Consider the following 576,716-nt stretch of genomic DNA (forward strand, 5'->3'; position numbering starts at 1 on the left):
CAAGAAACCAAAAACAGTACAGGTAGGGGTGAAGCCTTTTTGAACCCTCTCCCCGTTCCTTTTGTTTCCCTCCCTCCCTCCTTATATGGAACAATTCCAGAATAAAGCACTATTCTGAAACTGATGTTGTCCGTCCCACCCTATGTTTAATACCTGTGTTACATATAAAGGAGAACCATTCATATTCTCTCGTCATACTCCAGGGGGCACTATTCCTTCCCTCCATTTGTATTCTTTTCTTTATCCCTTCTGGTGGCTTAGAAAATACGTTTTCTTCCTATTCTTTTAGTACTGTATTTTCAGGCCAGTATACATGCTACATTTAAGGACTGTAGAATCTTAAATCTGATCCTCCCAGATCCCATACTTCACGTCATCTATCATATTCTTCTTTTTTTTTTACCATCATTGCCCATCACCCATTAATATTTAATCACGTATTTCTGAGTTTGGGTAGTGGGAGGAACATCTATCTGCATTACTTCAGATTATCACGCTGCTGGAAGTCCCCAAAATTCTTCTAATTAGTCTTCCTTCCAATTCATTTAACCACTGTTATCAGATTAAATTTTATTAATTGAGGTATAATTGATTTGTAATATATTAGTGTCAGGTGTACAACATAGTGATTCTATGTTTTTATAGATTAGACTCCCCTTAAAGTTATTACAAAATATTGGCTATATTCCCTGTGCTGTGCAATATGTCCTTGTAGCCTACTTACTTTATACATAGTAGTTCGTATCTCTTAATCTCTAACCCACTATCTTGCTCCTCCCCCCCACCCATCCCCCCACTGCTAACCACTAGTTTGTTCTCTGTATCTGTGAGTCTGTTTGTGTTTTGTGTCTGTTAATGTTTGCTTTATGTGCGTAGGTGCCCTATGCTGGGTGCATATATATTTATAACTGTTATATCTTCTTTTTGGATTGATCCCTTGATCATTATGTAATGTTCTTGTCTCTTGTGACAGTCTTTGTTTTAAAGTCTGTATGTCTGATATAAGTATTGCTACCCTGGCTTTCTTTTGATTTCCATTTGCATGGAATACCTTTAAGTCTTTTAAGTCAGTAACCCTAAAGAGCCATTCTGCTCAGAGCCTTTGGCCTGCTGGTGTGTTGGCTGGGTCCTGACAAGGCAGACTGTGAGGCTGTGGTGGTCCTGGAGGCAGTGTCCACCCTCTGGTGGGTGAGGTTGTGGTATAGAAGATCCTGGGGCTGGTGCCCACCCACCAGTGGGTGAAGCCAGGTCCTGGGGCTGGTGCCAGGTCCTGGAGTCTCTGGCTGCAGGGTCCAGGGGCCTCAAAGCTGATGTTGGACTAGTAGGAGGTGGTGCCAGTTCCCGACACAGCCTGCTGTGGGGTCCAGAGCGTCCGGAAGCTTGTGTCAGTCTGCTGGTGAGTGGGGCAGGATACCCGGGTGGCTGGCCGAGGAGCCCAAGGTGTCTCAGAGCTGGTGTTGGCCTGCTACTGGGTGGGGCCAGGGCCGAGCAGGTCCCAGGGCTGGTGCTGGCCAGCTGGTGGGGGGGTCTGAGGCCAAGTGGGTCCTGCGGCTGATGCCTGCCCATGGGTGGGTGGAGCTGGATCCTGGGATCTCTGACTGCAGGGCCCTGGGGATCCTGGGCCTATTGCCTACACACTGGTGTCTGGGCTGGGTCCTGGGCCTCCTGGTGGACACAGCGAGTCCAGGGACAGCTGCGGGCTAAGGGGGTCTTAAGGCAGCCTGCCTGCTGGTGGGTGTGGCTGTGTCCCTGATTGGCTAGTTGCTTGGCCTGAGGTGTCTAGGTACTAGTGACTACAGGCTGGTGCGTGAGGGCAAGGCTGGGCCCTGAGGCTGACAAGCTAGAGGGAGGGTTGCAAATGGCACCTGCTGACACCAGTGTCCATGCGGTAGAATGAGCTCCCCAAGGTGTCTGTGTCCCCAGGATGAGCTCTAGTTGTCCCCAGCCACTCCAGGAGACTCTCCAAGATCAGCAGGTGGGTCTGACCCAGGCTCCTTTCAAATCACTGCGTCTGCCCTGGGTCCCGGAGTGTGTGAGGCTTTGTGTACACCCTTTAAGCCTGGAGTCTCTATCTCCCACAGCCCTCTGGGACTCCCCAAAGTAAGCCCTGCTGGCCTTCAAAGCCAAATGTTCTGGGGACTCACATTTCTCCTGCAGGACCCCCAGGCTGGGGAACCCGCTGTAGAGCTCAGACCCCTAGGTCATTGGGGAGATTCTCTGCAGTTGTAATTATTCTCCTGTTTGTGAGTCTCTTACTAGGGGCATGGGTTTTGACGATGCTGTGAATTTGCCCCTCCTGGCCATCTCATTGTTGTTCCTTTTTTATAGCTTTAGTTGTAGAAGATGTTTCCTGGTAGCTTCTGGTTTTTATCATCGATAGTTGCTCTGTAAATAGTTGTCGTTTTGGTGTGCCCGTGAGGGGAGGTGAGCTCAGGGTCTTCCTACTCTGCCATCTTGGCCAAGCTCCTCTGCCATATAGGTCACTATCAGAATAATTTTTGCAAAGCATTCCTTTCTTTCATTATACCCATGAGCTCTGTATTACTTTCTAGCTCAAGTGCCCACTGATAATGTTTGAAACCATATAGTGTGCCCTATCATGTTTTTTCTAACTTCCTCACTGTTTCCAGACTTCACATGTTTCCCTAATCTAGATGGTGACACTTCTTCACTGGCCTGCGATACCTTCTGTGTTCACTTCTGCATCTGTGCTTTGCATTATGCCTATAAGCAGATTTTCTCTTCTTTTGCTCTATCCAAATCAGGTCATTCCTCCTAAATCCACTTAGGGACCCAATTGTGAGAAAGTCTTATGCCAACTACACCATTTCTACCTTTATCTTTTGCCTTATCTCTTAGACTCTAAAAGTCTATCACACAATTTAACATTGATCATACACTCTCTCAAGCCCTCTGTATTCTTTAAAGGGTCATTTCCTCTTGATTGGAAAGTACCGTTGCTTGTTTATTGGCTCTTTCGTTTAACTGACAGATGCAATAGCATTTATTAATTTGAATTTACCTTCAAAACACCTTAGCGATTTAATGCAAAGCATCTGTACCCTGTGTGTAGCGACTCTGCAGGGCTAGTTTTATGAAAGATCTTTACTAAACCAGTGCTCTCTCTCTCGTTATTCTACATCACTGTTACAGTCATTCACGTGTTTAATGTGCCCGTCTTTGTGCTACACATCATGGGAAGATGCAGAGACGTATGATACAAAAGCTTACCTAAGCCCTCGAAGTCATGCACTAGAGATGGTAGACTGGACTGCCTGAGTTCAAATCTCAGTTTTACCAACTACTGGCAGTGTGACTAATTCCTCTCCATGCTTTAGTTTATCATGCAAAAAAAAAAAAGGGGGGGGGGCAAATGGCCAACCTTCTGAAGCAGTGTTCACTGGGAAACGCTAGAAGATAGGGAAACGACTAGGTGTGTGGCTCTCTGGTTACTCATTCCAGGACAGCACACAGCAATCTGGCAGATTTGGATTTCAGATTTCAAGAGAGGGGCCCTCTGCTTACTCCTGGGCTGTGGAGCCTTTGAGCTGCATGCTTAGGAAAGCACAGGCTCCTCTCTGGGGCCATCGGGGGCTGGAATACAGTAGCAGTGTGGCAGGGTGGGATCTTGCCTCCAGCTCTGTTCTCCCAGCTCAGCACTGGTGATTGAGGGTAGCGCCAGCTGTTCTGTCTGCAAGATCAGGGAAGTGGGTGCAGGCCAGAGGCAGGATCCGTCACCTCAACATCCATGGCTGGGGAAGCACCAGCTCTTCCTGGCAAGAAGAGGCGGTAAAGGGCAAGGCTCGTGTCTGTCTGTGGTCCATGGTTTAAGGCAATCAGTTTCCGTGGAAATTTGCAGTAAGCCAGCACCTTTCTTCTGGAAGATCAGCCTGTAGAGGATTGGTTTTACATAAGTCATTCTTACCTCTTGTTTTCCTCATCTGTAACACAGGCATAATAACAGTACCTACCTTCACGGAATTCGTGTGGGTTTAAATGAGTTACATATAGTATATATGTATAAAAGAGTAACTAGCACATACTAAGGGCTCAATAAGCATCCCTTATAAAATGCACATATAATTATAACACAAGTGCCTTTCACGTGATACCATGCTATGGGAGTTCAGAGTGAGTCACTGACGAGAATTTCCAGAAATGGTAACTTACTTCAACCCATAGTTTGCGTTGTCTCAGATCTGCTTGTACAGAATCTCAGATCTTGCTGTCAGCCTCCCTGTCTGGATTCTGCACTCTGCCTTTTCTCCCTGCTTGTTTTGATCCCCGGACACTGAGGCCTATTCGCATCTGGACCTCACTTCTGCCTGTGAGCTAGCTGGTCCGGATGGCCGAGCGCTGCCTGGCTCTTCCTTATTGGTGGACATCCCTGACCTCCTGGAGACTTTCGCCCCACCCAAGGCCCCACTGCTCTTTGCCTTCCCACACCCCACGACCCCCCATTCACTCTGAACTGAACTTCACTGAGAGCCACTTAATCAAGCTTTGTCCTTCATCCTCTCTCCCTCTGAAGCTCCGTCCTTTACCTTCCTCTCTCCTTTATGAAAGTCATTTTTTAAACTTTTTTAAAAGTTGAGGTACTGTTGCTGTACAATATTATATTTATGTTAGAGGTGTACAATATACTGATTCACAGTTTTTAGAGGTTATTTCCCATTTATAGTTATTATAAAATATTGGCTATATTCCCTGTGTCATACAATACGTCTTTGTAGCTTATTTTATTCCTAATAGTTTGTATCTCTTCCTCCTTTACCCCATATTGCCCCTCCCCCTTTCCATTTCCCCGCTGGTAACCACTAGTTTTTTCTCTATATCTGTGAGTCTGCTTCTTCTTCATTATAGTCACTAGTTTGTTGTATTTTTTAGATTCTATATAAGAGTGACATTATACAGTATTTATCTTTCTCTGTCTGACTTATTTCACTTAGTGTAATACCCTCCAAGTCCATCCACGTTGTTGCAAATGGCAAAATTCTTTTTTATGGCTGAGTAGTATTCCATTGGATATATATGCACCACATCTTCTTTATCCATTCATCTGTTGATGGACACTTAGGTTGCTTCCATATCTTAGCAATTGCAAATAATGCTGCTATAAACTTTGGGGTGCATGTATCTTTTTGAATTAGTGGTTTTGGGGGGATATTTACCCAGGAGCGGGATTGCTGGGTCATGTGGTAGTTCTATTTTTGGTTTTTTGAGGAACCTCCATACTGTTTTCCACAGTGCCTGCACCGATTTACATTTTCACCAACAGTGTACGGGGATTCCCTTTTCTCCACATCCTCACCAACATTTGTTATTTGTGTTCAAATTTTTGTGATGAGAGTGATTCTGACAGGTGTGAGGTGATGTCTCACTGTGGTCTTGATTTGCATTTCCCTGATGATTAGCAGTGTTGAGAATCTTTTCATATACCTGTCGGCCATCTGTATGTCTTCTTTGGGAAAATGTCTATTCAGGTCTTCTGTCTGTTTTTAATTGGGTTTGTTTTTTTGGTGTTGAGTTGTCTGAGCTGTTTATATGTGTTGAATAGTAATCCCTTATTGGTCTTATCATTTGGAAATATTTTCTCCCATTCATTAGGTTGTCTATTTGTTTTGTTGATGGTTTCCTTTGCTGTGCCAAATTTAAGTTTAATTAGGTCCCATTTGTTTATTTTCACTTTTATTCATTTACTTTAGGAGATGGATTCAAAAAAATACTACTGCAATTACATCAGAGTGTTCTGCCTACGTTTTCCTCTGGAATTTTATAGTGTCTGGTCTTACATTTAGGCCTTTAATCTCTTTTGAGTTTATGGTGTTAGAGAATGTTCTAATTTCATTGTTACATGTAGCTGTCCAGTTTTCCCAACACCACTTACTGAGAGACTGTTTTTTCTCCATTGTATATTCTTGCCTCCTTTGTCATAGATTAATTGACAATATACGAAGGTCATTTTTGACAGTTAAATCAGGTGTGTCAATCAGTTCAGGCCTCTATAACAAAATACCATAAACTGGGTGCCTCAGACAACAAACATGTATTCCTCATTGGTCTAGAGGCTGGGAGATCCAAGATCAAGATGCTGGTAGATTCTATGTCTGGTGAGAGTCCTCTTCCTGGTTTGCACATGATTGCCTCTGAGAGATCATTTCTCTCATGTCTCCTCTCATAACAACACTGGCCCCGTTATGAGGGCTCTGCCTCATGACCTCGTTGCCTCCAAAGGCCCCACCCCCAATAGCATCACATGGGGGATTAGGGCATCAAAGTGTGAATTTTGAGGGGGGACACAGATTCAGTCCACGGCAAGGCTCTACCACCTGATATAACTTCTGTTCTGATTTTTTCTAGTCTCTCAGTCTTGTCCCCTCTTATAGCATTTCATCTGTGAGTGATAGAATCAAATCATATCATATTTTGGAAGAGACCATAGGTACTCAATGATGCATAAAACAAAACTCTTGCTATCAAGGAACTTGGCTTGCAGGAGAGAGAAAATATAATGATGTGATATAATGTTTGTAATAAAAGTGCATATAGGGTAGCCAGTAAATATGAATATCCTTGAGAAAGAGATGTATGGGTCAAAATTCAATTTTTGGCATCTACTGTATGCCAGATACTGGGTCTGGGAAATGAGAGAAAGGGCTGTTACTTCAGGCATGACACAACTGGAGCTTGAGTGCACAAAGCTAGTACGCAATAAAGAAGAAAATCCTATAAGCCTGTTTCCATATTTGTTTCAAGTGTCTATTCTATTTATCTACCTATCTTGTTGAACCAGTTCAAAGTAAATGAATCATCATGACATTTCATCCCTCAATACTTCAACATGTATTTCCAAAGAAAGAAAAAAAAAACACCTAAGGGCATTCTCTCATACAACCACAACACTATTAGCATCTAACAACTAACAAGAATTTTCTGCTCTACTCTACTCCCCAGCTGTGTGTTTTTGTTCCTTTGCTCCCCACCTTCAGAGGCATTCTCCACCTTCTGTGCTCTGAGCCCCAAGAGGCTGACTTGTACAGACTGCCACAGCCAGGCTTCCAGGTGGGTTCAGCCAATGGGAGGTGCCCACAGGCCCCAGAGGCCAGCAGAAGCACCCATAGGAGATGAGGGTGCAAGATAAGCTGGGATACTTTTTCTCTGCTCTGAGCTGCCAGGTTGCTGGCATGGCGTTGGCTGCATCTACCATGGTGTCTCCTGTGAAGCAGCATTGGCTTCCACAGCTCCAGCCAGGACTGGGCTCTCATATCTGCCCCCACACTAGCTCATGAAGGTCTACGAATGTCTGGCAACGGCTTTCCTATTAACCCAGGTACCTCAGCATCCTTTGTGGGTTCCTGTATCCCTGACCACACTTCTCATAGTCTTGTCATTAGTAACTTCTTTTGAGTTTGTGATCTGTTTCTTGCAAGGACCCTGCTTGCATTTGAATAATCCATATTCAAATGTCACCATTGGTTCAAAGTATTTTTAAAGTTTTTTTTTAAAACCAAGATCCAATCAAGGATCCTCACTGAAGTTGGTTCTGCCTCTTTAGTTTCTTAATCTGGCAACTCCTTCCGTTTCATTTGCATTTGACTTTTTTAAAAGTCACCAGACCAATTGTGTTCTGCAAGCCCCACATTCGGAATATATTCAGTTGTTTCCTCATAGCGTCACTTAATTTGTTCTTCTCCTCTTTGTATTTCTTTAACTGCAATCTAACCAAGCCTTCAGATCCAACTTCCATTTAAACACTGTTCATTAGAATACAGGTGATGACCGATCATTTAAAGGCAGTATCTCAGGAGTCATGTGGCATCATTAACAGTGGGACAATTGGATAGTAAGTTTAATTACCAAGTGATAATAGCCATATTTGTCTACTGTAAAAGGCAGTCCGCCCCAATCGCTACTAGCAGGTCATCTGTGGGGTGAGACTTTGGTACCATGTGAATACATAGTTCTCTGTCAACTCAACTTTTCTGCTAATAGTTTTAGCATTCGTTATTGATTCTTGCCTACATCAATTATTTTATTAAGTCTTGCAAACATTATTTTCTATTCCAATCATCCCGTCTACATTTATTAGCTAGTATTCTTCTATAAATAGAGCTTTATTTAATGACAGGGATTTTTTTTCTTTTTCCTGACTATGGTTGCTCTAATGAAAGCAGAATAAACCCTTAGTGTTTTCCTCTCAATTACTTACTCTAAAATCAGATAATCAATGTGATACTAGTATAAACACTATACTGTATTTCATTAATGAGGTCTCAGAATTCTGTAAGCTTGAACTGGTTATCAGGGAAACTGAATGCTAAACCTTCTGATACACAATATATTCAATTCCATCTGCCTTCTTACTTTCAGTGATTGCTTCAGAGGTTCCTGCCCCAGCCCTGGTCATCCATATAGTTCTAGCACTAATAGACACAGACTTCACATAGCACAAATCATAGAAACAAAAACCATTATCAGTAGCTGGCAATTACACCACAATTAGATTGCGCATCTCATAGGAGCACTCAAGATGCATTCAAAAGGGCTATTATCTCGCCTCTGTGTTAGCTATTAGTTTCACAATCTTTGATCACAAAATCTTGACGCTTTACTCCATTGTGACATTGCTTTCTGTATACTGAAATAAGCCATTTTGCTCCTCTAAGTGCTTCTGTGTGGAAGAAATAATGGATTTTTAAAAGCTAAGCAGTGAGACTTCTAAGTTCTGTTTGGATTTTTATAAGTGATCATTTGGGGGCTGGCCTTTTGTTATCTGAGCGCACATTTGGATATCTCCATCAATCTCTGTGCTGCACAGGTACTTGCTGCAGGTAGCAGCAGCTGGTTTCCAAGCTTCCTGCTGGGAATATTCACTGCTATTCATCTGCATGGCCCTGGGCTTTTTTCTACAGCCCCCACCTCTTAGTAGCTGTTCCTCAATCACAAACATCAAAGCAGAGGGAGAGAACCAGTCTGACATGGCCATCATCAATTAATAAAGTCCTTCTCCAGTAAGACTGACAAAAATTAGCTGAAATTTCTAACATCCTATGGTCATCACAAATGAAGCCTCCCTTGCTAGTTGATGAAATCCATCATCACTGAGAAAACATAGTGATCCACGTATGCCAAAAGTCTTTAAGGTTGTACTAACAGAACTGTGATATGGTCTGTCTGGTCATCAGCTTCTTTTCTTAGATGCATTCTTTGTCCCCCACTTCCCCCCCCCCGCCCCCCCCCCCAGTCCGCTCTAGGTTAGAGGGACTGTCCCCTGCCAACACCAGTTCCCAGTGTATTCATTTCCTATTGCTGTATGACAAATGACCACAAACTTAGTGGTTTAAAATAACACCCAGTAATTATCTCCTGGTTCTGTAGTTCAGAGCTTGGGTGAGCTCAGCGGGCTGTCTGCTCAGGATCTCACGAGACCACATCAAGATGCCCCTGGGCTCTTACCTGCAAGCTCTGTGGAGGCAGCCGCTTCCCAGCTCCTTCAGGTTGCTGGTCCAATTCAGTTCCTTGCAGCTAGAGGACTCAAGTCCCTTTTCCTTACTGGCTTTCAGTGGCAGGCTAGACCTTAGTCACTGCCTGGAGCCGCCCAAGAATAGCATTACCAGGGCTCAAGTTGAGGTAAAGCAGGAGGAAGCTAACCCCTCGAGGCTGTTAGATCATAATCCTCAGAGCTGGGCGTTACTCCTTTCTTACGGGAGGATCTAAGCTAGGGGTTGACAGGCTGCAGCCTGAGGGCCAAGTCTGGCCGGCCACCTGTTTTTGCACAGGCCTGTGAGCTAAAAATGGTCTGTCCTGCTTTAATGGTTATATTTTAAACGGTTATGTAAATAGCTATGTAATGTCTCAATTATTTTGCAGCTTAACCCACAAAGGCTGAAATATTTACTATCTGGCCCTGTACAAAAAGAAGTAGTGGGTCCATGAACTCTATCCAGATTATAGTTCAAACCTGACAGGTCGGAAGAGAGGGCTTGGGGGAGGGGAACTCTGATACACAGGGAAGGAAGGAGGTAGAAGATACCCCACACAGAAAAGAACCAAATCCTGGGATCACGAGAGCGGGGCAGGTGTAAAAAGTGAGGCTGTATAATCTTTTAAGTCTTTGCTAATTTGTTGTAAAAAAAAAAAATGCTCTTGTTTTAATTTGCATATCATTTGGTTACTAATAAAGTTGGAGTTGGATTTTTTCGTATGTTACTTTGAAGAATTACAAACGACTGCCACAAATAAAATGAGCAGATTTCTGAACCAAGAACAAAACCAAAATAGTTAATATCTATAAAGCCAAAATAATCTATGAAATGGAAAATATATTAATGTTCCAACCAAAAAAGGAGCAAACGTGTACTCTTTTAAATGTGTTAATATTCAAAAATAAAAATAACCTTTGAAGCATAATTTCTGAGTCCAAAATTTCATAGTCAGGCATTTGGAAATACTTAGGGTAGTTTCCTAGTACTTGATACCAGTCCACTTCCCTATCAATTTGGCTAAAATTAACAATTTTATTCCTAAGACTCATGCTATCAAAGAAGCAGAAAAAAATTTTTTTTCATAGGGTAAATGGAGTCAAGACGACTGTGTTTAGATTTGCAATAAGGATATTTTCACTTGAAGGAATTGCAAAAGTTTTATCAATATTAGTGCATAGTTAGAAAACCTGTCTGATTGCATCCAGCTCTTGTTCAAGAGGAATATCTCCTTTAATGACCAGAATATGATCTGTAGATACCATTCTCCACTAAAAGAAGCTCCTTTAGAAAATAGTTGATTTCAAGCCCACATCAGGACATTTACAGGATGAGTCAGATATGTTTTTGTGCCAGAAAGCAAGGAAACAATCCAACTCTGAAGAGGTCGTGTCAAAAGTACACAATCGCTGAACTGAAAAGGCTCCTGCTGCAAAGTTGGGACAATTTGAGCAAACAAGAATGACATCAGTGATATAAAAATTCAGTAGTTTACCATGACATTCATGGAAAGACTCATTGGTCGTCATCTGAGTTGGCTGGGTTACCAACTCTTTGCCCTCAAAATTGATGAAAGAAAAGAGTCAAGACTTCACTTTTCCTGAACGAGCTATGTTTCAGCTCATCCAAGAGCTGATGAGGTCAAGTACTTCACAAAAAGAATTCTAGCTAATAAATACAGAAGGAATGATAGACTTAGAAATTTTCTATTTTTCAATCTCAGTGAAACAATTGACCTAGGAAGTGATCAGTGGTTGATCATTAAGTGCGAAGTTGCTGAGGACTTTATAACAGAGGGATCCGGTTGCCACCTCCTAACACACTAAACAATCTTGGCATCACTGAAATTAGGCCTCAACATTGTGCTTTAAGATATGAGGCAACAGGGACCATAAAGCTCTATTTATGACATATTCTTACCAATTAAATTGAACCTGAACCTAAACCAAGTGTCAAGGTCTAACAACCAGTTTACCAGTAACAAATGTGGAGAATAGAGGAACTGCTTAAACATCATGAGAAAGCGATCAGCCAAAATCAAAATGTGGAATATTCTGTAATATAGCGGCCTGGTTTCTCCAACAAAAGAATTGTATTAAAAATGGGCAGAAGGTACAGAATAAAAGATGTAGTCAATAAACAACCAGATGCAATGTTTGGACCTTGTTTGGATCCTAATTTGAACAAACCAGCTATAAACGGCATTTGAGGCTATCAAGAAATTTTAACATGGGCTGAGTATTGGGTGAAATGAAGAAACCACTGTTAATTTTGTTAGGTCTGATCTGATCAAGGCATGGTAATTATATGAGAAAAAAAAACAGTACTTAGTTAGAAAGCTCCAGCCACTGTAAATGTTCCTCAAAGCCAATGAGGCCACTCTAGAGCAGGGAAGAAATCTCACGGGCTTCCAAGCAGGAATTTTCAGTCTGAAACAGTACTTGTTTCCTTGATGCAACATACCTCGTAACTGACCAGCAACGTGGGGAGTAAAGAATGTGATGCAGAAGTTACGTTGGTGAGTACGTGACTTTTGCCAACACGTTAATGGAGGCAATCAGGGTGAGCTTTCTTACATTTACAGAGAAAGTCTTAGAAATCTAGGAAGACGTTGGGAAAAAACCTGTATGTCTGTGCAGTGAGGACCTTTAATGAAGCAGTGGTTCTTGAAACCCCTAAGCCACTAAGTTTTCTATTATATTAAACTGTCTGATGAAGCAGTGAGTATAGATGAGGAGGCTTCAAAGATGCATCCCTCTGTGCTGAAATCACCCTGTATCAGATCACTAATGTTGATGCGAGTGTTCTCTACTGGCAGTGAGTGCCCCAAGGTCCTGCATCCCTGGGAAGAAGCCTGACACCCAAAATGTAAGGCTGATGTCAGGTGTAAACGCTGATAGAGATTCAGATGTGCTTCCGTTTCTCTTTGTATTGCTATTGGGTTTTTTAGTTTCTAATTATAATATTTTCTAGCACCAACTCCATTTCCCCCAGAAGCCCTATGTTTGGTTCACTGTTTTGACAACTGCGAGGTTTATTTAGGAATGCATATGCATTATAGCCAAAATAACTCTTCAGGCACACCTTACTTTATTGTGCTTCACAGATACTGCACTTTTTTTTTTTTTTTTTTAACAAGTTGAAGGTTTGTGGTTATGCTGCATCAAACAAGTCTATTGGTGCCATTTTTTCCAGCAGCATTTCCTCACTTTGTGTCACTTTTTGAGAATTCTCACAATATTTCAAACTTTTTCATTATTATTACACTTGCTATGTGTTCTTTCATCAGTGATCTCTGATGTTACTATTGTAATTATTTGGGGGTACCATGAATCCCACCCATACTAGAAGAAACTTAACCAGAAAATGTCATGTGTGTTCTGACTGCTCCACCAACCAGTCATTCCCCCATCTCCCTCCCTCTCCTTGGGCCTTCCTATACCCTGAGACACAATGATATTGAAATTAGGCCTATTAATAATGCTACAGTGGCCTCTAAGTGTTCAAGTGAAAGAAGAGTCACTTTAAATCAAAAGCTAGAAATGATGAGGCTTATTGAGGAAGGCATGTTGAAAGCCAAGATAGGCTGAAAGCTAGGCCTCTTGTGCCAAAAAGTTAGCAAAGTTGTGAATGCAAAGGAAAAGTTCTTGAAGGAAATTAAAAGTGCTGCCCAGTGAACACACGAATGATAAGAAAGCAAAATAGCCCTATGACTGATATGCAGAAAGTTGTAGTGGTCTGGAGACATCAAACCAGCCACAACATTCCCTTGAGCCAAAGCCTAACCCTAACTCTCTTCAACTCGAGGAAGGCTGAGAGAGGCGAGGAAGGTGCAGCAGAAAAGTCTGAAGCTAAGGTCAGTTCATGCAGTTGAAGGAAAGGACCATCTGCATAACATAAAAGCACAAGGTGAGGCGGCAAGTGCTGACATAGACGCTTCAGCAAGATACCCAGAAGGTCTAGTCAAGAGCACTCCTGCAGGAGGCTACACTAAACAGCAGGTTTTCAATATCGATGAAACAGGCTCATCTTGGAAGAAGATGCCGTAGTCAGAGAGGAGACGTCAATGTCTGGCTTCACATCTTCAAACGACAGGCTGACTCTTTTGTTAGGGGCTAATGCAGCTGGGGACTTTAAGTTGAAGCCAGTGCTCATTTACCACTCTGAAAATCCTAGGGCCCTTAAAAACCACGCTAAATCGATTCTTCCTGTGTTCCATCAATGGAATGACAGATTCAAGATGACACACATTTATTTACATCATGGTTTACTGAATGTTTTAAGCCCACTGTTGAGACCTACTGCTCAGAAAAAAAGATTCCTTTTGAAATATGACTGCTCACTGACAAGGTACCTTGTCACCCAAGAGCTCTGATAGAGATGTACAATGAGATTAGTGTTGTTTTCATGACTGATAACACAGCATCCATTCTGTAGCCCATGGGTCAAGGAGTCATTTGGACTTTCAAGTCTTATTATTTAAGAAATGCATTTTGTAAGGCTGTAGCTTCCAAAGGTAGTGATGCCTCTGATGGATCTGAGCAAAGTCAAGGGAAAACCTTCTGAAAAGGATTCACCATTCTAGCTGCCATTAAGACTGTGTGTGATTCCTGGGAAGATATCAAAATATTAACATTAACAGGAGTTTGGAGAAGTTGATTCCAGTGCTCATGGAGTACTTTGAAGGGTTCAAGACTTGATGGAGGAAGTCCCTGCAGATGTGGTGGAAATGGCAAGAGAACTAGAATTAGAAGTGGAGGCTGAAGACGTGACTGAACTGCTGGCAGTCTCGTGATAAAACTCTAACAGATGAGGAGCTGCTTTTTATGAATGAGCAAAGAAAGGGATTTCTTGAGATGGCATCTACTCCTGGTGAAGATGCTGTGAAGATTGTTGAAATGACTGCAATGATTTAGAATATTACAGGAACTTAGTGAATAAACCAGCAACATGGTTTGAGATATTGACTCCAGTTTTGAAAGAAGTTCTGCTGAGGGGCAAATGCCATCAAATAGCGTTGCATGTTACAGAGAAATTGTTTATGAAAGAAAGAGTCAACCAATGCAGCAAACCTCACTGCTGTATTATTTTAAGAAATTGCCACATCCCCGCCAACCTTCAGCAACCACCACCCTGATCGGTCGGCAGCCGTCAACAGCGAGGCCAGACCCTCCACCAGCAAAAAAGATGACAGCTCTCTGAAGGCTCAGCAGATGGTTAGTATTTTTCAGCAATAAAGTACTTTTAAGTTAAGGTATATACATCATTTTTTTAGAAACAATGCTATTATACACTTCATAGACTACAGTATAGTATAAATATAGTTTTTATATACACTGGGACACCAAAACTTTCATGGTGACTCACTTTTTATGATATCCACTTAATTGCAGTGGTCTGGAACCAAACCTGCAACATTTCCAAGGCATGCCTGTATACCAGAGTTAAAATGTTGACCACTTACTAGAAACCTGATGTTGAACAAACCACTAAATTTCTCTGGACTGCCTGGCTTTTCAGTTTCACAAATGGGAATACTATTAGCTCTGAGGATGTGAGGGTTGTGTGTGCAAAGCCCCTAACGTGTCATCGGGCACATGGGAGGCACTGAATAAAGAGTGGCTGTTGTTACCCAGGTATAAGCTTTGATTGTCTACCTACCACCTCTCAGCCAGGCAGCTCAGAAGTAACCAGGCCAACCAGACTGCAGAGATCCAGATACAAACACCCAGAGATTTACCCTACAGGAACACAAGCAGCCTTTCATTGTTCTTCCACTGGTCTGCAGGTTCCACCCCAAATGGAGCCACACCCTGAACCATTGTCCTGATTGTTACAGACAAGCTGAGCTAAGTTCAGAAAACCCCAAGTTCCTGCTCCTTGCAGTGGTAACTTTGGTTGGTATCTAGTATGTTGAAAAGCATTCCTGGGAGATGACCAGTGGCTTTGCCAAGCATTCCTTTGCTGGTCTGCGATAAACCAGGACCTGACAGTTCCTCAAAGGAAATGCAACTTCAGAGTCCAGGGACCAGGGCCTCAGTGTCCATCTCCCCACCCCTATGCCCTCCTCATTGTTTCCGGCTGCAAAAACTTGGTCAAAGGGAATCCTTTCCACAAAAAAATCTTCTGCCAGAGGAAACAGCTCTAAAAGGAACCTGGTCAGAAACTCTAAGAGCCCTCTGTCCCTATCCAATATGGATGTCCATAAACGCTTGGTCAGACTTGAGGGAAGTTTAAAAACACAGTGCTGAACTGAAAATAGAGCTCTGATCTCTCCTCGTGGCAGCTCTCCTAAGACTCAAGAACAAACTGTTGGGACTGAGGCCCTGGGGCTTCCCCTGTGAGGCTTCTCAGGATCCTACCCTGTCTCTCCCCTCTACGGGCCTAGGGAAGGACCAGCCTGCTTAATGATGTCTCCCTCCCCCTCAGCCCCTCCTGACCCCGGGGCATCCCCCCCCCCCCACTACATCCAGTACGAGATCCCACTGGGGGTCCTTTTCAGGATGATGGTGCAGTCCAGGAAGAGAAAAGAAGAAAAAGAGAAGTGAGTGAAGGAAGTAGGAGAAAAAAAAAAGTAGGAAGAATGCTCAAGTGCTAAGAAACAACAAAGAATTTATTCATGTCTGGGGCTGTCACATGTTGATATTGCCATCATATATTTCCTAATATAAAAATATCTGAAAATATTCAGAAAAAAATTATAGGAAATGGAGGATGGGAGGGTGGGAGAAATGAATGAAGGTGGTCAAAAGGTACAAACTTCCAGTTATAAATAAATCCGGGCATGTAACATACAGCATGGTGACTAGTTAACAATACCATATTGTATAGTATTTGAAAGTTACTAAGAGGAAAGATATCGTAGGACTCTATCCTGAAAGGGTTCACAGTTTTGTTGTGAAAGTTTGGCCTTTGGGGTCTTTTATTTGCCATGAATATGCATGAATGAGAAAAGGTGAAAAGTTTTTGACCAACTAAGAGATTTTTAGGATTATTTCGGTTTTTATCAGCCTGCCTCACTCTCCTTATTTTCCCAAGTGCAGTTGATCATCTAGACATTTAATGTTAACAAATGAAGTGACATTCAGTGCTGTTGGTGTTGTCCGTGTAAAAATGACTGCTACCTACACAGAGCTTTCTTTCCAGACAGTGTAATATTCCCATAGAATGCACTGACAGAACAGACAGATCTCCAATTGTTTTTCATAAAGTGCTTCCAGACTTGTATCCTCAGAGAGAGTGTCTTGCTTTCAGGAAGTCTGAGAACAAGCTCTTATATGTTCTAGAAGGGAGGGCTTGAAAACATAGGAGCAGCTTGTTTTCCAAAAGGAAGAAAAACAGATGTCCAGTTGATTGGACAAATTACTTCTAGGTAGAAAAAAGAATGTGAAAAGCAGATGATGAATTATGATCACTGTGTATAAGCTTTATGGAAGGAAAGTGTAACTATTAGAGTCAGATCAGTTAAAAATTCACTGGTTTTCACCACCATTCTTTACAAGGGTAAGTGGCAAAATACAATATCAAAATTCATGCAAGAGCTTAGGAAAATAGATAAAACATGGACAAATAGAAGTTATGAGTGACACTTTCTACCCTCAAGGTCTAGAGCCCACTTGGGTGTTTTAAGGATACCTTCACAAAACTAAACCTTAAAGGAATAGAATTTCCACCAACCTACTAAGCTCTTCTTTCAAAAAACTGAAGGGAATTGAGTTTATTGCTTAGAGTTTTGGATATATTCTAAAATATTCAGATTGCTAAAATTAAAGCCAGACCAACATAAATGTTTCATAAAAAACTCAATTGGTATTGTTTCTAAATTAAATCAAAGAAAGTGCTCAAGTTGATTTTGCCTACTTAGAATTGTCTAAAACCAGGGAAAAGTATGAGCAGTATCTGTTAGGAATACTGCCAGGTTCAAGTTTTCACTTGTATCAAAAGGATTCCACGGAAAGAAAAGGAACAGCCTTTCTTGCTCTTTCACGCATGAAGGACTTGTTCTGAAAGTATAGATCTCAACTGTCTATCCGAGCAAATGTAAAAATTGCTCTTTTGTGAGATCTCATGGTGTTTATGTACACTGGATGTATTGAAGGTGTGTATCAGTTATGGATTGCTACATTTTAAATGACCCCCAAATTGAAGAACTGAAAACAACATGTAAATATTATCTCATACAGTTTCTAGTTTCTCATGCAACATGTAAATACTATCTCATACAGTATCTCATATAGTTTAAGAATTAAAAACAACATGTAAATATTATCTCATACAGTTTCTAGTTTCTCATACAACATGTAAATACTATCTCATACAGTATCTCATATAGTTTAAGAATTGAAAACAACATGTAAATATTATCTCATACAGTTTCTAGTTTCTCATACAACATGTAAATACTATCTCATACAGTATCTCATATAGTTTAAGAATTGAAAACAACATGTAAATATTATCTCATACAGTTTCTAGTTCCTAGAATCTCACACACATTCTAGGAAGCCAGCAGTGGCTTTGTGGGATAGTTCTGACTCATGAGGTTACCGTCAAGCTGTCAGCTGGGGGCTGAAGACTTCTGAGGGCTTGACTGGAGCTGGAGAATCACTCAGGCTCATTCATGTGGTTGTTGACAGGCCTCAGTTCTCATCCCTTGGGATTCTCTGTAGGGCTGTTCATTGCATGGTTTCTGGCTTCCCTCAGAGACCAATCCTGTACAGTCTGGGGGCGGGGCTCTACAAGGATGTGAATACCAGGACACCACCTTGGAGGCCGGCTGTCAACATCTGGGCCCCGATGATTCTTGTCTCCCTTCACATATAAAATATCCTCACCCCATCCCAAGACCCCTAAAATTCTCATCCCATTACAGCATCAGCTCAAAGTCCAGAATCCTGTCATCTAAATCAGGTCCAGGTTCACGTGGCGTTCCTCAGGTACAGTTCCTTAGGTACAGTTCCTTGTGTACGGTTCCTTGAACACTGTTTCCCTTAATCTAAAAACCTGTGAATTAAAGAGTAAGTCATCTGCCCTCCTCACAGCCAACATACAGTGGTAGCCCAGGCATAGGATAAACACCACATACATCACTGTTCAAAAAGGGAGGAAATGGGAGGCACACAGGAGTCCCCATACCATCTCTGAAATCCAGCCAGGCAAATGTTGGAAGCTCTTCAGACTCAGTCCTATTCCTACCCAGGGATGATTCTCCATGGTTCTTGGTTATACTTTCTGAGCCATCCTTTCTTTTTCATGAAAGTTGGTAGCAGAGTAATTTTCCAAACCTGCAATAGAATAGGGCTGAGGGGAAAGCGCCTCTTTTCATTCTGTGCTCTTTCCGTTCTGGTTGGCAATGTTTCTGCTGATATAATTCTTTAAAAATTCTTGTGAATCCCCTGGAAATTTTATCAGATCCATTCCATCAGGCAAAAGTCATACTCACAGCTCTCTTTGAGATAAACCCTTTCTCCCTCTTGTGATTCTGCTGGGAAGCAATGCTCTTACGCTACTCAGATGCTCTATTTTTTTTTTCTTTAAGAACTTTTATTGAGATTCAATTGACATACAATAAACTGCATATATTTAAAGTGTATAAATTGATATTTTTTTCTCATTAGTAATGTATGTATGGCAATCCCAATCTCCCAATTCATCCCACCCCAACCTTCCCCGCTTTCCCCCCTTGGTGTCCATATGTTTGTTCTCTACATCTGTGTCTCTATTTCTGCCTTGCAAACCAGTTGATTTGTGCCATTTTTCTATATTCCGCATATATGTGTTAATATATTTGTTTTTCTCTTTCTGACTCACTTCACTCTGTATGACAGTCTCTAGGTCCATCCATGACTCTACAAATGTCCCAATTTTGTTCCTTTTTACAGCTGAGTAGTATTCCATTGTATATATGTACCACACCTTCTTTCTCCATTCATCTGCTGATGGACATTTAGGCTGCTTCCATGTCCTGGCTATTATTACAGATGCTCTATTGTTTGAGAGGATCTGTGAGCCTCACCCCCAGAAACTTTAGAAGTCCTTTTATATGACTAATCTGGTACTCTTATGTGCCACTTTTGATCTTTCTGAGGTTGCAACAAAGGATTTTATAGTCACACCCTCAACTTCTTTAGACTATGATGGTGCACTGGATTTGACCTTTGCTCTGAAGACCTTTCTTAACTTTAGCATTGTTTGCTGCTGGTAGAGGCTGGCATCTTTACAACTAGTGAGCCCTGGTTCCTTTTGCTTAATAGTTCTTCCTTTAGCTTATCTCTCTCCTATTGCATTTTACTATAAAAAGCTAGGAGAAACCAGGCAGACCTTCAACATTCTGGCTGGAAATCTCCCGGGATAGACTGCCCAGTTCATGAGATACGTTGCCTGCCTTCCATATTGCTACAGATGATGAGGTTGCCAAATTTCCTGCCCCTACGTGATGAGGATCCACTGTCATCCTGTGTTCAGGAAGATCTTCCTTACTTTCTTTTAAACCCCAATCAGCAGCCTGCGCAAAATTCTACCAGCAGTCTCTTCAAGGCTATTCAGACTTTCACCGATGCACTCTTTAAAATCTTTCCAGCTATGGACCACTGCCCAGTTCCAGAGCCACGCCTCAATTTTAGGTATTGGTTACAGTAGCATCTCACTTCCAGGTACTAAAATCTATATAGTTATCTATTGCAGAATAACAAATTACTCTCAAAACTTAGCAGCTTGAAGCAACAAATATTTATTACCCCATATAATTTCTGAGGACCAGGAACCCAGAAGCAGCTTAGCTGAGCTGTTGTGGCTCAGGGTCTCTTGTAAGGTTGCGGTCAAGTTGTCAGCCAGGGCTACTGTCCGCTGAAGGCTTAAGTGGGGCTAAAGGTCCCACTTCCAGGCTCACTCACGTGGCTCTTTGTCACGTGCACCTCTCCACAGGACTGCTCATCACACGACAGCTGGCCGTCCCAGAGTCAGTGACCTAGGAGAGAGAGAGGCCACGGTGTCTTCTATAACCTAATATCGGATATGACATACCATCACGTCTGCTGTGTTGGGACTATGTGGGAGGGTATGAATACCTGAAGTTGGGATTTTGGAGGCCATCACAGGGTATAATTAGAAAAATCACTCTTTTTTTTTCCCTCCCCAGAACCAATTGAAAGATAGTTGCTATGCAAGAATTAAGCAGAGATCGAAATATTAATATTGTCATCCTTAGAAGCTGAATTCAAGGAGGTGGCTTAGATGTGTGGCCACAGTGAGCTTCACTAGTGGACTTCAGAATTAGACCAAACCACCCAGTCACAGGAAGAAAAGGACATCTTGCCTTCTCCAGGTCAGCTTATCGCATAATCAGGAAAACAAAAACCACATTTTCTGTGGTTTGGGGAAATCTAAGAGAGCGAAAAAGCACCCAATCAGAGTGAGGGAAAGGAAGCAGACAGAGCGGGGAAAGGACAGCTGGGTCCTCCAATGATTGTTCTTCCCCACGGACACGAGGACAAGAAATGGAGGCATTCACCACGGGTTTCTCTGGGGGCTCAGCCCAAAGGGGCTCAGAGAGCAGTTTCAGGAGTCACTTGTGCAACACACCTACCAAAACCTGCCCTGCCTCATTTTTTTGTTGTTGGAATGTAGTTGATTTACAATGTTGTGTTTGTTTCTGCTTTACAGCAATGCGACTCCATTATACATACATATATATATATATATCGACTCTTTTTTGGATTCTTTTCCCATATAGGTCACTACAGAGTATTGAGTAGAGTTCCCTGTGCTGTAAGTAGGTCCTCACTACCTATTTTATATATAGTAGTGTGTATATGTCAATCCCAATCTCCCAATTTATCCCTCCCCACACCGTCCCCTTCGGTAACCATACGTTTGTTTTCGACATCTGTGACTCTATTTCTGTTGTGTAAATAAGTTTATTTGTATCATTTTTTAAGAGTCCACATGTAAGTGATATGATATGATATTTGTCTTTCTCTGTTTGACTTACTTCACTGAGTATGATAACATCTAGGGTTAGAGTTGTTACTCAGCCATAAAAAGGAATGAAATAATGGCATCAGCAGCAACAGGGATGGACCTAGAGATTATCACACTGTGTGCCCTGCCTTTTCTTCATCAGTTCAGAGCAGGTTTAACACAAAAGTTCTCATACTTGCCTTCAGATTGCCGGGCCCTACCCCCGGACAATTTGCATTTCTTTATAAGTCCCCAGGTGATGCTAACCTGAGAACAGACTTTGAGAACCGCTGGTCTAATGTCGGGCCAGGTGCCCACGACGTACAGGTGCTTTATATGCATTTCATTTCTCACTCACGTGCTTATTAATCTTCATAACAATGTAAGATAGATTTCATTAACCCTTTCTCTGCCTTAGACTGACAAAGAGACGAAGGCTCAAAAGTGAGGCATTTGGCCAAATTTACCTCCTGCGGGCACGCAGAGCCAAGTTTCAAACCCAGCTCTGACTCCAAAGCCTGTGATCTTTCTTCTACACCAGGTTGCCAAACATTGGTGAGAACCAGGATGTTGCCTGAGCCTAACTGTAATTTGCTTCCCACTAACTCTGCTTCTTATCTTCCTAACCTGTGGTCTCAAGCACAATTTTCTCCATTTTCCTTGTCAAAATTACTTGTACACTAGGCAATTTGGTCTATGTCCATGTACATGAATCTTAGGGGTGGAGTCACCTTTAAGGAGAAAGATTATCAATTTACAATGTACTAGCATTCTAACAGGTCCATCAAAGAAGGTAGCAGAAGGCCAGCAGGATAAATCTCTGGCTGTTTGACCTCCAGGCCCACCCTCCACCCTCTCACCGCCCAGGAGGTGGACCACCATGAACTACAACAGGCTCCCTCACCCTCAGGCTTTCAAATGGGTCCGCCCTCCCCAGCAGTGAGCAGAGGGAGGGAGGAGATTTCCCCAGCTCCCTCCCTATAGGGTCACCTGGACAGGCTGCATTCTTCCACAAAGGACTCTAGCCTTCAAAGCAGCTGTTCTGAGTGACCTTTGCCTTCCAGGTTTCAGGAACTCCTCCCTCTCCTGTCCCTTCAGGCCTAGGGGCAGAAATAGCCCTCAGAGTCCCATCCCTCATTATTACCTCCCTAAACTATCCTAACTTGTGCTTGCCCCTGCTAGGACCATCGGTGAACACTGATTTAGGTACAGTGCACAGTTTTGCTTTCTGGGAGCTAGCCCAGGCTCATGTCATCCTCCTAGAAGCTAGCAACTCCTCTGGATTCCTACTGCTGCCCAGATGGTCAGGTCCACACCGCTACTCCTGGTTTAAAGGTGCAAAACCCTACCTCCTGGCCCTCGTGAGTCCTGCCCTGTAAGCAGACCGAATGGCAAGAGGCCACTTGGCAGGTTCTGCTGGCAAAATTCCAGTCACCAAAATTGCTGCTCCATTTCAGAACACGATTTTCTCCTTCGGACTAGGCATTTATTCCAACAGGAGGTAAGTGATCCCTGGAAGAAAGCTAGAGATAAAGTTGGCAGTCAAAGACATCTGTGTTAAATGAGTTTCAGATGTTTTCTACTTTGGTGGCTAGCTGCAAGCCTGGGTTAAGAAAGGGGAAGATAAAATTCATCTGGATTCTAGATTTTAGAACAATGATTCTCAAGGTGTGTGGGGAGGGTGGTTTATATTGTCTCCTGGAAGGCATTTTGGAAATTGTGCAGAGTCTTTGATTGTGGGCCATGGTCCAGGGATGCTTGCCTGCCTGTGGTTAAGAAATGGTCCCATACAATAGATACTAACTCCGCAGGAACTTGAATGTCCTGAGAATGTTTATGTTGCTGAAAAACCTGTTTATAATTATCTAGGTGAAAGACTTATGTTTTCTTTTACACTCAAAAAAAAAAAAAAGGAAAGCATTTGTATATAGCTTTAGTATTTACATTTCCCACAGTGCAACTACCACATAAATTGAGAAACTATCATACATTGTTTCATTTGGATTTTACCAAATTGGTCATGATTTGGAAAAACAATACAACTATCTGCATTTGTATCTGTAGCTTTCAAAGCGGTTCTATAAAAATATTCAAGTGCCTGACAGGTGACTTCATTATGCCTTCCAGTGCAGTTGAGCCCTACTGCACACACGGAAATGTACAGAGAAAAATCTCCCTACGTACAATTTTGAAATATGTATGTAATATAATACAGTCAGGGAAATATAAAAGATAGATACAAAGAAAGTAGTTATATTATAAATATTTCATTTGGAAATCATCAACATTGTACAGCAAAGTACTTTAGAAATGGGTGTCGCATCTGATAAGTGTGAGACCCACAGATCCAGAGCACCGTGTTCTGATGACTCAGGATGTCCACTGAAGAGGAATCCCTCTTTGGGAGAAATTACCGTGAAACAAGCCCTATGACAAGAACTAGGAGGAAGCTTAGGTGTCTAATTTACACACTGGGCCTTATCCTTACTGATAATTCTATTTTTCTTTTAACTACCACCTACTTTCATCTCCCTTTATCAGGTGGCATGTAGTAGATACTCCGTGACTGTCAAAAAGAGTCACACAACAAAAATGCCCTTTAATAAATTAAAGATACTATCATTTGTTTCTTGAAACACTGATCAAACAAGCAACAGTGATTTGTAACTTCCATGTAAAGAGATTCTGTAATATTTTATCATATTTTGTAACTTTGGTGAGTGTTATTTCCTATATGACTGCAAATCTAAATTTGTAGTGTCATTTGCCTGGTGAAAGGTTATCTGGCCAAACTGATGGCCTCGAGGGACTGAATGAATCAGAAGCTCATATATTTTGTTATGGACATTATATTTCTCTTCTGGACAAGTTAGGAAACATCTTGGGCATTTTTTAATGCCTTAAGTGGAATGATAGAGATCAGCAAGTCATCTGGAAACAGAGCTCCTATGTGAAAAAGAAAACTCAGTGACTGCTTTACTCCCTTCCCCTAACATACTCCTGTTCATGCTTTAGGTCTCAAGAACTTTCCTGACACCCCAAGTCAGGGGTATGAGTCCTTCCTCAACTCCCATAGCATTTAATACACTATCACAGAAGTTACAACAAGGGTAGCTGTTTAATTACTTATTTGCGGGACTTCCCTGATGGCACAGTGGTTAAGAATCCGCCTGCCAATGCAGGGGACACGGGTTCGATCCCTGGTCCAGGAAGATCCCACGTGCCACGGAGCAACTAAGCACGTGTGCCGCAACTACTGAGCCTGTGTGCACAACTACTGAAGCCCACGTGCCTAGAGCCCATGCTCCACAAAAGAGAAGCCACCTCACTGAGAAGCCTGAGCACCACAGCAAAGAGTAGCCCCCACTCGTCACAACTAGAGGAAGCCCATGCACAGCAACAAAGACCCAGTGCAGTCCAAAAATATGTATATATATACACACACACAGTATATACATACATACATATATATATATGTGTATATATATATATATAATTACTTATTCACTTTTCCAACTAGACTCCAAGCTCTGAGTGGACAGGAATCAAACTTATTCACTGTTTTCTCTCATACAACACACACAGTAGGTCATCAGTGCTTAGTCATTCAGCAAGTTTATTAAGTACTTAGCGTACTGCCAAATGGCAGTGTTGGCTTCTACCTTGTTCCACTGGGCAGTCAAGGAGAACAGGATGCACCTTTAAGCCTCTTGTGGTTCCCACTGAATACCATCAGCCTCAAGTTCTGTGCTTTCTACACCTCCTCCTCCAGGCTCCAAGGCTCTTGTGTTTCGTCTATCAACTTCACCACCAATTAAGTTGGAGTCACGAGGTATGGGAAGCTCTGTTCTTAGTCATTCCTTTGATTGTTCAGTTCAGTTGTGCTAAAATTTTAGCAGGCTGGGCCTCGCCTCCAGAGTTTCTAATTCGAGAATTCTAGGAGGAGGGGGTGATGAGAATCTGCTTTCCTGACAAGTCCCTAAGCAGCTGGTACTGCGAATCAGGAGACCACACTTTGAGAATCACTGGCTGAAGTGATTAGAAGTTCCAGCCACTGTTATCCCCACACCAGATCTTCCAAGACATCTCCAATTTTGAATTTTAAAAATGTGTCCCTCTTGTAAAAGAGTTGTAGATATCAAGAAGTAGGTAGAGAGAATATGGGGGACCCAAAGCCTCCTGAATATATTCCAAACTCCTTAGGATGAATCTGGTTCTGGCTTTTTGGTTAGGCTAGGGAAGAGAGAGAGAATCAGAGTAGAGAATCAGAGAGAAGCAGAAGGCCACTTCCCATGGAGAAGCCAAGCTGAGACCTGGCAAGATAGAGGAGGATGGGCCAGTAAAGCTTTCTAAGATCTGGGGCCTCAGTCATCTTTGTATGGGTCTGCCCACAGCAACCACATCCACCTCTTAGCTCTGCTTGAATGAGGACCTCACAATTCTAACAGCCTTTGCTGAATCTTAAGATATTCCAGTGCACCTGTATTTTAGTCTGTTCCAGCTGCTATAACAAAACGCTATACACTGGATGGCTTATAAACAACAGATATTTTTCCCTCACAGTTTTGGAGTCTGGGAAGTCCAGGATCAAGGCACTGGCAGATTTGGTATCTGGGGAGCCCATTTCCTGGTTTATAGATGGCCATCTTCTTGCTGAACCTCACATGGTGGATGCGGGCAAGGGAGCTCACTGGGACCTCTTTTATAAGGGCACTAATCCTGTTCGTGAAGCTTCCACCCTTACGACCTAATCACCTCCCAAAGATCCCACCTCCAAGTATCATATTAACTGTTAGAATTTAATGTATGAAACTAGCAGGGGTTGGGAGAGACGTGAGCATTCAGTCTACAGCAAATCTATTCTTCAAACCCTTTGTTATTTAGCTCAGATTTAACAGTTAGCATTTGTTACCTATTACTTAATCGGAGCAAAGTTTCTGATAAGAATGTGGAGTTGAAATATTATATATTTTTTAGCTGCCTTACAATATGTGTGCTTTTTCTTAAATAAATGAGCTCTTTAAAATTCCTGATCAGATAACTGTTTATCTCTTGTCATAGTTGCCTAAGGAGCTACTTTTTTTTTTTTTTTCCTCCGTATGTCCTTTTTCTTTTGGAGAGGAGGGAAAAAAAACTTTTTCCTCTACTCTTATGTTCAGTACCTGGAGCCCTGCAAATGAAATTGACAAAAGACAGATTAACAGAAAAAAAAGCATACAAATTTTATTTGATGTTAATGTATTTATGCAGCATGGGGAGACTTCATAAAAAAGAAATGAAAAAACCCGAAGTAGTGGTTATAACTGAGAGCTTACATACCATTATATCAAAGAGCAATAAATTATAGAGATATGACAAGACAAGGGAAAGTAGTTTGAACTTCTATGGGCAGCAGATTTGGGGAAGCTAAATATATGGGGGAAATTAATAGAAGATGAGGGTTATTTCAGTAAGGTTTGTTTATGCAGATTCAAGTTGGTACCATCTCCAGTGATGAGCTATCTCCTCTTCCTGGCACAGGAGAGAAAAAAGAGGACATCTTCATGAAGGAAAATTTATGCCCTAATTTGAGACAGAAAGGGAGAAGGTAGAGAGCTTTTCCTGTGTCTCCTGTTTCTCGATTGCCTATAGCTCAAAATAATCCCTATGGCATATTCTGGGCTTGCATATTCTAATTCCTTTCACTTTCTGCAATGTAAGCTCCCTTAGAAAAGGTAAGGATCTCCAGGATAGAGTTGATCCAAAACTATATGTCTTCCTCTTTCCCATACATGGCAAGGCCCAAATAGTGGCCTGAAATAGAAAAGACGTTGATCTTTATTAAAATTAAGAATTATTTCCTGCTCACCTGCGTTTGGGGCCAATATCCACACCTATTGCACACACAAGCTTAATAACCATTAGTTTTAGTGTTGATATCATAGAGTTCAAGTTGTGACTTTTTTTTTCTTTAATCACCAAAGTCTTATCACTTAAGTATTCTTTGGAAGGTAACCAACCGACTGTTCTTTATTTCTTGATGAAACATTTTGAGCATCCAGACTATGTATAATGAACACCTGTGAACCCACCATTTTGCTTGATAAATAAAACATTTTAGATATCTTTTAAACCCTTTGTGACTTTTTCTGCTGAATCTCATTTCATTCCCTTGAAGTATATTGAAACAATAAATTTTTTATTTTATAATGTTTTTATAACATCTACATATGTAAGCCCCTAAAAACAATAAATAGTATTATTTTGCTTATTTTAAGCCTTATGTAAATGACATATTGGATCTCCTTCTGCAACTAGTTTTTTACCCAACATTATTTGAGACATATTCCTATTTATATCTACAGTTTTAATTCATTACTATATAGAACTATACCACAACTTGCTTAGTATTTTTCCAGTTTATAGCAATTTTGTTTAAATCCTTGCTTTTATAAGGAATACTCAATGGTTATTTCTATAAATATCTCCTTGCACGCATGTGCAAAACTTTCTCTAGAATACATGCTCCAAATCATATTGTTGGACTAAAGGATATGCACACCTTTGACTTTTCCAGATATTGTCAAATTACTTTCCAAAGAGGTTGTGCCAATTTCATTTCCATTAGCAGTTTGACAGCTCCCATTGTTCTCTTGATATCATCAATATTTATACTTTTTGCTAACTTGATGAGTGTGAAATAGTATATTACTTTAAAAATAAATTTTCTTGATTATTGGAGAGGCTGAGCATCTTTTCACATGTTTATTGGCAACTAAGATGGCCTTTTCTATAAAGAATAGCTTGTTTGCATTGTTTGCCCATTTTTCTTTAGGTCTCCTGGCTTTGAAAAGCCTTCAATTTTATCATTGTGTGTTGAAAATATATTTCCCAGTCTGAGATTTTTTGTTTAATTTTGTCTTTGCTCTCAATATATAGAAGTTTTAAGTTTTGTGCAGGCAACTTTCAGTGATTTCTACTGGTGTTTTTGTTTTATCTTTTGACCTAACAGTTGGAGGATAATTTACATCCTACAATTTTTCTTATAGTTTTACTTTTCACATTTAGTTCTTTAATCTTCTTGGAATTCACTTATTTGGTGTGAGGTAGGGATCTCATTTTATTTTATTTTTTATGTATAGGTAAGCATCTTTCTGGTAAGATTTACCAAGCAGTTCTTTCTCCCACTGATCTGTAATATTATGTCTGTCGTGTTAGATGTATAGAGATGTATGGAATCTGGTGCTGGGCTCTGTTCTGTTCCATTGGTCCATTGTCTATTATCTTATTTTAAAATGATAGTCAATAAAGCAAACCAGTAAAGTGATCCTCCTCCCCTCCACATTCTTGTTGATCTTCAACATTTTGACTACAGGTAGTCTTTTGTTCTCCCATATTTTGACTACATGCAGTCCTTTGCTTTCCCATATAAATAAAATATCAATTAGCCAAGTTCAGCCTTAAAACTGAATAGTTTTTAAAAACTGAGTACTTGTACCTGTTTTACTTACTCTTTGAGGCGTATGCTAGCTAGAAGAAATGCACATTTATTTGAAGTTTTGAAAGTCCTGAGAACAACTGTCCTGACACTTCCTGGAACCATTTCTGTGGTAGCTTTAGAGAGAATGGCTTGGCCAAAAACTTTGTTTTCCTAATCCCAGGGAAGTTACAAACTCAGCAGTTGTTGTGTGGTGCTCCAAGTGATTTGCCCAAAGACCTCCCACTGTGATCTCCATGAACTTGCAGCTTGGATTACTCAGTGAGGTCACCCCATGCAGGTTTATGGGCAGATGGCCAAACCTTGACACAAGACTGCAGTCAGATCCCCAAACAAGTACATACACATAAGCCTCCTCCTTGTCTATAGCTTGAACCCACAGTCTATATTAATTAGGAACAACTCCAAGGAGGAGTATATCAAATCAACCTGGCTTGATGTTTTCAAACAATTAAGCTTCATATAAGTTTTAGGACAGGCAGCCTTTGTAAAAAGCCTATATCCATATGTAATTTTCTAATGCATCAAGCTTAAGTAACAAGAGCCCCATTTGCCTTATAAAATTCTAACCCTAGTATAATTTGCAGCTAAATCTAAAACTGGAAGAGAACTTAAAGATAATGTAGGTCAGTGGCGGTCCCCAGCCTTGACTGTGCTTTAGTATTACTGGGGTAGTTTTTAAAATGGTTTAATACCCCATCTGCACAATAAATTAGATTATAATGAGAGACACAAGTATCAGTATTTTGAAAGCTGATTGAGTGATATTGTTGTGCAGCCAATGTTGAAAACCGTTGACAGTTCAAACCTTTAGCACTTTAAGAAAATGAGACTTCGAGAGGCTAAGTGACTTTTAATCATGTCCTAAATTTACACTGTCTAATATGGTAGGCTTAGCCACATGTGGCTTTTTAAATTTAAATTTATTGGAATTAAATAAAATTAAAAATTGAGTTCCTCAGACACACTAGCCACTTTTCAGGTGCTCAATACCCACGTGTGTCTAGTAGCTACCATATGGGACAACATAGATAATAGAAACTTCCATCGTCACAGAAAGTTCTCTTGGTCATTGTTCTAACAGAAATAATTCCGTGTGTATTTTTAATGTCTTTCTTTGAAGCATGGCAGAAGATCATCTTGTACCTAGCTATGAGTTGGATTTGATTTCTGCCTAGTCATTTGGTAACTTCAGAAGCATTTTAAACTATTATTACAGAATGATTCGTATAATAAAATAGTTTTTAGACAAGTATAACAACATTAGCACCTGTGAGGCACCTGATGCCACAATAAAAGCAACAGCTTTGGGGCAAATGTAGAAAGTGATTCAAATCTGAGACACTCCACTCCATCTCCACCCCCAAATCAATAGATAATGATCCAGGAGGCCAATTTTTTTCCCTTGATTGACAAGGAAAGCATATGGGGAAAGGGAGAATGGAGAGCTACAATTTCCCAATGACTAATCCATTGAACTCAGGGCCAACTCACAAGCTTGTCTAGGCACTGTCTTGGCCCAAGAAGAGTATAAAGGAAGTTGGTAGAGAACACTCTTCTTCTCCTCCTTATAGAATGAAAACAAAACACAGTATGAGAACTAAGCTAAAGTTCTATAATAGGATTTATTACTATCACTGTCTTTTTAAAAAATATTATAGGACCGATTTTTATCACCTAAAGCTTCTTGAGCTTTTACAGTAAACATGCCATGGAACAGATCTCATAAAGCAGTCCTTGGTGTTAAACAGATTCAGATCTATTGTGTTGGTTGTATTTTTGTTGCTGCAAGCATCTAGAAAAATACCAACATTTTATTAACTTTGTTTTTTCAGTTGTGTTATGAAATTGAAACTTAATACCACTGTACCAGAATACATTATTCCTTGTCTTGTGGCTTAAATTTTGTATTCCCCAGTGCATTATATCAAGCAGTGAGACAGTCAGGCCCAGGTCTAAACAAGGGGGTGCCAGAGAGCCAATAGTACAACAAAAAGCCAACTTCAGTGATGGCAGCGTGCTAAGTACTATTCTGAGTGTTGTTTTTTTTTTTAAGCTCTTTATTGGAATATATTTGCTTTACACTCTTGTACCAGTTTCACACCAAAGTGAATCAGCTGTATCTATGCATATATCCCCATATCCCCTCCCTCCCGCGACTCCCTCCCACCCTCCCTGCCCTGGCCCTCTAAGGCATCTCCCATCGTCAAGTTGATCTCCCTTTGTTATACAGCAACTTCCCACTAGCTATCTATTTTACAGTTGGTAGTGTAAATATGTCTATGCTACTCTCTCACTTCGTCCCAGCTTCCCCTTTGCCCCCCACCCCAGCCCCGTGTCCTCAAGTCCATTCTCTACTTCTGTATCTCCACTTGTGCCTGTCACTGGGTTCATCAGTACCATTTCTTCAGATTCCATATATATGTGTTAGCATACTGAGTGTTTTACATAGATTACATCATTTAATTCTCACGACAACTCACAATGAGATAAGTGCTATCATCCTCATTTTACAGATGAAGAATCTGAAGGACCAAGAAGTTAAGTAGTTTGCTCAAGGCCACACAGCCAATCGGTGGTAGAATTGAACTTCCAATCTTAGCAGTCTCACTCTAGAGCCCAGCATCTTCATTGCTGTGCTCTATTATCAACACGTACCAACTTCATGGTCATGGTTTTGGCTTATCAAGGTCAAGATCAGAGACATTGGATTGGACTGGTCCACTTGAGTGGGAAAAAGGACCTCAGGGTGGCAAGGTGAGAATGTGAGCATGTGTGGCCTTAACCCCAGTTTCCCAAGATTGCTTTTTTGGGGGGACCCCTCATCTTCACTTTGACAATTATCCCCTCTACTCCCTGGCACTACACACCCACATTGCTTTGCAAGGGCAACAGTACTAGCTGCCTAACGAAAACTATTACCAGAGTCAAGGAAAGAGAAGGGGAGGGGCATAAAATAAACAGCAGTAGCTACAGACCCTCCTCCAGTGGTTACACAATAGTGCCTGGTGTCTGGGCCCTGGATAGACTTGGGGGAGTAAGGTTTCCCGGCTCCAGGCCGGGGGCCGAGATGGACAGATATCAGCATTAATTAGACCATTATATAAACCATCACCTTTCTTAAGGCCATATTCTCTCCTTCATAACCTTGACAAATCTCAGCATGTTTCCACGTTTCATCCAGGAATATAAACAAGAAACACAGTCTGTCCCAGTGTTGCTAGTTTTCCAGCCTGAGGGAACCGAATTATTTTCTCCCCCAGAGAGCAGCGTGATGTTCTCGGCAGCAGCGCGTGATGTTCTCGGCAGCAGCGTGTTCTTTGGGTCTTTCATACCCATTGTGTTTCTTCGCTTATCGTGCTACAAACAAATGCAGCTCTCCCGCACAGCCTTGCTTTAAGCCCTTTGGACTTGCCCCACCCTCCACCTCCATGTGTATGTATGCATGATAAACGTGATCATTTAGAGACGTTTTAGGTCCACAGCAAAACTGAGCAGCAAGTACAGAGGTTTCACATATACCCCCTGCCCCCACACCCACACGGCCTCCCCCATTATCAACTTCCCCATCAAAGGGGTGCCTTTGCTGCAGCTGATAAACCTACACTGACACATCATAATTACTCAAAGTCCATAGTTTACCCTAACTGTTCACTTTTTATGGGTGTTGTACATTTTATGGGTTTTGACAAATGCCTAATGACCTGTATCCATCATTATAGTATCATTCAATTACTTTTAAAAGGTATCCCGTGTATACTGTGTTCCTGAGAGGCCCCACCTGCTTTTTTCCATAACTCAGGGATGGTCTCATTGTTCCTGGAAAGCTCATAGGCTGATTCTCACCATGAATTCACTCCCAAGGCCTCTGCACTTGGTCCGCCAGTGAGTGACAGCACAGGAGGCTGGGGCTGCAAGGCACTCCTCAGGCAGCCAGCCTGGGAGCCAGAATCCTGCAGTTGCCTTGGCAACAGCTGAAGTTTCTTGTCCTGGGCTGAAAGCATTATGTCTCTTCATTTGTGAAAAGTCTATTTTACACTCTCAATCTGCCTGGGGCATAGATATGCCAGGAATGGACCCCTCAGGATTGCATTTCATTTTTCTGATTTTGAAACGTGGGGGAAATATCTACAATAGGAAGTGAACAGGAGGCCTGCACACATCTCACACTGGGTATCAGGTTCAAATATTCCAACATAGCCACAATCTAAGCTGGTCAGAGTGTTAAGCTTGCACAGGATTTTGTTTCAAATGCAGCAATATTTTTTAGGCCATTACAGAGAGAAAGCAATTCCCTTTGCTGGGACTCCCTGTGCCATCACTTGTATTTTTATTTTATTTTATTTTATTTTTTTAAGCTCTTTGTTGGAATATAATTGCTTTACACTGTTGTGCTAGTTTCTGCTGTACAACAAAGTGAATCAGCTGTATTTATACATATACCCGCATATCCCTTCCCATCCTCCCTATCCCAGCCCTCTAAGTCATCACCCATCACATCACTTGTATTTTTAAACCCCAACACAGAGAGTTTTGAAAGAGGAAAAAGTTTAACATCCTAAAGTGACTGCATATTTAATTACGCCTAATATATCTGCAGTGTTATTTAAAGAACTCAGAGCACTCTCCAAATGTGAGTCGTTCTAGTCTAAATCACTTAGGAAGCCCATCAGCCTTGAATTAGACAATAGACATTCTCTCCGTTTCAGCTTTCTTCTCTAATTGATGCTTCTGTTTGAGCCCAAGGAGTTGCAATTTCCTTGATTGTCTCTCCTTTAAAATTCTCCAGACCATTGCTTATCGCAAAGCTCAAATGTCTGCCTATCCCAGTTACAGGTACGTAAATACCATTTAATCTTCCTTCCTTCCTGTGAAGAGTGAAGTATGTGGTCTCTAACAAACATCCGCAGGATTTTATTTTAGAACTCGGAGAATACCTGGATTTCCTGCAGCAACAAGATTCACATATTTCTACTCTCCTGTAATCTAAAATCACTCGGCGTGGCCACCCACCCAAGTGGTTATAGGCACCTGGGCAAGAGCGGCTGGGCCAGAAGTCAGACAAAGGAGAGCACTTGGTACTAAGCCAGTCTAGGAGCCTCCCCCAATCCTAACATCCAGGTCAGGTCAGATGCGCTCCTGCCCATCCTTTGGTATCAAGGGGGACAAAGAATAAAGGCTAAAAAGCAGATTTTATGCTTTTCCTCCCTTCCCCTAGCAGAGGATGTCAGGAGCCGCAGCACAGTGGGCAAAGATGTCAGAAGTGCCCCAACGGGCAGCAATAACGGGCTGTGCTGAAGCAGGTTAAACACCCAGGGAAACATGTAACCACATCTAGAGCAGACTCTGCCCACTGGCCTCACACCTCTGTCCTGGTCAGCGAGGAGGAAACTCGTTTTCTGTTATCTTTGGGGACTCTACACATAATAGATGCTCAAGGAAGGATGCAGTGCCATGAAGGGTCCTACACCGAGGAGAGGACAGAGGAAACCTGGGTCTTGACTTTAGGAGCTTCCGAGGGGGCTCTGCCGTATTTGTCCTCCAGCACGCAGCCCGTGATGGGCGTCGTGCAGGCAGCAGGCTCTCCGGAGGGAGGATGGCTGATTCCAGGGAGGGCGGAGGGTAGACTCAGCCGGGAAAGCCTCACAGAGCTGATGTTCAAATTGGGATCTGAAGGAGGAGTGGAGATTGGCCAGGCTGGAAATAAGGGCGGAAGAGGCTTTCTACCCAAAAAGTAGTCAGGAGTCAGATGCAAAAGACCAAGGGACCACATATCGTATGATTCCATTTACGTGAAATGTCCAGAAAAGGCAAATTTATTGAAATAGGAAGTAGATTAGTAGTTACCTGGGGCTGGAAGTGGGAATGGGGTCTAACTGCCAACGGGCAGAAGGAATCTCACTGGGGGAGTAAAATGTTCTATGCCTGGACTGTGGTGATGATTGCACCTCTCAGTAAAGTTAGTAGAAAGCACTGACCTGTACACTTGAAATGGATGAATTCTATGACATGTAAAATATACCTCAATAGAGCTGTTTTCTTTTTTTCAAAAGGGGCGGGTGGGAACGCGTCATCTCACTTGTAGCAATCTGTGCTGAAAAATAAAAGCAGTCGTGGTAAGGGTTAAAAAAAAGATAAAATATCACCCCATGGTTAATGTTTAAATGCCGGTACCTGTAAAACACTCAGCGCAGAATCTGGCATGTGTGGACATTCAGGCAGTTGCCTGTTATTAAATATAACAACTAAACATCAGCCACTGTAAACACTAAAAGAAATGTAATAAAATGCAATTTTGATGCATGTATATTTTATATAGTTCAGATCATCTTATATAAGATATCTATAAGACACCTATGTAAGATATATCAATATAAGATAGTGTACCTATATAAGATATCCAAAAACACCTTTATTTATCATACTTTCTGCATTATATATTATATATATATACTATATTATATATATAAAACATATATTGTATAAGTTTTTCTTAGGCATTCCATGATGACATAGAGTACACCATATGGCTAAACATAATTTAAACCTTTACTGATGGATATTTAGCTTTTCAAATTTTGCCTTATAACTTTAATGAACATCTTTTCCCTTAAGTCTTAAGGTATTCGTAGAGATGATTGGAAGTATGTATAAAATAGAATTACAGGATCCAAGCGTGCACGCATGGTTAGAGCTGCTGCTGCATGTTGCCAAACTGCTTCCCTGAAAGTTTTTGCCATTTGTGCTGCCACCGACAGCACATGAAATCCTGATTTTACCACACGGTGGCATTGAAAGCTATTTTTAAATCTTGGCTAAACTGATAGGTGAAAAGCGATTTTGTTTCTTTCACTTGACGTCTCTGTGGTTGGTTACTAGTGAAGTCTGAACATTTTCCGTGTGTTTGTTAGACATATATTTGTGAATTGCTGGCTTGCGGCTTTTATGACTACACATCTTTTGGGATTTCAGTGTTTCTTGTGGTCGTGTATATGTGAATTCTCCTTTAAAGACTTTAACTCTCCTTTGTCGTATTTTTCTCCCAGGTATCTGTGTTTTCTTTCATTTCATTAACAATGGATTGAAGTTCTAAATGCTTATAGAATTAAGGTCACTTCGTAAGGCAGAGCTGTAGAAGATTCAGAGATGGGCGTGGGGGAAGGAGAGAACACCACATTCTTTGCCTGCTTTATAATTTAGCCTGCGTGTACAAGTCTGTGAAAGCATCTGATCCCCACTGTTCCCTTCATGGTCACAATTTACCCGTCACGTTCAACAACCACTTCCTAATCCAGCGAACAACTGTCAAAGCACCAACAGCCCTCTGGACCTCAGGACTGACTCAGGATTAAACTGAAATCCAAGAGTTGTGGTAACAGTGTCCTTATATTAATTTTTTTCTCAGAGCTCCTAGCACCAAAAGATCAAACCAGAGTTCGGTAATATCTCTTTGATCAATAAGCAACTTAATAGGACCGTTATCGTTCACCCCCTAGATGAGCCTAAGAGTAGAAGTGTCAGATCATCACTAGGGAATCGGTCAAGCAGATCTATTCAGTAGGTGTAAATCCAGAGGGGTATCATCCTTCATTATGATACATTCATACCGGCTGTATTGGCTGCTATCGTTGGTAAGGATGCCCTATTCTAGACCTATGTTCTCTAAAAACTGAATCTTGAGAACCTCTTCCTAAAAATGGTTTGTTAACACAGAAGGAAAATGTTCACTCTTTAGAATCAGTGTTAGAAAATAGTCAAGATATTTGAGGATATCCTTAAATATGCAATTTGTTAGGTTAAAAATAATGGAAAAGCTGATCTTCAAAGCTGTGTGACTTTGGAAAAATAGCTTTCTTTCTGAATCTGTTTCCTCTTCTACAAAATAGAAAAAAATTAAATCTTTACTCCAGTTCTATGCGATAGCTCTAAATTGTAAATCGTGAAGCTTGGTTATACTCAGATATTCTTTGATTCTTAGCCCAAGGAAATTAGCTGGTAGGTCAAGTGGCTTAATTCCTTGATGACTCCATTTAGGCAGAAGAATGAAGGACTGTTACTTGCTGTTTGTTGGTCAAATTACGGTGCTCGTGCTTTTACCTGCTCCTTAAACCTGCAGAATACCTGCTGCTGCTCCCATTTCAATGACGAGGAAACTGAGGCTTGAAAAAATTATCCTGCTTTTCTCACAGGGACAGACGCTTGCCTGTGACTCAATTCTGGTGTTTCTTCCACTTAATTAATGCCTAATTTGTTGGACTTGTTAATCAGTGGCCTGTATGACATGTCCATTTTGATAGCTAATAAGCATCTCAAACAAGATGAAAGACAAGCTAATGACACAGTCCTCAAAACATGCCCTTCCCACAATCTTTCCCACTCAGTAAATGACATTATTCCAGGGCTCAAACCAAAATGTCAGAGTTGTTCTCAACTCCTTCAAGCCCCATTCCGATCTTTTTTTTTTAAGAACTTTTATTGAGATACAGTTAACTACATATATTTAGAGTGTACAATTTGGTACCCCAATCTCCCAGTTCATTCCCCCCCAACCGTCCCCACTTTCCCCACTTGGTGTCCATATGTTTGTTCTCTACATCGGTGTCTCTATTTCTTTTCCTTTTTTTTTTTAAATAAATTTATTTATTTATTTATTTATTTATTTATTTAATTTATTGGCTGTGTTGGGTCTTCATTGCTGCACACGGGCTTTCTCTAGTCGATGCGAGTGGGGCTGCTCTTCATTGTGGTGTGCACGCTCCTCATTGTAGTGGCTTCTCTTGTTGCTGAGCACGGGCTCTAGGCGCGTGGGCTTCAATGGTTGCAGCACACGGGCTCAGTAGTTGTGGCTCACGGGCTTAGCTGCTCTGTGGCATGTGGAGCATGAGCTTTGAGCCCAGAGCAGGGCTCGAACCCATGTCCCCTACATTGACAGGCGGGTTCTTAACCACTGGGCAACCTAGGAAGTCCTGTGTCTCTATTTCTGCCTTGCAAACCAGTTGATTTGTACCATTTTTCTATATTCCACATATATGTGTTAATATACGATATTTGTTTTTCTCTTTCTGACTCACTTCACTCTGTATGACAGTCTCTAGGTCCATCCATGTCTCTATAAATGTCCCAGTTTCATTGCTTTTTACAGCTGAGTAATAATATTCCATTGTATATACGTACCACATCTTTTTTATCCATTCATCTGTTGATGGACAGTTAGGTTGCTTCCATGACCTGGCTATTATAAATAGTGCTGCAGTGAACATTGGAGTGCATGTGTCTTTTTGAATTATGGTGTTCTCTGGGTATATGCGCAGGAGTGGGATTGCTGGGTCATATGGTAGTTCTATTTTTAGTTTTGCAAGGAACCTCCATACTGTTCTCCATAGTGGCTATATCAATTTACATTCCCACCAACAGTGCAAGAGCGTTCCCTTTTCTCCACACTCTCTCCAGCATTTACTGTTGTAGATTTTCTGATGATGCCCATTCTAACTGGTGTGAGGTGATACCTCATTGTAGTTTTGATGTGCATTTCTCTAATAATTAGTGATGTTGAGCAGCTTTTCATGTGCCTCTTGGCCATCCGTATGTCTTCTTTGGAGAAATGTCTGTTTAGGTCTTCTGCCCATTTTTTGGTTGGGTTGTTTGTTTTTTTTGATTTTGAGCTGCATGAACTGTTTATATATTTTGGAGATTAATCCTTTGTTTGTGGATTCGTTTGCAAATATTTTCTCCCATTCTGAGGGTTGTCTTTTCATCTTGCTTATAGTTTCCTTTGCTGTACAGAAGATTTGAAGTTTCATTAGGTCCCACTTATTTATTTTTGTTTTTATTTCCATTACTCTAGAGGGTGGATCAAAAAAGATCTTGCTGTGATTTACGTCGAAGAGTATTCTTCCTATGTTTTCCTCTAGGAGTTTTATAGTGTCTGGCCTTACATGTAGGTCTTTAATCCATTTTGAGTTTATTTTTGTGTGTGGTGTTAAGAAGTGTTCTAATTTCATTCTTTTACATGTAGCTGACCAATTTTCCCAGCACCACTTATTGAAGAGGCTGCCTTTTCTCCATTGTATATCCTTGCCTCCTTTGTCATAGATTAGTTGACCATAGGTGTGTGGGTTTGTCTCTGGGCTTTCCATCCTGTTCTATTGATCTATATTTCTGTTTTTGTGCCAGTAGCATACTGTCTTGATTACTGTAGCCTTGTAGTATAGTTTGAAGTCTGAAAGCCTGATGCCACCAACTCTGTCTTTCCTTCTCAAGATTGCTTTGGCTATTCGGGGTCTTTTGTGTTTCCATACAAATCATAAAATTTCTTGTTCTAGTTCTGTGAAAAATGCCATTGGTAATTTGATCAGGGTTGCATTGAATCTGTAAATTGCTTTGGGTAGTATAGTCATTTTCACAATGTTGATTCTTCCAATCCAAGAACATGGTATATTTCTCTATCTGTTTGTGTCTTCTTTGATTTCTTTCATTAGTGTCTTATAGTTTTCTGAGTATAGGTCTTTTTACCTCCCTGGTTAGGTTTATTCCTAGGTATTTTATTCTTTTTGTTGCAATGGTGCCATTCCAATCTTTAACAAAAGCTGCCAACTCCATGTTCAAAGTATATCCAGAATCTGGACCACTTCTTACGTTTTCACACCAGCGTTGTGGCTGAAGCCACCCATGACTCTCACCTATGTTATTAAAATACCCTCATAAGTGGCTCATTTCTGCCCTTTTCCCTCTTCAGCCTATTTGCATAGAGCTGCCAGAACGATCCTGCTAAAAGGAAGGTCTGATCATAAGGTTTCCCTGTTCAAAATCTGCCAGTGAATTTCTGTATGACTCAGCGTAAGAGCCAAAGACCCACAGTAGCTTCAAGGCTTCACACGACCTGGCTGTCCACACAGCTGACCACACTTTCTAACCCTCCCTCTGTTGCCATGCTGTGCCCGAGAACAGGGCTACTCTAACTCCAGATTCCACCATGGCTCACTCCCTCACTTCTTTCTGGCTTTTATTCAAAAGCTACCTTCTCCATGAGGGCATCCTTCACCATCCTATTTAAACTTTCAACCATTCAATCACTCACGTCTCCATTCCTGCTTCATTTGTTTCTTTCACACGTATCACCAATAAACTACATATTGTACTACTCCTTTTTGTCTCCTGTCTCTAGAATATAATCTTCATGGGGCCAGGGATTTTGGTCTGTTGATGCTGTATTTTGTATTCCCAGTGCCTAATGCATGGTGGCTACACCATATATATTTGTTAAATAAAGTGAATGGGTTTGTAACTGGTACCTGCTTTGCTCTACTTATGATGTCCTCTGTCTCACATGAGAACATCCTTTGCTGACCCTTTTAACTTTTCATCACTCACTTGTGCCTTTATCAGGTGGCATAGGACCTCAAAGTTTTCCGCACATCTCTCCAGGCTTTCCTCTAGATCTTCTTGCCTAGCTCTGGGTCACATGACAATCCCTTGTTCAATCACTGGCAGAAAGGAACGGGACCACAGCTGTCATTGCTTAATCATGATTTATTCCCTGCATCTGGGCACATGGCTGCTGGAATGAAATTAGGTTAACAGGAAGAAGGGGATGATTTTACATAGGAAAATAAGTGCCTGCCAAATCTGTGAATCACATTTTCATGTCAGTGATCACATCTGAGCTTCAACATCCTTGTGAGGAAGGGTAGGCAGGTATCCTGACCATTTTTACAGAAGAAAAACAAAGACATGGAGAGGTTCCCAACGTGCCAAGGGCACATAGCAGCTCTGAGGCAGGCCCAGTGAGGTCCACCCAGGTTCTGGGTTCTGGAGAAGCAGGGTGCTTGAGAGAAGAAGAGTCGAGCAGGAATCAGAGACCCGGAAATTCGTTTTCGCTTCTCACAAAAAACTAGATGAGCTCAAACAGCTGTTTTGATCCCTTGGGGCCTCAGTTTTTTCATCCGTAAAATGACAACAGCATCCGTTTCTTGTTCCGGAACAGTGCATGGGCCGATTCATCATTAAGGTTCTCTTCTTATCTGTTCAACTCCAGCTCAGGCAGAGAAACAAGAGTGAGTTATTGGACTTCAAACCCTGCAGAGCCAGAAGAGAAGCATGAGATTTCTTTGTAATGATATATTTTTTAAACCTATTTTGTTCTGAAAATAAATACATAAGATGAACTTTTAAAACCTTAGGCTGTTCCGACGCTTGCCCCTGCATTGCGTCTCTAAGTCCTTCTAGTTCTGGCTTTGACATTTCAGGAACTCGGGCATTCCTCAGCCGCTTGTCTGTTCCTCATTTAGAGGTCAAGTCCCCGTGAATCCACAGTTGGAAGATTCCTTTGCAGATGCCCTTCACGGAGCCCACTGCAAAGGCCTTTGTAGCTTGAGAGCTATGAAATCCTGAAAGCTTGCTGGCCGGGGTCCCAGTGCACAGCGTTGCAGGGCTGCCATCATTCTAAATTCTGCTTCGGGCCTCTCACTCCCATGCATAATTCACAATATGTCACCTGCCTGAGAGATTCAAGTGTTTCTGCTAAAGGAGTGGCTTTAGGAGGGCAATGGGAGGGAAACGATTTTCTAATAATGTACTGAACATTATGTGTCAAGCTCTATACCCATCTGATGCATTTTCCAACTTTCTAACTCCATAGATCTAGAGCTCTTCCCTTTCTGCAGTGTCAAAAGTAACATTTAATAACTCCTTCCTTTTCGATAGAAACGTAAGTTGTTCCACGTATTATCTTATGTGGTTTTACAATTAAGAAAAAATGGGTAACTTGCACAAGGTTGTTTAGCTGGTTAAGAACAGAGTTGAGACTAGATCCTAGGGCTGCCAGGCTGCCTCAGAAATGTCATACCAAGTGTTACAACTTTCATACTTTCAAAATAGACATGTCTTTGTACACTTATTTGTACCTTAAATCACCCACTGTTAGAATTTTAGGGTACATCATTTCTGAAACACCTGGATAGAGAATCTGCCTTGAAGAAAGCTGCTTTCAAATTTATTACTTAACCCAGGCTTAAGTAATTGGCAAACTTTTTTCTGTAAAGGGCCAGATAGTAAATATTTTAGGCTTTGTGGGCCAGATGAATTCCACTGCAACAACTTCACTGTGCCGTGATGGTGAGAAGGCAGCCACAGACAATATGTAAACAAATCAGCATGGCTGAGTTTCAATAAAACTTTAGAGGATGGTGGTAGACTGCCTTTGGCCCCTGGGCTATTGTTTGCTGACCTCTGACTGAGGCTGTGGCACTATTAGGGCTGTGCACTCTTTTACACTTTAAAAGGCATTAATAAAAGCATTTGTCTCTGATTTTCTGAGTCAGAGGGGAAGGTGAAATTGGTTTCACAAAATATTCATCCCAGTGCTCCAGAAAAGTCTCCACACATTTACCTCACCGATATATTCCACAAACTTGACTGCAACGTCATAGATTCAAAGAATGTTAGTGCGCAGGGGTATCTGAGATAATTTCATCTAAGTCCTTCGTTGTATAGATGGGGAAACAAAGGAAGGTTTTCCACTTCTCATGCAAAAGAAGTACGAGTAGAATTTGAGAAACCAATAATTGATGAGTGTAGAGTTTGTGTGGTTGAAATATTGCTATTTCTTTGCCAAAGGATAAACTATATTATATGTATAATAAGCTATATAATATATATAAGAAACTATATAAATATATAAAATGCATCCTGATAACTTCCTTTCTTACCTTAGTCATATTACAAAAAGTTTGTTGTTCCTACAGACATTATAAAGTCTTTTAAAAATATCAGACAGAAAACTGTAAAAAGCTGCCTTATGTTCCTAGACTTGAGCAAATGTCTTTTCAAAATGTTGCTCCCCTGCATCCTTTCATTATTGGCTGAGACACTCAAAGGCCTTTTGTGTTGCTGTAGCCTCCACGAGATAGCCCTGGACCAGATGTCAAGGTCACAATGGAATGCAGATGCACACTCAAATCAAGGTCATTTAAAGGAGTGAAGAGGGTTAGGGAATCGCAAAGGGCAGGGCAGTCAGCCAAGGGTGGGAGCAGGGAAGCTGCTACCACTCCGAGACCCAAAAGGATGAGTAGAGCAGACACCAAACTGCAGTCAGGAAAGAAGGCTCTTAAAGACAACAGCGGTACTCAGTCTCGGACAAGGCCAGCCTGTGCCAGACGGTTGCCAGCTTGGTACCTCGACTCCTGTGGAAGGCTGGGACCCCATTCCCCAGAATCCCCTTCCCAGGATGGTCCCAGGTTACCAAGGAGATGAACTTGCACACGATTTGGAAGGTGAACATGAAGGAAAGCCCATCTCTCTTGGAAGGTCACATTGGTGGGACTTGGTGACAGAGAGATGTATCTGTCCCCGGCAGACCCCAGTGGTCCTCTCTGCCTTCCTTCTCTAATGCCCAGTGGCTGACGCACTCACCAACTCAGCCTCCAGCTCCCCGTCAAGCACTTGGCGGCAGCTTCCACAGACGTCACACCCTTCCTTTACTGGCTTCCAGTTTGACAACCGCACATGCACAAGCTGCTTCTCAGGCTTTTCTGTGAGCTCTGTGGTGCTGGGAACCCCTGAGCCTGTGCATCTGGCTGAAGTGACCGTGATTATTTGTCTGACCCTCTGATTCTCCTTCCAGACCTTCACGTCCCAGCTCCTCCCATGGTCTGCGGAAGCCCTAACTTCTGTATGAAAGCCTTTCTTCCCACCTTATTGGCGGTGATGCTCTTTTTCTGACTCTATTCTGGTATACAGCCCTAGGCTTCCCCGTAGGAAGGGAGCCAGGTGAAAAAATACCCTGACTCCACTCCCCTGCCTCCTTCCAGTCTTCTGCCAGAACCCTCTATTCCTGACCTCCTGGTGCAGACCAAGCCTGTCAGTCTCCAGGGCAGAGAGCTGCGTGCAGGGGGAGAGCAGGGACTGGAGGGGTGAAAGGCTTGTCTCTGACACAGGCCATAAAATATTTATTGTTAGACCAAATTTCCAGGAAAGCTTGAGAACTTCTTACAATATCAGCTCTAAATATGCAGGGAAAGATAAGGTGAATGACCTTCTCTGTACCCTCCTTCCAAACAACAACAACAAAAAATAGTCTGTCTTCCAAATGAGCATCTATGAAAAAGTAAGAAACTGAAAAACAATGCATGTGCTGAATGGCTCCTTGGTCTTAATGGAACTGAATTACATTTAAATACATCTTATATAAAAGAGTCTACATAGAATAATGATCTCTGTGAACCACCTGTGCTCTGCCTTTATGGAGGAGAGGAAAAAACTGATCCTGAATTTTTATAAAGAAGCTTAAATTAGATACTAAAATAAAAGAAAAAAACCTGAGCCACTTGTTCCAAGGGCAGTTAAAGTAGTGATTCATTCTATGGAGAATTCTAGCAAAGCTCAGTGAGTCTTCATTTCTTTCTATTAGGAACGCTATCGGGAACCAAGAGAATTCTCTAGAGCAGTGCTTTGTGACAGCAATATAGCAGAAGCCACGTATGTAATTTAAAATTCTCTAGAAACCACAGTTTAAAAATAAAAATAGGTAAAATTAATTATAATAATGTGTTTTTATTTAACCCAATATATCAAACCTATTATTTCAACATGTGATCAATAATAATCATTCGTGAACTATCTCACGTTCTTGTTTGTGTGTTAAGTCTTTGAAATCCTAGGTACATTTTTCATATACAGCACAACTCAGTTCATGTTTCCAGTACTCGACAGCCAAATGTGGCTGGTGGCTGCTGTATTGGGTAGTGCAGCTGTAGAGTATGTTGTAAGGTTGGTGAAGACTTTGTCTCTCATGCAGAGAAATGCAGCATGATACAAAAAGAAGAGGGGCTGCTACCTACCTGTGTTATTCACCGATATTTCTAGTTCTCCTTTCCTTTTGGGTGCACATGAGGATTGCCTTCCACACCCCCTTATAACTGAGCAAGGCCAGGTGATGTGGTTTGGCCAATGGAATGAGAGGAGTGATGTGTCACTTCCGGTCAGCAGTATTGAAGACCCGGCGTCTGCCACTCGGAGCCTTCCCTCCGCTTGTGGTGACGACTGTGGTCACTGGTATCGACATGGAGGTGCCCTGACATTGAAGCTAACTGAAGTGCTGAGGCAACCGTTGGAGGACAGCAGCCCTGCATGATTGGGGTGGTGGCATTCGTTCCGCTAAGCCCCTGCTCCTCTCAAGTGTCCCTCTCCAAATTCTAATAACAGCTCCTCCCTGTTGCTCTTTCAACCTGGGGGTGGTAACCACTCCCTGATGTTGCTAGCCCTGAAGTTCTGCTCTTCCTGAGCCCCACCCACATCCTTGTAAACTATCCTTTGTTCACCTCTCCTCAGTTACCCTGTTGATCATGCCATCTGTTTCCTGTGGTGGTTCTGATGGATACAGTATGCTATATTGGCCAAATGTGAACTGTGCCTAAAGACAGAATAAAATGAGTACCTTCAAGAAATAGTTCCTTGAATGAGTGTAAATCAGTTTTCAAAACACCAGTCAAAACTGTTTCCCTTACCAACCACCCTTATTATAGAAAAGATCCTCTTTTTCTTCCTTAAGTAAAAATGTGTGCTCATTGCCTATAGTGATTTGTGTTTATGTGTTTAAGAAATCTGTTTGCTTGAACTTGGTTGGTCTTCATTCTTTCTTTAGATGTGTTCCAAGCACATACTTACAAACTTATGTTTGTCAGAAATAGCAAACAAATCAAAAATAACTAGAATTGTGTTTCAATGCCATCCTCAAACAAGGATTATTTGAGTTCCTATCAAGGCTTCAGCTCCTACCAAAAGCCCAGAGTTATTGTTGTGTTACCTTGATCACTATAGAAAGATCAGAAAGATACAGATAAGCACAAAGAAGGTAAAAAGAACTCATCACTCAAAGCTAATCACCACTAGTGTATGTAATTCCAAATTTTAAAAAACTGAATTTTATTGTCTGAACAGAATCTTTTAATTTGTGTTTTTGATTAAAGTTTGGACTTATTTCATTATCAATAAATATATTTTTATACCATTATTCTCTATAGTAACTGCATTGTTTTTACTATATGCCTTCCCATTTTATTGGCTCTTTAGGTCAATGCCAGCTTTTCAATATTCAAATAATACTATGAACTTTGTATTTTTAGGTATTTGGCCAAGTTTTCTGCAAATAAATTCTTGGAAGTGGGAATGCACATTTTAGAAAGGTACGCGTGATTTTAAAGCTTCAGATAGATTTCCAACATGCCCTCCAGCAAACAGTCCATCATTTTATACTCCTAACAGGAATGTAAGAGATTACTCTCGATTCCCACATGGACACCTTGCCAACACTGAGTATTAACTCTGATTTTGTCTCTTTGATAGAAAATAAATGGTAATTCATTTTAAATTTGCATGTCTATAGTTACAGTGAGAAAAAAATTATTCCCATATTTCAGACAATTGGACTTCTCTACTCATGCATTGCCAGTCTTTGCAATTTCCCCACTTTGCTTATTAGTGAGTACTTAGACTTGTAAAACTCTCTAAATGCTAACTTTTGAGTGCTTTTGTTAGGCTGGTACCTGGCCTAAACTGTTTCTTATCATATCCCCTACAATCCTATGGCATTGATAAAATTTTTGTCATTATAAATGAAGAAACTAAAACTTCCAAGAGTTCAGTAAGTTAATCACGATTACTTAATTATTATGTAAGATGCTCCTAAGTGCTGTCCCCCAATCCCCTTGTCTGTCTAGTGCACCCAGCCTCTAGCAACTATGGTTGTTGGTAGCTGCACCCTTCTCTGGAAAATTATCCTCAGCCAGAGGGAGCCTGTCCCAAATGTCAAGATGGCCTGCAATCAGTGACTGACTACTGGGGAGGGGATACAAAGGCTCTGCCCCCTTGCCTTGAAGCCAGTACCATGTTTGCTTCAGGGCTTCCTGTGGGGTTGGGCTGAGTTAGGCTTTACCCAGACCCTCATCTTTGCTTGGATTCTTCCCCTGGCTTATCCTGCTTCCCTCATTCCTCCAGGTTTCACGGTAGAGGACATCCTCAATAAGTCACCAGTATAAGAATCTAGGGAACACAACCTAGGACAGCTGGTAGGTGGGACATTTCATATTCAAACCCAAGTAATCTGACTCTAGAATCCGCACATGCAATCAACAGAGCACACCAGGTTCCTATCAAAGAAAACAGCTCAAACATCATAAAATAGCAAACACTTTTTCCTAATTTGTCATTTGCCTTTTAACTTTATGGTATTTACCACAGAGAAGTATTAAATGTATGTAGGCAAATATATTGATATTGTGATGGAATCACAGTATTCCATTGTGATTTCTATTTTTAATGCCACATTTATCCAATGTGTATTATTCTTGATCTTTTCTGATTTCATTTACTTGTATTTATTTTTTAAAATCCATATGGTGAGGTTATATCACAATCATTCTAGCACCATTAAAAACACCATCAACTCACTAATTTGAAATGCTGCATTTATCACATTTACCTGTATATGCTCCCTTGAGCTTGTTTTTTGGTTTTCTATTCTTTTCTGCCAATTTCTATATTAAAGTGCCAGCACAAAAAAAAATTGAAGTTTTTTTAATTGAAATTTTGGGGGCTCTTTTGCTCCCTTTTTATTTCAGATAAACTTTGAACTTAGACCATGTTAAAAATAATTGAAAATTTATTGAGCTGTACAGTATACTTGCATTTGGTATGTATGTTACTAGTCAGTAAAAATTTCACCAAAAAAAAAAAAACACTGGCATTTTATTTGGAATTTCACTGTTTATTGAACAATTTGGGGAGAATTGGCATCTTATAACATTGAAGAATTTTTTAAAAGCACATGCTATTTCTCCATTTATTTAAGTACTTTTAGGATACTCAATAAAGTTGCAGAGTTTTTATATGCTTCAAATGCTTTAAATTTATTCTTAGATTTTGTTGTGGTTTATGTAATTGGAAATATTGTTTTTTAAAAAATTATTGCTAATATATAGAAGTTATTGATTACAAGTAGGATCTTATCAGTATAAATAGGGTCAATTAACTGCTTAGATTGTAATTTTAAAATATCACTGGTAAATAATTTTCCGTCTTGGGATATTCAATTCAATTATAATGCTTCATGGATGTAGTCACCATATGTTCAGGTTATTAATAAGTGAATTTATGCTATGGTTTGAGTGCAAGACCAATAGTTTCTCTTAGGTAGAAGGCCAGGTTCTTCTGTTCTAATTTATTGGGCATCTGCTCTGATGGTTGACCAAATCATTAATTTTCCACATGACCCCTAGTTCCGCCCCCTGAAGTGCAATTTGAAACATCCCATACTATTCTCAGCTTCTAGGGTTATTCTAATGAATCATAAAAGAAAACTAACAAGAAAAAAATTTACTAGTTGGTTGTGTGCCAGATACTTAGTATATATTACCTTAGTATTCACAATAACTTTTCATTCATTCATTCAAGACTCTTTATTAAACACCTACTATGTGTCCTGCTCTCAGCTTAGAGTTTAGTGGTATAGAAAGACAGAGAATGGTTATAAAACTATGTGAGAGTAGAAACACGTTGTTATAAGAGCTCATAGAAGGGACGCCTCATCCAGATCTGAAATTCAGGAAACTTTCAGGATGTGAGCTCAAAATTGAGGGGTGAAGGAGAATTGTAGTTATGATAAAGTTCGTAGAAGAAAGGAACTTTTATTCTTCATAGAAGGGGATGTACCAGACAGTGGGACCAAATTTACAAGTTAGGGATGTAGTGAAGCAAGGGAAGGAGAGCAGTAAGATTTCAGCCTCCCCAAAGTTTCCAAGTTAGGGCCCTGATCTTAGAGTGCTGTTAAGAATTTGGCTGATGCTATTTAGCAAGACAATTATCTAAGCAGTCGTGGTCTCAGATCCCTGATTGTGAGCAAAAGGCATTGTCTTAAACCAGATTTATTGCTCTCTGTATCTTGGGAGGCAAGCCTGCTTTAACTGGGAGTTAGCTCTAAAGAGAGAACAAAATGATTGCTGGATACTGAGGTCTACTGAAATCTTTACAGGCTAGTGGTCCTCAAGAGACCGTAGGCAATGAATCAGCCACTTTGCGACTGCATACAGGGGCCACTGGCATTCCAGCTCAGGGTCCCTGAATTATTACGGTTCCCTACCTCAGCTTTACCCAGCTGATTCTATGTTTTAAGGTTTATTATTTTAACACCCCACTCTTGACGTTGTTGACATCTTCCCTTCCCCCCCTTAAGGGATGCCTAAAGTTAGCCATAGTATACAAATGGAATAACCAAACTGAAAACTGAAGGGAAAGATGGGGCCAGGCTTTAGGAAGCTACCAGAACTAAGGACTTGAATTCCATTAGCGTTGTTTCTCCCTTATTCCTTCTCTTATGAGAGACACAGGTTTTTTCCCCACATGATCAAAGTATGACTACGTCTTTCGAGCTTTAAACCATACAGCTGTAGCCACTTGCAAGGCACCAACTTGGTCCCCTGCTCAATTCCTGAGGTCCCCAGGAAAAAGGCCTTTAGCTCAGGTTAGATTAGGTACCCATCCCTGGTCCCGTCAACTTTAGTCAGGGAAACAGGGTTCTTTTATACAGTATAGCTGCTTGTATGCTAACCATACAAGGTTGTATGGGAGGGGAGTATAGTTCTCTAAAAAGCAGGAGCTTGGGGGTTGGAGATTGGTGAGTATGAAAGAGATGGACAGATATCAACCACCACTAAGCAGCCACTTACATCATGAGATTTTTATCTTTCAATATCCTTAAAATGTCCCTCTCCAACCAATTTCCTAGAGCCAAAATTATACCATTGTGTCAAGGCAATGTGTCTCTTGAAACTTCAGTTAAAAAGCAAAAAGGCCTCTGTTACTTCTCTGACTTCACCTTGACCCCTGCCCCCTTATTTATTGCACTCCAATCAATGGACTTCTGTCTGTTCTTCATACTCACCCTAAAAATTGCCCCCTTAGGACTTTTAGAATTATTGTTTGCTCTGTCTGAAGTGCCCTGCCTCCCAGATCTTTGTATGGCTAACTCCATCAGGCTCGATGTCAGTTGAGTCCTTCTATAATTATATACTTTGAAGTAGCCCTTCAATATATTTATTTTCCCAACAGCATTTATCAATATCTGAACATTTCTGGTGCATTTGTTTTCTTGTTATCTATAGCAAGTGGCAAGTTGTAGAATACCCAGCTGAAAGTTACATAAATTAGAGTTTATTCTCTCACTTAATGAAAGTGTCCAGAGGTAGGTAGTTTCATGGTGGATTATATAGTTCCACAAAATCATCGAGAACCCAGAATTGGATCTTTTTTGCTCTGCCATCTTGAAAGTGTCCTTGTGGCCTCTCATGGCTTCCAGACAGCTGTAGAATTGCATCATATCACAAAGCAGGATAGAAGGAGTGGGAACTTCATGCACATCTAAGAGGGAGAAAACCTGTCCAAGAAGCCCCCAGCATACTTTCAAACTAAAGTTGTAATGGCCAGAACCGAGTTATATAGCCAAACCGTAGCTTCCAGGGAGGCTGAGAAATCAAGTATCTGGCATTTCAGCTTCTGTCCATCATAGAGGTGAGTTCTGACAGCAAGGTTAACGAGGAGGGCAATGGCCACCAGGCAAGTAAAAAGCAGGGCCCGTGATGTGGTCTTTCTCTGTGTCTTTATCTGAAGAATGGAAGTTTCACAAGAGCAGGCACCTAGCCCCAAGCCACCTCCATCTTCGAACTTCATTACCTTAACTGTCTAAGCCCTTGACTTTTATCCCATTATTTACAAACAAAAGCATTCTAAGTGATAACCTAGCACAATCTGATAAGCCAGTATAACCCAGCCAATCTTCAGGCAGTACTAACAGGCCAGCATGTGTAGGGCCTATGATCCTTGCAGGGACCCATGCATAGGTTTTCACTTTCATTTTTCTTAAAGTTAGAGGAAAAAAATAATAATACAATCTGAGTTATGTCTATCTTTCTCCAAATGAAGTTATGCAGTATGATTTTTAATATTTTTTATGGAGGAAGGGGCCCACAAAGGTAAAAAAACAGTGCCTAGGGTTTTCTAAAGTTATAATGTGGTTCTGCTTTCACGAACCTTGATTAGTTTTTAAAATTATTATCCTGGGAAGTCAATATAGGACCCTCTGGAAGTGAGACTGATAGTACAGGGTTTTTGTTTTGTTTTGTTTTGTTTTTTAATTTCATTTTAGTGGCTGTGTTGGGTCTTCGTTGCTGCACATGGACTTTTTTCTCTAGTTGCGGCGAGTGGGGGCTACTCTTCATCATGGTGCGTGGGCTTCTCAGTGCGATGGCTTCTCTTGTTGTGGAGCATGGGTTCTAGGCATGCAGACTTCAGCAGTTGTAACACACGGGCTCAATAGTTGTGCCTCACAGGCTCTAGAGCTCAGGCTCAGTAGTTGTGGCGCACGGGCTCAGTTGCTCCATGGCATGTGGGATTTCCCGAACCAGGGATCAAACCCGTGTCCCCTGCATTCGCAGGTGGATTCTTAACCACTGTGCCACCAGGGAAGTCTTGATAGTACAGGGCTTTGATAATGGAGAGAAATTCAGGAAAACAGTCACATGAGTCATAAGATTTTTCAGAAATATGGTCGTAGCCAGGGTACTCTAATGGGGAGTCCTGAAAATTCAGGGGTGAGCTCAATGCTCCTGGGAACCCGGAGAGTGAGAAATTATGGGAACGTGGGAACATGGGTCACGGAAGGGTAGGAAGAGAAGGGAAGGGGCTGAGAATGGATGAACGGGCATAGGTATGAGCAACGTCCATGTATCAGCAGTGGTCTTGGCTGCAGGTTCTGCAGAGACATTTTAGCCGGGGGCTGTGGATGCTATTCTAGGATCCCATATATTTCCCACTTTGAAACAAGCCGCCAGACTACACTTTTGGAAATTGGTCTGTTGTCAACATCTGGGTCAGGCTGCTTTACATTGTGAGTTACTGTGTCCTATCCTTTTCCTTATTGTAATTTCAGGGTCTACATGTGTTAGAGTTAAAGGACCAAAAAAGAATCCCACCAGATTAGAGATTCCTAGCTCTGATTTTGTTACTCCTAGGAGTGTCTGGTTATTCAAAATAAGGCAAAAGAAAAATGTTTTAGGTCTTTAGTCACTTTAAAATGCGGGCAGTGGGAATTCCCTGGCGGTCCCGTGGTTAGGACTCTGTGCTTTCACTGCCGAGGGCCTGGGTTTGACCCCTGCTTGGGGAGCTAAGATCCCACAAGCTGCATGTCGTGGCTAAAAATAAATAAATAAATAAATAAATGCATGCGGAGGCAGCATGCGGGAAACACAAGACCAGGACAGATGACCCAGCTCCCTCTGCTGAGTCACCTTGCACAGGCTTTTTGGCCACCCTTGATTCTGCAATTGGACAGTGAGAAGGTTTGAATGGCTGGCTCCCATATGATACTAATTTTGCAGATGATACAGCAAGAGAGTAGTTTTGCATAATCAAACCCCAAACAAAAGATTCATAGCTCTGGGAAGGCTGCAAGGCACTGGGAAGCACAGTAGTTCCTTCCCTGTCACCCTGCTGTGGGCAGCCCGCCTTTGGGACCAGCCCGTGAAATCCAGCAGCACTGTGCCCAGCGGTGGCACTGGGGAAAGGCTGCCCGTGGTGATCATCCGGTGTCCCCACCTGGCCACTCAGTATGAAAATCAGTGTGTGCGGCAGGCGAGGAGTTAGACTACAGCAGCTGTAACCTTGGGTCTCAGGAAAAACGCCCCCCGCCCCCGCATCACTGTGGTCTCCCTCCTGATACAGCAGAGGACCAGAAGTTCCCTGCTGCTTTAATCTGTCCAAAAAGGATATCAGACTTAAGATCTTGCGCCCACATTTTACAGTTTAAAAATTGATGATTTTTCTGGCACTGGATAGTGGTAATGACTGCGCAACACTGTGAAGGTACTTAATGCCACTGAATTGTGGACATGAACATGATACAATAGCCAAAAAAGAAAATCAGTGATTCAAAATATCAATGATTCATTCTTGTTTTTTAACTTTTTCTCAGCCCATTTGCTGTCAAAGTCCTTACTGTGTGTTTTCCTGAGACGTCTGGTTGGCCATATCTCCCAGGAGTGTTAGGAACACAATACTAGGTGTCCCCTTTGCCTTCATGTTAAACAAGAACCACTTGTTGCTCTTGACGACAACCACTCCGTGTGGAAGGGAGAGGCTGGCAAGGACTACTCTCCACAGGGATGCTTATAGCTAATCTGCATGTTCTAATTTTGGTGCCATTGTAGTGACTTTGTTCCCGGGTTCCTTTGTTCTGTATACAAGCAACTGCTCATTGAACTTGATGTTCTATCCACATTACTTTCCCAGCCTTCAGAATAGAAACCAAACCTCATTCTCCTTTAGCTTAAATTTGTATTCTTAAATGTAGCATATGGAAAAGTGTAGAAACAGATGTATAGTATAACGAATAGTTACCACTATTGAAGAAAGAGAATATTGCCACGCCCTAGAAGCCCACTGTGTGTCTCTCACCCTTCCCAATTTCCTCTCCTCCCAAGAGTAAAGCCTTGATGACCAGAAAAGTAAAAAGACTTTTGTCCGTCTTTTTAATTTTAACACTTGTGAATACTTCACCTAACATAATTCCTGAGCGCTACAGATCGTATCATGGTGTTGGATTCAGCTTATTCATTTACCCTGCTCATAACATAGAGGACTTTCTGGTACATTGATTCTCCATTTGTGATATCATTAGAGAGAGCTGTGCTATCTCAAGTGCTGTATCAGTGCTAAGAGATTAATTGCCTCCTAGTACTTCATTATTAAAAACTGTCTCCTTCTTCTGCTACACTGATTTAGCTGCACAGGAAACGAGCTGTGCTCATGCCCAGGGGTGACATTCAGAATCGTTAACGAGTCCGCAGGAGCCCCCACCAACAGGAACAGACGACAGCAAGAAGCCAGGGCGCTGGTTTGGCTGAACATCAACCCCGCCTGGGCCCTTACTCTTCCCTCTGCCTGGATATACCTGTCCTTCAAGGTCTAGATCAGGGTCCAGATCCCAGCTCAGTCCCAAACTTAACAGCATAAATTGGGCAAGCGACAAGCTCTTAGTTTTCTTATTTGTAAAGGAGGAGATTGGGTTAGGATATTTCTGAGGATTTTTCTAAATCTGAAGTTTTGTGCTAGGAACAGTTTTATCTGTATCTGTTGTCATGACTCTCATCACCCTCTATTCTACATTCCCTGTGTGTTCAACAAAACTAAGGAGCAAGAGACCAGGATCTGGGATTGATTCACCTTTGAGTCCTTGGAAGGTATGATGCATAGAATATATCTGTTAAATAAGGGTTTGATGAATTCAATCCCAATTCTGTGATGCCATTCCCAACTACTCTGATCTGTTCTGCTTTTTTCCTGAAATTCTCTATTAGTCACTTAGCTTTTGATCTTGGGCATCCTCTTTTTCATTCTGTGAGGTTGAAAATTTAAATGCTTAATCTCATTTATGTAAACAAGACAATAGATTCTCCAGGAAGCCTTCACCCTGTCTACAGTAATATCAGAACCTGGACTTCAGGGGTGTTCTGTGTTTATTGAATAAATAGTTGGCACTCCACCACAAAACCATGATTCCTTCACCTAGAAAGCACTGTCTTAATCCACTTGCACTGCTATAACAAAGTACCATGGACCAGATGGCTTAAACAACACTTTTATTTCTCACAGTTCTATAGGCTTGGAAGATCCAGGTGCAGGGAAATTCAGTGTCTGGTGAGGGCTCTCTTTCTAAGTTCATAGATGGCCATCTTTTCACAATGTCCTCACATGGCAGAAAGGGGGAGGGCGCTCTCCAGGACCTCTTTTATAAGAAGGGCACTGATCCCATTCATGAGGGCTCCATCCTCATGACCTAATCACTTCCCAAAGGCCTCACCTCCTAACACCACCACATTGGGGGTTAAGATTTCAACATTTGAATTTGGATGGAACAGAAACATCCAAGCACAAACACAGCAAGCACTGCTACCACTGTAAGTGACTTAAGATAGGAGGCCTACTTGGTTTTTCCATTTCAGGGCTCCACTGTGTGGACCTTCAACTTGTCAGCCTGGGCAGTGTGCAGTGGAAGTATCGTTACTATAAGTCCCCTACATACAAATGAGTTCCAATCCAAGAGTGCATCCATATGTCCAATTTGTTTGTAAGCCCAACAAAGTTAGCCTAGGTACCCAACTAACACAACTGGCTATATAGTACTGCACTGTAATAGGTTTATAATACTTTTCACACAAATAATACATAAAAACAAACAAAAAATTTTCAAAAACATTTTAAATCTTACAGTACAGTACCTTTGCAAAGTACAGTAGCACAGTACAACAGCTGGCATATAGCGGCTGGCATTGAGTGAACAGGCAAGAAGAGTTACTGACTGGAGGAGGGAGAGGAGGTGGGAGGCGGTAGAGCTGCAGGATGGCCAGCAACAGGAGACGGAGGGCCAGCTGCAATCCCACTCAGCCTGACGTGGATGGAATGCACGTTTGCATCTCTGAAAGTTTGCGACTTGAAGGTTCATATGTCGGGGACTTGCTCTACACGAACGATGTTCTTGTGGCGGGGGTGCGAGTGTTTTTTAGCTTAGCAGAACTCAGAAGAATTTCAGCTTCATGCTGAGAAAACATTGTCAGAAGTTCTGAGCTTTCTGTGGTGTGGGAGTGTGAAAGGCTTCTCGCTTTTCAGTTTTGTCGTGATGCCTAACACTGCCAGCACTCAAGCACCAGCACCTTTTGATATCTTTAATTTTTTATTAATCAGTCTGATGAGACAGCTGGATGCCTGCTCTGGCCAAGCACTAGACTATTTATGCAAATTAAAAACAGAAGTCTATAAACTGACCCCAGCTGTACTACCTCCAATGGCGCCAAGCCGGGCTCTCAAGTATTTTGCTATTTTTAAAGCCAGTCATTTTTCCATGCCTGCATTTTGTTTTACCATAACACATATGCAGCAGGAATTTTTCTGTGAGCTTTAAAAATAGACATAATTATATCCTTAGGCTAGTTAGTTCTCTCCTTCAAAATTATTGCTGTGATAACTTCAATCTATGGGATTTTTCTATAGCCCCTCTCAAGTATTTTGTTCTTTGTGCTAAAAGTGATAGGGGAGATAGTAATCAAGATATGTAATCAGAGGGAATGGAATGAAGGAGTAAACCATCACTCTTTCCTGGATTGTTTGCTTAGGCTTAGCGTGGTTTGCTTTTAAAGTCACCTTGGTGCTGAGGCACATAGAATAACAAGAACTAGGCCTTATTACGGAAGCATCTATTCTACAGTGGAATAAACTAAAAATACTGCACCAACCAAGGGTTCTGGGGAGGAATCTGAGCTTAGAGGGTGTAGGGCCAACAAATGAGGGGCACCTTTTCCTATGCTTCCTTGAGGTAAATAAACCGGTGGTGTTTGATGCCAAGAAGCTGATTGTGGCCTAAACTCTAGCCCTGGCTGAACTTAGATCTTCCGGGAGAAGTTACAAAGGTAATACACGTTTGTTGCAGACAGTTTGGAAGATACCAAAAGACAAAAAACAAAACAAAAACAAAAAAAAACTTTTAAAATTAAAAATTAAATAGACAGCCATCACGGGACTTCCCTGGTGGCGCAGCGGTTAAGACTCCACGCTCCCAATGCAAGGCGCCTGGGTTCGATCCCTGGTCAGGGAACTAGATCACACAAGCATGCAGCAACTAAGAGTTCACATGCCACAACTAAGGAGCCCACCAGCCGCAACTAACACCTGGCACGGATTTCCCTGGTGGCGCAGTTGTTGAGAATCTGCCTGTCAGTGCAGGGGACACAGATTCAATCCCTGATCCCATATACTGTGGAGCAACTAAGCCTGTGCGCCACAACTACTGAGCCTGCGCTCTAGAGCCTGTGAGCCACAACTACTGAAGCCTGTGTGCCTAGAGCCTGTGCTCTGCAACAAGAGAAGCCACCGCAAGCCTGCGTACCGCAAGGAAGAGTAGCCGCTGCTCGCTGCAAGTAGAGAGAAAAGGCCCACGTACAACAACGAAGACCCAATGCAGCCAAAAATTAAAATTAACTAATTAATTGATAACAAAAATTTTAAAAAAGACCTGGTGCAACCAAATTTAATTAATTAATTTTTTAAAAAGACAACCCTCATGTCTATGCCATCTGTTCAGATTACTGTTCAGTCCCTTTTAAGGACTTTTTAAAGAAAAATGAGCCATGCAGATGGAGACTACCTTAGCAGGTCCAAGGAGAGTGGAGATTGGGTGGAAGACTCCAGGATGCAGAAAATGTGTGACAGTGGCTCTCCTACAGTCCTTCCCGTCTTCCCTGGGAGCAGGCCCTGACAGTGACCTCGCAGCAGAGCAGCCCCACACTCAACCTTCCTCACTGGCCAATCCCACTCCTTGCAGATCTGGGGCCCTGCATTTTGGCATCTCAAGGCAGACAGAAGATTCTACTAGGAAAATCATAGCAATTCCAGTCTCCCTTGTCTCCATCTCCCACAGACCAGGCATTCCTTCAACAGTGAGTCCTACCAAACTCAGTATAAGCTTCTAAGATGTTGAAGGAACACAGGGCCCACTCTCCATTCAGGGGGCATTCCCTGTCCATTCATCCAACACCTCCAGCCACTGGCCAGAACCAAGGGCCTCCTACAGGCCAGACTCAGGTAAAGATGAGACAGGATTTGCTGCAACCAATACTGTAAAACAAAAACAGAAACAAAACCAAAATGTGATTAAACGTAAGTTGCACTGAGAAGGGCCAGGTGACAGCATCACTATGTCTGAATGAACAAATCAAGACTGAGAGATTTCACTGTGCTGTGGCTCGAAGCCTCCTTGGGGTTGAGAGAGGGAGCAGAGAAGTTGCAGCGTGAGACCACTGGGACACCTCGCCCCCAGCACTTTTACTGTGACAAAGAGTTTGGAAGTTTCTTCCAACAGCTCAGTAGACTTCTGCTTTCTATTGCCAACAACTAAGGGAAGGGGCTGTAAAGCAGCAGGGATTGGGGCTGGGGTGGTAGTGTGGGGAGGGTTGATGGCTAAGGAAGCATTCCCATGCCTCACCCCTCCAGGCTGGAAATTACAATTGGAGGGACTCAGGCCTGAAGACTTCTGACAGTCTCCAGGTGTCCCCATCTCCCAGCTCAAGAGAAGACTCTTCAGTCACCAGTGGTCCTAAAGACCCAGGTAAATTGCATGAGTAAGTGGCACAGGTGCCCATGGCTACCATACAGACTTCTCCCACGTTCCATGTACCTAAAACCTCATGGGGTAGGCGGTGGGGGGGACTTGATGGCTAGTTGACCAAAGGGAAAAAAAATTAGACGGTTCTGCATGATTTTCCAACACTACCTCAAAGTAGATGACTGCGGCACTACAGCCCTACCCAGGGTGGCTCTGAAGGATAGTATTTAAAGCAAATCTGGCTCCCAGTGGGCAGAACTCTGAGCAGTGCACCTGGTTGCTCATTTTGTCTGGAGGGAGGCCTGGCGAGCGGTCCAGGTGCACACTGGTCATAGGCAGTCGCTAATGGTTTAGGTGGATAGTCAGAGAGAGGGGAAAGGAATACGACTGTGAAATTGCTGACGAAGAAGTCTGGGAAACTAGGCTGTGACCGGACAGCATTCACACAGCGTGAAGATATTTCTGTCTCATGCCAGCACTCCTGAAAGGGCAAGTTCGTAAGCAGAGGGTTTTAATAATCAGGTGAGCAAGGTGGCCCGTTGGGGGATGTCAGTCACTCTTTCCTGATCTGGCGATCCTTTCCCTCACTCACTGAGCTCTGAACCACCTAGGGATGAAGTTTATGTGTGGGCTCACAACGTGCATTTCTTCTCACCAGGCCGATCTGCCTGTAGCTGCAGCTGTGTCCAATCTGCCACCAGCAGAGACCAACACTGAGTCCCGATATGGCTGCACTCCCTGGGGGCAGGACTGGGGAAGGGGAGACTAGCTAGCCAGCTGGGGGCAGGTTGATTACCTTGGATCACTTCCATCACAGAAGTAGCAGCACTTTGTTCTCAATGGAATGGACACCTTCACTGGACAGGGATTTGCCTTTCCTGCCTTCGATACACTTGGATTCACTCACTTCTTCCAGCTGCTACCAGGTCCTTCAGCTTCTTCAAATCCTTCCAGCTCTGCGGTGAAAGGTGCCAACTCCTCCTGCAAGTCACTCACAGATTCGGAGTTGGAGATGGTGAGAGACACGGGTGGATTCCAAACCCAGGTTTTGGAAAAGTGTTTAATGAAGGGGTCACTTACATTGGTGTGGGCAGGGGTAGTAAAATCAACAAGAGATGGTGAAGTACCAGGAACTAGCCACAGAGGAAGCCACTACCATCTCCACGTGTGAAGGGACAGGGCAGGACCAGTGTTACTGTCGTCCAGTGCTAGTCTGAGCCAGGCAAGGAGGCCACCACCCAGAGCTGTAAATGTGAAGGAATGCAGCCGTTGCCACAGCATGCCGCAGCAGGAGAGGAGCAGTGGGGGGGAATAACACAGCCCCCTTCAACACCCATCCCCTTCCGCCGACGCTGCTGTTGGCAGGGGAGGCTGGGTGACACAGTTAGTAGGAGTGCGTAGACCAGGGCGGAGAATGGAAGTGAGGGAGGGGGAGATGCGCACACTGAGACGGCAGCTACGCTCAGGGGCGACGGCATTTAGCGCTCATCCCGGACAAACGATCCACAGCGATTCCCGCTGTGCTGTGGGAGTCAGAGAAGGGGCACAGGAGGGTCAATTATTTTTCAGCCAGCATCTAGCTGGAGCAGTTCATTTGCAGGATCCATAACAAATGCCTTCAGGGTGTCCCCCAACCAAGAACACAAATTATCGGCAATCTCAGAATGGTAAACTTGTTCAATTTTCACCTCTTTAAGGAAACTGGAACGCAGAACAATTAAACTTGTTAGTGGGAAGAGAATTTATGTTGATTAGTTCAGGCTCTTGCTACCCTCTCGTGGCCTTTCTGAAACCAAGGTGAGTAGGCAGTCTGTATATACTTATGTACCTACGGCGTGACTGCTGCTGAGGCCTGACGTTTTCCCATTTGCACACTTACTCCACTTTTATTTTATAATAAATTTATTTATTTATTTATTGGCTGTGTTGGGTCTTTTTTGCTGTGCGCAGGCTTTTTTTTTAGTTGCTATGAGGGAGGGCTACTCTTCATTGTGGTGCGCGGGCTCCTCATTGCCGTGGCTTCTCGTTGCGGAGCACGGGCTCTAAGCGCGTGGGCTTCAGTAGTTGCAGCACATGGGCTCATGAGTTGTGGCTCATGGGCTCTAAAGCGCAGGCTCAATAGTTGTGGTGCACGGGCTTAGTTGCTCCGCGGCATGTGGGATCTTCCTGGAGCAGGGATCGAGCCCGTGTCCCCTGCCTTGGCAGGCGGATTCTCAACCACTGCGTCACCTAGGAAGCCCTCTACTTTTTTTTTAATTGCAATGTAATTAGTATGTAACATTGTATTGGTTTCGGGTGTACAGCATGATTCCATATTTGTGTAAGTTGCACAATAGGCTTAGTTAACATCCATCACCACCCATAGTTATAAATTTTTTATCTTGTGAGAACTTTTAAGAGCTACTCCCTTAGCAACTTTCAGATATACAATAGAGTATTATCAGCTATAGTTGCTATGCTGTACATTCCATCTCCATGACTTATTTATTTTATAACTGGAAGTTTGTACCTTTGGATCACCTTCACCCATTTCACCCACCCCTGTCCCTTGCCTCTGACAACCACCAAACTGTTCTCTGTCTATGAGTTCAGTGGGTTTTGAGAGGTAGCTTAGTTAGGTAGTTAGTTTAGATTTCACATATAAGTGAGATCATACATATATATTTTTTTTTTGTCTGACATTTCATTTAGCCTAATGCCATCAAGGGCCATCCATGTTGTTGCAAATGGCAAGATTTCCTTCTTTTTTTATGGCTCAATAATATTCCATTGTGTGTATGTGTATATATATATGTATATATATCTCACACTTTCTTTATATGTTTACTCATCAACAGACACTTAAGTTCCTCCCATGTCTTAGCTATTGTAAATAATGCCGCAGTGAACAGCATTTAAGTACAATAATTTCTTGGTACTTAAAAATTGAATTAACTTATAGGACCTGAAACCATAAAACTCCTAGAAGAACATAAGGGGAAAGTTTCTTGACATTGGTCTTGGCAGTGATTTTTTTTTTTGATATGACACACACAATGGAATAGTATTTAGCCTTGAGAAAGAAGGAAATCCTGCTATTTGTAACAACATGAATGGACCTTGAAGGCATTAGGCTGAGTGAAATTAGGCAGACAGAGAAAGACAAATCCTGCATGATCTCACTTATATGTAGAATCTAAAAACATCAAATTCACAGAATCAGAGAGTAGAATGGTAGTTGCCGGGGCTGAGGGCAGAGGCAAATGAGATGTTAGTCAAAGGGTACAAATTTTCAGTTATAGGTTTTGGGGATCTAACTTACAGTATAATGACTGTAGTTAACAATATTGTATTGTGTACTTGAGAGAGTATACAATATAACAGCAAAATGGTAATTATGTGAAGTAAAGGACGTGTTAACTAACATGATTGTGGCAGCAAAGTCCACACCAAGGAAAGGATTCTTACAGCTTTTTATCCTCATCCCCAAGGCTCATCCCTAGCTCTCGTCCTGCCTTGTATCAGCCCTCGTGAGCAGGTAATCCTTCAGGTGGTTCTAATTACAAACAGCTGTATTGAGTGGAGCTCCAAGGCTCCGGAGATTCCCTTGCAATACTCAGAAGTCTTGACTCTTTTTTTTTTTTTTCTGGCTGCATTGGGTCTTCTTTGCTGCTTGCGGGCTTTCTCTAGTTGTGGTGGGGTGGTGGGGCGGCTACCCTTCCTTGTGGAGCATGGGCTCTAGGTGCAAGGGCTTCAGTAGTTGTAGCACGTGGGCTCAGTCATTGTGGCTCTCGGTGTCTAGAGCGCAGGTTCAGTAGTTGTGGTGCACGGGCTTCGTTGCTCCGCGGCATGTGGGATCTTCCTGGACCAGGGATCGAACCCGTGTCCCCTGCATTGACAGGCCGACTCAACCACTACACCACCAGGGAAGTCCCTTGACTCTTCTTCTCTCACTCTCAGTTTCACCAATGATGATTTAGAATCCTTCAGATACAAAGGGCAAGGCCATCTCCTAACCTTCCCTGCACTCTGTGAGAATGTGTTCTACCGTCTACCAGTGACTACCTTATCTCATCTGGATACAATATTAGACAGTGGAGGCATGCTCAAGATTCTAGAGCCATCTTTGCCTCCTCTCTTCTTTGTTCCCTACAATATAATCCCTTAAAGACCTGTTTTTTCCTTAGCAGTTTCTGCCTTCTTCTACTCATACTTATTACCCTGCTCTAGAGCCTTACCTACTCATCCTTAGATGGGCCTCAGTGCCTTTTAACTGAGCTATCTTCTTCTAGACGCTTCCCTTACATTCTACCCTATTTTCTAGGAACCAATCCTACTTGTAGAACAGCCTCTGAGGAAACTGTTATAGAGTCCTGTCAGAACCTGATCTCCTCAGTCATGGAATCCAAGCCCTGTTCAACTAGCCACATCTTCTCTGGACAGCGCAGCTCAACCTGATTTTGCTACTCCAGTCAGGCTGGTTCCTTCAAGGCCATGTTCCATCCTGCCTTTTCTGGTCGCTTAGACGGTCCCACCCCTCCTCTATACCAAGTTCTCTATCCCAAGGTCTTCTGTGTTCCACCTCTTCACCAGCGTTTGAATTTTAGACCTCGCAAGTGTTTTATGTTTATTGCATAGTCTAGACCTTAATTGCCCTTCTGCCAGGACCCAACTAATGCTTAACCAACATGGGGGACAAAATTGCCTTGAGGGCTGTCTATGTGCCGGATACCATTTGAAGTGCTTTATAGCTTTTACATGTATTAACAAATTTAATCCAAGCAACTCTATGGAGGTAGTTTTTATTATCAGCATCGAACAGATGAGAAAATTAAGGCATGGAAAAGGTAAATAATTTGCCCTGTCACCCAGCCAATAAAAGGTGAATTGTGAGTTTGAACTTACATGGAATTTGTCTCCTGAATCCAAGTTATTGGGCATTCTTCTTCTTTTTTTTAATACATTTATTTGTTTATTTATTTTTGGCTGTGTTGGGTCTTCGCTGCTGCGAGGGCTTTCTCTAGTTGTGGCGAGCGGGGGCTGCTCTTCACTGCAGTGCTCAGGCTTCTCATTGTGGTGGCTTCTTTTGTTGGGAGCACAGGCTCCAGGTGCGCAGGCTCAGTAGTTGTGGCGCACGGGCTTCGTTGCTCCACGGCACGTGGGATCTTCCGGGAGCAGGGCTGGAATCCGTGTCCCCTGCATTGGCAGACGGGTTCCTAACCACTGTGCCACCAGGGAAGCCCCTGGGCATTCCCTCAAAGGCAGGAGACAGGCCTTTTGTCAGGAATGAGCCCACAGCACATCTTTGTGTTTTACTCTTGTTTCCTCCCAGGTAGTTGATGCTATGGATCTGATGAAAATGTGTGCGTCAAGAACTAAACCACCCTATCTTACGAGGCATGGGATTGAAAACTGCTACAACTTCATATAAACTCTCACACCTGTGGTTCTTTCAATAGACACCCTTTCAGAGCAAAAGCACATTCGGGTAGTGTGAGCATTTTGTCTCCTGGGGGATTGCTTTAGCCTTTGGTCATTTGATTGGGCTGCCTACACAGCATTCTTTTCCTTGGGACTGATTTAACTTCCTTAATTTTGTACTCGTCAAACCCAGTGAACGTGATGAATCCTTCTGAGCTACAGGTTTATCGAAAACATCTGCTAATCTACTAAAAATGCAGCATGGCCTGAATTGTCCCTTACAAAAGCAGAATCTTGTTCGACGGTGAACAGATTTCTGTTCCTTTCTCAAGGGTTTTATCTGCGATGTTGTGAAGGCTGAGACATTACTCATTATCAACTTGCACGTTTAAACAAGTCGTGATTGCCCTTCTTGCTTTTCTCATTACAAGGGCTGTTTTAGTCTTTTGTAAAATGTAGCCTATCACTTTTGATATGATGCAAAACAGCGTGACTCAGCAGCCACCATTTCTGTTTTAAATTTCAAACAATGATACAAACTTTTGTTTACTTTGTATGTTGTTTACTGTCTGAGATGCATTCTGTACAAAATAACAGGAAATTTTAGTGACTCAAATGGAACCACCAAAGGAAAGGTAAGATCTGAGGAGACTACTGCCACTACCCCAACCCTGCAAAATATACAAAAACATACTAAAGTGACCAACGCTATCACCCTAGACTAAAGACAAGGGTCTTCGTCTTTAATAAGGCTTAATAGAGGCTTTCCTGTATGAAAACGGGCTTGTGTTGTCCCATGCATTTCTTGGATTCACACATTCTTAAACATTTTGAGAGTAATTTATCAACTTTTAGGATTGTGGTGTGTCAAATCATTTTCATAAAAAGGATGTTTGATATCCTGAGAACTGAATATTTTGTGCTGTAAAATGCTCTGTGAACAATACCACTCATATCTGTGACTGATGTTCCTCTATACGCCCAGGAGTTGTAGCCTTTTCCTGAGAGATCTGGGCAAAGAAAGAGAGCCCCACTCATCACAATGACTGTCAATGATTTCTCACAAGAATGCTGAGGCCGAGAGAAAGAAGTACAGTACTCAATAAGAGCTGCACATGCTTTCAATATGCTTATAATGTCCTTTTCTTACTATAAATAAATAGTTGACTTATTGAAGTGTCCCTCTGTGGAAAAACAAAATTGTCTATCCTGCTGTGACATGAGCGAGTTATCTGAGCCTCCAGCCTTCCTACTGAAGAGGATCATATCTGGGCTCTGAAACTTTTTTAAAGAGTATAAACTGAGTTCTCACTTAACATTAGTGAATTAAGATTCAAGACTATCATGGACCAGGTACCATTTGCTACTTTTCTTCTTTTTCCTTCTAAATATGTCCTAAAAATTGGGGACCAGTGAGGATTACTGGCATAAGACAAAAGTAGGTATTTTTCCTTGGTAAATGGAATCAAAGCACTGCTCATATCTTAGTACTTTGTGCTCTGGAACATTTAATCTAGTAGTCTAGATGTTATCAAAGTAATACATTGTATGCAGAACATTTAAAAAAATAAGTTACTATGAGTTTGAGACTGAAAGTAGTCCTTCCAACACACCTCTTTCCTATAAAAATTTATCGGTATTTCACTTTGACATAATGAAAGTTCTACCTAGTTGTAATGTCACAATAGATATGTTGGTTACAAAAAGAAGTGCAGTAATCCTGTACTTCTGTGCATGGGTATCTGCCACAGAGAGACATAGTCTTATGTCCACTCTGCAGCACACAAGCTTTTGTTAACCCTCTGGAGTGCAGACGTGCTTTTCACCGATGGAGGTGGGCCAACGGGCCAAGCAGGCACATAAAATGTGTTTGAGTGGCAGCTGAGGGTCCTCTGATGCACTTGACTGCTTTCACATAAATGACACAAAATACCAAGCTTCATGGCACATAAAGCCAGCCTGCTTTTACTGGACTGCCCAGCTTCACAATTTCTTTTGATTCCACTTTCAGCCACACCAGAGAAAGCCAAAGAAGAATCAGCAAAAGCCATCTCATCTTCTCATTGCTCTGTAGTTTACACTTTTGCTCAGTTTCTTTCATTTCATCAACATTTTGAAGATGACATTGCAACTCCAAAGTTGAGTGATTTTCCTGAGCACCTAAGCGGTCAGTGGTGGAAGCCGGATTCTTCTGCTTCTCCAGACTAAGTCAAAGGCACTGTCTGTGAGATACATAATGCTTCCCACAAAACTTGCAGATCAGAGAAGGATAACAGCCAGCACCTGAATGTTCAATGCATTGTTATTTAATCCTCACAACAACCTTGAGGCAGTTACCTATATTTTATCTCCATTTTAAAGATGGAGAAACTGTCTCAGAGATTAAGCATCCTTCTTGAGGGCACACAGCTACTAAAGTGCTTGGGATTGAAGCTTCTTTCTACACATACGCTACTATGCTTGATCTACATATATGCTAATTCTTGATCTTAACCATTTAGCTAACTGAATCAGAATTATATGAAATAACTGCCCCACAGCATGGAATCGTGGTGGCATGTCAGCCATTGCTCTCTGGACCCCTGGAAATCCCATGAAGTCATGCCACGCCTTGGTCCACAGTTTCTTTAAGCTCTTATTAATAAAAGTGGCCAAACCACTCAGGCTAAAACGTTATGATGCCCTTTAGAAAGCCAGAATGACTTCTACCAACCCCAAATATCCTTCTGTTTTCCCAACTATTTCCCTGGAGGCAGCATGAGCAGCAGAAAGACACGCTATAACATCCAGCAGGGTGTTCTTCCTCTGTCTCTGCCAGCAGGGGCAGGGCTAACTAGGCACACCGCTGGTGAGCCATGATGTGTGCTAGAGCACGCACAAGCACGGCGTGAGTAAAAAGAGGCCCAGATCAAACAAACGTGTCCCAGAACTCACTCGACTTAGGATGGCGCTGAAGGGTGTCCAGCCACCAAGAGTTTACGAAGAGTGATTCAATGAGGTGTCTCCTCCTCCTGCTCTCATTAGCTTGGGTATCCGGTGCCACTCAGGTGCACACAAAAAAGACCACAGCCGCATTATAGATTCCGATCTGAAGGAAAACCAAAGACAAAGCATTATACTGTGTTAGTCTGTGTGCAGTATTAAACGCAATGTGCAGGCAGGAGTCATGACAAGGAGGGAAGGCACTGGAAAAGCTTGGCTCTCATGAATCCCCTAGCTCCTTAGATACTTGTTAATTAATTAATAGCTAAATAATTAATAATTAGTTAATGTTCATCTAAGTTTTCTTTGGAACGCCTTCTTTTCCTTCTAAGAAAAGACGACCTGGGATTTACGTAATTGATTTAAAAGTAACTGCTTCTGGACTATTTAACTTAAAAATAATTTATTTTGAAAGAAAAATTAAGTCACAACCGTTTTTTCTTTTCCTTTGTTTTATTATGGGCTATGGAGGCTGTTACAGAGTGGCAAGACACACTGGGGGGTAAAAAGCAGAAAAGGAGACCAGGATTGTGCCCCAGTCAATTCATTTGGAAACAGCATATGTGGGCGTTCACCGTCTGCATCAGCCTGCCAAAGAGAATCTTGAATTCACAAGTCCAATATCCTATTCCATCCTCTCCAAAAATTCTTTCTTGCTGTTTAGGGGACAAAGCCAACACACATTAAAGGAATGGTGGTGAGGGAAGAAAGAAGCCAGGGAGACTTGTTCTGTATTGGCACAAGAATCAACAGATCAATGAAACAGGAGAACTCAGAGACAGACCCATCAATAAGAGGCATTTAATGGAGGTTAAAGGTGATACCACCACCCATCAGTGGGGAAAAGAATGAGTTGTTTAGCGGATAGTATTAGAAACCTGGTTAAGTAGATAAATACAGATAAATCTCAACCTAACACCACACACAAAAGATCGATTCCAAATGGATAAAAGACGCCAAAGTGAAAGAAAGGTAAGGCCGTGAAGTCATTGAAAATGTAGACTCTTGCCTTTGTGGTAGGAAAGAACTTTTTAGTTTCGAAAGCGCCAGCCCTAAGGCCCACTGGTGGACCTAATTGCATCAAATGTTTGTTCGGTCAGGGACATCATGGACCAAGTAGGAGATACATGTTAGGAGTGTGAGAATGATTGCCTATCGCGGGAAGTGGCTATGGAGATAAAGGGAGTAAATAAATCAAGAGAGGGACCCTGAATGGACCATTAATGATAGTACAATGTGCCATGAGCTGAGGAATCTGAGCCACTCAGCCCTCTGCACATGGAGTACCACGATAATGGTGTGTTAGAAGAATCTCGGGCATTTTGTGAACAGAGGTTTCTAAATAGCTCAGAGGGATGAGGTAATCAGAAGGGTATTTTCACAAGTGTTGCCTGGATCGTGCTTTGGGCATTTAATGTTCAAGACAAGCTGAGAATGGTCTCCCCTTTCAAATACCTTCGACTATTGAAACAGGCTTCTTTAAACATGACACACTTTAGGCACATGGGCCACCCCCCACCCCCACTACAATTTCTTTTGGGTTATACAGCTGTGTCGCTAACACACACGCCAGGCGCTGAAGCATGCGCTGAGGCTGCGCAAACCAACAAGACACTGTGTGCTTTCCTCAAGGAGCTCAGCCTAGTGGGGGAGAGAACGGAAACGGTAGCAGCATCCAACAGTGACGTAACACTGACTATGTGCCAGGCACTGTTCTAAGTGCAGAACATTAACTATTAATCCTAATAACCCAGCGATGTAGGCATTTGTTTCCTTTCCTATAAAATGGGGTAAATAAGTTACAGAGAAGTTACGTAATATGCCTGAAGTCACAGAACTAGGAAGAGATAAAGCCAGATTCAAACCCAGGCAGGCTGGCTATAACAGCTACACACAAGACGGTATGATAAATGCCAGCATGCTTCATTCACAAAGAGGAGGGCACTCTCTTCAGATTAAGGGTAGTTAAGGAGTATTACTCTGTGATGTCCTCTGTGACTTTGAATGTTATTATTTTGAATCCATAAATCACTTTGAGAAGTCACATCTCTACAACAGTCTTTCCATCCATGAACATCATATATATTCAAGTTTTAAATTTCTCTCAAAATCTTATAGTTGTGATTCAGGCTGGGAGGAGCCAGGAACGAAAGCAGGGTACCATGCATGCACCCTGCACATAACACCACCAAGGGGGTGAGTGAACTACCTGGGCTACCACCCCCACAAACATCCGACCCCTGGACCCAATGCTACCCTCAGTCCATATAAGGAACTAGCTTTCCCTCCACCCCCCACCCCAGAGAGGGAGCAAAGGAACCTATCACTTATTTTTGGTTCCTCGTGCTATGAGTGCCAGTAAAGCCATAAAGCTATGCCTGAATTTGTTATCTGGCCTCTTATCAATTTCTATTGATTAGGGAGTCCAAGAGCCCTGGTTGGTATCAGTTGTAAGAATTATTCTTAGGTGCTTTTAAAAGGTCTATTTTGTATTTTTTTAGAATTTAAAGGTGATATTTTCTTTCTCTTTGAATAAAACATTATTCTTCATTATTTATTTTATGACTCTGTAAATGCAAGAGCATGAAGTTTGAGACATGCATTTGCACCTGCATTTACAATTCTTAGTGGTTTAAAAAAAGGTCTATTTTAAAGGTTATTTTTAAATCCATCTCCTAACTTTGTTGCTAAGTAACCAGAAACACAATTTTATATTGATTTTTAAGGAGTAACAAGATTTTATTTTCATTTTAATAATTGATATGGAGCTTTGGGTTTTACCCACACGACCACAATCTGCAGATGAGCTATTTCTTTCTTTCCATCTTTATTGTTTATATTTTTTGTTGGGATTCTGTCCGGGACCTTTTCGTGTAATGTAGCACAGAAGCAGTGATAAGTGGCACCCTTGTCTTTTTCTTGACTTTAAAGAAAAGGCTTTTAAATATTTTACCATTGAATATGTTTGTGTAAGTTTTTGGAAATATCCTTCCTAATCTGAATAAATTCCCTTTTATTCTTGGACTGCCAACAGAGAATATTGTTATGGGCTGAACTGCCTTCTCCCACTCCCAAATTCATATGTCCAAGCTCTACCTCCCAGTATCTCAGAAAGCGATTGGATATGCAGATAGGGCCTTTAAGGATGTAATTAAGTTAAAATGAGGCAATTAGTGTGGACCCTAATCCAATCTGGCTGAAGCCTTTATAAAGAGAGCTTAGGCCCCACATCAGGGGTGCGCGGGCGCAGAGGAAAGACCACGTGAGGACAGGGGGAAGGCAGTTGGCAGGCGGACAGAGGCCTCACAATAAACCAGCCCTGGAATAGTTCTAAGGTTGGAGTTCGTTGCTCCTGGAATGTTTGATAGAACTTGATGGTAAGCCATCTGGCATGGTGCTTCTGTGGGAAGGTTTTTAAATTGCTGTTTCTTTCATGGTGATGTCTTTTGTTCACTCATTGGTCTGGGTATTTGTGGTCTTTTCGGTCTGGAAATGCATAGTCTGGGTTGTGGAATGTTTGCTAGAACTATTTGATACTTCCTTCCCAACACTGCCATCGTTTTCCTTTCTCTAGAAACATCTAATTGGGTATGAGGCCTCCAGGCTGATATGCTAGTTTTCTTCGTTCAGCTGCTTCTCATCTATTCGGTGATTTCCTCAGCCTTTTTCCAGCTCTGCTGAATTTGCTCTTGGCCTTCAGGTTTTACCTGGTGAATATGAGGTCAAGCCCTCTACAGTTTAACCTCGGGAGTAAGCTTTCACTCTGGTTTTTGTTTAGGGCGCCAATGCGGTGGCCACCTGGCTTGTGGAGTGAGGCAGATTGGTGGGCTCAAGTGAGCTTTTTAAGACTCACAGCTGCTTTGTGTTTTCAGTCTTTCAGTTCAGAGGCAGGTGCTGCTCATTCCTGAGCTGGTGGGAGTTCGCAGCAGGAATCTGCTTGCTTCTTGCTGGCTTTCCCCAGGCTTTCCCCACTCTAGAGCTTAGGCCACAGCTTCTCCTCTGCTCCGCCATGATACCTGTCACTTCTCTATCCTCTATTTTACAAAATGGCTGATCTCTCCTAAGCTGGCCTCTCTAATTCTGTCTTTGTGGCTTTCTTATTCCTTTACTGGCAAATGGAGGTGGTGGAGTTGGTCTTATTACTTCTATAGCAGTCTAAGGGGAAGAGATGTTCTGGAATTAGGGAAGGAAATTCCTCACCTCAACTACTTAATATGTGGTATGGGGAACATCATTTCATCTGTGATTTTGCTGTGAGATTTCATGGTGTCAGGTGGATTTGTGAATTTTTCTTTCTACTCTCAGAGCTGACCACCTCCAGAGGTAGTACAAGGTATGCTCAGGCAGTGACACTATGACACAGCAGGGTTGGTTGTAGTAAATAGTGAAGTCCATACATTTAGCAACCCACCAGTCTTTACTGGTGCAAGGGCTGTACGCAAGGTACAAAGCCAGGCTGTTGAGGGAGGTTCAGCCAAACCCTTGTGGCTGACACGGAGATGCAGCATTCAATATAGGACTCGCCCAGTTGCCTGGCATGTGGCCAGCTGACAGTCTCCAGCTGTTAGCTCTTTCAGGCTCTGCTTCAGCCTTGGAGCCCAAGTTGTGCTTTTCTTGGGCTTCTCTCTTCTTGGGGTTGCCCCCAACCAATGGCTAAACAAGGTGGCGGTGCAAGTGTCTAGCCATTTCTGCCCAGCACAGACTCCTCTACTGGGCAGCTTTTGCTTGGGAGTTCCCAGTAAGACCGGTAGAGACTGTCAAGTGTGTATAATGTTCTATGGTCCACCCCACCCCCCAATCCTGCAGCTATTTTCTTTCACAGGTGTCATATCTTTAATAAACATTTTGCATTTCTATCAATAACTTTTTCAGCATTTGCTTCCCTGAGGGTCCAACCCGTACCAACACAGTTCCTACAAAGTGAGCTGGGAAGAGAAGAAATTCATAAAAATTAAACAATGAAAACAAGTGTATATCACTGACAAGAATGATATGCCTGGTCAACCATGAGTCTGTAAAAGCTATGACTGAGCGCCTCAGGTCACAGGTGTCATGAGGAAAGGCATATCAGGTCAGTTTGCTTTACAGAGTTTGTAAAATAAAATAAGTTTTTGTTTTTTTTTAAGAAATGGCTAGATCTTTGTAACATTATTAGGGTCCCTAGGGAATTAATATTAGATTTCATTACCTTGGACTCTGTGTTCTAGTATGTTCTTTGTTGATTTGAGTACACTAAGGACATGTTATAATTAACTTAGGGAAAATGGATATTGGGTGACATTAAGTATTCCCACCAAAAACCATAAGTAAAGCATTTACTGTAATAACTGCCATATAAGTGCTGTGTTAGTGCTAGTTGTTTTTATTGTGGTTATTTCTATATCTCTGGATCTCGTTTTATGTTTCTTGGTTAAGATTTTGTAAATTTGAAGATGTAAAGTTATATGCCTTTCTTCTTAAATTTATTCCAAAGCATTAAAAAAAAGACATAATGTTTTGTTAAAACAGATTTCTAATCCAATGCAAGTTGGTTTCTAAGTTTTGGTTATTAAAGCCAAAATTGATCTTCCAATATGAGTAAGCAAGTGGCTCATCTCAGGCTCCAAAGCACCTTTATTTTTCAAAAGGTATTTTTTAAGTCTCTGAAATAGGTCACTATCAAGGAACAATGAGTATTTTACAGTTGACGATACATAGTGGGCTCTTCTGGTTTCCCATCCTCATTTGTTTTTAATCTGGCTACAAAGGAGGGCTTAGGATTTTGCTTGTTCAGACACTTTCAAAGAACTTAGCATACTGTTCTTTCATGCAGGATAAAACAATTCAGACATTTCTTTCCACAGAAGGTTAAAAACCACTGTAAACATTCTACAATTAAATTACGTTCAGATTTTATCCTTCGACATTCTACCTAGAATAGAAAAATGGACTAATGGAGTTCAAAAGTTGTGAAGAGTGAAGCACTAATCAATGAGAAGCAGATGAAATTCTTTATAAGAACTCATAGTTAAATGTTAAAGGGAGGAAATAGCATTCATATTTGATCAATTCTAGAACTGGTCTAAAACAATATTGTATGAAGGAGAAAGTTTAGCTATTGGTGGGGAAGGAAAAGAAAGGAGAGGAACAGATCTGAAGAAAAAGTTAATATTGATATCATCAAAAGTATAATAGAGGAGACCAAAAGTATCATAAAGGAACGGCATTATTCGTAATAGCTGAAATGTTTTTTGAAACAACTCAAGTACCCATCAGTGGGTGAATGGATAAATGAAGGGTGGTATATCCATACAGTGGAATATTTGGCTTTGTAAAGGAATGTACATACTACAACATGGATGAACCTTTAAAAAATTATGTAAACTGAAAAAAGCTAGTCACAAAAGACCATATACTACATCATGATTCCATTCATATGAAATTCCAGAATAGAGAAATCTGTAGAGACAAAGTGGATTATGGTTTCCTGGGGGTAGGAGGGGGAGGGTGATAGCTAAAAGGTTCAGGGTTTCTTTTAGAGGTGATGAAAATGTTATAAAATTGTAGTGATGGCTGTACAAGTCTGAAATATACTAAAAACCACTTAATTGTACACTTTACATAGGTGGATTGTATGGTATGTGAACTGTAGCTCAATAAGGCTATCTTTTAAAAAGAACAATAATAGAAGATGACATGCTTTGGGAAGATAAACTTAAAATGCCAGATGAGAAGTAACTGGACTACAGCAACAGAGTTGGAAAGGACCATAGGGCTGCATCAAAAAGTTTTAGGTATTTAAATTCTTTATGAAGTTGAGAGTTTATTCCAGATTTTCTGATTTCTTAGGTATTAGTAAGTTGCACTTGTCACTTTAGATTTTCATGGAAGTATTTGTGTTTTCTACATAAGATCAGTGCATAGGTTGAATAATGGCTCCAAAGATATAAAGTTCTAATCCCTGGAACCTGTGAATGTTACTTTATATGGCAAAAGTGACTTTGCAGGTGTGATCGATTAAGGATTTTGCATAGGAAGCTTCTCCTGGATAATCTGGGTAGGTCCTAAATGCAATCACGATTGTCTTTCTAAGTGAGGCAGAAGGAGATTAGATTACAGAAGAGAAGGGAAAGTAACCACAGAGGCAGAGATTGAAGTGATATGGCCACAAGCCAGGGAATGCCACCAGAAGCTGTAAGAAGCAAGGAAGGAATTTTCCTCTGGCACCTCCAGAAGGAACCAGGCCTGGCAACATAAGATTTTAGCCCCATAAGATTCAGGACTCCTGGCTTGTAGAACTGGAAGAGAATACATTTGTGTTCAGTCATTAAGTGTGTGCTAACTTGTTAAAGTGTCAGTAAGGAAACTAAAATAATCAGCAATGCAGTACCGAGCCTAAGAGATTTAATGATCCTGGGGAGATACTGGGAGGGGTTTACGTAGATTCTTGACACTTGGTGCTTGAATAGTGGATGCTTGTGAGGTCTAGCTACCTTTTCCTGTATAATTATTTACCACTTTAAGTGGTAATTCTTCATTTTAAATGCCTCATCTTGCTTAAATACTCCAAGATCCAACAAATCCTTCTTGGAAGAGGTGAGTTATCTTTTTAGAATAAGCCCTTGCCTCCCCAACCTCATTCTGCCCTTTTCTGTTCATGAATCAAGTTCTGTTCACAGCTTCATGTTGGGGCACCCCACTCTGAGGTTCATATTTTAGGACACGGTGTACTTTATTTAGGCTTAGGAAGCAGAGGAAGGGGACTAGGCTAAATGCGGCAGGGGGTCAAGGCCACCACTTGAGGGGAGAAAAAGGTAGGGCTTAGATAATTTTAAAGTCACAGGAGTTACTGGAGGCAGTAAATGTGCAAACAATGTGTCCAATGACCCCTGGAGAATGCAGCCTCTAGACATCTTCACTTTTTCTAAAAAAGGAGTGCCCATGGTTTGAGTTATTCTTATGAAAGATACCTCTCAGCTATTAAGGAATAGTATACTCAATCAATCAAAGCAAGAATGCATAAGGTGAGCACTCCCTACTTTGGATTTGGGATAGGGGAAAGAAGACTAGAAGCTAGTGCAAAAATGAGTATTAAAAATGCTGATATATTCTTTGTACCAGTAATTCCATTGCTAGAATTTATCTCTAGGATAAAGAGATGTGATTTTATAAACAAACATTCACTGCAATATTTTAGCAGTAATATCTACGAGGATTTGTTAACATAGTACATCCATATAATAGTATATAGCCATTAAACATTTATAAAGAGTTTCGTGATATAGTGAACTTAATATATGAAAGAGTGTGCATGATAAAAAAAACTAGTAAAGATAGTATTCTTCTATAAGTTATTATATATCAAACAAATGAACAACAAAAAGAGTAGATAGGAATAGCCACTAATGTGTTGGTTATTCTGGATGGTAGAATTTGGGACAGCAAGGTGCAAAAATGCATTTTTTTGTTTCCTACAAGTAACACTTTAACAAAAACTTCCTCCAAATCTGGCTAGCCAGCCATATTTATGGAATTGTGAAGTAAGACTGTCAAGAGAACTGCTCCGTGCTTTTGACAAGCAACAAAACCTGTGTAGTGACGCAGTTGCCTCGTGAGTTTATACGTTTTCTTAGGCGTCTGGAAGAGGGTCCTTTTACTGAGAGCAAAGGCAGTACTACTTTAATCAGATCATGTCTTATTCAAGACCGTAGCCTGTTACTTGGTATGCAGTGGGGTAGGTTGAATGAACGCATTCTGATGTCTCCACACTTTTTAGAAAAGTATACACGGGTGATTACCGCTCCTACCACGACCAGCTATCACCTAAGTCCGTAGCTTCGTGTAGCAGGTAGTGTATTATCTATTCACACCATCATAAGCCTCTTTCCTCTGCAAAAGGGTGCACACATTAACTCCTCAGAAGATTAACAATAATTGGGAAAATGTGATCCATATGGAGTTCTGAAGTTTCAGGTTTTAACAAGGATCCTTTTCCAAAAGACAATATGATTCTTCTAATACATCACACTGAACAGTTTTCCTTGATGCCAGTTAGAGTGAATGTGCAAACAGTGTGGAGCAGGGTGAGTACTGTGCAGCAGCCGTTGGAACTTTTCCTTGCAAAGTTCATTTCCCTGCCTCTCATTTTTAGAAGCAGCATGAACTCTGTCCATCCTGATGACTTTCTATTCAGGATTCTTTTTTTTTTTACTAAGGTTAGCTTTTAAAGAAAGGCAGAAGCCAGCTGCTCCTGAGTGGCCATCTTCCCTTGCACAGAAACTAACAGGCCTCTCAAGAACCTCAGTTGACAGTAGTCAAGACCTCACTTATCAGTAAGACAAAGGACCAAAAGGTGTCTCTAACTCAAGCCCTTTATCTTATTTGCAATATGCTAATTCAGAGAGGAAGAAAAAAAAAATCAAATGGTTCCTTGTCTGTTTGAATTACTTTTGCTAGCAAGTTTGAGAGGCCTGCCGTTAGTTTCAACCCATTGTGCTGTAGGTTTATGGTAAGATCATCACCTCCAGAATCCAGATCAAAAATCTTCTAAACCTACATATTTTTGACTTAATAGCATGATGGATCTAATGGATCAAATTGGATCTAATGGCTTAAATTGGATCTAATGGCTTGATGCTATTGAATCTAGCTAGCTCCTGCATAGGCAAGAACTCACTGTAATTTCTTCAGACACACCCTTGTCTGTAAATTGATTACCAAAATCAAGAGTGTGTGCATAGTGACAGGCTTTTAGTTCCTTCAAAAAACCCGCTGGCCATAGGAGTTCTCATTTTGCAGTGGATGAAACAGGTTCAGAGAGATGAGATGTGTTCCCCGAAATCACATGGCTCATCAATCTGGACTCCCCTCTAAAGGGCTACCCTCCTTTTGGGGTTATCTGCACATCTAGGGTGAATTCCATTGTTATCTCACTGTTTTGGCTGCCCCAGGTAAGCTTATTTCATGGAAATTTGTTCCTGAAGATACCAAAACGGAAGGAGCTAAATCGGGGGAAAATAAAAATTCAATCCCTAAAACAACATTTATACAGTTAGGCAGCCTCTTCAGAAAGATTTCAGTTGATGCCGTTTAACTCTTGAAAGGTTATTGTATGGCAGCCCTAATTATTAACATTAGACGAGAGCAATCCCTCATCCTCCTTAAACGCGGAGGGGTGGGGGAGGGCACTGCCTTCACCTGAGCCTGGTAAGATAGGTATGCCTGGCACTGCTAGTTGTTCCGGGCCTGAATCTTCAAAACCAGAGCCTTGAGTGTTCTTGTCCTGGTTCTTCTCTGATTCTAGCTCTCTCCCCCCCCGGGTGAATGCAATATTGAAATCCCAATGCCAATTTTCACATTTACCAGGAAATGTACATACACATCAAGGGCACCTGCTTAGATACTCACTTCTGATGACATCGGGTCACAAACGCTATTACTCGGGTGATTTCAGAGCGCTTTTTGCCGCTCATTTTCTTCCGGGGTAAGAGATCTGTGCCCAGTGCAACTGGACACGAAGCACACAAAGAACTGACCAGAGGCTGCTTCCCGCTGACACACCGAGTTCAACTGTTTTCGTTTTCCTCTCACGTTGGCTGGAGGGTGGATGCTCCAGGGGCAGCCTAGCGTCTGACAAAAGCGAGCCCCCCGGGCTACCCCCGGCCGCGCGGGGCTCTGTACACCCTCGAGGGGCATCAGGCTGGAGCCGTCCGCCTCCTCAGCTTCCCACCCTGAAGGGTGGGCCCGCGGGTCACAGCCGTGCCCCTGCACGGCGCCCTCTCACACGCCCCAGCCGGCCCCGCCGGGCCTTCCGCGGGCCCCGGGGCCCGCAGGGAACCGCTCCCGAGAGGGGCTCATCTTAAGCATCTGCGGCCCCCACGCCTCCCACGTCCCAGCGCGAGCCTCCTGCTGGGTGACGGGAGGAGCCGCTAAGGCTCTCCCGCACTGGAGCGCGGTTCGGTTCCGATTCCCCCGACTCGGAGGCCACGGAAGCACACAGAGTCCGCACCGCAACGGCCCCGGCTCACTCTTCCGCCCGCGCCGCCCAGCCCCCGCCCCAGACCCGCCCCCCTCACAGGAAACTGCGCCCCAGCCGCTCCCGCGCTTCTCCTCGGCCGCCAGCCGCGGCCTGCCTTTTATAGGCACCGCAGCCAATGAGCGCTCTTCTTTCCTTCTGCCCCGCCCCCCGCCCGACCAATCGCCGCGCCCCTTGTGTCCTCCTCGGCTCCTCGTCTGCTCTCGGCTATTTTCGTTGTTGCTGGCTTTTCCAGGGGCTGCTTGCTCGCAGCCTGAGACGCGGCTTTTTTTTTTTTTTTTTTTTTTTTTCCGGGTTCGGAGCCGTTCCGGATGCCTCAGGCTGCCGGATGTCTGATCTCCGGATGACTGAGGCGCTTCTGTACATGGATTATCTGGTAGGTGCGGGGCCGGGGTGGTGTGTCGCCTCTGGCGCCCCGACGTGCGCGATGCCCCTCCGCCCGGAGGAGCTGCCCCTCGGCGTCCCTGCCTTGGCGTGCGGGGCGCCTCCTCCCGCGGCCAGCGCCCGGGCTGCGTCGGGGCTCGGCGGGGCCGCGGCGTCCGGGGGCTGGCGGGGCCGACAGGTGGAGGCGCGGCCGGGGGCGAGGGCGAGGGGGCCGCGGGGCGGGGCGCCCTCCCGCGTCGGGGTCCCCGGCCGCCCCCGTGCGCCCTCCGCCCCGCTCCCGGGAGCGGAACCGCGGGTGCTATTAAAGCGCCGTAACCAGAATGGCTTGCTAAGTGCCCGGCAGCCGCGGTCATTTGGTTGCTATTAGGTCTCTAAAGCTCTGACCTCGGTCCCCGCGAGGTTTTAAAAGCACATGACCGTGAAGTCGACGGGGCTAAACGGCATCGCAGCTTGGGCGGCAAGGACTGGGTAGGGGCAGGCATCGCCTCCCGGCGCCCGCGGAGGATGCACGCCGCGTTCACCCCGTGCGCGGATCGCATCCTCACCTGTGCCTCTGAGGCCAGCCTTGTGCTGAGAAGTTTGGGTGGGAAACGTGTCAGCACAATGCTGGCGCCGCACGGTACTTTAAACATGCGCTTGTGTTTGTGTGTGTGTGGGGGGGGGGGGGTGGGGGGGGGATGATGCCAGCCCCGTGTACTGGTCCAGAGATTATTTCCCCAGAGCTGCATGGTTTGTGTTCACTGGGATCCTCGTGGACGTTAGGCGTGTTCCAGCCTAAACAATGACCAGCTTTACCTTGGTGGGCGGAACCGCTGTTGCCGTGCAGAGTTGAAGTAGGTGGGTGAAAACATCGAGCGTCCTGGCATCGTGCGGAACACATGCGGTTGGTTTCTGACTGCAGATTGGCCCGGCAGGCATTTGCCAGGGCCTTCTAGGAATTACGCTTAATGCTGTACTGAGAAAGACTGTGAATGCTTTCGTAGTCAAGAAACGCTGGACGAGGACTGCTTTTGTAGTGCTGTCTTGTGTGTGGGCTTATTTCCCCCAGAGCATCCCGGTTTGATGGTCTTGTGGGGAGGGGAGGTGACTGCAGTGGACGCGTGTCCTTATGAATCGAGGGGAGTCAAAAAAAGATGAGTTCAAATTCTGTTTTGTTCATTTGTTGATGTCAGTAAATTCCTCTGTCTTTGTGATAAAGGGACGTTATTGGCCCACAAAGGGAGCCCGTTAGGGAGGTTATCTGATTAGGAGGTTCTTTAAAATGCAGAGTGCCGTGTAGGTTAAGAGTTGTCAGATGTTTCTTAAAGGTTATTTTCTGAATTAAATGCTTATTTTGTAGCTTGTCTTATGAAGTACAGTAACTATGGTTTTGTCTTGTAGTCTGCCCTAATTAAAGCCAAAGTTTGTTGAGGATAATTACTAAATGGGAAAGGGCTGCCTTACCCAAACTATTGAAAGCTAATTTTGGATACTTAAGTAGTTCCCGAAAAGGAACTCAAGTAGTTCTGATCATTTCATTGTTTTATTTACTGGGTGAGTTTTAAATTTGCAAGTTGCATCCTAAAGCTGTCTTTGAGGTGCCAAACCGGCTAAAGCAGTTAGTGGGAAAAAAACTGGAAGACTCTGGTTAATTACTCAGGTTAATTTCCCTATGATGGAGAGTATAAAGGTGGGTGGAGAAATGTTTGTGGGGCTCTGAATTACCTTAAAAACAAATTATTTCTTTGTCAGTTTCCTAACAGTTTTGTGTGGAAATCAACGGGCCCCAAATTTGACATGGCCTTTTTGTTTTACCTGCCACGCCCCCATACACCCTACGCATTCCTATTTTTAAAAAATCATCATTTTGTGACCTTAACTGTGGTTTTTAAAAAACCCACAAGTGCAGTGAAACAGTCCCATAAAAATCATTGGCAGTGAGGAAAAAACTCTTAAAGGAAATAAGTCAGTTCTTATGAGTGTGCCAAGTATCCGCTGTGAAAAGACTTAAGGAAATCCTGAAACATTAAAGGAAAAAAACCCTCCACAGGTGGTCTTCTGTGTTTACATTTTGCTTATCAGCTCTCAGGGAAAATGATGTTCCACACATCATTCCTTTCTTTTTTTGCCTTTCAGACGGACTCATTTGCTCATACATAATCTTTATATGGTGTTTATTAAAAACCAATTTCTGAAAAAATGAAAAGCAATTTCATTGACTGTGTGTAGGATCTTATTTTAAAAAAAGAGTTCCCAAGTCCTTTTCCTTACCTTCCAGAGGAAACATGCTCCTTTCATTCTGAGTTTGACTCTTGAGATTTTGCTGAGCTTGTGGACTGGAGTTAAGTGCCCTGTGCGTGCACTTGACAGGAATAATGTGGGTGCCATCTTTTCTTCTCTTTTCTTTTTACCGGTGTTTGACTTTCTTGTTGTTGCTGTTGGAAGCTGGAAGAGGGAGCTGTGTGTGTGTGTATATGCATTGTCCATTGTTCTTTGGGCTGGATGTCATCACTTAACCTTTTTCATTTGGAAGCGATGGGAAAGGAAGAGAAATGAGAGAAAGGTAGACGTGCTGTTTTTAACAGCTTTCAGACATTAAACAGATGATGAAGCTCTCTGGTCTTAGAGCCTGCTGTTGATTTTTTAACTCAAGAGAAGTGCTGTCAGTTTAGAAGTGACAGATAAGGTGGATGGGGTTTTGATCGATTTCACTTTAGGGAAATAGTGGTAATTTGCTTATCCTAAATAACTATGTGTATCCCCCTGTGCCCAATCTTTATTTGTTGACTTGAAGGAACATGAGACAGAGGGGACAATTTTTCTCTTCTCTCCAGCTTCTAAAGTAAGACAAGATAAAATCTGTTTGGATTAGGTGTTTTGCACTGGGGAATGCAAAATGTATCTTTTAACTTTAAGGTTATCTAGATATAATTTGTTTAGCCTGGGTGGCCATTTAAATAGTAAAAATCTCGGTTTTCCAGTTGACCAGGGAATCTGCTTGGCAGGCCACATACCTTTTCCCCATTTTCGAGATAGCCTTTAAAGGCCATGTTCACACCTGTCAGGTCTGTAGGTAAAGAATCTGCTACTGTTCCAATGCAGTACCAGCATCTTTCTCTCTCTCTTCTGACAGGTAGAACTAGTAAGACAATGTGTGGAGCTTTTTGGATAAGGTAGGAGAAAATAGGCAAGGTGTAATGAAAAACGTGTCTACCAGGTTTTCCTGAAAGGTTAAACAAGATCAGCTTCTAGATTCCTTTCAGTTTAATATTCTGTGTGTCCTGAATCATGGTTTTTTTGTTTGTTTTTTGTTTTTAATTTATTGAAGTATAGTTGAATTACAATGTGTTAGTTACTGCTGTACCGCAGAGTGACTCAGTTATACATATATACACATTCTTTTTCATATTCTTTTCCCTTACGGTTTATCACAGGATATTGAATATAGTTCCCTGTGCTATAGAATAGGACCTTGTTGTTTATCCATTATATATGTAATAGTTTGCATCTGCTAACCCCAAACTCCCAATCCAACCCTTTCCCACCCCCCTTCTCCTTGGCAACCACCAGCCCATTCTCTGTGTCCCTGATTCTGTTTCGGTTTCATAGGTAGGTTCATTTGTGTCATATTTTAGATCACAAATGTAAGTTATATGGTATTTGTCTTTCTCTTTCTGGCTTCACTTAGTATGAAAATAGCTCAGTCCATTCATGTTGCTGTAAATGGCATTTCATTATTTCTGCATAGTATTCCATTGTATATATGTACCACATCTTCTTTTTCCATTCATCTCTCGATGGACATTTAGGTTGTTTCCATGTCTTGGCTATTGTGAGTAGTGCTGCAGTGAACATCAGGGCGCATGTATCTTTTTTTTAATTGGGGTATAGTTGTTTTACAATGTTGTGTTAGTTTTGAGTGTACAGTGAAGTGAATCAGGCATATGTATTCATATATCCCCTCTTTTTTGGATTTCCTTCCCATTTAGGTCACCACAGAGCATGGAGTAGAGTTCCCTGTACTGTATAGCAGGTTCTTATTAGTTCTCTATTTTATACATATTGATGTATATATGTCAGTCCCAATCTCCCAATTCATCCCACCCCCTGACTCTTGTTGATTAACCTGGATTTTACCTTTTTCCCCCTTCTGCCATCAAACTAACAGCAATAACATTTGTTATGCTTTGTGGAATGCTAATGATGGCTACATAAGATAATGGAGGAAAAGTGATTTATAAACAGCACGTTGCTTTTCAGATGTAGAATGTTGCTCTACTGTGGTTACCTTGCTGATGTTCTTCTCATACCTTCTGTGGAATGACTGTTAGTGCTCAGTGGTAAGTACTGGGCTACCTTTAATCTCAGTGTATGGGAAGATTTAGAGTGTCGTCAGCAACAGGAAGTCACAAGATTGTCTTGAGGATTGTTTAATACCTATGAGAATAAAACCACATATGGATATTTTCCTTAATCCATTGAACAGATATTTCTGGGACCCCTGCTTTGTGCATGATCCTGAAAGTCAGGGTGGCTGAGCCCCCAGCTGGGATCCCCTTGGCTGCAGGACTGGCAGGCAGGTCGCTCTGCAGGAACGTGTGGCAGGACAGTTGGGTAGGCACATGGGGCGGGAGGCAGCCTCGGATGCGCTCCTTGGCTGTGATAGGTTTCTCTCTTATGTGTGTTTCTTTGATTCATTGTGAACTAAAATGCAAATCACTTAACATTTATTGAGAACTTACTGTGGTGCCAGATAATGTAACTGCTTTGCATGGGTGATGCATTAAACCAGGGCTCAGAGAGGTTGTCTAATTTCCCCGAGTTCACACAGCTCATAAGTAATAGAGCTGGGATTGTAGCCCCAGAGCCCCTTCCTCTTCACTGCCTTCCTTCCAGCTTGGTGTACAAGCTGTTGGAATGCAGTTGACATTTTTACAGTGTATTTCATGGAAATACCATGCTGCTGCTTGAGTCAAGAAATCAGGTGCTGGGAGCAGGCTGACTGATCTTCCTGTTTGCGCAAGGGTTTGGCTCCGCGAAATGACTGTTAAGGAAAAGGCTGGCAAGAAAGAGAACTGGGTTGTGTCCTGAGCCTCCTGCCCCGTATGTCCTGACTCTGGACAACTGAGGTGACCTTCACCATCTCATGTCTCATCAGGCGCCCACAGATGGGTTTCCAGGCAACCCTGCTGCTCTGCCCTCTAGTGTCCCGTCAAGGGCACCTTCAGAGCCACAGCCCCCCGTCGTCTTTCGGGGAGGTCCCAGAGACTCAGGATCTGTTTGGCAGTCGTGGTGAAGTCCGCTCTGCCCCTTAGCCGAGTGCTGCCCGGGAAGTGGAGCTCTGCCCCGCAGACACGAGCCCCCAAGTAGCCTTTTGCTTGTGGATTTCCACTGGGCAGCATCTCCTGATGACATTAATTCTAAAGGGTTTGTTTTTGAGGTAGACTAGAGGGAAGAAAAGGTTTTTAGGGAAGGCCTGGTCACTGTGTTTTGGGTAACAAGAAAGCAAGTTTCTCCTGATATTCTCACAAATTGAGTTAACCATGGGCTCTTATTTTGGAGCCTGCAGCCCCCTTCGTGACCACACGGTGCCTCTGCCCCTGGCCTCTCCCCAGATGCTCCTGGTGTTGGGTTGAATCTACGAAGCCCAGTTCCTGTCGACCCCCATTTCTGAGTATCAACAAAGTGAGCACAGCTCCTTCTGGCAGGGCTGGCTGTGCGGGCATGTGGCTTAGAAGAGCCCTCACGCTTGGCTTCATGCGCTGTGGTTACCATCTTGAGGCTTCATTTTGGGCGCTTTGCAGACGCTGTCATCCTCTGACCCTGTAACCTGTATCCGCGCAGGGCCCCTGACGAGCTTCCTCACCCCTTTGTCACCAGAATTGAGTCTGGTGCTGGTACATAGGGAACTCTGTGCCAGGTACGGTGCAAAGTGTTTACCTTGCTTCTTCTCCCCCAGCAGTCCTGTTAACCAGATGCTACTGACTTCACGCAAGATATACTGACTTAGAAAAGAGGGCGCTTAAGGCTCTGTGAGGTGGAGGAGTGGCGGGGATCGCAGAACCCGCGGAGCGCCAGGGCAAGGGTACGAGCCTAGCTGGGTGGATTCCAAGCCCGCACATGTAAGCATACTCAGTACTGCTGACCTGGCAATAATTCATAGTTGTTGAGAGGACGAGTGAGCGGGGCCGTGGTTCAGACACAGGGCTGGAAATGGAGAGGTCACTTGGTTGCTGCTGTCACCGGGAGAAGCCCTCCCAGGAACTCAGGGACAGCCCCGCTTCCGTGGGGAAGCACATGTGTTTGTGCCTTAAGGTGAGAGAGTTTGCTCACTGATTTTTCTTCCGTTTGTTTACCTGCTCTCTCCTTCACCCCTGTGCGTAAGCACTGGCGCTCTGCTCTTTGGCTCACAGCCAAACGCACGTGATTTTAATAGGAGCTAAATAGGAACTAAAATTTGGATTTGCAGGACAATCTCATTTATCAGATTCCTTTGTACCTAGAGTTGCTGGGAATGGTTCTGACTTCCGGATTGCTTCTCAGGGTTGAGGACTTAGATCCTAGCAGTTGTGGCCATGTCTCCCACAGGGGGATCCCCGGGGGTTCTTTTTTTCAACAAGATCGCTCGCTGCTTCTCCAGCCTCTCCGTGGGAAGCAGGTGATGGTCTGGAGCCATCCCGGGACCATTGACTGAGGCGCAGAAGGCCTGCACCTGTTCCTAATCAAGCTGCACATGGAGTTAGGAGCTAAAGCAAAATACAGTTCTTTCAAAGTTTCACTTTTAATAAATACAAGTATTCAGAAAAGTACAGAAGATAATAGAAAACACACTCCTGTGTACCTACCTCCCTGACTGAAGTCGTTAGCATTTTGCCGTTTTAACCTCAAAACTCCGGTGCTCTCTAAAAAAAAGAATGAAACTTTAAGGCGAAAGCCTTCTGCTCTCCCATGCTTTCTTCTTCCATCCTTCTCAGTGGTGACAGCTATCCCAAAGCTAGTGGGTATCATTCTTGTGTGTGTGTTTGCATTTTTATTATATTCGTATATATGCATGAACAACATATAGTATTGTGTGTGTTAGTAATTGTAAAGAAATTGTAACATACCACCCTCTTGAAACTTGGTTTATTTTTCTGATGTTTTCAAGATTAATAAATGTTACTGTTTGTATCTGTAGATATTTGTTTTATATTTCTAGTTTGGATATTACCATTTCTGGTTTTATAGGTAGAGATCTTATTTGGATTTTGGGAGAAGCTCAAAGAAAAGAATAGGTGTTGGTTTCGAGGCATGATTTTGCGTGTGTGTTTACTTGTTTTTAGTCCCACACAATGAATCACATAAATTGTTTAGTGAAATTTTATGTGCATTTCAGTCTTTCATGATTCAGTTTGTTTTACAGTTTACAGCAGTCGTTTTGTAATCATATTAACACATGTACATATATATTCTTGCCTGTGTAAGGAATGAGATTATTTTGGTAATATATATCTTTTTTTTTCCGGATGGGTTTTTTAAAATTAATTAATTAATTAATTTTTTGGCTGTGTTGGGTCTTTGCTGGGCACGGGCTTTCTCTAGTTGTGGCAAGTGGGCACTACTCTTTGTTGCGGTGCGTGAATTTATTGCTGTGGCTTCTCTTTTGGGGAAGCACGGGCTCTAAGTGCGCAGGCTTCAGTAGTTGCAGCACACAGGCTCAGTAGTTGTGGCTTCGGTAGTTGTGGCTCTCGAGCTCTAGAGCACAGGCTCAGTAATTGTGGGACACGGGCTTAGTTGCTCCAAGGCATGTGGGATCTTCCGGGACCAGGGATCGAACCAGTGTCCTGTGTTGGCAGGAGGATTCTTAACCACTGCACCACCAGAGAAGTCCTGGTAACATATTTCTTTCTTTCTTTTTTTTTTAATTGTTTCTAATTTTTTTAAATTTATTTTTTATTGGCTGTGTTGGGTCTTCATTGCTGCACGTGGGCTTCCTCTAGTTGTGGCGAGTAGGGCCTACTCTTCATTGTGGTGTGAAGGCTTCTCATTACAGTGGTTTCCCTTGTTGTGGAGCATGGGCTCTAGGTGCCTGGGCTTCAGTAGTTGTGGCACTCAGGCTTAGTAGTTGTGGCTCTCGGGCTTAGCTGCTCCGCGACATGTGGGATCTTCTGGGACCAGGGCTTGAACCTGTGTCCCCTGCAGTGGCAGGTGGATTCTTAATCACTGCGGCATCAGGGAAGTCCCAACATATTTATTTCTAAAGTAAAAGCTTAGGACTTCCTAGGTGGCGCAGTGGTTAAGAATCTGCCTGCCAACGCAGGGGACACGGGTTTGATCCCTGCTCCAGGAAGGTCCCAATTGTTGGAGAGCAACTAAGCCCGTGCGCCACAACTTTTCAGCCTGTGCTCGAGAACCTGTGAGCCACAACTGTTGAGCCTGTGTGCCACAACTACTGAAGCTCACGTGCCTAGAGCCATGCTCTGCAACAGGAGAAGCCATCAAAATGAGGAGCCCTCGCACCACAATGAAGAGGAGCCCCAGCTCACCGCAACTAGAGAAAGCCCCTGTGCAGCAATGAAGACCCAATGCATCCAATAATAAATTTATAAAAAAAGAAAAAGCTTAGGAAATTTGGAAAGCACAGCCAGGCACAATGGAGAAGATATATATCTGTAAACCAAGCAGCCCACAGAGATTCAATTAATATTTTTCAATCCTGAATTATAATGAAGATATAGTTTTATAACTTGCCTTTTACACTTAAAAATGTTTCTCTTACACAACGTTAATTTTCTGTATTATACCTGTAAACCATAATTTTCTTAACTAACCACCTTTTCATTGAATATTTTATGTTTGTTTCAATTTTTGTTTTGTTTTGTTAATGTTTGTTATAAATAATGCAGCAATGGACATTGCATATAAACTCTTGGATTTTTTAATGATAGTGTATTGTAAGGAGCAGTAGCTCTGTGGTTTTAAAAAGAGGTTTCAATGACAAGTAAGTTTGGAAACTGGGGCAAAGTTAAAACAAGTTTCTTTATTGTACAGCCTTTAATATGCATATGTACATGGTGCATCTCAAAAAGGGAGATTATTACATCCAGTGTTGCTAATCCTTTCGAGTATTTTTATAATCACATTCTAGTAGGTTTTATGTAGGGTCAAAAGGCACCTGCATTTTAAAACTTTGACTTACTGATTAAATAAGCTAATAAACCATGCCTGGATGTAATTAGCTGCTGTTTGTTAAGTCAAAGTTAGGTAATAGTAAAGGTGATGGTAATGATTAATATTGATTGGGAATTGGCTCTTTCCTAGATTCTGCAGGAAGTGCTTAATATGCATTCACCATTTGTTTGGTCCTTTCAGTCACCTCTGAGAGGTGTGGGAACTTGTGTTCTTGCTTTACGGTTGAGGGTCAGGAGAAATCAAGTCATTCCAGCTGTCTCAGTTGTTATGAGGGTGGGTGACACATCTGTAATCTTAATCAGAACGTATTTTTATTACTGTGATAGAGAAGAGAAAGTTTGAAGTCCTGGATTTGATTCTCAGATGTTCCACCTACTACCTGCGTGATATGTTTTCCAAATGCCAGTCCATCAGAAAAAGGAAAAAGCAGAGTGTTAAAAAAGTCCTCGTACATTTAATTTACAGACTTAAAAATATGAGATTGTATCTTTCCCACTTTTTGTCGATATTAGAATACGCTGTCTCTTCTGATGATAGTGAACTATAGTATTTCTCTCTCTCTCTCTCTCAAAATGTTGTTACCTGTCAGAACAAAAAGTTGACAATCTTTATCCATCCTCAAGTTTGTATATGTGTATATTTAGAACATAGTTATTTCTAAAACCCCAAATACTGGGAACCCGGTCTAAGGCAAATTAATCCGAACCACAGTTTCCTCATTTGAAAAATTCAGGTAGCATCAGAGCCTCTGTGATGACTATTGATTATGTTTTTCTTAGTGCTAAAGTGCTTTTTTAAAAAAAAATCGCGTTATACTTTCTATACTGATTGGTGGAAGAGTCCATATGGCTCAATGTAATGGCATCAGCAGGAGGAGCAAGTGTAGATAAAGTGAGTCTCTCTCTTTCTCCTTGTGTGTGTCCTTGATTCTGCCTCCGCCCCCCTCCCCCGCCCTTCAGTGACAACGTGGGGATTTTTTTTACTCTACAGAAATGGCAGTGTACAATTTTTGTGAAATAATGTAACTAAACATTATGTAGGAGCACATTCTTCCTTGTACATTTTAAGAGCTGAGCACAAAAGATTTGTCCTTGACCTTGGATAAAACATGTTTTTTTTCTGTTGTGCAGATTGCTCGTAAGAATGTGAATTTTTTATCATCACTTAATTTTTATTTCCTTTTCCCGTTTTGCTCTGATTCAGTTATTTTTTTTTTAAATTTTATTTATTATTATTTTTTGGGGGTACACCAAGTTCAATCATCTGTTTTTATACACATATCCCCATATTCCCTCCCTCCCTCGTGTCCCCCCCACGCTCCCCATCCCAGTCCTCTAAGGCATCTTCCATCCTCGAGTTGAACTCCCTTTGTTATACAACAACTTCCCACTGGCTATCTATTTTACAGTTGGTAGTATATATATGTCTGTGCTACTCTCTTGCTTTGTCTCAGCTTCCCCTTCACCCCCCACCCCCTCCCAAACCTCGAGTCCTCCAGTCCATTCTCTGCACCTGCGTCCTTGTTCTTGTCATGATTCAGTTATTTTTAAAGATAGTAATTCTAAAAAAAAAAAAAAAAAAATAGTAATTCTGACTAGTAAATGAGAATCTTATTTACAGAACAACTTTAATATAGGGTTTTAAGGGTTAAATGAGAATGTATATACTGTAGTTCATGAACTTAAGGTGTTACATAAAGCTAATGTGCACTTATTTTTTTCTAATCAAATTTTTTATTCACCAAATTAATTGTTGCCTTCTTAATTGAAGTGTAATTTACGTACAGTAGTGTGTACAGCTAGATGAATTTATATGTACCTCTGTCTTTTAACTACCCCCAGGTGGAAGTGTAAAACATTTCTAATACCCTAGAAGGCTCTCTGTTCCTTCCCAGGAAGTATTGACATAGGTTAGCTTTGCCTGATTTTGAATTTAATATAAATGAAATCACAACCATGTATTCTTTTGTGTGTGATTTCTTTCACTCAGCATGCCTGCAGTAATCCATGCATGTTGCGTGAATCAGTAGTTTGTTCTTTTTTGTTGCAGTGTAATATTGTATGAATATACTATTACTGTTCATGGGCATTTAGGTTGTTTACAGTTTGGGGATATTTGGAATAAAGCTGCTCCAAACATTCCTGTGCGTGGTTTTGGTGGAAATAAACACTCATTTCTGTTGGGTAAAGTAGAATTTCAAGTTCACAGGGCATACGTATGTTTAGATTTGCTAAATACCGCTAAACTTTTTCCAAAGTGGTTGTACCAGTTAGGACTTGTACCAGTAGTATAAGAGTTCCAATTATTCCATATCCTCACCAGTAGTCTTTACATTGTGAGTTCTTTACTTATTCTGCACGCAAAAGAAATGTAAAGTTGTCCAGAGCTACTTGCATATGTTCAGGCATGAGAACAGTATAATACAAGAGGATTATAAGGCAGATTTTTTTTTAATTTGGAGAAATTACTTGGCCATATTCAGAAATTCCTACGTTATTTAGTTGTATGATTCGTTTGAAAATCCTGACATGCTGGAGAGGTCCTGTGGAGGTCCGCTGACCTGATTGTATTCCTGGCTTTGTAACCAACCAAGCGTGAGGTTTGGGCAAACCAGTCAATGTCATTGTCTTCAATTTCTTCATCTATAGAAAGCTTAGATAATCCTAAATGTTTTTTTTTTTATTTCAAAATTTTTCTCAGTCGTCTTGTCTCCTTCTTGGAACAGCTATCTTTTTTTCCATTCTTTCCAGTTCTTTAAATGATCATAAATTTGCCTTTACACAATTACTCATTCAGTCAAACAGTTCTAATTTTTTTAGAAGCCTTCTGTGTTCTGGTGATATATTCAGTACAAGTGAATAAGACATTGGCCTGCCCTCAAGGAACTTACACTCTGGTGGAGATGAAAAATGAGCAATTACGTTTTGGAGTGGCATATTTTAGTCAGAGGGAAATAAAGGTTACTAGTGGAGTTTATGAAAGGGAAACTTAACCTAGACTTGAGGGCCGAGGAGAGCTTTTCAGAGGAGCCATTTTTAATCGGCAGCATTGAAGTTGAGTAGAGTTGGCTCCGTGACAAGCAGGGCCAGGGCCAGGCAGAAGGAACAGCTTGTGCAGAGACTTGGGGGTGAATAACCCCATCGCTTCAAGGAACTCCAAGGGCTCAGTGTGGCTGGAGCAGAGTCAGGAACAGTGTTTACTCTCGAAGCTGCAGAGTCCATCTGTGGTCACATCGTGGGAACCTTTAAAGTTTGCCTAGAGTGACACGGTCAGATATGGCTGCAGTGTGGAGAAGGATTGGAAAGGGCAGTCGGACTGGAGGAAGAAGACCAGTTAAGAAGATGCTGTCCTGATTCAGGAATGAGATGATGGTATTCACAGCCAGGGAGAAGCAGGAAGGATGCAGAAAATTCTGTAGGTGGGTTTAAGCAACATTTGTGAATTGCCACTATTTTGTAATTGGATGTAGAAGAAGAGAACAAAGGAGATTTTAGGGATAATTTTCAGGTTTTTGGTTTGAGCATCGTTCTGGTTATCTATTACTGAATAACAAACTACCTTAAACAGTGGCTTAATAACAGTCATTTATTTTACTCAGGAATCTGGAGGTAAATTGGGTTGAGCTAGACTGTTCTTTTTCCTTTTAAAAATATTTTATTGAAATATAGTTGATTTACAGTATCGTGTTAGTTTCAGGTATACAGCAAAGGGATTCAGTTATATATATAAATCTATTCTTTTTTAAGGTTATTTTCCGTTATAGGTTGTTTACAAGTTAAAAAGTTACCCTTTTGAAGTGTACAGTTCAGTGGTTTTTAAGAGATTCATGGAGTGGTGCAGTCGCCCCCATCTAATTCCAGAACCTTTTTATCACTGCAGAAAGAAACCCTTTACCCATTAGCAGTCACTCCCCGTTTTACCCTCTCCCTAGGCCCTGGCAGTTGCTAATCTACTTTATGTCTCTCTATGCATTTGCCTGTCCTGACATTATTTACATTTCATATAAATGGAATCACACAATCCATAGGTTTTTTCATCTGACTTCTTTCATTTAGCACAACATTTTTAAGATTCACGTATGTTTTAATATATATCTGTACACTTCATTTCTTCCTACTGCCTAATAATATTCTGTTGTATGAGTATACCACATTTACGTGTCCATTTATCAGCTTATGGACATTGGGCTGTTTCCATTATTAGGCTGTTATGTTGCTGTGAATGTCTATGTGCACGTTCATGTGCATATCTTTTCAGTTCTCTTGGGTTATAGCTACAGTGGAATCGCTGGGTCGTATGGTAACTCTAGGCTTAACTTTTTAAGGAACTGCCAACATGTTTTCCAAAGCATCTGCATCATTTTATATTCTCACCAGCTGTGTATGAGGGTCCAGTTTCTCCACATCTCTGCCAAACCTTGTTATTGTCTGTCTTTTTGAGTATCAGCTAAGCTGTTCTTGCTCAGGATTCCTTATTAAGTTACCACCAGATGGCAGCTGGGGGCATCTCGAGGCTGCTTGGTACACTGGCCTGGCATCTGGGCTGGGAACATGTGAACTCCTCAGGCATCTCTCTTCATGTAGTCTTTCTACATGAGGCCTCAGGGGCGCTGCACTGCTTACATCCAGCTGGAAGGCTCACAGAGTGCGTGTACCAAGAGACACTGGTGAAAGCTGCTGGTCTTTCTGACCCGGCGTTGGCAGTCATGCCGCATCCCCTGGACTGCGCGTGTTCGTCCAGGCAGCCACAGAGGCTTGCTTAGGGCCCAGGGCGGGAGGCAGACACCACCTCTCGGTGGGAGGAAGTCAGGATTTATGGGCATGTTTTAGAACCACCACAGGCATCAGGGAGACTAACTGGGTCATGTACTGTGGTAGATGACACTTGAAGGAATCGCACGTGGAGAGGGAGAAGGAAGACTTTGAGTCTGGAGTGTGCACTGCTTGTGGGACGTTCAAGTTGAGATATGTAAGTAGATGGGAGCTCAGAGGTGAGCCTTGGACAAGTAGTTAAAAACAGTATGTAATATTTTTGTTACTTGCCATATGTATACTATTTTATTAAATCATCATGTAGGAGACATAGTGCTAAGTATTTTTGATGCATGATTTATTACTGTTGGGCTGGCCAAAAGTTCATTCAGGTTTTTCCATATGAAGTAAGATGTTACAGAAAAACCCAAGTGAGCTTTTTGGCCAATCCAGTATCTTTTTAGAGATTAGAAGACTGAGGCTTAGAGAAATTGTGTCATGCCTGTGATGTGACGGAGCCAGAATTTGAACCCAGGTCTGGCTAATGTCTGACTTAGCATCCTTAGCCATGTAGATGGTAACTGAAGCTGCAGCACGTCCACGTCCAGCTCACCCAGGCAGGGTTGTGCTAGCTGGGGAGGGGAGGACCCGAGGCAGCCCAGAGCCTCGTTCAGGGCTGGCACATAGTAGGCATGTGGTTTTTGTGGGATCAGCAAAAGGAAAGGAATCTCGAGAGAGAAAGAGAGCTGCAAGGTTGGGAGAAAACCTGGAGAGTGTCTGGAGGGTGTTGTGTTGAGCAGGCTGAGACTGGAGACTTTCCAGGAGGAGGAAGTGGCCAGTTGTGTTCACTGTGGCCCGGGGATCGTGGAAGATAATGGCTGCACCGTGCCCGTTTCGTGCCCGCCAGTGGTGACCTTGGCCAGAGGCTCTCAGAGGCCTGGTGGGAAGTGAGGAAATGGCGCTGCTGCAGTTGTGACTGTCCAGACATTTCACCATGAACGAGAGGAAGGCTAGGGCTAGAGCTGGAAGGGGGGTATTGAGGGGCGGCTTTGCCCTCTAAAGAGGACTGGACTTGAGACGGTTAATTGCTGATGAAGTGGAACGTGAGGAAATTTCAGTCTTGCTGAGTGTGACTGAAATGTGGTGGTGGAGGGGTTTGAGCTGAAGTAGCTACAGTGAAGAACGAGGCCGATGAAGACCAGGGACTCAGACGCATTGGTTGCTGTGCACTGTTGAGGTCACTGGAGACCGTGACCGAACGATGACACAAAACTGATAGTTGTGGAACTTATTTTTTTCTCTTCCAGACTTTGTAGCTGTTTGGGTATTGGTTTCAAGAAGGTGGGCAGTTAGATTGATAAAGGTTGGGATTTTTCCAAGGTGCGTCAATGGGTGCTTGATGGGGTAGAGGAATTTAGGACACTGGCAAGAGGATGGTTGAAGGGATAGACCGTCGTGAGCTCTGAATGAGTGGAAAGGAAGGAAGGGCGACTGGAAAGTAGAGGATGTGAGGATGGGTGGTCCCAATGGGGCTGAACAATAGGAATATTGGAGTTATTTGGAGTAACTGTTCAGAAAACTGGAGGGAGAGAAAGCTCATTGCAGGAGACAACAGGGTGTATGGATTTAAGATTGCAGACACAGAGTGGCTCTCAGAGCGGAGGCTCCAGTGTGTGGCTGTGGTTGGCAGCAGGAAGGATGGGGAGCTTAGGATATGGAAGAGGAAATACAGCGAAGGTGCTGGATATAGCTTCCTCGTGGTTGGTGAAGTCACCAGGACCAGGGCAGGACTTGGTCCTGCAGAAGGCTGAGGCAGATTCAGAAGTTCTCAGTGGAAGAGGGGAAGGTTGGCTAACGTCTTTGGCAAGCAGAGGTGGCGCTAGATGTTAGAGCTCATTGCCCTGGGTCTTGAAAGGAGTAGGGGAGGAGGAGTGCTCTGGAGATCCTCGAAGGTGACCTTGAGGGACTGAGTTAGGCCACCAGGTAGGGGGGCATTTAATGAAGTTTCATGGGCGTAGAGGAGTTTGTTTCACGGTTGAGTGCTGCAAGCTTTGGGCTGAACTGCCTGGCTCTGCCACTCTAGATTTGGCAAGTTACTTAACTTCTCAGTGCCTTACTGTCCTCCTATGTAAAGTGGGGATAGTAAGAGTAACTACCCCTGGGTTTGTTGTGAGGATTAACTAAAATGATACCTGGATTCCAGAACAGCACCTGCCGTCTTTTTCTCTGCCACCCCCTCTTGCTGTCCTCAGAGCAGCAACAACGAAAAGCCCTTCACAGCATTTACATGGGCAGGCACTTTCTAAGGACCCTATGAGGTAGGTTTCATCTCTATTTTTCAGATGTTAAAACTGAGACATGGAAAGATGAAGCAACTTGTTGAAGGACGTACAACTAGGAAGTGGCAGAGTTAGGCTTTGAACCCAGGAAGTCATGCTTCAAAGCCCTCCCTCTGAACCAGTACTGCATAGTTTATGCATATTAACTACACCACATCCCGACCTGTACCACCACCACCAGCAGCACGGCAGAGGGCTCTGTGGAGAAGCTGGGGAGGGAAGGGACTCGTGCGAGGCTGGCTCGCTGGAGAGGAGGCACAGAGCAGTGTGGAGTAAGGATAACTGTAATACGGAAGATGGTGCAAACAGGTGGATGTTTTCCCAGAATAATTTGAGGTAGCAGCTCCGTGGTCAGGGAGATGGGAGAAGGTAGGCCCACGCTGGTTGTGTTGCAAGGAGGGAGTCCTAGTTCAGGTACATGAACCCACAGCTCCATTACTTGATTCTTAAGACCCTCAGCCTACTTTGCCGCTACGAGTGGTTGTGCTTCCAAAGGAATCCTGTCCCCGGGGAGTGAGGGGATGGGGCTCTCTGAAGGGATGCTGTCCACATCTGTCTCTCAAACGAGCTGCATGTCCTTGGAGGGCGCCTGGGGTTTGGGTCCCTTAAACCCTCTGGCACCAGATTCCCAGGGCAGAGGATGGGTGGCTCGAGTGGCCGAGTCCAGAAGCTGCCGGGGATGGCCCAGGCCTTTCCGCTGGCCCGAAAGCCAGTCGCAGGCAGCTTGTTGGGGCCAGGAGTTGGTTTTGTGAAGGCAGTCTGCTTAGGGCTCTTTTGTCAGGGCACCTGTGAGCTCACCTTCACGTGACGTGTCCGGCACCATCGCAGAGTAATCCGGGGGCATTGTTAATAAAGCCGCACGGGCCTGTGTGAGCCTGGCCTCTGTCTCGTTAATGTGATCACAGAGCTTAGTGTTGCGGAAAGTTCGCCTTCTCCCTCTTACTCTAAGTCTTCTCTCTTGCAGCCTTGCGCTGCCAGAACTGAATTGAGGCTCCTTCCAGGGCTGCTCCTGGGGCTGCCTTGGACAGTTAAGCTCACTGGATACCACAGAGGTGCCCGGCTGAGGGGGCAAGCGTGCCCGCAGTTCAGCCCCCGCCCAGCTTGCCAAGGTCCCCATTGTGCATTGGCACAGAGGTGCTAGGGGGCCAGCGACAGCCCTGCCTCGGGCCTTGGTTCCTGTCTCTGTTACCGGACGAAGCCCAGTGTGTCACTGTGCAGGGCTGGGCTGTGGGCCTCTGTGTCCCCAGAGCCCGACACAGGTGCACAAGGTAGCTGCTGAGTCAGGGGCTGGGCTGAGCGGCTGCACAGAGGCACTGACCTTGGAGTCAGGCTCCCTGCGTTTGCATTCTAGCTCTGGCACTTACCTGCTGTGCAGCCGCTGTGCCTGTTTCCGCACATGTGAAATGGGCATGATAGTACCTAGCACTCAGAGCTGAGTTAGCGTATATAAAGCATTCAGTAGAGAGCCTGGTAGAATGGGCATGATAAAAGCGTTTGCTATTATTGAATTGGAACTTTCTGTATAAACTAAGGATTTAAGGTACTGTTGTCACCAAAAAGATCCCACTCTGATTCTCTTCATTTTTCCAGTACCAGCTTTTCAGAAATCTTTCCGCCTCTACCTTATGCACATAGTACGGAGTAATAACTAGGTTAAAGCACGCAGTACAGAGTAATAACTAGGTTAAAGGTATCGCAGCTGTTGTTGATGGCTTAAGTGGCTGCTGTTTCTGATTTATGGGGTGAAAGGTCCGGGCATGGCAGAGGGTGGCCCTCATCTCTGCACAGGCCACTTCTGCTTATAGCTGTGGCATACGTTTGGCCACATGAGTCAACTCACTTTAAACTAAGTGGGCAAGTTTTCTGAGGTCCTGCTGTAGAATTACACTCTAGTTTGGCACTCTCAGCTTCTCTTTTGTTGGAATCAAACAGTTTGAGAGTCAAGTTTCTGCTTGTTCTTCCTAGCATGAGAGTGGCCAGCTCTCTTATCCTTTCTTCCCTCATGAATGTTTCCTGAGAGGTGGCATGTTGTAGACGACAGGGCCCTGGGCTGATTTATTGGATAATGTCGTCATTTTGAATGTTTCCTGAATGTGCCTGGTTCTTTTTCTCAAGTCGTGCTATATGCAGAAAACCTCTGTGATGATTGAAGTTCTCTTCCTCTCTGTTTTATTTTACATAGAAATATTATACATCTGTGTTGTTCACCAGTAATATTTCTCCTAGTGTAACGTGATTTTCCCCATGATTTGTTGGGTTTTCAACATGGGTGTTTTAAAGACTGGGTCATTGAGACAGGATTATTGGATCATTCCTGGGCTTCCTTTGGGTGTCCTGACTTTTCAGGGCCCCTGTGAGCTGCCCTTGGGCTGTGGGCAGGATTACTGTACTTCATGAGCCTGAAGAAGAGCTGTTCTCTATCATTTCTGTGGACTCAGGCTGCAGTTTTTCTGCAGCCTGAGTGTGTGGGAAATAGATGCCTGTGCTAGTGATGTTATACTTTTCTCCCAAATATGACTTTATTTGAGGGGAATGCCTACCTTTATTGGTCATCTTTGAAAATACCCATAGGTGGATATTTTCCATTTCTTGACTTCCAAGTACTCACTTCTTATTGCGCTTTATCGTAAATAATTTTATGAGCTTAATATCCACTTTAAGTGGTTTCATAAAATAGATTCAGGAAAATTTTTCTCTTTATTTTATTTTATTATTATTTTTTTGGGGGTACACCAAGTTCAATCATCTGTTTTTATACATATATCCCCGTATTCCCTCCCTTCCTTGACTCCCCCCCCCCCCCGAGAAATTTTCTCTCTTGATTCCCATGTCAGGAGGACAGATCTTCAGCTTCTGATTTTAAAACTCTTCAAATCAGCTTCTTTGTTACATAGGAGAGCCACAAGCATAATGAAACAAGTTGCTAAAAAAGTTGAAATTATAAAGAGCTGTGTAAGGAGTTATGCATATTTTAATTCTTCGTACAAAAGTTGTCTTGAATAAACCAACAGAAAAATGCATGATTGTGAAGAAATGGTGGAGATAGCAGTCAAGAAGATTAAACAAGCTCATTGACAGTTTGCATCCCTCATCTGTTTTAAAGCAATTCTCTTTCCCAAATCCAGAGCCCTTAAGAGTTTCTTAAGATTCAGAGATATCTGAGGCAAAGGTCGTTTATCCCAATTGCTTTATATTATTGCGGTGAGTGATTTTAAAACAACAGCAGTAACAGCAAATGAACATTCTTTTAAGAGTGGGTGTGGGTACAGATATAAAGAACAAACTAGTGGTTACCAGTGGGGAGAGGGAAGGAAGAGGAGGGCAAGATAGTAGGGGATTAAGAGGTATTATGTGTAAAATAAGCCTCAAGCATCTATTACACAACATGGAAAATATAGCTGATATTTTATAAGGCCTCTACCGCCTAGCAGCCTTAGCAATCATAAGCGAACATGGACTCTCTCCACTTCCTCTTTCAGTTCCCACCTCTATACATGTGGCAGCAACAGATGTAGTGCTGTCCCAGGAGAGGAGCGGATCTTTACCATGTGTTTGTTAGATTTTCACAGAGGGGCCAAGAGATTCAAAAGCCTTCTAGGGGGGAGATTTCTTTTACATATCTGGCAGTAAGTAATACATGTTATCGCTGCCATGTATCTCCATGGAGTTTTTGAGTGCCTCTAAAATAAAAAATTCTGCTTCAAGTCATAGTTCTGCAGGACTGAGAGGTATTTAAAAAGTGCCTTCCAAAAATGTCTAATTCTACCTAGAAGGAGGAAGAAAACCCATCCCAGGCCAGAGCCTCCTGGTGGCTGACAGGGAGTGACCCGAGATGGGAGGGCTGCCCGCAGGCAGCATCTTTGTGCTCCCCGCGGAGGGCCTCCAGGAAGTCCCTGCTCTTTAAGAATGCCCTCCGCGCCCTGTCCTGCCCACGAGGTCACCTGCTGGGCCAGGCTGCAGCAGGTGCCAGGGGCCTTTTGCACCAGCCTCTACGGGGCCCCTACGTTCTCTACGCACAACGTCTCCACCTGCCGAGCACCCAACAGTGAGAGGCTGTGGGTACAATGTGGGTACCCAGGCCTTTACGACCTCGTGGGATGAGAGGGACACAAAGACAGAACATGCCTCCATGTGAAGGAGGGGGCGACATCGCCATTGACCTTAAACCCATTGCTGTCGGGGGTTGTGTAAGGGGTAGAGAAATGTTTTGGTCCACAGAAGCAAACCCCAAATCAGAGGAGGGTCCGCTGCAGTGATGGAGCTCCAGATTCCTGACCTGGTATGCGGCGTCCTAGTTTAGCCTGCAATTTCCGTTTGATTAGACGGTTATTAGGTCGCTTACACATTTGCTAGGGGGAAAAAAACCCTTGAGCAAATCTTGAAAAAGATGAAGGAGCAGAAAAATTACAGAGACATAAATTTATTTATATAATCCCAAGAGAAACATCAAAAAGCTTGACGTCAAAGATAATTCCATTGACCATGAACTCAGAAATAGAATCATAATTTTTCTGAATTTTGGATAACCTTCCGATTTCTCGTGGTACCCCTGGTGACGCTGCTGAGCCCTGTTGAACGGGACACAGAAGATGAACGGAGTGAAAGGCCAGCCTTGAGGGGACCAACTGGCAAGAGCGTAGGCGCACCACCCACCATTTCGAAGTACTCGGCTGCAGGGATGTGTTCAAACAAGACCCCCCTTGGTATTCTACATCCAGCTCCCCGAGTTTCCTGAGGTTCCTCAGGGCGTGAGCAGAGTGGATGTTTATCAGCGTGCCTACCGACCGCAAGGGAAAACCTGTTGGAAAGCGGGGCCCGTGACCCGGTCGTCACGTGCGCTGCGCACCGGCTCAGGGGTCTGCTCTGCAAGTAGGCGTCTCAGGTGTAGAACACGGATGCCGGTGTAGAGGCGTCCAGTGGCGTGGGCTCTCCTCCGCGGGTCAGGAACGGGAAGGTCAAGGCCCGTTGTGCGCAGTGGACGAGGGGCATGGCCAGCAGGGTGCAGCTGGGCCAGTGGTTGAGGCGCGCTCGGCCGGCGCGATCCCGGAGGCGAGGGGCGGCGGGCGGGCGAGGGCAGCCCCTGCACGGCGCGGGCGCGCGCCCAGCAGCCTCCGCGGCGCCTGGCGCGGGGAGCCCAGCGCGGCTCCAGGACCCCGGCCCGCTCAGCCCGCTGCCTGGGGCGCGACGGCGGGCGTGCTCCGCGGGCCGCTTACGGGGCGGGGGCGGCAGGCGTGGTCCCCTGAGGTCCCAGCCGCCGTCACAGCCCCGGAAGCCAAGCCGTGCACAGATACTTAATGAGAAATGCTTAATTTGGTCGGTACTTGGCATCGTAGAACACAGGGATAAAACTTTTAGCTCCTGCAACTATGGCCAGTAACATTGAATGTAACACAGTGCTTTGGCTGGTGGAAAGACACTGGATGATGGATCAGAACCGGGTGGACACTTTTTCTGTAAAGGGTCAGCTGGTACATATTTTAGGCTCTGCAGGCCATGCGGTCTCTGTCTCAGCTACTCACCTCTGCCGCTGTTGCACAGAAGCAGCCATAGACAGCACGTAGATGGACGTGGCTGTGTTCCAATAAAGCTTTATTTGCAAAAACAGGCAGGGGGCCAGATTTGTCCAGTGGACTGTAGTTTGCCAGCCTCTGGACTGGTAAAGTAGGATTGACCTCCTTGAAGAAGAGAGGCAGTATCTCACTATTTTTCGTTAGCATCAGAGTTCTGGGTTTTGTACTTGGAGGATACCTTTAAAGAAGGAGACGGTGTGATCAGTGGCTTCGGGTATTAGAAGGATGTAACATCCTGTGTTCAATCTGCAGAAGGCAGCCTACAATGAGAGGGTCAAAATTATAGGAAGGTAGGTATTGGTTCAGGGTAAGGAGGAACTTTCTTATAAGATCTATTCATCTGCCTTGAATAGGAAGTGAAGGGTGGAAGCTGTTCCCCACCTGTCAGGGATGTTATAGAAGGGGTTCATGCACTGAGCGAGAAGGTGAAGCAGAGGCAAGATTCCTTCAAACTTTCTGCCTACTTACCAGTTGGTCCCAAAATATCAAGCAGTTTCCCCTCTCTTTACCATGAGTTATTTAAAATCATTATGATGTAGGGGGGGATTTCATTTAATCTTGGAATTCTTTTTTCTCCAACCAATTTTATTCGGAACTCAGATATACAAAACAAACGTGATATTTCATTACACATGATTTTTACAAATCTATGCTTGTGATATTTACTTACGTGTTTTATATGTACACATTATATATTATCAGTGAGGACAGTGAAGCTGTTTTGGTAAACACAGAACTGAATTTAGATTTAGATGAATTTCGTTTCAATCCATTTAGATGAATGAGAACTGCAGGTTCATCTTGTAGTTTCTTCAGTTATGCATTTTGGTTTTTGATGTTAAGGAGAAACAAGATTCTAATAGAATCATAATTGCAGATGTTACAGATTTTAAAGTAGCTCAATTCTAAATTACTCTTCAATCAGAAGGCAGAAAATAGGTTTTATTCTGAGGCACCCCTCCCCCCCCCCAGCCAAAAGTGCCAAAAGATGCCTCTGGCAGCACAAGGTAATGTGTAGGCGTCCTCCAGTGTGTAAAAATTTCACGTGCAGTACATTTAAGTGTGTATTTTTTTTTTCATTTCAGTCTCTAAGATAATAATGCAGTTTCATTTAAGAAAACATTTCTCAAATGTCCAGCTTTGAGAACCCTGTCTGGGGAGCAGAGTTTGAAAACCACAGGTTTAGAATCAGACATGGGTGGAAATAAGTTCTACAGCTTATCTGCCACATGCTGGTAACGCTCAGTTTTCCACCTGACAAATAGGCCTAGAAATACCCACCTTGCTCTAGTTGTGAGGACTGAGATGAGAGCGTAAAACATCCAGCACATAGTAATCGCCTAATAAATCTTTTTTTTTTCTTTCCTGTGACTTAAAACATAATCACAGCCTTTCTTTTAAATTATATTGTGTGTGGCCGCCTTCTGTTTCAATAGGTATGGTTTCATTTGCCTTTACTAGAAATTATTCAGCATCTTAAAGGAACACTTAACTGCCTAGGATCTCTGCCTGCAGAAATGCCAGTTCCTCCCAGAAAAGGAGTGGGTTTGGGTGGGCCCCTCACCCTATTGGTGGTTGTGACTCCATCTTCCGGCCTGAGAGTGAAGAGGAGTTTGGAGCTATCCACCTTCCCAGGTGGAGGGTAGGAGTTTGAGGCTTGCGTATTCACACATCAGAAACAAGGGCAGTGAGTGCGCAGACTTTCCTGATTAGATTTTTAGACCAGCTGCCCCATCTCTGTCCTCTTTAGAAATCAGCAGTAAAAGCCAGGCATCAGAAGGCCCGTGTGCACACCTCTGGAGAAGCAGGGATGTGAGCAGCAAGGGAAGGAGGGAAGCCTTGTGCCACTTGGCAGGCAGACTCCAGGGGTAAGGAGAAAATCCACAAGACTCAGGAAGAGGAGTGTCCCTTGAAAAAGAAAAGAGAAATAGGCTGAGTCCTCAGGGACCAAAAGTAGTGAGATCCCAGCAAGCCGAGCTGGGCACAGGTAGCCTTGGGATTTCACAGAAAACCCCGAGTAATTCCGTGACCATTTCAGTTGGGGTCATTTGTCTTCATCAAGTGAAAGTGGTGTGGCTACTCATGTAAGTGTCAGGTTTGTGGGTATCAGGTGCTGAGTGGGCCAAAGAAATTGGTTCTGAAGCCAGGGCCCAGAGGGGAGCCGGACAAAATGCTGTGGGGCTGGGAGGTGGTGGTAGCGTAGTTGAGTTTCATTTAAAATTACTCTTAAACTAACTGGTGGTTTTAAACGGGAGGTGATAGGACCTGATTTGCGTTTTGAAATCTTTCTGTGGCTGCTGCAGGGGAGCCTGGATTATACAGGGCCGGAGGGCAGCCGGGAGGAGGACCTGCTGGTGAGACTCCTCCGTGTCCCAGCAGTAGATGTGGGTGGCTTGGTCTGGGTGTCGGCGCGTTTGAGAGGATGCCTTCTTGTTGCTAAGCCCCTGAAGCTTGCTTACTTAATCCAGTAAGGTTAGTTGTATGAGTAGCAGTCCTTTCTTTTCATGCCTGAGAACCAGCTGTTGCAGTTCAGAGTGGCTGAGTTTTATAAGGTCACACCCTGAACAGTTTGAAGCCAGGTCAGTCTAAACTCAAAGCTCACGCTTCCCTTTCCACAGTCATAAAAACCAGAGGGCAAGTCCAGATTGTCCAATTCATAAACTAATAGGAGGTTTTTTTGATCCTTTAAACAGTGCAACCACATTCTCCTGTAACCAGGGTTTCTCTCTGGGCAGTAATTTTTATAGGTTAAGATGGAGCTATTGATCTAGTGAAAAGGGCTAGACCATTTAGATACTTAGAGGATGTGAAGTATAGACTTGACAATATAAGCATCTTGTTCAAGGTAGAGGCTTAAAATGTTCAAAGACAATATAACTCCCTAAATGACAGTTTCTAAGGTTTTCTAACCAGAGGGCAGTGCTGAAAAGTTGTATTTATTTGATTATATCCAAAAGGCAATGAGAGAGGGAAAGGGAGGATAAATCCATGTTCTGGAGAATTTAAAAAATGTAATTTTCCTTATGATTCTAAATAGTGGTGCTCCAAGTGTCTAGTGGGCAATGCATTGCAAACTGAATGCCTGTCATTATAATACAATGTCATGAAATAGTAATATTGAATATTGAAATATGATAATTGAATAATAAACTCTTACATAAGGCAGACTAAAACCTTTTTGGTTTAAATATAGAAGTAAATTGGCTGGCTGGACAGTAATATGAGGTCTGGTTAAAAAGAATGGGTTTCCCTTTTGCCTCTGGTGCCCAGTCCGTGTGGGCAGAGTGCTGGGAGCTAAGCCCTGTGCCTTGGGATGTTTCTTCCTTTGAGGAATCTCGGAATTAGCGTCCTGGTTTTCACTGTGTGCAGTGAGAAGTCACAGTTCTGGAATGTGGAGGCAGCAGGAAGAGACACCAGAAGTGTGAAATAAGGCCGGCATCAAGGGTGTCCAAAGACGCTGATGGCAGAGAGCATCTCCTGGGGCCTCCAGTGCCCTCAGCCCCTTAGTGCAGGTGCTCAGGGGAATCTGTGTGCCTGGCGCACAGACACTCAAAAAAATAAACACCCATTGGGAGCCTACTGTGTTTTCTCTTGTACCTCACTTAATCTTCATAGAACCCTCTAAAATAGGTACTACTGTTATCCTCACTTTACAAATGACAAAGTAAGATGTAAAGAGTACCTTGCCCAGGGCCCCAGAAATAGTAAGTTGTATGGCTGGGGTTTGATTCAGGCAAGCCTCACACCCAGCGCTGTGCTCTTAATGGCTGCCTGATCGCTTCTTAATATCTGTGAACTGCTGAATTGAGTGTCTGGTGCTTCGACTTTTCAGGATAGAATACTGCATTTGTTTACGCCGGGGATTTTCAAAGTTAAGCTGCTGAAACCTTTTCTGGATCCCTTATTTTATTGTCCATAATATCGTTAGAATTACCACGTCTGCTTTCACAGCTACTAATACCCCCAATCTACTGCCCCCTGCAAATTCTATTCCTTTATTTTATTTTTCTTCATAGCACTTATCACCATCTACCTTGATTTAGTTTTGCCTTTGCCTGCCACCCAAGAACTAGAGTGCGGGCTTCTGAACCTTGTGTTCTGCTTAGCCTCCAGAAAGGAGAACCCTGCCTGGTGCTCAGTACAGATATGAAGATTAAAGTCAAGTCCGCGGGTGCCTTCATCTTGGCCACCTAAAACCCTTGAGCCTTTCAAAAGGCTTGCCGCTCCCTCCCGCCCTTACCACATGGGGCAGCGAAACATCCCAGGGGCATCAGGAGCCTGGAGGTTGCAATACGAAGGCTGAGCTCTTCCAGTGGTCATGTGTGTGGACAATTCTTTTGCTTAAAGTTAATGACGAAGACCTCTTACCACCTTAGAAAAAGACCTTTTTCCACCTTAAAAAATACACTTCAGGTCTTCCAGAACCCTCGGTACTCTTAAAAACGTGTTCCACTCCTTACAAATCAGAATTTGGCAGACTTCTGCCATGCATGAGGGGCTGGTGCCTGTGTTCCGTTTTTGGTGCCCAGATACCCTTTCCTAGGTACTTAGAGTAGAATACTTGTGCTGGGAAAAGCCTTTTCTGTCTAGATAGGCTAGAAGGTCACGGGGACTTGTCAAAAGTGTTATTTGTGGTTGGTCAGAGATACTGCATTCAGCATAGGTTTTTATTGGCCTTCGGTAATCAGAATATTTGTTGAACTATAAAATACTTGTGAACCTGCTTTACAGTTTGAGTTCATTTGCATTCATTTGTTCTTAATGATTAAAAGTATGGGCTCTCAAGTCCAAAAGGTTTGGGTTCAGATCCAGGTTCTGTCACATTACTAGCTGGTACCTGTTTCCCCATCTCTAAATTGAGGATAATAATACCACTGTAAGTCAGACTACATCACACTTCCATTTAACTCTTTTAAGGCACTATCCCTCTTGTTGAGATAATGTTGTCTCAATTACTGTATCAGTTAGGATTGGAATTGTTTGGAAGATAGTGGCTTTGACCAGATGGATGTTTATTTTTTTTCCTCGGGTAGGTCCAGAAGTCATTAGGTCCCTGAAGAGGCTTTTGCTTTTGTGTGTGGACGCTAAACTAATGGTTCAAAATTGCTGCCAGAGCCACTGCCATCACTTCTGCATTCTAGGCGGCAGGACGGAGAAAGGACAGAAGAATGTACCTCCCTCATGGAAGACTTTTGGGACTTTCTGATTATATTTAATTGACCAGAACTTGGTCACATTGCTATACCTAGCTGCAAAGGAACTTGGAGAATATATCTTTTTTTTTTTTCACTCAGAAACAGACTTCTCTGCAATCACATTCAGCCATTCTTCACATATCTGTATCTCTCTTGGTCCTCTTCTCTTGAGATTACTAGCAGGGGTATTCTTCTTTGTATATCTTTTCTGTATAGTTTCCTTTATTCATACTTTTGGCTTCCTCATACATTTAGTTTCCTATGATTCTGCGCGGTCATGACGTTGCTTAATACCTTTTTTGTGTGTGTTCTCTCAGCTTCACTTCCTACTACTGACCGCTTCATCTTCTCAGTACTTTTCCACTCATATTTTGGAGCGTGAGAATGATTGGGCTAGCCTAGCCTAGCTCTTCCTGCTGGGCCCTCTGTGGTTGTTGGCCCGCCTGAGGATGGATGGCCTGCTAATTTCGTCAGCCATGGCTGTCTTGCTTATGGGCCTTTTTATCTGCAAGGGTGTGGAGAAAGAGCAGGCTTCATAACGTGACCAGCATCTTTGCTCCTTGACAAATGGAACTACCTTTGGCAGGGAATTGGAGATAAATCTTAAAATGATAAACCTTTAACATTAAAAATCTTAACATGAATGAATTTTAGATAGTGTGTAGACAGTCAACAAGTATCAATAACTGACATCTGATTGAGAAGTGATTACATTAAAAGTGTAGGCGAGTATTTAAGGCATATACCAGTATCCCTCAGATGCTTGCGTATCCTGTGATATTTCTCGCTTTTACCTATGTTGTCACTTTCATCTGGAATGATCTTTTCCTCTTCTGTTACTCCCTTTCTCCTAGCTAACTCCTAATCTTTTAAGACTATTCGGGGGTCGCCCCTCTACAAAGTCTTTCTGACACTCCTATAAATGGGTTCAGTGTTCCTACTCCGTTTGTCTAAAACCCTTTGTGCATACCTCTTATGCTGGATTTGTTTGTCATTTCATTCTCAGTTACAGGTCTGTTAAATAACTGCTCTCTCCTGAGCTGGAAGACTGTTGATGGCAGGGTTTGGTCTTATTTATTGTTGTATATCTAATATCTGCCTGCCTAGCAATGCCTGACAGATTAGTGATGCTCAGCAAAATTTTCTTTTTCTTGGATTGAAATTTTTTTTTAATCCTCCATTCATGATGAAAAGTAAAAGGAATAAATCTGCCAAGGTAAACTGAACTAATTATTTTAATCTGGTAAATTAGAAGGGCGTTTCTTTCCTGCTCCCAGTACTCTTTAATCAGAATTTTCAGAAAGAGAACTGTTCTTATCTTCAGTATTAAGCCAAAATTTTGCTCTTGGTTAGATATTTTTTAAAATTAATTTTATTTATAGGCTGTGTTGGGTATTCATTGCTGCATGCAGGCTTTCTCTAATTGTGGCGAGCGGGGGGCTACTCTTTGTTGTGGTGCACAGGGTTCTCATTGCAGTGGCTTCTCTTGCTGCAGAGCAGACTCTAGGTGCACAGGCTTCAGTAGTTGTGGCTTGTGGGCTCTAGAGCACAGGCTCAGTAGTTGTGGTGCACGGGCTTAGTTGCTCCATGGCATGTAGGATCTTCCAGGACCAGGGATCAAACCCGTGTCCCCTGCATTGGCAGGCAGATTCTTAACCACTGCGCCGCCAGGGAAATCCTCTTGTTTAGATATTACACATGACTTTTAATGCCATTTTGCAGAAGATTGGCTAAAATTTTGCTGGCATGAAATCTGTAGATTCCTATATGATGGTTTATGCTTGTGTTTGATTATTTTTGCTAGATGACTTTTTAGATCTCTGAGATTATTACTGCTACATGTCTTTTCAAATCTTTGCAATTGAATTTCACAGAGATCATGTGCTGAAGATTATTATTTTTTAACAGGTGAGGGCAGGGATTCCTTTTTGAATTACTGGTTGAACCCTTACATACTTCATACCTGGACAGCTGTAGATTGCTTGGGAAATATAGATGCTCTTGGGATGATGGAGGTACTGTTACAATTGAAAACATTTTGGAAAATGCTGAGAGACCGTTTTGCTAGCTTTGCGTTAGATGTAAATGTCTCCTTCCAGGTTGATTATCACTGTTCTGCTTCCTAGTCTGAGGAAGCTATAACGTAGATGTTGAGGAGCAAACGCCTCCACGTTTTGTAAACAAAAATTCATTTTATTTTGTAAATACAAGTTTGAGTTTTTTAAAAAAGTTAACTTATTTCCCAGTGCGTAAAGTAACCTTTCGAGTATGCCAAGGGAGTTGTTAAATAATTCACTGGTGATTAAAGACCTAAATGTAAAACCAGACACTATAAAACTCCTAGAGGAAAACATAGGCAGAACACTCTGTGACATACATCAAAGCAAGATCCTTTTGGACGCACCTCCGAGAATCATGGAAATAAACTCAAGAATAAACAAATGGGACCTCATGAAACTTAAAAGCTTTTGTACAGTGAAAGAAACCATAAACAAGACTAGAAGGCAACCCTCAGAATGGGAAAAAATAGTTGCCAACGAAACAACGGACAAAGGATTAATCTCCAAAATATACAAGCAGCTCATGCAGCTTAATACCAAAAAAGCAAATAACCCAATCCACAAATGGGCGGAGGACCTAAATAGACATTTCTCCAAAGAAGACATACAGATGGCCAACAAACACATGAAAAGATGCTCAACATCACTCATCATCAGAGAAATGCAAGTCAAAGCCACAATGAGGTATCACCTCACACCGATCAGAATGGCCATCATCACAAAATCTGGAAACAACAAATGTTGGAGAGGGTGTGGAGAAAAGGGAACTCTCCTGCCCTGTTGGTGGGACTGTAAGTTGGTACAGCCACTATGGAAAACAGTTTGGAGGTTCCTTAAAAAACTGAAAATAGAACTACCATATGATCCAGTAATCCCACTCCTGGGCATAAACCATAATCCCAAAAGAAACATGTACCATAATGTTTATTGCAGCACTATTTACAATAGCCAGGACATGGAAGCAACCGAAATGCCCATCAACAAATGAATGGATAAAGAAGATGTGGCATATATATACAATGGAATATTACTCAGCTATAAAAAGGGATGAGATGGAGCTATATATAAAGAGGTGGATAGACCTAGAGTCTGTCATACAGAGTGAAGTAAGTCAGAAAGAGAAAGACAAATATTGTATGCTAACTCACATATACGGAATCTAAAAATGGTACTGATGAACTCAGTGACAAGACAAGAACAAGGACGCAGATGCAGAGAATGGACTGGAGAACTCGAGATTTGGGGGGAGCGGGGGGTGAAGGGGAAGCTGAGACAAAGTGAGAGAGTAGCACAGACATATATATACTACCGACTGTAAAATAGATAGCCAGTGGGAAGTTGTATAACAAAGGGAGTTCAACTCGAGGATGGATGATGCCTTAGAGGACTGGGACGGGGAAGGTGGGGGGGAGTCGAGGGAGGGAGGGAATACGGGGATATGTGTGTAAAAACAGATGATTGAACTTGGTGTACCTCAAAAAAATAAAATAAAATAATAATTTACGGGTAATGTTTTCGGTGACGACACTAACAGAAGGAGATGCCGGTTCTGAAGTCGGTGGCGTTCCCAAGGGTTTGTTTCTGTGTCTGGAGGAGTGACTACAGCATAACGACAGATGTCACCTTTCCTTGGAGACGATTCCACCTGCACAGGACTGTGGAGCGCCCTGAACTGGTCTTCTCTCCACGGTTTCCCCAGTTGCTCACCTTTGCCTCCAGTCCACTCGTTTTGGGATGCTGTCAGGAGAAAATGCTGGATCTTAGCTTTACTTGGAAGTAGATGGTCCAGGCAGGGGCCTCACCTCAAGGTGGTTTACTGCTCACCGCCCGCACTGCCCCCACCCCGTTTCCCCAGTTCTGATGGTCCTCGGAAGCGTTGTCTTGCCTATATTAACCTTTTATTTTCATCACACGCAAAATTGCAGAGGAGAAAATAAGGAAACGTGCCTGTCACCTTGCCCTGTATCAGAAGGAGGGGTGGCATGGCACGTCAAAATATTTTAAAAACAGCTCTTTTAGAAAAAGAAAATTAATGTGCTTTTTCATCCCCTGCTGGAATGGAAATTTGTTGTACTTTGGAATCAAATTTTTTCCAGACTGTATTTTCTGCCATCTTGTTGAAGATGTGTTTTTTTTTTTTTTCTCCTTTAATTTCATGCTTACCTTTTGAAATTTCTTAGGGAAAACAACAGTAAACTGTAAGTAATCATATTAATTTCAAATTGAGTATTCATTTTCTCTTTCTCTGAATTAGACTTTTTTTTTCTGTAGCCGTCTTAACAGATTGTAACCAATCTGTGGCTTGCTCTTGACAGCACTTCTTTTTTGCACTTTCATCAGATGAGGCAGCAAAGAAGGTAAGATTATTCTGAAGGTTATTGCTTTTGAAATAATATTCTTTAGTTCTTCCTCAGGCAAGTCTAGATGGAGATTTGTGAATGCTGATATAGAGGCTGCTGGGTCAGAGTTTATCGAGGGTAGAGATCCATCCTTTCCTTGGAGATGATTACCCATCTTTCATTCCAAGCTATGCGTTCTGTCCCATGGGTTTACAGTTAAAATAAAATGAGTTCTTGCCGATAGAGCATCTACATAGGGAAAGAAGATGAGCTGATCATTTAAAATTTATAACCATTTTCTATAGCATGACCCAAGGAGTCTGGTTATGCTTTTAAATATCTCTTTTTATTCGACTCCCTCTAATTAGAGTGAAGAAGGCCGTTCCCAAGAACATTACTGTTAGAATGAATTTGGAGTTTGAGCAATAGACGTGCTGCTTGTTCTGAGGTCAGATGTTCAGGGATGAGGCAGTATCTGTAAGGATTAGAGGTTAGAGAAAAGGAGGAAATAAGGCTAGTCAGAAAAAAAAAAACTGCAGAAAATAAGTTGAGGGTTTTCAAGGGTAACAATTTTAGCAATCCCAGTAACAATACTTACACGCTTTGTGAGTGTGCAAGGAAGAAGGATTGGAAAGCAGGTTTTTAGTAACTGGAGAATAAATATGTCTCCCCCTTTAAAAGATCAAGCTCTTAAAAAGAGCTCTAATGATAAAGGCTGGGGTCTTTCTTTTAAGGCACCAGGGATTCCTGCTTGTTGAAACTATTTCTCTGTACCAGTGAGGATTAGCTGGTTGAGAGAGACACAGAACAGTCTTCGGACAAGTTCGAGGTTTATTCCTGTTTCACGTGCACAGTCTGGAGGAGGCAGGTATGGCAGCTCCACTGTCCTTTGAGCCTCCCGGCTTGCACATCCTTGGCTCTGCTTCCCATGTCCGCCGTTCTCTGGGCTTCTCCCAGTCCAAGGTCCCTGCTGGCGCTAGGAGTCTCAGCTGCAGAAAAAGAAGTAGGAGAGACAGAAGAGAAAAAGGGGCCCTCTTAGAGGCAGTCCACGCTACGCATCCTGCACTTCTACATCCCATTACAGAGAGCTTGGTCACACGACAGTCCACAGAAGTAGGAGAGACAGAAGAGAAAAAGGGGCCCTCTTAGAGGCAGTCCACGCTACGCATCCTGCACTTACACATCCCATTCCAGAGAGCTTGGTCACACGACAGTCCACAGCTCCAAGGATGGTGGGCTTCCAGGTGACATAAAATAAGATAGTTACGTGTATCTTTCACTTGGGGAAAATAACCTTTCCAACTTCCTGGGAGAGTTGTTAAACAGTTCATTTTTGTACAAAAGTAAAAATCAGGGTAATTTCCAGAGGTGGAAGGGGGAGTACACGTCGGGCAGGGTGATGAGTATGCTGTCGTTCCGCTCTGAGGAGGCCGCTGCCCTTGTCCGGGGTGTCTCCGGTAGTGTGTTTTATTCAGAATAAACCGAATAGTGCCGGGATGGTCATGATGCCTTAATAATAGAAATAATCCCCAATGTTAAATCATCAGCCATTCATTTTAACAATAGCACCTGTGAATGTTTGGAACTTTTTGAAAGTTTAGAGTTTAAGAACTTCACACAGCAGATGCTCTCATGAGTTTGGCTTTTCCACTGCTGTCATGTTACTTTTGAATATCCATGCAATATAGCCTTGGCTTTCAGTATTTTCCGTACCAATTCCTTTAATTGTACGGACTTAGTTTCTTTTGGATACCTGAAGAGGCGGAATCATCTTGCAGAGTCGGTCTGATAGGACTTTTTGGCCTTGAGAAGGAACACCTCTTTGGAAGCCTTTTGGCAACCGTGGGAATCCGAGGTCTTGCGTCTCTGCTGCATGGGCGCAGCGGGTGCAGCCACGGTTGCCAGATTTGGGGCGTTGTGAATGTCACGGAGAAGCTTCTGCCAGCCAACAATAAACCACGGTAACAATGTTGGACTGTATAAAGTTGGAGTTGTTTTGACTACATACCAATTTAATGCGCTAAAAATATCCCACCAGTTAAAGAAAAGGCAGTAACTCAGTACTCGTGTTTGGCATGCATGTGTCGTGAGTGGACATGAGTCTCAGGAGTCTGAGCTTGACTTGGGATTGAGAAGTGGTGAACTCTAAATTGAGTAATATCTGTCCTTGATATTCTGAGACAAAGGACCTCAGTCTTCTCTCTCAATTCAGCCCATTCAAAACTTTTAGTATATAACCACGAGCTTTTCATTTTCTTTTTTTTTTTTTAAACAGAGGTTATTTTTCTATAAGCATTGTAGACATTTATGATCTGATAAGAATTGAACTAAAAAAAAATAAGTGCTTATAAAACTACTTCTAGAAGTCAAAGAATTAATCACTGAAAATTAGATCTTAGACCAGGATTTAAAGAAATGAAATCAAACCAATACAATAAATCACATTCCTTAAATTATGCTATTGAGTTAGGGATTGAAGTATCTGCTTTGTAGTCCCATGATAAAGCACTATGCCACACACTTTATTATCTCTGTTTTATTTGAGCTGGCCTCGAAAAAGCAGAGAGAAGGAAAAAAATTCAGCCACTTGCTCCTAAAGCTGGTGTCAAAGACAGCAGATTCTCTTTAGAGAGAGAAGCAAGACAAGATGAGAGAAGTCAGTTCGATGGGACAAACATTTAGTTATAATCTTTTATTTTAATCTTGTAGAGAATGTCTGAATGTATCCAGATCTCATTTGCTGTCTCTAGAATTGGCATTTACACGGTAAGCAATGCATATTTTTGCACCAAATGTCATGAAAATATGAATGGAGAACTGACTACTGGAGAGAGTGTGGAGCTATGGAAATTGTTCTCCACTGCTGGGGGGAGTGTAGATTTATACAACCACTCTGGAAAGTAATAAAGTTGACTGCCAGAATATGCTCTGACCTGAGCAAATCTACTCCTTAGGTGTGTGTACTTCAGAGAAATTGTTGTGTAATCATAAGACGACCTATGCAGGGAAAGTTCCAGCAAAACTATTCATAAAAGGAAAATATTAGAAATAATGCAAATGTGCATCAGTAATAGATTGGATTAATAAATTGTGGCATTTTAATTAATTTCCTAGGATATCATACAGCCCCAAACATTGTAAACTAAAAATAATATATATGAACTACAGCTATATAATATAGTGGTTACATTTTACAAATATAATGTTGACTTAAAAAAACACGCCACAGGAAAATACATGCAGTATGATTTGATTCCTACAAAGGTTGAAAACAGCAAAACGAAGCAATACATTATTTTAAGGTTACATATGTAGATAGGTCAGCTATAAAGAAAAGCAAAAATTCAGGTGTTCCTTCTAGGGCAGCAGTTCTTCATAGGGGGTGATTTTGCCCTCTGGGGGCTATGTGGCAATATCTGGAGATGCTTTCGGTTGCTTCTGCTGAGGGTGGTGGTGGCATCTGCTGGGCAGAGGCCAGGGGTGTTGCTAAACGTCCAACAGTACACTGGGTAAGCACTTTGTAGTCATCTGGCCCCACATGTCAGCAATGCTGAAGTTGAGACATTCTGCTGTAGGAGAGTGGAAGGAAGGAAAAGGCTTTAAAAGTTTTAGTAATATTCTGCTTCTTAACTTGAATGGTGGGCACATGGTGTTGGCTTTATAGTTATTGTTTAGACAACATATCTACTTCATATACTTTTTTGTGTGTATGATATATTTTACAACACAAAATTGTAGAAAATGTTAATGTGCTTTGGATTTTTTTTTTTTAACCGGAGTCCGTCAGTTGACTTCAGTGCCGTGAGCCAGCCCATTTTGTAAATCAGAAATACAGCGGTATGTCTATGTAGATGACCGTTAAAGGACTCTTCTAATGCAAAGACTCAGTAGCAAAATATCTTAACTTTTTTCCCTTTGAAGCTTAGGGAGGGGATTCTGAGAGTGAACAGGAAATGGAGTGATGTTTACTTTTGGAGACCAAATTATTTTCTGTGGAAGGGCGTAAAGAGACTTACGGTGACTGTGTTTCGCATCCTCCTTGCACAGAGGAGCATGAATACGTGTGCACAAGAAGTTTAAGGAGATTGTTTAGAATGAATGAAGCAAGAGCTCTGAGTAAAGGATATGACCACAGATTGCCGAGCTGTGCTTGTCCTGTATCTTCCACATACTGCGCACGGCATCTGGCACGTGGTAAATGCTCAGTAACGATCTGCTCAGTTACGTTAGCATGAGCACTGTTTTCAGTGTTGCCTCAGTTCGATGGTGTTTGGAGGTGGGGCCTTTGGGAGGTGATTAGGTTTAGGTACCATCATGAGGGGGTGGGGTCCTTGTGATGGGATTAGCCCTTAGAAGAGGCATCAGAGACTTTGCTCTCTCTGTGCTGCGAGTCAGGAAGGCAGCCTTCCATAGCCAGGGGAAGAGCTCTTACCAGAACCTGACTGTGCTGACACCCTGATCTCGGACTTCTAACTCTAGAACTGTGAGAAATGTCTGTTTTTTAAGCCACCTCTTCTATGATAATTTGTTATGGCAGCCCAAGCAGACTAAAACAGGGAGGGGGAAAAATCTTGTGAATTGTAAATAAAGAACATAAATACGAAAAACTTATTAGCACCTGTTGAAAAGAATTGCTAAGTTTGAAGTCCAACAAAGTAGAGGAGGAAACTAAAGAGTATGGTTGAGTGTCTGAGATAAGACATGGTGATAGGTAGTTGTCCTGACTTTTGTTTCTATATGCCTCTAACATTGCCCAAAAGCAGCTGATTAAGCACTTAAAAACTAAGGAGAGAAAAGCTATACTTCTTAAATATTTGGGATCCGTAACCTGAAACGAGCCAAGATCAAAATGCAGTGTATACAGCACACAGGACAGACATGCTGAAAACTTGCAACGTATAAGAGTAAACGTGTTGTATACAGGTGAGTGCGTACTGAACCTTAAGTATTAAACAGTTTAATAAGAACCATTACTCAGAGACAACAGAGGATATTCTTAGTATACCATCTGCTTTTCTCTCCAGCGTTTGGAGTGGACAGAGCTTTCTCTAGATGTTGAAAGGAAATGATGCTTGTTTAGGGTACCTTAAGTCAGGAAGCTGAAGAAAACAAATCCTACCTCAGTTTTCTAGGCAGGGATCGTGAGGCGTGGGTAGAAAAATTTGCTCACTATCAGTGATGGAATTATAACGGCCCCCAAACCCTAGGAAAAATTGAAACAGAGCAAAACACAAAAAAGTCTTTAGACCCAGCATCTTCTCTGAGGAGATAACTCTCTTTCCTTTGCCGTGTAGCACAGGACAGAGTGTGTGTTCTCTCGAATATGATATCGTGATGCCTCACAAAGAGGTAATTTAGTTTTTGAAACAAAAGAAGCCCTGTTATGTGGATCTAGACTATTTTGGGTATTAAACAACATTCACTGGGTTCTGGTCAGGAGGAAGAAAGGGAAGTAAGTCCAGGCCAAGAGTTTACGTTACAATTGTGGGTCTGTGATTTTATGACATTTGAGCAATGGCAACAGGTCATACTTGAGAATGCGATCTTGAAATGACCCTTTGGCAGTCAGGTGTGGATGAACTCTGGCTAGAGGGCATGCTAGGGCATAGCTTCGGACTTCCCTTTGGAAGGTCAGGGTCAGTGCCCGCAAAGGGACCTGCAGTTGCGCCCAGATGTATGCGTTACTGTTACCAGAGCCGGAAGCACCGTGGTGGACGGCCAGCTGGTGGTGGCTAGAAGCAGAGGGAGGGCCGGAGTGGTCGTTTCCGCGTCTAGCCACCTTCCTTGTTGGAGGGTGTCCCCCTCCGGTCAGAACTGAACGCTCGGAGGCCGAGATGAAAGAAGCCAGGTCCGCTAATCTTGCCCCCCTCCGGGATGGCACTGTCTGACACACACGGACCCCACGGGCTGATGGTTGCCTCTCCATACCCAATCGTGCGTGAACTAAAATTCAATCTAGTGATGAATAAGACTTGAACTAAATAATAGCAGTAACATAGTGTGCATGGCTGGCGATTCTAGTAATAAGAGCTTTAAAAACTCTTTACGTTCTTCTCTTGACTTTGCAGAAAGTATCATATGCTGTTTTACTAGCAGAGAAAACATTCATCCTTTAGGGCAGTAATAGAGTTTGTGAGCATGGCATCTAGATGCATCCTGAGTAGAGATGCATTCGGGAGTGGGTAGTCATGACCCTGTTATCTAGCTATAACATTTGCTCGTACCTGTCACAATGCTCGTATTCAACTTGTGTGACTTTTCCTTTCTTGAGGAGGGGGCAGGGAGAGCTACCTTTGTTATTAGAATAAATGGCACAGCAGTTGTATATGATTACTGATAATACTATTAGTAATATTGTTTGTTACTAAAACTCATTTTAGTCTAGCTCGTTAAGTCTGAACAAATCCTGTCCTCAACTTTGAGATTTTACAACATATAGTGCTACATGTAAGGACACTGTATTCGTTTCCTTTTGCTGCTGAGACAGATTACCACAAATTGAGTGGCTTAAAACCACATAAATTGAGACTTCCCTGGTGGTCCAGTGGTTAAGACTGTGTGCTTTCTCTGAAGGGGGCACAGGTTTGATCCCTGGTCGGGAAACAGACCCTGCATGGTGCGCAGTGCAGCCAAAAAAAAAAAAAATCTCGTATTGTTCTGGAGGGCAGAAGTCTGAAGTGGGTCTCGCTGGGCTAAAATCAAGATGTTGGCAGGCCTGTGCTCTTTCTGGAGGTAGAGGGCGATCCGGTCCTTTCCTCCGGGGGCTGCCTGCATTCCTTGGCTCACGTGCCCTTCCAGCAATGGCATCCCGTCAGCTTCTTCTGCACTGGTCACTTCTCTGTTTCTGTCATCACATCTCCTTCTCTGACACATCTACTTCTCCTGTCTCTCTCTTTATAAGGACCCTAGTGATTAAATTGGGCACACCCGGATCATCCAGCCTACCCTCCCATCACAAGATCCTTAATCACATTTGTGTTGCCATGTAGGTAACATAGTCATAGGTGTCTGGGGTTAGGACATGGACATCTCGTGGAGGAGGGGAAGGGAAGCAGCATTCTGCTTACCACAGGACCAAAGAAGAAGGTATAGAGGATTCAGTAAAATCTGTCATCATTCCTGGAGGGAAAGGAAATCAAGGTAGGCAAGTCCTCATGCTGGTTTGGGATGTTATTGTCATGCAAAACACCAAGGTTAAATATGTGTCAGACCAGCAGCGCCCCATATGGGCTCTGCACATCTGGGCTCTGGGAACAAACTAAAAAGCAGGTGTAATGCATGACCATGTGGAGAGGAGTGGTGTTGACCGTCCCTGTTTTTTGTGCTCCTTGAAGATTCCAGCTTAAATATTTATTGTAAATTGTGTGGGATGCTGAGATGTCTTCAGTCCTGATAAAGAAGTGAAAAGCTCCAAGACAAAGGGAGGCACACCTTAACTGCAGAAGTTCAGAATAATTGTAGACCTTATTGGAACGGAAATGAATGAAGTTATTGGTTTGGCTGTTTTAATAAAGATCAAAATGACAGTGGCGTAAGCAGAGTAAGTTTCTATTTCATATGAGATTCTAAGCTGGTACTCCGTTTGGAGTCTAGCCCTTTGCTTCTTGAGTCCTTTAGGGACTCAGGCTCCTTCTAGCGTTTTCTTCTATTGCCTGGATTTTTCTGCTCCTGTGCAGGCTGAAGACAGCTCACCACTCCTGTATCTGTTAGTTTTTTGGGAAAGAGGAAATGGAGGCCAAGCAGTTAGTTCCCTTTATGGGCGTGACCTGGAAGTTCTACACAACACTTCCCCTCCCCTCCCAAGTCCCGGAAATTGAGTCACATGACTGCTTCACCTTGGAGGAGGCTTAGAAATGGGAGCTGTGGTAAGGAGCTGAGACCCCGGGGGTTCTCGTCCTGACAGGGAGCGAAGAATGGATTTTGGGGGACAGTTTGCTGTCTCTTGAGGAAGCAGGCTAAGGCAGGTGATCTACGCTGCGGCCTCCGCCGGGGCAGTGCCTTGAGGAAGGTGTAGGGGAGAATTAGCATTGCCGGTGCATGGGCTAAATGAACACATTCAACAAGAGTGATTTGTGTTTGTGACAAGTCCAGCTTCTGGTTGGATGGATAACTGAGGTTTCATGGGCCAGGATGAAACCTCGTGTTTTATTTATGAGTATCAATATTATTATATGTACTTTTATCCACAGACGTGTGTGGTTCGTGTACATTTGTATTTTGATAGTTTTATTTTGGAGGGTGTACGTGGAGGGTTATATGCTTTATAATCTAGGATGTGAGCGTCTATGGTTGCTTGCTTTTTTAATAAAGTCATGTACACAGGTAGAGCAAGAATATCTGGCTCACGTTGCTGACTTTCCTGGCAGGGGGATTTAAAGTTTGAGGTTGGATGAACTTGTTGAGAGCCACAAATATCCATCCTACTCTCTGTTTATACAGTAAGAGAGTCACTCCATGAAATGTGTGAGAGTGACAGGACTGCCATGCCTTTTTTTTTTCTTAAATCGTCTTTTGAAATTGGAGCCCATGTAAGAGCACGATAACATCTGTTTGGCTTCGGTGTTTTATTCTGGGGAATGTAGGATATATCCTTTCCTCTTACCATCAAGATGTGTCTGCTGCACACCCTGTGACTCCAGCATGGCTCCACTCGGGTGGCCCTTCACCTGAGTCTCACCCAGACCCACCCCAGCCTCTTTCCACCCCAAACCTGCCCATGGCCCGTGCTTCCTTTCTCGGTGACTGGCACAACAGCCCATCCAGCAGCCATGCCAGGCACTGGACTCAGTCCTCAGCTCTTCCCTGCCTCATCATCTATCGGCCCCCAGGTTTGGACCTCTTCCATCCTAGGCACCTCTCCTCTTTGCTGCTCTTACCCAGGTTCTAGCACCACCATTTTTTTGCCTGGGAAAACCTAACAACCTCCTCCTAGGTGGTTGTCCCTTTCCAGTCCTGCCCCTTCTCAAACCACTTCTCTCTTCTGAAATCAGCATATCTGTGAAATGCAGATCTGCTCATGCTGTAAACTTCTCAGTAGCCTCCCATTGCTCTTAAGGCCCAGAATCCTTAACAGAGTTTATAATGTACCCTGTGTGAGTTGACCCTGCCTTCTCTCTCTGCCTCCTCTTCCACCTCCAGCATTGTATATTCCAGGAATACTCATCTATTTTCAGCTCTTGGTCTGTTCTCTTTTTTACTTCCAGCGCTTTGTACGTGCTGTCCTCTCATCCTGGAATAATGAGCTGTCACCTCTTCTGGGAAGCCCTCCATGACCTCCAGTATCTGGATTAAATGCTCTTTCTAGGTGTTCCCTTTCTTTGCACTCTAGAGTCTTTCACCAGCCAAAGTACCTGTATTGCACAGTCTTGGACTTTCCTGTTAATATTGCTCTAACTGGGAGCTCAGCGAGGGTGGTGACCATGTCGTTCTGTTTCTCCTTTCATCCTCAGCATCTGATGGCTCTTTACCACCAACGTCATCATTAACACCACTGACACTTACTGAGCACTAAGTGCGCTTATCAATAAGGCCTTTATAGGTGAATTCATTTAACTCTGCAATCTTGGAAGAAGGCACTATTATTATCCACCTTTTGTAGAGAGACAACCGGGCGTAGTGTGCTTAACTGTCTTTTCCACATGGTGGAGACGGGATTTGGAGCCAGAATTTGAGTGGATTTATGTTGAATTCTAAGCCCTTAGCCATCACATGTACTGCCCTCCAGGCAGTAGATGTTCAATATGAATTTGTTTAATCTAGAATAGTTTCTCAATATTTTCTCTCTTCCTCACTCCCTCTCTCCTTCCTTCCTTCCTTCCTTCTCTTTTATTCAATGACATTTTTGAAAGGGCCAGGCCAGTTATTTTGCAGAATGTCTTTCAGTTTAGATCTGTGTAACTGTTCCATCCTGCTTAGACTCATATTAAACCTTTTTGGTGGGAATATTGGGGGCGGTGATTTCATATCCTCAGTGCATCTTATCAGGGGTACATGATGCCAGTTTATCTTGTCATTGGTGATATGTTTTTTAAAGTTCATAGTTAACTTAAATCTGGGGCTAATATTTTCTGGCTTTACCCAGAATTCACAGACTCTCCCCTATTTAGAGGCTATAGTATCCTTTATGCACTTTTGACATAATCTATATCTTTTCATTCTAACTTTGTAGCGTATTTTGAAGTGAGGCAAAGGACGATCTAAATTCAGTATGGCTTGCTAAAGTTTCAGGAAAAAAAAGGGTTTTTTTGACTTGGGATATTTTGATCTAGATAGACCCTTAGAGAGCGTTTTCCTTCATTTGGGTTACAGTGTTAATAAACAGTATATTCCATCCCAGGTTGTTCTCTTGTTGTGCGGTTGAGGCCGAGTTAAGAGTTCAGCTTTCAGGTTGTACTCTGTCTGCTGTAGATGCCCCTCCTCGCTCGCCCTGCGAGCGGCCTTCACTTGCAAGGCTTAATGGTATGAAGTAGTGGCTGTAACTGCACGTCTGTTATCACGAGCGGACAAGAAATTCTAATGATGTATTCTCTATTAACTCAGTTTTATATATGAAATATAACATATCTCATTTCTTGACTGTCGATATCCTGATTTTAAAAGGCAAAACAAAAAAGAGGCAGTAGAAAATTGACAAGTTACATGAGGCTCATTCTTTACAAAGCCCTTTTGAAAAGCATCTTTTGGTTATTATCAGTTGTAGCTGTGTGGTTAAGTGGGGGTTCTGTTCTTGATAAACATTTAGAATCATTTAACTTAGGGACTTAAAATGTTTACTGTTTCCCAATATAAATGACATGGTGGTCCCTAACAAGAGTGTGTCTGGTTGATGGAAATTTCCACCCTAGGAGATGTGTATTTTTATGTTGTCTCTTTTCACATATGGTTGACTTTGTTTTCTTTCTTTTTTAAAAGTTTTTTACATTTTTATCCTTCATCTTTTTTTTTTTTTTTTTTTTACTATTTATTTATTTGGCTGCACCAGATCTTTAGTTGCAGCACACGGGATCTTTAGTTGCAGCATGCAGCATCTTAATTGCGACATGCTGGATCTAGTTCCCTGACCAGGGATCGAACCTGGGCCCCCTGCGTTGCGAGCACGGAGTCTTAACCGCTGGACCACCAGGGAAGTCCTAACTTTTTCTTGATAAATGTTTAGTGTTTAGTCCTTAGGACCAGTACTTTTCTCTTGATCAGGAAAATAACTTGTTTTTGTCAACGATTAAAAATTATTTTAGAATGCATGACTATCAAGAATATGGTTTGCTCACATCCATAACTGGGGAACACAACTGTGTTTTAGATTTTAAGCAGAGCCAATAGATTACCATGCGTATTATGTATATAGAGGAGAATGTAATTGACCCTGGTGATCATTTGGTCTTTGCTCTGTGAAACTCAAATTTTTTTAAACATTGACTTAAAATGTTATACAAAATGAATCTGAATGAGAGGCTTTATGCGTATTGCATATTGGAGAATCAGTCTGTGTGCTCTGTATTCGTTTGAGTTTAGCTAGGGCTCTGGCATGTAGTAGGTGCTCAGTAACTGTGCATTGACTGAGTGGGTATATGGCTCATTGGGCTGGGGAGAACAGAGAGCTTTGCCCAGACTCCAGGAGGCTCAGGCAGCTCTGGCTATAGCACGAGTCACACATCTCACAGATTGTGTACTCTGACTTGGAAGGTCCATGAAGGCAGGGAGTCTCACTTGTTTCATTCGTGGTTGTACCTCCAGTACCTAGATAAGTGCCTGACATGTTGCAGGTGCTCAGAGAATATTTGTAGGGTAAACGAATGAATGAACAGAGCTCCAGTCGGTGGGTTGGAATTGGTGATACCTGTCCCTGGGACACACAAAGACATTCTAAGAGGTATATTGGCATTGAGGTGATTGTTAAGGAAATCATTGTCCATCTGTATAATTTCTTCTGTTACCTCCCCTTTCACAACTACCTTACTTCCAGCTAAGAGAGAAGTCACTGCTCTCACTTCTGAGTCTTTTCATGGCGCATTGGCCTCAGGTGTAAAAACCTCCAGGGCACAAAACAAAGGAAAAATTCAAAATATGGTGGTGGTGTTGAGAAAGTGAATAACTCTAATATGATCAGTTAAGTCATTTTCAGTTCTTTGCTTTCAACAAAATTGAAGGCAAGTACACTCGAATTGTCAGGTGGTCACTAAAAATAACACTGATAAGTCACAATGTGATTTTTGTCGTACAATTAGGAGGACGTTGAAAGAATCAAGTCATATCACTATAGCACATCTTCTATTCCCATCTACTTACGTATAAGAACAAGCTTCTCAGGGCTTATGTATATGTACAAAAATATGAAAAATAGAAATAGAATTGGTATTGAACCACATTTCTCATTCTAGTGATAGGTAGTAATCCTCTATATTCTGTAAAACATGTATATAGCCTATCCATCTCATTAAAAGATAATTTCCAAAAATTTTTACTTTTCATATTGCAATGGATTTATCAACACTTATTACATATTTGTTTTGATCAATTGTGGACCAATAATAATTTTATGAACTCAATCCGTAAGAAAACATTTTTAAACATTTAAAATCTATGGTCAGGGGCTTTCTAGGTGGCGCAGTGGTTAAGAATCTGCCTGCCAATGCAGGGGACATGGGTTCGACCCCTGGGCCAGGAAGATCCCGCATGCCGCAGAACAACTAAGCCCGTGCACCGCAACTACTGAGTCTGTGCCCTAGAGTCTGCGAGCTACAACTACTGAAGCCCACGCACCTAGAGCCCATGCTCCACAACAAGAGAAGCCACCTCAATGAGAAACCCGTGCACTGCAACGAAGGGTAGCCCCCACTCACCACAACTAGAGAAAGACCATGTGCAGCAACGAAGACCCAATGCAGCCAAAAATAAGTAAATAATAAAATCTTCAAAAAAATACTAAAACCTATGGTCATTTTAAAATTTAAGATGTCAATTACATAGGTCGTCTCTAGCGACGCATGACAAGAGTGATTAGTAAAAGATTTTCAAGCATAAAAATACCTTAAGAGCAGGGACATGAAAAAGATATGTTGTTAGAGAAGAAAAGGATGAAAACAAAATGATGTAAGAGTTAAGAGGACTTTGTTTTGTTTAGAAAAAATGCATAATGTTTTGCAAATCTCTGATATTTAGAGAGCTTTTTATCCATATAAGAGGTTGACAGTTTTATTTATAAATGTGGATAATTACAATAAGTTGGAGTTTAAACATGACTTGATAATTAGTGGCCAGGAGATACTGAGTGGCTGGTGATACCTTTACTGATACAGGAAACACACAGAAGGAACATTTGGGGAGCAAAGAAGATGACCTTGGCTTTAGATGTGTGAGTTGGAGGTGCCATGTTGGAAGTACATTCTTAGAGCCTAAAGGCAGTGTTAGAATTGGAGATCTGTAAGGGTTAGAGCCTCTGTCTCTTTGGTTCACTGTTCTATCCCTGTTGCTCAGAACAATTCTCAGAACTCTGGGTCTGACCCAGAGTAAGCATTTAATAATTATTTGTCAGATGATTGGTTGGATGCATGTAATTTTGGAAGTCTTCCAAATATAGAGGGTTGCCGTTTTACCCTTTGCCCCACTGGTCCATTACGTGCCTTGGTCCACCTTCCTGTTTTCTTTCTCTGTGGGGCCCGTAGGGTTCTGGACAACGGGCTAGGAAGCATACATTCATCTTACTATTTTATACTCCATGATTAAAATACTAGCTTTTCCCTTCAGTCTTTATCTTTTACAAATTGCGGTTCCTTTTTTTCTGTCATTGCTGTGAGGGTAGGAAAATTTTTAAACAAAATTTGCTTTGTTATATTTGAATGCTCTCTAATCTTGTTTTACTTGTTAACAGTGACAATGATAGGTTAACTGGGACATTTCACCTACCATTCTTCAGCTTTATCTGGTACAGGCGCAAAATGCAAGTTATTAATTATAGTTGGGTTATCACAACACCGTTAATATTAGAATTGTCTTGTACTTTTATTTTTTATAAATGCATAATTAACTTAGCCTATGATTGATGTTAAAAAAACAACCAAAAAACCCCCACGGCAGTGCTATGCCATTGGCCCTGTAATCTCTGTCTCAACATTTCCTCAACAATTGTAGGCAGCAGTGTGGAAAATTTCCTATATTGTTATCCTGTTTTCCCACCCCATCGCATGAATTCAACCCAGATGAAAAGATAAGCCAGAAGTTCTGCTGCCCAGTGGCTCCCTTTATGTCTGTTATGTTCCAGTGGAACATACGCTACTTTCTGTTGCTGGTGCTGGGCAAGAGGAATTAAAGTGCCTGTTCATGTCACTGAATTTCATCATCTAATTTCCTTTTTATTTGAAAGGATTGCAAACTGAATTTTGTGTGTGTGTGGGAAAAAGTGAGCTAATGTAGAACTTTGATAAAACTTTTAACAGATTTGGAACTTAAAAATGTTCCTTTTAATGCGCTCACAGGAAGAGCGCAAGAAAGGGCTCTCAGCTTTGCTGGCAGGAGGGAAGGATCAGTATACTTTACCATTATTTTGCTTTTTAGAGATCAGAGAAAATAACTGTTTGCCATCTTAGGAAAAAAGAACAAAATCCAGCAGTCTAGACATGGGATATGAAATAGGAATATGGTTATTAATGAAGGAATGAAAATAGATTACTAGGGTTTGATCAGGTTTTAGGGAAGAGACAGTTTTTCAGTGCTAGTCCTTTGAGAGTCTAAAAATCAGTGCCATAAAGGCAGGCAAGTTTGTGGATTACAAAGGCAGGTTCTGATTTAGTCCCTGCTGATTTCTTGAATAATGTTGGGCAAAATACTTGATAATCTTGTCCCTGTTTTCTCTTATGAAAATGATGGGTTTGAATGAGTCTCACTAAAAATCACCTTTAATTCTGCTTCTTGGGAGTCTAGCCTCATTTGTAAAGCAGCACTGAAACCAGAAGCTTAGATGGTGGCTTAAATCTTAGGAAAAAAAGATATTGTTGGAGAGAGTCAGGAATGTCCATTTAAATTTAGGCTTGTGTGTGGGAGATGGATGTTTTATGTACAGAAAAGTTTGTTGGGAAAATAGATTTCTTAAATAAGAGAGATTGAGATAGCAGATCCTGGAAAGCAACAGCCCTTAACATGCACATAAGCGTTCATCTCAGAGTACATATTCTTCGAGTGACTTAATGACTTTCAGGGAAGACCTTGTATTGAAAACACGCATTATCGTAGATAAACATAGCATGTTAACTATTAATTTATCACATTGTTAGTTTAAACATAGCACATTATCCTCTGGGACACGTTAATGTGAAACCTCAATTTTATGGGAACCCAATTAACTAGAATCTTATTGGAATTTTTGCTTGTTCATTCCTAGATGATAAGAGCAAGTGACTCTTCCCATCACCCCCCAAAAGAGGTGGTGGTAATGGGGGAGGGGCAGGGGCGAGAAAGGTCTGGCTTTGTAACCTGTGTAACAGGGAGATTCACGTACCTGTCCTGAGCCTCAGTTTTCTGCTGCATAAGAGAGAACTGGACTAGATATTCTCTAAGGATGTTTTCAGTGCATATGCTGTATGATTACAAATGTAATAAATTAAAACAGACTACTGAAGTTCTCTGGATTTTTTTTGCGTATTTAGTCTCAATATTTTCATACACAACATAGGACCAGTTCAGTTTGACAAATATCTAATTGAGTATTGGCTGTATGTCAGTTAAAGTGCTAGACCCTAGAGGTAAGACAGCATCCTGACCCTTTGAGGGATCTGCTGATGTTGGAGGATGGAGGGAACGAAACGTGTCCACTGCACTGAGAAGGTAGGTTGAGGCCGAAAAACTCGGCAGGCAGCTCCATATAATCAATGGATCAGTTTCTTAGAGGGTGACTTACTCACAGGATGGGATCTGGATTGGGGACAGCGATCGGAGGCATTCGCAGCTGCACTGTGCACCGCCGAGGGGCCACTGGGACAATTTTATAGTTAACCCAGGGTGTGGGAGTACATGATTGGAAACCGGAAGTACATGCCTAAGTCAGGGTGTATGAATGGGTAGCTAATTGTGGGTGCTGAGAGTAGGTCAGTGAAGGTCTTCATCATTGGGGACTATCATAGCATAGAGACCACCTTGTCCTAACAGTTATTAAATAGTATCCATTACCTACAAAGCCCTTGACAACAGAGAAGTGATTTACCACATGATACAGTCCTAGGTAGGGTCCGTGGAAGGGCAGGAGGAACTGTATGGGCCCTCGATGGTGTCAGTTATGCTAACAGCCATACAACTGATTATTCTGGAAGGACCTTCTGGGTTAGTGAACATGGTGGGACATCTTATCAGATCCACCTTGTGAATTCAGGTGGTCCAGCTGGACTGTAAACCATGAACACCAGGCATTTTAAAGTAACAGTGAGGTCTGTTAGTGGGTGTGGTTGAGGAGGAAGAAAGTGTTACCTCCACAGGATGTCACGGTCCAGGCATTCTCCCACAGGATGGATGTGGCTGGCGTTGCTGTGGTGTTAATGACCCAGTGACACCCCGACACACTCCTGTTGGATCCGTAGGGAAGTTGTGCTGAGTTGCGTTCTGACCTGGGAAACACCGCGTTCCCTCTGCAGCTCCTCTTTCCCAGCACATGAGAGCAGGTGTTGCTTCCTATGGCCTGTCGCCCACCAGGAGGTGTGTCAGAAGCAGGGGAGGCTTCTTTCTTCGGCTCATACTGCTAAGGCCTATGCAGAGAAGCCCATGGTTTACTCACCAACTAGGCTGCACTCTAAGTACCGAGCTTGGGTGATTGGGGAGAATTGGAGGGTATCATTAATTGATGACTCAGATTTGGGACTACAGGGAAAAGTGTTGATTATTTGATTGGGGGCACATGTCTTCACCGCTCCTGAGCTTGGCATCCCCATTTGTAAAACAAGGGGTTTGACCATGGCATCCGAACGTGCCGTCCGGCTCTGTGATTCTGTGTCCGGAAGGGTGACCCTCGAGTCATTGTCAGAGTCTCAGGTTTGCTGTCGACCTGAGTGTCATCCTGTTTAGAGCACCCTGCCCCTCTCACACAGGGAGCATATTCTGTGCATTTTATGAAGAGTTTTCTCAACAATGGGTTGGAATCAGAGGAGGATTTTTATTTCTTTGTTAAGTAGTAAGTCCGCTTAACCAGAGCCCTGTGTTCTTTTTGTGTTTGTGTCTGCTTTGAGACTTGTTGGAGTCTTTAATTCGTTCCTGGGCTACCGAAGGTGAGACACTAGATTCAGAAGCAGCAGATAGTACCTTCAGGCGTCTCGAAAGAAAACAGTCTGGAGTTCTGGAATTCATCGTGATGAATCTGCTGTCAAAGAGGGCGTGGCGGCTTGGTCTCTGTGAAGTTATGACCATGGAGGTAAAGCCGCGCGCGTCGTGAGAGCACCAGCGATCCTGAGATACGGATGGGACCATGGGGATTGGGGTTGGAGGACCCACACTTGCTGTTCTTCCCTTTCTGTGTGGAGAAACATGGTTTGTCATGGAACTCAGGGCAGCTCTGGTGGGGGTGGGAAGAGTGTAGGAAGGAGAGTGCCGAGCACAGGGTGCACGTTCAGATGGGGCGACACTGAGGATGGCCCACCAGGGGTCTCGCGGTGGGATAGCTGAGAGAGCATGTTAGGCCTTTCCTCCCCTCCAGGCCCTGAGCAAAGGTTTGTGTCCAACCTGAAAGCTAACACATGTTGGTTCATTTGGGGAAATGATTTCAGATTGCAGAATGAATCCTAGTACTTGCCACATTTGTGTGTGTCTCTAGTAACCGCGTCACTTGTACCTGTCGAGGTGGAAATTCTAAGGGTGTTCTTGGTAGACAGACTTTTCTGTGATATTTTTTTTTTTTTGGAGGGGTTAATGCTTGGTATCTGCCTTATAGTCTGGTTGCTGGCCTGGAGTGAGAAAGCCTTTTGCTAACTAAAAGCAATGTTGTAATTATGTTATGATGTTGTAAGACGTATTATAATGTTATACACTACTGATTGTTCTATTTGTCAGGGAGCAGATTGCTCGGTCATTCTGTATGTTTGTTTTTTTCTCTGAGATACAGAAGATTTATTGTAGTCATTTACCTCCCTTGAAGTATATAAGATACAGTTGATTTTTGAATGTCCGGCTATGTATAATCTCTTAACTGTGAAAGCCTGTTCAGATCCTGGGCTGTTTTTGTCCTCTCACTCACCTCTAACCTATGTTTAGATTTCCCTTGCAGTCCATTTCAGAGAATTTCAACTAATATCAGTATTGGGAAGGAGGAGATGTGTAGGGTAAGTGAATCAACAGAAATATTGAGTTGCTGCAAAATCACATTTTTAATCCTGGAAAGAAATGATTTAGGATAATCAGTAGTTTTTTCGTTTACTTACACGTCTATGCTTCTGGCATGAATCATCAGGGACTGATAACAGAGCTGTTTGACAGCAGCCAACCCCAAGGTTAAGTGTGTGTGTGCGTGTGTGTGCTGGGGGTAGGGTGGGGGAGTGTGGTCCTGTCTGTTCAGATGTGTGAGTACCCCCTGGGTCACAGCAGGCTTTCTGCTCCTTGTTTAGATTCCTGATGGGTACCGGGTTGGCTCTGAACGAGCCCAGGTGCACTCTGGTAGGCTCCCTCTACGTGATTGTCCCATCACTTGTAGGCCACTCTGTCCTGAACTCACAGCTGAGAGAAGAGCTTGGCAGGAGTGAGGGACTGTGTCTCCACTGGAAATTGAGCATTGAAGTAGCTGCCTGGACTGAATACAGTATTGCCATTATCCTTTGGACTGGTCTGTACGGTTCTTTATGTCTCAAAAGATGTGTGCCCTGCAGAGTCCATGACAGCTACCTGTGGCATCATGGCTTTCCCATTCTACCACCATGCCACCCTCTACCCACCTCATTGTGGCCCACAGGGGCCCTGGGTGGGTACTTTGGGCCTGCAGTCTTGGTGCTTCTCAGCAGTTCTGGCTTAATCACTGACTCTTAGGGAGAACCTGGGCTTTCCATCTCAAGTCCCATCCCTCCATCTCACTTGTGATCTGAGTGGCTTTCCTTTGTTCCAGAGGATCTTGAGCTGCCTTGGGAACTTTGACCCAAGCCAGAGTTCAAGTGCCGTGGGAGTTTGTGTATTCTGGAACTATTCTGCGGATATTGTGGGGATTATGTTTGGATTTAGGGTCAGTTTGTGATCCAGGACTTCCAAGAGAAGGTAGATGCTCTTAGAGCATACCTCTTTAAAAATTCCTAATCATTCTTTTCCCAACACCCCAGTTTTCTCTTTTATTGTAAGCGGCTTCAGACCCTTTTTTGTTTTAAATGGGGCTAGCTAGAAATAATACATGAATAAAATAAAAGCTTGATGCCCCCTGTGAGTATCCATCTGCGGTAGGAGGATGCGTTGATCTCTGAAGTGCGTTAAGCGCCGTCAGTCTGTGGTTCTGACCGTCTGGCTGACTTAGCTGGTATCTACAAACAGCTCCCCTACCTCCACTTAAGTGTGTTTTGCAAATACAAGGTGTTATTGTTATGGCAGCAAATAATGTAAGCCAATACTCCTGTGTTTATATAAAGCTCTGAAAAGAAACCAACGGGAGAGAAGAACCCAACAATTGTGGTCTGAAAACAAGTACCTATCCCTGTTTAGCTGGAGGCCCTTACTTTGTGTGGGCTTAGAAAGGGGGCAGTTTTTTACCAACAGGAAACCAGTAGCCTCTTCACTGCCAAGCAACCAGATACTTGGGTTATTTCTTACCGCCAATTTTGGCATTTCTTTTTAATTTTGATATTAAATACATGATTATGACAAAAATGAATCAAACAGCTTAGCGGCTTATTTATGTCAAAGTTGGCTCCGCGTGGTCACTGATCCTGACCCTGGCTCAGAGCCCCTTAGATCCAGACCCTACAAGGATGATTTAGTGTCCAAATAGGAATTCCTAATAGAGAGGCGTTTGGCCCTGTTCTCTTCTAGCTCGGGTCACCAGTCAAGTGTTGGCTGAGCCCCTCCTGAGTGAAGGACTCGTGTCTGGATCAGTCTGCTGGGCCTTGGTTTGAGGTGGGAGTGCCTGAATGGGGTTATGGACAAGGTAGGCAGTAACTCCTTTCCAGTATAACATCTATGATTAGTTCTGTCATGTAAGTTCCTAGGTGTGAAATTATCGAGTCAAAGGTATAGACCATGTGAAGGTTTTCTTCCCTCAATATGTTTTACTAGTGTCTTTCCAGAAGCACACTTTACACTTGCACAGCTAGGCGTGCAAGAGACTGCCCTCTTGTAGACCTCCTTATCTCAACTATGCTTTAGTAGTTATTTTATTAGATACTATAATTTAATGGGAAAGAAAACAATATCTTTACCACCTAAGATAAAATTGAGTTAAATTTTTAATATCTTTTATCAAACTAATAATGATTTTTCATTTGCACTTTTACTAGTAAGTTGAATTTTTCCATGCATTTATAGGGTGATTAGCACATTTTAAACTCTTCACATTACCTTTTGTTTATGTCACATTTCTTTTTAACATCTGTTAGAAGATAAACTGAGGCACATTAAAACCTTTAAGAGTTTCTTTGAGCACTTATTGATTTGAATTGGGCATCGCTAAATTGGAAGTGGGTAAGAGCACTCCACAACGGGAGTAGGGGAAAGGCCTTTATAGAGAAGAGGCAGGAGCAAAACAAGGAAATTATCTGATTGGCTGTAGTTGAAGCGGTTGCATTTTTTGGGAAAGCCTAGTTGGCTGATTATGATCAGCTGACCTTAGGTTTTGGTTTTTTTTTTTTTTAAGCATTTCAGGCTTTGGTTTGGGTTTGCTTATGGAGGCTACTAAGGCATTTAAACCACCTCAGTCTAATGGCTTCCTTGTTTAATTAATTTAACACTTCCCTTTCCAGCCATTAAAACAAAGAATAAGTGCAAGAATAAGAAAAATTATTTGGATTAGAGTTTGGAAAATTATCTAAAGTAATTATATGCGTGTCCACATCAGTAGCTAGTCTTTTCCTGGGAACGTAAATTCCTAGAATTGAAGATTCAAGTAGCGAAAACAGGGTTACGAGGTCCTGCCCATAATTGGCTCAGGATCACGGTTCACTTTTCTTTCCAGATCCTGTGTCTAAACGGACGTGGTAGAAACACAGGCAGATCGTGACAGGGCTGGGGTGAGGATATGGAAAGGCAGGCAGAGAGCTGTGGAAGACTGGAAGGCAACTTAGATGTTGCTCGAGTCCAAAATAGAAAGAAGAGCACAATGTTCTGTAATGCAGAAGGCATCCTGCACTAAGATGATTTGCAAACAAGTTTCTATTACATTTTGTAGAAACAATGAATTTTGTGACAACACTTATTTAACTCCTCCCCCCCATCGCACCCCCACCCTCTGCCATTCTTGAACTTCTCCAGGTGAGGAAAGCAAGGCCATGCAGGCCAAGTAACTTAGGGACATACCTATCTGTTCACATGTCTCCATCCTGAGGACAGACTGCTAAGTACCTACTGTGTGTCAAGCACCAAGCTAGGCACTGTGGATCGGAAATATTTCGCAGAGATCTTTCATGCAGAACCATCGTGAGGGTCTTTGTGACTTAGAACCGTTATACTAAAAGATGCAGTTCATTTGCTCCTGTCAAGTCCTTTATAACCTATGTGTTAAGATCAGTCAGAAACAAAAATACATACTCCATGCTATTGCTCTAATTGGACCTCAAACTCCTTTGGTAGTAACAGAGCCCCTAGAAGTTATGACATTCTTTTTGTGACATTCCAGAATGTTGGGGGAAGCTTCAAATAATTATATAATCTTATATGAAATCAGATTCCTTATATAATAGAGGCTGGTGTAGACATGCTGTGGAGCAAGTACCTAAGGTTAAAAAAATGTAAGCACGTCTTGAAACTGAGAACAGTCCTATTAAGTTTTCCCTTCTAGTTGGCAGGGGATCTTCATGATCTGATTTTGGGTAGCAGAACACCTCTCTCCAAGACACAGCATCACTGTTCCCTGGGAACAGTTTGACAATCCCTAGTTTAATCCACAGGAGACTTTAAAAAAAAAAAATTGGTAGGAAATTTGTACATGACAGTCTAGTTTTTCTGCCTACATCCCCTTTCCTCCCCGCCACCCCTTCCCGTAGTGTCCATCTCCCAATACCAGACTGACCTGTTCCTTAAGAAATGTGTTGGTGATCTTAAAAGACTGCCAAAATTTGGGAAGTTCTTTTAGCTTAAAGATGGCCAGAGCTTGGGGGAAGTTCTCTTAGCTTAGTAAAATACTGATAATCTCACTGTATGCTTCACCTTATACAATTACTTATAATGTGCCCCACTTTTAAACAAACTGATTCCTCATCTCAATTATATAACTGTATAATTAACTATAACTTTAACATCTGCCTACTTCAGTTTTCTCTTGTGGGTTGGCAGAGAATGTGCTTGTGTTGAGTTGAATGAGCTTAGATTTTCATCTGGTGATACTTGGTTTTTAACTAGTTCTTAACCACCTTAACCTTCTTAACCACCCACCCCACTCCCCCCCCCCCCCCAGCCCCCCGCTGGTGTTGCTTGTGTTGATTACATGTTGGTTACTTGGGCGCTGGTCTTGGTGCCCTGTGGGAGGGGGTGTGGCCCAACTTCCTGAGCCACCATTAGTCATTCTGACCAATCCTGATTGACTCTCATCTTGTGACACGGAGCTTGTCAGTGGCCAAACTGGTGGAGAAGGCTTGAACTTGGTTACATGGACGGTGTCTTTGTTGAAGACTTGTTTGCTAGAACCTCAGCAAGTTCAGGGAGCAAAAGCATAGCTTCCAAGCAGCAAAATGTGTTCCTTCTAACGAGCAACATAAAGCATCTAAAAATCTGGACTTCAGAACTTTCCTGGTGCTCTTTTGCAACTGAAAGGGTTTGAAGAAATGAACTGTTTCTTTACACAAAGTGACTTAACTGAGGAGAGTCTCTTCTGTGAAGAAAATTTTTCCTATGAGACTAGTATTACATCTTTTGCCTGGAGTGGTGCTGAAACCCTTTTATTGAATGTTCAGAGCATTCAGGAGTTTCTTTGCACATTTGTCACCTGCTTTGTGTGGTTTTTGAGATCTGCTCAGTGGCTCAGACAGTTGCACAGATTCCTCCAAGGGCTGCAGCTTCTCCGCACTAGCCTGTGTTTTGATGGTGATGTGGAGTACCATTTGTTTTGTTTCAGTATGGAGAAATTAAGGGAATTATAAGTTACTATTTTTCACTTATTCACCAGATAGTTGCATGGGCCAGCTCTTTGCATAAAATTACAAGTCATTAGTGCGCACTTAAGTAAAAGAGAGTAGAAGTTACCCTCTGCTGTTTTCAGTGGTTGTCGGTGTTGACTGGCTGTTGGAATTGTATAAGTAGTTTTAAAAAAAAAAAAAGGCCGGTGGCCAGATTCACCCCCAGACTTTCTGATGTAATCGGTCATTGGGGTTTTAAATATTCCCCCAGGTGATTCTAATGTGCAGACAGGCGTTGATTGTATTCTTAATCGGGGACACTGGGGTTACAGGTGTTCTTAACCAGGAGAGTGTGGTCCATGCCAAGGAACTTGCGATAAAAATTTACTTGTTGGGATTCTTATCCCTGCAGATGCTGAATCAGCAGGTCTGAGATAGGTAGGAAGAGCTTCTCAGGTGATCCTGATAACATCACTGTTAAGAGCCACGGTTGTAAGTTATAAAATTTTAAAACTTTAGAAACATATTAGGGTGCAGATGAGATGCCCTGGAAGTTTTGACCGTAGAGTGAATCAGAGGTCTGTCTTAGTTTTGTTTTGCCATCTCTGGGTGTTGCAGTGAAAACATCACAGGTTTTTGTATTGACCAGTGGCTTTCCTTAGTGTGATTATGTGTGTGAAAAAGCATCCTCAGCAAAGCATGGGATAATTAAGTGAAAATACTTAAACGTCTTTCAGAAGCCTATAGATGTTTATCTCTTTTACCTCAGTTCGGAGCATGCTTAAGAGGCTTTTTGGCCACCTGAGAACTTCTGAAGTGTGTGTTTTGTCATAAAAAGTGCGAGGCACTAATTAAAGCCTTACATCATTGTTTGCTTTTCTTCTCTTGCCTAAATTGGGAGGGGGTTTTAAGTGAATCATTTCCTAGACCTCTGTGCAAATTGGCAGTGTTAGGTTTCTTCAGCTTTTTCAAGCTGTGGTCAATAATTTGGAAAAAAGAATGATTTAATTTAATATAGCCTTTGGTTGAAAACATCTTTGAAGTTAGATTACTAAGTATAGTAAAACTAAACTACCTCCAACAATGACAAAGTTAGACCTTGTGTTTTATAATTTGTTTCATTTCAGAGAGTGAACTGTGTTTCAGGTGGACTAGAATTGTGGCCCCAGTGACCTTTTGTGGGCCCACTTGTGATCCTGGAGCTCTCCAGAGCCACTCTGGCCTGGGAGCAGCTGCCTAGTAGAGCGACGTGGCTCTCTCCCCAGTACCTCTGGACCCTGCTCCTTCTCCAGCTGTCCCTCTGTCACGCTTGCCAGCTGTCCATCTGAGACCCCCCATGGCCCTTCCCTGCTACCCATGTCCCTGCATTGCTTCCTCTTCCACCATCATTCCTCTCCCCAAGATGCCCAGGGTCGCAGGCCCTCTCCTGCTTCATATCTCCTCCTCAGAAGTTACGGGACCTTGTTCTTTCCACTTCAGAGACTGCAAATCAGGCATTGTCTTACTTGACTCAAATGTGTTTCTCATCCTGATGATTTCGAAAAGCTGGTCTTTTCCCTGTTGTCCAGTGTGTTCAGCCGCACCCACACCTGCTTTTATTGTCCTGCTCAGCTAGGATCCCCACCCCACCCCCGCCCTTCCCGTGGCCAGTTGTCAGATGTAGTCTCCGCAGGTCCAGTCCCCAAGCCTGGCCACTCCAGCTCTGTTTTGCTCCTGGCAGACTGCCCAGTGCTGCTTGCCAGAAACCATGGTCTGGCTCCCATACAGACTGATGATTTGCAGGCACCGCTGGGCCTTGCAGCGGCTTCGCGGTCCTCTGCACCCCTTAGACGATGAGGGCGTGCCTTCTCTCCCCTGCAGCTGTTGAAGGTCTTTTCTTATTATCTATGAACTCCAGCGACATTCCTTCCTCCTTCATGCTCAGGAAGCGCGCGGCCTCACAGACTCCTTCACTGGGAAACTGAAGCTAGGCATCCTTCCGTTTTCCTCTCCTCCAAGTGTTCCTGCGTATTGTTGCCTGTCTCTCGCCTTCGCCCCTCCCTTCCCTGGATGATTGGCTAACGGTGCTCTTCCAGGTCCCGCTTGAACTTCTTCCCCTTTTGTCTTCATAGCCTCCTCTCTTTTGAGTCTTTGCTTATCTGTTGACTGCAGTCTCTTCTATTCTAAAACACTCTTCCCTGCTGTTTCCCTGCATTGCCCACCTAACCCTTTCTGCCTTTTCCTGAAAGACTTCTGAAAGGTTAGTCCACTGCGGGTTCTACTTCTGCTTCTTTAGCCAGTGGCACCTGGACCTCCCCGTCCAGCTAACCTTACCTGCGTCCACTGCTTTTCAGCCCCCATTCTGTTTGCCAACATCGGGCACTGTCGATCACCTCTCCTTCGGCTTCCACGGTATAACTGTCTTCATTTTCCTCCTAATTCTTAGATTGCCTTTTCTCTGTCTCCTCCACTGGGTTGCTTTTCTGTCACTCATTCTTTAAGTATAACCAGTCCTCCAATGTTCCATGCTTGGCCTTTTTCCTCTTGTTATCCTGACTTGGGGTTTGAATTCATCTAATCCCATGACTTCCTTCCTTTGAACAGTCATTAAGTTCAACACGTACCCAGCCAGTACCAGGTACTCAGGATTCAGAAATGAACAAGGCAAACTCACGGCCTTTGAGAAGTTCAGCAAATATTTATAGAGCATGTAATATGTGCCAAACACTGTTGTAATGAGTCACCCACAATCCCTGGCTTCATGGAGTTTACATTCTAGTGGGGAAACCCACAAGCTGCAAGTAAACAAGTAAATGCAGGGATATCAGATAGCGATAAAAGTGCTGGTGATTATAAAGCAGTGAAAAAGAATGCGTGGGGCAGGAGTCATCAGAGAAATTCTACTAGTTAGAACCCAGAAGAAGATGCAGGAGTAAACCAAGCAACAGCAGAGGAGGCAAATTAGTTAATCTTTGTCTTAGTTCCCTTGTCTATAAAATGGAGAAAATAACATACCTACCTCCTTGGCGGTGTTTTGAGTATCAGAAGAGGTAATACTGTACATGTGAAGTACTTCATACAGTCTCTCCCCTGTCTGTCTTTCTCTCACTTACCTATACACATTTCATCTGTATGTCTTCCACTTCTCAAACTTGGCAGGGCCAATGAACATTTTGTAACAATTAAGCCTAGAAAAGATCGACCAGGAATTTGATTTTTAGAATGGAAAAGAAATGAGAGTGATCATGGAAGTTGATTTGAAGGAAGAATTGATAGTTTTTTGGGTGTGTTCTAAAAGGATTGTTTTCACATTTTTGAAATGAAACATTTAAGTATTTTTCTTGAAGCAGGGTTAATCATCTTCATGTCTTACATATTCAAAAAATGAATGTGAGATTGATGTTTAGGGTAAATAACATACATGTTGATCTTTCTTCTTTGGGGGCTTTAAGCTGTTGTGGCAATTAGACCCAATGTATAAGCTTTCTTGGGTAGCTTCCTCTTCAAGGATTCCACCATCCCTCTCATGGAATTAAGGCTTGTATTTTGTGTCTCCTAGGGTGGAAACACTTCAAAATTAATCTTTTTTTTTTGTGAAGTCTGCATTGCCTTCCAGGTTTCCCACCAGACCTAAGAAAAGCTTGCTCTAGTTTGACCATCTTTTTCTTGACCTGGAAAGCACCTTACTTAGAACATTTCATTTTCAGTAATTCACAATGTCTTGAGAAACAATTACACAGCTAGAATTTGGCCATGAGTCAAGGAGGGAAGATTTTTACCTGGACTTTGCGACTAGCAAGTTCCGCGGGTGAGTCAAAAATTCTCCACGCTCCGGTTATATTAAAACTTCTATAAATTCTACAGCCAGAGTGTGGATAATTTTTGACTCACCTTTGTATCTGGGGCTTGGGACCACTTTTTTTAGCTTGCAGTTTCTTGTCTGTGCAGTGAACACAAGAATGAAAATGTGGACGATCGCATGGGCTCATGCTAACGGCCCAAAGTTTATAATTAGAAAGCATTTACGTTTTCATGAGCATTCTTGGCTAGCAGGTCAGTGAGGTGGATTGTCCCATAGTGGCCGGGCATGCCTTCTTACAATTCTTCATTAATTCGTTACCAGTGGACATTGTTTGCATATTGGTGATGGGGAAACTGTTGATTACCAGGCAGGCTATCATCTGTAGGGTTTTCAAATGAGCAAGTGAAACTTCTGAGAATGTGGTATGTATGTTTATTAGGAAATGTTGGATGAGTAGGTTGGCAAAAGGTGAAGTGCTGAACAGCAGAGGCACCAAGGTTTGTTGTTGTTGTTGTTTTTTCTTTCCTTCAAGACAATTCTTAATCCTGTAAACTCTAGTTGCATTCTACTGTGGTTGTCATTCAGAGTCACTTCTAACATGTTTTTCCGTTCATCCTACATATCAGGAATACATTAAGGGATGAATGAGAGATGGTTTCCAGGAGCAACGGATGCATAAGTAATTTCAAGATAGTGTAATAAATGCTAAGATAGAGGTATGGGCAGGGTGGGGGTGGGAGAGAGGGAGCCGGGTGTTGAGGCCTGAGGTTCAGAAAAGGCTGCTTGGAGATGCTGCTGATGGAGCTGAGGTGTGACATGTGTTCAGCGGTTGCCTGGGAAGAACCGTTGGAAAGCTCATTCCCCTGCGAGGACTAGCCTAAGCAAAGGCACGCACAGCCTGCTGTGTGGAGGGAGCTACGGGCAGTTTGCTGTTCCTCGATGTGAAGTGCACTGCAGGAGGTGTCCCAGGAGGGCCGTAGGGAGAGACCAGCCTGGAGAAGAGGATCCTAGCTAAGGGAACGGACTCCGGAATTAGGATCAGTTCTAGGCTCAGTTCTTACCTACTTTCCCAAGTTACCTGCTAACTGTGCCGTTACTTAACTTCTCTGTTCCATGGTTCCTTCATTCATACAGTGGGGATGATGATAACATCTACCTCGTAGAATCATTGTCAGCCTTCATGTACATCAGGAGTTCTGAGCAGTCTCCGGCAACAAGCACTGCGTGTGTGTCGCTAATGTTGTTATTACTTGGGAGGTGTCGGGGTCTGTTGAATGATTTCCCTCTCTCCTCAAGACCTGTCAATCACTTTGCATTTTAGCCAGATGGGGAGGTGGGGGGTGGGTTGGCTTTAGGGCAGGGCTAAGTTTGGAGGCAGGGAGAGCTCTAGGAGGTTCTCTGGCGGTCTGGCTGTGAGGTGGAGAGGGCTTTGTACTAGGGCATACGTGGCAGGGATTAAGCAGACTGAATCAAGAAAATTTTTGAGCGGTAAAAATGATAAAAAATGTGTTGAGATGAGAGTATTAAGCAGGATTCCATGACTCTGGCTCAATAACTTGGATATGTGTGGTGCTGTGAACTGAATTATAGAATTACAAGACGAACGGGTTTGGGGGAGGTTAGCTCTGCACATGTTGATTTCGAGGCATCTAGGGAACGTCCACATAGATGTGTACAGTGGACAATTTGCAGTGAGACTCTGAAGCTTGGCGGAGAGGACAGGGCCAGATCAAGAGATTTAGAAGTGGGAGCTTAAAGGTCATGGTTAGATGTAGGAGGTGGACCAGCTTGGTGGAGGGAGTGTGTGGATGAGAAGAACCTCAGAGGAGACCTTGGGACCAGTAGTGGTTGGGGAGGAGGAGACCAGGAAGGAGATGGGGAAGGACTGGCCAATGAAATAGGAGATGGAAGAGAGTAACAGCTTGGAAAGAAACGGAGATTGTTTTTAGAAGCAGTGAGTAGTCTTCAGTGTGGAAATGCAGAAGAGCATCCAGGAAGAAAAGGCGTGTAAATTTTCAGGCCATTGGGGTTGGCAATGCAGAGATGGATCACAAACGACCTCTTCCTGTAGGCTTCTTAGAGAACCTCCATTTCGATGGTGTAGCCATAGGGGTAAAAGTTACTTCCTTACCATCAGCTCTGTGTTCCCTTTGTTGTCCCCATCTTTTTCGCCACGTGTGCCCGAGTGCTTCAGCAGCGCACTTCCAAAGCCAGGGGTCCCGTTTTCTATCCTGTAAAGCCCCAGCATCTTTATGTTTTCGCTTTCATATTCACCAACTCTTATGCTCCAGTTATGGCAGTTCTGCTATTGTTAGGTTTTCCCTTTATTTCATGTTACTTTGTTTTGTCTCTGGCTTGGGATCTTCATTTTCTTGACTGCCCAACTTGACAAACATTTGAATTGTATATTGATACTGGGTAAAAATGTTACGTTCACACCCCAGATATGTTACAACTGTGATATTTATTTCTCTCATGGTCTCAAGTAGTCCATTTTTCAGATTGTGCAGAGGAATTTATGGCTTAGTTGAAACAAATTAGGAAGGACTGTTAATGTTTTTCACAAGCTGCCTTTGTTTCTAAACATGTTTAGTTTTTTTTTTTTTTTTTTTTCCTTTCCTCCCCTTCTTTGTGTTTTGGACTTTCAAAGCAGGGTTTGGCAGAGGAAATGGGACAGCCACGTTTTGTTTTCTGTTTTGAAGTTTTTGAGTTTAGCAGACTGTGTGTTGGTAGTGTGTGAATTGCAGGATGTAGTTCTGGGGTCCTCCCTACCAGCAGACCCCATACCAGGGTTATTCTGGGAAACCTTATCCAGGGCTGGCTATAAAATACAGGGCTGAACTTTTGTCAGAAGGCTAAACAGGAAACAGATATAAATAACTATTCAATCTTAATTCAATCCTAGCTACTTTCTCACACATATTTGATAAAGTATTTTTAAAAACATTTTTCTTAAAAAAAAAAAAAAAACCCAACAGAAAACCAAAAACCCTTTAAATCCTTAATTTCCAAGTCACTTTTAATAGGAACCCCTTTTCACCTTTATGTCTGCCCAGTGATACCCTCCCTTTAACAGGGGAAAAAATTAACATTTAGCAACGTCCAAGATAAAAGACATTTTTGAGACCATGAAAACCCAAAAATACTTTTCATCTAAATTATTTGTCTTCTAGATTTTGTTCACGGCCTTCCTTTGTACAGTCTTTGAATGCTGAGCAAGAACAGTAAAGCTTTAGCAAAGTTAGCAGAGCAGACAATCTATTTGGTTTAAAACAGCATTTCTCAGCCTTTTCTTCATTATTTCCCCCCTCCCTTTTCATACTTTTTTTTTCTTAATAACAGATATTGTATATGAGTGAATGTGCTGTAAGTGTATCTTTGCTCTGTAGGTAAAAAGAGTGAGATTTCCCCCCCAACCTCTTACACCCCTTTGGGGGGCAATGTTACCCCATTGAAAATGTGTGGTTTGAAAGGACAGAGAAACATTTTTAAATGCTTAGGTAACTTGGTTATAATCTAAACCAGGTGTAACTTGCTTGAATCCATTCTTAAGACTCATATTACTGAAGCGCTTTCCTTCATGAATTCTCCTCTTCTTTTTCAGACACACAGATTTTCCCCAGCTTCTAGAAGGACCAGAGTTTGACTATACTAATAGATGATAGGAAGACCTCTATTTTAACTCTGATAATTTATTTTAGGATGATATGTGTAATCTAAGAATATAGTAGGCTGTTTTAAGGTTCATCTATTGATTTTTTTTCAGCTGTTGACTGGCTCGTATCAGACATATTCTATATATAAACCACTCTTCTAGTCTTGATAGCAGAGATGCCAAAGGAGTGTTTGAGACATGTTCCCTGACTCCAAAGACCTTGTGACCTTGTTGGACAAAACGGATACAGACAGGGAAAAATTATTATAGTTTAATTATCACAGAATTTAAATAGTAGTGCAGGACCCAGTAGAATAGATGGTACATAATACATAGCCAGGTGAGAATTCGTATAAAAGGTGAAATGTTGTGGCTGTGTAGACAAAGGTGAGATGTCTAGACTGCAGTGGTCCGTGAAGCTATTACACAGGAAGAGAGTTGGGGCTGGAAGGCTATTGAATGGAATCCTGGGATTAGGAGAAGGCACCAGGGTGAGCCAAAACAGGGGCAGGCAAGCCAACGATAGGTGTTAGGGAGGAAGCCAGCTGGATTGTTCTGGTGGGTGTGTGTCCGATAGGAGTGTGGCAGTATGAATGCAGAAATCTGATAGGGACAGATTGCCCACAAAGGTGACTGTGTGACTACCTCCATGATCTGCAAAGTTTAGTTTTTCCCACGTCCTCTAAATATCTTCTTCCATGAAGGTGGCTGGAAGTTAGTCACATGGTCCCTGGTACCTCTTTTTAGGTCCTCAGCTGGTTTTAGTACACAAAGGACTTTGTGGTCACTCTGAATCCAAGGATTCAGGCAAAATAATTGGAGTATTAGGCTGTATTCAAGGGGACCTCTGATAGTCTAGGAAGATTCTTCAGGCCATAGTGTGCAGGTGTGTATACGTGACAGGAGTGGCAAGAAGACTGAAGCCAGGACTTCACGGAGAAAACACTTGCCAAGTGGGACGTGATGAGTGCCTGAACTGGGTGATGGCATTGTGGATGAGAGAGAAGTTACCTGAATTTGGCCATGGTAGCAGGGATAGAGGAAGGGGGACGGATTCAAAAAACATTTGAGAGGTGAAAGTAGCCAGCCTTGTTTTTTGATAGGAGGAAGTTGAGGAGGTTAGTTTGGACATATTGAGTTGGAGGCATCCGTGGGATGTCTGTGTGTGGGGGTGTGTAGTGGACAGTTTGCTCTGAGAGTCTGAAGCTTGGAGGAGAGGTGGGGACTATAGCAAGAGATCTGGGAGTGGCAGCTTAAACACCGTGGTTGAATGCCAGAAGTGGATGAGCTCACTGAAGGGAATGTGGAGATGAGAAGAACACTGGCGGAAGGGGAGATTCTGGGACTAGTAATGATTGAGAGGGAGGGGAGGCAGGAGTGAAAGAACAGGCTGAATCCTAGTTCTAATTGGATATGGAAGGCAAAGGCTGAAGTTTTAGAATTAGGTAATTGGATGAATGATGTCATTATTAACTATTAACTTGTAACTCTTAAAATGGGCTGGATTGCTTTGTTTAACGTCCATTCAGCATCTGGAAACTGGTATCTATTGGCCAGCCCAGTGATTTCCAGAATTTCAGGGAGGGGGCGGGGGTCTATTGATCTCTCTAGAAATTTTTGGATAACTGTCTGTTTATACCTGTCTCTGGGTTGTAAGATCTGGAGGGCTGGCTTCGCATCTTATTCAGCATGTATAGCAGTGCCCCCCTAGCATGGCATCTGCCTTTTTTGCTCTCAAGAAAAATTCCTTTGGTGTGTGAATGAGTGATCAGAACCAGATGTATCAGAAAAATCCAAGAAAATGAAGATTGAGCAAAAGACTTTTGAATTTGAGGATTTGCAAATCATAATGATCTTTAAGAAGCCAGTTTCAGATGAGAAAGAAAAAAAAATGAAACAATGAAGAATAAGGGGAAGCAGAAGGGTTTGTGAAGTTTATCTGGAGAGAACTATTTTAATTTGACAGAGGAAAAAGAACAGGAGAGTAAGTGAAGGCCATTTTATTTCAAAACAGTGAGCAAAGATTTTTGTAGATCTTGTATACCTGTTAACTTTGAGTATAAAATAAGAGGACTTGGCTCAGGAAATGGCCCCTTTAAGAACCCCTGAACTTTCTAGGACATGCCTACTGTTTCTGGGATATTGTTAGGATTTAAGGGATTAAGGCTTAAAAGTATCAATTACCCTTTGGGGGGGGGGACATAAAAATGAAGTGCTGAGAAGGGAGTGCTGTATGGTATCCACAGTCGGTTTGACCTAGTCTAGGGTTCTACATGAATTGATACAATATTACCAGAAAGGGCCTCATCATAGAATGAATAGAACAGTCATGGAAGGACTTCAGCTATCCAGACCCTCTTTTCACAGGGGTGTCTGCCCAGGACTCAGGAGGCTTTTTAGAACTTGCAGCTGGTAGCCAATCAGCACCTTCAGCACCTCAGCCCAGATCACGTGGCTTCTGTTCCCTTTTGTCACTACATCACCTTGTCTTTTTGAAAAGATTTTAAAATTTAGAATTTCTTTATTAAAATGTCTTTGCTCCTTTAATCTGAAGAAAGAATTTAAATTTTTTTTGTCATTTAATTTCTGCCCAATTCAAAAAGGCAAGAGAGGTATGACTATTTCTTTGACCACGTACTATTCGAGAGAGTTCTTTTACGTAATTTCTCCTCAGATTCAGTGACTGCTTGTTACGCATCCTGAATTACTCATTTCTTTGGAATATCATACAACATGCTTAAAGATTTCTTGTAGAGTTTGACCGACACTGAGTAAAGGGACAGGGCACTATCTGAGAGGTGTATTTATAGAAAGGTAGCAGGAGGGAAGATTGAAGTTAATGAAAGGCAGCTTCAAACATAATTACACGTAGGGAGAAGGAAATTCCACTACTCCCGAGTTACATCTGGGTCCATGAAGAAAATTTATCTGGGCTCATTAGAGCATTTTCCTCATTCATTTTAGAAGTAGAATACATCAAAAGTTAATATGGAGGTTGATAATAGCATTTATTAAAATTACATTTTTCATTTCAAAATTGTAAGTTGTAAAAACGCTGAAAACACCAGCAGCGCTATAATGTTTAATTCTGCTGGTTCACCTCCCGATGGCATTTTTATGGCTGCCTTTTTCTTTGTTGAACTGATGTGTGGAATTAGGGACATCGTGAGCAGGGGAGAATGATGGAGAGGGACAGGGCTGGGCGGAGGCAGGTAACGTCCACCCTGAACTCTGTTTCCAGAGCTTGATAAGGAGGGGTTTTCTGTCAGATTGCATCTCTGATTCAAAAGCCCATTACTCTTTTTATAACAGGAAGTGATGGTATTGCTGCTGGTGTAGATTATTTCTTAGGTTGACCTTTATTGTGCTTGATCCTGTGATTCCACCTTTCAAAAACAACTCTTGGGTGTAGATAGGAGAGAGTTCTCGCCCACGTTTTAGGGAGTGGTATTAAAATACACGCATTTTGTTCGGTAGTTCTGTTCCACACTTCCTTACAGATAAAGACCCTTTCTTTCTCCGTGGTTGTGACGTCGAGTTTGGGTGTGCCTTGCTCTAATGATATTTGACATGAGAAAGCTGATAAAAATTCATGAAACTATGCATGCCACAGGACCACGAAGTACATTAACTTGCCAGTTATTTTTATGCAGCCTGGTCTTGTTTCCCCAACATTCACAGTACAGATAGGTGGTGTTTTTATTTTGTAAAATCTTCTGACAGTTATTAGGTATGGGTGACATCTAGAATGTTTACCTTATAAGGATAATATTTTAAGAAATCCTTAGAAGAATAAATATGTATTGCTGAAGGGAACTTCGTCATTTAATTCTGTTGCCGTTTTGTACAAACTAAGGCCTAGAAAAGGAAGATAACTTGTCTGAGATCTAAGAGTGAGAGATTTGGGCCTAACGTCTCAGATATCTGCTTTATGACCGTTGGTCAAATTCTAGCCCACGTTTGTCCGGTCGTTACTTTGCACGCTGTAGGTCTTGGCCTTTGTGTCAACCATGTGGCCCACAGGCCTCTAATGTATTTTGCTTGGCCTACATAGTGTTTACAGTTTCTTAAAATTTGTCGTCAACATTTAAGATAAAAGATTTCCACACACAATTTTAGCTTCTGGCTTCTTTTGGAAAACTGGAGAATGGGAGGGCTGAGTCAAGTTGGCTCCCTATTCGTGAGTGACGGCTGCCCCCTTTGGATGGAACTCAGACCTTCAGGTTCATCCCGTGGTCATCAGTCACCATTTCTTTGTGTCCCTCATTGTCTGTCTCTGCAAGCGTTTGAGTTTGGAACCTTCCTCTAGTCCTAATGAGATTTAGTTCCTAGTTATTTCCCACCTGTGGTGGTCTCTGCTGTGTATCGTATCCTCTTTTAAATTCTTGCCTGCTGGTAGAGGCTGTCTCTTATTTTCGTATGTATCTTTCTGTTGCCATAGTGGCCCACCCACTCTATTCCCATAGTTTACAGCATAGTAAATGAACAATAACGACTTAGACCGCAGAGCAGAGGACCTCAAGTTTTTCTGTAACGGGACAGGTAGTAATTATTTTAGTTTTTGTGGGCTCTCTGGTCTCTTGCAGTCATTCAACTCTGCTGTTGTACCATGAAAGCATCCGAGGCAAAAGCAAACAAATGGGCATAGCTGTATGTAGTCCCGTGAAACTTCGTCAGCGAAGACAAAAGACCAGATCTGGCCCAGGGGCTGTAGTTCAGTGGTCCCTGGAATTTTAGTATTATAAGAAAACCCAAACACTTTACTGTCAGTTACCATATCTGTGTTTTTCTACTTATACTACACACTTATTCTCAAACCTTTTCAATATTCCCTGCTTTTTATGAATCTCAGCTGCTGCCAAAACTACCAAGGATTTATTTACAAAACAGTCTCTGTTTATGAGGAGAATTAAAGGGTGGATAATTTCAGGTTGTCAGTGTGAATATGCTGTATTTGTATTTATTACAGATAACAATTGAGTTGTCCTAAATTACATGTATTCACGACAGTCTAAATCTAGGTTTAGGGACACAGTTTCAGAAGTTCTGTGATGCGTATTTTCTCAAAAGATACTACCGGGACAGTTTTATGATACTAATAATAGTTTTACAGAAATGAGTTGTCCCACGATTTATAATGGCCTGCCACCGATTTAATCTTTCTGAACCTATCCCTGAGCAGGTAATAATATTCTACTATTGTTAGTACTTGGAAACATGTTCTTAAAGTAGCTAAATGATGAGACATTTCTTTGCAGCCAGGGTATGCAAGAGGATATTTTTTTCATGCTGTGAAGGGCATTCACTTTTAAGTTTGTAAGGTTGTGTGCCTCTAGAGAGTTGGATCCAGAGCTTCATTTATATGCTAAATATATTGAAAAGGTTTAGGCAAATAGATTTTTCCACCCTTGGCTTGGTTGTAGTCTTACTTCCTTTGGAAACCTCTGAGGGGAGTGTGTTAGAATTCTTGGTTGCAGCCAGAAACTTGCGAGCTGACCAAGGATAAAAGGAGTACCTGGACTCAGGCTATCTCGATTCAGAGGCACAAGCAAGGTTGTCAGAGGTGGCTTGCACACCCCCCTTTTCAGCTCTGTTTTACTCCGTGTTGGCTCTGTCTTCAGGCAGAGCCCCCTCTCCTGGTGGCAAGATGGCTGCTGGAAGCTCTACAGTCAGCAGCCTTTTCCAAGAAAACACTTGTTTCTGATAATTCCAACAAAAATCCTATTCTGGGGCTTCCTAGGTGGCGCAGTGGTTAAGAATCCGCCTGCCAATGCAGGGGAAACAGGTTCGATCCCTGCTCCAGGAAGATCCCACATGCCAGGGAGCAACTAAGCCCCTGCACCACAGCTATCGAGCCTGCGCTTTAGAGCCCATGAGCCACAGCTATTGAGCCAGTGTGCTGCAACTACTGAAGCCCATGTGCCTAGAGCCCGTTCTCCGCAACAAGAGAAGCCACGGCAATGAGGAAACCGTGCACCACAACGAAGAGTAGCCCCCATTCACCGCAACTAAAGAAAGCCTGCGCACAGCAAAAAAAAAAAAAAAAAAAAAAAAAAGACCCAACACAGCCAATAAAATCAATCAATCAATCAATCAATCAATCAATCCTATTCTCGAGTCTCATTTCCTCTGATTGTCCTGCTGAGGTTGAAACCAGACCCATGAACCAGACCCATGGCCATGAGGATGTGAGCCTGTGATTGGCCAAGCCTGCATCTTTGCCCATCTGTGGAGCTGGAGATGGGCTCAGCTTCACCCAAACTATATAGACTGAGTGGGGGAAGTGGTTCTCCATGAGAAATCAAGGCACTGTTGCCAGAAGGGTATAGAAGGCCTTTCCCAATGCAGGATTGTAAAAATACTTCCCTTATACGTTCCTCAAAAAGTCACTATTACTATTATTATTTTACCATCTGGCCCTTTAATCCTTCTGTATATAACGTGTAATTTAGAAGTCAGTGATACAGTATTTTCTCAGATTGTGTGTTCATTGAGATCAACTCTTTTTGTATCCTCCCCTGTTCTGCCATCCTAATACAGAGTCACAGTTCAGTTCAGTAGACTCATAGAATTTTAGAATTGGAAGGAACCTCTCAGTCATTTCCCTGGCAAATATTATTTCTACCTTAACAGCTTCAGTTTATAGATGAGGACACCAGCTCATTGAAAGGCTGTGTGACTTGTTCAAGGGATAGAACTCATTAATGCAGATGTTGGGACTCAAAGCCCATTCTCTTAGTTTTTGTGACAACAGAACTAAAGCCTGGTTCACGGATTGATTGAAGGAACCAAATAATGAATTCCTTTCTAAGGTCAAAGAAGCCTTTGGTAGCAAATCAGTAACAGTAAAAACTTCTCAAATTGTTTTCAAAGTTTGGAAATCTAGAAGCATATTTTATCATAGTATGAAACTCAGCACATCAGTTGGTCAAAAGTTCGGAAAGGGAGAATGAGACCCATGTGGCAGTGGTGAGTTGAGTGCTGTCGTCTGTGCAAACTAGAGAAGCAAGGGAGAATCTGAGAAATGCTCAGAGGCGATGGGGATGGGAACTGGTGGCTGACCAGGCTCTCAGGAAGGTTTAGAGGATATTTGCTCTGTCCTCTGTGTGCCTGATTATTACAAGTGACTCTGTCCTGACGTAATAGTGTAGTCATGAGGAGAAAGGCACCCATCTGTCTCTGACTTTGAGCTCTGCCTCTGTGCTGTGAAACCTCAAGGGGCTTCAGGTAGGGGCCCAGCAGCCTGGCACATCCCTCCACACACCTGTAGGGACTGCAGCCCAATTAGATGAGTGTGTCAGTGAGAAAGGAGCGCCCGTCACAGTTAGCAAAGCAGGGAGAGGAAGCAGGCTCAGCCGCCGTGAAAGGACAGTCCTCTTCATGTGGGCCCTGAGCCTGAGCCTGGGAGAATTTTTTTCCCTTGGGGATTGCTGGTAGGACTAACAGAATGAGAAATACAATAAGTGGGGACTAGAAAATGATCTTTGAGGAACATGTATTTGACTCTGGGCCTGTTGGGTTTTAAGAAATGGTGGACCACCCAACTAACACCCTTTCCATTATTGATTTGTGTCTTCAGTTTCTTTCATCAATATCTTCTCATTTTCAGAAAAGAGATCTTCTACTAACTTTGTTAAATTTATTTGTAAGTATTTTATTGTTTTTGATGCTATTGTAAATGGGATCAATTTATTCTTCTTCAGAAAACTTGTAGGTGGATAGAAATGCTACTGGTTTTTTAGGTTGATTTTTGTACCCTGCAAATTAACTGATTCATTGATTGCATCTGACAGTTTTTTTGGTTGAGTCTTTAGGATTTTCTGCATATTGAAATCATGTCATCTACAAATAGATTATACTTTTTCCTTTCCAATTCTGGTATCTTCTCTCCTCTCCTCTCCTCCCCTCCCCTCTCCCCTCCCCTCCCCTCCCCTCCCCTCCCCTCCCCTCCTCTCCTCTCCTTTTCTGCCTGCTTGCTCTGGCTAGGACCTTAGTACTGTGTTGAATAGGATTGCTGAGAGTGGGAATCTTTTTCTTGTTCTTGATCTTAGAGGAAAAGCTTTCTTCAACCTTTTACCACTGAGTATGTTGTTAGCTATGGACTTGTCATATATGACCTTTGTTATGCTGAGATGTGTTCCTTCTATGCCTAATTTAAGAGTTTTTATTATGAATGGATGTTGAATTCTGTCAAATGCTTTTTCTGCATCTATTGAGATGATTGTATGATTTTCGTTCTGTTCATGTGATGTGTCACATTGATTTTGTGTTGAACCGTCTTTGCATCCCAGGGATGAATCCCACCTAATCATGGTGAGTGATTGTTTTCATGTGCTGCTAAATTTGGTTTGCTAGTATTTGATTGAGAATTTTTTGCACTATCCCTATATTCATTAGGTATATTGACCTATCGTTTTATTTTCTAGTAATGTTGTTTTCTGTGTTTCGGTATCTGGCTAATACTGGTCTCATAAAATGAGTTTTGGAGTATTTCCTTCTCTAATTTTCTTGGAATGAGTTTCAGAAGGATTGGTGTTAGTTCCTCTTTAAATATTTAGTAAAATTCACCAGTGAAGCCATCTGGCCCTGAGATGTGGGAGATTTTGATGACTAATTCAGTCTCTTAAGGAGAAAATTTAATAAGGTTTTTTTCAGTTTCAAGGTGTGTTCACATTTTCTTAACCTTGGTGCTTGCAGTATAACTTGTCTGCACATGCCAGTATTACATGTGGAATCTGATTTAACATGAAGTTACATAAGTAGTTATATTAAGATGACCCAAACTAATAAATTTGAGTCATTACAAAAAGAAGGCAGCAAATTATATAATATTACTATTATTATCCTGCCATTTATTGAGATTAGTATTTGAGAAGCATATTAAAAGTCATGTGATCTTAAGGAAAAACCCAACCTGTGAGGTAAGTATAATTATCTCCATTCTATAGATGAAGAAACAAGACAAAAAAGCCGAGTGTAGCACATTTAGAAGGAATATCTAAATATCTAGAGTGGTTCATTTCCTTATGATTCTGAATAATAATGTAGGATCATATTTTTACTAATACAACCATTGGGCGAATCATATTTAGATAGCCAGACATAGTTACTGTCAGTTTTGCAGGCTTATTTTAATAGATTAATCAAGGGTTGGGACTTTGAACATCATTATGTAATATTAAGTATCACCAGTGATTCAGAAGTTTGAAGACTTTGTTAATGTGACTGAATATTTATTAATGGATTACTGGTGGGACTGGATGGTATTTAACTAGTATTGCTGACCTGAAAGGAAGAAGGCTTGTTCTAAAAGGCCAATATCTGGCTGTTTGGATTGATAGTTCTTAATTGTGTTATTATAGTAAGTGTTGGGTTTTCTATCAGAGATGTGTACTCTAAATAAGAGAAACACTAACTTCCTAGAAGATCTTTAAATGCTACCTCAGATAGCTTGCGGTGGGGAAAAAAAGCCCATAAAATCTTTCTAAGTTATACGAAATCAATAAAATACTAGATGACTATAGACAACACTGAAGAAACAGAGTTTAGTTAGGTATGTAAAATAAAATAAGGAATGTGCTTATTTAAAAAGTACCTAAGTGCTGGCATTTGTTATTTGTAAGTTTGGGGGTTTTGAGAGTGGTAACTAATAATTGATGACATTTTGAATTTTAAGGAAAAATAGTGAATTAGAGAAAATAAATTTTAGCAATGTTGTCTTCATGGTTTGAACTATTTCAAAGGAATTCACAGAAAGGCAATAGCATTTAGAGGGGCAGGAAAACCAACCCTAGAGGAAGTAGAAAGGAAAATGATAAAACCCAATAGGCAGTTTTTCACTCTAACTCCAGAGAGAGGCACTTCCCTCTATTTCATATGTTAACATCGAAACAGGATTTTCAAGTTACTCTACTATTCTCCTTCCCTTCCTCCCTTGAAGATGAGTTGTTGTGTAAGCATCAGAGATCGTTTGTATACACAGCAAGTGCCTAGAATCCAACCCAGGTGGTTCTGATTCAGTGATCCTGGGGCAGGTGGCACCAGAGATTTGCCATTTTTAAACATTGCCCGGGTTGGAAACCACTGGATAAATTCACAACTCAGTACCACGTCTAACTAGTACCTTGAGAGGATTTCTAATTATAGCAAGGAACCCCATTGTTAAGACCCATTTTTGACTTGTTCAGTCAGTCCACAAGCATTTTCTGAGTGTCTGCGCTGTTCCGGGCACCATCCTAGGCATTTCTCTTGAACTAGAGAGTTCCTAGTCTAGTTGGCAGGGAGAGGAGGGGTGGTGTTAGTGAAACAGGAGGGAGTGGGGCAGGGCACAGCCTTTAAAAGAATGACATAGTACATGACGAAAATTAGTGAGAATCAACTAGGTCCAAGATGGCCAAAGATTCGACTTCCAGTGGACCTTGAGCCTCCTTGTGCGCTTATTGTAACACATTGGCATCTAAACGACACACCCTCCAGCGCCATGACAGTTCTAAGGCTAACCATAAAAGGCCAAAAAGTGGGTGGTGGCCCAATTCATGGAAATCCCCACCCCTTCCCCAAAATAGTTGGAATAATTCTCCCACTCATTAGCCTATGAAATTATCCAGCTAATAAAAACTAACCATGCCATATTTCGAGGCCTCTTGCCTTTCAAGATGGCCCACACTTTGTCTGTGGAGTGTGTTTCTCTGTCAATAAATCTGAATCTTACCTATCACTTTGTCTCCAAATTCTTTCCTGACGAAGAAAGAACCTCAAATTCACTGGCAACATTGGTAAACACAGTGCAGTGTGTTAGGAATTGCAGGAAGGATATAAATAGGTGGCCATTTGAGTGTGGTTGAGCGATACTTAATGTACCCCAGTGTAGGGTTTTGGATGCTATTTAACTTTGCATCAGAGTCCCCCACTCTACACATAGGTATGGTCACATATGTGCTCTTGGAAAATATTTATTTTTGGATTTAAAGATGAGAATTTAATGACATCTTTGGAGATAATTGAGGTGCTTGAAAATGTTGCAAAGCAGTAAAAATCATGGGTGCACTATCAGTTAGAATTAGGTTCTACTCTCCAGTGTACAGCAGCATAAATAAGCTATAAAGTTATTTCTGTAAACAAATGTGGAGGTAAATTGTCTAGGCCTAATATGGTGTCCCCTGTTCTTTCAGGATCCAGCCTCTTTGTATTTTGTTGCTTTATCTGCCAAAGCATGGCTTATACCTCATTGTCCCAAATGGCTGCTTGAGCTCAAGCCATCATGCCCACATTTTAGGCAGTGGGAAGAAGAGCAGAGAATAGTATGCCCCCTTTCTTTAAGGAGACATCCTAGGACTTCATCCCAATTTTACTTACTTCCTATATTTCAGAACTTATGTTCATACTTAACCACAAGTAAGGCTGGAAGGTACAGCATTTTCCCTACAGGGCCGTGTACACAGTTCTCTTACTAAGGAAGGAGAGGAAAATAAATATTGTGGAACCCCTGACAGTCTCTGCCACAGGGACACAGACTCCCTTTGCCCCCAGAGAAACCAAGGACTTTGAGAGTATTTTTTTCCTAGGTGATTCTTTACCCACGTAAGTCTCGAGTATCTCACCTTATCTGCACTGGTATTGGGGGTAGAAAAGAAATATTCAACTGACACGTGCCAGTATTTACTGTAGAAGGGGTATTTGAACTGTACTTTGCACATGCCATTTTTTAATTATAAAGATTAATGTCTTGGATAATAGTTGCTTCTAGATTATAGTATATGAAAAAAATTCTCAGAAAAAATGGTGTGAATCAAAGCCTTTTCCTTTGCCGCTGCCCCAAGTTGATTCCATTTCTTACCTAATGCTAGTGCTAGTGATTCCTTCAAATGGTACACATTCACCTAAATGTCGTTTCCATGGTACACATTGACCTAAATGTCGTTTCCACCTGGGAGGGTGCTAAAGGCTGGAGCAAAACACCTCTGATCTTGGAATTAGAAAACCTGGATTTGAGTCCCGAGTCTGCCACTAACTATCTTCATCATATTAGAAGAATAATTGATGGCCAAGTTCACCATCGATGAAGGTAGCACCGCAGTATTTTACCTCGAAATTATTGCTATGGATTAGATTGGATAGCTGTAACACATTTTTAAATTAGTTAATTTTATCTCCGTTGTTTGCTGGTCGTAAATACCTGGCCCCAAATCTTAGACAGTTACAGTCAGTCTCTTCTGGGTTAAGCTTTCCTATCTCTAAGAATACCTTTTTGGTTCTTGAAATGTGATTACTTTATTCTTTACTACAGCAACCTGATCTGTTTCTTTTGAGGGTGATTTGGAAAGCTTTCTTTATTTAACCTTTACTCAAGGTTTCTCTTGTTCTTTGAAGTCACGACGGGCCTGTGAAGCTGGCTTTGTGTCAAGGTGGAATTCTTGAGTCGGCCTTGCTGAAGAATATGAACTTAAGATTATTTTAGGGATGGCCGCTTCTTCCAGGCCCCACGTTTCTGAGGAGACTCTGGTGGGGTGACGTGGGGAGAGTGGAGCACCCTCAAGTTCAGCCTTCTGTCTCGTGTTGCAGGCTGCTTCTAGAAGTCGGGGGGGGGGGGGGGGGACAGTTTACTGTCAGCTTCCGCAGTGTTCTCACAGCTCCTGGGTTCTCAGCTCTTGTTATTATTTTGTTTTTGTTTGCTTGTTTTGTTGTTGTTTGCTTTAGAGCCGGAGTTGGGGTTCAAAGTACTTCAGGCTCGGAATTTGGAGCTGGCAGTGCCGGGCACTGGAAACGGGGTCACGTGCGGTGCTTCCAGGGCAAAAAGGGCCGCTCCCCCCTGAATCTTGGGCTTACCCTTGGCCACGAAAGATTCAGGGAGCAGCTTGCTCCCTCTTCTTGCGTTGCCATTTTGGTTTTCAATTTTGTTAACCTTACACGTGGGGTAACCGTAATGACAGGAAGGATGCTGGGAGCTTGGTGACATGGAAGGAATGGCCGGATGCTCTCCTTTCATCCTTGAATGCTTTTCCGCAGCCGTAAGAATATAGAGATATCATCGTCATCTTCTTCCTCCTCTAGGTGCTTCTGTGGTTTTATTTTTTACACTTAAAATTTGAATCCAGTTGGAATTTAGCTCGGCGAAGCTGTGAGGCACCTTTGCTTTTTTCCCCCCATTTGCTGAATCATCTGCCTGTTTCCTATAGGTGGAATTTTTTTTTTAATCAAAAATGTATTTTCGAAGACTTGGCACATTCAAGACAAGTCCTGCGAAGACTTGGCACATTCAAGACAAGTCCTGCAGAGGAGCACCTTCATTTCTCTTAGTCAGCTACCGTGGTACGCTCAGGTGGCGACAGGCTTAAAAACAGTTGACATTTGGTGTGCCAGGTTTCCGATTGTAGTATTCGTGATAAATTTTTGTTTTTGAGAGTTGTATTATTTAAAGTTTTGTGTATACAAAGAAACTTTATTAATATTCCTGTCATGCTATTCTAAATTGACATGATTCTAATGTACACCCAAAGCGTGTGTTTTTGCCCCTTGTTTTTCTGTTTATATTGGCCCACCTGTCTAATCGTGTGCCACTGGCACGCTGGTCGAGTTCCGATAATTGTACACTGTTCTCACAGTGTAGGGTACTTCTCTACTGCTAGGGAGAGGAGGGAGAGTGGGAAAAGAGGCAAACAAAGAATTTCCTTTTAACTATGCAAGTGCCCTGAAAGTCGTACACATCACTTCCATTCCACTGGTGCCACATTGGCTGCAGGGGAGGCCAGAAGCTGCATTCTCCAGTTAAGTGGCCATGTATCCAGTTACATTTTTTTAGTAAGGAAGATCTAGGGTTCAGCATGCTCTGGTGGGGCACCTTTCAGCTTGGGGAATTTCTGAAAGTCAGGTGAAGTGTAACTTGCCTGCCTCTGCTCTCAAAAAAACTCTAGATGCTACTTGTCATAATAAAGGATGTCACTTAACCAGGATGGAGGTGTTTCCTGTGCACATCCAAGTCATCTTGCCTTAAACGCCTTCAGAGAAAACTGGTTAGTGATGGCCCTGCTTTTTTGACTCCAGTCTTAGTATTTCCACAGAAAGCTGTTGCTCTCTGGTTATTAGGAAGGGGCTTCAAGTGGAGGAGACTGCCACAGTTGTACTGCATTTGTATGGGGCGTGGGGGTGGGCAGTAATGAAATTCCCTGTACTTCTCACAAATGCCACTCTTGAAAGGTAATTTGTGTCAACCCCCAGAGTCTTTTGGTTGATCCTCTACCCTTAGTGTTAGTTCTGAGGAAGTGTGTGTTTTCTAACACACATTCCCTTGCCCTTTTTGCTACTTTTTGGGTCCTTTTGGTCATTTTCTCATAGAGCACATTTTTAAGCCTATTTTTACATTGCCATCTTACCTATAGGCCTTTATTCTTATTTTAGTTAAATTTCATATAATTTATTTCTGTGTTCTTATACATATTTTTCCAGCCTTATTGAGATATAATTGGCATATAACATTGTGTAAGTTTAATTTTTTTTAAGAACTTTCATTGAGATACAATTAACAGACGATAAACAGCATATATTTAGAGTGTACAATTTGGTATCCCAATCTCCCAATTCATTCCCCCCCAACCCTCCCCGCTTTCCCCACTTGGTGTCCACGTGTTTGTTCTCTACATCTGTGTCTCTATTTCTGCCTTGCATTTCCTCTTTCAAAGTTGTTAGCACTTGCCTTAGGTATTGAGGTGCTCCTATGTTGGGTGCATATATATTTATAATTGTTGTCTCCTCTTCTTGGATGGATCCCTCGATCTTTATGTAATGTCCTTTCTTGTCTCTTGTAACATTTTTTTATTTTAAAGTCTGTTTTATCTGATATGAGTATCACTACTCCAGTTTTCTTTTGGTTTCTATTTGCATGGAATATCTTTTTCCATCCCCTCACTTTCAGTCTGTATGTGTCCCTAGGTCTGAAGTGGGTCTCTTGTAGACAGCATATATTGGGTCCTGTTTTTGTATCCATTCAGCCAGTCTGTGTCTTTTGATTGGTGCATTTAGTCCATTTACATTCAAGATAATTGTTGATATGTATGTTCCTATTACCATGTTCTTAATTGTTTTGTTTTTGTTTCTGTAGGTCCTTTTCTTCTCATGTGTTTCCCACTTAGAGAAGTTCCTTTAGCATTTGTTGTAGGGCTGGTTTGGTGGTGCTGAATTCTCTTAGCTGTTGCTTGTCTGTAAAGCTTTTGATTTCTCCGTCGAATCTGAATGAGATCCTTGCTGGGTAGAGTATTCTTGGTTGTAGGTTCTTCCCTGTCATCACTTTAAATATATCGTGCCACTCCCTTCTGGCTTGCAGAGTTTCTGCTGAGAAATCAGCTGTTCACCTTATGGGAGTTCCCTTGTATGTTATTTGTCCTTTTTCCCTTGTTGCTTTTAATAACTTTTCTCTGTCTTTAATTTTTGTCAGTTTGACTGCTATAAGTCTTGGCGTATTTCTCCTTGGGTTTATCCTGCCTGGGATTCTCTGTACTTCCTGGACTTGGGTAGCTATTTCCTTTCCCATGTTAGGGAAGTTTTCAACTATAATCTCTTCCAGTATTTTCTCAGGTCCTTTCTCTCTTCTCCTTCTGGGACCCCTATAATGTGAGTGTTGGTGCATTTAACATTGTCCCAGAGGTCTCTTAGGCTTTCTTCAGTTCTTTTCACTCTTTTTTCCTTATTCTTTTCCACATCAGTGATTTTCACCATTCTGTCTTCCAGGTCACTTATTCACCCTTCTGCCTCAGTTAATCTGCTATTGGTTCCTTCTAGTGTATTTTTCATTTCAGTTCTTGTGTTGCATATCTCTGTTTGTTTTCTCTTTAATTCTTCCAGGTCTTTGGTAAACTTTTCAATCTTTGCATCCAGTCTTTTTTTCAAAGTCCTGGATCATCTTCACCATCATTATTCTGAATTCTTTTTCTGGAAGGGTGCCTATCTCCTCTTCATTTAGTTGTTTTTCTGGGGTTTTAGCATGTCCCTTCATCTGGTACAAAGTCCTCTGCTTTTTCATTTTCTCTATTTTTCTGTGGTTGTGGTTTTCAGTTCCACAAGACGAAATACTGCTGATACTGCTGGATACTGGTGTCTGCCCACTTGTGGAGGAAGCTATCTAGGAGGCTCATGGGTGCTTCCTGATGGGAGGGACTGATGGTGGGTAGGGCTGGGTGGCTGGAGCTCAGTAAGACTTTAATCCGATTTGGTGGGCGGACCTCAGTAAAACTTTAATCTGCTTGTCTGCCAGAGGGTGGGGCTGTGTTCCCACCCTGTTGGTTGTTTGGCCTGAGGCTACCCAGCACTGGCGCTTACAGGCTCTTTGGTGGGGCTAATGATGGACTCTGGGAGGGCTCACACCAATGAGCACTTCCCAGAACCCCTGCTGCCAGTGCCCCTGTCTCCTCATTGAGCCACAGCTGCCCCCCACCTCTGCAGGCAGCCCTCCAACACCAGCAGGTAGGTCTGGTTCAGTCTCCTATGGGGTCACTGCTCCTTCCCCCTGGGTCCTGGTGAGCACACTTTTTTGTGTGCCCTCTATGAGTGAGTCTCTGTTTCCCCCAGTCCTGTGGAGGTCCTGCAGTCAAATCCTGCTGGCTTGCAGAGTCTGATTCTCTGGGGATTCCTCCTCCCGTTGCTGGACTCCCAGGTTGGGAAGCCTGACGTGGGGCTCAGAACCTTCACTTTAGTGGGTGGACTTCTGTGGTATAACTGTTCTCCAGTTTGTGAGTCCCCCACCCAGCATTTATGGGATGTGATTTTAACACGATTGCTCCCCTCCTACCATCTCATTGCGGCTTCTCCTTTGTCTCTGGATGTGGGGTGTCTTTTTTGGTGAGTTCCAGTGTCTTTCTATCGATGATTGTTCAGCAGTTAGTTGTAATTCCTGTGCTCTTGCAAGAGGGAGTGAGGGCACGTCCTCCTACTCCACCATCTTGATCCTATCTCAACATTGTTTAAGTTTAAAGTGTACAATGTGATGATGTGATACATGTTTAGTCTGGGAGATGATTACCACAATAAGATGAGTTAACACACCCATCACCTCACATAATTATAATGAGGGGGGTGAAAACATTTGAGATCTGCTCTCTTAGCAACTCTGAAATTTATAATACAGTATTGTTACCATGTTTTTAAAAAGGCCTACCCGCATGGTAGAACTCCTAGAGAGACATTCTTTCATCTCAGATTGAGGTTGAGAGGTAATATTAAAAGTAACAAGAATGTGTCTTATGGTGACTGTTGAAAATGTATACCAAACAGTTATTTTCCTTTACCTCAGGGCCCGACACACGGGGCACCAATGCTTGCATCATTGTGACCCCGGCCAACGGTAAGGGAGCCTATAAAGGAGCAGTTCCCCATGTAACTTGAATACACAATTTGGATACGATTGACCATTGAATCCTGGTTCACGTATTGACCATTCTTATCCTCGGTGTTTTTTAAACTTGCTCTGCCTGTGCTCAGAAAACCACAACATTTAAATGTGTTTGAGGCAATTTAATTGACTAACAGAAAGTTGTATTTCTTTGAGCCAAGGCAGAGGATTTTAGTAAAATTAGACAAATGTCTCAACATAAATAATAATTGGAGTTTGTTTACAAAATAAGAGATTAGAAAGTTTTAATTAGTTTGAAGAAAAGAGGGGTTTTGTTTAAATGAGGGGTTTTGTTTAAATGGATATATCTAGTGGGCAATATATAATTACAGTGAAACACTGGCATATTATAAAGGCTCAGTAGAATTTCATATAAGTGATGACAATAGAAATTTATTCTTGGCCAGTCTCCTTCCTCTGAGTTGCTGGCTTGGAGATATTGTGTGTTCAGATAAAAAGGGCTGTTGGAGCAGATACATCATTTGTCTTTTTGTACCTGATGCTCAAATTATAATGGGAAGAGTGTACTCCTTAGTGGCTGAGGTTTGGTAATACTACTGATTTTTTTAGTTTTCAATCAACCCTTCTGATGTCAGTTGAGATTAATGATACCAGTTAATTATTCACTTAAAGGACTGTACTCACCTGGCTGCTTTGGCTGAGGCTAGGTCTTTAAAAACTCAAAGCTAGAAAATGATTTCATGACTGTGATGGTATCTCAGCACTTCATGGGTCATAGAATTTGAGATTTAAAAAGGAACATCACAAGCATCTGGTCAGATAATATCAGTTGCAAAGCAGTAACTGTCCTTGCTGAAGTTTTGAAAGGTGGCAGAGAGGATTGTTTATACCACCACAGCTTGTCATCATCCAAGGAATCAGACATCATGTGTTTTATTGAATAATAAAGGCATTAAAAAAGCCAAAAACTGTTTTCCAAATAATGGTCTCATAATTTAAAAAACAGTGAGATCAACTTTATCATTACTACTTATATCTTCTAATACCCTAGTTGATGAAATAACTAGTTATTTCCATTACGTGAGATGCTTTCGATCAAATTGTTCATCTCTGTACCTTGCTAACAGTTCCCTGTTTGATTATTTTGAATTAGAAAATGCTCATAACATTTATTTTAAAAAATTTTTAAATTATTTTATACATATTAGCATATATATGTCAACCCCAATCTCCCAATTCATCCCCCCCGCCCCCCACTTCCCCCTTGGTGTTCATACGTTTTTTTCTCTACAACTGTGTCTCTATTTCAACCTTGCAAACTGGTTGATCTGTGCCATTTTTCTGGATTCCGCATATGTGTGTTAATATACCATATTTGTTTTTCTCTTTCTGACTTACTTCACTCTATATGACAGTCTCTAGGTCTATCCACATTCCCTACAAATGACCCAATTTCATTCCTTTTTATGGCTGAGTAATATTCCATTGTATATATGTACCACATCTTCTTTATCCACTCATCTGTTGATGGGCATTTAGGTTGCTTCCATGACATGGCTATTATAAATAGTGCTGCAGTGAACATTGAGGTGCTTGTGTCTTTTTAAATTATGGCTTTTAAACAGTATGGAAGTATAGTAAAAAGCTTCTCCATTACTTTTTCCATTAAATGAATATTTCTGCTCAGAAATAGTTTAGTAAACTATTAACATGCATCTGTGCTCAAACATGGGTGCCTGTGTGTACATTTTAAGACCGTAAGTTGGATCATACCACCCATTCTGTAACTTCGTTTTTTTAACTTAATTATGTATTTCAGACATCGTTCCATTGCATTACATTATTTTTAACTGTATAAAGTATAAGGTTGTGCATATTTTCACTCTTGTTTTCAGAAAAAGATGCAAAGAATTAAATACTTTTAACATTAACATACAAAGTTACATAAAGAAATACCTTATGTATTTGTTCTCATCCTTCAAAGGGCCCTTTTCAGATTTTTGACCTGTCAGGTTGTGAGTTGAGAACAATTTTCATATCTGGAGATTGAACTAATAATGATAATCCCAGCTTTATCCATCAGTGTTAAATGTTTCTAAATATTTAAAGTTATTATTAATAAATAACACATAATTTAAACAGATTATTTTGGATGACTAATGTATAATCAACTCATAAGAATTTAAGAAAGAGGTTTTTTTTTTTTCACTAAGCATGTAGCACTGTGACCTCAGATTCATATTTGCATGTAGTTAAGCCCGAGCCAGATTTGGTTTCACATTTTCTTAGTTCTTTTTAAAACATGTCCTCAAAAAATTAGTTAATACTTTTCCATAGCTCATATATTACTGTTTTATTTTCTGAATTTTCTGGAATGAGTCCAGAACTCTTCCAAATAAACGTCTCTCGTGGCCTATGAGCTTACGTGTCCACTAGAGGGTGCATTTTACTCTTTTTTTGAATATAGAAGTTTGTCTGCTCTAATTTTGTTTTCAGTTTCACGGAGCTAGCTGTGTTAACAACTACCAGAAAACAAATTCCCGAAAATTCTTAAACACGGACACCAGAAGACTATCCTGTAAAAATCTAACTCATGAGTATGAAACAACTATATGACTATTAATAGAGTGGCCTTGACGGTGAACGCTGTAGCAGGGCACCAGGAGGAGGCGCTGTGAGGTGGGGAAGCTTCATGGACCTCCATATAGGACCCGCTGTGGCATTGAAAAGTCAGCCAAATAGTGTCATACAGTTGTTCTCAAACTTTCTGGTCTCAGGACCTCTTTACACTACTAAAAATTATTCAGGCCCCTAAAGAGCTTGTAGGTTATAGCTATCAGTATTTAATAGATAAACAAATGAAACAGATACTCTGAAAATATTTATTTACTAATTCATTTTAAAATAACAGTAAAAAACTGTTAGCTATTAATATGAATAACTTTTTTTCAATAAAAATTACTATTTTTCCAAAACAAAAAAAAATTAGCAAGAAGAGTGGTATTGTTTTAAATTTTTGCACATCTCTAATGACTGGCTTAATAGAAGACAGCTAGGTTCTTATATCTGCTTCTGGATTTAGTCTGTTGCAATAGGTTGCTTTGGTTGAAGTACGTAAAAAAAAAATTTAGCCTCATGCAGACATGAAGGTGGAATAGGGAGGAGTATTTCAATATCATTTCTAATAATTGTGAATGTTCTGTGATTCTGTACCCGAACGCTCACATGGTAGTTTCTTAAAGGTTAGTTGCAATGTGGAACCTGAAACCAATCAGTAAACGTATTCTAGTCTGTTTGGTTGAACATCCACTGGTCTGTCTTGGACTTTGAATCTCTTACCCATGCATGATTTTGGTTCATTGAGTTAGGTGAATCTTCCAAATGTTGACACGATTTAAAAAAAATTATATTTGTTAATATCACTACTGATCTCATCAGAAAAGGGTTTCAGTATTGGGAATTTATCAAGTTCATGGTGGCAGATACAGGTTTTCCAAAAATTTAATTTTCATTTGAAAGCTTAGATTTTATCACTGGCAACAAATACGAACAGTTGTTTTGCTTGAATTGACAGGCTTATTTCATTTGTTTTTGAGAAAATGTGACATATACAAGTTTGAATAATTACAGTTTGGTAGTGATTTTTTTTTTTTCAGTAAAACTGGGGTTGCATGAAAGAAAAAGGCCAGTTGAGTTCATAAGTAACTTTTCTTGCTACAACCCTCACACTTTGATATACAGCAAAAATGCTCTGTGTGTAGTTCCCATTTCATCACAGCATAATAAAAAGAAAGGTAATAATAAAGATAATACATAATAATTAAATGTAATAATAAAAAAAATTACATGTGGGTGAAAAATCCTTCCAAGGTCTAAGACCAATAAATTTAATAAAATCGATGTTTACTGCTTCACCAAGGCTATTCTTAAGTGAAACTGACATTACTTTTACCAGTGCATAGCAGTGAAAAAGTACAGTGCCTGCTGTAGAGTTTGGTGCCACTGCCGTGATTTGTGCTAAGAGGCCAGCAGTTTTACTCACTCTTGATTTTGCACCATCAGTACAAATGTTAACAGCGCAAGAGGTAAATAATGCTTTAGTATTATGAAAATAGTGTTTCATAATAGTATTTTTAGGAAAATAGCTCTGACCTTGCAGATCCTCTGAAAGGGTCTTGGGGACCCTAGGAGTCCAGGGACATTGAAAACAGCTGCACTAGTAAAAGAGGAGGGCTGGGCGTTGTGGAGGCCGTTGCAGACAAGGACAGGGTGCTGCACAGGGATCTGAGAGTAAACTGCAGTTGTTGGTTCTTGTGGGGATAGAAGGAAATCAGCGTACAAAAGAATGTGTCTCGGAGGTGGAGTGGACCTTCGAGGTACTTGGACACAAATTCTGAGCCCTTCTTTTGTGGTTTTCATTAAACACTCCCCCTCTTCCCACTCCAGTCCTGTTTCTCTCTCACTTTTGCCCATCGGTTCTTCTAGTTTTACCCCCAAAGGTAACCTAGGGCTCTGCTTTTTCTATGCAGGACTTAAAATATAAACATTAGGGTCTTTTTTTTTTTTTAATTTTTATTTTATATTGCCATATAGTTGATTTACAATGTTGTGTTAGTTTCAGGTGCACAGCAAAGTGATTGAGTTGTATGTATACATATATATCTATTCTTTTTCAGATTCTTTTCCATATAGGTTATTATAGAGTATGGAGTAGAGTTCCCTGTGTTACACAGTAGGTCCTTGTTGATTACTTGTTTTATGTATAGTAGTGTATATATGTTATTCCCAGTCTCCTAATTTATTCCCCTCCCCCCTTTCCCTTTTGGTAACCATAAGTTTGTTCACATGAGGGTCTTGAGGCCCAGCAGAGGGTGGCTTAAATGCCAAGCTGAGGATTAGACTTTTTTCTGTAAACAATGAGGAGCCTCCCTTACTCCGGTCCCTTCTTTTTTCCCTCCCTCCATCCCTCCCTCTCTCCCTCTCTTCCTTCCTCGCTCCCTTCCTGAGAATGGCACTGGACAGTGACATCTATTGAAAGTGCACTGTCTGGTGTGTGTTACAGATGCAACAGTGAATGAGGCATAGTATCTGATGTCATGGATAAGTAGGGGACACAGGCATATGTCATCGGCATTCAGGGAACACATGGTGGGGAGGGGGGGTCCCTAATCCCAGAGGGCGAATGGGGATGCAGGTCAGGGCAGACTTTGTGGAGGAACCAAGGCTATGTAGGCTGAGCGTTAAAGGATGAGGTGGGAGTAAGAAACAGGAGGAGGAAGACAGGAGGGTCCCAGAGAGGGAGTAAATCGGACAGAGGCATGGAGGTAAGATCACAGTGGGTAGTCAGTGTGGTTGGAGTGTAGACTGCCAAGGGGCCAAGTTTTCACTTGAGATTAGAGGAGGATGTTTTGGACTGGATTGTGTGCCCCTCTCCCCTGTAATTCATATGTTGGAGTTCTCACCCCCAATGCCTTAGGGTGTGACTGTATTTGGAGACAGGACCTATAAGGAGGTAATTGAGATTAAGTGAGATCGTAAGGATGGGGCCCTGGTTTAATACAATTAGTGCCCTTATAAGAAGAGACACAAGAGGGCAGCGAGAGCTAGCCAGCTCTCTAGTGCTTTCCCCCTCCCCCTCTCTGAGCACATGGCCACATGGGGACAAAGTGACTCTCTGCAAGCCAGGAAGAGAGTCTCACCGGTAACCAAACCCTACCTGAATGTTCATTCTGGACTTTCCAGCCTCCAGAACTATGAGAAGTAAATGTCTGTTATTTGAGCTGCCCAGTCTATGGTATTTTATAATGGGAGCCTGAGCTGGTTAAGTCAGGGAGGCACTGGCCATAGAACTGGAAGGACTCTGTCAGCCTTGCTCAGGAGCTTGGTTTTTATTCTGAGGGTTTTGGGGAGACATGGAAATGTGATCAGAAGCAGAATGACGTGGGCTGGGGGTGTGCAGGTAAGGGCCATCAGAAAGGTGGAGATGAATGGGCTGGTCAGCGTGGCAGTGGTGGGCAGTGGGATTGAGAGAAACCGTTGGTTTCAAGAAATGGTTTCATGGTCATGGAGTTGGAAATTGGTGGCTGGCTGAGTGAGTGAAGGAGGATGAGGAGTCGGGGACCTCAGGCAACGGGTGGATCGTGGGTGAGACTTGTTCACTGAACTGGGGAACCCAGGAGAGTAGCGAAGTTCAGAAGAGGAAAGGATGCGTGTAGTTTTGGACATGGTGAGTTTAAAGTGTCTGTGGGGTATCCAGGTGAAAGTGTTTCCCAAGCAGTTGGCTTACACAGTCCAGGAGACCAGGGGACAGGAGGGAGGCAGGGAAGGAGGGAGGGAGGAGGAAAGCCCTGCTGAGAAGTAACCTCAGGGAGGTAACTTTCCAAGGTAAGATGATTCTAGTGGCAGTGGCCAAGTCACTTCAACCCTTCGAGTGTTTCTTTCATCTCCTGTAAAGTGTAAATAGTATTTTCCTTGCCTACCTCACCAAGCTGTTGCGTCGCTCAGAATAAATCCAAAATGAGAAAAAATAGAAAAGCACATTTGTAACTACAGAGCTCTGTACACATTTGAGTATTTCACTGGGATTAAAATGGAAAGTGCTGGACATATAAGAACAAGGAAGAGGCACGAGGGAGTGAGGGCCCAGACCAGGGACAGAGGGAGGTACAGGGTCACGGGGAGGACGTGGCGGTACCACAGAGGGATGGGAAGGGTTCAGATGATGCCTTTCCCAAGTCCAGCTGGCTGGGGACGTGATCATTTTCTTGAGAGAAACAGGAACATCAAGAGAAGGAACTGGTTAGTTGGAAAGGTAACTTTTTAAGAGAACGTCACATTGAGACATCTGGGAGTGCGTATCCAATAGATGGTTGGGAAATGCCATTCGAGGTATCTCCTCCTTACTGCTCTCTGCCCTTGCAGTTCACCTTGCCTTTTGTTTTCTGTAAGGTTGACACACAGCACCTCCTTGGGAGTGTTTCTCAGCCAGCGCAGCGTGCAGTGTGGGCGATGGCGTCTGAATGCCTTCGGGAGGGCCACAGGCGTGCCTGCTTCTCCCAGTTCTCTTGGCTCCCTCTTCTCCTTTACTCTCTGTTACTGCCGCTGCACAGACTGAGCTTTTGTGACCCACCCTGAAGGTACTGGCGTTCATGAACCCAGATTTGCCGTTGCCCTGGACAGGCTGGCCTAAGAGGGAGGACGGTGAGGTGGGAGTGAGGATTGGGGTCAGAGCCGCTGCACACCACGTCACAGAGGGAGCCCCTTGGGGTGGAGGAGTGATCCTTGGGGCCAGGGGAGAATGGACTTCAGTTTTCTGCCTCTGCCACGGAGAGCAGCAGGATTTGGGGCAAGTTGCCTAACCCACGTGAAACCCAGTTCCTTACCCGTGAGATGCACCTCCTTCAAGGCTGCCGTCGAAGCAGAGCAGCATTTAAACATGCATAGCAGTGTGTGGTAGGTGTGCTCTCAGCAATTGTGGGCACATCTCTGTGGTTGATTTTGATGGGAATCTGGGGTTGAGAATTTAAAATAATCCAATAATTCATGCAGGACTGACAGGAGTTAGGCAGGCTCTTTTGTTTTTATGTTTTGTTTTTGTTTTTAAGGCAAACTGTTTGTATTTATTCAGCTCAAATGAGATTCCATTTAGAAGGTAGGTGGCATATGCTTAATAATACTTACCCAGGCTTTCATCAATATTGACCTAATACCACTAAGATATTTTAAAGGGAAAAAACTAGGATGAGATCCTAGAACTCTTCTTGACAATGTAAATGACTTATGAGCGTCATACAGCCCCCTTGAGTCTTTTTTTTTTTTTTTTTTTAATTGGCTGTGTTGAGTCGTCATTGCCACTAGTGGGCTTTCTCTAGTTGGGGTGAGCAGGGGCTACTCTTCGTTGCGGTGAATGGGCTCTGGGTGCTCGGGCTTCAGTAGTTGTAGCTCACGGGCTCAGTAGTTGTGGCTCGTGGGCTCTAGAGTGCAGGCTTAGTAGTTGTGGCACCCAGGCGTAGTTGCTCCATGGCATGTGGGATCTTCCCAGACCAGGGATTGAACCCCTGTCCCCTGCATTGGCAGGTGGATTCTTAACCACTGCGCCACTGGGGAAGTCCTCCCCTTGGGTCTTTTATTAAGCAGTTAAACCCACTTGTCTGGACTTAGAAATTCTATACTTCCAGCCCAACCCCCACTCTACCTCAGGAGTCTTTTTCAAAGGCTACTCTACCAAGGAGGAGGGCCTAGATGCCTGTTTTGCTTTGCATGTGTTTATGTGTGTTGGGAGAAGGGGAGGGGGTCAGACAGATTTTGGTTAACACAAGATGCCGCAAGAGGTGTCTGTTTTACAAATAATCATTTCCCAAAGGTAAGTCAATGGAAAAGAGACTCCTAGGTGCCTCTTTCCAGCTGCTGGTTCTATTGGGGTGAAGGGAGAGGGGGTAGGGGTATAGAAGGCTGAAGGCGAGTAGGTTAAAGAGGCTTCCCACTAAAAAAAATCTCTTCCAAAAGCCATGTAGGCATGGCGGGGGGTGGGGGGGGAGGTGCCTTTCCTGCCAGCTGTGTTGTAAGTTGAGTTTCTCTGTTTTTTTCTGGAGCCTCCTCTTTCCATTACACCTTTGTTGATGGGATGGTCCTGGACCCCACTCAGAGGAAGCCAAGTTTCCAAGGTCACTTTGTCTTGAGGCAACTTTCACCTCTAGCACTAGGAGTTACCTACCCCTAGAGCTTTCTGTATAAAGTAGTTTCTGCAGAGTAGTATGCCTAAGAATTCCCTGGGAAGCTTTGGAAAAGGCAGGAGATAGGGCTTACCTCTAAAAATTTTGATTTAATAAGTCTAGGATAGAGTCTGATTCTGATGGACATGCTCTAGGTCAGTGGTTCTGCACCCCGGCTGCACCCAGGAATCACCTGGGAGCTTTAAAAAAAGTATCAGTGCCTGGCTCTATCCTTATGATTGTACTTGAATTATTTAGGATAACAATAGGTGCACAGAGACACCTAGCCACAATAGTTCATAACTCAGCATGAGAGTCCCAGATCAGTGTATCTCAAACTAAGATCTTGGTACCTGGACTCTGAAACTGTCCCTGCAATTTCTTTCTTATATTTCATTCCATTTTCTACCAGATCTTCATATGTGTCCGATAGAGGGAATTCTGATGTGTGAGCTTTGTTCCTTCATCTCTCGTACTGCATTGCCTCAGGTTCTGTTGTAGAGGCCCTCCTATAGGGTGTCCTTCACCCTGCCACCCACCAGGGGGCAGACACACGGAATCAGATACTTGGGATATTACCTTCTCTTGGTGTATGTTATAGCTGGTAGAGGGAAAACAAAAAAAAAGAAATATATATATATATAAATAAAATAAGGAAAGGAAAGACATACCTATTAATCAAAAAAGAGATCCTATTATGACTTGAGATCCTAAGCTGCCATGACAGGTGTTTGCTGCTGCCCAAGAATTTTTTTCCTAGAAAATTCATCGTTGGGTGGCGCAGTCTGAGGGAGGCGGCACTATGCGTAAAGCCTTGCCCGAGCTCGAGGAGGATGCAGTGAATGGGGACGACGTGGTATAACAGTGAAGAGTAAGAAAGTCTGTGCGTGATGACTGACAGCCAGGGTGACGAGAGGGGCCGTGGGGTTCCAGGAGTGTCCCATATGCACGCTGCCCCCAAATATGGGTGGCAATAAACCCCTCCCAAACATCTCGGACTGCTCCTTCCAACAGTAAACAGGTTATTTTCAGAGATGGTACATTTGCTGCTTTTAAAGTAACGCTTCGACATGCCCTTTCTAAAATGCACCACTCATCGAAAGGAGATGATTGGGAAATAGAGAAAACAAACCTCTTAACTGAAGAGTTCTTAGAATCCTTAAAATGGGATCCATGATACTCGTGAAGATTTCATCCTAATTCCAGAAAATCACTAAGGGGACATATTTTTCTTTATACTGAAGAGAAGGTGTGTTGATATTTACAGGGCCTGAAGGAAGAGGACGAACAAATGAGGGACTTATTTGGGGAAGAGATTATCACTCTTCAGTTGGTTATAAGTTTTTATTGTAAGACCTGAGAAAAACTTCAAGAAACTGTAATGGGGGAGGTGAGAGTGACACGTTATATCCTTTATTCTTTGACTTTTTTTGTTGCTGTCTTGGGCTAGCATCCCTGTGGTGTTCAGGGATATGGAATGTGAGGGGCATCCCTGGGTATCAGCCGTGCATCTCCTGGGTCAGTTGCTAAACTCTTAAACCCCTCAGCCCCTTCCTTCCCTTCCAGGGCGTGCTCCCTGGTAGCTTCTGCCCCTCAGCTCTGTTTCTGGAGCTAGAGGAGATGACATGCCTGAAGGATGGAAGAGGGACCAGTCTTCCCTCCTGTTTTCTTGCTGTTTCACTTAGAGTCACCCCTCAGCAATGGCCCTTTGCCTTAGCAGTGGTGGTTGGCTCACGTCCAGCTCTTTACGTGCTCACAGAGCTAGTCTCATTGTACCCCCTGCGAGCTGGGCAAGGCCCCTTCCTCAGAGGTCTGACTCCCAGCTTCGTGGGGCCCCTCCTCCAGGCTGTGAGGCACCAGCACCAGAGAACATACCCTTCCTCAGAGTGGTACCCTGCTTCCTGGATTATGTCATCTGTAGCCTGACTGTGCTCCTCTGGGCTTTCTCACTTCTCCCGTCCCTGTTTAACTTGCTGTTCACATAACGTGCTCTGTCAAAATGAGTGTGGTTTCTGTTTTTCTGATAGAACTTTTTCCAACAGGTTAAGGTTTTAATTGGATCTAGTTCTGTATTTATGTGGATTTCAAGGTCTTCTAAAAGTAGCTTTGTGTGTAATAACTTTCTAATTATACATTTTCACTCTGGTCCCTTTTCACTGATTGAACGAAGGTTGGAATTCTCACCAGAGAGCAGAAAGGATCTATCTGTAAAGAAGGCCAATTACAGTTTAATAACCTGCTGGACATGAGCTAGGATGCTGAATTAACTTCTGTAACTCACAATCTGAATATTGGAAAAAGAATTTAAATGGATTCCTTTCCTCAAACTGTGTGTTTCTAAATATGTAAACACTTAGAACAGTGGGTACATGAAGGTTTTCCCAGATATTTGTATGCCGGAGTAAGCAGAGTGGAGAGAAACACCAGGATATTGAAATCCAAATGTCACACACACACACACACACACACACACACACACACATACACACACACAGAGCAAAAAAAGAAAGATGGATTCTGAAGGTGGACAGAGGAAGGGTTGGAAAAGTGGCATTTGTTTTGCTGGAAAATTGAAACGAAACCAAAAAATCCTGCTAGGAAAAGATCGTACATGATGAGCTACAGTCTCTAGGAAGACTCTTTCTTATCGTCGTCATACAGTTCACTCATGTAAAGTGCGCAGTTCACTGGTGTCTGGTGTACTCACAGAGCTGCGTAAGCACCACAGAGTAGACTTTTTTTTGCATATGCAGTGCCTTCATCTGGCTGTCCACCCTATCTTTCTTCACAGAAGATGAGATTTTCCCAGTATCTGAGTCAATTAACCTATCGGAGCTAACTTTGAACACTGGACCTATTCTGCCTTGTGCTTCACGCAGAACTTAGTGCTTCAGTTCCAGTTTGGGATCTGCACTGCGTAGATGAGCAAGGTCCCAGGAAGCAGGGTCAGGCGGCTGCGCGACCCTGGCTGGCTTTCTCTGGATGTCCCCCCTTCCTCCGTCGGATTCAGAGACTGTTCCAGCAGAGACTGGAAGCAGAATATGTTTGGAACCAGGTGCCCTTAGAAATGAGTTCTCTGATAATTTTCTCTTTCTTCTAATTCCCATGTGAGGCACCGAGGGTCCTCTGGTGCTGCAGACATGTGGGTCCCAAGCGTCTCTCTCCTCCTCTATCTTGTCTCTTGGTTGGCTTGAGGAGATGTTGTGATTTGCTTTTCCTGACCTATTACCTCCTGCTTCTCCTGGTCCATGTTCTTTCTCAGAAAATGAGTTATTCTGAAGAAGAAAATTTTACCTTCTACATACCCAGGGGCCACCTACTGTTCTGCATGTACAGCTCTGAAGTGGCGATTCTATCTTTCTAGATTTCTATGCCGACCCTCACTTATCGTGAGCACTCGTTGTGAGCACATGGTCTTCTCACTAATTGTGACACATTGACAATTGCTTATATGCTCCAAGGTGCAGTTGTCTGAAGTGATGTATCCCTGAGGGCTGCTTGTCAGTGCTGCTTGCTTTGCCTGGTAGTAGCTGCCCCGATGACCTTGAGGGCGACTCCGGAGACTTCAGGCCTCTCTGTCGCTTTGCTTCCCGGGCGGACCTCTGCCCAGCCGCCGTTTACGTAGGCGTGAAAGGCAGAGCCCTCCGTGCAGAGGGGCCTGCTCCTCTGTGTGTTCCCCTGAGCCCCCTGCCCCCCATCCGGGCCCTCAAAATGACTTCAGGCAGCGTGGTTTCGTGGAACGTGCTGACCTCTCCAAGACTCAGGGACTTTGAGCAAGTTGTCTCCATTTTTTTTCATTTCCAAAATGATGCTCAGAGTCTTCCTGGCCTCCCAGAGTGCCTGTGAGGATTAAGAGAGGCAATGGCTTTGAAAGGTCTGAGCAAAGGCAGTGAAGCTTGGTTCAGACTTGGTCACACCACCCGGCTTGGTGTGGGAGGGTGCAGAAGCGCACTTGGCTCCAGCAGGCTGCGGGGGACCCCGTTGTCAGCCTCTTCTTTCTTCCCCACTGCTGGAAGGGATAAGATAAGCTCGGCAGTGTGGCCTCGGGGCTGCAGAATCAATATGCTTTTCTTCAGTTATTGTAGGTAAACTTGCCGTGTGGTCCAAGATAGGTGGACGTGAAGAAGAAAAAGATCCTTGATGTCTTGCTTCAGTTGAAGGCATGTGAATGGGAAACGACTTTCCCTGATGTGGCTCTGATTTAAATTAGAAAGATTTTATTCACGTTAATTTTTAAAAACCTCCTAAACAGACAAAAATCAGGTATTATCTAGTGAAACATTTTTTAGTAGTCTTTTGAAATAATCTCTTCAGAAAATTTTATTTCTTCTATTTCTCCTATTTTCTCCTCCTTTGGATTTGTTTCAGGGTGCCTCGTTTCACCGCATTTGATCTTGTGACATTATCACAGGTAACCTCAGCTTCCGGTTTCATACCTGGCCTTTGAATTCTCAGAGTTTCTCCCTTCCTCTTAAGCAGCCAGCTTCAACCTTTTGTATGGCCTGGAATTGCCTCAGTTCTGAGGATTCAGACCCTGAGCTTTCCTCTAGTGTCAGCTGTCCATCCTTTCACCTACTAATTCCTTCCCTCTATCTAAACTTCCCGTTCTTCTTAAATCCAATGAATGGCCATTTTCCACCTGTCTCTTTTCTTCTCGTCTCTCCCTTCCTTCCTTCTCTTGCTGGTCCCTCTGGCCAGAACTCCAGAGTAAACTATCTCAGCCCTTTGTTCACTGGCATCCTTAGAATCCCTTGCCCTTTAACCTTCTCTCCACCTACTGTTCTGTCATCTCCCTGCCTTCCCCCCACCCCTATTTCTACCTACCAGACCCCTTGAGGAAGTCACATTTCTGTGCCAAATGCTTCTAGTATAGATGTGTGCCCTCTGCCTCTGCTGGAACCTCAGTGGTCCTGAGGAAGTCCTATTAGTTTTAGATCCTTCTCTCTGGGGTCCCATTCCCATCGGGTTTTCTTACTTTGATAATAATCTTGCCTTCTTTTTCAGTGAGAACATTGATGTTCATCAAATGGAATTTCCTCAGCTCACCTTTACACTTCACCATTCATCCATACTTTTTACACATTTCTCACTTTGTTCCTTACTTTTTACCAAGGCCAGCTTCTCTACTTGGGCATCATTCATCTCCTGCAGGGCCTCACACAGTTAAGTCTGCCCCCTCTTCCCTGTCTTACTCTCTCCCTTTCCGAGACTCTCTTCTTTTCATCCTTTGAACTACTTAACTTTTCTGAAGCCTTATCTTCACAAGGGCTTCTCATTCCCTTAGTTACACATGTCTCAGGAGAACTGTGCCTTCTCCCTACTTCATTCTTCACCACCTTAGGCCTCTGGCCAAGCGGCATCTTCTCCTGCTCTTCCACTGGAACTGTTCTTAGGTCAGTAAGGACCACTTTCCGGGTTGCCAAAGAATCTACTTCACCACCTTTGACACAGTTGCACTCCAGCACATCTTGGGTGGTTAGTTAATTTATGTTGAATGGATAAATAAAGGGAATTTAGCTCTTCTCCCTTGGTCTCCATGATGTGGTACCATCTTTTTCACTTGCAGTCTCTATGACCACTCCTTTTCAGTCTCTTTTTTTCCACCTGGCTCTTAAATATTGTTTCCCCAACCTGACAGAATGATGAAAACAAAGGGAATCTTAATTGAGCGAATCTTAATTGTGCCAAATCCTGTCCTTCATGTGCTTAAGCTGTTGACTTTTCTAATCTTTATGACAACCATATAAAGATTTTCTTAAATCCCATTTTTAGAGGAGAAAAGTTAAACTTTAGAGAATTTAAGAAACTTGCCCACGTAAATATTAGTCAGTGGAAGAGCAGGGATTTGAATCCTGTTTGGTTCTGATGCCTGTGCTTTTCCCACAGGACTCGGGTGGGAAACACCTCTGTGTTTTCACAGTGCTCAGCCTGGTCCTTGTAGTATATACTAAGTGCCTGTTTAATATTTCAGGAGTGAATCTGTGGTACTGTCTGTTCCTGTGGCTTCGATCTTTTTGTTTAATTTTTCTCTTTAAAAAATATTGACTTAAAAATCATAAAAAAAAAGTAGTGTGTGCTTGTCGACAAAAATTCAAACAATGAAATCGTGTTCTAAAAGAAAAAAAAAAAAAAAGAAAATCCCCTCCCTCCCCTTTTCACCACTCCCACTCTCCAGGGGCGGGGACAGCTGTCATTTTTATACTGATGATGTCCAAGTTTTCAATTTCAGTCCCTAGATCCCTCTTGAGTTTCACAATCCAATCTCTAACTGTTGAGCCCAGATGCTGATTTATAGCTCTTTACAGCTTTCCATATAATTGTTTGTATTCATGTGTTTGAGCCATTTGAGACTCTTTTGGAGAGTGAAATCGATCAACTAATTAATCTCTCATTCCGCCCCCTGGCTCTCTTTACACATCTGTCCTGCTGGCCCCTCAAACTCATATTCTTTAAAATTAAACTCCTTTTCTTTCTTTCCTCCTTCAGCTCCATTTCCTGTGTCTTATCTCAGTTTGTTTCCATACCATCTCCCTGTCATCCCTGTTTCAACCCTCTTCCCATCCCCGTCCAATTAGATGGCAGTTCCCTTCAGTTGTGGAGGGTCACAGCTGCCGTGCTTGGAGTTCAACCTGCATCTCTTCCAGCTTGGACAGTTACTTTGGCCTCCTCCTGATCTTCTTTCTCTCCTTCTAACTCCATTCTGCTGAGACTGAACCTCCGCACACCTAAAGGTCATCGTGACCCTCCATTGTGTTGCGCAAACATTTTTCATCCTACTGCAGTTTAAGTTCTGGCTGCATCCGTTTCTGGACCCTGCCCTGAAACTGTACTCTTCCGCACGTATTTATGCTTTACTATTTACTCCAAATGTACCCAGCATTCCACAAACCAAACACTACAGCATTCCTGGAACCCTTTCCTGAGATGCCCCCAGTTCTCAAGTCCAGAGGAGCTCTTCCCTTCTCCGGTGCTTTCATAGTTGCTGTTTGTTCTCAGTAGTAGCGTGTGGTCTATTTTGCTTGGTGTTAAGTTTGTGATTTAGATCTGTTGCCTCATTAGATGATAACTTTTTTTAAAGGCCTGTGTTGCAGATATTTTTATGCTCTCTAATTTGTACGTAATTAAGATCTCAAGTAAATGCTATTTGGATGTTTTCTTGAAACTTTGAGATCTCAATTGATTGAGTCTGTTATTTTCATATTTAGATAATGCTGTTGGAAAGCTTATATCTGAAAGCCCTAATAATCTATACAATGAAAGTTTATGCTTAGTGCTCTAAATAAATTTGTATCAATTATCAATCAGTCTATACACCTTTTCATATCTCTAAAGTGACCTATTTAAGAGGCTTTTGAATTACATTAAGATTCAGCCTACCATAGTCCCCTACTGTGTGTGAACTCTAAAATGCCTCAAGGTTACCATCAAAGTATTGAAAATATCCGTTAACTAAGAATTTAAATTCTTTAATCTGTGTTTTAATAAATCTTAGCATAAACATCTCCTACAGGGTCTTTTTAACCAAGCTGTTTGTTGAGTATAAAATTTTTGATGACATATTATTTTTAAGACTAGGTAGTTTTTTAAAACGGTGGGAGGATGATTTACTGTCCTCGTGCAAAGAGGATAGAGGACATTTACCCTACCATAGTCACTGTCTTTTGGTAATATAACACATGATAATTTCAAGGCCCCACTTGACTTCCAAATGACCCATCTCCTCCCATGAAGTATATGTAGGCTAAGGCTTGATAAAAGAGTGGGGAAGGGTTTTCCCATTTTTCACTAGTGCCCTCCAGTTTTATCCCACTGTGAGTGGGTGGGTGAAAAGTGTCCTATAGCTCCTTCTCTTTGGGAAGGTAAGAAAGAGAAACAGTGAATGGAATGAGAAAGAAGAAGTACATATCCTACCCCTCTTGCCCTCTCCATTCTCTGCCTTCGAACTGTACAAATACTTTAATAGCACTGAAGGTGATGATTTTACATGCTTGTACGACAGACATAGCTTTGATGTATTACTGTCCGGCAGTGTCGGTGTTAACTTGGATGAGACGCTCCTAGAACAACGTGATGACTGTTGTAGGACAAGTACCATAGTGTCCAAATAGGGGGCTGAAGGATTTCTGGTGTTTGGGTTGTGTTTGGTTTTTGGTGGGGTGAGCCCTAGCCAAACCGTTTACTAAGCTGAACATCAGAGGGTTGGGGGGAGCTTTTTTTGAAATGTGGTGCCACTTTGTCGCTACCCTCTATTTCTCAATCTTTTAGGTGGAAATAATCAGTATCACTTTTTTGAATAAAATGCCGAGGAGCTGATTTAATTATGCTGTCTCTCTTAAGTTACATTTTTGCTCAGAGGACAGCTGTAGTAACTGTATTGCGCCTTCTTAGCGATGTGAGAGTCACTGGGGTTAAGGAGGAATTGCTTACGTGTCTGTTCAGGGCTGATCTTGCAGTTCAGCGTGGCTCATCTTTACTTCCCGTCCTCGGGTATTTAAAGTTTGCTTGTAGAATTTATTTTGTTTATGCTTATTTGACACAGCAGGAGTATTTTCCAAGTCACTTGAATTTCTCCTGCCTTTTCATTGTTCAGAATTGTTCCAAACTTCTAAACGAAAACCCTTACTGAGGAGGCGTAAGTGTGTGTTTGTGCGTGTGTGTGTGTGTTTCTGGGCAAATAACATAAAAATTACCTCTCTGGACCCCAGTGACTTTTTTAGGGGGGTGGTTCTGTTTTAAGCTTGACCGTTTTTGTTTTGTTTTTTTTAAGCTTGACCGTTTATTCTTATTAAATGTGACTCATTTATATCTTGTTCTTTGTGTGAAATTCAGCTTAAGAAGGCTGAGATTGTTTTGGATGTATTTTTTCTTAAACCAGCTGGACTCTCATTAACTCTTGTTTCAAGGTGGAGGGTGTGTGTGTGCGTGTGTTTGTGGGGGTTGTGTGTATACGTACGCCAGCTTCTTTCTTGAGTGGTTTTTCAGTTGTAAGATTCGAAAAAAAGAAAAGAAAAGAGAAAGAAAAGGAAAGAAAGATGCCGTCACTAAGAGGACAAAGAAATACTCTCTTAACTGGGCTGAAATTGAAGTTTGTGTTTCATTTAAAATGACAAATCAGCAAATCCCTCTTCAGCACTGTTGCATCAAGGTGAATTTTCCCTTCATTCTGGGCTTTGGACACAGTTTATCTGGACATCTTCCCAGGAAAGCCCCTGTGTAAAGCCCCCATTAAAGCAAAGGCATCACAAAACCATTTCATTTCCATAACGCTTGTCTTCTGAGCTGTGTGAGATGTACCACAGCTCTTGAGGTGCGTGTTTTGGGTCTTAACGTTACTGAACAAGAAAACAAACCCTGAGTACAGAATTCTTGTATATGCCCAAACTGTGGTACAAAATGAAGGTAAAAGGTAGCGATTCTTTCCTTCCATATGGTGAAGCAATTTGGGGAAAGAAATTAGACTTTCGGCAGGAAGAAAATGTCAGATTTTTGGGGGGCAGCTGGAGAGTGCATTTCATTGCCCTGGATTCCAGAATTTTATTGAGGAAAAAAAGAAGACACGTGCCTCCTGATTTCACTCCTAGGACTTATCAGTCTTGGCGCTGGGGCTGGAGTGGGCACTGTGGATCTTACCAAAGCAGGGCGGGTATTTCAGGCAGACTGCTCGGTTTATTGGCCACCATTAGTTAGTTCCCCAAACTAAACAAAGAATAATCAATTACGTGATGTTTGTTGTTTCTTATCTCTTGCTGGAGGCCATTGCTAATTTCAGAGCAAAATGAAATGGGGCTCACTCTTTGGCATAATTACAGAGTAAACCCTATTTAATTACACTAGTAAACAAACGTAGCAAAGTGGAACTGGTCTGCGGTTCCCGAACCGCTGCTCTTTAAGGCTCTGGGGACCTAGATTACCTTGACATGCAGGATTGGGTGAAGGTGCTGAGTGTTGTATTGAAAAATCAAGCAAGAAGGACGTTTCTAACTTAAGGCCACTAATATCTGAATTCCATGCCAGAAAATTTCAAGGTAATGAAACATGTCAAACAGAAAGTTTGGTGCAGATGCGCTCGGGGCGGGGGGGAATCCAGCTGAATTAAGTTCAGTAGCAGATTCCACTTAGATAAACCCTTGACTCTGCAAAGCTCTACAGCTCCTGGAGAAGTTTGTCTCTATTTTTCCTCCTTTCATCCACAGCAAAAGCAAATCCAGTGAAGGAGAGGGGACGATCAAGAAATCATGTTCATATACTGGGTTAGTTTCTAAGCCAATTTTGACGTGTATAGTAAGCTATTTTCCATAGCTGCCGACCACAAACGTCTACATATGGTAACAGGTAACTTGCTTTAGTACCACATAATCTGCAAGACATAAATAACTAGGCATTGTGATTCTGTGGCAGTTACCATACGGTTGAAGTAATTACATGGTTATTAGTACCCCATGAAATAAGGTGATAGTGTTTTTGTTTTCATAATCTAGTATAGGAATTTCTTCTTTCCATACTTGGAAAGATCATAAATAATTTTGGTATGTCCTGACATTCAGCAAAGACGCTGCAAAGAAAGGTGGTTATTCCTCCAGGTTGCCTGGGAAGTTATCCTCTTCATGAAGAAATGTTAAATATGAAAGGATTAATTTTGTGTTAAGGTCTTAATTTTGCTAGATGGTCACCCATAGTTCTGGGGAGGGGGGGAAACATAGTCCGTATGGAGGAATGAATTTTTGGCCATAATATTTCTAATGCAATTTCTGGAAATTCTTAAAAATCACATTATGAAATATTAGTGGTTACCATTAACATTCTTTCCCTTTTCCTTTTTTCCTTCCCTCTTTCCTTCTGCTTTTCTCCCTCTCCCTCCTCCCTCTTTCCCTTTCCCCTCTTCTCTTTCTTTTTTTTTCTTTTTCTGTCTTTCTTTTCTTCCTTCCTTCCTTCCTTCCTTCCTTCCTTCCTTCCTTCCTCTCTTTCTCTTTCTTTCTTTCTTTCTTTCTTTCTCTCTCTCTCTCTCTCTCCCTTCCTTCCTTCCTTCCTTTCTTTCTCTTCCTTTCTCTCTCTCTCTCTTTCTTTTTCTTTCTTCCTTTTCTTCCTTCCTGTGACTACTGCCTTTTTTTCCACAGATAATTAATATGCTATAGACTGTATGGGTTTAAAAACAAAACCAAGACTTAAAGTCCCCAGATAACGTGTATTTAATAAATAGGTAATTTAAAACTTAGAGTTTCCCATCTCTTTTGTGGTGATTGTCTTGGTTCCTGGTTCCAGTTTTTAAAACAGGGAAAGTTTTAGGTCTTCCTGGTTCAACTCGCATTGTCCTCAGCACACCTCACTGTCCCTACCAAAGAGGAGCTTTGAATTTGAGATTTGATGCACGTTAGTCTTCCTTTTTCCCCGCTCCACTCTGATCCTCTATATATGGCTTCTTTGCAAAACAGTTTTGTGCAAGCAGACATGACTTAACTCCATTCCCTACATAGAGAACTATTCAACTTTACTTTTATGTGTTTTGAATACTGCCTCATCTGAGACTGTGACAGCAATAAAGTATGCATGGCCAACCTTATTTTAATAGCGCAAGAGAGCTGCTTTTAATTAATAAGTGGATCTCTTTATGTCTGGGGTTTTCAGTTTATTTTGTGGTTCTTTGGAGTTCTGCAATTATGTGGCCTAAAAGGGCTATGTTAGTGGAGACTAAATCCTTTTAAAAATCAGTCATTTACATGTTTTGTGTCTGTAATCTGTGTTTTCAGATTACAGTCTTTAAGGAAAGGGGGGGGGGGGACCAGCAGTAGCAGTTTTTCCCTAGAATGTTAAAATCTGTAGCCCATAAATGTATATATTTTAGCAGTCATTAATGGAATGCAGTCTCCTTGTAATACTGATAGAAGAATACAGCTATCCTCTTGAGTTGTTGCATCATATGGGTCCAAGTTGCTTTAAAGAATCCTCATATTATATATTTCCCCCCTTGACATCTACTTTTAAGCTACTAAAAATTGGTAGAGCTTTGTATAGAGCATCTACTAAGTATCTTTTTGAGCACTATAAAAGGTGTGCAAAAGCTCTTCCATGCTGGTGATGCCATTGTAGTCTTGTCTGATATGCATGGGTTTTGATGTAGGTTGTCAGATCTAGGATTTCACTATGCACAGGGCTTGTGCACCATGCCCCCTCCCAGAGGAATCCAGAGTCAGACCTGGACCCATAGTGACCCCAAATAAAGTGACTAATTCCTTGGTAGTAATATGGAATGCTTTTATGATTGACATATGAATGCTGACATCCAGGCTCGCTTATGCTGGTTTGTGGTCTGCTTTCTTTAGAAGGCATAGTCTATCTACCTTTGCATAAGGGAGGAGGGAGATGGTATTTTGTGGCATTGAAGAGGATTAGCTGTAGGAGCTCGAGCGTTCCGTAAGTACAGGCACAATCGTCTTCTTGGCCGGGTATTAGTTACTGGGTCTGTCTGTGGGTCACTATATTTTAAAATTTCAAGAATTAACCAAAAAATTATGCTCTTTCCACATCGAAAGGAAAATGAGATATCTTTTTAAAGCCAGAGGTAAAACTGTGAGCCATCTGACTTTTCCAATTTCTTTTCGGTTCCCTGTGCAGTGCCTCTAGAAGGCTTCCTCGGGTCAGCTGTAAGGGAGGCTGCTCTGGGGAACACGGACGGCTGCTCTGCGGGGACCTGGGTGCGCCGCGGGCACTGTTACACAGTTGGCAGTAGATGGCAGTACTGTTCCACTGCAGTATTTAAAAATCACAGCAAATACTGCCCAACATTTCATCCCCAGTCTAACTTTGAAAATGCTTGATTAGCTACATTAGGCAATGTTTGGGTGGTTTTTTTCTTTCTCTTTTTTTTCCCCCCCTTTTAAACTTACAGAATTATAGCCACAGTCTGAAAGAAAGCCATTACTGGTAGACCACGCGATGATCAGTTGTAATTTACTCAGTGCAACATGGAGAATGGCATAGAGGTTTTTAACTGTTTTTGTAAAAACAGTCTATATAGCTGTATAAAATGGTTAACCAGAAGGACTATAATTCTCACTTATTTTGTCTCTATTTTTTTCCTCACTTTTATCTAAGGTAACATCTGATCATTATGGTGGATCATCTGAGATGTGCATTTGTGTGTACGTGTTATTTCTTTTTATTCCTGCGGGTCTACACATATGCCTTGCAAATGAAATACTTTTTAATCCTGTTAAGGTATCTTGGTGTATATTAACTAACTTGTAGACCAAAGTAGCTAGTATCTTCACAGTTTTTATTTATTTGGAAGCTCAGGGAATGAGATTGTCTTTGGGGAAGGGTTGGTTACCTTCTTATACTAGGTTTTTTGTAGGTCCCTTATGGAAACATGCACTGCAGAAAAATAGGTTGTTCTTCTATTTTTCTTTGTCATCCAGATTATGTTGTAATAATTCACTCTCTTTCTTTTAGGTTGAATAGAAAATAACAATATATGATCATCACATAAATGAAAACTTGCACAGTTGATTGGCAGTTAATGTATTTCCTGAATTTTTAAAATTTTAAGAGATTTTTAGGGAAGATTTCAAATACTATGAGGATGAAATTAGTAGTGTTTTTTTTTTTAGAAACAAAAGCATTATGTCATTTGAGAAGAAAATAAATATATTTTGTTTTGTGAAATACTTTGGGAGAAGTCTTCAATTTCAAATTAAACTTAATTTTAAGAAAACTATGGCTTTGCTATTTATCTTACATTTTCTCATTTTTTAAAAACTGAATTTGTATCTAGAATTGTAAACTGAGTGATTATAGACTGAATCTAGTTTTTTTTTAACTTCGAAACATTTTAAAAAGTGGAATGTAATGCTTTATTCTCTATTACCTTTAAAGGCTTTAGCAGGTAGAGTAGAAAAAGAAAACATCTCTGTGCTGCTGAGTATGTGTTCTGTTTCAGTTATGGTTTTATGCTTAGCTTGTGTGGCTACATCAGTGGTCTTAACTACTATATACACTTGAAATTCGCCACATGAGCTACAACCTGTGATTCCTGACAGGCTTTGTTGTTATCTTCTTAACCCCATGACACAATCAGTACATTTTAAAAATTCATTGATGGGGTGTGCTTGTGTGTACATACACACACATGCATACACACGATGTGGAAACAACTATTATAAGTGCTGTAAAATAAAACATGTTGGTGGGAATTCGCGTGTAACGTATGCTAAAGTATGTGAAAATTGGAGACATAACATATTTAGTGTCTGCCAGCAAACAGGTGAATGTGGTAGGAACAAATTCGTGAAATAGTTTCAGGCTCCTTCTTCCATCAGATACAAGCCAGCCAAGCTGCAAACAAATCGGTTTCTCCTAGAAGTGAGAGTGGAGCGAAACTCTGGGCGTAGGCAGAACTTCCTCTCTCCCTGGGAAGTTTGGCTCACAGGATGGCGGGGATTCAGCAGTGCCCCGATGGTCTGCAATGGAAATGGTGCAGTTGAGTGATCCATTTTGAAAGAGTAGCTTAAAGTTTCGAAGGAGTAATACATTGACTGGAAATTTCCTGTCGGAGAGAATTCTGGAATTCTTGAAGACCAGACCGGTTCATTTCTGCTTTGTTAAAATACCTCGGGAGAAGTCAGGATTCTTCCCATTTGACTTGCAATAGAGGTTTCTCAAGCAGCGGTTCTCTCCAGCCAGCTATAAGATGAGAATGGACCCAAAAAATTGGCTTTGTTTCTATTTGATGCACAGCCAGACTTGCTCTTATGTTTGTAACATTTCAAGGAGTTCAATAGGAGGCCCTTTATTCTTTGATCTAATGCCACAGTGCTGTTTAATGAGAAAGGTTTTTAATACCGTGTGCGATATTAAAAATTTCTGCCAGCTCAAACCAATATAATATAATGTTAGATTTACACCTTGGATCCTTTCTTTTATTTCTTGGCCTGAATCCGCCGTGCCCATCCCCCACCCCCACCCCCGGCTGAAACAGGTAATTACAAAGGTCCTCAGATCAATTTTTGTAAAGGGGCACCCTGACGGGTACCATGACTGAAGTGTGACATGAGCCTTTTCCAATACAATGGGTGGCCTAACATTCCTCTGGACGCCCAAGCTCATTAAATATTCGGTTCCTTTTTTCCCCCCTCTCCCCCCTCCGTGCACTTAGCTTGAGTCTCACTAAGTCTGGGGTTTCTTCACTGAAGACTTAGGAAAATTGCTTCGAGTTCTCAGATTGAATTTTTTATGTGTATGACTTCATGATAGCATTAGCATGTGCTTTGATCCATGTGTGAATGGCGCTGGGTCGGCGCTTATTGCCATATCCAGATGGTGTTACAGGGAACAAACAGTTGTGTTTTAGGATTTCTCAATAGACTGTCTAGACTGGCCGTGCAGCAGACAGATACAGCCACCCATCAAATTAGCGTTTGTCAGATTTATGGTAATGGTTCACCAAAGCCTTCCTGTCATTGACATTAAGATTTACGCCTCCAAAGTTATTTTGTCTTCCACAGAATATAGCTTGTGATTGCTCGGATTTAAAAAAAAAAGAAAAAAAGAAAGAAAAAAAAAAGTTGAAGACTGAAAAGTCTTGCTGAATGTGAGCTGTTTCTGAATGAAAAGAAAAATATAAAAGGAATTAAACAGTGGCTACGGCTTAGGGGCTGTATTGATTAGGGAAAGGCACCCTCCCCACCCCTACCCAGCCCCCCCCCCCCCCCCCCCCCCCCCCCGCGCCAAGTGATAAGAAGGATGTTCGGTTCAGGTCGGTGTCTCCCATTTGCCCTTGTTGGAAAGAAAAACATGTATGTGGGTGACTCTGGCCAGATTTTGCCCTTTCATGTCGTTACTCTGGAGTAACGTGATCTGCTGCCCCGACGCGGTGGGAATAACCTTTTGACAGGCAGTATGTCCATTCTTGGTGGAAATGTTTTCCCAAGTCTGGCCAGGCTGCCTTTGATCGTACCTCCTTCCAGTGTGGGGTCACAGCTACTATGCTATACTTGAGTCACCAGTTCCTGCGTGGAAAGTGAGAGACATGAGGGTTTCGAGTAAATAAATAAATATGACCCAAACCCTCTGAAATTCTCGATCACTGATGTGATGGAGCTGGAAGGACGGAAATGCCCACATGGAGTGTTCAGGACATTTCAGGTTAAACTTCGTGTGTGTCTTTTTGGCATAAATGGGTTAAGCAATGTATTTCGCACATTTTCATCCGAAGCACTTGCAGGCATGAGGGTTGATTCCATCCCGGACATGCTGAGGCATGTCTGAAAATGTGTGTTGGTATTGTATGCTGGTGTAAATGACAAATGGTGAAGAGGCTGGGGGTTGATTAAAACGCCGAGACGGCCATGGCAGACAATGTATAGGGAAGCAGGCTTTGCAGAGGTGAAAAGCTCCAGCATTTTTCAAAGGAAGTTCTTTCATCTGTCTGAGAATGGGCATTTGGGGAAACCCCTGCTAACCCCTTTGGTATGTCAGGACTGAGAACTGCTGCCTGTTCTATTCCAGGGCAGAATCCTTACAGAATTCTCACTCCCAGGGTATCTCTTATCTACTCCGGTGGCAGGCGAGATGTGATATCCATTACTGAATAAAGCATTCTCTATGGAGTGAGTGCTGGACTGCAGGCTTCCTGCTCACCTCCAGTAGCCCCTGCATCTCAGCGGTGGTAGTTTTTCCCTTTCCTTCCCTTCCTTCTTCCCTCTCTCCCTCCCCCACCCCTTTGCTTTTGCTACACAGCAGTCATTCGATAGACTGTTCCAGGCTCTTTGTAAAGGCTTCTTGCACACGTATGTGTTCCAATTTAGTGATAAGTGTATTTTACCAATTGTAACAAAAAATGATGTAATTCGTGCTCAAATAAATGACATATCAACAAAGTACATTCTCTCCAGTATAATAAAGTAATGGAATTTTCAGTTTGCCCATTTTCAAGCCTTTAAATATTGAATTAAAGAAATATACTTTTCTATATTAGTTTCTTTGAGTGAGCATTCACTTAGTTTGCAGTGTGTATTTTTCAAATTAATTATGACCAGTGTATTGAAAAGAATTTGCTTGTCTGTTATACGGATATAAAACCAGAAGATCCCCCCCCCCCCCACCCCTGCCAAATTTGGGAACTTTCTTGCTAAACAGAATTTTCCTCCAAAACTTCCTCCCTGTTTCTTTTTCTCACTCTGTTCCTGCCTCCCTTTTTTCCTCTTTTTTTTTCTTCCTGTTTTGCTCAAATGACTGAAAGGATTCTTTTTGCAAAAAGCATATTTCTTAAGGTATCTCAGTAATTTTTTTTTTTTTACTTTGTTTTGATTAATTTTCAAATCATTGTTAAAAGGGTGATCATTTGGGCAGTGTCTCGAGTAAATCTAATTACTACCACTTTGTCTCTGGCAATGCTTGATCGGGGCTGTGGTAGTGGAAGGGTTACTGGGGGTTTCCTAAGTTAGTAGTCGAGCTAGAACAGTTACTATTTTTGACTTGAGAACTATTTTAAGGTTGTTGTAAGAAACAGTATAATTTTTACAAGACACATTTATAGTGTTTTAAAAAAGTTAACTACCCTTCTTACACGTGAGTTTTCTTGGAAATTGGAAGGGTTGAATGGAATGCCAGTCTTTCAGCAATGTGTGAAAGTTATTTGAATAAAATTCTTTTTCTTTAGTTTAAGATTCTACTTTCTCTGGGAATCCTCCACATTTGTGATGTGGGCTTACTATTTTCAGAATGAAATTTTGACTATGTACTTTATGCTATATTTGCTTGGTCAGACAACGTATTTAATCATAGGTTGTTAGAACTCGGGGATGTGAGTTAGACCTCAGCGAGCATCAGCTTGAACAACCTTGTTTTTGCAGTTGTGGAAACAGAGGCGTGGCCAGGTTACGTGTTTTTGCTCAGCACAGAGCCTGGCCGCCATTCAGGTTTCTCACTCCCTGCGTCCCCATTTAATCACTGCTTTTAGAGAGCTAGAGGTAGAGGCAGTCTTCCTTGGTTATTTTACACCCACCCACCCCCAATCCGCTGTGCTTTATCTTTCTCAATCTCTGTTTGACAATTAGTTCAAAGCTAAGAGAGTGCATCTCGTTTTCTCAGAGCAGGTTATACCAATAGAAAAAATAAAGTCAATTGCGACAGATACTGATACGTGTATACCCAGTAACCATTGGTGGGTTCTTGCTGAAAGTACTCTAGTTTTAGGTGAGGTAGCAGTGTGTCTAGGTGACTCGTCTAAGATGCTCATGACTCTGGTGTTGTGTCCCCTCTGTACGGCTTGATTCTGATCATCCAGCCGATGATCCGTGTGGGGTGGGTGGGGTCTGCTTGAGGTGCTTTTGGGAAAACTTTTGCTTTCTTGTGTAAAGGAACAGTGGGATTGACTCAACCTTCCTCCATCCACATTCCCCTCCCCCCACCCCCCCCCCCCCCCCCCGGGCTCGTCCTCTCACCCTGAACATGAATTTGACATCTGGACCTACTGTAGCCTTCTTGCTACCTTGGAGGAAAGGCCAGCTTTTTCTTAAGTGAGTCCTATTTGTTTAAACCAGGGATTGACATTTTGATTAAGCCAGTGGTTGGCAAATTATGACCTATGGTCTGGCTGCCTATTTTTGTAAATAAAGTGTTACTGGGACACAGCCACACACATTTGTTTGATACTGTCTGTGGCTGCTTTCATGCTACAAGGACAGAGTTGTGTGGTTGCAACAGAGACACTTTGGCCTACAGCCTAAAATAGCAACTCTCTGGCCCATAATGTGAGTTTGCTGTTACTTGCAGCCAAAGACATTCCTAAAGTCAGCCAGTAATCATGATCCCTGATTTGTGACTGAGCAGTTCCACCTACTCAGGTGACTCTTGTCTGATTAAGCAGGTGCTCCAGGTGAGTGTATTCCTCATTTGTCCACTAATATTGATGTCCTTCCCAAACTTTCTATTTTTTTAATCCTGTTTTTTTTTTTTAAATTAATTTGTTTATTTTTGGCTACGTTGGGTTTTCATTACTTTGCGTGAGCATTTCTCTAGTTGTGGCGAGTGGGGGCTACTCTTTGTTGTGGTGCATGGGCTTCTCAGTGCAGTGGCTTCTCCTGTTGTGGAGCACAGGCTCGAGGCTTGCGGGCTTCAGTAGTTGTGGCACGTGGGCTCTAGAGTGCAGGCTCAGTAGTTGTGGCACACCAGCTTAGCTGCTCCACAGCATGTGGAATCTTCCTGGGCCAGGGATCGAACCCATGTCCGTTGCAGTGGCAGGTGGATTCTTAACTACTGTACCACCTGGGAAGTCCCTTCCTAAACTTTCTGATTATCTTTGTTCTTATATATATATATTTTTAAGGTGAGAATGTAAACAGTTAAGTGCCACCTAAAACTCATGTCAGCTTTTTGATGTTCCAGTAGCCTGTCTAAGGCATTACTTTCTGGAGCATAGAGAATAAAAATTGCCGGGGCTCCCTTATTTCTACCACTTATTCCCTTTTTTCCTGTTTCAAATAACTGTCTCTAGCTATTCTAGAAAGTGCGTTCTAATTAACACTCTATAAAGCTTTAACTCACTGTGTATCTTTGTATTTTGAAGAGAAAATTATGTTGTAAGAAAGATAGCTGCATCACTTCTTTGAGGGAAAAGGTGGGTGATGAATAAATACAAATTTAAAAGTAAGAAAGGCTGCCAGTTTAAAAGACTGTGGAAGAATGTTGACTTTGCAAATAACTCTTCACAAATTAGCCTTTTTATACAGCATGTCTGGCCAGTGTCTAGGTACTGACAAATGATGCTAGGTGAATGATTTTCTTCATTAAATGTGCTTACAACTAAAGAAAGCCTTGAAATTGTCATTTTAAAAGAATGACATTACCTGTGTTCTAAAATACAGGCACGTATTTTTTCTAATAATATAAGGAATACAGAAATGAATATTGAATTTCGCATCTCTTACTTTTTTATTATTTAGTTTTAATTTTTATGTCAGTGTCCTATATGAACAATTTGTAAAGCATCAAATGATTTTGTAAAGGTGTTATGAAAACCAGTGGTGACTTCTTTCCTTCCCCTACCAATCCCCTCTAACCTCTCTCTAGCTCTCTCAACTTTTAACTATTTAGCTGTTTTTTGTTTTTGTTTTGTTTTGTATTTACTTCCATCATTCTAAATAATGTGCTTATATTGCAGCCTCTTGACTTTTCCGTGTCAGGTATCATCTCTTGGCCTCTCCCTTGGGAAGGTGTGGATTTAGCTCTTTTTCCTCCCCTCTCCCGTGCACCTTCAATATATCCCCTTACCCTCCCAGGGTATTAATATCATGGTTTTGGGTCGATCCACAAGTTCACAGTATTATGCCTTTGTAAATGCTTGTTCATAGCTGTCCTGTGATTATTTTTCCTTCCTGTTCAACTCTTCCCAGAGTTGGTAATTGTTATGTTTTGTCACTTACTTAGTGTGCTATATCCTCATCAGTTCATTCCCTGGTGTTACCCACAGTTCTGTAAATCTTTTTAATGATATCAAGCAGGCATATCGTTCTACCAGTTCATCTTCTTGCTGACATTTCTCCCAGAGCTTAGGATCCGCTCCACTCTGGACTGGCTACTGCCTAGGGTACCTGCGTGGCTGTCACCCCCCAGTCCTGGGTGGTGTCGTAGGGAGTCCCTTCTTGTCCTAAGGATCCCTGCTGGTTTTCAAGTCTCCCTACTTCTTAGCTTACACATTAGAGGTCACATTAGAGGTCAATTTTTGGACACTTGGCACATTAGAGGTCAATTTTTGGACACTTGGCTTATCAAACTCATGATTGATGGTCTGGTTAGTGTAGAATTCTGTGGTTGGAAATGATTTTCCCTTGTAGTTTTGAAAGCGTTGCTGCACTGGCTTCTAAGCCCCTCGTGTTGCTCTCCAGAGGAACAATGTTATTTTGATTCTGAACTCTTTGTATCTGACCTTTTTTTTTGTGGTGGTGATTTTGTTGTTGTTGTTTTTGTTTGTTTGTCTTTTAATCCTGTTTGGAAACTCCGGTCTTCTGAAATTTCACGGTGACCTTTGGTGACTGTTTTCATAGCCAAATGTGCTAGGCCCTTTCAATTTGAAAACTCAAATACTTAAGTTCTGTGAAACTTCCTTAAATTTTTTTTTTTCCTCTTTGTTGGCCCTCCTGGAGTGATCCTCTAATTCTTATCACTTTTATCTTGTATTTTTCATGGCTTTGTCCTTTTGCGCTCTTTTCTGGGAGATTTTTCGCAAATTTATCTTTTAAGTCTTTTATTGAGTTTTAAATTTCTGTTTACCCATATGTTCCCCCTATTTCAAGAGCTCTATTTTATAGCATCCTATTGCTGTTCTTCTTTTGTGAATGCAGTATCTTTTAACTTTAGGCTTTTAAAAATATTAGTAGTATATATACACTTATTTTCATCTTCTTGTATAGCTCTGTTTATCCTAAGCTGCTTTTTTTTTTTTTTTTTTTTTTGCCCCTGTTAGGTTTCTTTCACATTGATGGTTTTTCTTAGATGCCTGGCATTTCTTGTGGGTCTACTTATATTTAAAAGTGGAGCATTATAGAGCTAGTTCGGAGTTCTCTGTGCATGGGTGGGATATATCTGCTGTGGGTCTTACCCCGGGGGTATTTGGTTGTTTTTTGGGGGGTCATCATAACTTTAGCTTTTCTCTCTTGGGTGATTGGATACACCCAAGGAGGATCTTTTAAGCTTCTATCTGAAGAATATAAGCCTGGTTGTCAGTGTCCTGGGTGGCATGTGGGGTGAAGGGCTCGGGGATTTCAGTGTTCACGACGTTCAAGTTTCACTTGATTCTCTTTTCTGCACATAGCCCTGCGGTAAACTGTGCCTGGTGATTTTCACTTCGTATGCCACATTTCATCCTTTCCAGGGGAGGATAGCCTTCTACTCGGGGGAGCGGGGGCAGGCAGTGTGAAATGGGGGGAAGGCTCTAGAACGCTCAGCGATTCTTTAAAGGGCTTTGAACCAATCCCCCTGTTTTTTAGCCCTACCTTCACTCCTGTTTATACGGGATCTCAGATTCTACTGATGCCTGAGCTTCTTGGGAGTTCTGTGGGCGAACTGGGTCGTGTCTCTGCTTCCCCCCACTGCTGGTTTCGATTAAATTCCTCGGGTCTGCTGGATCAGTTACCACTCATTCTTTTGCTCCCTAGCTTCCAAACTGTTGTAGTTATTTTCTGTGTCTAAGTGTGTTTATACCTTTCTTTTTAAAACATCACTCTTTTAATCATTTTAGTGGAGTTTCGGGAGAAGATGGAACTAAATGACTGCATTCAACCTGCCCCTTTAATCAGAAGTCTTTTCTCTTTTTTTCTAATCATTTGTCACCTTCTCAGCAGACAGTGTGGTCAAAAAGTATGTGTGCAGTTTGAGGAATTCCACGCAACGGAAGACTGAATAGAGGCATGCGCTGTGTGTGTTTAGATGCTGGTGCCTTGCACGTTTTTAGGAGGAGGTAACATTGGGGGTAAAGTGTCTCTTTCAGAAAGGTTTTAAGTACAGGTAGATTCTTTCCTTATTCGCCTTCTTTCCCTGTGCACGCATATCCCCCCCGCCCCGGAATATTGAAAGGAGCTTTGGAAGTAGGGGTGTATCACATCTTGTGCACCCACTGAACGGTGGCTTTTGAGTCCCTGTATCTTCTCATCATGTGGTGCAGGGCACTAAGAGCCCTGGTAAAGTAGCAAGGTTTCTCTGAAAAAAGAGGTCAAGAGAGGATAATAGCATCTCATGTAAGGACCTCCTCTGTCTCCTCATTTGAAGGGTTTGGGGCTGGTTGGACTAGATGAGTCTTTCCAGTTCCCAATGGCTGTCCCTTGAGAATTTTGAAAATTTATTTTGTTTTTAAAAATTCCTTATTTCTCAGATGTGGGGTTTGGGTATTCATCACCATCATCATTACTATTCTGTTTCTGAGATTTTGAGTCTAGGCTCCTCGCCTGTCTTCCAGGGTGATCGGAAGACTTGTGCTATAGGTGTATTCGTAGTCTGGCTGCCCTTCCCGTGAGTTCCATCCCTCTCTTTCCCCAGTGCCTACTTCTCCACCACGTGGGCCTTTTCAGTCTCTGTAACAAATCAGATTCTTTTCTTCCTCAAAGCTTACAAAACTGCAGTTCCTTCTCTCTGGAACATTCTTCTCCTCATTCTTTGTTTGGCTTTTATCCATCTTTCAGCTAAGATACCATTTTTTTTTTTTTTCAGGGATGTCTTCCTACCTCTCCATCGAAATTGGGTTACTTCTGCTAAACTCTTTAAAAGCACTCTATTCTTTTTCTTCATAGCATTTCTCAGTGTCAGCATTTAAATGTTTGTATTTCTTTGTGTTTAATATTTAACTTCCCCTTCAGATTATAACTCCCATGAAGGCAGAGAGCATGACTGCTTTGTTCACCTCTTGGCACTGGGGAGCCATTGGCTGAATGAGCAAAGAGTATCAGCCCAGAAGGTTGATCCTACTGGCACCCTTTACAAGACACATACTTTGCCGGGGTGGGGCTAATTATTGTATTTGAGATGCTGGAATTAGTTTTGTACCTCCATATGTCTTGTTACAGTACATAAATGATGTACCTGTTAAGGTTAAACGGACTTAGAGTTTGGGCCAGTTCATTCTAAGTAAAATTTTGATGTTTATTACTCCCACTGTTTGGTTTCCTTTGTTTTCCTCTTTAAGGCTCTTAATTTGATATCACTAATCTAGATTCTCCAAGGGACCAGTACAGATGACGGGGTGGACAGTTTAGTTTGCCCACTAATTTTTTTTCCTTCCTGTTTTATTGAGATTGACAGACAGCGCTGTTTAAGTGTGAGATGTACAGTATAATGATCTGATTTACGCACATCATGAAATGATGCCCACGGTGAGCGTACTGAACATTCATTAGCTCTTATAGATACAAAGTAAAAGAAACAGTTTCCTTGTGATGAGAACTCTTAGGATTTATCCTCTTACCAGCTTTCATGTATAACATACCACAGTGTAAATTATATTTGTCATGTTGTACATTACATCCCTAGTACTTATTTATAACTGGAAATTTGTACCTTTCAACCACCTTCCTCCAATTCCTCCTCCCCTCACCTAGATATTTTTAGAATATTTACCAGTGTTCATGGTCTCCTTTATCCCCCCAGGAAATTGTGAATTTGAGGAAAAGGACAAGGACATTGATAGTGATCAGGTAACTCGAGTGGCTGTTTCTGGAGGCTGTCTTTGTTCTCATTCGTGCCTTTGACAGGAAGTACCTGGTGGGCAGGGATATGCCTTTCCTGTGTTCAGTTCTCCACAGCAAAGCGTCAGTTACTTAACAGTTACTTAAATATAGTGGCGCTCAAGGTTTTTTGGACAATTAGGCATACATCAGATACCAGGGTTCGGTTTCTCATTTGGTTCCAGGTGTAATAATATTGGAAGTGGCACACCCCTCAACTCCTAGAAGATTACATCCTGTAGTCTAAGTCCTGCCCTTCAGTATCTGTCAGATGGGCCAGTGAGTGAGGATGGACAGTCATTCTGGGGCATTTGGTATTCAGGGATCCAGGGGCAGTCCTTGAACTTTTGTTTTATTTAGAAGGAACCACACAGTATAACTTTTTTACCTCTTTTGTTTTTGTTTTGTTTTTTATAAATTTGTTTATTTATATATTGACTGTATTGGGTTTGTTGCTGCACACAGGCTTTCTCACGTTGCTGTGAGCAGGGGCTACTCTTTGTTGTGGTGTGCAGGCTCCTCATTGCAGTGGCTTCTCTTGTTGTGGAGCATGGGCTCTAGGCGCGTGGGCTTCAGTAGTTGCGGTACACGGGCTCAATAGTTGTGGTGCCCGGGCTTAGTTGCTCCGTGGCATGTGGGATCTTCCTGGACCAGGGATGGAACCCGTGTCCCCTGCATTGGCAGGAGGATTCTTAACCACTGTGCCACCAGGGAAGCCCCTACCCCCTGTGTTTTACAGTCCAGTGCAGTAGTTCACTTTTTGTGAAAGCAGATTAAGACCTGTGTTCAAATTCCAGATCGTGTTAGCTGTGTCATCTTGGGCAAGGGAGACCTCTGAGCTGCAGCGTCCTTGCCGTCACAGGGATGGATTCAAGTGTGTACCTCCCGGGGAGCTGCGAGGATTAACTGCGATAATCCTCCGAAAGGGCTTGGAAAGTCCTTCACCCAGAGTGAGGGCTCTTCACACCATAGCAGTTGTTAGGACTTTTCAGGAGTGTGCAGTCAGGGGAGTTAGAGAAGCGCAAGGGAATTGATAGCAAAGATGATTATAAGTAAACGACTCTACATTTGTCCAGGTACCTCCAAGAAAAACTGTGTGCAAACTGCATGAATACAGGGATTCTGAGTGTTAACTGTTAAATAATGAGTTTTGTTTGCTCTAAAATAAGCAAAATGTTCAGAATTTCTGCTTTAATTATGGCCTTTGATCCACAATACTAAGGGAACTTTCAAGTTTTAAGCCTTAACTTTTCAAATCTTATTCTGTGTCTGAAGTTTAAAAAGATGGGAAAAAAAGGAAGAAAACTTGACTTGGAACTTTTTTTTACCAACATAAGAAACTTAGTGTGTGTGCATTATTGTTAGCCTCTAGGAAGGCTAGGTTTGGGGTAATTTGGGATTTTAAGAAGGCCACAGTCTGGAGATAGTTTAATTGGCAAGGGGATAAAGGAAATTCATGTTTAGGTAGTACAGGTACTGAGAGTAATTCAAAGCAGTGTACGTCTGCCAAAATCTTAGCTCATTTATGACAGTTTAAGGCTAAGTTCTCAGAAGAAGTGTTGAGAGAGAAAGGAAAGTCAAAGGCCTAGCTCTTGAGCACACGGGCCGCGCAGGATTTCTGCACGTCTGTGGGCATTGACGCGAATAGAGTGGAGTCAGGCATAGGTAGTAGTCGTGTGTCATTTGTTTTTCATCATAAGCGCTCATAGCTGTGAATGGAAAAGTTCAGTCTTCAGTTTTTTCTTTTCACTCTTACTCTATTAATATATCACAATAGGACATTTTGTGGTTTGGTTAATATTTGAAAAGTACATTGATTTACTTCTCAAAATGAAAATTGTATACATCAACAGTATACCCCTTACCACTCAGCTTTCCAGAGTTGCTTCAGTAGTAGCTTCCAGATTTTTCAGTTTCATAGAACTGTCATATTAGAAATAAATTGCCCCCGCCCCCAGGGGGTGTGTGTGTGTGTACGCGTGTGTGTGCACACACACAGATGTGGAGGTTTATTTTGCCAGCGTGGACATTAGGAAAACAACACTTACGGACTGTCACTGAGTTTATTTCCTGACAGAAAATGCTTTCATGCCCCCCCCACCTCAGTAGCAAGATTATAATCTTTGAATAAATAATATTTTTAAATTGAATAAAGATAAACTTATGGAAAAAAATGTATTTTTCTCAGTTCACAGTGGATCAGGAAAACTTACTGATCAACAGTAGTCCACAGACCAGTTCTAGGGAGCATTCGTTTGTGTACTTACTGAATGATCATAGTTGATGGTTCTACATGTACATAAAAATTGCCATGATTAAAATTATCTTCAAGAGTTTTAAAATCACTGTTACTGAGGGTAAGTAGAGGCTTGTGTGAGTGACACAGAGATCACCCAAAAATATCATTTCATAGAACAGGCTATGTGCAAATCATTGAATATTTGCTTATATGTAGAGTCTTATTATAATAGGAACTAGGAACAAGATACTGTTTTGTTTAACTTGTTCTTCAGGAATAGAATAAAGTGATGGTGAACAGTCGGTTGTCCCAAATCTGTTCTGTTGAATAAGAGGGGCGCTGCTAGGAAATACTTGGAAAAGTCATCCTCTGACACCCACCACTCCCCCACCCTCTGCCTCAATCATTTATCAGGTGCCTCTCACGTACATTCCACTCGAAGGGAACATCAGCGCAGCATCATTGGCTATGGCAGGTCTACATACTTTGAAGCTCATCAGCAACCAATTAGACATAAAGCTTTAAACATTTTTATCACACATTTAATCTTTGGAAGTAGAGTATGCTGAAGACAGTCGGCAATCATCACTTACTCCCTACGGTGCAAGGTTCGTGTAAGAAAAAATGTAATACTTTGACATGCGCAAAAAAGACTTTTGGATAGCCTTGCACTTTGATGCTGTCATGTCTGCGGACTGTTCAATCTATAGGGCCTGAGTCTTTGACTATACTATTTTATACCTCTGTAGCACTAGAAGTTAACTTGTAGAAAATTGAAAGCAGTGCAAGTAATTCTTGTCCATAGAAATGCAAATTAGTTATGTCCTGGGGAATGCAATTGACCAGTGTTTGCACATTGGTTTCAACATCCCTTTGCTACATTAAACTTGCGGTTCTTTGTCTTCTCCTTTGAACTGGTTGTAACATCTTTTTCAGTTCCCCCATTAATTAATGAGTTAAATGGAATCTTTGAGACATTGTTTATTTTATATCTGTATAAGAGTCATGATTTTACCTTTCTTGAAAAATTCTTTTATATAGGGATGGGTTTAGGAGATTTTTAGTAATGCACAGCTGTTGTTTCAGCTTTTATGTGAGCCTCTATACTGGTGTTCTTGCTGAAGTCTTGGGATTGTATTTGTACTCATTTTTCAGACCCTTACTGTCAACAACCAGTGTTTGCTGTTGATTTTGAGGTGATAAAGTTGAGAGGAAAAGATTAGTTTATGAATCAGATGGGAGGTTGTGTTCTCTTCACACTCTTGGTGTGTATCCCTTTTTTCTGATTCTGGAACTCCAAGGAGCCCAAGCTTCCTCTTCTGTAAGTATCATACCATCTATCAAAGTGCTGGGTACAGGCTTGGAACTTGATAAACACTCAGTAAATGTGTGTTGCCTTTTCTCTCCTGGTTTTTGAAGGTATGGGTCCCTAACCTCCTTTTTTTTTTTTTTTAAATTTATTTAATTTTTTATTTATTTATTGTCTGCGTTGTGTCTTCATTGCTGCGTGTGGGCTTTCTGTAGTTGCAGAGAGCAGGGGCTACTCTTCATTGCGGTGTGCAGGCTTCTTATCGCAGTTGCTTCTCTTGTTGCGGAGCACGGGCTCTGGGCGTGCAGGCTTTAGTAGTTGCAGCATGTGGGATCAGCAGTTGTGGCACACGGGCTTAGTTGCTCCATGGCATGTGAAATCTTCCCGGACCAGGGCTCGAACCGCATCCCCTGCATTGGCAGGTGGGTTCTCAACCACTGTGCCATCCGGGAAGCTCCTCCTAACCTCTTCTTGTCCTTCACCCTCTTGGTTTTAATCTGCTGAGGCCTAGGAACCTAGATAAGCTAATCTGTTAAAATTATATGTAACACAAATGTCATTAGATTGTGATTGAGAGCCTGAGGAATTTTACTGTGAATGAATTACATAAGCTTTATAGTTGTTAAACTTTGGCATATCTGCTTTGACTACCCAGATGCGTTTTTCCCCGCTCTGTGTTCTTGGCAGTGTATAGTTGAGGTTGATGGTTAAGTGATCAGGAGAAGTTAGATGTTACTCTATTTGGTTTTGAAATATAATAAAATTTTTTGTGTCTGATTCATTAAGGAAAGTTATATTTTCTCTTGATTGGTGTTAAAGCATTAAAGTTAATTTGTGTCCCCTGAGGTTTGTACCAACAAGTGAGAGGTGTGTGTATGTAAAAGAAGTAGAAAAAGAGACGGAAAGAGGAGTAAGTTATATATGGGGGGGTGGGAGGGTGGCAGGGGCTTGCTGTGGATTCAGGAGAGCAAGATGAGGGAGAAAACCTGGGATTGTTTGGAAGATGTTTGCGGAGTGTTCCTACATGAACTGAATGTCCGTGGAAAATAGGGAACCTCCTGAAACCATGGCAGAGAATGGGGACTTTTCACATTTCCTCTCCTTAGAATGGAAAACTGCTGCTTCTCTACGACTTCTGGTACATTGATTTTTACATCAGAAATATGTTAAGGCTTGCTTTTTTTCCCTGTTGACTTTCATTCATGAAAGCTGATATTCCAGATATTAATTTGACCTTAGGAGACCTTAAAAGTAGGGGGGGAAACCCAAATATAACACCCTCGCTTGTAAGTACTAGAAGGATAATTACCTTAAAATGGTCTTCTCTGTAATTTAAAGAAGCTTGATCATTATTATTTTTCAGCATCTCACTTGTGTTAGTTTTCTTTTGCTGCTGCAACAGATTACCGTACGCTTGGTGGTTTAACACAACGTACATTGGTTACTTGAGGTTCCGGAGGTTAGAAGTCTGAAATGAGTGTCCGCAGGGTAGAGTCCAGGTGTGAGCAGAGCTGCCCTGCTTTCTGGAGGCTGGAGGGGAGAACCTGCTGTCCACCCCTGTCCAGCATCTAGAGGAGGCCTGAACTGCATGGCTCCTGGCCCCTTTTCATCTTCAAAGCCGGCAGGGACTAGTCAGCCTTCCTCACGGGGCCGTCTCTCTGATTCTCATGCTTCTGCCTCCCTGTCCCCTGTTTAAAGACCGTTGTGTTCACGTTGGGTCCACCTGGAGGAATCCAGCATACTCTCTTTAAGGTCAGCTGATCGGCAACCTTAATTCCCCCCTTTCTGTGTAACATAACTTTCACAGGTTCCAGAGATTAGGTGGTGGATCCATTTGGGGGAAGCCATTAACCTCCTTCCCACACCACTGTCTCACACAAATACAGGCTTCCTGCCTTGATTCTTATATAGTACGGCAGGGTGCTACTTTGTTGTACCTGCCTAAAACGTAAGTTAAACAACAAAACTTTGAAAGGTGGGAGTCATTAAACTTGGGTTAAAGAGTGCTCGTTTATGTGACTTTAAAAATCTCAACTTTATAATTCATTTGTACCTAGCTGGTACCCATGTTTTGGGTCGTGAGGGAATCTCTATTTGCTTTGACTTTCTCTCTCATTGCATATCTTGCTCACCTGGTTTTAATTCGTGTGTGTGTGTGTGTGTGATGTTAAATTTCTGGCTTCAAGTTTTTTAAGCAGTCCCAGTTACTAAGATGAGAAGATTGGGCAGATGGCCTGTTGTGACTTGGGGTTGTCTCAGACTCTGAAAGCACAAAAGCTTGCCTCTTCCATGAAGAGGTGGTGGGTGGAGAGATGTTGAGTTAGAAAGGAGAAACTCAAATTGATTCATTCCAAAGTTAAGGCTAAGGCCATACTCTGGTATTCTCTTTGGTAAACCACAGAGGTGAATTGAAGATGAAACCAATTGAAGATGTTAAGGTAATGAGAATCACTCAACTTTTTATTTGGCGACCCTTGAATCAGAGGCATTTGAGAGGCAACAAATAGTGTAGGTGCTATCCATCCCACAGGGGTCCAACTGAGCTGCAAAAAAGTGGTGAAAGTAAATCCAATGAGTTGGGAAGGGTAGGATTGTTGCTGTTGTATGTGATGTTTAAATAAAATAACCCAGTGAGAAGAATCACTGTAGAAGTATAATTGTGGTTCAGTTCTTTTCGTTGCTACTTTGGCCTGTCTGTGAGAATGTGGAGAGGGAATAAAACTGTATAAGAAGTTTCTCATGAACAGTTGACGTGCTTATGGCAAAAGCAAAACGTGTTTTCTGTGGCACCTAAGACAAGGTATTCCCTGTATTTTTCTTCCATTAATACCATAAATGTGATGTGAGGACAGAGCAGTACTGACCTCTCCCAACCCTGGTATAGGAAATGCTTCTAGGGAGTTGGTGTGTAGTAACTAGTTTTGGAGAGAGAGGGTTTTTCTGTAGCCTTCCTTGTATAATTTTGAGCAGCCTAAATCAGTTTGTAAACACTTGTTGTTTCTATAGCCTGTTTCTTAATGCAAGTCATAGCATAAGTTTTTCCTTCTCAAGGGTTTTCATGTCTTGGCTGTCTCGCGAAGCTCGCGGTAAGCAAATTTGGATGCAGTACCTCAGATGAGGGCCTGTCATTTTCATACACTATTGTGCGCTGTGTGTTCTAAGCCTTTTAAAGTAGCTGAATGTTTTAAATAAGTGAATGAGCTGCTGTTGTTTGGGCTTGCATCTCCCCGCCCCCAGCGTTGAAGCACTTTTTGAATCTTGTTGGTGCAAAACATCCAGACCTTTTTTGTGTACTGCTCTAGACGGATTGCTTGTAAGAAATGTAGGCAGGTAAAAGGGATTAGTTTTAATTATGTTCAGAGCTAGTGTGATCATGAAGCAGGGGCAGCCCCTCCCATTCAGGGGCTTTTCTGTGACACCGGCCTGAAGACATTTACCTGAAAGGCGCTTTAAAAGAGCAGTCATTTAAAGTTCTTTCCGTGGCATTCGTGAGATGTTTCTCTTTAGCTGGAGATCACCCAGGCACGTTCCTGCTGCCTTTCTACCACGAGTCGCCAGAGTAGCGTTTCCTCTCCTTTTCCTTCTGTCTTACACTTCCAGTTCCTGATTCTTCCACTTCAGAGTGTTCTTTCTGAGTGAGACAAAGTTGGGATCCAGTGGTACACTAATGTGTAAGAGATAAGAAGGAATTCGTCACCTGGACAGGGAATCGGCTGAGGACCTAGGAACCATCTGCCCCAGTTATGTCTTCTGTTTGCTGCTCTCTGGGGCACAAACCAAATTCAGTTACTGGGGAATGGGGTGGCGTGAGGCCCAGGTGTCCACCTTTACAAATTTGTGCTTGTTTTCTTTCTATTTTTTATAATTAAAAAAAAAAAAACCCCAAAAAACTTAAAATAAATTTTAAAACTCTTTTAGAGAGCTTACATACTGCAAAACTAGGTCAGAAGTTTAGTCATCAACTACTTTGTTTTTATTTCTTTGTTGATCTATATTCAAAGTGGAAATTCCTATGATTTCAGAAGAATGTTTAACTTGAACTCTTTGGAGCTCAAGCTATATAATTTTAACAGTTGAAGCTTGTTTTCCTGATTAAGGGATATAGACCTAGGAAAGAAATATGGGCTGAGATATTTTAACCTTTGACTTGCATATTGTTTGACTTTTTATTGCCAAAGATTTCATTGTAAAAGGAGTTAGAAAAATGTCCCCCTGTTCTTAAAGATTGAAATTTAAAATTTTAAAAGATAAAATAATTTTAAATTGAACAGGGGTGGGTTCATGTCTAAAAAGAAGGAACTGAGTTCTTTTAAATATGTACTCAGGTATGCTTGTCCTCCTCAGTTTCAGTCTTGGACCAGCCAAAATACTCTGCTCATTTTAACTTCAACAAGTAAGTTGTGTACCACATGCTAACTTCTCTTGGACCATTCTGGTGAGCGACATACTCTAAATCTGCTCTAAGTTTTTTTTAATGAATTCTGCTTTTAGGGAAAAAAAAAGGAAGAAAGAAAAAGCTCTTGGATCATATGAAAGTGCAGAGTGTCCTATGACCTAAGAATTCATGATTTTGAACAATAAAGAAAAATGTCCCCTCTAGCCAGTTGGGATATTGAAAGGGAGCTGCGTCAGGATGAGGGCTGGGACTGTGTGGTTTGGGGCACTCTTCAGAGCTCTCTGCTTCTCTGGGTGGGTTTTTAGGCTCTGCCTCAAAGGTATATAACATTTTGTTCTTGCCGTTGAAAGGTGTTCAAACAACCTGGGCTCTACTAATATACTTCTGCCTAATGTGTTTTAAATAAAAAAAAAAAAAAAAAAAAGACTAAAACAGCAGAAAACCAATAACACCGCCAATATTAAAGGAAGTACAAATCTTACAAGCCACAGGGAGCTGAGACCAGCACATCTGTTTCCCTCAAATACTAGCCCACCACCTGGAGCAGGTGTTTTTTCTGCTTGAGAATCAGTACATATTCACTGGTGTGTTCTTTGGAGTTTAAAGTTTTCACCCTTTATTGTAAAATTCACGAGTGAAAATACAATAGAACTGATGATTTTGATTTCCTTTTCTTCCTCCGTTCCTCATTCCAAGAAGCTTTGATAGGTAACCAATAACTCTAGCATAAATAAGTGGTCACATTTCTGTTAAGAGTTCTGTTTCAATTGGATATACTTAAATCCTTCATAAGTCATAATTCCACATATCTCACTGTAGCTGTTACATAATTTCATATTTTAATAAAGAATAATGAAGAAATAGCATGACTGTATGAATAGTAAAATTTTAAATAACAACCAGAAGTTTGTGTTTTCTACTTTACTTATGCCAAGAACAGAAATCTTAATTATTTAATAAAGTAAGCTTGAAGTAGCATGATATAATATTAATAGCTATAGTAATAATTGTCCTAGTTCAGGCTGCTGTAACAAAGTGCCATAGACTGGGTGGCTAAAATCGAAAACATTTGTTTTTTATAGTCTGGAGGCTGGGAAGTTCAAGATGAAGGTGCCAGCAGATTCAGTGTCTGGCGAGGGCCTGGTTCCTAGTTCATAGACATATGGTAGACATGACCAGAGTTCTCTGGCATCTCTTTTATAAGGGTACTAGTTCCATTCTTGAGGGCTCCACCCTTGACCTAATCACCTTCCCAAGGCCCACCTCCTAATACTATCACATGAGGGCTTAGCATTTCAACATATGAATCTGGGAGTGGCTGGGTGGGCGGGGTACAGATGACATAAGCATTCAGCCCGTAACAGTAATAATTAGCACTTACTTATTCCTTTATTGCCAAGAGTGTATTCTAAGCATTTATGTTAGAACCAATTTATTCTTGACAACAACTGCATTATTCACACATTATTGCGATAAAAAAACTGAGTCCCAGAAAGGTTATGTGATTTGACAAAGGTGGCTCAGCTAGTAAGTGATGGAGCTGGGAATCAAACCCAGAAGTCTGACTCTAGAGTTTGAGCTCTCAACCTCTAAACAGTGGGAAAAATTATAGTTTATGTTCCGCTGTATGCTACCAAGCAAACCTGCAATCATTTTTATTAATATACTTCAGTATCTTGGGGCTTCAGTACCTTCTTCTATAGAGTGACACTTTTGTATTCCAGAAGATACTCTTTAAGGTCTTTTATAGCGCTAACAGTCTAAATTCTATATAGTTTAAAATTCACCATGTATCAGCCACCAGTTAGAGACTAGTTAAATTTTGGGATGGTCATACAGTGCAATTCTATACTGACTTTAAAAAGAATCAGAACTCGGTTATGACACAGAGGATTGTGTATGGTAAATCAGGAGAACAATGAGCCAGTTGTGTAATTCTGCACACAGTGATCCCATTTTTAAAAAGAGAGGAAAAAAGATGTGTATAAACTAGTATATGCATAAAAAGTTGAAGAACTGAACACCAATAATCTCTAGGAGGTTAGAATATAGAGGGAATTACGTGTTCTCCCTTAACCATTTGATTGATTGAATTATTTGCAAGGATCACTTTAAACATCAGAAAAAATAGAGAAGAAAATAAGATTAAGTATACATCTATATGTGCCTATAACTGGACTGGAGATAACAGAAGTTTTCCTGAAATATGAGGGTTGGGCCTACTTTTTGATTATGAGCATAGAAAATTAGTTCCTTGTCTAGCCTATGAGTTGTTGTTTTTGTAGCTAAATCATCATATCTAATATCCTTTTAAAATTCTTATGTTAGCTCTTTGCGTGATTCCTTATGAGTAAAAACAGTATAAAAGTTAGGTTCATTTTATTGCGCATTTTCATTGGTGATTGAATACAGGATTTTAGTTACCCTTTCTGTTGAAAATGACCCTTTCTTGAGTCTTGCTGCCCAGGTGTAACTGCACAGGTTGCTTGATTTTGAGAGGAATACTCCAATTTTGAGGACTAGTGGGAGGGTGTTATAAGGAAGTATAGCTAACTCAAGACTCCTGGTTCCAGAAACTTTCAAGCAGTGTTATCTTTCTTTTTCCTCATATAAATAGAATAATTTAGACAATGTGTGATTTTCTTTCTTACTCCTAGAGAGCAGTCAACATGTAAGCAAGTGTATCTCATTTAAATTTTTATTTTTTAAAAATGAACACCTCTGCATCTGTTATTTTTCCAGGATGCTTTTCAAAGTCTAAGACAAGGAGTGTCTTCTTCAGATCTTTCTGAAACATGTAAGAGGATTACTGATTAGACCATGGGTGTCTGAGTAGAGAATCTACCTCAAAAAATGAGACTAAACCCTTCATGTTTTCCATTAATCTAATCTGATGATTCTGGATGATCTTAATGGATCTATTCAATTTGCTTGAGACAAGCCATGATTAATTTTATCCATTGGTTTACACATTTCACAAACATACTGTGTATCAGGCATGATGATACAAAGTTGAATAAAGAATGATTTAGAGTTAATATGTAATGGGGGAGACAGACAGTCAGTATGCCTTTTGGCTCTAGTGCAGTGTAGTAAGGAGAACATTAGCAACGTGACCAAATGCTATGAGAACACAGAGCATGGTGTGAGCCTCGAGCGGGGAGGAGGAGTTAGGGAAACTGGGCCTTAAGAATTGAGAACAGTATTGCCTCTTGCACAAAAGGAATATGGATTTATTTCCTGAGTAAATACACATCCTTAGGGTCTCGAGAGAGGCCTCCATGTGATTCAGACCGCTAGTAGTGAGAGATGGGGTACCCTGCTCTTGAGACCAGCCCTTTGGGATTCTAGATAGCATGACTGCGTGTCCCTTTGAGAAGGTTGTTCAGCTAAAAGTAAAATTCTCTTGTGGTATGAGCTAGATAAAATAGGACTCATTTGTGTCCATGTTGGATCAGGTATGCTGAAGTACCATTTTTTCCAGGTTTTGGCCTTCCAGACAGTGTTTAATATATAAATATCAGTGATGAAAAGTATAAAACTGTATGAAGTCTTTCTGTTTTCTATTATCTACCCCCTCTTCTCACTTTGCTATAAAGGTATATAGGGCGTTTTTGCCCCCCCTCCTCAGGTCAAAGATTCTTATTAGGATGAGATTAGAGAGAGATTTTTCATTTAGGTGGCTGGAAAGTACATCCAGCTGAAAACCATCAACCACTTAGGCTACATGCTTCATTTGAGTTGTGTTTCTGGATGTAAGTCAAGTATGACAACTGTGAGTTTCATAACTTTCTCTAACTTGATTCAGAAACGTTTTGGGGCCAAAGTATTTCTTGAGGTCTTTTCTGTTCTCTCCTGGCAAGCCCAGTGGAGGTTATCAAGGTCAAGATTATATTGCTGGGTCTCAGAAAATTTCAGGAGAGACGAGGAGCTGTGAGGCTTAGGCTTACGTTGTCGCTTACCCTTGCTGGCGTTCTCCCGGTCACGACTTACCACTTCTTGTTCAAGATGAACATCCTGTTGTGTCCTTGCCTCTGACAAGGAGAAACTAAGGATTTACGTCATGTATTTTGTCTGCTTGCTAGCAATTCTCAGGTTCTTTCTTTGGAGTGACGACGTTTAGACCGTGTAGAGTAAGTTCTGAAGGGAAGATATGTTGTGGAAGAAGGCTGAGTGGACAGAAAAGGACTATGGAAAGCAGTAGTCAGTGGGAGTGATTCCAGGGAGTGGCAGTCGGAACTCTGTGGTGCTCACCACCAGAGTCGCCCAGGGGACACTCAGACCCAGATGGTACTTTCTCTTTGGGGATCTTTTTATTTACGGTGCTATCACTGATAATATGTCAGCCCCAGAGTATTCAGTTTGTCCTTTTAAAAATTCAATCATGGTTATTAAGGTTAAAAAATTGATTTTATACCCATATACCTGAGCAATTTATAATAGAGCCATATGAGCTTCTTGAGTGAATCATCAAGTATCTGAGCACCCGCGATGTGCTTGGTGCAGTATTTATGTTGAAGTAGTTACAGCTCTGTGGAGAAATAATAGCTTTATTGCAAAACGATAGGTGTAGAGTAAATGAACTACTTAAGAGGTAGAATCAACACGAATGTGGGGCCTTTGTGAATTATGAGCAGTGTGAGAGGGAAAGGGTAAAGGATGTCAAGAGGTGTTTAGCTTTGAAGCTGGGTTGGATGATGATGACCTTTGCTGAAGCAGGAAAGGCAGGAAGGAGGGACAAATGGGTGGGAGGACTGCGAGTGAATTTGGGTTTTTGTTAGTTTGAGTACCTAAGGGCTATCTAGGTATAGATGTCTAACAGGAAGTTAGACACACTGGTTTGGTTCTCCAGAAAGAGGTGGAAGCTGGACGTGGGACTGAGAAATCATCGGCGTAGTTGAAGCGGTGAGGATGGGAGGTGATACGTGTCTGGTGAGGAGGCCGTTGAACAGGATACCTGCCCTGGATTTCCACTCCACCATTTCATCGCGGTCGTGCCTGCCCAGGTTACCGGCACCCTGCTGTCCCCCGTACAGTGGTTCTCGTGCGTTCCCATCTCGTGTCACTGCTTAGAAGCGTTCATCTTGGTTGACCATCTCCTCCCTCTAGACGCGCTTAACTTTTCCTGGTCTCCATTATGCTATGTTTCCTAGTTTTCTTCCCTGTCAGGCTGGTTGGTTTCTCCTCGTGTGCCCCACCTGTGAAGGTTGGACCGCAATGGGACTCTGCCTCGGCCTCCCCTGCTCTGTCACTGGCGTGACCTGAGTGTTGTAATTCTAGAGGAAGACTAAGCTCGGTGAGAGTCGGATACAAGTTATCAGATACGCCAAAACCAATAGGATGTGATTTAAAAGAATATGTGTTCTTTCCACTCAAGAAAATTATGCATGGAATATAGAATTCCATCAGCCTCAATTCGAAAAGAGGTTAGAAAATAATCCAGTATGGCTGTGAAGGATCTGTGGAAACCATTCAACAAATTACGAAAATTTTGTTGTTCGACAATATTTATTGTACACTTTGCGCCAGGCCATGTCCTAGTTGCTGGGGATGCACGAGTCACAAACCTGCAGAAGTCCCTGCCTTCACGAGCCTTGCATTCCTGCGAGGAGAGGCAGACGGTGAACCAGCGTGTAAGTTATTGAACAGGTAAGAAGACGTAAGTGCTGTGAAGGACATAAAGCGTGTGAAGGGGAATAGGGAATGTTGTAAGGCAGGGAGGATGTACTTTTAAAATAGAGTGATCAGGGTAAGTCTCACTGAAAAATGATGTGTGAGCAAAGACCCAAACAAGATAAAGGAGTGAGTGTGTTTGTATCTAGGGCAAGAGATCTGTAGGTGGAAGAAATGGCACGTGCAAAAGCTCCGAAGTAGTACTGTCCCTAGCATGGCTCAGGAACGCCAAGGAGGCCAGTTTGCCAGGAGCAACTGACTGAGGGAGGAAATCATAGTAGATGTTGCCATAGAAACAGTTGGGGGGGGGGGTGGGTGGGAGGGAGGTGGTGGCGGCAGATTTTACAGGACCTTGTAGTCTGTTATAAGGGCTTTGATTTTTTTTTTTTTTTTATCCTGAGTGAGATGGGCTGGCCTTTGGAGGATTTTGCATGGAAAATAGATGTGATCTGACACATTTTAAACAGGATCACTCTGACTACTGTGTTGTAAAGAGACTATAGGGAGCTTAGAGAGGAAGCAGGGAGCCACTTGTGAGGCTGTTGCCTCATAATCCAAGCAAGAGATGCTAGTGGCTTAGACAGAGTGGGAAGGGTAGAGGTAGTAAGAAGCAGTTGGATTCTGGATCAATTTCGAAGCTATTGCTGACAGAGTTTCCTGATGGATTGAATATGTGGTTTAAGAGAGAAGGAGATGCCAAGGATCATTCTGGGTTTCTGGCCTGAGCAACTGAGAAAAATGGGAGTTGCTGTTAACTGAGCAGAGGAAGAAGCTCGGGGATGAGTTATGAGTTGTGTTTTGGATGTGTTAGGTTCAAGAGGCTGACTCAGTATCCCGGAGGAGGAATGTGGAGAAGGTATTTGCATATATGCGTTTAGAGGTCCATGGCACAGATATAAATTTGGGAGTTAAATCATCTGGAGAGATTTGAAAGCCTGAGACTGGAGGTGGTCAACATGGAAGTGAGTGTAGATAGAAGAGGCTTTAGGTCATCCCAGGTATTCTGAAGGTAAGAGACTGATGAGATTAAGAAACTGACAAGGAACCCCCTTCCCAGTGAAACAGGATAAGATCCAGAAGCGGGTGGTGTCTAGAAGTTCAGCAAGAAAGCCTTTTAAGGAGGAGGCAGTGAAGACAAAGGCTGAGATTTGAGCGCTGGATCTAGTACTGAGAGGACAGCCTGTTGGGAGTGGGTTCAGGAGAGAAAGGAAAGGGGAAATAGAGATGATGCTTTCAAGGAGTTTTGCTCTAAAAGAAAGCAGAGAGAGGGAGGAAGCTGTGGGGTGAGGTTAGCCAGACCTGTTCGTTAATATGCTTTCTGCAGCCATATAATTGGAGTATTGAGTTGTTAGAAGTCGTGTTAAAATTGAGGAGTGAACGTATTTAAAGTATAATTAATTGCGAGTAGTCGTTGATATTTCAATATTGTGTACTTTGTTTTCTAAATCTTTAATTTTTCTTTTTGAAATCTCATTGCCAATGGAAGTAAAATAGATATTGGGGCTTTTAAAATTGAAGTATAATTGACATGTAACATTATATTAGTTTCAGGTGCACAACATGATGATTTGACATTTGTATACACTGACTAGCCAGGCTTTTGATGAAAGTGTTGAAGAACGTTCTCGAGCTGAGATTCAGTCGAGTATTTGAGGCTGTGGCTCAAACTGCTGCTGAAGCCAAGTGCTGAGTCATGTCAACGGCTATGCCCCTGCTGAGCGCTGTCTTGAGGGTGTCCCCTTGGAACTCGGCTTGCCTTTCCATCGGTCTTTGAAAGTTTGAAGTACCTACATTAACCTAAGTTGGATGTGATTTTAGAGAATATCTCTTGCCCCTATTTGATCAAATGTTATTTGATATCTATCTTTTTATTATCTCCTTCATTCTCTTCTCATTTCTTGGCTGGATGTGGCTTTATAATACAAGCTTAATAAAACGTAAGACGTCATGTGAGAGTTAACATTGCATAATGGATCATTTCAAAAATCGCGTTTTAAAATTCCATATCTTTTATCTTTCTTTGTGTGCAGAGAGAGATGTGCACACTGTAAGAAATTGTAACATATGAAAACATTAATAGGATCGAAGAGAGAGCTGCTGTTTTTATTGTATAGTTGCTTTGAAAGTCTTGCGTGTTAACAAAATCTCAAGGCAATTTTTTATTCTTTACCCCACTGCCCCCAGATTACGTGACCATGAGGTCTTATTTTAATAGATGCAGAACTTGTTGTGGCTGAAATTCTTTGTTTCAGGTTTTTACGTAACAGAGAATATGTGCATTTTCCTGGTGATATCTTATTCTCCTTGTGTGATTCCCAGATGAGCCCTGATGGTCTCAGATACATTTCATGTACTCTTTTGTTGATGAATATTTTATCTCTGCCAACACTGTCTCTAATTTGTCCACGAACAGTTCCCTTGAGGACCTTCATATCCACTATTGTTGTAATTATAAAATCGATTCTGACTCTCAGTTCAAATAGTCATGAGTATATGCCCTTTCCTCCCTTTGGAGAGCCGTGACGGGGATGATCTGTTCAGGTGGAGTCATAATTCCTTGGATGAATGTCATGAAATTTCCACAGATTTCACCAAATTAATGAGGCATAAAGTCCTATTTTTAAACACAAGCCTTTATCTAATCCTTTGCCTTCCAACCTCATTCCCCCTACTGTGTTTTGGGGTTTTGTTTTCGATTTATTTTTTAACATGCTGGTTTACTGTAACCCTTCAGATTCTTTTTTTTGGGGAAAGCTGAATTTGTCAGCCAGAGACTATGATTTTTAAAATTTTTTGCTGACCGTAAGCATGATTGCTCTGGTCTTTTGTTTTGGGTTTTGGTTATTTTATGTGTTCCTGATGAGTAGTTTTTTGTTGTTTTAACAGTTGCTTCACAATTACGGTGTGATTTGCAAAGTAGAAAAGAGAGACTTGAAGGATTATTCATTACTTAGATAAACATGTAGAAAACCAGAGTGGTCTGATTAAAAAAAAAAGAGAGAATGAGAGAAGAAAAAAGAAAGAAAAGCCCAGTCATATATCCTTAGGGAGTTTATGTCTGTGTTTCTAGTGACAGGCGATAGCACAGGCTACCTGTGTGAGTTTTTGTTCTTAATTAACAAAAGCTAGGTGCTGCACACACCTCCAAATATGTCCTGCCCCATTTTCCTCCTACAAGATATTAAAGTTGAAAGGAAAGCAAGAATATGCAAGTTTAGACATAAGAGCCGTCGGGCATCAGCTTCCTACACAGACACAGCCGGCCCCCGTCTTCTTACCTGTAATAATTTATTGGTAGACGTATGAAAAGAAAGGAGAATGCATGTAGAAAAGGAGAGCTGAGTATTAAATAAGAGTAGACAAGTGGGGCACTGAGAGGGTATAACATTTTGCCCAGGAAAATCCAGGCTTAGATTTCTCTGCTAGCTTTCATCTTGCCCTCTGCCCAAGACTCTGGCATATTCCCTCAGAATAAATCCATGGAACTGGAAGATGAACAAATATTGTTCTATTTTATGTCTTTAAATTGTAAGAATAGAGAAAGCCTATTGTCTTTTGGGCCAAAGGACAAAATATGTAGTTAATATTGTTTTTGGCTGCCCTGTGAACGGATACTCTCTTTAGGGACAAATCCCACAAGAGCTTGGGGTCCGGGCTCCCTTCTTTCATTGCCGGAGGCAGGGGGCAGCTATTTCTTTCTTAACTCCCTGGCAGCCGGGGCCCCAGCACAAAACCAAGGCTTGGCCAGTTGGATGCTCCAGCTCGATGGTCAGTGGTACAGGGTTGAAGGACTCAGAGGTCATTCTCATGCTGCAGTGGAGTTCAGTACAGGATGCCAAGCAATTGTACACGTGGTGTCTCCTGTACTAACTGTTGCTGCGATGTTACTGTGGGCTGCCTTGGTTCTTGCATTGTTTTAGTCTTCTTGTCCGTTCTGTGAATTATCGATATCCTTCCAATAAATCACTTTTCTGGTATGCATAACCAGAACCTTGTCTGGTACAAAAGAAAAAGGAGGACACCCATCTTAAAAAACACTTATGATGTTCAAGTATTATATTTTCCTGGTAGTTTGAGAACTCCCTTGAATAGGAAGTTGGTGCTTTATTTGAAAAAAAAAAAAAATGTTGTTGAGACTTCATTCAAGTAAGACCGCAAACATGTCAGGCCCATGGGATTCCTCTAGTGTCTTCACCAACCTGCTACACGGCACCTGTACCATCTATATAATATACATGGAAACATAATTTAAGGCATTTGTGCCTGTATTGATTCCAGGGAATAAAATAAAGCAAATAGTAAAAAATGTTTATGATATAAATTAAGTCCACATGCTACTTTTAATCTTTTGAGGGAACAGAAGATTATTTTTGTTGGTATTTTATTTTTGACCAGTGACTTGTGGCAGAAAGAAATCCATTGATATCTCCTAGATGACTCCAAGCAGAACTGCCTGAGTCTGTGTGTTCAGCCTTTGCTTGTGACGTTTGACAGTATTCAAAAGTGCCTCTTTCATAAAACACACCTTTAGACAACTCTCTCAGATTAATTCCAGCTTCTGAAGTGAGAAGATGGCTTGAACGACCGCCGCTGCCAGCTCGGCTGTGGATCTGAAATATCCAGCTGCTCCCTCTCTGCCTCTCTCATCATCAATAACAGACTTTGCAATCAGAGTCTGTCTGACACGTGTGCTGATGTGTGAGGCGAGGTAGCATCCAGTTCACTATATTGGCTCTTCCGCATTAGACCAGACATTTGTCTTTGTCAGCAGTGGAAGCAGCGTGATTTGAGGATGCACGGGGATTACAGGCAGGACCACCGCCACCCACCCCCTTGCCACCAGGTCCGCATAGACATAGTGGGAGATTCATAATCAAAGAGAACTGATTTAACTGTTAAGATAGACCAGTCATGTTTAAAAGCTGTTTCTCCTCTCAGGGGAAGAAAGAACCCAGTGATGGTCCCATGCTGCATCACAGTGTCATCTCTTCTGGTGGTTCTTATTGCAGCAAGCCTAGGGGCTGTCTCTGGTGATTCGCCACCGTTGGCGTGTGGCTTGTCAGGTCAGGTCTGACCGAATGGACAAGAGAATAAATCCGGACCCTGAGCTACCTTCAGTTCTGCACTGTGAGAAGAGTCCTGATAGGTGGTCACAACGTTAGTTTTTAGGAAAACACTACTCTAAGTGGAAAATCTAATCACCACAACCACGGGGATAACCATACCTATTGATTATTGAATACTGAGCGTGTGATATGTCGTACCTCATTGACTGCTCCCAGCAATCCTCCCAGATGGTCCTTGCTTTCTGGATTAGGAAACAGATATTGGTGAAGTAAATCCCCCAGATCACAGTGGGGTTGGGTTTCAGGCTTGTCTGACCACGCGCTTCATCAGAGCCACGTACTGAATCGCTGAGGAGCTCATTCTGCCATGTGATGGATGCTGTGTCAGACACTCAGGGTCCAAAATGAAATCAGAAGTGGAGCCCGCATTCAAGTGCTGCAAGTCAGGTGGGGGAAGATGGACGGTAAACCACCTTTACTTGACAGAAAGGTGATGTTAGGATAGTGGAACAGAAAAGGTGCTGAGGGAGTTTGAGGAAGGTCATCTTGATCAGAGTGAGGGTCACAGACGTCTTCCTGGAGGAAGTGATCATTGAGCTGAATGTTGAAGGATGACTAGGTGCCAGCCAGAGGGAGATAGTGGAGAATGATGGGCAGGCAGAGGGTCTGCCCCTTTGATGACGTGCATCATGAAGGAGAGTGGATTAGGAACTGCACATAGGTCTGTGGGCTTGGCGTGAGGGCCATGTATATGGTGGGAAAATAAAAACAGATTATTATTATGCAGATATCATAGTTATAAATATATATTATAATTATAAACTTAAAATAATTCTATTTTGTTTCACAGGTTGGGCTCTGGTTTGGGTGCTTTATAAACCTTATGAACAGTATCTCATGTAGTCTCTCTAACAACCAGCAGAGGCCAGAAATGAGGGCAAAGGACAGGTCACAAGAGCCGGTCTGCCTGGATAAGGAGTCGGGTCGTTTTCCTGGCAGCTGTGGGTGGCCAGGGGCAGATTGTAAATCGTGGGGTTGACTTGATGTATTCTAGGAAGGTCATTATTAGCGTTTTGGAGACTGAATTGGAGTTGGGTAAGACCTGAATGACGCCAGTGAGAATGGACACTGTGCTTTCTAGGAGACAGTGGTGATGTGCTGACGGAGGCTTTAGGGCTGGAGAGGAACGGAGAGATGGTGGAGACCAGACTGGGCGGGTTTAGAGGAATCAGTGACTGAGAGGCTGAGCGGGGCTGAGCTTCATCTTCATGGAGCCTGAGGACTGTTGAGTGGAGGAATGCTCTGTGGTCCCAAAACACGGAATAGGATTTCCACTGTTAGGGTTTATGAGGAAAACAACTTTAGTTTGATTTGTTTTTCTCTCAGTTGTTCCAAGGTGTCCCATCTCCTGTTCAGAAGCACCAAGAGCAGAGAGAGTCTGCTTTGTTGGGAGTCTTTCCTGGATGATTTTTAGATGAGGCATGAACCCACCTGAAGATCTACCTAAGGAGTCTAGCTCTTTTTAAATGTTTCCATTCCCTCATTTTTCCTAAGTGTACAAAGTATAGAAAAATGTCCCTGTTAAGGAATAGTAAAAGTGTTTATGTATTTGTATGCCCTACTTTCCGTTTAGAAACATTCTGTTCAGAAAGTGACCAAAAAAGAGGTTCAATATAAATTGTATTAATCTCTTTCACATTCAACTAAATTTGCATTTCTTTGCTCTTTAGGGAAAAAAATAATAAATGAAACCGACCCAGGCGAAGCCCTGATTTGGATACGTTTATAAATATGCATTTAACTTGGTTCTCATTACAGACAGTCATGCCTAGGGAATTTACTGCTAGTTTTGTTGGCTAATTCTATCATTATAAAAATTAGATATTCCGTCTAGTCATTATAAGAGAAAGAATACATCTTAAAAATAAGAAAGGTGTTTATTTTCTACTAAGCTTCCCCTTTGAGTTTCTTAATTTTTATTTAAAAAAACTTATCCTCCGTTCTATTTCCAGTATGAGAAGACCTGAAATTTTGGATTGCTAGAATATCAGAGAATGTTGAATTAGAGTCCTTTTAAATCTAATTATCAGCTACATGCCTTAACTTTTAAAACCGTACTTGTGGTTCATCTGGAAGTACACGTACCAGGACTGGTGAACGCCACTGATCTGGATGACAGACGTACCGACTGGGAGCCACGTGGGCCCCTGGTCCGGTTCAGCGCCGCGGCACTCTCTTCCATTCAGAGTCTCAGATGTCTGCCCCTCTGCACAGCCGCGAGGCCAATGTCTGTAGCTGCTAAGCATGAAATCCCCTGCTTCTGTTTGTTTCTTTTGTTGCCACGAGTTAATAGGGACAGAGACAGGAGACAGCCCAGAACAAAGCAGAAATAATGGAGTATTTCACCCCAAAAAGAAATGTGGATTGAGAAATACAAAGGCTAAGGCAAAGACAGACGCAGTATCCTGAGGCAGTGTGATGTGTTGGCCAGAAGCCTCAGCCCTGGGACAGTTCTGGGCCACAGCCTTCATCTGTGAGCTTGGAGCAGTCCACATGGCCGAAAGGTTTGACCCATCTTCTGTGGAAACAACTTATTGTTTTTCTCACTAGGGTCCTAAAGGGCCACAGGATTTTTCACCTCAAGTGGATTGCTCCTGCAACCTGGGGAGGAGTTGTCTGCTGGGATCTGCCTGGTGATCAACGGCCCTTCACAGCACTCCACGGCCCTGCTGATTATTTCTGTAGCTGTAGGTGCCATTTTGAATTTATATGTTAACTTCTTTGCAAGACCTACTAAATAATCCAAGCTATCAGAGCGTTTTTGAAATTCATTTTTCTTCTTGCAAGTGGAAAGAAAGGATTAGCTAAGAGCTTGCATGTTCACATAGACTATCTCTTTGACATAGATTTCAACACAGCCCAGTTTATTCATGTATTTTCTCCCATATTTTTCCCCAACATATTTTATTTCATTTAGTATTTGCTTGTTTATTTATTTACTTTATTGAGGTGCCGTTCACATGCATACATTTTAAAGGGAGAAACTTGAGGACTCGTCCTTTAGAGGTTTTTCTTTTTCTCCCTTGTTTACCATGTTCAGAATCAGAAATCTCTGCAGCTAGCATGAAATCTCTGCAGAAATCTCTGCAGCTAGTCTCCTCTTCATAGACAAGCTCTGTCCTTTCCAGAGGACAAAAAGGGGTTAAATGGAAGAGGCACACAGCGGGAAGGAGAAGCCAGCAGCCCTGCAGTATCCCCTTGTCTTCCAGCCCAGCCAGCCCCTGTGCTCCCTCCCTGCTCCCTAGGTCCGCCCCGGAGGAACCCAGTTCCCCTAACTCTCCTGGGAGAAAGATGCAGGTCGTCTGCCTGGAGTGAAAGGCCACGAGCCGGACAGTGCAAGTGCAAGGAAGGAAGCAGTACTGAGACTCTCATCATTCCCTTCTTCGGCCAGACGTCTGTCCAGTTACACAGGCAGGCTGTTGAAGCCCCCCTTCACTCCCTCAAGGCAACACCCCCCTTCCGATGCCTCTGTCCCCGAAGCATGACTCCAAGGCCAAGAGGACATGAGTAAGAGCTCCGGAGCCAAACAGCCCTGGTTGGAGCCTCGGCTCTCTCTGCACATTGCCTCTCTGTGTAGAATGCCCCGAACGTCACTTCTGCACGACACACTCGGATGTCAGAGGCTTTTCGTTCCCATCACTAAGAAAATTGCCAGACTGCCAGGGTTCAAATCCTGGTTCCACTTAATCTATGTAACTTCTTTGGGCCTCAATTTCCCGGTCGTAAAATGGGAAGCACAAAGTATCAATACTTGTCTCCTTGGGGTGTTCTTAGGAGTGAGTGAATTGACACACACATATCGTTTACATCTTGTGCTTAATACTGCTGACCGCCTTTGGTTTTGGTTTTGTATTATTAGGACACGATTCTTCCTCACATCTTTTCCAGACCTTAAGCAGCTCTTACAAGCCCTGTACACATGTTTGGTTGTATTTTCAAAAGACAGACCCATATGTGATGATTATAGACTTGGAACATATTTTAAATCTTGTAGTTTTGGATATTAATACACTTCTTAATGTTTTATTCAGTGAACATGTTTAGTGTTAGAAAACATTCTAGAAATTTAAAAACTTCTTTTTGTCATTATGAGAATTGGTGAGGGTCAGAATATATAGGTGCCTATTTTTGGTTTTGAGACCAGACCACCTAAGACGTATGTCCACTTCAAGTTATGGGGGACTTTTCTCTTGCTTTTAGGTACCAACTACCTGATTTTTTGTTAATCTGACAAGTATTTCTTGAGCACAGTGCCAGTCTGCACCTGAGGGCCCCGGGGAAAGCCCTTCCTGGTCACCTGCCAGAGGAAACCTCTGGGCTTTGTTTGGCAAGACCCACATTTAAATAAGGAAGGGACAGTGTGGGGCTTGGGCAGTGCCTGTATAGCTGTGGGAAGCCCCGATGCTGGCTGAGGAAAATTTTCCAGCAACTCTACAGAGCCCCAATCACATTGAAATCATGCACAGAATAAAATCATGTATTCATGATGAGAAACAGAGCATCAATTGAAACAAATGCCATGTCCCCAAAGGCTAGGGACTTAGCGAGACAGGATGGTAGGAGATACTGGCAGTGCAGGGGCTGGTGCCAGAGGGGGAAGATTTCTGCCTGGGATTGTGAATTGTGTGAGAGCTCTGCTCCTCTTCTTTTGTGCCTGGCCACCCTTGGTATTTGTAACATTAAACTTTTTGAACCAATAATCAGACCAAGGATGAATATGTCTTTGGGTCAGTGTGCGTAATTCTATCATCTAATAATTTTTACAGTCAGGAAAAAATACATGTGGCATAATATTAACTGCAGTGCTAGAAGTGCGTTAAAGGACTGAAGAGTGGAAGAAAGGAGTAGTTCTCTCCCAGGGAGCTGGGGACCTTCCCGAGGAGGTGCCCTCTGAGCAGAGCTTTGAACAGGAATTTTCCAAGTAGAAAAGAGAGGGGAGACCCTTTCCTTCTGAGTGCAAGGGACCCGGGTGGCACGGAAACATGACGTGCTAGGGCTGTTATTTGAGGGTGGCGGGCATCATTGAGGAGGAGATGGAGAGGGAAGTGTGATATACAGTAAGTGCTTTATTAGTGCTTTACAGCATCAGTTTGTTGAGCAGTTATTCACTGAGTCCTGCTGCTTTCAGTGCTCTGACGGACCTGCCGATGTCTGGCACTGTCCCCAACAGAAATGGGGACATTTGAAGATAATCTTGCTGCCTTGGTGCTAGACCACCAGACTGAAATACAGTTCCTCATGTTACCCTTGCCATTTAATCTTTTGTTTTTTTTTCCCCCATTACATGTGATCATCCTCCTTTGAGCAAATATTCCTAAGGTTTTGCTTAGGCTTTTTGGCTAATCTGCCTTTCAGCAAGGGTTATACAATTTGTCCAGAGTGCGTGACACGGAGTTACTACTGGTGATTCTGCTCTTGGCCTCTCTTAAGACATTGGCGCACTGTTCTCCTCACATACGGTGTTGGTGGGAGCTTGTGGATGCATGCTGGGGGTAACAGCCTGCAGCCCGATGTGATAAGAGAGAGACACTGGCTTCTTCTGGAAAGGAACAAGTCCTAATGGACCCTGTGTGAAAACACCTGTGAACTAAAGCAATCTAGGCGACAGAGGCCATGACCTTGGTTGTCTGATGCCATCCTCCCCTGCACCCCACCCTCCCAGTAATTACCCCGCAGACTCGCCCTGCTTTCTGCTCCCTGCTGCACGTGAAGGTTAAGGTTGTGTGTCGTTAGTGTCTTGGGCTGGACTGGGGTGGGATGGAGCACGTGGAGGCTGCTGTGGGCCAGTGGAAGGGAGATGCCGCAGTCGGGGCTGCACGGTGGGCTGCCAGACCCTGGCCCAAGAAAGCTGACAGTCACCTGAGATACCTTAGGAGGGCGAGCACCGAGTTACCTGTGTGATACCCTTCTCGTAGCATAATGCATTTGAACGTATACCTCGTAACATCGTCCTAAAGAAAGGAAGTGGCTGATAGTGTTAAAGCCTTACTGGTTAATCACGGGGAGACTGCAGCCGGCTAGGTTTATGGGCCCGCACGGAGCCATACAATGCCGCAGTGTCTGGCCTGGGAATGAAGCCTGAGTTTGCCGCTTGCTGTCAGGACAGCCGACGGCATTGTGTTTAGCATTGTACACCAGTGAAAGGGGCTTACTCTCAACAATGCACGAGCTGCTGTAGGAGACAGACACAATGAACTTTGGTACAGTATAGTCTAGAGGCCAAAATGAGTAATTTTAAGTAAATTGACTATGAGATCCAGAGCTTCATTAAGTTTTAAAATGAAAACCAAGTGAAAACTCTGTACAGTTTTTAGGAGCTGACTCAAACAACGCGAACATTCTTCCTCCATTTGAAGTAGCATAGTTTTAAGAGTTTTATTTTGTTGGCTCAAAATCTGACACTCTCCCTGTTAACCATAGGATTTATTTGTTTCAATACACCAAGAGTCTGTGACTTATTTCAAAGGTGCGGCCTTATAATATTTGTCTAACCTTTAAGCTTTTTTGCTCCAAAATATCTCATTTCTGTAGACTGTGGTTTGTGGAGGGGCTTTTGCTTTTATTCAGATTTAGTTTAGTAACAGTTGAAATATAGAGCCTGAATTCAGGAAAGAGACTGCGGGGGAGAGGGGTGATGTCATGCTAGGTGCCTTTACCACCTGCATGATTGGAACCGTGGGGTAGAGACGGCGTCCCTGGGGAGAGTGGAGAGAGAGGAGATAAAAGACGAGAGTGGAGTAGAACGTCACTGCCAAGTGGCCTTTTATGTCAGACTTGTCGTAGGTGACCTAGAATAAATGAACAGGTGACGTAGATATTATTGGGCTTGGCTGCAAAGTTTTTACACTCTGGAGTTTAAAAAAAGGAACATGAAGATAAAATTCTGAAACTTTTGGCCAAAATATGTGGAGTAATAGTGCCGTGTGAGTGACTGAAATTGGGCAACATATAGCAATCAGTCACCTGCAACGTCAGCTTGTATTTAAGATTGATGATGGTTTGGGCCAGGGTGGCTGAGCCGGTCTCTTTCCAGGAGATAGCCCAGGGGAATTCTGGCAGAAGAGCTGAGCATGAACGGGGGTGTCCAGAGCAGGCATGGGGTCTTTCCTCTCTTCCCCCAGCAAAGATCACAGCAGCCCAGGAAGAGAAACCACTGTGTGACTAGTGGTGGTGTCTGTCACAGTTGAACCTGGCAGAGCTCTTCGTAGTGAAGAGCTGCTAGGCAGCCTTTGGGGGAATATGTGCCTACGTACATCTGTCTCGCAGGAAAACTCACATCGTGAGTCCAGGCCATACGTGTGTCTCTTTTATGGGCAAGAAAAAGTTCGCAAAAAGTCAGACATCATCAACCAGCCTTCATACAAATCTGGGATGCGGTGTATTGGCATCTAGAATGCTTTTTATAGCTGTAGTCATTAATCTTGTAGGAGAGGAGACATGGAACTTCAAGTAAGGCCAGAGAAGAGCTGCTGATATGAAGGAGGGGAGGGATTGCTGTATGAAGGCAGACTGAAATAATTAGGACTCCTCAGGCTTGAAAAGAGGAAAAGAAATATGATGAGTTAATAAACCCATGAAGAACATGGGTGATTATAGATGATTATAGAATTTACCAGAAGTAGGCAGAGCCTCTTAAAAGCCAAGAAAAAATGAGTTTAGGACAACAAAAAGCTCTATCATACCAAGAAAGTCGGTCCTGCACATCAAAACCACTCTTCTGGGAAGCGGGCTAAAGCGTCTGGCACTGAAATGAAGTGACAAAGTCGAGGGTTTCTCTTATTTTAACACTATTTTCTTGAAGCATGGGGGGGCCCACAGAGAGCATAGATCAAGCTTCCTACTAGCCTTTACATTTTCTTTTCTCTTTTCTTAGGTGAAATTTAAATGTCATTCATTCGTCATTCAATAGTTGTTCACTGACGGTGGCTTCTGTGCTGTGTTCTCTCCTAAGCACTGGGGCTGCTGGGATGAAGATGGACAGATATGGTTCCCACAGTCTGGTGATGAATAAGAAACTGTAATAGTCTGTGTGGTGAATTCACAAACGTGCTGTGAGAGCTTGACGCGAATTGCTAATGTACTCTTAGCATCAGAGCAGACAGCCCTGAGGAAGGCGTGCTTTCACTGGGACCTGAAAGCCGGTGGAGCGTTTGCTCTGCCAGGAGTTGGGGGAAGACGGAGCAGCACATGTGGAGTGCCTTGAGGTGCCAGAGGGTCAGCGTGCCTGGAGGTGGGCGAGGGCGAGGGAGAGGAGAGTGACGGAGGTGAGGCTGGAGGGGTGGGTGAAGCAGACCAAGGAGGGCCCTGCAGGCCACCGTCATCATAGTGGCGGCCGCGTGGAGAATAGAGAGGGCAACAGTGAATGTGCCGGGACCCACTGGAGGATGTTGGCGTCGTCCAGGCGACGGGGGCCAGGGCTGGAGAGAGCTAGACCGGCTCTACACCTGTCTCAGAGGGCGTGTGGACTGGACTTACACAGACGTGAGGAGTGAGGCTGGAAAATGATCAAGCTTGACTTGTGAGAGTGTGACAGCTGGTTAGGCCTCACGTTTCATCTGAGTAAGAAGACTTAGCACAGACTTTTCGTAGGTCTCTTCTCTCATGCTCTCCAAAGGACCCGGAAGTCAGTAGGTTTGCCTGCCTCTTACCTCCCTGTTTCCTTCTTCCTCTCTTGAATCTTTCAGGGCCTAAATAGTTCAGGCTCTACAAGCTGGCACATAGATGGCCCCTAATAAGTGGATGTCAAGTAAGCGGAAAGACCAAAAACTACATGAAGGATTTCCGATCTCCCAAATCCCCTCGTCTTCGACTCTTGCAGAGCAAACAGTAGTCCGTGGTACCCTGAGGTCAGTTGACCTGAAACAAGATTTAGCAAAGGTCAAGATGGCAGTGATATACACAGGAACTGTATTTAATGATTTTTAAAAGTGTTTTATTTTGAAATAATATCAAAGTGTTGTAAGACTAGTACCCGGCACTCTCCGGTAGACTCCACTCAGGTTCTTCAGTCATTAACATTTTACCACAATTGCTCTGTCACATTTCTCACCATCTAGGCGTGGAGATGGTGATGGAGACTTAGAAATGTTCTTAGCCAGTTAATTGCAGACGTCAAGACCCTGCATCTCTAAATACTTCAGTGTGTGTTTCCTCAGTACAGTGATATTCCTTATGCAACCACAGTCCAGTGATTAAGTCCAGGAAGTTTAACCCTACGTGAGGCTGTCCCTTCAGGCTCTAATATGAGGTCTCTTTTCACCCGTCACCTGTTGTCCCCACAGTGTCGTTTATGGTGTTTTGTCCCCTGCCCAATCCAGGCTCCTACCCAGGAGGCGTCGCATTCGGACGTCTCTTCAGGCTTCTTTAACCTGGAACAGTTCCCCAGTCCTTCTCTGACACTTCAGAGAAGAGCAGACTGGTTGTCCTGCAGGACGCTCCTCAGAGTGGTGTCGTCTGATATCCGTGTGCTCGGATGCTGGTGGTTTTAGCGTTTGGGGCAGAAAAGCTGTGCAGGGACGTGGCACCCCGCGCGGGGCCCCTGTCACAGCAGGAGGGGAGCCAGCAAGTCCGCGGTCTCGTCCCTAGGATGTGAACGTTGGTCGCTTGTCAAGGTGGAGTCCTCCTGGCCTCTTCCTCTGAAGGCCCCTTTCCTCCTTAGGGCGAAGAGCTTACTTGACTACTTCTCAATGCGCAGTCATTTGAAACGTGACTAAGCTTTGTGCCCACAGTCTTACTAAAAGAGCCGCATCCCCCTCTCTCGGCAGTGTTTTCGAGCACTCTGCTGCAAGGGGCCGCCACCTGCACGCCCGGAGTATGACCTGGTCTGCATAGGCCTCACGGGCGCTGGCAAGACCAGCCTGCTGTCCAAGCTCTGCAGTGAAAGCCCGGACAGCGTCGTGTCGACCACAGGTGGGTGCTGCGCCGGGTCCTCTCCCTCTCCTTCTTCACCCCCGAGACGCTCTCGTTTCCTGTGCTGTCGGCGAGATCCCCTCGTTTCACTGAGAGGCTTCAATCAGTTTATTGTTTATTTTTAGATACTCTGTTTTTCAAACTATATTTAAGGGGGGCTTTAATAGCATCAAATTGCTGCACCCTCCATCTCTCTAATTGGTCATTTCACTGCCACTGAATAAGTCAAGCTCAGGAGAATGTCGGTATAAACTAACCCTGCAACCTGGAATTCTGACGCTGGGACAGATAGGTTCATCTCAGGCCCACTGAGGGTCCTCCTCCCTTGAAGAGTCACTCTAGCCTACTTGTGTTGGTCACGCGCTCCCTACTCTGGTACAAGTGATAGTCTGACTCTTCTTCCCTGGGAGATGGCACAGGGACCGTTGATCAGGCTTACCACGTTGTTCCCTGAGGTGGCCAAGAAAAGTCAGTCTAGGCACTGGCTCTCAATCAGGGCAGATTTTGCTCTCCAGGGGACATTTGGCAATGTCTGGAGACATTCTGGTTTTTATAGCTGGGGGAAGATGCTACTGACTTCTCTTGAGTAGAGGCCAGGGAAGCTGCTAAACACCCTGCAGTGCGCAGGATGGGCCCCTGCCGTAAAGAGTCATCCAGCCCAAAGTATCAAAGTGCTACCAAGGGCTTTTCTCACTCCCCAAAAGCTTCCTCTTTTTTCTCTGAAAATGAAGCAGGAAAGACAAGTGTTAATTAGAGAACATTCTGGGCGTTGAAAACCAGAGGTGCTGTGGAAGAACTGACAGGGAAGGAGTGGGCTGAGACATTGTCGGGGAAACTTGAAAAGATTGTTCATTCAGACAGCTTTTTTTGAGCGCCTACCATGTGCTATTTCCAGTGTTAGAAACTGGGCATAAGCAACGATCCCAACACTCCAGGAGACTCAGTCTACTGTCCACATAGACATTAAGCTCGTGTCCGGAAAGTGCAAGGAGGAGTGATGAGTTTTGCTTGGACTGGGGGAAGGGAAGGATAATGCACAATGGAGTTTTCTACATTGGATCTTGAGGACAAGCAAGCCTGGCAGACAAGCAGGAATAAGAGAGTGAGGTGGGGGCTTCCTGGGTGGCGCAGTGGTTGAGAGTCTGCCTGCCGGTGCAGGGGACACGGGTTCGATCCCTGCTCCGGGAGGATCCCACATGCCGCGGAGCAAATAAGCCCTTGTGCCACAACTGTTGAGCCTGCGCTTTAGAGCCCGTGAGCCACAACTATTGAGCCTATGTGCTGCAACTACTGAAGCCCACGTGCCTAGAGCCTGTGCTCCGCAACAAGAGAAGCCACGGCAATGAGGAGCCCGCGTCCCACAACGAAGGGTAGCCCCCACTCACTGCAACTAAAAAGAAAGCCTGCGCACAGCAAAAAAGACCCAACACAGCCAATTAAATAAATAAATACATTTATTTAAAAAAAAAAGAGAGAGTGAGGTGGGAGAAGGAAGAGGATTTGGGAACGGGGGGACGCGTGTGTGAAGGCAGAGGGGCTTGAAACAGGTTGCTACCTCCTGGGAACCACATTTCCGAGTGGCTACAATGCATGGTTAGTAGAGTGCCAGGAGTCAAGTCACAAGAGATAGGCAGTAGCCAGATCTTGGCACACCTCTTCTGCCACACTCAGGAGGTTGAGCTTTGTAGATAGTGCAGAGATGTGCCCATATTTTAAGCAAAGAGAAACTACGTGATAAAATATCCATTTGAGGAGGATTGCGCTAGTCGTGACGCGGAGGCTGAGCTGTGCGGCGCTCTGTTAGCCGTTAATCAAGGCAGTGATGGGAGGGAGGGAGAAGAGAGGGAGAGGCGGGAGGAAAGCAGGGGGAGAAGGGAGGGAGGGGAGAGAGAGGGTACTTACTTGAGGGCTAGTATTGACAGAGCTTGCTGGCCGGTTTGGAGGGTGAGAGAAGCCAAGGAGGACTCGGGTCCTGGCTTAGGCAAAGGGTAGGTGATGGAACCATTGACTGGTATTTCCTATGAGTAGGAAAAATATTGATGACCAAGAGCCTTACCTCATTTCAGGCCAGATTTTGCCACCAAATAAATTAGGGGAAGAGTGCAGGCTTTGAAAGCTTTTCAGGTTTTAGAATTGTAGATAAGGAACTGCAGACCTGTGAAGAAACAGAGACATAGCTTGATGAAAGGATGAGGAAAAGTGTGAGTGAGGGCTTCATGATGACTGGTGGGGGAGTCCTGAACTGGGGAGGATAAGCAGAGCTCCAGCATGGCCTGTTGCAGGAAGCCGTTTCTAACTACCCTCCTCTCCCCCAGGCGGAACTGAGCGCTCCCTGCTCCCCCACTGTGAAGTGTCCATTTCTCTGCCATTTAGTGCCTGCGACACTGCGGTTGACGCATTCACCGCCCCAGCCTAAAGGGCAGATAGAGCATCTTATGTAGCTTTGTGCGTCCAGATCCTGGTACAAGGTTTGGGCATAGCTAAGATGCTTTTTTTTTTTTTTTAAACTCTTTATTGGAATATATTTGCTTTACACTCTTGTACCCGTCTCTGAGGTACACCAAAGTGAATCAGCTGCATCTACACATATATCCCCATATCCCCTCCCTCCCGCGACTCCCCCCCACCCTCCCCGTCCTGGCCCTCTAAGGCATCTTGAATAAGCCTACAACAGTAAATTGAATCCATATGTTTTTATATAAAATATCATACCTCTCTGAACCTCATAACTGCTTTTTATGGCAGGTAAGATTCTTTTTCCATATTCTGTCTTTAAATCATCAGAGGCTCAAAGGTGTGGTGATGTGGTTATTGTCACACAGCTAGTGACTGAGGCAGGATGCCAGTGCAGGTCTTCAAATGAAGGTTAGTGGCACCCAAGCCTTAAAATTTCTGATGAGAGTATTATTTGCGGTAAAATTGTCAGTAAATAATTTTATAATTTATTATTTGTAAATTGCCATACAGTATGTTCTATATTTGCTTTTATTCAATTTTTTAATAATATGTTTTCCTCTTACTGGAACCACTTGTAACATTGTGTGCTAGTTGATTTTCTGAGAATTAGATAGTGCATTGGTTGACATTTTGGATGTCAGGCTTCTATGAGTGGTCATTGTCCTGAACCAGTGCCTTTTTGGAGACCTGTTTGGAGGTCTCAGCTGTCAGGAAGTTTATGCCTGGGGTAGGATTATAGTGACAAACAGTTTAAATTTACTGCATGTGTAATACCTGCCAAGTCTAAGACAGAATAAGTGCTGTACTTGATGGTATAAATATGGAAGCTAAAAGAGTGGTCGTTTCTAATCTGAGGGCCTCATATGATGGGGAGAGTCTAAGCAGAGAGGAATGGGGTGAGGAGAGGAAGGATAGAAAGCATAGGGTTTATCTGGAGAACAGTTGGTGATCTTACCAGGTTGAGGCCCAAGATGTGGCGGTATAGGATGAGTTATGAGCCAAAGCTAGAGCCTAGAGAAGCTACTGAGAGAGACCTGTAACACGGAGAGGTGATGATCAGGGGCCGTGGGGATGGAGAGTTAGAGGCAGATGTCACTAATCCTGTAAAAGTATCAGTGGTATTGGGAAATAGGAAAGGAAAAGAATTAAACATGACTTCTAGCTGGTGACTGAGGAAATAATACAAAGTGGGAAGAAGGTGACAGACAGTTTTAAGAAACAAGATAATGAGTTTGGTTTTGGACATGCTAATTTCGAGGTGTTGGCAGGACTCTCGACGATGGTCCAAATGCCGGAAGACACGGTGACTGGAGAGAGTTTATAGCAAGAGATCTAGATTTGAGATACAACTGAATTGTGGATTTGCAGGAGATTGTTGAGGAGTGATGGGCGGAGAGCGAGGAGAAGAGTGCTAAGCACCAACTGTATTTCATTCTTTCTTTCTGCATTTATTGAATGCCTGTTACGTGATTGCCACTCATTTAGGCACTGAGGGTGCATCCGTGAACAAAATAGACAGCCTCGCCTTTCAGAGCTTACATTCTAGCATCTGCATTAGACAAGGCATCTAAGCCAGGCAGTTCTATATAGTATCATGTAAGTCAAATGTGAGCAGTAGATCCAAGGAACCAGAGTTAAATAATATAAACAGAAGTCTGAGAGGAGGCCACGGATATGGTGACCACATGGTCGTTCAGGACCAGCGGTAGACCAGTGTCAGTAGAGTGTTGGGGCAGAAGCTAACATGGAGCGTGAGAGGGTGGTGAGCGAGCAGAGGGCGTGAGGTGTAGACTGTCCGTGTTCCTCCCTGGGCCCCTGGCTAAGGTTGCACGTAGATGACTCTTTTAAGAAGGCAGACAGAAACACAGAAAGCAGTGGTGAAGGAGTTTATTTTTGCAAGGAAAGGTGCCATGTGAACACGCTAGTGGACAGAGACGTAAAGGTGGTGTTCAGGGGAGAAGGAAACACCAAAGATGTTCCGTAGAGGGCAGGGAGTGCAAGAGTGAGTGAGGACTTCTGACTCTGGTCAGGACAGAGTAACTAGAACTGGCTTACCCTCCCGCCTGAAATAACTGAAAGGGGGGGAAAACCAGACAAGATGTATGAAACCGTTTTCAAGAAAGTACATATCAAGCAACAAGGGTTAGTCCTTCCTGAGAGATGAGAAACAAACGAGATGAGCCCCACGGTGGCCTCCGCTTACTGCCTTGAGACGGTTCCCAGGCTGTGGCACAGCTCCAGTGGGGACTGAGGTGGAGCGCACTGGACTCCCTTCGTTGAGGATATCGAGCTGGGAGCTGGAGGGACTAGGGCAGCTAGAGTTCCTAGGACACAGTACCGGAGAGGAGAGAGTTGTGCAGAGAGGGAGCCCTGGAGATCTGAGAGGGTCTCGCTTGAGTATGTGTTACAGGATTCAGTGCACGCACATAAGGAGACTACTCAAGGCTGGCAGAAGAACCATCTGAAAGGGCTAGAGGGAACAGTGCCTTGTGTTCACACAGGACGGAGAGTTACGCCTGTTACCACAAGCCAGGTTGGAAAAGTCACAGTTCACGAGGTACTGGGTAGAGTACCAAGGAGGGTATTGCCTGAGGAATCCACCGCCATGGACCCACCTAGCAAATCATATTAACCAGACCAAAGGCTCAAACAGTTTCCTAGAAACTTTAATGCATCCCAGAACAAAGCTGTGTAAGGTTTTCAGAAAACAATATTATCCAGCAGTTAACAAGGTAAAATTCACAATATCTAACATTTAATCAAAAATTACCAGGCATGCAAAGAGGCAGGAAAACATGATTCATAATGAGAAGAATAATCTATGAATTAAAACTGACTCATAACTGACACAGAGATTAGAATTAACAAAGAAGGACATTCAAACTGTTATTATAAAAGTGTAGACAGGGAAAATATCTAAAAAGCTGATATAAAAATTTTAGTGGTGAATACTACAATATATGAGGTAAAATATACATCAGATAGGATTAATGACAGATTAGACATTGCAGAAAAAAAGATTAATGACCTTGAGGGCATTAGCATTAGGGACTACTCAGAGAGAGAGGAGAAAATGGAAAATTCAAAGAGTAATACTGACCTGTGGGACAAGACAACTTCAAGTCACCTCATATATGGGTAATACCTAACATTTGAATCTATCAAGGTGAGGGGGTGGAGAAAGGTACAGAAAAAATATTTGAAGAAGTGATGGCTGAAGTGTTTTTAAAACTTAGAAGATAAACAACAAATCCAAGAAGCTCACTGAACCCCAAGTACAAGAGATGCGAACAAAACTACACCAAGGCACGTCCTAGTAAAACTAGTAAAACCAGTGGTACAGTGTGATGCCTAATTTTATGTGTCAACTTGGCTGGGCCACAGTGCTCAGACATGTAGTCAAATATTGTTCTGGATATTTCTGTGAGTGCATTTTTGTATGAGATTAATATATAAATCAGCAGACTTTGAGTAAAGTGCTTTATATAATGTGGTTGGGCCTCATCTAATCAGTTGAAGGCCTGAATAGAACAAAAGACTGACTTCCCGACAGCAGGAAGGAAATCTGCGCCAGTGGCCTTGGGGCTTGAACTGCAGCATTGGCTCTTTCCTGGGTGTCCAGTCTGCTGAGCCGCCCTGCACATTCTGGACTTGGCAGCCTCCTCATAATGTTATGAGTCAATTCCTTGAAACATTTTTCTATGTATACACACACATCCTATTGTTTCTGTTTCTCTGGAGAGCGCTGCGTAATACAAAAAGGAAATCTTAAAATCAGAGAGAAGATGTCACACAGAAACAAAGACAAGAGTGACATCAGCTTTCTCACTGGAAGCAGTGCAAGGGAGAAGTCAGTGGAGCACACCTTTAAAGTACTGAAGGGAAAAAAATTAGCCTGTATCCAACAGAAATATCTTTCAAAAAAAAAACTCAAAATAAAGACTTTTTCAGACATTAAAAAAGTGAAAGAGGACTTCCCTGGTGGCACAGTTGTTAAGAATCCACCTGCCAATGCAGGGGACACGGGTTCGATCCCTGGTCTGGGGAGATCCCACATGCCGTGGAGCAACTAAGCCCATGCGCCACAACTGCTGAGCTCATGTGCTGCAACTACTGAAGCCCACACTCCTGAAGCCCATGCTCTGCAAGAAGAGAAGCCACTGCAATGAGAAACCTGCGCACCACAAGGAAGAGTAGCCCTCGCTGACCGCAGCTAGAGAAAGCCTGCTCACAGCAAGGAAGACCCAACACAGCCATTAATTAATTAATTAATTATTTTAAAAGTGAAAGAATTTATTACTAGCAGACCAGCATTATAAGAAAATGCTAAAAGAAGTTCTTCAGGCAAAAGAAAAATGATTCCAGATAGAAATCTGGATCTATATAAAGCAAAGTAACAGAAATGGTGACTACGTGGATAATTACGTAAGATTTAGTTCTTATTTAAATCTGTTTATAAGAGAATTGTTTAAATTAAAATAATAACAATATATCGTGGGGTTTATAACATGTAAAAGTAAAATGCATGAGAACAATAACCTAAAAGTCATAGAGGACAAAGGGAAGTGTACTATTGTTAGGTTCTTATATGCGAAGTAGTTTAATAACACTTGAAGGTAATCTATGATGAGTTAAAGCCTAAAGTTAAACCTGAAAGCAACAAATAAATAATAAAGTGTGAGAGCCAATAAGGCAACAAATGAGATAAGATGGAACTATAAAAAATAATTAATCAAGAAGAAGGCAGGGAAAAAGGGAACAAGAATTTATAGGACAAATAGAAAACAAGTAGCAAGATGATACACTCAAACCTGGTTGTCAGTCATCAAATTAAATGCAAGGGGTCTAGACTCCTCAATTAAGAGACTGAGAATGATGTGATTAGATTAAAAAACAAGACCCAACTATATGCTGACTTTAAATATAAAGACACAAATAGGTTAAAAGTAAGAAGGTGGAAAAAGGTATATCATGCTAATAGGAGTCAAAAGAAAGTTGGAGTGGCTATATTAATATCAGCCAAGCAAAGAATAATGGAGCAAAGAATAATGCCGGGAATAAAGAAGTTCATTTCATAATGATGAAGGGGTCTTTGAATCAGAGGACATAACAATGCTAAACATTTATGTATATAATAACAGCTTCAAGATACACATAGCAAAAACTGACAGAACCCACAGTTACAGTCAGAGGTTTCAGTACTCTCAATTATTGATAGAACACCTAGGAAGAAAATTAGCCAAGAGGTAGTAGGCTTCAACAACACTATCAGCCACCTTGACCTGATTAACATGTATAGAACCCTCTACACAACAGCAGCAGGAGAGCCTTCTGAAGTACATGTGGAACATTTACCAAATAAGACCATATTTGAGGACATAAAACAAGTTTCAATAAATTTAAAAGGATTCAAATACGTTGTCAGGCAACATGGAATTGAATTAGAAATCAATAACAAGATCATCTCTGGCAAAGTCCCCAAATATATGGAAACTAAACTACTTCTGAATAACCCATGGATCAAATAAGAAATCAAAAGAGAAATTGTAAAGTATTTTACACTGAATGAAAATAAAACACATCAGAATTTGTGGGATATCTCTAAAGCAGGACTGTGAGGGAAATTCATAGCTCTAAATGGCTGGATTAGGAAAGAAGTCCCTCAAATCAGTGACCTCAGCCTTCACCATAAGGAACTAAAAGAGAATGACTGATTAAACCCAAAGTAAGCAAGAGAAAAATAATAGGGGTCAAAGTGGAAATCAGTGGAATAGAAAAACAATAGAGAAAACTCATTAGATCAAAAGCTGGTTCTTTGAGAAGATCAATAAAACTTATAAAACAGCCAAACTGATCAGGGGAAAAAAATCAAAGATGACACTAATTTATCATGTCAGGAATGAGAGAGGTTACATCAGTATAGAGTCTATAGATTTTAAAAGGATAACAGAATATTATGAACAACTTTATACCAATAAATTTGACAACTTAAATGGACAAATTACTTGAAAGACAAATTATCAAAGCTCCTTCAAGAAGAAATAGAAGGGCTTCGTAGGTGGCGCAGTGGTTGAGAATCCGCCTGCCAATGCAGGGGACACAGGTTTGATCCCTGTTCCAAGAAGATCCCACATGCCGTGGAGCAACTAAGCCCATGCGCCACAACTACTGAGCCTGCGCTTTAGAGCCCGTGAGCCGCAACTATTGAGCCCATGTGCTGCAACTACTGAAGCCCACGCACCTAGAGCCCGTGCTCCACAACAAGAGAAGCCACAGCAATGAGGAGCCCCCACTCACAACTAAAAAAAAAAAAAAGAAAAGAAAAAGCCCACACACAGCAAAAAAAAGACCCAACACAACCAATTAAATAAATAAATAAATAAATAAAATAAATTAAAAAAATAAAAGGAGAAATAGATAACCCAGATGTATAGTTGTTAAAGAAATCAAAATTATACTTTAAAAAAAAAAGAACTCGAAGTTTGGTTGGCTTCGCTGGTGAATTCTATCAAACATTTGAAAGAAATAATGGCACTGCTGTACAATATCTTTCAGAAAATTGAAGAGGAGGGAGAATTTTCCAACTCCTTCCATAAGACCAGCAAATTTAATGTCAAAACCAGATAAAGACATTACGAGAAAACTGTGAGCCATATCCCTCATGAACATAGATACCAAAAATATAAACAAAAACCTAGCAAATCAAATCTTAAAGTAGTATATTATTAATAGGATAATATGTCATGACCATAAGTAACATTTATCCCAGGATTACAGGGTTGGTTTCACATTCAAAAATCAATAAATTTAATTTACAGTATCAACAAACTAAGAAAAGAAAACCATGTGCTCATCTCAAGAGATGCAAACAAAAAACATTGATTTCTGATTTAAAAAAAAAAAAAAACTCTCACCAAAAGAAGGCAGTTTCCTCAACTGTTAAAGGTTATCTATGAAAACCCTGTAGCTGTTGTCATACTTAATGATAAAATACAGAATTTATTCCTGGTCTGATCAAGAATAAGACATGGACGTCTGTTCTCACCACTTCTGTTCAACATTGTAGTAGAGATTCTAGCCAGTGCATCCAGATAAGAAAAAGAAATAAAAGGCTTCTAGATTGGAAAGGAATAAGTAAAACTTTCTTTGTTTGCTGATGATAGGATCATCTATGTAGAAACCTTGATGGAATCTACAACTTTATACCAACAGATTAATGATAGCTAATGTGAGTTTAGACTTGATAGTTTTGGAGATCTGAAAATTTGGTGGATAGCTTTGATCATTCGTTTGGAGAATGTTGTTTGTGAGAGTAGGAGCAGATAGAGTGGTGGACACATGTCAACCAAGTGCTGAATTCATTCAGATAGATAAGCAGATTCCCTGAAAGTTGGTAGATGGAGATACAGAGGTCCACTTAGAAACAGATGTCACTACTCCAGCTGGGAAGTTGCTAGGAGGTGAGTATGGTCAACAGAGCATTATAAGGAAGCAAAGCTTGTCCTGGGTGGCACTGATGAGGGAACGAAAAGCTCTGTTTGCTAGTATAAGGAGGAAGGAGAAGCATGTAAGAAACTGTTGGAGCCTAAATAGGACTTTCCTTAACAAAGGTGAGGTTCTCTGCGATTCAGGGAAAGGGCTGTGTGATGAGAAAGGGAGAGCAGAGTTGGGCATGAGGCGTAAAGTGAGGATATGGAAGAGAAGGGGAAGGTGCTTGTTGGTTGAGTCTGTATGTTCACTGTAGCTAATGAAGGTGGGCAAGAGGTGGGAGAAACTAGTTCGTGGTGACAGAGGAGGGGTGGGGAGGCAGCGGAGAACCCAGCAGGCTGATTTCAGTGATCAGTGGACCCACAAAACCCAGTCCCCATCAGAGCTGCAGATAGACATTACTGGTGTGTTCAGACTCGACTGCTGGGTCCTTTTTGTTGTGTGTGTATGTAACCGAAGAACAACAAAGGAGGTAGAAGGAAGGTCCTAAAATAGATGACAAAACCCAATGGCAAGAAAAGGTAACTGGAAGAAATGAGGAGGTCAGAAAGCCACATGTGCGTGTGAACATTCAGTGTGTGGATGGGAGAAGAGCCGAAGGAGGTCTCTGCAGGATGATGTACAAAGTGCACGAGCAAGGGCCCTGACTATATAAAATGTAGAATGACTGGAAAGCTAAGATTAAGAAGACAAGTGTAACTAGAAGCAGTGCTGTTGAGAAATATTTCTATCAGATGTTACAGGAGAGTGTTTATGACTGTCCCATTTAGAGAATTCCGTCACTTCACAAATAGTATCTAGAATCTAACTGATAAACTAAGCTAAGTCCACAAGAGGCATTCATAAAAAGAATGAATGGCAAACAAATAAATGGAAAGGTTCAGCCTTACCAGAAGTGCAACTTTACTAGAAAATAAGTAAGAAAATGTTCATTTTATACCCAAATTTACCCAAACGTGTGTATCGACAGGTCCCAACCCTGGTAAGATTGTGGTGGCCTTGACACGCACGTGCATTACTGGCGACATTGTGATTGCTGTTGTGTCCCTGCCCCCCACACTTTTGTTTTTTTGAAAAACGGTTATTTATATAAATTAAAGGTTACCAACGTGTTTACGTCCCTTGGCCTAATAATCGTGTCACTAACAATTTACTTTAAGCGTGTAATTTCAAAGAAACTATATGAACAAAGTGATTCCTTGCAACATTTTGTATAACTAAAACTTTAAAGCAGTTTAAATGTCCTATATCAAGGGAGTTTGTTCATTAAATCGTGGTATATCAGTTGAAATGATCATATGTTGGAAAACACATACAATCTTCTATAGAGGAAAGTTAAATTTACATCCATTTTGAAAATTAAACCTTTCAAAACTATACGTTTGAATTGAAAATGGGGAAAAAAATGTAGAAAATAACAATGGGCTTTGTTCGTATGGTCGAATTATGTGTGAAATTTTATTCTCTTAAATTATTTCTCTGTTTTATAATGTTTTTATTTTATAAAGCCAATCAAAAATGAAATATTTATTGGAAGAGTTTGGAACAGTTGAAAAGATACATTGAGAATTAGTTTCTTAAAATGAAAACATGTCATAAGAAGGGTATGTCCATCCAATTCCGCAATACAAGAATGTCTGCCTTTTCTTCAGAAGTAGAAGAAATCCAAACTTTATTGGATTGTTAACTTCAGCAGTCTTTTACTTTGACATAATTTTTGAAAGATACTTAAATTGTCAAAACTCAAAGGGCCAAGAAATCCTGCAAAGAGCAGGTCTTGCCTATAGAGGGAAAAAGTTGAGTAGCGTACACCTTGGTCTAGAAACAAAAGTGAACTTTGTCCAGAGTGAATTCCTTGACTGTATATGTACAAAGAATTTGTTGATAAAAGGGGTTGTAAACTTGTAGATTATACAATATTCACTTTTTTTCTTTTTAAACGAGGGGAATGGAGTCCAGAGGTTTAGGATAATATATTGTAAGATGGAGAACAATCTAGAGAAAATTGAACACTTGGAATTGAAAAAGTTTGAAAAATCTCTTCTAGGGATATATATTACTGCATTTGAAAATTTGTGAAGTGATGTGTCGGTCAGTTAAAATAGAAAACAATTATGATAATTTGAAAGGAATACAGAAAAGTTTATGAAAATTTGAGGCATTTTAAATAACTTTAGTGTTAGCTGCATACATGTTGAGAAGAAATAAGTTAGAATGTCAGATTTCATATCTGCTAAAGGATTGTGTTTTATAACTACTGGTAGAGTAAATTTCCTCTTATGATGTTGAAATTATATTTAGAAGAATTTCACTAAACCACTGTCCAAACATCACAGAGCTACCCTGGCATAAATCATGTCCTTGGTCCAAATCAAGGCTACCAGGTCTGTGGAATGTCTTTCCCTTTAGCAGTTCTTAGAGCGACTCAGGGATGTCAGATGCACACACCGAGTATCTATGTACATGTGTGCAGACATGTGTATGTGTTGCGGGGGCTAGGGGGAGGGTGGAGGTTGGTCTGTAGATCCAAGCAAAATACTCATGTTTTCCACGCAATGAATAAAAATAGACTAACCTCCCTCCGAAACCTAATTTTGTTACGATTCCAGTAATACTCTCCCTGCATAAAAAATTTCAAATCCATCTCCCTTGTATCACAGGCTTTTTTGGATTTAAGGACTAAAAGACAAAAACTGAAAGTCTATGCAAACAATTATTTCCCCAAAGAGTTACTAAGTCATATATTTATTAAAATTTGTGGGGTTAAATCTTAGGGGAGGTTTCAGTCTTACTAATGTAGCTTAAATAGGCCAGGAAAAAATGACTACGTAACTTAGGCTTCAGCCATCAAATTATTTGAATGGAGTCGGGAGACCTACCCATGAGGACCCCAGCCAAACACTGGAGGCCATTGATGATTGACTCAGTTGTTACTGTTATTTCCTCCTCCTTGCTCAATATAAATAATGAAATCCTAACATCAGAGGAAACTTTAAAAAGCTAATCTAGTCTACTCATTTTGCAGATGAGAGAGTCAAAGTCAAGAAAAAATGTGGCTGGTGAGTCTAAGAGCTGTGATAGGACTTCTAGGACAGTGCTCTTGTTTCATCAGCTCACTGACTCCCTGCGAAGAGCATCAGAGGATCCTTATTTTTTTTGAAGAAGCAACAGAGTGAGCGCACTGTCATGGCTGAGTCAGTTGGACATTTTCCCTCCCCTCCTAAATCCTTGATTTTATTAGTAATGTCTGTAAAAGAGTACTCTCTAAACTCACACTTTTATTCCATTAAGAAGGCAATGTACTATAGCCCTGAGAACACAAGAATCAAAATAGATTCCTTCTGTTGGATTATTTATAAATAGGAGGGAAAATAAATTAGTGGGTTTATTAGGTATATGTGGGTGTTTTCCAGTCAGCTCCACCAGTTTTTAAGTTCGACACTGGACAAAGTATTATGAATCCATTATCTTGTTGGGATGTGGAAGAGTTTTTCATTAAGTTAAGGAGTGTCATGACAGCTAAATTAAGAAGTACAGGTGTCCCTTGGTATATGAGGGGACTGGTTCCATGACCACCCTCCCCTACAACGGATGTCAAAATGTGAGGAGGCTCAAGTCCTCTGTATAAAAATACGGTATTTGCATGTAACCTACACACATCCTCCTGTGTGCTTCAAATCATCTCTAGATTACTGATAATACCTAATACAATGTAAATGGTCTGGGCACAGCAAATTCAAGTTTTGCTTCTTGGAGTTTTCTGGAAATTTTTTTCCCCAAATATTTTCGATCTGCAGTTGGTTCAATATGTGGATGCAGAACCCTCAGATACGGAGGGCTGACTAAATATAAACCCTTAGAACAGATCTTTAAACAAATATTGAGATGCTATTATGACCAAGCACTGGCATACAAGATACACCATACACTGTGGGCTCCATTACTGATCCTTTCAGTGTAGCTGGGGAACAGACATAAAACAAATAAATAAACTGATGTATAGTTGGAACTGTGAAAGTCATGTGGGAGAAGTGCTGAGTGCTAGAGGTACACAGATCAAAAAAAAAAAAACAAAAATCCTATTTCAAGAACACCAGAGAAGGCTTGCCTGCCGGAGTGAAGTTCAGACACCACCTGAAGGATGACGTTTGCCAGAAAGGCAAACAACAGCCACTTACGGAGCCGCAGGTGCAAAGGCCGTGAGATTGAAGGAACACGGCTTGTTTTAGGAACTGAAGAATACAAATGAGCAGGCAATGGTACAGCATAAGCCTAGAGAAGGGAAGAGGAACTAGATCCAGTAGGGCCTTGTTAGGTATTTCAAACTATACCCTGAGTAGTGAGAAGCTATCGGATCCTTTTAACTAGGGGAATGGTGTAAAGAGAAGTGCACTCAGGCAGTCACGTCTGCTCATGTGTGGGGATGGTTGAGGAAGCCAGCAATAGGTGCAGCGTTTAGTTAGAAGGCTCACCAGATGGCGATGCTGGTGGCTTGACAGAGTGGTGCTGTGAGGATGGAGAGAAGCAGGCATGTCTGAGAACTGTTTAGCAGGTGAAATTGAAAGGTGTTGATGGTGGGTGGATTGACCGAGAAGGAAAGAAGCGTTAAGGAGGACCACAGGTATTTAGCTTGTGGAAGTCCTCAGTGAGTGTTTGTCTTTGATTGCTTCTTCAGCAACTCTTATTTTTACCACTGCTTTCATAATACATCTGAGCTTGAGGCCACGCGTGATTTTGATTGGGAGAAAGCATTCAGTGGTCATTTGATGACCATTAATATTTTGAATTTTTAGTTTTATTTATTAAAAAAACCACTTTATAACACTGATTACTGTCTGTTTTCACTTACAGATGAGGAAACTGAGACATAGAGGAATTAAGTAACTTGCTCAGTCAGTTAATAATGGTAGAGCCAGAATCTGAACCCAGACACTCTCACTGTAGAGCCCATGCAATCCAGTGTTTTTTATTCCTCAAAGCAACCGTTTGAGAAAGGTATTTTCATGGATTGACCTTTATAACTCTACTAAATATTAATTTCCCCTCTTGACCTCATCAAACTCAATGTAAAGGAATAAAATACAGTTGATCTGATGGTTGCCCTTCTTGATTGCCCTTCTGGTGAACTGAGAATGTATCTTTACATTTTAATTCTTTTTAAACCTTGCAAACAGAATGACTAAAATAGAAAAATATTGTTTCTCTCCCATGAAGAGTACATTCTTTTATTTTCTGGACTTCAGCCTCTGAACATTAATTACCACAGCTATATTGTAAAAATAATACGAAGACAGCAACGTGGAAGACTGCATATACCTTTGCAGTATAAATCTAGCCACACATGTTCTGTGTGAAGAGAAAACATTTATGAGTATTCTGCAGGAACATTTATATGCCTGTAGATAACACTGCTAGGTTACTTTGCTGAGAGTGAACATGGGAGGACATTTTTGTAGTCAATTTCTTATGAAGTCTGTGCAAGGATTCAAGATGGGAACCGTCATATAATCTGCCTGTTGGATCAATAAATTTCAACAGTTGTACTTCGCATATGGGTGTGGCGGTTTCCAGAAAGATACTACTTTCCTCCGGGTGCCTGCATATTGTCAGCTTTTAAGAATCAAAGCAGATTAAACATAGCTGATGTGCTGCATAACTGTTTCTTTTTCAAAATTGGGGTTTGTCCCATTTCTCTGAAAAATCCATGCTTGGGTTGTCCTGAACCTAAACACTAATAACTTGTTTAGCACTTGCATAGGGTTTTCGTTTTCAGGCTTTCACAATCATTGCCTTTTCATCCACATAATACCCCTGTGAGTAGGTAGATACAGCCAAGCATCCAAGTCTCCTTTGGGCAGATTTGAGTGCCAGCAGGAGATTGTGATTGGCACTGAGTTTCCTTAATTTCCCAGAGGCCAGACACCTGGAGAGGCTTTCCTGCAGGCCCAGGTATATGCCAGTACGTCAGCCAGGGGGGCTGCCTCCTACGCCTCCTGCTATTTTACTAAGACTCAGTGACTGCATGCACCATCAGTCATGGTGCTGTGCCCGCTGTGTCTGTCTGTGTGAAACCCACACAGGAAGGGTGTGTTTTGGAAGATTCTCAGAGAGCCCAATGAACGTTTACATCCTGTACAACAAATTTCGACTGTTGACACTTCCATCACTCCAACAGAGGTTCTTTTCATCCAGTGATCATATTTATGGCTCCAGCTAAGTACTTAGATTAATAAATGAGCACCAAGATTTCTGTCTTGAGTCTGTAATATATTCAGGCCGGCAAAAGATGTATACCTGACGATTAAATCAACAACAACATGGCATCCATTGAAATGTAATGTCGGCAGTCTTGTATTCTGTGCTACCTGTACCAGGCACTGTGACACAGATAATATATGCATTGTCTCATCCTCATAACAACTTGTGACGTAGATGCTATCATTCCCAGCTTACAGACGATGAAAGCCAAGGCTGGTAGGTTGCCCACAGTCATAGAGCTTATTAAAACCTAAAAACCTAGGTCTGTCTGACTCCAAAGTCACTTCTTAACCATTACATGATATTCACTGCCTTAAGTAGAAGGTAATATATAAAATCTTAAAGCTCCAGGACAGTATACAACAGAGACGTGGTAACATGCTGGAGTAAGACTTCCCCAGTGGTGCAGTGGTTAAGAATCCGCCTGCCAATGCAGGGGACGTGGGTTCGATCCCTGGTCCGGGAAGATCCCACATGCCATGGAGCAACGAAGCCCTGCCCCACCACTACTGACCCTGCACTCTAGAGCCCACGAGCCACAACTACTGAGCCCGTGTGCCACAACTACTGAAGCCCACGTGCCTAGAGCCCGTGGTCTGCAACAACAGAAGCCACTGCACCAGAAGCCCATGCACCACAACGAAGAGTAGCCCCCACTCGTCGCAACTAGAGAAAGCCCGTGCATAGCAATGAAGATCCAACGCAGCCAAAAAAATAAAAATAAATTAAAAATAGTAATAATAATAATAGGCTGGAGTATAATAAGGCACATATTAACTTGCTTTTTTATAAAGTAAAGCAAGCACAACCATGTAAAAGAATTGTTCTTAGAAAGATACTTTATATTGCCTCATTTATGCCTTTTGAGGCATCCATCGTAACTTGCTTCAGTGGAAGTATTTGTATGTTTTCACTTTCACCCTGTTGATAATTTCTTAAAAAGGGGACTGTGTCTTATTTATCTTGTAGTTGTACGTATCAAATAAAGCTTAAAACCTTAAATTGATTGGGTCTTCAGAAATTACTGAAAAAATTAACTTTTAAAAATTAGTTGGGCTTTTAATTGAAACAGAAGTACCTGTATATGCAAAACATTCAAATGAAACAAAAGAATCTCTCTCCTATTTAAGACCTCCAGATACCCAGTTCTCCCAAGAGTCGTTATGTGTTCCAGTTTCTTGTGGATCATTTCAGAAATATTTAGTGTATATATTTGTGTGTGTGACTGCATATAGGTAAATGCACACTCATATATGTTACAGCAGAGTCAATTGCCTTAGGTGATGGTAATTAAGTCCTAAATACAGAGTTAATCATAGCCTATATTCTGAATGTACTTTTATAATAGAAGTCATTTATTACATGCATTATAAAATGCATAAATGGGTAATTATGATTGTACTTTTAAGAAGAATTTATGGATGGCTTTAACGATGTCCTTGAAAGAGAACACTAACATAAGTACTATGTAATTCCAATATAAGATGGTTATAATTTTGATACCTTAGTCTCTAGGGTTGTTGCTAAGTTATATGTGAGGGAAGATTAATCTTAGGAATTAGACGCAAAGATCCTGATAGATTTAAAATTTTCTTTAAAGTTTCTCTATACTTCCAAGTGTCTTTCTCACAACTGATAAAATTTACAAAGTGGCATTATGTATTAAAGAATGAGGCAATATTTTGAAGAAAAGGGTTATATTTTGGGGTAACATACAACTGTTTTGCAAAATGATAGAAGATAATACTGGTTTATCAATTTATCTTGGAAATTATGTGTTTCTGGTGTAAATGTGAGCTATGAAAAAATAACTCTTAATTTGCCTAAAAAAGAGCATTTGAGCATCTTATACATTTTTAAAAGTTAAGTTGCTAATTCTTTCTTTTTTGTTTTCTAATTGTAGGTTTTAGTATAAAAGCAGTGCCATTCCAGAATGCCATCTTGAATGTAAAAGAACTTGGAGGTATATCATTTAAAATCATTTCTATGTCTGGTTTTAACTTTTACTAAGCTTTTATTAATGTGTTACATGTAATTAAGACATCATGATGATGTATTCTAGGAGGTGATTCATTTTTACCTTTTCTCTAGATGATACATTTCCTAGAAATATTTTGTTTTCTTTATATATATTTTAAAGGTAGTTGAAGAGTTCTGAATAACATAAACTTTGTTTCCTTTTGTGTGGATTAAAGAACTACGCTACTAGTGCCATTTCATACACTATACTCTTTGGCTTCACTTATCTAATGAAATTTATTCTTCAATGAAAAGAATGAAAAGAGTTTTCATGTAATCATAGAAAAATAAGCTATACACTATGCAGGGCAAAGAACTGTATTTTAGAGCAGTTTGTATTCATACTGCAGGTTTTATTGTATTAGATCTTTTTAGAATGTATTTGTTCCGATAATAAATCTTTACCAATAGGTTCTTTGCTGGTCAAGCACATTTATTGGCTAGGCTGTACCCCAAACTATACATCACTCAGTCTTTCATTACACTCTGTGTCTGGGATTTTTTTGGTTGTGTTTTATGTCAGTCAGGGTCTTAACCCATGTAAATAGGTTAACAAAGAAATCAGTCAATTCAGTGAACCTACTAAATTCTCTAATGGCATAGGAAAATGGTAAGTGCTCTGCAGTTTAGGATAATATTGGTGAGTTTAATGACTTAGAAGAAAGTTCTCTTCCATCTCTTTAACCACTTTGTGATATTGACCTTACCCTGTTTTTTTTAAAGCTCATCCTGTGACCTATTTTTAGATTCATGGAATTGAAACACAAACCTTATGTCATCATAATAGTGTTGGATGCCTTCTTTTTTTAATCTAATGATGTATTGGCTGATCCTTTCAGGTGTGTGCTTTAAAGAGCTGTATCCAGGACAAGTATTCTTTTGTCAGTCTGTTTTATAGCTACCTTTGACTTTTATAGCATTAATATTTAGAATCAACCATGGTTGATAAATTCTGGTTTTTCTTTGATGTTGGTCTTGTCATTTTGACTGCAAAAATTATAAAACATGAATGTTCTTGTAATAGAATAACTTTTCTATGCAAAAATTTTAAGACTCTTCTTTTAGATTGAATATTTTAATATTACTTTGTGGATTCAGAGAACATAGTGTAAACATCCATGGAGTCAAAATGAATGACTTGAGGATTCTATTATTTTTAAATATGCTTGATACTTAGTAATTGTATTATTACTAGGCTAGATGCAAAGTTTTTATTCAATACTCTCCAGGTATGCAAAACTGTTGATTAATTGACAAGGTGTTTATTGTTAATGTTTAGTTGGATGATATAAATAATGAATGTATCTGAACAATTTTCAAAAAGCAAATACATCAAGGAATTTACTATAATCTTGACTCTGTGCCATTGAAAACTAGTACAATTCAAGAGATCAAATAAAAGGATGGGGTGTCTAAGGTGGGAATCCTTCTGCTCCCAAGCCAGGTTTAATTTTGCTGAAAGAACTGTGTGTGCCGTGGCAGTTGCTGGCATGGAAATTACAGTGGAGTAGATACTGTGGAGTTTGGTGGAAATGCTTTAGTTTGTGCCTCTTCTGTGGTATAATACTTGAGAGATGTAGGTGCAAGATAGAGCTTCAGGGATGGGGACCCATACATTAGTTTCAGGCTGGTGATGTATGGCGTTTGGCAGGTGGTATTGAAGAGCCATTTCCTAGCTTAAGCACAGATTCTTCTATCCAGGAATTTTAATAGCTGTTTTCAGTTGAGAGACTATCTCAAGGAGAAGGTGATTTTCTGAGTAGAATCTGATTGTGTATCATGTGTTGTGTGCTCAGAGGCAAGCGATGAAGGGAGTTCAGTCCTTGACTTTTCACTCACTAATTCCTTTATTTGACAAATATTTTTTGAGGACCTACTCTGCATGGGGTAGGACTGGGCCCTAGGTCACCTCTCACCCAAGAATGCATGAAACGTAGACTAACACAGAGTATGGCTTTCCTAGGATTTAAAATAAATCTTATATACCAAAAGACTCATCCCAATATGAGATATGTGGCATTTAGGGAGAATTATGACCTCCTAAAATCAAATTGTTTGAGAGCACGTTCCTTGACCCAAGAATTTTCTAAGTTCAAGAGGAATGAGTTGAGAATTTTAAAATCAGTGTGTGAAGATGTGAAACAGTTATTTTCCAGTAGAGAGTTAACTCAGAAGACAGGTTAATCAAAGTTTAATCAGGCTGTCAATCCAGGGGAAACTTCTGAAATCAAGGGAGAAAGTCAAGAAGATGGGTGTAAAGGCAGGCCGATACTACGCGCCCGAACTGCGCTGAGCGCAGACCACAGACTGTGCAGAAAGTTCTGCTTGTGTTAGGGTGCATTCTCAAGACTGGCACGGCCCCTGTTCCTCCCTTCTGATTCCTCCTTCTGCCCTTTTCAGATGCTTCCAGGACTCTCCCCATGACTCCCTTCCCAACCTTATGTTACATTTCTCACTTCTTCAAAACAGGAAGAGGCATGAACTTGTATTCCTTATCTGGTAGGAAGAAATGGTTTAGGATGAAATAACAATGACTAATGGAGTGAAATCAGTTGAAAGTCACTTTTGGTAGATCCTAATAACAAACTGTGTGTGCACACATGCTGATGGATGTTTGTGTGTTTGTGTATATGTACTACATAATTTGTGTTATATATGGAAATAATTCTATGTTCTTACCAATTTTCGCTTTTATGAGGGTGTCTCTTACGTCTTCCTCCTCAAGTTCCTGTCAATCTCATTCACATCAGTTTTCTCACGTGGTCTTTTCCCACTGGTCATGCAATCATCCTGGCACAATTATTTGTGTGTCAAGCATGATTCTAGGGGCTGGGAATAAACGAAAAATTTAAAACACATCTCCTGTCTTCAAGGGACTCATGGCTCATTAATAGAGACATTCATGAAAACAAATATTTGAAATTAATTTTTGAAAATGATGAAATTAAGGGGAAAGTAAATATAAGGTAAGGGATGACACAAAGATGTAGTTAGTCCCACCCAGTGGCATGAGGCATGAGTCCTGTTTCACTGTTTTGAGAATGACTTGCTCTCCTCAGCTCACCTGTCATACACATCAGGCTGTACTCATGACTCCTGTCTTTATGTGAAATTAGAACTCTCAAATTTCTTATATTTTCTCTCCCCACACATTCTTATTTAATCTTTGCAACTTCATGCCTAGAGAGTTGATGCTATTATTATCTCACAGATAATGAGACGCAGGACACGTAGATATAGATCACGTGGCTTGATCAAAGTTATTTGGAGAAGGAGGTGTGCACTTAACCCGCGTACTCTATACATAAAGCATTCTACCCAGTACCCAGCATGAGAGAAGTGCTCCCATGCGTTGTCTGCTGCTGCTTTTATCATTATTATATGAACAGTCTGAAGTCTTCACATGTTGTTATTATTTTCATTAACACTGCATTGATTAAACATGAACATCTCGCTCTCTGCTGAAAACTTCTAGGACATCATCCTTAATTATTGCAGCTGCCTTTATCATTCATTTTTCTGTCTTAATCTCTTTAATTAGAGGTCTTTTATTATTTTTATTTTTAAATTAATTTTTATTGGAGTATAGTTGATTTGCACTGTTTCTGCTGTACAGAAAAGTGAATCACTTGTACATATACATATTTCCACTCTTTTTTTAGATACTATCCCCATACAGATCATTACAGAGCATTGAGTAGAGTTGCCTGTGCTGTCCAGTAGGTTCTTCCTTAGAGGTCTTTCAAGTCAAACTCTCCTTCAGTTATGGTTCTGACCCCAGTGCTGTAGTCATGCTTCCCTCTTCTGATTTCTTCAAGAATACCTTCTGAAGCGGAGTCTTACCTTATTCTAGATAGTTTCCAAAACTTATGGAATCTTCCATAAACGTGCCATTTTCATATTCTTTTATTTTTTCTAATTCAGTCAACAAGTATTTACTGAGTACATGTTGTATGCTCAGGCTGAGTTCTAGAAACTGGTGGTAGTTACATAGTGTCAAGACAAACATAGTCCCTGAATAGACTGGCTGATAGACACAAGGGGAGACTCTTGACGTGTACTTAACTCCTCTCCTTGATTAAAGCCAAATATTACTTCTTATAGGCCTAAAACAAATTTCTAGGTTAATCCCTTCCATACTTGAAGGGATTTTTTTTTAAAGAGTGGACATATGCACATATGCATAAATTTTTTAAAAATTTATTTATTTTTATTTATTGGCTGCGTTTGGTCTTTGTTGCTGTGCGTGGGCTTTCTCTAGTTGCAGTGAGTGGGGCTACTCTTCGGTGCGGTGTGCAGGGCCTCTCATTGTAGTGGCTTCTCTTGTTGCAGAGCACGGGCTCTAGGGCACGTGGCTTCAGTAATTGTGGCACGTAGGCTGAATAGTTGTGGCTCACGGGCTCTAGAGCACAGGCTCAGTAGTTGTGGTGCACAGGCTTAGTTGCTCAGTGGCATGTGGGATCTTCCCTGACAAGGGATTGAACCCATGTCCCTGGCATTGGTAGGCAGATTCTTAACCACTGTGCCACCAGGGAAGCCCCAGGGATTTTTTTTTTTTTTTTTTAATATCATCAAGCAAGGCTGAGTGTTAGTTCTGATCTCGACAAAGGACATTCTGTAGTATTGCTCAATGAACTTTTTTTCCCCTGCATATTCTTTAATTTGGGAAGGTTTTTGTTTTTGGTTTTTGGTTTTTGTCTTTGAAACTAAATCCTTTCTCTTTTAGCTTTAATTACTCTGCTTGTCTTGCTCTATTATTTTTATTTTTCTGGATGTTGTGCAAGACACTGAGCAGGATCCTGGATAGACAGAAAGATTAATCTTTCAAAGGATTTTCCTTCCTCCTGGTGACTTGTTTCAAAGCCCAGTCATTCTGTATGGTTCCTGGCAAGTCCACTTTCCTGTATCTCTGTTTCCTTTTCTGTAAAACGTAGTAATAATACTCCCTACATCATATAATCCTTGTAAGGACTAAATTAGTTAATGTAGGTCAAGTACTTAGAGACCGCCAGGCCCGTAGCTAACATTTTTGGAAGATTTACTTTTATTATAATTATACCCTCACTCCTGCATACCCTGCAAAAACACCTTTCAGTAAAGCCTTTTTTCCCCCAAGGTCTCTGAAAATAACACAGATCACATACTGATTGCTTTTTCTTTTTGTGGTCATGCCTCTCTTCCTCCTAGACAAGGTGATCTTTCCCCCCGCCGGGACTTGGTTAGCTGTGCAGCATATTTTTTTTTATCACTACACACGTTAGTAGTAAATGTTTTTGTCCCTTTCCACCTAATCTCCTTTCCTTCTGTTTTCAGAATCCACCTGAAAAATCTCTTACCTGTCATAGCACCTCTTAATTGCTTTCATTCTTTCTGGCTTATGTATTTTAACCACACTACTAAGGTAAGTGATGCATCTGGCATTTAACTGAGTTGTAAGCAATGGTCACACTTCTGTGACATCACAGCGCTGCTAGTTTTTCATCTTAGAAATGTCCAGTTCTTAAATTTACAAACAGATGTTTCTGTATTCATAGATGGCCCTCTTTTGATTTTGAAATTTCATTTACAAATTGATAGAATCCAGAGAGGAAAATTTCATCTCTAACCACGTTTGGTTTGTTCCCAGTTACTGATCAGCATCCATCATTGTGTTCTTTTTTCTTTCTCAAACTGAGTTCTGGAACTGGGGTTGGTTTTGCCAAATGACTTGTTTTCTTCCCTTAATATTCTAATGTGTTAGGTCTGAACTGTTTCCCCACCCCCTCTCCCAGCCACCGTCCCCACCCAATATACTCTCTGGCAGTCTTGTCTTCCCAGTTGACTTTGGGAAAGGCAAAGAAAAGCTAAAAAGCAGTCAGCTGCCTTTTACACTTCAGTATTCATTGCTGCTGGTTGTCAATCAGAAGGGAAGTTCCTGAGGATTTTTGTTTGCACGTTCTTTTCTTCAGATGAAGGCGGTGAGGGTAGTATGGAAAGTGCAAGTTGTGTTCATTTGCCCATTTACTTCAGCCCATGCAACAGTGACTGAATGATTTTTGAGGATTGTCAGCTAAGCCATTTTTTAAAGGTTGCTTCTTTCAGCAGCCAAGCTGTTATATGAAACAGATGTTGACTCTGTCCTGTCTCTTTGTTTGCCTGGAGGAATACGCCTCCTCACAGGGAAAGGTGCTGTTTCTTTGTTTCCTGCTAGTTATCTTCGGGGGCTCTTAACCTGTCCAGGTTACCTGCATTTCTTAATTTCTCCAGAAACAGTACAGAGCAGGCTTCTTAACAGGCAACCCAGGGGGCACTGCTGCCTGCTTCTTGTAATTTCTGCTTTTTGTACCCAGGCCATGTGATGTCTTTCGGCAAAATAAAGCTTTCTTCCTTCAGAAACTTTTATTAAAACTTACTTTGGAGGGAACAATAGCTCTGGTTTTTATCTGATGCATTCTTACTGTCCTTTGCATGCTATGATTAGTCCCTCTGTATGGCCACTGCCGCCTCCTATTAAAAGCATAATGCAACTAAAGACCTATGCATTTAATGTTCTCACTGGCTCTGAGGGTCATGCTGTACAACAAAGACAGAGGAGCAGTCATGACAATTTAAACCAGTAAATCGATTGTATATTAGAAAAAGAATAAGTATAGGCAGACAGACTTGAAGAGGTTATTATGGCCACATTGCTGTAAGGGACAAGTAGAATTGCCTAGATTCTTTGCTGATATAGGAGAAAGCGACTTGCCGTTCATCAACTGTTTTAGACATCTCCATATGGGTTTCTATGGGAGAAGAGGCAAGAAACTGTGACCCTGGCAAAGGAACATGGCAGCACAGAGTGGGGGCCCAAGTGTGGCCAGGTCCACAGAATACCTTAGGACCGTGCTGTGAGCTGAGTGACAGTCAGCTACAGACGCGTAGATGTGCATTTCTGTGTCTGTTGTATAATTATAAGGAAGAAATGTGGTTCAGCAAGTAGAGTGTAGCCTCAAGACACTCTGTCCCCCTCTGCATTTGAACTTCTTGTTGTTGTTTTCTTATCTGTAAAATGTAAGTTTTAATAAATCATTGCTATTTATTTCCCAAGGGATTGGGCTGGAGAAGAAAAGTTCAATTGCCTAAGCGCCTTGAGAGAGGTACTTGAAGAATAGACAGTTGTATTCCCACTAATTCTCTTTTTATAGTGTGGATCCAGTGTGATATGTAATATTGAATGATCGAAACATCTTGATATAGTATTGTTTCCTTATCTAGGAAAAGAACCAGAGCTTTCTGGACTGGGAACAGCCAGTTAACTCCTGGCTCTCTGAGCTGTGTACTTTCTCACTTAGGCTTAGGCTCTACGAGGGGAAATGATATTGGTATAAAGCCAAGTCACTTGGATGTGAGTTGAAAGGCCACAGCTATCTGAATTGGTTGAACAGGATCCCAGGGTGGTGGTGTTCAAGCGTTTTTTACACTTGCTAAGGGAAAACGGAGCCAAACAGTCAGCAGAGCCAAATAAATGAATCTAGGGGCCCAGAAGTCTGTTACTGGCTGATGTAGACCTGACCTTAATTTTTGTTTTCTTCTGGAGAAGTGCCCTAGGAGAATTTTTAAAATCTGTCTTCCCAGTCATAGTTTAGTATAGCACATAACGATTTGCTTCTTCTAAGACTCTATGTATATGTAGAATGTTCTAGAAATTAGAGTCCTGGACTTTTAAACCTCCCACCCGCCTGGCAGTAGGGATCTCATGTGTCTCTGAGGTTGCTGCCTCACCACTGTTTCCTCTTCAGGGGCAATCAGGTCATTTCATATCTTCTCACTCTACCCAGCTTCCTCACAGAACATTTGTGTTGGGTTCTTAGCTTAACTTCTTATCACTCACAGGGGAATAGGTATTTCTGTTTCTCCCAGGGGTTGCCATAATAGCAACTAATCTTCAGTGTGTATTGGGTTTCAGTGTGATATTGCAGCAACAGCCCTGGAAGTCAAGAGGCTAGTATTTTCCTCTAACAAAACAAGCCAGGGGACATTGGGCAAGGCATTTAACTTCTCCAACGCTGCTTGCTTTTCTAGCAGCTGAAGATGCTGATAACTCTGCTCCTCTTTGGTATAGCATAACTGGCTTATTTTTTATATAAAAACTTACAGCATCTACTTCACATCAGCCTCTGGGGACCAGAGAGAGCCAGTCTGTAACGACTATGCAGGGCTGTAATTTCCTCTGTTTTCTTTTATCCCTGACTTTGTCAGTTATTTGCTTTTATTTTTTGTACAGTAGGATTTTAATAAATCTCAAAGTTTTGTGTGTGGGGGGGTAGTGTGACGCAGACCGACATCCATAAGATAACAAGTAACTAATAGTAACTTAACCAACTTGCTATCATGGTGATCTTTACTTTGAGAAGCATTGTAGTCTGGTATGGGAAGTCCTATAACAGTACAGCATGCAATTAGTATCATACAGAAAGGACAGGACATCTCAGAAAGACGGTCTAGGGAAAGGAACAGATGAGATGAAAGTCATGGAGGTGACAGGGGGCTTGGTTCAGGCTTGTACAGCATACACCAAGCCTACTGTCACCTCTTTGACTTTTGCCCCATCTGTTCCTAGACTGTCTTGTCCTCTGTCATGTCTTTTTTGTCCTTTCTGTATGATCCTAGTTGTGCTCAATACTGGTATTTACCATACGAGACTGTGAAATTACGAAGAATTGAAAAGCACAACATAATCTTAAGGGTTTGTTGTATGTTGTATAAAATATATCCATAGTTCTAAGCTGCAGGGAAATTTGCCAAGTTATGCCTCAAGACGCTAGAGTACTGTTAGATCCTTCAGAGGCAAATGCTTTGTTGTTGTTGTTGAATTCATTTCCGTGAATAGTTAATGGATACTAACTACATGCTGGGCCCCAAGGATACACTTTCTGCTCTGTCATACACACACCCCTCCCTCCCTCTCTCCTTCCTCTGAGCCCATTTCTTTGGATATTTTGTTGGGAGAGTGATGTTGGCCATAACAATTGTGGAAGTTCTTAGAAAAATTAGATAGCTTCACTAGATTCCTATAACTGGAATAGAAACTTGACAGTTATTGAAGAGGTAATATGTGTATAGCTATTTATCACTTATCAGACTGGATTGATTCTCTGACATATGCTGGAGCCAGATGAAATAGAACTGGTTACATTTGTTTTTGAGGTGTCACAAATTTGTTGCTTTTGATTTTTTAAGATCCAGAGTATTGTCTAAAAACTCTATTGGTGATGCTTGATCATTTTCATCTTGAAATTTACTGATATTTATGGCGTTGTGAGAGGTAATAATGTGAAGAATTTATCATATAAAGTTTATTATTTTTAATACAGTTTTGAGAACCTCTTATGATTGAAAATTGAAGGTTGATTTTTTTTTTTACTGTCTATTCTCCCTCCCTCACCAAAATCTCATGAAATGATAAAAATATCAGAAAACAAACAATAAATTAAATCTATAACAAAGATAGATTTAACTCTATAATAGAGAAAGGAAAGCAAGACAGAGCTCAAGGTACAGACAGTGGAAACATGAAATGGAAGGGGAATTCATCAGGATTATTACTCAGGGAGCTTATCAGAGTTATTAATTGGGGCTTTACATTTGGAGCTATGCCTTTATTTTCCTTTTCTGCTTGTGTTAGGTAGTGGATAGCAGCTGTGTTTACCCACAAACTAAATCCTTGAGTGTGGGTGCTAGACTCAGGCGGGGCAGTGCTCCAGTACTGTACTGACTGCCAGGAGGGTTAGAAAGCCCACACACCAGGGAGACAAGCCACTTGTCTGTCCCTGTTAATCACTGGGAACAGGCAACGGTAAACAAAAGAACTGGCAAACAGCTTTTCAGACAAAGGATAAGCATATAGTCACGACACAGCACATTATGAGGAAAGCCGACACCATGAAAGAGAGACACCAATCAAGAGTCAGAAGCAAAGATGTCCGAGGACCTAGAGGTGATCAGAAGAAGACGTTCAGAGAAATGGAGGAAGGTGTTGTATTTATGAAAAGGAATGTAACACAGAACTTGGGAAATTAACATTTGACTTAAAAATTTTAAATGAAAATGTCAGTTGATATAACTCAGATGTAAATTAGTGAAACTAAGGATTGAACAAGGGAATGTCCTCAGGATGCCTTCTGAAAGGAATACCTTGTAAGTATGAAAGAAAATGTAAGAGACAAAGGGAATAGTTACAGAAGTTCCAGCATCCCTCTATGAAGAGCCCTACTGAAAGGAGAGTAAAGAGAAACCGGAGAGAATAAAATAATATAGTAGAAAAGAGTAGAAAAAGAGCCTCTAATGTGAAAAAGAGTACTGAGATTTAGTGAGTCCTCTGAGTGCCAAGAAAAGACCCACCTAGACATATTGTGAAGAGAAACCATTCATTGTCATCACAGAAACACACAATAAAGTAGCATTATTTCTGATTTCAGCGTGGGAGATGGCAGAGTCAGGTAAAGAAAAAGAACCACTAAAGCATATTCTTTACATATTTAGAGTAAGGTTATAATTGACAAAAGAAGAATTGAAGTTTAAATATATATCTTTAAAAATTAGTCTAAAATTGTATACTTTTAAAAAATTTATATATTTAAAAATTAATTAAAAATTAACACTATAACAATAGAAGGATGAGATATACATAAATATTTTTTTTGAAACTGTCTGAAAGGTTATATATTCAGCTAATGTAATAAGTTGTCTTAGAGAATGGAGTGAGAGTTTACTAGGTTCAAGTAGAATTTTTGCTTTATAGTATTGTGTGAATTTTTTTCATGAGAACTTTTTTTTTTAATTTAAGAAATAAATTCACTCCAAGGATAGAAAGCAAAGAAGATTTGATAAATTCAGCAAAATGGAAGAATGGGTAAAAAATAACAAAACAAAATAATGAACAAAAAGTTATGATAAATAGAAAACACCTGTATATTCATTAGTAATTGCAATAACTGTAAATAGATTAAATTCCCCATTTATAATATGGGTGACATAAAAACACTGAGTATAAAATATTCAGCTGTATCTGATGATGAGAGATACTTCTACAATAAAAAGATGCAGTAAGGTAAAAAGAAAGTGATAGAAAAAATACCCTTAAAAGGGGCCATTGAAAAGAAAATACTGGGAGCAATATTAGTATCAGATGAAATGAAATGAAATTCAAAGCAAAGAACATAAATGAGAATAAAGATATTTTATATTGATATATTAAAGTAAGTATTGACCTTAACAAATGTAACTACATAATTCTAAAAGTAAGAAAAAGGTAAGAAATGTAAGAAAAAGTCAGCAGATCCATAATTAGTAGAAGAATTTAGCCATACTTTATTTAGAAGGTACCAGATCAAGTAAAAAAAAGCATGGAAAGCTTTTAAATAGCCAATTAACAAACTTGACCTAATTGAAAATTATATAATTTTATACTCAAATAGAAAATACATGTTCTTTTGAAATATACATGAAATTTTTACATGCATAACCATAAATAATGTGTTTTCTGACCAAAATCCATTAAGATTAGAAATTAATAGCAAATAGACAAAACTAATGACATATGACACAAGATTTAAAAGTACTTGAACCTTATATCATGCACAAAAATTTAAATCAAAATGGATCCTAGACCTAAATATGAGACCTAAACCTAATCAACTTCTAGAAGAAAACACAGAAAAATCTTTGTGACCTTGGGTTCTGCAGAGATTTCTTAGATAAGACACGAAAAGCATAACCCATAAAAAGAAAATTGGTATGTTGGATTTTATAATACTTAGACTTCTTTTTGAAAGACACTGCTAGTGAAAAGACAAGTCATAGGCTCGGTAAGTTTGTTTGGAAATCATATATCTGATGAAGAACTTCAATCCAGAATATATAGAGAATATTGAGAATTTAATAATAAAAGAAACAATACTCTTAAGAAATGGGCAAGAAATTCGAATAGATACATCATCTAAAGAAAATATAAAGAGGGTAAATAAGCACATGTAAAGACGCTTAGTGTTATTAGTCATTAGGGAAATACAGATTAAAATCACCACACCCATATTAAAATGTTTAAAATTAAAAAGCCTGACTATATCAAGTGTTGGCAAGGATGTAGAACTGGAACTCATTCACTGCCAGTAGAGATGTAAGATGATACAACCACTTTGGAGAACAGTGTGGCAGGCTCCTAAGGTAAATGCAAACCAATCTAATAAGCCATTCCACTCTTAGGAGAAATGAAAACTTGTATTTACACAAAATCCTGTACATAAATGTTCACAGCAACATTATTTGTAATAGTACAAAACTGGAAACAATCCAAATGTCATCAGTTGGTGAATGGATAAACAAACTGTGGTATATCCATACAATGAAATGGTATTTAGCAATAAAAAAATAATGAACTATTGGCACATGCCACAACATGGATGAATCTTGAAATAATTCTGTGGAGTGAAAGAAGCCAGACAAAATGGGGCATGTGAGTAGTATTCCCATACTGGAATAAACTTGTATCCTGTTTATATAACATTCAAGAAAATGCAAACTAATATTTAGTGACAGAAAGTATTTCAGTGATTGCCTAGGGTATAGGGACAGGAGACAAAGGGTGACGGGATTAAAAGGGTCATGAGAAAATTTGGGAGGGTGATGGATACGGTTATTATCTTGATTGTGGTGATGGTTTCGTAGATGCAAACATTTGTAAAAATTTATAAAATTGTATACTTTAAGTATGTGTGCTTTATTGTATGTCAAGTATACCACAGTAAGACTATCAAAAATACTTTATACTTTTAGAAATTAAAAGATATTCTTTCAGTCATCTCAGGTTAAAAATCATTGAAAGTATGTTTTGTGGAGGACTTATGGCCCTTTTCCTGGATTGCTTTCCAGTAAAGAATTATTTTAAATAGGTTAAGTTAATGTCCATGGTTTAAAAAAAGATAAATGTGACTGGGAAAAGACCTAGAAAAATATCAATTTCTGGATAATCACATATAGCTGAATTGTTAACATTAAATATGTAAGTGCTTATAACTCTAAGATCAAGATGTTGTCAAGTCCATCAATTTTTAATGTGTAGATTTTTTTTAATTGCATTGCTAATAAAAGAAGACATTGATCTGTCTGTGCACAGCAGCCCTCAATTAATCAAAGTACTATGACACATTCATTCTACAAAGAGTGAGAGATTCCTTAGAATAAACCAGTTGTGATTCATTCCATAGGGATACTAAAAACCATAGTTATAAAATATCCTCTTCCCAATCTGAGCAGTTATATTTATGAAAAAATATTCATGTTGTGATTCTGAATTTGGCAAGTTGCAGGTCTTAGAGAAAGTCAGAGGCCAAGGGGTAAAAAACCAATACAACACTAAGGTGAACAAATATATTAGAAAGCATCTGATTCCAAACCACATTAGAATAATTAGTATTTTAAAAATACATTTTGTGTGTGTGTAAAATACCTTTTTTGGTTCAGGAATCTTCACCGCTTCAACTTATCTTCTTGAGCAGATTTTATGCTCTCCAGATCGCACCTCTGGTTTAACCAGACCTTATTTTTGCATAAAAAGGAATGTATTTTCCATTAGATTTTTTTCCTTGTCTCATTTTTGCAAGTCTCGGCAAAATGCCTGGTTGAGATTGACGTGGGTGTGTTTATCTATAATAATCTATACATAATGTGGTAAGATAGTAGGACAGAATATATTTTCTCTCTCTGGACTTTGCCCTCAATGTTCCCGAAAGTTCTTTGGAGAGGGAGCCACCACTGCCGCATTCTTTTTCTTTAAGGTGAATGGAGTATTTTAAATTTGGGGTGTGTAATTATAAAACCCCTTTATCTCAAAACCATTGTCAGTGGTACAACCAGGGCTGATGATGGGCTTACTATATTGTCAAACAGCCCACACTTCAGGGTGCAGAGGCAGAGTGCCAATCTTCTGTCTCAGTTTTCTTTTTCTTCCAAAGGCCTCTAAGTTGATTTGAGTATCAGTAGCTTTTTCCTCTTACTAATTAGATTAAATCTCAGGGAGTGAGGATGGATCTCATATTAGCTGGGAAGTTAAAAATGCAGAGGCAACTTCATAGGAACATAGTTGTCAGGTGAGTGTGGGGCTCTAAAGGCAGATAATAGATAGATGCACTTATACTTTTAAAATGTGGGCTTTGATACTGTTATTCCTTTCTATACGTAGCTATATATTTTTGCAAATATTTATCAAGTTGTGGGGCTGCTGTCTCTTCTTGGGCAGATGAAAGTCTGTTTAAATGGTAATGTGTTAAGATCCAAAATGACTGTACCTTAAAACCTAGAGTCTGGAAAATTACCTAAGCATTTTAGGTGTATCTCTGAACAGTCTTAAAACAAAATTTCCTAGTCATTTTAGATTCTGTGTGTGTCCGTAAGAAACTGTAAGAGGTTCGAGCTGTGAAACACAGAAAACATTTGACTGTGTAGTCTTCTTAGTCCTGGGTGAGAATGAAAATGTCAGTTACTCTCCATCCTCCCAAACTGATAAATATAGATTGGCTTTCTAATGGTACCATCAAAAGTTTGTTTTCGCTTTCTGAGTTTATTGTCTTACTTGTCATGAAGTAAGTCGTAAATGTCATAAATGCTACAGATTTGGATGAGGACTCAAAAAAAAAAAAATCAAATGAATTACACTGGGAGATTTTTGACATGTATACCAGGAATCATATTGTGGATAAAAGAGCAATACTGAACACAGAACCTTTTTGTTAGTTGAAGTTATTTTTAAAATTTTCTTCAAAGTTACTTTCTTTATTTCTTCAAATCTTTGAAAGGGCCCATGTGTGCAAGGGAGCCGAGAGGAACGACCGCATGTCAGTCCCATGCTTCTACCTAAAATGAAGGAAGAAGTATAAAAACAGATGATTGAACTTGGTGTACCCCCCCCAAAAAAAAACAGTCTGAAAAGAAAAAAATATATATATGCAATTTATTGTATGTCAATTATATCTCAATAAAAGTTCTTAAAAAATAAAAAATAAAAACAATAAATAAAATGAAGGAATAACAATTCAGGGCGAAATACGTGAGCATAACAAATATCTCAGATGAGGTCCAGATACCTAGGTTGAAGCCTCTTGTGTTCTACATATTTAATTATTATCAGCCTTTGCCACGACTCATGTGTTTTCATTTGTTTCAAGCAACGTTGTCTCTCTTCTCTTTTAAAGTTGAATGCTTTCTTGTAGTCTTGTCCTAGGCAGGTTTGATGAGTTGGTGCGTTGAGCTTTGGAACTTCTTTGTAGTGGCCCTTTTTGTTTCAGGTATTAAGCATCTTCTTGACCTCTCCATAGGACCTTGACTGTTCCTTAGTCCTGTTACTTCCTGAAACTGAAACAGCATACAGATTTCTGCTTCACTGAACCTTCCCACCCCTTGTCTTCTCTCTCCTTCACGTTTCTGAATTTTGTTTCTCTTCAGGTCAGTGGAGAAAAAAGGGAAAAAGGAAATAATGACGTCAAGAAACTACGTGTGTCACTTTTTCTTTATTTTTTTCATCCTATTCTAACAGAGATTATAATGTAATTTGGGGGGGGCTCTCTGTTCCAGCTAATTCTGCCCTTTTCTGAACTGATCATCTCCCTTTGAATCTAAAGGTATTTAAAACAATTTTTTTCCTTGCATTAGAGAATGAAGGGGTGAACTTAGCAAGTCTTGAAAGTTTTTCTCTACCAAAGCTAACGATCAGAGACTAATGGTCACCCTCCTCCCCTAATCTTCAAGACAGGGTTTAATAAAATGAGACTATTTGAAAACAAAGTTAAATAAGATGGTTTTCCTCTTAGTAATAGATGAAAGGAAAATCTTTTTGCATTGCCTTATGCAGGAAGCATTGAATACTACCCAGATTTAAAGGAGCTAAATAGTTTATTTGCATGCAGTATACTACTGAAAAGAATTCTCTAGTAATATGGTACTGCGTATTTAATATGGTTTTGTTACTACCATGACATCTCACCACCGCTATCATCTTTGGACATTGTGCTTATGCAAAAATCAGTAGGATGTTAGTCATCTGTCCTTTAAAATATTTCTAAGAGCTTGCTGTTTTAAAACATGTATGATTTTTGTGCTGCTTTAAGAAAACCCTATGTTTAAAAATACAGATTTACACAGTAGGAAGTTTTATTAAATCGTTTGTAGTATTACGAAAGAACTATTGGTTTTGTAAAAGGTTTCACTCCCAATTTTCTTTACATATTGGAGTCCCGATATATTTTAAGTTATTTGATTTAGCTAAATATAGTCAAGACCATTTCTAAGACATAAATTAATTCTAAAATTCTCTTTCATATCTTAGTCAGTACAATATTCTGTTTATTTCCTCATCCTACTTTCTTAAAAAAAAAAAGTGTTCTCTCTTAAAAGGATTGCTAGTCCATTTTATTCAATACTTGGTTTCAAAATCCCATGTGCAAATCTACCATGTGCAACTATCATATACAACTTTAACCTCAGGTTAAATTACTTTGGGAAGATTCTCCAAAGACTGTTATGAAATTAAAACCTTAAACATACTCCTTCATTTGTCATCTGGGACAAAATATCTCTGTGAAAGAGGACAAGAGAGCAAAGAAATAATGAGTACAAGATAAGGAAATCTAATAAGAGAGCATAGAGACTATTGAGATGAAGCTTTTGTTCTTCTTGTATCTTTGTATCTCAATACCTTGATAACTATCCTAGTCTTACCTTGATTTGTTAATCGGAGAAGCTAAATTGTTAACTTTGATTTGACAGTGTGTCTGTTAACATTTTTATTTGTACTGTTGGTTTTTTAGTTCTCTCTCTCTCTCTCTTTTCACAGCTTTCTCTCAGACTAGGCTGGGGTACCATTTTAAAGGGAAGTCAACTGAGAATTGCGAAAAATGTGTGGCTTGCCAGATGATGTGGTGTAAAGCCCTATAGCAATTAGCAAAAGACCTGAGGCAGAAAGGAAGGACTCTCAGAGGGTCGCGTGCCTCTTACGTAGCCTCCCTCCCTGGGAAACTTGTCCAGGGAGTTCAGTGGGGCAGGTCACCAGAGGAGGACACAAGGGGGCAAGTACAGGACAGCCGTGTGCATCCCTTGGCCCATGTGCTAACCATGTGAAACCTGCTTTGGGACTGGAAAATGCCTGACAGGGCTAACCTAGAATATAGCACTTTGCTGGTTCCTGGCACCATCCTTGTTTTTACTGTGCGGTGGACGCTGTTGCGCTGTTTGAACGTTGCTGCAGCTTGCTGACCTAGGGGAGCCTGAAGCAAAAAAAGTTATCCACTGCAGTTCTAAATCAAGTTTTAAAACAACAAAACAGTTTAATAATCTGTAGCTGGAAGGGAAATGTTTGGAGCTGTGTAACTGGCAGGCAGGAGTGTAGCGACTGAAGAAGAGATGATTCTTGGGCCAGTGTTGGACACAAACTGAACTAAACTGAAAGAAACCCAGGCAGACTCTGCTGTCTGGCTTCCCAGTTCAGTCAGAGGGGACAGTCCTGGCAGTACTATGGATTTGTATGCTGGGATAGATATAAACAGCAAAATGCTCAGTCCTGTGGCTATAAAAAGAAATATTTTTTTATGATGTATTCGTTGTTTAAGAGCAGGCTCTGAGTTTTGTGTAACGTTTATTCCTGTGCAGCTCAAAACCCAGAATTCTGTCTGCTTGGGTGCTTAAGCTCTTTCAGATGTTTTTATTGTGTAACATTTTTCTCCAGATTCTTCTTTTAATGTATGTTTTTTTTTCTCTCACAATCTGTTAAAAGATCAGTTTGTGTGAATCTTAACACTGTGATGCTATTTCATGGTTTTAATTTGAATGTGAGCTGTTGCAGCTGGAAGCATATGATTAATGGCACAGACGTGTGTGTCACAAAAGCAGATGATATGTTACATTTCGTCAAGATGCACTGAAAAATTGACTTGCTTACCTTGCACTGGACGTAAAGTCACGTTTCAATTCACTTTTGACTTCTCTTGGCATTCGAATTGATCTTAAATATGTAGGTATGCATCTCTGGTGATGTAACTGGCTATTGAAGGTATTTGAAGGGTGGTTTGAAAAACTGCATATATACTACATGTTGTCCATTAATTGATTAGCTAAAGTTTTTGTTTGTTTATTTTTGCTGGGAAAATTGTTCTAAATCAGTCAGTGAGTCAGGGAATCAGTGTAAAAAAAGGGGAAGGGTATGGTTATAGAATTTAGAAATTCATTCCTCTTGATTGCCTGTGTACTTTTATGTACTTTTACAGTGTACCTACCTCATACAGTGATGCTCCTGGTCTGCCCTATCTGCTGGCATCTTGGCGAGTCCAGCCCACACGAGCACGGTGGTGTCGTACACTGCCACTGCTCTGGGCTGTGGGTGCATTTGCTGCAGTGGCCCCAGCCATCCTTCTCAAGAGCAGTGTCAGAAAAGTTGTATATGCAATTACCTTCAGAAATGTGTCTCGCAAGTCATTTATTTGAGGCTTGTTACGGCATTCTGCCTTCCAGTTTTCATCTGATAAAATAACATGAAACCATACATGTTAAATCAGGGGTTTCTTAGTCAAACTTGTTACACCAGGTAGGTATTTGCTCTTTTCAAATCCCTGAGGTGTGGCTGTACTGTCTCAAATTGAGTACTTCCATGGTGAGAAAGTCAGTCTCAGAAAGCGTGTTGATATGCCACACTTGAAGAGTTTTAATTATTATAATTAATTATAATTTACTAAAATCTAACTTTCTGCTTCTTTATGAAAGTGAACCCAGTTCAGCTTTGTGGAACTATACTCAACAAATACTATATCCTCCCTAGACAGTAATTCAGAAGCATGAAACTTGCTATCATATAGTCTGAAAGATCATTTTCCAAGCTAAATCTCTTTCATGTCTTTAACTGTTTCCCACATTACATGGTCTCCAGGTCTATCACCATCCTAATTGCCTTTTCCTGGACAAGTGTTAAATTGTGGGTGGTCCTTGTAAAACACGTATCCAGAAGCGTGTTGCTCTAAATACGGTCTGACCAGTGACACTCTCCCCTGTCTCCTTTCAGGCACTGTATTTCTCTCAAAGCCAACAATACCTACCACAGCACCCCCATTGGTTCGTATTGGGTTCACTGTCAAGATACCCAGCTGTTTTAAGTCAGGTCTCTTCTGTTTTTAACGCACGGTTGTTTTTTTTTTCAATTCCAAGTTCCAGACATTACTTATATCTCTATTAAGTTTCATTGTGTAAGCACTGGCTCATTGTTCCAGCTTGTCAAGAGCTTTCTGACTTTTTTCAAATTCTGTCATCCAGAATATTAGCAATTTCTTTCAGCTTTGTGCCATTGTAAATCTTGAAATGATACCTTCAAAGTTTTTATTCAATTAAAATTTATAAACATGTATCAAATTGTCTGCTCTGTGCCAGTCTCATGCTCCCTGCTAGGGATAACAAGATGACCAGCAATCATTCCTTCAGGGAGCTCACAGGCTATAGGGAGTAATAGACATGCAATTATATAACTGTAATGCAGTGTGATAATTGCTATAATAGAGTTATGTGTAAAGTGCTGTGAGAACCAAGGCTGGTTGCAAATCATAGAAGACCCAACCCTTTCCATGCTGGCACAGAGCCATGCGTTTTAGGGTATGGCTGTTAAATCAGTTACCAGGCTGTGTAACTACTGTCATCTGATTTACTTTTCTCTTTATCGCCCAAGGATACAACACAAGAGACTTGTTAAATCTTCTGGTGAAATGATCTCATGCTGTGGTATTCCCAAAATGTACCAACCTGGCAAGCCAGTTCAAAAGGAACTGAGAATTATTTTAAAAGACTTATTCTTAGTGACCCCGTGGTGGTTCACTATGATCCCATTTTAAAAAACTGGGGTGAGAGTGAGATTTGCCTATCCCCAAGCTTCTGGTAACTTGCCCATTCTCCATGGTTGCAGAGCAATGCTCAGACTAGTTTTGCGATGACATCTGAGTGTTTCTGCTGTCTTGGTGTGTAATCTGTCTGGACCTGGAGACTTGAATTAACTCAGAGATGCTTGATGCACACTTTGCTATCTTCAGATTCACCTTTCTCATAATTCTTTCCAGACTGAACATCATTCTTTTTATGCCGTCTGTTGTTGTTCGTTTTGTTTATTTTGCTTATCTATTCTTCATAACAGTTCTGCAAGTATAAATTTATTTTAACCTTTAATCTTTCCCTTTCTCATAGTTTCATCCTTCCTTTATCCGTCTTCCCCTTTAAGATGGCTCATCAGGGACTGGTTTTCCTCCTCCTCCTCTTCCTCCAGTTATTACACTGAAATCCTGAAGTCTAGCATAATTACGCGTTTGGGGTATTATGGTCTCTAGGATAACATCAATCATTTCTTCTTTGATGGTCACAATTAAATTTAGAAACTTGAACTCACTGTTCTCTTATACTTCTTTGCTGTGAAATTGTCAACTGAATAAGGTAGAAATATTAAGAACCAAAGACTTTATAGCAGCCATGTGTTTAATGCCACCTGGCTCTGATAGCGTGACTGATAATAGAAACATGTTACCAAGACCAGACAAGTATTTGGAGATGAACAATGCTTGTATGGTACTGCCAACATCTGCCACTCTGTCTTTTTGACTCATTTTTTTCAGTACATTTGTCAGTACTAATTCAATCTGATTTGTGGATAATTCAGACTCTTTAGTATGGTTTGACAATTTCTAATGGTCAGTAATAAAATAATTTAACTCTGTTTCTATGTCTTCGGTAGACCTATCCTATATATTTATGTTGTCCTATGTATTTTGGTATAAATCTGACATATCTATCCTGATTTTTAAAATTTATTTATTTTTGAGTTTCTGAATATTTTTTAGATGAGATATTAAAAACAAAATTCAGAATAAAACCATTCCTATTAGGAGTACATTCTGTTATCTTTGTTATTGCATTTTTCCTACTGTTGCAGGCCATCATGTAGATTTTTAAGGCATTTTGATAAATGAAAAATGGTACCATATAATTTTAGTTTGCATTTTTTGATAACTCAGATTAATGTTTTTTATGTTTGTATGTGCTTTTTAATTTTCTCTATCATTTTGCCATTAAAATATGGCTATTTTTACAGATTCCAGGTGAATTTGAGGTTGAAAGATTCCCTTGAGATTTTGATTGGTAATGCATTAAACTCGTTAGTAAATTTGGAAAGAATTGAAATATTTATTACATTTAGTCTTTCCTTCTAGAAACATGATATGATGCTTCATTTATACAAACATGCTGTGTGTGTGGTTCATACACCTTTGGGATTTTTTTTTCCAAAGAAGCATATTTTATTGTTATTGCATGAATTTTTAAATTTTGCTTTTTTATAGTAGTAAAAGGTATTTTAAAACATTTTAATTTTGTTTCTAATCACCTAATGGAGCCATATTATTAGTTCTAAGCTTTCCAGTTAATTCTCTAGGGTTTGTAGGTATGCAGTAATCATCTGCAAATAATGACTTTTGTCTGTTTTCCAGTGGTTGTTATATCTTTTACATCCGTTTTCTGCCTTATTTTAGTGACTACAACTTTAAGAACAATCCTACATAATTCTGGTGATAGTGGAGCCACATTAATTTTTTTTTTAATTATTTTATTGGCTGCATTGGGTCTTCGTTGCTGTGCATGGGCTTTCTCTAGTTGCGGCAAACGGGGGCTACTCTTCGTTGGTGTGCACAGGCTTCTCATTGTGGTGGCTTCTCTTGTTGTGGAGCACAGGCTCTAGGTGCACAGGCTTCAGTAGTTGCATCACACAGGCTTAGGAGTTGTGGCATGCAGGCTCAGTAGTTGTGGCGCATGGGCTTTGTTGCTCCATGGCAGGTGGGATCTCCCTGGATCAGAGATCAAACCCACGTCCCCTGCATCGGCAGGCAGATTCTTAACCACTGCATCACCAGGGAAGTCCCCACATTAATTTTTATATCCTCTGCCCCAGTATAGTACTTGGCACATAAAAGGTACTCAGAAAATGTTTGTTGGAGTACATTTACTTGAATGTAGCTGTCAAAGCGCTTTAATTCTAGTTAGCAAACTAAAAACTGTGTAAATAACAATCGTACAAAATACACATGACATTAAAAACTACAGATAATAGGCGGTTCCCTGGTGCCTAGCAGTTAGGATTCTGGGCTTTCACTACTGTGGCCCAGGTTCAGCCTCTGGTCAGGGAACTGAGATCCTGCAAGCTGCACTGCAAGGCCAACAAACAAACAAAAACTGCAGGTAATAAACCATTCTGGCTCTTCAGTGTGCACGTGCAGTAAAAGGGATGGTGGTGGTGCAGGCGGCATATGGTGCAGGACTTAAGGAGGGGTTATACTTGGAGATGTGAAGGTATGGAGAAAGGAGATTCCCAGAAGAGGGACAGGTCGTTAGCAGAGATGGTCACATTTGGGACGTATGATGGGTTTAAGGCAAAATGTGAGCAGGGTATTTTGGCTGCTGTGAAGTTCCCATAAATGGTGTGGAAGGATTCAAGGTTAGGAAAGTTAATTGGGTCAAACCATCAGGATCCTTGAATGGCAGGATAAAGTCTTTTTCATCAATGCTTCCCAAGGTATTTCACATCATCAAGACATGCGGGAAATGATGGTAATTTTATGGTATGTTGGGATAGACAGAAGCTGCACACAGAGGTGAAGACAAGAAGTAGAGGCTTATGCCCCACGCCCACTAGACACTCCAGTGGCTATGATGTTGCAGCACGTCTGTCATTCTTCTGAAGCACATCTGTGTTAGGAAGAAAGTAAGATTTTACCAAGGCATATCTTCTCTCTCAGATTTCAGTTTAAAGATGTTTTGAGCTTTATATCAAGCAAACCACCTCCTCCCCTCCACACACATAGACTCTTCTTTACATATAACACATATGTTTCCAGTTCCCAGTTCAAGTATCAAGTCCCATTTATTTACTTTTCCTTCAAAACTATGGTTTTTAATTGTAAGAAGAGATGACAATCTACCCCTGCCCCAGGTTCCTTAATTTCCTACCCAGATTGTGGTTTACCAAAGGTAAAGTCTCGGTGTCTTGGTGTGTGTACGACTACACTTGTTTTATCCCACTTGCTTTTGATTTTGTGATCCTTTTGAAGAATAATTATATCTCAGTACTAGTGCAGCTGAATTTTGACATGAAATTCTCTCAAGATTACCGATGGTTCCCCCAGGAAGTAAACATACCATCTCTGACAATTCTTTCAGGAAACTAGTATACGGCTCTGAAACGGTAATTAATCAAATTGTTATACTTCCCATCTGAAAGAGCTATTGTAGACTGTAAACAAAATTACCTTAACAGATGATTTTTCTTTAAAAAGGACTTCCCTTGATTGAAGAAACAAGTTTAAAATACACAGTACCATAATTTGATGGTGTTACATTTTCAGTAGCTGTTGCATTGACAGAGACGGTACATTTCAGAGCACTTACTCTCTCTTGACATTTAACCAGTTACATTAATTAAGACTATAAAATAGATTTCAATGTAGTATTTTAAGACATTTTAATACTGATAAGGGGTTAAAAACCTTACAATTTGATTATAAGACTTAGAAATCCTGCTATGCTATGCCTTTCACAGCAGCATCTCACTTGGACATTTTGGAGACAGCTGAAGCTATATTTTTATTACTAAAATGTTATTTGAACAGCTAGATATTTGATTATATAAAAAGATTTGTTAATTTCTTTTAGATGTAGTGATGGTATTTTGGCCACGTTTTCAAAAAGAATCCTTATCTTTTAAAGATGTATATACTAAAATATTTACAGATGAAATCACGTAGTATGTGAAATTTGCTTCAAACTAACATGCAAGGAATTACATGAGGCTGGACTGGACACAACTGGTGGTTGTCAAGGCTGCGTGATGATGTTCATCGTACTTTTCTGGTTACTGGTATGTGTTCAGAATTCTCTGTGATCGTTAACGAAAGTATTAGGAGGATAATTCATCACTTCTTTGATGAACATCAAAAACCCTACAAACTGTCAAAGGGCCGGGCGGCTGTTCCATGCTGCATCAAATCTGAGCTGCTGTGCTTTTTGTTTGTTCTTTGCCTTTTTCCCCTTTAATTGTTGTTGATCTTTTCTCCTTTTTTTTCTTACTTTCTTGATTTCTTGATTTCATCTCTTCGGTAACCGTCTCTCTTTGCTACCGTCCATGTGCCTGTCTCTGGTGGATTCTCTCTCTCCTCCGTCTCCCATGTAATGATTTACTGCTTCTAATATGCTCCGAGCAGCAAGCCAAGAAACTACGTGTGATCACATTTTTTTCTAGGCAAGATTTCTGTGTGGACCTGAGGGACTTTGTAGAGTGTTAAGCATGTGAGCTTGAAGATGCTAATTTGAGGACGTTTCTGCTGGCTGCCCCGTGGCTCCTCGTTTTTAGTTGTGTTCTGGATGGTTGAGGCAGCCTACGAATATCTAAATGTGTTGTACAGTCACATGCCTTGAGCCTGCAAGGAGGGGTTTGGTTTTGTTTTTAGTGCAGTGGTAATGACACTGGAAAGAAAATTATTTTATTTACAACTCACTGAAAAGAAATTTAACTTTCCAATTTTTATTACTAAAGAATCAGAAGAGTAAATATGCCCTTACGGGAAATACACATTGCTAAGAAGTAAGTTAAAGCCTAAATAACGTAGTGTCATAAAGCTATTATCAACTCAATGACCTGTTGGACTATGAGCTTATGAGTCAGGCAGGGGCTGTGTCCAGCTAGTTCACCACTGTGTTCCCTTTGTCCCGTGCTGAGTCTGGTACACGGAAGTCCGTAAATATTTCTTAGTTGATTGAGTGAATGGGAAGTATAAATCAGACAACTATTTTTATTTCAGCAGCCATGAATTGAGTGAAGGTTATATGCCTGTTCCAGTGCTAGCTCACTGAAATCTCCAGAAGAATTGGTCTCAAAAACCTAAGTATAGAGAGGCATCAGCATAGAGCGGTCACAGAGAACTGAGCATGTTAAATACACAAGTGTTGTTATAAGTGTCCTAATGTTGAAGAGATATACAGGTTGCTGTAGGATCACAAGGGATGGAGAGAGCAATTCTGTTAAAATGAAATTAAAGAAGCCCTCACAATGAGGTGATGTTGGAGCTTAGACTTGAAATGTGCGTTGGGTTTTTCTAGGTATGCCATAGGTGGAGCAGAGGAAAAACAACCAGAAGAAAAATGCATGGTGGCGTTTCAAAGCATCCAAGAGCTTGACAGTTACACTTGGGGGGGGGGGGGTAAATGTGGGTGATTGATGATTGATTATTAGGAATAAGGGATAAGGCATTAAGATGACTCTTTAGATTCTTAGTTTGGTTGCCTGCCAGTCCCCAGACAGGGGATCCAGGAGGCTGGTTTGGAAAAGAATGCATGGTAAGAATGAGCTCATTTGGAGACAAGTTGAGTTTAAAATACCTAGGAAACATCTAGAAGGGAATATATGATAAGCTGTAAGAAATAGGGTATTGGTGCTTAGGAGAAAATTAGATGAGAGCATTTGAACTGACAGTTTTCCAGGTATTAGAGGTAGCTGAAACTATGTGAGTAAAGATGTTTGGAAGGAGGATATGGAAAATGAGAAGAAGGAGTTCTAGAGAATATCAGTAGAGATAATTGGAGATCTGTGCCCTCGGAGGGCAGAGGCCCTGTCTTTTTCATTTCCTTGCCTGGGTCCGGCACAGCACACCGTTAGCATTAAGCTTTCAGAGCAGTTGTTTTTCTATTTTTTTTTTTAAATCTTGCCTGTGAAAGAAGCATTTTGAGAATATAGTAGATACTGTCTACTAGAGCAATAATGACTTGCAAGTAAGACCTAAGGTAAGTTTTTTTCCCCTTTAGTTCATTAGTCCACATTTTGGAATTTTCTGCCTGGCTACAAATTCATTTTTAACGTCACATTAATTATCTATTACTGTGTAACAATTTACTATAAACTTAAGAGACTTGTAAAAAACCACACTTTTTCCTCAATAAGTTAAATATAGGATTACCGTATGACCCAGCAATTCCACTCCTAGGTATATGCTCAAAAGAATTGAAAACAGGTGTTCAAACAAACAAACAAAAATACTTTTACATCAGTATTCATAGCAGCTCTATTCACAGTAGCCAGACGTTAGGAACAACCAAAATATCCAACAGCAGATGAATGGATAAACAATATGGTATATCCATGTAATGGAATATTAGCCATTAAAGGATCCTCTTCTAAGCTAGAGGTTCTGTTTGCAGATTTCAGTTCCTGGGATGTGGTTAGACTGAAGGCCTCAGTTCCTGGCCAGCTGTTGGCCAGAGGTGGCCTCCATTCCTTGTCACATGAGCCTCTCCAACATGGCAGCTTCTTTCACTGAAGTGTCCAAACCAAGAAGACAGTAGAGCTAATCAGCTAAGACAGAAGTTATAATCTTTTGTAACCTAATCACAGAGGTGACATCCCATCACTTCTGCCACATTCCGTAGGTTAGAAGTGAAGCACTAGACTAGGCTGTACTCTAAGAGCGGAGATTACACAAGGTGTTAATACCAGAAACTGGGGATCTTGCAGGCTGTCTTGGAGCCTGCCTGCCACAGACGCCGAGGGGTCACCCTTGATGTTTCTGTGAGCCTTTGGCTGTTTATTTAGGGACAACCATATGCTGTTCCTGACAGAACCCTCCTCACGTAAACCCAAAAATCATTTATTGAGTACCTATGATTCCATTATGGCAAGTGTAAAGAAAGAGAAAATGTGGTCTCTGGCTTTATGGGAATGTAACACATGCATCATTTCTCTTAATGTTTCCTGTTGTACAGAAATAGTTGGTTAGATATTCATTGTTTACGAGGATGCATAACCTTAGATTGATTTGTGTAGTAAGAGTGTGTTAGTGCGTGTGTATGCAGTCCTGATGAAATGACCTGATTCTTGTGGTTTATAGCAAGACCATCATTTTTCTAATTAAGGAAGAGAGACATCTTGAAGGATACAAACGAAAGAATCAAGGTGGAGTGGTTAGTGTGTTTTTCCTTCCTAAGTTTTTAAAAAATGGCTTAGTCTTTTTCTTATAGGAGACATTATTCGAAATAGCAAGAAGTCTATGGTAAACATGTTGAAAATAAGTTTGTTTTTTTAAGGCCACTGATCCTATGTCAGATTGGCATTCTATCATGCACGTCTATGCTTTAATTGTTTTCACTTATCTGGAATAAGAAGGGCACGAAAGGAGTAATGTGTCCTCATTAGTCAGCTATGAAAATAAGCTCCAACCTAATGTCAGAGCTCTGAGAAAATTCAGCATTGTGGGACCATACTGGATACCTAATAAAGATTTCTTTTCATGTAGTCTGTTCTCTGTCTTTGGGCAAATATAGTCTTTAACTATCCCAATCTAAATAAAACAGTAGTAGGCTTAGGACCATTTAAATTGCACTCTCTCTTTCCTTTTGAGTGTGTTCTTCATGGGAAACTATTTAGAAGTGAAATGCTTGACCTCAGGTAACGTTTCAAACTCTTTTGTCTTCTCTTTGGCTAGTTCACTAATTCCTAACCTTTTTATGCTGTGACACACTACTTTGCGTAACCCTCTGTTCCCATACACACTTACATTTTAAAGTTAATTAAAATTAATTTCATTTTGAGAGCTCCACTTACCTCTTGAGATAATTGGAGACATCCCATAGCATCAAAGACAGGTTGGCAATTATTGATTTAGTGATATAATTGCATGTGAAGAAATCTGTTTAATAATATATATGATGTGATGGGCTAGTCTTGTTTTAATATATAGTAGTCACATAAGAAAGGAAGTCTGGTTACCTTAAGATAACATTTTAATGATTCATTCATCCAGCTTTGGATGTAGAGACAATTCATTTGGAATTCGCTGAAGTAGAATGATCATATCACTGCATTCCCCTTTACACTGGCAATTCCCAGCACAGGGGGAATGCCTGCTTCAAAGAACAGACAGAAAGGGTCTGCCCTGCTTTAGAAAGAAGCTCAGAGACAAGAGTATTTCAGACAAGAATTGTGAAAGGAAGGGAGGGAGCGAGGAAAGGTGTTTTAAACCATGTTAAAAAATGAGACTGCTTATACTCACGTCCATGGCCAGTAACGTACATATTCATTCTCTCATTCACTTATTAATTGACTTAATTAACAAATATTGAGCACGTGCCCTGTGCCAGAGTCTGCACAGACCCCTGGAGACACAGTAGTGAACCTGCTGAGCAAGGAGGAGCTTGGGGATTTTTAGCAAAGTTGATTTGTACAGCTATATACGTAGTATCTGGTGAAACTGGTGTCTGTATGGAAAAGCTGTGGAAAAACTGTGAGGAAAGCGGGTTATAAACAGTGGTAAGAATGCCTGAGAAAAAGAGCCCATTTTGTGCTGAGATTTGTTTGCCTTTTTCCTGTTCACGATCCAGCTACACTTTATTTAAAGGATTCCTTGTCAGAGTAAAAGACAAAAAGAGCACTTGCCTACAGTTGGCAGCCCCTGCCTTAACTCATTCATACTTCCTGAGCTCTCACTAGTGTAGCCACAGGAGCCCCTGGAAAGTGCATCGGTTTGTGATTATCTGTGCCTTTAGAGCAAAAGGAAGGGACACGTACAGGGTAGTAATAGCTGCGTGTGTGCGTGTGTGTGTGTGTGTGTATTCCATACATCAGCCTTTTGGACAGCATCAACTCTCACACATGAGCTCAGTTTGTACTAGTGATCGGTTTGGGGTTTTTCATATAAAACCTGTGAGAGTGTCACCTTAATGTTAAGTTGATTAATCACACTGTTGTGCTGAAAATCTAACTGAAGGACTGTGCACTTTCATCTGAACAGGAGAAACCTCTTTTTTGATGCTGGGGAGAAGAAATGCGGATAGCCATGGGGAAGGAAGAAATTGAGGAGTATGAAGTACTAGGGGCTGCAGGAAGGGTAGGGTATAGAATAAAGTTACTAGAAAAGAGGAAAGTATCCACCACCAATAAAAACCTGGCTTATTTTTATGAAATTGGGTATATTGGAAATTGCAGAGGAATCTGTTATCTTCCTTTGCCTGTTTCTTTCAGCACCTGGTAGACTTTGCTACCAGATCTTAGAACTCAGGTTAGTTCTGTAGTCCAATAAGTTATAGGCTTAAATGGTGGCCAAATAATAATAGTAACAATAATAAGAAAATAGTAGCTAACACTTAATGAACATTTGGAATATTCCAAGCACTATGGCAAATCAGTTATTTACTATCTAGAATCCTATGAGGTACCTAAGTATTATTTTCTCCCTGTCGTTGAAAGGGAAACTCAGGTTTAGAACAATTAAGCTGCTTATCCAAGGTCACTAAGATGACATGTGGCAGAACTGGGTTTCGAACCCAGTAACTTTAGAGTCCATGCTGTTACTCATCCTACTGTCGTACTCTCCATGAGAGCTGGCCTGCCTGTCAGGACTGAACCCAACGCCAGTGCATTGCCTTGTTTTCAAGGAAAATTGTGTTCCAAAAATCTGAAAAAAATTGGAATCTTCTGAAAATTTTGGAACATATCTGATCCCTAAGCTGACAGTTGTCCATATTTATTTATGATTTGTAAAGTACGTGGATTTATCCAATTACATAATTCAAATTATAATGTACAGATCTTCCCCAATTTGCAATAGGGTTATGTCCCAATAAACCTATCATAGATTGAAACTATTATTTGTCTAAAATGCATTTAATACACCTGCCAAACAGCACAGCTTAGCCTAGCTACCTTCAGCGTGCTTAGAACACTTACATTAGCCTGCAGTTGGGCAAAATCGTCTAACACAAAGCCTGTTTTATGATAAAGTACGAAACATCTCATGTAGCTTATTGAATACTGTGGTGAAAGTGAAGCAGAATGCTTGTCCGGGTACAGATGGTCCTGAGCGGATCGGTTGTTTACTCTCGTGACGGTGCCGCCGACGGGGAGCCAGGTTTCCTTACTGCTGCGCAGCGTCACAAAGAGAGTATCACAGGGCCTGTCACCAGCCCAGGAGCAGATCAGAATTAAAATTAAGGCATGATTTCTACTGGATGTGTATCACTGTCGCGACATTGTAAAGTTGAAAAATTGTTAGCCTGACTGTAGTAAGTTGAGGACCATCTGCATGTTAGCTTTTGTACGTTATTAAACACTGCCCAGAAAGTCTAGATTGTTCCTTTGCCTCAACGTGGATCGTGGCTGTACTTCCGTAATCAATAGAGTGACAACGAATAGAACCAAGCGGATAGTCCACAAAGGAGAGCTCCACTGTTCCTTTGGTAAGCATTTCCATCGAGAGTGACAGAGACTGTCACGAAAGGGTGAATGTGGGTGGGATCAAGTACGTATTGTAGACCCGGCAGAATTCTCTTAAGGTTTTATTACATGAGTAGATTCTGTAGCAATAACTTGTTTGGGGTCAAATTAATCACAGAGAAGTTGTGGTTAGAGTGAGAAACTGATCATCTATCTTTGAGTGCCAAGGCTTATAATCTGTGACTCTAATTACTCTTTATTGTTATATAGGATGAGCCATCATATGGTTTTAAGCTTTTCCTGTGGGCTGTGAATTTGTCTTATTTGGAACCTCACAGTTATCTCTGTCAGTTTTGTTACAAAGTTGGTAAGTGAAAGTCTGCAATAAAAAAGAAATACTGCGAAGGGAGAAATGACAAGCTGTGCTAGAATGCAATAGTATTTCCACAGTATTAAAAGATCTTATTTCACCCTGAGTATGTAACAAACATCTTCCACTTCAGCCAGAAAATTCCTATTTTGGTTTTCCCCAATTGGTTGCTTTTGCTCAATGGCAATTTCAACAAAATCATTCCCATACTAGCTTTTCTAGTCCAGCCGCCAGATTTTCCAGAATACTACAAATGTGCTTTATTTTTTGTATTATGCCAATAACTCAGGAATTTGCTGCTTTCTATTTGGAGCCATGCAAATCCTGATCACCCTGGGGGTTGTGGATCTTCTACGGAGTCAGCCCTTGGCTTTTACAGGAGCACAGAAGGGAACATTTTCCCAGAACTCTTCTCACAGTGTTTTCTTTCCATGCTTTCAGTTTCTCATGGCTGCTGGTTCTGTTGGGCATCAGGACAGGGTGAAGGATCCCAGATAGGATGGGATCAAAGAGGATCACACCAGTCATGGGGTGAGGCTGGGTCACGCTCTTGTGTTTTCAGTAGCGTGCTGGGACGTGCTGCATCGTGGCTGCACATTTCCAAGCGCTAAAACAGAACCCTGAGAAAGGCTAAGCAATAAGTAGAATAAAGTTTTGCTGTGTAGGTTTTTTTTTTTTAAGTTTTTAATATCAGATGTTGGGTGAGAAATTTCTTGCAGACCTGGGTATGTTCCAGAAACGTAAAAATTACATGCTAATAACTGTAAACCAACAAACTACCACCATCAATCAAAAAGAGAGATTGTTTCTGTATCATGGAAAGAGTTTTCTAGGTAAATTCCACATTCCGCATTTGAGAAATCTGAATAAATATTTCATATACGACTACTCAAGTTCATTGAAAAAATACTGATTGCGTGCCCGATATGTGTAAGACTTCGTGTTGGATGCAGAGTATGGAGTTAATGAGACACATAAATGCACAGAACTCCCATATGGCTCTTTCAGTCTAACCAGGAAGATGAAATACGCATTCAGGTAACAGTGCTACAGGGCGGGAAGTGTTATGAGCAGAGACAAGAGAAACAGGCTACAACTTTCAGAGAAGTTATTTCCAAGGTGGAGTGTCACGAAGGCTTGGTGGGGTAGGTGACATTTGATCTGGGCCTTGAAGGGCATGAGCAATTTGAATGAGCAAGAGCCAAGGGGAGAGCTGACATGGTAGAAACTCCAGGCAGAGGGGATAACACCATCAAGGCGAAGGTGAACAGCCTAGATCTGGTCCCGGAGAACGAAAGTTGCTTCTGTGGAGTGTACAGGAGAGTAATGGAGCAATGAGGGAGGAATGGCCAGTTGGAGTCACATCATGGAGAACTGTAAATGCTAAATCAAGTAGTTTGGGAATTTCAAGTTATAGGCATTTAATATTTTTGAGCAGAATGGTGATATAATCTGAGCTAGTTTTCCAGATAAGTGTTAGTAATTTCCTTGGGTCACTGCTAGGACAAAAGTGAAGAGACCAGTTAGAATGCCATTCTGATGATCCAGACAGAAAGTGATGAATGGAAACCAGAGTAAGAGCATAAGAGCAGGGCAGATATTGGATAGCAGGCACAGTCCTCAAGTACGGTTGTCAGGATTTGATTTTGAAGGCAATGATGTAAAATTGTGTTTAAGAGTAACATAGACATCCAGGATGCTTGTTGTGGATAAGGAGAAAAGAGGGCAATTGGTGTATCAGCTAGTATAGTATTTAGAACTTTGTTTTGCCAAAGATAGGCTGAGGACCACCTACCTCAGAATCTCCTGGGCTGTACACTTTGTGAGAATCTTTCTAAGGATGGAAGCATGTGACCGCTGGGTTAGAATTCCAACACAATGAGACCAAGAAGATTAGTATGATTCCTATACGGACCTCTTAATTTTGAGATTTTGCTCTCAGCTCCGGCTGGCCTCTCTTTGACCAGGAAACAGTCAAGGGAGAGTAAGGATAATTCAGTGTAACATCTTTATCTCTGTTGGAAAACAGCTCTGAATTTATGCCAAATTTTAGTAGACCTTAAAGAGACCATTAAATCTCTTGCATGTTAAAGATAATGAGTGTCTACAATTCTGAAAACCTCTGTGGGATCTCAGGCCCTTTATTCTCTTAAATTATTGAGATCTCAAAGGGTTTTTGTTTATATAGCTTACATGTATGTGTTGGTATTAATAAATATCAATGTTTGCCATGTTAGAAATTAAAGCTGATAAATTTTAAAAATATTTTTCAATTCCTTTAAAAGTAACAATAAACCCATTACACAATTTAAAAAGTTTTGATGTAAATTAACAATTTCCAAAATAAACAAAAATATTTGAGAACAGTGACAAATATCCTTAATATTTGGCTTAGCAGAAGAGGACCAGATTCTCATTGCAGCTTCTACTTTTAATCTGTTGCTATGTGTTATTTGGGTTGGAGTGAAAAAACTCCAGCCTCACATAGATAAATTCAAAAAGGGAGACTTATCTTAATAGCCTGTTTGGAAGATTGTTGATAGTCTTCTTTCATACAACACCAGAATTTTAACAACTAGTAGTTTTTAAAGGTCATTTGCGATGTGGAATCTGAAAACCACATCCATGAACTTTTTGTATTCAGTTATGTAACATCCATTGATCAATCTTGTGCTTTGCGTGTGTTTTTTAGCTGTGCATGGTTTTCTACCATCAGGCATTGGTCACTGGGGAAATATTGATTCATTAGTAGGTAGATCTTCCAAATGTTGAAACCTTTTATTATAAATATATATTAATATCATCACCAGTCTCATCACTGAGCAGCTGTCAAGATCTCAGTGACATGAACATTTTCCCAAAATTCTAGTTTTCGCTTGCAAACAAATTTACCACTGAGAACAGATACTATCAGTTGTTTTCCTTGAAGCTACAGGCTTACATAATCATTTTTGAGAACGTCTGTTAAACACCCAAGACTGGATATAATCATAGTTTGTCAGTTGAAGTTTCAAGTAAAAATGGGATTCCAGGAAAATAAAAACAACTAGTGTAGCTCACACTCAGTTGTACCAGTGCTTAACCTGCAAGCAACCACGTCCTTTGGTATGTAGCAAAAATGCTTTCGCCTGCTTCTCATTTAGTTTTTTTTTTTTTAAGACATGTTTAAGATATAATTTGAGAAAACTAAGACTTTTTACTGCTTTGTTAAGTTCATCCTTAGGTGAAACTGGCTCCCCGCCATCACAGCCTCCACCCCCAACCCCTGGCAAATACATAGTGGTCAAGGGTACAGGGACTACTAGTTTGAAGCCAGCACCTCTGATCATGTTAGGTAACCTGCAGATTTATTCACCTTTGTTTTGCACCATTAGCGAAGATGTCAATCCGGTGAAAACAGCAAATAATGTTTTATTATACTTATGAGAACAGTGTTGACTCCTGGGCCTCCAGAAAGGGTCTTGAAGAACACACTTTGCAAACGGCTACTTCTTCTGCCTGAAAATATATGGATATTGCATAAATCAAGTCTTGGATATTTATTTACACATAATCATGATTGTATTTTGTGTGTGTGTGCTTTCTGCCCATGAGTCAGCAGCTAGTCAAATGGCCTAAACTCTCATTTATATGCTGTTTTGGGGGATGGCTGAGAGAGGCTTTGTTGGTGTCCCCCATAACCCCATTTCCATGAGCACCAGACTGGCTTTCAGCAACTTAAACCTCTTGGAATTCTTTGTCTGGGAGCGTTCTCTGGCTGCTGAGTGCCCTGGGCAAAACCAAGTACATTTTTTGTTATTGTTATTAAAACACTTTTTTAAAAAAAATTTATTTATTGGCTGCATTAGGTCTTTGTTGCTGCATGTGTGTGGGCTTTCTCTAGTTGCGGTGAGCGGGGGCTACTCTTTGTTGCAGTGCTCGGGCTTCTCGTGGTGGCTTCTCTTGTTGTGGAGCTCGGGCTCTAGGTGCGTGGGATTCAGTAGTTGTGGCACATGGTTTCAGTAGTTGTGGCTCTTGGGCTGTAGAGTGCAGCTTCAGTACTTGTGGCACACGGGCTTAGTTGCTCCGCGGCATGTGGGATTTTCCTGGACCAGGGCTCGAACCCATGTCCCCTGAATTGGCAGGTGGATTCTTAACCACTGTGTCACCAGGGAAGTCCCAAGAACAACTCTTTTAATGAAGTTATTCATAGCCTATTAGTTTACCACGAGGGAACTAAGCATCTTTTTGGCTTCTAAAGTTGGCTTGAATAATTGGCTTTTACTTTGCTCACAGAATGAATTCTTTAATATAGGAGACAGGTTCTGCTGCTCAGCACTGTTCTGGAGGGCCCAGGCTCTTTCTGTCTTCCCATTCTGACGTCCTCAACATGTTGGTACGTCTCCTTTAAGGCTGCTAGGAGGCTAATACTGTTCAAAGCCTCACCTCATCACCTAATGAAATCTAAGCAGTAGAAGAAAGAGGCAGCTCTCTTTGGGCATCTGTCTTTTTATCGAGGAGCAAAATCTTTTCCAGAAGCTCCCAGCAGATTTTTGCCGAGTCCTGTTTCACCAGAACTGAATCAGATGTCCATGCTTGCAAGAGACAGAGGCTGTGAATGCCAGTACCTGGCATTTTTAACTTCCATAATGGTAGAGTGGCCCTGCTGGTAAAGAACGTGAGCGTTATGAAGACGGAAAGTTTGGTCTTGTTTTGTTTACTTCTGTGTCCCCAGCACCTAAGATGCTGCCTGGTACTTGGTAGATGTCTGTTAGAAGAATGAATTAATGAAGTAACAAGTCCATGTTATGCCATAGAAATGAACCTGCCCAGTGAGGACATTATGTTCCTGTCTTCTCTCTCTGTTCTTGCTGTGGTAACTTGAACCACACTGTCCTAGTTGATTGACTCTCAGAATGATCTCTTAGATGCCAAGGCTTCCTTACAACCCTCAGTAAGGCAATATCAGACCTGGGGTAATGAGGACATTCGGCAACACCTTCTACCCAGCCTCTCTACTGTTTAGACCACCCCTTTGGTTTTTAATCTAAATGAGTAAAATATAGATCCAGTTTGAGTTTGGTATTTATCCTTTTTATATGCAAATTGTAATTTCAGGGACACAGAGCACACAGTTTCGAGTCATTATAATGAGTGGGCTCAGACTACTGTTAGGTATGACGTGCTGCGTGTGTTGCCCGGAAGGATGTGGTTCGTGGGTTAGGAGTGCTGGGATACGGGCATCAAACAGGTGTTCTGAATTTCCCGAGTTAGGCGCCCTTCTCAGAGTGCCTGGCAGCTGGGTGGATGGCATGTGCGTTTCTCATCTGAATCTGGTGACAGAACTAAGGCCTGCCTGGCTGGACTGAACAGCTGTATCCCACCCTCCCCCCCGTGGCTGGCTTCCTCAGCCCCGATCCGGGTTGAGGCTGCTGCTGACTAGAGCTGTTGTGCAGGAGGCTGGACTGAAGCTTCGAATTCCAAGCTCAGCGCTTGTGACGAAAGTCAGAAATGCTAAGGTTGAGCAGATGACTGTGTAGCAGGGGATTAAAGAAAAGGGTCTTTTCAATATTAATAATAATGTATTCATGTATTATGTCATATGCAGGGCATTTTCAAAAGTTAGGGTATTTGTCTTTGGGTTTATTTCATCCACCAACATGGGACTGAAACTGTCATTTCCTTTCACTTAGGTGCTTATGTGCTCCTAAATGTGACAAATGAAAATCGTTTCTTGTTGAAAGAGATGACTTCACAAGTTGGATTTCCAGTATGTCCCACATATTTCCACTGGACAAGTTCCATTAAAACATGTATCTGGTATTCTTCTTTTTGTACTTGACTGCCTGGACACTCTCCAGTGCTATGGTCGTGTTTTTTTTTTTTCCTCTTGTGCATTTGCAGACCTCGTTGTAATCAGTATTGCTTTACAGGCTTTGAGGGTCTGAGCTAAGAGGAACAAGGGCTTTCTAAATACTTCTTGTAGGTCCTAACTCAGTGACTTGTATAGAATAGGCATTTAATAATACTATTGGTTGAATTAATTGTTTCAGAAGTGTTCTTGGACAGGTTCCCACTCTGAGCATTAATAAATATAAGCACTTAGGTACCTTCTATTCTAGCAGGTTCCCCTTTCCCCCTCTCGGCTTATGTGGTAGTAGAGTTCTTTATTTAACTTCCTCACCTTTCTGGTCAGTGATCCTTCTATTTCAATCACAGTAGACCTGAATATATTCCTAGTTGTTTAGCCTTGGATACGTTATGTAATTGTTTTGCATCTTGATTCCCTATTGATAAAATGAGAGTGATAAAAGTACCTACCTCATAAGACTGTCATGGGCCAATGAATTAATACACGGAAACACTTAGCACAACCAACGTTTATTTTAGAACTATGGTTGGCCAACCTCAACTGTTGGTTGGCTGTTGATACAAAAGTTCAGTGAAATCAATGAAAGCATTCTGTGAGCACTAATGACCTCTATAAAATTTATGATAAAGCATGTTGCATATATTCTTATTGTATGAAAATTGTGTGCTACGCAGCCTTTGTGTTGGTAAAATTTATAAAAAGCTTGTGTGTGGATACGTGTGCACACAGTGTTTTTGTGGGTTTAAACATTTACCACCAGGTAACACGGTCTCTACTTTTGTTCTTCGAGCTTATGGATGTTTCTCTCCCATAGGGATAATGTCTGGATGTAGCCTGTAGCAGATGCTGTGGGTACCCTACCCAGATCTCCTTTGCTGGGCCACTGCATCCGTCTCCCAGCTGCTGCGGGTATTGGCTGCTAATGACTCACACCTGTACCCGTCTCTGGAGGCCTGGCCTTGGCTGACAGTAATTACCGCGACCAGATATGCTGGGGAGATGATGAGATCATGCCCCAGCCCCCTCCTGCTCCCCAGGGTGGCTCCTAGCCAATGACTGTACAGGGCTGTAACTGCCCAGCCGCCTTGCCTCTTGGATGGGGCGACTTCTGTGGTTCAGTCTACGTTCTAGAACTGCTCATTGGATCAGGCTGTGGCTAGGTTTCTGAAACCATGTCTTTGCATAGCTCCTTCCCCCATTCTAGCTTCCTTCTTTTACTCCAGTTTCTCCCGACAGCACTCTGTCTATACTCAGCTATGTAAGAAATGCCATCTCAGGCTCTTCATATAGGGAACCTGACCTAAGGTGTTGCTAATTTCAATGCCTCTATTGTTTTCTCTGTTCTACCATCACTTAGGCAACTAATTCCCTACATTAAATAATCTCTGGCCTAAACGTCCTCTCTTTGATTTGTTTTCTTGGTTGGACCCTGCCTGATAGGCATCAACCCTGCTCATATCCCACCTTTGTGTATTTAAGGTTACTAAACACAAAATGCCCTTGATCTTATTATATACCTGATGATTTCATATAGTATTATGATGAATACCCCAGATTTTAGAATCTCAGAATGTTTCAAAGCCTGAGTCAGTTACACCTCCCTCTTAGGATGGTTGTACGAATTACATGAGTTTTGTTTTGTTTGTTTGTTTGTTTGTTTGTTTTTGGAAAATACTTAGCTCTGTGCCTGGAATGCAGGAAGTTCTTAATAAATGGTAGCTGTCTAGTTGATATCACTCTTTTAAGAAACTTGCCCAGTCTGGATAAGATGCCTCGTCCCCGGCTCCAAGAGAACCCTGATGAATTCCTCTGTCACAGTGCTTAATTACTCTTTATTATCATCTTTGTTTTTCATTCTGTTTCTCCCAGAAAAACATGAGCTCCTCAGTGTCATCCAGTGGTATATTGGCTCTCTAGGAGAAGAAAAGACCTGAAAGATAGCTTTTGCTGATTTTTCTTGGTGAAAATACTCCTATCCGTTTTCCAGCTACCAAAACGATGTTACTGAACAGTGTTGGGAAGAGACACACAATTGGCTCTCACCAGCCAGTGCACACCAACTCCAGTCTCCACTCAGGATCCCTAGCACTCAGCACAGTGTATCCACCAGAGGAGCTAGATGTTCGATAGATGACGACAATATAGTTATTGAGTTCTCAGAACTTGATTATATGCACTGAATTGATGAAATTCCTTGATATCTAATTTTTGTTATGTAACCAATAACTTGGATTGGTTGTATAACTCTGCCCCCACCCAACCCCACAGTGCACACACATACACGGAAATTGCCTGTGCTAGTCATGAATCACAGAAAAGGAAGTATTCATCATGATGTAATGGGAATATCCATGCCCTCCCTGGGCAAGTGGTCTGCTGAGACACGGATCTCAAGTTGTGATTTGCTGTACACGTGATGGAGTTTAGTCACTTCACCTCTCTCGGCCCCAGTTTCCTCGAAGTTGGAAGCCTAATGAGTGTATAGTTTCATTTCCTCCTTCCCTCATCTTCCTCATTCCTGTATCGAACTTTGAGTTGTACGTATGCGAGATATTGGAAATATGACGAGGAGTAAGACTTGGCCTTGGCTGGTGAGACTCTCCATGTCTTTTCCTATGGAGACCCTATCACAGTGAGGCTACGCGTGTGCTCATTGCCAGATGGTGTTATGCAGATGTACCAAAGGCCAAGATTTCAGTTCATCACAAACTTAACACTTTGACACATCGAGGTGTTGTGCTAATAGTTTTAACTTTCTGGATGAAGTAAACAAGGCTGTCCTGAGCAGGAAGCAGTTCTCAGAAAGTGTCCACAAGGTAATGTTGATGGTCTGGAGAGAAGGCTTGGTGCCAGTGAGGTTACGCTGCTCTCTGTGTGAGGCTCAGCCTCAGTCTGTAGAGGGGGTGGTTTGTTCAGGACTATTAAGCAGAACATGAAAACGTGCTTTTGTGTTTAAGTCTAAGAAGTACTGCTCCTGATTCTTTCTTCCATATTTTGATAAGAAAGGCGTGAAGAATGACTCTTAAACTGTTGTGTTCTCCTTCAAGGCCACTGGCTCTAATGCCTTTGTTCTCATCAACTGTGATCTCCGCACTTAATTTTTAAAGTCACATTGGTTTCCAATAGGAAATTACTGTTGGGAACATTTTGCAGTTGCTGAAAGCTATTTCTAAAAAGAGAATTTATTTTGTTTTTGACAGGGGCTGATAATATCCGGAAATACTGGAGCCGCTACTACCAAGGTTCTCAAGGGGTAATATTTGTATTAGACAGCGCCTCTTCAGAAGATGATTTAGAGACTGCTAGAAATGAACTGCACTCAGCTCTTCAGCACCCACAGTTATGCACTTTACCCTTTTTAATACTGGCCAATCATCAAGACAAGCCAGCTGCTCGATCAGTACAAGAGGTATGTCTCATTAAGGTGACAACTCTTTGTCTGAATGTTTGTTGCACTTCTGCTGCCACGTTGGAATCTGAAAAGATTTCTGTAATTAGAGATATGCTGGTTATACTGTTTTTCAACATGAAACCTAAGTTTTTTTTAGAAAACAGAAAGCCTATATCAATCACATAGAAAGTATTATTCACACCCCTAACCCCACTTGGTGACTGTAGATTTTTTTTTTTAATTGTTTAGAAGATTTATCTAAATAGATTTCTCATCTATTTTAAAGGGCTAAAGGCCTGGTCATTTAACTTTTTTCTTTTTTTTTTTTACCTCGCCTGCCTACTTCGTTCATTCTTCTTTTCGAGGACCGCATCGTGCGTGTTACCGCGCATCCCTCGCCCTCAAATGTCATGTTCTTGCGCCTCTGAAGTGCTCGCTGTTGACCAGGAGCAGCCGGTCCTATTCTGTAATCCGCCGGGCTGAAGATTGCTCTCTTATCTTGCACGTTCCATGCCACCAAATACCTTTTAGTGTGGACCCATTCTTTATCTTCCATATTTAATTTCATTTCTTAGCTTGTACCTCTCCTATAAAAGCATGAGACTAATTCTGGGCAGATAATCAGTGTCTCAGCCGAGTTTCTGATATTCATGGTGCTAAAGTAATAAGAGATGTGGATAGCTTTCAAAACTTAAATTATAGTGAATTTTAACCTTAAGTACGGTGAAATCAAAACTTTTGATGTATTCCTTTACACCTGTAACTTTCAGGATATGTTCCACCACCCCCTCCCCACCCCCTTCAAAAATTATGTGCTCCTTTAAGTGACTTTAGAATAATAGAAAGCACATTGCCTTTTAGTCTGAAAAATGGATGAGAAGCCAAGGACAAGTTCTAACTCCAGAGTCTCTCCCACTTTGTGTGGGACCCATGGGCAGATAGCTTTGTCCCTGTACCTGTCTTCTCACCTGTAAAATGGGAATAATGTGACTTTTTTTTTTTTAATGAGAAGTGAGTGGGATTAATTTGAGGTGTCGGAGGTACTGTCTATAGAGAATTTTCATTTATTTTAGAAAAATAGTAAAGAAGGCAAGGATTTCTTATTAAATAGAACTTATGTATATCTTTAGTTGCCTCATTCAGCATTAAGTAGTTAGCACCTTTTTCCTTTTTACATTTTGTGAACTACCTTATAGATAACATTAAGTGATTAAGGTAGAAAGAGTAATGCAAATCTATTCAGACAGGCATCAACGTGGAGATCTTTAGCACTGTGATTGTGGTGCCTTCCTGATCTGTTCCTAAGACCTCAGGTACATCTTTTAACTTCTTAGCACCAGTTTTTCTGTCTGTAAAATAGGTATAATAGTGTATGATGATGGGTAGTTACAGGTGTTAGATTAGTTTATAAGAAGCTTTGCTGAAAATGCATTGGTATTCTGAAATTCATTGTCAGAAATTTAATTTTCTTTTTAATTTAAGAAACTGTTTATATGTTTCCATAGACATCACAAAAAGAAACTAATGCATCCTTTAAACCTAATATATGACTCATGGTAATCCTCCATTGGAATTAAAGACTGCTACATTGAATAAAGGAAGCTTTTAACAATTAATTACTTTGGAGTATGCCATAAAGGAAGCTTTTCACAATTAATTACTTTTCACAATTAATTACTTTGGTGTTGGCTGGCAGTCTCTTCTAGGAAAAGGGCAACTATCTTTTTGTGACTCATCTTTTAGAAAGAAAAGGTTGTGAATGTAGAATAATCATAGGTATACTTTGAAAATTATTCTAAACTTGTGTATACTGGAGCATATGTGGCTTTGACTTTCCTTTTTACCCCTATCCATTTTAAATGAATTTTCCTCAAAATTTTGACTTGTGATGGAATTTGCCAATACCATTTTGAGGACTGCTCTAAGTGAAGCATTTTCCCTGTGATTATATAAACACATACTATTCCAGGTGCATATTAACATTTTAGACTGCCCTAATTGAATTCATGGGCAAATTCCATTGTAGATCTTGAACTTATTGAAACATAATGAAGAGTGCTTAAACTTACTTTGGATTTGGGAGAGAAAGAAATGGAAACGTCCTATTTTCCCCATTGCTTGAATAACAGAGGTTTCTCAGAGTAGTAGTATGATGCTGTGCTGAAATACTCCTAGGAGTGTTTTAGGAATTAAATTAATACTTTATTGTTAGCATAAGAATGGAATTGTGAAATTGTATCTTAAACCTTTTTTATAAACAGTAACCTCAAAATGGTTGGAATAGGCATGAGTAGAAGAGGAAATAGAAGTGAGCAGACTTACGTGTTACTTGAAATGTGTTGAGAAGTGGTCATCTGTTTATTGCTTTCTTTCCTGATCCTAAAGGTATTAGGTGCCCTGTGCTCTGTCGCTTATAAACATTTTTATTCATTTGTACCAGCTAATTTGTGTGCATTTTGTGGGATTTCCAGATAGTAAAAAGATGGTGTTTTACTGTGTAAAATACCTGTGAATTTTAGGTAAAATTCTGTTCTTTCAGAATCAGGGAAAATGCATTCAGTTTACCAAGAAGCACAGAGCAATTCTTTGATGCAGTTATGACAAGGCACAGAGGCTCGTTGATTCTTCCCCTCCTACCATTGAAATTATTAGATTTGGTGCTTAATTCATTATGCAAAAATTTTGTGATTATTTATCCTGTCACTGGAGTAAAACTTTAAGAATTCATTTATCATTTAACGAGGATATCAGGTTATTGTTGCCCTTAGAAGCTGGTAGGAGTGGGTGAAATCCAAAGGAGAAAGCTGAATTATCACTCAGATTCCAACAGAGGATGAAAATCATCAGGAAGTTATGTATTTAGTTCCCTCCTCTGTGATGTGAGTTTTGCCAGGTTTGTGTTGAGAAAGAAGTTTAAGATAGGAACAATGGTTAAAACTACTATGTAACCCACAGACAGAGGGCAACATGCCCAGTTATTTTGTTGCCCTTCCAGAAAGCAAGTGGCGTCTTGTGCATTGCATAGTTTCCCTTTCCGTAATATACCTACCTGGTAATGAGCTATGTTTAACTTAGCAGAATTTTAAGATTTTATGCCTTGAGACTTGATAGTAGAAACATGTTTTTTAACAAATAAGCTTTTTTTTTTTTCTTTGTAATAACAAAACACTGGGAAAAAGAACACCCTTTACATACTGTCTGAAAGCCAAGCAGTTCTTGCAACAGATGTTTCTTGTATTCACTTTAGGGAGATGTAGTTATCACAGTTTTCCAGAGTTTACTCATATCAACTACTTTCCTCTATAGAAAACATAATATAAAAATCTATAGTTATGTCAAGTGGCCACAATTCACTAGAGAAAATTCTGGTCTAATTTAAATGATAAAGCTTTCTAAAACAAGAATCATCTTAAGGGTAAATAGGTTGGTTTTTTGTTTGTATTGAATTGTAATTGTATCTAATTTGTTTTACAGCTCCCATAGGAGAGCATACTTCAGTTCTGAAGTTATTTAATAGATCAGGAGGATTTTATGAGAAGTTAAGCTGATGGAGTAGTCAATAAAAGTAATCTTATTTTCCCTCTGCACAATTGCCAAATGTGATTCTTTTACCTCCTAGCTTTTTCAAATCTTATTTCATTGGGCATTACCATGTCTTATAAAATAACACATTTTGTCAACATGAAAGAAATAGTTTATCCTTTCAACAATCTCATCTGATTTGATATTCATTCATATTCTTAATCCAAAAGTATTTAACTTTTTCAGAAATAAAACATCAAAAATACTGTTAACTCGAATATTTTATATTAAAGCAAATATTAAGAAATATGAAAGCTAACGCAACATTGTAAATCAACTGTACTTCAATTTTAAAAAACATAAAAGAGGCTGAAAACTGTGAAACCTAGAATTTTGAAGTAGAATTGTAAGGTCAGATGACGTTGTTCGTTCCGTGGCTCATTAATTGTAGCATAGGAAAATCCACTTGTAAATTAGGATGTCAGCATTAAAGCTGAAATTTGTAATCAGGCATTTCTCCCATTTTCGCTCAATCATAATTTAGTTCCTTATTATGATGTACATAGAATGTGGTGTTCTATTTGAGAAGAGTAGAAGCGTATCTGCAAGTATTTCTGTAATGATATAAACATTACTTTTTCAGACCATGTTTTGTTCTGATTATCAGTGTTCATGTTTTTTGAATAGTACTTTCAGTATTCACCGTGTCATGAATAGTTTATGTAGTTCTCACTTTTTAGTCTAGACATTTTCTGGAAGAGAATGCTAATGTATGTTTTATGTTATTTAACTATTACATTTAAATATAATTACTTCTTGTTTATGGATAATTATTTCCACATCGTGTATTTTCCCCCTTCCTACAAAGAATCAGAGAGAGTTTTGCAAGAGTGAAATTTTTGGACACTGTTTGTCTGTAAATAATCTGCTAGTTTAAAATTTTTATATTTACACTGCTTGACAGGAGAGCAGTTCTTTTTTGGTAGCTCTGTGAGGTGATGAATATCATCTCTGATTTTACATGACAAATCTTTTGTTAGAAGTACGAAGCAGTGTTTAAATCACATAAAATCTTAGGTCTGTGTATGGAGAGAAACGAGTGTGTTTGTGTGTGTTTGTGGTATAATCATTGTAAAGTGTCATATACTTTAAATCTTAAGAGTCTTCCAAGTATCTTGACCTGCTTCTTGGCAGCATTTTAGAATACTGATTTGATTTCACATAGAACAGTGTACATACCTATTGTGTGAGCAGTTTGAAAACTCCCTTATGGGACGTATGCTTATCCTAAAATGATATGAGATACAATTTATTTTTTGTCCATTCCTTACAGATGTACTCCATTCTGTTACAGTTTGATCTTGGGGAAACAATGAGAGGGTTTGGAAGTCAGTTTTCCACTGAATGACTCCGTGATCTCTTGAAAATGTTTACTAACTTGCAAGAGAAGGTGGAACCACAATCATTTCAATAGTTAATTGCAGGTGTCCTTAGTATAGAGCAACTTTTAGAGACTACTTGCAATAGCCAGAATATTTTATTTATTGTACTTTCATGTGCTTTTTCTTTTTATATGCAATCCTTGAAAAAAATTAATTTGTATATTTGATTTCATTGATGCTAAATCTAGCCACCTTGATCTCACCATTCTAGGGAACCCTGTATACCTGTGTTTCTTGCACCCACCAGGCAATATTATGACAAGGTGCCCTGCCCACTGAAAACTAAAGAAATTCTTGTTAACAAATACGTTATGTAAGAACGGTCCCTTCTATCAAGAAGAGTGTTGCGGTGGGATAACAAAGTCGTACGTTTGAAAACATAACCATGTGTGTGCAGAAAGAAGTCATTATGTTCTTTTATGAAACAACCGTTTCTTTCCACTTCCTCCCTTTATTCAGTCACATGCATAGCTTCATTTTTTGTAAAGCTGGCGAGTTTGGGAACCTCTTCCAATTCGTAGTTTCCTCATCAGACATTTCAGTGCCCAGCTCTCTCTCACCTCTGCCTCTGCAGTGCTTTTCAGGATTTCCTGATTGTTTACATCCTCACATTGCCTCCCCTCCTCCCTATCCCTCAACACAGAGCAGAAAGCAAAGACTTCCTTTCTGCTTTCCACGACACCCATGTTAAAAACCAGTGTTACCTTCTAATTCCTTCCAGAATCAAAAGAAACACCACAGTTTTAATATGATAATGTGCTTGAGAGTAGAATCCCCTTCTCTTTTCTCTCTCATCTCATCTACCACTCACTATTCCTGTTGCCATAGGAAAACCACCTAAAGATTATGTGTCACAAGAAGTTTTCCTGGATACCGCTAGCTGAGAGAGGAGCCCTCCTTGGGACGTGCCGAGGCGTCCTGGGCTTATGCTAATCGTAAAAATTAGAATTAATTGCCTGTTAACTTTTATGTCTATCCTTCAGGATAGCAAGCTCCTTACAGGACAGGAATTCTGGGTTGTTTATGTCTCTGTGCTCAGTCTGTGTTGTTTGAATGATTACTACCTCTGAGTCTTTCTGTACGTGCTTCCCTGTTGGCTTCATGCCATCAGTTTTGTCTCGATTTCCCTACTTTCCTTTCACTCGGTATGACTCATCTATTTCCAACCTTGCGTATAAAAACTTTCCTTTCCCCCTGCACCAAACCCTGACCTTTGAATATTGCTCACGAACCGCATCTTCTGTGAAACCATGTTAAGAGTTTTTAAAAACTTCAATCTGTTAACTACCATATTTACAAAAGTTTGTTTTCGTGTCTTTTTATTTACTTATATTTGTTCACTTGAGGACTTTGGTACAACAGGTTACTGTTTTCTTCCCAAGTCCCTCATAAGAAGTGAAGACATCTTGCCTGAATAATATTATTTGAATATGCTTTTATTAAATGCCTATCTTTTAACTGTACAGAGCTTATTTCCCTTGCTCGCTTTACAAATTATCTTTTACTGTTGATATTTCTCGTGTGGAGACTGGTATGGTACATGGTAAAGATCTGTGGGAACATAATGTAGATGATTTTAAAGGAATGCATTCAATTCAATAGAAACAAATTTAGCTTTGTAAATTAATAAAAGTGTTTATTACATTTGTGAAACTTAGAAGGATTTTTAAAATTCTTACATTTAACAGTTTTCCTTCCTATACATACTTAAGTATTTTATAGTGATGAATCATAACTAATACAGTTAGTGTTTGATTTTACCCAAACACTGTTCTTTTACTTCTTCATTATTTGAAGCAATATGTATTTGGTTATACTGGTGAACTTCACCCTTTATATCTGTATTTCAGTTTTGCCGTTTATAAAAATAAGTATTTGATTAACCCTCATTCAGCAAAGGCAACAAATGGTTCTGAGGCACAAGTTTCCAGAACCATTTCCTTGGTTCTTAGTTTTATTTATTTCATTTGCAAAGAAACTCAGTTGCTACACATTCCATCGCTTACAAAGTTAGTAAACATTTGTTGAGTTCAATTTATTTGAAAAGAGACACATAGTTAATGCCAGTAAGGTGCTTTGAAGATAAAAAGCACAATAAGCGTTAGTTATTATCGTTGTGATAATTACTGTCATTATTATTATTACACAGTGTCAGCGTAAGAATACCTCTGGTTACTCTGGAATGGCTGCGACTAATGAGAGGGGTTAATCTGCTGGGTCTTCTCCAGCACTAAGGATTTGAGATTTAATACTCTAAAGGTTTTTTTGTTTGTTTCCTAAATAGATCAAGAGATATGTTTTAGATATGTTTTATTCTCTTCTCTAAAGAAAAATAAACTCCCTATAATACAGAAGCATCAGAACTCATTTTGAATAGTTTGAATATTTTCTTTATATAATCTCTCAAAAGATGTCTGAAGATAGGTCTTCTGAACAGTTTCTAAAAACATAGGCATTGATTTCTAAATAGTCAAAACCCTTTGTTTCTTACTTATTTCTCAGTTGTATAAGAGCTCAAATTTATAATTTGTATGTACTAAAAAAAATAGAGCGTGATTATAGGAAGAAAATATGAGAGCTTAATTCTTGTTACAAAAATGAAAAAGTACACCTTTGGGAAGTTATAAAAATAATGAGTAATTACATCAGTTAACTCCAATGAGTATTTTACGGCAGATTCTTCAGATTATTCTTTAGAAAGAAGAGTTCAAATGAAGCCAAATTCCTTGCAAGATAACTGCAAAGATTGTCATCCCGTATCAGACATAAGAAAAGTAGTGAAACACTTTTAACAGGCAGATGTATGAAAGTCACATGTACACCCAGCCTCATAATCAGGAAGACATTAGTGACATGTCTGAAGAAGACATTCCCTAATATTATTGCAAATTAAATAAGAAAAGACCTCACGAGAATGAAAAGAGAAAAGGTGCCTGGAGCCAGTGAATTGCAATTGACAACCTAAAGGCAGTTGAAGAACCAATTGCTGGAGTGATTGCAAAGCTATTCATAGTGTGCAGCAGACAGAGCACAGACGAAAGCTGGAACAATGCCTCCAGTTCAGCAATATTGCTTCAAAAGAATGGAAAGAGGGGAACGGGAAGAGCCACTGACCCTGAGACCAATTTCCAGGCAGCTGCACAAACTATATACTGTAATTAAAGGTTTTGACCAGTAATCACAGCGAAGCCAGACTACAGAAAGTCTAGGGAAGCAGCAAGGTTTGTAATGAGGCAGACATCCTTAACTTAAAACATGGGAAGAGCAGGTAAGAAAACCAGCCCATTTCTGGCAGTGACTTTGAAAAGCTCTGCTGTGTTAGCACAAATATGAAAATCACATATTTTTGGCCTTCCTCTTATAAGAACAAAAAGACATAATGAAAGATACCTGCTTTCATCTTTTGAGATGAATAGACTACTCAGCTGTTCAGAAACAGGCATTTTCTCCTTGCCACTTTATTTTTTTTCTTTACCTATGAATTGCATGTGCCTTTGATGAAAACAATGAACGAGACGTGGGCAATGGTACAGACAATAGACTGAATGGTGCTTAGAAGTGGCCACTCTTCCAGTGCGCCTGGGCTGTGATAGAAATGAACTCATCCACACCTGAGTAATCTGTCTATAGAACCTCTTCTCCCTTTTGTTCACTGGTGTCTAGACTCATTCTTTTTTCTTTCTTTAGTAATATCTCTTTGTGCAGAAGTCCATGTTCAACCACGACTCTCTTATTTAAATATTCACAAACTCTCTTTTGAGTATTCAATTCTTGAGAAAAGGGGTATCAAGTGGTTCAAATGCAGGTAAGATACAGACTTTCAATACAAACAAGAAGGTATTCTTACAAGAGTCAAATGAACAAAAACAGCATCTCAGTTTGCAGGTACCACATAGGTCCCTCTTGACTGGGCCTATAAGGTCTTTAATTTCTTTACTAGAAATTCTGAAATCCAAATGTCATATATGGATTTGGACATGTCTTTGACCCCCCCCTCCCAAATTTTTTTTTAAAAAGAACGTTTACAAGTTTTCTACTACTCGGATGTAAAGGAAAAGAGTCAAGTAGAATTTCATTTTGTTTTATTTAGGCTTATAATTAAACATATTCAAGTGTCTGAACTTTTTAGTGTGTATATAGACTGAGTTCAGTTCATTCCACACCTGAAATAAGATTATGGAGCTTGAAAAGAATGCTCTGTAAAGAATGTTTAGACAGTAAACAGCTCCATAAAATAACTGGAATTGTTTTCATAAATGATAAGTGAAATCAATTGAGTCTTATGGGAAGACGGTTCTATATATGAACTGTGAAATAATTTGGATGTTGCATAGAATGATATAATTTTAACATGGGGAATTTATAATATTTATTTTTAGACCGTAGTTATGACTAATAATTTTGTCAAGCCAAAACAAGTCTTTACTGAAAGGGGCCAGAGTGGAAAATGTGGGTAACTTGTGTATAGTTTAGACAAGGAGAACAAAGAAATAATGAAATGAAAATAAGAGCTTGGCAGGGGAATCCTTAGAGAACAGCTGGTTGAAGAATTACAATTGTTAACAGTGCTATAAAAAAAAAAAGATGTTCTCTCTTCATGATTTAGCACATTGTGCTGAGGAGAAGATTGAATACTCGTTAAAGGGATCCTGAAAAAAATAAACCAAAGAAGTTCTTGAGATAGAGGTATAATCTATATGCAGTAATAGTATCATTAATACCGTTACTGTTGTTATTATTGTTATACAAAAGCAGGTCACATACCCAGACAGATGCCCCGATTTTCCAAAACATAAAAACATAAATTCTTAAGAAAGAACACCTTTCTTTCCTGTTATATATCAAGATTTACATTTTACTCAGTTCTAATATAGTCTCGTTTATAATGGTACTTGTCAAACTTACTAGAAAGTGAAGTCTAAATATTTTGAATTATTTAAATGTGTAGGTTGAGAGTCATAAATGTAAAAATGCATGTTTCTGCAGGTTTGGGGCAATAAAAAATGATACTGAATTTCCATATTTTTATATTGACTGATGTTTTTTCTTTAAAGCTCAAATTTTGAAATTTGTTTTTTCTTAATAATAGCTTTTAATAATTTTTATGTTAATATGCAAACAAACTCATTTTTTTAGGTGAAAAGGGAAAACAGACTTTAAGATAAAACATGAGATCACTAAATTGCTTGAACCTGTTATAGATAACAGAAAATTTTTATTAATATAGCTATCTCTTTTATACTTTATGAAAAGCTCTCTCTTTCTGTTTTTTAAACTTTATCAGCACCATCTTCTGCTCTAGGGAAATACCATCTTTCTGTAATGATTCTCAATGTGCAGTGCCTTTTAATTATTTAGAACATTAGTTCTAGCAGTGTTGATGCACTAAGTATAGAATATTTTGTTGAATCTGCACTAACTCCACATGAGGCTCTAGACATTGCTTTTTGTGTAAAATGCTAGATACAGATCTGTGTTTTTGTAGTTTCATCTGTTAAAAATGGAATATAAAACTTGTAATTCCTTTAGTGCTTGTTTACTTGTTCTTGTTTGGATTCTGGTTAGTCAAGGTTTTGTCATATGGTTCTTTAGCCATTGTAAAGCTGAACTGAAAAATGTGTGCTGTTAAAAATGTCCTATTTTTAAGATGTTTAAGCAAGAGATACATGTCTGTAATTCCTGGATTTACTTTCACTGAAATTATTTTTAGAATAACAACCCTTCTCCAGCTCAGTCTGAACACAAATATGGACAAGTTTGTAAGGAATTGTCGTTGAGATTACTTGACCCATTCTCTGTCAATTAAGATTATGTGACTAACGTCCTATAGAAAATGTATGTCTGTCATTTTCGCTTGGATCTCCATGGAGTATTACATAATCCTTAAAAATCTATTTAATCTCATTTTAATTGTCTGAATAATTATTAAAACCACATAGTTCACTTTTAAGAGGGAACAAAAAAGTATACAGTGAAAAGTATTCTCTGTACTCCTGTGAACCCTGTTGCACTCTAATCTATAACAGCCTTCAGCCAGGCTACATAATTACAAAACTTCGAATATCAAAAGGTTAGAAATACCAACCTCATGCATTTTGCTTAACATAATGAAATATGGACTATACATTGATGAAGGTAATTATCTTAAAGATAGTACTTAAAGATACTAGCAGTAAAATGTTACAATTATGTCAAGAAAATTAATTTTAATAGTTTAGTCTCTAGATTATTAGTATGAGTTTTAAGCAGTTTATTGAGTCAAATGAAGGGAGGGGACTTAGCGGAACTCCAGTTCTGATTGCTTGAGAAAGATGCATTTGATTGTATGAGGATATTTATCTAAGGAGTCATACTCTGTGTAAATTATGAAACCTTCACACATTCAGACAGAAAATAATATAACAGAAAAAGCCATCCACCCATCACCCAGATCTAGCAAATGTTAACGTTTTTACCATATTTGTTTCAGAACTCTCCTTTAAAGAAACAGATCATTAAAGATGCCTTTAAAGGCCTTTGCCCTCATTTCTTCAGAAGTGAGTCTGTATTCCAGGGCATATTATTCATTAATTCTCTTACTGGTAGACTTTCAGGTTGTTTCTAGATTGTTGAGCTTATAAACAAAGTTGTTGATGAGTATCTTTGTATTTCCTTTTGTATCTTTGCAAGCATTTCTCAAGTATATAATGTAAAATTGGAACGATGAGTCAGAGGACATACACATGTTTAACTTGAGGGGTATTTAACTTGGCATTTAGGGTTTGGAGATGACAGACAATAAGACTCTGAAGTGAGAATTAAATCCTGCTCGCTTTTGACCCGCTGAGTCATATTGGGCAAATATTCAACTCTTTAAGTTGGTTTCCCCATCTGTAAAATGGGGATAATCCTAGAACCTACCCCATAGTGAACCGTGAGGATTAAATGAGGACTGAGCCCATAGAGAGTGCTCGGTCAGTATTAACTGTTGTTCCTTCCCCTCCTCTGGACGGTGATGTTACGAGGATTAAATGCCACTTATAACTGCGTCTGGTACAGTGGCCTGTCAGTGCTCGTTAGATACACAAAAATGAGACAGAAAACAATCATCTAGGCACAGTGTATTTATATGCTTTTTGAGGGTGCTCAAAGAATAAATTACAAATACCCCCCCCAAAAAAAAAACCTGAAAGGAAAACAAAGAAACAATGAGGACCTCATACAACCCTTATAATTTTTGTTAGATTAGTTATACGCAATTTATTTTACTTTCTTTCATATAGAGTTCTTGTCAGAAACTGCTTTTTTTTAAATTGTTAAGCTAATAAAACATCCTTTCCTCATTTGTTGTGATGAAACCAGAAAGATTAAATCTTTCATGATTTTTGCTTGCAAAATTTGATGCTAAAGCTTATTCTTGACGATGTTCCAGATAGATCATTCTGCCTTAATTTTTTAACATGTCAATTTGGCAGTACTGTTAAGTTAGTAGCTTTGCCTTAAAAACAAAAAAAAAACCAAAAAACCAAAGCAAGTGTAGACTGTTATATTTCGCCGAAGCATAAAAATGAAGGAGATGCTTGGACTAGCTATGGACCTACCTGCAGATTTCTAGGTTTCTGGGAGGCCCCTCACAAGCCCAGAAATCTGCTTTTTATAGCATGTCACTTGGTGTGTTCTCAGGATGTGATTGACAGGCTCGTTGTTTCCCCTCTTTGAAGGCCCAAGAGTTTACTCGGATTATTTGAGAGTGTTCGTCGCATCAATTCTTACTTTCAGATTTAAATAGAATCTTCTTAAGCCTTAAAGGTGGATTACCTTGCATTACTTTTATTGCTTTTCAAGTGATTTTGGAGTCGTCCTAAAAATGGAATTTCCTGGGGTGTGTTTTCTTTTTGGGGAAATTTTAAGGATTCCTTGTGGACTTTCCCAAAGCCCCAAAATTTACCAACCAGAGGGCCTGATGGAAACAGATTACTTAATTAAAAAAAGAGAAGAAAAGAAAACAGGGCGTATGAGGAGAAAACCACATCGTATCTCTGTATTCCTTATAATAAATCAGACCTGTGTGTGTGTTTAACAAAAAGGAGGGTGTGCTTTTCCCCCCCTTCATTCTCAGTTTCTTTTGATCATTGATCTGGGTGACCCCACGCTCAGGGTTTTTTTTCTTCATTTGACATGGACAGATTTTTGAAGTATAGCTCTCCTTTGGGAAGGCCAGCCAGTTCCACTTGACTAACCTGTGATCTAATGACAGTAATGCAGGCTTACAGTGGCCATTTTGTGCACTTTGAGGAGGATGGCCAGACAGTGGGAGAAAGGCCACGTCTGCAGAGAAAAAGAGAGGCAGGGTGATCGAACAGTGTGAAAAAGACTTGTTAGCCCACATTAGTTTGCCTGATTTACTTCACAACAGGTCAGGAAAGGCCAACAGCAGGGTTGTCGTTAAATCACGAAGTTGAAAATCCCAGTATTAGAAGGAAAGCTTTCAGATCTCTGGGAGCTATTCATTCCAGAGTTGCTTTTAACTCACCTTTGAGTTGCACCAGACAGGGGAGCATCAGATGTTCCTTCAATCTTACGTGTATTTATGAAATAATTCTGTGACCCTGGGTTCTTTTTTAATGTTGCCAGTTTTCAGTGCCCTGTCATGCTTGGGCCTTTGTACAATGAGCTTAGATGTAAAAGAGAAGCCAAATGCAGAGCAAGTCATTGCACTTTTTTATGCCCTATGTGCGACCCTTCATGAGGTGCCTGTGCTTTCCATTTGGAGATGCTGCAAGAGAGCCTGGTGAATTCCCATCCTGACAATGGGACAAAGCTCTAAAATTTGTCCCTGTACATCTACTCAGATGTGTGCGTGTAAGTGTGCACGTGCTTGTGTGTCCTCCCCGTAGAGTACAGTCATTGTTTGTTGAAAAAGCTAAGTTAGGTTTCAGCATTTGTCTTTCCTCCACCTCAAGCTTAAACTGATATATTTTACAGCTTACTGTTGTTTATGAAAGAAAATAGATGACTTATCAAAAAATACCCAGGTTCCCGGAACATGTTGCCAGCTTAAATGTTATTATTGGAAACCGAAAGTGATCTTTTTGAATTTTTGATATTTTTTCCTTCATGTTAAAAGGACTTTGGAATTGCTATATTACCCCCGAAAATACAGTTAAAAGGAACATTAAATAGACCGAATTTAAGCCTAACATTGGTGACCAGCATATGAAGACCTATGTGTGGAAACTTCAGGTTGGCAAATGGAAATTTCCCAAAGATGAAAGCTACCTTGGTTCAGAGTTTTAAGCATATTTTAGTGTTTTTAAAATGTCATTAGTCATTTAACAAAACAACAGTGCATTCATTCTCTCAACCAGTATTTTAAGAACGGTTGCTGTGTGGCCAAATACTGTCCAAGGAGAAACAAAAATGAATGAAATATGGTCCCCTCCCTCAAGTCACCTACATATAACAGTCATCACAGTATCATGGTAAGAGCCAATGGAGACATGTAAGGAGTGCTGTGGAATCACAGAGGAGAGACTGAAGTTGTTTGAAATAACGTGTGTAGTCTAGGTATGTTCCACGTACATTATCTCAGGTAATTTTCTCACCTATCCTGGCGGAGCCTGGTATTATATTACTTCTTTTATAAATTTATTTATTTATTTTATTGGCTGTGTTGAGTCTTTTTTGTTGTGCACGGGCTTTCTTTAGTTGTGGTGAGTGGGGGCTACTCTTCGTTGTGGTGCGCGGGCTCCTCATTGCCGTGGCTTCTCTTGTTGCGGAGCACGGGCTCTTGTCGTGTGGGCTTCAGTAGTTGCAGCACATGGGCTCAATAGTTGTGGCTCACGGGCTCTAGAGCACAGGCTCAATAGTTGTGGCGCACAGGCTTAGCTGCTCTGCGGCATGTGGGATCCTCCTGGAGCAGGGATCGAACCCGTGTCCCCTGCATTGGCAGGCAGATTCTTAACCACTGTGCCACCTAGGAAGCCCTATATTACTTCTTTATCCATTTTATAAATGAAGGTTCCAGAAACCCAAGATCCAGCTTGTGACCTGAACCCAGGTCTTTGGACTTCAGCTCATCTGCTCTTTTCACTCCACCGCAGCAATCTCTTGTCATTGAACTTATAAAGAACAAAAACATTTTATTTGATTTTTAAGATATAACTTAATTTTCTTTTTTTCACTTTGAAGTCTTGAATCAGCTTTTCCTCGTGAATGTTTCTTGCCACTTGGATAGGCCCCAGCTGCCAATTTGCAGATGGGCCCTTTTTACAAAGGAGCTCAATTGGAATGAGAGCAATATATTGAAGAAACTAAGCCAAGGATGTTTTTATATATTTGTGAAACAGAGTGACTATTGTATTCCAGTACTTGGGGGAGAAAGCCTACTGATTTGGTCTTAACTTACTGTCTAGTCCATCTTTGTTTTTAGAAATAACACAAGACTGCATTAGAGAATGAATGACACTAGAAGCAATTTCTGCAAACACCCAACCTCCTCCCTAAGCTTTCCTGGCTGTAACCCACCTCTAGCAGCTTTCAGGCTCCATTCATTCGTGTGTTTATGTTAATCAGTTTTATAAATGAGAGACAAGAAGGAGAAGGGAAGATCAAAAGGGTCTTTGGGGGCAGAAGGAACAAGTTAACAAAAGAAGTAGACATATAAAAACATGTTATATTTTGGGATTTGTTAGCCGTTCTAAAGACATCAATACGTTTTCTAAATGAAACCCTGTATGTGCTTAGATGAGAAATAACCATCACAGAGTTACAAAGGTACCTTTGCATTAAGTAATAGTTCCCTTTTTTGGCACTTCTTATTAAATACTTCTACCAGGTGACGTGATGGAGGAAAGACAGGCTGACATTTTAGATAAACTCATCTGATCTCAAAGTGGCAATAGACCGTAGAGGACTGGGACGGGGAGGGTGGCGGGGAAGTCGAGGGAGGGAGGGAATACGGGGATGTGTGTATAAAAACAGTTGATTGAACTTGGTGTACCCCCAAAAAATGATAAATAAATGAATAAACTTAAAAAAAAAAAGTGGCGATAGATACCTAAATTCTCTCTATGCTATAAAATGCTGTGGGCCCACTGAAGAATACAACACATTAGAGAACATTTCTTAGCTCTCAAAAGAATTCTGAGTTTTAATTTTATACCACTGTTGTCTTTTTTTAATTTTTTTTTTATTTATTGGCTGCGTTGGGTCTTTGTTGCTGCGCACAGGCTTTCTGTAGCGGCGGAGAGGGGGCTACTCTTCATATTGTGGTGCGCGGGCTTCTCATTGCAGTGGCTTCTCTTGTTGTGGAGCATGGGCTCTAGGTGCGTGGGCTTCAGTAGTTGCGAAGCGTGGGCTCAGTAGTTGTGTCTCACGGGCTTAGTTGCTCCGTGGCATGTGGGATCTTCCTGGGCCAGGGATTGAACCCGTGTCCCCTGCGTTGGCAGGCGGATTCTTAACCACTTTGCTGCCAGGGAAGCCCCTCACGGTTGTCTTCTTTGAATAATATTGTTGCACCCTCTCTGTATTACAGAAATCATTGATGTTCTTGTTAAGAAACTCTCTGAGCTGCCTTTTATTGCATCAGCGGATATTTCCTGGGAGAAGGGATCTCTCTTTGTTTTGATTACTGATATATCTGTGGGTGCCTAGAACACCTCCTTCAAATATAGTAGGTGCTATAAATATTGTCAGATAAACAAATTTATTCAGTGCCTGTAACGGGCCAAACTGTGTAGTGATCAATACAGGGATAAGGTCCTGCCATTGTGTAGTGTTCCAAGTGGGCAGTCTTCAGAATTGTTTTCTTTATTGTGTGGTGACAGTAATTCACTCTTAGAGACAGGTAAAATGAAAGATTTAGATGATGGTAAAAAATTATTATAATGCAGCATCCCTAAAAATGCTTGAAAATTTTTATTAGGATGTGTAAGAGAAAACGGGAATCGTTATTTAAAATCCCTTTCTGAATTACATGCCCCAGTACATATTTATTTATTTTTTGGTTTGTTACTGTTTTTTTATTCTCTGGAAATTTTCATGTTTTATTCCTGAACTAAAAATGTTTACTGTTGTCAGATGAAAACGTAATTCAGATATTTCTGACAAAATTGATTCAGTAGAAATGTTTTTTTTCTTCTCTACCCTTGAAGAAATGGAAGTATGTTTAACATATGGCAGAAATGTGGCAGTTATTAAGGAGCTTTGAATAAAAACCTTATAAGACCAGTCATGGTGGCACTCAGAAATTTGGTGAACATCAAAGTTAACTGGTATGACATTTGCTAAGGCAGGTGGTAAATGTCAAAAAAGTATCTGCTCGCCCTGTATGGCATATGTCCACCAAGTCTTGAGAAGCACTGCTGTCTCTGGGGTAATCATGTGAAATGCCTTTCATCTGTTTCACTAATTGTTTCACAGACTAAACCCCGAATAGAAACCTTCCCTCTAAGACCACACTGAAAACACATCTGTGCTTAAGGATGCGTATTTTTTTAAATGTATGTGTATGTGTGTCCATATTAAGTTGATGTTTAAAACAATCTGTCTTTATAGCAGACTCTTGATGTTCATCAAGGTATATTCTCAGCTTCCCTCCAGTAGAGAAGTCACTTAACTGTGTAACATTGATACTTAAGAGAAAAGACTAAGTCATTTTTGCACATTTCCAGAAATCACTTTCCTATTTCAGAAGAGATTGGATAACCCACATTAGTCTTTAATGTATTTATTTATTTTTGGCTGCACTGCATGACTTGTGGGATCTTAGTTCCCCGACCAGGGATCGAACCCATGCCCCCGGCAGTGGAAGCGCAGCGTTCTAACCACCGGATGGACTGCCAGGGAAGTCTCTCAAATCAGTCTTTTCATGTGTAGAGGATGCGTAGGAAGCATGTTGAGCTAGAGACCTTCACACACACACTTTCGGCCTCTGGTTTATGAGAATCCGAACATCCCCTACAGTAAACCCTAGCTCTGTGTTAGGGAAAGATAGCCATCACACGGAGAGCTGCTGAACGTGTGCCAGAGTGCGCGGAGGGAGCGTCGGAGGCTCCACGATGGCCTTGCCCTGGGGCAGATGCTGCCCAGGTGTTTTCAGTTCATGGTAGGCCAGGTTTGGGGTGCTGGTTTGGTCGTACTCTAAAGAACACCCTAGCCCAGGCATTTGGCTCTGTGCCACAGTGTCTTTCATGTTTGAGTGGAGCTTTGGAGAAGTCACCTCAGAACGGAGCAAACTCCCTAGACCAGACTTCTGTGAGCGCTCCACATTCAACAGTAGACGCTATTCTCAGTGATTAGCAAGAATTCAATTACGCGTCCCTTTCAGCACTAAAGGGCTGCATCTTCAACATCAAAGCATGGCTTTATGTTTGTCCATCGCTCATCCTTTGTGAATACTTCCTTTATGTGCTTGCATGTACGTAAATATGTATGTGTACGGGGTATAATTATGAAGCAGTAAGACTTTCAAGAAAACACCCCCGGTGTGTATGACGACTGTTCCCGTCCAAGCACAGAGGCTTTTCAAATTTATGACGTATTCTGTTGCAGGAAAAAGTGATAACAGTTGAAATGGTATAATTTGGATTTTGTGTTCCGATTTAAAATAGATTTGAATCTTCATAATAAAATAGATTTAACAGAATAAAGATCTTTAGATCGTCTGGATTAGCGTTATGTCTGAGACCAGGTCAAAGACATCTCTGGAAGCCAGCCCAGTAAGGGAATGGAAAGTGTGCTGAGGTCTGATGCCTTAGTGACCTTCCCTTTAAGGAATAAGGAAGAGACAGAGAGGTAATCCTACATCCAGGATTACCATGAGAGGCTCTGTTATTTCAGCAGTGCCTCTTCTGTTGAATTGGGCTTCTGGCATACAAGTCATACAAGGAAACCTTTATATGTGTTTTGCTTTCTTAAGAAAATATTCCTGCTTGGTCACCTGTTGAATTTGTCTAAGTGCTCAGAGTGTGTTTCATCCATCCATTTGTTCTTTTATTCAATATCTATGTATTGAGCACCTGCTCACACAGTCCAGGCAAAATTTACTCTTTAGAACTAACGTCTTCATTGCTGAAGGTATTGCCAAGAATGTGCCAAGGATTCTGAAGCCAAATGCCAAAAGAATTCCAAATAGGTTTTGGGCATCACTTGGAGCAGATATATAGCATGAAGCTTCATAAGGAGACGACTCTCATATGTCAGTTTTAGCCCAAAAATTCTGGGATAAACGTGCATTGATTCCCTATTCTTGTGTTATTTAAAAAAAAAAAAAAAGTTTCAGTCGTCTGTCCATTAGCCACATGTAAGTAGCTGGAGGCAGGAGAGGGAGAGGAATGTACGGAAATGTGTCTGACTTGGGATGTCTCGTTTTCCAGAATCCCTGCCAAGGGCTGGCAAGCCCAGAAAGGCAGAGGCTGGCACCGTTCCCTGCGGCTCTCCGCCCTTCATGGCATACCCCATCAGACGCCTGTTCTAGGCATGACCCAGATTCCCTAGCTGATGCCTGGGTCCAGCCGTGCCCATCCCATTTTGTTTTTCCTGTTTCCTTATCTCTTTATCTTAAGTCTTGCTTAGCCATTAAGTTAAAGAAATGCTCCAGAAGCCTGTGCCAAATTGTGTCTGCCCTGCTCAGTGGCACACGCCCAACTGTCAGTTGACAGGTGGACACACCACCTGGGGAACAGTTATCTTCCCGCACCAGATGGAGTCTTACTGGTCCAGGAGAAGGCCCACAACTGGGTTGCTGGAACAGATGCTCTGCAGACAGTCTCTGGGTCTCAGCTTTCCTCACCCTCCCCTTGTTCCACCTTTCCTCACCGTGTGTGTAGATGTGAGTAGAGCTCTGTAGCTTTCTAGCAGATTTCCAAACTTAACATTTCTCTACTGACCTCATGTTTGAGGAACAGTCTTCGGCCCTTTAAAGCTTAAGAAAAAGTATCTCCAAACACAGACATGTAGAAGTATGGAATTTGAGTTGTGACCTTAAAAAACATAGGTTATGAAAACATTTATCTTCTGCCAAAAGGTTGTTTGGCTGGTGTTGGGAGTGTTGACACTTTAACTGGCTTTTTCACCTCTCAACAGCACAATTTGGATTTAAATCTATTTATGGTACGTGGTCATACAGAAAAGTAGTACCTTCCAGGTTTCCAAAGAGTGGAAGAAAAATATTTCCTCTGCGGTCGGACACATTTCCGTGTTGTATTGCAAATAATTGAAGAAATGTGCAAGTGGGTTCCTTTGATTTCCAACCTAGTACTTAAAAATTTTAGAGGAAATTTAATCTAGTGAAACTTGTTTTTCAAATAAGAAAAAAAACCCAGTGTTTTCAGTCCTCACTTTCAGCCATAAACCATCTGCGTGATGACAAATGATGCATCAGTTTTAGTGAAAGGAGTCTACATGTGGCATCTTGTGACAGCCCCTTGCACTTGTGTTCCCAGTATGTCCTGCAACCTTATACCTCATGTGAAGGAGGGTACCATGGCAGACTTATTTGTATTTCAAGGATTTTGTAATTACCCTCTTTTTCCCCTTTCCTTCCTCTCTTCATCCTTCCTTCTGTCCTTCCTTTAGGTCCTTCCATTCTTTCTTCCTCTTTCCTTCCTTTCGTTATTGTGAAATACTGCACACACAGTGTAAACGTGTATGGGACATGTCTGTGTGGTTTAAGGAACAGGGTAACAGATGCCAGTATCCCCACCACCCACGAGGAAGGACAGACACCGCCCGCGCCCCAGTCATCTTTGTGCCGCTGGTTTCGTGTGTCCCCCCCGCCCCCTCCAGAAATAAGCGCTGTCGTGAATTTTGTGTTGCCTGTTTCCTTGCTTTTTAGACTTCTGCCGCCTGTGTACTCATCTCTGAGTAATGGGTTACATAGCAGTGTGCCTATTTTGAACTTTATGGAGATTGAGAACCACACTATGAAACGTATCCTGTGATTCTCTGTTGGTTCAAGATTATCTTTTCGAGACACATCCGTGTTTATCGCTGAGGCGGTGGTTCATTCCTGTTCGTTGCTATGCAAGATTCTGTCGTGGGACTGTATCCTGTTCATCCGTTCTGTACTGTTGATGGACGTGTTCCACTGTTGTTTGCGCTGTTTGGATATTTAAAAAAATTGCTGCTATGAATACACATCAGTGTGTCTGGTATACTCATACAAGCATTTCACAATAGTATATACCAAAGAATGTAAGCACTTTTAACGTACATGCATAGTCAACCTTATTAGGTACTACCAAGATGTTTTCCAGAGTAAATAAAACTCCCTTTTGTTCATATCCCTGTCAGTATGTGGAATTATCTGGCTTTTTACATTTTGCCAATCTTTGTGCATAATTGGACATTTTCTAACCAATTGTTGCTGTTAAACACAAGAAATTTATATTTATATATATTTTTTATAGCCAGCAGACTTGCTAGACTGTTCATCCTTATGATTTATGTGTATAGTCTATGATTTTTCTGTGTGCATTAATTTCATCAGCAAATAACAGCCTTTCTTATTTCTATTCCCTTTTCTTGTCTTCCTGCATTGACTTGGGGCTCCGGGACAATTTTGAATAGAACTGATGATAACAAGTGTTCTTGTCTCCTTCTGATTTGTAAAGAGATGGCTTTGAAACACTTCTTCCTTAAGTATGATGTTTGCTCCAGGGTATTTATTTATTTAGAAAAAACGACTTTAATCCAGTAAAAGATAAAGGACATTCTTGTTAAACGTGTCCTTTTCTATTGTGAAATAGGTTTTATGATAAATGGATGTGGAAATTTATCAAATGCTTTTTTCATGATTATTGGGAGGATTATGTCATTTTTCACCTATTAATAGTAACTATTATTATTAATGTGGTAAGTTACCTAAATGTATTATCTAATATTTAATCACTCTTGCATAGTTAGGTTTGATGGCCACAAGGAAATGTCAGTTCTCTAGTCTTAATTAACTTACAGTCTAATTGAAGAGACAAAACATGATTAAAGAAAAGTTAATAGATGCCAGAAGGGTATATTGTAATTATTTGCCACATTAATGGGGCTTTGAGTTCAGTTGGCAGAAAGTTATGGGCTGTGGTGGACTGAGCCAGCTTCCTGGAGGGCCCGGGACTCAAGCTGGAAGGGTGGCTATTGATCTTTTCATTGCTTTGGGTCATAAAATGGCATACCTGCTTTTTGAGATTTTAACACTGGTTTCAAGTAATCATTCAGCCTGCTTAGTGACGGTACATTTTATCTGACAAAACCATCCTTAGGATCCACTCTGTTCCCAGCAACTATTTTGCTGCTGCCTAATTTTTATGTCATTAGTCCAGTCCTGAATTTGCTGCTATAAAACTTCGTGAATATTTGGACTTTTTTTTCCTTAATAAACTATTTGATTTTCAGGGCTGATTGGAAAAGAGGATTCATTAAGAATAATTTGATGAAACGAATCGTCATAAGGCACCTACAATGTGAAAAAGACTCCACTTGGCTCCTGTGTAAACAGCTAAACATATTTGCCCTCAGGAAGCTTCAAACTGTCTACTAGGAGGCTTAAAATTCAGTGAGATTGTACACTGTTGTCCTTGAACATCAAGTAATTAAGATTTTCATTTTTCTCTCATTGGGAATGATTTTTGCCTCAGTGATTTCAAGAGGGTTACTCTACCTCTGAACAGGCTGAGAACATCATTTTCATGCTGGATAATGGGACCAAGACTGGAAGAGGCTTACTCTTCAATGGCCAAATAGCCTTTTTTTTTTTATAATTTAGTTCAAAATCCTACTCATACACATATCTTTGTTGTTTACCTAACGTAGTCCTGCAGGTTGTTCTTTTGGAGTTCTTTACGTTTCCTGCCATTTTCATCGCACGTACCTACCCCGGTTTTGACGATCCCATGAGACCTCTTCAGTCGGTGCTGCTTTCCTTCCCGTTCTTTTCGTTTTAATTTACTCATATCCTTCTCCTGATCATTCCTCAGTTTTAGAATGAGTTTTCTTCTTCTCTAGGTCTTTTTGTGTTTTGCTCTATTATCTGTTCTCGTTCTTCATCACCTTTCCGCATGCTTTCTGGAAACAACCACATGAGTTGCAGTGTATCTGCCCCATTAGCAGGAACATTTTAGTGGGTGGCGCCTGCGATGCGTCGTATTTCTGTAGCTGTACAGTCAATCAGCTGATATCCAGAAGACAGTATCATGATTATTAGTACTTATTAATACTTTGAGCCATGTAGTGTCGTTCCTGACAGCTGTAGGTGTGGTAACAGCGTTTCTGGCTTCCTCCATTGTTGGCTTTGTAAACATGGTAAATGCCAACAGAAGTGAGTCACATGTTTAAATTTTAGCAGACTGGAATATTTGTGGTAAATACAGCCATGGCCTAGTTTCTCTGCCCTTCCTTGTAGCTGTCCAAACCAGAGGTGCTGCTTCCTGAACGTAGAGAATTCAAAGAATCCAACCATAACATGCTTTTGGTTTTTGCTCTTCAGGAGATTTGGGATTACAGACTGCTAGAGTAGCAAAACATCATGGTTGTGTTTGGAAACTTTGAGTTGTAGCCTCAAGTTGTCAGTAGTACCACCTAAGGTACCATCCACACCTTTCTCCTGCCTACCCAATTTTAAAATGAAAATAATCTGTTCATCCTGACTTGAACAAAATTTGGAAAAGATCAGTGAAACTATAATTATTTGGCTCTAAAATAAGTGTTTCATATATAAATTCCGCATCCCTCCCGTATATCTTCGTGTTTCAAATCATTAAGTCATCTACCTATAGGAACTTGATTCTCAGCTTTGAGAGAGGCAAAATAAAAGCCCAGAAAAAAATGCAGGCCTGATTCATCGTACCTGTCATTAAGCCTTATTTTTCTTAAACCATTCTGATTTCTTTTTGTTCCTAGTTTAGTGGACTAATGTATATTTTTATGGCCAGTTGGCATGCATGTTTCATAAAGGGTTAGGATTAACTAGTGATAGGTGGGGGTGGGAGCAGGACTAGTCATTACTTCCCCGTCCCGTCTGGGGAGGTCATAAAATGCACCGCGGTCAAGGTCGACAACCATCAGTTCAAGAAATCTCTTCAACCGAAAACTAGAGAGCCATAGAGATTTTTGTTTAAAGCATATAAGTTCCAAAGTGATAATGTGTCTAAGTATTCATTAGACCTGACCCAGATTAGTCTGAAGTGTCCAGATGATCAGGCTTCTGTGTGGCACCCAGAGCCTCGGGCCACTCAGAGGTGAGTACTGTTACTCGTAAGCCTGCTGCCCTGAGGCCCGTCAGCCTCTGGTCTTTAATTCCAAGTCGTGGTTACAGCCACTGGCACTGACTATCCCCCTCGTGAAAATCTTTCAAGGAGAATATAGGCAATTGGAAATGTTCCAAAGGCCAAGGACATCTTTAATCTGTATCTAACAGTACAAGTTAGAAACTGTTGGTCTGATCAATTCTGCAGCAATTTACATGTGAATAGCTGAATGAAGCTTTAAAATATTTTATATGCAGTTACCAGGTGCTAATCAAATGACTTGTTAAAGAACCAATTGCCACCACCCCATCCCCAGTCCAGTGCTGCGCAGTACTTTTGGTCTAGATGTTCAGTGAGATGAGACCCCTCATCACATGCTTGGAAGTCACAGCCACATCAGATGCCTTCAAAATGTTCTCAGTTCTTATTCTCTGTTTCTGTACTTATTACATCTGTGGACTGGTCTCATCCTCAGATTATACTTTAAATAACGTTGCTCCAAACTATAGCAAAGGAAAAGGAAATGAGATCAATGGAAGTAAAATACTGAAATAATAGATTCGATAAATAGAATTATGAGACTGATTAAATATTGTTAAGTAAAACTAAAGATTATTCTGTGATATATTTTCATCCCTGATAGTTTACTAAGCACTCTGAAAATCAAGGGTTAAAACAATCGATTCTTTTTTGCTGTTCCCGTATTCTATAGTGAATAGACAAGATAGAAGTGTCATATTCTGTTCACTCAAAGTGAATAAATTAAGCCTTGGCCAGAGTGTAGTATCCAAAATATATTTGTTCTATAGTTGCAGTGAAATTTCATGGTTGTTTTTATTAAAATTTGTGTATACATACACTCAGACATTAGCCAAAGCAATAATATCTGAACCATTAAGCAGTCTCACTAAGGATTTGTAAATATGACCTCTCCCACCCAATTATTTTCAAATCAGGTTTGTCCCTTTAGCAGCTTCCAAGATGATGTTTTTCAACTCCCTTTACACCCTAAAAATTTGCTTGGATGAGTGAAATCAGTTGCAGTCCTCTTAGCCAGAACATGGTGCCACACCCTTGGCAGGTGGGTAATGTTGTCTTCATGTGTTTGCAGAACTTCTGAGCATTACTACTTGGTTCTCCAGAGAGCACTCAGCTCTCCCGCGTCAGCTTACAGTGCAGTCATGCCACCGACAGATCTAGCTCTGGAGGGGGAATGGCAATGTCAGGGATCCCCCCAACTTTGTGCATAAAGGGTTCCTATAAAAACAATGGGGATGAGGGTGGCAGTGAGATGGAAGGGTAGACACAGTGCTTGTTCTTTCTCCTGTGCACTTCTCTGCCCCCCCCCCCCAAAGAAAGAGTCAATTTAAATAGACCACTCTCAGTTACAGCCTCTGGATCTTTTCCAAAGAAAGTCAACACCACTGTAGTGGCCCCAAAACTATCCTACTCCTCCACCCCTCTGGGAGTGTCCAGATATCTAAGATTAGTTGAGCCCGAGAGTCGTCTTACCCCACCCAGCCACTCCATCCGCAGCCATCTGTAGACTGAGAAGCAGCTCCCATTCTGAAGCACTGTGGTGTCCTGAAAGGCCTCAGAGACCCTTTGTGGGTTTGTCACACAGGCTGAGGGTGCCAGGTCCACTCACTAAGGCTGATGGTACAGGAGATTCCCAGGGTGTGTGGTGCCTTTCACTCCTGGCCTGGCCCCTGTCCAGTGGTCCTCCTGGAAGACGTCCTGATTCCAAGGAGGAGATGTGACTCCCTGCGACGATGGAGGGACTCAGCCCCTTGGTTCCCATAGCACCCTGGCTGGAGGGTGAACACACGGTGTGGTGGTTACCACCCCACCTCCGTCACTCAGTCCTCTTATTGTCTGTGTGATTAATTCCCACAGCCCCCACCTTACTCCATTAAACGCAGCACATGTTTCATAAATCTTTGTTGAATAATGAATGACTGACCAGAGTGATAAACCTTGTCTCAAGTATTGTTGCCCTTTGAAACAGGGAAAAAAAAAAAAGAAATAAAAAAACCAACTCCCCTATTAAATAGTTCTCAAAGATCATTAGCTATTTTGCAGAACTCATAGTTGCATATGATTGTAGTCATTATTACGATTCTAACCAATGATTTACTTCAGGAAGTTTTTGAGCTGAAAGTTTGGCAACTCGGAGATCCAGTGTTTACCACATACCTATTTATAGAGTGAATGCATTTCTAAAAGCTTGTAAGTAAGGAGAAATGGTAGTTTCCCCTTGATCTTAGCTATAGTTGGAGATATTTTCTCATGAAAAAGTTTTGACCTAAAGCAGCAATATGTGTCACATTGAAATATATCCAAATACATTGCATTGTCAGTGTCCACCCAAAGCACGTTTAGTTCTTGCACCATCATCCCTGTGATAAGTTCGTCAAATGAGTATTCAGTCCCCATAGCATGGAATATTCAAGAAAAGCATGTAAAAATTAAAGTGTACCATCGACTCTTTTCCATTCCCACTAGGACTGCTCTGTGGTTCCCTGAGTCTCAATTATTGAAGTGGTCACAGTGGCACTATGGATTTGCTACACAAACACGCAGCAGAGGACATGAGCCTTTCTCTGTCCTTTCTTCCTCTTTTTAAATTGGAAGGCGTTGCTCATGAACTACAGTTGTTTGATTTGTTCCCTTGACAGTAGAAAGACAGCATGGTTATTTCTTCCTTGATAAATTAAGTCCCTTTGTCAGATATAACTCCCGGGAGAAAGAAATGCACTGTGTGAAATTCTAACGTCTAGACATAAGCCCATTTGCTTACATAATCTCCTTTATGTTTCCCTCAGTTATTTTCACTCTCAAATATGGAGGTATGTAGGCCTTCATCCATCTCTTAAGGTTTTCCCATATTTTTAAGAAAGGTAGCCACTCATCCAAGGTCAGAAATAAAATGGCAGAATTACTTTGAATCTAGATCTTTTAACATGTCCAATTCTTCAGCAACTCCTGTTTCTTTAAGATACTATTTAATGAAAAGGTTTGATGGGATTTGCCAATTATAGAAAGATGATATTTGCACGTGGTGTTTTTTCCCTCTCTAAATCTTGGGCTTCAGAAGGAAGAACGAGGCAGCAACTGAAGCCTCATATCCCCTCTCTGCGCATTAAAGGTGCAAGAGCCATGTGCTGTCAGAGACCAGTGGGAGAAAAACATAGCAGTTGGCGTGAGGGCTGCCTTCTTCCTGTCTCAGCTGAGAGTAGTTGAGTAGGTGATGTTTCTTTAGTGTATCAAGGAGAGACAAAGCCACCGCAGTGAAAAGAGATGCCTTTTTTTTTTTTTTAATAATGATACAAAAATTTTTGTGAGGCTATTTTTCCTTCCTAGTAAGCATGTCTGTCTGTATATACATGTGTATGTATCTGTGATTTTCAGACTGATACAGCTTAGCACTATTGCTCCTCACCTGTGATAGTTAAATTCTGAAGTCTGCCTATAAGGAAAAAAATCATGAAGGCTGAATATTCCTTTTGAAAATCTTTTAGGATTTTCATACCATTGTTTTGTATCCACTAGTGGAGCGTTTTCCTGTTTCTTCCATTATGCAGAAGATGCTGTAGTTGGCATTCAGGACTCAGGTTGAATAAGAAATATTCAACCCTAAAGATTAGAAACACACACTGGAGTAGAGATGCTCACACCATGAGAAGCCCTGGAGAATTGGGACCAGTTGAGGGAACTCATGTCTTCCTTCTGCAGAACATAAATGCATCAAGGGAGTGGTTGTCAGGGACTGTTTCAGTTCTTTCTTTCTCAGGTTGAATATGCTTGTGATACAGTCCCATCCTACTAGTTGCTCCCTGACTCATTAGTGGAACACACATAAAAGCAGTTCTTTCAAACAAATAAACTAAATACTTTTAACTGCTTTTTAAATTTAGTTTAAAATTTTCAAACTAAGGCTAGGTAGAAATCACAAAAGAACCAATAACTAAACATACATAAACTTTATATTATATGTACACTTCCATGAATGACATAGAATGTGTATTTTTTGACTTAAGCTATGGACTGAATTATGTCCCCTCAAAATCCATAGATTGAAGCCCTAACCCCTAATGTGACTGCATTTTAGGAGGTAATTAATGTTAAAGGTGGTGGTAAGGGAGGTCCCCTAATGCAGTGGAAAAGGTGGCCTTTTAAGAAGAGGAAGAGAGATCTCCCCTCTCCCAGTAGCCCTGTGAGCACACAGCAAGGAAGCAGCCATTTGCCAGCCAGGGAGAAAGCCTTCACCAGGAACCGATCATGGTGGCACCTTCATTTTTGGACTTCCCAGCCCCCAGAGTTGTGAGAGAAATTTGTTGTTTGAGCCGCCCAGTCACTGTGGTATTTTGTCATGGTGGCCCAAACAGACGAAAGTAACTTGCAAACTTGAAAATGGAAAAGGTTTCAGGTTGCCGTCCTCTTCCAGTCAGCGATATGTGTTCCATCTTCACTGCTCCTTTGCGACATTTAAAGGACGTGGGGCTTCTGCAGCGCTCAGCTGAATGGGCTCTAATGAATAAACTTCTCAGGGTTTTTTATTTTTCACTCCCTGTTTGATATTTATACTTTATGAATTTCGAACTATTTTGAACATAAATATTTATTTGAAATGAATATGTAAATGTGTTATTTTAACATGTTTCCATGATTATTTCAAGTGACGTTAAGGGAAAAAAAATAGAAACCTTCAGGCCTCTCTTTTTCTTGGGGTTGGCGAGGACATAGCTCAAGCAAAAATGACTTTAGAGCCGTATCTAAAGGCCTACTTGAAAAATCATTGATAGGCTGAAACTGTCCACCTCCAAAGGCAGGTGTGAAGAAGCACATGAAAATGAAAAGCTTGACTAAATACTTCGAGTCCAGTGCCCTTTGCACCCAGCAGCACTGAGTGCGTTCTCTGCTTGGCAGGGATGGCCTTCGCTTCTCCCCCCACTTCTCCACCTCACTTTGGTGAAATATTTAAGTGTTTTTCATCTTCAGGAATATTCCTGTCATAGAGACTGCCTAAACCTTTCCCAGCTGTAGAATTCTTTGTCCTGTTTAATTGAAAACGATGGCACCTTTCTAGAGGTACTTTGTGATTCTAAAGCACCTAATACAGGGCCTTGTTCATAGAATATGCTCATAGAAGATTGTCTCTTAAAGGATTAAATAAATATACATTTTTAATTGATTTTACTTTGAATTTTTGGTGTTCCAGCACATTGTAGCTCACTGCCTATACCCTTTGCCCAATTTCCCACAGATTATCTATCTACCTACTTCATTTAGAAAGAATATCTAGAAAGGGAGACTTTTTTTACATTTGTTTCTTCCATCAACAACATTGCTTAATTTTCCTAAATTTAAAAATAAAAGGAGGGGTTATTGAAAATGAGTTTCAGAAAGTGTTGATATTATGTAGGTTTGCAAGTGAAAAGAAAAATTTTCAGGCAGAGGAATTTGGCATTAGCACTTCATGTTGGGACTGATTTGCCTGTTGTTTGGTTCCCTTTTAAGATTCATGGTTATATTGAATTTTCTTTCAGTTCTTTATTCTGTGGTTATTGGGTTGGATGGTTTTGGTTCTGTTCAACAATGGATGCTTTGAGTAATGAACTTCAATGCATAATTATCCAGTGAAATCATAGTGAAGTGATGCGATGACAAAAAGCCAACTTATTTTCGGGAACTAAAAATAATGCTAGAATATAGGCATTAATCCATACTTGAATATTCCAGTATCTGACTTCGTCCTAATCATTTTACATGTTTATATAAAGTATAAGTTAAAATTATAAATTTTTGAAATATTACCTGCTAGTCAACTTTAAATATCACTTCCTTTTTAAGAGTTACTAAATTTGGTGTTTTAATGAAATCCGTGAACTACTGAGTTCTTTTGCATTGAGTAAGGTATTGATAGTAACCCACTTAAAAATCATGTCCCTCCTTTGTCACTTTAGTTAAGTGACACTTTACAGCAGCACTTAATCATAATAAAAATTTTAAATGCTTAAGCTGATTTTCATGCTATCGGGCTCACTCCGATAACGTCTATGTAATCATTTTTCTTTGCGATTTAATATTTCATGTTCGTTAAAGCATTTTTGGTAGCTGGAAATGATGCTCATTCTAATTGTTTTGTTTAGGATATGTGCATCAGTCTTACTTTGGTGAGAACAGTCATTCTAACTATTCGTGTTAGGGAGGTCAGTAATTTTGGGCGAAATTTCTGTTTTATCTCATCTTGTGAGGAAGTGATAGGAGGAGGGTTGAATGTTTGCAGTGGGCCAGTGCTTTTAGAACTATTTATGGAGTCCTAGTATACCTTCTTATATACATCTCAAGAGAAGTTTAAAATAAAACTCGTTCAGAAGGAGAGTCACTGAGCTTCAAGAGTATGTTGTTTGGTGATTTGAAGGTTTCCTGTGTGTGTGTTCGTGTTGTTTCTTTACGTACGGTATTGACCAGTGCATTACATACAGTGAGTACAGCTATTTTACCGTCTGGCTCCTTGAGTATTTTCATCTTTACTCTTAGTCACCTTACCCTTTGGAGTAAGCACTATATATATTCCAAGCAAGAGCTTTTCTGAGGATTTTGAGTTGATTGTGATACATTTGATGCTTAGGAGAAAATTGGGTTTAGCGTCAAGAGAAAAACTCAACAATTTAGTCATTAGGAATAACTCACTGTGCTTGCCTTTTTGAAAACTATATTAGCCTTAAGAGGGCATCATACATAATGGACAAATAAAATTAAATTCAAGAGAATCTTGTGGCAGTCCCTTTAAGTACTGTAAATTCTACTGTTTCAGAGGAATAATTGGTTCAGAGTTTATTTAGATTCATTGTAATCAAAGTAGCGTAATTCAAGAAAGACACTCTCATCATGTGTTTTTCTTATAATGCTTTATTAATTACATGTTTTGAAAGGAATGGTTTCTCAGATTCCAGAATCTGCCAAAATGTTCACAAATGCATTGTAAAATTTCTTTTGAAATGCAACTAAAATTCTGAGGTCAAGATCGGCCCCTCTACCTACCCCTCTCCCACCTTGCTTTGGGGTAAAAACCTCACACCTTTGCCAAGTGACAGAGGACAGCCCACCTGAACTGAGGGTTGCATTTTCAAACAGAATGTTGGGAAAGAGTCTGAAGGTGTTTGCTCGTCGTCAGGGCTCACTGTCTCATCAGTTGTTTTTAACAGACCCGACATTGCTGGCACATTTCATGTAAATGTTCAGGCACTTTTTCCCTTGGAACAGTGAGTTTTCCCCACATGATGTCTGATATGGGACACTGAGTTCCTTCAGACCTTCTTAATACTTCCTGCCTTGTTGTTTGGAAGGCGGGTTGCTTTGCTGTGAGTTCATTACGTTTACTCAGTCTCTGCGTTCGTTTTTCCGGGGAGTACTTCCATGGAGTGGACAGCCACCACTCCCGTCTGTCTTCAGGGACAGACTTTTGAAAAGCTTAATGAGCTGTCTAACAGGGTGAATTTCTATTTGGGCCTGATAATTTGCTTTTTAAGTTGCTTCTTTGAAGCCGCGTTTTCTGTGTTATTTTCAAGATATTCCTACCACATTCTCTTTTTCTTTCAGTAGCAGACATCCTTAAATAGCATAGTTTGGGAAAACATCACTTTATTCTTTGCATTCCATCTAAAAGAAGGTCAGAGTTTAAAGAACTCAAATAAATGATGGGAAAGTAACAGGCATAAGAAAAGTTTATCAGTACTCTTAATTTCTCCCTATTGAGTTTGTATTTATGATGATGAAGCATAACTAGATATCTCTGGGGTTACTTCAAGCATTCCTAATAGCATGGAGTGTGTTATTGTAAGAGATTCAATACCCCCTCAGCACCTGCCTAATGGAAGAGTCTTGCTAAGACACATATTAGATGGCACCGAAGTGGTCCAGTGGTTGGCTTCTTCATGAGCAGAGGAACCTTTCAAGGAGTAACAGTGATGTCTGCCTCCTTGGTTGTTTTTGTGCATAGTCTGGATTTACAAGAGGCCACTCCTACCCAATTAACATTATGAATATTATTCGTTCATTCAGTTTCATATGTTGAGTGTTGCAATTATGTATCTCGAGGATCTATTAGAACTTATCAGCTTTTAACAAAGATGTCAACTAAAAATGTAATGCTTTGGCCTTGGGAAGATGATTTTTACAAGATTCTTTTTTACATTGTGGTTTAATTCTGTGGTGAGGGTCACCTTCTCAGAGATAGTTTACATGTGTGCTTTGTCATTGTTTCAAAGAGTTTATCACACAGGCTTTAATTTTAACATATACCATGATATGCATTAGTAATTTTCATCACATTATCTTCTATACCCCCCTGATTTCTTCATTTGCTGTTGAGTATTGGCCAGGCACTGGGCGAGGTGTTTGTTTAATCCTCATACCAAGCCTGTGGCGTGTGTGTAAATAATACACAACACATACATATACTCTTACCCAGGTATGTAATTTATTATGTATAGATATCAGAAAACTAATATAATGTATTGAAAGGCAAACTGCAGAGTCAGTGTACAAGTCCAGGTCTGCTTGATTCCAGATCTCCTACTCTTACCTAGTCCACAATCTTCATTTTACCACATTTTATATGGTACTCAAGTTTTTACCTGACATTAAACTTATAATTTAAGTACATGGTTAAATAATTATGCCTTTAAAACCCCTCATAAGATATGTTGTAGTTTATTTAGAAGTAAATATATATTATTAACCCAAACACTCTTTTGTTCTAACTTCTGCTTATTTTCTCATTTTGGCTGTCTTGTGAATAAAATCTTAAATGACCAGTATAGAAGAATCAAGACAAATAGTAATAGTTAAAATTTCATATAATTCCATACAAAAAAGCTTCATGTCTACTTAGAGAACACATCAGTCTCCTCAAGTTCCTTGTTTGGCTAGGGACAATAACAGAATCTTAAGGTTGGAAGAATCCTGTATATTTATTCTCCCTAACTTGGCAAAGATCATGAATGTTGATTTTTACCCTCTAAATTATAAATTCTCTTAATAACTTGGGGCCAGGAGACTTTAACTCATTTAAAAGCAGTATGGTAGTATGGTAACCCGTAACTTTTCTTGTTCTTCTGTATTCAGTGCTAAGAATCATTCTGTCAGATCTGCTTTGGGTTTTTCTGAGAGTGTTTTTCTTCAACTTGCTGAATCTTGGAATCTTCTGTTACTTGGAATTCCACTTAACCTACCAGATCCACTTAATTTGAATTTCTGGACCTTTTGTATCCCACAAAGACTTAAAACCCCTGGAGAGGTAAGGACTAAGAGACTAAAAAAACATGGATACTTTGTAAAGATTGCTGCCATTAAGACATTGGATGCTGAATGTGGACAGATAGACTCATTTAATTTAAAAGTCTTTTTACCTTATATCTGCTATTACATAACTTTCATTTAAGCATTATTGTACCAGGTATACTTTTAAAATAAAGCTGTATAGTCAAGGGGCTTCCTAGGGGGTGCAGTGGTTAAGAATCCGCCTGCCAATGCAGGGGACACGGGTTCGAGCCCTGCCCCAGGAAGATACCACGTGCTGTGGAGCAACTAAGCCCATGTGCCACAGCTACTGAAGCCCATGTGCCTAGAGCCCGTGCTCCACAAGGGAAACCACCGCAACGAGGAGCCTGCGCACCACAATGAAGAGTAGCCCCCGCTCACAGCAACTAGAGAAAGCCCGTGTGCAGCAACAAAGACCCAACACAGCCAATTATAAAATAAATCCAATAAATAAATATATAAATTTAGAAAAAAAGCTGTATAGGTCAAATAGAAAAGATCAAAATTAAGAAGGCAATGGATTTACTCTGTACCTCTAATATCATTTAATGAAAATCCCTTTGAATTGATGAATGGTGGAAACTGACAGCTCTGAAAACGTGTGCCTTTTCTTAACAACATAGCCGTTTGTCTTTTATCCGTCCAGTTGGAGAAAGACATTTAAGCTCATTAGATGTTAATATTCTTATGCATCAAGCTTTACAAAAGCAGAAAAGCCAGTACAAATAAAAAGTTAACAAAATGTCTTTTCCTATTGGGATCCGTATCTCCTTTATTCTTCTCCCCTCTTCTCTGTTGTTTTTAAGCTTTCTCTTGAATTTACAGTATTTTATTGGCAACCTGTGGTTTATGAACTGTGTTATTCTCAGTCCGTCACCTTGAGGAGGAGGAGAAGAAGAATGATCGTAAGTAACCTTTTGGAATGTTCATGAAGGGTTAGGCAGCGAATTCCCACCACCACACGGTGAGATGTGGGTGCCACCCTCCCTGTTCTGTAGATCAGGCTCAGGTTGTCAGCAGTGGACCTGGTATTTGAATACCAGTCTACATGATTTAGAGACATGAGACGTTCGCCCCATACCATTTGAGAAGATGATGATCTCCGTCTGGCGTGCAGTAAAGATGCCGGTCAACAGTGACGTTGCCCACTTAGTGAGCTTGAGGAGAGATGGACACAGAGGGTGACTATTCCGATTATCATCCTAGGAATAAAATAGTTCCACTCTGGTTTTTCTCTGCTGCCAGCACAAGTGAGCCTGGAAGGCAACACCTGGAATGACGGGTCCGCACCCAGTCTCCAGGACATCTCCTAGCGCTCCTGCTGAAGCTGTTGAGAAGGCCGGAATGTTGGGAGAACTAGCGAGCAGCACAGTGGCCGGGGTGCGTGCTGTGCTCGCGGTGCTGCCGCGTTCCCACCTGCCTGGTGCTCACACATCTGCTTGTAGAGTTTCCCGTTACTGCTAGTTTGAGCCACCGTCACGTCTCTTGGCTTTTCTTTTAATCAAGGCGACTGGAAGTAGGAAAACATTTCTTTAGGGTTTAAATGATGTCAGCAGTTGGCAGTAGGAAAGAGGAAAATTTAATCTGAGAGGATCACGGAGTCATTGGTCTTTTCCTTTTCTAAGTAGACGCCATCAGACGTTTTCCATGGGCTTTACCCAGATTGCTGCATTGTTTACTACTCTAGGTAGGGGCCAGCGGTATTTTTATATGAAAGCATTTTTCAACCAACTTCTAAAGTAAAATGTTAACACTCTTCCTGGAGCTCTGGATTTCAGTATATCCCACAAAACATGAGTTTGCTTCAGAGTTTGAGTCCTGTTGTATATGTGGTGGGAAGTTCAAAATTACCCCTTATTTATACAGCCTTTGGCAGTTTGGGCAATGTGTTTTGTCACCTGTTTGCTGTCTTATGAAGAGCTGGAAAGTTTATGAAGAAATAGAAAATATGACTTTGAGCCCTTGACATTTTAAAATAAATGTACATATTGTTAGTGACAGATTGCTAAACTTGGCTTTAGACACTTAGCTGTGTTTCTTGCCAAAAGTAATCCAGATGTGCGTAATTTCCCCGGCTGCCATATGTGCACTGACATGTCTTTCTAGAGTCAACTGTCTGTTCAGTATGGTTACAGTTAAATGTTCTTTTTTTATCAACAATCTTTTGAAATAGCACCGGCTTGATAACTTATTTTAAATTTAACAGCGTCTCAGAAAGTAATGCACACCCAGTTTGGCTTTAAACCTAAGTGACCAGACATGTTAAGTATCTAGAAGAGACATCAGCAATCCACATTCTCCGGGGCCCTATGTATTTCAAGGAGAAAATCTCGGGTACCAGTTTCAGTGGGTGATTCCCTTTTGCCGAGTTTCTCAGGAGTGCGGGATGGAAGGTGTGTGTACCCAATTAAATATTGTCACAACAGCAACAAATGAGAAACGTTTCCAATGAAGTAATTTGTTTTGGAAAGGAAGTGGGAAAAGGAAGTCTTGATACAAGATGAAATAAATACGTGGAAAGAGGACATTTGATTTGTTTCATTAACTTGTCTTCCGCGCTAGGTGGGGGTCATTTTTGTGACTTTCTTGTGGGTTACGGAGCTGTACTGATTTCAAGTCATATCTCTTTTTGAAGAAAGGCATTATTTTCTTGAGAAATTGTGGAAAATGTATGTATGATAGGAAATAGCACTTCCCTACTGCCATTTTGAAGTTGATATTTAAATGTCAGTGTGGAGAAATTTAGACCACATAATGGTAGCGTTCCTTAGTGATCTTACTACCCGAGAGATAGTTACCTTGAAACCACGTCCTTGTTATTTGTATTTGATGACACTGAGCCACCATCACGTCTAGACAGGGGTGTTGTCAACCATGTGTGTCCTTGTTTGTGTTTGTCCACAGCTGCAATTAGGATTTTCACACTGTCCCCATCTGTGGAGGCTGTTTGCGCAGTGACCTTGGCCAGTTCAAAATCTGTTCAACCAAGCCCAAGTGCAGAGAGAACTCAGAGGACAGATGGCAGGACCGATGATGGGGAACTGTTTGTTAGTGATTGTGACTGATAGTAACCAAACCAGCCCATTCGCAGTCTGATTTAAAAAGACATATCCTGCATCCTGTTACAGTAAAACAAAAACTGGCTCAGGGATGGTGCCAATGTCCCAACAAAGATAAGAGTGATGCAGTGGCAGTCTGGGAGGGGAATCTATGCTCTATTATTTTTTAGCCAGTGTGTAGCTCCTGTTTTCTAATCAACTACCACTTTCCCCTACACGACCCAGCAAGAAGGTCTGCATGCCAGGGCACCAAACAAACAAAACAAAACAAAACAAAAAACAAACAAAAAAATGAAACAACAACAAAACAATGGCGAGGCCTATAGGAATTTCAGGTTTCCCCTTGAATGCTGCAGCTTGTTTCTGGCTTTGAAAACAGTCTGCGTTTGGGGGGAAAAAAAAAACCAGTCTGATTTAGACGGATCTGTAACTGTCATTTACCCTGCCTGAGCGCATGTCGATTCGCAGTCTTTTGTGAGTGATTTGCAGCTCTTCTTTGCAAACGTGAGATGTTCAAGTTGTATCTTCTACAAGCTGCCGATCGTTTTTTATGATTAAAAACATTTATTTTTTGGTATATCTAAAGATACGCGAGAATGCTGTTACTGTCCTTGTCATTATTAATCATCACCATCGATATTTGGTTGGCATTTCCTCATTAATTTTGAATTAATAAAAGTTTCCCAAATTATGAAATACTTCCAAATATAGATAACTGTTTTTACTTTCAGTCATTTTTAAAATGTTATGTTATTTCAGAGAGGCCCATGATTCTTTAAAAAACTGTACCTTAATACAGCATTTTGAAGATAACAGTGGTGACAGCAATGGCAATTACAGCAGACCCTGATTAAGCAGATATGTTGCATGGGGTACCGTTCTGACCCCTTACGCGGCTCACATCTCGTCTGCTAACAACCTGGTGGTGTGAGCACTGTTGCTGGCCTGACTGATAGGTGAGGGTACCGAAGTCATACAGCTGGGAGGTGACCGAGCTGAGCTACAAACCCAGAGAGTGCGGCTCTGGGACCCGTTTCCCTGAAGCCTCCGCTGTTCAGTCTGCTGACAATAGCGATGTTAAGGTATCGCCCTTACAGAGAGCCTGTCCAGGGTGTCAGTACCATGAGATGGCACGATCCTGATGAACAGTGCCATTTTTTTGTACGTAGGAGATCACAGCTAGGATAAACATGCCCCAGAATCTCTTGTCTGCTTTGTTTAGGTTAGTGCCCCAGTCTGACAGATTTGCTGCCTGTTACAGGATTTATGTCACCTGTCGAAGTCACTCTATAGAACTGGGACCCCTTCCACTGGAACCAGTGCCATATAGTCATTCATTCTTCCAACAGCTTATAAACTGCAGATATAGAAACAGACAAAAGACATGGTTCATCCCCAAGAGAAATTCACTTCGAATGGCTGAAAGGGTCCTAGCTGATTTTCCGTGAGCACTGGATGAACGGGTTTTCGAGAGGCTGTTTCCAAGGTGCACGCTAATTGTCCGCATCCATTTCTTGAACTGTATTTTTCTAGTTTTCAGTGTCAGTGGAACCCACTGATTGCATCTTACCTTGCTTAGCATCTGAAACTTCTTGTCCTAACTCATATACTTCTCTTCCCACACTCTCCCTCACTCCCATTTTCTTGGCAGTGTGATAAAATAGAAAAAGGACAGTTTGGAGTGAGGTGTCCTCAGTTCAGCTCTCAGCTCTCCCACTTGTAACTGTGGCCGTGGGCAAGCGCTGCGGCTCATCGCGTCCCCGCCCTCCGGGCTTGTATGGAAGATGAAGTCAGGAAACCAACTGCCAAGACCTGGCCCTTGCCCCTGAGATGCCGACACTTTAGTGGAAGAGACAGGTATGCAGACAAATATACCAGCAAGTGATAAGCACTGTAGAGGTGGTCTGTGCCACGTGTGGTAAGAGCTTAGAGGCGGGTAACAGGTTTCGGGGAGCGAATGAATGCAAGAGTAAGACTTAAGAAAGGGAACTGAAATATAGAAGACTTCTTGTCAGGAGGTTCAGCACAACCCTGCCTAGCACATGGAGTGATTTTATGAATGTCCACTCGTTCACGTGTTGTTTGTTGAGTTCTACTGTATGGCAGACAGTGTGTAATTTAGAGGAGATTACAGAGACCATGGTTATCGCTCAAGGGAAAAACTGAATTGTTCATTGCACTGAATATTAAGCAAGAGCACTTGAGTTTTCTGTGGTCAAATGATGTAGTACAAACATTTGATAGACTGGGATTAGACCTTCCTTATAGCATTAATCAACCTATTTAAATGGGTGCTTTGGATATTTTTATTTTAAAATCTCCTTTTTTATGTAAATGAACTAAGAAAAAGATGAGCATGTAAACAACTTGCATCTAGACATGCTCCCTTTCATGCCTGTAAGCAAGACATATATACCTACTTTCGTGAAACCTTTAATCAAATAGTCTGTTAGTACAAGTATTTTAGTTCACAAAATGAGTAGTCTTTAAAGAGAATTTATACAAGTAGAAGTTTTATGCTTCCATTTTTCTTCACAGTGTTACAGATACTGGAGAAAATTGCCTGTAAAAAAACTCTCTTTCCCCTCTCTTCCTAAAATGCAGTGTAAATAGCAGCATATATTGTCAATCTCAGTAACAATAACACCCATGAAGCACTACTTGCTCAGAGGAGTGAGAAAAATATTTTGATGTTTAGCAAATGCTATCCCAACAGTGCAAGGAATGCCAATTTCCTGTTAGATGTTGAATCAATCATTCCAACAGCAAGTAGTGATTGAGCAAACATGGCCAAATTTTCGTCTATAAGTAATTTATATGTATCCTTTGTGGGTGTGATTTGCAGTAAATATAAGAAATATTTAAAAGGAATTTGTTTAACAGACCCTACTCCAACACCCAGCATCTGTCCTCCATATATATAATAACCTTCTGTGTTGGTGATTATGATTTAGTTTCTGTGTTGCTTTCTTTCAGTAATAATTATTTTGTATTTGAAAAAAAAAATTTATACTGTGAAACAGTGTAACAAAAATGTGGAAAGTAGAGTAGAATCAAATTTCTAATCCCGTCTCCCTAAATTAGGGTTTCCCAGCCTCTGCACTGTTGACATTTGGGGCCTGGTAATTCATTGTTTGTGGAGCTGTCTTGTACATTGTAGGATGTTTAGAAGCATCCCTCTAGCATCCCCTGAACTTTGACAACTGAAAATATCTCCCGATGTTGCCCCATGGGCAAAATTGCCTCTCCTGCATTTGAGACTTGCCCTAATACAAAGCTATTATCAGTCAGTGCTCGCTGTCAGTCTTTACACACACACACACACACACACACACACACACACACACACACACACACACACACACTTTTATGGCAACTGTAGTGTGTGCTTAATGCTGCATTCTGATTTTTTTTTTTATCATATAACAACTAAGCATTTTCTACGGTTAACTAGGTATCAAAATTATTACTTTTTAATTAGCCCCTATTGCATTTTTTATGAATAACATGGCAGATAACATCTTTGTGCATATACTTTTTCTACTTAACATTTTCCTTTTAAAATGTGTACTATGGTGCCTGTGAATTCTGTTCTTACTTTATCTGTTGGCACTGGGGACTTAGGCTCAGGTAAAACAGAACCAAAATGGCTCTATTCCTGGAAAATAAAGCGTTACCCAAATTACCTATAAATTCTAAGGGAGTCTGTGCCCTTATAAGGCTAGAGTGTTCACACATGCTGCAAGTTGCCTTCTGGGTCCCCCTTGCTCATGGAGGGCCCCCTTCCCCCTCATGTGCTTCTAGTTCCATGTGGCCTCTGGCAGGAGAAAGTACCCAGGCTTTGGAATCGGACAGACATGGATTCACTCCTGCTCTGAACACTACTGGCTTTTTAATTTGGGGCAAAATACACTCTGAAACCTTCTCCTCATCTATAAAAGGAGAGAAAATACAACGTATTATACAGAGCTATTGTGATGCTTAGAAATAATGTTTCAAAACATCTAGCAGAATATCACTCAATAACTAATGGTTAGAAGAAGTAACAATAATAGTAGTGTGGCTTACTTTCCTTCTTGATCTATACCAGCATGACCCAAATATAATGCAGACCACACAGGTGAGTCACAGATGCAATTTAAATTTTCTAGTAGCCACATTAAAGTCAATAAAAGAATAGGTGAAGTTAATTTTAATATTGCATTTTAGTTAACTCAGTATTTGCAAATGTTATCATTTCGACATGTAATTAATATTAAAAATCATTACTGAGATGTTTTATATTCTAAGTTGTTGAAATGCGATGACTATTTTGCACTACCAGCTCAACTCGACCTTTGGGCCAGCCACAGTTCAGGTACTCGATAGCCAGATGCAGCTAGTGGCTACCATGCTGGATGACACAGCTCTAAGCAGGCTAACACAGGTATCAATAGCAAGTAAATTATTATTCAGCATGATAGGAATGTCTCCCTTAAAGATGAAATAGTCTAGTTATCCTCCACTTTCCCTCTTTTTTATAGCAGGAGAGGAAAGTATTAAACTCCTGTATTTTACATTGAACTTCTCAACTTTGTTTAACACCATGGTTGTCAGTAGAGATATCTTACAGGTACTGTCATTTTCATGCACATTACGTCTTGCTGTTCAGTGCAGTGTTTAACTTAGTTTGTCCAAACTTTTCCATTGAGCACTTAGTATGTGCTGGCACGGTGCTAAATACTTTCTTCTTTTAGCTTTTTAGTACTCATGAAACTTTAGTGACGGCAGTGCTAATATCATGCCCACTTCCCAAGTGAGGCAATTAAGGCACAGAGTGGTCAAATCACAGGCCTGGGATCACACGTACAGGATGTGGCAGCTTTGGGGTAAAGAATCCGGGGAAATTGGTGTGTAGTGTCACACCCTCAAAAACTGCTCGCGGGCTGGCTTTTCCTCAGTCCTCATTCTTCTCAGGGCAATCCACTTATCTTCACTTGTCCCGTTGTAATACGTGGTCAGCCTTAGAACTTGTTTTTCTCAATAGATGTTCTACTGGGTTTTCCTTAGTTGCCCTACTATGCGGAAAGCGTTGCCTTTGGCAGGGGTGGAGGGGTGGCCGGAGGGAGGGAACTGGCAGAGGGGTGAGTAGGGGTTATAGCTCATGTTATTTGATGTGGGTCCTTTTCTCCTTTTAAGGAATAATGCCTTCATCTGTATCATGGTAGAGAGCTTGCGGCGCTTCTTTTTGATGTGCCCAGTCCAAGTTCGGGTTGGAGGAGGGGAAACAGATGGTGAAGAATCGTGTGTGGTTGTTACACAGCACCCAGACACTTTTGTGGGAGAACGTGCTGCCTCTGAATTTCTGAAGGAAGAGAAAGAAATGTATTATGTGAGTCTGACTCATTGAGCAGAATGGGCAAGATGAATGGTGGGAACACCAAAACCAACTTTCCTGTGACCTCATGTGAAATTCTGCTTTGTGCCCTGAGGAAAATGTTAAAAATGATGTGGTCAGAGGAGGAGAGCGGCAGCCCAGAGACAGCATACTGGAAGGAGAATTTCTAATTTTAAAAAGAAGCTTGCTAACCTCATGGCCACCGCGAATGGCCGTATAAATATTAATAAAGCTTTAAACACCTCCCAGATTAGCTTTATTTTTAAATCAAAAGTGCAAGACAGGGAAGTGGTAATTTGTGTGAGTCCGGCAGACACAAAATTAATTGAGATAAAAACAAGAAGTAGCAGGCAAAGCCTTTGGGTGAAAAAATAATGAGTTATCCTAACTCACTTAAGACAGTTTCGAGGGAAACATGATAACAAGAAACGAGTTCCTGCTGTTGAATCGGGAGCTTGTCGTCTGTGTCCACGTTTCCCAACAACAAAGTCAAAGTTGTAAAAGAAACCAAATTCAGGTCCTGTGGCCTTCCTGCTGACCACCGCGCCGTGCAAGAAAGCCACCCGCATGTGAAGTTCTGGTTTCACCTCTCGGGTGACTGTACCAGGTGTCTGTCTGCACGCTGGACCGTCAGGCTGGCAGGATGAGTGGGGACGTGTCGCACACAGGGAAGCACAGGGATAAAGAGGTTCGTCTGCGCCTCCGGGTCTGGTGTGTGTTTCCCAGATCCGTTTGGCAACACAGTGAAAACTGTACCGTCCTGATATTTCTTAAAGGGTGTCTGTCTGTTACTCTTCAGACCCCCTAACGTGTAGCCAGCCCATAGTCCTGCAAGGCAGAAGCCAGTTGGACATGCAAGACCCATGCTACCCTGCCTTCTGCAGGATTTTTATCAGCTGTTACGGGTTGTTTAGGGTTTTTTTTTTTCTCTTCCTACCATCCTCTGCCTCATGTAGGAAGAATTTCTTTTTGAAGTGGTGTAAAATGATTCTGCTGTGAAAGGATTATTGTGAGAGCTGAGGAAATTAGATTGCACAACTGGGGATTTAAACATAAAAGAAAGCGCGCACCCTCAGAGGAACTACTAGAAACTATGATTGTATGAGACCTGGATGCCTCTACCTTTAGCCGCTACTAAAATTTGCATCCTCCAATGGCCATTTGATTTCCTTCTTGCAAGTTCTTATGGGCTTCCTGGTTTGACTGTTATGATCTCTGTTATTTTTCATTCCTGAGCCCAACGTCCATCCTCTGTTAACTCCTCCTATCACCGCAGCCTTCTGGCCAGATTTTCATCCAGTACAGAGCCTGCTAGAGTATCATTTGCTGAGAAAATGTATGTTCACCATTATCCAAGGTCCAAAAGGTTGTGACCATGGCCAGTGTTCTTTTCATGAATTAAAATCTGTTATAAATGTGTCTTTGTGCAAAATCACAGCTTTGAAAAGAACTTTTTAACTACCTTCAATATTTGATTAGAAGTAGAATATGAAATCCAAGCATTAGTTCTTCACAAACCTTTTCCCCATGCTTTAATGGCTACTGTCCAAATCAGTAGTGCTGAAGGAGCCAGATAACTAACGTGGATCCTTTAAAACGTTAACTCTACAGGGAGACAATGATTTATTCTCCAAAATAGGTGAGACATGACTACAAAGCCCAAGCCTCCTTTAACTGCTCTGTTTTTCCACCCTGGTTCCTGCTTTCACTCCTTAGAGGTAACTATTATTGAGACTTTAGTATCTATCTTTCCAAAGCTTTCAGTGTACTTTCTCACCTTTTACATATATCCAGGGAAAATGGAATATTGTTTTCTGTCTCTGTGTTTGCATACATGCTGCGATACCAGTGTATCGTGGTCTTCTAACCGCGTGATGGATGTGACCAAGTTGGTGCCGTTAGTTACATAACAGCCTGCTCAGCTGTCACTTGAAAATTAAAGTCCATGCACTGTGTTGAATGCCAAACCTGAAAAAGCCCCGGAAGACCTGCAAGATCAGTTTTGGCTGATCTCACAGCCTGTTCAAGGTGGTTTTACTTCACCGTGAAGGTGGTGTAAGAGGGGGGTACCTGTACAGACACGAGGCAGTTTCTCCAAGTTTTCTGGTTCTTTGAGCCTTTAAGCCTGCCCTGCTGTCATTCCTTAGGAGTTGCCATATTCTGTCACTTGTCCATTTTAATAATTCCTGTGTTTCCATTAGGCTGAGACAAGTGACCTTTATTCTGTACAAGTAAAACAGCAACTACAAGTACAGAATCAGCAAGAGTAGGAAGAATTATGTGAGTGGCTTGGAGACCACAGAGTTATATAAAGCCTTTTCTTGAGAAGGTAGATTTTGTTTGTTTGTTTGTTTTGTAATTAATTTGTATTGGAGTATAGTTGCTTTACAATGTTGTGTTAGCCTCCAGTGCACAGCAAAACGAATCAGCTATACACATGCATAGGTTTTGGACTGGGTTTAAGGAAGGGATATGTTGTGATGAATGTGAAGGGACATGTTGTTAAAATTACTCCTTCAAAACGGATTTGGGACCCAGTCACATCTCACCAGCTGCACTGCTCCCACCAGCATTTCTCACGTGCGATACTAATGGTCTCTGACCTTCTCCCTGACGCCCACCCCTTTACTCTTCTACGCTCTACTTTCTCCAGGAAGCTTTGACGTTATCATAAAGTCAAAACCCTCCTGTGGCTCGCCATGGTAAGAGCAAAAGCTCTGTGTGGTCTGGGTCCTGCAGTCTCCCTGACCGCATCTTCTGGCCTTTTGCCTTTTGCTCCATCAACTCCAGCCATGCTGTCCTCCTGCTCCTTGAACCTGACAGGTGCAGGCTCAGCTCAGAGCTTCTGCCCCTACGATTCCCTCTGTCCAGACACCCCCATGGCTCACTTCCTTGAGGAGGTTTCTCAGTTGTCACCTTGCCGAAGAGGGCTTTCCTGATGCCTCTGCCCCCAGGCACTCTCTGGCTTCTTTACTATTTTATTTTCTTCTTCACAGCACTTACTGCCTTCTCGCATATTACATGTCATTTGTTTGTTTATCCCTGATCTCACTCCCCTGAGAATGTTAAGCTCTTGAAGACTAAGTAGTGAACAATGCCTGGTATAAGGCAGGGTTCAAGAAACATTTGTTTCATTAATAAATAATTTATGTAAAACAGCCAACCTAAAAACTCTAAGGGAAAAATGAAGTGTGAGGGACTGACTTTTTAAAAATCAGTCTGTAAGTTTCCTGGTTCATTCCTAGGTTTGGGCACCAAAAAAAAAAAAAAAAAATTAGTCTTGACTAGAACTAAAGGAACCAGTAAATGACAGGAAAGGGAGGGAAAATGGCACTGTGTATTCTTCACAGTTTCCTGGTAACTTCATATACTATGAAATTATAGGGGTTGGGAGACCATCCTGTGATTTAAATAGTGACATACAACTTCTGTCTGTCGGGCCATTGCAATTTGAGTACGCTACTATTTCATTAATAGTGAGAGTTGAGCCCCTGTTTAGTAAGTAACCAAACAAGGAAAAAAACATGATGGCAATAAAATGTTCTTTTTAAACAGTGGCATAGTTCTGTGTTAACACCTGTTTCATCACCTTGAAATTTGTTGCCAATCTTCAGGTGTTCATTTCTGAAGGAAAACTGTGTTGATAATCTTTTAGAGGCTTCAGAGAGAACATTGGTTTCCTTAGGATCTGCTCCAGGAATATCAGAAAGAGAATACTGGAAAGTTTAGAGGCAAGCCAGTTAGAGGGCAAGATGAACAGTAATGTTTAGTTTTATAAATATCTTTTACTCCTGAAGATCCCACAGTATTTTACCCACTGATGTTTACAAGGTTCTGTTCTTACTTCAGGTTGACTGTAAATCACTTTTCCTAAAATTTAATCTCCCTTTTAAAATGATTTCTATCTTTTTTGGTGAAACTATACATTTCTTCTTTCCAGAACTTTCTGTCATTCATTAGTCATTGCGTCACTCCAGGTATATGCACGTGTCACCATTGTCATCAAAGGCCTACTACGTAAGCGTAGCTTCCTGTTCAGTTCTCAGAACTCTTCTGTGAGCTAGGTGTTTATTGTCCTCTTACACTCAGAGGAAATTGATGTTTTGAAAGTTTAGTAATCTGCCTGAGGACTTTTGACTAGTAAGTGACAGAGCCTGGACTCAAAGTCAGGTATGTTGTACACCATGGTACATGAACTTTCCATGGCACTGCACTCCTTCCTCAAGAGGCCGAGTGACCTCTGGCAGCTCCCCAAAGCTCTCCAGTTGTTAGTTTCTTCATTTCAGGGATTTGAATCAGACGTTCTTTAAGGTCCCTCTCCCCACCCCCCCATCACCACTCTGTTTGTGGCTTTTATTATTGGTAGTAATAATGGCTACCACTATTGGGTTAAATGCTTTACAAGCGTAGCTTATTAAAGTCAATAATCATATCACTGTGATATTATTATCCCCAAGTTTCAGATGGGATTTCAAGCGGCTAAGCCACTTGTCCAAGGCCACCAAGTTTTCAAATGTGAACCCCGGTTTGGGGTCATAATAACACTGCATTATTATATACTGTTTCCACACTCCTACTCCTTTTGTGTAAGTGTAAACTTGATAAATGTGAGAAGAATCTACTCATTTTGCTAATTCAACAAATATTTTTGAAGAAGTGAGATAGATGAGGTTGATTGCAGCCTTTTGGCAGAGGGCCTTCTGTGCCAGATGAAGGCCTTTACCCTTTATTCACTCAGCATTGTCTTACAGTTCACCCACATTGTTCATATTCTGCACTTTTGTGTGATATTTCATTGTGTAATTTTGTAAATATACCACAATTTACTTATTCATGGATCTATTCTGGGACATTCGTTTGTAGATTTTGCTCTTATAAACAGTACTGTAATAAACTTTCTTATAAATTATGTACTGGTGCAAATCTCAGAAGACGGTATAAAGTACAGTGCTATTTGTATAAAGTTCAAAACTGAGCAAAACTTTTAAAGGTATCACAGCATGCATGTATGCTAAGACTGTACCAAAGCAAGGGAGAAAGTAATAAACACAAAATTCAGCATAGTGATTTCTGTAAGGGGGAGGTGGGTAGACGGGAGAAGGGAGAGGGAGGGGAGCACAGAGGAAGGATGCAAGTTGACAGGATGATGTTCTAGTTCTTGCCTGGGTGGCACGTTCGTAAGCACCTTCATGTGTACATTGATCAATACATAGCTATTATTTAAATAAATTTCCTATTTTAGAATAATTTTAGATGCACACAATTATTGCAAAGATAGTACAGAATGTTCTGTGTGTCCCATACTCAGTTTCCCATATTGTTAACATCTTACCTGTGGTATATTTGTCACAGGGAATGAGCCAATATTGATACATTGTTATTTATTTACTTATTTATTTATTTGGTGCTTTGGGTCTTCAATGCTGCACATGGGCTTTCTCTAGTTGCAGCAAGTGGGGGCTACTCTTCATTGTGGTGCACAGGCTCCTCATTGTGGTGGCTTCTCTTGTTTGTGGAGCACGGGCTCTAGGCATGTGGGCTTCAGTAGTTCTGGCACACCGGCTCTATCGTTGTGGCACACGGGCTTAGTTGCTCCATGGCATGTGGGATCTTCCTGGAGCAGGGCTCGAACCCATGTCCCCTGCATTGGCAGCAGGCAGATTCTTAACCAGTGCGCCACCTAGGAAGTCCGATACATTGTTATTAACTAAAGTTCATACTGTATTCAGACAGGTTTCCTTAGTTTTTGCCTAACACCTTTCCTCATGATTAGACTTAGGAGGAAGATCTCAGCAGTAAAATGCCTCATCACGTCATATCAAAGGTGCGTGCTGTCAACATGTCGTACCATTGTTGACGCGAACTTTGATCACCTGGCTGAGGTAGTGTTTGTCACATTTCTCCACTGCCGTTATTCTTTTTCCCCGTTTCCATACTGTCCTCTTTGGAAGGAAGCCACCGTGTGCAGCTACACTGAAGGAGGGAGGAGTGACACTCCATCTCCTGAAGAATGGAGCAGCGTGGGTGGACTCAGAGATTAGCATGCTGAGTGAAGTAAGCCAGACGGAGAAAGACATATCACACGCTATCACTTATATATAGGACCTAAAAAATGGTACAAATGAACTTATGTACAGAACAGAGATCGAGCCGCAGACATAGAGAATAAACTTATGGTTCCAGAGGGGAAAGGGGTGAGAAGGGATCCATTAACATATACGTAAAATAGGTAATCAACAAGGACCTACTGTATACTGAATATTTTGTAATAACCTGTAAGGGAAAAGAATCTGAAAAAGAATAAATATATATGTATATGTATGTATGTCTATCTGAATCACTGTGCTGTACATCTGAAAACGGACACAACATTGTACTTCAATTAAAAAAGAAAAAAGAATGGAGTACCTACATAAATCATTTGAAGTCCTTCTGCAGGAGGAATTTGGCCCCCTCGTTTTTACCTATGCAGTTACATCAGTGTGGACTCAGGGATACTCATGCTTTGGATAACAGTCCAACACTCTTTTGTTGCTCAAACTGTTCCAGTTTGGGCCTTGGGGAGTTCTTTTATGTGTCTCTTTTTGTCCCTGCGACAACCCTCGTCATTGTGACATTTGGGGATTTTTTCTTTTTGGCATTTAAGATTGACCCATGTTTTTTTTTGTCGTTTGATAGCTCATTTCTTTTTATCACTGAATAGTATTCCATTGTGTGACTGTACAACAGTTAATTCAGTTATCAAAGGACATCTTGGTTGCTTCCAGTTTTTATAATTGTACATAAAGTTGCTTTAAACATTTGCATACAGGCTTTTATAGGAACATAAGTTTTCACATCAGTTGAGTAATTGTCTAGGAGCCTGATCGCGGGGTCGTGTGTTAAGAATACATTTAATTTTGTAAGAAACTGCCAAACTGTCTTCCCAAATGATGGTACAGTTGTGCATTCTCACTGTCAGTGAAGGAGAACTCCTTTTGTTTTGCATCTTCACCAGCGGTTGGTGGCGTTTGTGTTTTGACTTTCGCCATTTTCATAAATGTGTATTGCTATCTCCTTGTTGTTTTCACTTGCAGCTCCCTAATGTCAAACAGAGATGTTGAACACCTTTTACTATGCTCGGTTTCTTACCTGGTGAGGTGCTTTCAGGTCTTCTGCCCATTTTTTTTTAAATCATGTTGTTTTTTCTCTTTTTTTAAGACACTATAATTTATATATGTAGCATATGTTCTTTTGTGTGTGTCAGATAATGTGATAAAATATCAAAACAAAACAAGGGAGGAGGAAAAAACTTTGTGCTTCATGCGGTAGTGCAAGAGCTGATTAAATTAAGAATTCAGGCTTAACTTTAAACTCCTGTTTGCTATTAACTAGTCTTATGACTTTGGGAAAGTTATATAATCTCTTGGGGCCTCAAATTCTTCATGCTGAAAATGAGAATGAAGGTATAACTACCTCACTTGTGTTTTGTGAAAATGTAATGAAAACTGCATAGTTAGGTAGAGATCAATAAGTAGAGCGTTTACTCGTGTACCACATAGGAGATGCTTAATAAATATGGTGGTTTCCACACTCCCAGCAGTGGAGAGTTCACGCAGTCATTCATCAGACAAATATTTGTCAAGTGCCTGTTTTGTGCCAGGAGCTGTTGTGTGTGTTTGGGGTACATCCATGAGTCTCTGTGTGGCGCAATTCCTAGAAGTCCGTTAAGCTGGGTTGTGATATTTACTCACAATTTAGAACCTTAACTTGTAGGAAAAGACCAAAAGGAGAGAATTAAGTTAGTAGACTCTTCTAAAAGTTCAGACAAGAGATTATAGAACCTAAAAGATGGAACTGGGAATGGAGAAGGGGGAACAGCTGGAAAAGACGTCTCACAAGTAGAATCCCGTAGACACAGAGATTACCAGGTAATTATGGGTAAAACAGAGAGCGTGTTAACAGTGACTGACGTTTCCTGAGTGAGAGATGATAGAATACTGGTTTATAAAGGAACAAAGTCACTTAAAATGCTGTGACGATCAGCACAACTTGAAATATGCGCACATACACAGTGTCCGTCACCGAAATTTCTTTTGTAAACCTCTTTCATGGAGGAGTGCTGATTCCCTAGCAAAAACATCTGCAGAGAAAACGAAACTCTCAAATCAAATGGGAAACCTTCAAGATTAATTTCCTGGACTCATGAGCCACCAGAACGCCTCTGCATTGCTTCTCATAAGTGTACTGCTGAGCATTTTAAGAGACCGCACAGGACTCTTCCTTGTCTAATAAAGTTGGCATGTAAGTTTTGCTCAGTGGCATGGTTGGCTCAGCAGCAAAAAGACCTGCACAGTTTCATCTCCAATTCTAAGTTAAGCAGAGCCGAGAGATCATTCCCCTGGGTGTTTATAAGGAAGAGTTAAGTCCCTCCCAGTGTAATGTGGCACCAGATCGAAGTAAACAGACTATGATTTCAGTGCTAGACACAGCCTTAAGGCAGAAGAAATTACACTGTCATACAGAGGATATGTAGCTGCTGCTATTTTGGTGCTTGAGTTCTTTGTTGTCACATAGTTGAAGGCAATCCAGATGAAGAAAAGTGTTAACCAACAAAAGGAGAAAATTTCCTGCCTGTGGCTACGGGGACATGGGGGAGAGGAGAGATGTGGTACAGGGCCGTCCGCACACGCCGATAAGGGGCGCGTTCCAGTAATCGCTGGCTTCAGCTTGTTATTGGAAGCAAGTTGTTCACAAGGACAAAGTGCAAGCTAAAGTTTAAAACCTGTATTTCATTACACAGTTTATCTGCCATTGTAGCATCTAAAAATCACCATTCTTTCTTTAATTGAATTAGCTTCCAGATTCTTATAAAATAAGCTTGGGAAAAAGTGGAGCACCCACTTTCTTGGTATCTTCAATACCATGGGGGTATTATTTGAGATATTATAATAGAAGCATTATAATATATGCCTCTGTATGTCTATCTTTAGCGGTATGTATAGACATTATGGGCAGTTACCTTTAAAATCGAAGGACTAATTCTGAACAGATTAGGCTAGATATGTAAGTTTCGCCACTCCAAATGGAAGGTAAACAGACTATAAGATAGAGTCTATATTCCCGCCAATACGGGGATTCTGCCCCTTGCTGGGGTATGTCTATTCCTGTTATGCGTTCCAGAAATAGGAAAATAATTCACAGTGGGTTTGGAGACCCGCTGTACCCACTGTGAGATAGACCTGAGCTAAAATTCCATTGATCACCTGACCTCCATAAGTCCCTACCTTGATTGGTGAGCCACAGAGATTTTTTGGTCTCTTGGAATCAGTGTTAGTTCAGAGCCACTGTCCTGTAATCTCTGAAAGGTCTCATGTTTTCTTTTCCCCATTGCACAGTCACCCTGATAAAAGGCCAGTGGTCCCTTTGGGGAAGGCTGGGAGAAAGCAGAATACAAATATGATGCAATATAGAATTTTAAGTGAAAGGTAATTGAGTATGAACATAGTATATTATAAAAACCTATGAGAAACAAACCTGAAATCATCTTTTCCAAGATAATTACTAAAAGATAGGTGAGCCAGTAGAGAAAAATGTAAGATAAATTTGGAAATAATCTTAGCATTTGAATGATGAACAATGCTTGTATAACTATAACATATCTGCAAATAAAAATGCAAACTCAGTTATGGGATAAGGGATTAACTCAGGATAGCAGAGTTAAATGTACGCTGCGTGCCGTTTCTGTGGTCTTCCTTCATGGAAGACTTTATTCTTTCCTGGTGATCTAGTTTGCCTTCAGTGTTTACTGGTTGTAGAACGTTCTCTTTCCAGCAACTCTTCTTCAGTATTTTCTGAACAGCCTCCCGAATTCTTTTGGGGCACTACCCCCTTCAGAATTTTTAAAAATTCTGCCGTCCTGTCCGTTTCATTGCTGTACCTCCTGGCCACAAAAATGGCCAATCAGAATCCTTTCCTGAGAATGTATTCGCAGATGTTAGGGGGTCTTTACTTTCTCAGCGATGGCTAAGCTGTTTGCTTTCTTCTCCGTCCTTCCCCCGCTGCCATGATGGAGGGAGACATTCCACACAGTGTAGGAGAGGTGGAGGCCAGCCCATGGAGAGAAGCGTGGCAGAGATACTGATTTTTTAGTTTTGCTATACTGGTGTCAGTCTAGCCCCACTGATCTCTTTCACAGTTATGTGAACCAATCAAACTCCTCTATATTTCTGAACCTTTTGTGAAACCACTCGTGACCAGTTCTCTTTACTTCAGTTCCTCCGCACCATCTGGCTAGACGAGACTTTCCGGAATACTGAATTGTTCACATCACTCCTCGTTCAAAAAGTCCCCATGTCCCCACTGGCAAGAGCACTGACGTTGCAAGTCAGAGTCTGAGGTGTTGGCTCCCTGGCTCTTCATCTCTGTGAGTCTCCTGATCCAAATACCCAGTGCTCTGGGTTTCTGAGAGACAGAAACATGATCACAGAAATGTAAAGCATTTGGCGTAGTCCTGGGCGTGGTGGGCACTCGAAGGTCCGGGCTCCCGAGCAGGGCTGTGCAGGCCTCCGCAGCGGGGCGGCCTGCTGTGCCATCCCCCCCTCCCCCGCCCCCGCCCCCCGCCCCCCGCCGCTCCTGGCCTCACTCAGCTCTGCTGCGTCCAAACTGGCTCACCTGCCCTTCCCCGCAAGCCGTATGCTCCCCCGTGTGGCTTCTCTCCTGCCCTTTATTCACCTACCTAAATGTAGCCCCTTCTTTAAAAATCAATAAAGTCAATCCCACCTCTTCTGTGACTTTCTTGACTAACCATTCTGAAGTGATCATTTCCTTCTCCAAATTCCTGGAACACTATTGCCTTTAGTCTGGTGACCAATCCTATAGTGCCTGGGTCTTCTCTGTTTTTCTTTCAAGCTCTTATGTATTTTGCATTATTTTTTATGATGAAACGCGTTTATCCTATTTTTAATCTAATCGTCTGCTCCTTGTGGGTAAGGACTACTTCTTTTATTTCCTTTAGCCCCTCATGGGGCTTACTACCTAATCGTTACTCAGAAGAATATTGGATTTTAGTCATTCTTTTCTTTATAAATCTTTTATTCTCAATCCCCATGGAGACGGTGAACTATATGAAACTTTAGATATTTCATACCATTCTTTTGACGACAGATGTAATTTTACCCCGATAAGTACCCTTGTATGGGGAGAGGAGTCACTCATAGGTAATGCAGGAAATACAACCAAGTAGGAGAGAAAGAACCGCAGAAGTTATTTGGGCCTAGAAAGGCGACTGCTCTTTTATTCTGTTTTTAGTGTTTCCTTCAAGTGAGTTGGCTCTTTGTATCCCAGTGAGGAATTACACAGAGAAACAGTGACTAAAATTCATTGCCTACTGTTGACTGGGAGGCAGATGCAGAAGAGTGTCTGAATGTGCGGCCTTGGCAGGCTCCGCTCAGCTCCCACCCTACTCCTGTGACCTGAAGACTAAATAGACGAAACTGAAATAATAACCACGTTAAGGTGGTTTTGTGGGGCGGTGGGGGAGGTATTTTTTGTTTTCCTCTTTGGTTCTTGACCTCTTGAGTCTAAGGTAAGTGATCTCTGTTTGACACATAATAAAATTGCCATTGCCTATCGCTTTAAGCAATCTGTATCTGATAGGATATACCTGATTTTATGCCTGTACTAAAGGAATAGAATAGGATACAGAACTAGAAACTTCAGAAGTTAGGAGTTCGATTTAAAAAATTTAGATAAAAGTTATGAAGAGGGAATGGTTTCTGGGCCCAGTGCTTTTCCAGTCGCGGTTTGCAAGCCATCAACTTTGTTATGCAACTGTAGTTTGGCCTCATAGTGTGTCCAGTTAGTAAAGCTCTGCTTCGTGTTCTGTGTCAGGGAACTACTCTATAATACTGGTGTTGGGGGTAGGAGTGCCATAGTCCATGCAGGCAAGCGATGGTGAATTTCACTGGTTCCCAGCCATTACGTTTCCGGGAACGTGATGTAACTTGCGGAATAGCCAGATTCTTGAGCTAACAAGTAGTGCTATAACTGGGTTTACTGCAATCATTCTGAATTATTGAGGAAATTTCTAAAGTGTGTTCTTAGTCTGAAATTTGGCTTACCAAAATCTTGGCTGGAGAGGTGCATTTCAAGACAAACAAAACCGAAAAGGACATCTTAAATCCAAAATTGCCTTAAATTTGCTAAAAGTAGTTTAAAATAAAATTATGTGAAGTTTAAAAAAATAGAAATTTGAAATTATCAAATGTCTTATTATGTGATATTAACTAATATTTGTGGAGATTAAAAAAAGTAATGTTACAGATTTTACTAACAGGATATAGACCAATATTTTAAAAATATAACAATATAGTATATCAGATAGGGATAGAAGTTTTTTCTCTAAAAATTGCATCCTTTTCCCCTTTTGAATTCAAAATGGAACTTGATTTGAGATGACTTGTTTCTAAATTCAAAATCAAAGCAGCTTGGATTGGAAATTGCAGATTTGCAGCCTATCTAAATCACGTACTTGCAGGAAACTTTTATCTGTCAAAAGCACATATTATTTGCTTAATGTATATCATGAATAAATCAGTAAATTGAATGAATGAATAAATAAATTGAGTGAACCAGCTGTCAAGATGCAATGAGCATGACAATATAGAATTTACTGTTACTGAGAGACCATTTGACTTTAATTTTTCCAGGTTTCATAGTCAGTTACTGTTTATAAAGTAAAAATGATAGGTAGACCTTATTTGCAGTGTCGTATTAAATACAATAATATATGCAATATGCCTAACAGTACACTTAGCCCGTGGTGCTAAGTGTTCCCTTTCTCCATGCTGAAAATGCAGTCTTAATTTAAAAAAAAAAAAAAAAAAGAAATCTCCCTGCTGGAACTGAAAAAAGACTTGGAAGGCCGATCTAGTTGGCGAACACATTTCCATCATTTCTATTATCTTGTCCATGGAGATCATTTCCTAAAGGAAATTTCCACCCTTTAACTTATTTCTTGATCCGTAACTCATATTTCTAATTCAAGGTTTATGAAAAATGTTGCTCAAAAATACAGGGACAGGGACTTCCGTGGTGGCACAGTGGTGAAGAATCCACCTGCCAGTGCGGGTTCGAGCCCTGGTCCGGGAAGATCCCGCATGCCGAGGAGCAGCTAAGCCCGTGCACCATAACTACTGAGCCTGCGCTCTAGAGCCCACAAGTCACAACTGCTGAGCCTGAGTGCCACGACTACTGCAGCCTGTGCACCTCGAGCCCATGCTCTGCAACAGGAGATGCCACCACAATGAGAAGCCCGTGCACCACAACAAATAGTAGCCCCTGTTCCCCACGAATAGAGAAAGCCCGTGCACAGCAACAAAGACCAATATAAATAAATAAATGTATTTAAAATATATATATACATAGGGACAGTATTACTGTGGTTGCTATTATAGAGTTGTCTTCAATCTTGAACAGACTCCTGGAGTTTCATAGACCACAAGTTGAAAATCAGTGACTACCATTCACTCAAACCTTTATTGAGTTTTAACTGTGCTAATTATACATCTGTCCGGCCCTGGGGAGCTAACTGTATACGAGAAAGGCTTGTCTGATATTTGTTTGGCCAAAAAGTTTGTTTGGGTCTTTCATATCTTACAGAAAAACCCAAACGAACTTTTTGGCCAAACCAATATTTTAGAAGATATAAAGTACTAAAAGAGAGACAGCAAATAATTTAGCCTTGAGGATTGAAGAAGTCTTTATAGAGAAGGTTGCATTTTCAGAGCCCTGAAATATGAACAGGCATTGCCAGGAGGGAATGGGGAAGATGAGGATGGGTGTCTACAGGCAGGAAGCAGGTACTGTAAGTCGCACTAGTAGACATACCATTATGCTTACGTGTACCTGGAGCAGTTGTTTTCCAAAGGAAAATCTTTTTTAAAATAAGACCATAGAGAATTCCACATGGAAAGAGAGAAAAGCAAAGCTGCCTTTCTGAAGTAGAGAGAAAGGGCCGGAGTCACAGCTACTAGCTCAGTGGCCCACCTGTTGTAGCAGTGGGGACACCTGGGAAGGAAGAAAAGCATTGGCAGGAGACCATGTAGACCACACCTGGGGGCCAGAATTTGTCACTTTAGGTAGATTGGGCTTTGTCCTTTGAGGGCTTAAGAATTAGCCAACATTTTTTAAGCACGTGAATAGCATCAACTCTGTTAGAGAGCCCTAGGCACTCTGTAAAGTGGGTCAACCTAGAGAGATCAGAGTAGGGACCTGTTAATTGGGTATTCCAGGAGTCCAGATGTTAATGAAAGTGATAGAACTAAGCTGCATAGATCTGAGTTTTGATTTTGGCTCCTTCTCTGGCAAACTATATGACCTTTAATCACATAATCTTAGATTTAAAAGGGTCATTCCATGTGTATTAATTCCACTGCTTTTCCATTTTAGATGTCCTTTTAATGATGCAACTAACAAATGATTAGGCCATTACATGACTTAGAATAATTACGTGACCTGAAGCACACTATATTGGGAAGAATCCCATTCTTTCTCAGTAGCACTAATTGCATTTAAAACCAGAAAAAACAAACGAACAAACAAAATCTTCCTTTAATTTCCAACTAGAGCAAATCTTCTGTTGAGGAATTTTACCAGACAGCCTTTGGATATTTATACATAGCCATTAAGTTCTTACCTTTTCTTCTCCAAGCAGATCATTCAGAGTCCGTGGGACATAAATTTCAGACCAATTGCTTTCTTGATTGCACTCTGTAGATGCTCTGTATTCTGTGAATTGTTAAAATCTGGAATCCAGAGCTGAAATACATTCATCAGAGGTGGGTTGAACAGTGTAGTATACAATGAGTGGGGCCGATACCTCTCGATTTGGAAGTACTACTTCTTAAAGAAGCGTACGGTTGCAACAATATTTTAATAGCCAGGTCATACTGTGGCTCATACGGAGCCTGTAGTCAACTCAGACCCTGTATCCTTTAGTTAGTCTATTAACCCATCCTGTCCTCAGGCCCTCTAGCTTGACAATAAAGGTCCCACCTGCCTCCTGTTTATGGTAATTATGGATAATATGATGTTAAATTAAATTTATAAGTAATGTTGTACTTGAAATTCAAGGTGACCTCGTTGTGCAGATGTAGTTTTAAGACAGAAGAACCATTGGCAAAGTAATCTGTATCAAAAGCATATTAAATGGCCTCGGGGAAAAAAACTTGTTTCCTAGGATTTTGCATTCTGTGACCCTTCCTACTTCTGTTTTAGCAATAAAACATTTAGCCTGACTACTCTATAAATAGATTTTCAATTTATATTGCCAGATAATACACAGTTTGATGAGAGTGAAGATGATTTTCCTGAGAGGCTAAGTTAATTGGTTTATATATTTTTGTCTTGTATGTGTCTCAGTTTTTCCCTTGGCTTCTAAGCCTTTGAGGAGAATGTTACTTTCTCCAACAGAATATTCTCTTGGCTGACTTCAGCAAAGGAGTGACCAAGTCTGCTCTACATTTTCTGGCAGTGATGTTGCAGTAATTGGAATAAAATAAGGTCCTAAGGAGAATCTGGCTCAGACAATAGGAGTTACAGAGTAAAAACAAACACAGATCCTTACTATTAGCATTTTGTAAAACTGAGCAATTTCCCTACATGATTTAAACAAGATCCTCCCCCTTTTTATTATATCAGTGGCATCCATAAGCTTTTAGAAGGTATGTTGTGTTCTTTACAGGTAGTCTACAGAGTTACTGGACATCACTGGAACACTGACACTTTTGGATGTACTGGTAAACTGTTTGGCTCTGAGGATTTCAGAAACATTGCAGATACAGTCACCAGCTCTGCTGTGATCAGTCATTCAAATACTGTTTCTTGTGTCTTGTTCATACTTTGTGGCAGCAGTGGACATAGAATCCAAGCTTTTGGCTTCAATTTTTTTCATGATAAAGCTAAGAAAAATATGACTCACTGACAGAAATTATAGGCACTCTGAAAATTATAGCTATACTGTCAAGATCTTATTGTGACTGTTATGTCCATAGACCTGGTATTTGATTTTCTCATCTCACTAAAACTTTAGGTGTGTTTCATCTCTTTAAGTATGAACCTTCTTTAAGAGAGGGACAGAGTGTATTCCTGATATGCCCTTGGCCACTTTTAAAACATGATTAGTATCTGCATAATACCATTAGCCATGAAAAATGTACCTTTGGTACCAGACAAGTCTAAATAAGATTTGAATGCATGATGAAATTTAAAGATAGAAAATATTGAAAAATAAAATTTTAAGTTTTGTCAAAGCTCTTCTGTGAATTACAGGAGAATAAAATACAAAGAGGACTTAAAGCTGATGTTTGGTCAATGAGTTGAACATCTACTTTAAGTGACCTATATTTCTTGTTTGAACTTGGAATAAATTGGATACAGTTTCAACCTATAATCCTATAATTTTGCAAGCCTAGTTTATTGTGTGTAGCTTTGTGAATATTAAAATGTACAAGTTAAAAAGTATATTTTAAGTGAATTTCTATCCATTTCAACTGTATATACTTATTTATTTGCCTCTAAAAGAATTTAACAGTTCTTCTAAAGTGATCCTACTCTTTTTTTCACACATCATTTTATATTATGTTCAGTAGAAACCTCCTATACAAGAGTTGAGTGCATAATGGAAATAGAGCATGCGTAAGAATAAATACATTGACTTACAGGATGTATATAAGTTTTTCTACACTTTTTGTTTTTCTCTGCTGTAGTTTCAGTTTTCTTTTCTTTCCTCTTCTTAGTCTGGCTTTTAATCTACTAATATTTCTGGGCATTCTTTCCTGTTCAAAAGCCTGAACCCCTAGAGACTAGGACTATCTTACTCTCTCCGTTATATATATTACCAATAAATGTTGGGTGCGTCTTTTTAAGTAGATGGATGCCAGGTGGGTGAATACAAGAACTGGGGGATAAGTAGGTGGGCAGATAGGTGTGTGTGTGGTAGAGTGGAAGAGTGGCACCTATTCCCTATCATCATGATTGCTGGAATCCCAGAGACCTAATGATTGGTGTGTAATCTCTGGCAGTTTTGGAACTTCAGGGTAGCCTCAAAGAAATTTATTGCATTTTAGAGTATGCTTGAAAATATAAGGCATGGGTGAAGAATGTGGAGTGTCCAGTGTCTTAAAAGAAATCATAAAAGGGTTAGACTGTTAATTTTGTGTCAATAGAGCTTCTTTGACTTCCCCAAATGAATTTATAATTTAGAAATGGGGTGTGACCTTATGGCAATGATATGATTTCTCTAGAGACAACGAATGTCTCAGTATCCATGGTCCTCACTGAACATCGGTTGATGTGATTTATATGATTTTTTTAAATAAGGTGAATCTATTTTGTTTAATAAAAGTGATAATTCTAAGTATTGATTTATCACTAATCTCACATGTAAATTCATGGAGTGAGACAGAAAAATATGGAAGTCTTGTTTATGTAATTCATCTCTAGTTTACTCCACTGCTTAATAATTCATTTGCCTATAAGTATTTTGTTTGCTTTTTCCAATGACTTTATACTGCTTTTTACTTGAATTCTGATGGGCCTTGGTGAGCCTAGTAGTGCTTCTGTTAGGGATATTGTGTATGTTTTAACAGTTTGTTATAATCAGGTACACTTCAGTTCAGCGTAAGACATTTGAGTTGTCAATTTGGAAATCCTTTGCCAAGGCCTCACAAGAGTATTGACAAAGATACACTTTAAAATAAATCTCCTTATATTTTGTCTAGACTACTAAGTACTAACTACATCTGCTCTGCAGAGAATCAGATTAGGCCAGAAGAGTCTTATGTCTTCATTATGCCATTACCGCAGCGCATGGTGTTTGGATAAAATATAATTTCCTGGTATCTCTAAGCAGGGTATAAATAAGCAGAAACTTTTTAGGAATGATAGCAATTTCATTACATTCACATGAGAGCCTCATACATGCTGTTGTCAAAATATTTATTGCTATAATCAGCCATTAAATTGCTAGGTATTAATTACATAGATATTACATATTCAGTTGGCTACTGAAGTGTGATTGATTTGCACTTCTAGATATTGATTAAACAATTAAAACAGATTATTAAATAAAAAACTACTTCTGAGGTATGTAACAGTTTGAGGGTTAGGGCAGATGTCTTATCCCTTGGTGAAAAGCCTATAATATTTGCAATATTTGGAAAGCCTCACATAAAAAAATGTTTGTGTTACTGCCAAAAAGCAATGGGAATAAATGATAGGTTGATTTTAGTTTGTTAGCATGCCATGATGTCCCCTTGAGTTGCAAATATAATATATTTGAGACTATAACAATTCTGATGAAGTGGAGAGAAATACCAATGAAGTGTGTTAAGTGACCATCATCCACTTTCAAGTGTACTTCAGCATCTCAGTGTTAAATCCCACAGTTGTCCTTAAGTTCTCAATGGTTATCAAGATGCCTGGGTCAAATATGCTAAAATCTTTTAAATATACTGTAGAGCATATATTACTTTTTCTTGATAGGTAGAAAACTAATGATAATTAGAATGGAGGCATTAGACATCTCACAGATTATTTCTAGCTTTGCTTTTCTAGTTCAGTGGTTAGTTTTCAGTATCCGTGCTGAGGTCAACTTAATGTACGTGCATAAAAAAATGCATTATTACTCTCTACATTTCACTCATGAAAGTATTTACTGCATTGCCCTTATTGGTCATCATTCTTCACCAAAAAAAATATGTAAATTTTTTCTTCATCTTGGAAGATACATCTTAGTGTAGTCTAAATAGAAAAATGAAAAGTAGAAAGTATAAGGCCAAAACATTTCCTTGAGATTTAATAAATGTGTACTTTAAAAATAATTTTATTAATTTTTTGGAGTGATTGAGAAGTGTGCATTTAGGACTTGGAGAGAGAACCTTATTTGTATCTGAAAAAGAATGTCTTATTTCAGGGATAAAAACTTTAAATACTGTGTTCATATTTCTGTTTTTATTGTTCAGTAGACACAATGTCATTTAAGATATTAGAATTTGAGTAACCTAAAAGTAGACCATTTTCTGGCAAATAAAAAGTTACTTATAAGACATTTACATTCGTTACAATTTTACTTACAGTTTTAATTTTAAGCAAAACACGACAATATATTCTTGCTTATAGATGATGAATCCTTTGTATAAATTTCCATTTAAAAAGAGAATTGTCACTTTGAAACTTATGTCCTGGAATCTGTTGGGATGTGCTGTGATTACTTTTTTTTAAATTTTATTCATTTATTTATTTGGCTGTGTCAGGTCTTAGTTGCGGCACGCGGGATCTTCATTGCCGCATGTGGGCTCTTTTGTTGCAGCACGCAGACTCTTTAAAGTTTGCAGCCCGCCGGCTTCTCTCCAGTTGTGGCATGCGAGCTCCAGAGCGCACAGAATCAGGCGGGCTTAGTTGCCCTGCGGCATGTGGGATCTTAGTTCCCTAACCAGAAATCAAACCCATTTCCCCTACATTGGAAGGTGGATTCTTAACCACTGGATCACCAGGGAAGTCCCTGTAATTACTTGCCTTTAAAACTCCACGTAAAGTTGATTTTGATATGTAACCTGCTATATGAAATGAAACACTAAGTCCATTTACTTTTGGAATTCAGATTTGTCATGGCAAAATGCCCATTACATTTTTCAGACTATTTAAAACCTAGTAATAAATTCTGATTCTGAAATAATTCTGTTTTTATTAGCTGAAAATAGAACTCCTGTCCCAGCATTTTTACCTATCTGCCGCTTTAATCATACAAGGTTTAACAGGCGCTTCTCACTTAGCTGACACAAAGTATATAGATTTGAAGGAAAATAGAATCCTACTCTTGGGTGTACCCTCAGAGTTCTTCTCATATCTGGATAAACAGTGAAAAGCATGAGGTGTCTGCCTCAGTCAGTATTGGAACATGTGGAAATGTGGCAATAGAAACTAGAATGTGTCTTCTAAGGTTTTGGTTATTTTAAAAATAAAAAGTATCCTGACACTATGACTAGTGCCACACATAAGACTATAAAGTGATTTACTGACTTAATTTTAATTGAAATTTAAAAAATGTTGCAAATAATCTGTAGTCACTTTAAAATATGTAATTTATACAAGACAGTTCGTTTTGAATAATTGGATGGCTTTCTTTGATTCCCAAAACTCTTCCTTATACCTATTCAGTATTGCTTTTATTTTCCTCTCTGTATAGGTGAGTGAGGGAGACTTCAGTTAATTTTTTTGAGTAATTTTTCTTAAATCAGTGTTTAGTGGATTTATATTTTTTCTTAAATATTCAGGTCATATTGACAGAAAAATATTTATGACTTTCCTAAAACAAAAATTTGTTGAGAATAGACATTCATCTCTCAAATATTTAAAAGTGGGCTTTGTCATTCCATTGTCTTCAGATATTTCTTAAAGATTGTGCAATTTACTAATGATGTGCTAGTTCCTGGATATTCTTTTGTTTAGAAGATGAATGCAAATTTCATTTGACTCATCTTGATTTGGAGAAAATCAGGTATATACTCTTCAAAACAGTCATGTTTTCCCTTCTGTTACATTTCTGATGACCAAATATATCATAGTTATATTTAATTAATTTTGCTGTTGCCTAAGGAAACCTACTATAAGGATATGTAATTCATTCTAAAATAATCAAGGACTTCTGTAATTAATTTTAAAATGAAATGAATCATCTTTTGGCTTACATGTCATCCATTAATCCTGTATGGGAATTTGATTACTGTGTCTGTACAGTTCTTCCTCCAGACAGTTTCTTTATTTGATATCATAACTACTCATCTGGGATTGAACTCTTAATGTTTTACCATCACTAGTTTAACGAAACTGTGAACTGATTTTATAAAGCTATCAAAAGAGCTTGCTTATAACTGAGGAGTGTGTGATTCAATATGTCTCAGAACCTGAAATCTTTTTAAAATTAATTAACTGATGGGTTTGTTTTTTCTTAATATAAACTTATCCTGCTTCATTTGGTATACAGCTCTAACCTGTATTCTCAGGCTAAAAGTTGTTTTCTTTGAGGAATACATGTGTTTTGACGTGTTAGAATTTCAGTAATTAGATTCAATCATTTGAAAAGTATATTTCTTTCAGTTGATTTTTATAAAGTTGTGTCTTTTCAGACCCAGCAAATACTGACATCCTTTTATTTGAACAGATAGCTTTGGTTCGCGTGTACTTTATTCATGGTGGTAGAGGAGAGTAATGCAAAATAGTTTGATATTTGTTCTTTCCTGGTCTGTTGTCATTCTGAAGGTTCATGTAGTCAAGGTAGAGAGGTTAAGAGTGATAAGGTCCTTAGTCTGGGTATTATTTTTGTAACCTATTAATTTATTTTAGCAAGAGCTATGCAGGCAGTTGTAAGTGCATTGACTTAATCTTTGTTGTGTTCATCCTCGGAGTCAAATTAATCCACAGTGAAAGGGTTAGCCCTCCAATTTTAGTGACAGCAATTGGGACACCTTTGTAATGAATAAAACACTGATTCCACCTTCCCTCTCTTTTATGAAATGCTCTGGGATAGTAATGCTGAGAGAACCTAAGGCAGACTACAAAGCTGCTGTTTCTCGGTAGAACTAGACTAGTATCTTAATTAAGATGCTGTTCTAAACTCTTATTTCTAAAGTATTTTCATAATGAAATATTCAACAAGTCTAATAGAATTTCAAGGCAGTTACTGTGTTCAGTTGTGAAGCATGTACTTTCTGAGCACTGTTGGTACAACCTCTTGCCTGACAAAGCTCTAGACTCCAGCTTCCACATTTGTAAAAACCGCATGCATGTGCACACGTGTACAGACACCTCTACCTGAATCCAAATCAGGCTATCAAATAAAACATTAACCAAAAGTTTCAATTCAGTGTGGCCAGTCAACCCAATAAAATAGAATGCAGTGTAAAAAAAAATAAAATAAAAAAAGGAAGATATTGACCGTCCAGAAAATATGAGGAACCACAACTTTAAGTTTCCTTGTAGTTTACTTTACAAGTCAGGCATGTGAGTGGCTCATTGTATATGATTAAAGTAATAACAAATATTCACATTCCTGAAGTTTAATTTTTGTGAAATATTGATTATTCCCAAATGTAAGCAGTTTCTTCTTTCATCTCTCCTCTTATTTGCATTGTTAGAAAATTTTTATCAGCTCTTTTTCTTCTTTTTCTTTCCTTTTTTTCTTTAATTGTCACTGTACCAGGCACTTAGTATGCCCTCAGTATAGATGTACCAAAAGAAACAAGGAATAAACAAATGTTTCATAAGACCTAAGAAAAACTTAAAAGCTAGAAAAGCATCTTTTAAATTTCTCACACTCCAAAGATAAAGCCTTCATGTATCCAGTCCCCACACTTGAGAGAGAAGCGGTAATGGATTCTGGAGTTTATCTGTTCGTATAGTCAGTATGATGTGGAAAATGTCTTTCTTGTTACCAAGTAGAAGGACCTCTCTACATTAGAAATGCCGATCACATGTCATATAACCATACTTGATAAATTATTGGAACTTTGATGCATATATTTTCCTTAGAAGATGGGTGTTTCATAGATTTTCTGAACCTCTTTTTCCCTTCCAATATGGCTAGCTCAAGCTTGGCCATTGGTATTGCAAAATCTAGTGTGTGTGTTGTGTCTAAGAGTCAGGGGGATGTCTAAGTAATGGGGGAAACGCATTTAGTTTTTGCATTTTGCGAAGTCTGAAGGGAAAGACTTATTTCTTAGCTATGAAAACGTGAGCAAGTCAGTCACTGTTTCCATAAATGGTGGTATATTTTGGAATTTGTTTTGTGAAGGAATGGAGCACTCAGATGGGTTTTTAAATGGTGTAGCTTTGAATAAACTTTCCATAAAATAACTTTCTTTCTTGAATGAATAATTTCACCAAGGCAACAAGTCACATGGTATGTTCCCCTAGAAATTGCCTCTAGAGCTTGGCAAATATTATCTAGGATAGAAGGACACCCCTCTTTCTCACAAATGCCATGTGTCCTATCTATAATGTTTCTGCCCAAGATAAAGCTTAAATGTTTTCTGTAAGACCTCTTCCCATCATGAAATAGAATGTCGTCTATTCATCTACTTTGAAATGAGTGGCCAAGATGACATTTGAGCTGGCGGTTCCAGGAACTAGACAGCATTGCTTTAATGGTGTGAGCATGGGGTTATCTTTCCCAAGTGGTGCATAAGAGTCACTCACAGACATTAATTCTAGTCTAGATAGTTTTAAATGTCTGTTTCAGTAAGAGGCTCATGATTATTGGCAAATTCTTTGTGTGTCACAAAACCTTTTTCTCATTATGAGTACCTCAAAAATAAAGTTTTAACCTTTGCTAGCGTAAGATTGGCCTTGTCTCCCTACCATGGTCCCAGGCTCTGGGACTGATTCCACACCCCTTGTTTCAGGGAGTTCATCTCATCACACACCATGTGTCATGGTAGCTTCCAGATAGTAGATTTAAGCTGTCTCGCTGTATACGCCATTTGCATTCAGCCTAGTTTCCAGGCGGCTCCTCTTTTATGTCACTCTGAGCTTTAACATTTAATATGTCCCCAATCATCCTAATCATTTTAACTTATCATTACTTCCCAATTTTCCCATTACCTTGAATGGCACTTTCAACCACTTAATGTGGTTCAAATATTAGAATTGATTTTACCTCCATTTTAGTGTTCTTTACCTTCTACCCAGGTGGGAGATTATCTTTCTACTTATAATTCTTGTCTTGAAAGCATGTCACATCCCTGCAAGTCCATCCTGAGAGTCAGATCCATGACTTGACTCATGGTAAAGAGAGTCAGACTCTTTACCATGTCCTGTAAGCTTTTATATAATCTCATAATTGCTGTGTCCACCTTTTTTCCTATCACACTGGTTACCTCTCTGTTCATCACAGAAGTCAAGCTCATTGCTGCCTCAGGACCTTTGGACTTGCTGATAGTTCTTGGAATTGTCTTTCCTCAGATGTGTGTGTGTCTGGCTTCAGCTCTCAGGTAGCTTTCTCACATACACCAGTCCGTCCCTATCACATCATTCTGTTTTAATGATTTCAAGATTTAAAGACTATTCTTTATTCTGAGCTTGTCTTTTCGCAAGGTTTTTGTTAATGTCCTTTCTCTTAAGAAATGATAGTAGTAGTATGTGATAATACGGTGTGTCTCTGGGCCAGTCCACAGCCTTTTACTTTACTTTAAAAAATGTTACTCCCTCACTTACAACACTGTGTTGAAGCCCTGTGTGTCTGATGTATCCCTGCCTCTTTGGCTTTCCTTGCTGCATAGAAGTGGTTTTCTAGTTATACCCTTCACTTTCCAAAACCTATTTAATTGGATGACCAGTAATCCATTCCTGGTATCATGTCACCGAATTGTACTGTAAAAATCCTGTGTACATGTATGTTTATTACATACGTTTTATGTGCTTACTATGTGAACTTGTGTTTCTGGCAGACAGGGGCTCTCAGTACTTCCAAACTGAGGTTGTTAGCTCTTTGAGAGCTGGGTTGTGACTCCTCTTAGGCGTGTTTCTCTAGGTACAGTGGTGGTGCTAACTGTTTTTAGAAAGTAGCTGTTTTCCAGGCCTTGTGCCAGGCTCTTAACAAACATGACCTCATTTAATCCTGACAACCCAATGAACTAGTTACAATTATTACCCCCATTTTATATCTGAGAAGATTCCTTAAGGAAGTTGCCCAAGAGACAAAGCCAAGAGACAAAGCAAGAGACAAAGACAAGATTCGAACCCAGACAGTCTGGCTTGAGAACCTCCATTCTAAAACAACTCTTTGGTGTAGCCTACTCCATGTCCTATAAATTCTCAGTAATTCTCACTAACTACCCTCAGTGTATCCAGAGAGAGACATCCAATCCGCTCTTTGCTTTCAGTGGATTGAGTGCCAGTTCAGTGTTGGGGAGCCCGAATATTACAGATCATTTGATATGTTGGTGAAAATCTAAAGAAACAAACTAACAGTTTATTAGGAACTTGGAAAATATTGGTGCACTTAGTTTTTATTTATTTATTTATGTGTGTATGTATGTATGTATTTAATTCACTAAGAAGAAGAGGCCCCTCAACCTCGTCTACTCTCATGAGGGTGGGTTGAAGAGGTTAATTTTCTTTTTTTTTTTTTTTAAGCTCTTTATTGGAATATAATTGCTTTACACACTTGTGCCAGTTTCTGCTGTACAACAAAGTGAATGAGCTGTATTTATACATATATCCCCCATATCCCCTCCCTCCCTCCTTCCCACCCTCCCTATCCCAGCCCTCTAAGTCATCACCCGTCATTGAGTTAATCTCCCTGTGTTATGCAGCAGCTTCCCACGAGCTATCTATTTTACATTTGGTAGTGTATATATCAATGCTACTGTCTCACTTCATCCCAGCTTCCCCTTCACCCACCCCTCCCATGTGTCCTCCAGTCTGTTCTCTACATCTGCATCTTTATTCTTGCCCTGTCACTGGGTTCTTCAGTACCATTTTTTTAGATTCCATATACATGAGTTAGCATACGGTATTTGTTTTTCTCTTTCTGGCTTACTTTACTCTGTATGGCAGACTCTAGGTCCATCCACCTCGCTACAAATAACTCAATTTCATTCCTTTTTATGGCTGAGTAATATTCCGTTGTGTATATGTGCCACATCTTTATCCATTCATCTGTTGGTGGGCATTTAGGTTGCTTCCATGTCCTGGATATAGTAAATAGTGCTGCAGTCAACATTGGGGTACATGTTTCTTTTTGGATTATGGTTTTCTCTGGGTATAGGCCCAGTAGTGGGATTGCTGGGTCATATGGTGGTTCCATTTTTAGTTTTTTAAGGAGAAGAGGTAAATTCTGAATGGGAAATGGAAAATATATCCCAATTAGTGAAAGAGCTTTTGTGACACGGGGGTTATTATGGGACTGAGAATTAGCAAAGGACTATGAAATTATAATATATGTGTCTATAAGGTAGATTGCATATAATTTAATTTTTGACTGAGAGAATTTTTGAAATTTGGAATGATTCATCATCATTTATATAAATTAACACTGCTCCTCCAAAAGAGATATACTGGTTATTACTAACTGGTTGCTATTGGAATAAGTGTACTTTAATATACTTATTAATGATGACTACTTCTCTTCTCAAAATGTTCAGTCCGATATCTAGGGGATGGTTTGTTCTTGTTGGATCTAAGGAGCTAGTATTTGGCACTTTGATTGAGAAATAGGTCATGTAGAATACTGAGGAGGGAAAGAGGAAAAGAAAACCTCCCCCTTCTGCTACCGATGGCCAGGTTAGGTGTGGCAGCTGGTACAAGCATAGATCAAAATGGTGAAAGTAAAAATGAAACAAAATAAATGTCATCCAACCAAATGATGGGCCATGCTTCTATAATTGACAGTATTCCACAGTTTTTAAAATTCCACTTTAGCATTTCATTTTTCTGCTGTTCAATAAATAGTGAATTTAGACTCATAGTAGACCTCTCTTAATTAATTCCCCTTTGGCAAATACCATATTCCACAGTTTAGTTAACTGTGCTGGCCTCAGAGCCTCAGGGATTACACCTGAATTTCATTAGGGAAGTTTAAATAATTAATATACGAAGGAATCTCACCATTCACAGTTGCTTTCAACTGGTTAAGACAAGATGAGGTGCAATTTTTTCAAAAACTAGACCCACAGCTTTATTGCTTATTTTTTTGTGACAAGATACTTGATCATATTGACTTTCAACACAGTCCTGCTGTCTGTAAATACTGGGTGACTTGTTTTCTTTTTCCGTTCTCTCTTGTTCGCAGGCAGAGTGCTACAAGCCAAAGGCACTCAAGTGACTGTTTTTTTAAATAAATAAATGTATTTATTTATTTATTGGCTGCATTGGGTCTTCATTGCTGCACGCGGGCTTTCTCTAGTTGTGGCAGGTGGGGGCCACTCTTCATTGCGGTGCTCAGGCTTCTCTTTGCAGTGGCTTCTTTTGTTGCAGAGCACAGGCTCTAGGTGCATGGACTTCAGTAAGTGTGACACATAGGCTCAGTGGTTGTAGCACACGGGCTCCTGAGCACAGGCTCAGTAGTTGTGGTGCACAAGCCTACTTGCTCCATGGCATGTGGAAATCTTCCTGGACCAGGGCTTGAACCTGTGTCGCCTGCATTGGCAGGCGGATTCTTAACCACTGAACCACCAGGGAAGCCCTCAAGTAACATTTTTTAAACACCCAAACCCACTCATTTGAAGTGAATTGTAAGCGGGGAATAATAACAAATACATTTTTGTCACAAGTGAGGTCATCTTCTAGGTCCAGAAAGAAAACCTTAAGCTTAGTATCATTTCTATGCCTTCCAGAGCTGTGGTTCATATAGTTTATTGTCTTAAGAAGAGAACTGTGCATCCAGTGGTAAGATAAATCTATCAGTAAGAACCATGAAAGATTCTCGGTGGTAGCCTTCCGGTAACTCAGTTCACATGTTTGTCATAACCCTCAAATGCCCCATCCTTTCTAAGATGGCTTATTCATTGCTGTCTCTCTTGTTGTTCTTTAAGAATAGGTGCTATTCCAAAAAGAGTGGCATTAATGACTGAGGCAGCACTCATGGTGATGGTAGGTGTCGGCTGTGCTCATAGGTCTCGCAGTCCCACTTAGCCTCTGTAAGGAGATCAGGAAGTTTTCCTGTGGAACCACAAGAAAATTTCCTTTTGCCCTCTTGAATGTCAGATTCAGAATTATAAAGTGAAGGTTTTACTTTGTGATGTGACATATTTATTAGGTACACTTTGATTTTTGCTCTCTGCTGAATATGACCTTTTTCATTTATGTACTCTGAAATTATTTATTGAGCACTTACTATGTGCCAAGCAATTTGGAACAAGGTTGTAAAATCTAAAACTTCAGCATAACTCAGGGACTAATAAAAATTATAAGGGAATTATTTAACATAGGAAATTATGATAAGTGGCTGTAACCCTGGTACTGAAAATTTGTTTTGAGTTTTCTTTCTTTGTTTTTGGAAATTATCCCATTAAGCCCTCTGCTTCTTGATAGATGTTAAGCTATCGTAGGAAGATGGTATTTCTAATATTCCTACCAAAGAGGGATGTTAAGAAATAATAAGACCAACAGTTTAAGAAACTGTATGTTTCTAAGGAAAGAAGTGCCAAGAAGATTTACACTCATAGCAAGTAAAATATTCCCAGAAATTACTCTATAAGATGACACCATTAGCTTAAAATATTCAAAATTTCATCCTTACCAGTTTATCCTTAGGAAATGGCTTTCTCACTGATGTGGTCAGATTTTGTAATTATCAAAACAAACAGAAAACCTGCCTGTAGTATAGGATCTTTCACACGAAAACAGGGAAAGAAAAAGAGAGATTATCACTTCACACTGCTTTTATTCAGAAAGAACCACATGTGTTATGGTGCATGGCATTTTACAGTTTTGAAATCCTTGTTCACGAAAACGTGATCATGACATATTAGGAATTTGCCTCGGGTTCTATATCCGTTTAATATCTTCTGTCCAAGGTTCCAGTTAATTATCAGAAATTGAATTAAATTCTGTTTCCTCACAGAATCTCCTCCTTCATGAGCCACGGTGTAAGGTTTGCTGTCCTTGGCATGAGGGGTGTTTTCAATACATGACTGTTGTTTGCCTCCTTCCCCCTTGGTCTCTCTGTAATCGTGTCATATGTGTGTTCAGCCAGCAGATATAATTATAAACTCAGGTGAAGGTGAAGTGAAGTTTGCAGTTGCCACTCTCACGTTCCATTCGCTTCACAAAGAAAGGATTGTTCCGCCCAAGGACCACTTCCATTTAGTGGCAGGAAAGTACTATCGTGTTGTTCTGCAGGTATCAGATCAGCCTGGGATTTAGCCTTTCTTTCCCTTTATCTTTACTGGTTTTAGGTTAAAACAAAAAGAAACAAAAAATTTATCTGAGATAAATATGCATACATAGCTAAACACGCTCCACAAATACGCGTATATGAACTACCTGCTTCCTTTCTTGTCGCTTTCTGTAACCCTAACCCTAACCCTTTATGACATGTTGGTTCATTTATCAACTTGTTTAGTAAATACATATAAAAACAGGTTTTCCTTCTTAGATGGCCGTTTTGAACGGCTCTGGGTTTAATGTGTATGCTTTACTCTCCAAGTATTTATGTTCACTATGGGTGCATGTGTGTATCTGTTTGTGTATATGTTTTTTCTTGATACCACAGACTCTTAATCCAGATTATTGGGTAACGGAATGTTATTCTTAGCTGTCCTAGCTAAATAGGAGTAACTAGGGAGTTCCCTGGCTGCCTAGTGGTCAGTGTTCTGGGCTTCCACTGCCGTGGCCTGGGTTCAACTCCTGGTTGGGGAACTGAGATCCCACACACTGCACAGCACGGTCAAAAAATAATAATAATGAGTGAATGAATGAATAGAGTCACTGTATGTTGTTTAGATACAGGAGATAGGGTTACATATTTCACTGAGCATAAATACACCCTTCTTGAATATTTGCACAGTAACTCACAGATTTGCTTAGGAATCCCCATTATGTACATTATTTTATTCTTGGAGACGTAATAATTATGTGAATTAATACCAAACTGATCGTAATGTAACAAGTAAAATGATAACAGCTTTAATTTTTTTAAATTGTCATTTTAATATGTCATAGAATTCAAAGTATTGTGGGTCATGCCAACTTTACAGCACGTTAGTCATGCATTAGTTTCTCTTCATTCGCATTTCTACAAAGGTACCATGACCTTCCTATATCTTTTTGTTGTTGTTTTGTTTTGTTTTGTTTTTGGCTGCGTTGGGTCTTCGTTGCTGTGAGCAGGCTTTCTCTAGCTTCAGCGAGCAGGGGCTACTCTTCATTGCAGTGCGTGGCCTTCTCATTGCAATGGCTTCTCTTGTAGAGCACTGGCTCCAGGCACACAGGCTTTAGTAGTTGTGGCATGTGGGCTCAGTAATTGTGGTGTGCAGGCTCAGTTGCTGTGGCGCACGGGCTTAGTTGCTCTGCAGCATGTGGGATCTTCCCAGACCAAGGATCAAACCCAGGTCCCCTGCATTGGCAGGTGAGTTCTTAACCACTGTACCACCAGGGAAGTCTCCCCATATATCTTGATATTACATATTTTCCACTGATTTATTACAGATTTGCCATCGATTTTTTTTTAAGTAAATTTATTTATTTACTTATTTATCGGCTGTGTTGGGTCTTTGTTGCTGCACGTGGGCTTTCTTTAGTTGCGGTAAGCGGGGGCTACTCTTCATTGTGGTGCGCGGTCTCCTCATTGCTGTGGCTTCTCCTGTTGCGGAGCACAGGCTCTAGGTGCGTGGGCTTCAGTAGTTGCAGCACGTGGGCTCAGTAGTTGTGGCTCACGGGCTCTAAAGTGCAGGCTCAGTAGTTGTGGCGCACGGGCTTAGTTGCTCTGCGACAAGTGGGATCTTCCTGGAGCAGGGATCGAACCCGTGTCCCCTGCATGGGCAGGCGGAGTCTCAACCACTGTGCCACCTAGGAAGCCCTGACATTGATTTTTATTTTAAAATAATTCTAGATTCACAGGAAGTTATAAAAATAGTGGAAAGAGATCCTATATACCCTTCACCCAGTTTCCCCAGATGGTTACATGTTGTAAAATTACAGTACAATATCAAAACCAGGAAATTGACATTGCTATCCAATGTGTATGTATTTCTGTGTCATTTTTCTTTTATTTTTTGAACCGGTATAGACTCGGGTAACTCCCACTTAAATCAAGATGCAGATCTGTTTCATCATGGCAAAGATCTCCCTCGTGTTGCCCCTACTGGGGGCATAGATCACCCTCTGCTTCCCGCTACTGATATGTTAGTGCTTAACTCTGCCATTTTATATTTTTTTTCTGTTTTATCCATCTGTTTATGTTTCACTGTTTCATTTTTACTGCCTTCCTGTGGGATACTTGAACATTGCTTACAATTCCATTTTTATTTATCTGTAATGTTTTTAAGTTTATTTGCATAGCTTTTTTAGTGGTTCACAGTCTACTGGTGTCAACATTTTACTAATTTAAGTGACGTGTAGAAACGATCTCCCCATATGTCCCTTTACCCTCCCTATTTGTAATATAACGGTCTTAAATATTTCTTCTATTTTTTTCAGGCTTATTTCTTTCTGTTATTCAGACTGGGTAATTCCTATTGTTCAGTCTTCACATTCTCTTTGTTTTCCTTCATTGGAGAATGTCTTGATTTCCCCTTCATTTCTGAAGGATATTTTTGCTAGATTACGGGATTCTAGCTTCATAAATCTTTTCTCTCAACTCTTGAAAATGGTATGCCCCTTCCTTCTAGCCATGAAGGCTTTTAATGAGAAATCTGCTGCCATTTAACTGTCCCCTCCTTTAGATAAGGTCTCATTTCTCTCGCTGCTTGCAAACTTTGTCTTTATTTTTCAGAAGTTTGATTATGATGTGTCTTGGCATGGATTTCTCTGGGTATATCAACTGTCTGAGGTTCTTTCAGCGTCTTAAATCTGTAGGTTTATGTCTTTTGCCAAATTTAGGAAATTTTCAGACATTATTCTTAAAAACAAAAAAAATGTCAGCCCCCTCCACTTTCTTTTCTTTTTTCCTCTGAAACACCAATGATGGTGACACCTGCTGCAGTCCCACAGGTTCCTGAGGCTTGGTCCATGGTTTTCAGGCTGTGTTCACTTTGTTTTTCAGATTGGGAAATTTCTGTTGCTCTGTCCTTACGTTTACAGATTCTTTCCTCTGTTCTCCCCATCCTGCCACTGAGTCTACTTGCTGCGTTTTGTTGTTGTTGTAGTTATTGTAATTTTTAGTTCTCAAATGCATGTTTGGCTCGTCTGTCTTCTATTTGCCGATATTGTCTATTTGTTTGATTAGTTTCCAGTGTCCTTATAATTGTTCATTAATTCATTTTTGGGGAGGCTGATTTAAAATCCTTGTCAGATCATTCTAACATCCGTGCCATCTTGGTCTTGATGACACTTGATTGTCTTTTCTTATTCAAGTTGAGATTTTCCTGGTTCTTGGTATAAGTGATTTATTTTCTTTGAATCTTTGACTCTTCAGCCATTATTTTATGAGACCCTGGGTCTTATTTAAATCTTCCGTTCAGTGGATTTCCTCTGATACTGCTTACCTCTTTACTGCTGGGTGAGGTTGGAAATCTGGATTCCCCCCGAGGTCTTTGTTAACACCTGGGGGGCAGGCGTGGTTCCTCATTTTGGTTTGGCGGGGTACCGGAGACATCTGCAGCTGGCACCCTCGCTGGGAGAGGTGGAGACTCCTGCTCGCCGTTCCGTGTGTGGTCTCTTCTGACTCTTCCGGGGGTGGGCCTTGTGACTGTTGGGTGGTGGTGAAAGTCCTGATGCCACCCGGCCTGACGCTGCCCCTGGGGGGTGGGGAGGGGTTCCTCGTCTTCTCTGGTAGACGTCCAGTTTCCCCATGCAGTCGCCACAGACTTGGGGGGAGGCGGAAGCACGAGTGGTTTTTAAAGACTAATTTTTTTAGTGTTTTAGGTGGATGATTCCAAATAACTTGAAAACTGTTTTTACTTTAGGGGTTTTCTTTTTGGTTGTATTTCGTTTAGATCTGAAGATCGGTATATATTTAATTTTTGTCAGACTAGTTTTAACAAAGCTCAAAGCTTACATGTTTGACTGGTGTTGTAGCATCACATTTGAGAACTGCTAATTTGCTTTTCAGATGTGAGAAGAAGGGAATGATTGCAAATTGTGCTGTGGATGAGAGAGTTTAATGCTTTTCTAAGTATTTTGTGAAAAACAGTGAAATTATAAGGCTGTGTTTTTTTTAAAGGAGGTAGACGGTGCTTAAACTCTTACTTGATTCTTCAGTTTATAACAAGCCAATTAGAAATAGTAGTTTTTGTTCTACATACATGACGGAATTAATTGTATATGTTTGTGTAGGACCGTGTTAGCATGAGCAATAGGATGTCATAATAGTTACGTCTCTTTTTCACATTTTTGGATGCAGTTTATTATATTTCTGGAATTATGTGTACATAGATGATCTAAATGTGAAATTTGAGAATTTGTAAGCACACTCAGATTTAGGGAATTTAGTGATTTAATGGCTCCAATATACTCAACAGTTGTTCAACATGATATTAATTGAGGGCCTATTAAGAAACTCTTCTCTAGGAATGTCCTTGCAATCCAGTGGTTAAGACTCAGTGCTTTCACTACCGTGGCTCAGGTTCAATCCCTGGTCAGGGAACTAAGATCCCGCAAGCCGTCCAGCACTGCCAAAAAAATTAAGAAAGGAAATCCTTCCCCCAAATTGTAGATTTATAAGGTACAGCACTCTGCAGAGTTACTAAGCAGTACTTTTAGTTGCTATGAAGATTTCTCAGGTCATTTGCTAAGATAAAACTTCCAAAAATAATAATGCAGAGCTTCTTAAAAATAAGTAATACCAGGGAATTACTTTAGCTTTATCTCTTAAGCAAATGTGAACCTACTAAAACAATACATAGTTTACTTACCATTAACATATATGGATGAGGTCATAAATAAAATTGCTAGTTAAATGTAAAAAACCACTGTTAGAGGACAAACTCATGTACTTCTCAGTTGGATTAAGGACATTACAGCTTAAAAAATAAAATGTTTATCCTGTACAGAGTGTTTCAGAAAGTGTTTTATATTTTATAATCATAAATGCATCAATTTCATAAATTAAATTGATATACATATTTTCCATTAAACTTAGTAGCGAACATGCCAGAAGCATTTCATTGACCAAAAACTGTTAAGGAATAAAGAATGCAATAGTACCACATTAGTAAGGAATCTGATTTCGTTCCTTAATTTTGCCTACATACATTATCTCAGTGTGCAAGTCGTAGAAAAAGTAACATTGGGGATGAGAATAGATTAATCACTCTGGGTGTTTAGTTCTGTTTTGTAGAGAGAAGGGGAAACTTTCTTAGCATATTTGTTGCTTCTCTTCACCAACTTAGGGCTAGACTTTATGGTTTGTTTAGCTGTGAAGGGATGACAGACTTGGGGGATGGTGAAGGGAGCTTAGTTTTGGAATGTAAATACATGTAGAGCTTGCCTCCTTTTGTTTAGCATCTCTTTAAACTAAGACAAAAAAAATCAGTGAATGAATGAATAGCAGCATGGTGAAATACCTAAATGTTTGAGTTAAAATTTTTGGATGTTTGAAATCCTATTTGGATCCTTTTCCCAGATCACGGAGCATTCATATGCACTCAGCAGGAAACTTCATGGAGATGCACATTTGGCCAGAAGGTCTTTGACGGTGCCTTTTTCTTAACTTGTGCCTTTTCTTCTTTAGAAAAAAGTAATGGCTTAAGTCTGACTGAAGAACAATCTTTTTTGTATGTTCCTTATAAGAATTTACTTATGGTTCACAGATTTTTACCCACCATCTATGTCTGCAATCCCTGGATTTAGAATAGCATATATCCTACTGCAGACTACAGGAAACGCCAAATTAAAGACTTAATGACATGCTGCTGAAAAAGACAAAAGGCGACAAATTATAAATCAGTCCACTAAACCTCTAAAGTGAGACTCGCAAAAAAAAAAAAAAAAAAAGAATGTGCATTTGAGCTATAAATAGATAGATAGATAAAATATATGTATCTACCTATCTCTCTATATATATATTTTAAAAACCTTGGCATTTTCATGCTCATGTGACAGGTAAACATAGTGGTACAGTTGGGTTTGAATCCAGATATTTTTTAAAAACCAGAGACGAATGTGAGAAATGTGCTCCTTCTGGAGAACAAGCCTAGTTCTTATGTGGACATCTCCCCACTTTTAAATTCTGTTCATCGTAAAAAATATTTGCCTCTCTTCCTCATTTTAGAATCACTCTGCGGCTCGTGGTCATTTGTGGTGTTGGTCTGCCGAGGTGCAGCACTGGTTTATTCCTTATGGTTTATTGCCCAGGGTTGCCTTCGCCACCCTCAAGTCCATTCCAGTCTCCTTGACTCATAAGGAAGTAAGAGCGTCTTTTGTCCCTTGCTGATGTTCTGGGGAAGGGAGCAAGAACAAGAGACTCTGGGGGTTAATGGAAGGGTTAGAGAACAGATGGAATGGGAAGGAAAAGGAGGCCTTTTAAAAACTAGTTTTCAAAAGACCCCAGTTACTGCTTGGCGCATTTTTCCAGCCTTCCCTTTGGGAGGGTTTCTTTCACAAAGGCACCGAGTCCCCCTTAAACTCTGGGAGAACGTGCTCCTCCTGGGTGGTGGTGTGGGCCGATGACAGTGCAGCTGGTAGTGAAGTTACAGTAATAATAGCAGGCAGAATCCCAGCGCCACCACCCCAGCGAATTCTGAGGAGAGCTGCATTTGGTCCTGGAGGTGAGACAGCTCTGTGCCACGTGCCGCTCACCCGGAGCAGAGCCCCACGCGATGTGTACAAGCTAAATCGCTGGGGCACACTCAGACCCTCTCTCCACGTCACTGCAGTTCATTTGAAGTTCATTTTAAAAATATAACCTGGTCAGGGTGCACAGGCTTCCACACACACACCATTTTGGGTAAATATGTGAACAAACACACACACCGTTTTGGGAAAATATGTCAAGCCTAAGCTCTCCCTTATGCTCAAGGATGCGCTTGTAAGGTGAAATGCATTGATGAAAATTTCATACTCAATACTCTCCTTGTTGTTATGTTGTTTCCGTTCCAACAAAGCTAGATGCAACACAGGGCAGTGGAGACAAAAGCAAATCACATGCCAGCCTTGAAGGCAAAAGTAGAAGGATGGTCTGTGATTGAAGGGCTGGTAAGTTCACTCTCTTGGCTGTTACCTTTGCTTTTCCTTGATCTACAGTTATTTAAGTGGTTGGTTTTCCCAGCCATAAAATCAAATTCTTCATTCTAAGGTATTTGTTTTAAACAAGGGAGGGAGAGACAGGTGGCAATAAATGCAAAACATTGTGGATGTTGAGAAAATAGTTTAAAAGATATTAAATGCTGGGACTTCCCTGGCAGTCTAGTGGTTAGGACTCACCGCTTTCACTGCCAGGGCGCAGGTTCAATCTCTGGTTGGGGAACTAAGATCCCGCAAGTTGCGTGGCATAGCTTAAAAAAACAAACGATATTAAAAGGCATGTGACTTATCAGAAAAGTAGGGAGAAAATATTCCATAGGTAAAGTATAGCATAAAGAGTTCAACGTTAAAAATAATGACCTGAGAAAACGAGGTTGCCGTTGAGTGAGGTCTGGGGTGTGCTGTGGTCAGCTGCTCAACATGCAGCAGCCGGGATGGAAAGCTCTCATGGTATTGTGTTTGTAGCGCGCTTAGAGATGAATTCATCGATGCAGGGAGGGGAGCCGGTGTGAAAGGCTAGGTGGCAGAACAGCTACATAATTTGCAGGCTAGGGCAACATGAAAATGTCAGCTCTTTTGTTCAAAAATTAAGAATTTCAAAACAGCAGTAGCAGATCATTAAACCAAGGACAGGAGCCTTCTGAGTGCAGGCTCCTCTGCAGCGCACAGGTGGCGCCCCGTGGAGCCGGCCCTGCGGGGCGGGGGGGGGCGGGATCAGTCCTTCTCACAGCCCTTCACTTGTCCTGTGATCTTAGGTGTCACGTCCTCTCATCCACCGCCTGCTTATTATATACTTGGAAGCAGCTCAAAGAAAGCAAGACATGGATGCTATAGACACACACACCAAGCTTTTTTTTCCCCCCCCCCCTCTAAATTAGTAAAATTAAGGTTTTGGTCAGACTTGAAGGAAAACTAAATGTGTTATGACTTTCTGGATTTTTTTTACCATGTCCATTGTAAAATGATTAATGTAACATTGTTAAAAAGTCTCCAAACTAAAATTCCATGATTCTAATATCCATCCTCGTTTATATGAAAATATAAAATATAAAAACCCTACCTACTGTTCAGCTTAATAAAAGAGTAGCTCGTATATGGAAGATGCTTTAAAAATATTTAGGGTTAGATACAACATTTCAACTTAAATTTGTGGCTTACATGTTTATAACTTGGAAAGTGAAGGTAAGTGGGTGAGCTTTCTATAATCAGTTTTCGAAACTAAGAGAGATGTCTTAAAACTGAGTAAAAGAAAGTAAGAAAAAGAAAAAAGTGAGCTTTTTAAAAACATATTGTCGTATAGCCTGGGTTCAATGCCACCAGTGAGTATTACTGCAAGCCCTCAACCATTCCAGGCAAGAGTTAATTGCTGTCTTTAGTGGTATGAAGGGGAGCGACCAAAAGAGCCAGTGGACTAAAATCAAAGCAGGAGAGACTTCAGCTGGATGCTTAGAAGCATGGAACCCACAAAGCAGTAAATACCAAGATGAAGTGTATAGGCAAGTGACAGAACCCTCATTTCTGGAAGTCTTCAGTATCTGCTTAGGTAGAGGGATGGACAATATCCTCTCATGTATCTCATGAGCTATGATTTGAACTGAAATATTTCAAGGATGTGAGAGGGTTTTGTAATGCACGCCTGTCATTTTAGGCACACATAGAAATAGTGTATTTTAAATACATGGTTGTTTTTATACAAAATGATCGTATCTTATTAACAGTCCTCTAGAAATACTGCTTTAAATGATAAGATTTTGTCTTGTCTATCATTGCTCCTTTAAGACCACAGCAGAAGCAAATAATTTACCACTATTATCCCCACTGCCTGTGGTCGCGTGACTGCATTCAACTTCCCTTCCCAGATTCGCTAAGCAAGTCTTTTAACTTCTGTGTCTTAGGTTGTCTTAGGTTAAATGATTTCTTAGAGATGAAGTTGAAAGTGGGCTCATGAGATTTCTCACTCCTACTGCCTTTCTAATCACCAGATCAAGTTTCCTCCCACTCACGATCATCTCCAATACTTACAACTTTTTTGGGGAGTGGGGAGGGAGTCTTTAGTTTTTTAAAAAATCCCTTTTCTGACAAAAAAGAAATGTGCTCATTTTTAAAGCATACCCATTACAGAAATAGGTCGTATAGAAAATAGAATTTTCCTATAATCCAACTTCCTTAAGGTAATAATGGTGAAGTTTGGTGAAACACTTAATTTTACATTTTTATAATCTGTAAAGCAACAATGTTTTGAACTTTAGCATATTGAATTCAAAGTCTATATTTCTTCAGATTGAATGTTTTATATCACAACTTTTGTCAAGACAGACACTTCTTTTTGAGCCAGAGACCTTATCTTGTGTGGTTCACTCTGTGGCTTTTCAACCCTCTGCATAGGCATTTGTCTTGTGATTTGGCCTTTTATTATGTCTCTAGGACTTCTTAACGTTAACCATAGACTTTGTTAGAGCTGATTTTTTTTTTTTTTATAATTTTACTGATTCTATGGAGTTGTTTGGGGGATCAGTAAAATAATATTTGAGATAATTCCTTCAGAGGCCAGTGTCTTTCTTTGATGTCCTGAGTGTTGGACAGTCTTGGGTCTAACATAGCAGGTTATTATTTTTTTATTAGCCTGTGGTTGTTCAGAGCCAAGTCTGGTGAATATATTTAATTATGTTGGATCCCTTCCAAACCAAGGCAAAGATGAGACGAAATCTGTCAGGTATTGAGGCTGATTTTCTTCTATGTCTTACCAACGGACCCTGTAGGTATTTCCAATGGAAGAATTTTTTTTTAACAGGAAATAAAAATGTTTAGCTGTGACAGTATCGGTCGAAACTCTGCCTACCTTGGGAATTTTTTAAGGCAGTATTTTTGAAGTCTTAAATTTGTAGCTCTTCCGTTGAAAAAAATCAGTTTTTTTATACTTCGGAACGTCTCGTTGCTTTCACACTCATAAAGTGTTAAATATAAGGTGATGATTATTTTCTGCATGGATTGTTTATCGACACGTCTTCTCTTCAGGCTAATTTTTAGTCATGGTTAGTCTCTCCTTCAGGAAGAAATGAGGTGAGACAGTGTTTTATGCTTTTCTGGAGGCCTTTCCTTTGACTCCAGATCTTCTAAAAGGATGCAAATCACTGCAAAACAGTCATCACTCTCCCTCCCTTTGTGGCCTCCTGTGTTTGTCCTCATCTCCCCCTCCCGCCTTTTTTGTTTTGTTTTTTCCTCTGTAAAAGGAGAGTAAAGAGAGTCTGCAGTCTGCCCTCCCACCCCCTGCCCTCCCTTTCTCTCTCCTGCCCTGGAGGGTGGGCTGAGAAATAAGGAAGAACCTTCAGTCCTGTCCTTTGTTAGGAATTCTGATGACTGAGACTGTCGGAGCACGGCGAAACTGAGTTTTGGAGGCTTTCCCTTCTTCCCCTGCCTGCCATTTCCATGGATTACTGAGGATGGGCTCTGTTGCCAAACAAGGCTGATATTGAGCCTCAAATTTTGATCCATTTTTCATCAACTTTGATTTAATATAGAAGTTGCAAGATTTAGTAGTAAAGCAATTACTGTTCTTATAGCAAATGTCAACTGCATGCATGCCGAATTCCATCTCTTAGGCTGAAGGCAGAGCCGTTTGTGCAGAAAGGTCCACAGCCCATTGAGTTGTAAGCAGTAATGCCAGCAGCAGCAAAAAAGCTATCTTTCTTGACCTGAAACAGTTATCCAGCAAATGTAATACAAAGTCCTACGTTTTATTTCCTTTAGAATGGGGGACATTGCATAACTAAATAAGTTAGTAATGGAATAATATGCTTTTTTTTAAAACCTGAAAATCTGTGTCTGAAATGAATAAAGTGATTGTTAGAAAATTTATAGCTTTTATGGAGAGGTGATGACTGGTAATTTTAGATTGATTGGTGGAAGAAAACAAGGGCAACAGACTTTTGTAAGTTACTTGGTCTGACGCTCATGCTGATACTGCTGGCTTCTTCCAAGTGTTTAAGCTGAAAGCAACTTTGTGATCAGGCAATTTAGCAGTGATGGTGAACAGAAAAATTCAAAGAGAACTTGCATTTAGACTGTCAGAAATGTGTGGGAATTCAGATACATGTGCATGTATCTACATATTATGCCACAACTTTTATATTTCACAAATTCTGATACAAGTCTTATTTATAACAAAACATGAATACCATTGCCAGGATAGACTAATGAAAACGATCAGATCATTTTCAGAACCTTAAAATAACTTCCATAGAAATAACTCCTAATGTTTTGTTCTCTTGCATTGAAAGAAGTTGTTTCTCAGACCTCCAATCAGCCGCAGTACAGAAACAACAATACCAAAATACAGAGTGGCGATGCTAAATTCCTTCTAATTGATGACATTTTCTTTTATTAATATAAGCTTTGGCATTTTAATCGAGGGGAAAAAAAGACGCAAATGTTAAAAGAAGAATTCTCTGGAGCAGTTTACAAACATTTGGGGGAAATGGAAAACAAAGATGAAGCACAGGGACTGGTAAAAGGTTTCAGAGTTACTCTTGTTCACATGACAGAGCAGCAGTCCGAATACACCCCTGTGATTTGTCGCATCTGGTAGAAATGCTGCAGTAGCTAAAGGGACAATCTCTGGCTTTGGTGAAGAAATGAGTAAACAAAACAGTGTTAAGAGAAAACCCTGGTTGGTAATCAGAGGCCACATTCCCCAACCCCTAAGACAAGTTTCAGCTTTGTATGATGCCAGAAAGAGAGAGGTCAAAAGTCTGAGAGAACTTTTGTTATGAAGGGTGTTTGTATTTTTTAAAATTTGGATGACATAGCCCAGCACTCTGGGTACAAAGGTTGGAGCCCTCAGTGCAGTTTTAATAATCCATTTACACATTAGCTCATAATTGGATGGATTTAAAAATGAAATCCACATACACATTTCACACATTTGCCATTTATTAGGACACACCTTTTCCTCAGATACCTTCTCACCACCGATCCTGTGTTAGGTAGTTGCTCATCTCTTCTCTCTTATATGAAGTGTTCTAAAATTCTGCAGATGTGCCCAGAGGTCTTTTGGCGTTTAAACTAGTTTCTCAACATTTAAAAAAAAATTTCTGAGTTATAAAAGTTACTTAGCTCTTCGGATACATAAGGCTTACATTGGCTGCAGGACTATCAAGTATAGCTGCTTTTGGAGACAGCAGAACTAAAGCGGGAGGCCAGTCGCAGCACTTTTCTGGGACTGGCTGAGGTGCTGAAGGCTGGGTCGCCTGCAGAATTTAACCCTCTCCCTTCTGAGCATGAAGGTGTTGCTGTGTAACCTACACTTCCTCTTTCAAATAGGAAAGGCAGGCAAGTCCCCCAGCATGGGGAACTGCTTTCTATTTGAAAGAATCTGAAGGAATAGAGGACTCTAGCTTATGGATTTTGTTTTGGCCCATATGTGTGTTTCTCAGTAGGAATGTTCATAAGGAAAGTGGCAGTGTGTTGCTTCAATGCTAATAAAATTTTCTGTTTTCCTTTTCCATAGTTCTAAAGATTAAACATATATGAAAAAATATCAGCTTGAGTGTAACATATATAAAATGAGAAATCATCGCATTAGTGCCTGTATTTAAAAAGTAAAAGAAAAACAAAACCTGATAACAGCATACCAAAAAGTTACTCTTACTTTTTTTTTTCAACTTCAAGGTAAAAATATTTTATCTTTGGCCAAGACAGATGTCACTTTAGAGGGTTTCAAAAGCTAAGATGAAGAGACAGAAAATCTGTTGAAAGATGACTTGAGTAAGATGAGTATACTCAACTCTAGATGTTCTGTTACTTATATTCTAGGGTAGTGAGGAAATCGGCCAAATTTATTGAAACACCGTTGGTTATTTGTTTTGAAAACTGCAGGAGGTACATAAGTTTGGACATGAGCCCAAGGTGGACCTGTATTTTAGCAGGGAGAATCGTGACCTGCAAACCACAGACCTGAATTGAACTTCTCTTTCTGAAAAAAACAATTTTTAAGAAATCAGCCTTAAAACACTCAGAATAGATGAAATCAAGCAACGCAGAAACAGCCCTAATTAGCAATTTGATTTTCAGAAGGGTAAAATTTTATCTCATTTAACTTTTGAATGGGCAATGTACTCACCTGGTACGCAATTCAAAAGGCATGAAAGAGCACATTTGGCGAAAAGGGAACTTTTCTATTCCCCACATCACAGACAACAGCAGCCTAATTTCAAGAAACTTTAGGTGAGATAAATAATCCGCATTTTATGAAATCAATAAATGTTATTCATTTTGCCTGAACAAACCTTTTTGATTCAGTTCTGCATGAAATATTAAGTAAAATAGGAACAGTGTGTTTTCAGTCTTTGTTTTTCAAGCTTATTGGTTGCAGTGTGATTAGGGAGTCATGTAAAGACTTCTGTGATTTTTCTGTTAAAAGGAAAGAAAGAAACTGAATTGAATAGAGAATATCAGCATGTGTTGTGGTGAGAGAACATTCTTTTGTAAAATCTTTTTCTTGTTATGCGTGTGTATTCACACACACGTACGTGTGCACTGGTCTCAGTATCAAGAGGACTTCTTGTGCTGAATCATGGTGAAAAACTTTGAAACCCTTGGTTTTGTCTTTATTTCAACTTTTTGAAATGGCTCTTCAGATACTTTTGAGTACGAAACTATTTAAAGGTTCATATCCATGGGTGCATCTGGGAAGTGGTACCTCAGTGATAGTCCAGAAACAATTGCGGCCGCGGGTGAGAAAGAAGACACGAACACTTAAGACCATCGATGGCACCAGGCTTCTGGATTCATTAGCCTGAATGTAAAAGGGTTGCTTGGGGACTTCCTAGGTGGCACAGTGGTTAAGAATCCGCCTGCCAATGCAGAGGACATGGGTTCGATCCCTGCCCCAGGAAGATCCCACATGCCACGGAGCAACTAAGGCCGTGTGCCACAGCTACTGAGCCTGCGCTCTGGAGCCCGTGAGCCACAACTATTCAGCCTGTGTGCCACAACCACTGAAGCCCACGTGCCTAGCTAGAGTCCCTGCTCCGCAACAAGAGAAGCCACCACAACGAGGAGCCCATGCACCGCAATGAAGAGTAGCCCCTACTCACCTCAACTAGAGAAAGTCCATGTGCAGCAACAAAGACCCAACACAGCCAATAAAATAAATAAAGAAATAAGTTTATTAAAAAATAAATAAAAAATAAATAAAAGGGTTGCGTGTACTTAGGAGACGTGCTCTAAAACAATCAGTGAAATATTCTTAAAAATGGTAAGACAGAATCTGAGGAAGGTCCCTTCTATCCTCCACCATGAGATGTGTTGGACAGAAAACAGTCTGGGGTCAGACTGGATCCTCTGAACAATTTAGCTCTTTGAGTCTCTGGAAGCTAAAGAAGATGACAGAGGGGCAAAAAGCATTGGATATCAGAATGCATGATGGGATAGGCTGTCTTCTCTCTGCCACTCCTTGCTGGTGTGGTATCTGATAGTATGCTTAGCTTCGTGGAGCCTTAGTTCTTGTATCTGTTTTAAAAACAAAGCTACATTAGAAATAAAAACTAGAAAGAGAACACTTGTTTCTCAGAGTTGTTGTGAAGATTCAGTTAGCAGAAGACATCACACTCTAACCAGCACCGGGTAGGCCCTCAATAAAATGTGAATTTCTTTTTTCTGTATATGAACTCATTGAAACAAACTTCAGGTGTAACCCACTCTGCACACACACACACACACACACACACAGATACAGATACACACACCCACGTACCCCCGTATAGAATTTTAACTGCCCAGCAACATATACTGAATGTCCACTAAATAAAGTACTACTTAACTCTTTGAAATGGTTTATCAGTAAGTGCAAATGGCTGTGGCAGAGAGGCAGTGCTACAGGAGTAGTTAACAGCATGGGCCCTGGGGCTGTACCTCCCAGGCCACTGGTCCTCAGTTTCTGCATCTGTAACGTGATGATACTGGTAGAACTACTTTGTAGGTTTTTATGAGTGTGAGTTTGAAATGAATTCATACATGTAAAGTGCTGAGGCTATTGCCAGCACTAGGCAAAGTTAGTTTTCTGTTTCCCCTAAGAGTACCAAAAAGACGGCAAGGAAGAGTGACCAGTGGGTTACTGAAGGAAAGTTGTCTATGAAAGTACAAAAGGGAGGTTTTAGTAAGATTTTGAAGCTAAAGAAAGACGAGCAGAAAAAGAGAGATTTTTATCACACGTTTTTGTATTGTTCATAGATTCATTTTGATATTCCCCTTTTCATTTTTAGATTTACAAGTCTGTATGTTTCTTGCATTTAAGTGTATTGGCTGACACAGTTTGGTATCTGAAAGTTTTTTGTATTTGTTTTTTTAATGAAATACAACCATTAAGCTGCCTTATTTTTTTTTTTTCCTTTCCTTTTAAGGGGAGGGGTCACAATAAAGATGTTTCTGAATTTTAAAAGTTTAGTTCCAGGCCAAAGGCAGTATATGTGTTCTGACTGACATCCCGGTCTCTTTAGGATAGAAAATAAACATCACAGGTGAATTCTTTGGCAACTTAAACCTGTTTCCATAGCTCAGGCATTGTTTGGGGGAAAACAGTTTGACTTTTGAAGGGAATTTTCAAAGTTCTCAGGCAAGACCTTCAGCACAGTCATGGATCTTCCTGTGCATATTCTTTTTATAATTTCTGTGCATAAAAACCCACACTGTTGAGAAACGTCTGACTCGTGACTATAACCAGTTTAAGGATGGGCGGGGGGGGTGGCACGGAGATAACTATGGTGTTTCCATCTCCCGGGTGGTTCTTGCTAGAATTTGAAGCAGAGAGAGACTCCTCCGTTCAGTTACGTGCAGTTATTCCGTTATTCCATCCTCACTGTCGCCTTTAGGTCAGTCTTCAGTTGTGACAGCCGTGTGTCCTGCATGCCCCCTCCCCTGTCACGTACTGCTTTGCGCTTGTAACTTTCGAAATGGGCGCATTCAGGAACTGTGTCCTGAGTTACCCGGAGCTCGTTTGCCCATTCAGCATCTGTTTTCACCCAGCGTCGAGTGGATCTCCCTGTGCTATGCAGCGGCTTCCCACGAGCCATCTATTTTAAAACCCATGCCCTCTGTCAGAGTGCTTCAGGTGCAAACCCAGAGTTTTTACAGGTTACGTCCCTTCCAAAAGCAGGGCATTTTCCATTGACTCCTTAGTGCCAATCCACTTTGTTCAATTTACAGTGAACCCAGAAAATGACTATCGGGGGCCTGATTTAAAAACCTGTCTTTGCTAAAAACACAAGTGCTTTAAATATAGAATTTTATGTTTCACAATGATAATGTAATAATATGAAATAGCTGTGATTGTCTCCATTTTAAAGAAGAGTAAGCTCTTCTGATAAGATAAAGAGACAACATTGGAATCCAGGTTTAATTCCTCGATCAATATTCTTTTCTCTATACCACAGATTTTCAAATTTGGCTGACATTGTGATCATCTGGTGAACTTTGGGTTCCATTCTCAAAAGTTCTAATTTAATTTTCAGGGATTTTATACGCTCTATAGGTGATCCTTGTATCCAGCCAGGGTTGAGACCCACTACTCTATCTTATCTTAAAGCAGATTACTAGGATTGTTGTAGGTTAAACAACAGCCCTTAAAATGACATACCTAACTTTTAGCTCCCAGAACTTGTGACTGTGACCTTATTTGGAAAATAGGTCTTTGCTGATGTAATTAAGTTAAGGGTATTGCAATGAGATCATCCTAGATTTAAGGTGGACTCTTAGTCCAATGACATGTCTTTATAAGAAAATGCAGAGGAAGTTTTGAGACAAAGAGATACAAGGGAGAAGGCCATGTGAAGATAGCAGCAGATATTGGATTTATACCCCCACAAGCCAAGAACATTTGGAGCCACCAGAAGCTGGAGGACGCAAGCAAGGATTCTCCCCTAGATCCTTCAGAAGCAATATGGCCCTGCCAACACCTTGATTTCAGACTTCTGGCCTCCAGAATTATGAAACAATAAATTTCTGTTGTTTTAAGCTCCTAAAAAAAAAAAAAAAAAAAAAAAAAAAAAAAACCTGTCTTTGGTCTTTCTTACAAAGCAGTATCCGACCAGTTCGTAGAAACTGACAAAGATACCCAGAATCATTTAGTAATGAGCACAGTTAGACATTCAGAAGCATATTCCTGAGCAGGAAGAAGAGACCTGTGAAGCAGAGCTTGTCAGCTTCGTTGAAGAAATTTGCAAATATATGCATCTGTTAGTGATCAGTGTCCTGACTTAATAGGCAAGTTTAAAATTACTGATTATGCTGATGTGCTTCTGATTTCTTTTTTGCAAAACAGATGAGTCGTTTTTATTCCAAAATTTGTTCCAGATCCCTTTTCTTTTGGCAGTGTGCTAGGTGTAGTCACCGCGTGCATAAAGCGTGCTCCCCGTGTCTCGGTTACTCTGGCTCAGAGATCTCCACGGAGTGTACATTTAGCCCTTCTTAGGTCCCTATAGCTACTGTTCAGCATCAGCAGCTACTTACTTTAAGCTAATGAAAGTGTTGTGACTGAGACTCCTCTCACCCTTCTGACACCTCCCCGGACTCAGATTCATCTTGTCAGTTCTCCGCTGTTTTGAAGACCAAATACCTACACCGCTGCTCTTCCTCGTTCAGTTCCTCTGCCCCTCCATCATTGCTTTTCCGTTGCACGTCCTTCCGTTAATATTTAGAGGACAGCTGATGTCTCCCCTTCATCTTTGGATAAAAGACATCATATTAAGTTGGCTTTTGCTTTATTCCATGTGTGTCCTGGACCTCTCTTCCCTCTTAGTAGCCAAGGACACATTTCTGAGTTCTTTATCTCTACGCTTGCCAAAATGGGAATAAGAAAATTCTTAAACCTGGAGTCTTGTGAGATGCTTAAGCAATTTAATTTATATTTTTCATATAAGCGACTTTTTATCATCCAGTGGCTCCAACCACGGAAACTGTGAGTATATAAAGAGTTGTTTGCTCCTTGTGGCATCGATCTTGGGTCAAGTTATCTGTGATGAACCTGAATCATAGGATATAAATCATATCCTTATAAAGAGCTTTAAGTGAGCCAGCATGAGAAGCCAGCAACAGTACAAGGTGTACCAGTGCTAGGAATCTGAGGTGGAAACTTGACATCAGTTATTTGCCTCTGGACTCCCCGAGGCTGGTAGTTACATTTGCCCCCCCGAGAGATAAGCGTTTGGGGATGTCCCCTCAGCCATTTGTTGACTCAAATTAAGCATTGCATGAAGCAGTGTTCAACCCTTAGGAAAAGTCGGTTGCCATGTTTTGGAATCTTAGATGCTGGAATAGTAAACGGCCAATAAATGCTTTGACGCTCAGATTTAACAAAAAGTTAATAGGAAATAAAGCCCTTAAAAACAAACTTAATACTCTGCCACTTATCATTGTTTTATTAATACAAAATGTTTTTTCTTTAAGCAAATAGGGAAGAAGTCATCATTTTTGTAGCCTTTCATCGAAAGAGAAGGTTGGTACTTTATAGTGTTCTGGGAACCACATAGATTTTATAATTTAGAAACGATGCAGTTGTGGTCATCAAGGAGAAGTTAAGAATTATCTAATTGGGGTGGTGTGTTGACTTTACAAATAAGGATCAAGTACCTTCAGTGTTCTTAGCACTGTTAGCAGCACTTTGGTGTGGGGAGCTTGGGATACAGAGATGAGAACGATAGATGCTCTCCCCTCAAAAGTGTGTTTGGTTTATTAAGGTCCACGATGCAAGGAAATGAATAACGGGGAGGGTGGAGTGGTGAGTGAAGGACCCAAACACAGAAAACCCAGTAGGGAGCGAAAGGTGACAGGCAGGGCTGGCTGCATAGTGTGCAGGGCCCAGTAGAAAGGCAGATCCCTTTGTTCAAAAAGCAACCCAAAAGAGCCATTAAAAGTACTAAAATACAAAGCTTTTTCCCTCTTCTGGCTCATGTGCCTGCTCCATTGTTTCATCAGACTTCATTTACAAAACACAAGTTCAAAGATAAAATTAAGAATTTCAAGATGGTGACAACAGAGCATTAAACAAAGTGCAGAGCGCTTCCAAGCCTGGGCCCCTTTTGACAACAGGGCTGTGGCCAACTGCACAGATCACACACCCACGAAGCCCACCGTGAGTGTGGGTTACTATGAAATCTACTACATCAGCACGAAATTCGTGTTCAAGGGAAGGTTTTGTAGGGAGAAATTTGAATACGTTTATACAAATGAAGACAGATATGTTTCGGTAGGAGTATCTTTTATGTTTTCTTAGTTAGGAATTAGGGCAAGGAAATTTTTGTTTTCTATATGGGAGGAGAGGGAATAGGTGTGAATGACTTAGAAGAAGTAGCTGACTTGGAGAAATACGGTGTGTACCCAGGGAGTGGCTGAGTCATTTGTTAAACTTGAGCTTCAGGACTTGCCATTCAGAATCTTGGTATATGGAAACAGGGGCAGCCATTCTTAGGGAACTTTTTTCCTAATGGATTGATTGTCTTTTAAAATGGAAAACATGTTGTCTTCATTTTTGCTTTAGAGGAGAGGGAGAAAGTGACTAGTCAGATCCCAGCTTGTTCTCTCCCAAATAGGACTGTGGCTGCGGCAGCACCCAAGTCCTGGCGTGGCTTCTTGCGTGCTATGCGGCATGGACCTGGGGGGGGGGGGGGGGGGGCAGGACTGGTTTAAGTCCCTGCTCTTCCACTTACTAGCTTGATGACCTTGTGGGCGGTATTTAACCTCTCTGGGTCTCTTTCACTTTCTATGTAAAATAAGAATGATCATGGGATTTGCCTCATAAAGTTAGGAGGATTCAATGAATTCATGTGTGTAAAATGAACTAATACATGTACAATGAATTTATACATACAGCTATCTATACTTATATACACACACATATGTGTGTCAACATATATTGCAGATGCTGGAAATAATATCTTTTCCATTCTGCTTACTGCTACTGCCACTTTCAGCCAACTTTCCCAGCCTCACTTAGGAGAAGCAAGAGTCATCTTTAAATAAACTCCTGCATCTGTGTAACTTGTAGCTCATGTGAGAGGCAACTCAATCACCTATTACTTCAAATCTGCACTTCAGACTTGGATTCGAGGGATGCATTTGAAACCCATCTGCTTATTTTTTCTACCCAAGGTGTGTTAAAATTTACTGTACATCTTTCTGCATCAGTTGTCACGTCGGCCTATCCCTTTCCCTCAGTTTCAGCTCTTCTGGAGGGGAGCTGTTTGTCTTTTTCAGTTAAAGCCTGACGGACCACCCCAAATGTGCCCCAGTTGTGATGAGAATACATCCAGGCACTGGGGCAGGGAGGCTTGCTGTCACCACCACCACCGCCAGCACATGTAGCTAGATGATCAGAAGGAAGTGTTTCAAAAGATTGAAAGCCCCTACCTTAGATCTGGCATCTTCGTTTCCTGTTGGGGATGGACAGTGATGAGAATCTGTAACAGGCTCATTTCTTTTCCTTGGCCCGGAAGCCTGCTCAACCCTCTTCCAAACTCAAAAAGCAGAATAAGTTAAAAGGAAAGAAAGAGCGAATGTTTCTTGAGTCTCAGACCTCGGTCTACTGTGCAGCACCTCCTTCCCTTTATTGCCAGTTTTCTCGAAGGAAGATCCTCACGGACCCCGTATAGATACGAAGCGAAGCTGCTCCCTTCAAAGTCTTTATTGCTGACTGTCGGGTCTCAAGGCTACTTTTCTCCCACAGCCTTGCTTGACTTCTCTGCTCCCAGTGATTTCTTAATACTTCTTTCCTTTCAGAGTTCTCTTTCTTAGTTGATTTTGGCATTGCACGCCCCTGCTTCTTTTCCTACATTTCTTCTCACTGTCTTCTTCACTCAGTTTTCTTTTCCTCTCTACCCCTGGAGTGTAGGCACTTGTTGGCAGGTTGGGTTCTGCAGCCTTCTCTATTCTTTCTCCCTGGGAGCTCGCTTCCACTTCATGGCTCCAGCCTTGACAACATCTTCGCCTTGATGTCACTGACCTCCTCCTGACTCCAGATGCAAACGCTCATATGACTGTTTCACATGAATGTTCCAGTACCCCTTTAGTCCCGCACCCGCTTAATATCATCACATTAAATAAATTCATTCTTCTGATTGGAGTTTATTCTCTTTCATCTTACCTCATCCCTGCTGTTTTTGATATGACGTTTTCCTTCTGATTGGTGTTCTTTTTCTCCTGGATACCAAGCCATCATCCATGTCTGTCTCTCCTATCAGGTGTGCACAGACATGACACCTTTCCATTCTGCACCTGCCGCATCTGGTACAGCGCCTGGAACACAGGCAGCTCAGTAAGTGCTCCCTGACTCAATGAATATTGAGTGGCTTCCCTCCACTGCCCGATCAGTTCGCAAGTTTAGTGGATTTTAAGTCAAAGCCTATTTCATGCCTTCATCTCTTATGTAGATATTCCACTTCTGTTCTTTTGCATCTCTGAGCTCTCCTTTATATTTCTGCCAGTCATCCTCCCAAAACATGGAAGGCCCTTCCTCCACGCAGGGCTGAGTCTCGCTCGTCTTCACGTAACCCGAGTGCTGAGCCACAGTGTCTGGTGCGCAGTAGCCACTTAAAGGTAGGCTCAGCTTATCTGGGGCAGCGCTAAGAAGGAAGGAAAGAGATGTGAGGGGGTGACAGATTGAAAGGAGGATTAGAAAGATAAAAGGAGAGAAACTGAAGGGCTGAGGCCAGCGGGTCTGTCTGTAAACATTCCATCGGTCTCGGCGTTAGATGGAATGAAAGCTGGTGTTTTTTTGCTGATGTCCCTGGGCACTTTTTCCTCCTTTGGAAAAGAAGGATACATTATTCAAGAGATGGGGAAAGCAGGGAGAAAGTGGGCTGTCTCCCACTCACAGATGTGTAAGCTCGTTCATGGAACGTAGAATTCTGAAGCCAAAAGATGCCTGAGTGGAGCCCAGCTCTCATTCTACACACAAGGAAACTGAGGCCGGAGAGGTTGAGTAGCTTAGCAGCTTGCTAATGGGAAAACCAGCGGTAATGCACGCGTCTCTCTGTTCCTCTTCCTGCACTTCCATCAATAAATCTCAGTCTCTCTTCTCTCGGTGGCCAAGGCCAGTTTTTAAAGTGAAAGATTAGAACTACTAAGAGACTAGGGTTTAAAGACCCTTTGTTAATCACCAATTTTTGCAAAATTCCATTTCTTTTTTTTAAGCACAGATCCACACCATCATCCTTGTTTTCATTTTCTTTTTAAAACAAAATTGTACTTAGTAGCATAATTAGAAAAACAGATTAAAGTGGAATTGTTGTGGTTAAATAGGAGGTGAGGACTGACCTAAGTCCTGCCAGATCACCAGCCTCCTGCCTCTTATCACGGCAACGGCTGAAGATCTGAAGAGCTGTTGGGTTCGATGATCTCTGAAGCCCCTTCCATTTCTCACAGGCTGTGATGCTATGATTGTACAGTCTGTTGCCATTGGATCTTTATTGAAAATTCTCAGCTAGTGAAGATTTAGGGAGAGAGGAAAAGAAGTGGTGTGGAAAAGCGTGCTAGTCATCAGGAAGTAAATGGACCTTCTATTCGGTTCTGTGAAGACAGCCAGAAAAGGGGACTTTTAAGAGGGCAACAGGGAGACTTTGCACTGTTTGGGGATTTTTGAACAATGAGGCCAGAGTGGTAAACAGAGGCAGCTGTTGGCGATGGGTTTGTATCAAAAAAAATGGAGGAATGAGGAATCAAAGGAGGGGAGCTCAGATTCAGGAATTCTTCTTAGCTCAGGAAATGAAGAAAGAAGACTGAGATTATTTGGAGGAATGAATTTGTAGGATGTTTATGAAATAGATTCACAGCGTTAAAGGCAGAACTTTGTTGAGTTGGTTTCCTAGGTTGAGCAAAAATAATTGCCTTACAGCATCAGTTGGTCCAATGGGAAATGGGAAGTTTATTGTTCACCATATCGAGGTAGTAATGTTGGAGTGTGATCTTGCTGTACATTGCAGGAGAATCAATATCTAGGCTGGTTAAAAAGTTGGGTCGATTTGAAAGCTTTTTTGAATAGCTGAAATGTCTTCATAATTTGTTTTTATAAGGGTAGGCTCATTTAGTAAACTTTAAGTTATTGGTACATTTCCTTGGCTCAAGCCAAGTTTTTATTATCAATTTGGTATTTTAATCAAGTAAAACCTATAGCAAAGTTAGTCTGACACATTTTTATATTCAAAACTTGACTCCTTTGAAGTGTCTTCCCTCAAAGGAGGCCTTTCTCAAACCCTGGGATTGATCTTCCCAGTACCCCCAAAACCTCTGGGCAGACTGTGGTCTATAGCATTTGCAGCAGAGTTTGGAAATGATCTCTCGACTTGCCTCTTCTGCCAGCACTTAGCACAGTGTCTGACACACAGCAAATGCTTAATAAATATTTGTTAAACTGCACAGAATATGTGTGAAGTCATTCAACATCCCTGAACTTCTCTTTCTTCCCATCTGTCCTGCCCATCTCACAGGTTATAGCTATGGGCAGTCTTGTTAAGGGCTGTGGGCAGTCTTGTTAAGGGAAGGAACCTTGTCTTACTCTCTGTATATGCCCATAGCACCCAAAATAGGTCCTGGAATAATGCATCTTTATCCATTGTAGTTGCAAGTTGATTCATATGTGGAGAAGTTGTGGACTCCCAACAGAAATGATCACTAGGCACAGAAGGCAAGCCATTCATGAGCATGCCTCTGATACAGTGAATCTGAACACCTCTAGAGTCAGCCGAGTAAGCAAGGAAAGAGGAGTGAGGCAGATCCGTACATTTTCTGAAGGCACTATTTACAAATTCTCAAGCAGGATAACAACCAAGAGACTTCACTAACTGTCAGCTGGGGGTGGGGGGTTGAGTCTTGACCCTAATAAGGGAAAGCAGTGCTTATGTGGCCGCGTCTCACCCCCAACCCCCACTGGCCAGTGTTGTCAAGGGCTGCGCAGTTTGCCTCTCCTCCTTCAGCAGTCATTAAAGGGACGGCCCTGCACCGAGTCAAGTCACCCATCCCTCCACCTGCCATCTCCTGGGCAGTGGGAGAAGACAGGGGTATGGTTCCAAAAGTCTTCAGTAAATAAGCTCTTCTATTTCCTTACAGTTTGCCAGCTATTTACCAATAGTTCAATCATTCTGAGCTTTGGTTTCCACCACTATGTTCGAGGGATAGTAATGATTGTTTCTTCACTGTGTAACTGTAAGGATTATGTGAGATAAGGAGTGTGAAGACTCCTTATAAGAGCCAAAGCATTATTCATATATTATTTGATTTTTTTTTTCCTTCTCTAGAGTTATCTCTAGGACATAGACATAGGTAATATAACCGCTTTGGTGCCCCTGGCGTATCTAGGAATTTTCAGAAAGGCTGCAGAAAATTTTTCTGCAGAGTCTAATGTTCCAGTTGACTCTCCAACTTTTTTTTTAATTTTTTAAAATTATTTATTTATTTATTTTATTTGGTTGTACCAGGTCTTAGTTGCGGCAGGCAGGCTCCTTAGTTGCGGCTCGCAAGTGGGATCTAGTTCCCAGATGAGGGATCAAACCCAGGCCCCCTGCGTTGGGAGCACAGAGTCTTAACCACTGTGCCACCAGGGAAGTCCCTCAGAAATTTTTTTTTGAAGGTAAATACTGGATACTACAAATGCTTCTTTATCCTTTTTTTTTTTGCAAGATATATTTACATACACCTAATAGAGATAGAAAATTTTAAGTGTTTTTCTTCCAGCTCTTCTTTCCTTTCACTCTCCCTTGAAAAAAGTACATCACGTAGAACTTGTTTTGGGTTAATGAAAAATGCCAAAAGGAGGATGAAAGGGGGAAAAAATGACAATTTTTCAGAGTATAACATAATTTGACTTAATCAGATTGCTTTCCTCACGTTTTGCTGTTGCATCAGAAATGTTCACGGGGCAGGATGAGAAGTGAGGGGTAACTTGAGAGGTGGTGTGTCTCTTGCGGGAGAAGAGACCTGGGTGGGGTAGCACAGCAGAGAACTTTGAGTTGCTAGGAGGCAGGGATGAGGTCAACCCAAAGCATGAGCTTCTTGTGCTCATCTCTCTAGACATACTGTTCCAGCTTACGTGCCTGAACGTCCTCCTCTGATGAATCCTTTGAGAATCATTGATAGTGTATAAGCCCCTCTGGGAGATAAACCTCTTAGAAATAACTGAAAGATGAGGAAGTAAAGTGACACACAATTATTAAGAAACCACTTCCTCCCCCTATTTTAAACCACATAATGAAGCTTTAGCAGATTTCACCATTATTCTGGTTTTGTTTCTGTTTTTGGCAGGAACTCTTTGGGTCAGTGGTTTCCCACTGAAGGCAGTACTCTTCCTGCTTAGCGGACTTTAGGAAATGTATGGGACTGCTTTGGTCATCACCATGACTGGGGAACACCACTGGCATTTTGTGGGGAAGGGCCAGGGATGCCAGGACAAGGCCAGTCCCACACAAGAATTATCATATCGCAAATGCCGATGGCACCCCGTGGAGGAACACCCAGCATTTTGGATGGATGAAAACATCCTCTTCCTTTGCCATCTTTATTTAACTGATAAACTGTGATACGTTACACTCAGAGATGGGTAACCTGTGGCTATCTTGCTAATTTGCATATTACCAGAAGAACTCTTCTCTCTGATTTTGGATGTTCAGCAGGTGTGTCTGCCAAAATATAGAAATATATGAGCAGTGAGGCATCAAATAGTTAAAGCAAATATTTTTATGTTTTATAAGGGAGCAGTATAATCATTTTTAGGACTCTTTATTGTATGCCCCTAATGTACACAGATACCTGAATTAAATGCAACTGGATACTCACATTTTAAAAATATTTTCGGTTACTTTTAATGAATAGCATCGGTATACTATCTTTCAAATAGATGATTCTGAAATTGTTTCCAGCAGGGCAACTGGTATATGGTTCATGGTTAGATCTGAATTAGAGTTTTTAAATGCATCTTCACTGTTGGTGGTCTCAGCAAAGTCACTTCAGACATGGCAGGAGTGGGGGATGGGGAGAGACGAAAAGGCATTTTCATTTTCCTCATGTTAAATGTACATTATCAAGGTTCCAGTTTAAATGTGTCTAAGATAATTGGAGGCCCTAGGAGGCACTTTGCTAAGCAGCTAATTCAGCCCATCTTCCCCAGAGAGGATAATTGTTGTTAAAAAACAAAAAAGTAAAATGTGTTGTTTTCTCATGTAATTATGTAACTGACATCTTTATATAATAATAGATTTGGGTGGTCTGTCCCTGAAACACTTGGTTTGTTAGGAAACATTACAGTTTCCACAAGTAATCACTTACTCCTAAATATTATGAAAGAATTTGGTATTGTTACGTTGCATCATTGCATTAGTCAGAAGCTAAACTTTCTAAATGAGCTTGGCACTGGAAAAGGCTTCTAGGTTTTTTGTTACTTTTTTTTTCTTAAATGTCATTATAGGAGCTGAAATATTCCTGAGATAGAATACCATATGACAGAATGTTTAAAAGTAACAAAATACAAATCTTATTGAAGAGAAAAGGGAGGGTCGCAGCACTGCTGTCTTTTTGGTGATTGCACTATGATATCGTTAATGGTGCGATTTTTTCAGTCTCTTGCAGCACATTTCTGTTACCTACACTGGATTGGGTTAGGACCTATGAACTTCCTTGCCTCAGTGAACCACAAATATCTTGACCACGGACACACTGCTGTCAGAATTTAGTTCATTTTAATCCACAGTGGTAATAAGGCTCTGTGCTGTGCTGATTAAAAAATGCCACACTTAACAAAACGGAGTGCATTTTCCCCTCTAATTCTGTCCTTCTGGGCTAGACTGCCTTGGTCCTTCATCCCAGATTCAGCCAGGACCTGACTCTGACTCATCATGAGGGCTGATTATTCCACCCAAGGGCCTTCTTTTAAATTGCTATTACCTAGGATTATGTGGGAGGCTTTTGAAAGTAGCAGAGAGAGGAAAGGAAGGGCGCAGAGAAAACTGAAGAGGGAGAGGAAACCCAGGACAAAAGCAATATGAAATGAACATGCAGAAAGTTGAAATAGGCAGGGCGATACTTGAATGTATGACTGGAGCTTGGTTTCAGAGGTATGAAAGGAAATTGTGAGATGATAGCAAAACTCGAATTACGTGATTCAATCGGTGGTTTATCCTTAGCAGCAAATGGAAGTAAACAGGCTGTATGCAAAGGAAGGAAGGGGGGTCAACATTTTGTTTCCAGGAGTTAAGACCAGGACTGGGCTCCTTCTGTCGTTAGCAATCTCTACTAGTGCTTGCTGGAGAGAAGTGTCTGTCATTGAAGTGGAAGATTTCTACTAAACATTATCCTGAATTAGTGCTTTTAACATCTTTTTCACAAAGCAGTTGACACATTTTGTAATCTTTTCACGCACTATTCGGTCCAGCCATTATGCCTGAAAATGTAATATCTTACATTTTAGGCATGTGGGCACCCACAGTGGCAAGGTCAGTAACGTCGGTACTCAGCATTAGGTCATACTATACACAGAACTTTAGGTATGTGAAAAAATAGCGTCTTTTCCTAGTATAAACGAGATCAAATCACTGGCCAGATACAAATTTATGAAAGTAAAGCTGAATTGTAATGGTATGTTGTCTTTAAATACACCAGGGTAGGAATTGGGCTAAAGGTATTGTCTTTAAAAATGTGACCTAGCTGAGATGGCAGTGGTTTTAACTGGGAACAAGATGTTTATAGAAGCAACTACGGATTTTAGCTCTGTGCATGTGTGTGTATTGAAAAGATACTAAAATCTGATGACATTCAGTCAGTTCAGGAAAGTGGGAATAGTTGTGTCTTTGAACTTGTGGTTGCCAAACTGTGTGCCAGGGCACCCCAGGGTGCCACAGCCAATGCATAGGGAATATTTTATGGGATTTTTTTCCTTTTTTTGAAGAAAGCGCAGTGAGACACCCAATGAACTACTGGCTGAGGTGGTTCACCGTTTCAACATTAGATGGCGCTACATTCCTTTTGATGATGTCATAGCTTTCTAAAGCTGGGTTTTTTGAGATTGAGGCGTCAGAAGGAAAATTCTGTGTGCAGCAGAAAATGAAGGTGGCAGTACACAGCCTGATTCCAAGATCTGAAAGCTGTGTGGTGTCCAGTATGCATACACACCCTTTAGTCAGTAATTGCGGGTATTTTAAGAATAAAATTAAACTATCCTTTTTTTTAAATTTTAATTTATGAGTATTATTTTTTCAAACTGCTACTACGTGGTTAGGACATGAATACCTAGTAGGTTATTTGACTCTAACTATTTAGTAAATGAACCGTTAGGTATTTCTTTTGGCCTAGTGACACTAGGAAAAAATTGCTGACAGACTAAGGGATTCGTGCATCAGGAGGGTTTGGGAACCTCTGCTCAACTGTGAACCATGACTCAGTTTCTTGGAGTTGAGGCGAATATGTCTGCAGCAAGTATGTCTCCAAGCAAGTATGGATTTTCACTACGGAAGCAAGCATAGGTTCCTGATTTAGTCCTGTCCATCCCACCTGATCAGGGCAAGCTACAAACCTGGGAAATTTATGTCCCTTCACTTCAGTTCCTTTAGAATCACCTGTCAAAGAGCAGATAGGGACACCATGCCCCAGATGGCTTTCTGGTTAGATCTAATAGGATCTATATTCCCTACCAAGTAGAACAAATGAGTTGCTGATATTGAACCATAAAGTGAATTTGGGTAAATGTAATTAGATAATCCCATGGCTTCCATTTCAAAAATGGAGGTTTTTTTATTTTCGGGATAGAGGTGGGACTGAAAGGAATTAGTCCCAGAATATATTAAAAGCTACACTTAAAAGAAGGAACTAGTTTTCATATTCAAAGAAAAAAAAAAGGTTTTGCTTTTTAGAAAGTTGTTCAAAATAAGCCACAAAAAGCAAACACAGAATTACCAAACAAAGCCAAAATATCAAAGCGGCATATAAATTAAAGGTGCTTTCTCAATTCATAAACTAATTTTTCACTTGCAAAAATATTCATGGCAGGGTTCCCTGTGGTATGAACCTCCTCAGGGCATTTGAGGCATGATTCATTTTTTAAAATTTCTCTTTGTACCCAGCTTTTTCAGAAACAAAACTTTGGTCTTAAACAAGGTGCCTCTGTTTCCAGAAAGTGCTTTCCCATGGAGCTGCGTGTGGAGGGGTTATACTGCATCTGGAGATCACGTTCAGCTCAAATCAAGGTTCTCTTTGAACACACCAAGCTTAGGAGCTAAACTGTCTTGGCTGCTGGCTTGTTTTTGATCCTATTGGGAATGAGGCTAATTGTTTAAGAATTTACATTCTGGTAGGGCTGTTAGCACTTTAAATTGATTTGGTATTTTTAAAAACTTATTTAAAACTTACTTAAACCGGGGGACTTGGCTTTCCATCATGAGCTAAAACATTTGTGTTTCTAGATTTCACCTGACTTATCATCTGCACAGAAAATGTACCCTGAAAGCATCCTTTTACATAGTGATTACAATAGGTTTTAAGTATTGTCTTTTCAGCAGGGTACATCCGTATGGGTGCTTTCTTTAACACCTTTTCTTGCCCCGCAGGGTACTCATCACTGCCCTGTTTATTCCTAATGTAGTCTTCCAAAACGAAGTACACCTAAAAATGTGTACATTTAAAGTCCTTTTTGCACAAGCATATGAAAACTCTTTGTAAACGTTAATTAATTCACACAGTTCTGTGGAAGGAGTCACCCATTTTTCCTTCTCAGAATAATGCTTTTGGTCCTCTGGCATTGTGTACTGGTCCTGCTACAGAGACAAGTTATCGTTGGTTTCTCAGGGGCAGAGAATCAAACCATGCACAGCTTTGTAAACCCCGTATTACTTACCACCAAGCTTTGCAGTTCGTAGTGCGTGCATGCGCACGCGCGCGCACACACACACACACACACACACACACACACACACACATGCTTCCTCAATAAGGATTTGTTTAGGATGAAGGTGTCACACTTCATATTCAGCAGTGGGTAGGTAGGTCTAAATATTCTAGAAGTCTGCCTGATGCTCAGGATCAACTTTGACTCACATTCCAAGAGGAGCCTGGGGTGAATCTTTCCTGTAAGGGAAAAATGTTTTTGAATCTGAAGAAATGCTTTTTAGTCACTTGTGGCATAACCATACCTTACATTTGGCAATAGGTACATTTAACACGCAATCAGGGAGTCACTTGAGAGTATTCCATTAATTGAGTGTCTGTTATATGCCAGATAATTTAGAGCCATCTTTCATTCCTCAATAGCTCTGCAATATATGTTTTATTTTCCCCATTTCACAGAGGAGAATAATGAGAACCAGGGATGTTAAGTGCTGTGCCTGGTGCTTGGTGGAACCAGGGTTCCAGCCCAGGTCTGACTGCATAGTCTGGGCTCTCTTTCAGTTATCCATTCCTCTTTCCAGATCTTGTTAGAGCCACAAGGGCCATTTAAAGGTTATCTAGCCCATCAATCTTGCAGCCAAGCAAACTAAAACTCAGAGAAACAAGTAACTTGTGTAAGGTCACCTAGTGTTCAGTTCTTGTTGATACCTCAGGAGAACCTTGAAACATGCCCCATGAACGTTTCACATGTATCTCAGGTGACTGGAGCCTTTCAGAAATTCACCACTCCTCCCAAAGGTTGAGATGCCAACCATTGTGCTTGGTAGAGTTTCTGGAGCTGTAGGGAACTCATCGGCATTGGGGTGCTCTCACCCTCTTTACATCCTTAATGGCTTCTCTTCTTCAACTGATTTTCACTTCATGTCCTTGCTACAATCTACCATCAAAATCCAGACACAGATAGTACGCTATAAAACTGTCTTTAGGAGGTTATTCTGTTCATTTTAGGCACACAAAATGTGTCCCTTTAATAAATTTAAAATCTTGGTTCTATGCTGAGTGTAAGTTACCACCAAGTAAATATTAAATGACCAGCTCATTCTTTCTTTTCCTGCTCCTGATGATGTATATTCCTAATCTCTTATCAGCTAATATTTCTTGAGCAATTGTCATGCACCAGGCACTACAGTAAAGCAACTTAAAATTCAACTCATTTAATTATTCTCAGAACCTTAACTGGTAGCTGTTGTCTTCAGTTTTATAGTTGAAAAAAAACCCAGGCTCAGAGAGGTTAAATAATTTCTGAAAGGACACCAAGTGCTCTTCTGAATGGAAGGAAACTTGACTTTGGCCACCTGTGAGCCACCTTTCTTCTTTAAAGATTCATTAGCCACAAAATCTTTCATCTCTTCTGCTTACTCTCCTTAGAGATGTTAAGATGCTCAAAAAGATCCAGAAGGTATGAGTGGGTCCTCAAAAATACAAGTGAAGAAGGTCTGGGACTGGGAACCCAATTAAAAGCTTGGAAGCATTGGCTCCGGAAGGAAGATGGTGTGTGTACATGTGTGCGTGCATATGTGTGTGTGTGTGTGTGTCTGTTCCTCAAGTTGGTTCAAAGAAAAAGGCTAGATCTACATGAAGGGAAGACGTGGATACAAGGAGCTCACACCAGATGGACCTAATTACAAATTTGTCAGCCTGGTGACATAGTTTTGGAAGCAGTTCAATGTCCATTTCTACAGTTACAGTTTTACACATAATCTCTAGTATAGTTCACTTTTCACCTACCTTCTAGGAAAAAGATGACCTTTTTAATTTTTATCTTGGACCGTATCTTGAAATTATGTCATTCCTGCTTAAACCCCACAGAGCTGCTTCCCGCCGCCCCTGCGATAACTGCTGACTTCTCCTTCGGCATTGTCAGTGCCCAGTCTTAGTTCCCATCCTCTCTGTCCCTGAAGCCTTGGCCATTCCAACCCTTCTAATCTCTTCTCTCTTTAATCTGGTTCTTCTTTCTCCCTCTTACCGTGTATGAGCACTCCTCTCACCGTAAGCGATTCCTAAGCTATAGCCCTCAGTTCTCCTACTGTTTTTTTTTCCTTCATACTTTGAAAAGTCTTCCACTTTTATGACAAAGGCTATTGTTTCTGTGTTCTTCGTTCACAGCGACATCATCAGGTCTAACCCCTCAACTGTAGCGCTAAACTCTGTCCTCAGTATGTGTAGCCCATCTCCGTTTGAAACCCTTGTAGCAGTGTTTGTCAAGCGTAAATGTATTTAGGAATCATCTGGTGATCTTGTTGAAATAAGGAGTCTCATTCAGGAGGTCTGGGTCGGTCCTGAGATGCCACATTTCTAACACAGCCATGTTGGCAGGCGATGCCAGTGCTGCTGATTCAAGGGCCACACCTGGAAGAGCAAGGTAGCGCTTGTGTCCAGACATGACCACGGTTCCCTTCTTGGCTTCTTCATCAGCAGCCCAGAATTCCAAGGTCTCCCTTTTCCACGAAGCCCTTCTAAATTATGTGAACCTAAACACATAATTCACATATATGTTCTCTTAGTCTATAGCCCCCAGTTCAGATTTAATTGAATACTTTATTATTCATGATTGGTTCTCATGTCTCAATTTTGTCTCCTATTAGTGTGTAAGTTTAGGCAGTGACACAAGTCTATCCAAAGGAGATCAGCAAAGAGTCACTGACGTCGTCCTTAGGATCCGCCACCGTATATTTTTTCCTTTTGTGTTCTCCACGGTGCCCGCCGTGGAACTCGGCATTCCTTAGCACCCTCGCCTTTCTGTGTATCCCTCCTTTTGCTCCTGCAGTGCTGCCCACGTAGCCTCTTAGCCGCCATGAGGCAGGGCTCCGTAAGCCGTGTTCACTCTGGTACCTGAAACAGAGGTTGGTATATAGTGGATGTCTGATAACTTTTTTTCAGTGACCGAATGAGGGAATGAAAATTGTAAAGTTCAGATTCCATCTCTGTGAAGCTGTCCCTTCGTCATCCCAAGAAAAACAACCACTCCCTCTTCCAAACGCTCATGAGGACTTTGTGTTCCTCACGTAAACCCTCGGTGTTTCTGAAAGCGTCGTCAGAGACCACCTGCATTGGAGCCCTCTGGCGTGCTTGATGAGATGCAGATTCCCAGGCTCCGCCCCAGGCCTGTGGGATCAGACGCGCGGGCGTGGGCCTGGCAGCCACAGCTCAGCGCTGGGTGTGATGCACGTGAGCATGCGAAGCCCTCTGCTCTGAGCTCTCAGCTCTGTGACGAGTGCTGAGGGAAAAGCAAAATAGCAAAAGATCATCAACATAGAGAGAAGAACAAAGGTTCTCTCCCCAAGTAATGATCAGTTATCTTTTTTGGTTTATTTGTGCTGGTTTTCATTTTCTCTCTAGCAGTATCGTGTTTGTTCCAACACCTTGCCTCAAGCCATTTGAAAGGTGAAGTCATGTCCACTTGTCAGAATTTCAGAAGATAGTTAGACAAAAAAATCATTCAAGGTAAAAATACATGTTTTAGAGTTGCGGTTGAAAGAAGGTAGGCACTCTATTCTTTTTATTTTGAACTTCTGGCAGAATTTTAAATGAGAGGAGAGAAAAAAGAACGCACCGGCATATGGGATGAGAGCATGTGTTCTCTTAGTTCTGCGGTTACAGGGGATGAGTGGTGAGGAGATCCAAAGGCTAGTCGCACTGGGGGTCATCCCCAAGGCACAATGGAAAATTCCCATGCTGGACACCAGCGACGGCCTTTGAATCTCTGAAGAGGAGACATTGAAATCTGGGGTCCTTTGGATTTGGGGATGACATATCACAGATCTTGTTGAGTATGTGGGGACGTCACTTGTACCAATGACCCTACTTTTGTGTATGTTTGAAAATACTGTAAAAAAGAATGATCTGAGCCTAGCCTAATTGCAGATGGGGGAAGGGGTGGGTGTGGGGGTGAGGATGTGGGGAAGACCTGCTGTGCTTGGAGGAGGGGAGTGGTGGAGAGGCTGGATTCATGTTGGGAGTGCCCTTGGAAGTGTGAGGGTGGTATTTACACCTCACCCACTCTGTGTAAACAGATGGGCTGAAATCTGGCTACGTAGTTGTTCCGGTCTTGCCAATGACTTAGGTAGGAAGCTGTTTACATAAATGAAAAGAAAGTGCCCTGTTTAAAAGGTGATTCCCTTACCTAGGTCCTGCTCTAAAGGAAGCTGCATTGTACATATGTGAGGGGAAACTGGCAGAACAAGTGGCCAGAATTAAAGGTCAAACAAAGGAAGTGGCCTAGCTATGAGTTCAGCCCTTTCCAATTCTGAGTTTTGCAAAGAGTGCAAGAATCACTTAGACGATGAAGAAATACGTGTTTAGGGAGATTAGGCTTGATGGCCTAAATAAGTTTTTCTCAGTAAATTGAAGGCCGGATAATCCAGCATTAGTAGAGAGAAAAAAATTATATGTTAATACATAGCAAAATAATCACAGCTGAAAAGTGGCTAAAATAGCTCATTTGGCTGGAAATGAAATAGAAATGGGAAAGGCCAGTTTCCCCGTGGTAGCTGTGTGGAATAATTACAAAGAAGGGGATACACTGACCTCAAAAGAAAAAGGTGAAGGTCGTGGTTGTCGATGATGATAATATTAATTGTAGAAAAGAGGGAAGCGGAAGTCCTGGAGGGCATCGCTGCGTTGGCTAAATACGCTTTGGGGCTGCCCAAGAAATTTTTGCCGTTATCATTATTCTCAAGTCCACCGACTTGAATGACACCACAGCAGAACAGACTGTCCAAAGAGGAGTTTACAGAATGAGAGAGAGAGAGAGAATAGAAGGCAAAGGGGAACGCAAGCAGGGTAAAGGGGCTGGAAGGAAAAGAGACCCAGAGTTGACCTTCATCAAGTAAGACCACACGAGGAATAGTTTGTTCCGTGTGAGCAGCTCAGTTCCAGATGTGGAACAGCTGGAGAGAGTTCAGAGAACTCTCAGCAAGAGAATGAGACCGAACAAAGAGCTGGAAAGCGTGTAAAAGACGGCAGCCTTTGAGGATGAAGTCCGTGATATGAATCCTTTTTCTAGTTTTCATGGCAAGGGCTGAGAAGTATCAGAAGTTCTTTCCTGTGTAGTTCAGTTTTCCCTTGATATCCAAGGCAGTCATTCTCTAAATGCAAACAGACAGGAAGGAAAACGTGTGCATAAGAGACACTCAGTAGTCTGGGTGGACCCAGAACTTTACAGTGAGATCAAGAGCGGTGAGGATGAGGCAGGTGTCCAGGTGTCAGCAGGGACTCGACTGTTGGAGTGTGGGCTCTTCAAATGGTAGAACAGCCTGTGGTGTGTGGTAGCGGTTCCATCCTTGGAGGCAAATAAAAAGTGTGCTGAACTGGTCCTAGAAGCCTATTGCTGGGAACGTCCTGAGTCTGGCAGGGAGCTGTGTGAGATTACCTAATGGGTCTCTTTAGTCTCTTTTTCTGTGATTCATCCCCCCTAGCCTACAGCAGTCCATGGTTGAGTCACTGCTGAACGCAGATATGTCATTAACAAGGGAAATTAAGGGCTATTAAAAAATGACTTGCTGCTGGTCGCAGATTAAAGAAAGTGGGCCAGTTTACAATCACTGCTGCCCTCATCCAAGGTGAAATGCAAATTGTCAAAATGGGGCAGCTGTAGGGAAATCGGAGTGAACCAGAGTACACCTCCTGGCATTCTTTTGAGAGAAAGGAACCCTGAAACTGAATTTCTGGGACATTGACTTAAGCAGACTTCCTTCACCTGCTGTGGAGACCTGAGACCTCAAACTGAAAATTTCAGAAGTTCTTTGTAAATCAGTGATGTCAGTCTGGAGTGTGGATCTAGACAGTTCTCTGTGTTCCTTTAATATGTAGAAGGATGGAGTCAATTAATGGTTTTTTAAAAAAACATTTATTTTAAAAAATACATACAAAATACAACCCTGATAACTCAAGATAGGTGTAGAAGTGTCTCCTGTGAGAACCTAAAAATTGCGTAAACGACGGTGACCATGGAAGTCTCTGTCTTAAGAAACGTGACACTGTGCTCTCCATGGTGTGCCATCCTTATTGCAAACAGAGATAAATAAACGGTAATGGAGCACATTTCAAGGTTTTTCCGAGGTATCAACAAGAACAACACACGGTGACCTTGCACAAGTTCCTTGCCTCTGTGAGTTTTCGCTTGCTTGTCTGCAAGGTTGATGGGCTAGATAACTGGCAGTTTATGTCAGAAGAAACTGTGAGCTTGGAGAGTTGCATTTTATCTCTGCAGAGACCAATGTGAAGCTGTTTAATTAAGTCCTTCTTTTCTAATAGCTTGGCCATACTTCCCAGCAATCCTAAAAAGTTAGGTCATCTGTTTCAGAGAATCCTATTGATCGCACCCCACCTCTCATGCACCCCAGAAACCCCTCACACACAGCCCTGTGTGCTCTGTGTACAATCCTTAGCCCCGGCTCGCTGAAATACTTTTGCCCACAGACCATTTGGCCCCATGAAAACAAAAAAAGGAGTAACTGAAAATCTGGGGACAATAAGCAGTGGGTAAAACTGAGGAATGCCTGGTCTCGTGGTAACGTTCATCCCATTCCTCCTGCCTCCAGAGTATCCAGGTTCTCCTCACAGCTCCCCCCGATTCCAAAATTCCCCATCAAAACCCCATCCTACTCATAAACCCCAAGCAGTCTCTTCTTTCCTACAAAATAAGTCCAGGCTCCTAGCCTCGCCTTGAAAATGCTCTATTCTTCCAAGAGCTCTCATACAGACTGCAAATTCATATTTTTCAAGTTTGCTAACCAGGAAGGAGTCCTAAATGGAGAATGATGGTTTTCACCAGGATTGTGCTAAAATATACAGGCCACCGCTCACAGAGCATCAGTTACGTGGAGACTCTTATGGGAGCCCTGACGTCTGTGTGCCTCAGAAAGACTCCGACACTAGAATTGCCACTGGTTTCCACCCTCAGACAGTGGCCAGCCTCCAGGGTACCTTCTGGCTTCCTCTACATCTAGTGTTGCACTGGGTTTAAAAACAAACCTAAGGAAGACTGTCCTTAGGCAACAACAATGCCATTATTGTAGTCTTTAATTTGTGTTAGTAATATATATTCTCTCATTTTTTCACTAGCATATTTAAAATTTACCTTTTAAAAAAACAAACATTTCTACTCCAAAAAAGGAGTAGAAATTCTATGATTTTTTTTTTTTTTTTTTTTTTTTTTTTTTGGATACAGCCTTTGCCTCTCCAGTTTTTTGATCTGAGAGATTCTTCCCTGCCATGGTGACCTAACCAGGGGCCCCTCCAAGGGTTCTGGGGTCCATTTGAATGTAGACCCCTCCCCTAAGCAGCCTCATTCCTTCAGGGATCCCTCCTGGCCTGGCCGGGGGTGCAGGGCAATTTTAAGGGAAGCCTTTCAGTGTGTTAGCCAGGGAAGTGATTTTGATGCAAACACAATGCTTTGATTTGGGGTTTTCTTTTCTTTAAAGGTTTGAAGTGAACATACTTTTAAGAAAGGAGACCAATGCTGTGTCTTAGTTCCTTGCTCTGCCTTTTCCCTTAAGTCTGAAGGCTTGTTGAATAACTCACAATCCTAAATTCTTAGCTCTGTGGGATCAAAAGTGAATAAAAGGAAGTGAAGACAACTGAGACTGAGCAGGTGGAAAGCAGTAAAGTCTGATAATTGCTGACATCTCTCCATCCAGCTCCTTTAATTTAACCATTAATCTCTCGGACAGGAAAACCGTGTTTGTGTTCTGGGAAGGCATACCGTAGTGCTTACAATTAGGGCTTAAAATCAGGGCTTAAGCATCCTACAAACCTCAGTTCGAATCCTACGTTAGGACTCTTTCCTTATCCATGAAATGGAAACCCAATATCAACCAAATAGTTTCCTCATAAGGAATGAAAAAGAGAATACAAATTAAGTGCTTAGCACATTGCTGGCATTGCTTGAATGCTAGTTGAAAGAGTGATTGCAGATTGCTTTCAGGCTTACTAGGAAATAAGGAAATAGAAAATAGAGGTAGCACAGCTTGTATTCTAGTTGCTCAGGTTTTGGGGTTTTTTTTTTTTTTTGTAAAATGGATGTGTTGAAGATAAACAAGAACATGCAATAAGTTGGGTAATTTAGGAATCATGTGTTTATTAGCCAGTGAAGTCAATAGCACCCTAAGGGCTAGATTGTAGGTTCTCAAGTAGTTGAAGAAAGAAACTGGAATCAAGACTTTAAACTGTGACGCTGAGGCAGAGCTGCCAGATGGGCACTGAACAAAGTATTTTAGCATCTCTTGCTGGAGAAAGATTCTCCAGTTTTATGTGCATCTCACTTCCTAGGAGGCAGTGGTAGTATAAGTGACGGAGAGGCTTTGGAATCTGGTTGGCCAGAATTCTCACCATTTCTGTGCTGTCAGAGGCTCCTCAGCTAAAAACAGATTAAAAGAGGTGGGCTGTATTGTGAGGTTTAGTGATGGCATATACTAAGGTCTGGAGCAATGCCTGGCACCTAGGAAGTGACCAGTAAATGGTAACTATTGTTACATATCATCATCTATGTTTTCTTCCCTTGTTGACAAATCCACCCACCTCTGAATGTTCTAGGTGTTCTGAAAGGCTAGACTCAGAATGACATGTGGTGCCTAAGAAGTGACTCGACTGCCAGAGTAAAGAGCGATTACTGATTGCCTTGACAGGGAGGCAAAACCTCTGAGTGCAACCATGCCTGGATGATTCAGGAAATTACTTCCTCCCCCTACAAATTTAACCGCTTGCCATTTGTATAGTACTTTCTATTTTATAAAACACTTTATCAACAAAAGAGATTTTTGATATGTTTTATAAACACACTTTTATTACTCTCTTTGCAAAAAGTATGGAAATTTAACCTCAGTTCGTTGTGCTTCTTCCTCCTTCCATCACTTTATGTGGCTTTCTACATGATCTGTATCTCGAGGTACTTTGTTCCCTTCTCTCTGTAGGATATATATTCTTGCATAAAAATTTGTGTCAAAATGGACTTTAACATGGCTCTTGCCTGAGATTTTTCTTTTAACTGCTGCAACAAATGGATGAAATAGGAAATAGTAAAATAAAAGCAAAGCTTCTGTGAAGCTAAGGAGGTATTTGCAATGCTTATTCTTCAGAACGCCAGGGTGGGTGTTATGATTTAAGGTCAGGAGTCTTTTGGTCTTATTACAAACCAAGTGGTTGCCTGTGACTGAGGAGTTATCACTCACGTTACAGACACCACTGTTTTTCAAATATATGGGAATACCGTGTGATTTTTAAGAATACACATTCATGGGAGAAAATATTTGTGAACGGCATATTTGATAAAGGACTGTTATCTAAAGTATACAAAGAACTCTTAAAAGTCAACAATAGGAAAACAACCCAATAAAAAATGGGGCAAAAATCTTAACAGACACTTCACCCAAGAAAATATGCAGATGGCAAATAAGCATATGAAAAGACCCTCCACATCATATATCATCAAAGAAATGCACGTTAAAAAAAGGAACAAGATACTACTACACACCTATTAGAATGGCCAAAATCTGGAACACTGATGATACCAAAATAATGATGAGGATGTAGGACCATAGGAACTCTCACTCATTGCTGGTGGGAATGCAAAATGGTACAGCCACTTATTTATTTATTTATTTTTTTTTTTGGCATGTATCCTTTTTTTTTTTATTTTTTTTATTTTTTATTTTTTTGGGGGGTACACCAGGTTCAATCATCTGTTTTTACACACATATCCCCATATTCCCTCCCTTCCTCGACTCCCCCCCCTCGAGTCCCCCCCACCCTCCCCGCCCCAGTCCTCCAAGGCATCTTCCATCCTCGAGTTGGACTCCCCCTGCTATACAACAACCTCCCACTGACTATTTTACAGTTGGTAGTATATATATGTCTGTGACAGTTTGGTGACGTCTTAAAAAACTAAACATACTTGTACTATATGACCCAGCAGTCATGCTCCTTGGTATTTACCCAAAGGAGTTGAAAACTTATGTTTTCACACAAAACCTCCACAGGGATGTTTGCAGCAGCTTTGTTCCTAATTGACAAAACTTGGAAACAACCAAGATGTCCTTTAGTAGCTGAACGGATAAACTGTGGTACATGCAGACGATGTAATATTCAGCACTAAAAAGAAATGAGCTATCAAGCCATGAAAAGACATGGAGGAGCCTAAATGCCTGTTACTAAGTGAGAGAAGCCAGTCTGAAAAAGAGTGCATACTGTATGTTTCCAACTACATGACATTCTGAAAAAGACAAAATTATGAGGACGGTAAAAAGACTAGTGGTTGCCAGGAGTTAGGAGGGAGAGAAGGGATGAATAGACAGAACGCAGAGGATATTTTGGGCAGTGAAAATACTCTGTATGATACCATGGTGATGAATACACATGATTATACATTTGTCCAAACCCACAGAATGTGCAACACCAAGCATGAACTGTACACTCTGGACTTTGGGTGATTGGGATGTGTCAGTGTAGGTTCGTCCACTAACACACTGGTGGGGGCTGTTGATAACGGGAGAGGCGATGCGTGTGCAGGGACAGTGGGAATACGGGGAATCTCTGTGCCTTCTCCTCAATTTTGTTGTGAACCTAAAACTATTCTAGAGGAATAAAGTCTTGATTTTTTTAAAAAAGTGAATAGCACACCAGAAATACGTAAATTCACTTGCAAGCGTTCCTGGATTGGCCGTAACTTTCGAGCATTCCATATTTTCTCAGGTTACAGATGCTAAAAAACATATCACTTATGAGATCTGACTGTTCAGTAGGTTCCTTTTCCCCCCACCCCTGCCATTTTTTTACACAGAAATGTTTAGGAACTTGTGACCTGCGCCTTTGTTAATTTAAGTGTTAGCTGGGAAGTAAAACCACTAGATAAAGCTTTTGTCTCTGGGATGATTATATGCTAGTGAGCCTTTCCTTCTATTCTGTGTGAAAAGCCTCAGACTTTCTGCTTAAGTGGTACACTTTCTATCTTTCATCTAAAGAGCAAAAAATACTTTCTAAAACTCCACCTGGTGATAGGAGGGGGAACAAATGAGTAATGGAGAGGGGGAGGTGGTGAGACTTGCCCAAGGTCACTCAGGGCACCAGTGGAAGCATCGGGTAGGGAAAACCAGATTCTCCTGACTTGGAGCCATTGTTCTCAGACCCTGTTTCCAGAGACTTGATAAGATTTTTCTGCTCTAATTTCGTCATCAAAGAGCTTGAGTTTGAAATACTTATATTTTGTGCTGGTATCTTTCAAAATATGATATCTTCTATCAGTGGGGTCAATCATTCGGGTTAGTTTATTTTGGCAAAATTGTGTGGGCTGAAGCTCTGAGGTTATATTGATCTATATTCCATAAAAACTCTGACCAGGTATTTATAACACAGATGTGATGGGGAAAACGTTTAGGTTAAATTGGAATTAACCCCAAAAGTGAAGTTATTACGGATAGCCTTTTAATTCCCTGGGTGGGAAAAATCATATGCAAAAGAATGCTATGCTAAATCACAAAACAGCTATTCTTGGGATATTTTCCTTGCCCATGTCTCGAATTTCCCAATATTCACACTGTAATTTTTTTTTAAGCTCTTGATTGGAATATAATTGCTTTACACTGTTATGCCAGTTTTTACTGTACAACAAAGTGAATGAGCTGTATTTATACATATATCCCCATATCCCCTCCCTCCCACGACTCCCTCCCACCTTCCCTATTCCGGCCCTCTAAGTCATCACGCATCATCGAGTTGATCTCCCTGTGTTAAAATGCAGCAGCTTCCCACGAGCTAGCTGTTTTCCAGTTGGTAGTGTGTCTATGTCAGTGCTACTCTCTCACTTCGTTCCGGCTTCCCCTTTGCATGCTGTCCCTCCCCTGCCCCGTGTCCTCCAGTCCGTTCTCTACATCTGCATCTTTATTCTTGCCCTGTCACTAGGTTCTTCAGTACCATTTTTTTATTCCATATATAAGTTAGCATATGGTATTTGTTTTCCTCTTTCTGGCTTACTTTGCTCTGTATGACAGACTCTAGGTCCGTCCACCTCCCTACAAATAACTCACTTTCATTCCTTTTTATGGCTGAATAATATTCCATTGTATATATGTGCCACATCTTCTTTATCCATTCATCTGTTGATGGGCATTTAGGTTGCTTCCATGTCCTAGCTGTTGTAAATAGTGCTGCAGTGAACATTGTGGTACATGTTTTTCTTTGGATTATGGTTTTCTCAGGGTACAAGCCCAGTAGTGGGATTACTGGATCGTATGGTAGTTCTATTTTTAGTTTTTGAAGAAATCTCCATACTGTTTTCCATAGTGGCTATACCAATTTACATTCTCACCAACAGTGCAGGAAGGTTCCCTTTTCTCTGCACCCTCTCCATCATTTATTGTTTATAGATTTTTTGATGATGGCCATTCTGACTGGTGTGAGGTGATACCTCATTGTGGCTTTGACTTGCATTGCTTTAATGATTAGTGATGTTGAGCATCTTTTCATGTGTTTGTTGGCCATCTGCCTGTGTTCTGTGGAGAACTGTCTATTTAGGTCTTCCACCCATTTTTGGATTGGGCTCTTTGCTTTTCTGGTATTAAGCTGCATGCGCTGCTTGTATATTTTGGAGATTAAACCTTTGTCAGTTGCTTCATTGGCAAATATTTTCTCCCATTCTGAGGGTTGTCACATTGTAATTTGAAGAGAAAAGTATATGAAAACTCTTTTTAAATATCTTGGTAATTAGTTTGTCTTAAAAATAAGAACAAATGAAATACTTACTATAATCCAGAGATCAATCAAATCCCTGCTGGGTGTAAATATTCCAGCAGAAAAAATGTGTGAAGTTAGTCGCTACTGAAATCCATCGTCTTAGGAGGTGCTACTGGTCCAACACCCGCATCCTGACGACTCCTACATCCCCCTCCCTTCAGCTCTATGCGTACAACTTTCCTCCTAGATACCGACATTTCTAAGTCCCATCAACACCTCAAGCTTATTAACACGCCAGAAAGTGAGCTCATCCTCTTTGGATGTGTTTCTCTTCCTATTTGTTCCATTTCAGCGAGTGATGCTTCATTCTACCAACTGGTCACTTGGAACAGTCACCTAGTCTAGGCTTCAGCTTTGTCCCTCCGCATTTGCCCAAGTCATTTTTCTCTTTCTGGAAATTTGAGCATATCAAGTCCTCTGCTTAAAATTAAGTGGCCCCTCATAGCCATTAGTATCAAAGTTCAAATTCTTTGGCACAGCACATACGGCCCGCAGCCCCCTCCTCACTTATTTCTAGCCAGTCTGTCTCATAACATGTGTCAGCCCTGTGATATGTAGCTTCCTAAATGGGTCATGTCATCACTCTGCTCTTGGAGCATTTGCAAATGTTATTCTCTCTTACCTGCACGCCCTTCCTGTATCCACCAGAGTCAGCTCTGGGGCGTTTTGCAACATGGCACTTATCCAGCTACTTTGGTGCTCACTCGTTTGTGTATCTCCTCTGTCATCCCACCCTACTCGACCCTCAGAGCAGGGATTATGTTTTATTTGTGTTTCTACTGACTATAGACAGCCCAGTACCTGGAGTATGGAAGGTGTTCACATAATGTTTATTAATGGATGACTGAGGAAAGGAATCAGGAAATCAGTTTCTTTCCTTGTAATAAACAGAATGGTACACAGGCTTAATCCAGGACGTCTGAGTTTTCAGTGCTAACAGGAGTCATGAGTCTATGGTGGTGGGTAGCTTTCCTGGATAAAAAGGTATGGCCTCTTAATTTCCTTTTTGCCATTTTTACAGTTACAGCTACACAGCCAGATGACCTATACAGAGCCAGGGATGCTGGCCAAACAGCTGTACTGATGTTCCTAGACCTGTGAGCGGCCTTGGACAGGTCAGGTCAACATGTTCTACTTATCCACCCACCTGCAAACCCTGTGGATGGTCGTGTCTCATCTGGCCTTGTTCCTTCCCCAGAGGAGTCATATGGATATTCTTCCTTTAATTCCTTCCATTTTCAGACTCTTTCTCAATAGGACCCTTGACCTTGCCGTGCCTCAGGAGCCTAGATGCCCCTGGTGTCTTTCTGTTGAGTAGTAATTATGAAGTCACTGAACATTGATGGGAGAGGGAACAGAATTAGGCCCTGCGTGTTTCACAGTCCTTCTCATGCTTATTCTTATGGTCCTGCATCATGTCCATGTCAAACCCTAACCAAGGATTTAGGGTGTCCCTAAAGGATATGAGAAGTGTCGTATGACAAGGGGGACCCTTGGCCTAGCTAGTGAGTGCTCTGTAGGCAAACTCTCTTTGAGAGCTGGTGAAACTGTGATCCTTCCAGCAATGGACGGCCCCCAGATCAAGCCCCGGCTGGCTGAAGCTGGAGGTGTTCTTAGTGACCATGCTAACTGGAAGCTGCCCGGGGCAGCATTTCTACCTGCCTCATTTCTTCCTGTCCTCCCCCTCCCCCCTCCCACTTCTTCTCCCCCTCCTTCCTCCTCCCCCTCCCCCTCCTTCATTGCTATGGGAGAAAAGTTAGAGAAGAAGGAAATATTTTTAGTGGGAAGGAGGAAAGATTGAGATTGTAGGAGCAAGAACAAAAGAGATTACATTTTCAGGTTGGAATAGAGGATGTTGCCTGCCCGGGAACCAAACCTGCAAAATCACCTTTCTCAGCCCAGTCAAGGCGCCGGGGCCACCCTGATGCCTCATTCGGAGCTCCTTTGCTTGGACCTCTCTGAGGTACATGCACCAGATGGCTTTCCCCACCTTCTCATGGCCCATTACCATCTCAGAGATAGAAACAGAGTGGAGGAAGGCTTCATTTCAATAAAGAAGACAGAAGAGCTTTGTTCCCCTGGATGTAGGATACAAGCCCAGTGATCTTGAAGAACTCTCTTAGGATCCAACCAGGCTTTAATTAACTTTAGAATTATAGTTGCCTCAAATCCTGTGTGCAAAGACAGAAGCCAAGTTGTTAAATCCATTAATACGCTGGACATTTAAGGTCTATAAGGACACAGCATTTTGTTCATTGTTTCATGAATGCCTAGAACAATGCCATCACGTTTGGTTGCTTGAATATTTAACAAGTGATTAAGTTTGTAAGTGAATAAACAGATATACAGTGTTGCTTTATAATTTATTCTGCTAGGACAAGTCTAGGCAAGAGGATAGCCTACAAGCTGTGTCTGATACCTGATGTAGTAGCTTTCAGGATGCTGCCATTTTCTCTGATATCTCTGCTTTTGAACTCCACTCACAGATACCTTGTTTCCAAGCAGAAAACATTGAGCATAGAGGAACCTTCATTTGCCTTAAAAATAATTTATATCTACTAATAAGTGGAAGAATTTTTTCAGTATACGAAGCAAATGTGCGTTGTAATTGCACCTTAGAGCTAAGCATTGAGGAGAAATCCACCTAGGAACATTATAGAACGTCATTTTTCTTCTCTCAGATTAAGTCACAAGGAGAGAAGACTCAGTTGGCAATCCCAGGCACTTACAACAGCTGCCAAGCCACTGACTTTAGTCGTTTTTCTCATGACTGGACCAACTTGGACAGCATGGTAGTGTCTCAGGCGACTTGCCAAAAGATGGATATGTGACAATACTTTGCCGAAGAGCAGTTTACAAATAAGTTGAAGAGTTTAATGTGCAGTTTGTTTCTATGGGAAAATGGAGTCTAATTTGTACACAGTGTTGTTTATGTTGAATCAGTTTCCCAGACAGGCCACAAAGGTCAGTTCAGTCCACAACAGAGAGAAAGATGTGCTCATTGTGCACCTAACTTCTAGATTCCTCCAAGATCTCCAGACTCTGGGGAGGCCTTTAATGGGACAGAGGTGTGTTCCCCAGACTGGAGGGAGGTGAGGCGAGTCAGAGGAACAGGAGCTCTTTGGTATTATCTGTGTATGGCCTCATGTTATCTGTATATGGCCTCAGACTCCTTGTTACAGTTTCTCGTCTGCCAAAAAAGTGTCATTTGGTTGTTCATTCAACAAGTAAGTCTTGAGTGGATGCTATGTAATAGACACTTTGAGAATCTGTGAACAGTGCACAAAGCCAACAAAACTCCCTGCCCTCATGGAGCTCGCATTGCAGTTGGGGGAGAGAATTCAGAAACAAATGAATAGTACACACTGGATGATTTATCACATATCAGATATAAACAACACATTATCAGATGGTAATCAAGAAGTCAGATGGAGATAGTTCAAGGAAGGGTGATAAGGCTGGGGTCTCAGAGGTTGGGAGGTGGATACTATTTTAAAAAGAGTGTTCATTAGCACAAGCCTCTCTCAGAAGGGACGTTTGTGCAAAGCCTTTAGAAAGATGAGGTTCCATTGCCAAGCATGGGTGAGCTGCAGGCATGTCTGGAGTGTTTGAAGAACAAGAAGGCCACTGTGGCTGGAAAGAGTGGACAGGGAGAGGGTAAGAGTAGATCACGTCTGGGAAATAAAAGGGGAGGAGCAGGACTTAAAGGACATGCCAGGGCTTGGCCTTTACTCGCATTGAGATGGGAAGGCTTCGGGGGACTGGAAGTAGAGGAATGCCGTGAACTGACACGCATGCTAATAGGACGCCCGGCTTGCCTTGGCAGCTGTAGACCAGAGCGGTATGAGGCTTAGAAGCAGGGGGACCGGTCAGCAGGCTGTTGCGATAACCCAGACTGGAATATGTAATCATGTTGGTGTAGACCAGGGTGGTAGCAGTCAAGGTACTTTGAAGATGGAAGAGCCAAGAGAATTTCCTCACGGAAGTGTCTGGTTTGAGAGAAGCAGCATCGCGGCTTTGAGTTTGGAGAGAGGGGGGAGGGGAGCAACTAGAAAATGAGGTTGTCCTTTTCAGATATTAGGAAATGCAAGTATAGGCTATGCCAGGTGGACCGCACCTGTTTGACATGAAAGTGGGGATGCCAGTGAGGCAGCTGGAACCAAGGGAGCAGAGAAGAGGCCCTGAAGACGGAGCCCCGGGGCACCACGGCATGCGAAGCGGGAGAAGGAGGAACAGGCAAAGATGACTGAGAAGGAGTGGCCAGTGGGGCAGGAGGAAAACAAGGAGAGGGAGCTGGGAGAAGTGATACATGGGAAAGTGCTAAGTGAGCTCAAGGCTGCCCGCAGTAATCCTCGAGCTGCTGTGGACGCAGCTTTGAGGCAGTGAGGGAGGGGGTACAAACGATGTTACCCAGATGCTGTTACTTCACATGCATTGTACACATGTGGATGTATATCTTGTATGTTTGGACAAGACTGAATTGCAATATGACAATAATTATAACTCAGCTTTATGTCAAGATATTAAGTGACTTAGCTGATCTGAAAAAAAATTGTTATAACAATCTCATCATATTAATGGAATAAGTGGCTGGCTATTTAAGAGTTTAAGTTCTTCTATTAGTGTTATGTCTGTCCGGAAAACAACTAAAATAATGTGCTATATTGGATTGTGAATTGTTAACTTCAGTATGTAATCCAAATACTTCTGTGTTACCCTATGAGTCTGCTTTCTAAATTAATTTTATTTCATTCATTTTGGAAAATAATGGACTTCCTAAGATGTGAGGATACAACTCATTTTGTACATACAGGCTTCTCCCCCATATACTTGCATTTTTTGCACTAAAAATCGGACTCTCAAGTTCAGTCCCAGCTCATAGCATAAAGAGGAATGCATGGTTCTGATTTTAAAATTGAAGAGTATAGGAAATTAACGAAGAGAAAAAAGAAATAGACTTAAAAATCGAGTCTTTTGTATAGTTTTATTAGTGTCAAGACTGTGATCGTTTGTAAGAATTGTGTTTTTTGTCTCAGTAGCTTTGGAATTATCAGAATATGTTTTTTGCTGTAAAATGTGGACACTGAGTTGTGTTCTAAACTTTTATTGCCAGCCATATCTTTCCAACCCTCCTCCTTTTCCGCTAATAATTCCCTAAAGGGATGCTTTTTGGAGGAATCAAAGTGTTAACTGTTTAGCCTTAGAATTATATAGCTTATTCAAAGTGAGCAATTTGATTGTGGTGTTGGGGGAGTAACCACGGCTTATTCACAAAATTTGAACCTCAATTTTAATAAAATTTCAAAATGAACATGAAAATTTTAAGACTTTATCATTTGCCCACAAATACAAAAGGGAGAAATCATTAGAAATAGCGTAGTTATTTATTCATGTTATAAATATCATTTCAGTTTATAATGCATTTTAAAAATGCCCCCTCATAAAAACCAAAACATTATATAACATCAATTAACTCTGTGTATTTTTTGATACTAACGGTTTTAAAAGCAAGTTTATACCCACTATAAATTTTCAAGTTCTGTTTATCTCTTGGAACTTTGTACTTAGAGTTTTTTTGCACTCGGCTGTGTTTGTAAATTGCATTCCCTTAGCCATCACTGTCATTTTCATCACTAGTAAATAATATTTATTTAGCGCACTCATGCTTTTTCTACAGCTGTTTCTCCAAGTAACATCACAGTTGCACAAACAAGCTGAATGTGATTCAGTAAAAAGCAACTAAATATTTCTAGAAATTTTACTTCAGGTATTTTTGGGCCACTGCAAAATGAAATTAACAAACAAACAAAAAAAAGTGGTAGTGTAGAACAGTCATTGAAATCAATCCCAGTAGATAATAACTCAGAAGACATACACCTTCATGTAGCTTTAATTCCTACTTACAACCTTAACATTGAAATTCCAGTACAATGCTGGTATTAGAGGATGGGACCAATTCTCATTTATAGTTTACCTGTTGAAGTAGATTCCTATTTTATGTTCCACAGAAAATGCCTTGATTCATGATATCACTAAACCTTTATAGTAATAAGTTATATGACAATGATCTTTGGCTCTAAATTCTCTAGAAGAAATAAATCATAATTATAATGTCTTATGTTAAGTTGGACACATGAAATTGTCACAATTCAACTGTCTTTGACAATTAGAAAAAAAAAAAAACAGAAATGTGATCTGGTTCAACCTAGTATTTGTATAATGCCATATAGGGTGAGCATAGGATATATCAGTGCTAAGTCTTAGATTAGATGACTTGTTCAAGGGAATGTGGTTAGAAAAATAGCACAACTGGGACTTTAGAACCTGGGTTTTCTGACTCAAAGTTTAGTATACTTTCTACTCTACTGTGCTCCTGGGAAACAAGTTAAAATTGTTACAATAATTGTGGTATTGAAAATATGATCCAAAAATAAGGGAATTGTGTTTCTTTCGGGGAGAAAAAACTGTCAGTGTGATCAGGTTGATTAATCACTAGGAAATTAGAAAATATGGGGAAAATGTGTTTCATCTACTTATTTACATTTGTGAGCCAAGAGATATTTTCTGTACTTCCACTTTTTCTTTTAACAGTAAAAAAATTATAGAAAATTTCAAGCATTCACAAAAGTAGGGAGACTACTACAGTGAACCTCAGATACCCACCAGGCACCCATCACCCAGGCTCAACACTCAACAACTCATAGTCTCATTTCATCTCTGTGCCCAAGCATTTCCTACCCGACACTGGATTATTTTGAAGCCAATCTCAGTCATGCTATTTCATCCATAAATCTTTCAGTATGTATAATAGATAATTCCCAATCCATCTTGGAGGCTGATTTGGTGACATGAATATTGTAATTGTTGATAAACAGAAACCTTTATGAAATCGAGTCGAGCCTATGCAAAGATTGTTTAGAACGAAAAATTGCACCACATCAGCAAGAATTCAGTGACCAGATCTTCCCTTCCTGGCCTCCCTGCGTCAGATACTCGCTGAAGGAATGCCAAGGCATGCAAAAGGAGACTTGTTATTGAACATACTGTTTAGAAAGTGTGTATGTGCCGAACATGAAATCCAACATATTATCCAATGCAAGTAATGAAAGGCTCTCCTCTTTTTTTTTTTTTTTTCATCACTTCATGTTGTATTTGTGTGTGGATGTATTTTTAAAGAAAAAAAAAGTGTGTATTAATGAATAAGATAGTTTACTCAGTAACTTCTGGACATATAGCCTACATGGTATTGCTGTGGAGGTGACATTTGTCAATTATTAATATTTTTGTTATTATTCTTTAAATTCTCTTGTTGTCTAATTGGAAAACTGGTAAAATACTATCGTTTTCCAGATAAAGTTCTTGGCAAGTTTTCTCTCTTTCAAACCCCCTAGGACAGTCCACAGCTCCATGAAAACATGAGTCAAATACATTACAAATTTCCCAAGGAGAATCAACATCTTTTCCAGCTGTTTGGATAGTCTGTCTAACATCTGACCAAAGCCCTCATCTCCCAGTATTGTTCTGGGCTTTTACACTTTGACTTTGATTTGTTCAATGTTATAATTTTAAAACTGAGCCAGTAGTGTGAGTCTTCACTTTTTCTTTAAGACTTTTAACTCTTATCACTTACAAAAATAACAATTATAATTTAAAGGGGGGGGAGCACCAGCCACAAAAGATATTATCTCCCAGGTATTTCTCTTTGACAGTGCAAAATTCCTTCTTAATGCTATCAAACTTTCTCTCTTTTTTCCTCCCTTAGGTAATTTTTCTATTATTTATAGAGCAAAATGTCTCCCAACTATAACATCACAAAGAACTAAACTTGTTTTGATTGATTAATTTCAGATTTTCTATTTTAAATGTCTTTTGGCAGTGGCCAGTGTGTTTCAATTTATTCAGAAGGAATGCATTTGTGATCATTCCAATTAATCCCTTGTCTGTTTTGTCTGGCATCTGTGTGAAACTAGTTATAATAGCTTTAAAGTTTGGCAAGCTGAATAGTAAACTGCCCAAGGTGGGATGGAAAACTTTCAGGGCCCAATTAACAAAAGTCAACTTGTCTTCCAGCCTATCTACACAAAATCATCTGTTGCTTTGAGTTGTCTTTATAACCGTTAATAACATTTGATGAGTAGTTCAGTGCAAGAAGGTGAAACAGAGCAACTGTGTCAGTAAGAATGGATTCCAGAGTTGAAGACCAAACTTCAACACGTAAGTGTGGCATGTACACACACACGTGCACACACACACACACAGAGTTATAAAGTTTGGAGTGAGGAGCAGAAGGAAGCTATAGAAAACCTGGAACTTTATTCAAGCTATTATTCAAAGAGAAAAGTGATTTCTGTTTCAAATGTATCCTAGAAGCTGAATTGTAGGGGTTTTTATACCCACCTGTGTACCCACCTGAAATTGGCACAGTGCTCATGATTCCAGTATACCATTCAAAATAGAATAAAACAACCCCATGATCGTTGTTAGACATAATTGGATGTGTTTTTAATGTAACAGTTCTTTTTTCTGTTTTCATTGGCTGTCTTTTATCTTTTTCCTTTTTAACTTAAGAATGGAAATTTATTTCACACTTGTAGACTGCCACATTTGATGTCATTTTCGAGGAGTTTCCCTTCAAACTTCATCTGTGGCCTGTGAGGTAGTATACTGGGTGCGTGTTTGGACATGCACCACATCTTGGACTTACCTCTTCCAAGGCTTCCCTCATTGTTAGCTTTCAGTCACCCTTAAGTATGCCAGGAGGATGTACCATGATTGTGGGGGCATCAGACCCCATTTTCATTTAGATCCGCTCATGTAATAAATGCCAAGTTCATCTAAATTAATGGAATTTTAAATGCCTAAGCCCATGTTACCATCACAGCTTCTTGAATAACTATGAATCATTTTTAACAACACGGTGTTTGAAGATTTCACATTTTTATTACTGAAACAAAGAAAAGGTCTTGTATTATTCCAGAATTCATCCACAAAATTCAGAGATCATCATCCCTTTGCATGTTTCGTAGTGAGTTTTGTTAAGATTACCACATTCAAAGCAGAAGTCGTTTTTTTAAAAAATATGAAGCATTATAGCTCAGGCAACTCTACTCAGTGCTCTACAGTGACCTAAATGAGAAGGAAATCCAAAAAAAGGATGGGATATATGTATACATAGGTGTATAGCTGATTCATTTTGCTGTACAGTAGAAATCAACATCACATTGTAAAGCAACTATACTCCAATAAAAATTTTTAAAAATAAAATAAAAATATGAAGCATAAAAAGATGACTGGAAGTAGGAACAGGCCTGCTCTTATCTGTTTGAGAAGTCTACCTGATTCACCAGAGTTGTACGTAAGTTCATTAACCTTTCCCTTCGCTCACGCTACTTTCTCTCTGCCCCTGGCAAGATGTGCTGAGATCACTGTTATCACATGTTTTTAATTTTTGAAAATCCATCCTTCTAAGATAGACAGGGAAAGAGAAACTAACTGCACAGAACACCACATGAAGAGGAAAGTAGTTGAAATTCTGCTATGAGTAGTTACCAAAAAAGAAAAAAAAAAAGCATGATACTGTTTGGCCTCCTCTCCCTAGCTAGGGAATTCACATTGTTGAATACCTAATAGTGCTTTTGTAAGTAGTTCAGTTTTTAAAAAATACGCAGTGGTGGACAAGCATGCCTGTTATGTAAACATATAGTTACTAAAGACACTAGCACATATGTGAGGATTTCAAAAGATATAAAATGTGCTTGGAGAACCAAAAATGAAGCGTGTTTAAGTGTTCTATATCAAGAGGTTAGCCCCTTTGAAAACTGCAGACTCCTTCAGGTCAGGATACTGTTCGCTGAGTAGGACACAGCAGCATACATGAAATAGTGATTTCTGGCTACTTTCTGACTAAAATTAAATTATATCTTGTTTGTCAAGATAATAAATTTGTATCTGGTGTGGCTATGGAATTATGTTTTAAGGGGTCTTGATGAAACGAGTCTCAGTGAAGGTGTTTCGTATTGGGGGGGTTTTGCCCCCTGCTTTCCCCCAAGTGTTCAAAATTAGTTTAATATTTTAAGTTTCTGTGATTAGTATATGGGATTTTTAGATCATGAAATAGAAAAAAAAATTAAGAGCAAAAGATCAGCTACACCAGCTTTTGCTGCTATTTTGTTGGGTAGATACTAAGTAATTACTTGCAAACTGTAGTTAATTTATGCACATAGATGTTTTTTGTAGATTAACAGTTCATAGCATGCCACATGTAATTCCACTTCAGCGTACATAATGTTCCCCTGTATTGAAGGGACAAAATCAAAACCCCCACTTCGGCGCGATGTCCCCAGCTAGCCACTCACGTCTATTTCATCACCACCAAACTTTTTGAAAACACGGTCTACGCGGGCTGTCCCCACTCCCTGATCTTTCCATTTCGGCCACTGCACAATCACGGCTTTTTACAGGATGACTTCTTTGTTAGCAAATTCAGTGGCACTTGCCAGTCCTCATCTTTTTTTTTTAACCTTTTGTACCTTCTTTGTCACTGTTTAGTCCCGACTTCTCTACCCTCCCCGCTTCCTGGCTCTGTGACTCCGCGTCCCACTGCCTCCCTGGTTACCTTTCGGGTCTCCTCCGCTGCTTATTACAGCTGACGTTCCCCAGGATTCCATCCCCTGGCTTCTTATCACTCAGCAAGTGTGCCCCCGTGACCACGTGGCCGACCCTGGCGTCAGCTACTACTCATGCGGGTGACCCCTCCCTGCATCTGTCTGCTCATGGCAGGTGTGTGGTCCAGTGCCTGTGGAGCCCACAGGACTCTCAGAGTTAGATGTGTGAGACCGAATCCTTTTCTCCATAGTGTTCTACCTACTCTCCTTGTTTTCCCAGTTTCAGCGAACAGCACCAGCTTCCCACCAACCCAGACTCGGTGTTTGATTCCTCATTCCCTTGCTCCCGCCATACCCAGTTATTAAATCTTATCAAGTCCCTATAGCCTCATATCGTCAAACCAACTGGTTTTCTCTCCATCTTTGTTCCTGAAATCGCTCGTCTGCTTTTGGCTCTCCCCAGTTCGTTTGACTTTATCATATAAAATCTTTATATGTCTTTATTGTCATTTTAGTGTAATATTTGGAAAGAGAAGAGATAATGCTTGTGTGATGAATTCATCGTGTTTAAGCAGCCATCCAAACCAACTAGACAAAAATTTTAAAACTAAACTGAAATTATACCGAAGAAAGATGTTAATTAGTATTTTGTTTGTAACATTGCAGATACTTCCATTCAAAGGTAGAATAATCTTTTTAAGAATGAGATTGTAATGTATGAACTGGTTTATATTATTCCAGTGCAGCATATGCATACTTCCTTGTTGATGATAATAGATCTGCGTGTCATTTTTTCATGGTATTATTATACACATTGTCCTGTTGGTGGGTGTATAGAATATTTCCAATTTTTCACTATTACAATAAAACTTTTTTTCTCCATCTATTTTCTGAGGATAGGTTCCTACTACTACTAGAAGATTTGTCAGATTAAGGGGAGACATTGTTTCAGGGCTTTTAAAATAGGTTGCCAAATAGCTGTCCAGAGGGTTAAAACCAGATTATATACTGTCCTTTGCAGAATATGAGTTTGTCTGTATTCCCCACATCCACAGTAATCATCATTCTTTTAGTATTTTTTAACCAATTGGATAAATGAAAAATGGTATCTCAGTTCATTTACTCTAATTTCAGACAAATTTCTAAAATGTTTGGTTATCTGGCTGCCAGATCCTCAGTAGATGAGAAGCAGGAAATTGGAAGAAGAAAGATGAGTTGCTATAGTCAGATCCATTGGCAGCAGCGTGAAGTAATAGCAGACAGACTAACAAGTGAGGAAGGACACAAGAAAACCAAAACCCAGAAATAGAATCCCAAACTGCGCAGTGCATGGCCCATTTAATTCAAGGCCCCAAAGCCCAACTCCCCTCTGTGGTCTCTAAGGCTTTCACCATATTTCAACACAATGTCCCCCATCTCAGCATTTTGAAATCCTACAAAGACAGTAAAACCTTGGCTCGTAGAAAGAGCAATTAATTAAATGTCAGCTGTTGTCAATCAGTTGCAGATTGCTAAATAAATATTCTTTCTTTAACCTCTTACAAAAATAAAGCCTTTAAACAATTAGTTGCAGATTTTCAACTTTCCACTTACCTCTTCCACTAAAATATTATAAATAAATTTTGTCCTTTAACCATTATATAATTTGCTAAAACACTGAAGGATATGCTAATAATATGTAAACAAGAAATATGTTCTAAGAAATCTTCTTGGCCTGGAGAGAAGAATACTTCTGGCAGACGTGATACCCGGCTTTTAATTTTAAGGAACTACTTTGTGAAAATGTACTTCTTTGTGTCTCTCTAGACTAGAGAATAGGTTGCGTGGGCAGAAGTTAAAGGGAGGCAGATTTCTAACAAGAAAGACTTTCTAATTCTGTCAAGGATTTTCTTATGACATGTTTTGCAGATTTTTAAACCTCAAAAGAATCTTTGTGGTCAAAAATAACAACTTCTCTGTTTTATAAATAAGAAAAACCAAAGCCCAGCATGGAGTAAGTGGCTACCAGAGGAAGGGGAGTGGGACTCCAGCTCTCCCAGCTTTTCTTCCAGTGCTTTTTTTTTTCTTTACTATAACAAGGTACCCCCTCATAGCAAATTCTGCATTGCTAAAGTGTTCTATCAGAATTCAATTTCTAATTCTTAAGGATGTAGAAAGGGTTCCTATATTCAGAGGAAGTAAGATTAGAGGACTAGGAAAATCCCCACTAGTTCAACGATCTCATCAACTTTGTTTTAAGTAACTGTTCAAAACCAGTATAGAAATACCTTTAGGCACCTTCCCAAGAGCATCAATACGTATATGTATGTAAATAATAAATAAAATAAATTTAAAAAAAGAAAATGACTTTACAGTGAAGTATTATACTAATTGATTTTGGCAGAGGCCTCCCTGTGACGTGAATATTCTGTAAAAGGGATGACAAGTAAGTTTCAGCTCCTGTCCAAGCGGAGGGAGGAGGGGGTAACACTTGCTGAGAAGACTCTGTGGGCATAGCCAGCTTCATTGAGGAACAAAGCCCCAGTCCTCTGCAGAATGTGCTTCAGCTGTGGTGGTGTACAGATCTTGTATTCACCTACCCTCATCTGCAATCTTCAGATAAGAAGTTACAAGGTCAGATCTAGAGGAGCCTAGTAGCTAGAAGATTAAAAAATAAAGCAAGTTTCTGGCTGGAAAGAAATAACTGTCTCTTTATAGGCTTTACCTGGCAATCAGTTATCAAAGAGGTGAACAATTCAAGTTACATTTTAGAGTCAATTTTATGTTCTTGAATTTTTATTTTTTATGAATTTTTTTCCATGAAATTTACAAAATTGGGGGAAGAAATAAGGCTAACTCTTGCCTCTCCTGTCAGAAGACCCTGTGAGTTTCTGTGCTGGCTTCTATGAGAAAATGCTATTTTTCACCCAAAGCAAAGAGGTTAACTTAAATTCTTCAGTTCTAGAATAAGGGTTTCAAGATGTATTTTTACCATGCCAAAGTCTGCAGAAGTCTTGGAAAACCAAAACTGTAATGTGGAAATCTGACAAGCTTGCACTGTGATCTGCTTCTTTGGAGATAACATGTTCATTTTTCATTTGAGGGAGGGGATAAATGTGCTAATTAGGTAGTAAATTCCTATTGTCAAATTCTTCCCATCCTTAATTACCTTTTTCCTCTGTATCCTTAGGGAAACGTTGTTCTTTCCTGTATTTTAGACTTACTCTTAATACTCTGGTAATAGTAACTGTAGATTTATAGCAGCTCACATGTATAGAGTTGCAAGCACCAGGCACTGGGCTAAATGCTTTATTTGTATTGCCTCATTTAAAACAGAGAGTTAGGTAATTTGTCTAAAGTTGCATAATTTGTAAAGCAAAAGATGTAGCTCCACAGACCTCACTTTAATAACTTATTTATATAACTCTGTTTTAACCACTACCTTCTATTGTATCCTCTCTCTTGATATCCTCAGGACAATTATCTTCATAATGTAAAGTTTACCTTAAAACTTTCATATATCATTTTCACCTTTGATCCCATTTCAGTGAACCAAAGATAAATGATGAGAATCTTTTCACATTACTTAACTTGAATACTTCTGTGAATTATTTCTCATTACTTACGAGGAAAATAGAGTATACATGTGAGATTTATATTTCTGGTCAGCCCTTGCATGGAGACAATAAGTGGATGTTTTTGTTTTGAGATTTTTACAAGCTGATTCAGATGTATTTCAAAATGAAACTTACTGTTCGAAAACTGACAACACAACACACTCTTGTATGGTTCCAATTATGGATCCTGGGCTGGCCTCCAGCTCCCAGAATCGTTCTTATGGAAGGTTCTATAGCAAAGAGTATGAATTGTTTGCTTAGTGAATTAATGTTTGGTAACATGGAGCTCTACATATATTATGTTGTTGTTAATGGTAGTTATTTATGTAGAGCATAGTAATCCCAAAGACTGTGTACATGGACTAGAAAACATAGTGAGTGTAGTCTGTGTTCACATCGTAGCTGTCCATTTCATATACTTCTTGATGAAAGGTATTGTGGATACCGTGGTCCCCGGATGTTTGCTAGAATACGAATTATGCAAGCATTTTAGGGAGCAATTTGTAAAAACTGTAAATTCCTATTCCCTTTGACCTCATTCCCTTACCAGTAATTTTCCCGAGAGAAAGACTTATAAAAGTACACAAAGCTATATATACAAAGATGTTCACTGAAGTCTTGCTGATAATAATAACAAACTGTGAACAACCTAAATATTCATCAGGAGTGAACTGCTTAAAATTACATTGCTTCTGTACAGTAGAACACCTGAAAAAAAAGATATGGTCAGTATCTATGTGCTGCTATCGAAAGCCTTCAGGATAGATGAAATGAAAAACAAGTTTCAGAAGTCTGAGCTGTGTATGTTGGTCTGTGCATGTTTTTTCCGAAGGTACACACATATGTTAAATTAACACTCCTAAAACATAAAAGATAATATTTTTTCTGGAAAGATACACAGAAATATAAAAAATACAATTAAGAGTAATTAATTTTGCAGAATGGGATGGGGATGATAGATGATCATGAGGCTTTTAGCCTCTGCGTGTCTGCCTTTCTTTCTTTCCCTTTCATTCTTTCGTCCTTTCTTTTGTCCTTTCATCCTTTCTTTCGTCCTTTCTTTCATCCGTCCGTCCTTCCTTCCTTCCTCCCTCCCTCTTTCTCTCTCTCTCTCTCTTTCCTCTCCCACTTTGGTTATTTAGATAATAGAACTAGGCACAATATTTTTCTCTCTCAAGCTTTTGTGTATTACATGGAAGTAGTGAATGTTATTCAAAATACAATGAACCAATGGAAACAGTTTTTTGTTGTTTTTAAGGTCACACTAGATCCTTGAGGATATAATGATTTCTGAAGTCTATGACTCTCCTTTTACTTTTGTGTCTAGCCCAAATAGTGATTGAATACATTTCAGGCCTGCTCAAACTATGTCATTTTATACAGAAGCCATTATCTTATTGCCTGTTTGTCTTTGATATTCCCCAGTCTATTAGAGATAGAGGACAAGCATAGGGCAGATGCCTAAAGCCCTTAACATTTGGGCCATATGGTACTGGACAAGATACAAGAGACCCCTAACAAGAATAAGCCTCTTCTAGTTCTTGCAATGATGCATGCTTTGGGGGGAAGTTAAAAAACCAGACAGCCCCAGGATCCTAGCCACAGTATTCCAGAAATGTGACCTAACATCTTTTATTATGTGAATATAAAAGGCACAGAGGATTGAAAGTAGTGGAGTATTCTCTTGAGTTGGGAGTTTGGAGGCCTGGGGTCAAGCCCCAGCTCTGCCACTAGCCCTGTGACCTTGGACAAGTCACTTAACCCTCAGCCCCACGAAGAGGTGAAGTGGCCACTTATCTTGGCAATAAAACAAATCACATATACTGATATTCATGATAAAAGCTGAGCCTTAACAACTTGATTGCCTGATGTGCAAAGCATCTTATTCTCCCTTCACACTGCACTACAAAATTACTACTAGGGACGTCAACCTTGAACTGAATGCTCCTGTCAAAGCAATAGAGAAGAGAGGACAAGCTAACTCTATCTCATTAGGTATTCTAAATTCTATCCTTACATTAAGTTCGAGCGTGAGAAAACTTTGTGCCCCAGCTTCATTGGGTTGGACTGCAGAATGCTTTCACTGAAGTACATTGACTTTTGTGTTGACCCTGAGCTGTCATCAAGGGCCATGATAAGAAACTCACTGTTAAGGATACGTTGTTTCACTATGTTTTCCTGTGTGCTTTTTAAAAAATGTTCAGATATAAAAATTCCCTTTAGAATTTGCACCAGGAAAATGTTTACCTCTTCTGCCAGCTAGGCTTACTTCAGCTTGTAAGATAATGAGAAGATGGTATATACGTTATGAATACTCATATTACCCTGTCGGTACCAATTTTCACGTCTTTAAGTTGGAGAAAATAATACCCATTTATAATTAATGCCCTAAATTTATAGTAATCTACTTTGAATTAATACCAACTTAGCCTCAGTCACATGTAAAAACTCTGCTCCTGTGCAGCTCTGTCCTCTCCACATTTATGTTGTTGTTCTTACAGATTACATGTATACATTGTATGTCCATTAACATAGATTTTAAATTATTATTCTTTTATGCATTTGTCTTTTAAATTACATAGGGGATAAAAAGGGGAGTTACAATCGAAAAATACAATAATATTGGCTTTTGTATTTACTTATGTAGCTACCTTTATCAGAATTCTTTCTCTGTTATAGCTTTGAGTTACTGTCTAGTATCCTTTCATTTCAGCCTGAAGGACTTCCTTTAGCATTTCTTATAGGGCAAGTACACGGGCAAGGAACCACCTCAGTGTTTATCTGCTTTGTTTTTGAAGGTTAGTTTTGCTAGATATAAAATTCTTGGTTAACAGTTTTCTTTTAGCATTTAAAAATGTCATCCAACTTCTTTCTGGCCTCCATGGTTTCTGGCGAGATATTTTCTGTTAATCTTATTGAAAGTCTCTTATATGTGACAAATTTCTTCTCTCTTGCTACTTTTAAGATTTTCTCTCTGATCTCACTTTCCAGATATTTGACTATTGTGTGTCTTAGTGTGGGTCTCTTTACATTGATTCTTCCTAGGGTTTGTTAAGCTTCTTGACTTTATAGATTTATGTCTTTTATCACATTCTGGAAGTTTTCAGCCACTATTTCTTCAAATATTTTTTTCTTTTTTCTCTTTGTCCTCTTCTTTCAGGATTCCCATTGTGTATGTTGGTATACTAGTATGGTGTCACATGGGTCTCTTACACTTTGTTTATTTTTCATCGTTCTTTTTTCTCTCTGTTCCTCAGACTGAATAACTTTAATTGGCCTATCTTCAAATTTACTGATTCTTTTTTCTGCCTGCTCAGATCTGCTTCTGAAACCCTCTAGTGAGTTTTTTATTTCAGTTATTGTGCTTTTCAGCTCCCAGATCTCTGTTTGCTCCCTTTTTTTGGTAATTTCTCTTTATTTATTCTATTTGCAACATTCTTCTGGTTTCCTTTAGCGCCTTGTTCATGATTTCCTTTAGCTCTGTGAGCATATTTAAGACAGTTGATTTAAAGGCATTGTCTAGTGTGTCCTGTGTCTGTGTTCCTCAGAGTAAGTTTGTTAATTTCTTCTGTGAATGGGCCATACTTTCCTGTTTCTTCACATGCTTTGTAATCTTTAGTTGAAAACTGGATATTTTGAATATTATAATATGGTAACTCTGGTAACCAGAGTCTTCACCTACTTAGGGTTTGTTTTTGTTGTTTTCTGTAGGCTGTAGCTATTTGTTAGGTAACTTTTCTAAACTATTTTTGTCAGAACTGTGTTCTTAGTCATATGTGGTCTCTGAATTCTCTGTTCCTTTAGCTTGTGTTCCACTAGTGTTTTGACAGAGATTTCCTTGAATACCAGAAGCCAAATGAAAGAGAGAAAGCAAGTGAGAATAGGAGGGAAAAAAACCCTCTTAGATCTTTTCTGAGCATATGAGCTGCCCTGAGCCTGTGTATGACTTTATGAATTCCTGCGTTTACAAGGGCTTCTATGGTTTTGGGGGTTTTTTTAGAACTTTTATTGAGATATAATTGACGTATAATAAACTGCATATAAAGTGTACAATTTGACTTTTTTTTTCTTGTTAGTAATGTATATATGGCAATCCCAATCTCCCAATTCATACCCTCTGCCCCTGCTTCCCCGCCTTGGTGTTTTTGAATTCCCTGATCTCAAACTCTCTCTAGCTTTTCCTCCCAGAATTTGGCACCCTGTTGTATGTCCTAGCTTAATCTTTTGCTGCAGGTGGATGCAGACTTTTTGTTTGTCTTTTAAGGAGTTCCACCCTGAGTGAATTCTGAATGAGGTGAAACAAAGACAAGCACCTTACACCAGTCTTTCAGATAGTCCCTACAAAAGTTAGAACAGACAAACACAATTCTTTCAAATAAGGTCTGCTCTGCTTCATCCAGAACAAGGAACCAGAGTCCCAAACTGGGAATATGGTCTGTCATATTCAAGACCACTGCTGAGCCCAGGAGGAGAATTGGCCAAAGACACGTAAAAATACCACAGTGCTTTCCTACCATTTGTTTGCTTGGTTGCTATAAACTTTTGTTTTCCAGAGTTCTGAAAAAGTCGATTCTGACAGCTTTTGCTTGATTTTTCAATCTTCCCTTGGGGGCCAGGGCCCTTGGAGCGACCTACTCTGCCATTTTTGCTCTTATCATTTTCCTGCCCTACTTTAAAATGTAAGATTCAGACATGTATTTTATTTATCAAAATATTCTTTCTTAAACTGTAACATATTTTCCAGTTTTAGAATTTTTAATTGCAGTTGTAATCCTGATCTCATAATGTTGCTGTAGGCTCACAAGGGTGCTTTGCCGAGTATTTCCATATTTATAAAGAGGAAGCAGTAAATCACATTATATTAGCTTGGCACTAATATGATTAGATAGAAAATTTTACCCCTTTTCAAAAAATCTAATTGTTGAATGAAGGAAATTATTGGGATGTCAGGAGTGAATGGAGGGGTGTAGACTCTTCTCCAGTTTTGCTGCTATTTCCCTTTGTATTATAATTCTTGGTTGAAAGCAGTTCTTCAAGTTCTCCATGCAGGGAGATCTGCAGGGCTGGGCCCAGTGTGTCACATGAGAGGTGCTCAATAAATATTTGTTAGATGAAGTTCAAGTTAACTAGGACATTGGTATGGTGTTGAACAGAAGCAGAAGATGTGCATTTCCTTGCTGGAAGGAGTATAGAGGCTTTCACTCAAGGAACTATTTCTTAGACAGGTTCCAGAAGGTAGTGTTGGAACATGACACCTGTGTTGCCCAAGAGCAGGTGTGCAGGTCAGAAATTAGATTGATGCCCTTTCCATAAAATAACTTCCACTTTATAAACAATGCTTTTATTTTTTATTTTTTTATAAAGCTTATTTCTAAACGTCTTTCTTTTTTTTTATGAGTTTATTTAAGGGCTGCATTGGGTCTTCGTTGCTACGTGCGGGCTTTCTCTAGTTGCGGCAAGCAGGGGCTACTCTTCGTTGCAGTGTGCGGGCTATTGCGGAGCACAGGCTCTAGGCGCACAGGCTTCAGTAGTTGTGGCGCACAGGCTCAGTCGTTGTGGAGCACAGGCTTAGTTGCTCTGTGGCATGTGGGATCTTCCTGGACCAGGGATCAAACCCATTTCCCCTGCATTGGCAGGCTGATTCTTAACTACTGCGCCAGCAGGGAAGTCCCTAAATGATGCTATGAAAAGGAAACATGTTTTTTTCCTATGCAAGGAATAGTGTAGGCTTAGTAAGCAGTGCACTGGAGACAATCTTTGGATAATAATGCCTGATGTTCCTAACTGAGATTTAATTAAGGCCGTATATGTGAAACACCTGACCTGAAGCCCTAACACAGTATAAATTCTCAGTAATATAAAAATAACCTCTTGACGTGAGTCCTTAGCATGGAACATGACTCTGCACTCACTTTCCAGGCTCCCGGCACGTGGCGTGATAGGAAAGCTGTTTGGGGGCAGACATGGAAGGGCTGGGAAGTGGGGGAGGCAGAGTCATGATGTGTGAGGAGTTCACTCTGATCCAGTGAGAAGCTGGGTTATGGAACATGCAAATATTATTAGAAAATAATTACCCTATTCTTTTCCTGTCAGTCTAAGTAGTTAACTTATTCACCTCCAAATAATGAGAAATCGGTGTGCAAATTCTGTGCCTTTGGCCTAGGGCTTGGATCCCAAGAGAGAGGAGGTATTTCCAGATGATGGATGGAGAGAATGTATCAGTATGTAGCAACCTTACTGAGGTAACTGGACCTTCCTTGCCTATTTTCATACCATCATCCTTTAGATGTGTTATCCAGACTCTGAAGGACCCCAGCACTGGTTTTCCTAAAGTCAGAATAGTTCTACCACTTGGAGGATTGAGGGGAAGCCCCCATGTCTTTCGGGATTTTAGAAAAAGAATGGTGGGTGCTCTGGTGTAGAGCAGGGACGTCCCTGAACCAGTACCTACTCAACTAAATGTGTGAAATTAAATTATCGTATATTTCGTAAGTGGAAGGCCATTCTCACACCGCGTATTCAATGCGCATGTGCATAAGGTTAAAAAATACCCCGCACCGCCCCAGAACTCGGTTTTAACCTTGAAGAAGAAAACCTTGTGCTTTCAAGGATTCGTAGATGATACAAGCGTCAGACTCGCACACGGTAGCAGCTGTTGCTTGTGAGCTTGAATTGACGCATACGTCTGTTATGATGGACCAGAGACTTTTTGATGTGTCCATGTTAATTGTGATTATATAAACAGATGATTTCATTAAATGAGGAAAATGTGACAGGACAGGAGATGTTTGCTCTCACCGTCCCTTGGCCGATGCCTCCACTTCCTCCAGGTGTCACTGTGAAAAAAACACAGAGCCCTCTGCCCCGCTCATCCCCTTCCCCCAACCTCCACTCATACTAGAAAGGTCCTCCTGTGGCACCTTTTCATAGCACCTTGCCCATCAGAAGCACTGAACATGACTGCAGTTAGTTAACATTTTGTGTAATAAGTTGTCTAAGAAGCGTTTCCCTCAATATACTCCCTGCTTCAAGAAGTAATGACGTCATTAGAAAAGGGTGTTAAGGTACACAAATAACCCAAATTATTTTCTTGTATAAAAAGCTCATTTTTATTTACAGCAAGTTTATAAATACATTTTAAGTTTCTATTCACTCTGCTCGGTAATAATAATCCCTGATGTTGGTATAGTGCTTTGTAGCTAGCAAGACACTGCGTTATCTTCCTTAGTTCCTCTGAGGTGGGTCATATCTCATTTATTTTACAGGTAACAGACTGAGGCTCAGAGAGGTTAACTGACCTGCGCAATATCATGGAGCCCAGTAATTGGCAACATGAGGGCTCCGACCAAGCTCTGATTTTCTTTGTCTATCACAGCTGCATCTGTTAGGAACGGTCTAGTTCAGCATACATATAAATATTTATAAACATTATGTCATTGTTCCGAACTAGTAGATCTTACTATTTGGACTGTTTCATGATACTGGAGCTCAGAGCAAAGCGGACATTTGCAGAAGTTCAATCTACAGCCGTTTTATATTCCCTCTGCTTTGAAATTTTCATCCTTTGCTAGCAACAACATACTTTTATAACAATAAATAAAGAAAACATTTTCCTATTGTCAGCTAAATGCGTAGCACACCTGGAGTTACTTTGGTAGACTTTCTACTTACACCATGAAATCACAGTATGGCTTCTTATTTGAATGTTTGATCATCTGACACCTAATAATAAAAAAATTCATCGGCCCTATAATGGAGTTTCATCTTTCTTAATGTTTAAAAACATTTAGAAATTATTTCATTTCTTAAACAAAAATCACAGTAGGATTAAATAAGCATTTCCCTCGGGAGATAAAGATTGAAATTTGAAAGTAAACCACTACTAACTTTAGGCCAATAAAAAAAAGTTCATGGAGATGATTTTTTTTCGCATTCATTTTCTTAAATGCAGTACCAAAGCCAGGGAGTGTCATATAATACAAGCCCAAAGCACTTTTCGTACCTAAGCTAAAAATTACTTTCGTGGCCTTTGACATACCAAGGGACTTTGCTATTATAAAGCGGACCTAAGAATGAATCTTTTCAACCATCTAAAAATTTAAGCATAGAAACTGTTTTTGGTCCGTGCAAAGACTGATTTTTTCACACACAGTTTCTAAAATCACAGCACAGATTGTCCAAAAAACATTTGTACTAATTGCTTTGTTTATGAAATTTGAGTTATCATTCCCAAAAGCATGAAATGTAAATGAATTTTTTTCTTGTATTCCATTCCTACGAGAATAATAAAATTTTTATATATTGGGGCAGTTGGTAACGGAGAAACAATTGTTATCATTTTAAAGCATAACACTCAGAGGAAAAAGACCCATGGAAAAATTTATCCAAGTGTGAATATATTTATATACTGATATTTTTAGTGATCACCATATCAGAAGTATGTAGGGAAGGAGTGAGGTTTTACAAAAAGTTGTATTAAGGTATTCCTGCATTATCTAGATTAGTGCTTTTTAAAATGTGGTCTCTGGACTAGTGCTAGTCCACAAAATGTTTGTACCATTGTGTAGCAAGGTAAGCACAGAAATCGAGAGTAAGCCTTTGAGAAACTGATAGCAATTTGACTTCACTACAGCATCCGAGTACATGAGTTTGTATTCTACAAAAGCATAGCTTGATCCATGGTGGATTAGAAAACAAATAAAAAACAAATCAGATCCTTGATATATGATATTGGAAGCTCTGAGGTAGCTTTTTTTCTGGAAGGAATCAGATAGTAGATATTTTAGGCTTTGAGGGCCATACTCTCAAAGTCCCAGTGACTCAGCTCTGCAGCACACAAGTGCCCTGAACAATATGAAGCAGGTGACTGTGGCTGTGTGCCGGTTAAACTCTATTTATGGACATTGAGATTTGAGTTTCATCTCATTTTCACCTGTCACAAAATACTATTCTTTTTTCCCTCAACCACTTTAAAATATAAAAACCATTCTTAGCTCCCGTGGGTTATACAAAACCAGACGGTGGGTTGGATTTGGATCTCAGGCCCAGCTTGCTGACCCTGGAGCTAGATCACCAGGCCAGCAATCTTCGGGCACAGACGCTGTCATTTCCTTGTCTCAGTCTTCCCCTCTCTCTCTCTGCGATTTTAGTTGCCACTTACTTTCCCTCTGCAGTTTGGATTATTATTCAGGAATACCTTAGAGCACTCATAATGCTCAGAACATTATGTTTAATAAAGTCCAGAAGGAAAATGTTCCAAGTATCACTGTGGGAATAAATTTTAGGATTCCCTGTGACCTACTAGCTTACATGAACTTTGCTTTAAAAAGTAATCAATCCAAGAAGAGAGGGAATAGAAGATCTCTCGATCAGGGACATTAGCATAATAGTGGATTATTTTAATTTGTTGCCTGGAATGGATAATGATAGAGCAGTAAGTTGAAATCCTGCTTCCTTCTTATCCTGGAATGGATAAATCATCGGTAATCAAATGACAGAAGGCTGTGAGTAGATTGTGTGAGTTTAGCATCCAAAACAGAGAACTGTTCAGATTCCCTCTCTCTGTCTCAGGTCCTTTTTGTCTCATCCTGTTAAACAGAAATCCGGGTCCTAGCTGTTCCCACGCCAGACCAACCACCATGAGGCCACTGTTATTTCTCTTCTCAGAAATCTCCATTTGGTTTATTAGAAGTGGTTTGTTTCTGATCATCTTGAGTGCTACATGCTTTTATATATTTGAGTAGCACATACTTTTATTACTTGGTTGATCTTTCACATAATCATCAAATTATAACATTCTTGTTCTATGGTTATTATGGCTTTGCTTATCGTTAATTTTCCACATTAATGCAGCACCTTCTTCTCCACCGCATTTAAACAAAGTTTGCCATCAAATGTAGTAGGCAAGCCATTCTGAAACACGTCCGCATTGAGCAAAGGCCCTTGGCTTCTTTATTGATTCATTTGTTTGTTTTTAGTCCTAACTTCAGTTTGGGGGTGTTTGTTTGTTTGTTTCCACTCTTTACGTACGCAGCAGTCTTCTGGGAAGTGAGTTACTTGTGGTATATTTTGTAGTATTTCAAGCATGGGAAATCCTTTCATCAGGTTGATAAAGTTCAGTGTTCTGAGCTAATGTGATAGAATCTCCTATCAAAGTATATGTTCCTTTTTTGTTCTATTTCAAATATAAGAGGTTAACTTTTGTATGCATGCCACGGCATTTTGGGACTGAGTCAAGTCATCCAAAAAAGTGAGAACTGTGAGACAAACCAGTGTCCAAGGAGACCTATCCTCGGAGTATGAGCGAGCCCACTCACGCGGTACTTCCGTGTTGAAAGCACATGTGAGCACACACACGCGGTCTTCCATGTCCACGCTTTAAGTGAGAAAGAAGCTATGCCTCTTGATGTTTGAGAACAAACTGCAGAAGCTGGTTCCCTGGTTGTGTTCCAAATCCATAAAAAGATCCATTTTCAAACCCAGCAACTTTCCGAATAGGCAGCTTCCTATTCTTCGCTTGAAAATCAAAATCAGATTGTTCTAAGTGCTTTCTCCATCAGTCATATTTAATTACATAATGTCTTATTATTTTAGTGTATTCAGGGACAAAATGCCTGTTCTGTAGCAATTTGTATATTGAGTTGAGTTCTGGTTACATAACCAGTCTGTGAGCAGCCTGAAGTAGAGGGCACTGATTTAGTTAGAAATTTAGAGTCCTTTTCCACGCTTTACCCAGTGGAAATGAACTGGTTAAACTGTTCTTTGGCACGCATTGGAAGTTACTCATCCAACGAATGTTTATCAGACACCTTCTGTGTGGCAGGCAGTATGTGGCTTTTACTTTATTTAGCAAGTTTTTTATAAGATATAATGTTTTTCCCCCTTTGAGTATTATTTGCAATCAGAGACACCTCTAAACTTGAAGAACTTTTTTTAAAAAAAGAGTCAATTCTCTGCAGAAAGGCAGTGAAAGATAATAGAGTGAGTGTGTGTGTACAAAAGTCTAAGTTCCAGGCCCTGTGCATTTTAGTTCTGGTAATGTCTCATTAAAGCCTTCAGCCCAGCCCTTCTCAGTGAAAGCATGAATGGAGTTTTGATCAAGGTGGGGGAATAATGAGTGAGTTGAGGCTCACTTGTGATTATTACCTACTCTGTGCTTCTAGAAAAGTATTTTAGCAAGTATGTGGCTCTTAGTTCATGAAAACGTTAAAATATATAAAAACAATTATCTTACTTGTTCTCTTAATTAAAATATATCCACTTGGAAGTAAGGACTCTTACGTAAGGACAGCTGCTTTGGAAATCTAGTAGATGAAGACGCCGACAGCATAAACTATTAGTTTTATGTTATCTGATTGCTTTCAGATTTCTCTTTTATATTCACTGAAGAAGAAAGTACGGTGTAAAGGACCACATTTCTAATGCTTCTCTCCAAGAGAGCCACTCTTAGGCAAATCCCAATTCTACAAGCCTACGAAGTAGACATCAGGGCAAATTTTATAAAACCTAGCCGTTCACGTTTACGGTTTGCTTACGGAGGGAGTCTTCTATAAAACCAAAGGAACCATAAAACATTGCTTTTACGTGAACGGTGATAAGAGTTAGGGGAAGAAAAGTTTACTCGTATTTGTTAAGGCATCATCCTCCGTTCCTGCATTTTCTTCATCTCTATGTCATTGTCTTGTGCATTCAGTGTCATTGTCTCAGGTCTCCAGGCTTTCGGTATGTCACTGATTCATCTGTGCTTCCTCTGCTTCTTTTTTTGTTTATTAGTTCCGAGAGAGATTGTTTTGTTCATTGTTTCCTTACTTCTGCAGTCTCCTTTTTTTTCTCATTCTTTCAGCGTATCTCATTACTGGTGTCTCATCTACTTCATATTTTCTTTAGTCCTGTGGCATAATATCCTCGTGGAGGTTTGGGAGGTTTGGGGGCGGGGCTGGAGGGCTCTCTTTTCTTCCAAAGTGGATTCTTGCCTCCTCCTTCCCCTCCCCCCCATTCTCTCATTCTTTCTTTGTTCTAGTAGTCCGGCTTAGTTGTCCTCCTCTTTTCTCTTTGTTAGACTCAGGTTTCATTTGAACAATTCAATTAAGCACTTCTCTTTACTCTTCAGTGTCGCTGAATTGTCCTCATTTTCCTTTTTCCTTTCTCTGATGAGAACTCTGTGCCTTGTACCTGGAGTTTCATTCAGTTGAGGATTTGAGGAACCAAGGCCGCATGCTGGGGAGGGGGGTAGAGTGAGTTGAGCTGGGGCTTGTGCAGTGGATTGTAGGATCTGGACGTGCTCTTCCCCAGTAATTGTGTGGGTTGCCCTGCACAGAGGTCTGCTCTGCACACTCACAGATGAATCTCTTTGGAGGAAGGGGGATATTTGGGCCGGGGTTGGTGTCTCCTCTGGCTTTGGATTACTCCTCCGAGTTAAGGAGGTAGCAACACCAAGTAGGGCAGTCCTTGGTGTTTCCTTCCCTGGCCAAACCCTACTTATCTCCCGCAGATGTTTCTATCCTTTCCCAGCTAATGGAGAAAAGGGGACACCTATGAGCTTTGGCAGTGGCATCATTAATCCACAGCAGGGGAAGGAACTTCACCTGGCGCTCTTCTCCCCTCATCCTCATTCTCTCCCCACCCTCAACACACACACTTATTCAGATCTTATTTTTCTCCTCTTTGGCTAACCCCTTGTTTACTGCTTGAGGTACAATAAATTCTGATATAGACGAGTGCACCAATGTTAAGACAACTCAGATGTAACACACTTGGCAATTGGCTATCCTCTTTCCTCCATCCCAGCCCTCGTTCTGATTTCATTAACTCCACGGTAATGAGATCCTGCATACATGATCGGATTTGTTAGACTCCTCCATGCAGTGCTATAATGAAGTTGGGCTGTAATTAATTAGCTTTGCTTGATGGTGACTCACATCCCTTTTCTTCTCCTCCTTTCCTCCCAGGTATGGAAAACCAAAATGGCGAGCCCTGATTGACTTCTCTGTGTCTGGGGAGATCCTGTCGTGTCAGGGAGGGGTTTTCACTCTGGATGGACTTTTCCATCTTTCCCCCAGGTTGCCTAAATACCACTTCAGATCTGTTTCCCCCAAATTGGGGGCCGTTAATGATAGTTTTCAGGATTTTGTCCACCTAACTTTCCCAACCCAATCCTTTCTTTCCTTGGAATCTTTCTGTTCCTGGACACTACTTTTTATTTGGGGTACAGAGGGTAACTTCTTTTTTTTTTTTTTTTTCAAAACAACTTTTTATTGAAGTTTAGTTGATCTACAGTGTTGTTTGTCTCAAGTGTACAGCAAAGAGATTCAGTTACATATATGTGTATGTACGTATATATATTCTTTTTCAGGTTTTTTCCATTATAGGTTATTATAAGATATTGAATATAGTTCCCTGCCTGGGCACCACGTGTAAAAATTAAGAGTTGGTGTTCTCCTTCATTTGGTTGCCTTCTGCTAAACACTTTTTTCCTTTTTTAACAAATAGTGATTTTAAATGTATTTCCTTATGCTTTGGGGGAGAAATTCTATAATCTGACTTTATTCTGACATCTTAGCCTAGAAGTTCTGTGCTAGGAGGCACGTCTCATTTATTATTTTATTCAGTCTTTACAGTGCTGCTTCAATATATCATAGCTTCTATGTCTACATCACAAATGAGGACACTGAGGTTTCAAAGAGTAAAGTTTCCCAAGGTCACATGACGAAGGGGTGGAGGCTCAGGGTCCCGTGCAGACTTGTCTGTTTCTAAAGCCTGTGGTCTTCCTGCTCCCACGCTCTGCCTCCTCACGCTACTGTCTGATGCTGAGTATGTCAACAGCCCTTCCCTGGGCTTTTCTTAATTCATCTACAAAAGGAGGGGGGCGGCCTGCAAGGTCCTCCCTCGCTCTAAACCTCTGTGTTTATGGTTAGTAGAATGAGAAGGCTACATGTTACTGTAACATAAATTTATTTGACTTTACATTTAATAGGAATGGCCGTATATTTCAAGTTTAAATATATATTTACATATTTCTGCAGTCGGGAATTTTAGATTATATAAACCTTTTTGTTTTCTCAACTCATTTTTCAGGTGCTTTGGAATTTCACTGCTGTTCTTTTTAACATATGGTGTTTGCAAGAGCGAAGCTGGAAATTTTTATTCAAATGTTCATTTTTTTCTGCTCTATTATTCTGTCTCTGCTTAACACTTCTCAGTGTGCCGAGAATGCCTGAGTCGGAGGTAGTTTGAGGCAGTGAAGCAAAAGCAAAATTAAATAATCCTTTTGGGGGTCAAACCCTCAACCTTGACCTAAACACACTGAAGTAACTAAGCAAAGATGACATTAAGGAGACTACAAATCCCTGGTTCTAAGAGTTTATAATCCACAAGATAAACTCACTGATGTCAGTGTTCATCTAACTCACGTGTGCATACTCAATGAGCAGCAAGTATGTCGGTGTTCAGAGCGGCAAAGCAATAGTGGTGCAGAAGCCAGGGTGACAGGGAAATACGGTGATCTGTCAGAACAGGAAGTGGAAAAGATGGGAGACCATAGTGGACGGAATGGAGTTGCTCAGGAGTGAGGTCACGATTGGTGTGTCCACGAGGCAGGATTTTGAAAATGGGTGAGTGGAGCAAAGGAGGCTGACACACATCTCCTTGGCCACTCCCAAGCCTATTTATTCTTGCCAAGTGCTGTTTAGCCCCGGGTCCACAAGACTACTGCCTCCCCGAGCTATTGCCCAGGAGTCAACCTTCAGCCTTTGTTTCTCACCCCTTCCTTTCTAAGTGTCAGTTCCAGCCCTGAGAAGGGATGTACAGAAGAATTAAACTCACCTCAGCCTTCCTCTGGATGGTGTAAGTTACCCGGACTCCTTCTAACCGTGTTTTTCTCATCTCTATTTTGTTCCTTTGATATTCTTTGCACACCTTATATTTGCCAGACATTTTGGTAGGCCCTAGATATATAGTAATGAAGAAAAGAAATAGTACCTGAGAGGATGAATTTCTAGTAGGTGAATGAGAAAATTTGAAAGTCGAGAAGGGAATACAAATAACAAGCACAGAAATCAAGGAAAGGGTACGGGACTGGGATAAAAAAGAGCTGAGAGTGCAGCAGGGAGCTATTCACTAGATGATGAGGTCATTTCTTTATTTCATCCCTTTCTTCATATATTCCAAGTCGCTTGCTCAAACTATTTGACCACTCCCTTCTGGACGTTTCCTAAAGCCTCATATCTAGGCTGTCTGTCGGTGGAATTGATAATATTTTAAAACTCCTTTTAGCTAAAACCCAAGTATTTATTCAAGCCCTGTTATGTGTCTGACCCTGTGCTGGGCATGGCGGTGTTTACCGTGGAGATCTAAGGCACCGTGAGAGCCCTGGAAGGATCTGTGTTCATTTCTCATCCATCACTCCCCATGCCATGCCCTCGTCCTGACCTCTGTCTCCCACAGAGCGCAGGACCAGGTGTCGGGGGCGCCATCTTCCTTTATCCTTACTGCCACTTCCAGAGCATCTCTCTTCCAATTAAAAACCCCAGCTTCTTCACATCATACGCCATCATGCTCTTCTACCTGCCATCCTCCTTGAGGCGTTTTGTACAACCTCCTGTGCGTTCCTCTCCTCAGTCTCCGACGCTTTTGAGCACCTGGTTTCCCTCTTCTTCCCACGGCTCCGTCTTTCTTCTTGGAGACTCCAGGTAGAAAGTTGATCTAGCCCACCCCCACCCCTCGACTCTCAGTTCCTTGGGCTCCTTTCTTCTAAGTCTTTACTTCAGTCTGCCTCAGCCACCCTCTCTGAGGCCATTTTCTCCCAAACCTTGTCATCACAAGTAGCCACTCCACCTCCAGAATCTCATTTTCAGGTGCTGTAGCTTTGACCGTCACTTCCCATCTTTTCAACTCACTCACTCCACACCTGCGTATGAAGAGCTGAGCATGACAGGAAGAAAAAATGCACAACAGTCCCAACTGGCCTCTCATTAAATTGATAGCCAGACGGCTCAAGTAGCCCCAGATTTCCTGGCAATCCTACTCCATTTCCCTTGTCCGTTCTCCTCCTGTCACAAACCTCCACTGTCTCCTCGCCCTTCACAATGAATGACCTTGACTCCTATTTCACTGAGAAAATAGAAACCATCAGAAAAGAGCCTTCATACTCCCCTGACCAAATCTACTAGCCTGCTTTACCCACTGCTCCTCTCTGCAGTGTCGCTTTCCCTTTCACCTCCTGAGGTTACGCTTTCTTTCTGTCATCGCCAGTTTTCTCTCCGCTCTAGTGGATTGTTCCAATCAGGATATGAACATGCTATTATATGGCTTATTAAATTTTTTTTGATCGCTTCTTTTCCACCCTTCTGCCCCTCTTCCAACCAGCTCCTTTCTTCACTCTGCAAGCACACACAGTAAAACTCCCAGAGAGAATATTTATTGCTTTCTTCTGCCTCTGTTGCCTCACTTCTCATTCCCTCTTGAAGCCACACCAGTCAGTCTTCTTACGACCAGACTCCTGAACAGTCCACACTAGATGCATCCTTGCCTGAAGCACTTTCTTCACTGCTTCACGCTAAAATGCAGACCTCAGGTCTTGGACCTCTTCTCCATCTACATTCATATCCTGGGTGATCTCATCTTTCCTATGGTTTTAAATACAATGATGATGTGTTCATGTAAATCTCTACTTAAACCTCTCCATTGGGAGGCAGGTCCCATGCTTCCTCAGCTTCCCCACTCGTATGGTTGATGGCATCTTATATTTAAAGCGAAACGACTTCTGCATTTTTCCCTATCCCGCCCCAGCTCAAACCCAACTCCTCTTCCAGTGTTTTCGTCTCAGTGAAAGTACCGTCTTTTCCAAACCCCCTCCCCGTTTATCCAGTTCCGAGGCACCAGTTTCTCTCATCACTCACATGAGCAAGACCCAGTTGGTTTTATCTTCAGAATATATCCCGAACCCATCTACAGTGTTGCCGCCCTAGTCCAAGCAACCATTCCTACCTGGATTCTTATAACTGTTTCCCACCTGGTCTCTCTGCTTCCACTCTTACCCTCTTACATTCTAACCACAGAAGCCCATGATCTTCCACTGTGTCAGTCAGCTCCTGTCATTCCCCTTCTGAGAACCCTCCAGTGGTTTCTCATCACGTGTGAAATAAATACCTGCTTTGATCCAGGCCTTAAGTGAGCTCGCCCTTGCCTGGCTCTCTGACTGCCTCTTCTGCTTTCCGCATCGTTTGCTACGTCCCAGTTACATTCTCAATCTAATGTATGTTTTGTTTGATTGTTTTGCTAGATAAAATTACATTTGAGTAAAGAAGGAAAACCTACTTTATAGGAGTGATCTTTAATTTGTATTTCATGTTGGAATATAGTTGATTTACAATGTTGTGTTAGTTTCAGGTGTACAGCGAAGTAATGCAGTTATACATTTACATATCTCCATTCTTTTTCAGATTCTTTTCCCATGTAGGTTATTACAGGATACTGAGTAAAGTTCCCTGTGCTATATAGCAGGTCCCTGTTTTACATACAGTGTGTGTATATTAATCCCAACCTCCTAATTTATCCCTCCCCGCCCCCCACTTTCCCCTTTGGTAACCATAAGTTTCTTTTCGAAGTCTTTGAGTCTGTTTCTGTTTTGTAAATAAGTTCATTGGTATCATTTTTTTAGATTTCACATATAAGTGATATCATATGATATTTGTCTTTCTCTGACTTACTTCACTTGGTATGATAATCTCTAGGTCCATCCATGTTGCTGCAAATGTCATTATTTCATTCTTTGAACCGTAATTTGAAGACACGTGCACCCCAGTGTTCATTGCAGCACTATTTACGATAGCCAAGACATGGAAGCAACCTAAATGTCTATCGACAGATGAATGGATAAAGAAGTTGTGATACATATATACAAGGGACTATTACTTGGCCATAAAGGAGCACCTTAACCTAATCTTCCTGTGAATCTCTCACTCACTTCTGCTCAGGTTTCTGCTGAGATGTCACCTCCTCCGAAAAGGCTTCCTTAATGTCCTCTCAAAAATAGCTGTCCCAGCCACTCTTGCCTCCAAAAATGCTCTGCTTTCTTATGCTGCTTTAATTTTCCTCAGAGCACTTACCATTATAAGAAATTATATTTTAAATACATTCCTTTTCAAAATGTACATATTTACTTGCATCCATTCTGTCATCCCGACAGAATGTCACCTCCAGGCCAGCAGGGACCCTCTCTGTGCTATGGCTGCACTGTGTGCCCAGTACCTGAAGTGGTGCAGTCACACAGTAGGCTCTCAATACATATTCGTTTGGAGAGTTAGCAATCCTTTCCTCTCTCACTTCAAAGTTTTTTCTTAAAAGTTAGGCTCTGATACACTGCAGTCACAAAAGTCCTAACATTCTAGTGTCTCGAAGCAATAGAGGTTTCTTTCTTCTTCATGCTAACTTGCCATTGCACCCAACAGGGGAGACCATGTGCTCTTTTATGATCACACAGAGACTCAGTCTGAGGGCACCACCGCCGTCCTGAACGTTACCATTTGCCATGGCAGAGGGCAGAGAGAGCTGGGGTGGGAATAGGGGTCTTTCCCTGGCCATTAAATCCTCCACTTACCACTTCCACTCACAATTTCCCCATCAGTACTGGGCGCAGAGCCCCACCCAACTTCAGGGAACCAGGCAGTATGCAACTACGAGGTGTGTCCAGAAACAGAGCCAGAAGTTTCAGGGAATAGCAGTGACAGTGGCCCCAATCGTGTTACAGAAGATATGAAAGCTGAAGGAGGAGAGAAAGCCCAGTTACTAGCCTCTCCCTTTGATAAAACCTCAGTCATCACCTTTATGCATTTTTCTTTTCTTTATTTTTTAAATATCACACATACATTTTTCTTTCCTTAGATTACAAAGTCCATAATTCATACATAAAATAACATAACCAGCTTAATGTTGATATTTTGCCATGTTTATTCCATAGCTCAGTTATCTTTTAAGTAGAAACTTTATAAATGACTATTTGATTCTGTTCCCCTCCCTACCTCCTAAGAGGTGACTGCTGTGTGGAAGTTGGGATGTATTATTTTGTTATCTTTCTGCAGCTTGCCTTTCGTTCACATGTTTTAAATGCTGCATTAGTAATTCTTCGTGTGAAACAACCACAACTTCCTCATCTGGTTTTGCAGCTCTTATTCCTAAGCCTGTCTCTGGGCTACCTACCTTCTTTAATTACATACTGTGTCCCAGGCCCTCTGCACATTTTTATAAGCTGCACAAAACCTTCTCTCTTCATGTAAGTTACTCTCTACTTCTAAGATTATCTGGTCTGAATATTGACGTAAGTAGTATCTATAGAGAGAGTGGCATAATGTTTCTGTTGTATTGTCTAGAAATCTTGAGCGTGTTTATCTGTGATACCACTCTGCCTTAGAGTTCAAACTCTCTGTGAACCACATCTGTGCAGTTCTCTCTCTTCAGTACCAGATGCAGTTAGGCTCTACGAGGCCATTGCTGGAGACGGTCAGAGGTGAGCATCCCACGCAGGAGTCCCCCCATCCCCCTCTCAAGTGGAGGTGAGATGAGGGAGGCAGAAAAGAAAGGGAGAAGCCAGTGACAGCTCACAGAGGAACCACCAAGTATATAACCTGTCCCTCACTGGGAACATGCATCTGGCCTGCTGTTATCTAATAGATCAGACGTGAAGTAGACTTGGATTCTGTGGGTTCCTGTTATGGAGAATTGACCCAGGCAGAGATCCATCCTGCCAGAGCCATTGGAGTTTGTCGTTTCTAGTGCTTTTTTGGCAAAACCAGAGGTGGACATCACTTACCTTCACGTACTTGGCTAAAATCCTTGAAAAACTTTTTTGACTCATAAGAAAACAATTTAAACCCAATAATCCTTGCTTCATTTATTTTTAATGACTAGCCCATTCTGTAGGGTTTTTCTGCATGAACTTATCCGACCTCTCTTAAAAGAAAGCTCTACCTCAGATGTGGAAATTTATTTGTTCCATTCTGTTCTTCTCTAAGAACAGTAAGTTTTGCATGTATTTCTGTATGCATAATCCTTTTTTAAAGGATCGTGGGCACATTTTATCGTGAATTTGGCAATGGCTTAATGAAGTGTAATGTTAGATTTCTTCATATTTTAAGTATTTTCTTTTAAAAAATCATACAGAAGGAAAGGAAAAGAGGAAGAAAGGAAAAGAAGAAAAAAAGGCTAATGCTTTGGTTTAACAAATTAACAACATTATGAAATAAACCACTGAGATTGTGTAAGGTAAAAATCTGTCAAATCTCATTATTATGAAAATAAGTAATAAAGTATTCATCTCACAGGCAGTTCAAAGGAACCCCATTGACTAAACTTGGTAACCTTTAATGAGCGATATAATAAACTTTTCCCTTGTAAAAGCCTGACCTAGTACAGTTTTCGATGAAACAGTTTGCTTTTACAGAACAATAAAACTACAAAGACATCTTGAGAATTGTCAGCTACATGATGTGATTATTAAACTATTTGCTGTTAAATGTACATTCAGATTATTGGAAGTTCAAAAGAATTGATATCACATTAGAAAAGCTTTTTCTGTTTTTCATGTTAAACATAACAGTTCCAGAAGTTATGAGCATAAATGAAGTGTGTGTGTTTCTCTTTCCTTTTTTTTAAACCCATCATTGCTCTCTGTTAAATGTAGAAGCATGACATGTTTCTTCCATGTCTACGAAAGTTTAGAAATAACCTGTGGACGTTTAATGACACTCGCCCATGCATAATGAGTGACTTCCTGTTGATTGCATGTCATGCTGGGAAAAATTCTCCAGTATGTGTAAGTAACCCCCATTAGAGTAGCTGGCTTTTTCTTAGCCATCTTTGGCACTTTGATTCCTTCTCTTGACCTCTTTCAAAGTTTGATTTTATTAAATTGCTCAAAGGTAAAGAGAAACATTTATGATTTTTTTTTCTTTTAACATGCAAATCTGCTGTGTCCCTGTGGGAATTAAGCAGTACTGTAGCACTGGTTGGTCTGGCTTTAAAAATTAAGGCCTTTAATTGTTTTATTTTCAAGTACAAATCAGTGTTCTCTTTTCTGGATAAATTTCTGGGTAACATATCTAAATTACAGATTGCTGTGCATATTTGTTAGAATCAGGGAATGCTTAAATTTAGTATTTTATGATTATTAACCCATAAACTTCACATGTGAAGGAATCATGAGTGATATAGTATTTAACTTCCTATTTGCAAAACAATATTTTCCTCAGTCTGAGAGCCATGCTGTCTCCCTACCCATCATTTGTGTTATTAAAATACCTTCCTAAGATAGATAAGCAACAAGGATTTATTGTATAGCATAGGGAAATGTATTCAATATCTTGTAATAATCTATAATGAAAAATAATCTTGTGTGTGTGTGTGTATATATGTGTGTGTATTCGAATCACTTTGCTCTGCATCTGAAACTAACACGACATTGTGAACCAACTATACTTAAAAAAAAAAAAATCCCTTCCTACTTGTGGTATAGCCGATGCATATTCGAGGTGGAGAATTGAATGATACAGAAGATGGGCTTCCTAAGAAACACTCAGTATACATTTAAAGTATTTGGGTTCCTTCATCATTAAAATGTGATTGGTTATTTTGCATAACATCTTTGAGAGAACTAGAAGCTTAAAGGGCTAGAATGCCTTTGGGATGGTTTGTACCCAGGTAATAATCTCCCAAACTCATTTAGTCTTTGTTTAAATGACTGTGAAAGACAGGACATTTGCGGGAAGTAAATATAGTTGAGCAATTCAGTCTTATGACTTTCAAGTAGCATACTTTCTATAATACCAGAAAAATCGCAGAGATGAAGCATGCATTTTAAAGTTCAAAAGGTGAATATGTGTGCTGATGCAAATAATGTAACTTTTAACACAAGAAAACACAGGAAGGAAAGCAACTAACACAAGAGCAAACTTGTGAAGAGAAAAACTTTAACAGCATTAGTAACAAACTAATGTCAGTAAGATGAAAACTGATATACAAGCATTAACATGAAATATAAGACTGTGGGAAGATACAGGAGATAGGTAATACTTTCATATGGAAAATTATTGGAAAACAATAGTTCCCTGAGTGAAAGGGAAGGTCAAGGTACTTGAATGAAAAATAACAATTGCCTTTTTATTCAGCATGACAATGAATGCATTTGGAGCTCTTCCTTAACCTAATCTGATTAATGATGCTTGAAATATGCTTAATTTGGGTAGTTGAGGGAAGTGTATTCCGGAAGAAATGCAACCAAGAAACCATTTAGGTGTGAGTCTAAGAGTCTTCACCACAACTGACATAGAGGAAATCTCTAATACATTAAAGAATTTTAGTGTAATTTTGTGATGCTGTAAAATATGTATGGAAAATGGGGAAAGATTCACATAACCATAGAAAAATAATTCTGATTCATCCTGATTCATTCTAAACACAGAAACCATAAACTGAGACTAATGTAGTCAGACAACAAAGTGACGACTACCAGAAATACCAATAAGAATTCTTTTTTTAATGTTTAAACAATCCGGTTAAGAGATGGTGGAGAATCTAGGGCAAAAGATCGATGTGTGCAAAATAATGTAACGCTTATTGGTAAGAAAATGTATGCAGGCTATTGTGGAAATATTTGATGTCTTAATTCTTTGTACAATAAGGTGAGAGTATCTATCCACTCCTGCAGTGGGGAGGTCCCCTAAGGTGAGTATGTAGTACTGTAGTTCAGTAGCTCACCAAGTGTTTTTGGTGTCACAGGTATTATGAACCAGTTTACGTTTTAATTTTTTTATTTTTCAACAGGATGTTAATCAAGGAGAACTATGTGTAAACCACTTCTTGTTAACTGGGGAAAAAAGAAAGAAAAATAAAATGTTTAAAAAGTTACATTGGAAGAGACATACAAATGGGAGCAAAATTTATGGGCTCTCCTAAATTCTTAGTACCATATTATTTGAGGGTGTTTATCTTAACAGTCCTCTGGATCGAGAGAAAATTGTTTCTACTCTCATGAAAACGAATATGAACACTGATCTGACCTTGATGTGAACACCCTGGGAATTGCTTGCCCCCGAGTGGTGATGGTATTGCAGTTGTGCAGTTGTGTGCCATGTGAGCCGGGAAGGCCCTTAAAGCCCCCGTGCTTTCTTTGCCCTTTCGTAGCCTGCCCCTGACGGCATAGACTTGGCGTATCGGTGGTGGTGGTGGTGGTGTTATTTTGATAACTTATTTCGCACTTGCATGAGGGTCTTTTCTCTTAAATACTGAAAGTTGTTTACTGACTTGAGTGATCCGATTAAAAAGGATAACTTTTCCTATTAAAAGAAAAACCAGTGTGAATGTGCTAAAAACCGATGAGACTTTTCTTAACCCCAGGTCAGACTGTGCCTGCATGTGTGTGTGTGTGTGTGTGTGTGTGTGTGTGTGTGTTGTACTGATTCCACGATAACCTTTCATCTCCTGGACACTTAATTTGTCATTTAGGACATCTGTGGTTAGGGATAGCAGGCCCATTTTGTAATTGGTCCCCGTGCCAGAGGTGAAAGCCATTGCCATGAAGCCTCTGGGGAGGGAGAGCTCTTGGCAGAGTTCACTGTCAGTGGGTGTTTTTTTCAGTTCTGTCAGGTCTTTGTTCCCTTGGGGGAATTTGTACCCAAAGAGTATTGAGTTTTTTCTGTTGATTTTTTTCCAAAAGCATGTGTTTTCTGCATTCCAATTTTATGGTTCCCTGCAAAGGAGGAACATTTTCTTTCCTTATTTGGTTTGGATTTGATTAGCAATGTTTGGGATTACTTTAGTCTTTTTAAAGTAAAACAAGTGAGAGGTAGCAGAGGGTGGTGGAAACCACACTGAGCAGGGAGGTGGAGTCCTGGTCCCCTCCAGCCAACCCCAGCACGGGGGCTCACCTGCTTAACTGAGTCCCATCATTAGGTTGGACACAGATGAAAAATGCATGCATAGATGAGAACGCTGGCCATTCAACCTGTAATGAATTTCAAAATTCTATATTCCTTGTAATAATAATGATAATAACAGCAGCAGCAATAGCAGCTTTCAGGTGCTTTATAGATGTTCTCTGTAATGCCCGTAGCAACCCTGAAAGGTAGGTAGGGACTGTTCCTCAGAGAAGGGTGCAAAGGTTTGCTCGTTATCATAGAGGCAGCAAATGGCAAAGCCAAGATGGACGTCCAGGCTGCTCCGGTTCCCTGTGGCTGCCCCAGTACTCTGGTCGTCCAGACTAGACAGTGGGGTAGTAGAGGCACGTAAGTTTTATTTTTTTGTTTGTTTTTTCAATTTTTCATTTTTATTTTACATTGGAGTTTAGTTGATTTAGCAATGTTGTGTTAGTTTCAGGTGTAAAGCAAAGTGATTCAGTTGTACATATACATGTATCTGTTCTCTTTCAAATTCTCTTCCCATTTAGGTTTTTACAGAATATTGAGCAGAGTTCCCTGTGCTATACAGTAGGTCCTTGTTGGTTATCTATTTTAAATATAGCAGTGTGTACAGGTCACTCCCAATCTATCCCTCCCCCACCCCCATGCTTCCCCTTTGGTAACCATAGGTTTGTTCTCTGTGAGTCTGTTTGTGTTTTGTAAATAAGTTCAGTTGTATCATTTTTTTTTTAAGATTCAGCATACAAGTATGATAATCTCCAGGTTCATCCATGTTGCTGCAAATGGCATTATTTCATTCTTTTTAATGGTTGAGTAATATTCCATTGTACATGGCACATAGGTTTGAGAATCACCTTAGGTTCAAAACTCAGCTTTACTCAAGACATATGACCTCGGCCAAATTGTCTACCCTTTCTCTAAGTGTTGTTAAACTGTGATGTGAGCAAACTCACATCTACATCATAAAATTCTTGAGGAGAAATGCACAAAAACATGTAGAGCACTCAAAATGGGCAGCTGTGAAGCAAATGGTAGCTTTTGCCTTTGACTGCTTACTTATAATTATTATTTCTAAGTAAAGAGGCCTAACATGAAGATATTTATATAAAGAAATATTTTATATGATATGTTACATAAATATCCAAAAATTTTATTAGGTCTTATGCATCTCGTTCTAGAACCTAATTCTTTCATAAATAATTTCTTTTTTTCTTAATTTTCTTTCTCTTCTCTGAGATGACAAATAAATGTCTGAGAGTATCTGGGATTTGCGGTGGTGTTACTCTTTGCTTTGGAGGAATATGGCTATCAAAATGCAAATCAGACACGAATAAATTCCCCCCACGCACACACTGTCCGTCGGCCCTCTGCACCCCCCAGATTCACCCAGGAATCCAGAAAACATTTAACCACATTCCAAAGGATTTCTCTCAACAGCTCATGGAGAGCTTACTATCTGCTGGGCAGTGTCCCAGGCACTGAGGGTTGGGATATTTCCAAATGTGAAAATCCACCAACTGTGCTCAGACAAGAGAGTGGTGCAGACTAGACCCCTCTGAAGAGGATAAGCTTGCGCTGGTACTCTTGAGTCGGCTGGCAGCTAAATAGGATCCTGCCAGTATTTATTTTCTTTTTTGTCAATAACCTGAAACTGTTTAAATCAATGACTTATCACCATGCCTGTTCCTCACAAGTGTGGATCTCCTTATTAGCAGACACTCTCTTGGATGAGAGGAGCTGTAAAGAAAACGATTGCTTCAGCCGGTGGGAAAGGAATCCAAGAAGAAGTGTTAGGATGTGAGTGTGTTTACCAAGAAACAAGTAACACCCAAGGGACTACTATTATTTAATAGCTTTTCTACATTCGTTTATTAAGTGACTTAATTCTTTACTTGGACCCTGCGCTGCACCCGCTAAGTGGTGATAGTATCTTCATTGTGATCCACTTTCCCTTTTTATCCCTGTTCACTCTTCAGTTCTATGTCTTTACTAAGGGCATTTCTGAAAAATGCCACCTCTGGGAAAGGGCTCTGGATTCACCCATGTGAACACTCTTTTCTGCATAATTAGCCTAATTTTTTTAAATCGGATCATAGCCGTCATTGTCCCAGTATGCTTTAACTCTGTGATGTTACCAGCGTGAATATTGAATTTGAGGCAGTCAACCTTCCTAAAGAAAGATGTATACTGTGCTTTCTGCATCATCACTGAGAGAATTTTGCTTTGAAGCCCAGTGTGAACACTTAATTTTTATTTGCTATTATAAAAGAGTCTCTTTGAGCTGACAAATATGAAAATATGACTGTGATTTCGGCAGGAGTCCAGAAACTTTAGAGAGAATGACGCTTTTATCTTTTGAAAGTCTTTTTGACTACTGCATTATTCTATTAATAGATGGAAAATGGGTAATAACATCCTTTAAGGCCTTCTTCTATTGGAACTGGTCTTCCCACAAACTATAGAGAAAAGATGTATGTGTTGAGTGGTAAGAGTTTAATGTACATTTATTTAAATCTCCTGTCTTTGGGCAGCTGTTAAATTTATTTCAGAGCTCTGTGTGGCCTGGTTTCCATTTTTTCTCCATTTATATAGTGTCCTCCCTAGAGTACAATAAAAAATTATCCTTTTAAGTTGATGCACAGTTGCATACTTAAGATTTCTCATGAAATGACAGTAAGGAAGCCTTGAGCTACATGGCAGCTTCCCCTGCATCCAAGAATTCTGCATTTGTCTTTAGAGTCTGCCAGCGTGCCCACCTCCAGGTGCAGTGGCGTATAAAAGCAGTATGGCGGTCTCCTGTTGGAACAAATAAAGCCTTCCTGAAGGGTTAGGTGACACGCCAGAGGGAATATTTTCCTAGGCCAACTAAATGTACATACTGGTCATAGGAAACATTTCTATGTCAGCTGTCAAAAGGTCTTTAATTAAATAACTGTAATAAGCTCAATGTTTATTTAAAACCCAAGGTGTAATCTTAATGATTTCCTTTTCATGAAAATTATCAGAGTAAAAGAGCATGCAAGTATTTTACCAATCCTGACTGATTTTGAATTCAAGCTTAAAGGATTCTGCCCACAGAGCACTCATTTTTATAACTTTGGGAATCTTCAAAATCTAGATTTAGCCCTTTGGGCAATGCTAGTGAAGCCAGATTTTGGAAATATCCTGCAGATGTTATTGTGAAAGTATGTTGTACCAACCATCACCTTCTAAAACCAAACTAAGCGGCTTAGAAGAAAGTGTAGATTCTCATTGGGAGAAATCCTTAAACTTGATGTGTATTGAGACGAGCTTTGTTAGTGTTTGCCCTAGTGCACTTGAGCCCTTTTCCTTAACGCTCACTGAGAAAAGCAAAGCTTTTTCCTGACAATCAAGACCTGTGAGAGAATGCTATTCCAACTATACCCTCCCTATGTCCGATGCCCCTTTTCCTTCGAAATTCAACTAATCCTTTCTCTCGGGGTTATTCTGCCTGTGCCTCCACGCCCTGGCTTTGGAAGATTCTTGGAGGGCATGAAGCAAAGGCAGGTAGGGTTATTGTTTTTGGAAAAGTCCCTGAAGTTTGTCCCAAAAAGTAATGTCAAAAGAGTATAGCAGAGATGCTTGCTTCTCTTCTAAATATAAGTTTTTCATTTGTTTCTTTGTTAGAAACTACGGCTTTGACTCTGTGATAACTATGGCCTTAAGTTTCCGTGCTTATATAACTCCTTTCAAATAAGCCCATTGTATCCAATAAATTTGGAGACATTTGGGAGACAAGAGGGATTATAAGACAGATACTTGCTAGAAGTGGATCAGAAGCTGGTGGGGATTTAAACGTCCTTTGCCCCAGCTCTTCCACATTGTACGTGCAGTTGCTTGAGTTCCTTCATCTTTGATGATCTCACATTTAGCCTCTGTTTGCAAATCTCGGTTGCCTGTGGCCTGTCTTGTGACTACCAGTCCCGTGTTCCAATCTCAAAGGCTTCATTAAGTCCTCATTGACACCGTGTCCAGCGCTACCTATAGCCACTGTCACAGTGAATGGTAAAGACCACAAACCTTGGCCACAGCCTGCTTTCAGTTTCCAAATCTGGCTCTCACCCAGTACTTTTGATCAAGGCACAGAGTCTTCCAGAATGTTTATAATTTCATAGCACCACTTCATTGGCGTAAATTCGTTCCTCAACCCAGATGGTGATCCGCTTACGAAGGCTTTTTCTTCCTTGCTTATTTGTAATTTCAGAGCCCGGGATTGGGAATAGGAGGTCCATTTTGTAACTGGTCTTTGTGCCAGAGGTAAAAGCCATTGGCAAAGCTCTTCAGAGAAGGGGGAGCTGTTGGCAGCGCCAGGGGCTGGTGGGCGGTACTCAGATCCGTTTGGTTTATACTCCCTTGGGGGAATTTGTACCCAGAGCACTTAAGTTTAGTTTTCTGTTGCCTCCTCTCACCCTCCCCAAAAGCATATGTTTTCTGCATTCTGTATCCTGGTTCTCTCTTAATAAGCGGAAGTCCCTTTCTTATAAGGTTTAGATTTGTTTGAAAACACTCACGGCTATGATTTTTCTTTTTTTTTTTCTTTTTTTGTAACATAGCCACATACAGCCACCAGGGCTGCCCCTTCTGAGTTTATCAAGTGAATACAAACGCTAATTTACAAAACTGAATTTTGAGATCCAGCAAAGTGTGGACTAACCTTCAGAAACCATGCATTATGTAAAATAATCATAAAGACAAGTGGCAGTCTGAGGCCAATAAGCGAGTTAGGGTAAACCCGCCCATCAAAAGGTATATTTTCCACTAAGGAGCTATTGTGCCAAGTGCGCAGAGTACAGAAGATGTATAAGGTGCAAGAGGTATAATCCGCCAGCCTGCAAGCTTATCTGGAAGACGGTTATTGGAACAAACACAAAACCTACCTACCGAGATGAGAAAAAGAAAGGCTTGTGGGGTAGAGTTAGAAGAAATGAAATGCCTGCCTCCTGGTCGTTCTCGTTTTGTTTGATTGTCATTGACTTCTTATGCTGTTGAGGAAGTTGCAGTGTACTATGTAGGAAAATGTATATAGCTTTTTTTTTATTATTGGGGTATAGTTGTTTTACAGTGTTGTTAGTTTTTACTGTACAGAGGAGTTCCCAGTGCTATACAGCAGATTCTCATTAGTTATCTGTTTTATACATATTAGTGTATATATGTCAATCCCAATCTCCCAATTCATCCCACCACCCTCCTTTCCCCACCTTGGTATCCATACATTTGTTCTCTACGTCTGTGTCTCTATTTCTGCCTTGCAAACAGGTTCAACTGTACCATTTTTCTAGATTCCACATATATGCATTGATATACAATATTTGTCTTTCTCTTTCTGCCTTACTTGACTTTGTATGACAGTATCTAGGTCCATCCACGTCCCTAGGAAAAGGTACATAGCTTTTGTATTATTTCTGTGATAAATGGTGGAAGAAAATAAAGGTGCCACAGATGAGGGAGATGAGATTGGCACCAACAGAGGTGTCTATTGCTGTGGGTTACTTTAGGAGGAAGATCCAATTCGAGTGTGGCTGCGTAATGCCAAAACTATCCTCAAATCTAAGATATGGTATAAAAATAAAAGTAAGCTCCCTAAAGATTTGTAAGAGACTACATCAAGCACACTATCTACGTTGATGGAATTAAATTATTTAATCCTTCATTAAATCTTAAATTATTTGTTTCAGCAGAACAAATTGTATACTGTGTACACTTGAAGTGGTAGAAACATCGTTCACAAAATACTTTGTGTAAATGGCATCCTGGTGTCACACTGTACAAAATCTGTTGGGCTAGACACAGCGACCCACATTGGAGGAAAGATTAAATTTAAGAGAATTTTCCCTCTTTTTCATAATAATATAGCCTGTTTGTCAATAGCACATATTAATAGCATATAATTTACATTAATATTTGTCCTCTTCGTGAGCCAGGTTAAGCTGGGACTATCCAATTATGTTCATAACAAATTGATTTTGAGACTATTTATAATCACAGTTTACGATTTCTGAAAGCCTTAATCTATGACGGGTGTAAAGCGTTCCATGTTTATACTGTTCCCTTTACTCAGTTTTTAGAAACATCGTCATTTACTCTCATGGAACCCTTTTTAGGCAGAAATGAGTAAAAACATGGAGGGTGAATCTAGTGCCCAGAATTCCTGAAGGAATCTGTGATACCGTCTTTCCATTCATTTGCTTGTATTTCAAACAGATTTTATTGAATTAAACTGGCATAAATATGGCTAACTTCCCTATACCAATTTATATCTTTTCTATCTTTCTGAATGTGGAAAGTTTCTATGATGCTTTATGATACTGGGTAATTTAAGGAAACGGTGAGCTCTTCCGTCGTTGTCTTATTCATAGGAATGTCTTCTATAGTTGGCATGTGCTTTAGTCGACCTAAGAAAGTATTCCCACAATATGTCGAGTGGCCTACAGTGTGTCCTTTACTGAGTTTTGGAATGAACTCTAATACCAAAAGCAGTATCTTCTACTTCCTTTCTACTAAATGTATCTCTTGCATTTAGGAGAAGTGATGCCTGTTTTCATGGGATATTCAATAGGCTTATTGAAACTTACATGAATGCTGGGAAAGGTTTGTTGCCAAAGAATAGTAAATTTCATCTCTCTCAAATGACCCTTTCCTTCTTAGACTCTTTGGAGCCCTGAAGATATCTGGCAGCTGATGGAGAAATGTTGTCAGGTTTGTAGCAACAGGAAGAGAAGCCACAGGCTGCTTAGCCAAGAGGGAGATCTCTAGATGAGATTCAGTTTTAAGAGATGCAACGATGAGAGAGTTCTGTCTCTTCTTTTCTTTCCTCTTATTTTCTTTTCTTTTTTCCAGTGGCCAACACAGTATGCATTGGGTGGGAAGAGGCAGCCTATGTGGGTATGTAATTTGTGGATTTATTATGAAAACATATTTTTCATTTTAGCATTAAAAATTTAATTTGCGCAATGCTGATAATCCATCTTTACTTATGCCAGGTTCTCCAAGTGTTTCATATCATTGGGCTTTAATCTGAAACTCCCTGTGAAATGCTTAGGCTCCCTACTACTCACAGGAAGTGGATCAGCCCATCCTAAGAACAGGGTGTGAAGAAAGAGAATGCTTCACTTAATGGCAAGTGTGTCCACTGTAAACTATCGTGTGATTTTTTTTTTCCCTTCCATGCAATAGAAAAACACAAGCTCTGCTGTGCCTTTCTTTCCATTTGCATGCTGCCGCCCTGGTGCCTTGCCGGAGCTGCTTTGATTGAGAAGCCAGACCAGCATGTGCATCGGCTCCCAGGGGTGGGGTCCACTCACTCATGGTAATGCACTGGCCTTCCACCCTGACGCTCAGGGCCACGTTCCTCAGCACTGCTAGACATAAGATGCTCTGTTTCTTACAGTGCTCTCAAATAAGAAAATTATCTTTTAGGACCTAAATTTAATAAGTGGGAATTAATCTTGCACAATGATAGAAAAGGTATTTTTTAAATTGCTGCCTATTTCTGATTCAGTGGCTTGGTTAAAAAAAAAATAGTTATTATTTGCTAAGAAACATGTTTAGTAAACTATAGTTTTACAGTGTCCAGAGTGCTCATTTTTTATAACCGTTTTTGAGTGGTGTGAAGGGCATTCACAATTATGCTGACTTCTGTTTGACCTGTAAAAGAAATACACATTCCGGTTGTGCTTTTCTCAGCTGACTTCAACCACCAGTGCTTTACGTACCTCTTGACTTTTCAGGGCAAGACATTTCATTTTAAAATACTTCCATGGAAGGAACAATAATATTTACCCTTACTTCCTCCCTCTGTCCCCCTTTCCTTCTATCTAACCAGTCTGCATATCTTTATGTATTCATTTTTTTAAACTTATTCCCCCATCTGGAATGTTTGTCTAAACAAAGAATTAGATAACCCTGAGGAGTGAAGCTAAGAGAACAATTTCCCTTCACCTGAATAAAAACTCTGAAGATGATCTTTCTTGGGTATTCTGTATTTCTGTAGATAGAAGAACAGAAGGAGATTTCAGAAACAAAATTACAGTCCTTTTGCTAAAGCGTAAGTACATGGACTCTATAGAGACTGGCAAATTCATTAGTCTCAAAGCAGACACCCAAGTGATTGTGGGGGTTTGGATGACACCATTTTTACAGTAGAAAGTCACTTCACTCCGCATGTGCTATGGGCTCTGGTTACAGCAGTGAGTTCTATGTGGTATAGACATCTGGAGGTGAGGGAAGAGATAGTGCAGAAGGTCTGCCTGAACTCTGCTGAGCCTTATATGATGTTTTTCCTGAACCAGTTATCCTGGCAGCCATTTCCTGGAATAACAAAGTCCTTGGGATATTTTTTCAAGTGTAGCCCATAAATACTTCCTTACTTACAGCGAGAGAGTTTATATGAATGAATACTAGTGAATAATTTGCAGAATTTGGATGACTAGCTGTATTTGTTTGTAAAGTCCTCAAAGTTGAGTTTCAATTTATGCCTGGTATCTATGAAGGGTATTTAGCAAAGCCTCTTCCTCTCCTTAACTTGAAATGATTTGATTAATTTTAATCCATTATTATCCACACTCCGTAGGGGGTTCAGAGAATTAAAAGTGAAGAAAAAGATCTGAGGAGTCTCCTTTCAAGGGAGATCATGGCCACAACAGACAGTGATTTTCTACCCAAATGCGTAATGCTTACATTTACCCTGCAATTAAAAAACAAATTAATTCAAGTGCTGATCCTAAAATACTGCCCTCTTTTAGTATCTAAACTACTTAAGAAACCATACATCCCTCCCCATCTCCTGGAACCTTTTCTAGCATTCAGATTCCTCTGTTCAAATCTGGACTGTAATCAAAGGTCCGTCTCGAGTCCATCACGCCTCCTCTGTGAAGACTCCAGGCACTGGAGCTGCCACCAGGCTTCTCTGCGCTCATCTTGAGGGAAGAGCTCAGTCATGCAGACTGACTTATGCAGGGCCTCCTGTGCTCCAGGCACTAAGCTAAATGCCTTCCCTGCAGCCTCTCGCCTAGGCCACAGCAGAGCCTAGAAGGCTAAGTGATGTTATTATCACCACAGAGATGAAGATGCTAAAGCCCAGGGAGGTCAAGAGGCATACTCAAGGTCACATAGTTAGTAAAGGCAAAGCCAGAACTTGAGGGTCCCAGGGCCACCACTCCATGCACCACCTTGAGTTGCCACCTCGTTCAAATCGCAGGTTTGGGGCTCTTGATGGTTAGTTTTCATCGCGCTGTGCTCGGTCCTGCATCCTCTCCTTGTTACATGCTCTTAATTTCAGATTTCCAAACACAGCTACCAAGGCTCTAAGCTCCTTGTCCTTTTTCCCTGTGTGCTCATTTTTTAGGAGCAGAACATGGTCCTAGATGTGTGTCATAGTACATGTGTGGTCAGTGTTTGCTAACGTTTATAAGATTCAGTAGCATCACTCTTCCACTAAGAAACTGGTTAAGTGACTTACATTTTGTCCCCGAGTTAGTAAGCACCATGAGAAGCAAACAAAATCTTCAAGAAAAAAAAAAAATGTCTGTAATTTAGGGCAAGTGAGTAAGTTAAAAATTCAGAATTAAAAAACAGTCTTGAAAACTGATGCTTCAAGGACACCAATTTTATTCAAGGCAGTAGTAAGAGGAGACTTTTGTGACAAATGCTAAAAGACACTTATAAGCACTTTTTGAGGGATATGAGATTTTTATTACGTCTAATACATTTAACGTAACAGTTTCCTGATTTGAACATATTGCTTACCTTCTCCATAAATTCTTGGACACGAATTTGGGTGTTTGGGGCTCAAAAACTGCACGGAATTTGGTAAGAAGTGGAAGGAAGAGAGGACGTGTACAAAGGAGAACAAAAGGCACATAGATGTACATTCGTACTTGGTGGGAGAAAACTGCAGCGCCCGGTGCCACCCGCAGGCGTTGCCCTGAGTAAGAGAGCGTGGATGCTGTCCTGTGTTCAGGATGAGGGGCAGCGGTGGCTGCTGCCAGCAGCCTCTGAGAGAGAATGGGAAACGGACAAGCCGTGTGGATTTGGCCAGAAGTAGAAGGAAAAGCAGACCAAATGTTAGGAGTTTTGGTTCACCCCCAGAACCTTCTTAGATGACCTTGGGTTTAGTCGTTTCACCCAGTTGGGTCTTGGTGTCCTTATCTGTAAAATGAGAGGGTTGAAATAGATGATATGGAAGTCCCCTTCTGGCTCAAAATTCTGACCCTAAGAATATCTTTTTCATATCAGTTCTTTGGAATGAATCTTATTTTCAATTCATCTAAACAGTTTTAAAATGCTGTTTAGAATAATTAAAGTAACACTAAGAAAGGCTTGAAAAGTAATCAACAAAATTGTGAATATCTCCCATAACGTCGTTTGTGTGACAATCTGCTAAAATTTTTTAAGCTAATAAAAGTAAAAGACAAATACCAAACGAATGCTTTTTAAGAACGCTAAGGAGACATAATGGCAACTTTCCAAAGGCTGCCAAAGCACGCCGTCTGCTCCTCCCAGCTGTTCCTTCTCAAGGTGCTCGTGGGCCTTAGGAAATCTGACACAATGTCAGACAGATACCTTTCTCTGGACGCTTTTATTACCTTCTTTTCCTGAAAGTCATACTCTAACACCAGGAAGAGAAGTCATAGTCATGTCTCATTTATCTCTCAGGCAGGCCCTGCTTTTCTAACTGAAAATTTTCATTCATGTATCTTTCAAATAGGATCTTAAGGTATAGTAGCAAGTGTTTATATCTGTTCAATGTTATAATGTTTACCTGGTCGGGGGGAAAAAAAAACCAGATTGCTAAAAAATATTGTTTACACCATAAACGTTGATACCGTTTTTGGATATTACAAGATTATTATTTTGATATGCCAAAGAATATACCAGAAATGAAAGAATGTCACAGGCTAGGTTACTAGTAAATGAGTTGCTTTAAGTAAATCACCCTTCCTTGAAAGAGCTTTGTGCGTTTGACAACGTGCAGGATGTATAATTCATCCCTAGCCCTCAAAGATCATTTTACCAAGTAGCCTTTTACCAAGGGAGTGGAGCGGGGACAGCCTACCCCTCAAGCAGCGGCGTCAGCGGCGGCGTCACGGTGTATGCAGATGTGACGTTTTATGGTCTTCACAATCAGGTCACAAATACAAACTTGTGTTTCACGTTGGGGAGACGTGAACATTTTTTTTTCAGGTGTGGGGGTGGTTGTTTGTTTCTTTTGCGTCCTGTGAGTTTCATTCTGTCTGACCCTGACCAATGGCAGCTGACAAAGACCAGAACTTGAATGATGGGGGCGGGGGGGAGGCACTCTGCAAAACAGGCTTGATCCTAAGTTTGAAGTGACCTCTCTTCACAAGACTTCATTAGGATATCGGTTGTGATTACATCCTCATTTCCAAAAGGCTGCCTTTTTTATCAGTCATCAAAATAACTGCCAGTTTAATATGTGGCATTTGTGTTTTCTTTTTACAAATTTTTCAGAACGTGCTCTGTGTACACTGGGCAGTCGATAAATGTCGGTCAATCAGCAACATTTATTGAGTGCCACTCTGCGTGACATGCTGATAAAGGAAAGTGAACATTGTCAAGGGAATAGACAGTTTACAGGTCGTCTTTCTCTTATATTTCTGGTTCGAATCTCCATAGCTCAGTTGCCAGCAGAGGTAGAAAAGTGGCTGTCCTTTGCCTATGGAGTTGGTGTTCACAAGTCTGAGTTTCCCTCACATACTCTGGGTCAGGGCAGTGTTGTGTCAGTATGTGTCACTACATACAGACGCGTTGTTAAAATATTGACGTAGTGGTCCATCCCTGTAAGTGCCTCCCTGTTTATCTAACTGCATTGGTCTTTTCCTGTGACCCGAGCTGCCCCATCGTCCCACAACCAAAGGGATAGCTCCTGGCTTAGGAGGGAGCCTCTAGAAACGTGCCCCAGCGCTACTGCCAGTGTCCATTCTGATTGAAAAATACCCTTCTTGAGTATTTGAAATATTTCTCCTTGCAGTAGGCATCATCGACACAGAAAGTTAGCGAAACTTCACGAATGATTCCACAAAGTTATTATAGTCTTTGTCATTTAAGAAAATAAAACAGATTCAGGGGCTAACTGAACTAGCACAGAACAATGATCCTTTTATGGTGAAACGTCAGCTTCTTCTGGTGCTAGGGCAGGGACTGCTTTTCACCGTGTTGCATCCCTGTTATTAAGGGCAGGCAAAGGGACAGGAAGCAGAAACTGAACTACATAGAGCTAAATATAGACTTAAGGCTTAAAGAAGGAAAGAACTGAAATTTGGACAAGGCCAAAAACTCAAACTAATGACACATCAGGAAAAGCAGTCTTCTTCATCACAAAGTATCTGATGGCTTTTTTTATAATTAACCATAGTCAACCAGCAAACCACATGGGGCCACTTCACACGTTAAGAGAAACAAGACATGGTTTGATGAGCAGACATTGATGGATTCCCCGTGTCACTCGGTGCTCCTTGCTCTAAAGCTGTGTGCTACCGTTTAACCTATAGCACTGATATGGCCGTAAAAATGAATTTTAGAAATGATTAAACATTTTGAAAGATGAGATATAAAAAAAGAAACCTGAGTAGCACCGTGTAGGAAGCAGCGTGACGTGACATAGTGGTTTTCAAGCTGCTTGTTCCGGGGAGCTACCCCTTACTTCATCAGTCCTGCTTTTAATGTTTTATATACATTACCCTGTTGCTCCCTGAGTGAAATACCTACAAAAGTTAGTCCACGTGAACTTTTACTAGCCTCTGTTGTAATTAAAGGGAAAATAAAACACTTTTCTTACAGAAAATAAATTCAGGGTTAAAACAGGTACTGTCACAACGTGGGTTTGTGCTTGCTTAGTTATAACAGTTCTTAGGGAGGTGGTTGACTACATTGAGTAAGAACACGGGTTCTGGGGTTAGACTGACCCAGGGCTGAACATCCGTGTCGCCCCCTGTTAGCTCTTTGCCCTTGGACAAGGTGCTTACCTCTCTGAGACTCTGTTCCCCTGTGAGTTTTAAGTTCAGGTAATGACACTACGGGCAGAGCTGCAATGAGAGCAAAGGAGGTAATGTTTCCGTACTGGTTGGAGTAAATAACACAAGTTGCTATCAAGTCTGCAGTCTCAATCTTGTTATATAATTTGTTTCCTGGTCACCTCACAGTTCTGTGTGGGTCAGTGGGGGCACTGTAATTATACAAGGATGCTGACACCTTTCATCCCGGGCTGCTCTCTTCTAGGTCCTCGGGGCCCATGTGCTTCAGTGTCTCATGGAAAAAGAGCAAGGATAATGCACAGAAAAAAGGGGCGTCACGAAGGTTTCGTTTGTCCCGGGGCTGGAAGACGTGCACATCCCTTGTGCTCCTGCTCCCGGGACTCCATCACCAGGCCACGCCCGGTGTGGTGCAGGCTGTGAGGTGGGGTGCAGGCTCTGACACTGGAAGAAGGGGAGGGCAGATATCCGTGTGCATTAAGGGTGTCTGCCTGGCGCATAGGGAGTGGTCCGCTTATTATTTTTTTTAAATTCCAAGAGCACCCAAGGAGCACGCACGATGCACCCCCCCCTTTTTGGCAGCTGCCCAGAGACTATGCAAATTAGCACACACCTGTGGAGACACACGCCTTGCGTCAGGGAGCCATTTTTGCATAAAATGAGAAGAACATAAATTATGAAAGCCAGCTAAGCAGAGAGACACACCAAGTTGAAGCCGAGAACAAAACGCAACGTCAGAACCTTTCATCATGTCCACAACTACCCTCTAGCTTTGAATACGTGTGGGGGGAAAGTTTGTCAAGTTGGGCTGTTTTTGGTAAAATAGCCCCAAAAAAATTTTTATGGAAGCACTTAGAGAAAAGAAAGATTGGGGCTTTGGCATGAGGTATTTATTTATTTACTTATTTATATTTTTAATTCTTCTGCTTGAGAAAAAAAACAATTTGAGAAATTCCTAAGGGTGGGGGTAGGTGGGTGGGGAACACAGTTTTTATATCTAGAAGACCCAGCTTCAAATCCCAGCTTTCTAATAAATAGTTGTAAATTTCATTCTTAAAAGTATGCATTCTTGAGCACCTCCTCTGGGCAGTCACTTACCTGTATTTGTGCCCGAGTCGTACCAGGACTCTTCAAGGACAGGTGTTTATCTCTACTTAAAAAATTAGGAACCTAAAATTGGAAGGCATGAAGTGACTTGTTCAAAATTCTGTGTTTGGGAAGTGGCCAGACAGTGGTCTTTCCACTGCAGGCGTCGGAGCGCTGCGGTGAGGAAGAGGCTGTTGGTAAAAGAAAGAAGTGGCATGGTTCACACGCACGGTGTTCTGCAGCCTCCCACGGGGTAGGCGCTTCATGAACGCCAGCCCCCTTTACCCGCTCTGCCCCACCCCTGATGCCCTTCCAGCTGCCATGGGTCTTTGATCTGGAAATCCTAGCTGTTTTTATTAAAAGTGCACGCACAATGTCCATTCACAGATGAATGGAAAAAGAAGATGTGGTATGTATACACAATGGAATGCTACTCAGCCATAAGAAAGAATGGAATAATGCCATTTACAGCAACATGGAGGGACCTAGAGATTATCGTATTACATGAAGTGTCAGAGGAAGACAAATATCCCATGATACCACTTATATATGGAATCTAAAAGAATGATACAAATGAACGTATTTACAAATCAGAAATAGACTCACAGACATAGAAAACAAACGTATGGTTACCAAAGGGAGAAGGGAGTCAGGGAGGGATAAATTAGGAGTTTGGGGTTAACAGATACACACCATGATATATGAAATAGATAAACAACAAGGACCTACTCAATATCTTGTAATGACCTATAGTGGAAAAGAATCTGAAAAAGAATAGGTAGGTAGGTAGGTAGGTAGGTAGGTAGGTAGGTAGGTAGATAGATGGCTGGCTGGCTGGCTGGCTGGATGGGTACCTGAATCACTTTGCTGTACATTTGAAACTAACACAACATTGTAAATTAACTATACTGCAATTTAAAAAAGAAAAAAAGTGCACATACAAGTGTGCTATGTACCCTTTCCTTCTTCTTCCCCCATCCTCTCTCGTTTTCTTCAACAACTACTTGCTTCCCCTCCTATGATTGTTTATACAAGCACTAGGTGTACCTTTTTCCTTCTCTTCCTTCTAAGAACGATGAGTGCGTTCACGCTATCCTACACTCCAGTGGCGTGAGTCCTCTCAGCAAGAGTGCAGTTACTTTTCCAAGGGGTGGCTGGTCCTGTATTTGTAGATGCTACTGTAGATAGCAGTAGGCTCTGCAAACCATTCCACATTCATTTCACTGGCTTCCCAAATTCCTTCCCAGCTGAGAGTGTGTGACCACGGGAAGGGCGTTGTGCTATTTAGTACCCAGTATATTGTGTAACACCTTTGGCACCCACCTCTTAGACTTACGATTTGGTACTTGAAGTTGTTAAAGAAAACTGCAGACTGCTGATCTTTGCAATATGCTTTCTGTTTTCACAGAGATCGGCAGTCATTTATTACAAAAGCCTTGATAGGGAGGTGTTTGAAGGGTATATTATGCCCTGTACTGTTGCCCAGTGCACGTTCATTCACACCTGGTGCTTTTAAGATAAACCGTTGAAGTGTTCCTTCTCAAATGAGGACAAAACCACGGGTGGGGGGGAAAAGCCTGATAAAAATCCAGAAGACATAAAATCAATAGCACATCGATACTCATTTAAGTGTACAGTTAGGTTATAGATTTGTGTTGATTCTTTTAAAGTCTAAAGGACCTTCAGAAGGAATACATTTTTCTTCCTTACTGTCAATCTCACCATATTACACCTCTCACCCTTCATTGTGTAGGTTCCAGTCAGTTCCTCAAATGAAAACCGTACTTCAAAATTTCATCTGCTTGGTATACTTAACATTCTTTCAGATATTCAGACTCTGATTTCATTTGCTAAACATTTGTCATGGGCCTGTGTTGCTTGCTGTTGCTTTTGAACCGGATCTTAAGAGCTTCATATTTATTAGTATTCAATCCCCTGCTTCTGTTTTTAAAAGCCTTATTTATCATCTTTGAAAATTATCAAAATTCCGCTGAGTTTGAGAAGCATCTTCACTCCCTGCCCCCCAGTCTAAATCACTCTCATTATCACATTTATGTAAATATTTCTGATATTACCCATTGCCAGATACCTTTAAAATGTCTGCTTTTTTCCAACTCAGTCTCTCTTTTCCTTCTCTCGGCAAATTCTCTGCATTATTCCCTAATTCATCAGTGGTTATACACTTGGGTGTCTAGTGTTCTTGGCTGTGGTACAAATCGAAGCCTCAGCTATCTCGTGGCCATATGTTCTTATTGCATATGCCATGTGATTTCTAAGAATGGGAAATTCAGAGCCTCTTTCCAGTCTCCGTTGAAGATTGATAGCTTAGAATACGCAATATGTGTAAGCACAGTGCTGTCTTATGTCTATTTACCAAAAGCATTTTGAGGAATTTAGCTTCAGTTTTGATTGCCAGTTCACTCCTGGCAGACTCATAAAATAAGAAGCAAAAGGTCCCCCTTCACTCTTCTGGTGAAGGAGTTGAATAAGTCAGGAATTAGAGCAATGTGAATTCCTTCTAGAGGTAATGCAAGGAAGATACACAGCAGCTTCTCCTGAGTATCAAAAAAGATTCACCATAGTTGCTCTTCTCAAGCCAGAAACCTGAAAAGCACCATTTTCTGGATCAATAAGGATTTGAGGAGATAAACTAGTAGCATTTTCTAAAAAGAGATCTGTTTGCTGGAATGGGGGGTGGGGGGTTGCTTTCTTCATTTGTGTGCTGTGTGAAGGCAGAGACTTTAGATTTTGTGTGTTTGGTTAGTGCCCACAGAGTGTGTATAGACTCCTAATAAACACTGATGATAATGTTGATGGGAAGTTCTCAGTTTGAGCTTCCATTTCTGAAGAATGAAGCCCTTGTCTGAAAGGTGTCTGTATCTTATCTCTACCAGGGTCCCATGCAGGCTTGGGCCTTTGGAGTCATTCTCCATCAAATCAGCTATGTTCAAATTCCTCAGAGAATTGTTTGATGATTCAATCTATTGGTATGTTCCACTAATCTTCATATCTGAAGTGATATCAGAGCCACACTTAATGAGCTGCAGCTCTCAAATAAGTTGCTACTTTGGACCTAAAAGGCTTTTCTCAGGCGAGTACAGCTATCCCCTTTCCTGTGTCTGCTTACTTTCAGGGGCCTTCTGCAGAACCAACAACTGAGCACAGGCTGATCCTTTTCCAGAGGGACAGATTCTCCTATCTGATGCTTTTGTTCCCCAGAAGAAAAGAAGGGGAAAACTATTATCTTCCCCTAGGATACTGAATCCAGAGCAGACTGAAGCTTTGTGGATCTCTTTTGTAGTGGTTGCCTTCATGTGAATACGCATAGGTGATTCCTAAATATCAGAGGTTTGGGTTAGCGGTAAATCATCTCTTTGAAATACAGAGCAAGATGAAATGGTAAGACATCCTATGTTGGGATGTGTGAGTTTCCTCAATGACCCATCAGGGCTTAATCTGTTCAGTGTAGTGTCTTGTGTCTCCTTGTGGTGGTAACAGCCTCGGTATCAATTATGTTGGGTCTTTACCAAACAGCTAGCCTTTTCTTGGTCTCAAACGAGATTCCCTGTGCCTTTATTGTTCTATCAGAATATTCCAGGTTAGCTGTGAGTTTGCTGGGCAAGCTTCGTACAAAGCCTTAAAAGATGTATCACCCACCTGTGTGATAGTGGAGACTTCATGGGAAAAAATCATGCTTTGTGTTCTAGAGCCGAACTTTCTGTTTTTCTTTATTACATTTTGACTCTTCACCTGGATACAGCCCAGTTAAGTTTAAGGTATTCTCTCAGTTAAATCTGTTCTGAATCTTTGATGAGTAAGTTTTAGAATTTCTCCTTTGGAATAGGAGACACCAAATTGGGAAGCAATAGGCAAGCCACATACAGTCACTTGGCAAGTCCAAAGCCAACTAGAGAATAAAGGAATTTATCTTTCTTACTCAAAATTCAAAATATATGATATCCTGATTGAGACTATTATTTCTGGATCAACATCATTCTGAAGAAAAAGAGTGAATGTGACGGGGTGCATTTTAAAAATTTCTTCCTTTTAGTTTTTCCACTTTTAGAACTAAAATCAATGAATAATGAGGCAGCTGGAATAGGGATTTCTTTTTGATTGGGTCATAAAGGTAGGAGCTGTCAGGATGCATGGATAAAGGATGAGGAAATGGGAAGATAATTAGGACACTCACACACACACACACACAAATGGAATACTGCTCAGCCAAAAAAAGAATGAAAATGAATACATAATACATCTCGAGAGACAGCAAGCACTTTGAGACAGATTCAAGCAGTGTTGAGGCTCAGGTTGTTTAGTTAAATGTGTTTTCCTCCCCAGTTTAGATTGTGAATCCTGGGAGGACAGAGACTGTGTTCTCCCTCCTTCACATCCCCTGCAAGCTTTGCTCACGGAAGGAAATGAAGAACGTGGGTGGATTTCAGTTCAGTGAACTAATACAGAACTGTAAACAATGTGTGTGTACACGCGTTTTAACCACGCTCCCATTTCCTTGTCCTGACCACTCTGTGGTATACACGAATGATGAACTGATGAAAACACTCAACAGAAGGGAAGAGAAGGAGATAAGAAGAAAGAAGAAGAGTTTATGTTCAGTCTAAACCTTCAGGGGCTGTGACTTCGTGCGGCCCGAGGGGTTGTTTATCAATACATGTATAAATAAGCGCACTTCAAGATAGTGTGAATGTTTGCAGGGATACAGAGCAAATACCATTGGAGTGGTAAAACCGAGAGACTACAGGATCTCAGAGAAGGAGAATCTCTCCTTCAGTTCTTATGATCAGGGGTTGAGAAAATGGCTTTGGAGCTGCGTCTGAAGCACAATTAAAAGCAGAATTTTAGTAGTGGGTATAGTGGCCACGGAACAGTGCCAGGCAGTATTCTAAATGCTTTATATGGCCTCATTCGTTTGAGCCTTGCAATGAACCCGGTGCGGTCGATATTATTATAATTATCATTACTCTCATTTTCCAAATAAGGAAACTAAGGCCTAGGACAGTTAGGAAATGTATCCAAAGTCCAGCAGCTGGTAAGTGATAGCGCGGAGATTTAAACATAGGTCGTGCTGGCTCCAGTCTAGTTAACTGGTACACTAAACTGCCACCCACATGGAGACAGGGCAGAGGGCCTTCTAGGAGAAATACCTTGAGCAAAGAGCTCATTGATGGGAAGGGCAAGATGGATTCAAAGAGTGGCTAAACCCAGTTTGGCTAGAAAGTTAGAGACATGGGAACTTGGAGTAGTGAGAGATGGCCACCCTGTTGTGGCTTGTAGACCTTCCATATATTTTCCCTGCTTCATCTTCCTAGTACTTTATGTAATACCATAGTCTAATGTACTGTTTAGTATTTTACTGATTTATCATATTTACCGTCAGTCTCTTTCTCCTAGAATGTGAGCAACTAGATATTTGGCATTTTTCTGTTTTGTTCACTACCGCGTCTTTAGTTTCTAGAACAGTATCTGGCACATCATAAGTCTCTGATGAATATCTATTAAATTGAATGAATGGGTAGTTCGGATCCAGATCATAGAGTCCGCAACTCTCTACTGATCTTTGACCTTTTAGGGACCTCATGGTCTGGAGGAGGCCACCAATAAACTTTTACTGTTTCAGTGTGTTTATCCGTCAACGCGTTCAGTGCCGCCCTTTGAAGGGGTGGGTACCATGAAGATGGTAGTAAAGAAATATAAAGGTATTAAAAAGAATTCTATGGTCAGAAATGCTTTGTTCTACTTAGAATGCTTTCAGGGAGTAGCTGTCTGTGTGGGCTGATTTTTAAGGGACTTCAGGAGGTATTGCAACCAGGTCTTATCTCAGCCCCATTATAGATGTCGGGTTTTATTTCCTTTTATGAATCGCTGGTGTTTGGCGGAGACCCACGTCTTCGGTGTTGGTGTGCTCTCGGGGTGTGCCATGCTGACAGGAAGCACAGTCCTTTGCCCAGGCTCTGGGGACAGACGCCACCTTCAGGTCCTGCCCCCACAGCCTGGACACGACTTCACCTCTCCAAGCCTCAGGGTCCTGGCTTTGAAAAAAGGAATAATAATAGTACCTCCCTCAGTGGGTTGACATGAGGGTTAATGAGCTAACATAATTTTTTCAATCTTGGAAGAATACCTGACATATATAGTAAGATATATAGAGACGGGCTTCCTAGAATTGCTGAAAGGGACTATTAAAAAAGAAGGTGAAAAAGGAAGAATAAAGACAGATTTTATTTATCTCAAAGAGTTTGGCTAAAGTCCTATGGCTAAAGATACCTCATCGTTGCTGTTTTTAAACTTCTCCCTCTCTCATCATGAAAGATTATTTTGGAGGGTATTGTTGGGTTTGATCCTGTGACATTAGAAATGCCAGATGACTCTAGTATCTGACCTAGACGATAATAAAAAGTTGCCAGTACACTTAAAATTCCAACACCCCCAAAAAACAGCACGCGGGAAAACTCTACATAAGCACTACCATTACCTAAAAAACAAGAGAAAAAAACCTGAAAAATGATATTTTTAAGCATCATTTGTTTCTTGTTGTTTTTTTTTTAATGAATTTATTTATCGGTTGTGTTGGGTCTTCGTTGCTGCACAACAGGCTTTGTCTAGTTGCAGCGAACAGGGGCTACAGGCTACTCTTCATTGCAATGCGCAGGCTTCTCATTGCCGTGTTGCAGAGCACGGGCTCTAGGAGCACGGGCTTCAGTAGTTGTGGCACGTGGGCTCAGTGGTTGTGGCGCACAGGCTTAGTTGCTCCACGGCATGTGGGATCTTCCTGGACCAGGGATCGAACAAGTGTCCCCTGCATTGGCAGGTGGATTCTAGGAAGTCCCAAGCATCATTTGTTTTATACAATAAAACAATTGAATGATTCCTTGAATTTCTCTATAAGGGATCTGATCTGCTGAAGGATTTCTTCTTACTGTAGTACATGAAATCCATTCTTAAAATGAATTAACTTCTGTTGAGGTTTCTTATACTGAGACAATTCTGATAAAATTGGAGTCCGTACTTCATGGTAATAGTTTTGACAAGTACTTCTAAGAATCCCCTAAGATAGTAAGACTCACTTAAGACTGGTGACTTTCAGTGAAGCTTGGTATGTTCTGTTAAGTAAAAATACCGAGCAAGGAGATATTGATTGAACGTTGTTATTCAACTCCAGACAGAAATGTTACTTTTTTATTTGTATATATAGTCCACTACTTCTGTCTTCACAGAACTTAAAGGGACTCACATGAAAATAATAATAATTTTTAAATGAAATAGAAGATAAGGACAAAGAAAAGGAAACTATAATAACACCAACCCTATGGGTCAAATCACTGCTGAGACTGGATTTTATATTTAGTGCTCTGAGTTTCTAAAAAACAAAAAGGTGGGGGAATCATGATCTGTGACATATTTCTCATTATTGGAAAAGAGGGAGGATGTGTCTTCCAAGGGAAGATAAAAGCTGTTCTAGCACAACTCTAAAAGCCTTTTCTATGGGAGACGCTGAGTGATTTAATGAGTAATCTATGACAACATTTTTATAGTAAATGTAGATCTGAATTTTTTGTGGCTTTTTCTTATGGCAACATTAAAGTTAAGACCCTAGTATTAAAATGCCATGGAGGGGAGTGATTTTATAGACTTCAGCAGGCTCTACTTGAACTTCATTCAAAGATAGCATTAGACATCCGGTAAAGGGAGATGGATGGGCCAGCCCTTTAAATGATCCTCTCTAAATATTACTACTCTCTAAAGGGGATCTGATGAAGAACAGGAAGTAGGAGGTTTTATTTCTTGCCCAGGACGTGAAGCGCGCTGGTACTACTGACTGTGGAAAATCCACATATGAACTTTGCAGCCTGGTGAGAGGGTGTCAGATTTTCAGTCGTGAAAGTTAAGAGTCCTGAGTGGTGTTCTTGACTCTCTAGAACGTCACCCATGTTCCAGAAGTGGACAAACTCTTATAATTTAAGTAAATTGTCATTGATTTAAAACTTAAATCCCCGAAATGCTTAGGTACGATACAAATCCGTATTTAACTGTGATGGTTGAAAAGCAACTATATTTCAGAGAACAAACTAGTGGTTACCAGTGGGGAGAGAGGGGGAGGGGCCAGATAGGGATGGGAGAGTGGGAGGTACAAACTACTGGGTGTAAGATGGGCTACGCAGGTGCATTGTACAACACAGGCAGTATAGCCAATATTTTGTAATAACTGTAAATGCAGTGTAACTTAAAAATTATATAAAAAATTGAAAATTAAAAAAAATACCCTCTTAGGGAAAAAGAAAGCAATTATATTTCTTTTTGTCACATGAGTAGGTAGCTATCATACTAGGAGAGCTTTTATTGTCGGTATTGTTTTCTTCACATTCATACAACATGTTTTCTGGGCCTCCACTGTAAACCAGGTTACCATCCTGTGTGTGTTTCTACATATGGGCATATTTTAATTTTCTTTTAAAAAATTCCTTTTCTGCTCTTCGATTTTTTCATATGTGTGTTTTTATTTTATTAGTTTTTTTAAAGTGTAAGAACTATAGGGGCTTTATTGTTTCAAGTCCAGTAATTCGAGATATATTAAGAAAGTTAATAATCTTTACTCTCCATTGACCTCCCAATGTACTATCCAGTGTTATCAGTTTGATATGGCTTCTTCCATACCTTTCTCTATGCTCCAATAACTTTCTTAACCACTCATGTAATGTGTCTAAAGCTTAAATGTTTAATATTGGTGGGGTTTTTTTTAATAAATTTATTTTTTTATTTATTTTATTTATTGCCTGCATTGGGTCTTCGTTGCTGCACACAGGCTTTCTCTAGTTGATGAGAGTGGGGGCTACTCTTCTTTGTGGTGTGCGGGCTCCTCATTGTGGTGGCTTCTCTTGTTGTGGAGCACAGGCTCTAGGCTTGTGGGCTTCAATAGTTGTGGCAAATGGGCTCAGCAGTTGTGGTTCACGAGCTCTAGAGCACAGGCTCAATAGCTGTGGCACGCGGGCTTAGTTGCTCCACGGCATGTGGCATCTTCCCGGAGCAGGGCTCGAACCCGTGTCCCCTGCATTGGCAGGCGGATTCCCAACCACTGCGCCACCTAGGAAGTCCTATTGGTGGTTTTTTAATGGCATCATACTTACTGCGCTGGCAAGTAGGAGAAATTTTCCCCTAATTATAATTGAGTTTCTGTAGAGTACTTGTTTATTTGTTTTTTCTTGGGGGAGGCATTATTCTATTATTCTCTAGAATAATTCAGAAGCTCAGGACCCCACCTTCAAACAGAACCTTTCCTATTCTAAACAGGGCCAAACTTGATAGGGTGTGATAAGCCTGTACTTTTCTGATGATGTTGACTTTCCTCTGATGTCAACTTTTGTGTGTGTTTGTGTGATACAAGTTTAGATATGCTCATTAATTTTGAGACTGGCTCTAGCATCACAGTATCAGATTAAATTCCTTCTACACACCCTTCTCAAAATACAACACTTTCATTGAGCTTTTGTTAAGCAGAGAAGTATCTGTTTTATAGTATTACTTCGTGTCCATTTAGTGAGTGTACAAAGTCCTAGGAACAGTGTGACCCTAAAGTTCCAAAAAGGAAGATTTAGCAAATCTGAATATACAGTTATAACATCACTTTTATGCCTGTGATAATACTTGAGGAAGAAAGGTCTGAAACAAGATGGATAACGGTTAAAAAAAAATAGGACTACTTTGCGGTACAACTTAAATAGCAATGGTATTTGAAACATTTCTAGATGCCCTAGACTTTTAAACAGTCTCTGAAATACTACACCCAGAGAGTCTTTCCCATGTTTAAGTTGTTAGTCATTTCTAGCCTTTACCCAAGAAAATCAAATACGCACACATACTTTCCCAGAATTTTAGTCTTAAACCTGATGACCAGGATTATAGATATGTGTTATGAGTCAGTAGATGAACATTGTTGCAAAGGATGTCTAAGAAAGCAAACTGTAGTCTTCTTGTTTGCATGTGGGGAAATGCATGGAATGTGGGAGGTATAGGAACATAGGGAAAAGAGTTTCAAGCTCTAGTGGCCATTAAGTAGTGAAGTGAAAAGTAGGATCCCTGCTAGGAGACTGAACTTCTTGCTAGTCTCAATGAAACTGTGTAAGGAGGCCATCCATCCTTTCCTGGAAACTTAAAGTAACCTAAAGGAAGAGGCAGCGGCTGCATCGCATCCAGTTGGTTAATCCCCTCTCTGTCAATCACTTGCGTACAATCTGAATAGACTATAAATTCACATTTCTGGAGCCAAATGGTCAAAATAGCACTTTATATTCAGTGTGAAATTCTTAAAATGAAACCCAGCTGGCAGATGGGAAGGATTCTGGGGGTGGAGGGAAATGGGGAGGGGAATATTGGGTGTGCGAGGGGTTCATGGTTTTCCAGAGAGCTTTTATGCTTTGTGCAGATACAGGAAGATTTTTAAACATCTATGATGCAGCACAAATGAATTTCTTAACTAAACTAAAATAGTCTAATTTATAGTGTTTCATAAAAACATAAAAGCCTTTAAAGATAGTTATGCAAGCCACTCCAAAGCCTTGCCTGAAGGATAGAGTGATTTGCTGATTTAGGGAATTCTTTTCAATTATTTCATGAGTGCTAGTTAATGAATTCTGTCTTTCGGTGCTTTAAATAAGTCCTTTTCTTAATATCCTAAATTCAGAGAGACACACAGACAGACAGACAGACAGAGAGTAACAGCTAATTCACTTTCATTTCCATCTCGTGTTAAGAACTTCCACCCATTATGTGGCCCATGTTTAGCTGTCCTGTTTCCTTCTCTCTCCCCAGGTTGTGTAGGAAGTATCCAATGTCCTGGTGATTTACAGGGTCAGTAGTTATGTCAGAACCAGGCAAATTCCATTTCTAGAACTTAATGCTTTTAGTTACTGATCCAAGCCTTGCCATCCTTAGGTCATACCAGACACCAGACATCTTTACAGTTTATCAAGTCAGGTTATCCCTTCTAACAGCACCAAAAAGCAGATCCACCTGTGACCAAGTGACTACATACTCGGTGTCTGTGACTTCTTATAAAAAGTCAGAATTCAAATGTTTCAGCAGCTGCAAGAGAATTCAGCTCGCCCATGTGTTTTACACAGACCATGCGCTGCATTTAACTTGCGAAGAAGTAGGCAGGTTACATGTGCTGTATGTCTGGATGAGAATCTGGGGTCAAATAGGCAAGAATTTATTTCTCATATCCCTGTTTCTCTAGAGCCACATCTTCTGTTCTTTTGGTGTGAAAGACTAGATGTCATAAACAAGCATCTACAATTTACAAACCCTCTGTTGAGGACTCTGAAATTTAGATCCCCTTACGTTAAATGTGATAAAGACACAGTATCAGGTAATTCATTCACTGAAAATAAATTTGTGGACACAGAGAGGTAAATGCCATTTACACGCATCATTTTATATATTTCTATCATTGACATTTACCTCCAAGTGAAAAATAGTTAGCACAAGCCATCATTTGTCAGGCATTGGCATTATATGATTTTTGTTTTTAAGTGCTTTGATAGAATCGCCATCTTACTGATGGAAGACTCAGTGTGATAAGGGTAGAAAGAAATAGATAATTTCAAGGTAAAGTAGGACTATTGTGAGAAGCACTAATAGTGCCTGTTCCCTTTGGGTGTGAGATGTAGTAGTCTAGGGTGTGACGAAGAGAAGGCAGGTCAGGGAAATTTTCCTGGTGGCTATGTGTGTAGTTCTGTTTCTGCTTCTGAGTCTAGAAAATGGGAATCTGTTCTATTTAGAAAATATTTTACAAGTGCATTCAAAATAATGTAATGGTTTTTAAAGAATAACTGACTTTTAATTTATAACACTTTTTTATCAAAGTTTCAGGTAATATAATATTGTATTAGTTTCAGGTGGACAGCATAATAATTCAGTGTTTTTACAATTTATACTCCACTAAAAGTTATTACAAGGTAATGGCTATAATTCTCTGTGCTATACAATACATCCTTGTTGCTTATCTATTTCATACATAGTAGTTGGGCTTCCCTGGTGGCGCAGTGGTTAAGAATCCACCTACCAATGCAGGGGACACAGGTTTGAGTCCTGGTCTGGGAAGATCCCACATGCCACGGAGCAACTAAGCCCGTGTGCCACAGCTACTGAGCCCGCATGCCACATCTATTGAAGCCCGAGTGCCTAGAGCCTGTGCTCTGCAACAAGAGAAGCCACCACAGTGAGAAGCCCACGCGCTGCAATGAAGAGTAGCCCCCGCTCTCCGCAACTACAGAAAGCCTATGTGCATCAACAAAGACCCAAAGCAGCCAATAAATAAAAAATAAAATAAATAAATTAAAAAAAATAAAATAAAAAACAAAAAAAATAAAAATATGCATAGTAGTTTGTATGTCTTAATCCCATACCTATAACATGCCACTCCCCACTTCTGGTAACCACTAGTTTGTTTCCTATATCTGTGAGTCTGTTTCTGTTTTACTACATACATTCAGTTGTATTATTTTTTAGATTTCACATATTAGTGATATATAGTATTTGTCTTTCTCTGACTTATTTCACTAGGTATGATATTCTCTAGATCCTTCCACATTGCTGCAAATGAAAGAATGTCATTCCTTTTCATGGCTGAGCAATATTCCATTATGTATGTATATCATATCTTTATTCATTCCTCTTGTAATGGACACTTGGGTTGCTTCCATATCTTGGGAATTGTAAATAGTGTGCTGTGAACATTGGGGTACATGTATCTTTTTGAACTAGTGTTTTCATTTTTTCCAGATATATGCCCAGTAGTGGAATTGCTGTGTCATATGGTAGTTCTTGTTTTCTTTTTTTTGAGGAACCTCCATACTGCTTTCTCTAGTGGCTGTACCAATTTGTATTCCTACCAGCAGTGTACAGGGGTTCCCTTTCCTCCACATTCTTACCAACATTTGTTATTTGTGTTCTTTTTGATGATAGCCATCACCAGTGTGTGGTGATATTTCATTGTTGTTTTGATTTGCATTTCCCTGATAATTTGCAGCGTTGGGCATCTTTTCATGTGCCACTTGGCCATCTATGTGTCTTTTTTGGAAAAATATCTGTTCAGGTCTTCTGTCCATTTTTTAGCCAGATTGTTTTTGTTTGTTTGTTATGGTATTGAGTTGTGTGAGCTGTTTATATATTTTAGATATTAATTCCTTATTGGTGGTATCATTTGCAACTATTTTCTCCCATTCCATAGGTTGTCTTTTTGTTGTGTTCATCATTGCCCTTGCTGTGCAAAAGCTTATAAGTTTAATTAGGTCCCGTTTATTTTTGCTTTTATTTCTTTTGCCTTAGGAGACAGATCTAAAAAAATATTGCTACAATTTATGTCAAAGAATGTTCTGCCTATGTTTTCTTCTAGGAGTTTTATATTTTCTGGTCCCACACTTAAGTTGTTAATCCATTTTGAGTTTACTTTTATATATGATGTGAGGAAATGTTCCAATCTCATTGTTTTAGCTGTCCAGTTTTCCCAGCAACACTTTTTGAAGAGACTCTCTTTTCACTGTTGTACATTCTTGCCACCTTTGTCATAGATTGATTGAGTATAAATGCGTGGCTTTATTTCAGGGCTTTCTATTCTGTTCCATTGATCTGTGTGTCTTTTTTTTGTGCCAGTACCATACTGTTTTGATTCCTGAAGCTTTGTAGTGTGGTGTGAAGTCTGAGACGGTGATATCTCCAGCTTTGTTCTTTTTTCTCAAGATTACCTTGGCATTTCTGGGCCTTTTATGGTTTCATATAATTTTAGAATTATTTGTTCTAGTTCTGTGAAAAATGTCATGGGTATTTTGATAGGGGCTGCATTAAATCTGTAGATTGCTTTGGGTAATATGGCCATTTTAACAACATTAATTCTTCTGATCCAGGAGCATGAGATATCTTTCCATTTCTTTGTACCATCTTTGATTTTCTTCATCAGTGTTTTGTAGTTTTCAGAGTATAGGCTTCTCACCTTCTTGGTTAAATTTATTCCTAGGTATTCTTTTCGAGGTGATTTCAAACAAGTGTTTTGTTTGTTTTACTTTCTCTCTTGGGTAGTTCTTTATTAGTGTTTAGAAAAGCAACAGATATCTGTATGTTAATCTTGTATCCTGCAACTTTGCTGAATTCATTTATTAGTTTTAATAATTTTGGGGTGGAGACTTGGGTTTCCTATATAAAGTATCATGGCATCTGCAGGTAGTGACAGTTTTTACCTCTTCTCTTCCAGTTCGGATATCTTTTATTTATTTTTCTTGTCTGATTGTTGTAGCTAGGACTTCCAATACTATGTTAAATAAAAGTGTCAAGAGTGGGCATTCTTGTCTTGTTCCTGAACTTAGAGGAAAGGCTTTCAGCTTTCCATCATTGACTATAATGTTAGCTGTGGGTTTGTCATAAATGGCCTTTATTATGTTGAGATGTGTTCCCTCTGTACCCACTTTGATGAGAATTTTTATCTGACTGGATGTTGAATTTCGTCCAGTTTTTTTCTGCTGCTTTTGAGATGATTATGTTATTTTTATCCTTCCTTTTGTTAATGTGGTGTATCACATTGATTGATTTGTGAATACCGAACCATTCTCGGGTCCCTGGAATAAATTCAGCTTGATGATGGTATATGATCATTTTTGCATATTGTTGGATTTGTTTTGCTAATATTTTGTTGAGGATTTCTGCATCTATATTCATCAAAGATATTGGCCTGTAATTTTCTTTTTTGTAATATTTGTCTTGTTTTGGTATCAGAGTAATGGTGGCCTTATAGAATGAATTTTGTGAGTGTTCCATCCTCTTCAATGTTTGGAACAGTTTGAGAGGGATAGGTATGAGTTCTTCTTTATATGTCTAGTAGAACTCCCCTATGAAGCTATTTGGTCCTGAACTTTTGTTTGCTGCATTTTTTTTTTTTTTTAAGAAATTCAACTTCACTACCTGTGATTGGTCTGCTCAAACTGTTCCTTCTTGATTAAGTCTTGGCAGGTTGTGTGTTTCTAGAAATTTGTCCATTTCTTCTAGGTTGTCCAATCTATTGACATATAACTGCTCACAGTATTCTATTATGATTTTTTTGTATCTCTGTGATATCAGTTGCTATTTCTTCTCTTTCATTTCTTATTTGGTTTATTTGGGACCTCTCTCATCTCGATGAGCCTGGCTAAATGTTTATCAATTTTATTTATCTTTTATAAAAACACCAGCTCTTGGTTTTATTGACATTTTCTGTTGTTTTTTGATTTCTGCTTTATGTGTTTCCTCTCTGATCTTTATTACTTCCTTCCTTCTGCTGATTTTGGCTTCGTTTGTTCTTTCTTAAAATTCCTTTAGTTGATAGGTTAGGTTACTTATTTGAGAATTTTGTTTGTTTGTTTGTTTCTTTGGGAAGGCCTGCATCGCTATAAACTTCCCTCTTAGAAATGCTTTTGCAGCATCCCATAGGTTTTGAAGTATTGTGTTTTCACTTCATTTGTTTCAAGATATTTTCTGACTTACACTTTGATTTCTTCATTGACCCATTGGTTTTTTAGTAGTATGTTATTTAGTCTCCACGTGTTTGTTATTCTCTCGTTTTTCTTTCTGTAATTGATTTCCAGTTTCATGCCATTGTGGTCAGAAAAAATACTTTATATGATTTCTGTCCTCTTCAAGTTATTGGGACTTGTTTTGTGACCTAGTATGTTATTTATCCTGGAGAACATTCCATGTGCACTTGAAAAGAATGTGTATTCTGCTGTTTTGAGATGTAGTGTCCTGTAGCTGTCTGTTAAGTCCCACTGGTCTATTATGTCATTTAAAACAACTCTTGCCTTTTTGATTTTCTGTCTGGATGTTCTTTCCATCAAGGAGAGTGGGATGTTAAAGTTCCCCACTATTATTGTATTATTGTCCATTTCTCCCTTTATGTCTGTTTGTATTTGCTTTATATATTTAGGTGCTCCTGTATTGGGTGCATATATGTTAATGAGTATAATATCCTGTTCTTATATTGATCTCTTTATGCCCTTCTTTGTCTTTTGTTATAGTCTTTGTTTTAAAGTCTATTTTGTCTGATATGAGTATTACTAACCCCACTTTCTTGCTGTTTCTGTTTGCATGAAAATATCATTTTCCATCCCCTCACTTTCAGTTTGTGTGTGTATTTAGCCACACATATACACAGTCTCTTGTAGGCAGCATATTGAGAGTCATATTTTTTAACTCAAACAGCCAGCCTTTGTCTTTTGATTGGGGCATTTAGTCCATTGACATTTAAAATAATTATTGATATGTATGTACTTAGTGCCAGTTTATTACTTGTTTTCCAGTTGTGTCTGTAGTTCTTCTCTGTTCATTTCTTCTTTTTGTTTCTTCCCTTGTGGTTTGATGATTTCTCTAGTAGTATGCTTTTGTTCCTTTCTTTTTAGTTTCTGTGCATCTATTGTAAGTTTTTGATTTGTGGTTATTATGAGTTTATATATGTTGACCTATAACTATATATGCTTGTTATAAACTGGTAGTCATTTAAGTTCAGATACATTCTAGGAGATGTACATTTTTACTCCCCTCCCTGACATTTTGTACATTTGATGTCATATTTTACATCTTCATGCTTATCCCTTAGCTGTGTATTATAGTTATAGTTGCTTTTATATTTTTTGTCTTTTAATCTTCATACTGGCTTAAATGATTGATCCTCAGTCCTTACTATATATTTGCCTTTCCTAGTGGAATTTTCCCTTTCCTACATTCTTCCTTCTTTTCCACTTAGAAAAGTACCCTTTTACATTTCTTTTAGGGAAGGTTTAATATTGATGAACTCTTAGTTTTGATTTGTCTGAGAAGTTCTTTCTCTCTCCTTCTGTTGTAAATGATAGTCTTTCTGGGTCGACTATCCTAGGTTGCAGGTTTTTCCCTCTCAGCACTTTGAATATATGATATTGTTCCCTTCTGGCCTACAAAGTTTCTGCAGAGAAATCAGCCAACACTGATTATGGGGGTTCCCTTACAAACAACTCTTTGTTTTTCTCTTGCTGCTTTTAGAATTCTCTGTCTTTAAATTTTGCTATTTTAATTATGGTATGCCTTGGTGTGGCTCTATTTGGGTTCGTCTTGTTTGGGACCCTTTCTGCTTCTTGTATCTGGGTATCTTTCTTTCTTGAGGTTTGGGAAGTGTTTAGCCATAATTTCCTCAGATACATTTTTGATCCTCTTCTCTCTCTTCTTCTTCTTCTGTGATCCCTCTAATGCAGATGTTGGTATGCTTAATGTTATTCCAAAGGTCTCTTCAGTTGCTTTCGTATTTTAAAATTTGTGTCTCTTTTTGCTGTTCTAATTGGGTGATTTCCATTATTCTGTCTTCTAGATCACTTACGTGTTCTTCTGTATCACTTAGTCTGCTACTCATTCCTTGTAGTGTGTTTTTCATTTCAGCTATTGAATTCTTCATTTATGAATGGGTCTTGTTTATATTTTATAGTTCTTTGTTAAAGTGTTCACTGTATACATCAATTCTTTTCCCTAATTCAGTTAACATTTTTTATTACCAATGCTTTGAATTCTTTATCTGGTAAATTGCTTATTTCTGTTTTACTTATTTTTTCAGGGGTTCTCTCTTGCTCTTTCAATTGAGTACTTCCTCTGCCTTTTCATTTTGCTTAACTTTCTCTGTCTGAATGAATTTAGGTGAAATTGCATTTTTGAAGGGGTGTTCTCATGTGGGAGCATCTCTGTGCCAACTGCATGTGCCTGGTGCCTTTGATGGGAGAGCTGGATGTCACATGGAGGCACGTCATGTCTTTCTTCAAGGTGTGCAGGCAGCTGTCACCTTGGTAGGGGGTGGAACTGGAGACAGAGGGGCTAGAGCTGGCACCAGGTATGAGGCCAGAATTACCCTTTGTCCAGTAGCCATCATCACCCTGCAGGGCCAGGATCTGATCACAGGTTGCTACAGCAGAAGCCCTGAGTTTCAGGCCCAAGCTGGTTTTGTTCCATTTAAGTGTGTTTTTTCCCCTCTCGCCCCCCTGGGACCTTTGCCACAGAGGAGGGGAGTAATGAAGCAAGTGGGGCCCATACGGGCCCTTGGCTCCTGTCAGCTGCAGGCAGAGGTCTGATGCACTGCCTGGCAGGCAGCAGCAGCTCCACTCAGGTGCAGCCTCAGGTACAAATCCCCTGTGTTCCTCACAGCCAGGCACTGCCCCCAGCTTCCATGGTCCAGGCCCTATGGTGGAATTGCAGGCAGGGCCCACAGGGACTCTCAGCCCTGTACAGGGGAGTGAGCCCTGGTGGAGTAGCCATCGGCGATCTGGGCTACTTCTGAGGCCCTGCTTGAGGAGGTGCCGACAGTGACCATCACCACCCCCCCAGGCTTCACCCCAGACCCCGATGCTTCTGCCTCCCAGAGTCGAGTCTTTTCTCCAGTTTTGGCCGTCCCAGATTCAGTGCCACACTGTGACATGGGGTGATCGGGGCTGGAGTTGGCTCAGCTTGGGCTGGAGCTCACAGTAAGGCAGTCATGGGGAAGCCAGCATCCTAGAGCACACCTCTCTCCACCCCACCGCAGCAGCAAGCCAGCAGGCACGTGTTTCTCAGGAGTGGCGTTCAGGCTTCATACAGCCCCTCTGTTAGTCTCAGTGGTCTTCCAAAAAGCCAGGTGGACTTGTCTCCCCTGCAAAGGACCCCAGGACGGGGGCACCCGACGTGGCTCACTCCCCAGGGCAGGTGTCCACCCATGTGATCTTTTTTTTCCTTTGAGTTCCCTCCCAGGGGCAGGCACAGGTCCCAACCTGATCACTGTCCTTCTGTTCGGACACAATTACGTGTATATCTTTCTTACAGCCTTAGTTGTACAGGAGTCCTTCTGCCAGTTTTTGGTTAGTTTTTAGTGTGAATTATTCCACATGTAGATGTATCTTTGATGTGTTCATAGGGGAAGATGAGACTCTACCACCTCTTACTGCACCATCTTGAGCCAAACCCTCAATGTTTATTATTTTTTAAGGACACTGTATTTAATAATGAGGTATCCAGTTTTCACTATAATTTGCTTTCACAGATAAGACTATTTCCACAGGAGACTGCAGGGCTGTGTGTGTGTGTGTGAGTATGGATTTGAGTATTTTAATTTTATTTATTTATGCTCTACTTTCTTTCACAAGAAGATTTGAGGTGATAGACTCTAATATTGATTCTGACAGTGGATATGATTTTATGTAACACTCTTTACTCAGACTGAAATGGGTGTTAATGACTTCCCCTCTGAGAAGGCTTTTGCTTCAGACAGAATAAAAAGTGTGATTTGAAATGTACAGTTGGAAGCCCCTGTATCTGGCCTGATCAGAACTGATAGTTGAACAGTTAATCAAGAATTGGTTAAACTGTCTTGTCGTTAAAAAGATAAAATGTATATGTACCCTAAATAATTTATTTTAACTTAAAACATACAGATGGTACTAATCTTTTGATATTGGGCCAAGGACTTTTCTCTGAATATGTAGCCACTAATCAGAGTTCCGTATCATATTTTTCTTTCTTTTTTTTTTTTTTAAACATTAGTTACCAGTTCACTCAGTAACTAATCCTTTTTAATTTATTGCTGCATGGGGTCTTCATTGCTGTGCACAGGCTTTCTCTAGTTGCAGCAAGCGGGGGCTACTCTTTGTTGCAGTGTGCACAGGCTTCTCATTGCAGTGGTTTCTTTTGTTGTGGCTCATGGGCTCTAGGCACACAGGCTTCAGTCGTTGTGGCACATGGGCTCAATAGTTGTGGCTCATGGGCTCTAGAGTGCAGGCTCAGTAGTTGTGGCTTAGTTGCTCTGTGGCATGTGGGATCTTCTCAGACCGGGGATAGAACCTGTGTCCCCTGCATTGACAGGCGGATTCTTAACCACTGCACCACCAGGGAAGTCCCTGTGTCATATTTCTTGCATGAAACACAGCCATTACCTATGATTTTCAGCTCCTGTTTCTTTAAAGTAAAACCATAGTTAAAGGCACTTGTGGAGCCATCTGCCCCTTTCCCTCCTGATTCTTTAGAGTCATCTTAGCTAAATCTAATTCCACAGCAGTTTGTTTTTAGTGACTTATTTTTATAGATTTCCTTGAACCCATCCCATTTAGTTTTTCATAGAAATAGAAATTCTCTTTTCCAGTTCATATTTCATTCATTGGTGTCACATTTAATAACATTACTTAATGAAAATAACAAATCTGATTGCGTTAATGAGAATTAGGAACAACTCAGGAGCGAAAATGAGCAGACATGACAGAGAGCAGTCCACTCGTCAAGAGTATCGAGGGTGTAGCCTCATCATTAGGGTGTTATATCCACCAGGTGTGCATGTTCACTGTGTAGACAGCGTTAATCTCTGTCTTGTGTGTGATGAAGGATCAGCTAATCCAAGACAACTAAGTGGAGGTTAATCAAGAGAATTTTTTGTTTTTTGAGGGTTGGTTTGTTTGTTTTGGCTGTGTTGGGTCTTCGCTGATGTGCTTGGGCTTTCTCTAGTTGTGGCGAGTGGAGGCTACTCTTCGTCGCAGTGAGTGGGCCTCTCAGTTCAGTGGCTTCTCTTGTTGCAGAGCATGGGCTCTAGGTGTGCAGGCAGGCTTCCATAGTTGCAGCACGTGGGCTCCGTGGTTGTGGCACTCAGGCCCTAGAGCACACAGGCTTCAGTAGTTGTGGCACACGGGCTTAGTTGCTCTGCAGCATGTGGGATCTTCCCAGACCAGGGATTGAACCGTGTCCCCTGTGTTGGCAGGTGGATTCTCAACCACTGTGCCTCCAGGGATGCCCCAAGGAGAGGTTTTAATTGTAACCATATGAGACTTTGCTTTGAAGCCAGCTAGATGTTTGTCTTCATATGTGACTGCTCGATTTTTTAACTCGTATTATACCATCAGCCCCTCTTTTGGGTCCGTTATATGGCAAACGTTATTATTGCTGTCCTGCCTTCTTTTTTGTCACGGCACTTATTTTTAGCTGACTTTACTTAGTTTACATATTCACTTAATATACGTCAGTTTCTTCCACTGCTCTGTAAGCTCCATGAGGTCTGGGCCTCGTACTGTGTACCTTTGTATCCCCAGAGCTCAAAACAGTGAGTGTGTAGAATGAGAGAAACGTGGCTGTTTCCTTCCAGCACTTGTTTCAAGCCAGTTTGGTGTTCTCACTTGGCCCCACCAAGATCTGGTGATTTTCACTCTGAACAAGAAGGAGGAACAGAGAGTGCACACCGTGGCCCTTTGGTGCTCCTCCCTGAGGAGCTTTCCAGTCCGATGGCCAAATCTTTAGATTCCAGTGAGGGAGCCTGATCGTTCCTGCTCATACACCGTGGGCTGAATCATTTCATTCTTTGATTTTTGTCTTAAAAAGGTCAGTTCAGAGTAGAGTTTTTCTGCCTCAGCATTATTGGCGTTTGGGGCTACACAGCTCTTTGTCAGGGGGAGGGAGGACCTGTCCTGTGCGTTGTAGGGTGTTTGGCAGCATCCCTGGCTGTTACCTACTGGATGCCTGTAGCAACTACCCCCTTTGCCCACCCCACCCACCCCCCAGTTGTGACAACCAGAAAACATCTCCAGACATCGCCAGATATCCCCTGGGGTGGGGTGGCGTGGGGCAGGGTATAGTCACCTTGCCTCTTCTTCCCCATTGAGAACGAGTGGTTTGGACCAGTCCTGGGGTGACGACTAGGACCCAGGGCCACACTAACAGTGCCGTGGTGAGTCCAGTCCATGGCTTTTTGAACCTTCATTTCTGATGTTCTCCTTCTGTCTGATGGTAATGTTCTCCAGACTTGTCTTTCACAGACTTTATTCTGAGTTCAGCTAGTCCTGTGGGGGTTTTTTTTGGCTAAAATTCCTCAGGACAGATGACCACTCAGCTTCTCTTTCCTGGGGCTGCCTGCAAGCTCATATTTGTTGCTCCTGACTGTGTTGCCGGCAGGAAAAGAAATTCTCTCCCCGTGACTCACAGCATGGCAGTCTGCTTCAAGGCCACGTGTTACCTGTTCCCCTTGCTCGGGTGTGTGATTGAGGCTGCTGTCAGCTTTCTCTGCCTTTTCCCCCCATCTCTCCACGCCTTCCCGTTTTTCCTTTTCCTCCCAGTGTTTCCATGGTGGCTGCTTGCTGGAGCCAGAGGACAGACTGCTGACAGGACACCCCTTGAATATCTCTGCATCCGGACGGGGCCGCTGGCACCCTCCGTGGGCGGCTGAGCAGTGCCTGGCTTGCTGTATTGGTCTGTCTCCTGCTTAAGGCCCAAGCATTTGAATCCGCTCCAGCATCTAAATGTTGTCGTTGTCAGGACAGCATGCTGCCATAGAGCCCCGAGGCCAGTGTTCAGCATGTTTATCTGGGTGCCATATAGTAACATTTGGGTTTGTTACTACTGCTGTTGCTTTCTCATGCCTCACGACCGTGACATTGAGAGAGGGGACAAGTAGTCCATTATAAAAGCCGAGTAAACTAGACTATAGAAACTATATTTTAAGTCTTTTGTGTCGTCACCACTGTAAATATTTTTTTTCCTGATGTTTTGTTGAGTAACCATTGTAAATATTTTTTTTCCTGATGTTTTGTTGAGTCAAAGAATCCTTCGTGTTGCCCAACGGACAGTGGTTTGATGAAGCGCATGAAGGGTACCAGCAGTGAGTAAGCAGGAAAAAGAGTTACTCCCTGCAGAACGCAAGCGTGTCTGATCAGGGAGCAAGTGACTGAGGTGTATTTATGGCATGGAGCCGGTATGACAGGAAACGCTGAGTGTGAGGCATGGCCAGAAACCAATTTTAAAATATTCAAGAGTTTTTTAAGGAACATTGGAAGTATGAAAGAGTGTAGTGATTGTCATTCATGTGTCAGCTAACATCAAGGTACACCTCACATGTTTATTAGTGAAGTAAGTCTTTGGGGGATGAAATTTGATGTTCACTCCAAGGCACATGTCGGATTTGAAATATACCAGGCTCGGGGTCTTCTTTCTCTCATACCATTTTGCAGAATCACAGGCTATGGTGGAAAACAGTGTAGTTCCGTAATGCAGAGACATAAATTCTCAGCTCAGAAGGCCCTCAGAGCACATCTGCCAGTCCCCGTCTAAGTGTTTAGCAAGGCAGAGGAGGAATAATCTAATGAGGTTGATCCATTTCAATTACTGAGGCAGACACAATTGTTGGTAATGGATGAGGGTTTTGTTTTTTGTTTTTTCCCAATACCTCTTAACCTCATAAACTGTGGAATGCATATCTTCGGCATGCACTTTACAGTAGCAACATATCTACCTTCTTCCCACCCACTCAGCCATTTCAGTATGCACAGTTAATGAGTATTAAGTTTAAAAAATAACCTTAAAAGAATCAATTTCATGGTGAATGCATCTAGTTAAGCAAGCCATTTAAACAACATTTTACTTGTGTGTAGCAGACCATTTTATAAGTTACTGATAGCTTTACAAGCCTGGGTTTCAGACAAGCTAATTGGCTGTCTCTGATGTGCTTGGGTCTTTCACTCATTAACTCTCCTTCGTGTCTAGTACATACTTGACTGGCTCTCATGCATATAGGTAGGACTTTTTAAACAACCATATTCTCTGGCCAGGAGAAAGTTTTTCCTATGCAGATTTCTTCCTACTTACAATATTTGCCTTCTTGAAATAAAGATAAATCATAACTGCGTAGTATCCCAAACAGGGAACGTAAAGAATCAAGTATAACACCCTGAAGGTGCTTGGTACCCAAAATGAAGGCTGTTTTGAAAGAATGGAATAAAGGAAGGAGAGAAGAGAAGAGAAAAAAATAAAATGGTGAGCTGTTGGAAGGCGGCTGCCTCTGTAATTAATGGCTGTGTCATAGATGTTATTGAAGAGGCCGATGCCTGCACCTGCACGCAAAGACAAGTGTACCGATGCTTCTCTCTGTGCATGTGTCAATGCTTTCCATTCTCTGAGATAAGAATTAGTTGCTTTATTTGGACACAGATTAAAGGAATAGCTCAAAACAGTGTCCTATGGGTCTTGAGATTTCTGGAGTGGTTCTGTTTTCCATGATAGGCTGTTTACTTTTCTGTTTGCAAAACAATTCACTGCAGCTGCCTGTTGGCATGTGTATATAATAGAGTTTAAATCAGGCCTACAGTTTCGAAACTGTCCATGAAATCCCAGCTCCTGTATGAAACCTTGGCCTAATGAATTGTGAAGAGTGGTAACTTCTCTCCAAGATTCAGTTTCTCTCCTCTACTAACATTTTAATATGGGATGAAATATACTGCATTTTATGTTGCGCTTTTCATTATAGTTTCATTGTACTAGGTACGTTAGAGAATACAAAATTATTTTCTCATGGTCTGTGCCCTCAAGGAACTAAAGAGTCATACACATGAGAAAATTAGAGAATAATTATGCAAATTCTGTGTTATTTTAGTAAAACTAGAAGATCCTAGTGCATCTGCGTGAAAATGGAGTTTACCTTAGACTTGTGGAGACACTTCATCTCCAATGAGTATGGCTATCTTAACCCATTAATTTATGTAATAATTGCATTGTCTGTTTTAAAGAGAAAGTAATGGTTCATATGACTGAATTCATATTCGCAAAAAAGTAGAAAAAGCTAATGTCCATCAACTGATGAACTTGGATTAACAAAACATAGGCTTTCCATATAATATAACATTATTTCAGCCATAAAAAGGATGAAGTACTGATACATGCTACATGTGGTGAACCTTGAAAACATTATGTTGAGTGAAAGAAAGCAGACACAAGTTAATTTAAAATGTGTAAAGTGATCAAAATTGGCCTCTTATGTAGAGAGGTATGAAAGTTTAGTTAAACTTGTAAATAGTATTAGAATGTCCCAGAACTTGAGAGTCCTTGAATATATAAATTTAATGGAAGAAATTTTTAATAATTCTTACTGGAAAAAAAAAATTCTTTACTTCAGGATGTTTTGATTCTTAAGACAGTCTAAGAAAATTGAATACATTAAATTTATAAATGGAGTTTTGAGATGTTTGTCATTAACTAAAGTAAGTTTTTAAATGGACCTAAACAGTATTCAGCCTCCTGAATGTGTTTGTTAAAACTTAACAGGTGTATAAATAGAGTGTTAAGATTTTTAAATTGAATGTAATAGCTTCAGGAAGAACTAGGTTTCAGATACTATAAATTTTTTTTTTCTTTGGGCTGCGTTGGGTCTTCACTGTGGTGCACAGGCTTCTCATTGCGGTGCCTTCCCTGGTGGTGGAGCACAGGCTCCAGGTGCGCTGGATTCAGTCGTTGTGATGCGCAGGCTTAGTTGCTTCGCAGCACGTGGGATCTTCCCAGACCAGGGATTGAACTTGTGTCCCCTGCGTTGGCAAGTGGACTTTTAACCACTGCGCCACCAGGGAAGTCCTCAGATACTATAAATTTAATAAATTGTATATGAAACTTTTAAAATTGCAAAATAACCATGACTGGTATTTCTGCGCACTAAAAGCCATCCTGAAGGACACCAGAACCCTCAGCCTGACAGGTTATCCCATACCCTGGAGTTCCTGTGGCCTTTAGGAAGTCTCCACATGAAAGAAACTCGGGCTGAACCCAGAGAAGAAAAAAATAGGGCTTTGCTGAGAGATGACCCTTCTGCCCGCTGGACTGCAACTGAAAACACCTGCAGTTGTAAGTGGAGCCTGGCCAGGCTGGAAAGGCCAACTTCTCTGTCCCTGTAAAGTGTGAGGCAGATTGGAGAGGAGGGCTGGCAGCCCGGGTCACACGGAGGCCCCGGCCAGGCTCTCCTTGTGCCTCTGCTGGACAAGGCAGGAAGCTGAAGGATGCCGTAGGCCAGGGCGCGGCAATTTTTTTTCTCTAAGAGAGCCAGATAGTAACTCTTCTGGGCTTTGCAGGACGTCCTGTCTCTGTGGCGATGACTCAGCTTTGCCATCGTGGTGTGACAGCAGCCATGCGTCAGTGAAGAAGCCTGACTGTGTTCCAATAAAACTTTATTTACGGGGAGTTTCTGGCGGCCAGCTGCTGAGGAGCCAACCAACAGTGGCTACTATGACTCAGGCCTCTTTGCCTTTGGAAAGTGTCTTCTGTAACATTAAGGCTTCCCCTTGGGGTGACAGGAAGACATCTGCTTGGTCTTCAAAGATGATCCTTTCCACCTGTGGATGGAGGCATCTGGGCAGGGAAGCAGGAGCTGGAGCAACGGCTGTGTGCAGGAAGCTCCCCAGGCTGCAGCGGGCCAGAGAGAATAACTGGAGCAGAGCAGGGAGTGCATGGGGAGCGTGGGTATGTTTCCTTGCTCCCTGAAAACAGGAAGTATCCACACCTGAGTCTGTGCCTTTCGCAGTGATTGTCTGCTAAGCAAGCACGGGGGCTGAGAGAATAAAACACCGCCCTACACCCCCAGGTATATCAAAGAGAGAAAATAGATGGAGTTTGTTCTGTAAATCCAGGTTAGCAAATTGAGCAAAAACAGGAATGCTTTTCAGATCCTAAATCTAACCACCAAAGCAAATGGGATCATTTTATTTGGCTCTTCTGGGGCAGGCTAAATCCTCCCGTGCAGTGGAAGTCTGGGTTTCTATGTAATTATTATCACAACGTATAGCATTCTGCACACGTCAGAGGTTACTGCCTGGGCAAGAAGACTTCTAATAAGGGTGAGGCTCAGTCACAGGTCATAACCTGCAGTCATTTGTCTGGTTTTTAATTATTCCAAGGTCAGACAGGCTGCACTTTGCGGAAGAAGCAGGCCGTCTTATCAGAACTACACTTTTATATTACACCTAGTGTTCTTGAAAGCAGTCGTCCATTGTAAATATACTTCCCAAAGTAACATTGTCACGTTGGTTAACATCAGGTTGTTATTTTCTGGTCCCTATTCATACTCAGTGAAAAGAAATAATATCTATGCTGTGTCGTAATATCTTTGGGACTGTGGCACATTGGTTTTACTTGTATTATTTATTTCTGCCTTTAATGACATATTTAGTACCTTTCAAAATCCTGCGGGCAGTACAGTGGAAAGGGGAACAGCTGGTGCTGCTCTCTCTAGACTAACCTTTCTTTGAACAAGCTGCCAAGAATGCACTCCGAAGAATCTTAATGATGCCCAGCCACTTCATCTGCAGACCCTGTCCTGGAGCCTCGGTGTGGGCAAAGTTCTCTCTGACTTTGCTGAAGGTTACCAAGTAAAGCCTGTTCTGTGAGCTTCTGCAGTAAGGACAGCTAAGCTAGATGTCTCTGCAAACATCTGTACAAGATGCATGTACGTCGTGATGTGCTGGTAATAAGCATTTAACCACCAGTTTTCTAGAAAGAAAAAGTCCTGGTGTGTTGCTCTTGCAGATTTCCATGGTGTAAATACTCCACACCATGGCTCATTTCACGACCTGTATGATTTGACATCCTTGTGTCTAGAGTTGGAAAGAGAAGGCACACAGTCAGTATTTTTCAACACATAGGATTTCCCACAGCGTGACATATGAATATAATAGGTCCATCTGTTCCAGTGGCTCCAGTAAGGAGCTAGGGTGTAGCTGAGCAAAGTCCCGCTTCATTTTTAACAGTCATGGACAATATCCTGCAAGATTGGACTTCCTAGGTGGCGCAGTGGTTAAGAATCCACCTGCGAATGCAGGGGACATGGATTCGAGCCCTGCTCTGGGAAGACTCCACATGCCACGGAGCAACGAAGCCCGCGCGCCACAACTGCTGAGCCTGTGCTCTAGAGTCCGTGAGCCACAACTCTTGAGCCTGTGTGCCACAGCTATCGAAGCTCACATGCCTAGAGCCTGTGCTCCGCAACAAGAGAAGCCACTACAGTGAGGAGTCCGCACACCACAATGAAGAGTAGCCCCCGCTCTCAGCAACTAGAGAAAGCCCGTGTGCAGCAACAAAGACCCAACACAGCCAATCAATCAGTCAATCAGTTTATAAAGGAAAGAAAAAAAAAGATTGCACAGTCCCTTCAGGCTCTGTTCACATCCTCTTAATTGGAGCTCTGGGGTAAGTTTATCATCCAGACGGTACTTTTCTTTTTTTAATTGAACGGTAGTTGATTTACAATGTTGTGTTAGTTTCAGGTGTACAGTGAAGTGATTCAGTTATATATTCTTTTTCAGATTTTTTTCCATTATAGGTTATTGCAGGATATCAGATATAGTTCTCTGTGCTATACGGTAGGTCCTCGTTGTTTCTTTTATTTAGAGTAGTATGTATCTGTTAATGCCAAGCAGTTTATCCCTCCCCCAGACCATACTTTTATCAAAGAGTTGAGAACCAATATGAACCTGTCTCACACAAAAAAACATTATACGAATGTCCTTTAAAAAGTATAGAGCATGCAGTAGACACGTTGCTGTGACAAGGAAACCGTATTGAATCCACTGGGTTCAAGACAGGTAACTGAGTCACGTTCTCCTGCATCATGCTCCAGCTTTCCCTTCTACCCATCAGACCCACCCCTGCGCTTTTTCCTGACTTTCTGAATTCTGTTGACAGTCCTCACCCTGTGGTCTCTGCCGTCTGTCTTGTCCGTTGACCTGTCGCTATCGTTTGGAAGGAGCTGAAATTGTCAACCTAGACTCCGGGAGTCCTGATTCCTTCTCAGAGGATGAAGGAAAAAGATGCCTTTATTCCTGAAGGTTTTTTTTTTTTAACAATCTTCAACCAAGATACTTCGTATTCTAATTGGCTTACATGATTTCAGAATTATTCTAAATAATCATATCCCTCTTTATTTGAATCCGTGGCTTTTCTTACTTTCAGCTGAAGTGTAGTCAGAGTGCTCTGAGTGAAAAACCCTTTGGTAAGCTGTACAGTACTAAACAGTCTCTCACGGCCACTAAGATGCCGGGAACGAGAAGGGCACTCGTAATCCCAAAGCACGGGTGATGAGGACTGTCGCCTCGTCAGGCTGTTGTTTCTGTTTTGGTTTTGCTTTGCAATATTCTCTCGAATCCGTGGAGCCGCATACGTGGGCAAGGGCAGCACTGGCACGGAGAGCGCGTAGAGCACGCTCACCCATCTCGTTCAAGAAGTGGTGGCTGAATGAATGAAGCGCTCTAGGAAGCCAGCTTTCAGGCTGCAGAGGTCCCAAACGCCTTACACGGACCCTACCGCAGCCACCCCCAAGCTTAAGAGCGCTCCATTATAATCTGCTAGTTTTTCTGCGGAGGGAATATACGTGTTGTGTGTACATGGGGCTCTGGGGAAGCAGCGGGGGAGAAAACATCCCGCGTCTGTCTCTCGTGGTGAATGTACGGAAAAATAAGCGAACAGCCCCAGACAGGCTCAAGAGATGCCCGCACCCACAGGGGCAGGATCCCCGCAGGAGGTTTTCTGGGCATTCGAGGTGGGAGTGTGCTTTTAGTTACAGCAGTGGGGTTGGTGCCAGCGGCATTGCGTTCACTAGAACGAGGGGTGCCACGTTCTAGGGCACACAGCACAGTCCCGCGCATCCTAAAGCGTCACACACCCTCTCTTCAATGTCTTGCCGTGCATTCGTGTGGGTCAGACCACTGTTTATAAATATCTGCGTTTACAAAGCAGCTCTGTGTAGCATGAAAACACTAAGTAACCCCTTGTGGACCGTGCTATCACCCTGTTCCCCAAAAGTGTTTAGAGGAAAATGAGGCCAACTCTGACCACACACTACTTACCGCGTTTAACAACAAACAGAGAAAAAAAAGAACCAAGCAGCTTATCGTTATAAAGAAAATAAGATTTGCAGGTTTTTAAAAAGGAAAGACTTATCCTTGCCGTTCAGAAACTGTTTACGTGTCTTATTTAGTCACAACAGCTTTGCAGGAATTAAAAATAAAATTTTTGAATGTGAAGCAAGGGCAAGGTAGGGAAAACAGTATCATCACAAGCCCATTAGAGGTCCTGTAAGTAGGAAAGAATTGCTTTGTTACTTCCTTACTCCAGGAAACATAAAGGACGTCTCCTACCCGATGAGTGGGTCTCCTGTGCTATGTAATGTCTCACAGGTTTAACAGCTGCTACAGACAACAGCAGCCATGAGCTGGTGCCGACCTGTCTCTGTGACATCAGAGCTTTACAGTGCATGCGATGTGTGGATAACAGAATGCAGTAATGCAAATCACCCCGAAGCTTTCTGAGCAAAGAAAGAGCTCTGTTGACATAGCTAAAATAGGTTGGCAACTTACGGTGGCTTTGTTTTCCTATCTCTAGGGTGGATCCATGGCCACTAACAAATGCCCACTCTCTGTGGCCATCCCGAAAATAGCTCAATGACCACAGGTTGCCAGGCAGCTGTATTCTGATGTCATTCCCCCAAGTGCCATCGCCAGAAGGCAGTGTGAAACAACCACCAGCTCCTAAGTCCAGCAGTTTCCAGTTAACCATGACATTTAAGTAGCTGATAAAGTAGTCAACAGAGTTGGATTCATTTCTCTTGAGTCATTTTTTAAATGTTTATCTTGATAAGAAAATAACCTTTAGAAAAAAAACATGTGCATCATAAAAAATAGATCCTTGCATCGCAGGCAGTTTTTTTTAAATTAATTAATTTCTTTATTTATTTTATTTATTTTTGGCTGCATTGGGTCTTCATTGCTGCGCACGGACTTTTCTCTAGTTGCGGCGAGTAGGGGCTACTCTTCGTTGCCGTCCTGGGGTTCTCATTGCGGTGGCTTCTCTTGCTGTGGAGCATGGGCTCTAGGCATACGCACTTCGGTAGTTGCAGCACATTGGCTCAGTAGTTGTGACTGGAGGGCTCTAGTGCACAGGCTTAGTAGTTGTGGTGCACGGGCTTAGTTGCTCTGCGGCATGTGGGATCTTCCCAGACCAGGGCTCAAGCCCCTGTCCCCTGCATTGGCAGGCAGATTCTTAACCACTGTGCCACCAGGGAAGTCCAATAGGCAATTTTTTTAAACCTTAAAAATAATATCACATGTAAGCATATGATTTATGTTGGTCAAACTTAAACACCTTTCTTTAAAATTATACGTTAGCGTATAGAAGGACTGAGAAAGCAGTCATGGACAAGTGTGACAGTGGGTAATTTTTCTTGTAGTAAAATTGAAGGGAGGTGGTAAACTGTGAACTTCAGCTTAATGTAAGAAAACAAAATAAAAAATGTTACCCTAAAGAAAAAAGTTCAAGGCAGAACATTTTCTTCATCTTCCCCTCTCTTGTATTGTACTCTGTTTTTAGAAACATAAAACTCTAGGTAACAAAAGTCTATGTTCCTGTGGCAAACATGGTCACTTACTGTACTTGAATATCGGTGGAATGCCAAACTTGTTTTTAAAATGATATTATAAATGTAGAGTGGTGTGGAATCATTTGGATACCAGTAGGGTGAACATGGCAGAATTGGATACCCACTTAGGTTACAGATCTGAAAATCTCAAGTTACCCGGCCATATTTGTCAGCTTAACACCAGTAGGCTCCTTCATCTGGTGACCACCCTGTAAACGAAGCTTCCATTTCCTTCTCGGTTTAATATTCAGCAGGAACAACTTCTGAAACATAACTACCTTTGGACATGTTCATTATCTTCCAAGCCTGCCTGTGTCATAGACTGTACCTTCAGTTGCCTAGTAATCAAACTGATGCGTAGCTAAAATCCTTACTGTACTTTTGTATCTGATCCATATCGCAGAATATCACAGGTTATAATATTTTGTGATTATTTACCTCTCACATTGTTTTTAAATTAGCTGTTGATATGCCACTAGGATGAATTCCATAAATTTTTAAGTGACCCACTGGAGGACGCAGTGTTAGTAATATGCGCTTCGTGTCGGTCTTTATTGTCATATTATTGGATTTCTTGCCACTAGTCCTCTTCCCCGTTATTAGCAGTTCTTAAATTGCTGTCCTTTTAGGTTCGAGGTTATAAAATGTGACAAGGGTACAGCTTCCTTCATGTACCACATTTGCATGTAACATGCTGTCCACTCTTTTCTTTCTTTCTTTCCTTTTTTTTTTTTTTTAATTGTACTTATTTTTGGCTGCCTTGGGTCTTCCTTGCTGCGCCTGGGCTTTCTCTAATTGCTGCAAGCGGGGGCTGCTCTTCATGGTGGTGCATAGGCTTCTCATTGTGGAACACGGGCTCTAGGCACACGGGCCTCTGCAGTTGCAGTATGCAGGCTCAGTAGTTGCGGCACATGGGCTCAGTAGTTGTGGCACACAGGCTCTAGGGCATGCGGGCTCAGTAGTTATGGCTTACGGGCTCTAGAGCACAGGCTCAGTAGTTGTGATGCACAGGCTGAGTTGCTCTGCAACATGTGGGGTCCTCCAGGACCAGGGCTCAAACCTGGGTCCCCTGCATTGTCAGGTGGTTTCTTAACCACTGCACCGCCAGGGAAGTCCCATGTTCACGCTTGATGGGAGGCATGATTGATCAAATACTGGATTTCATCATAAGCAGAGGGGTCCCCATTTTTGCATTCAGTGGCGTGATCGGAAGCCTGTCTTTGTGGCAGAATCAAGGAGACCAGCATCTCTGATGTTAAACTCCTTAGAGCAGCTGTAGATTTACACTTGCTCCCCACCTGTTGCTCCTGCCAGCTCTTCTCTCCCCCTGCTGGCCCAAGGCTCCCTCCGTCCACCGACCGTCAGCCCCTCCCTCTGCAGGGCAGTGCTGATCCTTGGCGCTGGTCGTTGCACAAGCAGTTTCATATTCTTTTTGAAGTAAGTCATTTTCAGTGCCCTGAAGAAAAGAAACTAAAAGAGTGGAGTTTATATTTTCCATAAGGGAGAATCCTGTTAACAACATGATTTGTAAAATACCGTGGCCAAAAATTGTTCTGAAGTTGTGGACCCATTTTCTGGTCTGTAAATGAGCTTTCCGTTACTCTTCAGAATCAGAATTAATGAGAGTCCTTCCATCCTCAAGGGCTTCTTTTTTTTTTTCAGGAGCGGTATTTATTATGAATTTGCAGACATCTTTAGAAGGACTTTCGGGACACACTTGAACTGTAAAATGTTAGCATATTAGTGGTTCCTAAATTACCATAAAAGCTTAGTGTTATTTATATCTTCTTACTCACATGAAAAATGTCCACGCATATTAATACCACTTTGAATGGTGTGTCTCTGCTGTTAAGCATAGTCTGACGCTTGTGATGAGAAAGGCAGAATGAAACCACATTTGGAAGTGGCATAAGATTGGGACACCTTTTTTTTCTGGGTCAGGTATTAACTAAGGTAAGACTTTGGAATTCTCCACGGCACGTGAGATTTAACACAATTTGACGACTAAAACTATCTTTGAACAATACCTCTTCTGATGTTGCTACTTACTGTATTTGATGTTTTTTTTTTTTTTAAGAGATAGACCTTTGGTGAGAGCAGTGTATTTTTTTTTTTTTAACTCTATATTTATTTGTTTATTTATTTATTTTGGCACACGGGCTTAGTTGCTCCGCGGCATGTGGGATCTTCCTGGAGCTGGGATCGAACCTGTGACCTCTGCATTGGTAGGCGGATTCTTAACCACTGAGCCACCTAGGAAGCCCTGATGTTTTATATATATATATGTAAATCAAATATATATATACTTGATGCTGGGTTATAAATACAATGTCCTATTCTTGTGTGATGTAGAGAGTGTGTGTGTGTGTGTGTGTGTGTAGCTTCATGAACTTTGTACTTTACCATACCCTTTGAGAGAAAAATCATCGATACTTCTGAAAGCCTTAATAATGTGATATTTATTCACAGCTGGGACTTGGTAATCCTGGTTGCTGTTAGTCGGTATCGTAGCCTCGTACACAGTAAGAGTGACTTGTGACCGATTATTAATCAAAGAGGTTTGTCAGATAGCAAATGCTCCACCCCACCGACCGGTTATAAAGTCTTGATTTTCCCCTCCCTGAAAATTCAGCACTGGGAGAAAAAAAAAAGGCTAGGAGGCTTTATGTATGTATGTATATTTATATAAGTTTATATATGCAGATACATACGCTCAATTTCTGTCCTGTTTCCTAGAAAACCACTTTCCCAGGTCTGAGAAATACATGCCGGAGACATGTATTTAAATGAGAGAGAGAAAGGATTGTTTAAATTATATTTTTTGGTGTGTATGTGTTTGATGGTCAAAATAATTGTCTTGTATAATTGATAGTGTACATGTTATCGGCTGTCACCAGTTTAATATGTTAGCAAGGTGATGTAGTGAACGCTACTCTGCCAGAGTTATTTTGATTGACTGCAGCTTTTTGGTGTCTGCAGTGTATTTTTGCCCTGTGCCATCCATAGGACATACAATTCTTTCTTAGACTCCATCAGACCTCCCATGCCGTTAAGTGAATGGGTGGAATGGTAGCTTGCAAGCAGGTCATTCACCCCTAAAGAAAACATTCCTGGGTCACAACATATAACCCACATTATAACCACAGCTGTGCATGGGATTCTAGGAAGTCCTAGGCATCACGGTTCATATAACTTCTTAAAATCCCCCTGATTCATTACTCGCAAAATTTTGGTATGAGAAAGATTCTGCTGTAATTAATAACATACTTCTCTCCCCCTCCCCAATTAAGGTCAAAAAATATTTTGAACTTGAACCACTTGCACGTGGGAAACGCTGGATTCTGCAGCCCTGCTCGCTGGATGACATGGAAGCACTGAAAGACAGCTTCTCTCAGCTGATCAATTTGTTAGAAGAAAAAGACCACGAAGCTGTAAGAATGTGAAATCTGGCAAAGGAGACGGGTTCGCACAAGGCCTTGAACCTATCATGTTAGTTTCTCCTTTTAATGTTATTTTGGTATCAAGACTGTAATGGCTTCAGTATCTGTTTTCTTCCAGGTGTCTCAGACTCTCATCTCTCTATTAAAGTGAATATTCTCTAAATCAGGTGAATTATCATCGACATTACCGTCAAGTACACACTACTGAGGGAGAATTTATTCTCTGTTTACCACTAATTATCTTCACTGCATGTCTCTGCCTTCTGTTGTTCTAAGCATCTCTTCTCTACCCTGTGCTAAAATGGATGGAATTTGTGGCTCACAGAAATCAAATCCCTTATGGAGGACGCAGGGAGACTGAGAACCTTGGCTCGTTGACCCTGGGTTTGGGGTGGAGTGTTGTGTGACTGGGGCCGCCCATTATACGTGTATCATTTTCAAGACCTCTTGGGGGTTTTGTTTTATTTTACCTTATTTTATTTTTAAGTTTTCTTGGTATACTGGCCTTACAGCATATGGAAGAAAAAATGAGCACCAAAAACTTCAGTTAATCACTTTATCAGAAAGGAATGTCCTGTCGTAGTAAAACTAACTTTGAAAAACTTAAAGACAAGATGCCTAATCTTTTTTTTTTTCACATCTGAAGTCTCCTTCAATCCCCTTTTTGGACCAGACACTGTCTCCATTTTTGAGAAGAGTTAGAGGAAATGTAGGCACAATGCATGCATCACTGATTACTATTTCATCAAGTCCTCAAATATTTTTTAATGGAAAAATTACCCAACGTAAAGTCGAGCTGAAGTGTAATACGTTTCTAAGAATCTTTTTCTAAAAATCTTATGTCTGATTGAAATAGAGAAAATAATTTTTAAAATAATACATTTTTTTTTAAAACAGCCAAATGAAGTATAGTTTATACTGGCTAGGGTTTAAGCTGGCGTGGATTTGACAGAGATTATAAAGGCAGAATTATCTGTGTATTCCTTCAGTAAGTGCTAATGTAGTTTAATGGAGTCTGTTAATGTCTCCATCCAGTAATCTAAGGTCTATCAGTATTTCTATGATAAACCTCTGTTTTCAGGGGTTTCCGTGTGCCCTTAGAAACATGCTGGGCTACAGCAAATAAATAATTTTAGGGCCTAGATTCAGTCTTTGGAACTTAATTTTTTTCATTTAGTTTAAATGATAAAATTATACAGACAAATGTACAGTTTTACTAAGTTTTGGCGCCTTTGACCTTTTCTAAATCAGGAATAAACTATGGATATTGAGGTTAATGGATGAAATACTCTTTGGCACATTTTGTAGATTTTTGGCCACTGAAAACACGAAGCGGCCAAATAACAGAAAACTGCTCCTTTCACCCGAGCAATAAAAACCTGTTTGTAATTTTTAGGTAGCATCGACTGGTTCCCTAATACAGCACTCACACTATATTACAGGGTGGTGTAAAACCTTGTAATTCTCCAGAAGATATATGTCATTCAAATTTTGTTTTTGTGGTTTGATCGTGTAGGTGGATTTTAATGAAATCACTACTTTGGAAACATGGAACACTTCTTTTAAGCTTTTTTTTTTTAATGGAATGGATCAAAAAAGATTCATATTCAAATTTTATCTACAGCATCCTTGAATATTTTTAACATTATGTAATCCATGAGCAGCACAAACCTTTTATTCCGATGACCACTTACACAATTCCTGCTTCTATTTTGTCCTGTTGTGCTCATCTTCTATGAAAAATAAATGATTATTAGGCACTACTTTCTCTGCGAGTTCATTAAATGTAGAATGTTGTCTTTGTAAGACACCGTGGCTGAGTGCTCCTAAGCCATCTGTTAAATGACTTCCCGTTGTCTGTGCGTGTGTTCATGTGCGCGCCAGGGATGGGCTTCTTCTCAGACCCACGACTGTCTACAGTGTCTCCGCCGTCAGAATGAAAACATTATCAATCAGTACCCGACAACAGCTGTTTTTGACAAGTGTCTGTCTGACGCCTAATGCTTTACAACTGTCAATAAGGCTCCTTCTTTGTCTAGCAGTTCGGAGCTCACCCCGTGCGGCATCCTGTCCTTGTAACCCTAGAATTTGCCGCGTGTGGGAAATCCACGTGGGGGGAGGGGAGGGGGTTTGGACAGACATGGGTGGGTGGGCGGTGGGAGGTGGGTGTACGTGTCTGTCGTATTCCTACTTTCCTGTAAAATGCCACAGGTGTCTCAGTTTGCATATTCAAATATTACATAAGAAAAACAGTCTGTTATGTATTTCTTCACTTAGCTTCTTGTTATATTTATGGAAGTTACCAGTGTTTGTACCTTCTTAGCTCAAGCAGTTGCCTTTTTGTAATGGCAATTCGTTTATATGACAACTTTGTATCTCCTGTAGTTTACAGGATCAGTCACTAGTGAACTGCCATATCTGCCCTGTCTTTCTATTAAAAAACTCTGTATCTATACTTAGAGGTTAACAGATTCATGTGGACAGTTGCCAGGCAAGAAGAGCTCGTATTGTCCGTGATTTATATATGATTTCCACTCTCTTCAAATGAAAATAAATGCTGAGTAGAATTGATGTTTTTGACTGACTCCTTCCAGCTTTAGCATTTGGGAGTCCCAGATTTCTGTTTACATTTGTGTTGCCTGTTTAAGTCTTCAAAATAAGTTCTGCTGCTCTTGGGTCAAAACAAATGATTAATTCGCATTTCCTTTGAAGCCATTGTGCAAACCTTGAGACAAAAAAAGAAAAAAAGCGCAAGTGTCTTTTCCAGTTGGTTTGTCTTCAGCAGCAACGTGCTTTCCTTGGAGCTCTTCCTTCAGAGTGCGTGAGCGGAGCTGAGATGTTAACGTCAAGTGTCATCCTTCAGTCAAAGCATCATTTTATAATATTTGCTGTGAAAGCCGCTTTCTAAGAGTGGCAGTTTGGTGCAGTGAACTGTGTCCTTCAGTGGGGATGGATGCCCTCAGGAAACACGTAAATATTTTTAAGTGACTCAAGAGGCAGTGCTGTGTACAATATTTACAGGTCCATCCTTAAGGATGAGAGTATTCTATAAAGAGAAATAAAAATTAAAAGACATATGGACGAAGAAGAGGAAGAAGAAGGGGAGGGGAAAAAATATATAATAGAAGATGAAAAATACAAATCCCAGCTCTTGTTTGGTCCAAATGCAACATTATCTTGACATGTTATTTAACTACACGGAAAGCTTGCAACACCTCCCTTCTAAGCCGGCATCCAACCTGCATTCCTAGTTTTGTTTCCAAGGTAGGCAATTAGCAGTTATCACGTTCCTAAGCATCTCAGACCTATCCAAGCAAATGCGGACAGAACTGTAAGATTTTGAAGCAAATGAGGTTTTCTTAATAACGTCCAGATGGAATATTCAGACTCGAGTGGAAATCTAATAATATTCATGCCTGGCTTTGTCCTCTTTATAATTTTAAAGTGCATTTTCATTAACCTCCTGACCTAATGGTGCAAACAGAAAGGAAGAGATACGTGGAGGGGGCGGGAAGTGGGCATTGCCCTTGGGGATTCCTCATTTTCAATGCATTTGGAAGGAAGGATAAAACTTCAGGAGAGTGTAGATTCGCTGCCATCTCTTTCCCTTAGCCTGGGTCCTGGAGATCTGAAGTTGATGCTGTGAAATGCATTATCACATCATGTCGGGAGTTCCTGGATCCCAAGGGTTCCCAACGTTTGGTCACCCCTGAGTCCACATGATTAAATGATTTGCATCTCAGGCTTAAATGTTTTCCAGCTCAGGTACACGGGGTGACCGATGAGCCCGCTGTGACACCCTGCCCCACCCCCTTTGTACTGACTTAGGAACATGAAAAGGATCCCTGTGAGACCCAGAAGCCTCGGGTGGGAAGTCTGTTCCCCCTCCCCTTTCCCATATTCTCTGAATGAAAATTCCCATCCACCTGCTGTTTCATTGGAGCCGGAACTTCTGACTGCCCATCCTCGGGGTCCATCTGTGTGTGACGACCGCTTTATAAGATGGCTGTCCATGGAAACCAATGCAGAGAGTTTAAAAGCCACCAGGAAGAGTCCCTCCAACACGCATCCTTCTTTCCTTACAACACAGAGTGAAGTGAAAAACGCATGACTCTTCTATCAGGTTTTCGCGGCATTCCCATCTTGCATTCCGTCTCTGCTCCGCGAGGCCAGCTCTGGTCGCTGGGTCCTGGTTTAGAAAGGCCACCAACGATGTTCTTAGGCTTGGCTCACCCCCAATTTGTTATCCTCTGCTCAAGTCCTCAGGTGGCAGGGAGCCTCCATGGGACTCTCTATTCGAATAATCACTTTTTACAAGGGAACAGTTCAGGCGTGGTGGTTTTGAGCAACTTCCCTTATCATATACACTTTGTGAGGTCACTGGTGCCTGGTTTGGAGAATAAGGAAAGAGATTCCTCAGTTTCATGCCTTGCTGGGATCAGCCTGGTTTATGACCCAGTCTGACTCCTGACCCCCTACTGCTCAGCAGACACTTCCGCAACCATGACTGACTTGGGCACAGCCGTCAAACTGCACTTTAACAAAGTGATCCTCTGGGGGGAGACGTGATCTGTAAACTACCAAAGAATGGTGACTTCCTCTTTTTCCTTTCTTTTTTGCTCAAAAATCTCTCCCTCTTATTCTGAGGCTCTCAGAATATTCTATAGAGAGAGTTTATGCCGGTTCTCTTTAGCAGCGACTTTCCAGCCATGGAGTTGAGTGGACAATATTGTCCCCAGAGAGGAAAGCCTGGCTCCAACCACAGGAACAAGGTACACATTGACAAATGAAAATAAACCTTGATGAAGCATTGGGGTCCCAGGTCTCCCTCAGTCCCCTATTTCCTCATGGGGTAGAGAGAGGTGGGGGAGGTGGTCGTTTCAGAAAAGCCTAAGATCACTTACATCACAGGCAACCCTTCCAGAAGGTGTGAAACCCAGCCTAGAATGCCACAACCTTTGCTGACAAGTGATTCATTGAGACAAAGGCTGGAGCTCCAGCATCAAAAAGATGTCAGACCAAACACCAAATGATTGCTTTGCAAGCAGTGGAATGACTAGAAGCCCCAGCCTAACGAGGCCTCCATGTCTGGACAAGCTTACAGAGGACCTGGGTGGGAGATGCGGGTGGGGGTGAGGGGGGAGCTCTTTTCAGATAGAGCCTGGGAAGAAGGCTGTTTCTGAAGAGAGACGTGAAAGCACAGTCCTCACCTGAGAGGCTCGTGGGGAGATGAGTGATTTCTGGCTGGTTTATGTATAATATACAGAAAGGTCAATCAGAAAAATGTGTGTCAAGGGCACCTGAAGGCCAGACTGGTATGGTGTGATATTAAATCATTAGACACATAAATAGAGTAAATTAAAAATGAGAAGATTTGGTTGGAGCGGAAGCTGCTCACCAAAAGGCAGAGACAGGAATGCAAACACGAGGTCTGGCTGTCATTCTCTATCATCTGGAGCAAGTCAGGCTTGGCTCTGGACCTTCTCCAGTTGTTTTACAACTTTCTAGACATGGGGTGTTTCAACCCAACACTTTTATTAAGCTGCTTTGACAGGATTTTTCAGAGGACAGCTTGTCAAGACTCAACTTACCATGGTCTTTTTTACAAGTTTTATCTCACAGTTGAAACTTTTGGTTTTGATCATTTTAGGCTTTTAATTTGTTCGTGCATTTGGTATGTTTTTGTTGAACACCTGTTTTGTCCTAGGTGTTGTGTTCGATGCTTGGGATACAGCACTACGCAAAGAAGCCTTAGTTGCTATCCTTGTAGGACTTTCATTCCTGTAGCAGTTGGTTAAGTTGGGTTATTTCTGTTACTCTAGAGAGAGTTTTTCTGTTTGGGGGGGCCTTTTTATAGTAAAATTGCAATTTGAATCTCTAGATTTTTAAATATTTTTCTTGGTTCTAATTTCTGGTTTTCAGCCCTCCTAATTTAAAATTGTCTTTTAATGCTGTATAGTTTCTTTTGAGACCATTAATAAAACTAGAAGTCTAATACACACATACACCGAAAAGGCTTTACCGCTTCTTCGTGTCTTTCTAAATAGAACTCTGTAAAGCTAGCACCTTTTCTTCTGCTATTTTACCACCACAACAACGAAGCGAGTGTCTAGAACACAAATTGCTTCCAAAGTACAAAACCAAACTCTTTCAATCACCTACTGTTCTTTTCATCTTTTCTATGTTCAAAGGGCTTTATCTTTTTCTCTAGAATAGCTTGGTCTCATGCTGATGTCTGGTGATCTGATAAATGATCTGTATTTGAAATGATGAATCTCTAAGAACAAAATTCTTCTTCAGTGGCAGTCTCTCGTGTTTTATCCACCTAACAGTAAAAGCCTCTGTCTTAAAATAAAATAAATTAAAAAGCCACAATTCACATGCCCAGACAGAAGGCATCACCTGTAAGCTATACAATCCACTGGATGTTTTACCTAGTCAGAAGCAGTAAGTTTCAACTGGATTTCAGTCTGCTTTGTTTGCTTCTCATTGAAGATTGGCAACTTGGAGAGACCTCTTTAAACCCATTATTTATTCCAAGATGATACTTGGGCAAGGTTGTTCCTTTATCAGGAGTTAACACATTCTGAATTTAGAGCACTTCTGCAAAGTCTATACCAACAGCATTTTCATTTCCCTGAAAACCTGAAGTCCATCCCGTTCTTCCCTCATCAGCCCCAAGCTGCATGATAGATATGCCTCTCAGAGAACCACAACATTCCCTACAGTTTACCAACCTGGGTAACCAGGTAGAATCACAAAAAGAAACAGAATCCTTTTTATTTCTGTTTAGTTTGTTAATTTCAAGTCATCCCAAATTTTTAGGTAAAACAGCAAAATTGAGTGATTAATTAAAATGTGTGGTTTAAAATTTGAGGTCTGCTCCTAGTGAAATAACAGATCTGGGCAGTGACCATCAGTGTCTGCAAACATCCCAAAGAGGGAAACTGCCAGGCATTATGCGCTTTCTGAGAGACGTATACGATACCACCTGTGAAGTCTTCTTACCCCCAAAATTGAGCTTGAGTCTGATCAAGCCTCTGGATCTAACTAAAACTTTGCAGAAAATATAGGAACAGAGGAGTATGTTAAATCACAGGTGATGATTTAATGCAATAATTGGAACCCAGACTATTGGAAACTCAACTGGACAGATGAGTTGGTTTCTTAAATAAATGGCAGAGAGGAAAAAAAGGAATATTGGGAGGAAACCTATACAGGAAGTGATTCTTAAAAGCTCCATCAAATAATTGCAGAATATAGACCCTATTTGATTTATAGCTCAAACTACCAAAATGTAAAAAGGCTAAAATTTGAGACATTGAAGAAACTTAAACACTTCTAAATATATCATGAAGTAAGGAAGTGTTGATTACTAGGATACTTGAGGTGCAATAATGGAATTGTGGTTGTGTATTTTTTAAAGTAGCCCTTATCTATTAGTGACATATATTGAGATATTCATGGATGAATTCTTATACTTGAGATTTATTTCAAAGTAGTCGATTGGGTGCAGAGAAGAACAGACATAGGATACAGATAAAACAAGATTGGCCGTGGGAGACAGTTGTTGAAGCCAGATCATGGCGACATGGAGTTCTGTGATAAATTGTTGTCTGCCTCTGAATGTCTAACTGACATTTTCCCCAAGAAAGTGAAAGAGAGAAAGAAGGAAAAGAGAAAGCGAAGAGAGTAAGGGGGGCGAGGGAAGCCACAGCATAGAAAATATTTGCAACACAAAACTAAGTCTGCTGCCAGAACATGTTCAGAACTACTCAAATCAAGAAGGTAAAAAGAGCAGTCAACTTAATGGAAAAGTTAGCCAGAGGATTGTGAGATGCTACCATGAGTTAGCACTGTGCACTCAACAGAACAGCTACGATTAAAGACAATACCAGGACAAAGAAAAGAAGAAGAAGAAGAAGTAAATGTGTGTCAGTCTGGCATGTTAATCACCACTGAAAATTTGTGTCCTGATTCCAAGAAGGAAGTTTGTAGCTTAGTGACTAATCTCCCAGTTTTTTGCGTCAACCAGGACCAACTAAAAGAGTTCCATTCCACTCCCTGTTAGTCACACGACTCTGGAGACATCATTTAACTGTGTTGTAGTTTCTGCTCCACAGTTGAGGTAATACACCTACTTCAAAGGGCAATCATAAGGATTAGATAACGTCATGCGTGGAACGTGCCTCTTGTGGTGCCTGGCACGTAGGAAACATTCAATAAATGATGGCAGCTGTGATTCCGGGAAGTATGTTGGTTCCCTGTGCATTTCTTAGGTAGAAAGCTCTGTAAGAGCTGAGGGAGGAGGAAGTTGCATAAAAGCCCATCCTCACCTGGTCACAGAGTCTTCCTAGACTGGGTCAGTGCACCTCCAGTAACTTCCATGGCCTGTCTTTTGTCATCCGACTGCCCATTGGTTCATGTATTCATTCAGCGACACTGCTTGAATGTATATTGTGTGCAAGGCGTTGAGCTGTGTGTACTGGAAAGAGGTAAGAACCGATTAAAATTATAATCTGGTACGGTGCTCAGAACTAAATATTAGCTAGGTAAATATTTATTTCTTCGGAAGTCACCGGGGTTTTTTTGTACTTTCTGTGTCATCATTAGCTTATAATCATAGAAAGGCAGTGCTTATGTCTGGTGTTGCCTTTCCAGCACTGAACACAGGAAGATTTCATGAATATTGCTGATGGTCTGACAACATCAAGTTAGAGGCAAGAGTTTTCAGTGTAATACGTTGTTTTCATAGGGCTGGGATTGTATAAAGGTGACCTTTATCATCAGTGATTTAAAATGTGATTCACTTTCATTGTGGAAAATATAGTGATTATATAAAGAAGAAAATAGAAAATAACTGTAACCCTAGAAAGAATCATGTTTATGTTGTGATGTGTACACTTTTAATCTCTTTTCTATAATTTTACAAAATTGGGTCAGACTATGCATATTGTTTTAGAACATGCTTTTTATCGATTAATATATAAGGAACATTTTTCCATGTTGCTGGGTTTTTTTCCTAAAATGTGATTTTTAATGGCTGCCTAGCACTTACAACTATCTTTACTTATCTAACTCATTCCCTGTTGGATATTTGGATTTCTGTTTTAAATGTCTTTATAGAAGAATATTTGTGCACATTTCTTGATGACATCCATAGCGAGCTGAATGACAGGGTTTGAAGTGAACTTACAGGGTCAAAAGGCATAAACACTTTTAAGGTTTTAAAACATATTTTCAAATTGCCCTCTCAACTGTATCAATCCACAGCTCCAACCAGTGACTACAGGTTTGTTCTTATTTCTCTGTTACCTTGTGAATTGGGCTTTTGAATTATTTTAATCTATCCTAATTTAATAGGTAGAAAATGAAATCTTGTTTTAGTTTGCTTTCATGATAACTTGCATTTTAGTAAGACTTTAAATAAACAACTTTGGCTATCACTTTCTGGGGAAGCGGAAGAAGTGACCACTACTTAATCCTGTTTGCTAAATTGTTTAACTCAAACACATCCTTTCAACTTTCTACATGATATTGACCACAGAGAAGATGTGCGATGTATATTTTGTATATGTTTGTGGGTGGAACGATTTATAAATAAACACCGTGTAAGTACATGATGAGTCTATTGTGTAGAAAGTGAGTGTGAAAGGAGGGGCAGGAAGGAGAGACTGGGTAGAGGCACAAAAGAGGCAAGGATCACCTGTGTTACTCTCGTGCCCAGAAGGAAAGAATGAAAACACAAGTGGAAAGGTAGGTCAAGGTCAGGTTGTGGAGGGCCTTGAATGCCAAGACAAAGAACTTGGACAAAATCTAGTGGCCAGTGGGGAGCATAATTAAAACAGCTATTTAGGAAGAGTAACCTGGGGGTGGGGTGGGGTATGAATTGGAAGAGGGCAGTTCTAAGGTGGTTACCGGTAACACTGTAGAAGGATCAATGTGCTGAGATGGAAGATGTAGCAGGAAAACACTTGTCAGTGGGAGCAGCAGCAGTTCCATTCCTGGGGCCAAACCGGGGGCCTGAGGTCATGAAGGGAGAGCTGTGAAACCAGCCTCCTTACCTTTATTCCCTGCCCGTCACCCCGGAACCCCCCTGCCTGGGACAATGAAGACCAGCGTGGATGCCTCCTACGGAGGACTGGGCGACTCCCTGCTGCAGGTGGGTGCGTGGAGGCTCTGCCGGCCGCTGCCCCCACCCGCCGTGGGAGGTGTCCAAGGGTCAGGGGAGCCCCCCAGGCCACCCAGGAGGTGCTTTGCGGAACACACTCAAGGTACCTCAGATAACAGGGTGTGGCCAATAAGCTCACCAACAAATCTAGGGGGCGTGGTTCCATTTCTGAAGCTGCGTGGCTGGGCTGCGGTGGTAACTGGAAGAGCATTTTTTTTTTTTCAAGATGCAGAAGAACTTCACATCGTCCACCGACAGCTAGATGGCAAAACTATCCTCCTCTAGTCCGCCCTTCAGGTTTCACTTCCCAGGTGTGCAACGCGTGGCCTCACGTGGGGGCCCACACTCTTGACTGGATGCCCCGGTCTCTCCATCTTGAAGTTCTTCATCGTGTTACCTTTGAACCTGTGTTTTGTAAGTGAAGTCCAGTGGGAGGACAGAGCCTGCGTGGGAACAGAGGAGATGCTGCAGTGTGCGTGTCCTGGCCTGCCTGTTCACATCGTAGTGTTTCTGTGCCCGTTAACATAGAATCCTCTTGACCTGCGATGTGTGTGATCTCAAACCAAGCGCAAGGTCAGCATTTTAGTTCACGGCTGAGTATGAGGAGGTGCTGTTATTTCTCAAAGGCCATGCTTTCCATCCAAACCTGAACTTGCTTCAAATACAGGGAGAAGGCAAATGGCAGCCTAAGAAACACCAACAAAGAACTTGTGGGAGAGGAGTAATAATCTTCCCTCTACCTTTCTAGGTTCCTGGCTGAGACCCCCCGTGTAATAAAAGACAGATTAACAGGAGAAAAACAAACAAGTTTAATAAAACGTATACCCCCTGTATGCATGGAAGATACCCAGGAAAACTGAATAACTCCCCTAAATGGCCCAAGCCACCACCTTAAATACCATCTCCAGGTAAAGACAAAAGAAGATGTCCGGGGCAGTGGGAGGGAAGCCAGTTATGGAAGATCATCAAGCTTAGCACAGTAAACCAAGGGCGCGGTTGCTATGCGGATTCTAGTCAGTTGCCTTCTCCATGGATAAGAGTTTCTGAAGGCTTAGCCATCCTGCTCCTCCTGATACAGAGAGGGAGACACCCTTCCTTAATGGAGATGTTTCTTCTAAATTTAAATTTCTCTTACAAAAGGGTAACTTCTCAGTTTTCAGAGATCTTCCTGTGTTCGCTGTATCCTAAAAATAACCTGCCTAAACTAATCCTTATGCCAAAGAGACGTTTTACGGGGTGGCAAATTCTGCTCCCCTCACACCTTGTCGTAGTCTTTCTTATCTGTTACTTTCATGTCTTAGCCACCCACTTACACTGAAAATAATGACACAGAAGGAAGAGGAAGACGGGGCAACCCATAGTTCCAGTTCTTCTCAGTCCCCTCTTACTACTCATCAGCAGCAAAAGGTAGAGAGTTGGTGGAATGTGTGTGTATCAAGAAGTGAAATAAAAACAGATGAGTTTATTTTGTGTAAAGCACGAGTGCATTGTGTGAGCTCCCAAATACAAATTGTGCAATTTCAGTGATTCTGCATACATGTTAAAACTGGCACTCAAAACTGGCATTTTATAATATAAAAATGAATGCCAAAATTTATGTCCATAATTTTAATTTTTAATTTTTATTGACTTAGAATGACATTAAATAGCGAATACAAATTACCATGGCCAATCAACATCAGGACCTTGGAAGAAAGGAAAAAGCTTTATACTGATGATGTATTTCCCTACTAACCAGCCCAAACCTCCATATACTATGGGCTCCGAAATTAACTGGGTTTGAATTCCACTGTTGACACTTGCTGACCTTGGGCACGTTGTTCATCTTTCTAAGGTTCAGTTTCCTCATCTGCAAAATAGGATTATTAACAATTCATATCATATAACCATAGGGTCTTTATAAGGATTATGTGAAATACTATAAATAAAAAACTTAGCACCTTGCCTGCCGCTTAGCAGATGCTTAATAAATGTTAACTGTCAGTTACTGCAGTCACTCTGTGTCCCACCACGTGGTAATGCTGATGCAGACTTGCTCCGTGCGCTCTATCTGACCTGTCTCCACCCAGCGGACCCCCTTTCTCTGTGGCACGTGCAAACTCCTCGAGGAAGCTCATGCCAGTCATTCGTGGGTGGGAGGCACTCCTAAGAGGCTGATTGATCCTGAGTCCCTGCTGTCTCGAGGATGGCTGACCCCAGGTAGTCCCATGAACTGTAGCCGGGATAGCAGGGTTACATGCTACAAAGCAGGAGACTCCTAGAAGAAGACCATGGGGTGCAGCCATGTCTTTGACGCTGCCCAGGAGGAGGCAGTGTAATGAGTAGGCACCTCCAGTTGCTCATCCAGGAAAAGGTCTGGCTGCCCTCTGATGTGGTCTTTGAAATGCTTGAAAACCAAAAACATAGGTGTTGTTGATGGTTTGGTTATCTACTAGCGATCAGAAAGATGTGTTTGACAGAACACAGCCCTGAAATCATAATCCTACCTTTGAACGCACAGAAAAAAAATATATGCTGATATTGACATGACACTCTGAAGCACTGAAAGCTTTACTCCAGCAGACATCCCATAGGGCTTCCGAGGGTGTGCTCTACAGACGGTATGAAAGTAACCCAGAATAGTCCTACAAATGGCGATTCCAGGGCCATGCTCCTAGATAATTAAAATCGGAATATCTATGAGTGGGAGGCTCGTGAATCTGTATTTTAACAGTCCCCAGGTGATTCTAACCATCTGCCTTTGAGGGTTTGTGGGCAGCAGAGGGCAGAAGAGGGTGAACAATGATGAAAGTGAATCAGGAATAAGGACATTTATTTGTCCAGGAGCTGTTAAACTCAACCTACATCAGGCATGTTCTCCCTCAAGCTGTGGTTGGCCATTGGCCTGGAATATGAGCTTATAGGTGCTCTGTAGTCTGGGGGTTCTGAGTACCCAGTTAGTGTGTCGTCCTCTGTTGAGATGTAAAGGAGCTTCTAGAAGCGGAATGAGGATCTGGACCGGAGAAAGAGGAGCAGGGTCATAACTGAGGGCTCTGAGGAAAACCATCTGAAGACTTGTGAGGGAAGGTTTTGGTACGCTCTGTGCAAGCAGCCATCAAACTACATTACACCTACGCTTGGGTTAGAGGAAGATGTTCCAGTGAGTACAGGGTACAGGTACGTTGCAGGGTAGTTTTATGGAAAACAACTTCCGGATCCTCATCTTACACAGGTGTTCGTTCCTAAAATGGGTCTGCCTGAGACGGAGCCAGCTTCCGCTGCGTCACCTTCCCCTCCTTTTCACAGCTCCCCTTCTCCCACTTTAAAAAAGAAAGGCAGACCTCTCATCACCTGGGACAGTTAGTTAGGCATCCAGTGACCCAAGAGTGGCGAGGTGGGCAGGGTTAGAGAAGAAAAAGCAAATGGCACAATGACGGCCGTGAAAAGACATCAGTGCTTTAACCAAATGCCATGATGCACTGCAACAGCCTCCCGGACTTGTCTTGTCTCGGAAGACCCCTGATAAACATGCCTTGTGCACTTACTCTGGCCAAATGATCCAGGTTGCCTGATCATCAAATGCAAGCAAAGAACAAGCGATCGGAACTTTGAAATGCCTTCCCGTTGGAATGCCTCCGTGACCCCCCTCCCTGCCCCCTGCAGATACTTGTCTCCTTAGCGGGGGTGAGGGCTGTACCCCTCCTTCAATACAGTACCTGCAGTAAGGGGCTGGAAAAGTCGTCAAAAGCCTTAAAGGTATTAGGGGTGTTTACTCCACATTCCTATCTAGTTGCTGCCCAGTGAACATGATGTGCAGCTGAGAAAATAATACTCTCCTCCGTCAGAGATAAATTGGGTCCCCAAACTGTGAAACAAAGGGGAGAGAGCCGCTGATGTCTATAGAGGTTATTGCCAACAAATGCACTTCAAAAGGAGCCGTGGTGACGGATTCTGTTTCACAGGGTCCTCCCAATTCTTCCCAGCCTCCCGAGACCCTTCCTCAGACGCTGCTGGGTGTTTTCACCACCGGCCTGCTGCTTTAAGATATAGTGCACTGTGTGGAATTACCCTAGTCTAGAGTCTAGACCTGTCCTGCCCAATATAGCAGTGACTGAGCACTTGAAAGTTGGCTGGTTGCAATCTAGGTGTGCTGTAAATATAAAATACACACCAAGTTTCAAAGACTTAGTACCCCCAAAATGTAAAATATCATTAATAATTTTACATGAATAATATGTTGAGATTGGGGGGATATATTGGGTTAAAACATTATTAAAAGTCATCTCACCTGTTTCTACTTTATTTGTGTAGTGTGGCCACCAGCACGTTTAAAGTGACACGTCCATGTGCCTCACATTTGCGACTTGCATCATATTTCCATCGGACAGCCTGTCTGTCTAGACTGCGGGTTCAGCAGCCTTGGGCGAAGGTTGACGGGCATGTAGAAGTCCAGTTCTGACTGGTGCATGAAGTTGGGGAGATTTGGGGCTGGCAGGGACCCCTTTTGCCGAAAAGAGGTATGTTTGTGACAATTGCAACATGTGGAGCCCAGGCTAGCAGATTGTAAACCTGCCTTCCTTCTGGTTCTGATACTTACTTAACCTCACAGGAACTTTAAATTTAAACCAAATGGCATGAGAGATTTTAGCAGGCTGATGTATTGCTCTCCCTTCAGCCATTCGAGAAATCCTACTGAGGTCTCCGCGCAGCTGAGTTCCAGTCACCGCCATATCCCAGTGGAAGCCTGGCACAGGACTAATGAGCTGATGAGATTTTTTCCTCACTTGTTTGATATTAAATAGGGAAAGCCTTTCGAATTAAACGTTTACAGATAGTGTGAAAATTGGAAACGCGGGCTTTAGCTGAGCCAACGACAACAGATCCAAAGACGGCAGTTGCCTGATGGTAAGAGAACACAGCTTCTGGTTCCCATCGCTTGCTCCACCACCAGCTTGGGTACGTGGTGAGTTACTCTTTTCCAGTGGTGAATCATTCAACACGCTGGGTCCACTGGCTTTGTTCTGCTGTGGGTAGAGCTCTGTCCGAAACACTGTTATATAAGATAGCAACTTACTGATCTAAGCCAAGAATTTAAAGCTTTTGGATTATGAGGCCGATTCGATTTGTTTTGTTCAGAAGCTGTTGCCAGACCTTGGTATGAGTCCCGCAAATAACGACAACGGCCGCAAAAACCATAGTCATTGCAGCAAATATTTATTGAGCACTTACTATGTGCTCTAAATATGGTAGGTCACTCAATCTTCAGCCCTATGTGACATAAAAGGTTTTTTGGTTTTGTTCTGGGTTTTTTTGTTTAAGCTGCCTGAGGTGACATAGTAAGTGGTTGACCCAGTCTATTTGACCAGAGCCCACACTCAGAACCACTCTGCCATTCTTGTGCAGAATAAATATCAAAATCTCAATAGCATCCTTCGGAAAGAGCAAAATGATGAATCAGAACCTCTCTAGTCATTCAGGGGGCCAGGAGCCTGTGTGTGAGCCAATGACCCCAATGTAATTGCTTTCTATTACCGTGATGCTTTTTGGATAAAAAGATCTTCAGGAAGAACTTAGTTCACACAGAGCTACCTGAGAATAGCTTCTAGGTTTTACTTTAGTAAAATCTTCCATAACTGGAGATAACATGCTGTAGACAAGACAGCCTTTCTTTCACTGTGAAACCCTTTCTTCAAATAAAATCCTTTCCTTAGATTGAATTTTAAAATAGCAATAAAAGAGGAGCTGCTCAGATCTCCACGAGCTCATCCATCTGCACTGCACAACATGGCCCCAGGGCACCCACACGGCCTATTCGGTGTGCAGAGCAGTTTCTGAACTACTGATGCACTGGGTTAGGGGATCCGGATTTGAATTCTAGTTTTGCCACTTTCTACTCCTGTGAACCTTGCTGACGATTTTTGCGCTCCCATCAGGTAGCTGTGCTCCCCCAAAGTTCTCTAGAAAAAGAAAGTCGAACAGATTGAGCTTTCCTGCAAAGAATCTTCTCTCCGTGGGTGCAGAAACGAAGGTCTCACCTCCCCAGGCTTCTCCCCACGCCTCCCTTTCTTGAATTGGTGTGAAGAGCCAATCCCTACACTGAGCTTTCACCTCTGAAAGTGGCCTCGCCAGCTCCCCGTGGGGATGAGGTAGACCATGGCAAAGGTTCTCCAAATGACTCTTTGCTGAAGGGAGGCACAAAGCAGCAGGAGGAGGGTGGGGAATCAGAGGCTGAGCAAGGATCTTAGAGATTTAAGAGGGCCCTGCACACGGGCCAAGTGCGCCGGGGAGCTACACGCCGTCCAAAGCTTTTGCAGCAAAGCACAGGAAGTCCTTTTGCTCCCTTCCCCAGTCACACACTTCCGTTTCTTTCCTCAAATTCTCATGAGGCTATACCAGGAAAGGGATGCTATGAATTTGGGGGCTCTGTGCAGAAAAGATACTTTTTAGAAGATCAATGTTTCAATAGAAAGCACCTCTGGGTGGATGGTGAGTGAAAACAACATTTGGGAAGGCTCTTGAGTGACAGAGAATCTTCTCCATAGCTGAGGGGATTCTCGAAGAGAATGGTGAGTCATCACTTCTGTTGTCCCTGGACCGGGCTGTCGTATCCCGTCCGAATTAGAGCAAGAAGGATTTTCTACCAAGTACCTTCCATGTGGCATCATGCACAAGGGTGTCAATGCTACAAAAATAAGCAAATAAAACCCAGAGACATGACTCCTAATTTGGGGGGCTTGTTGGGAGTTTAGACTGAAAACTGAACCCATCCTGGGCAGTCGGGACAGCTCTTGATCCACCCGAGGGTGGCTGTGCTGTCATCCAGACAGGCCACGTGCTCTGTTCTTCAGAAGGTTCGCAGACTCTGGAAAAGAGATAGAGTTGTGTGGTATGTGTTAGGGGCACCAGAAGCATCTTAGGGTCCACATGCTGAACCCTCCATGGGTCCCCTTAGCTTCCCCTGGACCGGTCAGCATTTTTGTGGTTCTCCTTAACCCTCCTGGGCCTGTCATATCTTACTTTTCAAAGAATTGCTAATGGCCTTAGTACATACCTGTCTGGACGTGTTTTCATTAACTTATCTCAACCCAGAAGCTCTAACTTGCAAATAATTTATTAGGCTTGATGCAAATAGGGGGAAGAAAACTGCGTTAGCCTGTTGTCAATATGCCGTGCTGAAAGCATTCACCAACACGTGTCAACTCTGCAGCTCACTTAACTTTTCCAGATGTGGCTGCAGGGGCTGCCGAGTCGGTGACATTGCAGATGAATGGCCACAGCCCACTACAGCGGATGAACATGGGTACCTTTGATGTGATGGGGCGACTCTTCTCATCTAGTAGCCAGAAGGAAAAGCCATTTTCTTCTGTTGAGCCCTCAGTTTATTCCCACCTCAAGGAGACCGTATAATTAGCGTATATCAACACTCAGAACTGGGGTCTGGGTCTCTCATTCCAACCTCCTGAGCATGTAGCCAGCAGCCCCAGGGGAGTCAAAATAAAACTTATGCCAAGGAGATCTGTAGGCTGTTCTTTTACCAGGCATGGTGTCCATATATATAAGAAAAGGGTTCCCGTTCATCTGTTTCATCAAACTTTCATCCCAAGCACACAGAGCAAGGCAGCCATGTCCCTTACTCTCAGACACACTTCATCCTCCAGCAACCTGCGTATAGAAATTTCAGAGTAGAATAACTGTCATCCTCCAGGGAGGAAAATAATGATTGGAAACACAAAGAAGGAAAAGAGCTGTTTAGCCTTCCATCTTCCTGACAAATAGAGGTAGTAAAAGAACTTCCTGATTTTCTTCTTCAGCAGGATGGACTGAACTTTGGCATCACAGTAGCACTCGTTTAAAATATGCTTTGTTTTGAAGTATTTAGGCAAGTTATTGAACCTCTAGGAAACTTGGTTTGCTGATCTGGAAAATTGAGGTAATACCTTGCAGAGATGTGGCAAGAGCAAGGACCACAAATGGAAAACCACAGCCTAATCCTTGCCACATCACAGATCTCAGTACTGATAGCCATTTGTGACAGGAGGGTGGAAATCATTTTCCTCTTCTAGTTTGGTACACAGTACATGAGGCTGGTAATTGAGCCCTTAGGAGCCTGGACATTTAGAAGTTACATTTGGAGGCGGACGACAGGCTTAACACAGAATTTGATAGGTCTAGTGACCAACTTATTTGAGGAAGGTTATCTTGTCCCAGTCCTTTTCTAATATTGACAGTGAATTAAAACCTCTATTTGCAAGCAATTGATTATGAAAGGTCAATGGTTGAAAAAAGTTTTGTACCTTTGTAAAAGATTGACTACAAGAGCTGTTTTTCTTTGTTTCAGAGTTGGGTTTTTTTTAAAGTGATAAGCTCCTCCCCAAAGTGCATTACAATCTTAATACTGTTTTATTTAGGGAATGTCAAGAGGTCTGTGCAGTTCTTAGGACACACCTATCATCTTTGAAAGCTGTGACTGGGTAAAGTTCATAAAGACTTAAAGGGTCAGAGTGGGAAGACAGTTTTCAGAGGCATGTGTAGTAAAATTACTTTCATCCTGTGTTTCCCTGCAGAGGAATGGCTGGGCTTATCAGATAATATAGGTCCTTGCCCAAAGCCTTTCGTGTCTCATGCGGTGCTCTGGCAGTGCGCCTCCCAGCAACCTCAATCAGGTAATGATAGTCCCTTAAATCATAGAATTACCAAATATAGAGCTGGAAAGAAATCGAGAACTCTAGCCCAACATCTTCATTTTATAAATTAGAAAGCTGACAGTGAGAAATTGTGTTCTTGGTTCCTTTCCTTCCTACCTTCGCCCCACCCCATTGCCTGTGGGCTTGGCCACGTGACCTGCATTGGCCAGTGGAATGTGGGTGGATGTGGCACTTGCTCCAGAACAGAAATGTTAGCTACAGTTGCGTGGCTGGGCTGGGGTCCTCTTATTTCAGTCCCCCGCCGTGAGAACAGCATCTCCTGACGGCACCTGCAGTCCAGGTTTTGGAATGAAGCAGAGTCACCGCCAATCTACCTGAGCAAGAAATAAATGTTTGACTAAGTCTCTGAGTTATTAGGGTTGCTTGTTTTATAGCATAACTTAGGGAGAGCTGACTAAGACAATGGCCCAGGAGGTTGAAGTGATTCAGCCAAAATCACACAGACACTTTGTTACCCAGCCTGGGCTGGAGCACAAGTATTCTGATTAGAAGTCTGCTACAGTGCAGCTTACCAAGTGCATGCCCAGAACCTGGTAGTGTTTGGCACTAGATAAGTACTCAGTGAATATTTTTCTAGAAATGAATCAATGAAGGAAGGAAGGAAATAACTGAAAGTTCTGTTGAACTGCTTCACTATGTGGAACAGTATCTAGTTTAGTGCTTCCATTACTATTAACACCAAGTATTTGGGGACGCCCACTGAGGGTCTTTTGTGTATTACATACTCCAAACGCATTGTCTCTGGTTGTGATGTATTGCTGCCAGGCAGGTGTTTCTAGTCTTATTAATAGACAAGTAAACTGAGGTGCGGAGAGATTAAGCAACTTGTCCAGTCACATAACTGGTGACAGGAACAGAAACAGCTCCATTTGTTCTAACTCCAAAGCCCTGGTGTTTTCCATTGCTTCATAGTTTCTTTGCTGGAGATAGAAATTATAATTTGGGTCATTTACAAACAATCAAAATATGCAGCTTGTGTTAAAGCAGGGCCCCTCCAAGGGGTAAGCTGGCAGAGCTTCTCATGCAGCGTGTGGCAGCCACAGGCCAGCCAGGAGCAGGTCACACTGGGGCCTGAGATGCTGGTTCCCTCAGTCCTCGGGGTACGGGGATGGCGTGTGCTCTGGGACCAGCCCCCTTTGATGGAGAGCAGCCTCATCACTTTACCCCTGTAGGCCATGCAAATATGATTGTTTTCTCTATGTGCCAGGACACAAAAATGTTATAAAAGCCCTGGGTGAGAATCGGGGGTTCCTAGGTCAATCTAACCTTGTTGTGAGTGCATAGGTTTCAGAGAACTCTGTTAGCCAAATTTCTAATGGGACCTGCTTTACTATTTTGTCACCCACATTGTCCATTTGTCCTAAATCTCTCTCTTTTCTTTTCTTTAATTGGAACTGGAGAATCACCGTAAGTCCTTTGTGGAATAAGTCAAAGAATAGGTGGATAGATGGATGGATGAAGTAACAAGGTCAAAAGCAATTGAGGCGAGTTTTAATTGCGATTAAAATGAGCTTCTTTAAGAGGAAGCAACCCAAGTGTCCATTGACAGAGGAGTGGAGAAACAAAATGTGGTATACACACACAACGGAATTGTGTACTCAGCGTTAAAAAAGGAGATCATGTCACAGGCTACAGCACAGATAAACATTGAGGAGATTATGTTCAGTGAAATAAGCCAGTCACAAAAAAGACAAATGTGCAGTTTCACTTGTGATTCCACTCATATGACGTATCTAGAGTAAAGTCACAGATACAGGAAGTGGAATAGTGGTTGCCAAGGGCTGGAGAACAAGGGGGAGTGGGCCTTATTGTGTGATGGGTACAGAGTTTCAGTTTTGCAAGATGAAAAAGTTCTGGAGATAGGTTGCACAACAGTGTGAATATACTTAACACTACTGAACTGCACACAAAAGCAGTTAAGAAGGTAGATTTTTGTTTTGTGTGTTTTACCACAGTTTTTTTTTTTTTTTTAAGAGAGTACAGTAAAAATGAGATTCTTTATTCTGCACAGCGTCTTTGGTTATGCTGTTGCCTGATGTGACGATGCTGTGGTCTGGAAGTGTAGGAGAATATACTCTCTGACTACCAAGTTGCTTCTCACAGAGTCACAAAATCCCATTGGTTCTTCATACATTATGTCCTTCTGGCCAGGGCTGGCTACGTGATTTACGGAGCCCAGTGCAAAATGGAAATCCAGGCCTCTTTGCTCAAAAAGTAGTGCTGTTAAAACTGGCACAACAGTGTAAAGCAATTATATTCCAATACAGAGCTTAAAAAAAAAAGTAGTGCCGTTAATGGTACTAAAATATTAAGCTGCTTCTTTCTTCTGTGAACTCTCAAATTATCATAGTGGTTGTTTTTTGGGGTTTTTGGTTTATCGGGGTTTTTTTTGTTTTTGCTATTTTCTGTCATACTAAGTAAAGAAAAATTTCAAATTAAAACAGGACCATGAATTTTTTACTGTGCAATGCCGGTTTCAAATGCAAATATGAGCGCATTTAACTTACATACGGAATCGCCAAAATTACACTTCAATTTCCATAGCCGGCCCGATGCATTCACATTTCATTCTCACCAGAACCGTGGAAACGGCACAAAACGAGCTCACCTGTTTTGCTTTCACTTTTTGATATGCACACATTCCACCTGCACTCTACTTTCAGCCCACCCATGAGAGAAGGACTTTAAAAGACTCTTAGGCGGAAACAAAACCATGGTTGCCCTCCCTTTCTCTTCCCTTCTGTGTCATCATTTTCAGCATAAGAGGCTGGCTAACAAGGGGAGTAGAACAGGTAGGAAAGGAGAGGATAGGGTTCCTCGGGGGCCGTGTTTCTTGAGCGTCCTTGCTGCCTTCTGTTCTAACCGAGTTTCCCCAGAGAGCCTGGCCTTTTGGGCTGTGAGTGCCTCTGCTCGGCCGGTCACAGAAGGAACGCACGTGTACCCCGTTTGCCTCTCACTGGACTTCCATGCCTTTTGGTCCTCCTGGAACTCTGTGCTCATGGAGCATCTCGAACGTTCTGTGGGCAGGGGCAGGCAAGGGTAGCACGGACAGTAGACAAGGATTGCACACGTGTGCATACGTCCTCCATTGTCCCGCTGGACTTCCCTTATAAAGCACAAGTTCCAAGATAACATCATTAGGAATTTCAGGACAATGATAGCGGAGTGCAAACCAAGTGCAGGGCCCTTCCGCTTGCTGGGTCTTGTGTGGCCACAGGGTTCACGCGCCTGTGAAGCCAGTCCTGTTTCTGAGTGCACGAGTCCATCCCTTCCCTTCCAGCCCCACAGCCACCATTCTAATTCCAACCCTCCTTACTCGCGACACAAGGATCCGTGAATTTTAAAAGTGGTTTCCTAACTCTCATTGCTTTCTCCTCTGGCTCATCCCTTAACTTCCTGAAAGCAATACATCCACACATCACCTCACTGCTTCAGTCCTTCAGGGGTCCCTCATTGTCTATGAAGCTCAAATTCTTCATGAAAAATCAGGGCGTTCCACATTCTAGCCTTAAGAGAAATTTTGACTCTCTTTTAAACATTGCTTTTGAGGAATTCCCTGGCAGTCCAATGGTGAGGACTCAGCACTTCCACTGCAGGGGGCCTGGGGTCGATCCCTGATTTGGGGGACTAAGATCCTGCTAGCAGCTCAGAAAAAAAAATATTAACATTAAGAAGAAGAAAAAAAACAGTACTTTTGTTCTTCTACAAAATAAATAAATCCCTCAGAGCACAAGGTCGCGTCTCTAATTTATTGGATTTTCTATACTACCTTACATAGCGCACTGCATTCATTGCTCAGTGAATGCTTTTTATTGGTTAGGGTTATTGAGGTAAATTTACATATTTTAATATTCACTCTTTCAAGTGTACAGTGCAGTGAGTTTTGTAAACGCATATAGCTGTGCAACTGCTACCACAGTCAAGTTCTGGAACATTGCCTTCACCGCGGAAGGTTCCTTTGTGTCCCTTAACTGTTCATGTCTTGCCCTACCCCGAGCTCCCGGCAACCGCTGATCTGATTTCTGTCCCTATGGTTATTTTTTTTAATTTTTAAAAATCTTTAAAATTTTTTTTTTATTCATTTATTTATTGGCTGCATTGGGTCTTCATTACTGTGCGCAGGCTTCTCATTGCAGTGGCTTCTCTTGTGGAGCACGGGTTCTAGGTGTGCGGGCTTCAGTAGCTGCGGGGCACAGGCTTAATTGCTCTGCGGCATGTGGGACCTTCCCGGACCAGGGATCAAACCCGTGTCCCCTGCATTGGCAGGTGGATTCTTAACCACTGCGCCACCAGGGAAGTCCCTGTCCCTATAGTTTTGCCTTTTCCGGAATGTCATCTAAATGGAATCAAACAGGATGTAGCCTTTGTGTCTGGCTTCTTTCCCTTCGCATAACGCAAAATTCATCCATATTGTTGTAGGTATCAGTAAGGCGTTTCCATTGTGTGGATGTACCACAGTTTATTTCTCAATTCACTAGTTGGTATTTAGGCATTTCCAGTTTGGAGCTATTATAAACTAGGCTGATAGAAGCATTCATGAATAGGTCTTTGCTACAAATGGTAACATACAGGTTATGTGGACACATGTCTTCTTAGATAAATCCATGAGTAGGATTGCTGGGTTGTATGGTGAGTGTACGTTTAACTTTATAAGAAACTGCTTAACTCTTTTCCAAACTAGCTGTATCATTTTGGCATTCCCACCAACAAACTAGATTTGTAGTTGCTCTGCATCCTTGCCAGAACCTGCGATTGTCAGTCTTTTTAATTTCATTTAGCTATGCCAGTAGGTATGCTGTGGTATCTCGTTGTGGTTTAAATTTGCATTTCTCTTCCAATAAACATTAACATCTTTATTGTGCTTATTTGCCATGGGAATGTCCTCATTGGTAAAGTGTCCAATTCTTTTACCTATTTTTTAAACATTGGGTTTTTCTTATTATTGAGCATATATGTGTGTATTTGTATGTTTGTATAATACTTATGTATGTAGGTATAGACAAACACATACAAGACAGACAGTCTCTGGAATACATATATATTCCAAATATATCCTTTATCAACTATCTTTTGCAAACATTTTCTCCCAGACTCTGCCTTATCTTTTCATTTTCTCAACAGTATGTTTTAAAGAGCAGAATTTTTAAATTTTGATGAAGTCCAGTTTATCAATATTTTCTTTTCTGACCCATGCTTTCTTTTACTTATTCAAGGAACTTTTGCCTAACCCAAGGTCATAAAGATTTTTCTCCTCTATTTTCTTCTAGAAAGTTTATAATGTTAGCTCTAGCATTTAGATCTGTGACCCATTTCTAGTTAATTTTTGAAGGAAACGTTTATTATTTGATGTGTAGCTGTGTTGCCCAGAATACGATCATTGAAAATCTCACTCAGGAATAAAAAGACACAAGTCACAGAGTGAAGACCAGGGCCCTGTAAGAAAGCTCGGAATAGCTTCTTAAAGGCCCTGAATAAGAACATTTTATATCTACTTTTTAAATTAGCACAGCTTTGCTATTTAACTATTTGTGTTTCAATAAGTTTGGAAATTCCAGATCACAGATGCTATCAAGAACAAAATCCTCAAGTGGGCTGCCAGATGAAGGACACCTCTCTCGATATTCTTGATTAACCTGCTGGATGTTGAAAAACCTGCAAACCTATTTTATTAACTGTGAAATGGGTGTGATCATACCTGACATGAAGTTACTTTATACGCTTGCATAGTCTTAAGTCAGAAACCATGTAGAAGGTCCACAGGGATCCTGAATTTAACTGTGATTATTGCTAAGTATACTAATTCTCAATGAAAACTGCTGCCAGAAAGCTTGCCCATGACATCCCTGATAAGGGGTCCATTGACTTGCCTGTGTTGTGAGTATATTAAGTGTAATTACTGCTTTGGCAGCTGCAGTCTCTACATCCATAGGTGTTTGTTCCATTAGCGATTCATTATTTCAATGTATCCTGGCAATGATGAGTCGATGTTACCGACCAAGGCCTTCCTGTGATGAAATGGCATTATTTTGTGGGATCTGTGACTCTCCTTTCATGGCAGACAACCTCCACTCATTCCGCCCTCAACACATGGCACAGTGATTTAAAACTGGAGGGGCAGAAAATGGTTTTAGTTCAACCACTGTGTTTTTTTGTTGGTTTTTTTTTTTTTAACCCCGGGAGCAGGTGCCTTCCCATAAATATTTTTCTGAAATGAAAGTTGCCATGGGAAGTGGGTGGGTGGTCTGGATATCAGACTAAGGGCCTGGCAGTCAGGGGTCTGGATCTATCTTTGTGTCTGAAGGCCCATGGCAATGGCAATAAATACACAAGTGCAAAGGAGCGACGTGGCCCTGAGCCTGAACTCGGCAAAAAGATAAAGAGCGCTGCCTTCCAGCAACGATGGTTAAACACTTAGCACTTTGTATTTGACATGCTTTCAACCTTTACTTACTCTCCACTGCAGCCCTGTGAGTTAGAGCAGGACTCTCACGGGGAGAAAAGGAGAAAGCCGCGGGGAGGAGGTAATCAGGGCTTCCCTGTCTGCTGGGCCTTTACGGCTGGTCTTTGATAACATTTTGAATTATGAGTTTTTACAGGTTGGAAGCCCTTGCTCTTTCAGTAAAGTTTTTTCCCCTTAATGTTTTAGTATTAAAAAGAGTCAAAGGTAGAAAAAGCATATAATAAACTCCCATGACTTCATCTTCAACAGTTATAGTTATGACCAGTCTAATTTTATCTATCTCCCACCCCATCCCCGCACCCTGCTGAATTACTGTAGAGCAAATCCCAGATCTTTTGATCTGTAAATATTTTGATACCTATCTGTAAAACGCAAGGATTTTCTTTTGACATAAATTATCACACCTAAAAGAGAGTATTAATAATCCCTTTAGATCCAGTCAATTTCCCCAACTATCTCATCAATACTTTTCCTTCAGTTGTTTTTTTTTAAAATTATTATTATAACCAGAATTCAAATTAAATTCCACAAACTACAATTAGTTGAGGTCTCTCGAGCATTTTTTAATCTAGGGGTTTCCTGACTGTCTTGCTTTTCTTTTTTCTTGTCATTTATTTAAGAGACCAAATCATTTTTCCTGTAGGATTTTGTCCTGCATTTTGCTGATTGCACCCATAGTATTTTTTTTTAATCATTTGTTTTTTGTATTGTCTGCAAATGGTGGTTGGATGTAGAACTTCGAGCAGAGTAGAATTTTTTCCTAAGCGCATATCATAGTGCTGTATAATTTCAATCAAAAAGCCTGTGATTGTCTTTTTATTGGTAGCCACTGATGACCGTTGCCTGGACACATTCATTCATTAGGAGTTTCAAAATGGTGATCTTCTATCACATATCAGCTGGGATACTTCCATAAAGAGAAAGCTCCCCTCACCTACTCTTTGGTTACCCAGTGATATAGTTTGTATAGGAAAGGCAGAATGAATGCTTGATTTTCCCTATATATTATCAAAATATTGAGTTAGTTCTCTAATAGCTTCCCAAGTTATACAGTTAAGTTTTTTTTAACTTTCCAGTGTGATTTTATACATTTAAACATGCTTATTTGTTTCACTTTGTTGGATCTATTATCATTGGAGATGCTCAAATTGGCCCATATTTGACCAATGGCAGTCCCTTCAAGTTGGCTTCTGAGTCTTTCTGACACAGCCCTTGTATTGTTTTCTAGGGCTGCTGTAACAAAGTATCACAAACTGCAGGGCTGAAAACAACAGAAACTTGTTATATAGTTCTGAAGGCGAGAAGTCTGAAATAAAGATGTTAGCAGGACTGGCTTCTTCTGAAGGCACAGAGGGGGAATTTGTTCCACGCCTCTCTCCTAGCTTCTGGCACTTGCTGGCAATCCTTGGTTTTCTTTGATTTGCGAAAGTATCACTCCAGTCTCTGCCTCTGCCGTTACGTGGTGTTTTCTCCCTGCCTGTAGCTATGGCTAAACGTCCCTCTTTTAGACAGATACCAGCCATTGGATTAGGGGTCACCGTAATCCAGTGTAACCCCATTTTAACTTGATTACATCTGCAGAGATCCTATTTCCAAATAAGGTCATAGTCACAGGTACCAGAGGTGAGGCTTTGAACATATCTTTTGGGGGACAAAATTCAACACCCCAAAACACCGATGACTTTTGATAACTTTATTGCTTCTGGTAAGACAAAATGTTGCAGATTCATTGTCTTACATTTCCTGTTGCAGGCCCAGAATCAGCTCTCACTCTTATAAACTGGAAATGATATTTAGGGACTACAATCTGAACACAGTTCATTTTTACTGAGTTAGCCATTACGTCTAGGCCTTTTTAAAGGACAGATACTGGAAATCCTTTTATATTTTTAAAAATAAAATACATTATAAATGTATAACTCTCAGTTCCAATCCAGATTCAAGACTCCAAGACTTAACCCCATCAAACTGTCGCCCACGACGGCTTTCTCCCATGGGAAAGCCCTCATTGTCAGTGACACAATATAATTATCCTTCTACTTTACCCCATAATACACACACAACTGTTTCAAAATAAAACGAACACTGCCACCAACAATGTGCTTACTGAAAATGGTTTATGATTTTTTAAATTATTCTTGCAATTCTTTTTGTCCTCAGAGTACATTACACTCAGGATGGACAGCTGCATTTTAATGTCATGTGAAACAGTTTTTCTGTGTGTAGTTAGGCCACCAATGTGGTGCACAATTAGTTTCATTTATATCCATTTATTTTCAGTGCTTAAGAGATGTCTTTTTAAGTTAAATTTTGTTCTTATAAATATGTAGAATATTTTCAGAGCTTCAAAGTCTAAGCTACAATGCAAAGTATTAATCATAGAAATCTACCTCTGTGCCTGTTCTTTCTACCTTGTCTCCTTCTCCTTCAGAAGTAACAATTTAAAGGGTTTTATCCTTGCATTTTTGCATGTTGATCTTGTACTTTGCAACCTTGTTGAACTCATTTATTAGTTCTAATGGTTTGTAGTAGATTCCTTAGATTTTCTAGGTATAAGACATACCACCTGTGAATGGAGATAGTTTTCGTTATACCTCTCTAATCTGGATGATCTCATTTCTGTATCTTACCTAATTGCCCTGGCTAGAAACTCCAGTACAAAGTTGAATGAAAGTGGCAAAAGAGGACATTCTTGTCTTATTCCTCATTTTAGGGGAAAAACCTTCATTCTTTCACTATTTGTTCTGATGCTAGGGGCAGGTTTTTCATAGATGTTCTTTATCAGGTTGAGGAAGTTCCCTTCTATTTCTAGTTTGTTGAATGTTTTTGTTATGAAATAGTGTTGGATTTTGTCAAATGCTTTTCTGCAACTATTGAGGTGATAATATGGTTTTTTGTTTGTTTGTTTTTTATTCTATTGATATGGTATATTACACTAATTGGTTTTCAGATATTAAACCAACCTTGCATTCCTGGGGTAAATTCCACTTGGTCACGGTGAATAATTCTTTTTTATATGTTGTTGAGTTGGTTTGCTACTACTTGTTGAGGACTTTTTGTGTCTATATTCATAAGAGATATTTACTGTGTTCTTTTTTTATGTCTTTATATGTTTTTCATATCATAGAATGAGTTGAGAAGTGTTCCTTCTAATTTTTTGGAACAGTAGTTCATTTTTTACAATACACAAATATGTGTATATATATTTTTGTGTGTTCTCATTATTTTTTATACCTTCATAGTAGTTCACTGAGTGGATATACCAATGTTTTTTCAGCCAGCTCCTTATTGATAGATATCTGAATTGTTTTCAGTCCTTTGTTATTACAACTCACACGGCACTGGATTACTCTAGTAATGTCCTTTCGTAAGCCCCTCCCTGTGTGGTATAGATTCTCAGAAGTAAGATTGATGAGTCAGAGAGTAAACACACAGTGGACTTTGCTAGATATTGCCAAATTCCTTACCTTAGAGGTTGAACCATGTTACTTTTTATTTTCCCCCACACTGCGAGTCTTGTGGGATCTTATTTCCCCGACCAGAGACCAAACCCAGGCCCTCTGCTGTGAGAGCTCAGAGTCCCAGCCACTGGACCACCAGGGAATTCCTGCATTTTGTTAAAAAAAAAAAAAAAAAAAAGAGTGCCTAGGCACAGCTTTACCAACAAAATATTATTTTTAATTTTTTTTTTTTTTTGCCATTCTGGTAGATAAGAAATAGTAGCTCCATATAGTTTTAATTTGCATTTATTTCATTATAAGTGAGTATAAGCATCTTTTCATGTGACTAAGGACCATTTGCACATCTTTCTTTATGAACACTGTTCATATCTCTAGCCTATTTATCTATAAAGTAGTTGAACTTTTTCTTCTGCTTTTAGAAAATTTGTATATTAGAATATAGAAATTTTTGTCTGTAGTTTAAATTGAAATTTTTTTCCCCAGATTAACACATTTTTTTTTTTTTAAGTTTTTATTTATTTTTGGCTGCATTGGGTCTTCCTTGCTGCGCAAGGGCTTTCTCTAGTTAAGGCGAGTGGGGGCTTCTCTTGTGGTGGAGCGTGGGCTCTAGGCACATGGGCTTCAGTAGTTGCAGCACATGGACTCAGTAGTTGTGGCTCATGGGCTCTAGAGCACAGGCTCAGTAGTTGTGACGCACGGGCTTAGTTGCTCCACAGCATGTGGGATCTTCCAGGACCAGGGCTCGAACCTATGTCCCCTTCATTGACAGGCAGATTCTTAACCACTGCACCATCAGGGAAGTCCCAACACTTGTCTTTTTACTGTACTTATGGTAATTTCTTTTCCCATGCAAAAGTTTTGATTTTCACTTTTTATAATTGATCCTTTAGATTTTATTTCGGAACCAAGCAGCAGCATAGGAACAATTTAGAAAGAAAGAACTCTGATCTGAGCAGCCCAAGTCCAAAGAAATCACTGGCTGAATGCACAGAGACCTCAACCTAATGATTCCCCTCAGAGTCACTGATGTCCACGTTCCTCCTTGCCATTTTAATGCAGTTATTACCAGATAAACCATAGGTTTCAGAGTAACGCTCCCCCTTCTAATTTAGAATATGTTTTCCTCACATAGCTCTTGTGGACTTGGATGGATGAAAGCCATAATGTGGGGGTGTGGACAGGGAGGAGGATCCCAAGAGCACAAAAGCTTTGGATGAAGCTGAGGGGCCCCAAACAGAGCAAAATGTGGCTGACAAATGTATTTCCCTCTAAGGCCACTGCCACGAGAACAGAGAGATGTTTTCTTAAACTCATATTCCTTTTCTTGGAAACTAAGTGTGGCTTTTCACCAGGGCTTCTTTTGCAGAATAAAACAAACACTTCGGGTCTTGAAAGTGTCTGGGAGAGGTGTTCACGTTTTTGTGTGTAATGCTGCATTTCTTTCATTTTTATAGACTTACAGGCAGTAGACATGGTAACTATTCATCATGTAAAGGTAACAGCATAATAGCCTACATTTCCCTCTTTTCCTGTGTCCTTCCCTTGGCAGGTGTGTTCTGCCAAACGGATTGCACTCATTTCACACATTTGGGTTCATATGTTTACTTTTGCCTATCTTAAAAATGTGTAATTCTTACGTATTTAAAATATAATTAAAAAAAAAAACCCCAGAAAGTGACATAACAGTTATCACATGCCTACCACCCGTTCTTTAACCTGAATTCCTACATGAAGCATTTTTTAAAAATTAAACTTCAAATACTGGAAGTTGAACAACCTGCGCGTTATGGAAAGTTACATACATTTACATAAAATGTGACTATGCATGTAACCACGTAAATATACACCTTGTTTTCACCTGGGTTTGAATAAAGTTGGGGCAGGGGTTGTTTTCAGGCTGCTCTTGCTAGTCTGCTCCTGATAATTGGTTCCTGTCTTGTATCGCTCTAGAGCTTGTCCTTTCTCCCTTTCATGACTTGCAATAGAGGATACACTGGACCTAATCTCTTTCTTTGATTGTCCCCAAGCTTGCAGTTGGTCTAGGGACGATGCCCGGCAGCCCTCAACACGGAACGCAAAGAAAGGGTCCTATATCTGGTTATAATTTAGAAGTGGTCCCACTAACTGCAACATACCCCTTGCTACTGGGTTGTGTTGAACTTCCAGGAATCTGAGCTTTATCTCTAGATAGGAATTTAGACAGTTAGTGTACACAAGTGGAGAGCACGTTACAGTTCTGACAAATTAGTCCCTAATTATTTGGCTCCAGGCTCTGCCCATGTTGCATGCAGAGCAGGCCTTTACCAGGACACTTGGAGAGTTCTGTCGCTTAAACTGATTTAATTTAAAACAAATGGGTCCATGTGATTATCTCAACCACAAATACATAACACAATGTGTAATATATTTAAAAGGCAAGGGGAAATTTAGTAATGGAATTTCAAAACTGTTTGAAAGAAAGGGAGTTTTGAGGGGAAAGAAAAGAAGTGAATTGGTGACGCCAGTTTGATTATTTTCAAATACCGCAATTGGACTTAGATTTGTGCAATAAGGGTCGTGGTGTTGTAGAGGACACCAGCAGGAATCCAAGTGCTGGTGGAGGAATAAATGACAGGGCTTCAGACACGCAGAACACCGCAGAATGGGCGCCCTCTTAATTTGCTTTCTCCAGGAAAATGTCCTGATTTACATACTCTGTGAGGGAAATAGCTAGGTAGAAACACAGTCTTCTTTGTGATCCCTTGACTCACTTATTTAATTCTGATTACTGGCTACTCATGCCCTCTATTGCTATTGCAACACATGTGCCTTCCTCACAGACCACTCCTATAGAAGTTATAATGGCAGCAAACACTCACTGAGCTCTCAGTACGTCCTGAACATTGTTCTAAGCAGTATGTATTACCTCATTTATATTTCTATTATCTGCAACAACCATATGGGGCTGATACTATTATGATCTTGCTCTTGCAGATTCAGAAGGAGGAGCGACGTTAACTTGCCTACGATGACACCGAGAATGTCATTCTTAACCATGATATAATGCTGCCCTCCTAAGCGCACTGAACATCTGGTGACCAACGCCTTGTGGAACGAAAGAACTTCTCAAGACCAGATTATTTTGAGTAAAACATGCAGGACTTAATATTTCAGAACTACAAAAATAAATGAGATTCTCCGTAAGTATGACAAGAGGCTTTCGAAACATTAGATGTGTGAGTTTTAGGACATCTGTTTGAAAACCAACCACATTTCTTCATAATCATAGCCAATGAATAGATTTATTAGGTTGAAATATACAAAAGCGCCTACAGTTGACTCTTTTTGACCTAGAAAAAAACTGCTAAATTTCAAATGGTTCAATCTGATACTTTTGACGCTATTGAAAAGTTGATACTTAGGGCTCATGAGCTGTTTGTCCAGCTATCAGCAATAGTGATTGAGGGTTAACTCAGTATGCCAGACACTGTCACATATATCTTGCCCCCAAGAAATTCTGTTTTCAACAGGAGATGGACAAGTATACAAATAATTACAATTAAAATAAGATTACTGGGATCCTGAAGTTCTGCCTGAAATGTCTTGGGGATATTCAGACAAAGACATGTACGTGAGCTAGAGAAGGTAGCGAGGTCTTCACACAGAAGAGGAGGGCTGATTGGGATGTGACAGAGGAATAGAAGTTTGCCACTACTGCTGAAAAGGACACTAAAAACAGCCAACGATTTTAGCTTTCAGTGATGAAGAGTGATATTTCTTTAGAATCGTTCGATTTTCTTAGGCACAGTATTGTAGACATGCCTTGATCTACCTGCTTTCAAGTCTGGGCTATGCCTCTTCAAAGCTTTATGTCTTGGGACAAGTTATTTCTTGTCTATAAGGTAGGAGTATTAATACCTGCCTCATAAAAGTATTTTGATCAATTGCATAGTGTATGCTAAAAGCTCAGCAAAATCAGATATGCACAGTACGTAACCAGTGGTGACTATTTTTATAATTGTTGCCTAGTTTACTTCTTTGTGAACCAGCATATCACTGGACCAACGTCAGGGAGGTGTCACTAATGTTTTCCATGAAAGCTGTAGACAGTGTGGTTGGGGGATGGGTGCAGGTATTGCATTGGATGGGTGATATATGACCTTGGAGAGCTTGTGGCTTCTCATCAGGCCACAGTGTGGTGCAGAATTTTCCCAGAAGCCCGTGGTATCTGCTTGTCATCTTGCAAGTGTTTGTGTGAGCTTCAAGAGCAAACTTGTCAGCACACAAAAGTTCCCAGATGGCTTTTTCAAGGACTTTTGATCTCTCAGGTCTTTGATTTGACTGTTCCCCAGAGATCTGAGAGCAGATTTCTTGTTGCATCCTTAAAAATGGCTGTGCAAAATTGAGCAAATTATTGGCACAGTCAGCCTATCTTGTGTAACTGCAGATGAACCCATGGCTAGAAGAGCGGCTTCACATCTGATACCATTGCCTGAGCCATGATCCACTGGCCTTGGGAGCTGTGAAAACGTCTCAGAAGAGCCTTGGAAGCACTAGCCAGGTATCCACCTGTGGTCAGCAGGAAGAAAAGTTCTAATTGCAGAATCTTGCCTGTGAAATGGCGGCCAGATTTTGTCCTGTTGCGGGCAACTGTCTTGATTTTTGAGTGGCTTTATGAGCTTCACCCACAAGCTGTAATGGGTTTGAGATGGCAGTTTAGAGCTGTAAGTATTGAGGTCCTGGAACACAAGCCCACAGTAAGGTCAGCCACAGTCAGACAAGGCTTAGTGCAACCTGCCTCCCTGGGCTGGCTTCCTGCAGAGAATAGAAATTGAAAGGAAGACTGTTGAAGCCTCTGCAGGGTGGGCCCTTAGCCACAGGAGGGGAAGAAAGGTGTGCGTCTTAAGACCTGGGGTACAACAAAAAGTAGGTCTTGGCTATGAGAGAACATGTCTACAAAAAATAAGCGCAGCCTTAATTCAGTCCGTAAAATGCCTTATAGTTTGTATAATCCTATCTCAGTATTTTGCAAGCACTATGCAAAGAGTCGTCGCTTACACTGTACAAAGGGTTAAATACAGATTTACTTGTGGTTTTGTCGTTCCAAAGCCTCTTCCCCTTATGGCTGTGTTCTGATAGAACCTTAGTGCCATCCAAGGCAATAAATAGCAGAGGAGTTGGGGTACATCCAGTGATTTTTCCCACAGCATCTTTTATCGTAAGTGTGTCAGATTTTTAAAAATGAGACTCCGTAGAGCACATCACCGCAGAGTCCTGCTGCCGTCTCCGGGGGTCTCAGGGTTCCAGAGGCTTGCCTTTGCGGACGCTGCATTGATGTGCTCCTGGGGACTGGTTAGAGTGACGAGAAACACTCCTGGCACCGGATCACCTCGTGGCTGAGGTGAAATGGGGATCTTGTTTTCGAGAGGCTGGAGGAGAAGAACTCAGGGGAAAGGGCCCAACAGGGGGTGACTCGCTCTTTGGGACTTAGGAGAGATCGACCCTGGACCTCTCCAATCTTCAGACCTCAGAAGCTCCTTGCTGGTCACACACGTTCACATCCGTCTTGGCAGCCTGAACCCCCATGTCCTCGGAAATTCCTAGAAGTGTAAAGACAAAATCAGCCCCAGGATGTTGGCAGGATTCAACGTGTTACTAAAAATGGGCCTTTGTGGATGGAGACTTCAGAGTTTTAAGTGAAAAAAGAAAAGAAAATTTATGTAATTATCAGCGACTCCAGTGACGTCAGTTGTTCTGAAATGGTTCATTACCAAAGACTGAAATCGGGTCCCAGGAGCATTGCTTCCCAGCGAGGGAGAAGGGTATCCCTCTGCAGCCCCTACCCTCCCTCCCATCTCAGCCAAGACTGTCCCTTGGGAATTCCTCAGCAGGACGACCCGTGCGGGGTTGCGTGTACAAGCTCCATGACTGTTCTCTGAATGCCACAACCCACACTCACAGCTCCTTGCTGACTCTGGGTGCTTTCCCCAACACGAAACAATGGAACGGGGCTGGAAGACAGTTTCTCTTCCAAAGTGCAGAGGCGGAAGGCTGGGCGGCCGGGTTCCCTGAGCCTGCGGCTAACCCCAGCCCCCTGGCTGATACCCACCCTGGGTCAGGCTGGATGGGGCCGGGAGGAGGGGCGGCTTTCCGTGACAGCCTCCCTCACTCACGGCCGTCCTCCTCTCGGCCAAAACTGCGTGTCCTGGTACCTCTCTCGGGGCTGCAAAGGAGGAGCAGTTGGATCGTTTGATTCGCTTTTTCCCGGAACAGGGAGCCTCCCATCTCTGTTTACTGCGCTGTGAGGGAAGGAGGAGGCCCAAGAATGGGGCTGCCTGCTGGGGCTGCTTCTGAAACAGAAACAGTCCCAGAGTCCGCCTCGGTGTTGCTAAATGTACCAGTTCTCCCACATCAGGTAGACACCTGCCGAGCTTTCCCCCTCTGCTCCCCGGGAAGACTGCTTCCGGCGGGGTCCGCACGGCAGCTCTCCCCGCAAAGGAAACTCTCCTTGCTCCTCATGGACCACCTGTCTGGGTTGTTTTTTTTTTTTTTTTTCAATTGTGATTAAAAAAAAAAAAAAAACCCAAAACCACATCACATACAATTTACCATCTTAACCATGTTTAATTGTACACTTCAGTAGTGTTAACTATATTCACATTGTGCATACCAGACCTCTAGGAGAGTTTCATCCTGCGAAACTGAAACTCTCCCCGTTCAACAACTCACCGTTTCCCATTTCCCCCAGCCTGTGGCAGCCATGGTTCTACTTCCTCTGAGTTTATCAGCTTTAGATACCTTATGTAAGTGGAAACATACAATATTTGTCTTTTGGTGACTGGTATATTTTACTTATTAAAATGTCCTCAAGGTGTATCCATGCAGCATGGGACAGGATTTCCTTCTTTTTCAAGGCTTAGTTATATTCCATTTGCTTATCCATCCAGCTGTCAGTGGACATCCCAGTTGCTTCCACCTCTGGGCCATTGTGAATCATGCTGCAACGGACATGCGGGTGCAGATAGCAATTTGAGATTCTGCTTTCACGTCTTTCAGATGTATACCCCGAAGCGGGGTTGCCTGGATCAAAGACTCCAGGCTCCTGCCCTTGGACGCACCCTTTATATTCCTGATCCTTTCCACACCAGCCACCTAAATCTATAAGCTGTAGGGTGTCCACCCCCCGCCCCCGCCCCACCCGAATCAACCCCCCTGGGCAAAGGGCAAGCAGCGCTCTGGCCTTTGCCCCAGTTCCAAGTCAGAGAAGAAGGCAGACTTTTCCTCTTCCGTCTCTGATGCCCCGCTGGGCTCTTGCCATCCACAGGCGGATGCCTGCCCTTGGCTCAGCCGCCTTCCACCCTCCTAGACCTTTCTGGCATCTCCAGCTTGCCCAGCCACGCGGGCCAAGGTTCCCTGCTCTCTAGACAGTCACCGTCATTCTCCTGGGACAGATCCTGGCTCCCCATTCTCAGCCTTACGTTAAGGCCAGGCAGGCTCTCTTCCCTGCAGGGTGGGGGCTGGTTGACAACAGCGTGGCCACTTCTGCTGGACAGGCCGGCAGTGGAGGAGGAACAGTGGCTGGGTCGCCCACCCGGGCTGAAGAGCTCTGACCTTCTGCAGGAGGAGCCCATCTGCCTCACGCTGTGGAAGAGGGAGGAAGACCCCCGCAGGGAGACGGTAGGACTGTCCTTTATCTAACCCTAAAACACACACACACACACACACACACAAGTGCACACACACCCCCTGAGGCGTTGAGGGTTCCTGGCCACTCCAGCCTATGGGTCCCATTCCCATCATTTTTGTTCCATTTCCAGCCTCGAACTTGAAAGTTGGGGCTCCAAAAAGGAAGTAAAAGGTAACACTCCTTAAGAATGATGACGGAAAATGTGTTCCAGGTATTGTCACTCTATTTTGTATTCACCTTATTTATCAAGGTCACTTCAGGCTTTATATGTAAGTAGAAAAGATTTCAGAATAATTAGAAACGCCCTGAAGTAGCTCCTTTACCAATCTGCATTAGAGCAAAAGAATCATTTCTTTGGTTTCGTATTGCCCTTGCTAAACTTTAAAAAAATGCAAATATGTCTAGTAGGAGTAACAAATTGTCACTAACACTTTGCTGTAATTTAGTTTGTCAGATGGCTTTCCTCTGGGGGATGTGGGGGAGGCAGGAATGGAAGAAAAACGGAGAAAGCAGAGTTGTAGAAATATTAACACATTTCATTTATTTCCCAATTTTTCCCAGTATCAGCTCTGTGTATGCTTCAGCCAGAATTTCATGAATCTTTGTGTTTCGGCACTTATCCACCTTAGGAAAAATGGAGCAGGCAAGCTAGCCAAACCATTTTTGACGTCTCAATTTTACATGCTGGCACCATGTTACGAAATATTGTATAGGAAGGCAGCATCCCCAAATGTTTATCTGTTTGTCTCCTGTCCTGATTAAGTCCATGTGGATGCCATGTGACTTCAATAATGTTCCCATTATTGTTTTGTTTTGTTCTATATTTTCCTTTAATGTGCTGCTTCAATTAAAGAAGGAACAAATCAATATTTGGATTTGGAGGTAAGGTGCTGAGAGGGAATTGTTTGGGCCATAAACGGATGAGGGAATATATGAGCTCTTAAGTCACCAAAAATAAATTTCCTGGTATTAGTTAAGACACTTTTGGATGAAAGAAGCAGAAATCAGTTTGAGCTAGCCGAAGCACAATGGGGGGGAGGTGGCTTGAGGATAAGGGGCGTCTCGTGGAGCCTGAGGGCAGGGATGCAGCCCAACCTGAGGCACTGAGGTCTGGGAAGCGTGTCAGCAACCCTGGAACGAACCCTGCCTCTCATGTCTGCTGCCCTCTGCACACCGGCCTGTGCCGTCCTCTCTCCCTGCAGACCAGCTTCCTCTGGCCCTCCGGCCACACGGCCGTACGGCTGCCCCGTGGCTCCTGAGCACCGTGTTATCTTCCCAAACACATAGAGACGAACGAGCTATTAATTAGCCCCAGTTCTGGGGAGGGGAAACCTGACTGGTCCACCTTGGCTTGGGGTCTACAGGGGCCTAATGAACCACAGACCAAGGGACAGGGTCACACACGACGAATGCAGCCGCTGAGACTCACCCTGGGTGTGAGGGCTACATGCTCAGAGCAAGGAGCGTGGTACACAGCCTGCACAGTCCGTCCCTGTTCCAGGAGAAAGCTACCCAGACCTTCCGGTTTTCCTCTTGGTGATCTGAAGGTCCCCAAGCCTCACTAGCTGTGGACACAAATAGGAGTTGTGTCCGCCGCACCGAAATAGTGCAGGACCTCAAACTCGCCCACGTGCCGCCACGGGTTTTCCTGGGTGCCCGTCTGAGCACGTGAAGGGTCCACTCCCGCTGGGCCCCCCCACCGCTCCCTAGGCCCCTCAGTTCTCCTCCAGGCATGTGGTCTCTGCTGCTGTCTGCTGGGCACGCGACCACGGCACACACCAGACTGGACCCTTCACCGGAGTGCCCATAAACGCCTAGCTTATGGCTGTTGCCCTGGTGTCGCTATGAATAGCACTCCCTTTTATTCTTGACAGTGTCCCGGTTTGTATGATGAATTCTACGTCCCACCTGTTGCCTCATGCACAGGCTTTACAAGGTCCAAGGCAAGGAGGCATTTGTGACTCCTCCGTTAGAGAAGCTCCAAATAGCGCAGTCTGTGTGCCCAGCATTTTATAGCGTGGCAGAGAAACCCAGTTTACCCTAAATTAACCAAAGGGAGGGGCTGTCTTAGATTGACCAACCAAACTCGGAAAAAGGCAGGGGGTAGAGTTCGCCTCAGCAGCCACTACACTGAGGACCCCAGACACGAGGGGACTCATTCCTTCTCTTGCCATTACGTGTCTTGTCGCTGCTTCTTTTGATGAGTTACCTTTATTTCCTCAGACGTGTCCCCAGGAGGTTGGAAACGTGGACACTGTCCTCAGCTCTGCGCTTATGTCCTCAAAGCATCACAACCACAGAGAGGTCTTGTGGGAAGATCCTGGGAAAGAGCCTTTGACTGTGGTTGGGTCACACGCCCATCGCTGGACCAATCCACCACGGCCGAGGGGTGAGGCACTGCGGTTGGCAGCCTGCACCAGAACCCTACCAAAAGGAGGGGCGTGCCGTCCCAAGCAGCCAAAACAAGCGATGCCCAGCTGCAGAGCTCTTTGCGCGTTCCACACCAGCCTATTTTCACCAGAACTGAGCCCTGAGTCCAGTGTGGGCAGGCCATGAAACAAACGTAGGTGGCCCCACACCCCTCCCTTTCGACAACTGAGATTTTCTGACCCAGGCCAGCTCCTCCGGGTCCTTGTCCTCTTTACACACCCAGGAGGGGCCGTAGTCCTTATGCATGTGGGTTTGGTTAGGCTGCCCTAACTGTGCACCAGAACCCCAGCAGCGGGCACAGCTGAGGCAGGAGCCTGAGGATATCACGATATATAGTAGCGAAATCAAACAGGATTAGGGAGACGCATACGTTGCACACCAGCCCAACCCTGGTAAGTTCTTGAAATTAAACCGTGCAGCGTCATAGACCTACGGCTTAGATGCGCGTGTCCTGAAGACGACGGAGTGGGGCTCACGGGAAGGAAGTCTCTCCCCCTCGCCACACCCCCCTTCTCTCTCTGGTACGTGTGTGTTTCAGATATACCAAGGTGTTTATAAACCAGGACTTACATGGTACATTTACTGGCTTCAGGCCCAAATGTTATTTATGGAAGAGAAAAACAGATTTCTGCTCTGATAAGAATGTGAAGATGATTTTCTCTGATCCTGGGAAATTCCGCTCTTTAGCATGGCTCATTAACAAGACGCTCTCACGCCGCCGCCGCCCCTGCCTCCCCATTTGCATCAGTGCTTTAAATGGTTCTCCGCAAAGTTGGGCAATTTCAGACTTGTTCAAGGATGAGATCCGTGCCCGTGTATGTTTCCACATCTGCAGTGGCTCTGCAACCGGGGCTTCGTTCTGGGTGACCTTTAGGGTCCTTTCAACGCTCTGAGGTTCCTGAGCACACAGATGGGGCTCATTCATGTGTATGTGAGGTCCTCCTAGGTTTTTTAGTTTTTGCTTTTTGTTTGTTTTTTAAACAGAATGAAAAATCTTTTTTTAAAATTTATTTTATTTATTTTTTGGCTGCATTGGGTCTTCATTGCTGCGCAGGCTTTCTCTAGTTGCGGTGCATGGGCTTCTTTGTGCGGTGGCTCCTCTTGTTGCGGAGCACAGGCTCCAGGTGCGCGGGCTTCAGGAGTTGCAGGAAGCAGGCTCTAGGGCGCAGGCTCAGTAGTTGTGGCACACAGGCTTAGTTGTTCTGCGGCATGTAGGATCTTCCCAGACCAAGGATCGAACCCGTGTCCCCTGCATTGGCAGGTGGATTCTTAACCACTGTGCCACCAGGGCAGTCCCCATCCTCCTATTTTATCTCCTCCCAAACACATTTGGGAAAGTCATTACAAATTAAGAGGCTGATGTGAAACTTAGTGACATACCTTAAGAGCAAGTTTAAGACTTAGATAACCAAGATGAACGGCTGAGTGTCCAGAAATTTTTAGAGGGGAAAGCATTATAGGCCTTCCATGTTTGGAAAACAGCCATCTGTACAAGTCTGTGGGCAGGTGGGGTGCCCCCACACTGGGAAGCAGTGAGCCCCTATCAGCAAGGCCACTTGCACGCTCTGTACCCTTCTGAACCCTGGTCCAGATCCCAATGCCAAATCCAAAGTGAGTCAGTGGACTGGTTGGATGCACCACATGGGAAATCTCTTGGAAAACCATCCCTCTCCTGAAGGACACACACCAGGGCACAGCTCGTCTAAGGCTACACAACTTCTGCCAAAAGATGATGTTGCCACAGCTTTTAAACATAGGATGCAAGATATGTGCTGTGAAAAGTCCCCACTTACAATTTAAGTATTTTTTGTCCAGAGGGATAAAAGGAAAGAAAACAAACATATAAGCCCTAACATAGGCCCTGTTTACAGCAACGGATTGGGCAGGTCTCACTCCTTTTACTACATCCTTGACTGCTTGTAACTGGATCAGTTACCTTAAAGGGGCTGTAGGTCAGCTGGATACTGAAAACAGGGTTACCTCCTATAATCAATTATACACAACAGTTATCCAACCTCCATTTTTCTGCACCGTTCACGGTACTGACGTTGCACTTTTTAGTTTCCATTTTGAGAAAATGAATTCTTATGAAACCTACCCCTACTGACCTTGAGGACGCGTCTAGGAAATCGTTAAATGTTTTAAAAACCAGAGAGATCCCTCTACTTTGGCCTGTGTTCCAAAGAGGAGCCCAAGTCTGGGAGGGACAGAAACCCGAGTCTAATCACATCTGTGGTGCCTGGGAGACGTCCCCAGCTGAGACGAGCAACTGTGAAGCGAGGAGACAGTCGCGGGTGCTGGCTGAACGTCTGCGGTGACTGCACGGCGCGCCCAGCCCTCGCTCCCCTCCCCTCAGCCACCTTTCCAGTCCGGAAAGCAGAGGGGGCCTCTGATTCACGTCGTTCCTCTGGAATGAGGCGCGGCAGTCTCCTCCAGTGACTTCTTAAAAACCTGTGCCTTCTCCGGCCCTCATTGTCCTTTCTCCTATTATTTTTTAAACCATTTTACTGGAACACTGCTTGGCACCGAGCATCCCTTCTTTCGGTTAGAGCAGCCTTCACGTCCCCATTGGCCCGCACAGAACGCCGCCGGCGGAGCCTCAGTGTGAGGGGAAGATATTTCTTTTAAAACACTCCACGTTTCTACTGCAAATGGGAACCAGCAGAGCTCTCCCCAAGCCCGTCACATCTGGTGCAAACGGACCGATGGGACCATCCGGGCGACTGCACCAGGGATTCTGGCTCTGCTGGGCTGGAATCCTGGGCAGAGAAAAGAACCGCAGCAGCAGCGGGCGAGCTCGGCCGACTGCTTGTTTCCGTGTTGGCCTTTCCCGAAGGCCAGTGCAGGCTGGCGGCCCCGACGGTGACCCCTGAGGAACTCAGCACCAAGCCACTGGCTGGGGAAGGAGATTTTGCACGTTGAGAAGAGACCGTCTGTCTTCTCATCCCCCTTCTCTGATGGGTGAACTGGGATGGAGAACAGGACTCCCTCACCTTCTTGAAGAGCCTCTTCAAGACTTGAGGTTTTTCTATTCTCCAGAAGCTTCCTGGGTCTGCACTTTGCTTTGCAGTTCCGGGTGAGAAATGTCAGCCAGGGAGATGGGAGGAGTTTTAGGAGCCCACTGGGATCGCCCCAGCTGCGCTCACCGGTCTAGACAAGCTTTACCAGCAACAGGGCGGACAGTCTTGTCTCCAGCTCGGAGCCTCCTTTGTCTACGTCTCAGCTGCCGCGGAGCTTGGCGTGGCAACGAAGGGAGGTGATTAATGGTCACTCCCGGATTCCAGCACTGCCCTCAGGTGTGAGGAGGCGGGAGCCAGGGGGCTGCCCCGGGAATTCCCTGAGGAGACCAGGAGCACCGACAGGACCATGAAGGGACATGGGAAAGGAGTTGAGGACAAGGCTGAGGAGGAGGAAGCAGCACAGAAAGATACGGGAAAGGCTGCTCTGTTTCCTCCTGGGGAATTCCATGCAAAGAGTGAGGCAGGAAAGCCCGCAGGTGGGCCCAGTGCCCTTCTTGCAGTCTTTGCAAGAATGGTGCTTTTCAGGATTTGCTCCATGGCAAAGGCTGTGAGGAAGAATCCTCAGGTCAGTGTACCCTCGAGTCATCCCTAGAGGCTCCTTAGAAGGTCCTCGAAGTGGAATTTGGAATTTAACTCAAGTCTTCCAGAGGCAAGAGATTAGACCTGCAGGAGGAGGAAGAGAAGCTGGTGGAGAGTGGGGCCAGGGAACACTCTTATGTATTATAGGACTGAGGACTCCTCCTCAGTCAGCAGTCTCGAGCCACTAGAATCACCTGGGGAACTTCCAAACAACCTCAAGGCTTGAGTCTCTTCCCACATTATTCAAATCTGACACTCCGGGCATGTATTGCCCAACGCTTGCCAGACGATTCTCGTGTGCAGGTGGGGCTGGGAAACAGTGTTCTAGGCTGAGGGAGCACCAGCAGTCCGTGCTCTGCCTTCGGAACAACCACGGGTGGTGCGCCAGGGTGGGTATCATACACTCACTCTTCCCTGTCGAATCTGAAGCTCTGTTACTCAAAGGGTGGCCCCTGGACCAGCCGCATCATTGTTACCCGGGGCCACGTTCAAAAATGCAGAATCTTCTTCTCAGTATCTGCTTCCTTGTTCTTGTCACTGAGTTCATCAGTACCATTTTTAGATTCCGTATATGTGAGTTAGCATACAATATTTGTCCTTCTCTTTCTGACTTACTTCACTCTGTATGACAGATTGTAGTTCTATCCACCTCATGACATATAGCTCCATCTCATCCCTTTTTATAGCTGAGTAATATTCCATTGTATATATATGCCACATCTTCTGTATCCATTCATTTGTTGATGGGCATTTAGGTTGCTTCCATGTCCTGGCTATTGTAAAGAGTGCTGCAATAAACATTATGGTACACGTTTCTTTTGGGATTATGGTTTTCTTTGGGTATATGCCCAGGAGTGGGATGACTGGATCATATGGTAGTTCTATTTGTAGTTTTTTAAGGAACCTCCAAATTGTTTTCCATAGTGGCTGTACCAACTTACATTCCCACCAACAGTGCAGGAGAGTTCCCTTTTCTCCACACCCTCTCCAACATTTGTGGTTTCCAGACTTTGTGATGATGGCCATTCTGATGACTGTAAAATAGTCAGTGGGAAGTTGTTGTATAACAAAGGGAGTCCAACTCAAGGATGGAAGATGCCTTAGAGGACTGGGGCAGGGAGGGTGGGGGGGACTCGGGGGGGGGGGCGTCAAGGAAGGGAGGGAATATGGGGATATGTGTATAAAAACAGTTGATTGAACCTGGTGTACCCCCCCAAAAAAAAATAATAAAAAAAAAAAAAAGAAAAAAAAATGCAGAATTTAGACCCCACCCTTGATCTAGACCTAGTGAATCAGACTTGCCGTGGGGAGATGTTTCTTAAACGTGCAGAGGAAACACCTGGAATCTGGCTAAAATACAGAATCCGCTTTAGTAGGTCTGGGGTGCAGCCCAAGATCCTGCCTTCCTAACGAGCTCCGAGGTGATTCCGATGCTGCCGGTCTGCGGGCCACACTCTGAGCAGCAAGGCAGCGGAGGACTTGGAGCAGCGACAAATGGAAGATGCTCAAAGAGCAGTGCTGCAGCTTTGGACAGCTCTGTAGGAACGGCGCTGACAAAGTTGCATGGAGCATCTCCAGGGACATAAAAGACACTGGGGTGTTTACAGCAGAGCCTGCCATTCCCAGGGCCGCCAACTGGTAATTGCCACCATCGGGGGATGCCATTGCTGGGCACTTCCAGGAACCGCCAGTTTGGAGCTGGCACCAAAGGGAACGACAAGCGAAAGTGTCAAATTAACAAGACTGCTTAGCAAGGTGCCACTCCCTTCTCATCCCAGCCCAAGTCAGGCTTGAGAACGAGGAAACTAGCCATTTTCATCCCTTGCTCTCTGGAGGAGAGAACCAGGTTTTCCATACACTTCATGCTGAAATTAGAAAACAGGACTCTCCCAGCAGGAGCCCTCATGGGGCTTGTGTATTCCTTTATGCCACAAATATTTATTGAGCGCCTACTTTGTACCAGGCGCTGTGCTAAGACTTCCATTTGGAAATCTAGAAACTGAGTGAGGCTCCAGCCAGCTGTCGAGACCCAGCACCGCAGCCCAGCCCTCGTTGGAGAGGACACTGTGGCCTGAGAGAAGAAAGTTATGCTGGGATGCTGCCCATAAACATCTTAGCTGTTATATAAATCCCAGGCCTAACATCCATGGATGTCCGTTTCAGAAATAAGACCATATATGATTCATTTGGAATCAGGCAATGGAAAAGCCAATGCTATTACTGGAAGGGATTGGACACCCCTGAGCAGCTCTAGGATAAAGGCTAAGCACACAGCCTTTGGGAAGGAAATGGCGCACGGAAGATATTGTATGACTACCCTGGGGCTGCAATGCTAGAACCCGTGTGAGAGTTTGGAAAGGTTCAGTTCTGGGCAGAGGATGTAAACGGGAGCTGAACCTGGGCTGTCGCCCGCCCCTCCTCCCCACCCCCACAGAAAGGCTTTGCCTGCGTCGTTTGGGAGGTCCCTCCAGACCCACCCTTTGAACCAGCACGCTCAGAGGAGGTATGGCCGGGCTCTGGAGCTCTCAGACGCCCTGTAAACAACACTCCTTGTGACTCGTGTCGGCCCGGGGACCTCCGCTTTGAAGAGCTCTGGCCACCTGTTGTCAGAGCAGGATGACGTCTCAGTCCCTATGTATTCGAATGGCCCGGGGTGGGGCATGTGGAACAAAAATCACGGACAGGGAGCTCCGACAGCTCACCAGGGTTAGGAGCACACCAGGGGTTTGTTGTTATCAGCGGCGATCAGGAGCCCTGCGGGGAAGCCACTCTAATTTTCCCCTTGCGAGACACCCGGGAGCCCATGGCTCGCTGATGGTAAATGACCTGCAGAGAGTTACTAGGTGCTGGATACGGGTGGAGGAGAAGAGAGTGTCTCTGACTTCAAGGACCCTATCCAAAGCCTTGTGGAAGTGAAGTTACTGAGGAGGGAAGTGAGAAGCGATTACGAAACAGAGAGAAACTACAGGGGGAAAGAATCTGTCATGATAGCCAGGTGTGCATATGCAAAAGGAAACGTGTAATCCTCTCCATTTGAGGGGCCTTAGTGTGTGGGGCCCACACGAGAGACTGAGAAATTACAAAGGAAATGGAAGACCGAGTCCTCCGGGTCAAAGGAGTGGGCAGTGTCATTGTGGAAACAGGACAATTATAACAGATCTAGGCAATAATACAAGCGCAAAACATATACCTAAGTGATGACAGCTGTATGAGGAGCCAGGCGGCGGGGAGGAGAGACGAAGCCTAGGAGGTAATTGGAAAAGTGTGTGGGTCAAAGGAACTTGACAGAAAGCTTCAGCACAGGCATCGACCCCAGACAGGCACTCCTGCTAAGGCTGATTGAGGCAAGCTCATTGATGGCAAGACAGAGCCCTCCAAAGGACCCCGAGCTCCTAGGACCAGAGCAAGTCGAGCATGAAACTCTCCCAGGCAAGTCTGGCTGGAAAGGAAAAAGGAGGAATAAGGGAAAGCTCCACTGTAAGATACGAAGAGAAAGGAAAAGACAAGCAAAAGGACGGGGTGGAAATCTTGTGCATATGTTGGAGCACAATTGTGGGAACAATTGCGTAAAACGAGTTGAATTCCTTACCTTCAGTCTCTCCCGCTTTCTAAAGCATCCTACGTCCCATTTCAGATTGTTCGTGAGAAAATGTTTGCTGCCTGCCAGATATGCCCTCTAGCCAGTAGCGATTGCCTCTCCAAGCTTCCAAGTTGACAGACATCTGTGAAGGCTCAAGTAAGGATGCAAACGTAGGGAATAAGATTCTTCGTGTCCAACAAGCAAACAAAAAACCCCACTGCTGGAAGCTGAGAGAGACTTTTAATAGGGCGGATGGATCCAGGGTTTCCCTGGTGGTGCAGTGGTTAAGAATCCACCTGCCAATGCAGGGGACACGGGTTCCATCTCTGGTCTGGGAAGATCCCACACGCCACGGAGAAATGAAGCCCGTGTGCCTAGAGCCCGTGCTCTGCAACAGGAGAAGCCACCGCAATGAGAAGCCCGCACAGGGCAACGAAGAGCAGCCCCCGCTAGCCGCACCTAGAGAAAGCCCACACGCAGCAACGAAGACCCAACACAGCCAAAACATATAAAAACAAACAAACAAATAAATAAATAAATAATATGGCTGATGGATCCAAAATGGAAGGGAAAATAATCCAGCAACATATCCATGCGCGAACCGTGCTCCTCCTCCTGACGTAAAGCAGCTCGGCACCCGAGAGAGAAGGGGGAGATGCCGTGCATTGATTGCCCTCTGCCTCCCTGGTCCTCTTTGTTCAGAGACACAAGGTGCATGCACCCTGCTCAGCGTGGAAGCCACGTTCCTTCGATGGATGCGGGCTGCCTCCCCGCAACCATCTGTGCTCACGCAGGTAGGGCCCGCCGGGGACTGATGCTGGAGCATTGCTGAGCGTTGCTGATGTGGATCCCTCACATAAAGCATTGTGGCTGGCAAGAGAAAAAAAAGGCTCAAGGAGCATGCTTGCAGGGGACCAGCGTTTTTAATGTATTTGATTGTTTCACCATGTCAGAGAGTAAGGCCTTGGACGTAGGAGAAAAACTTTACACCTCTTTCTGGGAAAGCCAACATGGCAAACACCTATGAGGGACCAGGAATTGTGCTGTGTGCTGTGCACATCTGTCTCCCTTCTGGTTGCCGGCCTTGAGTCTGGACACAGCCTGGACCAGCATAGCCTGCTAAGTCTCTCAGGATGGAGCCAGAAGCCAGCGCCACAGTTTCCCCACATAATGCTGATACCTTAAGAACTAATGATGTAGAGGGACTGCATAATAATAGAAATACTATAAGAATAAATCTTTAGAAAATTGTTCACATCCTCAATAACACATGACCTTAATGAAATAAGACCAGAAAGTCATAGATGAGACCATTTTTAAGCGACGGGCTCACAGGATGCAACCACCATATCACACACAACAGCATAAAATGAAAATGTAAAGAAGGAAAGGGAGCTGGGAGTGTTTTTTTCTCCCTAAAAAAAAAAGCCCTGCAAGGAAGCAATACTTACAATAGCACAATTAAAATCTACATCAGAGCTGTAAATAGCACATCTGACAGGGTAGAATTTAAATCAGTGACTCCTCCAGAAGACAGAGACAAAAAAAAAAAGGAAAATATTTTTAAATGAGACAAAGGCATGAATAAGAAGGTATTATTATTTGGAGAACAGAGAACCAATCTAAGAACCACAGATTTCCTGAAAAAGAAATTAGAGGAGCTAGAACAGAAGTGACAATCCAAATCATGATGAAAAAGGAAACTTTTCAGAGAAGAAAAAAGTTCTGCATTTGCAGATGGAAAAGGCCCCTTTATGGTTCAGCCAGAAAGTATTCTAAAAAATATTCTAGCAAAACTCTGAATAACAAGGATAAGTGGATAAATGGGCATGCAGCTAGCCAGAAAAACATACCCACAAATGAACAAAACCAGACAAGATTTCAACTTGCTTCTGCAACTGAAAATGCCAGAAAAACAATGGTGCTGTGTTTACAAGATTTTGCAGTGAAAGTTTATAAACCAGGAATACTGTACTCCTATTGTTTTTCATCTGTGAAAACAACAGAAATGCATTTCTAGACATAGACAGATTCCAAAAATATACTTCCTATGTACTGCAGCTTGAGAAAGTTCTTTGAAGATGGACTCTGGCTGACTAAATGAAGGATCAAAATGAAGATCCCAAGAACAAAGAAGGAAGTCGTGGTATAAAAGACTGGCAGGGAGACTTTAAACGGCAAAGAGTTGAACATAAATCATTGTACATGTGTACCTGGATATTAATGTCGACAATAATTCTTAACAATCCTGAAATCCTTAAAATGAAACACAGATATTGCAATGGGAGGGACAAAGGATGACAGACAAGGAACTCGGATGGAACAAAAATCCGGGAGCAGAAGAAAAGTAATATATAAATTCTTAACTGCTGTGATTAGTTTCCATAGAAAGAGAGCATATGCTGAGCATAGTTGGGTGTTATAAAAATAGGGAAAGCTCCTGGAAATTAAAAAGGATAACTGAAATGAAAAACTCAATAGAAGGAGTGAATAAAATTAATGAAAGGTCCCAGAAAATAGACTCAAAAGAAGAGGTAGAAAATAGAAAAAGACAAGTTCTGGAAATTTGATGTATAACTAATTAGGAGTTTCAGAAAAATTTTTTTTAAATGTAGAAAATACAGGGATACAATATCCATAGACATAAAGTAAGAAATGTTCCCAGAGATGAAAGACACACGTCTCCAAATTAAAGAGCTCATACAGTAAATGAGAAAGAATCCACACTAGGGCAATCACGGTGAAATTCCAGAACAGCGGGGCTAAAGAGAACATCCTGAAGCCTGCTGGAGAGCAAAAGCAGATCACGTGCAATAGTAGAATGGGAATATGAATGACACCAGAATATGCCAGAAGTAACATTGGAAACTGAGCCAAAAGGCACATATATATGTACGTGTATACACACACACACACACACACACACACACACACACACACACACACACATATATATATAATGTGGAGGGGGCATAATTTTCAGCCTGTAACTCTCTCCCCAATATTTATTTCCTTTGAGTTCCCATCCCTCTCTGTTTCATTTTAAGTGAAACACAACAATAGAAGGGCCCCACAGCAGTCTCAGCTCTACAGCAACTTAAGAATTAAGAATTATTGTTGACACTTATATCCATTTATACATTTACAGTTATTTAGATTTAATTCTTGGCATCCCCATTTTCAATTCTCTCTGCCAGTCTTTCATACTCAGATTTATTTGTTCTTGGGATGAAGAGAGACTATTTTCAAAGACTCAGAAAATTCACCACCTCCACACCCTTTCCCAGGAAGCTTCTCTAAAAGAACGTTCTCTACCAAAATGAGGAAGTAAGTCTATATTGAATAGTGCTTCCAAAAACCAAAAAGGGATTGCCCAAGTACAGATGACTAGGAATTAGTGAAGCCAGGCGTAGAGCACAAATCCTACAACTTCTAGTCTCATGGTGTTTCAGCTATATTGGGGTAACAGTATTTGGTACCACGACTACCCTGTGCCTGCACCATCTACCCATATAGCATCACTCTGGACCAGGGGGCCCAGAGGCTGTCATGGAAATGTCAGCCGGGTGCTCTCGCTTGATGGGCACTGACCTCTGAGTTGAACCCCATGGGTCATCTCCACTCCATCCAGTGCTGACTCTCAGTGCAAAGGCTGTGGTATACTAGAGGATGCGTGCTGGGAGAGAGCAAGGCCCATGCCAGCTTACTCACCACTCTGTGTGCAGTATCTAGTCCTAGCTTTTGGTGATGCTCAATAAGCATGTACTGGACTTTCCGGAAGGATGTGCATAGAAACTGTGGTCATTGTTTTAAATGCACGTATTTATTTACTTTTTTATTCACTCATTCATTTAAACTTCTCTTAACATATAGCCTTATGAATTCTAGCATTCTGGCTGAGAGATGGAAGATTTGGGGTATCAACTTTTAGTGAATGGGAGCAAACTTGCCAGCTGAGCCACGTCATCTTGCTCTCTTCTTTCCCCATCTAGGAAAGAAGCAGCAGCTCTGAGAGACCGGGAAGGCCACTGCGTTAAAGGAAGTGAGCTGATGACAGGGCAGAGGAGGGGGACAGCCTGGACCCAGGCTGGGAGCAGGTTCCTATTGTGTCACTAAGAGCACGCCTAATTTCACCTGGTCAGGACAAGCGGCTTCACTGAAGCAGGGATGTGGGCAGAAGGGAATAAACTTGACAAGGTGTGTCCAACCCGAGGAGGTCCTGGGGACGGGCATGGCAGGGGGATACATGGAGAGGTTAGGAGGTGATCACTCCAGAACTGAGAAACCTGGGCAGGTGAGTCAAGGCGTGGAGACGGAACGAAGTTTGGCTTCTGGGGACGCAAAGCGGATGAGGTCACATACAAACCTGACAAAAATCTGAGCCTCGGCAGCTGGAAGGAGCTTGGAAGGGTGGGAAAGTCGGGCTCAGCTGAGGTCCCAGGAGGCGTCTCTGCACCCTCTGATCCTTTCAGTGGCCACTGCTGTCCATCCTCTGAAAGTACACAGATTTAAGGCCCTCGTTAGAGCTAACCTTCAGCCTAGAAACAGAAGGTTGGTATTGAGAACGAATGCTATTTAGTACATTATTCAGCCATAAGAAGAAGGAAATACGGCCATCCGCAGCAACATGGATGGACCTGAAGAGTACCCTACTAAGTGAGCCAGAGAAAGACAACTATGGTATGAGGTCGCCCATACGTAGAGTCTAAGAAAAAAAGACACTGACGCTATTTAGTACAGTAGTTCTCAACCCTGCAGGCACATTGGAATAATCCGGAACATTAAAAAGAAAACAAAACAAGTCACAAATCCAGGGCCCACCCAAGACTCGTTAAATCAGGATTACCGGGCGTTGGTATAGGGTTAAAACCCACCCCAGCCGACCCTAATCCCCACTGACGTCACGGAAGGGAATTTGGAGGGAAGTTGGGGCCTTGCCACAAAAGTGTGGCACCTGGAAGCTTGTTGGAAACACAAGGTCCCACCCCAGGCCCTCGGGATCAGAATCTGCATCTTAGTAAGATCCTCAGGGCATTTGTGGGCACGCTAAAGTCTGAGTAGCATCGGTAGAGGGAACAAACCACGCAAGTTCTCAGCTGTGACTCGTTAAAACAGCCGAAGAGTCCGGAAAGGAGATCTTAGTCACTTAACTCGGAGATCCTCACCTCCCTGCAGGTGCCAGAAGGAAAGGTGAAAGAGTCAGGGAGGCCTGCTACCCCAAGAGATCACACAAGCCTCGAGGATGCTAAACGAGGTAGGAGATACTAGGGAGCAGTGAGGACTGAGGGGAGGAGCGCGAAGCCTCACTGCGGAGGGAAGCTGTCGCTCAGCTCCAGCTGCCGTCCTGCCCCCGGGCGACGGGGCCCCAGCGGCACTCGCTCTGTGAGAATGCCGGCACCATGTTCCCAGACTCTCCAGTTTTCCCAGAGAAGATGAAAATGCAGATTTTAACATTCTAGCTCCTGATTTTTAAGCGTTGGCAACTAATTCATGTTAAAAAAATTTTTCTTTTCTACAGGCGAAACACAACGCATCGTAGGGCAGACTGTACCCCTGGGACACCAAAAATCTAATCAAACCCTTTCACGCGACAGATAAAGGAACTGAGTCTGGTTTTCTCATCCTTGACTTCCAGGGCAGAGTGACTCCATTTTAAACATCATCTTAATTTCCCACTTTCGTTTTGCTTTGTTTTAGGAAGTAGGGAGCTGCCGTCTTCGAGAGGTTTAGGGCCGCTGCAGGTGGAACTGGCTCTGAGGGGGGCCAGGAGAGGTTTCTCTGGAAAGGCAATGAAGCAGCTCAGATTCGATCTCCAGACACACTGTGCTTTGTAAGCCCTGTGAAATCTGCCAGGGGGCCCAACCAAAACCTTTCCGTTGACATTTCCTTCAACACCGGGCTTGTTTTGGGAGTCTGGGTCAGGTGACAATGTTGGCACCAAGAGCTTGTGTTCCCCACTGGAGTCCAAACATTTGCTGAGCAACCCCATAAATTGGCTAGACGAGAAAGTAAATAGGAAGGAGAGACATGGGAAAACGAGGTGACCCCCCTGCCCTGGGTGAAAAGAGCGCTGGAGGGAAGCAGGCTGCAAAGAGAAGGCACGGAGGGGTGGGAGGCAGGGATGGCTGAGCCAGCCAGATAGCTACCATGCACCCTTCATTCTCTCATTCTTCAACAGATATTTCTTTAGCACCTGCTACGTGCCAGGCACAGCTCTGGAGGCTGACGACACAACAGTAAGCAAGACCAAACACGTTCCTGCCCTCACAGAACTCACGCCACTGTTCACACCTCACGTCCTCCACCCCTGCATCTTCATATCCTTGCCTTCCACCTCCAGTCGCAGCCAACAGCCTTTTCTGCCCTCAACAGCCTGTCATTATAACATTCACATCTCGCATCACGTTCACACAGAGCCATCCTGGGTCTAGGGATCCGGACAGACTTTGGTCTTTTCAGAAGCTTGGGAAATGCAGAGGTGCTGATGCCATCATGGGCATCATCAGGCCATACATAGGCTGTGCGGTGGAGAGGCTACTGTGATTGGCCTTTGTTTCAGGTTGTGGACCCAGGGAAGTTGGGATATATCAAGGAATTTACTGTCTCGTCCCCATCATCGTAAATGGAATTGTTGTTGGGTGTTTAGTTCCAAATCTTCACCCTCTGCGATTTTTTTTTGTTTGTTTGTTTGTTTGTTTGTTTGTTTGGCACACGGGCTTAGTTGCTCCGTGGCATGTGGGATCTTCCTGGAGCAGGGATCAAACCCGTGTCCCCTGCATTGGCAGGCGGATTCTCAACCACTGCGCCACCTAGGAAGCCCCACCCTCTGCGATTTTTAAATTTAACTCTGAAATTTTCTTGGAGTAGCAATGGTTCTCTTCAGTCTTTGAACCTTCCCTCGCTTGGAGGTCTCATCTCATGGACGTATTAAAACATATTCATGTAGTAGGTAATAACTTCATCCCAAGTGCATAGGCACTTTAGCCTGTTAAAAAAGACAATAGCAGTTCCCAGAAGAAGAGGTATAATGACTGGTTTGTGGGATAGAATCTTTGCGCGTTTTCTTTATCAAGAAAGAATATGGAGAAATGGTGATTTGTGACTGACTGGAAGCCTCGGTGAATTCCTGTTGTTTACATCTGCCGAGGTAAATTTCTCCGGACAATGTTATTATCATTGCACGGCTAAACAACCACATCTACACGGGCAGCAGTAAATTACTAAAATAATGCACCCACCAGGCATTAATAACAGATATGGTTATTCTTTTCTGGGAATTTGCTTCATTTTTCCCTTTAGCATTTCTGATTTATTCAAATTACTTTTTACCATAGTGACAGTAACAAAATCCTAGCCTATCTGCGGAATCTAATGTACCCACAAGGCCCGAAGTATCTATTAAATAAGGACTCATGATATTGGCACATTGCTTCTCACAGGGATTGGAGCCTTGGAATCCATTCTTCATGAGTTACCACTGCCTTACAAGGGAAGTCAGGGCAAGCCTTGTCACCGCACAGCCCACTCCTGATCCTGTGCTTTCTCACATACAACACTGCCCACTCCTTCCCGGAACTCTGCCCGCTCCCCTTCAACCCCTTACCCAGCTTGTGTCTTGCCCTCTTGTAGGGCTTTCTTATGTGGAGATTATCCCAAAGAAATGCTACCAGTGCTTTGTGGGAGAGCCGAGATTTGGGCCCAACCCACGGTTGTAGAACAGGCCAGGTGCTGCTGGCCTTTGTCTGTTGACAAGAACCACAGACCCAGGGACTGAAACAAGGTACAGGCACCCCCAGGGCCTGGTCAGCTAAAGGGGCAGGTAGGTATGAGACTACCCTCTGTCTCTGGCTTCACGGGTGGCAGACTGGCCAGGCTCAGTGACTCAGCAGCCAGAAGCCAGACCATCTGGACAGGCTTGGATTCCCTGACTGGCTGAGTCTCCCTGTCACAACAGTGTCCCCAGGCAAAGTCACGAGGCTGACCGTGGATTCCCAGGGCCAGAGACCATCCCCTTGGTGTCCTGCTTGGCACAGCACCTGTCCCATCAAGAGCCCTTAATGGGGATTTGCTGAACCTTTGACTAACTACGGTTTCTCGTGCTCTTCCGTTTCTCCTGGCCACTCACACAACCCTTGGGATTGGCAGGCATCTCTCCATCCACACGATTCAGAAGCGGACTTAAATCACCCATACTCTGAAGTATAATGGGTCACCTCTTCCTTCCAGCAGCTTGTTGTTGTTTCTGAAGAGGAAGAAGAATGTTTAAGCAAGAGCATCATTTAAAAAAAAAAAAAAAAACAAGACAAATAACTGCCAGAGCGACCAGGCCGTTGAACTCTTTATCGACGCATCTTTCCCTGCAGGAAATGTTTGTGGCATGGCAGAAACTTCTGACTGTATTGGAGATGCAACAGCCATGCCCCAGGTTTTTCTTGTGAATAGACTTCTAATACGTTCACGTGTGACCCTGCACTTTAAGAAAGCTGGGCCCACACTCAGTCTTGATTAGTTTAAGGTGACTGTGGTGAATCCATTCCCTTTGCCTATTGGTTTAGAAAAGGGCATGGTAACAACGGTAGCCAATAAGATATGAATGAAATGTTTTTGAGACGCGTGGGGCGCCTGCCTGGGGTAGTTTTCTTTTCTACGAAGCCAAGTCGGTCTGGCTGTAGCCTTCACGCTTTGCTGTGTGACTGTGCTATGGTTAGGGCTGGTGCTGCCGTCTTTTACCCATAAGGAGATGGGCTGGAGGACCAGAGCCAGCACCCCGAGGATGGCAGAGCAAAATTAAGAGAAGAACCTGGTCCTTGATGACATTGTGCAGCCACTAAATTAACCAGCCCTGGACCTGCCGTTCCTCACGCTGCTCCTTCTTTAAGAAATAATACCCTTATTATGGAAGCCAGTTTCAGTCAAGCCATTGATGAATTACAGCCAAACAACTAAACACGAGAAAGCCAGCTCTGATCAGAAGGTTGCCAAGGGTGCAAGGATGCAAAGTGAGGTGAGTCGATTCAATTCTTTAAATGGCAAACAATCCCGTGTCTGAGTATCTATTTTCCTCTGGGGATCAGACAACAGAGTCCTCCAGCAAGCTGTCTCTTTCCCTGAACTCTGTGAGGCGAACACTACTGAATTTTAACTCCCTTTTGGGGGTACTGAAGAATCTTTTGAGGTGGATTTAAGCCCTGGGAATGGAGTAATTTCTCCCAGGCTTCTAAAGTCACAGTCTGTTGGGGACTTCCTCCACGTCCAGGGCCTACTGTGGTCTGGGATCCCCCAGACCTCTCTTCCCAGCTCGCCACACTGTGTGGTGGGAAGGAGCGGGCGGACAGGCAGGTGGGGAGACACTCAAAGGGCTGACAGAGAAGCCCGCTCCCCACCTCAGGTCCACTGTGGTGCTCTGCGCCTTGCACCGTCAGCAGCAACTTTACTTGCATATCTTCCTCTCTTTGGGGAAAAAACACTTTTTTTCCCCTCTCTCTGACAAGTTTCCTTTAGATTGGTCTCAGTGTGTTTAAAATTTTCATCACTACTATGAAGCAATCTGGTGCTTTCAGACTCTCTATTTGCAGTTCTAACTACCTCTACATGCCTTCCTCCATGTATTGCACTTTTCAGGGTCATTTATTAGTTGCACATGGGAAAAGAGTACGCTAGCCTTCCCAGTTGAATCCTGGTTGATGAATAACAGCTAACAGCAGACCAGGTGGAAACAGGCTTAGATGTCAGGATCTGAGCGTGAGGGCAGCAGCACTAATGGTGATGGAGTTGGTTTTTGAGCCTCCAGTTGGAGGTGGCCCTACTAGACGTAAGACATGGATGTAAAGGCATCCAAAGAGGGAAAAAGAGTCCCCAGGTCAATAATCACGTGTAGGCTCTACGAGGCAAAATAAAGAAGGGTCCGTCAGAGGCCGGCTGGTCAGTTACGGAAGTGGATGTGGTAGGGAGCGATGCCAACCCTGAGAGGTCACTGGTTTCTGGGCAGCAGTGAGAGCTTTTCATCTGTCCTTTTCAGGGGGCAAGCAGAGATAGTTCAAGACAAAGACGTCACTGCTCAGTGCTGAGTTTCAAAATAGAGTTCTTGAGTCTATAGAGAAGATAGTAGTCTAAAGGCCAAAGTGCTTTTGATGTTTGATTTTTTTCAAGAGTCAGCCTTTGTTGGAACAGAATTTCTGCTGGCATTCCAAAATCTAACTTTTTATATTGAGAGTGAAGGTAGAGAATTGATCATGTAGAGTTCATACATCAGACTTGGAGTAGGGAAGAATGCACGCTGACTGAAATACAGGTGTCTGGTTGATACAAAGAGGATAAAGCCCCTCTCAGGGCAGATGGAGGAGTAGGGAGAGGATGGAAAGAAGAAAGTTGAGAGTCTGGTGTTAAGCCCCGCTCCCTGGCAACCACCTGATCCAACACACCCCGGATGAAACCCTAGGGGTGAGAAGAGAAACCATGGCAGATACTAGATTCTAGGTACATTGACTCAACGTCGAGTTACTGAGTGCCTTTGAAGGGCCTGGCACTGCTCTGGATGCTTGGGATACATCATTAAAAACAGACAGATGCCTGCCCTCCTGGAGCTTATAGTCTAACTGAGGAAGACAGATGTAACCAATAGACATAATAAATTATCTTGTGTGATTGGGTGATAAAAGCAAAGTAAAGGAAGGTAAGGATTCAAAGTCAGATTAAAATTCAAAGCCTGGGCTTTTAACTGCTTCTTCATAATAGTTTTCTATTATAGTTTTTGGACCATGGGAAATCTACAAAGAACCAGTTTTCACTAGTGATAATAGGCAACTAGGTCTGAACCCTTCCTGAGGCAAGGGAGACACACATGGGTCACGTCTTGAACATAATGAGAATCACCCATGAATGTATTTAAGATGGGAAACAGGCCCCAGAGGCGGCCACGGCACAGCAGTGCATCCCAGAGCCGTCAACTCCCTCTATGGTCTAAACTCTGCTTTTGGAAAAGGAAAAGATACCCACAAATTAAATGCAAACTTCTGACAAAACAGCCTGAAGAATGACCAATGGTATGCATCTGATTTCCACCCACACCAGCTCCCTAGGGGGTGTCAACCCGCAGCTAGACCCGCGCTCCACTCAGCAGGGGGTTTGGACATTTGCAAATGCAAACCCGCCGCTGGTCCCTTCCCATCAGCAGCTGCCTAGGGGCTTCCCGAAACATTCATTTGTGTTTTCTTGTTCTCTTTTCTAAACTCACAACCCAGAAAATATTCAATAAGTAAAATTAGCTATGACATGTAATTTTATCCACATTTCTTACAGAGGTTGTCTCCTCCAGACTTCAACAACTAGTTGAAGCCATCAGGAAGGGATTACTGTTGTTATGAAATGTGTAAACAATTGATTATACTAGAGTCTCATTAGTCTTGGCATCTGGCAGGCTCCCTATGTGTCCCAGGGTTCAAGCCTGCACATGTGTGCAAGTGCACGAGCGCGCGCATGCACACACACACACACACACACACACACACACACACACACACACACAGAATGTGGAAAGAGGCATCAGTAGGTAGACAGGTGCCCCCTGTGGAGTAAGTGATGATTGAAGGTGTAATTGCAGAATAGAGATGTACAATTTCTTTGCCTCACCACTCAGCCTGAAAGGACATCTCGCCCTGGGAGAGAAACTAAACACCTGTGGGTATGTAGCAGGGGAGCAGACATATTAGTTTGGGGGAGACTGATCCATGCTCCACAACAGACAGGACACATGGTTCAGGTTGGACCAAGCATGCAATTTCATCTCCCTGGTCATAGTGATTGGCTCAGAGAGGGACCCCTGGTTCCACACGGGCTGTTGAGAGTCTTCCGCAGGATTTGGGTTGGCACTCTCTGGAAAGAAAGATTCTTCCACCCTGGGATGCTGAACTGGCAGAATGGGAGCCTGGAGCTGCTTTGGCAATTTTGCCTCCATGTATGGAAAGTCAGCCTGAGGATGAAGCCAGGAAAAGAAGGACACAGTGTCCTGAGAGGTTGCTTGAGTCCCTGGCCATAACTGATCCTGAGTTAGATGGACTTCCCAGTGACATGAACTAATGTATTTCCTTCTTTGCTTCAACAAGGATAAACGGGGTTTTTGTCACTCGCGACCACATCAGTGCTGATTCACACAGGATCATACCTTAGAATTGCCATGGGCAGAACATCTGCCATGTGCCAGGCAGGGTCCTAGGTGCTTTACATACTGTGTCTCATGAATTTCTCCCAATAGTACCCTCAGCTCGATGAGGTTACCCTGTTTCAGAACAGGAGAGTAGGGACAGAACAGTAAGATGAGGTAGCTGTAAAAGGCACATGGTTATCAAGTGTTCCAGTGGAGATCTGAACACAGGACACTGAGGCCTAAGAGTCCGTGCTCTCCCCACCCTATCCTGTCAGCAGGCACCAGGGGTAGCCCAGTGAGAAAGGTGCTTGGCGTCAGAGAGTCACTCATTAGCGATTCTTGGATGTTCATGTACTCATTGTAAATGGGAACTCAAAGTACCTACTAAATACTATAAGCAAGGTTGACAAACTGTAAGTCTATACCAGTGATTCTTTTTTTAATAGCTTTATGGAGATATGATTCACATATGATACAGTTCACCCGCCTAAAGTGTACAATTCAGTGGTGGTTACCGTATTCATAGATACGTGCAATCACCACCACAATCTATTTTAGACCATAATCATCACTTCAAAAAGAAACTTGGTATCTTTTAGCTACCAACCCCACCCCTTACTCCTCAGCCCCTTACTACCTCCCAGCCCTAAGCAACCACTAATCTATTTTCTGTCTCTATAGATTTCTTTTTTTCTGGACTTGCATATGAATGAAAACATAGAATATGTGATTTCTATGACTGCCTTCTTTTTTATGGAGGTAGAACTGATGTATAACATTAGTTTCGGGTGAACAACATGGTTTGATATCTGTACATGTTGTGAAATGATCATCACAGTAAGTTTACTCAACATCTATCACCACATATAGTTACAAATTTCTTGTGATGAGAACTTTTAAGATCTACTCTTAACAACTTTCAAATATACAATATAGTATTGTTAACTATAGCCTCCACGCTGTTCGTTACATCCCAGGGCTTATTTATTTCATAACCGGAAGTTTTTACACCCCTAACTTCTGCCTCTGGCAATCATCAATCTGTTTTCTGTATCTAAGAGCTCTTTTTCTTTTCTTTTTTCTCTCTTCTCTTTTTTCTAGATTCCACATATAAGTGAGATTATAACAGTATTTGTCTTTCTCTGACTTATTTCACTTTGTAAAATGCCCTCAAGATCCACCCATGTTGTCACAAATGGCAAGATTTCCTTCTTTTTAATGACTAAATAATAATCTATTGTGTGTGTATACCGCATCTTTATCCATTCATCATAGATGGACACTTAAGCAGTTTCCATATTTTGGTTATTATAAATAATGCTGCAGTGAACATGGAGGTGCGTATATCTTCTCAAGTTTGTGTTTTGCTTTCCTTGGATAAATACCCAGAAGTCAAATCACTGGATCATATGGTAGTTCTATTTTTAATTTTTTTGATGAAATTCCGTATCATTTTCCAGTGGCTGTACCAGTATACATTCCTATCAAGAGTACACAAAGGTTCCCTTTTCTCCACATCCTCACCAACACTTGTTACTTCTTGTTTTTTGATAATAGCCACTCTAACAGGTATCTCACTGTGGTTTTGATTTACATTTCTCTGATGATTAGTGATATTGAACACTTTTCATGTACCTGTTGGTCATCTGTATCTCTCCTTTGGGAAAACGTGTATTTAGAATCTCTGCCCATTTTTAATCAGGTTTTTTTTTTTGATATTTAGTTGTATGACTTCTTTATATATTTTGGATATTAACCTCTTATCAGATATGATTTGCAAATATTTCCCCCCATTTGGTAGTTTCCTTTGCTGTGCAGAAGACTTTTTGTTTGATGTGATCCCACTTTTTAAATGTTTTTCTTTTCTTCACTTTGCTTTTGGTGTCAGATCCAGAAATTCATTGCCAGAACTGAGGTCAAGGAGCTTACTGCCCATGTTTTTTTCTAAGAGTTTTATGGTTTCAGGTCTTACATTCACGTCTTTAATCCATTTTGAGTTAGTTTTTGTGTATGGTATAAGCTAGTGGTCCAGTTTCATTCATTTGCATTGGCTGTCTAGTTTTTCCAGCACCACTTATTACAGGGACTGTCCTTTCCCAACTGTATATTCTTGGTTCCTTTGTCATAAATTAATAGATCATATATGCATGGGTTTATTTCTGGGTGCTGTTCTGTTCCATTGATCTATGTGTCTGTTCCATTGATCTATGTGTCTGATTCAATCTCCTTACTAGTAATCAGTCTGTTCAGATTTTCTATTTCTTCATGATTCAGTCTTGGTAGGTTGTATGTTTCTAGAAATTTATCCATTTCTTCTAGGTTATCCAATTTGTTGCCATGTAAGTGTTCATATAGTCTCTTATGATCCTCTGTATTACTGTGATATCAGTTGTAATGTCTCCTTTCATTTCTGTTTTTATTTGAATCCTCTCTCTTTATCTTGGTTAGTCTAGCTAAAGGCTCCTCAATTTTCTTTATCTTTTTAAATAACAAGCTCATAGTTTCACTGATCTTTTCTATTTTTAGTTTCTATTTCATTTATTTTGACAATGATCTTTGTTATTTTCTTCCTTCTACTAACTTTGGGCTTTATTTGTCCTCTTTCTACTTCATTGAGGTGTAAAGTTAGGTTGTTTATTTGCGATTTTTCTTTTTTGGGGTATAGACATATATTACTATAAACTTCCCTCTTAGAATTTCTTTTGCTGCATCACGTAAGTTTTAATATATTTCCATTTTCATTTATCTCAAGATATTTTTTTCTATTTCTCTTTTGATTTTTAGTTTGACCCATTTGTTGTTCAATAGCATGTTGTTTAATCTCCACATATTTGTGAGTTTTCCAGTTTTCTTCCTGTAATTGATTTTTATCATTGTTGTTGGAAAAGATACTTGATATGATTTTAATCTTCTTAAATTTATAAAGCCTTGTTTTGTGGCTGAACATATAATCTATCCAAGAGAATGTTCCATGTGCAATTAAGAATATTGTGTTGCTAGTCAAAGTAATGTTCTATATATATATATGTTAAGTCACCTGCTCTAATATGTCATTTATGACTGATATTTCTTATTGGTTTTCTGTTTGGATGACCTATCCATTAGTGAAAGTGGGGTATTAAAATCCCCTACTATCATTGTATTGCTGTCTATTTCTCCCTTTATGTCTGTGAATATTTTATATATTTAGGTGCTTCTATGTGGGGTGCATAAAATATTTACAAATATACCCTCTTGTTGAACTGACCTCTCTATCATATAATGCCCTTCCTTGTCTCCTATGACACTCTTTGTTTTAAAGTCTATCTTGTCTGATATAAGTATACCTACCCCAGCTTTCTTTGGTTTCCGTATGCATGGAATATCTTTTTCCATCCCCTCACTGTCAGCCTGTGTGTCCTTATATCTGAAGTGAGTCTCTTGTTGGAAGCATATAAATGGTCTCGTTTTTTATCCATTCAGCTACTCTATGTCTTTCAGCTGGGGAATTTAGCTTATTTACATTTAAAATAATTATTGATAGATATGTACTTCTTGCCATTTTGTTAATGTTTTCTGTATGTTTTATAGTTCTTCTGTTCCTTTCTTCTTCTCTTGCTCCTTTCCTTTGTGATTTGATTATTTTCTTTAGTGGTATTCTTAGATTTCTTTCTTTCTCTTTCCCTTTTGCATATCTATTATTTTTCTGCTTTGTGATTACTGTGAGGCTTACATACAACAACCTATATTTATAACACTCTTTTTTAATCTGATAAGTTTGAACACATTCTAAAGTTCTACCTACCCACATTATGTTTCTGATGTCATATTTTGCATCCTTTTATCTTGTGTATCCCTTAATTTTTGTAGTTATTTTCACCAGTTTTGTCTTTTCACCTTCATAATAGCTTCATAACTGATTAATCCACCATCTCTGCAATGTTAGATTATTCTGAATTTTACTGTGTGTTTATCTCTACCAGTGAGTTTTATACCTTCATATGTTTTCCTGTTACTAATTACCACCCTTTCATTTCAGCTTAAAGAAGTCCCTTTAACATATCTTGTAAGGCTGGTTTAGTGGTGATGAACTCTTTAGCTTTTGCTTGTCTGGAAAACTTTCTCTCCAATTCTGAATGACAATTTTGCTGAGTAGAATCTTTTTGGTTAAAAGTTGTTTTGTTTTGTTTTTCTCTCAGCACTATGAATATATCATGCCACTCCCTTCTGGCTTGCAGAGTTTCTGCTGAAAAATCTGTTTTTCTTTCAGGGGATTCCCTTGAATGTAACAAGTTTTTCTCTTGTTGCTTTTAAGAGTCTCTCTTTGTCTTTAACTTTCTGCATTTTAGTTACAATGTGTCTTGGTGTGGGTCTCTGAGTTTTTCTTATTGGTAACTTTCTGGGCTTCCTGAATCTGAATGTCTCTTTCCCTCCCCAGGTTAGGGAAATTTTTAGCTGTTATTTCTTGAAATCAGTTTTCTGTTCCTTTCTCTCTTTCTTCTCCTTCTGGGACCCCCATCATGTGAATGTTGGTTCTTTTGATGTTGTCCCATATGTCCCTCAGGCTGTCTTCATTTTTTTTCCATTACCTTTTCTTTTTGCCGCAAAAAAATCAAGGCACTAGATAAGGGTACAAGCTTCTTTCTGGAAGATGCTGGAGCACTGGAATGAGGCAGGGGGAGAGCACAAAGATGGTGCCCTCCAGCTTCTGTCCCCAGAGAGTACCCTATCAGGCCTCTAGACATATGTCAAAGTAGATGCCGGCCCCTCAGGCCAAGGCTTTAAGATAAGCAAATAAGCCTCTTTCACAAAAAGTCTGGATCCTTTTCCATTGGCTGCCTCTGCACAGGGCCCTGGGGGTGGATGAGTTCAAACACAGGAGCCCTGTAAGAGCCGTTTCTACGTTCACTACAGCCTTGTGGGTCTCATGGACGTGAGCCCCACTGGCTTGCAAAGCTAGGTGCTTTAGGGGCTTGTCTCTTAGATGCAGGTCTTAAATACGGGGGTGCCTGATGTGGGGTCCAAACCCGTTGCCCCTCAGGGAGGAGCTCTGAGGGAAGCTTTGAGTTTCCTCCTGACTGTGGGTCACTGTACTGGAAAGGGGTTTTATGGCGAGATTGTGTCTCAGCCTCTCCCACCCGCTTCAGTGTAGGATTTTTCTCATTCGCCCAATGTGTAGGAGTTGCTCAGCTAGTTTTTGATTTTGTATTCAGAGGAAATTTTTTCCTATGTATCAATAGCTATAGATTTGGTGTGTCTATGGAAAGAGGTAAGTTTAAGATCTTCCTGCGTAGCCATCACGAACAGGAACCTATGACTGCCTTCTTTCTCTTAGCGTAATGTTTCCAAGCCTCATCCACGTTGCAGCGTATTTTAGTACCTCATTCCCTTTTATTAAACCAATGATGCTAGGCCTCTTTGGGGATTAAGGGCTGCTTTGAGAATCACCTGAAAGCTAAGCATCCCTCCCCCTGAAAACACACGTATGTAACAGTTTCCAAGGGTTCCTGAATTCCTTGAATCCCCTCCATGGAACCCAGAATAAATGTATAAATGTAAGTATATAGCACTAAAAGTCAGATGTGATTTTAAATGGTACTTCTTTTCTGTTTGTTTTTGTAATTACTTATATGTTTCTTAGTCAAATTTCTTTACATGGCTTATTATCAAACACAAACTTTAAATGTATTCAAATGTTTATTGGCAATGTACTGATTTCCTTTCTAATCTTATAAAGACATTTTCTTTAGTTTCTCTATCAACTAATATTTATTTACTTAATCCAGATTCATTTCATTATTTTTCTCTTTCCCTGTTTTCTACAACTTGCACTTCATTTTCTTTAGTTTTTCCAGTTTTACTGGAAAATTTTTACTTTTAATCAATTTCTACTGTTTTATATATTTTATGTGGTATATGCCATAGCTTATCCTTCTGTTTCAATGGGCTTAACTATTTAGCCAATTAGATTTTTTTCTACCTTTCCCAACTTTTGGGTATCTAAATGTTGCTTTTCTTGACTGTACTTTTTTGTGATAACTACTCTTTTATATTGAGCTTTTTAGAATCAGTTCCATATAATTTGGGGATCAATTTTGATTTTTTGTCCTTTTATTTTGAAACTTTAAATTTTTTACTGAGATTGCATTCTACTTTTGATTTATATTTGATAATTCCATGTAAGTAAATGTTATTTCCTCTCCAATCTGTATATTTTTATTTCTTCTTCTTTCTTTATTCCTCTGGTTAAAACTCCTAGTGCTATGTCAAATAAGAGTGGACATCTTTGCCTTGTTCTTGATTTTAGGGGAAAAGTATTCACTTTTTTACGATTATTAATTATAATGTTAGCTAGAAGGTTTTTTGTAGATTTTATCAAAGTGAGGAAGTTCCCCTCTATTCTTTGTTTTCTGAGAGTTTTTATCATGAATGGGTATTGGATTTTCTGATTTGCTTTTTCTGCATCAATTGATAGGATAATGTGATTTTTCTTCTTTAGACTGTTGATTTGGTAGATTACATTGATTGGCTTTTTAAGATATAATAAACCTACAATATAATTCACATATTTAAAGCATATAATTCCATGTATAATTTAATATATTTATGAGGTTTTGAACCATCACCACTAATTCCAGGACATTTTAATTACTCCAGAAATAAACTCCATCCCCTTACACAGTCAATCCCTTTCTCCTCACTCCCTCATCCCTGGCAGCCACGCATCAGCTTTCTGATTTTACGTATTTGCCTATTGTGGATATTCATATAAATGCAATTATACAATATGTGGTAAATGGCACTTCTTTGCAATGGGCTCTCCTTCCTGTGTACATGTAACTCTGACCAAAATAGGCCCTATTAAATCAGTATGCCATCATGAGACAGCTTTCCTGGGAACTTGCTCTAAGCATAGTATACCTGCAATCATTAAGTAGGTGCTCTGGGCACACACCACCGTCACGAACAACAGCTGCAGAGATTCTTTCTTTCAGGACTTTGTGAAGATACAAGAGGATTAAATGAGACTGACTGAACAGCGTATGAAATCAGACCTATGTGCAGTTTACTGTATAGTAAATGTAAACATGTACAGTATGTTTATATAACAGCTATAAATGATATACAGAGGGTTCTGGTAAGAGTTTTCGATTCCTCCCTTGCTAGTTACTGGTGAAATCTTATCAAGTATGGCTGAGAAAGTGGTCTCTTTTCTGGACACGTCGGAACTGTGATGATCTTCCTGGTTCCCCACACTGTCCTCATAACCCATCAATCTGCATTTGGAGCATAGCTTCCTCCAATCAGGGCTTTTAATACAGTGCAGGAAGGCTTCTGATCCAATAGTTACGATGAGCGCTAGTCAGATAATATTTTTAAATGGGTTTCAGATATTTCTTTGTTGTACTGATAATCTTTAGTTGACATAAGGATGTGAAATTACTGCTATTCAACTATTTCTGACGTTTAAAATCGTATTTTCATAGGCTACAACTTCAAACAGGTACTCATTTGAATGTGTCTTCTGATCAGGGTTCCAAACCATTTTTCTTGTGTCAGCTCTACCCGTAATGTATCACCTACAATTTTTGTTTTATTGAAACAGACCAAAACGTGAAGGCAGTTGCCCTGGAATCTGAGTACAGATTACATTTCTAGGTTTTTTTCCCCTCCACATTGCATGGCTTGCAGGACCCTAGTTCCCCAGCCAGGGATCAAACCCTGGCACTGAAAGCGCCAAGTCCTAACTGCTAGACTGACAGGGAATTCCCGAGCAATTTTTTCTTTATAGACCTGCTTTTGTTAGAGAGTTCCAAGCTTCCAATCTGATTTTCATAGAAACAACTCTCATTTTGCTCTGATATTTCACTTGCATAATACTCAAATAAATTATATTGTTACAACAACAAGGACAAGAGATGGAACTACTCTCAAAAAATGGACTCTTAGTAAGCCTGTAGTTGGTAAGTCCAGAAGTAGAGATGTAGTGGAAAGAAGCCTACTAGCTGCTGGTGTTATATTTTATATATATGAAATAGTGTCATATACAGAGCTTTGAATTTTAAATGTATTTACAGCTACTCTTTGGAGCTATGTAATCAGTAGGTTTCTGAATGGGTACATGTAAAGTGAAATTCACAAGTCAATTTGTATTTGAAACGTACACAAGAGCTTCTTTCAAAGGAAGGCTTTGCAGCATTCTTTTCTACTATAACTAAATTCCTTGTCGCATAACTAGAAAAGCTTTTACATATGGATTTTCTGAAGCAAATACCTAGAACTAATCCCAGGCAAAATTACAAAGTTGGCCAAAGTTATCTACAGTTCATTTCTTCCTCGTTACCCACCTCCCTTCCACGGCCCCTACTGGTCAGACCTGTCTCAGATGGATTTGCCAAGCCCCACCTGCTAAGGATAGAATCTGGTCCTCACAGAACCCTCTTCCTGCCTCCACCCTGTCTCAGGGCCCTACATATCTTCACTGTAAACTTGTCTACAGGTGTTAGGATTTGCTGGCTTCTCTGCAGTCTCACCACCACCACCACCTTGGTCCAGTCCGCCGTTGTGTTCCATTTGGACTTCTGCAACAGCTTCGTGTTTCTTGGCATCCTCTCTGACTCAGTCCAAAGTTTTCTTCACAAAGCAGTCACGGTGGGTCTTCCTGAAGTGCAAATATGATCGTGTCACTCTCCTTTTAAAGTCCTTCAGTGTCTTCCCATTCTCCTCCAATAGAGACCCACTTTTCACCAGTGCCTTCGAGGCCTTGCTACCCTTCCACTCCTTTGCTCCTCACCACTCTGCCCTTGCTTTCTGTGCTCCGGGAATTTTGTCTCGTTCAGTTCCTCGGGCATGCCTTGCTCTTCTCTGCCTCCAGGTCTTCTGTGCCTTCTTTCTGGCACACCGCCAGCATCGTCACTCAGCTGTATCGGGGAGACCTTCTCTGACCCCCTGGCCTAACCTCCCACTGCCCCCTGTAGCACCCCTTGTCGAATGTCCTTCAGACTTTAATTCCTAGTCCAACATCTGACACCCTCACTAGGTTTCAAGAGCCATAAGGGCAGGAACCATGTCTGTTATGATCACTGCTGTATCCCCAATACAGTATCGGGCACCCGATAGATGCTAAAAATTATTTGTTGTATCCATAAGTATATTACGACACCCTTCTCAAGGTTATTCGTCTTGGCATGAGGACTCTGCATAACACAGAACCTTAACTTCAAGGCACCCAAGTAGGCCAGTTGGTAAGGTATTTACAGGCATGGGAGCCTTTTCATGTGCCTACTAGATGATGTTGTGTTGGGGAACTAAGAGCCTTATAGGCCACCAAGCACACATTTTGAAGCCATCTCTTCCCAGTTATATATCCCATCATATTTATTTCTCAGACTTGTCTCAAAACTCCTGAATTCATTCTCTTAAGAAGGTTCTGGGGGATCTCATAATTTAATCTACTTTTGTATTTGCCACCTGTAGGGCCAATTAAAAATAAAACGATGTGGCAGAAACACTGCTGTGGAGAAACCTCTCAAACTCCACCAGGAATTACCACCACAGAGACTTCAGTGTTGTTGTTTTTTTTTTTTTTTCATTTGGATGGCATGACTCTTCACGAGTGTGGGGACCTTCACCTTTCATTCTAAAGGTGCCTTAGAACTTGGGTTTCCTGTTGTGTCGGCTTACCTGGTTCTTGTCCATAGCTGTACACCTTCTTCCACCCTCCCCCCGGAAGAGGAAAGGCATTGTTTCAGAGATCTCAGACAAGAAGGTTGAAAAATCTCCACAGCCAACCTCCAGAAAAGTGACCTTTTCTGTCTAGTTGTCTCTCCCATTTCAGTTCCTTGTGTTTATATATGAATTTCCTTCCTTCCTTTTTACTCCCTGAGATTTCTGAAACCTGCACCCAATGCCTTTTTGTCCTCTCTGGCCAACTACGTCCCAGTCCCCTGAGAGCACAGCCATGCTAGGGAAGGATAAAGAAGCCTTGGTCTCCCATCTCCTCCCTTGGTACACAGACTGGCCTTCAATCTCAGCATCATTTCAGTCAGCTTTCGCCTTTCGCTTTGACACTGTGTGAGGCTGTGTCTTTAAAAGAGAAAGAAACAAATAAAATAAAATGTAATCTCATCTTTGAAATGATTGTTGAAATGAGGTTGCTTTGGTTTACTGAAGACATTTTCCACTTCATTTTCCATTTGAGGTCTCATCAGTAACTTCCTGTAACTTTTTTTTTTTTAAGCAAACACCCTTGGCCAGAGAGGAGAAGCTGGTAACTTAAAAATAGCCAGATATCTGGTGATATTTCAAAGGCATGATGGAGGACTGGGACGCATTGCTGTGGTGTTGGGCTCAGTTTATGTCTTCCATCTTCCTCAGGCAGACAGGAGAATTAGTCGGTTTATGATGAGTTTTGTGTATGTTTATTGGAAAATGTTCTGCTTTAAAGAGACCTTTCACCCTAGCCAAATGCACATGGCAGGGAAGACACTCTGCATAGACCTGTGTGAGCTTGTCATGTGGCAAATTTCAGACACGGGAGTTTCACTTGTTCCCAGATGCCAGGCTGAGGACCGTTAATATATAGTCTGTTGGCTTGAGTCAACCCTGGGCTATTCATCACTTACTCTTGACGATACACTCAGCCACACTCATGGGTTTAGAAAACTCAGAACGTGATGAAAGGGTAAGGGCAAATTATCTGAAATACACCGACAGAAGCTCGGTCCTGATTGGAGCTTTTGTTTAGGTTTGTGACAAGCTCCTCATAAGCCATTATGTTTAGAGTTTAACGTGTGTAAGTCTCATGAGAGGCTTCTTGCAGCAGAGCCGACCAGACCAGACGCAGTTATTTCATGCAGTAACCACAGAAACATTCCTACCTTTTAACTATAAGAAGCCAACCTATTGTAACCTCCTCTGCAAACAGTCGTTTTATTTATTCATTCTCCTTTGATGCTTGGCACTTAACCTGAATGGCTTTTTTTTTTTTTTCCATGTGTTGACATTGACAAAACAGGAAGTAGAAAGCATCATTTGATCTTAAATCTCTTTTCCTGGCTAGAGACTTTAGATCTAGAAAACAGTTAAACCCTATTTGTTTGGGACATGTAAGCAGGTCCTTTGGTGCATTTAGGGATATTAGCCCTCTTCCTTTTCCCTGTGCACATCTCTGCTGATAAAACTATGTCTCTGGATACCCATCAGCTTAGCCATCAGATCAACCAGGCACCCATGGCTTCTGATTAGGAAGCAAGACCAAGTAGGAAAAAAAAAATCATGAAGCGCTTGAAGGCAGCATGTGTCTGCAATGAGCAGAGCAGAACAGGGCAGCCTGGCCAGGGACGTCACAGCCGCCCTGGGTGTGGCGGGACCAGCCACCGATTATTTTGCAGCCAGAAAGTTCCCGGTGAAAGGCTTAAAGGAGAAATTCAATGCAGTTTCCTTTTATCTGCCTCTCCAATTGATGTCTATACAGAGCAAGCAGGGCTCCTCAAACACGCCAGTCTGTTTCAGATACACAAGATTAAGTAGCTAGTGACATTCAAGACCAGTCGGCCCACCCAGGAGGACTGAAGCCAGCGGAAAAGCTGTCAGATTTCTCCTTTTCTCCATTAATCTTGAAGCTTTTCAGTGGTGCCAGGTCGCATCTCCATCAGACAAGCTGGGAAGAGTGTCCGGCAACTTTCTGCACCCCCACCCCTGGCACCCAGAAGAGTAACCCCTTCACTGCTGAACTGGTCTCTCAGGGTGTAGGGCTTTCCCTTCCGGGTAAGGAAGGGATCCACCCCAGCCCCATTGCCTACAACATCGTGGGGAGCTGGAAGTGATGGCGGGGTCCTTCTTTCTGTGTGCACGGCTGCTCTGCTCCCCGGAGGCAGTGACACACAGGCTGTGCTGTCCTCAGAGGGGATGGGGTTCGGGGGAACTGCGGGAGGACTGAGGAAACGGGTGTCCCCTCAGTAGCCTGGATGCTTGGCCTACTGGACACAAAGGTCGTGAAAGGTGAAGAGGGGAAGACAGAGGGACCAAATGCAGGGAAAGACGGGAGGAAAGAAAAAGTGCAAATAAAGGGAAGCGAGGTCTGGATTTGTAAGGCTCCCTCCCCCACGCCTCACTTCAAATCCCTTTGGAAGCAGGTGATGACCTGGGCAAGAGGTCACCAGCAAGGAGCAAAGAGACCTGTCTACCATGTGGAAGCAGAAGCAGATTCAGGGTTTCCAGAGCTGCCAGCTGGGGAGAGCCAGGTGCTGATGCAGAGGCCATGAGGCAATGAGACCCAGACACCCGGAGGAGCTCCCTCAGCACGATTGGGTGGCTGATGCCAGAGACCCGTCTTGCCTTTGAAGATGGCACTCGGAGGGCTGCTGTCTCAGGGGGCCAGGGACTTTTTTTTTTTTTTTTTAATTGGAGTATAGTTGATTTACAATGTTGTCAGTTTCAGGTGTACAGCAAAGCAATTCAGTTATACATATACGTTTGTCCATTTTTTTTCAGCTTCTTTTCTTATCACAGAGCCTTTTCTATAGTGTTTATCTCACTCTTGGCCCCAGTCTTCCCCCAGCAACAATAGGTGGCTGAGAAAGCTGTGGACCCAGTTCCTTCAGCTGGGGGTGATTTATGCCAGCAGGTATCGACGGATCTCTCTCAGAGATGAAACTCTGGCCTCCTCTAAGATCTTTCACAGCTTATATAGTTTTAAGACACACGCCGTCTTGGTCACAAAAACCCCGTTCCTGAGCAGCATAGCTTACCCTCCAGACAGGTGGTCTCGTTCCTGCTCGTAGGCGTGTGCTTCCCCAGCTCCCGTCACCCCAACCCCCGATGGCTGCCGGCAGCAAGGGCTCAGCCTTGTTCCCATGTGCAGGGATGAGAAGTTAGACCTCTGGGCGACTTGCTTTAGGGCAACTTTCCGCGCAGTCCCTGGACGGGTTTAAATAACTTTTGTTACATCAAAGAAGTCACCCTCTGCATCAGTCCCAGTGAACCAGGCTGTCACCCAGAGTTAATAGCACTTCTTAATTAGATTAAAATATTAATGAGTATAAAACTGTGCTAAGGTAGACTTGTGTTGTTATCAGTCTCACCTCGACTGGAGAGAACAGATGTGCCACTGTTGGGTATATTAATATCTCTTCTCAGAGGGATATTAACCTCCAAGGAAACAAACCATGGGTGTAATTATATCTATGCGGAAGAGCGTGTGTATTGAACACGATCTTTGTCAGCAGCATGCAAATACATTTATCCTAATGGACCGTGATTAAATGCTTCGACAAAGAAACACCCACCAATAAAGAGTGCCCGGCAGAGGACCATGCGTGGGGCTGGCACTCAGTAATTTGTACATTTATTATGTGCGTGTTCTAACTAATGCGTTTGGTGTACAAAGCACTTAGGTATGTGTATGGAATGCAAACTTCTAGCACCAGCATGATCCAACCTCTAACATTACAGTTAAGAAAAAGATAAGGGCTCCCACGAAGGGAACTTAAGCCCCTGAGGGCAGGTGTTTTGTCTAGGAATTTAACAAACAGAGGCTTTGTGTGATCAGAGTCTCTCAAGGAAGGGCCAGCACTCAAGATTGTAATCACGCTGTCTGTCCAGGGTCCAGCCTGGGTGGCTGGGCCAGCAGCCCATGCCTCTCACCACGCCTCCTTAGCACCTGCCAAACTCTGAGGATGAGGAGGTCCCCGAACAGGGAACCGAGTTGCACGAGAGTCTGGGGAGGCGGTGGCTTCTGGCCACAGATGGTCAGCATGACAGGGGCTTTGTAGCATCCTTCGCTGCTTTCTGCTTGCTTTAGAAGGGTGAGCACATCTTTGCACCCCCGCAGAAACTCAGAATTGGGTGAGCATCATGGAGAGAGGACGTGGGGAGGACTCCCTGCCTGCGTGTCCCTGGGGGAGGTACGGGGCCTGAAGTCTGCCTTGTGCAGACCTCCCAACCCAGGGTCCCCTCGCACATTGTGCAGTGAGGACAATTGTGTCCTCACTGTACAGAGGAGAGAGGGAGCCCAGCTTTTCCCTTCTACAGTCCCTCCGTCGTCACAGGCTCACCTGGAGAGGCTGAGGTGTCACTCAGACTCGGAGCCCTTAGAGTAGCTGGTGGTGTCTGGGTCTCCCACACCATCCACCACAGGCCCCACGAACATCATCTGACCCTTAGGATGGAAACTGCAAGGACACGATGCTATGCCTTGGAATCTTACTGTCATGGACTATTTAGCTGCTGTTTCATTATTATTATTTTAAATCTATTAGTACTAACTAGATCTAGGTAAAAATACACTGTGTCTTCATTTCATCAAAGGTTGATTTTCTTTGACAGATAGAAGCAATTCGCACCTTTGAACTCTAGTGCCTCCTCCTTTCTTTTCCGTAGTGTCTTCTGGAGCAAAACCATAACTGAATATAAGTAGTGCAATCATAGTTTACAAAAAGAAAAATTCTAATTACTGTTCCTTGATCACTCAGTACAGAATTTGTGCATTGTCTGGACTCATGGGGATTTAAAAGCAGTAAATCAGTGTTGTAGATCTCTCAGTGAGTCACAAATTTATAATTTAACTTTATGTTATGGAAGAGAAAAAAGTTTAAGCAATTTAGGCTTGGAAATAAAGTGGTAGGGGAAAATTCAGCAGCCCAGCATCACTTGCTCAAAACTCTTTCTATGATTGTGAAGAACCTGGGCTTATTTGCAACTTAACTCCCTACTCTCCATCCTACCTTGTTTTATTCTTTCCTTTGTTGAATTGAGTATCATTGACATATAACACGTTAGTTCAGGTGTACAACATAATGATTCGATATTTGTACATATTGCAAAATGATTTCCACAATAAGTCTAGTTAATGGCCATCACCATACATAGTTACCATTTTTTCTTGTAATAAGAACTTTTAAGATAAAGTCTTAGCAACTTTTAAATATACAATATCGTACACAATAAATACAGCCTCTGTGCTGTCCGTTACATCCCCACGACTGACTTATTTTATAAAGGAAGTTTGTACCTATTTTGCCCACCCCCACCTCCTGCCTCTGGCAGCCACCAATCTGTTCTCTATATCTACCAGTTCTTTTTTTTCCTTAGATTTCACATTATAAGTGAGATCATACAGTATTTCTTTCTCTCTCTGACTTATTTCACTTAGTGTAATGCCCTCAAAGTCCATCCATGTTGTCACAAATGGCAAGATCTCCTTTTTATGGCTAAATAATATTCCATTGTGTGTATATACCATATATTCTTTATCCATTCATCTGCTGATGGACACATATTGTTTCCATATCTTGGCTATGGTAAATAATGCTGCAGTGAACATAGGGGTGTGTGTATCTTTTTGAGTTAGTGGTTTTGTTTTCTTTGGATAAATACCCAGAAGTGGAATTGCTGGATCATATAGTGGTTTTGTTTTTAATTTTTTGAGGCACCTAGATACTGTTTTCCACAGTGACTGTATGAATTTGCATTCCCACCAACAGTGCATGACAGTTCCCTTTTCTCCACATCTTCTTGTGCTTTTGATAATAGCCATTCTACAAGGTGTGAGGTGGTATCTCATTGTGGCTTTCATTTGCATTTCCCTGGTGATTAGTGATGTAGAGCATCTTTTGTGTACCTGTCGGCCATCTGTTTGTCATCTTTGGGAAGATGTCTATTCCGATCCTCTAGCCATTTTTTGATCAGATAGTTTTGGGGCTTTATTTTGGTTTTTTGGGGTTATTTTGCTATTGTGTTGTATATGTTGTTTATATTTTTTGGCTATTAACCCCTTATCAGATATATGATTTGCAAATATTTTCTTCCATTTGATAGATTGGCTTTTCCTTTTGTTGATGGTTTCTTTTGCTGTGCAGAAGCATTTTTAGTTGCATCTAGCTCTACTTGTTTATTTTTGCTTTTCTTGACTTTGCTTTTGGTGTCAGATCCAAAAAGTCATCACCATGACTAATGTCAAGAAGCTTAACACCTACCTTTTCTTCTAGGATTTTAATAGTTTCAGGTCTTATATTAAAGTCTTTTTTTTTTAATTTATTTTATTTATTTATTGGCTATGCTGGGTCTTTATTGCTGCACATGGGCTTTCTCTAGTTGCTGAGAGCGGGGGCTACTCTTCATTGTGCTGCTCAGGCTCCTCATCATAGTGGTTTCTCTTGTTGTGGAGCACGGGCCCTAGGCGTGTGGGCCTCAATAGTTGTGGCACATGGGCTCAGTAGTTGTGGCTCACGGGCTCTAGAGCACAGGCTCAATAGTTGTGGTGTATGGGCTTAGTTGCTCCATGGCCAATGTGGAATCTTCCCAGGGCAGGGCTCGAACCCATGTCCCCTGCATTGGCAGGTGCATTCTTTACCACTGCACCACCTAGGAAGTCCTACGTTCAAGTCTTTAATCCATTTTGAGTTAATTTTTGTCCATGGTGTAAGACAGTGGCTCAGTTTCTTTCTTTCTTTCTTTTTTTTTTTTTTTTTTGCATGTGACTGTCCAATTTTCCTAATACCATTTATTGAAGAGACTGTCCTTTCCCCATTTTGTATTCTTGGCTCCTTTGTTGTAAATTAATTGTCTATATATGTGTGTTTATTTCTAGGGTGTCTAATCTGTGCCACTGATCTATTTGTTTTTATGCCAATACCATTCTGTTTTGGTTACTATAGCTTTGTAATATAGCTTGAAATCAGGAAGCATGATGCTTCCAGTTCTTTCTTAAGATTGCTTTGGTTCTTCAGGGTTTTTTGCAATTCCATACACGTTTTAGCATTGTTTATTCCATTTCTGTGAAAAATGCTGTTGGAATGTTGAAAGAGATTGCATTCAATCTGTAGATTGCTTTGGACAATACAGACTTTTGTTTTAAGCTCTTTATTGGAATATAATTGCTTTACACTGTTGTGTCAGTTTTTGCTGTACAACAAAGTGAATGAGCTATATTTATGCATATATCCCTCTATCCCCTCCCTCCTATGACTGCTTCCCACTCTCCCTGCCCCAGCCCTTTAAGTCATCACCCATCATTGAGTTGATTGCCCTGTGTTATGCAGCGTCTTCCCACTAGCTAGCTATTTATCATATCTATATATGTAAATGCTACTCTCTCACTTTGTCCCAGCTTCCCCTTCGCCCCCCACGCTGTGTCCTCAAGTTCACTCTCTACATCTGCATCTTTATTCCTGCCCTGTCACTGGATTTGGGAGTATCATTTTTTTTTTAGATTCCATATATATGAGTTAGCATACGGTATTTGTTTTTCTCTTTCTGGCTTCCTTCACTCTGTATGACAGACTCTAGGTCCATCCATCTCACTACAAAAAGCTCAATTTCATTCCTTTTTATGGCTGAGTAATATTCCATTGTATATATGTGCCACATCTTCTTTATCCATTCATCTGTTGAGAGACACTTAGGTTGCTTGCATGCCCTGGCTATTGTAAATAGTGCTGCAATGAACATTGGGGGTACATGTCTCTTTTTGGATTATGGTTTTCTCTGGGTATATGCCCAGTAGTGGAATTACTAGGTCATATGGTAGTTCCATTTTTAGTTTTTTAAGGAACCTCCGTAATGTTCTCCGTAGTGGCTGTACCAATTTACATCCCTACCAACAGTGCAGGAGGGTTCCCTTTTCTCCACACCCTCTCCAGCATTTATGAACAATATGGACGTTTTAACAATATTGATTATTTCAACCCATGAGCATGCAATATCTTTCCATTTATTTGTGTCTTAAATTTCTTTCATCAGTGTCTTATAGTTTTCGATGTATTGGTCTTTTACCACCTTGGTTAAATTAATTCTCAGTTATTTCATTCTTTATGCAGCAACTGTAAGTGGGATTGTTTTCTAAATTTTCTTTCTTTCTCATTACACCTCATACTCTTCCTATAGTCTATCTTGTATGAGTAGAGACCCATTTTGCCAGATCCAGAGTCACCTTGATCCTTTATTTGCTGACTTCATTCTTTATGTTATTTCAAGTGTGTGTTGCTACCCAGCTACCCTTTCCACCTTTTCCTAATTGTAGTCACAGGGCTATCATTGTCAGGAAGAGCACCTAAGTTTTAATTACATTGAAACATGCAATAACATCCCATTGGATAATACTCAATAAATCTCTACTATGAGTGGAGTTATGTGGCACTCAACTTTCCTGGTGGGCTGATTGGATAAATAGTGCCATTGAAAACAAAGTGTGTTGGGGGCATTTGGAAATCATCCCTGCCCTCATCATCTTCCAGGCCAGGCTTTGGCTTCCATGATTTATCATATACAAGTTGAGAGTTTCAACTGATGGCTTGTTGGGCAAGGCTTCCGGAAAAAAGGCTCTGGGCGCCCTGGAGGCTGGGGGCCAGGTCTGGGGTCCTCTGTGAGGGCAGCTATGGAAGTTAGATTCTTCACGGCTCACATGAAACATCGCCTTTGTAGCCCACACACACCTGTGTCTGCAATAGTGGATCTTCAATTAAGAACCCAAGTGTGTTCAGATGTTTGTTAGGTACGTCAAATCTAGATGTCTGCCAAAAGGGCTTATGACAAAAGTCAGGATGAAGAAAGTTTCGCGAGATGGTTTAAGGCAGTGAGGGCTATTTTCAACATTCCAACAAGTGTGTTGGAAACCAAACATTCATGATGAGGCTGCCTAGGCCATTACTCAATAAAAGTATATTTATTTAATTTTCAGAAATCTTTCAAGATAACTGACTCACTTGGGATCTGGAAAAGTTAATAAAAGGGGTTCTGAGGGGTGAACAGCTTGAGAGGCTCAATCTGAAACACAGACTGACTGAGTCTGCAAGCACCATCCCTGTACTAAGCACCTAGATCACCAGACGACCCTATTGTTGGATTATATTTCTCCCAGAGACTCCCCTTTACAGAATCAGGCTTTAAAAAAACTTCAGATAGGCTGCTGGTGTGGGAGGGAGGCGATTCAGGAAAGCCATCACCCTCTCTCCTTATATGTGTTAGTGTGTGTACGTGTTCAGAACTTCTGTGATGGTATTGCTTACTGCCTCTGTCACACACAGACCGCTGATAAATTTCAGGTTTAGTGAAGGGGCAAGAAAAAGTTTGTCTAGTCTCATAAGCCAATTGCTGTGTTTCTTCTAGCTAGCAAGAATTCTGTAACCCACTGGATTTTCTCTTAGATTTCAACCCGTTAACATCCAAGACCAAGATCCGGGCTCCATTACTGCTTGCTCGCTCGCTCTTTTTCTTTCTTTCTTTTCTTTTTCTTATTCTTTTCCTTTCCTTCTTTTCTTTTCTTTTTTCTTTTTTTCAGAGCTTCTTGGTATGATATTTTTTTCCCCTTTAAACTTGCTATTTGGTTTTTTCCTGTGTGTATAGTTTTTGGTTTTACTGCACCTAAGCGTTTTTCCTAAGCAATCTCAAATCCTTTCAGGAAGCAGGTGAAGTTAAAAATTATGTGAAGTAGCTTGATATCACTTTGGTCGTGGGCTGCGAAGACATGCCCAGGTACTGACATATTTGTTCCAGTGCTTGAAGTGACCTTACCAATAGACATCATGCTGTCTCTCATGTAAGTGGAGTGAATGTACAGGAAGTCTTTGGATGAAAATGGAAAGTTGTTGAAACTACTTCTTTTGTTTTAAACCAAAAAAAAAAAAAAAAAGAAGAAAAATCTAAAACCACTTGACCCTCTGCTGTGTGCACTACACAGCACAGACAACCTTCCGCGGGGGGCCCGCACACAGGAGGGCCTTTGGTTTGGTCCTGGAACTGCTGCCAGCCAGTGACGGCCCTCACCTCCTTTGGCAGTTCTGCTTCTCTGACTCACTTCCTGACCCAGGCTTCTGTTCAGAAAGGAATCCCTTATTCCTGCTTGCTCCCCAAGAGGCTGCTCTGCCTGCCTGACGGTGGGAAGATGTAGGGCTTTGTGATTTGTGGCATCTCGGGGCATCTCTGAGGCAGCGCTCTGACCACCCTGCTTGCAGCTGCCCGCTTCCTCTCCCCTCCAGCAGCTGTTCGGGTGTCCTGCTGTCATCCTCGCCGTACACAACCAGACAAGCCGTCTCTTTGCAGTGAGCATCCATCCTTTCAGTGTCGGTAGGCTGGCTGCGTTCCAGGACCTGGCTAGACAGATACAAGAGAACAGGCTTGGGAACCAAATGCTGGCGGGAGGGTGGCATCCACACAGAGCCCTTCGCCAGTGACCATCAAGGAGGGGTGATAGGAGCACCTCCCTCCATGGATGGCCTTTTAATTCTCAGTCTCCGTAAGTGCTTTGCCACCAGGGAATCTTGTGTGACAGTGTCCTCTAAAGGCACAGGTTTTCCTCAAGAATCTGTTGTTTGCAGATTCAGAAATGTTCTTACCAGCCCTGTCAGCCTGTGGCTCCTGGCAACCTGGACCCAGACCCCGGATATTCCAAACACAGGGATTGTGGAACTAAGTGAGCGAAGAAGCTGATACCGACAAAGCAGACCGTCGGAGGCACGTGTTAAGCGTCAGAGTAAGGAACGTGGAAAGCAGAGAAGAAAGATGACCACGTAAGCCTTCCTAGCCTGTCAGGGTGAACGGAGAGGGATGACATCCCTTCCTTTACAAAACTGGCACGAGGAAAATTTTGGAGGGGAAACGGGAAGCTGTGTCACGGATCCTGGGCTGGAGTAAGAGCTCAGAGCCAGTCATCCCAGGACATTCTGCACGTGGGAGGCGCAGAAGGCAGTTTGGTGGCGCTTGTTTGCGGAAGGCAGGAATGAGGAGCAGGACAGGGAACGGTGAGGTGTGTGGAATTGAGCCTTGTCATCTTTCGGCTATCTAGGACACGAACTACCTTTCTGTGTTTGAGAAATTCCCTTCCTAAAGGTTGGAAAACCCCACTGGCTAGCCCTGTTTGCAGCTGGCGTTTGGGCATGTGACCTAGGGTGGGTCCCTCAGAGACATCATCCCCCTCTTTGAACAGAAAACCAGAGGCACTGAGAAGCAGACGCCCGAGGGACCATTTGGTGACGGTGGGAGCAACCGCGCCAACAGGCAGCTCTCTGTGATCTGTGGGGGTGGCAGGAGGTTCTCACTGGTCCCAGTCTATGCTCCCGCGGGCTCTGAGCCTGGTGTTCTTGACGCGTGTGTCCGTTATCTTGTATCCTTTGCAAACAGTGCCTTTCCCGCCTAAGTCCGCCGCAGTTCCTGTCGCTTACAGAGCGAGGCTTCAGGCGAGGTGACACCGGGCCCCTCACTCCTCACCCCACATACCCAACCGTTCGAATCAAATTCAGATCTACAACACTGGGCTCTTGATGCGCGCATCCCAGTTCTGAGGTCCAGCCTGGTCTGTGTACGGGGCGGGGGCCCATGAAGGGAAAGAGAGAGGGCCAGGCAGAAGAGTGGGTGGAGGCAGGGACACGTGACCTGGTCAGGGACCGAGCAAGTGGCAGGGCTCCTCAGAGTTCCAGCCAGGGAGGGCTTGAGAAAGCTGGGAGAGTGGGCGTGGCTGGGGGCGAGTCCCTGCCTGTCGGATGCGGGAGGCTGGGGCTGAGGGATTTACCCTCAGGAGGCCCCCATTGGTTGACTGGGCCAACCCTGGGTTCATAGAGAAAAGCAGCCCACTTTTCTAGGTGAAGAAACAAATGTGTTAAAATCTTCCACGTTGGCCAGCCTACTGGAGAAAGGCTAAACTCTATACGAGAACTAGTCTCTTCTTCCCTCCACTTAAGGGATTAAAACTGGTGACTGGGGTTTAGCACATTAAAGCAGAAGTCACGCAAGCCCCCGCTGAGAGCGTCTACCCAACCCCCTACAACCCAGCGCTGCCCTGTGTGCACACTGGGACCTGAATCTAATAGCGCCGGACGACTCCCAGGGAGGCCATGTAATCAGGCATTTCTCCAAAGGTATTGTATTCCAGTTGGGGTTAAAAATCAGGGAAGTTCTCCAGCGTAGGAGGGAGCAAAGGAGGCAAGGTTTTGCGGAATTGGGGATCGGCTCCAGTTATGGCACGAGCTGCAGGCTGGGCTACATTTGGGAGTTTGGTTGTAGAGTAGGCATAGGCGCCCGGCTACCCAAGAGCTTGAATGAATCTTCTAGCTACATATTCTGCCCTCCTGTAATTAGAAGAGTGGTCCAGGCTTTAGAGAGAGCATGACAGGGACTTATGGCTTGTCTAGAGGAGGGTAGATGAACTCGTTCATCCCTTCACCCATTCATCTACTTATTAAATAAACATTTATTGAACACTTTATGTGCCAGGCACTGTGCCTGGACCTTTCTCCCTGTGATAATTGAAGTAATGTTCTTATTTAACCCACACAATAACCCTGAGATGGGTACATTGGCTATTCCCATTTTACAGATAAGGAAACGAGAGCCATTTGTCCAGATAGAGGATGTCAAAAGGCATAGCAGTTGCTGGTGCTGTCAGTGCTTCTTTGTGGGCGATCTCTGCCTCACACGGGGGAGTTTGGTGGAAAAATAAGGCCTCCCTATATACTTCCTTGGTCATCAGTAAGGATCAGAATTGGTTTTGTGTTCCTAAAAAGTCACAAGGAGTTCTTGGGCACTTCCAAAGAGGCAGCCTGTCAAGTAAAAGAGAAGATGTGGTGTTGTGTGGAGTTTATGGATGGAGTAATCTTCACCAAAGAGTGGGAAGATACCAGCTCATAAAGATTTGCCCACTTAGCTTCAAGTCTACCTGAATACCTTTTCCCCTCTCTAAACGGATGAAAACATACAAATGGAACTCTTTTGACGTTCTTAAGTGAAATAAATGATGCTATGAAACAGCAGATGTATATGAGCATTTTCTTATCCAGTGAAGAGCTCCAGAATATTTTGTCTTCACTTAACATAGGTGTACAAATATGTGCTGGTAGGATTTTTTTCTAAGCCAAATACCTTGAAGTATTTTAGTTGTCCATCTCCAACCTTCTTGTTCCTGGACAACGTTGACCTCTGGGTTACTTTGGCTGTTTATGTTCATCTGAAATTACGTTTTTGCAGTTGCTTTTATCATAGTTTGGCTGTCCAGTGATAGGAGTGATGTTCTTATTGGAACTAATATGAGTTACGGCCCTAGGAGCCGCAAAATCCTCTCCTGTTTTTTCCCCCACACACTTCTTCCTGCAGGAGAGGAAGGAATTGTCGTTGTGTTTAACAGCCAATACTTGTTCACACACACTTAGGTTTATACATTTGTTCCTTTCTACCTGCTCCTCCCTCCTTGGTTCAATTACTTTCTTCGAGAAAGGCATCCACTAGTGGTCCTTTCGGAAAACAGTTCTCAAACTTTGCTTGAATGTGTGTTCATTTTACTTCAGTCTTGAATGATAAGTATGGAATTTTTAGATAAAAATATTTCACCAGCATTTGAAAGATATTATCACATTATCTCCTGGCTCCTGGTTTTTGGTTATGAGCACATCTGTATCAGTGATCTGGGGGACGGTGGGGTGGGGTTGCATATGTAGAAATTCACCATGCCTAGATTGTAGAAATACTGCTATAACAGGAGTTTCCGTTTCCAGGACTCCTTTTAAGAATAATTTCTCATGGAAGCTCTCCCCTAGATCCTCAGGCAAATTTCTTGCTACTTCTCTAGGTTAGTGGATAGACCTCTTCTGGTCATTCTTTCCCAGTGAAGGCAGCCTTTCCAGGGTTGAAGGGTTTCCGTTCTAGACCTCTGTCACTTGCGAGTTCACGGTCCCAGGTATTCCCACGTGGGCATCCACACCTCCTCCCTCCTGGCAACCTGTGTTTAGCGTCCCAGCCTTGGCCAGCAGCTCTGGCTACGTTCCTCTTTTGTTTCTGGCTCAGAATTTACTTTGCTCTTTTTCACTCAACTATGTAGTTAATACTTTTGGTTTTTTCTTGATTTTTGTTTTCTTGTTTGTTTTTTGTTTCTTGGCTTGATTTTATGTTTATAGTTGAAGAGGAGTTTATATTACCTAACCCACATGTTGTGGAAACTGGAAATTCCATAATTGAGTTTTATGAGTCTTATCTCTTCCTCATACCTATATTCAAACCATTCCTGAAATTCCTAAATCTCTAAGAAGTATTTCTAGATTGTTCACATGGGAGGTGATAAGTCACTAATATTTAGCAGGCACAATGGACCAAGCCCTCGTCTAAGCACTGTACATAGTCCATGTAAAAAAATCCTACCAGAGAATTACACATTCTCTTAATTCATACTGTCCTTATCCTTGTTTTTCAGAGGAAGAAAGCGAGTCAGTGGGAAGACAATTTTTCCAGGGTCACACAGCAACTGAGTGACGGTGGCTGGGATTCAAATCCAGGTCTGTCTGATGCCAGAGCTTATGATTTTTTAAAAAAAAATTTATTTATTACATTGGGTCTTCATTGCTGCGCACGAGCTTTCTCTAGTTGTGGTGTGGGGGGGGCTACTCTTCGTTGCGGTGCGTGGGTGCGTGGCTTCTCTTGTTGCAGAGCACAGGATCTTGGCATGAGGGCTTCAGTAGTTGCAGCACACAGGCTCAGTAGCTGTGGCTCACAAGCTAGAGTGCAGGCTCAGTAGTTGTGGTGCACAGGCTTAGTTGCTCCGTGGCATGTGGGATCTTCCTGGGCCAGGGACTGAACCCGTGTCCCCCGCCTTAACAGGCAGGTTCCTAATGACTGTGCCACCAGGGAAGTCCCTAGAGCTTATGATCTTAACCACGGGGCTTTGTTACCTGGTGCCTGTCTCTGCCTTGTTAGACTGGCCATAGCTTTTCTCCCTTCTCAGTGCCAACTCGTCCTGGCTCTGCCCTCTACAATCACCCCCTGTGATCATCGCTCCACTCTGTGATCTCCACAGAGGAGAGTCCTAGTGTGCTTTTGTGTTTGCTTTTTTCTCATTGATAAAAATAATAAAATTAGTGATCATCTTTAATGTTCTTTCCAACTTGGACACTTAATTGGAGTTTATCATCCGTCTACTTGCTCACTTAAAAATTTTTCCACTTGTCCTTAGTGAGATCACTTTTTTTTTTTTTTGCTTCTTGGATTGTAAACTTATGAGGTGCTGGGATGACAGGGGAAAGCTGGGAAAGCTCTGCACTCGTGAGAACATGATAACTAGGGCTGAACAACAACCCAAGCTCATTGATGAGATAAATAAGGACGTCAACGTCAGTCTCACTTCATTTAATCCACATCCGTCCCTAAAGTTCTAAGCAAAGTTGGATGCTCTTTATGGGTGGGGATGAAGACGAGAATAGAAGAAACTTCAAAGAGCACATGCCCTTTTCTAAACACTTATTCCCAGTAAGCGTTTAGTCACAGCAGAGAAGGCAGCTTAGAAAGTCTTGGGAAACAGCAGGTTTGTGGGGAAATAACGTGGAAGCTATTTTTTATGTATTAATAATCATGCCACCGATCAACTAGACACTAAGCTCTCCTTATTCAATAGCTCCCTAATTTTGGCCATTCACGTAGGATGTTTTGGGGAACTAAATGCAGCATGTGTAGCTGTGCACTTTGTGAGATTCAGTCTGAACTCGCAGCGCACATGGACAAGAGAACACAGGAAAACCTTCCGTGTGTAGCAGCCTGTGGTGATACAACATGTGGCAAATAAAATACTACAAAAATATTACTATGGCTTTGAGAGAATAAACACTACTTATTCTTTTCAATATCATAGGTATTGTCCTCTCCCATTACCAAGGAAGCTTTTCTTTTCCCTGGAAAATGGACATAATTCTTTTTTCTTTGATTTAAGTCTATTTCTAAGACATTAGAAATAAGATCGATTTAGTTTCATAAAAACATAGCACGCAGGGCTTTAAGCATTTAATACGCATCTCGAACCTAAATGCTCTTGTTATTGTAGCTCTGTCTTGAAACGAGTTGTGTCCCCGCCCCCCACATTCATATGTCGAAGCTCTAACTCTTAAAGTGACGGCACGTGGAGACAGGGCCTCTACGGAGGTAATTAAGGATAGAATGAGGTCACATGGGTGAGGTGCTAATCCAATAGGACTGTTGTCCACCTAAGAAGAGAGAAAGACACCATGAGCCCGTGCACAGGGGAAAGGCCATGTGAGGACCTGGTGAGAAGGCAGCCATCTGCAAGACGAGGAGAGCGAGCTCACCAGGAGCCGGCCCCACAAGCACCTTGGTCTTGGACTTCCAGCCTCCAGAACTGATAGAAGATAAATTTCCGCCGTGCCACCCAGTCTGTGGTGTTTTGTTACAGCATCCCTAGCTGACTCATACAAGCCCCTTTCCTTTTGATCCCAAAGTATTTTATCAATTAATGTATAACATTTTATTTAAATAAGCAAAGTACAATTCAAGCAAGTAAACACTGAAAAGGAACTGCCCCACCAAGCAGCCTGAACTATACCGTGAGCCGATTTGCTTTTGTGACAGACTGTATCAGCATGGTAGCCAGATATACTTAAAAGCGCTTCAATTATTCCTCTATTTTTAAAAATCACAAGGAAAGCCTTCTTCACTGAGCGAGTGTTATTCTAAAAGGGTTAAAACTGTAAATTTGCACAATTTTCAACATTTGTAGAAATTAAAATAATTAAGTCACTGAGAATTGTTTAACAAATTTAAAATTTTATAAAAACAAGTGGGTATTCTCTTCTTCACGTAGGCACTGGTCTAGTGTGCCAGTGAGGAAAGCTGCTTGGAAGTGCATATGTTTGTTTTGTTTTTTAAAAATATATTTATTTATTTATTTATTGGCTGTGTTGGGTCTTTGTTGCTGCACGTGGGCTTTCTCTAGCTGCAGTGAGCAGGAGCTCCTCTTTTTTGTGGTGCGTGGGCTCCTCATTGCCATGGCTTCTCTTGCTGTGGAGCACAGGCTCAAGGTGCATAGGCTTCAGTCGTTGTGGCACACAGGCTCATTAGTTGTGACTCATGGGCTCTAGAATGTAGGCTCAATAGTTGTGGCACATGGGCTTCGTTGCCCCACGACATGTGGGATCTTCCTGGAGCAGGGATCGAACCCGTGTCCCCTGCATTGGCAGGCGGATTCTTAACCACTGCACCACCTACGAAGCCTGAAGTGCATATATTTGAATGTAACTATTTGAGCCAATTTCTAACCTGTCCTTGGTCATGGATATCAGATCTAACATATGTATAGGCATTTATATTTCCCCTCTCAAATCACAGGCATTTAGATTCTGTCCATTCAGTTTACCACTGAGGAACTTTTTTTGCCATAGATGAATACTTGCCTATTCAGAAATGCTGAGCCATTCCCACTCACCCCCTCCCCACCCCGCCGGGAATGTGACTTGCTTTTCATTAAGTATAGCCAGGAAAATAAAAATTCTAATTTCTTTATTCTAAGACCAGAATGGGACTTGGTGCTGGTTCTGTGTAGCTAGAATTGAGTATTTGCCAATAGCTGGTGTTAGTAAATTATCTGCGGGGGAGATGCGCGTCCATGTGAGAATACCACATTTTCATGAAGGAGGACATGTTTTCCTTTATGTAAAGAATAGAAAGATGCCATCGTACTTAGATGTTGTCTTCAGCTTGGGGTTGCATTTTCCCATCAGCTCTGTGTGCTGGTTAGTGCTCTGGGGCAGGAACTGCAGCCTGTCCCAGCCATGTTCCTGCTTCTCCTCATCCACACCCTACCTCCTGTGCCCCCTGGTTGTGCCTTGGTTTCCCCTTGGGAGCTGGCTCTCAGTAACTCTGTCATAGTTCTCTTTATCGCTTCTGAGACACCTGCAAGATGCTTCTGGATCAAGAATTCACAAGACGAACTGATAGAATCCTTGACTCCAAGGACTGACGGCTTAGACATAATGGTCTCCAAGGCCTGAGCCAACTGGAAAAAAACGACATTTCTGACTTTTGGAGTGTTCCTTCTCTCCAGGGCACTGACCAATCCGCGGACACGGTCTGCCTCTTGCCTCTGTAATTAGTTCACAATGCAATAGCACCAAATCTAGCTTCGAGGTGGCCACCCTTTCCTCAGAGAAAGGTCTTTTATTTGGCTTTGCGACATACCACCTATGCGGGGGGCGGGTTTGAACACAAGTTCTAAATAAACACAGACAATTAGCCCTGTACGATAAGTACAATTTCCTTCAATATTCAGGAATAATCAGGCAGATGTGTGGTATGATTTGAAAAGTGTTTTAAAAATCTGGTTAAACAAATTGCCTAAACCCCTAGACATGCCGCTCCACTCACTCCAGTGTCTGAAATCCACCGTGAGTTATTAGCTTAGAAACTCTCAGAAGCCAGCCCAGGCTGGGGTACTTTGGACTGTCAAGATTGATCAAAAAGTGGCTGAGCAGATGTTTTTTATTGGTTTGTTTTCTCGGTGGGAGGGGTTGGAGTAAGGTTAGTTTGGGGAAGAAGTCGGTCGGTAGGTGAGTGGTAAAGAGTAAGAGAAGGCTGACTAGAGAGAAGATGAAAGTGTGTCACCAGGGCCAGGTTATAATCTTTCAGAGGCTTAAGCACTGGAAATAAAAGGAAAAACAATATTTGACTGTAAAACACAAACGTATGTGTGCTGAGATTAAAATCTCTATACATTTCTATAAACATTTCTATATATTTTTCTATAAAAATAATATTTCTATATATCCTGATTGTAACATGCTGCATAAGTTCATCAGAGCTGAGCTTACCTCATTTTCCCTGGCCCCCCCTGGCTGATGCCCTGTGCAGGACTGGGTCTGCCTCGTTGACATTCCTGAAGGGCAGTATGTCTACTAATGTGCAGGGCCATGGTGCAGAGCAGCACAGGTTGTGCACTGCGTAACAGCAGGCGGCCCCAGCCACAAAGAGGGTATGATGAGAATGGCTGCCCCTGCAGCTATGCAACTTGGGGCACCCGGGAAGCAGGCACTGAGGGAGAACGACTGTGCTGAACAAAGCATAGCCAGAAGACTCTGCCTGGATTCCCTTGTTAAAATGTAGATTTGTACAGCAGAGACAGGGGGAGGGGTAGCAGAGCTGGAATTTCTGTTTTAAAATAAGCGTTATAATTAATTCTTGAGAATACTGGCAAAACATGCTAACTACCTTTAGGTGAAGTTATTATATGCTGGTTGCCCTCTGCCTCTAAGGAAAGCTCCAAATGAGAGAGGCCTGAGCTTCTGCTCTGAAGTGCAGGTCTGGCATGGCCTGCCCAAGCATCTGGTCAACCTACTGCAGCCATTGGCTGTTCTGTCCTAAGCCATGGAAGCATGGAGCCCTCATCAAAGATGTGTTAGCAGGAGCTCTGGAGAACAGGGTTTCCAGATCTGGGCTTCAGTTCCAGTTCTGCCACTAACTCGCTGTGTGTACTAGTTAAATTCATAAATTTTTTCTGGACACGTTTTCTTGCGTGTTTGGTGAGGGCATAAGTCAGAATATATCTTCCAGACTTTGACCTAAACCATCTCTTTTTTTTTTATAAATCATGAGAGTAAAAAAAGCACATGCTATGAGTCCACAATTCAGAAACTCCTAGGGCCAAATAAGTTTTGAAACTTAGAATTTGTTGTTGTTTTGAAATGTAATAGGATGCATAGATTATATATTACACAGTACCTTCAGCAGGGTCTGGGGCAGTACCCTGAAATCAAATACATTCATTATTCCTGAAGCAAAATGTGTGAACAGTTGCACTCGTGGGATAAATAAAAGTATAAAACTTCTTTGATCTTAAAGGAGAGAGCATGGAAGAGAATTCCGGGGGCCAGGTGGGCCACAGATTCGTGGTGAAGAGAAAGATACTGAGGCTTAAGATCACAAGCCTCGCCCAGCACTGATTATCTCTGAACTTGGGCACATTAATTAACCTCTTTGTGCCTCACTTCCGGCATCTGTAAGTCACAGAGTAGTTGCAAGGATGAAATAATTTGTTACATTTTAGGCATTTAGAACAATGCTTGACACATAGGACTCAATAAACCTTGGTTTTCATTGTCCCAGGAATTGTGTGAAGTTCCCTCTTTTCCTTGCTTCTTTCTGTGTGGGGGTGGGGCTGGTGAGATGAAGTACAGAGAATGAGAGGTTACTGTTTGGCAGAGGCCACTGGTCAGACTGCTTTCACCGCAGTGTTTGTGCCCCTGTCCTATTCCAGGGATGATGTTCCATCTCTCCTCCCTCCCTCTGTCTCTGTGCTTGAATCTCTCCCTCTATAAAGCCAGGAGAGTCATTCTCCCTGCTGATAAAATTGCGTAAACAAAAGCAGATTGAATTTTTCAGAATAGGGACGCCTTATTTTCCTGAAAGGTTAGCTTATTTTTGCCACTAATTGTAGCCTATCTGGACTACTAAGAACAGTGAAGCAAAGCAGGGGCCTGGGTGGGGGGGAGGGGGGGTCCTCCCTTTGTACTGAAAGTCTGTGTCTGTTGCCAGTGAATCCAGATTCAACAATTTCAGAATGAAACAGAAACACTTGGTTTCCAGGAACTCACTCACTCATCTACCCCACAGCCCAAGAAATTCTGCTTATGATATTGAAAGACTGCAGGCCAGGAGGTGTGCCCTCCTCCTGATCCTAAACTGGGCTGTGACTTCCTGGGGCCACGGAAGCAAATCGCTGGTTCTAGAATCGAAACCCTGCAAAAGCATAACTGAGCTTCAAGCCACAACTCGAAGTAGAAGCTACAAGCTGAACTACGAGTGGCACAGAAACGTTAGACAGTTTTTCAGTCTCATTGAGACAGTGTGTCTTTTCTGTTTGATACTTATGTGATGAAAGTCTTTTTTTCTCCCCCTACAAAAATGCAATTCTCAATTATTTGTAACCACCAGTGTCAGATGTTCACAGCACACTCTAAAGCTTCTCTTCTGCCACCTCGGTGCCAGCTAACATTTGCTGGAGTCTTTCAAGCGTATCATTAGCTGTGAATGGTTATATTCTATCAGGAATGAGGATTGGTATAGGAAGGGGAGACTAAAATGATGGTCTTTACTTTTTTGTAGTAAATTCCAAAGAAGTCACTTACCTTCTCACCACTGCCAGACATGACAAGACTTCTAAAATGGAAAAAATTCTTTCTGTGGTTTCAGATCAGCCATTTTTAACCCTCCTTCACTGACTAACTTAATTAGATTTTCCTTAAAAAGAATTGCTCTGGGCTAAATATTTGTATGCCAAGTTTCAGCCTTGAGCATATTTTCACTGTGAAATTATTAACCTCTGAGAAAACCAATAGAATCTTAACTATACTCACACTACCAGGAAATGCCGTAATAGTCCTTGATCCCGCTTTCTATCTGCCACTTTGTTGGTTTTGGTTTACATTTATTTTCACCATGATCATTAATTCAGAACCTTGTGAACACCTCCCTCACAAAAAGCCACCGTCACAACATAGGTGAAGAATCTTTCATGCAGTGATACTAAAATGCTCTATAAACAAATTAATAAACTTTGAAGTTCCTCAATTTACCTATCACTGAAAGCTATTTCCAAATGAAGTGGAAAATCATCAAATTATTATTTTTTAGGACACTTGGGTGGGGGTAGTGATTAAAAGAAAAAAAAACAGTAATTCTGATTTTGAAAATCATTCTTTGCTTTTTTGTTATTTTTTTAAATGGGCGCAGCTTGGTAAATCTGCTCATGAAATTCCCCTAAACAATTGCATGCGTTTGGGTAAGCCAGTTAGCTTAGATTTCTATCATGAAGGCATTTTCCAGTTCTAACAGGTGACCATGGAGCTACAGTACTCTTTTATATTTTTCCACCTCTAGGATTGGGCTGTATAGATCCTAAAGAAGAAAATCTGTGTAATCCTACTTATAGGAGATGTTTCCCTTCTTTTGTAAAAATCTTTATGGTGGTACCACCATTGTGTATTCTTGCTAAAAATGTTGAACCTGAATATTACCCAACCTTAAATTCAAATCTAGTTTATAAGAAATATGGAAAGCCAAGGAAGGAGATAAAAAACACCATTTGGAAGCAATGAGACAAATCCAGAATGTAGACAGTCTATTTGAAAACCCATCTGGACTTTCTAATAATTCACAATGCAAAAAATAACCTAAATTTTATGCTCATTACATTTTATTCTGCTTCTCATGTGGATATAGAACAAGTCCCATTATAACTTGTGGCTCTTGAAACAAGTGGTCCATGGACCCCTGAGTTTCCTGAAGATCCTTTCAGGAAATCTGTTGTCAAACTCTTTTCATAATAAAAAAATATTATTTGCCTTTTTCACTGTGTTGTTATTTGCACTGATGGTACAAAAACAATGGAGGGAAATTGCTATTTCACAAAGTGTTAAAATCGATTTCCCAAATAGTGAAGCATATTCAAACATTGTCACAATTAGCAATTATTTTAAACACAAGAAAACACTTTTTTCACCATTTACACCATTCATAAATAAAATAAAATTATATATTTTCTTTCCCATTTTTTGGGAGAGTGGGGGCTGCTCTTCGTTGCAGTGCTCGGGCTTCTCATTGCAGTGGCTTCTCTTGTGGTGGAGCTCAGACTCTAGGCACACAGGCTTCAGTAGTTGTGGCACGTGGGCTCAGTAGTTGTGGCTCATGGGTTCTAGAGCACTGGCCCCGTAGTTGTGGTGCATGGGCTTAGTTGCTCCACGACATGTGGGATCTTCCTGGACCAGGGATTGAACCCATGTCCCCTGCATTGGCAGGCAGTTTCTTAACCACTGTGCCACCAGGGAAGCCCCTATGGTTTTTCTTTAAAATTTTTATTCAGTTGATTTAAACTAAAAAAAAAGCAAACAGTTCACCTATTTCTCCCACGCCTTTCCCCCAATTTCTTGCAACCACCAATTTCTTTTCTGTATCTTTGGGTTTTGTTTTTGTTTTTAGCTTCATATAAGAGATCATACAGTGTTTGCTTTTCTCTGTCTGACTTAGCATAACACCCTTGAGATCCAACCATGTTGTCAATGGCAAGATTTCTTTCTTTTTGATGGCTGAGTAGTATTCCCCTGTGTGTGTGTGTGTGTGTGTGTGTGTGTGTGTGTGTGTGTATCACAATTTCTTTATTCATTCATTCTTGGATACTTAGGTTGTTTCCATATTTTGGCCATTATGAATAATGTTGCAGTGAACATAAGGATACATTTCTTCTCTTTTTTTGATGTGGACCATTTTTTAAGTCTTTATTGAATTTGTTACAACATTGCTTCTGTTTTATGTTTTGGGGTTTTTGGCCTCCAGGTATGTGGGATCTTAGCTCCCCGACCAGGGATTGAACCCCCTGCATTGGAAGGCGAAGTCTTAACCACTGGACCACCAGGGAAGTCCCAGGATACATATCTTTTCTAATTAGTGTTTTCATTTTCTTTTGGATGAATATCCAGCAGTAGAATTGCTGGATCATAGGGTAGTTCTTTTTTTAAATTTTATTGAAGCATAGTTGATTTACAATCTCATGTTAGCTTCAGGTGTATAGCACAGTGATTCAGTTATACATACATATATAATCTTTTTCAGATTCTTTTCTATTATATGTTATTACAAGATACTGAATGTAGTTCCCTGTGCTATACAGTAGGTCCTTGTTGGTTATCTATTTTATATATAGTAGAATGTATCTGTTAATCCCAAATTCCCAATTTATCCCTCCCCTCCCTTTTCCTTTTGGTAACCATAAATTTTTCTATGTGAGTCTATTTCTGTTTTGCAAATAAGTTCATTTGTATCATTTTTTTAGATTCCACATGTAAGTGATATTGTCTTTCCATCTGTGATGCCTTCAATTTCTTTCATCAGTGTCATAGTTTTCAGGGTATAGATCTTTTGCCTCCTTAGGTAGGTATATTCCCATGTATTTTATTCTTTTTGATGTGATGGTAAATGGGATTGTTTTCTTAATTTCTCTTTCTGATATTTCATTGTTAGTGTATAGAAATACAACAGATTTCTGTATACTAACCTTGTATTCTGCAACTTTACCAAGTTCGTTGATGAGTGCTAGTAGTTTTCGGGCAATGTCTTTGGGATTTTCTATGTACAGTAGCATGTCATCTGCAAACAGTGACAGTTTTACTTTTTCCTTTCCAATTTGGATTCCTTTATTTGTTTTTCTGATTGCTATGACTAGGACTTCCAAAGCTATGTTGAATACAAGTGACAAGAGTGGACATCCTTGTCTTGTTCCTGATCTTAGAAGAAATGCTGTCAGCTTTTCACCATTGAGTATGATGTTAGCTGTGGGTTTGACATATGTGGCCTTTATTGTGTTGAGGTAGGTTCCCTCTATGCCTGCTTTCTGGAGGGTTTTTAATCATAAATGGATATTGAATTTTATCAAAAGCTTTTCCTGCATCTATTCTGATGATCATATGGTTTCATTCTTCAGTTTGTTAATGTGGTGTATCACATTGGTTGATTTATGGGTACTGAAACATGCTTGCATCCCTGGGATAAATCTCACATGTTCATGATGTATGATCCTTTTAATGCATTGCTGGATTCAGTTTGCTAGTATTTTGTTGAGGATTTTTGCATCTATGTTCATCAGTGATATTGGCCTGTAATTTTCTTTTTTGTGTGAAATCTTTGTCTGGTTTTGGTATCAGGGTGATGGTAATTTCATAGAATGAGTTTGGAAGTGTTCTTTCCTCTGCAGTTTTTGAAATAGTTTTAGGATAGGTGTTAGCTCTTCTCCAAATATTTGGTAGAATTAACCTGTGAAGCCATCTGGTCCTGGGAATTTTTTGGGTTTTTTGGGAGTTTTTAATTACTGATTCAATTTCATTACTGGTAATTGGTCTGTTCATATTTTCTGTTTCTTCCTGGTTCAGTCTTGGGAGATTGTACCTTTCTAAGAATTTGTCCATTTCTTCTAGGTTGTCCATTTTATGGGCATATAGTTGATTGTAGTAGTCTCTTATGATCCTTTGTATTTCTGTGACGTTGGTTGTAACTTCCTTTTTCCATTTCTTTCTATTTATTTGGTTGTGCTGGGTCTTGGTTATGGCTTGCTGGCTCCTTAGTTATGACACATGGGCTCCTTAGTTGCAGCAGGCAGGCTCCTTAGTTGTGGCACGTGGACTCTTAGTTGCAGCATGCTTGTGGGATCTAATTCCCTGACCAGGGATCAAACGCAGGCACCTTGCATTGGGAGCATGGAGTCTTAACCACTGTGCCACCAGGGAAGTCCCTCCTTTTTCATTTCTGATTTAACTGATTTCAGCCCTCTCCCTTTATTTCTTGATGATTCTGGCTAAAGGTTTATCAATTTTGTTTATCTTTTCAAAGAACCAGCTTTTAGTTTCATTGATCTCTTCTATTGCTTTTTAAAAATTTTTAAATTTTAAACATGCAAAAGCTGCAAGAGTATCATTAATACAAAAGATATCCAGATATTCATTGTGTAAATTCAACTTATTAACATTTTATCCCATTTATTCTATCACTTCCTTCTTCCCTGTATACACCCACATGCACACACACACAGACATGGTTGTATATATGTAAGTTATGGCAAGGTAGGAAGAAAGAGATTGGTTGATTGTTTCTGAACCTTCCTTCCTAAGTAGTTAATCTGTATTCCCCACAAATAGGAATATTCTCTTTCACTACCGTAGTACATATATCAACATTAGTAAATTTAATCTTAATTAAAATATCTTTACCAAACCTATCTGTATTCCAATTCTATCAGAGTGATAATAATACTCTATAACATTTTTCACATTTTTCTAGTTCCTTAAGATAGAAGGTTAGGTTATTGATTTGAGATCTTTCTACTTCTGTAATGTAGGCATTTACAGCTATGAATTTCCCTTTGAACATGGTGTTAGCTGCATCCCATAGATTTGGCACATTGTGGTCTTATTTTTATTCCGCTCCAAATATTTTCTAATTTCCCTTGTTATTTCTTTTTTGATCCACGGGTTATTTAAATGTGTGTTGTTTAACTTCTGCATATTTGTGGATTTCCCAAATTTTCTTGTGCTGTTGATTTGTAATTTAATTCCACTGTGGTCAAAGAACATTCTTGGTATGGTTTCAATCCTTTTAAATTGAGTCTTGTTTTATGACCTAACACACGGCCTATCTTGGAAAATGTTCCATATGTACTTGAGAAGAATTTGCATTCTGCTGTTGTTGGTAAAGAGTTATACAGATGTAGTTAGGTCTGGTTGGTTGGTAGTGTTGTTCAAGTCTTTTATATCCTTGCTAATTTTCTATCTAGTTATTCTACCCATTATCAAGATTGAAGTATTGAAGTCTCCAACAATTATTGTTGAATTACCTATTTCTCCCTTCAATTCTGTCAGCTTTTGCTTCATGTATTTTAGAGCTTTGTTGTCAGACAAATAATATGTATTTGTTGTTATATCTTCCCAATTAATTGACCCTTTATAAAATGTTTCTCTTTTTCTCTAGCAACACTTTTCATCTTAAAGTCTATTTTGTCTGAGAGTAGGATAACCAATCCAGTTCACTTACACCTACTGTTTACTTGGTATTTTTTTTTTTTTTTCATTTTCTTGCTTTCAAACTGCATGCATGTATTTTTAAATCTGAAGTATGTTTCTTATAACATCATATAGTTGGAACCTGTTTTTTAATTCAGTCCAATAATCTTTGCCTTTTATTTGGAATGTTTAACTCATTCACATTTAATGCTATTATTGACATAGTTGGATTTATGTAAGCATTTTGCTGTTTGTTTTCTGTAGTTCTCATGTCTTTTTGTTCCTCTATCCCTCCTTTATTGCTTTCTTTTATATTATGTGGTTATTTTCTAGTGCACCAATTTAATTCATTTATTCATTTTGAAAACATATTCTGACTTGTTTTCTTAATGGTTGCGCTATGGCTCTGCAACATACTTTTTTCTGGATATATGCCCAGGATTGAAATTGCAGGATCATATGGAAACTCTGTTTTTAGTTTTTTGAGGAGCCTCCAAACTATTTTCCATAGTGGCTGCACCAATTACAATCCCACCAACAGTGCACAGGGTTTGCTTTTCTCCACGTCCTTGCCAGAATCTCTCTCATGTCTCTTTCTTTTTTATTGGCTGTATTGGATCTTTGTTGCTGTGCACAGGCTTTCTCTAGTTTTGGGGAGCAGGGGCTACACTTCATTGCAGTGCGCAGGCTTCTCTTTGCAGTGGCTTCTCTTGTTGTGGAGCATAGGCTCTAGGCACATGGGCTTCAGTAGTTGTGGCACATGGGCTCAATAGTTGTGGCTCATGGGCTCTAGAGCACAGGCTCAGTAGTTGTGGCACACAGGCTTAGTTGCTCCAAGGCATGTGGGATCTTCCCGGACCAGGGATTGAACCTGTGTCCCCTACATTGGCAGGCAGACGCTTAACCACTGCTCTAACTGAGAAGTCCTATCTCATGTCTTTTTGATGCTAGCCATGCCAACAAGCATGAGTTGTTACCTCATTGTGGTTTTGATTTGCATTTCCCTCATGACTAGTGATGTTGGGCATCTTTTTATGTACTTGTTGGCTGTTCATATGTATTTGGGAAAATGTCTGTTCAAGGCCTTTGCCCATTTTTTAATTGGATTATGGGGGCGGGGGACGGTTGTTTGTTTTGTTTTGTTGCTATTGAGTTATATGAGTTCTTTATATATTTTGGATATTAACTCTTCAGACATATAGTTTACAAATTTTTTTTCCCATTCCTTAGATTGTCTTTTCATTTTTCTGATCATTTCTTCTGCTGTGCAGAAGTTTTTGTTTGATATAGTCCCACTTGTTTATTTTATTTTATTAAATTTATTTATTTATTTATTTATTTATTTATTTTATTGGCTGTGTTGGGTCTTTGTTGCTGCACACGGGCTTTCTCTAGATGTGGTGAGCAGGGGCTACTCTTTGTTTTGGTGTGCAGGCTTCTCATTGCAGTGGCCTCTCATTGCAGAGCATGGGCTCTAGGCACATGGGCTTCAGTAGTTGTGGCACATGGGCTCAACACCTGCGGCTCACAGGCTCTAGAGTGCAGGCGCAATAGTTGTGGTGCACGGGCTTAGTTGCTCCACAGCTTGTGGTATCTCCCTGGGGCAGGGATTGAACCTATGTCCCCTGCATTGGCAGATGGATTCTTACCCACTGCGTCACCTAGGAAGTCCCCTGCTTGTTTATTTTAGATTTTGTTGCTTGTGCTTTAGGTATCATATCCAAAAATTTGTTGCCAAGACCCATGTCAAGGAGCTTTCCCCCTATGTTTTCTTCTAGGAGTTTCATGGTTTATGGTTTTATGAGAGGTGTAAGACAGGTGTATAATTTTATCCTTTTATATGCAAATATCCAATTTTCCCAGCACCATTTATCTTTTCTCCACTGAATATTCTTGGCTCTCTTGTCAAATATTGGTTGACCATATATGCTTGGGTTTATTTCTGAGCTCTAAATTCTGTTCCATTGGCTTATTTTTCTGTTTTTATGCCAGTACCATAGTGTTTTGATTACTCTAGCTTTATAACAGAGCTAGAGTGAAATTGGGAAGTGTGATGCCTCCCTCTTTGCTTACTTTCTCAGGATTGCTTTGACTATTGAGAATGTTTTGTGATTCCATATAAATTGTAGGATTATTTTTCTACTTCTGAAAAAAAAATGCTATTGGAATCTTAATAGGATTGTATTGAATTTGTAGATGACTTTTGGTAGTATTAACATTTTTTTTTAATGTCTTATCTCCATCTATCTTTTTTTTAAATTATTTTTTGGGGGTACACCAGGTTCAATCATCTGTTTTTATACACATATCCCCGTATTCCCTCCCTTCCTTGACTCCCCCCACCTTGAGTCCCCCCCACCCTCCCCGCCCCAGTCCTCTAAGGCATCTTCCATCCTCGAGTTGGACTCCCTTTGTTATACAACAACGTCCCACTGACTATTTTACAGTTGGTAGTATATGTATGTCTGTGCTACTCTCTCGCTTCGTCTCAGTTTCCCCTTCACCCCCTGCCCCCTCCCATACCTTGAGTTCTCCAGTCCATTCTCTGCATCTGCATCCTTGTTCTTGTCACTGAGTTCATCAGTACCATTTTTAGATTCCGTATATGTGAGTTAGCATACAATATTTGTCCTTCTCTTTCTGACTTACTTCACTCTGTATGACAGATTGTAGTTCTATCCACCTCATGACATATAGCTCCATCTCATCCCTTTTTATAGCTGAGTAATATTCCATTGTATATATATGCCACATCTTCTGTATCCATTCATTTGTTGATGGGCATTTAGGTTGCTTCCATGTCCTGGCTATTGTAAATAGTGCTGCAATAAACATTATGGTACAAGTTTCTTTTGGGATTATGGTTTTCTTTGGGTATATGCCCAGGAGTGGGATTACTGGATCATATGGTAGTTCTATGTGTAGTTTTTGAAGGAACCTCCAAATTGTTTTCCATAGTGGCTGTACCAACTTACAGTCCCACCAACAGTGCAGGAGAGTTCCCTTTTCTCCACACCCTCTCCAACATTTGTTGTTTCCAGATTTTGTGATGATGGCCATTCTGACTGGTGTGAGGTGATACCTCATTGTGGCTTTGACTTGCATTTCTCTGATGATTAGTGATGTTGAGCATCTTTTCATGTGTGTGTTGGCCATCAGTATTAACATTTTAACAATATTAATTCTTCCCATCCATGAACACAGGATACCTTTCCATTTATTTTTGTTTTCTTTATTTCATCAACATCTTGTAGTTTTCAGTGTATAGATCTTTAACCTCCTTGGTTAAATTTATTTCTAAGTATATTATTGTTTTTGATGCTATTGTAAAAGAGATCATTTTACTTCTTTTTCAGAGAATTTGTTATTAGTGTATAGAAATGCTACAATTTTTAATTAATTAATTAATTAATTTGGCTGCATCAGGTCTTAGTTGTGGCATGTGGGATCTTTGTTGCAGCATGCAGGATCTTTTATTGTGGCATATAGGCTCTGTGTTGCAGTGCACAGGCTTGTCTCTAGTTGTGGCACATTGGCTACAGAGTGCACAGACTCAGTAGTTGTGGCATGTGGGCTCTAGAGTGCATAGGCTTAGTTGCCCCTTGGCATGTAGGATCTTAGTTGCCCAGCTAGGGATTGAACTCACATCCCCTACATTGGAAGGTGGATTCTTAACCACTGGACCACCAGAGAAGTCCTCAGAAATGCTATAATTTTTGCATGTTAATTTTGTACCCTGTAATTTTACTCAGTTCATTTGTTAGAACTAACAGTTTTTTGGTGGTGGTGACTTTATGTAAAACCCTATATATATATACATAAAATCATGTCCTATGTAAATAGAGACAATATTACTATTTCCTTTTCAATTCTGATATCTTTCATTTCTTTTCCTTTCTGATTGCTCTAGCTAGGACTTCCAGTACTATTTTGAATAAATGTGATGAGAGAGGGCACCCTTTTCTTGCTCCTGATCTTAGAGGAAAATGCCTTCAACCTTTCACCATTGAGTATGATATTGGCTGTGGGCTTGTCACATATGGCCCTTATTTAGGTCGAGGTATATTCCTTTCATTCCTAATTTGGTAAGAGGTTTTTGGTTTTTTGTTGGGTTTTTTTGGTGTGGTTTTTTTTTTGTCATGAATGAATGCTGAATTTTGTCAAATGCTTTTTCTGTGTCTATTGAGGTAACCATATAATTTTTTCTTTCATTATATTAATGTGATGTATCACAATGATTGATTTGTATATGTCGAATCATCCTTGCATCCCAGGGATAAATTCCATTTAATCATGGTGAATGACCCTTTTAATTTGCTGCTGAATTTGGTTTGCTAGAATTTTTTTTGAGAATTTTTGCACCTATATTCATCAGGGATATTGGCCTGTAGTTTTCTTTTCTGGTAGTATCCTTATCTGACTTTTGGTATCAGGGTAATGCTGGCCTCATAAAATGAGTTTGGGAGTGTTCCCTCCTCTTTGATCTTTTTGGAAGAGTTTGAGAAGGATTGGCTTTAATTCTCTAAATTTTTTGTAAAATTCACCAATGGAGTCTTCTGATCCTGGGCTTTTTCCCTTGGAAGATTTTTGATTACTGATTCAACCTCCTTACTAATAATTGGCCTGTCCAGATTTTCTGTTTCTTCCTGATTCAGTTTTGGTAGCTTATATGTTCCTAAGAATGTTTCCATTTCTTCCAGGTTATCTAGTTTGTTGGCATATAGTTGTTCATAGTTGCCTCTTTTGTATGCATGTGGTATTAGTTGTAATGCCTCCTTTTTCATTTATAATTTTGTTGATTTGGGTCCTCTCTCTTTTTCCTTTGGTTAGCATAGCTAAAACGTTGTCAATTTAATCTTTTCAAAGAACCAACTCTTAGTCTTCTTAGTATTTTGTATTGTTTTCCTGTTCTCTGTTTCATTTATTTTTGCCCTAAAATTTCTTTCCTTTCTTCTGCTAACCTTGGGTTCAGTTTGTTCTTA

The 576,716-nt window shown here is 41.3% G+C and overlaps 1 protein-coding gene, 1 long non-coding RNA gene and 1 other non-coding gene across 10 annotated transcripts; 1 reads left to right on the forward strand and 2 right to left on the reverse strand.

Moving 5' to 3' along the window:
* Positions 1 to 49,959: 49,959 nt before the first annotated feature.
* Positions 49,960 to 77,517, reverse strand: LOC130857793 (uncharacterized). Its single transcript, XR_009054865.1, has 3 exons — positions 76,883 to 77,517; positions 58,911 to 66,602; positions 49,960 to 57,627 (listed from the first exon to the last, which is right to left on the reverse strand). It is a non-coding gene; the product is annotated as an uncharacterized LOC130857793 (long non-coding RNA).
* A 222-nt stretch (positions 77,518 to 77,739) lies between these two features.
* Positions 77,740 to 479,029, forward strand: ARL15 (ADP ribosylation factor like GTPase 15). 8 transcript variants are annotated; one of them, XM_057743612.1, is made up of 7 exons: positions 77,740 to 77,886; positions 112,008 to 112,064; positions 218,701 to 218,845; positions 236,952 to 237,011; positions 276,763 to 276,971; positions 391,436 to 391,529; positions 477,120 to 477,248. In XM_057743612.1, exons 1-6 carry the CDS (start codon positions 77,839 to 77,841, stop codon positions 391,496 to 391,498), a joined length of 582 nt encoding a protein of 193 aa, XP_057599595.1. In that variant the 5' UTR covers positions 77,740 to 77,838; the 3' UTR covers positions 391,499 to 391,529; positions 477,120 to 477,248. The 8 variants fall into 8 exon arrangements, with proteins under 8 accessions (XP_057599595.1, XP_057599611.1, XP_057599585.1 ...); XM_057743628.1 differs by lacking the exon at positions 391,436 to 391,529 and adding an exon at positions 278,197 to 278,266 and having other exon boundaries at positions 477,120 to 477,163; XM_057743602.1 differs by lacking the exons at positions 391,436 to 391,529; positions 477,120 to 477,248 and adding exons at positions 435,379 to 435,423; positions 435,522 to 435,592.
* On the reverse strand, positions 120,351 to 120,423 carry TRNAA-CGC (transfer RNA alanine (anticodon CGC)). The gene has a single exon. It is a non-coding gene; the product is annotated as a tRNA-Ala (tRNA).
* Positions 479,030 to 576,716: the final 97,687 nt, after the last annotated feature.

This window comes from Hippopotamus amphibius, chromosome 1 (assembly GCF_030028045.1).
Source record: "Hippopotamus amphibius kiboko isolate mHipAmp2 chromosome 1, mHipAmp2.hap2, whole genome shotgun sequence".
NCBI classification, from domain to species: Eukaryota; Metazoa; Chordata; class Mammalia; order Artiodactyla; family Hippopotamidae; genus Hippopotamus; species Hippopotamus amphibius.

Bases quoted from the DNA above. Each gene is read 5' to 3' on its own strand.
- ARL15 (XM_057743576.1), top strand. From the start codon at position 77,839: ATGTCTGATCTCCGGATGACTGAGGCGCTTCTGTACATGGATTATCTG. The intron at 237,012-276,762 runs GTATATCATTTA...TGTTTTTGACAG, and splicing joins GAATGTAAAAGAACTTGGAG to GGGCTGATAATATCCGGAAA. The intron at 276,972-477,119 runs GTATGTCTCATT...TCCCCAATTAAG, and splicing joins CTGCTCGATCAGTACAAGAG to GTCAAAAAATATTTTGAACT.